We start from the raw sequence: 497166 nt of genomic DNA, 5'->3' as shown, positions 1-497166 counted from the left end.
CCTTTCAACTCCATCATGCAAGAAAAGTGGCTGATATTTTTATTAGTCTTCTAACCCCAAGAGTAAGGTCACAAATAAAAATTATATGAATTTAAGCTCACTTTAATGTCCATGTATACAAAGTACAGGTACAGTCTGCAAAATGAGCATTACTTGTGATAAAGAGTGAAAATAGGAATGCAAAAGAGAAATCTTTCTTCTACCCTGGGGCATACTTTTGTGTTCAGAAACATAAAGAATCATTGATTTATGAAGTACAAAAGAGAAAAGGGTGTATTGTGGCACAAAGTAGTGTGCTTCAATTATCATAACAATATTGCAGAAGACTTTATCCATTAGCAGTCGATATACAGATTTTAATATTTTTTAAAAAGTTAAATGCCTACTAATAGCTCCTTTTCTTCAAACCACCCAAAAAACTATCGAATTTCAGATATGGTTGTAAATTAATACATTGTTTTTGGAGCATTACAAATTATGTTTAAATCATTGATCCTTATAAGCTACATCCATAGACTATGTCATACCAATTTTGAGGTTGCATTACATGAAGCAGAGAGAGCCTAATGGACCAATGAAAGAACACAATATATTTGCCAAAGGACTGAGACTTAAAACGGGGTTTTGGTATGCACTGTCATGCAGTCCTTTTACTCAAAACTATTGTGTCCTGCCAAATTTATAAACTGATTGATCAAATTAACTAATTTAATTGATTTTGGCCTTCATTTAAAAGTTAAAACCAAGTATTAAAATAATAGAAAAAATACGCTATTTTCTGCCTCATTAGAAGAATAAGAAAGTATTCGGGATTTAAAGTAATCATTCCTGGATAAATGAATTAATAGATGCTTTATAACCTTCATAGATGAATAAATAATAATGCCTCAAACCACTACTAATGAAGCCCATTTATCATAAGGTAAATGTCCCTAATGATAAGTATGGTGCAGACTGTAGAATTGTAATGAAGTGGATATGTAATAAATATGCATATGAATATGAAGTCGCTAATATTATCAGGTTGAAATCCATCTTTACTTTTGAATTAAATAAATTATGTCTATAAGATAAAATGGTCAAAAATTTATACTCTAAATGAATCATCTCAAAAATTCACAATGAATTGTATTGTTTGATATATTCATTTTTTAAATGATTCCTTCAACATTGATTAAACATTTTTTCTTCATTTCTTCCCTCTTCATACTCCTATTACTCTCCTCTGTCTCCCAGTTATACCCTTCAACCAAACTCAGACTGAACAAATCGCAGATCTACAATATTTCTATCTTTCCTCTTCCTTCTGCTAGGAATGCCCTTCCTCTTCCACCAGATCCCTAACCCATTCTCCCTGCTTACCAATTTCCTCCAGCTCTTAGTTTAAATATCACTTTCTCTGGAAATCTTTACACTCACTTATCCAGCCTAGTGAAGTGTCCTCCTAAGATGTTCCCATAAGATCCCATGTTTACACATGGGCAAGGTTTATCACACTGATTTGTAACTGTGGTCCACCAGATTGTAAAAATGGCATGCGACCGTATGCACTATTATATCCCCATGGAGGTAGACTATAGAGGTAGCCCATAAAGAGGTAACCAATTTATATTTGTTGAAAGCTCACTGAATAGAACTGTGTTAATATCATAAATGGATGACAATGCATCACCTATGTGCTGGGTACTAGGCTAAATAATGAGATTGCAGAATTGAGTTAGACCCTGTTCTTCACAATTAAAATCAGGTAAAGTGAGAACCAGAATCTAATAAAAATAAACTCAGAACTGAAAGAGAAGAGAAAGCAAGAAAGAGGCACAATTGAAGCAATCCATTTGGTGAACTGAGCAATCAACACCAAATACCGTAATCAGAACCATTTTGCTCTAAGCCACAGACACCATTAATGTTCCTTAGACCAATTTGATCACACATATGGGTCCTTTAAGATCTTCTGTTGCTACGCAGAGACAAGGCAGCAAGCTTCTCTGAATAGAAATTACACTAGAACAGTTCCCATACCCGGCACATTCTTAAATAACACGGTCAAACCTGAGTGTCTCTAAAAGCACAGCAAACAAACCAAAAAGGATATATTGAGTCCAGATTTTAACACATAAATAATTTAAAATTTACAATAACAAATTAAATATTTCTTCACTAGGCAGAGAGTTACTTAAAGGCAGAAAACGTATCTTCTTCTAAAGGGGAAAGAACATAAAAGAAAACGAGATTTAAAAGCAAATAGAACTAGGTTAAAATCTAACTTTGTCTCTTACTAGCTTTTCAACAAGTTACTCTGAACCTCAGTTTCTTCATGGGCACAGTGGAAAAAACAAAGACCTCAGCTCATCACATCAATGATGGTTTGTAACAAGACCACCTTGTTTGATGGAGTTCACTATATTTATAATGTCTGTTTCACAGTATGGTTCTCAGGGATGGGAATAGAGTTACATCTTGACTACATAGATCCAAGATCCAGAAGCCGGTAACTGATTTTAGTAGCTCTACCTACCTTCCAGTTGTCTCACCCCTAAGGCCTGGGGTTACACAGCCCTGTCATTATGAACAGCCCCATACCATCATGTCCTTCCCTGTCTGTATCTATTGTTGTCTCCCTCATTGCATGTTATCATCCTAGACACTGATATAATTTCATTGATTTCGTTTACCTTGGTCCTGTTCTTTCTTTTTTTTTTTTTTCTTTTAACTTTGTTCAGTCTTTTGACCGTGGTCTAATTACCCCTTTTAGCTTGCTTCTGTCCAAGGCCAACTGTGCTTCTAATTTTCAGGAAACCATCTGGTACCTGTTAATCTAGTTCAGGACATTTGAAAGTTTTACCAAAAATAATAATACTAATAATAATAATAATAAACATAAACAAACAAAAAACCCTCAAGTATCTCATGTAATTCTTAGCAAAAAGCCTGACATTCTTTCCAGTATCAGAGTCTTTGCAATTTTTAGAGCAGGGCTATCTAATATAAATATAGGAACCATATATCTCATTTTTAATTTCTCACAGCCACATTAAAAAATAAATGTGAAATTACTTTAATAATGTAGTTTATTTAGTCTAATATGTCCAAAATCTCATTTCAAAATGTATTAATGACATAATTTACATTTTGTTCCACACAAAGTATTGAAAATATGGTATGTATTTAGCTCTTCTGACACATCTAAACAATTATAACATAACTTGGACTAGCTATATCTCATATGCTTAACAGTCACATGTGCCTACTGGCTTCTAAACTGAACAGTATAGCTCTAGAGCATTTGGGACTTTAAAGCATGTCTGTGTTTTGAGGATTAGGTAAGAAAATATAACTTTTAAAAGTTTTTTTTTTTAATTTATTTTTTATTATTATTATACTTTAAGTTCTAGGGTACATGTGCATAATGTGCAAATTACAGGATTGTAATGAGAGGAAGCTGGATTCAACACTTGAGAAGTCATTTAACACATGGAATGGGGACCATAAAACATCACTCTGGCCAAAAAACAAGAGAGAGACAGGAGAAAATATAATGTAATCACTAAAGAACTTAGATGTTCCTTACACAACCGTCACCCCCATAATGTTTACAGTATGTATCACTCTTGTGAAAAGCAGGCCAGGTCAGGGTTTATTTTGTGGGTATATGGACTTTAGCAAGTTTAGAAATAAAGAGCTTGCTATCAGAGCAAACAAAGCAGCGTTAGCCTTTGTAGGAATAAGACTGAAGATAAGATGGGAAAGATCTACATTCAGCAATTGCTGCTGAATCTAGGGAAAGTTGGAAAGCAGAGTATGCATTGCCCCCAAACCTCACATGTTAATTGTAAGAGTGTCAATGGTTCTATAAAATGGAAAACTTTTGCAAATCAGGTATTTAGGAAACTCAGAGTATCTATGCTTAATGAACACATTAAATAACATATTCCAGCAACTTTAATATCTTAATATAATTCAATATGAGTTCTGATTCTATATTTGAAATTGTGTAAAAATACTACTAAAGTTTAGGGTAACACCTAGTTAAACTCTGTAAAATTAGATACCCAATGAAATTCATGAAAGCTTGTCCAGATTATGATCCAGTATAGCTAAGCATTTAATTTAATACCTGGCACATAAATAGTGATCAACAGGTACTTGCCAAAATTATTTGCAAACTATTTTCTTATTAACTAATATGATATATAAGTCAAGTTTTCAGAAGTAGCTATTTAATTTAATATGCTATGGGTGGGGGGAATGTTTATGTTGGGAAGGTGGTTAGCAGTAGATGGTCTAGTCTCTCATTGTGCATAACTCGTTGCCTCCTTAAAATATAGGTTAGCTCCCAAAAGCCTGGGAGGAAAGGGCAACATAATTCTCCATAACCTTAGAACATTCAGGAAAAGAATTTTCATTAGGCTGGACAATGGAAATGATATTCTGACTCTATGTCTCTTCAAATAGCATAAACCAGGAGCCCAAAACTGGTGATGGTATATGTATAATATAAATTTTATAAAATTTGTACTACTATTTAAAAAAAGTTTTCACTGACTGGAAGAAGACTTTAACATACACAGTACGTTTAAAATATTAATAATTTCTGACAGCAAATCAGTTTCCCTTAGAAATGACTTGCAAATTGTAAACTTTCATTTATTATTTTGGTCAGCAACTATTAACTGATGAGTTTGGCTCCATGATACAAATTGTAATCATAGCTAAAATTCAATCATTTCGTACACTTTTTAGCTTTTTGTCCTACTGTGTTAGTAAACTTTCCACTGCTATAACAGAATATATGGGGCTAGGTAATTTATAATCAATAAAAATTTGTTTTCTCTCAGTTCTGGAGGCTAGGAATCCAAGATCAAGGTTCTAGCATTAGGCAAGGATCTTTTTACTGCTTCACTACATGCCAGAATGCCAGAAGGCAGAGGGAAGAGAGAGGGGTGAGGAGGGGGAGGGGGGGAGAGAGAGAGAGAGAGAGAGAGAAAGAGAGAGAGGCATGCTCATGCCAGAAAGTTCTTTATTAGGGCATTAAACCCACCCATGACTGTGGATCCCTCATGGCCTAATCACCTATTAAAGATCCCACCGCTTAATACTGTTACAATGGCAATTAAATTTCAACATGAGTTTTGGACGGCACAAACATTCAAATCATAGCACCCATCTACTAGGTTTGTCAAGAGGATTATTTAGATAATGACTATAGGGCATTTTATGCTCCTTAGCTGAAGTTACTATGGAAATAAAACAGTGTTATGATAATATTACTCTTTTTCTATCATGCTTGTCTCTAATGGGAGCACTGGGTGAATTCAATATAAGAAATTAGTCCTTCAATTTAAGATTTACAGTTAGTAAAATGTTTGGAAAATATATTAAACCTAAAGAGAAGCAATCAAAAATTTAAAATAAGTGTCCTTAAGTAATCTACTATTAAAAGTTATAAATGTAGAATGTGGATGGGAATGCTGATAGTTTGGTAAAACAAAATATAGTTTATATTTATTAACAAGTCAAATAGCTTCTCTTATCATAGGAATTTTATACAAGGATTGCTGAATATATGTCAAATAATTGAAGTCCTTGGTAGGGGTCAATTGTCTGAGGCTGGAACAGTACCTTCGCCTAATTGATATGTCAGGCTGAACCATATAAAATAGCCACTTTCATAAAAAGTCTCAAAAAATGACAATTTTTTATGGTTTATCTCTATTTTTCATATGATTTCATATGACAGATTTTATGTAGTTGCTAATACTTTTCATCAACAAATACAATTAATATAGCACCATATCACTGAATGCTTAAATATTTAGAAATGCATAATTTATAGCATGAGTTTTAAACTTGTGCTTTAGTGTGCTGAATATTTATAATTTTTTTCTTTAAAAAGTTCTGTCTATCACTTTACTCTTGGTTTTCTCAGCAAATAAATATAGCTTGTACAAAGAACTATTTTTTAAAATCTTTTGCTTGTATGTGTCCTGAATTATCACTATCTCTACATAGGTAACAAATTCGTTGAATACAAGTACTATTCTCCAGTTGTTTTATTTTCAGTTCAGTGCTCTGCAAACAGAAAGCCTAAAATGATGATAGGCAGATTGTTTATCTACACTGTAGCTAATTAGCATAAGACGATTCACAGGCATTAGTGGTACAATTTAATTTTGCTATGTACTGCTAAGTAGGAAAATATTGATATTTATATATCTGTAGGTTCTATTTTTAAAAGTACATCAGTTGAGTCAAACTTTAAAAATACAATTAAAGTACAATGCTTTAATCTAGGAGAGCACTCTAATGTAAGGTATAAATTCAGCTAATGAACACCTGATGTAACACACAACGTTATTCAGGCTCAATAAACAGGTTTTTAAAAATCTAGCTTTTGAGTAAATTGTATGTTATAAAGTTTCATGCCAATGAGTGTTTGGGTGTGCTTTATTTTTCCCCATCATAACTTGAGTGAAACAGAGGTCTGAACAAGAGACAGAAACTGAATTTTAATCCCAGCCTTAACAATGATACAGATTTTCTTAGTGACCCAGAGCAAGTATCTTTTATGATCAGTTTACTAGTTTATTAAATGGACACTTCCTAATATCTTCTGGGAAATACTGTTCTGGTTATATATTGTTGCACAACAAAGCACCCCAAAACTTGGTGGCTTCAATAACAATAATTTTACCATTATCTTTGTGGTTCTGGGTTCAGCTGGCTGATTCTTGCTCAAGGCCTCCCAAATCTGAAATAAGACAGAGGCTGGGGATGGAATCATCTGTTGTCTGAGCTGTGAAGACTCAAACAATTGGGGCTAGAACAGTTGAGGCTCTTTGGACACTGGTTCTCTCTCTCTCTCTCTTTCTCTCTCTCTCTCTCTCTCTCTGTGTTTGTGTGTGTGTGTGTATGTGTGTGTGTCTGTGTGTGTGTGTGGTTTGTATGCATGGTCTGTCCACCATGGTTACTCAGGACTCCAAAACTGTACAACTCATGAAGAGAGAGCTAGGCAGAAGGGGTATCATATTTTATATCCTAACCCCCAAAATCCCAAAATGTCATTTCTATCATATTCTGTTAATCAAGGCATCCACAAAACCTTCCCAGTTTTAAGAGGAAGAAACAAAATCCTGCTACTCAAAGGGAGAGGGAGAAATTCTAGTAGAGTATATGGCACCAAAAATATCATTGTGGCCATTGTTGGAAAGTACAATCTGCTGCAAAAGCTGCGAGAATCAAACACCATTATACCCCCTATAATATTTACATGGGGAAAATTCTGTGAGTAGAGCCATAGCATTTTGCTGTGGCACATATTCTGTAGGTTTAGCATACCTAATCGTGATGTATGGGACGCATATACACAAAGAGGTACACACACATGCACAAGCAGCTAATTCAGGAGTATGGCTATCTGAAATCTTAAGCCAATACTCAAAGACTTGAAAGGACAGTCAAGTGTTTCCTTCATTGTAGGGAGACCCCCTGAACTATTGCTACGAAATAAAAGATGAAATGCTCCTGATTACTGTAAATACAAAATTGCATGCAGTAATTTTGTATAAAGACAATGCCAGGTTGGATTGCCAGGATGAGCACGTGATGTGCTTCCCCCTGCAGAGAGCCTATGAACGGACGTGCAGTCAGGGAGGTTTCACATCACCAAGATTCCTATCCCAGAAAAGCAGATGTTCATAGCTCTGGGAATAGAATGCGACCCTTGTGGAGAGCCTATAAATGGACGCATGGGGGGCACCTGTCCATATGGATAAGATAGGGCTATAAACGGCCTCATCTTGCCACAGCTCTTCTAGGCCTCTTTAGGGTTAAGGCATACTCCCTTCTGAGAATTTCTGGTCTAACTGGTTGTGTAGCTTCACATCCTGTTTCTATGGATTGTTTGTAACCAGCTTTTGCTGCAACTGTTACTGCTGATTAATATCTTGCTAATCATAGGTTATGGAAAGACTGTGCTTCTGTTTTAAGGCTCTGTTAGAAATTACTGATGCACACACTATATTGTAAATCCTTATTTCTGTATACTGTACTTCTGCATACAGATGTTATGTTAAAGAATTACTTCATCCCCATGTGACCATCTCACCTCATAATCAAATGACGCTAAATCCCTCACTAACCTACCCCTGCCCTCACTAAACTTAATAATAAATGTTGGTATATCCAGTGCATTGGCGGCACCACGGGACCAGAAGGCAGTGACCTCCCTGGACACAGCTTTCACTATCTTGTGTGTGTCTACTATTTCTCGACCTGCTGATCCACCTGTGAACAAAGAGAGAGCCCCTTTGCATTGCGGGTTGCTGGCCAGATCCTACAATACTTCATTTGAATAAGAATTTCCATTTTTTTCATCATGATCATTTATTCTGCTCTAATAAATGGCTTTAGCTAATTTGCCTTTACTCTAGTTAATACAGAACTACCGTCTACCTCATTTTTTAACACCCCTTACAACATCTGCAAGCCTTAATTCTCCTTCAGTGAATCATTTCTTTTCATCTTTAGATATTGACCTAGTAAACACAAATATGTCTGTGAACACTTAAACATTTACTTGTTACCCAGTTTTTCAGCAATGTTCTCTACTCTGATCATCATATGATGCATATAGTTCCACTGCATAAATTTTTATCTCTGCTTTCCAAAGTTCATTCTTCTCCCTGCAGAAGTATTGGCTTTTTGTCTAGGAGTACTCATTATGCTCATTTAAAAAATATTACCCATGTTACTCTCATTTACTACATATTACTCATTTATTTATTCAAATATTGGAAAATTGACCAATATTATACAAATTGGATAATATTGGATAATTGACCATTCATGAAACCAGAAATTTTGAAATTTTCTGCCTAATCTTGGGGAAATTCATCAAATAAAAGGAAACAATCAGTTACTTCAGTGCAAATATCAAAAAAGATGGCATTTAACTTTTACTCATGTACACAGTTTTGATTAATTTTGAAGCAGCTTTACAATTTCAGTTCATACCAATTCCATTTCAATAAAATTCAAGTATTTATTGAAAATAAATGACAGCCATGTATTGCTTACCAATGGGGATACATTTTGAGATATGTCATTAGGTGATTTTGTCATGTGGGAACATCATAGAGTGTACTTACACAAACCTAGATGGTATAGCCTGCTACACACCTAGGATATATGGTAGGGCATATTGCTCCTCGGCTACAAACCTGTACAGCATATTAGTGTATTGAATACTGCAGGCAATTGTAACACAATGCTATTTGTGTATCTAAATCTACTAAAACTCAGAAAAAGTACAATAAAAATATGGTATCAAAGACTAAAAATGGTACACTGGTATAGGGTACTTACCATGAATGGTGCTTTCAGAAGTGGAAGTCACTCTGGATAAATCAGTGAGTGACTGGTGAGTGAATGTGAAGGCTAGGACATTATTGCATTACTGCATGCTTTTATGTGACTGGCAGCACAGCAACTTTGTTTACACCAGCATCACCACAAACACAGGAGTAATGCATTGCACTACAATATTACAATGGCTACATCATCTTCAGCTCCATTATAATCTTGTGGGACGACAGTCATATATGCAGCCCATCAATGATCAAAATGTCATTATCTGGAACATGACTGTATGTACTCTACTAAGTACACTGTGGGTCATAAAAGTGGATAGGACATATACCCTGTCATTAAAAATGTACAGCATGGGAAGGGAGAATTAGACAAGTCCACAAATAACTAGAGATTGAATTACAGAGAGGAATAAGGTAAATGTTGCAACAGAAGAATACAGAAAGTGATATGAGGGTACGTGGAAAGAGAGAGAGCACTTCTGGTTGAAGGACTAAAGAACACGAAAATAACTGGGTAGTGGGTATAACAGATAGACTCTAAAAGATAGACGTAACATTGATAGACTTGGATGACAGTTTCAAAATGAAAATATAGCATGAGCAAAACAAGGCCTAGTAATAATACTGTCTAACTAATCTATCTATCCACTTATCTATTAACTTATCCATCTATGTATTCATCTATCAAACCATGCCCTTATTTCAAAAAAATGGCTTATAGAACAATGTAAATAGTTTAAAATCAGGACAGAGAAAATATAATATACAAAACTGAGATAGGTAAGAAATGTAGAACACAATTACACATTTCATAGTGTACTAGGTTATTAAATTTGACCCAAATTGGACTCGTGTGACATATGAGCTTCCTAGAGGAAAGAAAATGTGGCCGGTCAAATGATTCAAATTACCAAAAAGAAAAAAGAAATTACCAATCCACTTGGGAAAGAAAATTGATTTGTTAAATGTTTCAATATGTAAGGCAGATTGAATATAAGATAATGATCACTATCTCAAATGATATATTTAAGGTACTTGTACTAGCAGATTAAGGGTACCAGAAAATTTACTTATCCTAAGAGCTGAAGACCAAACATTAATTTACAACTTAATAAAAGCAGTTCCATAAGGGATGTTGGTAACATTATCCTTGATTTGCAAACCAGGAAACAGAGAGTTATGGATATTGAGTCAGTTACCCAAAATCACACAGCTAATAACTATTAAAGTTTGTATTTGTATTTGTATCCAGGTTTGCATTACTTTGATGTGAGGATAGAAGTTTACGTGTAAAGGATAGAGTTGCGTTGGCAGAGAGAATTTGGTTGGGGGAAGAATAATTGAGAATGTACTGTCAGGGTTAAAATAAAGAATTTGGAGGCAGGAAAACTAAGGATGCCTACAGGTTGAGATGAAAACAGACTGTAGAAATAGTGAGAAAGTTAAAGAAAGGCTCTTTAGTGGAGAAAAGCCTAAAGAAAGATGGGATCAAGAGAGCTGATGAGGGGTTTAGCCTTGGCAGAGAGGCAGAACTAGTCTTCTTTGAACATATTGTGAATAAAAGAAATGATATCACCTAAAGAGCTCGAGAAATGGCCCACCTTGCTTTCCAGAAGGTTTCATATCAAAGAACCTAGAGTGTGTTTAGATTTTTAGGCCAAACTCTTTCAGGTAAAATATTTTTTGTTGCACTTAGGACCCTAAAGGAATCAGCATTTGAGAGCAAAGGCATGGAATGAGATCAAGTAACCATTTTTCTAAGTTCATTCCATTTCCTGCCTATATGAAATCAGTCATGTCTAGAAATGTGTATCCTAGTCTAGGGATTAGAATAAGTAGATGTCCCCAATAGCTGCGGACATTCCATCAGCCTAAGGTTTGCATGGCTTTTGGAAATGTCAGCCCGACTTCTGGATGTTTCACATTGGACTGCTTACTTATTCTGTGGGAGCCTCAATATCGCCATATAAAAATGATGTTTTAATATTTATATACTCAAATTTTATTAAAAATTAAAAGCCCCCAGATTGTGCCCAGCACACACTAAGCAATCAATAACTGTGAGTTATTTCCTTCCTTTACCTTAAATCCTCACACAGCACATATCAAGATCTGACAGCTGAAAAAGGATCCTTAATAGAAGATCAGTAAAGGCCTCCTACTCTGGCATGTATTCATTATTTCATTTCCAATCCTTTCAATAAATATTTATGTGATGTTTTCTAAGTGACAGGCACCCAGCTCACCTTCAAAATTGATGCAGAACCTCAGATTTTAGCAGCATTCTCCCAGCAGTTCTTTTACCTTGAAACTTGAGTCTATTCCCTGGTCCTGTTTTTTTGGATGGTTTGTCACTTTTCTTGTACTGGTATTTAAAATCCTGTATCTTAGTACAAATCTTGCTCCCCTTACACTAAGATGTTGGTTTCTGCTTTCTGCCTCACATCCCTTTCCTGGTTCTATATCCTGTCTTTATTATTTATTTATTTATCTCTTTATTTATTTATTTTTGAGACAGAGCCTCACTCTGTCACCAGGCTGGAGTACAGTGGCGCAATCTCAGCTAACTGCAACCTCTGCCTCCTGGGTTCAAGCGATTCTGCTGCCTTAGCTTCCCAAGTAGCTGGGACTACAGGGATGCGCCACAATGTCCAGCTAATTTTTGTATTTTTAGTAGAGATGGTGTTTCACCATGTTGGCCAGGATGGTCTCAATCTCTTGACCTCTTGATCCACCTGCTTCGGCTTCTCAAAGTGCTGGGATTATAGGCATGAACCACTGTGCCCAGCTTATCCTGTCTTTAGATAATAATTTGTTCTGCTGCCTGGTGCAGCCTGGCCAGGATTAATGAGATAACATATCAAATGTGCTTTTTAACACCTTAAAGAAAAGAATATGAAGAAGAGCAAAATGTTAATTGTTTATTTTATCAATAAAATAAAAAAGGAATATTCAAAATATATATTCTGAATTAATATCTCCTATTTGTTCCTTCCATCCTAGAATTTCTCTTATTTAATCTTCTTCCTCAAAGGGCACCATAAGGATTGTATTAGGGTCTAGGTAGGAAATGGATGGCACACACTCCTGCTGTGTAATCACCAAGACTTAGTGTGTCTAGAGCTTAAGAAAAGAAAGACACAAAGGAAGCACTTTTACTAGTAAGAGCAGAAGCCATTGCTATGTCTAAGTCTGAAGGGTAAGGGGAGGAAGCGGTCGCTGGAACCTCAGAGATAAAGCTGTACGAAGAAAGCTGTTTGAAGAGGCTGTGGGCTTTGGTAAAGAGGCATCGACCTAGAGCAATCTAGCAGGAAGGAAGCAAGGGAAAAATAAACACTCCAATCTTATTCTTCTCCTATTTTATTTTTCGTCAGTGATCATCACTTCGTTAAATGCAACCAAAAGCCACATAGAGAGCAGGGAGCTCATTTTTCATTTCATATGGGTCAGCATTCTGAGAACACAAAGAAGACTGTAGAAGGATGAAGAGTGGACTGGGAAGGGCAAACAGGAGATATCCAGAGCAGACAAATAATACAAGGTGACAATGCCATGACAGCAATATAAACAAATGCCAAGGGAACCAGCCAAGAAAGAGAATTCTGGACAGATTTTGATGGCATGCAAGGCCAAGATGAAAGACAAGTGGAGGATTTGGGCCAAAAAATAGTATTCCTAGCTGGAGGTTTATTCAGAAAAAAAAACTTGGTATTTTTAGAGGAATTTGAGTAAATTGATACAACTGGAATACAGAGGGAGCGAAGGGAAATAAGGCCAAAGATAGGCTGTAATCCAAAGTAAGTAGTGGGGATTTATCACAGTATTTTAGAAGAAAGAGTGATATAATCATCCTACTGGTTAAAAAGAAAAAAGATAAAGGGGAGGAATTAGTGACAACTAGATGGACAGTGATGCCATTTATACATCTTCATATACTCAGTGGCAACAATGATTGTATTTTATCCCTGCATAGCATGTGCCAGGCACTCTTGTAAGCACTTTGGATATAATAAGCCATTTAATCCTCACAACAATCCTCTAAGTATTCTTATAACCTCCACTCAGAATTAAACTGATACACAGTAAATTAGATGACTTGACAAAGTTCACACAGCTAGCAAATGGTGCAGTCAGTCAAGGGATTAGACACATGGGGCACAGTCCAGGAACATTTCATCCCTGGAGCTTCCAATTGCCCTCTCCAAGTAGAGTCAGGCACAGTATCAACATTCCCAGCATCAGGGTATGGCAATATACACAGAGTATTGGCAAATAGGGAAGCTCTTCTGGCACTCAGCATCCAGAGTTTTATTGGAACTTAGTCATATACACATGGTTGGCTGCCCAAGTGACTGATCTCAGTCTCCAGCCCCTCTCAAGTTTCAGCTGATCCCATATGATTCGAGCCCCATTATGAATGATATTATTATACTGTCTGTGATATAGTTTGGCTCTGCGTCCCCACTCAAATCTGATCTTGAACTGTAATCCCCACATGTGAAGGGAGGGACATGATGGGAGGTGACTGGATCATGGGAACGGTTCCCGCATGCTGTTCTTGTGATAGGGAGTTCTTACAAGATCTGATGGTTTAAAAGTGGCAGTTTCCTCTGGCTCTCTCTCTCTCCTGCTGCCATGTAAGACATGCCTTGCTTCCCATTTGCCTTCTGCCATGATTTTAAGTTTCCCAAGGCTTCTCCAGCCATGCAGAACTGTGAGTCAATTACACCTCTTTTATTTACAAATTACCTGGTCTCAGGTAGTATCTTTATAGCCATGTGAAAGTGGACTAATACAGTCTTCTATAGCCCAGGACTTCCAGGTAAACAAAAACACTCTTAACAGGCAGGACATTACAAGGGCTGAGATAACCTCCCAAGAGCCGAGTAAGATAACCTCCCAAGAGCTGAACACAAAGGCCAAACTTCTCTTTGGGCAAGATTAAATTCCTTACTACACACAGGTGAAATTAATAATACATTTTATTTAGCTCAATATATCCAAAAAATATTCATTTCAACATATGATCAATATAAAACATTATTAACATAGCTTACTTTTTTTTTCATACTAAGCCTGTGAAATGCTATGGATATTTTACCTTTACAGCACATCTCAACTTGGACTAGCCACATTTAAAGTGCTTTGTAACGACATAAGTCTAGTTGGTAGTCTACCAATGAATGCAGCTCCATCCTTTCCTCATTCTTGCTGAATCTAACAAAGGTTTATATATTTATCCCGTGGGCATAATTATCAATGTTTTCTAATGTATTTATTTATTATTTTAAGTAATAATAATAATTACTAGTAAGTAATTTCTTATCATATTTAAAACTAATGTTTAAAATAAAATATGATTTTCAAAAACCAAAACAAAGTAACATCAACAAATAATTTTTTTACCCTCCCATTTGAAGTCTAAGTTTCTATTCCTTATCTATACAGTCTTTGCTCATTTGGTGTACTTTCATTACTTTTAGATTGAATTTCACCCTATTCTTAAAGTGACAATTTAAATGTTTAATGATCTTCCTCTTGTCACTTATAATTCAATTTTCTATTTTCAGTTAGCCTGATTTTTGTGTAGGATATAATGTCTCCTCTCCTCTGATAGCATCTTAGGCAATGCAGTGCAATTTGGACAAGACTTCAGGGAATCTCCCAGTTATTATTTTTATGTGTGTGCAAACCCTCCCCTTACTAAAAGGGATGTATGACATAATTTATTTTTATCTTAATCTGAAGATATTTCAAGAAGTTTTTGAAAACCTTAAAAGTATCTAGACCCTGCCTAAGTTACCACAAAAACTGACCTGGAAGCTCTATTATCTATTACAGAAAATATTTTTCCAGCATTCTCCAATTACAGTTCAACATTTCAAAATGTACATTTAAACTACATTTAAAAAACACAATATGGAATAATATGTGTTATTTAGAATGGCTTTGTATATGAACATAATAAAAAACATTTTAAAAGGCACTTCTAATAGTAGCTATTGAAATGCCAAGCTGTAAAGGTCAGAGTCTGCCTATGAGTGCATTAACACGCCTTCTTAGCCTCTTCTCTTCATCTGTTGCATGACTTCCTGTGGTGGTGGAGCACATTGTGGGCTGAGATGCACCTTAATCATTTTAGATTCATCCTTTCTTTATTAAAGTTATATAATATTATAGTCTCATATTTTCTCCTTGTCTTCTCCTTTCAATGGTCTTAGAATCATACTGTTTCTACCCTACATAATGGGTACCTCTCATCACAGAAGCCATTTCATGAGAAGTTGATGCTGTACCATTTTTTTGTTGTTACTTTAGTGCCCTTTCTGTCTGTAATCATTTTTCTGCTTTTTATTGAGCATATCTGAGATAGGTTCTTCCTACCTAAACATGGAGGAGAGAGATTTTAATTAATTAATTAATTAATTTTGGTCTAGATATTAGCCCCCTTTGCCTAGAAAATTAGTGCTTTTTTTAAATAAGGAAGGGCTGCATTTCCAAGTGAGTGAGTGTGTGTGTGTGTGTGTGTGTGTGTGTGTGTGTGTGTGAATTGATATCGCAGAAATATATCAAAACCTTTTAAAGTTCTTCCCATGTTCTTAACTGTTGACATATCTGTTAAGCAACAGATATGCTGTTTCTTTAGTTAGGACTTTTAAGTTCTTTGTCTTCATGAGATGAAAATGTTATGTGTTTCTGTCTTCGACCCTTGTTCTTGTAACATTTATGAATTATCAGTGCTGCTTGATATAGCTGGAATTCTTGTTTTTTCCTGCTAAAACACTGAGTTACTTTTTCTCCCTTAAATGTTACCTTAAGGTTTTCCTTTCCCTTTAAGGCCATAAGTAATTCTTCCTTTAAACAATTATGTGATTTACTGAATTAGAATATAACTTCAAAATAAACTGTAAATAAAATTTTACTGTAAATTAGTAATCTATCAACAGATTTGACCACCAAACAAATCAGTATCTTGACCACATATATGTGAAACAGAGATAGGTGAATTTATCACTGATGCGTCTCTAGTTACAAATATCCCTGGACAATTAATGGCACCTATAAGCAACTATATGCCCAAAATAGAAAATCTAGAAGAAATGAACAAATTTCTAGACACATATAACCTACCTAGATTGAACCATAAAGAAATCCAAAACCTGAACAGACCAACAACGAGTAATAAGATCAAAGCCATAATACAAATTCTCCCAGTAAACAAAATCCTGGGACCCAAAGCCTTCACTGCTGAATTCTACCATTTAAAGAAGAACTAATACCATATCCTACTCAAACTATTTTGGAAAATAGAAGAGATGAGAATACATCCAAACTTATTCTATAAAGCCAGTATTACCCTAATATCAAAACTAGACACAGACACATCAAAAAAATAAAACTACAGGCCAGTACTTCTGATGACTGTTGATTCATAAGTCTTCAACAAAGTACTGGCAAACCAAATTCAGTGATACATTAAAAAGGTCATTCATCATGACCAAGTGAGATTTATACCTGAGATGCAAGGATGGTTCAACACATGCAAATCAATCAATGTGATACATCATATCAACAGAATGAAGGATAAAAACCATAAGATCATTTCAATTGATGCTGAAAAAGCATTTGATAAAATTCAACATTTCTTCTTGTTAAAAACCCTCAAAAAACTGTGTATAAAGGAACTTACCTCAACATAATAAAAGTCATAAATTACATACACATAGCTACTATCATACTGAATGGGAAAAAATGAAAGCCTTTACTTTAAGATCTGTAACATAACAAGGATGCTCACTTTCACCACTGTTATTCAACATAGTACTGGAGGCCCTAGCTAGTACAATCAGACAACAGAAAGAAATAAAAGGCATCCAAATTGGAAAGGAAGAAGTCAAATAATCCCTGCTTGCTTGTATATTATCCTTGATGATATGATCATATATTTGAAAAAAGCCTGGGCCAGGCGCAGTGGCACACCTGTAATCCCAGCACTTTGGGAGACTGAGGTGGGTGGATCAGGTGGATCACGAGGTCAGGAGATTGAGACCATCCTGGCTAACACGGTGAAATCCCATCTCTACTAAAAATACAAAAAATTAGCTGAGCTTGGTGGCAGGCGCCTGTAGTCCCAGCTACTCAGGAGGCTGAGGCAGGAGAATGGCACAAACCCAGGAGGCGGAGCTTGCAGTGAGCCGAGATCATGCCACTGCACTCCAGCCTGGGCAACAGAGCGAGACTCTGTCTCAAAAAATAAAATAAAATAAAATAAAATAAAATAAAAAATAAATAAAAATTTTAAAAAAGAAAAAAGCCTGAAGACTCCACCAAAAAACTTTTAGAATTGATAAATTCAGTAAAATGGCAGGATGCAAAATCAACATACAAAATTTAGTAGTGTTTCTATATGCCAACAGGGATCAATTTGAAAAAGAAATAAAAAGGTAATACCATTTATGATAGCCACAAATAAAATTAAATAACTAGAAATTAACTTAACCAAAGAAGTGAAAATTTTTATATAATGAAAACTATACAACATGGATGAAAGAAATTGAAGACACCAAACAAATGGAAATACACTCCATGTTCATGGATTAAAAGAATTAATACTGTTAAAATGTCTATACTACCCAAAGCAATATACAGATTCAATGTAATCTCTATCAAAGTATCGATGATGTTTTTCACAGAAATAGAAAAAACTATGCTAAAATGTATATGGGACCCCAAAAGACCCAGAATAGCCAAATCCATCCTAAGCCAAAGGAACACAAATGGAGGAATCACATTACCTGACTTCAAATTATACTACAAAGCTATAGTAAGCAAAATGGCATGGTACTGTCATAAAAACAGACATATAAAGCAATAGAACAAAATAGAGAACCAAGAAACAAATCTAGGCACCTACAGTGAACTCAAGAACAAAGGTGCCAAAAACATACACTGGGGAAAAGATAGTCTTTTCAATAAATGTTGCAGGAAAATTGGACATCCATATGCAGGATAATGAAACTTAATCTCTATCTCTGGCATTATACAAAAATAAAATCAAAATGGATTAAACACTTAAATCTAAGACCTCAAACTACGAAACCACTCCAAGAAAACCCTGGTGAAACTCTCCAGGATATTGGCCTGGGCAAAGATTTCTTCAGTAATATCCCACAAGCATAGACAACCAAAGCGAAACTGGACAAATGAGATCACGTAAAGTTGAAAAGCTTCTGCAAAGCAAAGGAAACAATAAACAAAGTGAAGAGACAACCCACTTTATCAGAGAGAATATTTGCAAACTACTAATCTGACAAAGTATTAATAACGAGAATATATAAGGAGCTAAAATAAACTCTGTAGGAAAAAAATAATAACCCAATTTAAAAATAAGCAAAAGATTTGAATAGACATTTCTCAGAAGAAGGCGTACAGATGGCAACCACACATATGAAAAGGTGCTCAACATCGCAGATCATCAGAGAAATGCGAAAAAAAAATTACAATGAGATATCATCTCATCCTAGTTCAAATGGCTTATATCTAAAAAACAGGCAATAAAAAATGGTAGAGAAGATGTGGAGAAAAGGGAATCCTCATTCACTGTTGGTGGAAATGTAAATTAGTACAACCACTATAGAGAACAGTTTGGAGGTTCTGTAAAAAACTAAAAATAGAGCTGCCATGTGATCCAGCAATTCCACTGCTGGGTATATATCCCAAAGAAAGAAAATCAGTATATCAAAAAGGTATCTGTACTCCCATGTTTTTTGCAGCACTGTTCACAATAGCCAAGATTTAGAAGCAACCCAAGCATCCATCAACAGATAAAGATAAAGAAAATATGATACTTATACACAATACTATCTGACCATAAAAAACAATGAGATTCAGTCATTTGTAACCACATGGATGTAGCTGGAGGTCATTATGTTAAATGAAACAAGCCAGGCACAGAAAGACAAACATCACATATTCTCATTTATCTGTAGGATCTAAAAATCAAAACAATTTAACCTATGGAGATAGAGTGTAGAAGAATGGTTACCAGAGGCTGGGAAGGGTAGTGGGAAAGCTGGGGGAGGTGAGAATGGTTAGTGGGTACGAAAACCATTAGAAAGAATAAGACTTAGTATTTGATAGCACAACAGGGTGAGTATAGTCAAAAATAATTTAATTGACCATTTAAAAGTAACTAAAAGGGTATAATTGAATTGCTTACAGCACAAAGGCTAAGTGCTTTTTTCCCTTGAGGGGATGGATACCCCATTTTGCATGATATGATTGTTATGCACTACATGCCTGTATACAAACATTACATGTACCTCATATATACACTTCCTATGTACCCACAAAAACTAAAATATAAAAACATTTTTGACCAACAAATATCCATGAACACTTACAGAAATGTGAATTAGAAAGCTGTATCTTTCTGAAAAATACACCTAACATTATGATGTATTTAAATAACCAAAAAGTGAATAAATAAAAAGGGTCATTTAGTAACTAGAAGGTATAGCCAAACTAAAAATTTAATCAAATAAACAAATTTAAAAACCAGAAATTCTGTGTTGATGGTTATGGCAGTAACATTGCTTTTGAGTCTCTCTGAATCCATCCATAAAAATAGATGCAATAAGTAGGATAGTAAAATGAAACAACCACACAACCATTTGCCCAAAAGAGTTTAAAAAGAAAGGAATTTAAGTTGCACAGATAAAATGTAAGAAAGACAGCTAGTTCAACTTGAATTTTTTAGCTTAAGTGTGCCCCAAATATTATGAGATATATTAAATATGTAATTATATACTTATATTGTTCACCTAAAATTAAAATTCAACTAAGAATCCTGAATTTCTATTTGCTAAATCTAGCAACAAATCCTATATCAGTACAACTTGTGTAGTATCAACATTTTTGTTAGGGGCAGTAAAAAGACATTTCACAGATGTAAGGAAGGAAAAACCCAGAGTCCCAACAGTTGCTTTCTGGAAAGAGCAGCAAGCCACAGAACAACTGAAACTGGGCAGATTTTCTACAGTCTCCATGTTGATGTGAGTTCAGAGTCCTATTGTGAGGTCTAAAAAAGCTGGGGTAGGCTGGACCTACTAACCCACTGTAGGCCTATGCAGGATGAAAGGAGAACCCTCTTGGAATAGAATCAAAATTAGCAGAACAGGAGCAATAGTTACAAATAAAAAGAAAGAGCCAGAACGTTAGGAAGAGACAGAAGCAAGGATATCTCTCGGCCTTATTAATGTTTCGCAAAGACACGAGGGATCACTAATGCTTGGAAGGTAGAAAAGTTATCCAATTCATTTCTCCTTTTTAAATGTCTATTATTTGAGGACTGTTAGAATAAACAATAGTATATCCACACAATGGATTATGATGTGGCTGTACAAAAGAACAAAAAAATCCTCCTATTAACTGTGGGAAGATCTCCAGGATATACTGTTGCATGGAAAAAGTATGTATGTATACTAGAAAACCAAATTAAGAAATATATTCTGTCTTCAAATAAAATTTAGAAGTTACACTATAAGTAGATTATATAAATTACAGAATAAAAACCGATGCCGAGGAAACATTTTTTTGCTTGATTTTTGACTCTATCTTATTCTAGTAATAAAATAGAGCCAGTACATTCAAGTAGAACTCTTTAGTTCTATAAGCTTTTGCATATAAAAAAGAAGCTGCATAGTAATGATAAATTAATAATGGCTTTGAATCTAAGAATAATGTTGAATTTGACAAGGTTCACAGAGAAGTGAGATGAAAAGGGAGCATAAGTTCAAATTTCAGCAGTATCTACAATTTTTTCAGAGTTATTCTTAACAGACAAGAATACTATATATAATGCCAAATTATATTTTAAAAGGCAAACAAGTATTAAAAACTGAATGGACTATACAATAATGGACTTTCTCTCAGGATTTTAAATTGATGGTTTCAGTCTATGAGAAGTAAATTTTAAAATAAAAAGCCAGCAACAATAAGGAACAACATGAAAACAATATGCTGGTAAGGTGTGTTTCACAAATGCTGTTATATGTCACATTGATTTTCGTACTGATGTGATAAAAGTCTTTAGAAAACTCCTGTTTGGTTTAGATATACATTTTTATATTCCTCAATCAAGCCTATTGTAGTACTTTCAAGGTTCAAGAATATTTGTTAAATTATTAAATGAATAATGATAATTATTAATGTAAACATTACCATATTAAATCTGACTTTACACAATAAATGGTTTTATTTATACCTTACAACTTTGTTGATAATGGTTATATTTGGTTGGCTGGGGCATTTTGATTGAGGTATTGTTGCTGTTTTTAATTTTTATTTATTTTGTTTATTATTATTATTATTATTTTTGGAGACGGAGCCTGGAGGGCAGCGGCGATCTCCACTCTCCACTCATACCAACTTCTGCCTCCCGGGTTCAAGTGATTCTCCTGCCCCAGCCTCCCGATTAGCTGGGACTACAGGCACATGCCGTCACACCCGGCTAATTTTTTGTATTTTATTGGAGAGGGGGTTTCACCGTGTTGCCCAGGCTAGTCTGGGACTCCTGAGCTCAGGCGATCCCACCGCCATGGCCTCCCAAAGTGCTGGGATTACAGACGTGAGCCACCATGCCCTGCCTTGTTGCTGGATTTTAACCCTCAACGACTGAGTTGATCTTACTTCTCAGTTTATAGCAAGACATCAACAGATTGTGCTTTGCACATTTAAAATGCATTACTATTTACTTGTCTCTCCTCTTTACCTTCCATCCCAGTTCACTTCATCCCTTACATGCCACAATTTGTATTTAATGCATGGCCTTTAGATTAATTTCTATACATTTACTTACCTCTATATATGTATTTTTAACATTATGTAAATGGTATCATGCTGTAAATCATGCACTATTTATTTTTCCCATTTAATATTCTTATTTACATCTATTGTTTGTTCCTATATGTAAATCTAGGGTTTTTCTTCTGATTACTCTTCTGTGATATGCACAGCTACATTGCTATTTACCAGTTCTTGTATGATAAATATGTGTTACCTCCATTTTTTTTTTTTTTTTTTTTTTTTTTTTTTTTACTCTTTAACCATCAAAATAAACATCTTCATAAATATCTCTGTGTACCTGAAGGAGTGTCTCTGGGTATATATGTCCTAGAGTGAATAGGTACTTACGCAATTTTACTAAAATGCTGCCAATTTACTCTCTAAAATAGCTTCACTAACTTACACTGTCAAAAATAGAGTACAAGATCTCCATTTTCTACCTCATTTAGTAGCCACTGATTTATCCAATGTTCTCACTTTTGCTAATTATATGCGTATAAAGTGTCATCTACATGTTTTTGTCTACATTTTTATTTTGAGTTAATGTGAGAATATTGCCAATATTAACTACTTAGAATTTCCTTTTATAACTTGTTTATTTAAAATCTTTACCCTTTGTTTTTTATTGAGATTCTTTCATAATCTAAATTATGACATTTTCCAGTTAAGGATGATGAAAATAGTCCAAAGACTAAGGAATTACTCAAAAAATAATTTAGGTATGTCAACAGCGCACCGGAACCATCCTAGAGAGCTTTCAATAGCCCAGAGTACAAAATAAATATTGACGAGTACATACTGATTTAAATAAATGATTGAAACATAGATGAATGGGGGAAATAGGCAAGTCTGTCCAGAAGAATTCCAAATTATTTATGCAGTTACCGCCCCATTGAGGAGGTGGAGTATAATACCTCTCCACCCTTACGTTTGGACTGCTCATAGTTGACTTTCTTCCAAGTACAGGGTGGAAAAATGTGTTGACTGGGTAGAAAGAGGAGGAAGAGTGACATTGCAGTGGATACATATGATAAATGCCATCTCATTAGGTAATTTAGGTTAGAATCAAGAGTTATAATTTACCAAGTGATATGTACCTTTGATATGATGTGATGAAAATGGCACTTTGTTCCTGTGGTCTTACCCTTTAAAATCCCTAACCCCATCTAATCACAAGAAAAACATCAGCGAAGTCTATACTGAGGGAGATTCCACAAAACAACTGGTGAGTACTCCCCAAAATGGATCAGGTCATCAAAAAGAAGGAAAGTCTGACAAACTCTCACAGTTTCCAAGATCCCACGGAGACGTTGCTATGGTCTGAATGTGTACCTCCAAAATTTACATATTGAAACTTAATCACCAATGTGATAGTACTAAGAGGTGGGGCCTTAACAAGGTGATTAAGTCACGAGAGAGCTGCCCTTATGAATGAGATTAGCACCTTAATAAAAGAGGTGCTAGGGAGCTGTTTATCATTTCCACCATACGAAGTTGAAGCAAGAGGTGCCATCTTGGAAGCAGAGAGCATCCATATCTCATGAGACACTGAATCTGCTGGCACCTTGACCTTGCACTTCCTAGCTTCAGGAACTGTGAGAAAATAAATTTTCGTTTTTATAAATCGCCCAGTCTCAAGTATTTTGTTATAGCAGCCCAAAATGACTAAGATAGAAATGATGACTAAATGTAATGTACTATCCTGTATGGGATCCTGGAACAGAAAAAGGACATTAGACAAAAACTAAGGAAATTTGAGTCAAGTGTGGACTTTAGTTAATAATAAATGTATCAGTATAGATAACATAGTTGTGACAAATGAACATAAAAATGTAAGATGTTAATAATGGGGGGACTGGCTGCAGGAAATTTAGAAACTCTCTGTACTACTTTTGCAACTTTTTAGTCAATATAAAACTAATCTAAAAGTAAATGTTTATTTTTTTAATGCTGCTAATATTTTCTCCTAGTCTGTCAACTATCCATTAATTTTGTCCATTTTGACTTTACTGAACAGAAATTTAGACATGATTGTCTTTGACAAGGGTGACAGTTGTGGAGGTGAAGTGAAGTAGGCAGATTTGGAAAGCATTTTAGGGCGTGTTAGATGTAGAGAGCGAAGAGCAAAAGAAAAGACATTTGGAATGAATTCTAAATTTTTTACTTCAGATATATAGTAATTACTTTCTAGAATCTTCATGATCTTTATTGTGATTGTAAATGGTATCCTATTTTCTATTTCAATTACTAAATGTTTATTACTGTTGCAAATAAGTTCTATTGATTTTGCATATTGATCTTGTTGCAATGTCTTAATCATTCTAATAGTTTGTTGATTATATAGGGCTTTCTTTATAAATGATAATTAATTACAAATACTGAACATTTATCTTCTTTTTATTCACATACATAGAATTTATTTTGTATTTAATTAGACAACTCCCAGGACTATTTTAAACAGTAGAAGAATGTTAGGGTTTTTGTCTAATTTCTAATAGTAAAAGGAAACTTTCAAAATTTCTTCATTAATGATAGCATTTGATGTTGGCTTATGTTTGTTAATTTGTTTTACTTTATTTTGCCAATATGGATGACTGGCAATAGGGGTGATGAAAGACAGCTTTTATATGATAAAGGAAATTTCCTTTATTCCTATTTTTTATGAACATTAAAAAAATCTCAAATAAACACTAAACATTATCATCAAAAGCTTTGTCTGCACATGCTGAAATGATCACAAAAGAGAAGATAGCTGAATAGGAACAGCTCCTGTCTGCAGCTCCCAGCAAGATCAATGCAGAAGGCCGATGATTTCTGCATTTCCAACTGAGGTACCCAGTTCTTCTCACTGGGACTGGTTAGACAGTGGGTGCAGCCCATGGAGGGCAAGCAGAAGCAGGGTGGAATGTCGCCCCATCCGGGAAGCACAACGGGTTGAGGAACTCCCTCAACTAACCAAGGGAAGCCGTGAGGGACTGTGTCCCGAGGAACAGTGCATTCCAGCCCAGATACTATGCTTTTCCCACGGTCTTCACAGCCTGCAGACCAGGAGATTCTCTCGGTGCCTATGCCACCAGAGCCCTGGGTTGCAAGCACAAAACTGGGTGGCCATTTGGGCAGACACTGAGCTAGCTACAGGAGTTTTTTTTCCATACCCCAGTGGCGCCTGGAATGACAGTGAGACAGAACCATACACTCCCCTGGAGAGGGGGCTGAAGCCAGGGAGCCAAGTGGTCTAGCTCAGTGGATCCCACCCCCACAGAGCCCAGCAAGCTAAGATCCACTGGCTGGAAATTTTTGCTTCCAGAACAGCAGTCTGAAGTTGACTTGGGATGCTGCCACTTGGTTGGGGGAGGGGCGTCCACCATTACTGAGGCTTGAGTAGGCAGTTTTCCCCTCACAGCATAAACAAAGCCTCCAGGAAGTTCGAACTGGGTAGAGCCCACCACAGCTTGGCAAAGGCACTGTAGCCAGACTGCCTCTCTAGATTTCCCCTCTCTGGGCAGGGCACCTCTGAAAGAAAGGCAGTAGTTCCAGTCAGGGGCTTAAAGATAAAACTCCTATCTCCCTGGGACAGAGCACCTGGGGGAAGGGGCTGCTGTGGGCGCAGCTTCAGCAGATTTAAATGTTCCTGCCTACTGACTCTGAAGAGAGCAGCAGATCTCCCAGCACAACACTCAAGCTCTGCTATGGGACAGACTGCTTCCTCAAGTTGGTCCCTGACCCCCATGCCTCCTGACTGGGAGACACCTCTCAGCAGGTTTGACAAACATCTCATACAGGAGAGCTCTGGCTGGCTTCTGGCAGGTGCCCCTTTGGGGCAAAGTTTCTAGAGGAAGGAACAGTCAGCAATCTTTGCTGTTCTACAGCCTCCGCTGGTAATACCCAGGCAAACAGGGTCTGGAGTGGACCACCAGCAAACTCCAGCAGACCTGCAGCAGAGGAGCCTGACTGTTAGAAGGAAAACTAACAAACAGAAAGGAATAGTATCAACATCAACAAAAAGGACGTCCAACCAAAACCCCATCCGAAGTTCACTAACATCAAAGACCAAAGATAGATAAATCCACAAAAATGGGGAGAAGCCAGCACAAAAAGGTGAAAATTGCAAAAACCAGAACACCTCTTCTTTTTCAAAGGATCACAACTTCTTGCTCGCAAGGGAACAAAACTGGACGGAGAATGAGTTTGATGAATTGACAGAAGTAGGCTTCAGAAGGTGGATAATAACGAAATCTTCCAAGCTAAAGGAGCATGTTCTACCTCATGCAAGGAAGCAAAGAACTTTGAAAAAAGGTGAGAGGAATTGCTAACTAGAATAACCAGTTTAGAAAAGGACATAAATGAATTGATGGAGCTAAAAAGCACTGCACAAGAACTTTGTGAAGCATGCCAAAGTATCAATAGCCAAACTGATCAAGTGGAAGAAAGCATATCAGAGATTGAAGACCAACTTAATGAAAGAAAGCATGAAGACAAGATTAGAGAAAAAAGAATGAAAAGGAACAAACAAAGCCTCCAAGAAATAAGGGACTAGGTGAAAAGACCAAACCTACTTTTGATTTGAAAATGAAAAGGAGAATGGAACCAAGTTAGAAAATACTCTTCAGGATATTATCCAGCAGAATTTTCCCAATCTAGCAAGACAGGCCAACATTCAAATTCAGGAAATACAGAGAACACCACAAAGATACTCCTTGAGAAGAGCAACCCCAAGACACATAATTGTCAGATTCACCAAGGTTGAAATTGAAGGAAAAATGTTAAAGACAGCCAAAGAGAAAGGTCAGGTTGCCTACAAAGGGAAGCCCATCAGACTAACAGTGGATCTCTAGGTAGAAACCCTATAAGCCAGAAGAGAGTGGGGTCCAATATTCGACATTCTTAAAGAGAAGGATTTTCAACCCAGAATTTCATATCCAGCCAAACCAAGCTTCATAAGTGAAGGATAAATAAAATCCTATACAGAAAAGCAAATGTGGAGAGATTTTGTCACAACCAGGCCTACTTTACGAGAGCTTGTGAAGGAAGCACTAAACATAGAAAGGAACAAACAGTACCAGCAAATGCAAAAGCATACCAAATTGTAAAGACCATTGACACTATGAAGAAACTGCATCAACTAACGGGCAAAATAACCAACTAGCATCACAATGACAGGATCAAATTCACAGATAACAATATTAACCTTAAATGTAAATGGGCTAAATGCCCCGTTGAAAAGACTTTAAATTAAAATTAAAAGACACCAACTGGCAAATTGGAGACTAGCAAATTGTCTTTAAATTAAAAGACACAGACTGGCAAATTGACTAAAGAGTCAAGACCCATTGGTGTGCTGGATTCAGGAGACTCATCTCATGTGCAAAGACACAGATAGGCTCAAATTAAAGGGATAGAGGAACATTTACCAAGCAAATGGAAAGAAAGAACAACAACAAAAACAAACAAACAAACAAACAAAAACAAAGCAGTGGTTGCAATCCTAGTCTCTGATAAAACAGACTTAAAACCAACAAAGATCAAAAGAGACAAAGAAGGCCATTACATAATGGTAAAGGGATCATTTCAACAAGAAGAGCTAACTATCCTAAATATATATGCACCCAATACAGGAGCACCCAGATTCATAAGGCAAATTCTTAGAGACCTACAAAGAGACTTTAACTCCCACACAATAACAGTGGGAGACTTTAACACCCCACTGTCAATATTAGACAGAACAACTAGTCAGAAAATTAACAAAGATATTCAGGACTTGAACTCAGCTCTGGACAAAGTGGACCTAATAGACATCTACAGAACTCCCCATCCCTAATCAACAGAATGTACATTCTTCTCAGCACCACATCACACTTACTCTAAAACCGACCACATAATTGGAAGTAAAACATTCCTCAGCAAAGGCAAAAGAACAGAAATCATAACTAACAGTCTCTCAGACCACAGTGTAATCAAATTAGAACTTAGGATTAAGAAACTCACTCAAAACTACACAACTACATGGAAACTGAACGACCTGCTCCTGAATGACTACTGGGTAAATAAGGAAATTAAGGCAGAAATAAATAAGTTCCTTGAAACCAATGAGAACAAAGACACAATGTACCAGAATCTCTGGGACACAGCTAAAGTAATGTTAAGAGGGAAATTTATAGCACTAAATGCCCACAGGAGAAGGCAGGAAACATCTGAAATCGACATCCTAACATCACAATTAAAAGAACTAGAGAAGCAAGAGCAAATATATTCAACAGCTAGCAGAAGACAAGAAATAACTAAGATCAGAGCAAAACTGAAGGAGATATAGACATGAAATACCCTTCAAAAAAATCAGTGAAACCAGGAGCTATTTTTTTGAAAAGATCAACAAAATAGATAGACCGATAGCCTGACTAATAAAGAAGAAAAGAGAGAAGAATGAAATAGATACAATAAAAAATGATAAGGAAGATAACACCACTGATCCCACAGAAATACAAACTACCATCAGAGAATACTATAAATACCTCTATGCAAATAAACTATAAGATATAGAAGAAATAAATAAATTCCTGGACACATACACCCTCCCACACTAAACCAGGAAGAAGTTGAATCCCTGACTAGACCAATAACAGCCTCCCAAGTCTAAACAAGGAAGAAATCTCAATAGATGCAGAAAAGGCCTTCAATAAAATTCAACACCGCTTCATGCTAAAAACTCTCAATAAAGTAGGTATTGATGGAACATATCTCAAAATAATAAGAGCTATTTATGACAAACCCACAGCCAATATCATACTGAATGGGCAAAAGCTGGAAGCATTCCCTTTGAAAACTGGCACAAGACAGGGATGTGCTCTCTCACCACTCCGATTCAACACAGTATTGGAAGTTCTGGCCAAGGCAGTCAGACAAGAGAAGGAAATAAAGAGTACTCAAATAGGAAGAGGGGAAACCAAATTGTCTCTGTTTGCAGATGAAATGATTGTGTGTTTAGAAAACCCCCTCGTCTCAGCCCAAAATTTCCTTAAGCTGATAAGCAACTTCAGCAAAATCCAGGCTACCAAATCAATGGGCGAAAATCACAAGCAATCCTATACATCAACAATAGAAAAACAGAGAGCCAAATCATGAGGGAGCTCTCATTCACGATTGCTATAAAGATAATAGAATACCTAGGAATACAACTTACAAGGATGTGAAGAACTGCTTCAAGGAGAACTACAAACCACTGCTCAAGGAAATAAGAGAGGACATAAACAAATGGGAAAACATTTCATGTTCATGGACAAGAAGAACCAATATCATGAAAATGGCCATACTTCCCAAAGTAATTTATAGATTCAGTGCTATCCCCATCAGGCTATCATCGACTTTCTTCACAGAATTTGAAAAAACTATTTTAAATTTCATATGGAACAAAAAAGAGCCCACATAACCAAGACAATCCTAATCAAAAAGAACAAAGCTGGAGGCATCACACTACCTGACTTCAAACTATACTACAAGGCTACAGTAACCAAAACAGCATGGTACTGGTACCAAAACAGATATATAAACCAATGGAACAAAACAGAGTTCTCAGAAATAACACCACACATCTGCAACCACCTGATCTTTGACAAACTTGACAAAAACAAGCAATGGGGAAAGGATTCCCTATTCAATAAATGGTGTTGTCAAAACTGGCTAACCATATGCAGAAAACTGAAACTGGACCTTTTCTTTACCTTTATACAAAAATTAAGTCAAGATGGATTAAAGACTTAAATGTAAGACCTAAAACCATGAAAACCCTAGAAGAAAGCCTAGGCAATACCATTCAGCACACAGGCATGGGCAAGGACTTCATGTCTAAAACACCAAAAGCAATGGCAACAAAAGTCAAAATTGACAAATGGGATCTAATTAAACTAAAGAGCTTCTGCACAACAAAAGAAACTATCATCAGAGTGAACAGGCAATCTACAGAATGGGAGAAAATTTTTGTAATCTATTCATCTGACAAAGGGCTAATATCCAGAATCTACAAAGAACTTAAACAAATTTACAAGAAAAAAACAACCCCATCAAAAAGTGAGTGAAGGATACAGACACTTCTCAAAATAAGACATTTATGCAGCCAACAAACATGAAAAAAACTTCATCATCACTGGTCATTAGAGAAATGCAAATCAAAACCACAACGAGATACCATCTCATGCCAGTTAGAATGGCGATAATTAAAATGTCAGGAAACAACAGATGCTGGAGAGGATGTGGAGAAATACAGATGTTTTTACACTATTGGTGGGAGTATAAATTAGTTCAACCATTGTGGAAGACAGTGTGGCAATTCTTCAAGGATCTAGAACCAGAAATACCATTTGACCCAGCAATCCCATTACTGGGCATGAACCCAAAGGATTATAAATCATTCTACTCTAAAGATATGTATGTTTATTGCAGCACTGTTCACAATAGCAAAGACTTGGAACCAACCCAAATGTCCATCAATGATAGTCTGTATAAAGAAAATGTGGCATATATAAACCATGGAATACTATGCAGCCATAAAAAAGGATGAGTTCATGTTCTTTGCAGGGACATGGATGAAGCTGGAAACCCTCATTCTCAGCAAACTAACACAAGAACAGAAAACCAAATACCACATGTTCTCACTCATAAGTAGGATTTGAACAATGAAAACACATGGACACAGGGAGGGGAACATTATACACCAGAGACTGGGGATAGGAGGCTAGGGGAGGAACAAACCTGCACATTCTGCACATTTATCCCAGAACTTAAACTATAATAAATTTTTTTAAAAAAAAAACGAAAACACACACACAGAAGAAATGATCACATGATATTTCCCCTACAGTCCATTAGTGTGATAAATTTTGATACTACATTTTCTGATGTTGATTGTCCTTTCATTGCTTAGATAAATCCTCTTTCATTCATGAACTGTTTTTTAAAAATGTGCTACTAAATTTTGTTGGTGAATTAATATTTAGAAAATTTTAATCTATGCTTGAAAGAAATTGAGCATAGGTTAAAATTTCACTTTCTTATGGTGTTTTCACTAGTTTTGATACTGTGCTGGATTTTTTTTTTTTTTCCCTTTAAAATTTATTCTCTATTCTTCTCCTTCCTGCTCTGTCATGAAAGGTACTGAATGGGTTCCCTCCGCAGGTTCTTTTGCCCCTGGCTTTTGGTAAAGTTTATTCAATGATCTATTTTTTTTTAACTTTTATTTTAGGTTCCAGGGTATGTGAGCAGGTTTGTAATATAGGTAAATAATGTGTTATGGGGATTTGGTGTACAGATTATTTCATCACCCAGGTAATAATCATAGTACCCCACAGGTAGTTTTTTAATCCTAAACCTCCTCTCACCCTCCACTCTCAAGTAGGCCCCAGTGTCTGTTCCTTTCTTTGTGACCATATGTACTTGATGTTTATCTAGAACTTACAAGGGAGAACATGCAGTACTTGACTTTCTGTTCCTCTGTTAGTTTGCTTAGGATAATGACCTCCAGCTCCAACCATGTGGCTGCAAAGAACATCATCTCATTATTTTTCATGGCTGTGTAGTATTCCATGGTTTATATATACCACATTTTCTTTATCCAGTCTACCATTGATGGGTATTTAGGTTGATTCCATATCTTTGCTATTCCAAATAGTGCTGCAATGAATATACACATCCATGTGTCTTTATAGTAGAATGATTTGTATTCCTCTGGGTATATACCTAATAATGAGATTGCTATGTTGACTGGTAATTCTGTTTTAAGTTCTTTCAGGTATTCCCAAACTGCTTTCCACAATGACTGAAATAACATTCTCAGTGTATAAGCATTCCATTTTCTCCACAGCCTTACTAGCAGCTATTATTTTTTGACTTTTTAATAGCCATTCTGATGGTTTGAGATGGCATCTATTTCTGGCATGAGATTTAAAAGCAGGAGTTGAGTGAAGTCTGAATCTTACTCCCCCAGAATTCTTTTTCTGTTAGATTGTAGAATTTGATACATCCCTTTACCAAAAGTTTCAGCTCCACTTTGGATTTTTCAATAATTTCCTCAAATTGCTCCTTTAGGCTAAAGAGTGGTATTAGTTGCTTATGTTGTAAGCCTGGATAAAAACTATTCCCTCTTGATTTTCCACTATTCCCCCTTGATTTTCCCAAAGTCAGCCAATACCACTGTAGAGTGTCCCTTCACTGAAATCTCCATAGTCCCCCAGTATGGGCATGCCAACTGCTTCCTACTGGGAGCCTGACTGATACAGATATCAAAGTTACACTCACTTCAAAAGGTGAGTTGTGCATCTTCTTTTCTTTTCTACTATAAGATATAAGTTGTGTACAATGGATACATATTTTTTGACAGTTTGGTAGAACTCACCTATAAAATTATAGTTTTAGGGCAAGGATTTAGTGGTAGAGCATAATATGTACAAATTTTCTATTTCTATGTTAATTTTAGAATATTATGCAAAATAGATATTGCAAAAATATCTATTTAATTAGTATTTCAAGTTATTGGCATTCAGCAGTTTATAATATTCTTTTGAATATCTTTCACACCTGTAGCTATATTTCCTTTTCTTTAATATTTTATTGATATGTTCTCTCTCTTCTAGTAATGTTGCAAAAAGTTTAGCTTTTCTTTTTTTTTCTTTCTTTTTTCTTTTCTTTCTTTTTTTCTTTTTTTTTTTTTTTTTTTGAGGCGGAGTCTTGCTTTATTGCCCAGGCTGGAGTGCCGTGGCACAATCTCAGCTCACTGCAAGCTCCGCCTCCCGGGTTCATGCCATTCTCCTGCCTCAGCCTCCCGAGTAGCTGAGACTACAGGCAGCTGTCACCATGCCCGGCTAATTTTTGTATTTTTAGTAGAGATGGGGTTTCTCCTTGTTAGCCAGGATGGTCTCAATCTCCTGACCTCGTGAGTTGCCTGCCTTGGCCTTCCAAAGTGCTGGGATTACAGGCGTGAGCCACCACCCTCGGCCAGTTTAGCTTTTCAATGTCATTTCAAACAATGAGCTTTTGCTTTTGAAAATCAACTTTTAAGTTTTTAAATTCTTTGGCTTTCTCTGTCATTGTGTTTATCCATGACCTTTATAACTTCATTTCCCTTATGTACATGGTAAAATAGATAACACCTTTAAATTATGAGTGAAATATGAGGTAAGGAGATAAACTTTTATGCGTTGTTTGGGAAAGATGTCTCAAACTTCCTAAAATGATCAAAGCATCTAACAAAGCATTGCCCCTACGGATGTAACAGATAGATAAATTTTTATCATTGTATTTTTTTAATCCTTGATTTTGGAATGTTTGGATTAACTGATAACACGTGAATGAGAAAAGGCATTTAATTAAGCTACAAAGGTATTACCAAGACAACTTGCAAAGTATAACTATAATCTTCCATTCTGTTTTAGTAGCATCTTAGGTGCTTCTTTAGATATCCTCAGCCTCATCTGTCTTCACTGGCCTCCACCATAACAGCAGACTCTGAGTAGATACTCAGAATTCTGCTAACTGAGGCTGAGCAAGCACGTGTCTGAATTCAATATATCACTTCCAGACTTGAAGGAAACACCCGACTACAAGGCTTTCCGAGTAGCCACCAAAGCAGTCCAGTAATAAAATCTAGTTTATTTGGAGGAATAAGTTCCCTGTGGAATGAAATTTATCTAATGAAACAGGGAAGGGGACAGAGCTAGCATATAAGTTTATCTCCCTCCCTCCAACAGAATGTCTGAGGCATGTTTTTTTTTTTTTAAATACAGTTTGTTTAGTGACAGTCTTGATAAAAGGGGCCTTACTGAGTGACCATCTGTGCTTGCTTGTAGCAATCTGGAAGCACAGCAACTTATCACCTTGCTATTGCTGTCCAACTGACCCTGCCTGTTCCCTATCCTTCACCCTCACTAGCCTGAGACTGCACTTCTCAACGAAGCTTTGGCACTTACGTGTTTTTTTGTTTGTTTGTTTGTTTTTTGTTTTTTAAGATTCTGTTCTCCAGGGAACAGGTTTATATCTATCACTTAGCATCTAATAAGAAACCCTATGAGAAAGAGGACTTACTCTCCACTTTGGAAAAAAGAATTACTCACTTTCCAGTGGAAAAAAAAATGATAGTTTTGGAGATTCATGATTTTGAGATACTTTTCCCTCTCTCAACTTTGGCAATGTGGAAAGGGAAATAGCAAGAAGTTTGGGCCAGTCCTGGCCTGTGGTCTTCCCAGTTATGTCATCTTATAGCCCCATAACCAAGTTTTCTGGACAAGTGTGGAGCTTCTGAACAATTCAATCATGATTATCTTAGATTTCTTTTCTAACTTCTAGGAAAAGCCCCACATTTCCAAAGAAATACAATATTCTAAAGTAAAATGACTTTCCTGAGAGTAACTCTTCTCATCTTTCTTTGAATCCTGAAAAGATTCCTAAAATGTTACCTTTGTTTCAAGTCATGATAGCCTTGGGAGAAAATACAGTCTCAAGATTTAATCAAATATATTTTTCTTTGTAAATCAGAACCACAATAAGCCACAATACTACTTCATACCAATGAGGATGGCTACATTATGAAATTAGGAAATGAGACAAAAACAAAACAAGTGATGGAAATGATGTGAAGAAATTGGAATCCTTGTATATTGTTGGTATAATGTAAAATGGTACAGGTGGAAAAAAGTTTGATGGTTCTTCAATAAGTTAAATTTAGAATTACCATAGAACCCAGCAATTCCACCCCGTGTATGTATGCAAAATAATTGAAAACAGGTGTTCAGGCAAAAACTGGTACACGAATGTTCACAGCAGCACCATTCCCAATAGCTAAAAGGTGGAAGCAACCCAATTGTCCATCGACTGATGAATGAATAAAGAAAATGTGCTATTTCCGTACAATGGAATACTTTTTCACCATAAAAAAGGAATACTTACGCATGCTACCACATGGATGAACCTTGAAACATGTAAAAAGTTTGAAAAAGTAAAGTTTGAAAAAGTTTGAAAAACCTTGAAAAAGTAAAAAGCCAAACATGAGAAGCCACATATGCTCCTATGTACATGAAATGTCCAGAAAAGGCACATCTATATATAGAGAAATGAGATTAATAGTTGCCACAAGCTGGGAGGAGAGAGGAATGAGAAGCAACTGCTTAAAGGGTACAAGGTTATTTGAAGGGGGTCATGAAAATGTTCTGGAATTAGATACTAGTGATAGCTGTACAACATTGTAAATGCATGCTTTGTTATGCATGCTGAATTTTATGTTAGGTGTGTTTTACCAGAATAAAAGAGAAATAAATAAATAAAAATAAATGTATTTATCTGAATCACCCCACCTGATCTTTACAAGCTCGTGATCCTTTTCTAAAACGATTCCTAACTTGTTATTAAGAGTCCCTGGGGTAAGGAATTAGGGGGAAGATAAGTAGGTTCTTAAGTGAATCCTATGAATTAATCCTCTTTAATAATTATTCTGTGCCACTACTTTCTTCTCTTTTAACACCGACTGGCTATAATTGTATCTTCTATAGTGATTAATGACAAAAAAAAAAAAAACAGCTTTATCACAAGTGACCACTGAAGGTGCCAACTCAAATGCTGATATCTGTACTCAGGGTCAGAGGCTCCCATTGTTGTTTTTGTTGTTTAATTCACTTATAATCCACTTCATTTCAGAAATGCCTTGAGTTAATGAATGCCTATGTCAAGAGCAGTTATGTCTGTGCCCATCATTGCTGGGACTACCTATGTAAATGTGGCTGATGCTTTACAGAGTGATTTCACAGGCAGATTTTAGGAAAATAACTATTTCAGTTTTTGCGTGTTTATTCTTTGGAGACTGCTGACCCAGTTCTAAGACTTGAAACATGAAAATGACTGAGTGTTGGGAATAACTGTGTCTCCCATTGGTGCACTGGGAAGACATTCATGCAAGAGTCACCATCATATGGCCCATTGGCCGCTGGCAAGAATGATGCTAGCTGTGTCCTAGGATTTTACTCCGGGTTTGTCCTGCATGAATAACCTCTCCACCCACCTCACCCCCGCAACACCTCACCCTGCTCTCTTTATAATCTCTCACAATACTGGTAAGTAACACACGAAAGTGGTGGTATTTAGACAAAAACTTCTAACATGTATATGTGTGAGAAAACTAATTGAGATTGCTTCTGAGCCAAGACTGTGATTAAACAACCCACTATGATAGTGTCTCTGAAAAAAAAAAAAACGAGAAAACAGAAAAAAAAAAAAAGGATTCTAGGGACTAGTAATCTTTGAGTGTGAATCTGGAATAATATAAATTTCAAGATTTCATATAGGAAGGAAAAATTTGCTTCTCCTAGGGGCACAGTCAATAGAAGTTCTATGAAGATAAAATGGGGAAATCCAGCTACTCAAAAAATGCTGAGTTTAAAATGAAATTGTATACCCTTGCTTAGAGAAATTTTCTGAATTAAGTAATGTTCAACATAATATAGACACAACTATGAAAATTAATAGTACCACCAAACTGGGTTACATTTAAATTTCTAATTCTTTAAGAGGGATCCATTTGAGTGGGGATTTTTTTTTGTTGTTTTTAAAAAGTCTTCTATCTACTGAAAAATTCTATGTGTAATCTATATATTACACATACCAGACAGCTAATAAATATGTTTTCAATGAAAGAATAAAGAGCTAATATTAGACATAATTCTACAAACATTTCTTATAATTTGGAAACACTCATTTGCTAATTTTCTATAATATAGTTTATCTGTTAAATCTTCAAAACATGAGAAATATTTTTTATGCTCCCATATCATTTTTGAAAAATATGAGAACACTTTTCTGTCATAAAGAATAAAATACTGCATGAGGATCAAATGGCATTTATTTGATCAAGGCAGCTAAATTTTTTGAGATGAAAGACTTATTTGGCATTCTAGAAAGTAATTTTATTAGAAGATTAAAGATTCCAGAAAAGGTGGTATTGGAAATTATTGACATTAAAATAAAGGAATGTAAGCTGAATAATGGGAGGATGTGGAAAAAAAGTCTAGGCGGAATTAGAGGATTATTCATACGAAGCAAAAAATATGCTGCAATCATAACTATAGCCTACAACGGAAAATTGAATAACTAGCCTATATGTAACAAAATTTACAAATTGCTGATAAGCTGTAAGGAAAAAATGAGAGTGTGGTGCTTTGTGAATTAGAAAAGTTTGATAGGTATAAAGAAATTGATAAACTAAAAATTGTAATAGTCATAATATTAATTCCCTCAACAATTATATTTTTTAAAGCTACCCTGTGTTGACATTGACCTTTCTGTTAAGTGCTGAAAACGCAAAAACAGAGATGATTTAAAGACCCCTAGGAGCTGATACTCTAGAGATAGAAAGGATATGTATGAGAAAAGAAAAAAAAGTACAATTTGCTAAGTACTTTTATAGAAGCATGAACAAAGTGTTTTAACAATATAAACTGGGGAATTGTTGGAACTCTCTGATAGAGTTGCCAAAAGCATCACTGAGAAATGGTAGCTAAGCAGGATACTCATGAAGAAGCTATTGACTCGGTCTCGGGAAATGTTTCTGGGCCACAGGTCACAGAGGATGACTGTGGATAAGCACATTGCAAACAGAAGAGAAAAAGAGACGGAAATAAATACCAAGTATTTAAAAGCCAGACTCTCACGACTGTAAGTTTCACAGTCATCATAGTTTGCAATCAGCTAACAAGAAATGAAGTGCATAAGAGCAACATAACATTGCTTTTCTGTAATTTTACCCTTCTCATTTCTAATATCATGACATCCAAAGTCATAAAAAGAATTTTGGCGTATCTTGGCATTGGCTATAACACTTTCTTTTCCTCCTCTGCTATGGCTTAATCACAAAGCTGATTTGTTTGTTTTCTCTCTAACACTTCACTAGTCATATCTTTCCAATTTCCACTACAGTGTGAGTGTTGAATGTCTGTGTGTGGGCGGGGTGGCTGATTGTGTCCTGATCACTGTATTAATAAAGAGACGGGTTGGAAGTAGGCAAAATTTGTCTTTTTATATGTCACTTTGAATATCCCTTTCACCCCCTAAGGTATCCTTTCTTGGCCCTGGCATAAAATCTTATTAATAATTTATATTCAAAGCATTCTTTCTACCAAGTAGCATTTATGTGCTAAAGGAGGTTAGAATAACAATTCTCCATAATGATATGGTATCAGCATCCATAGCACATGAGAGAGAAAGTATCTGGGGGAAGGGAAAGTCTTCAACATATTTCATTCTCCATCATGTTGCAGACAGACATCTATTTCTCCCCGATATATTACAAACTTGAATACAGAGTCCTCTAACTTATAATGAGAGCATTAATGTTTATCATCACTTTACTTTCTTAAAAAAGAGAAATAACATATTATTTTAGTCAAAAACTTTATTCTTATGAAGCATTTTCACATACCTTATTTTATTTAAGCCCTGTTTGTTGATGTTGTTTCTGTTATTACTCCCATTTCAGAAATGGGGTAACTGAGGCTCAGTGAGGAATTAAGTCGCTTGCTTCAGGTGATATAAATAATAAGTGCAGATCCTAGGTTTGTATTCACACATGTCTTTCAGTTGACTACCATTCTTTCTCTACCCCTATGCTTCCCTGTTCCGTGCTCCCTTACAAGTTTCTCACCTATGATTTCAGGGCCTATACACAGAGATAATAAGTATGTGCAGGGCCACAGATAGGCATTCTTCATGTCAAGTATCCTAGATACAAGCAGTTTAAGCATCGTAAGAAACAGAGCTGTAGAAGCTATCTTAGATGAATAAGTGATCAGGGCAGGGCCAAAGGTGGTTAGCACTCCAATTAATTAAGGTCAAGCCAAGGTAAAAGCAGGTCTTAGATGAAACAGATCTTTAGTTCTTCCACCTCTAGCCCATCTTGCTACCGCACTCCAGGCCCCAGGTCATCACAGCGATAGCCACCCCTGCTTTGTAGCACCCAACACAGGGGCCTGCATAACCTAAATTCTCATTTCCCCAGATTAGAAGGAGGACTACCAATTAAACTTCATTTCATGTTGTATTAACCACATGGCTTGCATTAGAAGAGAAGTGGAAAGGTTTCTACCCCATGCAATGATTTTCATATTATGGAGTTTTTAAATAGAAAAGATTGCAAAATGAAAGCAATCAAGAGGGCAACAGGACCTTTAGTCACCTCGAAATTATTTCACAAAGATAGCCACATATTCTGAAAATGCACAGGGGTACTCTAAAAGTGCTGAACAGCTGTTACTTAAGAGTCTTATTGTTTTGTTCTTCTGGGATTTGTTTTGTATAATTGTATACCACATAAGGCATCTGTAAACAATGACAATTTCAGATGTAAACATTAATACATGTATTTGGAAGTTTTAACAAAAGGAAGTTTTCGTGACCAGACTATGTGTGAGGAAAATGACTGCACTGCAGATAGAAGTAGGCCAAGGCAAACATCCAGTACAGCATGACACAGCAGGTTTGGAGTGCAGGTGCACAACTCCATGCATTATATAATCACATTTATGTAAATTTACACTTTATGTGAGCTCATACCTGGCTCTGAGCCACTATTATCTGTGAGGTGTATAAATACACTGTTGATGCTATCGAAAGAGGAGGGAATAAAACCATGTCCCAACTGCTTGCAGTGCCTTGAGTGTTCTTCCAGCTGCCTGCCACCTGTTCACCAATTCCTCTTGGACTCCAGCTTGGGTTGGAGCCCAATAATTGGTGTAGTCAGCAGTATCAGAAAGCAGAACACGAACAGCCACTGGGGCCCCAAGAGTGGACTTAGGGACTCCCTCCCCACCATAACAGAGTACACTTCATATAGTGCCTATAGCCCAATCAAGTCGTGAGTATTAGGTAAACAATGTCAACAGTGTCCAGGGGAACCCTTACCTGCCTGGATGCTTCGCCTTTGGGATAAAGGAGTGATTAGTATCTTCTACTCCACCTCTGAAATGGAAAAGTTGGCTTCCATGATAACTCACCCCTCCCTCCTTCAGCAGTTGTAGGTGAGCAGGTGGTAGCACCAGGGCAAGGTGACCACACCCTGCTTGAATGGCTGATGGTGGCCATATGGACAGCATGGAATGATGCCAGTGAAATACCAGAAACTGTGAGTAAATGGCAGTCATATAAAGATTTGGTGCAAGTATTCCAGGAGATGGGTATGTGGCAGGCTATGTTGGATCTGAATACCCAAGGGCCAGATGATGAATGCTTTACTTCTCCCATGCGGGACCTCATGTTGGGTTCTGCACCCCCAAGTGCCTTTGGCTTCCTGGTTGCTGTCCTCACCCATATGTGGAACACTGCATACACGAAGTAACTACTGCCATGGTGGCCCTCAGGGAAGCAGAAGGCCATCACTGGGACTGAGGGGTCCACACCATTAAGAAGGGGAAGGACCTCTTTCTCAGGGGCTCCCACATGTGACAAAAAGGGGCCCCAACAAGTGACATACACACACAGATGTGGATTGGTTTGATTTTGGTTGGGGTTGACCAGGAGAAAATTGATAGGCAACCCAATGAAGTGCTGTTGACTTCATGAAGGCAACTGTCCCTGGAGCAGCAATTCCAGAAAATGCCTGAAAGGGAGAAGGACAATGTTGCTTGACCCAGTCCCACCCGGACACTCCAGCTAAAGGACTACTTGCAGGCAGATGGGGGCATAGACTCTTTTGTGTTTGATTAGGGAACTGGCTGAGGTGCCAGCTTGGGGGAACACCGGACAACTGGATGGCCTTAGTCATAGTAATTGCTGCCCAAGGTGGCACCTGTGCCCTTTTAGGAACACAGTGTTGTACTTTTATCCATGACAATCAACAGAACATAATGGCAGCTTTGCAGGGGCTGTCACAGGATATTAAAGCAGTTGAGAACCTTACTGACAACCACCTACAGGCATGGTGGGCATCCCTGGGTGTTGGCCTATGCTGGATCCTAATAGTTACAGGCAGAATAGCAGGAATCTTACTAGTAAGTTGCTGCTGCCTTTATTTCTGCTGTGGCCTATGGATCCAGGGCTCTGCCCTATGGGCACATCTCCCTGGTGAAAGGACACCCTCAGCCTAGGGAGTGGAGTGTAAGGAAAATGGCTGTGCTACAGATAGAAGTAGGCCAACGCAAATATCCGGTACAGCATGACACAGCATGTTTGAAACACAGGCGCACAACCCTGCGCATTACATAATCGCATTTATGTAACTACTTAATGTGAGCTCATACCTGGCTCTGAGCCACTATCATCTGTGAGATGTATAAATACACTGCTAATGCTGTGGAGAGAGAGGAGGGAATAAAGCCATGTCCCAAATGCCTACAGTCCCTCGAGTGTTCTTTCAGCTGCCCACTGCCCATTCACCAACTCTTCTTGGACCCTAGCATGGGACAGAGCCTAACTCTACGTATCTTAGTAGTAAAGAGCACCAGCTTTGGAGACAAGCCGATTCAAATGTCAAACAGTCATCCAGTAGCTAGCTGACAATCATAACTCTCAATCCCTTATCTGTAAAATGAAGATCAAAATACTTGACTTTGAGGAAAAGGAAATAAAATAGATGTAGATACTAAGTCTTCAATAAAAGATGATTGTTATTGAAGGGCAATACAGTTGATTTTCATTATTCATGGTAGTTTTGTTCTATAAAGTCACTAAGAACAATGAATCAGCAAATAATGACCCATTGTTCCTAGAAGAAATACAGGATTAGGTTCCTGTGAGACTCTGGTCACATTTTTGCGAACTGATCAAATTGTTTTATGTGTGTTTCAGTTTAAAAACATTGTATTTCATACTTATTGTTAATTCATTAACATTGAGCTCATGGCCAACAGCCCTCTAATTCATACCTAAATAAAGCTTATATAGTGCAGTTATTTTCTCTCTAAACCATATCACAACCTTCTTGTACTTAGTAACACTACACAGTGCTTTAGTACTTCTGGTTGGGGGCCATTTTAAGTAGTGAAATCACCAAAAGAAGGGCACAAAAGTTCAAAAACAAACAAAACATGGCACTAAATAGATTGTGAGAAGGACACCTGGATCTAAAACAAGAAAGAGCATTACCTTGTTCAACCAAGGAACATGCAAATTGGGGGACTAGGAGCACGCTAAAATCATGCACATGGGGAACTCAAATTTTTTGCAACTCTGTACATGTCTATGAACAACCACAGAAGTGCAGTAAATATTGATTTGGGGATTGAAAATACATTTTGGCAAGTAGGTGAAATCATGAATATGGAACCCAGGAATTAGGAGTGACTACATAATGTTTTAGGTAAGGGATTGTGGTCTATAATGACACAGATTGGCTTCACCATTCACAATCTGTACAACTTTGGGCAAATAAGTGACTTGTTCTCTTTCACTCTCAGTTTCCTCATCTATGAAATAAAAGTAATAATAACTGTACCCTCTTAGATTTATGATGAGAATTAAATGAGATATAGCCTGTATACAGCTGATACATGTTAAATGATCAAAAAATATGTTGCTAATGCAAGGAAGACTAATAAAGCAAAAAGAATTAACTCTAGCATAAGTGGAATTTTTAAAACACCTCAAAATGCTGGAAGAGGGGGAGAAGATTTAACTAAATAATTTAGTTTCCCCTTATTTCCTGTGTATAAGTGGGACAAATTTTAGTGACATATATAAAGAGTATTATTTGCTAACATAAAAATGATTTTGGTGAAGAATTAAAACTCAATAATGTCATTTTGAGGGTCTCAACTAAAGTATGAATTGCTAAGTTTAATGGAGCCTTGTGCTAGAATTTCAATTAATGCAAATGGAAGAGAACATTGAACACTTAGTACTAATTTTATTTGCCTAGATTAAGCCAGGAAAAATGAGCTCATGTCTCTAAGGATCTGATCTCAATGTTGAAAAGTAAATGCCCAGAAACATAGTCATATGACCTAAAATTTTCTCTCTTTTTTATATGCTTTAAATTGTTTCTATTTTTGATAAACGCTAGTTTTGCTGAAAATCCTAATAAGACATGTTCAAACAACCTTCAAACTGTACAATGTATGTAATATCAAAAGAAAAAAGAGAAAAACTACATTATTAGTAATTAACCCAAGAATTTCTGCTTAAAAACAGTAACTGCTTAACTTATTACTTTTTGATAGAGACAGGGTCTTACTCTTTCACCTAGGCTGGAGTGTGGTGGCATAACTGTAGCTCATGGCAGCCTCCATCTCACAGGCTCGCCTAATCCTCCTGCTGCAGATTCCTTGGTAGCTAGAAATACCGGTGTGCGCCACCACACCTGGCTAATGTTTAATTTTATTTTCTGTAGAGACAGAGTTTCCTCACATCACCTAGGCTGGTCTCGAACTCCTGGTCTCAAGCAATCCTCCCACCTCAACCTTCCAAAGTGCTGGGATTACGGGTATGAGTCTCTACACCCAGCCATTTTATTAAGACAGCACTTGAATTATGCCTTACTTTATTTCACTTAGGTATATTAAATACTCAAAATTTTACCAGAGGTTCATGGGACCCAAGTTAGTCATCTCTTCTCCACGAAGGTGGAGAAAAGTAACTTTAAAATTGTGTATTAAAGAAAAACTTATATACAGCTGATTTTTTCACTGATAAATCTTTTGAAAATAATTTTAAAACAATTTAAATAACTTTTAGGACATTCAAAGTGAATATTGACATTTTGTAGTTTTTTTGTGGCCTCACTCTCCTTATTGTCTTCCATAGATATTAATTGAAGATGCTGCTTAGGAAAACACAAAGCAACTTCCAGCTTTAGTTGGGTTTTTTATACGGATAGAATTCTGTGGGCTGTCAATAAACTGGCATACACATTGCGTGGACTTTTTCAGTGGAAACTCTGCACAACCCATTGATTTCAATAAGGAAGACAAAGAAAAGATGAACTGTGAGGCAAAACAAGACTTCGTGTAAGAAATAGGAAGACATCATTCCATCCAGTGATGTTTGATGAGTACTATTTGGAGAAATGATTTACTTCTTTCATAAGCCTATGGCCTGAAGCAAAGGAATATCATTATTCGGGTCAAGTGTCCTATATTGCCACAACCTCTATTCTTGCATATTTCACAGTTCATTATACTCCATAGACATATCATGGGGATTTATCTCAATCACATTACAGAAACATTTAATGACTGGTAATGATTCACTTTTCAAAGATTCATTGGTCACATTACTTGGCTTTAATAGAAATATACAATTATGGTTGATAATGCCATCTTACAACCCGTGATCCAGATTTTCAATCTGACACCCTTTGGTGTTTATCTTTGCCATCATCCAGAAGCAGCATCTAATGCCAAGCCTGATCATGCAGAGAATATAAATTTAAAGAGCCATTTCATTTATAACAAACAGACCCAGCTGGAGCACAGCTGCTAAATGGAACGACAAAGCAAAATTTCCTGCTACCTGGGAAGGTCTAATTATAAAACCACCTAAACAAGCTTTCAAAATCTGTCTGTGAACTAGCCAACATCAATGTGGGTTTAACTTAAAGAGGGAAATAAAGGTGAAATTATTTGAAGCATGTATTACAGAAGAAATCAGGAATATTGTATTATTTTCTAAAGTCTATATGCTTTAATTGAAGCTGCCTTGGATTTTAATATCATTTCTTGGTTTTTCTAGATGCAGACTTAAAATCTAAAGTGTGGAGTAATCAAAACCAAAAAAAAATTGAATTAAAGCATTTTTTGCTCTTCTATCTTAGTGTTCTTCATTAAAGAACAAACAATAAAAGATCAGCAAATACAGGCTGGGCATGGTGGCTCATGCCTGTAATCCAGCACTTTGGGAAGCCAAGGTAAGCAGATCACTTGAGCCCAGGAGTCTAAGCAACATGGTGAAACCCTGTCTCCACAGAAAACACAAAATAAATTAGCCAGGTGTGGTGGTGTACACTTGTAGTCCCAACTACTTAAGAGGCTAGGTAGGAGGATCACCTGAGCCTGAGGGGTCGAGGCTGCAGTGAACTGTGATTATGCCACTGCATTCCATCCTAGGCAACACAGCGAGATCCTGTCAAAAAAAAAAAAAAAAAAAAAAGGTTAGCAAACACAGCATATGACAAAATCTAGAAATTTGAATATGATAACAAAGCTTCTCACAATAATCAAAGAGAGAAATACATTTATATGTAAAGTCTCTGTGACATTCTCTAACATTTTTTAAAGTTATGATAAAATTTCATTGTCATTGTGGTATGTTGTTCATGGTTGTCCTTTTATGAAAACTCGATCTTGGAAAATAATTCTTGGTTTACTTTATTTTATCCAACATCTTAGCTGCCCAGTAGCTACTCATTTTGTATCAGAGACCTCCCAATAGACCAATCCTGGACCCCACAGACTGCAGAGAGGTCCTAAATGAGGAAAAATTGACAAATATTTCATTCCCCCAACCCCTGTCTGCTTTAAATAGCATTATTACAATTCTAAAACCCATACAGTATTCATAAGAGAGATGTATATTTTAAGCATTTCCCAGATTATAAAGCATTCAATATTTTGATCTCTGAGGGCAATATCAGTGCATCACAGTAAACAGTGTAGATATTTCACAGAAAATACTTAGAATTGACTGTGGATTTACCCAGATTGAGGAGGGGTGTGCCTTCCCCAGTCCACTGACTCAAATGTTAATCTCCTTTGGCAACACACTCACTGACACACCCAGGAAAAATACCTTGCATCCTTCGATCCAATCAAGTTGACACTCAGTATTAACCATCACACTAGACAAAAACTTAAACTCGCTATTTTAAATATATCTTTAAATATCTAAGACCTAAAGGCAAATATGTCTAGAAAACTAAAGAAAATTATGAAACCTAAGTAAACAATATTAATAGAAACTTCAAAAGGGAACCAAATAGAAATTCTATACTTGAAAAGTACAACTTAAATAAAAAATTAATAGAGGATTAACAGCAGATTTTATCACGCAGAAAAAAACAATCAGCAAACTTGAAGATAGGTCACATGATATTATCCACTCTGTGACACAGAAAGATAAAAGAATGAAGAAAAATGGACAGAGCATCAGAGACTTGTAGAACACTATTAAGTGTGCAAAAATACAAATAATAGGAGTCCCAAAATGAAAGAAAAGAAAGAAAAGTTCAGAAATAATATTTAAACAACTAAATAATAAATAAATAGCTACAAACTCTCCAAATCTGACTTTTAATAATTAGTCTACACATCTAAAAATCTCAATGAACTCTAAGTATGGTAAACTCAAAGACAGCCTCACCTAGATACATTATACACAAACCTGAAAGTCAGAGACAATGAGAGAATATTTAAAGTAGTAAGAAAAAGTTACTCATCATATACAAAGTATCCTAAATAATCCCTAGAAAAAAGTTTTTTCTAGGAATTTTCTGGTAAGCTGATTTATTTCCAGACACCATGGAGGATGTAGCATGACATATTTAAAGTGCTGAAAGAGAAGAATAATAACTATTAGCCAAAATGTTTTATTATTATTATTATTATACTTTATTATTACTATTTTTGTTATTATTATTATACTTCAAGTTCTAGGGTAAATGTGCACAATATGCAGGTTTGTTACATATGTATACATGTGCCATGTTGGTGTGCCATAAACTCATCATTTACATTGGGTATATCTCCTAATGCTATCCTTCTCCACTCCTCCCATCCCACGACAGGCCCTGGTGTGTGATGTTCCCCACCCCATGTCCAGGTGTTCTCATTGTTCAGTTCCCACCTATGAGTGAGAGCATGCAGTGTTTGGTTTTCTGTCCTTGCAATAGTTTGCTCAGAATAGTGATTTCCAGCTTCATTCACATCCCTACAAAGGACATGAACCCATCCTTTTTTATGGCTGCATAGTATTCCATGGTGTACATATGCCACATTTTCTTAATCCAGTCTATCATTGATGGACATTTGGGTTGGTTCCAAGTCTTTGCTATTGTGAATAGTGCCACAATAAACATACGTGTGCATGTGTCTTTATAGCAGCATGATTTACAATCCTTTGGATATATATCCAGTAATGGGATGGCTGAGTCAAATGGTATTTCTTGTTCTAGATCCTTGAGGAATCACCACACTGTCTTCCACAATGGTGGAACTAGTTTACAGTCTCACCAACAGTGTAAAAGTGTTCCTATTTCTCCACATCTTCTCCAGCTTCTGTTGTTTCCTGACTTTAATGGTCGCCATTCTAACCGGTTTGAGATGGCATGTGGTTTTAATTTGCATTTCTCTGATGGCCAGTGATGATGAGCATTTTTTCATGTGTCTGTTGGCTACATAAATATCTTCTTTTGAGAAGTGTCTGTTCATATCCTTCACCCACTTTTTGATGGGTTTGTTTGATTTTTTCTTGTAAATTTGTTTAAGTTCTTTGTAGATTCTAGATAGTAGTCCTTTGTCAGATGAGTTGATTGCAAAAATTTTCTTCCATTCTGTAGGTTGCCTGTTCACACTGATGGTAGTTTCTTTTGCTGTGCAGAAGCTCTTTGGTTTAATTAGATCCCATTTGTCTATTTTGACTTTTGTTGCCATTGCTTTTGGTGTTTTAGTCATGAAGTCCTTGCTCATGCCTATGTCCTGAATGGTATTGACTAGGGTTTTTTTCTAGGGATTTTATGGTTTTAGGTCTAATATTTAAGTCTTTAATCTATCTTGAACTAATTTTTGTGTAAGGTGTAAGTAAGAGATCCAGTTTCAGCTTTCAACATATGGTTAGCCAGTTTTTCCAGCACCATTTATTAAATAGGGAATCCTTTCCCCATTTCTTGTTTTTGTCATCTTTGTCAAAGATCAGATGGTTGTAAATGTGTGGTATTATTTCTCAGGGCTCTGTTCTGTTCCATTGGCCTATATCTCTGTTTTGGTAGCAGAACCATGCTGTTTTGGTTACTGTAGCCTTGTAGTATAGTTTGAAGTCAGGTAGCGTTAAGCCTCCAGCTTTGTTCTTTTGGCTTAGGATTGTGTTGGCAATGTGGGCTCTTTTTTGGTTCCATATGAACTTTAAAGTAGTTTTTTCCAATTCTGTGAAGAAAGTCATTGGTAGCTTGATGGGAATGGCATTAAATCTATAAATTACCTTGGGTATTTTGGTCATTTTCACGATAATGATTCTTCCTATTCATGAGCATGGAATGTTCTTCGATTTGTTTGTGTCCTCTTTTATTTTGTTGAGCAGTGGTTTGTTGGCCTCCTTGAAGAGGTCCTTCACATCCCTTGTAAGTTGGATTCCTAGGTATTTTATTCTATTTGAAGCAATTGTGAATGGGGGTTCAATCATGATTTGGCTGTTTGTCTGTTATTGGTGTATAGGAATGCTTGTGATTTTTGCATATTGATTTTGTAGCCTGAGACTTTGCTGAAGTTGTTTATCAGCTTAAGGAGATTTTGGGCTGAGACAATGGGGTTTTCTAAATATACAATCATTTCATCTGCAAACAGGGACAATTTGACTTCCTCTTTTCCTAATTGAATACACTTTATTTCTTTCTCCTGCTTGCTTGCTCTGGCCAGAACTTCCAACACTATGTTGAATAGGAGTGATGAGAGAAGGCATCCGTGTTTTGTACCAGTTTTCAAAGGGAATGCTTCCAGCTTTTGCCCATTCAGTATGATATTGGCTGTGGGTTTGTCATAAATAGTTCTTACTATTTTGAGATATGTTCCATCAATACCTACTTTGTTGAGAGTTTTTAGCATGAAGGACTGTTGCATTTTGTCAAAGGCCTTTTCTGCACCTATTGAGACAATCATGTGGTTTTTGTCTTTGGTTGTGTTTATATGATGGATTATGTTTATTGATTTGCATATGTTGAAGCTTGCATCCCAGGGATGAAGCCCACTTGATTGTGGTGGATAAGCTTTTTGATGTGCTGCTGGATTCAGTTTGCCATTATTTTACTGAGGATTTTTGCATTGATGTTCATCAGGGATATTGGTCTAAAATTCTCTTTTTTTGTTGTTGTTGTGTCTCTGCCAGAGTTTGGTATCAGGATGATGCTGGCCTCATAAAAAGAGTTAGGGAGGATTCCCTCTTTTTCTATTGATTGGAATAGTTTCAGAAGGAATGATACCAGCTCCTCTTTGTACCTCTGGTAGAATTTGGCTGTGAATCCCTCTGGTCCTGGACCTTTTTTGGTTGGTAGGCTATTAATTATTGACTCAATTTCAGAGCCTGTCATTGGTCTATTCAGAGATTCAACTTCTTCCTCGTTTAGTCTTGGGAGTGTGTATGTGCCCGGGAATTTATCCATTTCTTCTACATTTTCTAATTTATTTGAATAGAGGTGTTTATAGCATTCTCTGATAGTAGTTGTATTTCTGTGGAATTGGTGGTGATATCCCCTTTATCATTTTTATTGCATCTATTTGATTCTTCTCTCTTTTCTTCTTTATTAGTCTTGCTAGTGGTCTATCAATTTTGTTGATCTTTTCAAAAAACCAGCTCCTGGATTCATTGATTTTTTGAAGGGTTTATCTCCTACAGTTCTGCTCTGATCTTAGTTATTTCTTGCCTTCTGCTAACTTTTGAATGTATTTGCTCTTGCTTCCCTAGTTCTTTTAATTGTGATGTTAGGGTGTTAATATTAGAGCTTTCCTGCTTTCTCTTGTGGGCATTTAGTGTTATAAATTTCTCTATACACGCTGCTTTAAATGTGTCCCAGAGATTCTGGTACATTGTGTCTTTGTCATCATTGGTTTCAAAGAACATCTTTCTTTCTGCCTTCATTTCGTTATGTACTCAGTAGTCATTCAAGAACAGGTTGGTCAGTTTCCAATCATGTAGTTGAGTGGTTTTGAGTTAGTTTCCTAATCCTGAGTTCTAGTTTGATTGCCCTGTGGTCTGAGAGACTGTTTGTTATAATTGCTGTTCTTTTACATTTGCTGAGGAGTGCTTTACCTCCAACTACGTGGTCAATTTTGGAATGAGTGCAATGTCGTTCTGAGAAGAATGTATACTCTGTTGATTTGAGGTGGACAATTCTGTTGATGTCTATTAGGTCCACTTGGTGCAGAGCTGAGTTCAAGTCCTGGATATCCTTGTTAACTTTCTGTCTGGTTGATCTGTCTAATGTTGACAGTGAGATGTTAAAGTCTCCTATTGTTATTGTGTGGGAGTCTAAGTCTCTTTGTAGGTTTCCAAGGACTTGCTTTATGAATCTGCATGCTCCTGTATTGGGTGCATATATATTTAGGATAGTTAGCTCTTCTTATTAAAATGATCCCTTTACCATTATGTAATGGTCTTCTTTGTCTCTTTTGATCTTTGTTGGTTTAAAGTCTGTTTTATCAGAGATTGGATTGCAACCCCTGCTTTTTTGTGTTTTCCATTTGCTTCATAGATCTTCCTCCATCCGTTTATTTTGAGTCTATGTTTGCCTTTGCATGTGGAATGGGTGTCCTGAATACAGCACAATGATGAGTCTTGACTCTTTATCCAATTTGCCAGTCTGTGTCTTTTAATTGGAGCATTTAACCTATTTACATATAAGGTTAATATTGTTATGTGTGAATTTGATCCTGTCATTATGATGTTAGTTGACAGTTTCTTCCTAGCATCGATGGTCTTTACAATTTGGAGTGTTTTTTCAGTGGCTGGTACCAGTTGTTCCTTTCCATATTTAGTGCTTCCTTCAGGAGCTCTTGTAAGGCAGGCCTGGTGGTGACAAAATCTCTCAGCATTTGCTTGTCTGTAAAGGATTTCATTTCTCCTTCGCTTATGAAGCTTTGTTTGGCTGGATATGAAATTTTGGGTTGAAAATTCTTTGCTCTAAGAATGTTGAATATTGGCCCCCACTCACTTCTGGCTTGTAGAGTTTCTGCTGAGAGATCTGCTGTTAATCTGATGTGCTTCCCTTTGTGGGTAACCCGACCTTTCTCTCTGGCTGCCCTTAACATTTTTTCCTTCATTTCAACTTTGGCGAATCTGACAGTTATGTGTCTTGGAGTTGCTCTTCTCAAGGAGTATCTTTGTAGCGTTCTCTGTATTTCCTGAATTTGAATGTTGACCTGCCTTGCTGGGTTGGGGAAGTTCTCCTGCATAATATCCTGAAGAGTGTTTTCCAACTTGGTTCCATTCAACCCGTCACTTTCAGGTACACCAATCAGACATAGATTTGGTCTTTTCACACAGACCCATATTTCTTGGAGGCTTCGTTTATTTCTTTTTACTCTTTTTTTCTCTAAATTTCTCTTCTCACTTCATTTCATTCATTTGATCTTCAATCATTGATACCCTTTCTTTCACTTGATCAAATTGTCTACTGAAGCTTGTGCATGCGTCACGTATTCTCGTGCCATGATTTTCAGCTCCATCAGTCTATTTAAGGTTTTCTCTATGCTGTTTATTCTAGTTAGCCATTCATCTTATCTTTTTTCAAGGTTTTCAGTTTCTTTGCGATGGGTTCGATCATCCTGCTTTAGCTCAGAGAAGTTTGTTATTTCCAATTGTCTAAAGACTTCTTCTTTCAACTCGTCAGAGTCACTCTCCATCCAGCTTTGTTCCATTGCTGGCGAGGAGCTGCATTCCTTTGGAGGAGAAGAGGCACTCTGATTTTTAGAATTTTCAGCTTTTCTGCTCTGGTTTCTCCCCATCTTTGTAGGTTTATCTACCTTTGGTCTTTGATGATGGTGATGTACATATGGGGTTTTGGTGTGGATGTCCTTTCTGTTTGTTAGTTTTCCTTCTAACAGTCAGCACCCTCAGCTGCAGATCTGTTGGAGTTTGCTGGAGGTCCACTCCAGACCCTGTTTGCCTGGGTATCACCAGTGGAGGCTGCAGAACAGCAAATATTGCAGAGCAGCAGTTTCTTCCTGATCCTTCCTCTGGAAGCTTCGTCTCAGAGGGGAACCCAGCTGTATGAGGTATCAGTCAGCCCCTACTGGGATGTGTCTCCCAGTTAGGCTACTCGGGGTTCAGGGACCCACTTGAGGAGGCAGTCCGTCCGTTCTCAGATCTCAAACTCCATGCTGGGAGAACCACTACTGTCTTCAAAGCTGTCAGACAGGAATGTTTAAGTCTGCAGAAGTTTCTGCTGTGTTTTGTTCAGCTATGCCCTTCCCCCAGAGATGGAGTCTACAGAGCCAGACAGGCCTCCTTGAGCTGCAGTGAGCTCCACCCAGTTCAAGATTCCTGGCCACTTTGTTTACCTACTCAAGCCTCAGCAATGGCAGACACCACTCCCCCAGCCTCGCTGCTGCCTTGCAATTTGATTTCAGACTGCTTTGCTAGCAGTGAGTGAGGCTCCATGGGCTTGGGACCCTCCGAGGCAGGCATGCAATATAATCTCCTGGTATGCCATTTGCTAAGACCATTGGAAAAGCACAGTATTAGGGTGAGAGTGTCCTGATTTTCCAGGTACCATCTGTCACAGCTTCCCTTGGCCAGGAAAGGGAATTACCTGACCCCTTGTGCTTTTTGGGTGAGGTGATGCCCCACCCTGCTTTGGCTCACATCAGTGGACTGCACTCACTGTCCGACAAGCCCCGCCGAGATGAACCTGATACCTCAGTTCTTGGAAATGCAGAAATCACCCGTCTTCTGTGTCGCTCACGCTGAGAGCTGTATACTGGAGCTGTTCCTATTTGGCCATCTTGGAGGGTTTCCACCAAAACATTTTTTTGAAAAATGTAAAGGAAACTATTTTCAGACAAATGAAAATTGAGATAATTTTATGCTATAGGAACTGCCTTACAAGAAATATTGAAAGAAATCCTCTAAGCTGAAATGAAGAATACTAGGAAGTAACTCATATTTACATGAAGAAAGAAAGAATACTGGTAAAGGCAAGTACATAGGTAAATATAAAAGGCAATGTGAACTTTTTTTTATACTTTTTTGTCCTATATTATTTAATGTCTTTTTTTGGTCTTTCATTACTTAAAAGAATATTGTATAAGGCAATCATTATAACTCTAAGTTGATGGGAACACAACATATAAGCATACAATTTGTGAAAATAACAACATTAAAGGAGGCAGGAAAATAAAATTATAGAGAAGGAGAATTTTTATGTTACTTAAGTTACTGTTAATAAGAACTAGATTTTTATAAATAAAGAGATTAATGGTTATTCCCAGGGCAATTACTACAAAGAGAATTCCAAAACTAGAGTAAAGGAAATGGCAAAGCAATTAAAAATGGTGTAGTGGTATAGCGGAAAGTATTTAATGTGAAAAAGGGCAGTAATGGAAGAATTGAGAAACAAAAATCATGCAGGACAAATGGTAAAATTGCAGACACAAGTCCTAACTAATCAGTTATTACATTAAATATAAATCAATTAAACTATCTAATTATTAATAAAATGCAGTGATTGGCTGAATAAAAAACACAACATTCTCCAACTATATGCTACATATAAAAGAAATACTTAAGATTAAAAGACACAGGCCAGGCGCAGTGGCTCACACCTGTAATCCCAGCACTCTGGGAGGCCAAGGCGAGCGGATCACAAGGTCAGGAGATAGAGACCATCCTGACTAACATGGTGAAACCCCATCTCTACTAAAAAATATACAAAAAGTTAGCTGGGCGTGGTGGTGGGTACCTGTAATCCCAGCTACTTATGAGGCTGAGGCAGGAAAATGGCATGAACCCAGGAGGCGGAGCTTGCAGTGAGCCCAGATCACACCTCTGCACTCCAGCCTGGGTGACAGAGACAGACTCTGTCACAAAAAAAAAAAAAAAAAGAAAAGATTAAAAGACACAAAAATATTTAAAATAAAATAATGGAAAAAGATAGTCTATACAAATGATAACCAAAAGAGAGCTGGAGTGCCTAGACTAATAGCAGACAAAATAGACTTTAAGAAAAAAGTTGTTAGTAGAAATAAAAAGGATATTTTATACAGATAAAACAGTCAATACACTAAGAATTTATACCAATTATAAATGTATATGCATCAAACAGCATAGCCTCAAAAGACATGAAGACATGAGAGAGAGAAATTTAAAAATAATAGTTGGAGAATTCAATACTCCACTTTCAGTAATGGCTGGAACAACTACAAAGATCAGCAGAGAAATAGATTTGAACAATACTATAAACCAACTAGACCTAATAGACACATATAGAATATTCCAACCAACAACAGTAGAATTCACATTCTTTTCAGGTGTACAATGAACATGTCCAGAAGAGCATTATTGGAACAGAACAGCATTATTTCATATTGGAAATAATTATTGAAATAGAGCAGCATTATTTCATATTTCAAATATGAAAAAAAAACTAGAACATCTATCAACCAAAGAAGGAATGAACAAAATGTATATACATATAATGGGATATTATTCAGTTATAAAAAATAAAGTACTGATACATACTACAACATGAGTAAACCTTGAAAACATTATGCTTAGTGAAAGAAGCCAGATGTTTTGTACAATTTTATTTATATGAAATATACAGAATAGGGCCGGACACAGTGTCTCATGCATGTAATCCCAGCATTTTGGGAGACTGAGGCGGGTTTGTAACCTGAATTCAGGAGTTCAAGACCAGCCTGACCAACATGGAGAAATTCCATCTCTACTAAAAATACAGAATTAGCCAGGGGTGGTGGTGCACGTCTGTAGTCCCAGCTACTCAGGAGGCTGAGGCAGGAGAATCATTTGAACCCAGGAAGCAGAGGTTGCAGTGAGCTGATATCGTGCCATTGCACTCCAGTCTGGGCTACAAAAGTGAAACTCTGTCTCAATAAATAAATAAATATACAGAATAGACAAATCTACAGACATAGAAATAGTTCTTTTTCAGGTGATGAACATGTTCTCAGATTAGATAGTGGTGCTAGTTGTACAACATATGAATATACTAAAACCTACTGAATTGTATATTCTAAAGGAGTTAATTTTATGGTATGTGAATTATCTATCTTTTTTAAAAGGAAAGAAGCAATATTCTGGAACTAGTTTTTCATCTAAAATTTGATGCAATAGCACTACAAAGTATACTGGCTAGTGCTTAAAGGCTTTTCAGATCACAATTTACATTGGCTAGCCTTAGATGGCGTTACTACTCCATTAAGAGTTCCAGGATGTCCAACACCTAACACAAATCAACATTGTTTAAAATATTTGTTAATGGGAACATAAAGTCATAGCATAACAGACAGTAATCAAGATATTAGAATTACGATCCATACAAAAATGACAACTCTAAATTTTAATGTTTATGTCATATTAAATTTATACCGCATTGAATTTATAAAGCTACATTATTTAGCATAAACTCTTCTCTTTTAGTTGACCTTTCATTACAGAATAAAACAAAAAGGCACTATAATGTATGTAAAGGTCTAAGAAAACCAGAGTATTTAAGTGAAACTCTATAATCTTAAGTAAGTTATTTAACCTCTCTTAGCATCAGATTCTATGTAGATGACTCTATTCTCTAGTTTTATATTATGAACACATAAAGTAACATATATAAAAGTATTTTGTAAAATGGGAGGTCAATTTTTTAAAAAATTATTATTATATCATACATGCAGGTTATTAATAAATTAGCATTCATGTTACCCTCAGTGATGGGTCAAGTATACTACAGGTGTCTCTCCCTTTGAGATTTATAAATTAAATACAAAATGTAATTCCAGGCCTTCAGGTGTTTTTAATCTGACAAAGAAGTGCCATTCTGGTTTTGCTTGTGGGTGAAAATATTCTATCATTTGTTTGCTTTCTAGATTGTTTTAATAATTTTTCTTCATTTTGTTCTATTTTTCTGCTTATTTGCATACCTGAAAATTTTTGATGAGATGCGAGACATTGCAATTTTTACTTATTGGGGTGTAAGATACATTTGTATCACTAGAAATGTTTTTGAGTTTGTTCTGGACCATAGTTAAATAACTTGGAAACAGTTTGATCCCTGTGTATCTTGCTTGTAAACTCTTTGCACTGAACTGGAACAAAGTGTAGCAAAAGCCTGTTTCACATGTTCTCTGATGGCCTGTGAATTATGCCATCTCTCACTCTAGCTGATAGAAACAGGGACTATTAGTGCATGTTCTAGAGATTTTTGCTCTAATCTTTTGGATGGTTCTCTTCCCCAGTCTTGGATCATTTTCTCACATGCTTGTGTTTATCAGGATACATCTAAATGCTGATGGTGGACTGTCTCCGGATCTCTAGAGTTCTTTCTCTGCTAGCTTTTTGCTCTCTTTTCCTTTTCCTACAAACGCCTGCCCACTCTGGCTCACTCAGAATCCCAACTCTGTCTGGTCAACTCAGAGAGATGGCTAGGATCTGCTTAGGTTCTCCCGCCCCACATTGCAGCCTGCAAACTTTCTGCATGTGGCAAGACTGGGCAGTTGCAAAGTTGATCGTGTTTGTTTCCCGTTGCTCTGAGATCTCTCTTTCATTGTCTGATTTCCAGTGTCTTGAGACAGGTTCAGATGGGTGACTAAATGCTTTCCCTATTACTTCCTCTTGGCTAGAAACAACAGTACTTCCATATTAATGTTTTCATTTTATTGGTTTTAAGACCTGTTTGTATCGAATTTGTCATTTTAATTATATGGTTATGTAATGCCTATGAACATAAGGAATGTATCAATGCTTTAATGTTTTTGACAAACCTAATACAATGACTAAAGTTACCCACAGGATAGGAATTGGGGGAGGAAGGTATTGTTGTTCTTTAAAAGGTGTCAATATATTACTCAAATTGTGCAACACTGTTCTAGTTTGAAGCGGAATATGATCTCAGTGTGTTTTAACCTTGAAGGACCTTTTGTTTTTAAAATGACTCCTTTTCTTTTTCGCCTTTGCTATTTACCTTGGAATACCTTCCTACAATATTTTACTTTTGTGGCTCTCATGATACAGACTTGGACTTTTCTCTCTCTGGTATATACCATCTATAAATCCTAGGATTTTTTACTCATAGAGGCTGGGCATTAAGAGTACACACCAGATTTAATAGATAGTGAAAATTCTGGGATGATTGATGATATTCAGAACCAGAAGAAATTGGATGTGTAGAAAAACCATCAATATCAGGAAAGCAGGGAAACCCCAATGAAGACCTCACACTTAGTTTTTTAATTACTGCTCCCCAGCCTTGGTAGTTTTCATGGCACCTGTAGGTGGTGAAAATGAAGAAAGATAGATAAAATATTTAATCATCAAAGCTTATAAAACTTGTGTGAAAGTTTGCTTCACTGATTCAAGCTTAAGACAGAATATTATCTACTTCAATCAGATAGGAATACCCATGAGGGCAGTAACTACATATATCTTGTTTATGGTTGATTCCAACACTAAGAACAATGCCCAGAACAATTGCTCAGTAAAGACTGTACTTATTTGTCTCCTTATTTCTAGTATATTCAGCATATGAGGGTAAGAGGCAGAGGATCAAGATATTGGTATCTGCAAAGCACAGCTGTAATAACTGGTAGATGTAGTAACTGAATTCTAATTCACTGCAGTTGCTTACATTAATTATTGGAAGACATAGACTAGAACTTCCATGAGCAAATAAATCATCTGTCTTTTATTTCTTATTACATTCTTAGAGCCTAGCACATGTATAATGCATACATAATACACACTCAACAGTAATGAAAAAGAAGGTATTATGTAAAATATGAGATGACAATGAACTGTCATTCATTCTGTGGGGTGGCTGAGAAAGTTCTCCTTTAGTGTGAGGTATCAGAGAGATTCAAGTAAGACAGTCTAGAACGGAAATCAGACCTAGGATGTTTGGAGCCAAATAGAGCTGTGGTATAACAGTGGAGGGAACCATTTTATCATTTATGTAGGGAGTGTTTATCTAATCCAACACTTGTTTTTATTTAACGTTATCCAGTGTACTCTTCATCATCCTATACATTCCTTGAAATACATTTAATTTAAATTCTGACCTTTAAAGTGCTGGTTATTCCCTATGGTGATTGAAAAAGTGACCTTGAATAAGCCACTTAAATTTTTGATGCCTTGTGTAGGCCTCTCCTATTTTGCTTACTAGGATGGTACGAGTATTAATATTTGAGATGCTCTAGCTAGCATTTGGTCTGGCCAAAAAGCCAAAATGGCTTTGATAGTTGATTAAATTCCAATGAAAGTCACAGTAAGGAGAAGGAAAAAAGAATGCAAATAATGCAGCAGTAGAATTTCAGGAGAGAAAATGGTAAGTCAAAAATTATGTTAAATTATAAAAGATATTTTAAAAAGCATAGGAGGAGCTCCTCCATCTCTATTACCATTTACTAATTCATTAATTCATTGATTCAACAAATACTTGAATTTCTGCTCTGAGTCAGGTACTTTTCAAGGTAACTTGTCACATCAGTGACCAAATGATTCCAGCTGCTATTATTCCTCCTTATGTTTTATCAGGAATTGAGGCAGGTAGAAGTGAACACAGAAAATGAACAGTAGGCAAAATACATAAATTATGTATTTATGTATTTTATACAGATGTATTTTATAGAATTATACAATTCTATACAGTGATACATGCTTTGAGAAAAATAAAAATAGTAGAGCCCAGTAAAAGAGTTTAAAAGATGGTAAATGAGGGAGCTGCTGAGTGAAGTTTTAATAGGTGAGATTTGATCAAACACTTAAAGAAACTGAGGAAGGGAGCCACGCAGATGTCTGTGGGAAGGCCTGCTAGGCTGAAACAACAGCTCAAACCAAATTCCAAGGCTAGAATGCCCCCATTGCATTTTTACGTCCCAGTGAGACTTACACAGAATGATTAACAGGGAAAACAATTGAAGACAGAGTTAGAGAGAAAACAGGGGGACATATTATGGGCAGCCTCTTAGGTCATTGACTGTGGCCTTTACCCTACATAGAATGAGCAACACTGTATGTAGTTGAGCAGAGCAGTGAGCTGATCTGATATTGGCTTTTGAAAATTTACTTAGACTGTAGTGTTGAGAATAGACCATGTAGCAGGTGGGGCAAAAGTATAAGCAAGTACATCTTTTTAAATAAAAAAAAGCGTGTGAAATACATGATGCCTGGAATATAGGAAGTATTCATAATAAATGTCACTGATCTCTGAAGACGCTAGTGCCACCTGATTGGAACATCAGAAAGAGTGATTTGAAATATTTCTCTGGAACACAGGAAGGGAAAGCATGAATAAATGTATCAGTGAAGGCCGGAGACCTCTCTCTGGACATACACTTTTGGGAGGTAACAGGTGACCAGCAACTTCTGTTTACTTTAATCTGTGACATCTCTGTAGAGAAAACTAAAGCATTAAATAGCATTTATTTCTTGAAAAACAAACAAACAAACAAAAAAACAACAAAAAAAGAAAGCTTTTGCAGTAATTCATGTGAGATGCAATGGTTTGGGCAAGACTGGTAGCAATGCAGATGGTAAAAAAATCATTAGATTGCAGATATATTTTAAAGGTTATTAAAGGTTATTAGTCTTTAAGGCAGAATTGGCAAATATTAATAGATTAGGTAGAGGCTGTAAAGAGTGTCAGAGTTGATTCCAAGGTTATTGATCTGAGCATCTATAGGGATGGAGTTGCCATTAACCAAGAGGAGAAACGCTGCAGATAGAAAAGAGTTAGATTATTGTTACTACCTAAATTATCTGTCCATCTCTAGTTTTGCCTCCCTTCAGTTCTCAACATTTTAAACTGAAAACCTGACTGAGTCCTTAGCTAATTAAAAAAATGCATTAGATCACCATCTCTTTTAGGATAAAGTCCAAACTTCTTGACCTGCTTTCATTTTTTATATTTTGTCTCTCCCTATTCTCTTTCCTCCCATGCTTCCTACTCTCATTACCACACCGACTATGAGTCAAGTAATACCTAACATATTAGATATACTGTCTTTCCATTTCTAAAATATGTAGCCTTATTTTCTCATTCATCTCAGTTGTTGCTCAGTCACCTTAGCTGTTACTTCTTCAAGGAAGCTATTTTATTGAACACTATAATACGTTCCCCAAATATACCCACACATTAAGATGCTTTTGTTATTAGGACATTTTCCATATTATATCATAATTGCACATTTAATTTCACTCACCATTCACTGTAAGCTTTAGTAGGAATCAAATCTGGCTCGTTTTTTAAATGTACAAGTTAGCTGTGTTACAAATCATCACAAACATAGAGTCTTAATACAACAATAATTACTTATTTTGCTCACAAATCTACAATATAGGTAGTCTCAATGTGTAAAGTTTACTTATGCTTCATGTTTTATGAGTTGGGATGGCTTGACTTGAGCTAGACTCAAGGATCCAGCTTAAAATGACTCATGCATGTGGCTGGCAAATGGGGGATAGCTGTCACTTCCACTCCATGTGAGCCTCTCCATGGGGTTACTTGATTCCAATAACAAGCTTTCTGAGGGATTTAGGCAAAAGCCCTGCCACCTTCTATAATCTAACCACACAAGTTATATAGCCTCACTTTCACCACAGTCACACACTTCAGAATCAAAGAGAGAAAACATGGGCCCCACCTCTCTCTGAGAAGAATGTGAAAGTTACATTTTAACAAGAGCATGTAGTGGGAGCTAGTTTTGGAATATACAATCTGACATTCTCACCATTGTGTCTCTGTGACATGCCAAATTGTCTGGCATATCATAGAGGCTCAATAAATATCTCTGGAATAATTAAAATGTCTTTCTCAATAGCTTACATTTATCTCCATAATGAGAAGCCTCCCTTTATTATGTATGAGTAACTGGGTGTCATAGAGTTACCAACAGAACCCAAAATTCTGTGTTTTGGCTTTGTTTTATTTCTGAGGAACATGTGAGGCATACGGAGCAGATTCACATAACTAACCCTATATTCTACCTGGAAAGTACCTGTATTTCTTTCACTGGAGCCATTTAATCCAGAAAATGTTTATTTTCAGAGGACAGGATTTTCTAATATTTCTTAATTATTCCTTATTAGGACATTACTATATTTATTTGAAAAGTATTACATAAAATAGAAATGATTATAGTGCTAAGCAGTATAGTTTTTTTATTTAGAAACAAGTTGACTAAGATTTTTTTTTCTTTGCATTTAGCTTTCCTATAAAAACTTTTGACTAGACATTAATGTTTGGCTATTATAGTAATAAAAATAATATTCACATTGATTTGTAAAGAGCCTTCTGTAAAGTCCAAAGTTTTAACCTACCATACATACCACATATATCTATAGAGAGGGAGAAAGTTATACACACACACACACACACACACACACACACACACACACACATATACACATACAAAGTTAAGAGCCTTCTTTGCCGCTCCTAGGATGGTAACTATTATAATTATACAGCAGTCCTATTACTATATTCTCCAGAAAGTACAGTTTTAAATTTGAGCTCAATTTTTTCCTAAATCTATATCTACACATGTAAATATATTATCAACATACCATAACAGGATGAAAAGCCAATACCAATTTCCTAACAATTTGGAAGATGGATAACGCCATTTGCTGAATGCAGTGGAACTCTATGTGATTTACAAATACACAAACCTCTGAGTCTAAGAGATGTTGTAACTCTCTCAGTGTTTACCTGGTGTAATAATTTGTGCTCTTTTTACCATAAAAGGTTATTTTTTTCCCAAGCCATACATACTGGCTTAAACAACTCCACTCAGTGGTTGCTCATTTTGACAGACTGGAGAATAGCTTACACGTTTTAAATTGGTTTGTGACTTTGGATACAAGACTTCAATATTTACCAGGAAGACTTTTTCAATTTCCCTTGGCAAAGACAATTTTTTCTTTATAAACAGTCTCATAATGACCCAGGGCATATTTTTACCATAACATTATCACTTTTTATAACGAATATGTCTTTTTGTATGCAACCATCCATTAAATAAATATTTTTTAAACAAATATGTTTTCCAATTCAATCCAAGAGCTCAAACAAAAGAAACTTCATCTTCTTCATAGTTCTATTCATAGCACTTAGCACAATGCCAGGCATACAGTGTTTCAATACATTCAAGTAACAGGTTTATCTTCTTACAGTGCCAGAATTCCTACCTTGATCTTGTCTATTTATTAGCTCAGATTCCTCCGGTATTAAAGTTTGTATTTGTCTCTTCATTGCTTTTAAGAGAAAGCAGCCTATGTGCTAACTTTAGGCTCTCCGATTACATTCTTGTCCATGTAGCCAAATTTCCTAGTAGGATTTCTGCCTATGTTCTATCATCCTTTGTACCCCTTTCCTAACCACTTTTCAACTATCAGCCTAAGTAGGTACCTTCCCCTTCTGCCTGTTCTTTGGAACTTCCCTGATGGTTGCTCACCTTGCTAATGCACCTGGTTTCTCTGATCCTACCATCTTTGATAAAACTCACCTTGACTGTCTTCCAGCTGCTTTTTTGATACCTCCTAGACTATAACACATCCTTTATGGCAGAAAAGCAAAACAAAATTCATATGATTTTCGATTTTAGCATGAAGAACAATAATTTCACAAAGGTACCCATGAGTACCTTGAATTGTTCAAGCTTAAAAAAAGTTTTCATAGCAGTCCTTTTAAGAATCTTAAAAAACAACTTTAAAAAGTTGGAAGTACAAAGTGAAAATAATGTACATTTGCTGTTCATATTTTTAAAAAGTCTTTCTGAAGTGATAACTGTTTGCTACTCAGTCTCAGAGAGAGGTTGGAACCAAACCTTGGTTCAGATAAAGCCACTCATTTTTGATAGCTTTACTCCTGGCTCATTGAGATACTGATACACAGACCCAGTATCTCTACAGCAAATGTAAACAACCATTTCTAGCAAGAAACAAAACAAAACAAAACAAACAAACAAAACACTGTTTACAAAAGACACAGACATGCAGAGACCTATTAGTTGAAATAATGCTAAAAGATACCTTTTTGTTTTGCCCTTGAGCCAAATACCCCAAAGCATTTGCAGGTATTTAAGACCGATGCAAAATTACACAGATCAGTTGAGGCTAACAATGGTGAACCAAATGAAGACTGGCCAGCCTTCTGCACTGCAAGCGCCTACTCCAAAGCCTGAATGGGCCTCACCACAGAGGACTGAGGAGACAAAAGGAGCATGCAGAATGCTGAAGAGAGAAAACAGTGTGGCACTCTGGAGTCATTCTAGTTATCAAAATGTGGCTATCAGAAAAAGTCAGATTCCTATAGTCTCCGGTGTTCTCAGAAGTCTCTGTCCCACAGACAATATTCACTGTTTTTCCAATCCAAAATTCCAACTCAGCATGATGTTGATGTCTCCATCTGTCTGAATTCTTTCTCTTCCTTGGCCACTTCTCTCTAGCCTCAGTGGCCTCCTGTTGGTTCCTTGGATAGGCCAACCATGTTCCTTCCTCTCGCTTCTGTGCTAGACGCTTTCAAGATTTTCATTGATATTGGAATTTGTAGGTAGAGATGAGATGATGGTTAATTTTAGTTGTCAGCTTGGATGGACTAAGGAATACCTAAAGAACTGGTAAAGTATTACTTCTGGGTGTGTCTGTGAGTGTTTCCAGAGGACACTGGTGTGTGAGTTAGCAAGCTGAACGGGGAGGAGCTGCCCTCAGTGTGGGCAGGCACCATCCAATCCACTGAGGGTCCAGATAGAACAAAAAAGAGAACAAATAAGAGACAAAACAAAAATTTTCTCTCTCTCTCCTGGCACTGAGGCATTCTTTTGCTCCTGGTCTTGGATATTTGAACTCCAAGCTCTCTGACCTTTGAACTCTAGGACTTCACACCAGCAGTCCCCCAGGTTCTCAGGTGTTTGGCCTCAAACTGAGAAATACACCATTGACTTGTCTTGTTCTGAGGCTTTCAGACTTGGACTGAACCATGCGACCAGCATCCCAGGGTCTCCTCTAGCACGCAGGTGGCCTATGCTGGGGCTTCTCAGTCTCCATAACTGTGTTAAGCCAATTCCTCTAATAAATTCCCTCTCATGTATCTATCGCTCTATCTGTCTATTTACTTATCTCCTGTTGGTTCTGTCTCTCTGGAGAACCCTGACTAAACAGAAAACTACACATATATACGCCTCCATGACAAAGGCACAAAAATCTTTGAGAAGCCATTAGACTCTCCCCAAAATACAAGGTAAGGAACTCAGTCTAATTTTATTTGCAATCCAAAAGATAAGGTGACTTCAGTTGATATCTATATTGTAATTAATGATGCTGGCTATACTATATTATTTATTATTAGCTTTTTGTTCTGTGGTTTGGTCAGGCTGGAAGTAGGAAGCAATCAACTCATTATTCAAAAGCTCGACTATCCACCACTCTGCTTCTTTATGGCTGGACTTGTGGTGGTTATTTGTCTTATCATACTTAAAAAAAAAAGAAAGTATCAAATATGAACGATGACTGCCTGCTAATTTCAGTGAGGCAGGACCCCTTCTTAAAAGACATTAGTCATTCCTGTGAAAAACTGTGCTGATTCTGCCTCTCCAGCTGTGATGTGACCTTCTTATAGATGCAGAACTCTGCGAAGGGCTGAACCCCTGCTAGACGTACATGGGCACTTTCTCTTGCTTTGCTGACATGTGTAGTATTCCAGACCCAAGATCTTCAGACATGAAAAGTCATGATCAAGCGACCCGGTTAGATAAGTTAAGCCTATACTCCAAAAGCTTGATTTCGAATTTCTGATGCTCATTTGTAAGTAATTACCTAACTCTCTAAGGCATTATAAAATCAAACTACTTGAGCTTCATGTATTTCTCTCCAGAAGGAGGAATTGTTTTTCATAGTATTTTCCTAATGAGTTAATGTTCTCTGGTTTCTTAGATATTTTGCACATTAATTAAGATCTGAACATGATGACTAAGATGACTTTGAGATGTTACACTTCTCTCTTGATCTCCTGTCAACCCTCAAAGCTTTCATTGCAGAAAAGGGTCCCAATCCAGACCCCAAGAGTGGGTTATTGGATCTTGCTCAAGAAAGAATTCAGAGCAAGTCCACAGTGCAAAGCAAAAGTAAAGTTATTAAGAAAGTAAAGTGGTGAAAGTACAGCTACTCTATAGAGTAGGACGTTCTAGAAATTAAGAGGAGGAACATATCCACCCTAGGTACAATGCGTATACACACACACACACACACACACACATATACACACATACACATATATCTACGTACATGTATATATACAAACACACACACATATATATACAAACACACACATATATATGATAAAAAGAGATCTTGGGGAGATGTGCTCTGCTACAAGGGTTTGTGATAAAGGATTAATTTTCTCAGTTACTGTATTTTGCAAGAATTGATATTATTATCTTTAAAGCAAAATTAGGAATGCCTTTGTTCTCCAGATATCAGGATACCTGGACACTCCCAAGTCTGGGTCTGTTTAGTAAACATTATTAATTTGTTTCCTTAACTTAAAGCACCTAGAGGTGAGAAATGCCAAACTTTCTGGGTATGCAGTCCAGCAAGTCCCAAGTCCCTCATTTTCAAGCCCTCACTCAAAATGGAGTCACTCTGGTTCAAACACCTCTGACACTTTTATGGGCACAATATTCAAAGAACAGTGTTAAAGAAATTAAAATATATCAATTAAATACTTTACAATTCCAAAATGATTGGAAGTTATTATTCAAAATGATTGGAAAATTAATAACAGTAAAAAGTGGGGACTTGAGCTGTCACAGGAAATAGCATTTATGAAAAAAAGATAGAGTCCAGTCCTTTTGACTTATTCAAAGATAGGTTAATTTTAAGACTTGACTTAATACTACTTTGAGCACAAGTAGAACACACTGATTCTTTAAGTCTTGAGTTTCTCAATATTTATCAAAGCAGAAGCAAGTCAAATCTCCAAGGCTTGATATTAAATCAGCATCAACTATTTGTTTTTCAAACTATAGCTGTCTATGGAACACATTTTTAAGCTCAGAATTTAGTCAGTTAAAGTAAGTGATCATTACTGCTTCTTCACAGCCAGAATTCTTATTTAGAGGTGTTTCATGTGTCCATTTAGTCCAAAATGATATAGAACATTTGTGTAAGTTTAACACTTAAAGATGCAGTGAGAAATGCAATGCTCTCATTGGCTATTTTCCTAAGTTAACTAGTGTTGTGTTGACCAAGAACTCACTTGATTATTTAGTCAGTCGACTTATCTTCATGTTGCAAACATTATTTCTTCATTTATTTCTCAAGTGTCTGGCGAACATCTTGGCAAATTACAGATCAGTACTTTGTTTCTACAAACAAAGACTAGGGTTAGTCACATCTTAATCAGGAAGATCACACCTACGTGAATTGGAAACGCTGGCCTGAGGCATTCTAGATGGGATGCCAGGCAGGAGTGATGAGAGCGCAGGAGGATACACCTACATGATGGTGTCAGGATAAGGAAAAAAGGTGAACAGATATTCAAGATTCCTGCCACTCACGGATATAGTACGATAATCAAACAATTACCCCCTCAGTTGTCCACATTTCTTTCTCTCTCCCATCCTCCACCTTTCTCTTTACCTCCTTGGCCCTATCCTGGGATCTTTCAATACTCTACAATAATGGCCCAAATGAATAAGAAAATAATTTCCAGTTAAAACAATCATCAACTGATTCAAAATATGTTTTTGACATTTCCTCTTTTTAGTAATATAAGTAGAAATTTGTTAAAGGAAAACTGTTTCATTTCTGGATTAATCACTGTGTTACTTTTCTATGCACTGCTGCTGCCTTTTTGACATTGGTTCTGGAAAAAGACTGAACAGGAAAAGGGAAAGGATATGAAAAAGAAACAAATCTGGTCAGAGGCATGGGAGAATAAAAATTAAAACTAGAAACAAACATTGAGACCTTCAGAGTGTTTACATGAAAACTTTAGAACTGTCACATGGAACACAAACACAAAGGATTTGCTAAGTTATTGAGCATATTCAATTTTTTAAAAAACTATTTTTTATATATTCTACTATTTAATGAAGGAGTCTCTAGACAATTGTCCTCTCTTCTCACCCCGTAAGAGTGTCTAACTGCGGGACAAGCTACCTTTGCTATCTGGGCCCCAATAGTGTTGGTCAACAATGTTAAAGAACATAGCTTCATTTTATGAGTCTTTTTAGACAAAGGGAATTGGCAGGGTGAATTCAAAAACAGGGAAAAATAAACAGAACACAAAACAAAACAGATATACCCACTAAAATCCCTTGAGTATTAATCCTGGAGTTATTTATGTCAGGGCAAATTGCTCCTATAAAGCAAAGACAGCCTCTGAAAGAAACATGAATCTATTTGGTGGTTTCTTCTGAAGGCCCTCTCTGAGCTATCTGTATCTGCTCTGGGAGTGAAGACCCGTTTACCAGGAATTGATGTCTCTTTAATTCTAGTTGTTAAGACAGCTTCCTGCTTAGGGACTTGCCTGGGTTCTGATTTATCACTTTGAGGTTTTCATGAATTTATTTATTTTTTATTTTTTGTTTTTCAATTCTGTATGATTTTAGCAGGTAATTCCCATGTCTTTTCTAGAGTATGCCGACTTTTAAGACAGCCCTGGTTTCTTTTTTATGGCTAGGTAGAATATACTTCCCAAATGTGTGCTTAATTTCAAAGTTTACTGAAAAGTTTGAGGGTTTGGCTGCTCCACTAAATAAAACCTTACAATACTCAGAAGGGATTAGAAAGCACAGGGAGCCCTGTTTACACCTCCCTTTCCACTTTGGGGACTACATTGATTCCCTGCTCTGAGAAGAAATACATTTTTTCTCATTATGACCCTTATTTCAAGAGTGTTTCTTTTTATTCCCAGAGGCAAAATTTGTGAAATTCTAAACGAGAAAATGATTATTGTGTATTTATTCCTAAATTCCTCTAAGATTTAACTATCTATCAAACAAGATAAATATTCTCCAAAAATTGCCATAAAAATGAGAAAACTTTTACCATATTGTTTTTCAAAAAAAGATTTCATAAGTTTCCTCTCACTGCCTAAGATGTGGGATTACATAAATGACAATGTAAGAGTATCAGTGGGTTCTTGATGGCACAGACTGTTTAGCATAGATACCTCTGGGAGAAAGAAATGGGCCATGGGAGTTTCTTTCCTTCTTTCTTTTTCTTTTTTCTTTTATTTCTTTTTTTGAGATGGAGTCTTGCTCTGTCCCCCAGGCTGGAGTGCAGTGGCACCATCCTGGCTTACTGCAACCTCCGCCTCCCAGGTTCAGGCGATTCTCCTGCCTTAGCCTCCCGAGTAGCTGGGATTACAGGCACCCGCCACCACGTCTGGCTAATTTTTTTGTATTTTAGTAGAGACAGGGTTTCACCATGTTGGTCAGGCTGGTCTCAAACCCCTGACCTTGTGATCCACCTGCCTCGGTCTCCCAAAGTGCTGGGATTGCGGGCTTGAGCCACAGCGCCCGGACCAGGGAGTTTCTAGTTATTTTAGTTTCCTTCTGGTTCATGCTCCAGAAGGGATATGAGGCAGGATTTTGGCTAAGTCACGGAACCTTTATAGTGTGAGGAAGTCATGCTAGATGCTGCAGATCTCTATGTAGGAGAAAGGTGGCCTGGGTTAATTGGAACAGGCATCATGGTGAAAGGAGCACTGGTTTTGCGCTCACAGTCTCCCACTTTTTGCCAGGTGACCTTGGAGAATTAATATCTTGAACCACATTTTCGTTGTTTTTAAAATCAGCACAATAGGTTACAATAAAAAATATTCTGAGGATTTCAAGCTCTTTACGTAAAACATTGGCAGGTGGTTGGTTTTTAGTAAATTATCACCATTATTATGATATTGTCCTTGAACTTCAGGAAATTACTATTCATTTAAGGAAGAAGAGGACCAGGTTGGTGCAAAAGTAATTGGGATTTTTGCCACTACTTTTAATGACAATTAGGTTGGTGCAATTACTTTTGCACCAACCAAATTGCATTGCAATTACTTTTGCACCAACCTAATAGTTTTTTAAAGTAGTGGTAAAATTCACAATTACTTTTCCACCAATCTAATCCTCTTCGTTTCCTAATACAAGGAAAACACTGGCCTATTTGAGGTATTATATGCTGAACTCCCACGAGTGGTAGAAACAGTACGACAGTTCGAGTGAGAAGAAGCCACTGGGCTGTATTAGTTGAGAAGTCCTCCAGGAAGGGTTGGGGGTTACCTTTCCTTTGACTTTAAAGCATCACCAAGTTGGAAATGAAACAGGAAAGTTATGGGAGGTAAATGTTTGAAAGTTACCGGAGCGGGAAATCTAGTATAGTAATGAGTTCAGGTGAAAAAAATCACCAAGATCAGCAAACGTACTTTTCAAGGTTTCCAACCTTCAATTTGAACTCAAGGAGCATAAGCTTGTAGTATTGCCTATACGGATATTCATATATCAGTATTTACTAAGCTCCCATCACATGCCTAACTTTATGCTAGAGTGGTGAATAATTAAGGAGTGGTCCTCATTCCCTGGAGCTTACAGTCTAGTGGGGAAGTCAACGAAAAACAAGAAAACAAACAAAAAGAGTATAATGAAAAAAATAGAATGCTATCAGAAAAATATATCAAGTATCCATTCTAGATGGATTGTCTGAAACGGGCTTTTTGAGGAGGCCAATTTTTAAATAAGACCTGAAAGATACGAAAGCTCTCACATGCAAAATACAAAGAAGAAAAATATTTGAGGAAAAGGAACCAGGAAAAAAACAAACAAACAAACAAACAAAACTCCGAAAGACAAACAACAACAACAACAAAAAACACGAGGTCTTGTACTTGCTGCTCAAATATTGGAACAGAGATGAACAGCTGGGACATTGTTAGCAATGCAGAATCTTGGGCACCACTTCACATCTACTGACTTTGAACCTCCATTTTAAAAATATTCCCAGGTGATTCATATGCATATTACATTTGGAAACAGATATATAATTATCTTTTTAATTAGGCCACATGGAAATCTTTGGTTGGGTTGACAAAACTATTCCAATGGGGGGAGTGGGCACCAAACTGGAATGAGTTGAATGAATGGGATATTAGGAGTGAACATGGCATGTATTAGTCCATTCTCATGCTGCTAATAAAGATATAGCCAAGACTGGATAATTTATAAAGGAAAAATGTTTAATCGACTCACAGATCAGCATGTCTAGTGAGGCTTTAGGCAACTTCTAATCATGGCAAGGGGAAGCAAACACATCCTCCTTGACAGGATGGCAGGAAGGAGAAGAATGAGAGAAGGTGAGGAAAAGCCCCTTATGAAACCCTCAGGTCTCATGAGAACTCACTGTCACCAGAATAGCACGGAGGTAACTGCCACCATGATTCAATTACCTCCCACCAGGTCCCTCCCACAACATGTGAGGATTATATGAACTACAATTCAAGATGATATTTGGTTGGAGACACAGCCAAACCACATCACAGCATGTGGAAATAATTCTTCACAGAAGTGTAATTTGGAATGGGGTGAGACAAGAGGATGGATCAGTAGCTGAAAGGGAATATAACGTCACAAGAGAAGTTGGTTAAAATGAACGATGTGTACTTGTATGTAAAAAAGTAACATCTAGATGAGAGGGAGTGTGGTTATGTGATTATAGAGAGAATATTCAAGAATCAGAGTTCTTTAGAGTGCAGAACAAGGTAATGATATGACAAAATCAGCCTGTGATGGGGACTGGAACAAGAGGGAGGTAGAAAAAAATGTGTGTCCTGTAGACATATCGATGGGAATATGAGCAGTTTCTGGCACACTAATTGTCTTTTGTCAATGAAGCATGAGGCATGAACATCAGCTGTAAGCAAGCAGGACACAGGGGTGGTGATTTTGAAAACTGAGAAATTATGAAATAATCTCTGCAGAAAATGGAAGAACAAGCCAAATGGAAAACGACGGTGGGATTGCTAGATAGCGTTCAGCTCCTATTTAAATTCAGCAATCAAAACTTGTAGTGAAATCTGGCCAGTTACATGATTTTTTTTCTAGCTGTGCTGGAGTTTATGGGTACAGGTGTAAAGAAAGCAGATGGCTGAGTTCATGTAAGGTTGGGGTTAGTAATTAAAAATCATTTTTTTAACATTGCAATGTGTCTAAGTTCAGCCCTTGGAAACTGTTTCTGTTTATAAAAGTTAGAGGTTAGAGGCAGATATCTAGCTCCAATTATAATAACATGGTGCCAATTATTCACCTTTTCTGTGCTCACCTTTTGCAATAGACTTTCTAGAAGCCTCACAACAACATTAGGACTCAGATATTAAGTCTAAGTAAAATGGACTTAGCTCCATTTTACTGATGAAAGTTGAATATAAAGAGGGTTCAGTAACCCTTAAGTAAATTATAATTCCAAGAGTCAAATTATTATTTTTTTCTTTTTTGATTAAAAGCAAAAAAAATCTACTGATTTTCATTGGACAACTTTTTTCTCCAGTAGCATTATGAAATTGAGTGAAACATACGTTCTCTCATCATCTTTATACAATCAGCAAACAAATATGTAGTCTTGGAAATCTTGTATCTAATATTTCCTTACCACTCTGTGAGAAGTCTGAGAGGAAGGTTCAAATAAAGAGCAGTGTGGGGAGTAGGATGGAAGAGACCCTTATAGATTTTTGAGAAGTCTACAAAAGGATTTATCTGTGGCTTGAAATGTCTTTTCTGCAAAACATGAGATGTGGCACTTACTTTGACTGCTTTAAGTTCCAAAAATGTTAAACAATAACATTCCAACATAAGTATCAGGTATAGAAATCAGATAACAAAGTCAAATGTCTCCAGCAGCCAAGAACAAAACTTAAAGATGTGAAGAGGGCTGGAGAGAGGACGGAGCATGTGGGTTCACTTCATCCAGTTAATGCCATGCAGGAATTCGAGTTCCTCCCATTATCTAAGAAGACATTACCTAAACCTTTGTGAAATTTAGACATATTAAACGTTCTATTGACAAAACCAAGCATATCGGCTAGCTGGGTGAGGCCCATTGCCCTAGAGTTTACCGCTTATTGTAGACATACATTTAAATCTGTGACAAGGATCTCAACTATCATTTTTTTGAAAACCAGACTTCCTTTAAAAACATTTTGTAAATGGCTTAATTGAGAAATATGATCTACTTGATATAATTATAGACATCTTTTAATTTGTTTTTTAATTTAGAGAAGTTACCTAAGAGAAGGAGGTATTTTCAAACCTGAGAGAAGAGAAAGAAGAATAGGCTTTCTTTGTGGAAGTCATAGGCTTCTCTTTAATGACTGGGTTACCATTGTGCAAGCAAAAAAAAAAAAAAAAAAAAAAGCTTCTTTATGAAAGAAAGTAGAAAATATCTTTATTCAGCAGTGATTCTCATTTATGCACCAAAGAGTTCGCAAACTTAATCAATTTATCATAATGAACCTCCCAGTGGCAGTCAACAAGAGCATTTATAAGCACAGCAGGTAAGTTTTCCAACAATAATGATATTATGCTTCTATCTGCATAAAGAATAGTTTTAGCAGTCTTATATTTCAGACAAGTTAAGCCCATAAATATACAAAAGCCACAATGACAAAATCATAGCCTATTAGCTAAGATTTCACTGTGATACTGTCTAATTTCATCTCAGAAACTCTGAAAGTGTGAATAAGGTTCTAATCCAAGTGAATTTCCTGCTATTTTATAAATATGATCCAAACTTTTGTGACTTTGCCTTTGGTCTTAGGTTTCATTCCCCTTAACTAAACTCACCAAAATTCTATCTGCTTGCAAAACCCAGGCTCAAAACTTTCCTCTCTCTGTTGATCCCAGTGAATGAAAGGCTAAGCTGTATAAGTTATCTACTGCATACTCAGGAATGCTAAGGTGTGTTGGTGCAGGTAAGGAATATGGATTATAGACTTTTTTTTTTTTTTTGATAGAATATCAGGAGCCTCGTGGGAGAGAAAAACTGACCAAACTCATTGGATTTGGTGACTAAATAGCAAAGTCAAGACTTTCAAGCAAATTGGAACAATTCTTTAATTTCTCATGTTGTGTCCTCAATAGCAACAAGCAGGGTCACAAAGACTGACAACCTGAAATAAATATCAAGGATGGTAGGCAGAGTCAGTAGAAAGCTACATGCATTCCTGAGTGTATCAGTGTGGTGACTAGGTACATCTGGCAATTAATGTCAAATTCCTGAGAAAGGAGTGTAATAAACAAAAAGAAAACATTAAATAGAAGAGCATTTGCTTGAGTTGATATTAGAACTGTGCACTAAGAAAGAGAATGTGGTTATATGAGAGAATTGTGGCCTTAAAAATTATTAGTTTCTATGACTATGATATTTTCAAATAGCTGTATTGTATTATTTGCTTTTGTTAAATTTGGAGTTAACCAACTCCAAAGAATAACAAGAGTTCCAGAGTAACAAGCGCTAATAACACTTGTTATTCTTTATTTTGTATTTGTTGTATGCCATATCTTCCATTTGTAAGTCCTCTGTGGTAGTCTGGATAATGACCCTCCCAAAGATGCCGCATCCTAATTCCCAGAACCTGTGAATGTTACTTTACATACAAAAGGGACTTGCAGATGAGATTAGTTAAGGATGTAAAAATGGGGAGATTATCCTGGATTACATGGTCGAGCCTGATGTAATCACAAGGGTCCTTATAAGAGGAAGGTAGACCAGGGTCAGGTAAGGAAATGCGATGATGGAGGTGGAGGTTGGAGTGATGTAGGGCCATTAACCAAGGAATATGGGCCCTTCTAGAACTGGGAAAGGCAAGAAAGCAAATTATCTTCCTAGAACCTTCAAAAGAAACTGTCTGTAAATTTGTGTTGTTTTAAGCAACTTGGTTTGTGGTCGTTTGTTACACGAATTATAGGAAATTGATACAACCTCCATGTTTTGTGTCAAAAACTATTATTAAGATTTTTCTCACCTTATTCTCCTACCATTACTTTTTTTTTTAATTATTTTTTTGAGACGGAGTTTTGCTCTGTCGCCCAGGCTGGAGTGCAGTGACGCGATCTGGGCTCACTGCAAGCTCCGCCTCCCTGGTTCACACCATTCTCCTGCCTCAGCCTCCCGAGTAGAGTAGCTGTGATTACAGGTGCCCGCCACCGTGCCCTGCTAACTTATTTATTTATTTATTTATTTATTTTTAGTAGAGACAGAGTTTCACCTTTTTAGCCAGGATGGTCTCAACCTTCTGACCTTGTGACCCGCCCGCCTCGGCCTCCCAAAGTGCTGGGATTACAGGCGTGAGCCACCGCGCCCGGCCTACATTTTTAAAATAAGACATGAAATTTATCCTTACCTATGCACATTATAACATTCCTTGTCATCTTTGTTTGACTTCCCCAGAAGTATAACCTGAGATAAGAATCCAAATATAAGCAGTTTATTTGGAGTGTGATCCTGGAATACACAGGTAATACAGTGAAGAAGTGAGACAGGAAGGGAAGGAAGCTGGTAAAACTTGTTGTATACTGTGAGCCACTGGATCTTTATCCTACTGGTGAACTCTTGATAACCATGCAGAACATATGTCTCATAGTTTTCCCTCAAGGAGTAAGGGAGCTGGCCTATTTATCAGCTTTCACTAGTCATTTGCTTGATGGCTATTCTCTGAGGGTGAGGGGAGGTGATAATTCCCTGGCACTTCTGGACTGCCCTGTTCCTAGGCAGAGCAAACTCCAGTGATAAGAGAAGCCCCTGAGGCAAAGAATCACAGTGCTAGCAGTGGAACTTGGGCCCATGTTGCAGAGTGCCTCTAGAGCAGGTATGTGTGGGATACAGACAGATCTGATGCATTCAGTTTTTTGTCATTATTGAAGGCACAGGCTTGCAGATCCCTATCCATATCTGTCTCACCCTATCAAGATTTGGTAATACTTGTGGCACCACATCTTCTACCTTTTGTATTTGTTGTTTATTTTATGCCATATACCATTTTTTCCATTTTTTAAAATGACCCTTTGGATATAAACCCAGAAGTTGCACTGCTGAATTGTATTGTAATCAAGACAGCATGGTGCTAGCATAAAAGCAAACATATTAACTTTCTTATTTTTAGTTTTTCGAGGAACCACTGCCATTTTCCATAATTGCTGTACTTATTTACATTCCCACCGACAATGTTTGAGTTCCTTTTTCCTTTTTCTCATATCCTCTCCAGTACTTGTGGTCTTTCATCTTTTTGATGAAGGCTATTCTAACAGGTGCGAGGTGATATCTCATTGGAGTTTAATTTGCATTTCCCTAATGATTAGTAATGCTGAGCATTTTTTTCATGTACCTATTGGTTCTTTGTATGTCTTGTTTTGAAAAATATCTGTTCAGGTCCTTACCCATTTTTCAATCAGGTTATTTGTTGTCTTGATCTTAAATCGTTTAAGTTCCCTATATATTTTGGATATTAACTCCTTGTTAGATATATAGTTTGCAGATATGTTCTCCCATTCTGCGAGTTGTCTCTTTACTTTGTTGTTTCCTTTGATGTACAGAAGCTTCTTTGTTTAATGCCGTCCAATTTGTCTATATTTGCTTTTGATGCTTGTGCTTTTGGGGTCATATCCAAAAAGTCATTAGCCAAACCAACGTCCTGAAACTTTCCTCCCATTTTTTTCTTCTAGTTATTCTATAGTTTCAGGTCTTATAGCTAAGTCTTTTATCAGTTTTAGTTGATTTTTGAATATGGTGTAATATAAATATCTAGTTTCATTCTTCTGAATAAATAGCCAGTTTTCCCAACACCATCTATTAAAGAGATTGTGCTTTCCTCATGGTGTGTTCCTGGCACCCTTGTCAAAAATCAGTTGACCAGCACCAGGCATGGTGGCACATGCCTGTAATCCCAGCTACTTGAGGGGCTGACAATTGCTTGAGCCCAGGAGTTTGAGGCCAGCCTGGGCAACATAGTGAGACCCTGCCCGTAATAAGTAAGCAAATAAATAAATACACAATAAAAATCAGCTGACCATAAATGCAGGGGTTTACTTCTGGGTGTTCTATCCTGTGCCCCTAGTCAGTGTGTTTGTTTTTATGCCAGTGCCATGCCGTCTTTATTATAATAATTTCATTGTAATCAGAATATGTGATGCCTACAAATTTGTACTTTTTGCTCAAGACTGTTTTGGCTATTTTTTTGTGGTTACATATACATTTAAGAATATTTTTTCTGTTTCTGTGAAAAATGAAATTGAAATTTTGATAGAGGTTTCATTGAATCTATAGATTGTTTTACATAGTATGGACATTTTTGCAATATTAATTCTTCTAATCCATGAGCATGGAATATCTTTCCTTTTCCTGTGCTTTCTTCAATTTATTCTATCAGTGTTTTGTAGTTTTTGGTATACAGGTATTCTACCTCCTTGGTTAAATTTTCACCTAACTGTTTAATTTTTTTGTTGCTATTGTAAATGTTGTTTTCTTAATATCTTTTTTCAGATAGTCCATTATTAGTATATGGAAATGCTACTGCTTTTTTAGTGTTTATTTCATAGCCTGTAATTTTACTGAATTCATTTATCAGTTCTGACAGTTTTTTCATATATGAGATCATGATGTCAGCAAATAGGGATAATTTCACCTCTTTCTTTCCTATTAGGATACATTTTATTTTTATTTTTCCTTTGCCTAATTGCTCTGAATAGGACTTACAGCACTATGTTAAAAGGAAGTGGTGAGAGTGGACACTCTTCTCTTGTCCCTGATCTTAGAAGAAAAGCTATCCAATTTGTACCATTGAGAATGTTATCTGTAGGTTTATCATATATGGCCTTTATTGTGTTGAGATACATTCATTCTATACTTAATCTGTTGATAATTTTTACCATAAAAAGGTGTTGACGGTTGTCAAATGTTTTTTCTGCATCTATTGAGATGATCATTGTATTTTTATCCTTCATTTGTTAATGTGGGGTATCACATTGATTGATTTGCATGTGTTGAACCATCCTTGCATCCCAGGGATAAATTCCATTTGGTCTTGGCGAATGATGCTTTTATTGTGTTCTTGAATTGAGTTTGCCAATATTTTGTTGAAAATTTTTGCATGTATATTCACCAGAAATACTGTCCTCTAATATATTTTTCTTGTAGTATGGCTTTGGTATTAGGGTAATGCTAGCCTCATAAAATGAGTTTGGAAGTATTTCCTTTACTTTAATACTTGTGGAGGATTGGAGAAGAATTGGTATTCTTCTTTATATGTTTGGTAGAATTCAACAGTGAAGCCATCCGGTCCTGGGTTTTTCTTTGATGAGAGACTTTTTTTTATTACTCACTCAATCTCCTTATTTGTTATTGGCCTGTTCAAATTTTCTGTCTTCATGCTTCAGTCTTGGTAAATTGTGTTTCTAATAATATATCCATTTCTTATGAGTTATTCAATTTATTATCATATAATTGTTCATAGTAGTTTCTTATAATCCTTTGTATTTTGGTAGTTTCCATTATGATGTCTTCTCTTCCATTTCTGATCTAATTTGAGTAGTCTTTATTTTTTGTTGTTGGTTAGCAAAGGGTTTGTCAATTGTATCTTTCTAAAAACCCAACCATTAGCTTTATAAATTTTTTCTATGATTTTTCTAGTATCTATTTCGTGTATTTCTGCTCTGATATTTGTTATTTCTTCCTTTGCTAACTTTAGGCTTAGTTGCTTCTTTTTTCCTTCTGGTTCCTTAAGGCGTACCATTAGATTATTTGTGATCTTTCTTCTTTTTTGATACAGGCATTTATTGCTATAATTCACCTCTTAGGACTGCTTTTGTTGCATCCCATAAATTTTAGTATGCTGTGTTTCTATTTTTGTTTGTTTTATGGTGTTTCTTGATTTTCTTTTTTATTTCCTCTGTGACACATTGTTTGTTTAGGAGGATGTCATTTAATTTCCACATCTTTGTGAGTTTTCCAGAATTTCTCTTGCTACTGATTTCTAGTTTTATGCCATTGTGATCTGAAAAGAGACTTGATATAATTTCATTATCTTAAGTTAGTTAAGATCTCTGTTGTGAGCTAACATATGATCTATCCTGGAGAATGTTTTGTGTATACTTGAGAAGAATATGTTTTCTGCTGCTGTTGGATGAAACGTTCTGTAAGTGTCCGTTAGGGCCATTCGATCTAAAGTATATTGAAACCCAATGTTTCTTTGTTGACTTTTTTTTTTCTAACCTAAATGATCTATTATTGATGGTTGGGGTGTGGAGTTACCTTACTATTATACTATTGGGGTCTATCTCTCTTTTCAGATTATTTCAGAATTGCTTTATGTATTTGGGTTCTCCAATGTTAGATAATTATATATTTACAACTGTTACATCTTCTTCTTTTATCATTATGTAATGACCTTTTTTTCTGTTTCTAGCTTTTGGCTTAAAGTCTATTTTGTCTGATATAAATATAGTTACTTCTGTTGTTTCTCAGTTTCCATTTGTGTGAAATATTTTTTCCATCCTTTCACTTTCACTCTGTGACTTTAGCAGTAAAATACATCTTTTGTAGGCGTCTTATGGTTGGATCTTTTCTTTTAAATCCACTTAGCTAGTCCGTCTTTTGATTGAAGACTTTAATCCATTTATATTCAAGGTAATTTTTGATAGATAAAGACTTGCTACTGCCATTTGGTAATTTGCTTTCTGGTTGTTTTTAGGTTACTTATTTCTTTCTTCCTCTCATTTTCCTGGTTTTTCATAATTCTTGTGTCCTTACAATGATGCCTATCAATGCCACTTAGCAGGTCACGAGCAGCCCTATGGAGAAACTCATGTGATGAGATAATGAAAGGGTATGCTCGGGCATCTTATCTTAGAATACGTGTTTATAAGAAGACATTTCCTGAGTCTGGATCATTTGATTTTCAATTCAGATTATGCTGCATCAAGCCCTTTCCTTTTTCACAAACTTTCTTCCAGAATAAGGTGAAGGGAAAATGAGAGTGGCATACCTTTCTTGCTATACTTCTTTGCTCCTCTATATCTCCTTTGAGCAAATGCTTCATTAATAAAACATTATTTCCTGAGATAACTTTCTGATATAGGGCAATCTAAACCCACACTTAGAAAAAATATATACAGACGTCTCTAAGTCTGCTGGGATATAAATCTGTAGGTACGCTTAATTCAAAAGACTAAATGAAACATCTCCTACCTCAGGCTGAAGCTATTTGATTTAGGTTTTACTTTCTTTCTTTCTTTTTTTTTTTTTTTTTTCCTAAACTGTGTTTAGGGATTCTCCAAAAACATTGGGTAGGCACTTGTCTCACATGCAAACAATCATAAGGAACCATTAAAAAGTTCTACTTAGAGGAAATCTTCACAAAAGGAACATTATGTCTCAGTCTTAGTCATAAGTTTAAACGTTTGACTTTTATTTTTAACGTTTAAAATGGAAGTTCCCATATCCTTGTGGGTTTCTCAGGGAATGATGGGTAGTAGTGGAAAGTACTCAGTAGGTTATCTCTGGTCTGTCACTTCAAGTCTTTGTTCAACTCTCATCTCTCAGTGAGATATCCTATCCTTATTCATAAAAGTACTTCATCCTGCTTCCTCCTTCCCTCTAAGCCCCTGGACCTGGTACTCTCAGTTCTCCTTACTCTGGTTAAAATTGTCTCAAAGATTATCTCTCTGTATTCTTTATACTCTTCTCCTCAAGAGCAGGAGTTTCATTGGCCTTCCATGAGTGTGACTGGACTTAGTGATTCTCTTGAGTGAATAGAATGTGGCAGAAATGATGGAATGTCACTTTGAGACTAGGTTACAAAAGGAGTGTGGCTTTCCCTTCCTCTCATGTCATTTGCTCTGGGTGATGCCCCCTGATATGCCCTGACCATCCCTATGGAAAGGCTCGTGTGATAAGATAATAAAACCTCCAGTCAACAGTCATGTGAATGAGCTTTAGATGACTACAGACCTGACTTGTAATTTGGCTATAACCTCATGAGGGACCCTGAGCCAGAACCACCCAGGAAAGCTACTCCCAGATTTCTGACCTTCTGAAACTGTGTGAGATAATAGATGTATGTTATTTTAAGATGCAAGTTTTGCAATAAATTTATTATACAGCAACAGATAGTGACTATATTTAACATAGGATATTTTATTCCTCTTACCACCTTTAACGTATTAGTTCTATTCTGTCCAATGTGATAGCCCCTATAGCCATACATGGCTATTGAATGATGAAAATATGGCCAATGTGACCCAGGAACTGAATTTTTACTTCTAATTAATTTAAATATTCACATGTGGTCAGTAGCTACTATATTTTACTGTTTTTATTAGATAGTCTACTTATTGTTTATGTTATCTGCTTTCCCAACCTTGAATATAGGAATATAAGTTCCTTGAAAACAGAGATTTTTGTCTGTTTCTTCACTAATGTATTCAAGTGCCTAGAACAGTGTCCATCACCTAAGAGTACCACATAAATATTTGAAAAGTGACTTAATCTAGGATGCTATGCCAAAAATACTATTTACTGGATGGTTTAAACAGCGAACAATTATTTCTCACAATTTTGAAGGCTGTGAAGTTCAAGATCAAGGTGCTGGCAGATTTGGTTTCTGGTGATGAAACTCTTTCTGGTTTGCAGAGGAACACCTTCTTGCTTTGTCCTCACATGGTAGGGAGGTCATGTCTCTTGTGTCTCTTCTTGTAAGGACACCGATTTTGGCTTGAGGGCTCCACTCTCATGACCTAATTACTTCCCAAAGGTGCCACCTCCAAATATCATCATATTGGGGATTAGGGTTTCAACATATTAATTTTATGATGAAACAGACATTGTGGTAGTCCCTACAATAATATATTTTTTTAAACTTTTATATTAGTTTCAGGAGTACATGTATAGGTTTGTTCTACAGATAAATTGTGTGTTGTGGGGGTTTGGTGTACATACTATTTTGTCACCCAAGTAATAAGCATAGTACCCAACAGGTAGTTTTTTTATCCTCACCCTCCTCCCACCTTCCGCCCTCAAGTAGGCCTTGGTGTCTGTTATTCCCTTCTTTGTGTCCATGTGTACTCAATGTTTAGCTCCCACTTCGAGTGAGAACATATAGTGTTTGGTTTTCTATTACTGAGTTAGTTTGCTTAGGAATATTTTAGCCTTCAGCTCCATGTGTGTTGCTGCAAAGAACATGATCACTTCCTTTTTTATTACCTTTGTATATATACTACATTTTCTTTATCTGGTCTACCACTGATGGGCATTTAGGTTGATTCCATGTCTTTGCTATTGTGAATAGTGGTGCAATGAACATCCGTGTGAATGTGTCTTTATGGTAGAAAAATTTATATTTATTTGGGTAAATACTCAATAATGGGACTGTGACCTTACAATGACGCCTGCAAATTTAAGGAGACAGCCAGCTCTTCTGACATTTGCAGTGTTCTTTTGGTGGTGATAGGCCTTTAGTATTTAGTGTAGTTGAATGGTACTTCTGTTTTAAGTTATTTGAGAAATTGACAAACTGCTTTCCACAGTGGCTGAACCAATTTACATTCCCAGAAGTGTATAAGTGTTGCCTTTTTTCTGCAGCCTTAACAGCATCTGTTGTTTTTTTACTTTTTAATAATAGACATTATGACTTGTGTGAGATCGTATCTCATTGTGGTTTTGACTTGAATTTCTCTAATGATTAGTGATGATGAGAATTTGTTCACAGGCTTGTTGGCTGCATATATGCCTTCTTTTGAGATGTGTCTGTTCATATCCTTTGCCCACTTTTATTTTTATTTATTTATTTTTTATTTATTTATTTATTAATATTATTATACTTTAAGTTCTAGGGTACATGTGCATAACGTGCAGGTTTGTTACATATGTATACTTGTGCCATGTTGCTGTGCTGCACCCATCAACTCGTCAGCACCCATTACTGGGTATATACCCAAAGGATTATAAATTATGCTGCTATAAAGACACATGCACACGTATGTTTATTGCGGCACTATTCACAATAGCAAAGACTTGGAATCAACCCAAATGTCCATCAGTGACAGACTGGATTAAGAAAATGTGGCACATATACACCATGGAATACTATGCAGCCATAAAAAAGGATGATTTTGTGTCCTTTGTAGGGACATGGATGCAGCTGGAAACCATCATTCTTGGCAAACTATCACAAGAACAGAAAACCAAACACAGCATGTTCTCACTCATAGGTGGGAACTGAACAATGAGATCACTTGGACTCGGGAAGGGGGACATCACACACCGGGGCCTATCATGGGGAGGGGGGAGGGGGGAGAGATAGCATTGGGAGTTATACCTGATGTAAATGACGAGTTGATGGGTGCTTTGCCCACTTTTAATTTTGCCTTTGCCTCCTATAACTATGTTCTTAATCTTCCTATAATCTAAATATTTCAGTAGGTCAAGTTAAAATTTTCTTCCTCAACTAAGGTAATTATTCTTCAAAGCGTACAGAGAGGGCAGATATATCCCATGGAGGAACATTCTCAGTCCCTCTTCAGCCTCTCCAGATACAGTTGTACATTGCTTAACAACAGAGAAATGCATCATTAGGCAATTTTGTCACTGTGTGAACATATACAAACTTAGATGGTATAGCTTACTACATACCTAGGTTATATGGCATACCCTCTTGTTCCTAGACTACAAACATGTATAATATGTTACTATGTTGGATATTGTAGCCAGTGTAACATAATGGTAAGTATCTGTGTGTCTGAATACAGAAAAGGTACAGTAAAAATATGGTATAAAAGATAAAAATAGTACAACTCTATAGGGCACTTACCATGAATGGAGCCTACTGGAATGGAAGTTGCTCTGAATGTCAGTGAGAGAGCAGTGAGTGAATGTGAACCTAGGATATTACTGTATACTACTGTAGTCTTTATAAACACTGTATACTTAGGTTACACTAAATCTCAAAGAAAAATTTTCTCTTTCTTCAGTAATAAATTAACCTTTGTTTACTGTAACATTTTTACTTTATAAAATTTTAAAAATCTTTTTGATGATTTTGTAATAATATATAAGCTTAAAACCCAAACTCATTGCTTTTTGCACAATGTACAAAAATATTTTCTTTATAAACTTATTCTATAAACATTTTTTCTGTTTTCAACATTTTATTTTTACTTTCTAAATATTTTTTGTTAAAAACGAAGACACAAACACACACACTGGCTAGGCCTGCAAAGGGTCGGGATCATCAGTCTTACCATCTTCCACCTCCATATCTTGTCCCACTGGAAGTTATTCAGGGGCAATAACTCGAGGGAACTGTCATCACCTAGGATAACAATGTCTTCTTCTGGAATTCCTCCTGAAGGACTTGTCTGAGGCCCTGAGGCTGTCTTACAGTTAACTTAAAAAAAAAAAAAAAAGGTAGAAGAAGTACACTCAAAAATAGTGATTACACGTATAGTATAGTGTCAGCTAAAGAGAAATTGGGCTTTTAAAGAATTAAAGTTAGCTTTATTCAGAAGTCTTTCAGAGGATTGCGATCTTGGAGAGTCTTTCAGGGAGTTTCTGTTAGACTTCTCTAAGGTAATGTTGCAGCCCACAGCTTATATACAGGCAAAAGCAGCTCTGCATGTGCTCAGAAGTTACATTAAATGTGCTCAGAAGTTACATTAGGGCAAAATCTCATCAAAATGTGGGTGCTAGGGTACATCTGGTTACAGATTATAGAGGCACGATCATTAATCCTGTCAGACATTATCTTATGTATAGGAAGAGGCAAGGGCTAGGATTATTGAACTTATCTTTTCTAAAAACACAGTGATTCAGGCAAGAGACATGGGAATCTGCTCTATCCTGCTTATCATCTTCAGGGCATTTTTCAGAGGGCTGTGCTCAGTCACCCAGTCAGGGCCTTTGTGAAATTCTCCTGGCAAGCAGAATGAGCAAACATGACTCCTTACGTTTGCTACTTTGTCTCACAATAGTAAATACATAAACCAGTAACATAGTTGTTTATTATCAAGTATTATATATCATACATAACCACGTGTGTTATACTTTTATACAACTGACAGTGTAGTAGGTTTGTTCACAGCAGCATCACCACAAACACATGAGTAATGCATTGCATTATGACATCATATTATGAGGGCTATGATGTCACTAGGCAATAGGAATTTTTCAACTCCATTATAATATTATGGGACTCCTGTCATATATGTGGTCTGTTGACTGAAATGTCATTCATTACATGACACATTGGCACATGACTGATGTGGAGCTACCCTCAACTCTAGCTAACCTTGTTTACAGCTAGGTGTCAAGCTTAGTTCCCTCCACCAAAAAAAAAAAAAAAAAAAAAAAAAAAAGCAACCTCACACTGTGATCTCAAACTTTCATTTCATTTCAAAATATCCCACTCACTATTTTTTTTCCAGGTTCCAATAACATGTATTGATAGCTTTAGGCATATGTATGTGTTTAGTGACTTCAGGGATGGATTTATCCTGGAAACTCAAGCAGATTGCATGTAACTTGCATTCTAGAAAATATGCACAGAGCATTCCGTTGTGGGCCTGACCCAACCAATAAAGCCCCAGGACGGGAAGTCCAAGATTCAGCCAGCAGTCCACCTGAGAGCTCCCTCTATGAGAGAGCACACAGTTAATATAGGTATGCTTTATTTAGACTTTGAGATGAGTTTTAAAAACTTGAAAAACAACTGGCAAGCCTTTTATATAGCAGCATCATCTTACATAGTGGGAATAATAAATCATAAATCATTTCACAAGTAGTTTTTTTTTATTTTGAATAAACTGAGAGTTTTAAAAAATTAGCACATTGACCCTAATTACTGAAAGGACTACTATTGTCTATTTTCTCTATTTTGCTTTTACTGTCCTTTTCCATAAGAGTAGTAATAAAAGTTAAAAACAACCACTGAGCATTTATTAAGTGCAAAAGACTTTTACTAAGCAATTTGCACATACGTATTATATAACCCTTACAAAAATCTTATGAGGTAGATGCTATTCATATTTTGCAGATGAGAAATTTGAAACTTAAATTAAGTAACGTGCCCAAGGTCGCAAGCTATGAAATAGCAGCAAAACATGGATTTGTACCAGGTCTAACACCCAACTCCAACCTTTAACCATTTTACTGCAAGCGTCACAGCTGTCCCTGACTACTATAGCTATTTTCCTGCTCTACTTCTAGGTTTCCCTAGGGTTCTTGTATAGCAAGAGCCAAAACTCATTGAACAGATTTTCTGTAGCAGAAGCCATACTAGGAACCAGGCAGTCAATGGCACTGGCTAAATTCTGGGGTGCAAGAGAATCAGCAGCAGTTCCAAATGAGAAAATTCTGACTTACTGGGCATTCTGTAGCCATGGAAACCTGTTTTCCATATGCCTTTGAGAATTTTGAAGTAGGTACTCCAACTATGTTCTTAATCTTCCTATAAACTAACAATTTCCATAGGTCAACTAAAATTTTTCTTTCTATCCCTATTACTCCCCATTTTTTTTTTCTAAAAACAGAGAAGAGAGCGAATTGAAATACATAGATAAGAATATATGTGTATATATAATGCGAATATGTGTATATATATATATTTAGTTGTCATAGTGTAAGCAAGTGTCATCTTTGTGGTCTCTTTAATGCCACATTTTTGCATTTTATACTTTATGTTGGCGATTTTGCTGTTTAAAATGCACGTCCATGCATAGTGCTGAAACACTGTCTGGTATCCCTAAGCACAAGAAGGCTGTGCCTTATGATGACAAGAAGTATTTGAGATAAGCTTCATTCAGGCATGAGTTATACAACTGTTGACCATGACTTCAATGTTAATAAATAAACAACATATATTAAATAAAACATTTTTTTTAAAAGAAACACATTTGAACAAGGTTATATACTAATTCTTAAAATAAAAAAAAAACCCTCTTTGGAAATTGAAGAGGAAGGAATACTTATTAACTCATTTTCTGAGGCCAACATTAATATCAAAAGCAGACAGATATAGTACAAGGAAAAAAAACTGCAGAAAACTTTTTTATTTTAAATATTTTTAGCAAATTGAATCTAATAATGTATTAGTTAATACATCATGATCAAATTGGGTCTTTCCTAGCAATACAAAGTTGCTATAATACTTGAAAAATAAATCAGTATAAACCATTGCAGAGTGTTTGCCACATGTCAACTTGTCTAGTCTGAAATGTTTCTAAGAATCCTGTCTTGTGTGTTTTTTTGTGAAAGTGGGCCACCAAGGGGACTCGTGAACATTAGGGGAGAGGTAACTGAAGCAGCAGCCTTTGTGCAGCTCACATTGCTATTTATCTGCTGGTTCACCAACCTGGTCTGGGGCAGCAGCTGGGCCTACAACTGCTCCACTTCACTTGGACCCTCCTTCAGCATCTCTTAGTCTTGGGGCAGGTGTGCATTTAGTTCCATGATGAAGGATGCCAGCCTCAGGCAGGAAACCTATGCTTTCAGCTTAGATGCAACCACAAGTGACATGAGTTTTAGTCTCTTTTCACGGCTTCCAACTCAGGCTTGTGGGTTGCACCTAACCCTTCTGAAATCCCCGGTTCCTTCTTTTTTTTTTTTTTTTTTTTTGATACAGAGTCTCACTCTGTCACCCCGGCTGGAGTGCAGTGGTGCGATCTCAGCTGACTTCAACCTCTGCCTCCCAAGTTCGAGCAATTCTTGTGCCTCAGCCTCCCGAGTAGCTGGGACTACAGGCGTGCACCACCACATCCAGCTAATTTTTGTATTTTTAGTGAGATCGGGTTTCGCCATATTGGCCAGGCTTGTCTCAATCTCCTGACCTCGTGATCTGCCCACTTTGGCCTCCTGAAGTGCTAGGATTACAGGCATGAGCCACCGCACTCATCCCACATTTCCTTCTTAACTACTTGCCTTGCAGACTTTAAGCTTCAACCGTAGGCATGAAGACTCACAGAGACTACTTAATTAGATACCCAAGTTTCATAAGGTCAAATTTTTATGATTAATCCCTTATGAGACCACATGGTGATTCTGCTTCACTGATTGAACTCTGACTACATTCACCACATTGAGATTAAGAAACAAACAAACAAACAAAACCCATGATCATCTCTATATATACAGAAAGAAGAATTTGACAAAATTGAACATTGATTTCTGTTAGAAACTCTCAGCAAACTAGGAATAACAACAAAAATAAGTATTCAGCATGATAAAATGTCCTGAACACGAAAAAGCCTACAGGTAATATCATACTTAGTAGTGAAAGACTGAATGCTCTCCCCTGGGATCAGGAACAAAGTACAGATGTCAGCTCTCACCATTTCTATTTGACTTTATACTGGAAATTCTGGCTAGGAAAGTAAAACAAGAAAAAGAAATAAAAAGCAGATTGGAAAAGAATAATTAAAACTCTATTCACAGATGATATCATCAAAGTAGAAAATCTAATAGAATCTATGCAAATGCTACTAGAATAAAGAAACTTTGGCAAAATGACAATATATGAGGTCAGTATACAACAGTGAATTGTGTTCCTGAATAACTGGAAGCTGAAATTAAAAAAAAACAAAAACAAAACAAAACAAAAAAAAACAAAAACAAAAACTAAAATAGATTAAAAAATAAGAAATACTTAGGAATGAAATAGGACAAAGTATGTTAAAGATCACTACATTTAAACTTACAAAATATACTGAAAGAGATAGAAAACCAAAAGAAATAGAGAGATGTACTGTATTCATAAATTGGAAGACTCAGTATTGTTAAAATGTAATTTCTCCTTAAAATGACCTATAGATTTATTGCAATGTTAGTAAAATTCTAGTAAGCTTGTTGTAGAAATTAACTGCTTCTAAAATTCATAGAAAAATGCAGAGGATATAAAGTAGCCCAAACAACTTTGAAAAAAAATCAAAGTTGGAGAACAAATGTTGTCTAACTTAAAGACTTCCTATAAAGCTAAAGTAGGTAAGACAATGTAGTATTGCATGTTGGGATAAAGATAAATAAATACATCAATGCAATAAAACAGAGACTTCAGAAATATACCCACATATCTATGATTAATTTTTAACAACAGTGTAAAGGCAATTCAATAGGAAAGAAAATTCTCATCAATGAACACTGCTGAAACAATTGGATAGCTAAATACAGAATGAACTTTTATCCTACCTCATACCATATAATATGAAACCTGAAATTATAAAACTTATGGAAGCAAATTTAGAAGCAAATCTTTGTATCTTTTCTTAGATATAAAACCAAAAGCATGATCCATAAATGAAAAATTGAAGCATTTGACTTCATGAAAATTAAGAATTTCTGTACTTTGAAAGACACTGTTAGGAGAATGAAAATACAAGATACGGACTAAAAAATTTTGCAAATTTCCTTTCTGATAGAAGTATTTAATTCATAATATATACATTAGATAATATATATTTATATAAATATAATATTTGTGTATATAAAAATACATAATATATATATTTATAATTGGTACACAGTAATCAGATTTGTACTAGATGGCAATTATAAATGGCAATCACATACACAAGAGCTGCCAGCATTATTTGATTATGTGGTCATATATATATAATATAAATATATACAATAATTATATAGATTATGTTACATTATTAGATTATATATAAAATAATATATCTACATCTATATAATACATATATTATATGTTCAAGCACAGTGGCTCACGCCTGTAATGCCAGCACTTTGGGAGGTCTAGGTGGGAGGATCACCTGAGGTCAGGAGTTCAAGACCAACCTGACCAACATGGAGAAACCCTGTCTCTACTAAAAATACAAAAAAATTAACTGGGCATATTAGTGCATGCCTGTAATTCCAGCTACTTGGGAGACTGAGGCAGGAGAATTGCTTGAACCAAGGAAGTGGAAGTTGCAGTGAGCCAAGATCATGCCATTGCACTCCAGCCAGGACAACAAGAGCAAATATGTATATATATATATTTTTTGAGACAGAGTTTCACTCTTTCGCCCAGACTGGAGTGAAGTGGCGCGAATTTGGCTTACTGCAATCTCCAACCCCCGGCCTCAAGCGATTCTCATGCCTCAGCCTCCGGAGTAGCTGGGATTATAGGCACCCACCACCACGCTGGCTAACTTTTTTGTATTTTTAGTAGAGGTGGGGTTTCACCATGTTGGCCAAACTGGTCTCCAACTCCTGACCTCAGGTGATCCACTTGCCTCAGTCTCCCAAAGTGCTACAATTACAGGCAAGAGCCACTGCACCCGGCCCCATAATATATTTTTAAAAGCTTCTAAAACTCCAAATAAAAATACAAAAAAAAATAATAAATATGGTCAAATGATTTTAACAGGCACTTCAACAAAGAAGATATATGGATGACAATTAAATACATGAAAAGACGCTGAACATAATTCATCATTAGTAAGATAAAAATTAAAACCACAATGATTTATTAGTACATACTTATTAGGATGGTTAAAACAAAACAGACTGGTCATATCAAGGTGGTCAGGATGTAGAGGAACTGAAACTCTCATACAAGTTGGTAAGAAAGTGAACTAATACAAACACTTTGGAAAACAGTTTTTTAGTTGTGTAATATGCTAAACATGCGCTTATTATATAATACAGCTATTGTAGTCTCTCAAAAAATGAAAGCACATATCCATGAAAAGTCTTTTATGTAAGCGTTCATAGCAGCTTTATTTGTAATAACCAAAAAACAGGAAAAGGTTCATATGTTAACAAGTGAATGGATAAACAGATTGTGGTAAATCCATTCAATTGGAAAGTGCCTATCAATAAAACAGAATGAACTATTGATACATATAATATGTATAATCCAAAATAATTATGCTAAGTGACAGAAGCCAGAAAAATGTACACACTATATAATTTTATTTATTAAAAGTCCTAGAAAATGCACACTGACTTATAGATAGAATGCAGGGTAGTGCTTAACTGGGAATGGAGCAGTAAGGAGGAGGAGGGATATATAATAAAAATTATGAAGAAACTTTTAGGGGTGATAGATATGTTCATTATTTTAATTTCAACGATGGTTTCATGGGCATGTTCATATGTCAAATCTTATCAAATTGTTTGTGTGTACATTTTATTCTATGTCCATTATACCTCAATATATCAGTTTAAAATATGAGTGTAATTTAATTGCTTTTAGTAATAGCATCTTAAGCTTACTTAGGGTTTGCTATATTGCAGACATTTTTCTCTGTCCTTGATGTATATTAATGTAAGCCTTATAATAACCCCATGAAGTAAGGACAAAACGATTCCCATAATCCCTGTTTTCCGGATGATAAAAATGATCTGGAGAAGTGAATTAAATTTCCTGAAAGTCACACTTCCAGTAATACAGCTGAGGGTTTATGCCAGACTGTCTGGTTCCATAGTCCACATACTTGTCCTCTAGGCTACGCTGCTCCTTGGGGAAGGGTTGAGTTGCTGTGCTAAAATTAGATGTCCATGTCTAAATGTCCTGATGACTATTGCATTTGTTTTCGGAGTTCAGCAAGCCTGCACTACCACGTCTCTTGTATTGGCTTAAATCATCCACCATTTTCTCTGCTGACCTATTTCACTTTTCTAATGCATCATGACATTATTTCTATTTTCTGTATAGTCAATTCAATATTAAGTTCACAATTGTTTATTTCTAATTGGTACACAGTAATTAGATTTGTACTAGATGGCAATTATAAATGGCAACCACATATACAAGAGGTATCAGCATTATTTGATTATAATGTGGTCATTCAGATGATCTGGGGTATTTTTGTGCTAATATTTTATTATTATCATCAAACTGAAAACAATTTTTCAAAAATTGGGTTAGGTAACTTGAGAGCTTCTGAAGGTATGTCTACCATCATCCAAACATCAAAACTCAGTTAGACAGCATTGAACTAGAAGAGGTAAGGGCTGAACACATTTACTTTTAGTCCCTCACCCTATAACTTGGCAGCCAAGTATACCTCTCCACAGTTCTGGTTAAGTAATCACATTTAAGTTTTCTGCCTTGCAACCATGAGCCATTTAATTTCAATTGATGTTAAGTTTCTTTATCTGTTAAATTTAAATCATAGTGTTTTGTTCCATAGATGTTTATATTAAACACACACACACAGAGTTTTATAAATGCAATACATACATATGTATATACACACATACATGCTATACAATTTATATATATATAAATGCTTATATAATTTATACACACACATATATAAATGCTTCTCATATATATTTTAAGGTTGTGATACAATTAAAGAGAATTTCTTTCTTAAATTGACCTCACTTTTTATAACATGAGTTTGTACTCTACGTATTGCCATCTCTACAATTTACTAGCTGTTCCATCTTGGGCAAGTCATTAAAGTTCTCCCTGCTTTGGATTCCTCATGTATAACATAGGTATAATAACAAATGAACTTCAGAAGGTTGTTAGGCAAATTCAATGCGTTAAACCTTTGAAGCTGGTGGAAGAATGTTTGGCCAGTGCTTGAAGATTTCTGCAATACCAGTTAGTTCTTTAGGAGGGTTGATATTTTACAAGGACCACCCCCTGGGGATGGAATGTTTTCTCCTTCTTTTTGGCAAGCCATGTTTTGTCTATCCTCGCTCAAATTTTGCATAAGAATTGCTTTTTCCATAATCAAATATTATAAATGGCTTCATTTCTTTAACAACAGAAATTGGTTACAATTTACAAAATTGAGCAGGGATGTGGAATTTCTTTTTTAATCTATATTTTTTTAACTGATAGAATATTGAAAGATTGCTTTTAGACAAAAGTATGCTTTTATGTAATTTAAACAAACTATACCTAAGTATTATAGTGATGTACAGTAGGAAAAGTTTTAAAATTTTAGGAGTTTAAGTCAATTATTGTGACTTATTACTAGGTAAAACCAAAAGCTTGAAGATATTCTCTAAATTTTTCCTTACATTTTTGTCTCCTTAAGCTAAGCTTATAAATTTGATTTTTTAAATATTTTCTTTTGCTTGTTTCAGAAGTTAATAATGGGGTAGGGGATGCAGTAGAAAAAGGCAAGGCCTTTCCATTCTCCTCAGTAGCAGTGGGAATATATAATAATTTCCATATTTTAGTTTAATTTTTCCCTAGGGTTATCACAGTACACTAAGAATTAGAGAAAATGAACCATCATGGTTCTATAAAATAGTAATATGAAAACCTCATCGACAATAAGAATAATAGCAACAATATATTAGCTTATTTTATAATGAACACAATACACAAACTCCAAAACTCCTGCAATCCTCACAGCAATCTTACAATGTAAATATGTACTAAAATGCATATGTTTTGCAAATGAGGCAACTGAGACTCGATGAGGTTAAACGATTTGCTCAGCATCATGGCACCAGAGCTTAGACAAACATGAATCTTCTAATTGCTTTTCCTGAACGCTTTTCCAGGTCTGTTGTTTTATTTCCAATTCCTTTCTCACAATCTCTGGCATTGTGTTGACCTTTTAGCCCTGAAAATACTTAGGACCACTTCCTTTAGAACATCACTTACATCAAATCTTAGGTGTTTACTTTGGCTATGCAAGTAGCTCAGAGTCCACTTTCCTATAAATATAGGTTAAGGTCACTTTTATGCCCCTTCAATCAATGAGTACAGATCTTTCTACAATGTAATCCTATCAATTCAGTACCTCATGAATCAAAAGAACCTAAAATCACCCCAAAATTTGGAAGATGCACAGTCACTTTCCTGCCATCAAATGCTTAGGGTCTGTAAAGTGTCTTATTTATTTTGGTTTTGTGTCATTTGAATTTACAGATATTAATATGAGGCTTACTGTCTTTGTCCACTGGGCTGGTACAACAAAATACCACCTACTGGATAATTTATAAACAATAGAAATTCATTTCTCACAGTTGGGAAGTCGGGGAAGTCCAAGAGCAAGGCACTGGAATTTGGCATTTAGCGAGGGCCTTCTTGTTGCATCTCTGTAACGAGAGACCAGAAGATGGAAAAACAAAAAGGGTGAAATTCTGTAGGAAGTTTATTTTATAAGGACCTTAATCCCATTCACAAGAGGGGAGTCCTCATGATCTAATCACCTCTTAAAAGCCCCGTCTCTTAATAACATCACATTGGCCATTCAGCATCAATACTTAAATTTTGGAGAGAACATATTCAAACCATAGCGCTTACTATGTGCCGAGTAATGTTATAAAGATTTTATAAATACTAATTTTTCCAGTCCTTATAATCTAAGTACTATTATTTCACTTATTGTGGTGGTAAGGGATGGAGAGGCACTTGCCCAAGTACGCAAGGCTAGTAAGTGGCCAAGCTTTGCACAATAATACTTGTAATCTATAGAATCACAGCAGCCTCGAAGAACAACTGGTGAAATCCTACAATTTAGACTGAAATTTGTGCTCTCACAGATAGAGGACTCCATACTAACATTCTATCAGCTGTAACAATGAAACCAAGAAATTATCTTGACTAATACAGGGATCCACAAGTCTGAATGGTGGATTAGAGGGCAATGTAGAAATAGTTCAATGAAAGAGCAGAAACTGAATCCATAGCATATCCAAGGCACTCTTGGCTGTTTTACACACACACACACACACACACACACACACACACGCATATCAGTTAACTAAATTAAAAATGGAAATTTCTTGCCATCAAATAACTAAATATAGAACTTTTTTTGAGGAGACTAATTTCTTTGCCATTAACCCTTTTGTAATCTTATTGTCCAAAGTGTAAAAAACCCCTTCAGGTATTGTTAGAAAGAACTTGGATCTATTGTGTAGATCTAAATTACATGTGTAGTCATCCTGAAAGGGAAGATAAGTAGATCTCTCTTCTTGCCTAAAACACATATTTAAATAACAACAACAATATGACTAAATTTATGTTTCAGTAATAAGCTGCCTCTATGTTTTCATATAAACAGTTAGTGTGAAACTTAGAGTATTTTTATTTTAAATAAAGAACAATAATATTTAACAATTTGAGCACTTAATCTGTGCCAGGCCCTTTTCTAGGAGCTTTATGTGATTACCTCATGTAATCCCCATAATGACCCTATGAAGTAGATCCTGTTACTACTCTCATTTTACAGTTAAAAGAACTGAGACAGAATTTAAGTAATCAGTCTAAGGTCATACCTTGACTAATGGGAGTAAGTGGAGCAGAGAGTTAAACCTTAAAAGTCTGACTTCAGACATTTTGCTTCTAACCATTGATAGGGATGATTGTCAGAATAAAATAACTACAGTTGAAGGACTTAGCATCCAGAAGCCTTGTTCACATTTCTATTTTAATTTTCAGAAGTCCCTGGAAGGTCAGTGAGTATCATCTGTATTTAGGAAAACAAAGTGAGATGTCTCTCAAATACTAAATAAATAAAGAAATAAATTTATCCCATGTCCTGTAAAAATTCTACCAGTAAACACAACACAATGCTGTCTGAAAATGAATGTCTACTGAAGTCATTTTACGACTATTGCCTTGTGGCTTGTGAGCCCTGTCCAAGCAGAAGATAAGGTCTTCTGCGGTGTTCTAAGAGCCTAACAATAGACCGGGCTTTTGACCAACAATTCCACATTATCAATTTTATTCATTTTTAAAACTCATAATGGAGGCATTGAGATTCTGATGATGCATTTATGTCTAGCTTGCAATTAGCTCTGAAATGTCCTCTTTGCTTACCATCAGTTTGATATCTTAACTCTCTCCACACTAGTATCTTACATAAGAATTAAAAACATATGATATAGCCTCGTTATGTGCCAAGCACAGACCTAAGCACTTCATGTATTTTAACTCATTGAATCCACACAACTGTATTAAATAAGTACTGTTATTATCATCATTTAAGACATGAAGATACCGTGGCACTGAGGTTAAATATCTTTAAGGTCACTTACTAGGTGAAATGGTAGATCCAGAATCCAAGCTTGATAGTCTGGCCAAAAGACCACGTTCATAACCATTATACTGTACTACCATGAGATGACTCAACTATTACAAAGCATCATAATACCGACAGTCAACCCCAAGATACTAACTCATTCACTAAGCATTTACTGAGCACCAGTTTTTCTAGGCACCATTCAAGGTCTGGGAATACAATGATAAATAAGGCAGAGGGACTTTTAAGAAGAAGAGATAAGCAAATAAATGATTAATTACAATACGGTGGACTAACTGCCAGCCTAGAGCATATAGAAAGGACTGCAGGAGCACAAATATGACTATACTTGGTAGAGAAGCCTCCTTGGAGAGATGGAAATGAGGAGGGATATCTGAGGGGAAGAAAATAGACGGAATCCCCAATAGAGTTAACAAAGTGAATTACAAAAAACAGAACTCATTACCTTTACTTACTTCAAGGAAAAATTAATGATGCCACGCTTCAAGAATATGAATCATTTTGAGTCAGGGTCCTTGCAGGACACATAGAAGTGACAAGTAAGACCATTTAATAATGGGACTATTTACAGAGTTTTGAAGAGAGTTAAAAACACCAACTAGGGCAGGAGAAGAATTATTAACTCCAGAAGCCAGAAGCTTTACTGTCTGTATTCTGGGGAGTGTTTACCATCTGCAATTGGGGGTGGGATCCTGGTCATCGGCAAAGAGATGCTGTTGTTCCTGAAACCTGACAGTTGCTGTAATGGTGGGAAAGGCTTTGCTGCAAAAGGAGCTGTGGCTTTAAATAGAGAAACACAGCCACTGTCTGAACACAGACCAACAGCTGGGGAAAATACAAACTCTGACTTCGTTCTCCTTCTATCCACCGAGGTCCTACTAGTGCCTTCGCTGGCCAACCAGAGGGCAAGAGAGTACAGGTGATGCAGTCCACAGAAGTCAGGTTCCTGGTACCTAGAGCAGGGTATGAAGGAAAGAGACTGGATCTGGAAAAACAGAGAGCAACCAACAACCAGTTATTGCTCAAAAACAGTACTTGGTTACTCATCGTCTCTAAAAAAACAGGAAACAGTAACAAATGGGCAAAATGAAGACTTTTCTAGAAGAGCTACCAAATTACCAAAATCTGCAACATGAAATGGAAGTTGTAGAAATCTTGCCTAAAGCTTTTTAAATACAAAATTCATGTCACTTTTAGTCCCGATTCTAGTACTAATTACTGACTTGAAAAATTTTAAGCCAAGGTGACTTATTTCCATCTACAGAACCTACTTCTCATAACCTTCATTTTAGAGAAGAGCTTTTTTTTTTTTTTCTTCATTTGATAAGCAAAGGTTATTTCTACCGCTTAACATCGGTATGTCTATTTCCTTCCTTCCTTTCCTGCTACTGCTGCTTTGATTCAAGCTATTATCAACCAAGGCTCCTACTGGCCCTGACAAAAGTCAACTCCAGGTCTCTGAAATGAGAGGCTGCCGTTTGCCCAGAGCCTTGAATATCCTCCCAGAATACAACGTAAAATAAATTCAGATAATGGCACTAGGAATTTCACAGAGAAAGATCCTTTAATGATGATATTTTCCAATTTGCATGTAATTTGCAATAATTTTAACTGTACAAAATTAGCATTTAATTACCATTCAATCTTTTCTTTTTTGGCTTCTTTTAGGGAGATCCGTTAATTAAGGTGAGAAATTAGATGAATCTGGTTCTGCTGAATAAGGAAAATTGACTTTGATCTTTATGTAAAAATTAGGCATTCAAAGAAATTCATTAATCAGCATTAATTAATTTTCTCTCTGACGGTATTTAGTTTCAGTGTTTCGTAGTGCTGTGCCTTACTAAACTTTCTTTTACACTGTCCTCAGTAAAGTTTTAAATTGTGCAAAATTTCTTATTTATTCATTTTTTTCTTTGGTGAGCATGGAAAAATGGAGCCAATTGTCAAAGTTGACCCTGGGTATCAATAAAAGGGCAAGTGTTTCAAAAGTAGCAAGTATCTCTCTCTTTCTCTTCCCATGATACTGCAGAAAATAGAATTTGGAAGGTATTTGTGGAAGAGGAAAGTAGAGAATGAAGAATGGGAAACAGCAAGTGGTAACTATGAAGCTTAATTCTCAGTATTTAAAAATAACGTTTCTACTTTTAGAGTCACATACTAAATGATTGAACCCTTTTTCTGTTACAGTCATTAATGGTACAGAATATTTACTATCGTATTGGTACTGGACTTAGCACTGTACAAAACAATAATAAATAAGCTCACTATTTATCTTCCCTCAGAACATTAGCATTATGAATATATGTAGATGTGTGTATATATATAGGGCATATATATAATGTGTATATATATTAAATGTATATATATTTATGTCCTCATGTATAAGTGTATATATATTTATATAATTTATATATTTTATACACATATATACTTATACATCCTGTTTTTAAGGTTAATATTAGGACACATATGGAAAACTTATGCCATATGAGACACATCCATTGGCACACCAGACCACCTACAGAACTACAGATGGGAGTCTCATGAACTTTATACTTCATCAAATAGTTCATCAACAAATATTCGAATGTTTACTGTCTGCCCAGGTCTTATCTGTGTTTTCTTAGAAGAACACAAGAATGTAATATGACTCTACCATCAAAAAATGTGTTAATAAAACTTAAACACAGTTTAAAACATTAACGGTGAACATTGCCAACTGTCTATGATTAATTTGTTTTAGAAAATGTGGTCATTGTGAGAATGAAGAAATAAAAATAATTAGGCAAAGTAGAACAACTTTTACAAAAAAAATGACTAAGACATTTATTGAGCACTATGTGCCAGGCATCCTACCTTTATTTGCCATTTGATACTCACAGTAAACCAATGAGATAATATCACTGTATAGTGTAATGATATGGTATACGATATTGATAATATGGTATGATGACCAAGAGTATATTTAACCTTGCCAAACTTGCTAGAATTTAATTTCCCCATCTGTAAGTGGGTAAAACCATCAACATTACTTGCTTCATTTGTGAAGCTCAAATAAGATTATGTATGCCAGGCCTCTAAGCCCAAGCTAAGCCATCATATCCCCAGTGACCTGCACATATACATCCAGATGGCCTGTAGCAACTGAAGATCCACAGAAGTGAAAATAGCCTTAACTGATGACATTCCACCATTGTGATTTGTTTCTGCCCCACCCTAACTTGATCAATGTACTTTGTAATCTCCCCCACCCTTAAGAAGTTTCTTTATTATTCTCCCCATCCTTGAGAATGTACTTTGTGAGATCCACTTCCTGCCCCCAAAACATTGCTCTTAACTCCACCGCTTATCCCAAAACCTATAAGAACTAATGATAGTCCACCACCCTTTGCTGACTCCTTTTTCAGACTCAGCCCGCGTTCACCCAGGTGAAATAAACAGCCTTGTTGCTCACACACAGCCTGTTTGGTGGACTCTCTTCACACAGACACGTGAAACAATGTAAATATAAGTATATATAAAAGATATATAGATAGATAGTTTTATATATATATATAAAACTTTGAACAGTGTTCAACTTCCCCCAGCTAATGAATGGTTTACTTGACAGTCTGAATCCCTGTCTGAATCCTAACCCTATGCTGTAGGTGGGAGAGGGACACAAAAAGAAAGAGGTTAGCTTAAGCAAGGTTTCTCAAAGTGGTCCAATCTACCTATGTTATAATCATTGTGATTACTTTTTTATGAAAAATTTGTATTCCTCTGTTCAGGATGACAAACTCAACCCATGGATTTATCTTCTTTCCGCCTCACACTCTCTAAAATGGGAAGAAAGGAAAAAAGAAGCTTCTCTTCCCATAAATATTAAAGACAGAAATGGGGAAATCTTCCATCCCATAAGAGATGTAAACAGATAGGAAAGGTGAGCAGGTGAACTGCTAATGGATACTTGTAAAGCTTGTTGGAGTAACATAAGAAAAGAGCATCCGGAAGAGAAGGTAGTCTGTCTTTCATTGAAACCCAGAATTCCATTTTCAATGGAGATTTAGAGTGAGATGTAGTTTATTTTAAACAGGATAGAAATGCAAGTCTTTTCATATATCCATAGATTCTTTCATCCCTCCTCCCTATCCCAATGCCACAAACACTAGGCAGGCAGGTGCTTTCACTCAAGGAAATAAAATGAATTTTTTTTTGAGAAAAAATTGAACATATCAGTTTTTATGAGCTTTGGGGGAGATCTCCTGAGTATGGTGGCACAGCTAAGTGAGAGCTGAAATGTTCTTCTTCCTTGCTTGTCATAAAATTGCAGTCCTGACATGAAGGTCAACCATGGAAAGAAGGGGCCCAGTGAATCTACCCAGGCATCTTTTCTATTTTTATTAGTCTAGAGGAGACTCATTTTTCTATTTTATATGTCCAGAGATTGTGCCTTTTTCTATCTCGTCTGCTCAGAGAGGCTAGCTTTTCCAGTTTCAGCGATGATGCAGTACAGGTGAGCAGCTGCATGTTGTGGGTTGGAGACCAAAGACTTCCACTTGCTAGAATCTAAGGGCCCCCTACCACTTTCTTCTCCACTCACACAATAAGCTCAAAGCATTACGCACTTATCCAGACCTCCATAACCAAGTGGAGTGAGCAGAAGACTGGAAGCCATGCTACATATGCATCAAATGAGTCTATAAACAAGGGTCAGCAAACTGTGGCCCTAGGACAAATCCTACCCACCACCATTTATTTGGTCTGCAAGCCAAAACTGTTTTTAATATATTTGCTGTTGTTGTTGTTGTTTTGTTTTTTGTTTTGTTTTGTTTTTTGAGACAGTCTTGCTCTGTTGCCAGGCTGGAGTGCTGTGGCGTGATCTCAGCTTACTGCAACCTCCACTTCCTTGATTCAAGCTATTCTTCTGCCTCAACCTTCCAAGTAGCTGGGGCTACAGGCACGTGCCATCATGCCCAGCTAATTTTTGTATTTTTAGTAAAGATAGGGTTTTACCATGTGGCCAGAATGCTCTCGATCTCTTGACCTTGTGATCCACCTGCCTTGTCTTCCCATAGTGCTGGGATTACAGGTGTAAGCCACCATGCCTGCCCTGTTTTTAATATATTTTAATGGTTGGGAAAAAGTCTAAAGTAGATGAATATTTCATGTATGTGTAAATTATATGAAATTCAAATTTCAGTCTCCAAGAGTTGTACTGAAACATAGCCACACTCATTCACTGACACATTATTTATGGCTGCTTTTGCATTGCAATGGTAGAGTTGAGTAGTTGGCAATAGACAGCATATGACCCAGGAAACTTAAAATATTTATCATTTGGCCTTTTACAAAAAATGTTTTTTATCCCTGCTATAAAGCATTTTTTAATGCACCTTTTCTTAAGAGTTGGAAAGAATGGGTTGGAAAGTTTATAGGTTATTATAGTTTCCAGTCTTAACCTGCCCCATGTCCCACCCTTTATTTGCTTGGTTTCTTTTCAGCTAGTATCTTATCCTTCACACTACCTGTTGCTTCCAACCTTGATTGAACATTGAACACCAAAAGCAAGATTCATGTTCCTTCTCTTGTTGGAGGGTACCAGTGCCAAGTGGAAATTCTGAAAAAGTCAGGTGAATTTGGGCTGCTCATGAGGGAGTAAGTAGGTCAGGGTAAAGCTTTCACCCCTATTTTTAGGACACAGAGTTTCAAGGCCAGAATTCTCTATAAATAGCCCAAGATGACCAATGCTAAAGAACTGGTTGTTGTCCTTTTATAAAAATCATTTTTGTTTCTGCCAGCCTAAACCAATGCACTTATACTTTGTTCATGTATTTTCTCTGGAAACAGGTTTAAACTGAACTTCAACCACTGCCTTATTCTGGGTTCCTACAGAATGACTTCATAGTAGGTCTTCTCTTTAATACATGTTCCTGTTGTCTTTATAGGTCCAAAAAATAAACTGTCAGATCCTGAAGTTGAAACATGAACTGAATCTGAATAGAGACGAGAACCATTAGAGAAACTATTGGGATAACATGGGGCTATCTAAAGGACAGCAAATACGCCTTCATTTTCAGCTCCTGACATTATTGGGCTGCCCTGAAAGAAACACACAGAACATCGACATTCCATGAAGTAGGCAGAATCTATAATACTTTCATTTTATACCCTAGAAATATCTAAAATAATGTGAATTTTCATTTGGGAATTTAAGTGTTCTTTCAGTATGTTTTGATACAAGTACATGAAGGATCCAGAGGCACCTACAACAATGAAGTTGAGATACAGAACGAAAGACAACAGGATTGATTGTGGATTTCTCATTCCAGAATTCCCCATCCAATGAGTCCTAGAGTACTTAGAAATGGAGTAATCTCAGCAAGTTTCAGGGTTAGGACAAGAGGATCCCATTGTGCAAGGTCTGATTCGGGTTCAGGTTATGTTCATGGTATAATTCTATTATCACATGTGTCTAATATCAACCATTGACTCTAATGCTGTTCTTTAAAAGGCTAAGTCTTATTCAGGACAAAGCATATACTGAAAAAGCATGAGGGAAATCTAATTAGAATGATTGGCATTTGTCTCTTGGACATTACTAGGAAGGCTGCCAGTTCATTTGCCTTTAAAAAGACAAAGACAAAATTCCTGAAAGCAAATTGGTCCATGTAATGCATTGGAATTTATTGCCTAAACTCCATAAAAAGATAACATAAATATTATGCAAAGAATCCATGCAAAGATAATGTTGTGTCAAATTGAAGTTATTAAAATTATAATCATTTACAATTAGGAGGACATCTACTATGTTTTAGTCATGTACTGACTCTAGACAAAATTTAAAATCAACATAACATAACGGCAATTATGATAATGGACATTTAATTCACCATTAGATAGATTCACAATTGAAGTAATCCCATGAAAATTAATAAAGCATATTAACCCTTAAGCATATCAAATTCTGTATACTTTCTCCCAGAAATACTGTTTTTTAACTTTTAGCAGTTTAAAGATATTTAGACTTTGTGGAATAAAAGTGTGCATTATTTTAGAGTATACTGTCAGAGTAGACATTACAGAAACAGATTTGACATTCATTAAATATACTAACTAAAATTATACTAAGAAATGTTTTAGTACATGTATTAGTCTGCTTGGGCTGCCATAACAAAATGCCATAAACTGGGTGGCTTAAACAGGAATTTCCTTTCTCACAATTCTAGAGGATAGACATGCAAATACAAGGTGTCAGAAGAGCAGTTTTCTGGTGCGGCTTCTCTCCCTAGCTTGCAGACAACTGCCTTCTCACTGTTTCCTCACAAGTCCTTTCTTCTGTGTGCACCAAGAGAGAGCTCTGGTGTCTCTTCCTCTTCCTATGAAAACACCAGTCCTTTTGGATTAGGGTCCTACCCTTATGATCTTATTTCATCATCTTAATTATCTTCTTAAAGTTTCTCTCCAAATACAGTCAGGGCTTCAGTGTATGAATCTGGAGGTACCATGATTTACTCTATAAGATATGAATAAACAGAAAGCATGGTCTCCTTCACAGCCTTGTTTTAAAATTATTACGGACAAATACAATGTGAGCTTAGATCTTCCTGTTTTTTACCCTATTAATGAACTAGGAAAGATATAAAAGAGGTACTGGATTCTTTTGTACCACAGGTGGTCCTTTGGAATATTCTGGAAATAATAACAATCTAAAGTGATACTCCTTAATTGCAAAATAATTTCACCAATAGCTTCCTAATAGAGAGCAGTCAATGCACCTGTCTTACCCCATTCAGGATGCTGTAACAAAATATCATAGACTGATGTTTTGTAAACAATAGCAATGTTTGGATGAAGGCTGGGGAGTTCAAGATCAAGGTACCAGCAGACTTGGTGCCTGGTGAGGACCTGCTTTCTGACTCATAGATGGCTCTTCAGTGTGTCGTCACATGGTGGAAGACACAAGGCAGCTCTCTAGGGCCTGTTTTGTAAGGGCACTAATTCCATTCATAAGGATTCCACCTTTTGTGAAGTGACCTAATCACCTCCCAAGGGCCCCACCTCCTAGTAACATTACATTGGTGATTAAATTTCAGCATATAAATTATGAGAGTTCACAAACATTCAGAATGTAAGAGTTCCCTTGGAACACACATTGTACATTATATATGTGTGTGTGTGTATATATATATACAGTATTTTCACGGTACTCTTGCTTTAAACATGTAGTATAATGAATAAAATTAAATATCTGCATTCCCTTTCATTGAGATGTCCAACAACCTTCCTTAATCTTTGATATTCTTATTATTTTTAAATTTGAATACTTTCACCCAAAGTTCAATAGCAATTAAGTAACAACACTTGAGTCTAGATCTTTTAGAAAACTTTTTTTCCTACTTCGTTGCTGCACAGGATAAGAATGTTATGCAATTTATGATTCCACATAACTTTTGTCATTGTTGTTTTTATGACTTAAAGTCTGAAAGAAAAAAATAGTTTGAGTAATTCGTTGCAGGTTGATGTTTACTTACTTTCATGTTTTGGATTTGAAAAAGCATCTTTGGTTTATATGAAGAATGACTGAACATCCTAAAGAGCTCAAGTGTGGGGAAAGGGATAAACAGCTGGGCAAGTAGAGAATTGGAGTTGTGTGAATTAGCATTTGCCTTCTGAGGATGCACCTACTAGCAGAAGGCAATGAGATACTGGTTATTAAATAATATAATGATATTAATTGCCACAAATCATCAAGTGACAATTTCTAGATAATAGCCAGTGGTACTTTTCACAACTTTTATCTCATTTCGTCTCTATAACTCTATGCATAGATACCAGAATTTTCCTTCATTACACTGGTAAGGAAACTGAAGCTCAGAGAGGTTAATAAGCTTAACCAGGGTTATATAGTAAGTGTCTAGTTCAGAATTCATACTTAGGATAGCTTTCTATACCCATGTATGCTCCCTTTTTGCTATAATTCCCACTCTTCGGCCTTACAAAAAAGTATGTTTTAGTAACTTCAGCTTACGGAATACTTTGTTTCTAAATAGTGTTAAAATAGTAAGTCAAAGGGTGTTTTTCTTCAAATGGTGTGAATGTAAGAAAATCACATAAATAACGAGGATAATGAATAGCACAAGCTATGAGAACACTTGGTGGAATGTGGTTGCCTGTGGGAGAGTGTGTGACTGATGTGTGAGTGTGAGTGATGTGTGAGTGTGATACTTTATCTTGAGCCAGCTTCTCCTCATGCCGTACTCTGAATCCTGGTTCTTTGCCCTTCTTTATGTTTTCCAGTCACCTTGGAATTTTTATTCTCCCTTTAATCTATCCAATTGCATCAACTTTTAAGAAACAATTATAGTCTAATTTATTCTACGGAACTTTTGCCACGTATTTTAGCCAAATAGCATTTTGTTTATGTTCTCTACCCAGATCTTAGCTCTTGATAATAAACTATATCGTATTTTTATCTATTTACTTATCTAAACTGTAAACATCTTTGGTCTCTCAACAATAAGCTTTCAATGCATAGCAAATGCGTATAAAAAATCAGTTACTTGATGAATAAGTTGTCATATCAAATATGCCTTTTAAATTATGTGTATGTCAATTAGTTTATTTGTTGGAGAAAGGAATCCAGGGTATACATATAATCCTGCCAAACCACTATGTTTTGCACAAAACTAAATTCTGTTCCAACTCTGGATACTATTCCCAAACTCCAGACACCAATTTCAGACTGGAGAAAATGGATGCCTCACTCACTCAAGCAGAGTTTAATTGAATAAGACAGAGAATAACTTCTCTGTCTTGGGTTCCACATAAGGCACTGCTGCTATAGAGATTAATCAGATGCAGTCCCTCCTTTAATGAATTCTGTCCTATAGTAGAGGAGACAGATTTGTAGAGACAGATAAACTATTCAGAGAGTTTAATTTATTGGGACCTGGAAAGCAACAGCTATGTCACTGTTTTCTGTGTCACAGAAAAGCTGTCCAGTTGGACATCTAGAGGTCTAATGGAGAGATATCAGCTAGGTAAACAAGACCAATACACTTCTCATCTGGCTGTCTCAGCAATTTGATATTGACAAGTCAGAAAAGAGAACCCTTAATCTTAGGGACAGAAGTCTGCCAAGGATGTCCTTGATATGAGTGTGTTAATTTACAAGTAAAACAAAGTGATCATATCTGTGACCCACTCTTTCCCTTCAGGTTTGTGGCAAGTATTGAATCAGAGTGATTTGCTCTGTGATTACTATTATCCACCTTTGGAAAACTAACCACTTTATGTATAATGTACACAGTTTCTTGCACATTCTATGCACAATGATAACATAATATTTAAACATCTAATGATATGGTTTGTAACAGCTTAATGTATATAATACCATGGTAGGGTTGTAGCAGTCAAGAAATCTGAGCTGGTGAATTTGTTTTTCATTCATTTAGTTATTTATCAATATCTACTGAGCAGACCTAACATAAGCCATTCTTTTGCTTGGTGCTGGTTATATAGTAATCAACCAATCAAATCGATATTTTCCCCTAATAATGCTTAAATTATAATAAGACATGTATCAAATAACTATTACAATATATGACGACTGTTATCGTTTGGAGTGGGGTGTGTTGTGATGGTTAATTGTATGTGTCAATGCAACTGAACTGTGCAGTAACCAGATGTCTGGTCAAACATTCTGGGTGTTTCTGCAGGAATTTTTGCATGACATTAACACTTAAATGAGTAGACTAAATAAAGCAGTTTGCCCTTCCTAATATAGGTGGACCTCAAACAGTCAGTTGTAGATCTAATAGAACAAAAAGGTTGACCTCCCCCTGAGTAAGAAACAATTTCTCCTGTCTGATATCGTTTATACCAGGACACTGGTTTTTTTTTTCTGCCTTTGAACTTGAACTGCAGCGTAAGCTCTTCCTGGTTCTCGATCTGCTTGCCTTTGGATGAAAACTACACGATTGGCTCTCCTAATCCTGAGGTCTTTGAACTTTGATTAAAATGAAGCCATCAGCTTTCCTGGATCTCCTGCTTGCTGGCTCGCCCTGCTGATCTGGGGACTTGCCCGCTTCCATAATCACATGAGCCAATTCCTTGTAATGAATTTCTTTATACATGTGTTTAGTTTCTACACACACATCCTATTGACTCTGTTACTCTGGAGAACCCTGGCTGGGGAGCACTTACTTCCTATTTCTAATATTTCCTTCCCTGTGGAGGGAGCTTAACCTGGATATTCCATGAACATAACCTGAATTGTCCCTGTCTTCTCACCACTTGTCTCCTAGGGAGGAGGAGTAAATTTTCTTAAAGGTTAGTTTACAATAAGGAAATTGGGTATGCATAACCCCCAATTCCTACTTATTCTCCCCCATTTGCTGTCCTCTGCCATGTGGTGGGACAAGACTGTGCTCAAGCATCCATCACTGTGTGCAGCTATTGATAGCCCCAATTCTGCAGTTCAGCATAGAAAGTCCATTTAGTAGCAAATATAAGCTACATTCTCCAATATTCACTATATTCACTATAAACGGGATGGTACTTTTGCCTCCACCTGCTATAATCTTTTGTCTAATTCTCATTTGATTCAGAACTCAAGCGGGGAAGTAGAGATTTAATTGTTAGGTAACCTGAAACTCAAAAAGCTGTAATGCAGAAAACACACATATGAAGGATTTAATCTAGAGAGACTGGAAAGGCCTACTGAAGGAAATGATGCTTGGATACAAGCTGACCACTAAAAGAGAGAGGAGGTGAGTCCAGGACACAGTGGGCTCTTCCTCTCCTGTTTCTGATGAGCACTGCTCATGGTGCTTTTTACTTCCCATTATCTTTGTTGACAAATGTTCTTTTTAGATTTTATTAATTACATTCGACTCTTTAAGGTCTTTAGACATACTGAAATAGTCCATTTTTATCTTAAATTACAGTCTCACTTTTTGTTAGAGAAAAGCTTTCAGTAATCCATTTAAATTATTGCCCTTTTGCAAGTTAATTTTCCGTGATTATTATTAATAGCTATCAATTATAGATTACTTACTATCTGTCAAAGAGCATGGAAAGAATTTTGTATACATGATCTCATTTGATACTTATAAAACTCTAATTTGAATAGTGTTACTATCCACATAGTCAAATGAAGAAATTAATGCTTAGGAGACCAAGTGAAATATCCCTAGGTCACATAGTAAGCAGCATGACCTGGGTGCAAACCACTTGTCTTATTTTAACTCCAGTGTCCATACTCCTAAAGAATATAGTTTACTTTCTTAAAAGCTAATGTTATTTCTAAGTGTTGGATTACCCATTTTCAACTTTAATTATAACAAAACCATGTGAGCAAGCTTCTATAGGACATCAGCAAGGAAAAGGCACTGAGTGCATCCAATTCCTTACACTGACAAACCGGTTAAATTATAAGATCCTTTGATGCAGAATAAAATTGTGGTCTTTGTGTGGAGAAAATGGTGTGTGTGTGTGTATATATATACACATATATACATATACATATATACACACACACATACACATACATACACACATATACATATATTTTCTTTTTAATTCACTAAAACCCAAACGTAATTACTTTTAATGAGATATTGCATAATTTAGAAAATATATTTGCACACATGTCAGCATACAATCTGATGCCTAAATAAATGTACTCCTTCCTGGGACTTCCTCATGAACAATTTTTGAAATGCAGAAATATATGCTTGGAATTAATTAAGTTTGATTCAACAAAAATTAACAATGTACAAAGTGTTGTGCCAGAAATAATGGAGAATACAAATTCGATCTTCAAGGATATCACAGTGTCTTATATTATGATTTCTTATTCTCATTTCTATTCACAGAAGTTCTTTTATTATTTCCTAAGTGAGCTTCCTGTTTTCCTTCCTCTATTTGCTTTGCTGTCCGGTATAAATGAGAGATGGGATCCTTCATAAGCCATATTTTTACTGCCTTGCACCATGGCAAAGAGAAATGGCAGGTGAATAAGAATTTTCTGTTTTGAACTAAAATTTTAATAGCACCTAGAACACCGTCATCATAAAAAATAATTGATTGTGGTGTTGATGCCAGCATTTATTTCCTTGGCACTTTATTTGACTGGAAGAGCATTACAGTGAATGAGATGCTGTAGCTATTCTAAATATCATTAATGGCTGGCAAATATTCCCCTATATTCTGAAACCTTTCTGACATATGCACAGCTATCTCCAAATTAACAGCATTTATATGACACTTGGTGTACCACTTGTTCCCCAAGGGCAGAAAGAATAGAAAAAAAATCAATCAAGAGGATAAAAAGCAAGCTTTGGAAAAAAATTATTCCAGAAGAAAACAGGATTTGTGAAAATGTATCTCCCCTCTAATACCCACCTCTTTTTACAGAAGCAACTTTAGTGTAAGTTTCTAGAATGCAGACTAGAAATTTGCCTTACGCTTCTTAGTATATCAGATTATACTCAAGGCATACACCCTATAGACACTAAATGAAAATTGCTTGGTACAATGATTGACTCTGTACGCCCTTATTATGGTCTCAGTCTTCCATGTTTCAATATATACTGATAAGATGTTAATTAAAAATAAAAACACAACACTTTTGAGGAAGGTATGCAGAGAATGAGGAGTAAGGAGATTTAAGAAAGGCTTTTTACCGGCACAGTGAATCTAGATTGGAGAGAGAAAAATAAAGAATGGCTTTCTGCATCAGCTTGTCATTCTGTAATTACAACAATCACTTTCAAGAACTGTCTGGATATTAAAGTGGTAAAACTAAAATCAATCTAATTATCCACAGTGAACCTTCCTTCCATCAATTTCCATTACAAGGGAAACAAAATTGGCCATTACTTACCACTTCAATATTAATGCTGCCTCCAGCCCCACTGAGAGGTACTTAGATGCACACCATTTGTTAGAAATCTGAAAGTGATTCTTTTGACTATTAGCACATGCATAGCAGGAGAGATGAGACAGAGAGAAATTACTAGCTCATTCTTTTTCTTTCAACAAAGAGGCACTAGGCTTAGCCTTGTGACTATAAACACACATAAGATGATTAGTCTTATTGAAAGAATTCAGAGTCTGGTTAGGGAGAAATACACATAGATAATAATGAAATACTGTGGTAAATGCAATGATTGAGAGATTTACACAGTAATGAGCGGAAGTAACTAGCCAAGTCAGAATGTTTGTAAAAGATAGGGAGAAGGATATTAGTCAGGGATATAACTGAGCTGTTTCTTGGGAGAAATTGGAATGAAGAAGATAGCATTTCCTCTAAAAGTAAAGGCCTGAGCAAAATCATGGAGGAGAGACATACTAAGGGGTGAATATGGAGCTACAAGCAGTTTACATTCTGTCACCCAGAAAACCAGGCAGAGACTGCCAGGCTGAAAAAAGCAATGAGGCAATGAGGTATACTTTGTGTTCCATTTTAAAGAAAACATTTTTTCCCTAATAAGACATTAAAGAATCCAAATGTTTACAAGCATCAGAGCTACACTGTCAAGATCTGTGTGCTCATTGTTCCATTGCCCTTCCAGATCCATTCTTCACCCATCTCAACTCTGTGCTCTGCCCTGGGAGAGCGAGCAGTACAGATTACATCGAGGGTTCTCATGCCTTCTGATTTCCACTTGGGTTTGGGCAATGGGAATCCCAGTCAGAAGATAAGAAGGAGGTTGGGAGTGAAGTCAGAGCATTTATTTTGCTTCCACCCAGCTCAAGAGGGCATCAAACACACCAGCCCAAGAAGGCATCTTGAGCTGGTGTGTTTCTTGATTATTCAAAGACCTCTGCTTCTTTCAAAGCAGTCAGCTTTACCCATTTAATTTCCCCATATTCCAGTAATCAATTTCTTCACCTCATCCCATAGAGGCAAGAGGTCACAGTACCTTGGTTAGACTATTACACCATCTGTTGTGGTTGCCCTACATGCAAAAAATTGTCTCTCTATGAATAAAGCTTCCATGAATTGTCCTACTTTAAAAATGCTCATTGTTTTCTGTTGCAACCTGAACTGACACATGTTGCATATAGATAAACCAAACTAGAGGCTGTAACAAGAGTGCTTTAAAAAAAAGAGAGAGGAGATGGCCCAGCAAAGACATCCATTTTACTGGATCAATGATACTGGAGACAGAGAAGTGAAAAAATTAATAAATGCCTGAAGGTAAAATCAATTGAATGTATTAATTAGTTGGGAAGAGAGGCAAAGGAGAGGGGAAAGTCAAGAATTATTTCCAGTTTTCCAATTTTCAAATTTTTAATTCCAGTAACTAGATGGATTATAGTGCTAATAGAGACTAAAGATGAAGGAGAAATTTGTGGGGAAAGATAATAAGTTTATTTCCATAAATTTTGACTTTGAGATGTCTAGACCTGCTGGACATGTGAAAATGGAAATCGGGACAGAAAACAATACTTTTGAAAGTTGTCAGCATATCAGCAGGTGGGATTTAAACCAAGAGAGGACCCTGGAAAAGCCAACATTTAAGGAAATAGTTCTCAAATTTGAAGGCTTGTAGGTACTACCCAGAGTGTGTGTAAAAATGCACTGTCCAAGATCCTTAATATATGACTCTGATTCAGTAGGTAGAGTGGTGAGTTTAGAGATTTTGCACTCTGCACATATATCCCAAGTAATTCTGATTACATAGTTTTCAGACCACACTTATAGAAATATTAATTTAAGGGTGGATAAAGGAAGAAATGCTCATAAAAGAGAGAAAACAATGTAATATCAAGAAAACATACAAAACTCCTAAAACTCAACAACAAAAATAAAACAACCTGATTTAAAAGTGGGCAAAGGGCTTGAATAGACATTCTCCAAAGAAGAAGATATATGAATGGCCAGGACAATAAGTACATGAAAAGATAGTTAACATCAACAATCATTAGAAAAATGCAAATCAAAACCATAAGGAAATATTATTGTATCGTTAAGATGATTACTATCAGAAACACTGACAATAAGTACTGGCAAAGATGTGGAAAAATTGGAATCCTTGAGCAATGTTGGTGGAAATGTAAAATGATACAACCACTGTGGAAGCTGTATGGTAGTTCCTCAAAAAATAAAAAAAAATAAAAAAAAATTACCCTATGATCCAGCAATTTCACTCTTGAATATATACCCAGAAGAATTGAAGGGTCTTGAACAGATAGTTATACACTAACATTTATAGCAGCATTATTCACAATAGCTGAACTGTGGGAGCCAAACAAGTGTCCATCTACAGATAAATGTATAAACAAAATGTACTATATATACACAATGGAGTTTCATTCATCCTTAAAAAGAAAGGAATTGCTAACATATGTTACAACATAAGTGAACCTTGAGAATATTATGCTATGTGAAGTCACAAAAAGACAAATACTGTATGATTCCAATTATCCAGAATACCTAGAGTAGTTAAAATCACAGAAACATAACATAGAATGCTGGTTGCCAGGGGTTGGGGACAGAGATAAATGATGAATTATTGTTTAATGGGTAAAGAGTTTCAGTTTTACAAGATGAAAAGTGTTTCAGAGATGGATGAGAGTGATGGTCACTCAATAATATAAATGTACTTAATACCATAGAACTATACACTTAAAAATAGTTAAGACTGTAAATATTATGTGTATTTTACCACAATAAGACAAATCTAAAATTACAAAAATAAACACCACTTTTTTCTCCCCAAAAGAGGAAGAGGTCAGAGTAAGACAATAAAGAAAATGTTCAAGAGAGAGAGAACAATCAACAATGTCAAATGAAGTAGATGACCATGTGTCTTAAGTGTTACTCTACTATAAAACAAGGAATTGTTGTCCCTAAATTTTAATACATTTTCTGTATAGTCCCCCAAAAATCCTGCATCTGCATTTCAACAAGAATGTAATTTAAATATTACCCCGGATGTTCCCAAGAATTAGATTTTTCCACTAAGAAGCTTCTTCTCTGGTTTGTGTTAGTGGAACACCCATTGATTTAAGAAATATGCTGTATTAGTCCATGTTCACACTGCTGATAAAGACACCTGAAACTGAAAAGAAAAAGAGGTTGAATTGTACTTACAGTTCCACATGGCTGGGGAGGCCTCAGAATCATGGTGGGAGGCGAAAGGCATTTCTTACATGGTGGCAGAGAAAATGAGGAAGAAGCAACAGCAGAAACCCCTGATAAACCCATCAGATCTCATGAGATTTACTCACAATCCCAAGAATAGCGTGGGAAAGACTGGCCCACATTATTCAGTTACATCCCCGTGGGTCCCCCACACAACATGTGGGAATTCTGGGAGATACAATTCAAGTTGATATTTGGGTGGGGACATAGCCAAACCATATCATTCCACCCCTAGACACACCAAATTTCATGTTCTTACATTTCAAAACCAATCATACCTTCCCAATAGTCCCCCAAAGTCTTAACTCATTTCAACATTAACCCAAAAATCCACAGTCAAAATCTGATCTGAAACAAGGCAAGTCCCTTCTGCCTATGAGCCTGTAAAATCAAGACCAAGCTAGTTACTTCCTAGATACAATGGGGGTACAGGTATTGGGCAAATACAGCCATTCCAAATGAGAGAAAATGGCCACAATAAAGGGGTTACAGGGCCCATGCAAGTTTGAAATCCATAGTAGAGTCAAATTTTAATGCTCCAAAACGATCTCCTTTGACTCCAGGTCTCACATCCAGGTGACACTAATGCAAGAGGTAGGTTTCCATCATCTTGGGCAGCTCCACCCCTGTGGCTTTGCAGGGTACAGCCTCCCTCCTGGCTGCTTTCATGGGCTGACATTGACTGTCTGTGGTTTTTCCAGGTGCACTGTGCAAGCTGTCAGTGGATCTACTATTCTGGGGTATGGAGGACAGTGGCCCTCTTTTCAAAGCTCCACTAAATAGTGGCCCAGTAGGAACACTGTGTGAGGGCTCCAACCCCATATTTCCCTTCTGCACTGTCATAGTAGAGGTTCTCCATGAGGGCCCCACCCCTGCAGCAAACTTTTGCCTGGACATTCAGCCATTTCTATATATCTTCTGAAATCTAGGCAGAGATTACCAAACCTCAATTCTTGACTTTGGTGTACCTGCAAGCTCAACACCATGTGAAAGCTGCCAAGACCTGGGGCTTCCACCCCCTGAAGCCACAGCCCAAGCTGTACATTGGCCCCTTTCAATCAGTGCTGGAGCAGCCAGGACACAGGGCACCAAGTCAGCTTTCATGCACACAGCACAGGGACCCTGGACCTGGCCCACAAAACAATTTTTTCCTTCTGGGCCTCTGGGCCTGTGATGGGAGGGGCTGCCATGAAGGTCTCTGACATGGTCTGGAGACATTTTCCCCATGGTCTTGGGGATTAACATGAGGCTCCTTGCTACTTATGCAAATTTCTGCAGCCTGCTTGAATTTCTCCCCAGAAAATGGGTTTTTCTTTTCTATTGCATAGTCAGGCTGCAAATTTTCCCAACTATTATGCTCTGTTTCCCTTATAAAACTGAACACCTTCAGCAGCACCCAAGTTACATCTTGAATGCTTTGCTACTTAGAAATTTCTTCTGCCAGATACCCTAAATCATCTTTCTCAAGTTCAAAATTCCACAAATCTCTAGGGCAGGGTCAAAATGCTGCCAATCCTTTTGCTAAAACATAACAAGAGTCACATTTGCTCCAGTTCCTAACAAGTTCCTCATTTCCATCTGAGACCATTTCAGCCTGAACCTTATTGTTCATATCTCTATCAGCGTTTTGTGCAAAGCCATTCAACAAGTCTCTAGGAAGCTCCAAACTTTCCCACATTTTCCTGTCTTCTTCTGAGGTTTCCAAACTGTTCCAACCTTTGCCTGTTACCCAGTTCCAAAGTTACTTCCACATTTTCGGGTATCATTTCAGCAACACCCCACTCTACCGGTACCAATTTACTGTATTAGTCCATTTTTGTGCTGCTGGTAAGGACATATCCAAGACTGGGAAGAATAAGAGGTTTAATTGGACTTACAGTTCCACATGGCTGGGGAGGCCTGAGAATCATGGCGGGAGGTAAAAGGCACTTCTTACATGGCAGCAGCAAGAGAATATGAAGAAGAAGCAAAAGAGGAAAGCCTTGATAAATTCATTAGATCTCAAGAGACTTATTCACAAGAATAGCATGGGAAAGACTGGCCCCCATGATTCATTTACCTCGCTCTGGGTCCCTCCCACAACACGTGAGAATTCTGGAAGATACAATTCAAGTTGAGATTTGGGTGGGGGCACAACCAAACCATATCATATGGATAAAATAAACATTTTATAAATATAAAATAAAACATTGAAACATAAAACAAATGAAATGTTAAAGAATCACTCCCTATTTTCCTGCACCAGGTCACATTTCTTCTGAAAAGTATATGAAAATTACAAACAAATAACTAAACATCAGAACCTTAGGCTTGTTTGCCAGAAACATACCAGGTTGGTGTTAACACAGATGTGGTTTTAACCCATTTTTGGTGGTCCTTCGATAACCTTGGAAAACAAGAACAACATGTTCTTGAGGAACATGATGAACTCATACTTGTTTCACATTAAGCATTCCCTGAATTCAAAGGTTAGGCTGGCCAGTCTCAGAATCAATCTGATGCATGGAAAAGCAACGTATCCTTGGAACATTTAGTTCTTCCAAAGGCACCTAAATTTCTGCATATTCACAGATTCACTTGCTTTTGAGTCTTCAAGGGATAATTATCTATGCCCTTACAGCTTCATGTTTCTGGTCCTCAAACATTTGAAAGTGACTACTCCATTGAAAATACATCTTGCCATTTTCAGAACAAGGTCACACACACCAAGCAAATAACAAATCTCAGTTTTTCAGATGAGAATAATGGTGGAGATTTTCCAAAAGCTTTGTTATATACTAGAAATTTTATTTGGCTTTTAAGCTTTCAGAAAAGTGTACATGTATTTTCCTAATTGTGCTCATCATGGACTTAAGCTAATGCTATGATGATCTCTTTCCCTGAAAACAAATGGCACTCTCCTAACGCTGACATAATTTTTACTTTTTCACTATTGCTGAAGTTGCTTTCTCTCATTGTATATTCTCATTCACTTTACATTGCTTATTTTGACACTTTATCTGTCTATACTGGGCTTACTTACTCATGTCCCTTACAGCACAGACTCATATTATTGTAATGTTATTCTCTAAAACAGCTTGTCCACTTTGGTGTTCTATTCTGCTATCAGGCCAAACTTTTTTCCTGGACTAATCAACTGAATAATACATGTTGATTGGATACACAGCAAATGTAAGCTATATTTGTAATTTCAGATACAGCATGGATGGTGGTTAAGTGGCTGTGCCATCCATAACCTGGGTTTTATAATTATTCTAACTTATAAAGTCTTGGTTTTCTCACTGATAAAACAATTGAGTCACAATTGAGGATTTCCAGGTAGCTGGGCAATTGTATAAATCCAAATTCCTCTAGGCATTCTCCAAAACTATGCCAATAAACAACAAACAAATGAAGGAACCACAGATCTTTCATACTTCCAGCATTACAAATTTTAAATTTAAAGTAATTAAAATCAATAATAATAAAAATTACATTAAATTCAAATTCCCAGCATGCCTATTTATGAAACCTCTGTTACAAGTATTTGCAGAGAGGCAAGGAGGTTCAGAAAAACCATGCTAAATAGAGAACAAAAGTTGGAGATAAAATCATCCCAAAAAGAGAAAGTTTTCTTTATGAGCAAAAATACTGAAAAGAAAAAAAAAAACCTATGAAAACAGAAAAAAGATTTAAAAACATACATAGGATTCGAAGAGGTGGTTTTGGAAAGGTGACAGACAGTTCTGAGGAGATACAAGGCTAAAACGGAAGAGAAAAACACTGAAAACTGTGAGGTGAAGGGTAGAAGAAGCAACAGGAGAAATTTCAGAGAATCCCTTGAGATCAAAATAAACTAAAAATGTCAAAGGAAACAACTGTATCCTCACTGATAGAAACAGAAAGTGTCATCAACTAAAGATACTATGATCTTCTTATCTAAAGGAATGTGTTCTTGAACGATAATCTCATTAACAACCTCAAACCGTAATAGTTACCCAAGAGATATAAAGATGCAAGAATTATTTATCATACAAAGCTACTAATAAGAAGAAAATAGAAAACAAGATAATTAAAACATTCTGCTGATAAGTGCTCTCGCTCCCAAAAGTATCACTCAAATAAAAGAAAACTTTATCACAACACTCTATCCTGAGATAAATAAGCTTAAAAAAATCAGAGATATGAAATTAAAATATCTTGAGTCAGAAATATAAAAATTAAAAACAAAAGTATACACAAACCAGGAAGGAATGTAATGAGAAGTGACTGAACTCAGGAAAGAAATGAAAGAAAAAGAAAAAAAAACATAAAAATGACAACAAAATTATAAGATCCCCAAAGGAGAATACATTTTTTAGAATTTAATGAGGCATTGAATAAAAGCAGGGAAACAGCTAAAAAGAGAAAAATGAAATAGTAAAATAAGTAAAAGAGAAAACACAAGGAGAAAGACAAAAAAGAAAAAGCAGGAGACATTTTAAAAATTCATCAGGTATATAAAGCAAAAGAAAACCACTGAAGAGAGACAATATTTAAAACTACAATCCAATAAACTTTCCAGAAATGAAAGAAAACCTCAATCTACATATTGAGGGCTAACCAAGTTCCCAGGAAAATTTGCCTGAGCAATCAACTTAGTGACATATATTATTAAAAATATTAAACTTAAAAAAATCCTCAAGGCTTCTAGGCAATATTATAACAGGATTTATAAGACAAAAAGAATTATATTGGCATCAGACCTTCAAAACAACATTTAACACAAGCAAAAATGAAGCAGTATTTTCAAAAAACTCAAATATAAAAAGTGTGAACCAATGCTTTTATACCCAAACAAACTGTCCTTCAAGTACCAAGGATATAGAAAATTTTTAAATATTCAAGAACTGAGAGATTTCTCTGCCCATGAGCTCTCCTTGAGAAATTAGGTAGAGAATGACCTTCATTTGATCAAGAGATAATTGGAGAAACTCTGACAAAAAGGCTGTAGGTGAAGAAATTACATATTTCATTACAGATTCAAGATGAAAACAAAGGTGGAGACAAGGTTGAAAGAATAATATATAAAAGTTATGTTTTGGAGAAAATAATTACAGCTGAAGAAATGAGGGAAAGAGAAAGGATTAATTAGTTTATTGATTATTGCATAGGCAATAGGTAGGCATCATTAAATACTGACACTAAATACCAAAAACCAATATATTAAATATTAATGTAAGAAAATACAGTATCAATTAAATTATATGAAGTGTAATTACAAAGGTAACATCTGAAACAAAAATATAAAACTTCCTAAATATAAAAATATTTTTTAAAATGCAAAGAAAACATTATTTAAAGAAACACAGAAAATATAAAATAATACATATAGCAGTTATAATATGGCAGTTAAATTAAAAAATATTAGTCATACCAATAAATGAGAATAGATTTAACTTACAGAGTTAATGAAAAATATCTCAATTTGGTTCACAAAGCAATACTCCCTTATATGTTGTGTATTAGAGACCCACCTAAAATGAAGTGATTCAAATAGGCTGAAAATAAAGTAAAAATCAAAGTTATACCAGTCAAATGGAAACAATAAGAAAACCAGGGTTATAATATTTATATCAGGTAAGTCAAATTAGGAGCCAGAAAGCTCGAAAAGGAACCTGAAAAAGAAAGATACTTTTTAAAGTGAAAGCTACAATTCATAATAAATACACGATAGACTCTAATATTTATGTACAAAATAATACAGCAATCTTTGAAAGCAGAAACTACAAGAGAGTAAAGGAGACAGAAATGCTTATTGTAAGAGATTTTAAATACTAATTTCAGTAAAAGACCAAGCGGATCAAAAATAATTAAAGATATGGGTATTAATAACATAATCAATGAGGTATATTTATTAGTATATATTGAAATTTATACACTGCTTTTGTTTGTTTTTGTTTGAGACAGGGTTTCACTCTGTCACCCAGGTTGCAGAGCAGTGGCACAATCTTGGCTCACTACAGCCCTTACCTCCTGGCCTCAAATGATCCTCCCCTTTCAGCCTCCTGAGTAGCTGGGATTACAGGTGCATACCACCAAAACTGGCTCATTTGTTTTTTCTTGCAAACACAAAGTTGCGCTGTGTTGCCCTCTAGTAAAAAAGAGCATAACTTTGTCTTAAGACCTTAAGAAATAGTCACACAATCAATCTTAGATTGTAAAGAAAGCATTGATAAGTTGCATAAAGTATAAAGTAGAATTGCTACAAACAGCACTTTCTGAATAAAATAAGAAAAAACTAAAAATTAATAACAAAAAGCCCAACGTTTTCCGCTTGGGTTTTTAAAAAAATTACTATTAAAATTTAAATTATATAATTTCCTTAAAGTCATGATATACAAACTTTACAAGTTAAAAGCAAAAATAGGAGAAAAATTCAGAACCAAGTATATTTATGTCAATAAAAATAAAGGAATGAAAATAAATTAAAATGCAGATAATGCATATCCTGTATGTTTATGGAAAGTATTCAACAGCATAATGTATGTAAAATACTGGGTATATGTTTGGCATGCTGTAATACTGAATAAATGTTATTTGTCTAATGATGCTCTGCAATATTCTGAGCATGTCCATCTCAATGATTACTGAAAGACATTCTTATGCTCCCTCTAGTCTCTATCATTCTTCTACATTACTGAAGAGCAAAGCTATCCAATCAAAGTCCTTTCCCTGTATCATCTCTTACCTCCAAGTTATTTTCATCTTATCTTTCTCTCTATATCCAGACTTCTGTGTCCCCTTTCTGTAGATTTCAGAGGAACAGGTGCCCCCCTCATGTCTGAGGCTAAATTCTTCACCTTCCTGCCTCATAACGAACTTTTCTTAGGACTGTGATTCTGTGTTGATTCTTCATCATCTTCTTCTCCAGTGGTTCCTTCATCTCAGTCTACAAATATGCTTTATCAAAAATAAAGCAAAACTCACTTCAGCCTAGCTTGTTTCTCAAACACTTTTTAAATCCCTTCTCATTTAGCAACTTCATAAAATAGTAGTTGATGTTCAATGCTTGTACTCTTGGCAGATTCACTCTTTAAACTCTTACTTCCTCTTTTCTGTCCCCACCAATCTATTAAAACTATTTTCTATTGATACAAAATGTTTTACATATGTATGGTGCACGTGTGAGTGATTTGTTACATGCACAGAATGTATAATAATCAAGCCAGGGTATGTGAGGTCTCTATCACCCCGAGTATTTACTGTTTCTATGTGTTAGTGACATTTCAAGTCCTCTCTTTTAGCTACTTTGAAATATACAGTACAGTCTTGCTAAGTATAGTTATCTTACTCTGTTATTGAATACTGGGGCTTATTTGTTCTACCTGACTCTATGTTTGATAAATAACCTGCAAATCACCAACACAATTTATTCTTAAACTTGATTTTCGAGTGTCAACTGCAGTGGGCTCCACCCAGTTCGAGCTTCTCGGAGGCTTTGTTTACGTACTTAAGTCTCAGCAATGGTGGGCACCCCTCCACCAGCCTTGCTGCTGCCTTGCAGTTAGATCTCAGACTGCTGTGCTAGAAATGAGGGGGGCTCCGTGGGCATGGGACCCTCCTGGCCAGGTCTTTCTTCATCTTTCTTCATCTTTCATGTCATACTACTTTCTTCATCTTTCATGTCATACTACTGAGTTAGTTATTCTCTTCTTTCTCTGCTGTCACTTTCACTGCCTCTTTGCTTCCCCAAGATTTCCTTGTAATTCTCTCCTTGTCTCTTCTTTAATGCTGTTTTCAATTTCTGAGTATGCTTCTGACTCAATTCTTCATTATCTCTCACTTCTGCTCACTTACAAAATACTCCTAATTTTTTAAAACAAGTTTAACATCTGTCCTTTTCTTTCTGTTTCCATTGTCAATATTTTAGTACATGTCTCTACTATGACAACAGTCTCCTAACTTTTGTTCCATCTTACATCAATCACAATTTTTTCCTATTAATACGTTTTAATTATATTATTTTTCTGCTCATGAATCATTAATGGAATCTTACTGCTTCCAAAACATAAATTATAAATTCTATATTTTGGCATTTACAACACCTTATCATCTTGAGCAAATTTAACTTTTGAAATTTTCATTACTCTGTGAACATATGCTATGTTTCAACCCAATTAGACAGCTTGCCATTCTTCATAACAAGCCTGGTGCTTTCCTCTTTAATGTATTTTTCCATTTCTAACTTCTACGTAAGATCTCTCTTACACCACATGATACCTGTAACAACTTCCTTTGCTACTTATTCTTGAAAACCTAGTCAAATGCCACCTTCTCCTCAAAATGACCTGATGACTTTAGACAAAGGAATTTTCCTCTTCTGGATTCTTAAGAGCTATTTCTTATTCCGTATTTACTTTTTTACATACATTTCTTACGTTTCGATGGATCCGAAAGATCACCTGGCACACAGAAATGTATTCCTTTTCATACAATCCTTTATATTAATTATATCCATTAGATCTTAGCACAATGGAGTACATAGCATAGACATTATGAAATACAGATTGAATGACTGACTGATGAGTGGGAGAAGTAAAGATACATGTAGGTGGGTGATAAGGAGTGTGGAACTGAAAGTGGTGGAAACATGAATTCAGTTTGTGTTTATAAGTACAGCTGCAGAAAGGAAAAGAATGGCTCCTACATGTCCTAGATTCTCTGTCTTTCCGCTTTTCAATGCTTGGAGCTCCTGACAATTGGCTTAGCCTTACCCCAATTTCTTGGACCAAGCCCAACTTGAAGCTAAGATAAATTTGTAAGTAAAACAAAACAACTTCAGGCTAAGCTCCATGATTGTTGGCATTTCTTTTATTTTGCCATTTCTATTCCTATTAACTAATCCGTAATCAACTGTGGTAAAAGATAGTTAAATTTATGTAATCTGCCTTCAGGCATAAAAATGACTGGTTACTCCTTAGTTATTCAACAGCCTTGACAAATGTGCAGCACAAAATACATCTTGAATAAATTATTCAAGTTTAATTAATGGAATAACTATTCAATATTGAGTAAAAAATGCCAGCAGCACATCAGCATAATCCATTAGTACATAAAAAATCATATCCATTATGAACAAGTAGGTTTTATCCCTGGGATGCAAGGTTGGTTCAACATATGCAAATCAATAAACATGATTCATCGCATAAACAGAAGTAAAGACAAAATCACATGATCATCTCAATATATGAAGAAAAGGCTTTTGATAAAATTCAATGTCACTTCATGTTATGAACTCTCAACAAATCAGATATTGAAGGAACATTCCTCAAAATCATAAAAGCCATCTATGACAAATCCACAGCCAATATCATACTGAATGGGCACAAGCCAGACACATTCCCTTTGAAGACCAACACAAGATAAGGATGGATGCCCTCTCTCATCACTCCTATTTAACAATGTCCTGGTCAGAGAAAGAAATAAAAGACATCTAAATAGGAAGAGAGGAAGTCAAATTATCCCTGTTTTCAGATGACATGATTCTATATATAGAAAACTACAGCCTTGGCCCAAAAGCCAAAGTGATAAACAGTTTCAGCAAAGTGTCAGGATACAAAATCAGTATGCAAAAATCACTAGCATTCCTATGCACCAAAAACAGTCAAGCTGAGAGCCAAATCAGGAATGCAATCCCAATCACAGTTGCCACAAAAAGAATAAAATACCCAGGAATACAGCTGACAAGGGAGGTGAAGGATCTCTACAACAGAAATTACAAAACACTAATCAAAGAAATCAAAAACGACACAAATGGAAAAAATCATTCCATGCTGATGGATATAAAGAATCAATATCCAGTTCATCTCCCTGTGGAGTGCCGGACAATCGGTGCTGGTCAGCTGGTGCAGCCCGACCAGCAAGAGCTGAAGCAGGGCGAGGCATCGCCTCACCTGGGAAGCACAAGGGGAAAGGGAATCCCTTTAGAAACTGAGACACACAACACCTGGAAAATTGGGTAACTCCCACCCTAATACTGTGCTTTACCAAGGGTCTTAGCAAACGGCACACCAGGAGGTTATATCCCACACCTGGCCAGGAGGGTCCCATGCCCACGGAACCCCGCTCAATACTAGCACAGCAGTCTGAGATCTAACTGCAAGGCAGCAGCAAGGCTGGGGGAGGGGTGCCCACCATTGCTGAGACTTAAGTACGTAAACAAAGCCTCCGAGAAGCTCGAACTGGGTGGAGCCCACTGCAGCTCAAGGAGGCCTGCCTGTCTCTGTAGACTCCACCTCTTGGGACAGGGCATAGCTAAACAAAAAGCAGCAGAAATCTCTGCAGATTTTAATGACTCTGTCTGATAGCTTTGAAGAGAGTAGTGGATCTCCCAGCATGGAAGTTGAGATCTGAGAACGGACAGACTGCTTGCTCAAGTGGGTCCCTGACCTCTGAGTAGCCTAACTGGGGGACATCCCCCACTAGGTGCAGACCGACACCTCACACCTCACACAGCGGGGTACACCCCTGAGACGAAGCTTCCAGAGCAAGAATCAGACAGCAGCACTTGCTGTTCAGCAATACTCTATCTTCTGCAGCCTCCGCTGCTGATACTCAGGCAAACAGGGTCTGAAGTGGACCTCAAGCAATCTCCAGCAGACCTATAGCTGAGGGTCCTGACTGTTAGAAGGAAAACTAACAAACAGAAAGGATACCCACACCGAAACCCCATCAGTACGTCACCAGCATCAAAGACCAAAGGCAGATAAAAGCACAAAGATGGGGAAAAAGCAGGGCAGAAAAGCGGGAAATTCAAAAAATCAGAGAGCATCTCCCCCTCCAAAGGAATGCAGCTCATCACCAGCAAAGGATCAAAGTTGGATGGAGAATGACTTTGATGAGTTGAGAGAAGAAGGCTTCAGTCGATTGAACTTCTCAGAGCTAACGGAGGAACTACATACCCAGTGCAAAGAAACTAAAAATCTTGAAAAAAGAATGGAAGAATGGATAACTAGAATAATCAATGCAGAGAAGGCCATAAAGAGTATCAGTGACTGAGGATCAAATGAATGAAATGAAGTGAGAAGAGAAGTCTACAGAAAAAAAAGGAAAAAGAAATGAACAAAGTCTTCAAGAAATACGGGATTATGTGAAAAGAACAAATCTACGTCTGATTGGTGTGTCTGAAAATGAGGGGGGAAATGGAACCAACTTGGAAAACACTGTTCAGGATGTCATCCAGGAGAACTTCCCCAACTTAGTAGGGCAGGCCAACATTCAAATTCAGGAAATACAAAGAACACCACAAAGATACTCCTTGAGAAGAGCAACTCCAAGACACATACTTGTCAGATTCACCAAAGTTGAAATGAAGGAAAAAATGTTAAGGGCAGCCAGAGAGAAAGGTCGGGTTACCCACAAAGGGAAGCCCATCAGACTAACAGCAGATCTCTCGGCAGAAACTCTCCAAGCCAGAAGAGAGTGGGGGCCGATATTCAACATTCGTAAAGAAAAGAATTTTCAACCCAGAATTTCATATCCAGCCAAACTTAATTTCATCAGCGAAGGAGAAATAAAATCCTTTACAGATAAGCAAATGCTTAGAGATTTTGTCACCACCAGGCCTGCCTTACAAGAGATCCTGAAGGAAGCACTAAACATGGAAAGGAACAACTGGTACCAGCCATTGCAAAAACATGCCAAAATGTAAAGACCATTGATGCTAGGAAGAAACTGCATCAACTAACGAGCAAAATAACCAGCTAATATCATAACGACAGGATCAATTTCACACATAACAATATTAACCTTAAATGTAAATGGACTAAACGGTCCAATGAAAAGACACAGACTGGCAAACTGGATAAAGAGTCAAGACTCATCAATTTGCTGTATTCAGGAGACCCATCTCACATGCAGAGACACACATATGCTCAAAATAAAGGAATGGAGGAAGATTTACCAAGCAAGTGGAAAACAAAACAAAACAAAACAAAAAGCAGGGGTTGCATTCCTAGTCTCTGACAAAACAGACTTTAAACCATCAAAGATCAAAAGTGACAAAGAAGGCCATTACATAATGGTAAAGGGATCAATTCAACAGGAAGAGCTAACTATCCTAAATACATATGCACCCAATACAGGAGCACCCAGATACATAAAGCAAGTCCTTAGAGACTTACAAAGAGACTTAGACTACCATACAATAATAATGGGAGACTTCAACACCCCACTGTCAACAATAGACAGATTGACGAGACAGAAAGTTAACAAGGATATCCAGGAATTGAGCTCAACTCTGCACCAAGTGAACCTAATAGACATCTACAGAACTCTACACCCCAAATCAACAGAATATACATTCTTCTCAGCACCACATCACACTTATTCCAAAATTGACCACATAGTTGGAAGTAAAGCACTCCTCAGTAAATGTAAAAGAACAGAAATTATAACAAACTGTCTCTCAGACCACAGTGCAACCAAACTAGAACTCAGGACTAAGAAAATCAATCAAATCCACTCAACATTAGACAGATCAATGAGACAGAAAGTTAACAAGGATATTCAGGAATTGAACTCATCTTTGCAGCAAGTGGACCTAATAGACATCTACAGAACTCTCGACCCCAAATCAACAGAATATACATTCTTCTCAGCACCACATCGCACTTATTCCAAAATTGACCACATAGTTGGAAGTAAAGCACTCCTCAGCTAATGTAAAAGAACAGAAATTATAACAAACTGTCTCTCAGACCACAGTGCCATCAAACTAGAACTCAGGACTAAGAAACTCAATCAAAACCACTGAACTACATGGAAACTGAACAACCTGCTCCTGAATGACTACTGGGTGCATAACGAAATGAAGGCAGAAATAAAGATGTTCTTTGAAACCAATGAGAATAAAGATACAACATACCAGAATCTCTGGGACACATTTAAAGCAGTGTGTAGAGGGAAATTTATAGCGCTAAACGCCCACAAGAGAAAGCTGGAAAGATCTAAAATTGACACCCTAACATCACAATTAAAAGAACTAGAGAAGCAAGAGCAAACACATTCAAAAGCTAGCAGAAGACAAGAAATAACTAAGATCAGAGCAGAACTGAAGGAGATAGAGACACAAAAAACCCTCCAAAAAATCAATGAATCCAGGAGCTGGTTTTTTTTAAAAGATCAACAAAATTGATAGACTGCTAGCAAGACTAATAAAGAAGAAAAGAGAGAAGAATCAAATAGACGCAATAAAAAATGATAAAGGAGATATCACCATCGACCCCACAGAAATACAAACTACCATCAGAGAATACTATAAGCACCTCTACGCAAATAAACTAGAAAACCTAGAAGAAATGGATAATTTCCTGGACAATTACACTCTCCCAAGACTAAACCAGGAAGAAGTTGAATCCCTGAATAGACCAGTAGCAGGCTCCGAAATTGAGGCAATAATTAATAGCCTACTAACAAAAAAAGTCCAGGACCAGATGGATTCACAGCCAAATTCTACTGGAGGTACAAGGAGGAGCTGGTACCATTTCTTCTGAAACTATTCCAATCAATAGAAAAAGAGGGAATCCTCCCTAACTCATTTTATGAGGCCAATATCATCCTGATACCAAAGCCTGGCAGAGACACCACAAAAAAAGAGAATTTTAGACAAACATCCCCGATGAACATCGATGCAAAAATCCTCAATAAAATACTGGCAAACCGAATCCAGTAGCACATCAAAAAGCTTATTCACCATGATCAAGTGGGCTTCATCCCTGGGATGCAAGGCTGGTTCAACATATGCAAATCAATAAACGTAATCCAGCATATAAACAGAACCAAAGACAAAAACCACATGATTATCTCAATTGATGCAGAAAAGGCCTTTGACAAAATTCAACAGCCCTTCATGCTAAAAACTCTCAATAACTTTGGTATTGATGGAATGCATCTCAAAATCATAAGAGCTATTTATGACAAACCCACAGCCAATATCATACTGAATGGGCAAAAACTGGAAGCATTCCCTTTGAAAACTGGCACAAGACAGGGATGCCCTCTCTCACCACTCCTGTTCAACATAGTGTTGGAAGTTCTGGCTAGGGCAATCAGGCAAGAGAAAGAAATCAAGGGTATTCGGTTAGGAAAAGAGGAAGTCAAATTGTCCCTGTTTGCAGATGATATGAAAACCCCATTATCTCAGCCTAAAATCTCCTTAAGCTGATAAGCAACTTCAGCAAAGTCTCAGGATACAAAATCAATGTGCAAAAATCACAAGCATTCTTACACACCAGTAATAGACAGAGAGCCAAATCATGAATGACCTTCCATTCAAAATTGCTTCAAAGAGAACAAAATACTTAGGAATCCAACTTACAAGGGATGTAAAGGACCTCTTCAAGGAGAACTACAAACCACTGCTCAGTGAAATAAAAGAGGACACAAACAAATGGAAGAACATTCCATGCTCATGGATAGGAAGAATCAATATCGTGAAAATGGCCATACTGCCCAAGGTAATTTATAGATTCAATGCCATCCCCATCAAGCTACCAATGAGTTTCTCCACAGAATTGGAAAAAACTGCTTTAAAGTTCATATGGAACCAAAAAAGAGCCCGCATTGCCAAGACAATCCTAAGTCAAAAGAACAAATTGGAGACATCACACTACCAGACTTCAAACTGTATTACAAGGCTATAGTACCCAAAACAGCATGGCACTGGTACCAAAACAGAGATATAGACCAATGGAACAGAACAGAGCCCTCAGAAATAATACCATACATCTACAGCCATCTGATCTTTGACAAACCTGAGAAAAACAAGAAATGGGGAAAGGATTTCCTATTTAATAAATGGTGCTGGGAAAACTGGCTAGCCATAAGCAGAAAGCTGAAACTGGATCCTTTCCTTACTCCTTGTATGAAGATTAATTCAAGATGGATTAGATACTTAAATGTTAGACCTAAAACCATAAAAACCCTAGAAGAAAACCTAAGCAATACCATTCAGGACATAAGCATGGGCAAGGACTTCATGTCTAAAACACCAAAAGCAAAGGCAACAAAAGCCAAAATTGACAAATGGGATCCAATTAAACTAAAGAGCTTCTGCACAGCAAAAGAAACTACCATCAGAGTGAACAGGCAACCTACAGAATGGGAGAAAATTTTTGCAATCTACTCATCTGACAAAGGGCTAATATCCAGAATCTACAAAGGACTCAAACAAATTTACAAGAAAAAAACAAACAACCCCATCAAAAAGTGGGCAAAGGATATGAACAGACATTTCGCAAAAGAAGACATGCATACAGCCAACAGACACATGAAAAAATGCTCGTCATCACTGGCCATCAGAGAAATGCAAATCAAAACCACAATGAGATACCATCTCATACCAGTTAGAATGGCAATCATTAAAAAGTCAGGAAACAACAGGTGCTGGAGAGGATGTGGAGAAATAGGAACACTTTTACACTGTTGGTGGGATTGTAAACTAGTTCAACCATTGTGGAAAACAGTATGGTGATTCCTTAAGGATCTAGAACTAGAAATACCATATAACCCAGTCATCCCATTACTGGGTATATACCCAAAGGTTTATAAACCATGCTGCTATAAAGACACATGCACATGTATGTTTATTGCAGCACTATTCACAATACCAAAGACTTGGAATCAACCCAAATGTCTATCAGTGACAGACTGGATTAAGAAAATGTGGTACATATACACCATGGAATACTATGTAGCCATAAAAAAGGATGAGTTCGTGTCCTTTGTAGGGTTATGGATGCAGCTGGAAACCATCATTCTTGGCAAGCTATTGCAAGAACAGAAAACCAAACACCGCATGTTCTCACTCATAGGTGGGAATTGAACAATGAGATCACTTGGACTCTGGAAGGGGAACATAACACACTGGGGCCTATTATGGGGAGGGGGGAGTGGGGAGGGATGGCATTGGGAGTTATACCTGATGTAAATGATGAGTTGATGGGTGCTGACAAGTTGATGGGTTCAGCACACCATCATGGCACAAGTATACATATGTAACAAACCTGCACGTTGTGCACATGTACCCTAGAACTTAAAGTATAATTTAAAAAAAAAAAAGAAAACCCCCACAGTTGGGCACTTAAGTTGTTTCTAGTCTTTTTAAATTATAAATTGTGCTCTGAAAAAAAAAATCAATATCCTTATAATGCCATACTGCCCAAAGCTATTTATAGATTCAATGCTCTTCTCCTCAAACTACCAATGACATTCTTCATAGAAATAGACAAAAAACTATTTCAAAAATCATATGGAACCACAAAAGCGCCCGATTAGCCAAGGAAATCTTAAGCAAAAAGAACAAAGCAGAACCAAGATGCACAACTTCAAACTGTACTATAGGCCTACAGTAACCAAAACAGCATGGTAGTGGTACAAAACAGACACACAGACCAATGGAACAGAATAGAGAGCCCAGAAATAAGGCTGTGCATCTACAGCCATCTGATTTTTGACAAATCTGATAAAAACAAGCAGTAAGGAAAGAACTCCCTGTTCAATAAATGGGGCTGTGATAACTGGCTAGCCATATGCAGAAGATTGAAATTAGACCTTTTTCTTACACCATATACAAAAGTTAACTCAAGATGGATTAAAGTCTTAAATGTAAAACCAAAAACTATAAAAATTACAGAAGACAGCCTGGGCAATAGCATTCTGGACATGGGCATGGGCAAAAATTTCATGATAAAGATGCCAAAAGCAATCGCAGCAAAAGCAAAAATTGACAAATGAGATCTAATTAAACTAAACAGCTTCTGCACAGCAAAGGAATTTATTAACAGAGTAAACAGACAACTTACAGAATGGAAGAAAATATTTGCAAACTATGCATCTGACAAAGATCTAATATCCAACATCTGTACGGAACTTAAACAAATGTACAGGAAAAAAAAAAAAAAACCTCATTACAAAGTGGGCAAAGGACATGAGCAGAAACGTTTCAAAAGAAGGCATACATACAGCCAATATGCATATGAAAAAAGGTCAATATCACTGATCATTAGAGAAATGCAAATGCAAATGAAAACCTATTATTTAATGGCTATTACTTAAGTTAAAAAAATAAATAAATAAATAACGGATGCTGGTGAGGTTGCAGAGAAAAGGGAACACTTATACACTATTGTTGGGAGTGTAAATTAGTTCCATCATTGTAAAAAGCAGTGTGGTGATTCCTCAAAGACCTAAAAACAGAACTACCATTTGACTCAGCAATCCCGTTACTGGGTATATACCCAAAGGAATATAAATCATTGTGTCATAAAGGCACATGCATGTGTATGTTCTTTGCAGCATGATTACAATAGCAAAGACATGGAATTAACCTAAAAGACCATCAATGGCAGACTGGATAAAGAAAATGTGGTACATATACACCATGGAATACTATGCATTCATTAAAAAGAATGAGGTCATGTCCTTTGCAGGAACATGAGTGGAGCTGGAGGTCACTATCCTTAACAAAGCAACACAGGAACAGAAAAACAAATGTCGCATGTTCTTACTTTTAAGTGGGAACTAAATGATGAGAATACAGAGACACAAAGAAGGGAACAACAGACACTGTGACTGACATGGTTTGCCTCTGTTTCCCCACCCAAATCATCTCAAGTTGTGATCCCCATATGTTCGGGTAGGGACCTGGTGGAAAGTGATTGAACAATGTGGGGCAGACTTCCTCCTTGCTGTTGTCATGATAGTGAGTGAGTTCTCACAAGATCTGGTTGTTTGAAAGTGTGTGACACCTGTTGTGGGAGTGTACATTAGTTTAACCATTGTGGAAGACAGTGTGGTGATTCCTCAAGGATCTAGAACCAGAAATACCATTTGACCCAGCAATCCCATTACTGGGTATATGCCCAAAGGATTATAAATCATTCTACTATAAAGACAAATGCGCACATATCATATGTTTATTGCAGCACTATTCACAATAGGAAAGACTTGGAACCAACCCAAATGCCCATCAGTGATAGACTGGATAAAGAAAATATGGCACATATATACCATGGAATACTATGCAGCCATAAAAAAATGAGTTCATGTCCTTTGCAGGGACATGGAGGAAGCTGGAAGCCATTATTCTCAGCAAAATACCACAGGAACAAAAAACCAAACACCGCATGTTCTCACTCACAAGTGGGAGCTGAACAATGAGAATATATGGGCACAGGGAGGGGAGCATCACGCACCTGGGCCTGTTGGAGGATGGGGGCCAAGGGGAGGGATAGTATTAGAAGAAATACTTAATGTAAATGATGGGTTGATGGGCGCAGTAAACCACCATGACACGTGTATATCTATGTAACAAACCTGCATGTTTGGCACATGTATCCCAGAACTTAAAGTATAATAATAATAATAATAAAAGAAAGTGTTTGGCACTTCCCTCTTCACTAGTGCTGTCTCCTGTTCCACTATGGTTCACTAGAGCTGTCTCCTGTTCCACTATGTACCTTGCTTCCCCTTCTCCTTCTGTCATGATCGTAAGTTTCCTGAGGCCTCCCAGTTATGCTTCCTGCTAAGCCTACAGAACTGTGAGACAATTAAACTTCTTCTCTTCATAAATTACCGAGTCTCCAGTAGTTCTTTATAGCAGTGTGAAAACAGACTAATACAATTGCCTACTTGAGGGTGGAAGTAGGGAGGAGGGAGAGGAATAGAAAGAATAACTATTGAGTACTACGCTTAGTACTTGGGTGACAGAATAATCTGTGTATCAAACCCTTGTGACATGAGTTTACCTATAGAACAAACCTGCATATGTACCCCTGAACCTAAAATAAAAGTTTAAAAATTAAATAAAAAAGAATAATTGTATAAACTGTGTTAAAATATTAACAAGAAAAATGACCATCAATGGTCATTTTGACAAATGATCAAAGTGACATAAAAACTGAACCAGATGACTTCAGTTCTCTTCCATGATGCTTGATATAATATTTCAATAAAGTGTGCATCTTGAAGGCTATTTCCTTACTCAGTTGTTAAACTTGTCTTTGAAAAAAATAGGGCAAAATATCCAGAGCTGAAGTGGAGACAGAACGAGGAGTAATGAGGTAATATAAGATCTGGCACCTTCAGAGAAAGAGCAGAGCTTACTTTTGATAACCCTGCCTAAAAGACAAAATACCTTAAGAGAAAACAGTTAAGGATGATTGGCAGGCATTCTATTTAAAGAGAGATCATATCTCACGGTCTGCAAACACCATCACATTTAGAATGATGGTGACAGAGCCTTTATCATGATGAAACAGGAGAGATGGAGTAAATAGAATCATAGCTGAGAGATATCATGTGCGCTTTCTTTTGGGATTGTTAAATTATTCCACAATGAGGAAAAAAACTATCCTAAATTCAGCAGAAAGACAGTAGGATGGATGAAAACAGCCTCTGTATTCTCCTGTTCAGCAGCGTTAACTACATCCTTCTAGTTGCACAGAACAATATTGTCTTCTTTGGATACACCTTTTTCATACTCCCATAATAATTATTGTAAGTATTTACATTAACTTAATAACCCATTTATTGACAACTCTTTTGATATCTTGCAGTTTTGCTTACATATCTTTAAGAAGTAGATTTGTTTTATTTCCTTTTTTTCCATCAACTATCAAAAATTTAGTAAGAATCAGGAAATTTTCCTTAAGAATTCTAAATATGTCTTAAATGCACTTTTCAGTCACTGCTCACACTTAATTTTTGAGCCTGGTAACCTTTGATTCCAAAAGAACAATGGCAAAGCAGTTAGAAACAACAGAATCTATGTCAAAGAAACCAAATGCAATCACTAATCATCTCCTTCTACTTTACCTCTGTCCTGTCCCTAGCGCTTCTATTTACAGCTGTGCAGGATGTTCACTGCAAGAAGGTATCTTCAAGAGGTAAGTAGGGGCTGCAACATATGTCAGGCTCCATTTGCCAAGCTATATGCTCTAATATGGTGCTGCATTCATTCAGCATGTACATTTTTGAATTCTCATAAAAATACTCTGCAGGCTCACAGCAGCTTTGCTTGTCTGTTTCTATCAGGGCATAGATAGAAATATTTACCTAATGCTAGGCAGTGATCTATCCCATATGAAAGGAAAAGTCCCTGTGGAAAACTGCTAATGATTACCAAATATCCCTTTCTCCTTCTTCCCAAGAAAATCTGATATTGTCCACGATGGCAACATACCCACCTAAAAACCTTCAGCTCCTTAGAATCCTGTACAGCTAGGATTGTACTTGCTAGATGATTTTGGCCATGAGATATAAGCTGAGACTTTCTGGGAAAGCTTTGCTGTTTCTGATACAGGTGCCAGTCCTTCCCGCTTTCTTGCCTTTGGTTTGTTTGTTTGCAAAGTAGACAGTATCCTGAGAATGCCTCAGCCATTTTGTGATTAAATGACAACATGAAGAAAAACTCCCATTAAAGAAGGCACATCAGAAAGGTAAAAGAATCCAGGACATTAACAGCATCATAAAGAAGACAATTCAAAGACAAACTTCCCACTGTTTGTTACGTGTAAAAAATAAACCAATTTTGTTAAGCCACCGTGTACTGGTTACTGTCCCATGCAGCAGGAAGCACTCTTAACCGATGTGTCCATCTTTTCTACACCTTGCAAAAGATGTGTAAAAAAGCTTTGGCTAGATTTCAAGTCCAAATTATTTATTGTATGTTATATTTATCCAGTTCTAAAGTTTTATGGTTAATTGCCAAGAACCTAACGTATTGGCTGTACCTCATAAATAAGTTAGGTATGTGTTAAATAGTGCAGATATATTGCTAAAAACAAATTATGACTTTTCCCAAAGTCTTGGTAAGAGTCCAAGGAACGAGAAATAGCAGTTAATATTAAGCTGAGCTCTGCTGTTTCCTCTGTTTAATATGCTCAATATATACAATTTTTAGCAGATCCTGGCACATGGTGGGTAAATATTGAATAATGAGTAAAATTGTGGCAATATATCAATGGTTTTGAACAATTTCTGGAACAATAATTTATGCTCTAGATAAAAGTATACTGGATAAATGATAGATTCTGATGTTGCATTTCCTGAAATAGGATGCTGTTGTATTTTAGAGGGCAAAATTTTTGCTCTTTTAAAATTGGAAAATATTGCTGTGAGTTTACTTACAATAAAGTTTACTATAAGTCTACATACTCATTTTCATGAAATAAGAGTTTTTTGTGTACATCATTTATAAAAAGGAGTTCTAGACAGAAGGTGCAAATGAAAGATACTTGGACCCTGAATACTGGCACTTCATGTAAGAAGAAAATTAATCACTTGGCAAACGTGCTTTGTGCCTTATTTCCTTATCAGAGTGTAAACTCTAAGGGTAGCATTGTTCACCCTTCATAACATTATCCACTAGAATATTGCCATTCCCAAGTTTTTAAACTTTTCCTGTCTGTTGTTTTCCAGACATGATGCCACTAAAGATTAAAAAACAAATAAAATAAGGTTTACTGTCTCTCCTGAAAGTGCTCATGGGCTTGTGGTAGAAATAGTTCTATTTTTATCCCAAAGTGACGAAAATCTAGTAATTGAGGTAGATAAAAATTACTTTGCAGTTGAAATATATGAGTAAAGTCTACTGAAAATAAAAGCAGATAAACATACTACTAGAAAGATAGTTTAAGACATGTCTTTAAGTCTTTGATAAAACAAGTAAGCAAAGATAACTCAAGAAACAATAGATATCTGAATAGATGATTGTTCAAATAGTTATATAAAGGAAAAGTTTATATTACATAAAGAATATTCGTTTTAAAACTGTTTATAAAAATTTCAAACATTGACCCTGTATTAGGCTATAAAGAAAATGTCAAGTAATTCCCTAATGTGAAATGCAAAGTACATCTCTGATGACAGTGTAATTAATCTACAAATAAGGAAATATATTAACAACTAAAATGCAACCACTTAGAAATGTCTTTTGTTAAAATAATGATGGCACTAAGAGGAATATAATACCTCAATTTCTAAGTATTTAGACAATAATTATAAGAAGAATATTAAACATCAAAACACATGGATTGTGACTAACATTACACTAATGGGAAAAATACAACATTTTAAACATTCACTAATAAATCAAAGGGAATGAATATTTTTAAAAAGTAAACATTAAATGTATAAGTTAGCATAAAATTGTAGAATTTAAAAATATAATTTTTCTGGTTAAAATAAAATATGGAATATTTTTACCTAGTTTGGATTACTGGGAAAGAAGTAAGACAAAGACTCCTGCCCCTAGACCCATGGATAATTTTTTTATGTTCCTATAATATAAAATACCTTCTTTTAAGCTAATGAGGAAACTGAAACAAATCAAACACCTTCAAAAAACATTAATCAGTCAAAAAATGTATCCATAAGACTAGATTTAACTACATGCTTACTTGATGTAATAAGAGGAAAACCTGTGTGTGTGTGTGTGTGTGTGTGTGATTTCCCGCCATTCGATATAGAGTGAAAACTCATGTTTTCAAAATATTATCACTATTTTTTTTTAATTTTTAAAAATAAATGTATAATAGTTGTACATATTTGGGAGACACATTTTATGTTTTATTTATTTATTTATTTATTTATTTATTTATTTTGGAAGTACATATGATGATTTAATACATTCATATAATTTGTAAAAATCAAATCAGTATAATTAGGATATCCATCACTTTGTCTTTTAATGTTAGAAACTTTCAAATCACTCTTTTCTAGTTATTTTAAAATATATAACAGATTACTGTAAACTACAGTCATCCTACTGATCTATCAAATATTAGGTCTTATTTCTTCTATCAAACTGCATATTTGTACCATTAATCAACCTCTCTTCATCCTCATCCCTACCTTTCTAGGCCGCTGGTGACTGACGATCTACTCACTAGTTTCATGAGATCCACTTTATAAACTCCCACCTGTGAGTGGGAGCATGTGACATTTGCTTTTCTGTGCTTGGCTTATTTCACTTAAGATAGGGATATCCAGTTTCATCCACGCTGCTGCAAATGACAGGATCTCATTCCTTTTTTAGCTGAATAATATTCCACTGTGTATATATACCACATTTTCTTTATCCATTTATCCACTGATAGGTACTTAGTTTGATTCCACATTTTGACTATTGCGAAAGGTGCTGCAATAAACATGGGAGTGCCGACTTGTCTTTGATATACTGACTTCCTTCCTTTTGAATATACACTCAGTAGTGGAATTGCTGGGTCAATATGGTATATCCATTTTTAGTTTTTTTAAAAACCTCCCTATAGTTTTCTATAGCAACTGTAATAATTTATTTTCCCACCAACGTTGTGTGACACCCTTTTCTTCACATCCTCACCACCACCCATTAGTCCCTGCCTTTTTTATAAGTCATTTTAACTGGAGTGAAATGATATCGTATTGTGGTTTTATTTGCATTTCTCTGATGATTAATGATGTTGAACATTTATTCATATACCTGTCTTCTTTTAAGCAATGTCTATTCAGGTATTCTTCCCATTGTAAATTGGATTTTTTTTTTTTTTTTGCTATTGAGTTGTATAGATTTGTTTTATTCTCTGGTTGTTAATCTCTTCCAGATGAATAGTTTGCGAGTATTTTCTCCCACTCTGCAGGTTGTCTCTTCACTCCATTGATTGTTTCCTTTTCTGTGAAGTAGCTTCTTAGCTTGATGCAATCCCATTAATCTAGTTTTGTCTTGTTATCTGTGCTTTTCAGGCCTTACTAAAAAATTATTTGCCCAGATGAACATCTTAGACGGCCTCCCCAATGTTTTCTTCTAGTAGTTTTATAGACTAATTAAACTTTTAAAATTTTAAAGATGACTACTATGCATCATCGTTTTTCTTTTAGAAAAGGATTAATAAGACATTTTTAAAGAAAAGTGCTTCTGTTACTCCCAGAAACCTAGGTGTAATGTGGAATTTAGTTATACCTCATCAAAAACAAGAGAACAAACCTAGGGAAGCATAAGGGAAGAGTTCAAATAACAAAAGTGAACTAATAACTTGAAAGACTAAAAAGAAAAATATTTGATGTAGTGGTTTTGGGAGAAGAAAAAGAACAAAGCTAGAAAGGTAGGATGTAGTGTTGAGAGAGTACTCCAAAAAATATTAATAAATATGAAAAGATCAAGAGAGAAAAAAACATTATCTTATAACTAGATGCCAAGAAAGCATAGATAATAATTCAATACTTTTTTCCAATTTTTTAAAATGTAGAAATAAAATATTGTCTTAAACAGATTTTTAAGATATATTTCAGGTGAACACTTAGTACCATGTTTAAGGGTAACACCTAGAAGCTTGTCTATTAAAGTTAGGAATAAAACATTTTTTTTCCTTACTATTAGTATTATTTAATATTATTCTGAAGAAATTATTCAAAGCAATTGAATTTCAGAATCTGCCTCAGAATATTCCTCCTCACTCCAAATACTTGTCACAATTCTCAGTGTTATCAGTATTCTTCTCATATGCAATGACTTTTCTGTTCACTTTACAGACCTTTGGATCACCAGTACTAAACCACTTCCAAAACCTCAATCTTTTATACTGCACCCTCTGAACAACTCCTGTGAGTCTTCCCACTTCCGGCAGCTCAAGTACATCCCTTGCAGTTATAAAGAGACCAGCCAAGTTTTCTGTAAAACAATAATACACTAGGTTAGTGGACTTAGAATTATTATGTTATTCTAAGTTATAGTTTCTTTGTTTTCATTTTTGTCACTTCTACCCGTCAGTGAACTACTTTTTACCCATTCATCTACTGCAACACAACAGAAATGATGAACCTTGCAAACTTAATAAATGTACATATTAATATGCAAATACTGTGAAAACAATTTGCTAGGAATTGTGCCTCTTAATTTAATGTAAGCTGAGACAAGTGATCAACACAGTCCTTAGTATATGCACAAACCTTGAGAACATTAATTTTTATTAAGAACATAATAAAGTTTCTATGAAAATCACAACTAATTTTAGAATTCAAGTTTGTAATATATATGCAAGCAAATTAATTCTATTTATTTCTCTTCTGCTAATGCTAATCTGCCCATGGAACCATCAGAGGCCCGAAGAACAGCAATTGTGGAACACTGGTATAGTTCCACTGACATGGAAATATATCATACATAATTTCCTTTTCAAAATGTTATAAAATGCTTGCTTATATTATGTATACTGTGTATATTAATATTAGTATAGTATATACATTTATACATCATGTATATGGATATAAAATTATATAAATATATGAAAAATATTGTGAACATATTTATATATACAGAAAGAAAAAGAGAGAGAGAGAGGTACGTCTGGAAGAATTATCACCAAATGATACAAGTAAATATTTCTGAGTGATAACATGTTGATTTTTAATTTTTTCCCCATACTGTAAACTTCAAGAGGCTATATACTCTGCCTTTTTATGTCTGCAATAAATATTTGTTAAAAGGATAGTCCAATAAATATATAATGGAATTGGATTTTTTAACACTTTCATTTATGAGCAAGTTGGTAATCCTAATCACTGTCAGACCTGTTATCCTAGATGCCAGTGATGAGCTGGTAAAAAATTAAGTTGTTTATTTGTACTAGGTGTTTCTTGTCTCCAAAAAATGGCTGCCATTCAATTCCTGTCTTTTGTAAACTCACATTCTGCCTAACTCAAATGGTGGAGTCTAATTTTCTTCTCCTTGGATCAGGCCTGATTCTATTGCCTGGCTAATAAAATTGTGTGACAATGGTGTCTGGGAACTTCTGAGGCTAATCTGGGTGAGGAAAGATTTTCCTTCTACCCTCCTAGGTTTGATAACTGAATCTAAGACATAAAATAACAACAGGCAGATTAACAGGAGAAAAGGTATACTAATTTGTTAATTTTTAATATTATGTGCATAGGGACATCTCACACAAAAAAGTGAATACATCGAAGTGGTGGTAAGACTCAGGAGTTCATATATTGTTTTAATAGAGCAAGGGAGGGGAGGATTTAGGCAACTTAGGGGAAAATAGGCTCTTAGAAGCGTACATGGGAGATACGATAGTTTGTGACAAAATATATGGCTGTGCGCTGACTTCCAGTCTAAAAGTCAATTTTCTCTGGTTTCTGACACTCGTGGGGAAGGGACGTATAACAGTTGAGTTCCTTGTGAAGATCTGTCTTTAGGCAGATAAAGGGAGGTCAGAGAAACCCCTTTAGGCATTTGGTGTTTTTCAAGAGCCTTCAGTTCAAAATAATCAATGCACCGAAGTAGCATATATTGGGATGACGTGTCCCAAATTTCTCCACCAAGTTCATTCCTCGGCCTCATAGACTGCTCCTTTTGAGGACTTTCCCTTTTAGAAAGTGTTATGCTTGGAGAAGCCCACAGCATAATGCTGTGAAAAGTCCAAACTTTAAGAGGAGCCCACATGTGGAAGCTCTGGTCTTGAGCTCCCAATTGACAGACAGCATGACTGCCAGCCTCATGAGTGAGTCATTTTGTAAATCTCGTAGTCAAGTCCTCAGATCCAAGTTCTACCATGTGAGAGACCATAAGTGAGAACTGCTTAGCTGGGCTTAGTCCTCCCACAGAATTGTGCGTGATAATAATATTTTATTTTAGGCCATTATGTTTTGAGGTTTATTTTTATACCCCAACTGGAAGATACTCCATATTCTTATAAATTGAAAAATTACTATATTTAAAGGATTCTGGAATATACTTCCTAATCAAGTATTTTTCTCAAAGCCCTCATATATGTCTGCTGAAATTTATCTTTTTAAATTAAAACTTAATGCCTCTGACACCTATACAAAATAGCACCTTAAATTCACTTTACGGTAGTGTAAATTAGTTTACAGGACTTTCAAGCAATGATATTTTGCAAGTTCTAATTAAAAGGACAGTAGAATAAAGTGGAGTAAGCCAGAGGGTCATTCTGAAAAAGTGCAGGAATAAAAGTGCAGAAGGACACTGTGCCAACCTGGGCTTGGAAGAGAGGGATGAGAAGGAATGTGTGTATGTGTTGGGAAAAAACAGACCCCAAATTAAATTATTACTAGGATGACCCTTTACCTCCATATTCAACTTGAAGATTTATAATGTTTTCTATTATGGCCCTGACATATAAATAGGTGATCTTCTGTCTTCTCCCACCCACCAAGAAGTCCAAAGAGTCCTCATTTATTCATTTATTCATATAAAAATACTTATCAAACACCTTCTCTGTCTAATGTGCTAAGCTTGGGAGTAAGGATACAGCAGCAAACAAGATAGACAACTGAAATTCCTAGGGTGTATAAATGAGATATCCTAACATTGATTTAGAGAACTAAAATCAACAGTAGGATGCTGATGCCATTCATGTATTGATTGAAGAAGAATGAGTGAGCCATTGCAGCATAATCAGGACAAAAATTTCAATAACACTATCAAAGGCCTATTAAGGTATGTCTTTCTCAGTCTTGGTGCTAGAGTTTGCCCACTGAGGCAACATTACTTCTGGGTACTTCACTGGAACAATTACTAGCAGGACATTATCCCTCATTGATTCCTCCCTGGGGACAAAGATCCAGAATTTTTTTTTTTTTCTCTTGAGACAGAGTTTTGCTCTTTCACCCAGGCTGGAGTACAGTGGTGTCATCTTGGCTCACTGCAACCTGCGCCTTCCAGTTTTAAGCAATTCTCCTGCCTCAGCCTCCTGAATAGCTGGGATTACAGGCACCCGACACCACACTTGACTAATTTTTGATTTTTAGTAGAGATGGGGTTTCATCATGTTGGCCAGGCTGGTCTCAAACTCCTGACCTTATAATCCACTCGCCTTGGCCTCCCAAAGTGCTGGGATTACAGGCGTGAGCCACCGAGCCTGGCCAGATCCAGAATTTTTACACCCACCATCCATAACTATGTGACCAACATCTTTGATCTGGCCCAGGAATTCTCTGAATCTCCCATTCGGCATGCTCTTGTACTCTCCTCAATTCCCCGTCATCCCTCCTGGTCTCTTGTGCCTTACCCCATCTTCCTTAAGCTCTTACAAATCAGAGCTGTATTCAGCTCCTTTTCTTTTAAAACAAAAATCATTTAAAAAATGCCATCGGAAACAATCTGCACACCCTACCAACATAAAATTTTCCTTTTTATTCAGTTCTAGTCTGAATTCTTTCTCACAGAGTAGAAAAAAATTGTAATACAAGTTGAGTAATTTATTTATATACTCTGGTTAATTTTTTTCCCCGGGGATCTTTACTTTTTGTAAAACACAAAGTTAAATAAGTCTAGAAGAGTAAAGCAATCACATAAAATCCAGATGGAAGAGTGCTATAATAAAATATTGGAAGCACTCTTATTCTTTTTGAAGTAAATACAATTATTTTCTCCCTTTGCCCACAACCATGGCTAGCTCACAGAAGAGGAAATGGGAGAATTATTATAATTTACATTATACAGTCAATAGAGTTAAAATATTGTCACCGAAAAACCTCCCAATCCATTTAAGTGAGGAAATAAAATACAGGTTTTGGCTATAGCTGTAAAGATAAAAGAACCAATGGAGTTAGTGTTAACTGACTTAAGAAGATAACAAATCTAACCTTAATGATGGGAAACTATAAAAATGTATGAACCAATTTTTGTCTGAATATTTGCAGACAGGAAGAACAAAGAGAAGAAATAGACTCCAGCACTTCTATGTGAATCATTTGTATAAATCTTCATTACTAGACAAATTCACAATGACAGTATAATACAAAAAATTTATTTATGTATGAATTTGTATTGAGTTTATTGTATACTTCCATAGGATTACAAGAATCAGGACCAAATGCTACTCAAAGAAGACCCTTATAATACCAAAATAATTAAAGTATTTCAAAAAAATAGCACCTGAGGCTGTACTGAAAATGATTGGAAATAAAAGCACTGGCCAACATTCTGGTGGATTCCAATTTTTAAGTACCAGAGAGAATTTTTCCTTTCACAGTGTTACTCAGAGAAAATGATTTTATCTGTAAAGAGGCCCACAGAAAGCTGTGAAATTCTAAAACAGCTAAGGTTCTATCCCAGTACACTGGATACAAGAAGAGGAGAGCAAAGGAAAAGGGGCGGGGGGCGGGGGGAAACAGAGCCTGGCAAAAGACAAAATGGGATTGAGAGATTTGTTGCTTTGGGCAAACTCAAAAGTATATAATATTTTTTGACATTTTTGGCTCACTAGCATTATAAAAGTACCCAGGTTGTAGAATTTGATCCAGCTTCCCTTTTTTTCTTTTTTTGTACCATGTCCATTGTAAGATGTGAATTTTACCTGCTTTTGCAAATACTTTATAAGGTATCAAGTGTATGTTTTCATATTTTTGAAGGCAGAGGGTGTTTTTTAAAAGATAAATATTTATGATTTTTGAGCAACTGGCTTATTTGTTAGTATTCTATTATCTTTCTCTTAAAGTGTGTCTATTTCCAACGTCTAATCAATAATTTTACTTTAAAAAAAGGGATAAGATTTTAAAACACATACACTTTGATTTACAAAGATCTCAGGACATTATAATAAAATAATTTAAAGCATAACTTTAAAAAGATATTTAAAGCATAACCTAAAAAAAATACAAAACTGCAAAAAAATACATACATATATGCCCCCAGAAAGTCAACAAAAACTTATTAATCAGAAATTTCAACCTTCAGATGATTATACAACAAAATCATTATCAACCATTAGTATTATACTGAGTGTAGGCTTCCAATGTGTAAAAAATATTATGTCTCAAAAAAGAAGGCAAACTTTGAAAATAAGCAATTAATACAGGCTTAATCAAGATGAATAAATAACTCTCATCTTTAAAAATTAAAAAACAGAGTCACATGAGCCATGCTACTCATCTGCCCTATTCACTGACAGTAGCAGGATCTTGACAAGTCTTTACTAATCCCTCTACCTAAATCTAGAATATTCTTCCATCCCTCACCCCAGCTCCAGTCCCAACCACCTCCATCTCCATCATTTGCATATCAAACACTCACTGTTCTTCAAGGTTAAGTTCTAGCATAGCCTCCTGAGCAAGCCTAGCCTGTCCCTCAGCCCCTGAATGCAGAACTGAAGGTTGAATAAAGTAACCTTCTATTAACTCATTTTCCTGCTAGTTAACTTACTGCATTATGCTGTCTGGGTGCCTTCAGTGAAAGGTGATGTTTTGTTCTTCTTCCTCACTGAGTACTGTGCTGGACATTTACTATGCCCTTAAAAACATTTTTTCACCAAAATGATGGAATTGAAGTTCTTCCTAGTCAGTTTGACAATCTCTGAATCTCTATTAATTTGGACGAAAAGGAGAGAGAGAGAAGATAGTGGACATATGTTATGGATTGAACTGTGTGGTCCTAGAGATGACAATGATGACAATAATAACAAATAATACAAAAGCAGTTAAGACTAGTTATGGTTCTAGTATAAATGATCAACCCCTCCACTTTCTAAGATACAGTAAAACTCTCAGCTAGGAGTCCCTGAGGGGATCTCTGTTCTGGGTCTGGACCAGATCTTCTGCTATTTTTATACCCACTTCCCACCTTTTTTTCTAAACCACCCACTAACCTTGTTCTGTTCTCAAATTGGTTCATGTCAGGTTAATTATTTCTTTTTATAAGAGCTTCTATACAAATCTTAGAACATTTCAGTCTCTTCTATAATTTATTCAAGCTGACTTTAATGTAGAAATGTTTTCAGCTGTATTCCTAAAGCCCCAACACAGATTTGTAGGTTGCTAAATTTCCCATAGATGCAATTATTTTCCAATTCCATCACTTCCAAATATGCCTGATCAGAATATCCAGAGATACTTTATCTTGTTACTACTGAAGACCACTCTGGTAATTAGGAGAAGAAAAATAACCTCTAAGTTAACTAAGACCCTTCTTCCAATACTAACAGGGAAAAAAAACCCTGTTTTTATATAGCATTTTAACATTCAAACGACCCATGCTTATTAATGTTCCATGTACTTTTATGTATTAACTACTTATACATAGAAATTTTCGACACCCACATAGTGCACAAAATTCACTTACAATGAATCTTACAGTTTCCACCTATTTAGATATATATATAACATTTATTTAATATTGGATTATATTTTAACATAAGTTGGGTAATTTGTAGATGTCAACTAAAATAGGAAACAATTCACATCTTGCTTGAGACTTCCCTAAGCTTTTTCAAATCACTAAGGCTTAAAAATCATTTTTTAACATAGACAATAGTAGCAGCACTTAAAATAGCAATTACTGTCCACTCCTACCACAACTGTTTATGTGGATATTCACAAGTTATTGCTTTCAATGCACTTAAGGCAATAGTTAGAAGAAAGCATATTCATATTGTTACGTTCTAAAAGACAAAGAGAAATGGGAAAGTATATGTGCAAGAATATTCCAGAACAAGAAGTAGAAAGATAATTTCTAAGCAACTAAAGGAAGAGAAAGTTTAGAATTTTAGAGATAAGATTTTTAAAAATTTTTTCAGCATTAGAATAGGAAATATAAAATTTTTATCAATAGAGGGAAATCTATTAGCTAGGTTTATGATTTTTTAAAAAATGAACTCAAAATTATTCATCCAATGAAAATAAGTCCAATATATTGAGTTCAAATGCAAAACCACATTTAAGCACAAAGAATGCTGAGTAAATACAGCACCCATAAAAATGGAAAAGGAAGGTTTTCTAAAATTATGTTTATAATGTTTTCTCTTATAAACATAGTAGATGCTTATTATAGAAAATGTGAAGATTGTACAGAAAGTCGCTAAATAAAAAACACTCCTCAAAGTGAGTTACTTTCTTATGTTTTCATTTGTCTTTTTCTTTGCATATTTTTCAATATTTGAGATAATACTAACATTTTTAAAATATGTGTGGCTTTTTACAATTTGATATTATACTTAAGTATTTTCTTTGTTATTGATTTATTTGTAAGGATTTGAGACCCAATTAAAAGTGGCTTAAGCAAGTAAAGGTAAATTTAGGCCTATATGAATATAAAGGTTACTGAAAAGGCCAGGAATAAGCCCTTTTGGGCTCATGTGTGCAAATCCATCTTTTTCCACCTCTTACCAACACTTTCCCTTGTGTTGATTTCATTCTCAGTCAGTTTTTCCCACAACATGGCAAAAAATCCCTAGGCGCTCCAGGGTTACTTTGCATTCAGAAACCCCACGGAAAGTTTCTCCCTCTTCAGCAGTATTCCCAGGAAGGGGTTTCATTGGGATTCTTCACTCTACCGAGAAGGATATAGCATTGATTACTCAGTGAATTACTTGGAAAATTTAGGAGTCATTGGTATAAAGCTGAATCTGATGATCTGATGGTTACGGGGCTGGATGAGATTTTTACCTAGAAAGCAAACATTTGTATAGAGGAAGGGTCCAAAGAATGTGGCTTGTATCACACCTTCAGACTTGTAAGTAAATAAATATTTGATATACAAAAATATCCATGAGTTCTCTTTCATGTAAACTCCATAGTTTCAATTAAGTTTCAGAAAGCACATGGACTAAAACAAACAAAAAAACAAAGAACAAAAAACTATGTATTCTAACATATATGAAGGTTAGGCCCAAGATAACAGTTTCAGAAGAAAGTATTTCAATGGGGTTAAAACACCACTGAAAAATCAATATCATAGAATCTAATTAAAATAGTACAAATATGTTAAACAAAAGCCTATATTGAACATTAAAGAAAGAATAAATTGTTCTGTACCCAATCACTCTAAAATCCTTCCTGGACAAACAATGGAATCTGACAGCCTGGTCAAACAATGGAATCCGACAGCCTGCTCATCGTCAAAGTCAGATTCAATAGTATATAGGAAGCCATGATATCAGAGAAACTGTCATCAAAGATTAACATGTATTTTTACACTTGATGTAAAACTGCCACTTCTGAAGACTTTCAATGTCTTTTGAAAATTTTATTAACAAGATCAAACTGCACAACACCAGAATTTTGAAAGTAATTTGTGCTCTCTGACAATTTGCAAAGAACTTGGCATGACAGAAAATAAAATATGAATGGCTTTACTATTATGTTCAGCTCATGTTCTAATGAATAATTTGTAGTATTTCCTTTGGAATTTTTAAAATAATGTAAAGTAACCTCTATTAGAAGTTTTATACAATGTATCATTAAAAAAAATTTTTTTCCAAGATGGCTGATTTGAGATGTTGGATGCCAGTTCTCAGAAAGAAGATCAAAGTTACAGGTCATGACCCAAGTGGAAAGCTGAGGGAAGATAGCCAATATGTGTTGGGACTGGGGTGCAGAAAAAGAAAGCAGCAAGAGTCTTGTAGAAATTGACCCCTAAGGAGTTTGGAGTCCTGCATCTATGGTAGGTAGGAATGTTTCTTTGCTCTTCTCACTCCTGCAACAAACTGCTGACTGCTAAATTGTCAAGGCACCACTCTGCTCTTGAAATCCTGTGCAATTGCTATAGGTGGAAATTTGAGAACTTCCTGGGACACAACACCAGGTGGCCAGCTCATGCAGGTGTGCCTGCACTCCTTTCAGGCCCAAACTGTGATGGCAGCTACCATACTGGTTGTATGCCTGTTGTGGGCCACTACCCTACCCAAGGATCAAGCTCTTGTATTGTCTCATCACCAGACCCCCCACAAACACACCCCAGGACTCGCTCTGACTTTGGCATCCACAGAAGACTAGTGGGACCCTAGGGAGCTGTGGGATCCCCAGAGATCTAGCCACTGGTGAGGGGTGCCTCCAGTGGATTGGGGTGCAAGGCCTGCCAAAGTGCCCTTTGGGACAAAGAAAATGCAGGTGTGGTGCCCATCTCTCTAGGGGGTGTCACTAGTGGCTGGGAATGAATGTGAAGATGGGGTCATCTCCACTCCCCTGTCCACTGTTGCAGATATAGCAGAGGCTTTCTCCACTGGAGGCTAGAGCAAATGCACTTGGGAATAGCCTTTCCAGCACAATTCACGGCAGCTGAAACCTTACTTAAAGTGTGCATGTGATGCACACATGTGTACAAAGGACAGGGCCCACCAATAACCCCCCCAACCCCACAAGCACACATAGTGGCATTATCCAGGTAACTGAGCTCATAGAAGCCACAGAGCTGTCTGCCCTGGACTGGGGGAAGAGGCTCTGTCCTAAGGCCATTTCAGTGGTAGCCACCAGAGGGGCATTTTTACAGGCCTCAATCATACTGTGGCTGAAAGACAAAGGACAGTATCTGTATCTATAGGAACTGAAGGTCATGAATCCTGTGTCAGGGGCCTGATAGGGAAGCACATCGCATTTTGCCTGCCCAGGAAAAAGAGCTGGTGCAGTCCCCACCCCACTCCCCAAAGACCTCAGTGCATCCCAACATGAACTCCTCCTGCCACCCACACAAGCCACAGGGGCAGATGCTTCCAGTTGATATGAGGCTACCCAAGGACAAGCTAGCTCTTACTCTGAAGTGCCACCTACTGAACTAGAGGGAGAACTGCTCCACCAAATAAAAAACCTGCTGTCAGAAGAGCACAGTGCTAGTATACAAGATAAACAGCCTGAGACCTCTGCACTTTCTACCTCACAGAAGATAGTGTATTGACTCATAGGGTTAATACATTGCTACAATAAGAAGCGTATGAGAAAGTCACCACACAAAAGCTATGCATAACCAAGTAACCCATACAGAGCCTTGGCCATCCAAAAGCACACAGAAACAAAGCCAAACAACTTATCACAACATATACTACATTCATATAGTCAAGGGAGAAAAGACGAGAAAGTGAAAAGGTTCTATCTAAATGATAGCAAATTCAAAAATAAGAAGTGACAGCTTCTTCAAATGAGAAGAAATCAATGCAAGAACTCTGGTAGTAAAAATGGATAGAGTATTTCAACACTCTCAAAGGATTGCACTTAGCCCTCTAGCAGTGAATCTGAAAATTACAGGTAAATAATTCAAAATATGGATTGTAAGGAAGCACAGTTAGATTCAAGAGAAAGCTAAAAATCAACAGAATGAAACCAAAAAACAATTCAGATTACAAAAGATAAGAAAGATACATTGTTTTAAAAAATCAGAATTTCTGAAAACAACAAATTCACTGGAGGAATTTCAAAATAAAGTTGAAAGCTTTAACAATAGATTAAACCAAGCAGAAGACAGAATTTCAGAGCTTGAAGACCAGTCTTCTAAAGTCAAAGAATTTTTTTTTAATTAACAAAGTAAACAAAGTCTTTGAGAAATATGGGATAATGTAAAGCAACTAAACCATGACATGTAGCCATTCCTACAAGAGAAAAATAAAACTAGGAAATTTGGAAAACGTATTTGAGAAGAAACATCCCAAGGACAAAAAACCAAACACTGCATGTTCTCACTCATAGGTGGGAATCGAACAATGCGAACACTTGGACGCAGGGTGGGGAACATCACACACTGGGGCCTATCGTGGGGTGGGGGGAGGGGAGAGGGATAGCATGAGGATATATGTCTAATGTAAATGATGAGTTAATGGGTGCAGCACACCAACATGGCACATGTATACATGTGTAACAAATTTACACATTGTGTACACGTATTTAAGTATAATAATAAAAAAAAGAAGTTGGAAGAGAGTGAAAACAAATGGAACTCTCTCTGTAGAGAAGATAGTAGGAGGTCAGCCATGGATAAATATGACACTTTGAAGGAATGTATGTTTAGATCTAGAACATGTCCACATTTGCATGTAACAGTATTTAACTTCTTCATTAAAACAAAGATAAAATTTTAAAAAAGCATTATGAAGCATTATATGTGTTTTTGTCTGTACGTATATATATATGTATGTATACAACACTGTAAAGTATAATGCTTTAAACAAAATATATGTACATGTCATTGTGTGTGTACTTATATATAAACACAGACATATATATACACATATACATGTACACACACATACACACACTCTGTTTACTTGATATTCTAAACAACTGAACCCATATTCATAAATTAAACTAGGCCGGGCGCGGTGGCTCAAGCCTGTAATCCCAGCACTTTGGGAGGCCGAGACGGGCGGATCACGAGGTCAGGAGATCGAGACCATCCTGGCTAACACAGTGAAACCCCGTCTCTATTAAGAAATACAAAAAACTAGCCGGGCGAGGTGGCGGGCGCCTGTAGTCCCAGCTACTCGGGAGGCTGAGGCCGGAGAATGGCGTGAACCCGGGAGGCGGAGCTTGCAGTGAGCTGAGATCCGGCCACTGCACTCCAGCCTGGGCGACAGAGCGAGACTCCGTCACAAAAAAAAAAAAATTAAACTAGAAAAATACTCAAAAGTATTCATTTTAAGGAAATGTACACCTGACAAAAACAAGAAAATTGAAAATTAGTCATACACGAACTGAGACCTTTTCTTCACACCAAAGCAGATCAGCGTTTCAGTGTCTGTCTAATGAATGCTCCTTTTAAGAATCCCTTTAAGGAAGTTTGTCAAGTATGTTTCTCAAGCTCATCATATTGAAATGCTTGGTGTAGTTTTGTTTCTGTTAAAATCACTTGGCTATTGAGGCTTACTGTTGAGATTTACAGCAAGAAGTTGATCCAGATCATCTGTCTCTGAAAATAAACATGGGTTTGTCAAGTTCCATTGCTAATTCACACAAACACAGTCTTCTAGCAAAGAGAACAAGACACCATTAAAAAGAAAGCTACATTATACAAAATGTGGTAAAACTGAATATTGCCTCTATTCTGAAATTCAAGCAGTATCTGAGCTTAAAATAGTGGCTTTGGGGCATATTGAACAGTTTCATATCAATTAGGACATTTTCCAAAATTTGTATGCTAAAAGCCTCTCAGTCCATCTTAAAACAGGTAGAATAAAAAGCACTGAACAAAGAGTCTGCTTTAAGGTTTTTAGTTGTAAGCTTCACATATATGCTGAGATCAGGGCTCGCTTCCACCTGTGCTTCATCTAGGACTAAAACTTTGATAAATATGTAAACCACTCAAAGTACACTTTTTATCAGCACTATTGGATATCAATGACCTTTTGAAGCTAGGAGAATCCTTTGACAGAGAGGCATTGCTGGCATTGACACGAAATTGAGGGAAAGGAGTCATTCTGTATCATTCCTGATGCAACACCACGTATGGCCAATCTGAATCTGACATTTGTAATAGCCATAAAAGAAGCCTTCACTATTGAAAGGCGGCTCGCAGATTAAGGAAGCAGTCTCTTAAGTAAGTACTCTTTGTAATTCACAGACAGAGAGGTCTTGCCAACAAGGTCAGCAGGACATAGGAAATGTATTTTCTAAAATGTGTATTGATCAATACAGACACTTCAGCTCTCATTCAGGCTTCAGAAGATTCCACCAACATTTAGTTTGCAAACTCATGGGTGCAGGCAGAACTTCTTAAGGAGAAAGCAACACCATGGCAGTGTGTTATTCAGAAAGCATCGACATAGCCTCAAACACTGGAGAATGTGATTGTTTGCAGGACTCTGGGGCTCAAGACTTGATCATTTTCAGAGAAAAAAAAGGATGTCTTGGGATAATAAGAGATTTAAAATAATGTTTATATGTTTATATATTACAATAAAGTGAAGGTTAATAGTCAATTTTTAAACCTATTTTTAAAAAGAATTTTTGTCAAAGTTGTTGAGACAAACTTTTTAAATAACCTCAACAATCAAGTTATTGATATTGTTGTGAGCTGCAATGCAGATTTAGTTCCAATCAAGAAATATTTATTCATTATTGGTAAAGAAAAACCAGAACTAGATAGTGAAGTGGTAAAAACAGATACAGGTTTTACTCAGAAACTGCTGTAATAATGGCAAAGAGACATCAGCTGGGCTCAATTTCGAATACAAGAACAAGTGGAGATTTATAGCCGAGAAACAGGATGAAGGTGAGTGGAGGAAAAATCATTAAGAGGCAGCATCTGGGGTAAGGAAGAATTCTTGCTCAACCAACTTGACTGGACTCTTGCTGAAGGCAAGCCAGGATGATCAGACATCACCTGGGGAATGCTGGAGGTTGAAGAATTTGATCAGATATCAAGGGTGTTTAGATATGGGGAGTGGGGTCTGTCTACACTGACCTAGCAGGATTTTTGCTAAAACTGGGCAAAGGTTGGGGATTAGTTGAAAAGGTGGCTAAGAGAACCTGATTAAAGTTTTGTCAAAGACACAGTTTCAGTCAATACATATCAAAGGCAACACAAAAAAGCAACTGCAGTAAGAAGTAAGAAGAAAGGTAACTGATGATGGCCATCCCAAAGAATCTTACATTCAAGCAAAGGAGATATGATACTTAGCCAAATATAAGCATTATATCCTAGCCAAGACTAAGAAAACCATTCAAATCATGTTGACATTAATGATCCAAATCTCAAACTCCAGGGTTCAATGGCAGATGTCAGCCTGACCTTTCCAGGATTACTCTCCTACCATCTCTGTGTCTCCAGTGAAGCTGGTCCCTTCCCTTGTTCTGCATCAGTTCATGCAGCTACAGACCTTCAGCATCAAGTCTTTTACTAAATGGTCTTCAGCAGTTCTGAGAGCACATGATCTTCCTCATGCCACTAGGACTGTTACTACCTAGCTTGAGAGAGGTGTGAAAATAATATTATACTATTTCTTACTGCTTACTCTAAGCATCTACTCTTATGGCCTCACAGGAGAGCTTAGTTTAGCAAGTCATGAAACTTTAAGGAACACTTATACTAGATGTAGATATTCTCAAGCTCCTAAATTCAGTATTCACAAAGCACTTCCAAGCTTGGCTAAAAGGCTGACTCCATGTGGCAGGAGGCAGTGCCCAAGGCACACTCACAGGTACTAGTACTTTTTGTGAAATGTCAGGTCTGACCTCTCACATTCATCCTTCCCACTGAAAGCCTGCCTTCCAGTTCTCATTTCTTCTTCTACATTAAGCTTCTTCCCAGCAAAATTTACAGAGGGAATGTTTGCTCTATTCAGGGGAAATACCATCATTGTATTATACCATCATTAATTATAAGCCATCCTTTATCAACTGGATAATCACTTTGGAACACAATGGTCCAGTGTCTCCTGTTTCACTATTCACTATATGTAGAATATCAGTAGTTAATCAAGGTTGCGCTACCCAAAATCCAAGTCTTCTTATTTTATCTTATTTTTCCAACTCTTTAATTTTTAAAACTTCAAATCCACAGAAAAGTTGTTGGAAAATAGTACAATGACACCCATATACTCTACATCCAGATTTATCTAACATTTTTGCCACATTTTCTCTATCCATAGACAATTTTTTTTTGTTTTCTTTAACCATTTAAGAGTTAATTACAGGTAGCAAAATACTTCCTCTCTAAACATTTTGGTATATTCCTGCTCAGAACAAGGGCATTCTCCAACATAACCACAATGCAGTTATCACACTTGGGAAATTTTACAGTTTGTATTCCATCTTGCCAATGGTTTCAATACCAATCTCCACAATTATTTTGAAAGACTTTGTCCATGATTCCACATTGCATTTAAGTCATGTCTGTTTAGTCTCCATCCTTTTCTGTGTGTTTGTGTATCTCTCTGGACACTGGCATTTGAGACGTTTCCAAGCAAGTTGCTTTGTCACACAAATTATTTTTACAGTCTTTCCTCCAGGATGAGGACTGGCTCAGGCCTACATGTCCTCCCTGTGTCTCTAAGCATCTCAGCTTCTTATCTTTGTAAGAGCCTGCTTATCACATATGCACACAAGCATCTTTATATGATCATGCTAGACCTTATACACAAAGTACACTCAAAGTACACACACAGGGAAAAATAGAAAATTATCCCATTCCCAAACTAAGCCAAAGAAACAGAAAGCAAAAACAAAAATAAAAACCACCAAGGCACGACATTGACACATCCAAAACAATTACATCACAGAAACAATTTTCCAATTAAAAGAGTTGCATAGACATTACCTGTTTCTTTAGTTTTTCACAAGAATAATAGGTAGATATTGCCTGTACAATTGCATAAATAAAATATTCACACCAATTATCTATCTTTTTAAAATTAAAGATAATTCATCACAAAAGATTGTTGAGAGGCTTTTGAGAGGCAGAAAATGTTAGTGACTTTCATTTTTTTCCCAGCGATTACTCAAAATTTTGTAAATCTTCAGGTCAAATTCCAGCCAGTGTACTCCATTAGAAAAATTTAAATAAGACAGGTATAACAAATAATCTAGAGGAAAGAGAGTAAAAAACTTGGGGATGAAAAATAGCATACGACTCTCTATAAGAACCCAAGTAACAGAAGACTTACTCAAATAAGGGAAGTTATTGGTACATAGAACATGAAGCTCCATGGAAGAGAAATTCCAGGATTATTAATTTAGTAGCTCAAAGTCATTATCAACAACCTAGCTTTTTCCATCTCATCTCATTGTAATCACCTCATCAGTTGGCTTCTTGGTTGTAAGATGGCTATAGCTACTGGCATAAAATATTCCTATGCCAGTGAAGGGAGACAGAAAAAGTGACTATCTTTTTGTTGTGTTTAAAACTAAGAAGGATTTTTCAGAATCTCTCAGGCATCCCTCATATCTCATTGGTCATAAGTGGGTAATAAGCCCAAACCAAAATCAGTCATTGGCAAGGTGATAAGACCTGATAATTAGTTTAGATCCATAAGAATTTACCAAGGCATGTGGGCCAGAGGATGCTCTTAATCCATTTAGGCTGCTACAACAAAATGTCATAAACTGGGTGGTAGCAAATAACAGAAATTTATTTCTCACAGTTCTGGAATTGGAAAGTCCAAGATCAAGGCACCAGCAGATTTGGTGTCTGGAAAGAACCTGCTTCCTGGTTCAAAAATGGTCATCTTTTCTCTGTGTCCTCATATGGCAGAAAAGGAGGCAAACTATCTGGAGTCTCTTTTATGAGGACACTAATCCCGTTTATGAGTGCTCCACCCTCACGACCTAAGCACCTGACAAAAGTCCCACCTCCAAATACTATCACACTCTGCATTAGGATTTAACATCTGCATAACATTTAACAAACATTCAATCTATAGTAGGTGAACATAAAACCAGAATAAAATTTCGACTCTGCATGGAGGAAAAAGGTTGGGAGTAAGTTTTGGGTGAGCAAGTATCAGTTTTACCTATATCTGCTCTACATATTAATATCCTAGACCTCATCTCTTTCTAAAAATGTGATTGAATATAGGAATTTTTCAATCCTTTTTTTTTTTGAGATAGAGTCTCACTCTGATGCCTAGGGTGGAGTGCAGTACCGTGATCTCAGCTCACTGCAACCTCCACCTCCTAGGTTCAAGCAATTCTCCTGCCTCAGCCTCCTGAGTAGTTGGGACTACAGGCATGTGCCACCGCACCCGGCTAATTTTTGTATTTTTAGTAGACAGGAGGTTTCACCGTGTTGGTCAGGCTGGTCTCAAACTCCTGACCTCAAGTGATCCTCTTGCCTAGGCCTCCCAAAGTACTGGGGTTACAGGTATGAGTCATCGCGCCCACCTTTAGCACACTTTCTAATCTACTTTTGGAAGACACAGAAATTCACAAAGGAAGCTAATGTCTTTCCAAACGGATCCAGCATTTACCTATCAACCAGGCAGAGAGAAACTTACATGTTGCTACAAAGTTGAAGAGATGCAACATCAAAAAAGTACCATTTGTCCTGCTTTTTTCATACATCTGGCAAGTTGTGTTAGTTGCACTAGTTTTAATCCCCGGTGGCAAAGAGAGAAAATATACCAGAGTTTGTAGACATGCAAGCACTAGAGTCACACTTTTATTGACAATAGCGTAACTGGGGCTGGGTCATCCAGGCTTGTGAGAACTAATGGTTACAGTGAAAGTGCTATGTAGTGGTATGCTACTACTGAGCATCTGTTCCCAGCTCTGCTTCAGTGGTATCACATTGAAATCAACCAAATCAACCATAATGAGCATATTAACCCCATAGAGATATTCAAATGCTACAGCCCAGAAAATAAAGCAGTCAAAAATGAAGTGGTTTGCTGTTAAATGTTTAACAACCACCACTCTGAAGGCAGAGAGGAACCCTGATGCTAGAGACTGAACGGTATTAGACTGTTCAGGGTGCTGTAACAAACTACCATAGACTACATAGCTTACAAAAACCAGAATTTTATTTGTTAGATTCCAGAGGCTAGGAAGTCCAAAATCAAGTGGGCAGAAGATTTGGGGTCTGGTGATAGCCTGATTCCTTACTCATGGATATCTTCTCTTTGTACCTTCACATGGCAAAAGGCACAAGGGAGCTCTCTTTCTTTCATAAGGGCATGAATCCCATTCATGACAGCTCTGCCCTTGTGACTTAATAACCTCCCGAAGGCCCCACCTTCTAATATCATCACATGAAGAATTAGGATTTCAGCATATGAATTCCGAAGTGATGCAAACTTTCCGTCTATAGATTCGAGGCAATCCTCTGCCCCTAGAGAGCTGGTTGTTAAACATTTACCTAAATACTCAAAAAATTTACATTGCCCATCATTACTACAATTACAAAAGTGAGGGTTTCCTGGGATGTTATAGCACAATGTAAATAAACAATATATGTAACAGACTCATAAACCTGCAGTCCTAGAACCTTCAAACAGGGCTTGGTCAATACTGCTAAGAATATAGAGGCAAATACATTCAAGATAATTTATAGCTAGTTCTTTTAGTTTGCAGTTTCTGCTTTCCTTAGAATTATTCAGACTCTATGCAGATCATTTTTCTAGAAATCCAGGTTTGGTGCTCAATTATGAGACATCAGTTTGAGACAGGGAATTTGGTTTAGTTTAATGGGCTTGCTTAAGGCACTTGTAAGGGATATAACAGACTTAGGTTCTTAAACATGTCTGGCATTAGCTAATATGTTGTTTTTCTCGTTAATCCCTGTTAATACATCTAGTGCTTCTGAGTTTTGGTTTTGACATCTGTAATATGCAAAGGTTGAATTCACTCAGTGGTTACCAGTGCCTCACACTCCTCTGGCCTGTAGAACATTGGTCTCTTCTCTCTATCTCCATTTCATTGTATTCCTTTGAACCAAAACTCAGATCCTCAGAACCAAAATCGATTTATTGCTGTAGCTAATGATGACATCATGACCTTATTTCCCAAAGATGTTTCAGAAATATTCATAACGGATACATAAGATTCTAGGTATACCGCTTTTCTTTCAGCTGTCCAAACACACCAAGATCCTTTCAGCATCCAGGGCTGTGTCTGTTTTTTTCTCTCCCTGGAAATGCCCTTCTGCAAATAGCCATCTCCTCCCATCCTTCAGGTCTGCATTAGTTTTCTGGGACTTCCATAAAAAATACCAGAGACTGTGTGGCTTCAACAACAAAAGTTTATTTCCTCACAGTCAAGTGAAAGATCAAGGTGACAGTAGGTTTGGTTTCTGGTGAGGCCTCTCTGTTCAGCTTCTAGACCACTCGTTCTCGCTGTGTCCTCAGCTGGCCTTTTCACCTTGTGCATCCTCCAGGAGACAGAGGGTTCTGATGTCTCTTCCTCTTTTTATAAAACGAATGGTCCGATTGGATTAGGGTACCACCCACCCTTCTGCCCTCATTTAACCTTGATTACCTCTTTATCTCCAAATACAGTGACACTGGGGGTTAAGGCTTCAACATATGAATTTGGGAGAACACAGTTTAGTCAGTAACAAGGTCCCTACTCTCAGCAAGTGCTGCTCTGCACCTTCCTCTCTAAATTTAATCTCTCCTGTTTTTCTGTCATAGCACCATGTTAATTTCCTTAATCATCTGTATGTGTATATGCACACACATATGTAATATTTTGTACAATTTATTTACTTGGAGCCTTTTTCTGCCATAAGACTCTAAATATCATAAGGGTAAGAACAAAGCCTACCATATTTACTATTACATGGTCAGCAATTGGCATGGAGTGGCACACAGTGGGCAGTCAATACATACTGTGGTTTGCTCACTATTTATTTAATAAATAAGCACTTTAAAAATCAAGATGCAAAAGAAGAATGATTCCTTGCACTCCGTGAACTCATCTGTGTACTGGCAGTAGTACAGGCACTTTTCAAGCATTATCTTATTTGTTCTTTACAGCCATGTAAGTTATTGCTGCTTTATTTTCCACTTGGTAGTGATAATCATTGTCTGCATTCATAATCCACAAAAGTGGAATTAAAGGGTCAAAAGGTATGAGCATTTTGAAGCTCTCAGAGCATATCATTAAATTGATTTCCACAGAAGCTTGCAATAATTACTGCATGTCTACTTCATCATACCCTCATAAGGATTAACATTTTTATCTATGCTAGTTTTAGAGGTGAAAATGGTAGAGCATTACTATTTTAATTCGTTAGATTATTTGATAACCAAAGAGTCTGAAGCCAAAGCCCTTTCCTGCTATTCCTACTTATGTCTTGTCTCCCATGCCTATACCCCCTGCTTCTTCATGGGAAGTTGCCAGGAAGCCTGTAAGAATTCTTGGTTTTCTCAGCACCGTTACAGAAAATCTTAATGATGATGATCTTAATTAAAATTGCTCAACAAATTTATTTTTTTTAGTTGACAACTTCTCTGATAAAATCCTCCAGTAACTTCTAATTACCTTCATTATTAAGCCCAAACTCTTCTTTACCATATCTAAGTCATTACATTTTCTGGCCACCACCTCATTTCCATGGTCATCTCTCCTTCCTCTATTTCATATTTTATAGTCAAACAACACAGAACTGCCCACGGTTTTTGCACACATAGTCATTGTCATTTCTTTTTCTCGGCCGAAGATCTCTCCTGTCCTCTGGCTGTATTACCTTTCCCCTCTTTTCTCCTTCTTCTCCTCAGCTTCATATCCTCTGACAAGCTTCCATCTCTATTCAGCATTATTTAACATATTTTCATGCTATGATTTTTTTCTATGTCACAATATCAACTTCTCTGTAAATACTTACCCATTGACTGGATTGGGTAACCTTCCTCTGCTTCCCAATAGCTCCCTGTGTTAACTGGTGAATTATAATGATATGTCTGTTTATCTGAATAAGACAAGAAATCCTTGAAGGCATAGACCAGATCTTCTTCATCTTGTATTCTTAGGAACTAACACAGTGCCAGTGATTATTACATAGTACCAGATATGTAATAAACATGTTTAAATGAATTAATGACTGAGAGAATGAATTATTAACCTTGAGGAGGAAATGCAACATTTTTCCCTGTAAAGTGGATGAAAAAGAAGAAATATTATTAGGTTGGTGCAAAAGTAATTGCGGTTTTTGCCATTAAAAGTAACAGATTCAGTAAAGAGTCTATCAGAACAAAAGAAACATCTCTAGATATTCGATATGGAAGAGATTTAACTCAGCATATTAGAGCCCAGGGAAACAAAGATCACAGCGTTGAGCATAAGCAGACACTGGCTCCTCAGTGTTCCATTTTTCCCCTAGAAATGCAACTGGGCAAGAACTAGGTGGATGCAGCTCAGACGGTGAGCATGATATCACTGCTGAGGAGCCCCAAACGAACGCTTCTGCCTCTTTATGGATTTGCGAGCCAAATGGAGGAACTCCAAATGGAGGAACTCCAAAAATTATGACAGTGAAAAAGATCTGACCTAACTGACCCCATCTTGCTTCTAACCTCCCAAGCTGTCCTTGTTCATTACTGGGCATAGGCCAAATAACTTTCAGAAGAATTTATAGTTTAACTTTGAAACAAAGATAATAACAGCTCTTTTCTGAAACAAATTCCTTTCTTGTCTGGGGTCCAGGCTGCCTTTGTAATATAAACAAATTAGCCATAAGATTACAAATTATGGCTTAGGAGTCATAAAGCCACAGACCACAAGGTTCTGAACCTCCCCAATTGCTCCTAGGAATAACATCACTATTGTAAAACCTAAGATTGATGCTTGAAATATTTTTCAGACCCTGCATTCTGATATACCAGCTGGTGCCACCCAGATTGGCAATCTGGCTCAACCAGTTCTGTGATCCAACCCAGGAACAGAAGACAGCAAGAACACACTTGGACCTCCTATGACTTCATCTCTGACTCAACCAATCAGCACTCCCTACTCCTTGTCCCCTCCCCACCAAATTATCCTTTAAAAACCCCAGTCTCCAAATTTTCAGGGAGATTTATTTGAATAATAAAACTCTGGTCTCTCATTCAGTGGGCTCTGTGTGAATCGAACCTTTTCTCTATTACAATTCCCCTGTCTTGATAAATTGGCTTTATCTGGGCAGCAGGCAAGGAAAACCTATTGGGGAGTCATAGGGGAAGTAAAAGGAGTTGGCAGGTATGGAGTCAAAATGGAGAGAAGTGCCTTAGGCAAGTCCTCTACTGAGGTCTGGGAGGAAGTTCCTGGAAAGTGATGAAGACCCCTTGGGCCTAATAAAAATGCCTCCATGAAAGAGCATGGCTAGTCCTGGGGTGCCTGATTCCTTGACTGCAGTTCCCTCCAGAAAACTACAATGGACTGGCAGTGCAACAAGTCTGGTGTGGGGAGGGCGACTTCCCCCTGGGAGGCCTCTCCACCCTTGCTGTGGTTTAGCCTGAAAGATCACACATAGAATTTGGGAGTTGAGCTGGACTCCTTACAGGGAAACTGCTAGCATTCAAGAGTTTAATTATATGGGTATTGTAGAAAAATGCCAGGATAATCTCAGCTGCCTGTAGCACCAAATTGGAAGGCTGGCAGGAAAAGATCCAGAAGGTGGAAAAACCTCGCATTTGCCTTCTGCCAAAACCCATATGTGTGGCCCTGCTGCTTATGAGGAATGATGGTTTCTGCTTCTTTTTGGCCTACCCCATATTGCATAAAAGATGTATTGAAATCTTACCTGAAATCCAGCTAGTGGAATTTAAGTAAATATAATCTCCATGGTTCTAGCTCATGTGATATAAAGTAACAGGCAAAAAATGGGAAAAAAAATCTGAGTTGCCCATAAATAAACCAGCACAGTACAGAAGACAATGTATGGGGATAAAGAAGAGGAAATATTTTTGCCAGACAAACTAAATACCATCTAAAATGCAGGAAGCCAACTTGGAAGTTGTGGAATTGGAAATGAGATGGCTAGGAATAGTTCAAATGATTACTTTAAAACTGTGAACAAGTAATTCACAAAAACAGTTGATACTAAGAAACTTATAAAGTGAAAAGCTTAATCTTACTAGTAATCACAGAGATAAAACACACATATATCCGATTTTTACTCACTTAAAGAATTTTAAGTGCTATCAGTGCTACTTTGGTCACTGATCATGTATGGTCTCACATTTGGTGATATAAGCTACTCAGCGTGCCAAGTATAGGAAAAAACAGTTGTTCTTGTTTCCACTGTCATTGGAATCTATTGTTCTCACTATTTTCAAAATTGATTTGTCAAAGTGCATCAAGAACCTTAAACTGTTATTTTCTTTAGCTCCTGAATTCTATCTTTCAAAACGCATTCTAAATAAAAAGTTAGAGTTGCTGGTCAGTAATAATCTAAATAACCGCCAGTAAGGGAAAGTTGAAGATAAATAATAGAGTGTCTAAAAAGAGGAATAATATGGAACCATGAAAAATCAGATGCTGGAAATCAATTCTGTGACATTACCTAAGTGAATTTTATAATATTAAGGGGTATTTTATAAGATAACATGCACATTATTCCTGTTATATGCATAAAAATAAGATTGAGAGGAAAAGCACCAAAAAGCTGATCACCAGTTTTCTGTGTGATGGTATTATGGGTGCCTTTTTTCTCTACACTGTTTTTGTTTGTTTGTCTGCTTTTGTGAGTTCTATAATAAATATGTTTTACTTATTGAGTTGCTTTGAAAATTCATTTGACATTTTGGCTTATAAATATGAAATCAAACTCATCTGTACGGTTGCGTGATTCAACAGTTGTCCAGCAGCTCCCATCAGACCAAGCAGGGAATTAGGAAACCAAGAGTTTGTTTCAATTTAAGCTGTGTGACGTTTAGCAAAACAAGTTGGCAGAAGGGCCAAAGGCTTAGGGAGTTGAGAGTGTGACACCATGTTATCTGCCCTGGATAGAAACAAAAATTGTATCTGTTAGGATGCGAGACGAACACTGAAGTAAAATGAAGGAATTGAGGGACTGAGAATCCTAATGCAATTTTTCTTTCAAGATGAAACAATCCTAGGAAACAGAAAAGTCCAGAGTGTAGCTGAGGTATCGAATGCTGCAGTCATGGAGATGCTTGGAAGATGTGATGCAGGACATACAGTCTACATGGTCCTGCAGGTCCTTTGGGATTACTCCAACATTTGAGGAAAGAGCAGGACACAATAAGGATCCTAAGTCCTCAATGGATGCAGAGGGGTGCCCTGGAGCAGGTGGTGGCCTGGCCTGAGCAGCACACAGGAAGTGACATGAAGAGATGAGAATTGCAGCACTGTCTCTACACTTGAAGTTCTCAGGGTGTCTTACTTTTAAAATAAATGTTTACAACTTTGATTTTTAACATTTTTAATTATCATCACTTCCTCAGAAATGTGTTCTGATGTAACCAATTTTCCTGTGGTACCTTTATGATTCCTTAGCTTCTGAAGGGGAAGAGGTTACAGTATCAGTTAATTTACTTCCCAGCTATCATTGCAGTGATTAATGACTGGCCATATGGAGAATCTGCTTTTAATTTTTTTTCTCATTAAAATCGTACAAGAAATGTTGACAGTACCAATTGCTTCTGAACAGACATTTCAGGTTCAGGAATAGTTGAGAACCATTCTGTGGATGGTTGCTCCAGTGAATAGTTTTCAAATTATATGAAATTGGTTTTTTGTTAAAAGTGCAAAAGTTGTCCTAAAAATGCATTAATTTTATTAAATTGTTTAGAGACTTGGAGTTCTTTTATGACTGAGCCAGCTAGCATCTTGGGAAAGGACAGAAGACAAGACTACCCTCACTGCCTACTGTATATACTGAGCTAGTGAGAAATAATTCTCTATCATTATGATAATCTATCCATCCTCAAGGTGGTAAAATTGAAGCAGGGGCTTCAGTGAAGTCAAATGGGCCTAGAAGTAGTTGTGATGTCAAGGGAGAGGGTTCAAGGGAGAGATAGTAATTCTGGTCAGAGTTCCTATCAGCATTATTTTCTCAAGGTAGACATTATATGCACGAGATGTCTTCTTCACTGATGTTTCCAGCACCTCCGTTTCCAGCTCCTCTATGTGGAGTCTCATTTCAGCAGAGGAGCCTGAACTTCTTAGAAAGTAGTTCAAGACTTCAAGAGCCAGGAAGCAGAAGCAGCCAGTCTGCCTAAAGGTCGGACTCAGAAGTTTCATAATGTCATTTTTAACTATTCTATTAGTCAAATTAGGTACAAGCAGTTGAGAGTCAAGAAGGGGAGACGGCCATGAGTACAGAGAGGAAAGGAATTGACGGCACTGGCCATTTTTCCTGAGACATCCTATGAGAAGTGCAGAGAGTTATAAGGGGTATGGAAAAGAAGCTGCAGCAGATTGAGAAAGAGATTAGAAAATGACTTGAATAAAAAGGTCATATGATAGAAAAATAAGCACTACTTTTGGCATCACCCTTCTTTCACTGAGTGTCCATATATATCCTTTCCTATGCTTGACGGTGAAGATATAAAAATGATTCATTATGGGCAATGCTATAAGCTTGCTTGTGTTCCCTACACCCCAAAATTTATTAAGTTGAAATTCTAACCCTCAGTAACTGAGAACGTGACTTCATTTGGAGATAGGGTCTTTAAAGAGGATAATTGTGGCTCACGCCTGTAATCCCAGCACTTTGGGTGGCTGAAATGGGGGGATCACTTGAGGTCAGGGGTTCGAGACAAGCCTGGCAAATATGGTGAAACCCTGTCTCTACTAAAAATACAAAAATTAACCAGGCACAGTGGCAAGTGCCTGTAATCCCAACTACTTGGGAGGCTGAGGCACGAGAATTGCTTGAACCTAGGAAGTGGAGGTTGCAGTGAGTTGAGATCATGCTGCTGCACTCCAGGCCTGGCTAGCGCAAGACTCTGTCTCAAATAATAATAAAAATAAAATAAAATAAAGAGGTAAATAAAGTAAAATGATGTCATATGGGCAGATATTATGCATTGCAAGAAGGGGGCCATCCGCAAGCCAGATAGAGAGGCCACAGAAGACGGCAAACCTGCTGACACCTTGATTTTAGACTTCCATCGTCTAGACTTGTGAAACAGTAAATTTCCATTGTTGAAGCCACCCAGTCTGTGGTACTTTGTTACGGAGGTCCCAGCAAGCTGACTGAATACAGTATACTCAAGACACTTAAACTGCATGGATGATGTAGACAAATAAGTAGATTTTTCAATATAGTGTGATAATACCTCCAATAGGGGTAGACACAGGATGCCATGAGAATGTAGAAAAAGGACACCATATTCTCTTACTTTAGATTCTTCTTTGAAATAATGTATCATTGCTTTTTCTGATGATGAAATGAGACATTTTGCATAAAGCCCTGAAATAATAGGTGTCTATTATATATTGATTCTTTAGCTCCTTCCTTCAAACCTATTATATACATACATAATATTTTTTTCTCCTTCTACCCATGGAAAGAAAAAAAAGTAGAAAGTCAGAGTGGAAGCATATGAAAAACACACCACTGACCCTGGGGACTGTATGCGCACCCAACCGTGAGGCAGAAGCCTCATTTTGGCAGCTCTGGGTCACTTAGGAGTTTTCCACAACAAAAGGGTTACTAATTCTGAAGCCTTATGAAGCTGTGTGTTGGAACCAGGATGGTTCTGAAGACATTTTAAAATATTCTGGATGAGTTCATTCTTCTCAAGTTAAGAGGAATTTTCTCGAGATTAGTTCAAGTTGTGACTGAAAGCAAAAATTAGTAAACAGACTTTCTCATTATTTAAAAATAATAATTCATGAAAATATAATGTTTAAGCCAATACTAATGGCTATTTAAAGGATTTATTTTATCCAAGTTTATCAATGATGAGAGGTTTTTAAAAAAGAATTTTGATGAAAGAAATTTAACTTGGGAAATCTTGCTGGAAGTTGATTTCTAAGATTAAGTTAGCATTAATGCATATGATTCATCAGGGAGGAGTTATTTACATTTCTGATTTATCATTTTAATTAAGCAATGCTCAGTGATGATCCAGGGCAGATACATAGGGTAAAGGTTATAGGTATGTGAAGTTTTAGGCCAGGCTCTATGATTTGCTGCAGAGGGACAAGCCCAGGGTCATATCCAAATAGATAGGAAATAAATGCTTTTGTAGTCAGTGCTGACAAAAATAATGCTAGGAATAAAAATATCCTTGCTCATTCTATATGTTTTTTTGGATTCCCTCCAATAAACTCCCTTGGCAAATAAAGAATATTAAACACAGAAACGAAATGGCACATTGGGGCCTCTCTAAAAAATCGCATTCTAAGCAAATCCCAGAAATTTGAAAGCATTCTGTAAAAGTTCCTCTAATATGCCTTTGACACAAGAACAACCTTGCTTATACTTGTTGGACTGGCTTCTCTCACCCCTGTCAGTTCAATAAATGACCCCTTTGAGGGAAGTTCAGAATAGTTGTTTATCTATAAGTCCCACACTTTTTATTAAAGAGGGATGAATTCCCAGTGTTCACATTTTAAAATGCAAGACAGATTGCAGCACCTATGGATGATGATTCCACTGGCAACAGGCAGCACCTGAGGATCTGTGTGCCCTGTCACTGGGTCTGTGGGATCCCTCGGACTGCTCTGCCATTGGCTGGTATTCATTGTCATTCCGGCTGCTCTTGCCCTGCATTCTGCCTCAGTGAAATACTCAACACGTTCTTCCTCACATGCTGCTTTCCTTCCAGCAAGGCTCATCTCTGAACCACATTATACACCAGCAAATACCATCTTCAGTCTGTCTCACAAGATTTGCAGCTGGGACAAATAATACACAAGTTCTTAATTCCCAGAGTCTGGAAATTATACTCTAGTTACTAAAAATCTCTCCCCAAATTACAGTCAGTTTGAAGTGACCTGTTTATGTTGTTCTGTGTGATAAAAATACCTCTACAGTGACAGTTTAGGTGCTAAGTATTCTGCTTGTGAGTGCTACATACAATATAATAGTTGCGTGTCTCAGATAATGTAACGAATAACATGTATTTCAACCTTCTCTATTATGATAACCTAATATGCCCTCCAAAGGTTTGGTGATGCCAGGAGAGGAAATGTTCATTAGTCTACCAGTACCTTAGGAGTTCTTGTACGCAAACAACAGAAGTTGGCTCTAGTTAACATAAAAAGAAATAGGACTTATAAGAAGGATATAGGCTAGATCATAGAATCAACCGTAAAGGAAGAGGTCAGAGCTTGCTAAAAGTGCATGATCTTTTGAGAGACTGGGTAGAGAAGATAGCCCAAGTCTTCAAGTTCAACTCGTTCTACAGATATGGACCCAGCTACATATGCATAATTACTACCACTGCCAGAATCTGCCCTTCAGCTTCCGTGAATATTTCTAACTGCTCCTCTGCCCTTCTATCATTTTATCAGGATTCCAGGTGCTGAACAAAAGGATCAAATTGGCTGATCCTATTTCATATGCCACTAGCTGCCAGAGATCAGAGAGAGGGAATAACTCCCTGCTTTAGGATATGGAAAATGCCTTCAATATAAAATATTCAGATGCTTGGCAGCCAAATAATGAAACTTCAACAAAGGACCTTCTCTCAAATTCATAAAATTGTGTTAATATTTCTAGTAATACTTAACAAAAAGTTTAGCTGACCTTGACATGATCTCCCTCACCAGTTGCACCACCATGCCAAAATAATTGTTTTCCATTAAGTCTGTTTGTCAATTAAGGTCATCATATTTCACCTATAATTTTATTCATGATATTATGGAAAAGCAAATAGACTTTCCTAAAATCTTATCCCTGAGGATCTATTACAGCTGTGGCAAGTTTCCACTTACTGAGTAATTACTATATGCAGGGCACTGGGCTAGGTAATTTATATGCAGCATCTTATTTAGTCCTCACAAGGCCCTTTCAAACTCTGCATTACTCACTTCATTTTCCATGTAAAGAAAATGAAATTCAAAAATCTACGTAATGGTCTCAAATACAGCAAACTGTTTACAGGCAGAGCCAGGATGATAACCTAGGATTTACTGATTTCTCCTTCCTTCCTGCTTTACTTCTTTCCTTCTTTTCTTCTATGTCAAAGTCTCTGTTTAAGATATTTTCACCACTCTGTATGGCTAATCAGCAGTGTAAAAGACTGTGAATCCTACCTCACACACAAAAAAATCAATTTTTTTCTGAACATATATATTTGGTCACCATCATCAAGGATTCTCTGTGACATAGATTGGTTGGCTTTTAAATTTTAAAAAATTATTCGATACTTTTACTCAAATATGAAAACCTATTTAGAAAGCTATAGACTCTTGACTGTGTCAGAGAAACAGAATAGAAACTACAATGCTCTGAGAACAAGAGGAGCAGGAGCTTGTCAATGTGGGTTTACAGTTGGCATCCCTCACTTGGAGTCAGAGCAGAGTAGAAAAGCATCTGTCATCAAATGTGACAAAGGCCACTGCCCTAGTTAAACTGTTGTGAACTGGGGCACTTGAGTCTGAGTAATTCAGGACTTTTATTTTCAGCCCATGTCCCCAATCATTCCTGTTGAAATGAAGGCCATCTCTTGCCACTAAATGTGCCTTTTGCCCTTAGTAATAATCTGCAACTTTCATCCAAACAGTAAAGACAGAAAAATGGAAAATGTTACATTCTCAGATAAAGGAAAAAAAGATATATTTCTCATTGTGCACTCCAAATGCGTTTTCTTTCACTTTCTCATTTGTTCTGTAACAGCTTTTACTGACTGCAGATACATTTCACAAAGTATATAATAAATTTAAAAGGAAAATATCTTCATTCCACACAAATCCATACAATGTATACACCTTTTGGAATTGGGGGAGAGAATGATATTTTGTGAAATTTTTTTACACAAATGCTAACTAGATCTAAATGTGCATCATTCATTTCAATTACAGTTCAGAAATGAACCCAGGAGTCATACAGGTACCACTATAATCCACTTAGACATTCTGGATTCTTCTATCTTTTTACAGTATTTTTTTTTTTTTTTTTTGCCTTGTAGGTAAAGCCCATTGGCCCTGTCTAGTATTGGCCAAGATGAAAAAGAAAAGATAAGCCCTAGTAGAATGAACACTAGACACGTTGCTGCTTAGTTACAGACAGTGTTATGTGGTGATTATGGGCTCTGGAATCAAGCTTCCTTTATTCAAATCCTAGTCGTTGGCTGTGTAACCTTTGCCAAGTGATTTAGCCTCTCTGTAACTCAGTAGCCTCACCTATTAAATGGAGGTGATGATAAGTGCACTTCATAAAATTACAGTGAGGACTAAACATGAGCTAATAAATGTAAAGCATCCAGGCCAGCCCACGGTAAATCCTCAGTAAATATCAAAATTGTGAAAACTTACTGTGTGTATTTTCTCCGTCATGATTCTTCCAAAACATTTGTTAGTTACCAAGCATTCAATTACAGAGATGAACAATAATCTACTTAACAATTGTCATAAAGTTTTAGAAGTTTTTTCCAATTTTTCACAGTTATATATTTACCTAATTTTTCAGATTAACCTTAGAATCAATTTGTCAACTTTCTAAAAAAATGCCTCTTGGATTTTAACTGAGATTATATTAAACATAAACATTTATTTGGGGGAGATTCGCTTATGAAGTCCAATCTTCTCATCCAGGGATATAGTTTATCTTTCTGTAAATTTAAGTCTGCTTAAAATAAACTTCTAATGTTTTGTAATTATTTTCATATAAATCATCTGTATTTCTTTGTACATTAATTCTTTGGTGTTTTACAACTCTGTCATTAGGAACTATTAAATATAATTTACTCTTATTTCTTGCTGTTATGGAATATTTAGTAGTTTCTTTATGTCACTTTTAAATATAGAGGTTATAATTTTTCACAGTAAAAAATATCAAACCTTTACTGTGTATGACTGTTTTTATACACAGGAAAACATCAACTTACATGCTGAATTTAGAGCAATTTTTAGTTTTATCTTTTTAAAAGTAAAAGCACTTTCCAAAGAGGAAAAAAAATTAGGTGGCTCATGCCTGTAAGCCCAGCACTTTAGGAGGCCAAGGTGGGTGGATCACGAGGTCAGGAGATCGAGACCATCCTGGCTAATACGGTGAAACCCTGTATCTACTAAAAATACAAAAAAATCAGCTGGGTGTGGTGGTGGGTGCCTGTAGTCCCAGCTACTTGGGAGGCTGAGGTAGGAGAATGGTGTGAACCAGGGAGGCGGAGCTTGCAGTGAGCCGAGATCACACCACTGCACTCCAGCCTGGGTGACAGAGTGAGACTCTGTCTCAAAAAAAAAAAAAAAAAAAAATTAGGTCCATAATATAAGTATACTTCTAGGCAAAGGGGTGATTTTACAGAGAAATCATTATGATAAATGGCATTCTTGCTTCACCATGAAGGATCGCAGCCTGAATAGAAAGATCAAGAACTTAAGAAAATTCTGTGCTAATTAATATGTCTATTAATGGGTTATTAGACCATAACAGTCTAACATTTACTACAATCCTGCCTTCTTTTCCACATACTCCTACCTTAGAATTCTTCTCATACTTCTTTAATTATTTCATATTAATTGATTGCTTATTGTTTATTTTTGTCCACTGCCAATGTATTTCCATTAGGGCTACAACCTTCAGCTGTCTTGTTCACCACAGTGACCAATGTCCAATCACAGTCTCATTCGTTTATGTATTCATTAATTGAATAAACAAATATTAGTCTCCTATTCCTTATCAGGAACTGTTGCATATAGACAAGGTCTTTGACCTCAGAGTGTTTATTTTCTGTGGAGTTGGGGGAGGATAGAAAGCAAATAACCAAATAAATAACATAATTTCAAGTAATTATAACAGCTACTGCATAGGGTGGACTGAGCAAATCTGGGTGGATGTACTGTTGGAAAAAAAAAAAAAAAAGCCAGTGAAGGCCTCTCTGAGTCGGTAACATATGAACGGAGAAGTGTAACATGAAAGATCTGAGGGGAAAACGTTGCAAGAAGACTGAATTTCTATAAAGATCCTGAGGTGGATAAACCTGATGGTTTGAGAAGCAGCAATAAAACCAGTGACCAAGAGAGAGAATGGAAGGAGATGATGTCACAAAGTCAAGACACAGTGAGATTGTGCAGGCAAGGCCTTCTTGTGTCACACTGTTCAAATTTAGTTGTGCATGTAAATCATCTGGAATCTGGTTAAAATGCACACTGATTCAGGAAGTCTGGGCCAGGGCCTGAGATTCTGAATTCCTAATAAGCTTCCAAGGGATGCTAATGCTGTTGTTCTGGGGACCACTCTGAAAAGGAATCTTCTTAGTTATAAAAAGGAGGTTGAGTTTTATTGTAAATATGAATAAAAGCCATGAAAAGGTCTTGGGATGACATAATTGCTTTTCATCTTCAAAGGATCGCACTAGTGTGTAGAAAAGCCTGTGGAGGTGAAAGCGTGGAAGCGGAAAGCCAGTTAGGAAACTGCTTCCGTGAGGCAACAGAGGAGGGTGGTTTGGAGTAGTCTGAGCAATGAAGGAGCCCAGGACACACGGTGACGTTTGGGACATGTTTTGATTACATAGTCAAAATAATTGATAGACTAGATGTCAGATGTGAAAGTGAGAGTAATCAAGACTGTCTAGTATTAAATGGACCAGTGAGTGACTTGTGGTTCTTGTTATAAAGATGAGAAAATATGGAAGAGGGCCAGGTAGGACAGGATAGAAGTCAAGGGTTTGGTTTCAGATATGCTATTATTGAGAATATCGTATTAACGATCAAATAGAAATATTAAGTATAAGTTGTGTACATATGTTAAGAGCTTAGGGAAGAGTATTGAATGTAGATGGAAATTTAGGGGTCATTCGATTTTGAAGTTATCCAATAAAATGAGCTCATCTAGCAAGGGAGAATTAGAGAAGATATTTAAGTCTGAGAAGAAGAGGAAAGGTCAGCCAAGGAGACTGAAAAGAAGCTACTTGTGAGGTAGCAAAATAATTCAAGAACATGTGACACTCTAGAATTTAAGTGAAGAAGTGCTTCAGCATAGTGGCTAATGGAGATTGGGTAATCAAATAAGTACCTGTCAGGGTTCAGATGAAATGAAACTGAGAATTGACCACTGAATGTTGCAAGACATGGGCATTGTTGCTAACTTGACAAAGGTGGTCTTGGTAAATAGGGTGATAAATTATTGCCTAGAATGTAGGAAAGCAAGAATGGGAAATGATAAAGTAGAAGCAGACAATAGAAAACTCCTTCAAGAATTTTTGCAATAAAAAAAGAGAATGAGCCATAACTGGAGAAAGATGTTAAATCAAAGGAGTTTTATTTTAAGATAAGTTATTGAAACATGTTCATGTGCTGACATAAATGATAGGTGATGAGAAAATATGGTTTATGCAGGTGGAGGGGCTGGCTGTGGAGAGAAGAGAGAGATGAGAAGAAAATAAGAGTATACATGGGTAAAGGTGCATGTAAGTTGAGAGAGAAGAAAGTGGGAAGATAAGCACTTTCCTTCTAGATGATTCTGTTTTGCAATAAAATAAGAATAAACAAACAGTAGAACATGAGGAAGGAGTGTTGGGGATTTGAGCGGTGAAAAATTTGTGTGATATATTCATCTCAGATAGCATGGAGACAAATTTAAGAGAATGTAGTGGGATTCAAGGGTAGTACTGAGGGGGGACCATTTAAGGCATGGTAATACAATAAATATGAAGTGGCATTTCTTCTAGTAACATTCACCTACTTAGGGAGAAAATGGCAAGGTTGCTGAGGATACATGCAAGAAAGAAATTATAGTAATGAGCCATGGCATCTAAACCAAGTAAGAAGGAAGTGAGGGCTTGAAAAAGCGGTGAGTCAATGCATTATTTAAATGAGACTGAAGAATATTTATTAAAGTAAGTGAATAGAGAGGCAAGAAGTTCTTTGATTCTTTAGGCAAGTAAAACCCTGTATAACATACCCCTGAACTCTCCAAAGGTGCAGAACAGTGGAACTTTAGCCACAGGCACACAGCTTGAGCTGTCATGAAAGTTTCTGAAAAGGCTTACTAGAGATTTCCTTTTAGTACACATATGATTTTATTTACTTATGTTTCTCAGAAATTCATCTATTGAGAAAGGCAGGGTTGATCAGTACAGCAACTGTATCCCTTTTTATTTTAAGTATTTTGAAATGTTTTAATGCACCAAACTCAAAAGCAAAACATCATTCAAATCAATGGGCTATTAGAGCATCACCCTTAAGTGCTGCTTTGTCTCTCTGCTTATTACTCTTTCAAAAGCAATAAAACAAAAATCATATCATCAAATTTGAATGTTAATTTACTTCCAAAATAATCTGGACAGCAAGCAAATAGAGTCTTGAAATGCTGTCTCAAACATTCTTTAGAAAATTGTTAGGAGGGCAAAAAGTCCATAAAGTAAGGCACAAGGGTAGGCAACAAGAAGCTGCTGTCCTTCCATGTGCAAGGCTGCAATGAAGATCTTGGAAGCTGAGAGACTACACCAGCCAATGATGACCAGGGATGATACGGTTCCAAAGGTGCCCCTGCAGCAAAGACAAAGAGATGACTGCCTGTGCCAGTAGAAAAGAGACCATTGAGTTAAAGCTGCCTCTGAAATATCCTTGGTACAATATTTATAACTACTTTTTCCAGTGGTAAAATGAAGATCATGAAATATATGAACAAAAGCCCTTGGCCAGTTAGGCATTTTTTAGTCAAATTCATTACAGAGGCTAAATATTTTATATTTCTGTTAAACCTGAATTAGAAAAAACAGTAGAAGTCACCTGCAGTCACTCTCCTCTCATCTGTCAATATTCAAATCCTAACTCCTAAAATTCTCTTAAATACAGCATTGAGAGCCTTCACATCCTTATAGCTATAGATTCCCTTTCCCCTACTTGTCTCAAAAATTGGCCAATGGTATGGGAGAAGGATAGACAGAGTTACATTCCAGTGAGGTGCCTAATTCCCGCTACTTTCAGATCTACTTCTCGGGTTTTTCTCGGACATCACAAAAAGTCTGACACAGCTCAAGTAAGGAGCACATGGGACAGGAAAGCACGTATGTGTGTGGCTTCCCACTTCATCCTTGAAGTTCCATTTTGTATATTTTTAGAATGTTGAAATAGATTTGTTCAACTGGTATCTTCAAAAAGTAACTGTGGAGGCAAGTGAGCAAATAAGATAGTCAAGTCTGGTCACTTGGAGTATAATAAGGCAGGAAAGGTGGTCAAGAGTGAATTTCCTTTCTTATGTGCTAAACAGAATGCATTATTTAGAAAAATAAGACATGAGAGCTGGGAGAAATCTCAGGAGATGTCTACTGCCCAGTTTTAAAGCAATAAAGTGATGACAAAAATTGCATGGTGAAGTGGACAATAGGTGAAGATCTCTCCTATCATAGTACTCTTTTCACCACCAAACTAAACTGCCTTACTTGATCTTGGTTTGACTCTGAAGTTGGGAATTGTGTTTATTATTTGTGAAAATGACAGAAATATCTACTTCTAATAATTGAACGAAAGCAAAACAAGTGAAAAGCTCTATAGTATAGCTTCTAATGCCTCAGACTATTAATAAACCAAACATATTTTAAAAACACCAAATAAGTACTACATTTATTGATTTAAGTAATACCTATTAGAGATAATTTCTAGAGTTGTTTAATGTACTGTATTGTTAGTAATGGTCTTGAGTTGCACATACTAATTGCCTAAATTAAGGAAGAAAAAAAAATATTGACTGAGCATGTATGTTATAAAATTCTCCAACATTAATATCCTCATCAGGGTTCCTGGGAATTCTACCCGGCAAGGAGCCCAGCTGAGAAAGAATAGCTGTTTTCAGCCCAGAAGGCAGAGTGCCTGAAAGCTGAAGCAATTTATCAGTGTTCACCAGGCACTTACTCTTCCAAAATCAAACAAGTGAATTTCCTGTAGTTGTTATTTTACACATGACGATAGTTCGCATTGAAAAATGTGACAACTTAAAAAGTGCCAGTTTTTTTTTTTTCTTTTCTTTTCTTTTATTTATTTATTTATTTTTAGATGGAATTTTGCTCTTGTTGCCCAGGCTGGAGTGCAATGGGATGATCTTGGCTCACTGCAACCTCCGCCTCTGGGTTCAAGTGATTCTCCTGCCTCAGCCTCCCAAGTAGATGGGATTACAGGCCTGCACCACCATGCCTGGCTAATTTTGTATTTTTAGTAGACACAGGGTTTCTCCATGTTGGTTAGGCTGGTCTCGAACTCCCATCCTCAGATGATTCACCCACCTCGGCCTCCCAAAGTGCTGGGATTACAGGCACAAGCCACCGTGCCTAGCCAAAAAGTGCCAGTTTTAAAGATAATTTGGATTAATTTATTTTTTAAGTAACTGAAGTAAGAACAGCACCTGGGCCAAAACTGACCTACTTTTCTGAATCTATGTGTAGCTTTTAATAGCCATGCTTTTCCCAGTTCCACTACCAAAACAATCAGAATCGGCTTAACTTTTGCATGACTGTGGCAAACCCTGGCTATGATTGTGCATGTGAGGTCAATGAGAGCACACCGACACTTACTGCAATGAAAAGAACATGGCGCAGCCAGACAGGATGACCATGGGGAGCAGGCAGTAACCCAGCACGCTGGCCACACAGCCGTATGACACCCCTGAAGAGCTCATCAGATTCAGTAAGGCATGAATCACAAGGCAGCCAATGGCACTCATGCCATACACATAACCAAACTGAACTTTTCCTGCCTGAAACGACGTGGGGAAAAAAAAAAAAAAAACCAGTTTGAACACACAATGGACACCAAGAGGAAATCTGAATATCACGAAGCAGAGAGCGTGTTAGAGTCAGTTCAGTGCTGTTTCCTGTCTTTGTAGGACTGTCATCAGGAGACTGGCAGTTCTGGGAAAAACATGGCCAATGGTTTGAATTCAGATTCTGAAAACAAACACTTCTGACTAGAGTTAGGATGGAATAAGCATGCTACAAAGAAGATAGAATATTTCTAGACTTATTTTTTATTATAAATTGTCTATTAAGAGTACAAGGCATAAGTAAGACTATATTTTGTCCACATATTTATTAAATAATTACGTGATTGAATAGAGGAATAAAAAATCCAATTTTAGTCTTGGGGATTTATAAGGCATATTAGTAAAATTAGCAAGCATCTACAGGATTTACCATGTTGGATCCCATTCTAAGTGTGCCACATATATTTATTTAATCCACATAACCACCTTATGAAATAAGTATCATAATTACGCCAACTTTACACATGAGGGCACTGAGGTGCAGAGAGGATAAGTAACTTGCCCAAGGTAATATAACGCTAAGCAGTGGAGGTTGGCTTTGAACCTAGGTATTTCAGCTCTAAAATGTAGGTCCTGAACATCAACGGGAGCTCTTACAATTCCTAAATAAGTCCCAAAATAATGGCACATATTTAACCCTATTTAATTTAGCACTTAGTTGAACACAGAATCCTTTTATGTTTCATGATACCTATTGCCAGGTTGATTAACCACGCCTTATGAAAAGGTGATTTATATAAACTAACTGGTAATGAATCATAAAAGGTGTACTGTCAAAAGAAGTTAGTAGTGTTCAGAGTACACCACCAATATTCTGAGGAAAACGCATAAAAACAGCCATTGCTCACAGAGCTAGTATTTTGTGAGTACAAGCCCCAGTAAATGCATTCAGAGAAAATCACAGCATACTATTACTTCAAAAGAGGATATTTTAATGTTTGCTTTCTGAGAATACCAAAGCTACAGTTAAAAATTCATTAATTTTTTATATTTACATTATGCTGATCATAACTTCTAGATAAAAGTTGAATAGGCCGTCTCTGGTTTTCATGGGAATTAGACAAAAACAGTGAAGGACCTGATAAATTGATTCAGGAGAGAAAGAGCTTTTTAGCTGCCACTTTTCCTTCTCCATGCTATTATCTATGAAGTCTTTTAGAGATATTTATTTTACAATTAATCAGGGTAATGGAGAATGCCATAGCTATTTTAATGTTCAAAATTGTTCACCTATTCTGAATTCTTCTTCCTCTGCAGTTGGAGCGTTGATCACTACGAAGTCCTTTCGTAAATATTCCTGACTTTTGCTGGCAGAATTGTCTCCAGCATTAGCCACTGATAAATTCTTATGATATCTTCTGTATTCTTGTGGCCATTTAATGAAATAATGCTAACGATGGACATGCTAGCAGAAACACATCAGCTATCCACTGCTTTATTGGGTAAGTTTGCTCCCGTTGCAAAATAAAGACAATTTCACATCATTGTCATGCATTAGAGAAACCATCTACTTAATATTTTACTTGGATGGGATAAATATGAGGTAGGGCTAGTCCTAATGGTATAGGACAACTCTCTTACACCCAAAGGACACCTAACTGCACCTTCCTGTCCTGAAAAGGCAGTTCTAGAAATGGAGTGGGGCAAATAGGGAGTAGATGAAGCTAATTTGGTAGTAAAGTTGTGTGTTTTCATATCAGTTATGAACTTCTCTCATCGTGTCTTTCTTTGGTAGTTTGTCTAATTTAAGTTGTAATTCCATTTAGCCTAAATCACTGCCATTTTAAAGAATTGTCTCAAATTCTAACAAGGGCTTATAATCTAAATAGAAAATAAATGTTCTATTTTTTTAACCTCAAAATTTTTAAGGATCCTCCCTATACCATCCTCATTACCACATCGTGATTTAAAATACTTAGTGTTCATCTGATTGCACTTTTAAATTGGCCATGCTTGTTGCTTTTTCAGACCACACTCTTGGCCCTACCAGAAAAGTTAAATGGAGCAAAAGCTTTAAACCATTTGTCTTCTTGGTGTTGGAAATGAAAATAATTTGGGGGAAAAGAATAAGTAAAACTAAATTTGTGCTAAGTGCTTGAAGCTTTCTTTGGTTTGTCTCCTTTTGCCTGAAGAAAGTCCACTGAAAGAATGGTGTCTTATGTCAGCATGAATCTCAAAGAAGGAAGCATATGTGACTATAACTCTTATGACTCCAGAGATGATAAACAGATTTGGATATTGATTCTGGATTTAGTTTGCTTTCTCTAGTAAAATTTCTGTATCAGCCAGTAAAATCACTCTTACATTTTAATTCTACATATCCAGGAAAGAATTAACCTATAATCAAATGAATTCTGAGTTAAATCATACTTTAATTAATATTCAGTTGGAGTTTTGGGGGAGTCCTTTTTGCTCTATATCAGAATCAATTTGAAAGTTATCATATCTAATGGTAAAATTTCAAGTGATAAGGTTTGCATAAAGACATTCAGAAAATACATATTTTCACATATTCTACACAATTTTAGAACTAAATAGAACCTGAAGAGCTACTTAAATAAACTCCTTTTGCCTTGAAGAAAATGAAATGAAAGCCTAGAAATATGAAGCCGAAGGTTAAAGATTACAGCAAGTGGCAAAGCTAGGGTAGATCCAATTTTCTCGCTTCCAGTTAAGAATTTTTGCCTCTATTGCTTTGTATTTAAAATATAAGAAGGGATATGTAAATAACTCTAACTAACATTATGCATCCAAGAGAGATCATAATGGAATTGATGCTGTTCTTTAAGGGATGGTAACAGTGATGTTCCGCTACAGAACAAACAGCTGTTTTATTACAAATGACTTGAAAAAGAAAGATGAGTTAATATATTAAATTGATTGTTTCTGACTATTTGATTAATTGACATGGCCTTACTTAGCAGTTAATCTAAGATTATCAAATTACTGTGACAAAGACAGAAGAAGGGAGGTTAGAGACTAAATTAAAACTCTAGTTGATATAGTGTTTGATTTACAGAGTATTTGCACTTGCTGTAGTACAAAGAAATAAGATGTTATCACTAAATACTATTGTATTGGATTAACATGATGTTATTATTGGCCAAATTACCTGCAGAAACTAGATTGCTATCAGTATTTTGATTGATTATATATAATAATTGAAAAAGCAGAATTTTATTTAGTTGCAAATGCATTTTACAACTACTTTTGAAAATTGTATATCCACTGGAAGAAATTATTATTATGGAACATGAAGAGCAGGAAAATGGGGAAAAGGGCTAAACAGTTATTGTAAGAGCTTTTCCTATAATGTTTAATTTCTCATAATATTTCTTCTGCCTAGTTTATCTCTTGGCCATCTTTATCATTCTCTGTTTTTATTGTATTGCCATCTCCTCCTTGGTATAAAGTGAGAGACATTTTCTCATTTTTTTCTTATTCCTTTTTTTTTTTTTTTAATGAAACATTTTCCTAAACTATGAGCTAGAATGTCTTTTAAACTTTACTTAGGTCACGTTTTTAGTGACCCTTAATACCATTACTTCCAGATATAAAGAATGAAAGCATACATAAGACATATGGTGAAGTCGGGGAACAAATGTCTTCATAAAATGTGGAAAACTAACATTTTAGAGGAAATATGCAGGCTGAGTAAACAAATCATAGGTTGTCATTGCAAATTAACTTTTTCCTGGTAGCCTAACTCAAAACAAGGAGATCAGTCTCGTACCTCATAAGATGTTAGAAATAGTCTGGAGATTTATCACAGCAAAGAAAATGGTGACCAAAGAGAAGTGACTTGTTCAGTGTCACAACAGAACTCTCACAAAAAACAAAAAATAAAATGTAGGCCTTATATCTCCCAAATCTGTTTTCCTCCCATTATTCCAGATTTAGTCTTTTCTTAATAACAAAAAAGACATAAGTGATCTCCTACTTTGATCTCCTTCTTGATTTTTGAAATTCTATTTAAATTTATACTTTTTAGCTGTTGCCGTGCATAATGGTAGCATATTTTTGTCACTATGGTTAAATTATTCTCTCTCACTTAACAAAATTCACTATGTAAAGTGACACAGTTTCTATTATATTTATACATATTGCTTCAAAACCAGCACTGGCAAGGACAAGCATTAAAATCTGGTGCTTACTGTGACACATTACCAGAAGCAAGGTGGCTTCCAGGGCTATACAAAAAAGAATGGGTCCAGTGAGGTCCGTTTCATTTATAATACTGCCATCTGCTGGCTTCATTGGGTTTAACACTGTCCAAGTTTTTTGCCGTATATGATCAAAATGGATTCCAAGTTCTGTAAAAAGGAAAAAAAGATAGATAATATGATAATATAAATATAGAAAAATAAAAATAAGTTACACTCTTTAAAGGTTAACATATATGATTAACTTACTTAGCATTTTAATCTGATTGTTTTATCATACCTTCTGAAGTTCTATGTTCTGTATTACACAGAAACTCAAGTTCTATGTAACATACAAATCTTTAAAAAACAAACTAAAAAGTAATTTGGTTCCCAAAGAATGACTTAAAAGAAATGCGTTAGAGAAATATTTCCATCAAGGAAAACATTCCCTGATTTATGCAGCAAATACAAGCTTTAAATCTAATTAAAAATTGAGAAATTGGCAATATACAGTAAAAAATAAAATTGCAGCTAGCAGATCAAAAATTTCATCCTATTGTCCATCTAGATAGTTCCTTTTCCTGTATTTTCTTTTTTTTTTTTTTAATTTCTTTTTTGAGACAGGGTTTCCCTCTCTCATCCAGGCTGGAGTGCAGTGGCATGATCCCAGCTCCTCCGCTCAGTCTCCTGTGTAACTGAGACTCATGTCTCAGTTGTGGCATGCACCACCACACTTGGTTAATTTTTTTTTTTTTTCATAGTGATGAGGTCTCACTACATTGCCCAGGCTGGTCTCGAACTCCTGGGCTCAAGGGTCCCTCCTGCCTTGGCCTCCCAAACTGCTGGGATTACAGCCCTGTGCCACCGCACCTGGCCCTTTTCCTGTATTTTCAATTGCTGACACTTCTGTAATCCCGTCATATCAGCCATGGCATAATTTTTAAATTAGTAGTACTATACTAAACTAATGAGACTGAGTCCAAGTCCACTATGCCTAATGAGAAGAGCAATTTTATGCTAAATGAATGAAACTACACAGAGGGGAAAAGGGCTCTTTCTGCAAGTAAAAGTGATCATGATGTGCACGCATATTTTTGTAAGGTCAATGTACTGTGAAGCTGAGTCTATGTATTCAAAGATTAAATTCTTGAGACAAGTTAACCTTTCTCTTTTATACATGGTAGTATTCAAATAAAGTATCCAAAATCAGTGAAGTTCAGTGTTCATGAGTCCAAACCTATTTAAAAATTTCTAATTTTTTTCTCCAATTCCCACTTTTTAAAGACTTCTGACTGCTGCCTCACAGATCCTTCTGCTAGAATCTGCTTCTCTCATTACTATAAAGCAAATACCGAGCCATTTGACATCCCTTGAACATAGAAATAAGTATTGATACCACATTGGTTTCTTTTCCTACCACTCCTGTAGAGATCAACTAAGATGTATCTAGGGTAGAGAAAGAAAACATTCAAAGAGAAGAGTATGACTTCACTATTTAGGGACCAGCAATCAAATTGGTTATCCTCCTTCTATAATTTCAGAATGTCAGTAAGGGTGACGTGGAGGCTAGGAAGAATAAAAGCTAAAATTTACTGAGTGTTTGCTATGGACTTCACAAGATTTACATAAATTGGTCTTATAAATGCACAATCAATTGCTATTATTTTATCCCTATTTTATGCATCGGATATATAAGGCTTTGAGAGATTAATTTGTCTGAAGACACAAAGCAGTAATAGAAAACCTAGCTTTCAGTGCTGCGCAATCTGACTCAAGAAAGCACGTGTTTAACCATAGAGTTGTGGTCGGGTCAATGTTCGTCTAATCTTACAATTTTTTTTTTTTTTTAATGAGCCCATTTCTTCCATGTGAAGGACTGTCTTCCTAAATGTATTTGTATGTGGCATGTAACTACCCTTCCAAGCTTTAGTAACTTTCTTTGGTCAGATACAGGGGTATAGCTCAACTTATTTTACAGAGGCACATACCACCTAAATACCTTGCAAAGCTGACTTTCTGTACACAGACTACAACACAGACTTTTAATAAACCCCATGACACAGAAGACCCTTGTTCTAACAACTCAGAAATTTTCAGAGGGTCAGCTAGACACTGGTCTAAACCAAGAAATAAAGTTTTATTCATTTCATGCCCAGAATGACATCTGTTATTTTAAGCTTAAAAAAAATCGAATAGTTAAATTAATAGCAAATAATTTACATTTCCGCTTTCTTGTTTCATCCTTTATTTCCACAGTGCATTTGTATATTTATTAATGAACATGCACTTTGAATAATATGAGCAGTTCACCAAGCTTAAAGGAGGTTAGAATGTCTAATGTAATTTTTGAAAGAGAAGAAGACTTTAAAAATTGAGACTTGCTATATATTTAAAATTAATTAATTTTAAATTAATTTCACCTGAAGCTTATGTTCTCAAACTTTATTTTTTAATTTTGGCATTTATGCTAAAAATACATTTTCAGTATTTACCACAATAAAGTGGTATTTAATTCCAAATACCTTTTCCTCAAAAAACGTAATTATTTTGGAAGAAATTCAGATGAAAAATGCTTTATGCAACATCATTACTGATGTCAACCATTTATTTAATGGCATAACTAACTCCTGCACATATTTTAACATCAAGCCATGAGACAGTAAATTAATATAAGCCCATATAAATATTTTCATAATGAAAAATACTTTATGTGCTTTCTACTGAAATATCTCTATAATATTGTTTTTTATTTATTATAAGGTATGTGAGCAATTATAACTACTTATTAATTATAGATACTCTAATATAACATCTTATTGTACAAAATAAAAGAAGATAAAACTGCTGTAAAATTTGAATGCAAAATTTATTGTTTTGCTGTCATCTAGTGGTAGTAAAGTATATGATACATATGCTATAAAAGTGAATTAAGATCTCTATTTTCTATGAAAATTGTGGCATTGGCCTTTCATATAGAAGCGTCGAGCTATGCTATAAATACAACATACCAAATATCACTAATTCTTCTTATCTGACAGGTTTGAATTTACTATTATTCTCAAAAATGCATTTAACATATTGATTTTACATTAAGAGCAAAATTTATCATTCTTACATATAACCAAACAAATATTTTAGACAACAAAATATTTAAGAAATAAAGAAGGACTCTTTTGAAACAACATGCTTTTTGTGCAAGGAATGTTCATTATTATAGCTTGACAATTTTATAGGCCATTCTGATGGATGGTCAATAAAAACTAGTAAATGTTATTTAATGCGTTATCCTAGAAATTGTATCATTTTTTATATCTGAAAAAGACATATCATGGCCTTTTTCATATCTTTAGACAAAAGAGGCTTGAGGTTTTCACAAGTCACTCAGCTTGAAGAATACATTGGATCCAAAATCCAGATATTTCATAGATTCAAAACACAAAATTATATTAGGTACTCTATCTTCTAATACTGGAGTTCCCAAACTCAGGGCCATGGACCCATACCAACTTGCTCATGGCCTGTTGGGAACCGGGCCACACAACAGGAGGTGGAGGTGAGCAGTGGGCGAGCAAGTATTACCACCTGAGCTCCGCCTCCTGCCAGATCAGCTGCATTAGTTTCTCATGGGAGCATGAACCTATTGTAAACTGTGCATGCAAAGGATCTAGGCTGCACACTTGTTACGAGAATCTAACTAATGCCTGATGATCTGAAGTGGAAGAGTTTCATCCCAAAACCATCTCCCCAACCTGTCTGTGGAAAAATTGTCTTCCACAAAACTGTTCCCTGGTGCCAAAAAGGTTGGGGACTGCTGTTCTAATACACTGTATATTTTGGGGAAATTGACTCTGAGCTGTATAAAATGGAAATAAAAATCTATTACGTATTTTCTATTCAAATTGAAAGACATGCTAGAGGAGGATGTATAGAGAGTGGTAAATTAATGCAACAATAGAGACATTTCAGATAGTAGAAAAGATTATTTTCAATAAACGCTGCAGAGAAAAATAGTTAAGCAGTACAGAAAAAAATTAAATCTTACTTCACATATTAAGGTTAAACAACTATTGAATAATAATTTCAATATAAAACAAAAAATACAAAAGGATAATTTTAAAATGTGAGCATCTATAAGGAGATAGAGGCAGTACCTAGAGCTGGAGAAATAGGTGCAGGAGGCGGGTCAGCAGCTGTCGCCCAGGCTGGAGTGCAGTGGCGGATCTCAGCTCTGCAAGCTCCGCCTCGGGTCACGCCATTCTCGGCCTCAGCCTCCCGAGTAGCTGGGACTACAGGCGCTGCCACCCTCGCCCGGCTATTTTGTATTTCTTAGTAGAGACGGGGTTTCACCGTGTTAGCCAGGATGGTCTCGATCTCCTGACCTCGTGATCCGCCCATCTCGGCCTCCCAAAGTGCTGGGATTACAGGCTTGAGCCACCGCGCCCGGCCGAGAAATAGATTTTTAAACAAACAACAATTGGAAAGAAATGTTACTAGGAAACATATTCTGGGTTTAAAAAATTAATATCACACTTTTAATATGTCCCAATGACCCATAAACAAATCAGATGGCAAACACAAGCTAGGAAAAAAATGTTTAAAATACGTATTCTAGACAATAATTAATATGGTTACTATATAAAATCCCTAAAAAATAAACAAGGAAAGAAAACTCTTTAAATTCTATAGAAATCTGAACCAAAAAAACCGTGAAAAATAAAAAGTCAATACACATATGAGAAATGTCAAAATTTTTTTAGTAACCCAGAGGTACAAAGTATTCCTTTTTCCTTTTTTCCTATGAAATTGACAAAGACGTGTCATATTCTACTCTGGAAGTGGAGTAGAACACCATTTTTGACATCATTTGACAGTGTTAATACCTTTAACCCAGCAATCCCACTGTTATGGGTACATCCTAAGGACAGACTCTACAAAGGTCAAAGATGGCAAAGCATTACTTGCTATAAGGAATAACCTTTAAGGTGTGTTTAAATTATGGTTATGTTATATAATAGAGCTCTATGAAACCATTATAAATTGTTTTCAAATAATATTTAATGACTTTAAAGAATGTTTGCATAGAAGTGCTTGTGACAGGCTGGACACAGTGACTCATGCCCGTAATCCCAGCACTCTGGGAGGCCGAGGCAGGCAGATCACCCGAGGTCAGGAGTTCGAGATTAGCTTTGACAACATGGCAAAACCCTGTTTCTGCTAAAAACAAAAAATTAGCCGTGCACGGTGGTGTGCACCTGCAGTCTCAGCTACTCAGGAGGCTGAAGGAGGAGAATCACTTAAACCCAGGAGGCAGAGGTTGCAGTGAGTCGAGATTGGGCCACTGCACTCCAGCCTGGGCAACAGAGTGAGACTCCATCTCAAAAAAAAAAAAAAAAAAAATGCTCGTGACATAAAGTAAATAAAAAGAATGCAATACTTAAGTACTCAAACGTATATATATTCATTGAAAAAATAGTATTTTACTTTAAAGTATGCATGTATATTCATGCATAATACATATACATAAGCATTCATAGGAAAATAGAATAAAGGTTAGAAGAAAATACATCAAATTGTTAATGATAGTCATGTCTTTGAGACAAGATTTGAAGTAATTTTTATATTTTTATTATGCTTCTCTGTTTTCCCAATTCTGAAGACAATTAGGCAGAGATATTGGCAAAGCCAAGGAAAATGTTTAACTAGAATAACTTGTAACTTTTAAGTGTTTATTACTTGTAGAGGCAAAACAGAATGAACTGGTTAAAGATAACTGATCCAGAAACTTGACTGGCTTCCAAAGAGCCAATAGATCAATTATATAAACCTCTGTTCTGTTCTGAACAGTTTAAATCTTTCACGGTTTTACATTTTTAAAGAAAAGAAAGAAGAATGTGGTTGGTTGTGTTCATGTGAGGCAAACATATTTACATCTTGTGATGTAAAATACTGGAAATTTTAATCTATTCCTTTTCACTTGACTACATGCAAAGGACTTGCAGCAGTTAACCAGTGACTATTTCTGCTTGGTTCTCAAATTTAAATCCACTTAGGGTTTTAGTGTCTTAACACCTATGTTTCTAGCACTGTATTAATCTTGTTTAAGAGCAAAAACAGCACATACAGACTGGCTACATATGCAAAAAAAAACCAATGGATGGAACAACTCCAAAATCCCCTAAGGACCTTCAGCTCTAAGAATCTCTGGATTACCTTCCCACCAGGAGCATTATTTACTGGATTTATATACTTCCTCACCTACTCATGCCAAGTGAGATGAAAGGGCTTGCATGAGTCAGGAAAGAAAAATACTGGCTTGTCTCCATGTCAACAATGACAACAAAAATATTAATTTGAGAAACTATCCACTTTGCTCCCAGGAAAACATAGCAGAAAATAAAATATGCTGTTATGAAGTGCTTCATTAACTGGGTGGGAAGGGTGGTCACTTTGATGTAACTACTCTGCCAAAAGATGTCTGCATTTTTTTCTATTCTTGGCCAAGGAGTTCAAATTTAAGAAAGAGTGAAGGAGCATTTAATAAGTGCAGCAATGTCATAGAATGGCCCATATCTACACCCAATTTCCCGTACGCAAACATGCAACAAACTTCCAACGGTTTAAGGGTTTTGGTTCAGCAAACTCTTGTTATATGTGAAACAATCACACATAAAACACTGTACACTGCAGGCTGACAGCACACATTAAGTGCTAATTATTGCTATTATTCTTCTAGCTGTACACACATTAATAACACTTCCTTAACTTATCTTCTAGCAAAGGAGGCTCTTCATCAAAACTGTCAATGTAAGGAGATTGTGAATAATAATCTGAGTTGGATGCTGGCTGAAAAAATTGTCCTGCATAACCTGGTGACATGAGCGTCTCTGATGGAACAAAAGAGGCAGGCTGAGGCTGCTCACCAGCTTGTTGTCTAGAAAAAGAAAAATACAAACATTTTTAGGTCTAAGAAAAAGGTATCATGACAAATAAAGTAGGAAAGTTACAATTTTACTTATATGAATTCACGTAGTTTTTATGAGTATTTACTCATGAAAGAAACAACTTACTTAAAATTTAACTTTAGTCCAAAAATGTGAAATAACTGGTCATCTAAAGGCTTCTGGAAAAATAATCCATATCAATAAACATTAATTGAGCATGTACAACATGCTGAATGCTTCCACTAATCTTTTCTCAATTAAAACTCTATAAGGTAAAAGCTGTATTTCTAATCTCATTTTACAGAAAAAGACACAGAACTTCACAGAGACTAAATGACTTGTCCAGTAACACAAAATAACATTGCAGGTGCTGGACTCTGGCATGAAGCTTTCTGAACAGTGATCTGCTCATCACACACTGCTGCTTTTTTACTTATTTTCAGGGACAGTCTCCAGCAATGAAGCCCCTCCAAATATGTGGAAGCAGCAAGGAAAAATTATAATTTTAATAGTATAGTCAACTGATAGGAAACATAAATACATATACTAATCACTGTGTATAAGGAAATATACTTCAGTTCTGGCCAGTTCTGTTGGTAATGACAGTCATTACCAACAGAATTGTCTCTTGAGTTCCTAGCTAAATGTATTATCTAGTTGGCTTTAGTGTCTCTTTATTTGTACAAATTTATGGGGTACATATAAAGTTTTGTTACATGCATAGATTGTGTAGTGGTCAAGTTAGAGCTTTTAGGATATCCATAACCCAAATAAGATTCATTATATGCATTAACTAATTTCCCATCACTCCTTTCCTACCCTCTCACCCTTCCAAGTATCAACTGCCAATGATTCTACTCTCTACCTCCATGTGTATGTATTTTTAGCACCTTTATGAGTAAGAACATGTGATATTTGATTTTCTGTGCCTGGCTTGTTTCACTTAAGATAGTGACTTCCATTTCCATGTATATTGTTGTAAATGACATGATTTCATTCTTTTCATGGCTGAATGGTATTTCATTGTATATATACCACATTTTCTTTATTAATTCATCCACTGGTGGATACTAGGTTAATTTCATGTCTTTGCTATTGTGAATAGTGCTTCAATAAACATATGAGTGCAGGTACCTTTTTGATATATTGACTTCTTTTCCTTTGGATATATACCCAGTAGTGGGATTGTTTGATAAAATAGTCATTCTATTTTTAGTTCTTTGAGATATCTTCATACTGTTTTCCATAGAGGCTAATAATTTACATTCCCATCAATGGTGTATAAGAGTTCCCTTTTCTCTACATCCCCATCAACATCTGTTACTTTTTGTCACTTTAATAAGAGCCATTCTGACTGGGGGAAGATGATATCTCACTGTTGTTTTAATTTTCATTTCACTGATGATTAGTGATGTTGAACATTGTTTCATATAATTGTTGGCCATTTGTATGTCTTCCTTTGAAAAATGTCTATTCATATTCTTGCCCACTTTTTTCTTTTTTTAAAATTTTGTATTTCCATAGGTTTGGGGGAAACAGGTGGTATTTGGTTACATGAATAAGTTCTTTAGTGGTGATCTGTGAAATTTTGGTGCACCCATCACCTGAGCAGTATAAATTAAACCCAACTTGTAGTCTTTTATTCCTCACACCCCTCCCACCCTTCCCCTCGAGTCCCCAAAGCCCCCTGTATTATTCTTATGTCTTTGCATTCTCATAGCTTAGCTCTTACTTATAGAGAGAACATATAATGCTTGGTTTTCCATTCCTGAGTTACTTCACTTAGAATAATACTCTCCACTTCCATATAGGTTGCTGCAAATGCCATTAATTCATTCCTTTTTATGGCTGAATAGTATTCCAAAGTGACTAATATACAGAATCTACAAGGAACTCAAACAAATTAGCAAGAAAAAAACAAACAAACTATCCCATCAAAAAGTAGGCTAAGGACATAAACAGACAATTCTCAAAAGAAGATATATAAATGACCAACAAACGTATGAAAAAATACTCAATGTCACTAATAATCAGGGTAATGCAAATCAAAACCATGATGCGATATCACCTTACTCCTTGCCCACTTTTTAATGGGATTGTGTCAGGGTTTTTTGGCTGTTGAGCTTCAGGGTTTTTGTTTGTTTGTTTGTTTTGTTTTGTTTTGTTTTGTTTTTTGCCATTTGTTGGCTATTTTTATTGCTGATTCAATCTTGCCACTCATTATTGGCTGAGGACCAAAGCTAAATGGAGCTGGACTAGGCAAGCTTGCACTCAGGCCCGCTAGTCATGAGTGCATGCACCAGCCATGACAGGTGAGGGCAAAACAGTCCATCAAAAAGTGGGCTAAGGACATAAACACAATTCTCAAAAGAAGATATACAAATGACCAACAAACATAGGAAAAAATGCTCAACATCACTAATAATCAGGGAAATGCAAATCAAAACCACGATGCAATACCACCTTACTCCTTGCCCACTTTTTAATGGGATTGTTTCAGGGTTTTTGGCTGTTGAGTTCAGTTCCTTGTATGTCTGGTTTTTAGTCCCCTGTCAAATGAATATTTTCCAAGTATTTTCTCCCATTCTACTGGCTGTCTGTTCACTCTGTTGATTATTTCCTTTGCTGTGCAGAAATTTTTAATTAAATCCCATTTGTCTATTTTTGTTTTTGTTTCCTACACTTTTGAGTTCTTAGTCATAAAATCTTTGCCTAGACTAATGTCCAAAAGTTTTCCGTATGTTTTATTCAAGCATTTTTATAGTTTTAGGTTTTATGTTTAAGTCTTTAATCCATCTTGAGTTTATTCAAGTCAGGTAATGAGATGCCTCTAGGTTTGTTCATTTTTCTCAGAATTGCTTTGGCTATTTGGGCTTTCTTTCTCGTTCTGTATGAATTTTAGGATAGTTTTTTTTCTAATTCTGTTAAAAAACAATGCTGGTATTTTGATAGTGATTGCATTGAATCTATAGATTGCTTTAGGCAGTATGGTCATTTAAACAATATTAATTCTTTCAATCCATGAGCATGAGATGTTTTTCCATTTGTTTGTGTCATGCACAATATTTTTTCATCAGTGTTTTGTCATTTTCCTTGTAGATATCTTTCACCTCCTTGGCTAATAAATGTATTCCTAAATTTTGTTTGTAATTATTATAAACGAAATTGCCTTCTTGATTTCTTTTTCAGGTAGACAGTTATTGTTGTATAGAAATGCTACTGATTTTGTATGTTGATTTTATACCCTACAGCTTTACTGAATTCATTTATTAACTCTAAAAGGATTTGGTGAATTCTTTAGGTTTTTCTAGAAAGAAGATCATATCATCCAATTTCCAATTTGGATGGCTTTTTTCTCTCTTGCCTGATTTCTCTAGATAGGATTTCCACTACTATGTTGAACAGGAATGGTGAGAGTGAGCATTTTGTCTTGTTTCAGTTCTTAGAGAAAATGCTTTCAACTTTTCACATTCAGTATGATGTTATCTGTGGGTGTGTCCTAAATAGAGTTTATTATTTTGAGGTACATTCCTTATATTCCTAGTTTGTTGGGGGATTTTATTATGAAAGGATGCTGAATTTTCCATTGAAACAATCATATGGTTTTTGTCCTGGGCTCTGTTTATGTGATTTATCACATTTATTGCTTTACATGTATTAAATCATCCTTTCATCCCTTGTATAAAACCTACTAAATCATGACATATTATTTTTTGATGTGCTGTTGCATTTGATTTGCTAGTATTTTGTTGAGGATATTTGCATCTATGTCCATCAGAACTATTGGTCAAGTTTTTGTTGTTGTTGTGTCCTTGTCTGGTTTTGGTATCAGGTGTTACTGGCCTTGTAGAATGACTTAGAGAAAATTCCCTCCACCTGAATTTTTGGGAACAGTTTCAGGAGGATTAGTATTAGTTCTTTTTTTGTACATTTGGTAGAATTCAGCTGTAAATTCATCTGGTCCAGGCCTTTTCTTTGTTGAGAGACTTTTTATGGCTGATTCAATTTTGTCACTTATTATTGGTTGAGGGCCAAAGCCAGATGGAGCTAGATTGGGCAAGCTTACGCTCAGGCTCCCCAGTCATGAGTGCATGCACCAGCCATGACAGGTGGGGGAGAAACAGTCCTCAGGCCTCTGGTAGAATTCTTGGGTAAACTTTAGTCACCACTGCACTGAGGTCCTGCCACGAGAAGGGTGGGACCAGTCCCAGTGGCCATAGCCTTGGTCAGTGAGTAAGAGACTTGCTTCCTTCTTACAGCCCCCAGTCTGGACAGGGTTCTCTCCCCTGTCTCAGGTGTCATAGCCATCCCAACTGTTCGGTTAGACCCCATGCCCCTCAGTTCATGCTCATGGCCCATAGGAGTCCCCACTTAGCTCAACACTAAGGCTTCATGGCAACTCTCATCCTGCTTAAGTAGGAGCAGTACCTGCTTCCCGCACTGGTGGCTGCAGCCCATGTCACACTAGCTTCTTAGTCTTGGTTGTTAGGGCCAGCCCCTAGTTCACACCCCAGTTCTGCAAACAGCAGCCCAAGTTTCCCTAATGCCTAGGACTGATTTCTCAGGACTTCACACAGTCTGTTAAGGGCTAAGATCTAGAATGGTGCCTTGCTATAGCTGCCTGGGTTTCAGAAACAGCAAGGAATACAAGGCATGCTCCCTCTCTAAAGCAGTTCCTTCTCACAGTTTCCTGGTTGCTTTCTAAGTTAGACTTAGGGCTTGAGAGGGTCAAGGTGCTCTCCCATAGCCTGGATTGTGCAATTCCCCAGCAGAAGAGTGGACCGCGTAAAGACTCTCACTCACCCTCTCCTGTACTGGGGAGTCATTCCTGGTTCTTGGCTGGTCTTGGCCATGTATGCTGCCTATTTTTTTTCCCCTTCCTAGCTTTTGGTGTTTTCCGTCACTTTCCTGTTGAATTCCAGTGTTCTGCCTTGGATAATATATTAGAAGTGTGATTGTCCACACACCATTTTGCTTCTTCTAAGTGGATAAAGCATGCTTGAAATGCTCCAAGCCAGCCATCTTGAACAAAAAAAGAGTCCCTCTCTTAAAATGGGCGATTTAATGTTGCCAAACCAAAATACTTCTTTGACATGTTTTTGCTATTTATTTTTATTCATTTTAAATTGTTTTTACCTTAAAGAATGGAAAGAAACAAAGAGCTGTCCAGTAACATGTTTTAAATTTCTTTCACAAAAGCCCTTGGGGTAAACTAAATATACAGTCCAAGGTTCTGAACTTGGTAACTCCCTGTGATTTCTTTATGATAAAATATTTACAAAATGGCCTTTAGTACTTTCCTTCGAATATTAATCTTAATATGAAATCTAAGAATAACATATTTGACCTCCTTTATGTGAGTTAGCCTGACCAAGAGAATAACTTATTTAGGAAAAGAAAGCCACATATATAGAGGGGGGACATACACACTTAATCATTTACTAATTCAAATGTATACTCATTAAGAGCAAGAGCCTGGTGTAATACTATTTGAACCTGCCAGAATGTATGGTGATTACCTGCTATTATTTTTCACTTAGCCATGTGTAATATTCCTAATGTATTTTCCAGTAAAATAGGCACACCATCAAAAATACTGGTAGAAACAAATTAGAATAGGAATCTGAATGGCTTTTTTCTTGATAAAAATCCCCCAATACCTATTTTTTTAATGTAAGCCTTTCCAGAAAAATTAAAGGGACACATAAAGATGACTAAATGGACCAATGTCTAAGTAAAAACTATGTCATTGCCGTACTTGTCTGGCCTCACCATAACTTATATCAGGTGCTACTAATCAGGTTTGAGTAAACATAACTTTCACAGTTATTAGCTGCAAAGCAACCTTTGTGAACGAGTGGACTATTTCAGGTAGTAACTTTGACTCATCCTCTTGAAAGAGAAACAAAATTTTACAGAAAAAGGTTCTCAGGAGCTTAGCTTCTATTGTCCTTATTGTAATGGGGGTATAATATTAAAATTCCTCTACCACTTATTTAAGAAAGTAAAAATTTAAAATTTGTTGCATAAAGGAAAACACAAAATTTATAAAATTACCATGCTCACCTTTGATAACTATCTAAATTTAAATTATGTTTTTCTTTATTTTATATCTTTGTATAGCATCACTGTAATATTAAACGTTGCATCTCAATAAAAATAGCACAACCAATACCAAAAGAATCACATTATTAGTCCAAAGTATGACCCAAAAATCTGTAAATGATATGGTTTGGATCTGTGTCCCCACCCAAATCTCATGTAATCCCCAATGCTGGAGGTGGGGCCTAGTGGGAGGTGATTGAATTATGAGGGCAATTTCTCATGAATGGTTTATCACCATCCCCCTAGGGCTGTTCTCATGATAGAGTTCTCATGAATCTGATTTTTTAAAAGTGAGTAGCACTTTCCACTTCTCTCTCTTGATCCTGCTCCTGCCATGTGAGATACCCACTTCTTTGCCTTCCACCATGAGTAAAAGCTCCCTGTGGTCTCCCCAGGAGCAGCTATTGCCATGCTTCCTGTTCAGCTTGTGGAATCATGAGTCAATTAAATCTCTTTTCTTTATAAATTATCCAGTCTCAGGTATTCCTTTATAGTAGTGCAAGAATGGCCTAATACAAGAAACTGGTGCTGAGGAGTGGGGGCTTTGCTTTAAAGATACCTGAAAATATGGAAGTGGCCTTGGAACTGGGTAACAGGTAGATGTCGGAAGACTGTGGAGGGCTCAAAAGAAGACAGGAGGATGAGGAAAAATTTGGAACTTCCTAAAGATTCATTAAATTGTTATGACCAAAATGCTGACAGTAATATGGACAACAAAGTCTAGACTGAGATCTCAGAGGGAGATGAGAAACTTAGTGGGAACTGGAGTAAAAGTCACTTTTGCTATAGTTTAGCAAAGAGCCTGGGTGCATCGTGCCCCTTCTCTAGGGATGTGTGAAACTTTAAACCTGAGAATGATGGTTTAGGGCATCTAGTGGAAGAAATTTCTAAGCAGTAAAGCATTCAAGATGTGACCTGGCTGCTTCTAACAACCTATGTTTATATGTATGAGCAAAGAAATGATCTCAAACTTGAAATTATATTTAAAAAGGAAGCAGAGTGTAAAAGTTAGGAAGATTTGCAGAATGGCCAAATGGTAGAAAACAAAAGCACATTTTCAAGGGAGGAATTCAAGCAGTCTGCAAAAAATTGCATAAGTGAAAAAAAGGAGCTATGTGCTATTAGCCAAGAAAAGAGGAAAAGGACTCAAAGGCCTTTAAGTGACCTTTGTGTCAGTCCCTCCCATCACAGGCTCAGAGGCCTAGGAGGGAAGAATGGTTTTGTAGGCCAGGCCCAGGACCCCACTTCCCTTCATAGCCTCAGGACATTGCTCCCTGCATTCTGGCCACTCCAGCTCCAGTCTTGGGGCAAAATGAGCCCAGTTACAGTTCACTGCTTCAGAGGATGCAAGCCCTAAGTCTTGGTGGCTTCCACATAGTGTAAAGCCTGCAGGCGCACAGAGTGCAAGAGTTGAGGCTTGGAAGCCTCCACCTAGATTCCAGAGGATTTATGGAAAAGCCCGGATGTCCAGGCAGAAGCCTGCTGCAGAGGTGGAGCCCTCATGGAACACCTCTACTAGGGAAGTGTGGAATGAAAAGGAGGGGTTGAAACCCCCACACAGAGTCTCCACACAGAGTCCCTCACAGTGCAGCTGTGAGAAGACGGCCATCATTATCCAGACCCCAGAATGGCAGATCCCCCAGAAGCCTGCAACCTGCATCTAGAAAAGTCTCAGGCATTCATCACCAGTACTTGAGAGCAGCCACAGGGGCTGCACCCTGCAAAGCCACAGGGTTGGAGCTGCTGAAGACCTTGGGAGCCCACCTCTTGCATCATTGTTACCCGGATGTGGGACATGAAGTCAAATGAAATTATTTTGAAGCTTTAAGACAGGGGTGTCCAATCTTTTGGCTTCTCTGGGCCACACTGGAAAAAGAAGAATTGTGTTGGGCCACACATAAAATATACTAACACGATAGCAGATGAGCTAAAAAAAAAATCTGCAAAAGTATCTCATAACGTTTTAAGAAAGTTTATGAATTTGTGTTGGGCCACATTAAAGCCACCATGGGCTGCACACAGCCTGTGGGCTGTGGGTTGGACAAATTTGCTTTAAGATTAATGACTGCACTGCTAGGTTTTAAACTTGCATGGGGTATTCCCTTTTTTTCTGGCCAATTTATCCCTTTTAGAATGCCTACACCAATGCCTACGCCTCCATTATATCTTGAAAGTTACTAATTTGTTTTTGATTTTATAGGATCATAGGCAGAAGGGACTAGTCTTCAGGTGAGACTTTGGACTTGGACTTTTGAGTTAATGCTGGAGTGAGTTAAGACTTTGGGGAACTGCTGGGAAGGGTTAATTTGAACTTTGACATGTAGGACATGAGATTTGGGAGGGTCCAGTGGTAGAAGGATATGGTCTGGATCTGTGTCCCACCCAAATCTCATGTTGAAATGAAATTCCCAGCTGGAGGTGGGGCCTAGTGGGAGGTGATTGGATCATGGAGGTGGTTTCTTATAGATGGTTTAGCACCATCTCCCAGTGCTGCTCTCGTGATAAAGTTATCATATCTGGTTGTTTAAAGATGTGCAGCACCTCCTCGCTCTCTCGGTCCTGCTTCTGCCATGTGAGACTCCTGCTCCTGCTTTGTCCTCCGCCATGAGTAAAAGCTCCCTGAGGCTTCCCCAGAAGCAGCTGCGACCATGCTTCCTCTACAGCCTGTGGGACTATGAGTCAATTAAACTTCTTTGCTTTAACCCAGTCTCAAGAATTTCTTTATAGCAGTGTGGCAATGGCCTGATATAGTAAATAACCCAATTCTTATGTTTTAGGTTTTTTTTTTTTTTTGCTAAAAATTTCTATGAACAACCTTAATTTTAAGCACATGTTATGAATTTACATTTAGTCCCCTATGTCTTCTGGTATTCTCCTTTTTTTTTAACTAAGTGGCACTAACTCTGAATGGCTACACCAATGAGTTTTCATATATTCTTAGAGACATCTTTCAAACCTACAATATCCTTTCATGAAAAAAGTCTCTGAGATAATGGATCTGGACATTTCACTATTTGCTCCATTAAGCTTATAGTCCTTGATGATTAACCTATTAGAGGTAATGTAATGAGTCAGATTAATATGCTCAATATTTAAGACGTTAAAGTTATATATTTGTACCTCACAATAAGTCTTTTGCAGAATATGCCAAGAAAATGTAACTCTTCTCCTCTATTACACCATTAGTTCTATTGAAAGATAAATACTGAAATTGTGATAATTTCAAATTCAGCACATTATTACAGATAAAATAAATGTTAACTGAATTAGATCAAAAGAAACACTGAACTCTGGCTTGTTGAATTTAAACTTTAGCTTTGTTAGTAAACACCTCCTCTTCCTTTAAAAATCACTTCAAACTACAGAGAAGTGACTGTGGGGCTCCTTTAGAACAATCAGCAAATTTCATGTATAAGTACTCATAAATACATATACATTCATTGAAAAATAGTATTTTATTTTTAAATATATATATATAATATACACACACACACATATATATATAAAATATACACATTCATAGGAAAATAGAATAAAGGTATATATCAATTAAGTCCATGCACATTAGGTCAGCAGTACCCTGCCAGTAGAGACAGTACCAGAGTCAGCCTTAGTCCAAGACAACTAGGCCACTTAAGGGATTCACTAGTTGTTCTGAGACTAAAGAAATATTGCATCTTAAAAATAATCCATTATGAAGCACCTGTATGCTTCAAGAGCTGAGTTGCCAGCTATCTGTATTAGTTTGCTAGGGTTGCTGTAACAAGTAAACACAATCTGGGCAGCTTAAGCAACAGAATTTATTGTTTCACAGTTGTGAAGGATAGACGTTTAAAATCAAGGTGTCAGCAGGGTTGGCTCCTTCTGAGGGCTGTGAGGGAATAAGTTCCAGGCCTCCCTCCTTGACTTAAATGTGATCCTCTTTTCCCTATGGTTCTTCACATCATCTTCTCTCTGTGTACCCCCATGTCTAAATTTCCTCTTTTTATAAATACCCCAGTCATATTGGATTAAGTACCACTCTGAATGCCTTATTTTAACTCTAGAACCTCTGTAAAACCCCTCTTTAAGTAAGGTCACATTGTGAGGTACTGGGAGTTAGGACTTCAACATATAGAGTTGGGAGGACACAATTCAACACATAACACTATCTGAAACACATTCTCTGCCCTCAAGGAGCATTCAGCCTAATGTGTGATATATACATTTATCCTCTATCTTCTATTTATTCAACTTTGAATTTGAAGAGAAAAGACTAAGTTGCTTTGTAACAATGATAATATTAAGTATTCACATTGCACTAATTGTAGTTTCAGGTGTGTCTGGTATAATACCAAGTTGGTACTTTCTAGAAATAATTATCTTAAATACATGTCTCAATCACTTGGGCTGGCCTCTGGAGCCATCACTGCAGGGAGGCTAATGAACCACGGTCAGGTAGCCACAAGGGCAATCCTAGACAAGTCCCCAAATTTGCAACTACCCAGTGGGTTCACCTTGCCTGCTGCCTAGACAGCCGATTTATCAAGATAGGGGAATTGCAATAAAGAAAGAGTAATTCACACGGAGCTGGTTGTGTGGGAGACTGGAGTTTTATTATTACTCAAATCGGTCTCCAAACATGGTTTTTATTTCTATTTTTTTGACACAGGGTCTCGTTCTGTGGCCCAGGCTGGAGTGCAGGAGGGCAATCACAGCTCACTGCAGTATCAAAGTCCTGGACTCAAGTGATCCTCCCACCTCAGCATCCTGAGTAGTAGTGACTACAGCCATGTGCCACCATGTCTGGCTAACATTTTTTATTTTTTTGTAGAGAGAGGCTCTTGCTATATTGCCTAGGCTGGTCTTATACTCCTGGGCTCAAATGATCCCCCTGTCTTGGCCTCTCAAAGTGCTGGGATTACAGGCATGAGCCACTGCACTCAGCTTCTGCTAACATGGTTTTAATATATATCTTGTGTGCTGACTTCCAAGTCTGTAGAGCAACCCTGACCTTTCCCGTATTTATACTCATTTAACTAACTGGATACAAATTCCTGAGTATTGTCAATGTTTTGGCATTTCATACCATGAAAATAAAAATTCACTTTTGTTGACAAAACTTTACATTTTGTAACCATATAAACTGGCATTACGTAGAATTTTTTCATGTTATTACAGAGATATCTTCCTTATAATATTTTTTGAATTGTTCAATTTAATTAGATAGGCAGATTTAAAAGGGAAGCAAATTAGATACTTACATGTGTGAGAAATTAAATAAATATATAACTAAGCTGGATATATTAGATTTAAATCAATTTCTCAAGATAAAGGAAAAAATAATTTAATTCAAGTGAATACTGAGACATGTATTTAAGAGAATTATTTTTAGAAAGTACCAACTTGGTATTATACCAAACACACCTGAAACTAAAATTCATGCAATGTGAGTACTACATATTATCATCATTACAAAAGCAACTTAGTGTTTTTTCTTTAAATTCAAAGTTGAATAAATAGAAGATAAAGAATAAATGTGTATATCACATATTAGGCTGAATGCTCCTTGAGGGCAGAGAATGTGTTTCAAATAGCGTTATGAGTTGAATTGTGTCTTCCCAAATTTATGTGTTGAAGTCCTAACTCCCAGTACCTCACAATGTGACCTTACTTAGAGAAGGGTTTTACAGAGGTACTGAAATTAAAATAAGGCATTCGAAGTGGTCCCTAATCCAGTATGATTGGGGTACTGATAAGAAGAGGAAATTTAGACATGGGTGTGCATAGAGGGAAGATGATGTGAAGAACCATAGGGAAAGGAGGATCATCTGCAAGTCGAGGAGAGAAGCCTGGAACTTATCATTCCCTCATAGCCCTCAGAAGGAAGCAATCCTGCTGACCTCTTAATTTTGGACTTCTATCCTCCAGAACTGTGAAACAATAAATTCTGTCGCTTAAGCTGCCCAGATTGTGGTTACTTTGTCACAGCAACCCTAGCAAACTAATACAGATATCTGGTGATTCAGTTCTTAAAGCATACAGGTGCTTCATAACTGATTATTTTTAATATGAGATATCTCTTTTAATCTCAGAACAACTAGTGAATCCTTTAAAATTTAAATCAATCAGATGACATGATGGAACAAAATAGTCAATGTAAATTGGTTACATTAATTGCTTTGGTTGCAAACTGTATTTATGACTTTAAGAAAATCTTTTATCTTTCTTTTAACATTATAATTTGGTTTATAACATAGCGAACATATTTTAAAATTCTCTCTTTCTGAAAGTTTTGTATACTTTAATATGAATCATACCAGACAATAAAACAATAAAATTAGATTACTTGGCTCTCATATTTAACATTCTCTAAATTCATCCCTTACCATACCTTTAAGAAAAAAATCTTTTTAAAAAAAACTTTCATTTTTCTTGATTAACTTTTTTCTTCCTGAACAAATTTTCCTCTTTTGCTTTATATATTATTTGGGACAAAGACCCCTTGTTGAATAATTATGGTATTTCAGATGCTATGCTACAAAACTTCATATTTGTATCATATGTGATTCTCACAATAACCCAGTGAATTGGGTATTAGTACTTCTGCTTTTTACTGGAGGAAATACAGGATCAGTGAGACTAGGTAACCTGCCCACGGTTATATAGGTAATAAGCAACCAGACCACAGACTATGGTATTGCCTTATGTCTCGTTTCTATGCCCAGTGTTCTTTCACCTGAAACTGTGTTTCTGGATATAATTTGACTAGTTTTATGTCAACAAGCCCATCAGTTAAAATATTTTGTCTGTAAGTAATAGAAACCCCGACTTAAACTCATGTAGACAATAAAGAAATTTATTATCTCACATATTAGTAGCTCCAGGGTTAATCTCTTCAATGGCATGAGGATCTAAAGTTGCCCAATTTCTATTCTGCCTACGTCCTATACATTATTGCCACATAAGGTTTATTATGTGATTGTAGGGTGATCTAGCTTTCAGGAATTCTGTCAACATAATCCTCTACATCAACAAGTCAGTTCTAGTCATTATGCCTAGACAATGCAATATCTAGAGAAAGAAGAGACACCATTTTGTCCCATGGCTCTTTCTTAGAAATAAGTAAAATAAATACTTAGAAATACTTACTTAGAAATAAGTAAAATTTCCCTAGAACTCCTAGAAGGCTCTATTTTACAACTCTTTGGCTACTGTGTTAGCTTTCTACTGCTGTCATAACAAATTACTACACATTTAGTAGCACAAAACCACACTTATTTATTATCTCACAGTTCTGTAGGTCAGAGTCCTGGTGGGCTCAATTGGGTTCTCTACTTAGGGCCTTATAATGCCCAATTCAAAGTGGAGGCTAGGCTGGGCTGGGAGGATTTGAGGAAGAATCTACTTCCTAAGTAGAACTTAGCTCACTAAGTTCATTGACAAAATCCTGTTCTTTGTGGTTGTAGGATTTGGTCCTTGTTTCCTCATGGGCTCTCAGCTGGGGATTCCTCTCAGCCCCTTGCGGCTCTCTGCATCCCTCAGCCGGTGGTTCCCTCGAATCCTTCTCATGCTTCAACTCTCTCTGACTTTCCCTTCTGCCATCACCTGAAGAAACCTCTCTGCTTTGAGTGCTTGTGTAATTAGATGTGGCCCATCTGGATAATCTCCCTATTTTTAGGTAAGCTGTGCCTTATAACAAAACTTAATCATGAGAATGACATCTCATTTTATCTGTAGTTTTTAGGAATTTAAATGGGAAATCTCTGGGGAGTCATTTTAGAGTGATGCCTACCACAGCCACAGTTGGGTCATATGTCCTTTTCTGAATTAATCAATGACAAGGGGAGTGAATTACCATAATTTGCTCAGATAGCCTTCTAGGATGGAATGGAAATGTTGGGGAATAAACCACAATGTCCATTATGTAACCACATTATAATGCTTCTCTTAAGAGTACTGAATGGGTTCATATATTCTCTATACCATATATTGATATTTTATTTTCACAAAGAATACTATCATCTGGATAGTACTCTTTTCCTCATTATTTTTCATGATGCTTAATACATGTTGGCTAGAATACTGGTTAAAAATTATTTTAGGAAAGACAAAAAAGAGGCTGTGTAAGTACAGTTCTAGTATTCAAGAACAAAAAATTCTCCCCATCCTGTCATGGTAAATTATCTTAAAAAGAGAGAGCTGGCTGGGCGCAGTGGTTCACGCCTGTAATCCTAGCACTTTGGGAGGCCAAGGTGGGCAGATCATGAGGTCAGGAGATTGAGACCATCCTGGCTAACATGGTGAAACCCTGTCTCTACTAAACATACAAAATATCAGCTGGGCATGGTGGCGGACACCTGTAGTCCCAGCTACTCGGGAGGCTGAGGCAGGAGAATCACTTGAACCTGGGAGGCAGAGGTTGCAGTGAGCGGAGATCATGGCACACCCCACCAGGGGGGAAAAAGGAAAACCCTTTTCTAAAAAAAAAAAAAAAAAAAAAAAGCGAGAGAGAGAGCTGATTAACTTGTTGAGCTGATAACAGCAGCATTATGGCTATAATTTGGGTTTCTTACAAGTCTTTCTGTAAAACATTTAATAGGATTATGGCAGATATAGAGAGAATATTAGTCCACCTGTTATAGATAAGCTGCCTTAGATACCTGGGAACAACTTCCTGTAAGAAATCGCTGCCCACTTAGTATTACCATTGAGAAACCATTTATAGACACAACCTACAACGGTCTCCCTTACTTCTTTAAGAGTTCCTCTGTAGGAATTGTAACTTCTTTTCACTCCCAGTCCCCTCCACATCCACCACCCTGCTCTGTCTAGTTTGTTGCAATGTAAAAAGAAATCTAGCTGTATACCATGTCCCTCCATTAATACGTAGACTAACTTGCGACAGTGTATCTAGCAAGGTAGATGTCATCTTCTCTATTCCCTCTTTATATGTGACCTTCTAGAAGCTGTTACCTTTGCCCAAGATGATGACTTTCCTCCTAAGATATTCTTTTTCATTGGAAAAGAATATCTAAGTAGGGGCATTTCTCTCTTAGAACCTCTTTCTACTGCTGTTGATTGCACCACCTAGCAGGAGTGTTTGCCATCTAATGGCAAGGCAGGTCTGCTCCAAGATCCTAAGCCACAGTTGGAAGATGGTACAAGTGCAGTGTACATTCTGTTTGTTTGGCTGACGTGCTACGTCTCATATGTCAAAACGTAGTTCAAGAACTGATAAGCTCTCTGAACTATAAGTAATCCTAGGAAATGAAGTGATAGTAAAAACACTGGACAGATCTGGGACTTTTGTGGTAAATATGGTACTTTAAAGGAATAACAGGTCGACTGAATGGTAAATCAAGTAGACTTTAATCATTTCCTACTGTTTCTAGATAAGCTTTTTCATTTTTAGGCTTGAGGAAACTAAGGTCTAAGGCAAGCAGTTAGTAAAAATAAATGAGACTTGTGAGCGTTTAGATAGTCTTTCTGGTACCTTATTTTAAGCATTTGTAGTCAATGGAACCACCAGTTCACTTTATTGTTTGATAGAGTTTTATATTATATTTAATATACTTTATTAAATCGACTTTATTGTTTGATAGTTTTATATTATTAATAAATATTATTTAATATATTATTATATAAAATGTATATTTAATACAAATCAATGTTCAATATCTGTAAGTTTTTGGTGCATTTTATTATAGAGAGACACTTACTTTGGGTAACTTAAATTATTCATGCAGGGTTGGGATTCTGGTTATTCTGTTCATGAATAAGGATATAAAATGTTGTATATTAGAAATATTATATTTTCAAGAACTTTTATATTTGTTATATAGGTTTTTTGTTAAATTATTTAGGTGTAACTATAAAGCTAAATTATTTTATATGTGAATAAAAGGATGAGTGATTTTATTAGCATAAGTTGGTGGAATTGTGCCATCTAGTGCCCTTTACTAAAAATAAAAACCCTTGTTTTTTTTTTAAGATTTATTTTTCAGTTCCTAGAATCTCAAAGTTTGAAGATTAAAATAAGTGTAGCATGTGACAGGATTTCCTTCCTTTTTAAGGCTGAATATTATTCAAGGTAATGATTTTTAAAGTACTTAGCTGAAGTCAGGCTAGCTTTAGCCTCTAAATCAATGAGAACTACAAATCAATTTAATGTGATTTGTATATATAATAGAAAAATATAGTTACCTATGTTTAATAAAACACTGTACCATGCTGAGACAGAATCCCAACAACTGAGAATCTCCTAAAACTATAATAAACTCCTTTGGGACCATTATGCAAGAGGGTAGCTTTTGATAAATGCCATGTAAATATATTCTTAAATTTTGTTGTCAACAATTTATAAGTTGAGCTACTGAGATTTGAACCTCAATACAGTTTCCATTTTTATTTTTTTTATTTTTATTTATTTATTTTTTTTTGAGACGGAGTCTCGCGCTGTGTCACCCAGGCTGGAGTGCAGTGGCGCGATCTCGGCTCACTGCAAGCTCCGCCTCCCAGGTTCACGCCATTCTCCTGCCTCAGCCTCCGAGTAGCTGGGACTACAGGCGCCCGCCACCACGCCCGGCTAGTTTTTTGTATTTTTAGTAGAGACGGGGTTTCACCATGTTAGCCAGGATGGTCTCGATCTCCTGACCTCATGATCCACCCGCCTCGGCCTCCCAAAGTGCTGGGATTACAGGCTTGAGCCACCGCGCCCGGCCCAGTTTCCATTTTTAACATACTGAATAAAAAGAATGAGCAGTGCCAAATTCATCAATTTTCAGTTTCTAAAAGCACACACCATACTTTAAAAAGACTTTTTATTTATTATTCATTTGACGTTCTTAGAAGGAAAAGTAAAATGCCTTACCATTCCATTCATACTTTTAAAAGAAAGTACTGCATTTGTTATTGTTTTCCTTATTCTCATACCATTACAAAAATGTTTTTTACATTCTTAGATGGTTGAAAAAATTTTTTAAAGAATAATATTTTATGACATGTGAAATTCACATGAAATTCAAATTTCAGTGCCCATAAAGTTTTATTGGAACATACACGCACACCACACAGAGAAACACACATGAGCAAATTAACATACACACACTAGAAAACATTTCTGGATTCTTTCTTTAGTTCTCCTGGTCTTTTACTATGCCAATGCCACATTGATTTGATTATAATGGCTTTACAGCCACTATATCTTCTGATTCATGGAAATCAGAGTTATTCTTCACCATTCTTTTTCTCATACTCTATTCCCCCACATTATTATATCAAAAAAAAGGTGAATTCTAATTGAAATCATATATTAATTTTGGGAGAATTGATATTTTAATATTGTTTTCCTATTTAACTTTGATGTCTTTCCATTTGTTCCTATCTTCTTTGTTTATATTCTATGCGTTTCCTTTGAGTAATTCTGTCATTATTTTTGTCTTTATTGAAAATGAGATTTTTTTCCAATTTCCTTTTTAGGTAATTGTTAGGATAGATAAAAACTACTGATTTTTATATGTTTAACTTTAATATGGTCACTATACTTAATTCTCTTGTAATCCTAGGGTAATTTATTGCATTTTCCTGTACTATTTTGGCGTCCAATTACATCATAGGCAAAAAGAGATATTTTTATATCTTTCTTTCCAACTATCAGTTATTTTACTTAATTTTGTTGTATTCAATAGACACACCATTATTTTAGTATATGTACTGTCGAAGCAAGCATGACACACCATTATTAGATAATAGTAATAATAATAGAGGCATTTCTATTTATTTTTTATTTTAATTGAAATAGTTTTAGTATTTCCTGGTTGGGATAACACTTATTGATTTTAATTTTTAAGGTATTTTTTATTATATTAAAATAGTATTCCTCAATTTCCATTAAATGTAGAATTATCATTACAAATAGCTCTTTAATTTCATCAAATGCTTTTTTTTTTTTTTCCCCCACTTTGGGAGGCCTAGGTAGGAGGATCACTCAACTGTCTTTTCTTCATCTATTGATATGAACATATATTATTTTCTTTGATAATTTATTAATGTAGAAGATTATGTAGTGTTTTCTAAAACTGAATTATCCGGGCAATTAGAGAAGTTACTTATTTGGTCTTAACATATTATCCTATAAAAGCATTGCCAGATTCTGTTTGCTATTGTTTCATTTTATTTGTTAGATACATATTTGTGATAGAGATTGATTGTATTATTCCTTTTTGGTAGATTCTTAAACATGTTTTAGTATTAAAGTTATATACATTCATGAATAAAATGGAAGGAATTTTTTCTTTATAATATGGAATATTTTAAATAACATTGGAATTATTTCTTTTTTAAGTTATGCAAGACTTAGTTGTAATTTTCATCTGGTATTCATGCCTGTTTTTTAACTAATATTTTATTTCAGAAAAGTTTTAGATTTTTAGAAAAATTACAAAGTACAGAGAGATACCCAATCTATAACCCACAGAGAGTTTCTGCTATTTGCTCCTATAGCAGGCAGGAGTTTGAGATTACAGTGAACTATAATAGTGCCATGGTATTCCAGCCTGAAAGACAAAGCAATACCCTGTCTTCACAAAAATTTGTGTGTGTGTGTGTATGTGCAGATGGAATTAGCAAGCAGGAAGAAACAATGAAGCAATATTAATACATTGTTATTAACTAAACTCCATACTTTATTTGGATTTTAGTTTTTACCTAATATGCTTTTTCTGTTCTTCATTGCAGCCAACATATTCAATATTGAATTAGTTTAATTTCTTGGGCCTTGTTCTTGTTCAAGCTTCATTTTGAAGTTTATTCTGGTATAAGCCAGCAGGGAGAAATGGAAAGAACTCAAATTTTGAACTCAAATAAATCTTAGCTCAAACATAGGTTCCATCTATGGAATTACTAATATAGTAAAATGGTTATATAGTGTGGTTAATTAGCATCAAAACTTTTGTAGGAATTTAGAAATGCTGAACCACATTATTTCATATTTATATGTAATTATAATTCTGTGTTAACATATTAATTTTTTTAGTAGTATACTAATTCCAGACTATTGAATAAACATTTACAATGAGAAAATGAGAAAGATTTATTTTTCTCATTAAAAAATATTTTCCAATCTTGAAATACTGTGTATCATTCTCATTACTGAACCATAAGGAGGAAATAATAGCTGGGAAATATAGAGAGCATAGCCACAGTCATCAAGGAAATAGAAATTTTCATACTAAAACAGTTTTCTTTTAAGACAGGGTCTTGCTTTGTCTTCCAGGCTGGAGTACGGTGGAACCATCATAGCTCACTGTAATCTCAAACTCCTACTTGGCTAATTTTTAAATTTTTTTTTTCTTTTTGTGCAGGTGGAATCTCCCTATGTTGCTCAGGCTGGCCTTGAACTTCTGGCCTCAAGCAATCCTCCCCCCTGGGCTTCCCAAAGTGCTAGGATTCAGGATTACAGGTGTGAACCACTGCACCTGGCCTCATAGAAACTTTTAAAAGATTTTTTTGTTAAGAATGCAGAATTTTGAGAGACCAATTATTACCAAATTATGAAGAGTATATAGGTTGTACGTCAGTGGTGTAATATTTAGGTAGGATCTGGCCAGAAGACCCAGAAACGCTGGAGTCCTGCCACTGATCAACTACCCATTTCTGTGAAGCCTTGAGGAAAAAGCATTCACTCAGGAGGCAGGCAAGGTAAATGTATTCCTAGGTGGTACTCAGTTAGAAACTCTCCCTTAGAGGCCTGCAAATGAGCTAGGGGAGTGCAACGAAGAACTCCCTTTGTCTAAGTTAGGTTACGTTCAATGGCTGAAAATCAAATCACACAGAAAGCATATAAAGTCGGCTTTACCATTTCCATTTCCAATCTCCAAAAATATGTATATCCCAGCAAACAATAATGCAGACTGCTGCAGACAGAATGGCCAGACGGGGCATGAAATTCTGCATCAGTCCCTACAGCAACCACGGCCTAGACCTGAGTTTGCAGTTTGGGTTGATAGCTTTGTTTGGATCATCAAGGGCAAATGATGTCCTTAAGGACATAGCGGGCAAATTTACAAGCACCACTGGATTGTCATACAGAGCACATGAATTTTTCTCTTTCATCTCTGTGACTCTTTCTAATATGTCATAGTAAATATCTAGCTCTTCTGAATGGGTATAGGTGGCAGTTTGGAAAATAAGGTTAAAATAACGTTGAGAGAATTATGAGGGTTTCTGACAGAATGCAGGCAGAATCGAAGTTGGTGAGATGTTTCCAAAATATTACAATATTCGTTTTCCTGCCATTAAAAAAAATCTTTGCCACCTCTCGTTTTGGATTATACGTCTCTCCCCATTAGAGAGAGAACACCTGAGGGCAGGGACTTTCTTATGCTTTTGCATCCTCATAACTTAGAAGGGATGGAACCTATAGTATACACCAATTCTTGTTTTTTAAGTGCATAAATAATTTAGCTAGCTAATGAACAGGAAAAAAGATATTACAGATACATCCTTGAGAAGCATATAGCCTCGCAAGGAGTGGGTTCCGACATATATGGCACAATGAAGCCACAGTAAATGTTGCATAGAATTGAGTGGCAAATCGCGTATGTACTACAGAATATGAAAACTATAAAAACTTGTAGTAGGAACAAATTAAAGTACTGTAGATCATTCGGAAGCGAGATAGGATCAAGGTAGGATTCGTCTAAGCCTTTGAGGATATTTAGAATCTGGACAGAATTCTTCCCGGGAAAAACAGCCTGCGAGAAGCAGAGGTGGATTCTGACATAGATTCCTTAAGCTCCCAAGGACAAGCTAGGTTTCTTTTGCCCAAGGTTGAGACCCATGGTTTAGTGGGGGTGGACTGAGCTTTTTCAGTGCCTTCGCTTTGCTTTATAAAGAGATGAATCAATATTGTGGTTGCCTGGCATCCGACAAAAGCGGCAGTTTTCGCCATTTGCCCGGCTTCAGTTGGTGAGCTTTATGCCTCCTTTCCTGGGGTCCCCATTTCTTTCTTTCTTTTTTTTTTTCTTTTTTACCCTTATCTTCTTTGTGATTTTTTTTCTGGGCTCCCCATTTCTTGTCACCGCCCTAACCCCTGGGTTTGTCTTAGTTTGGACTATCTACGGGTTAAGATCAGAGGTGCTTTTCCTCTGTGAGTACGAGTGGAGTTGCAGTAGCATCCGGGGAGAACTTGCGGAACCCCAAGCTCTCTGCTTCATGCTACTGCTTTTTTCTTTCCTAGGTTCTGTTGAGTCGGGAAGCAGATCAAGGTCAAGTTAGTCCTCACCCTTCCTAACGCGTTTTTTAAGGTTCTTCTGCACACTTAAAAAATTCAAGACCTAAGTAGTTACCGGGATCCCAAGAGCTACGACGATTAGTCCTGCCTTCTTCAAGGTGCGCCGGGCTCCGGGTGGAGAGAGCTGTGGAAGGCTCACGGTTCACCGCGCATGCTCCGAGGGCTCTGCCCAGGGAGGCGCCTCTACCTAGCTCCCTAGAGACTGGGCCCGCCTCTTCCCCAGGCTTCCGGGCGGAGAGAAGTGGGCGGAGTCAGGGCCGGAAGCACCAGGGCGAGCATCTAATCCCTAATCCCCAATTTTGGTGGAGCGTGCCTGGCAAACTGGTGATTGTGTGAGACGTCTAATCTCTAGTCGCTCACCCCTCTACTTTACCACAGGGCTAGAAATCGATTTGAGGAAATCTGATACCAATGAGCGGGCGGAGAGACAACCCCAATGCTAATTTCTCTATTTACGGAAGTTCTGTCCCGGCCTCCCCAGACTGGTGTCGGCTTCCTTTTTCTCCACACCTGTAGCCGCCTTGTTTTTATCGTTTTCGGCACCTGCCCTTCCCCAGCGCCCCCACCACCCCGAGCACTATGTATGATCGGGCTCCCCGCCTGCTCAAATTGGCTGAAGGTGGCAGCACTGAGGCCCATGTGGGTCCTGGATCCTACCAGGTACCTTTCCTGAGGCAGCAGGCGACAGGTAAGATGTAGGGAGAGGCAGATCTCCTGTGACAGGCATCCCATCTTCAGCCCGCTCCCCTTCTGCGTGTTTGTGAGTTAAACATAGAGCGGAATAGCACCATTTTGTAAATGTAACAAAACATGAAGTAGGCAGGGAAAACACTATACTTTTATTTTACAGTTGAGATTGGTGGTATCACTTGTCCCATTTCAAAAGGCTGGTGAGCATATGTCTAGGACTTTTGATTCGACAATAGTTGTTTACATCCTACTTTTGATTGTGCAGTTTAGGTCTAGGATGATTTCCTGGCTCTGTTGACTACATGAGTCCCCAAATCCTGTGCCCTTACCTCCCACTGTCTCATTGCTTTGTAATCCTGCCTGCCTCACACCTTTCCTCCCATTGACCGGAGACATTTATTTACTAAGATGCAGCTTATATTTCTATTTTGCAGTATTATTTAAAGATAGTTCCTTTTTTTTTTTCCCCCAGACAGATTTTTCTGACCATCTTCATCTTCTAACACACTTCAGGGGAGCCCCTTTTCTCCACATTCTGTAAAGAAAAGCTATATTTTTGAGCAGTGAAGTGGGCAAAAATAAATACATCGATTTTGCTTTCTACTTTTTCTATTCTGATGATTTTCTGGAGCTTAATACCATCCAAATGATAGTTTTTCTTAACTTGCATTTTCCCCATACCTACGCTATGTGTTTTCCAGCAAATGCCAGGATCCATTATTCTGTTACATGACTGATCAGATAAGGATTGGTTTAGGTTTCTTGGGGTGGAGTACAAATTTGACTTCTGTCAGTGTTTCACATGTTGAATTGTACTGCTTCACAGCATCTGATATCGCTATTCTTGCAGCTTATTCTATGTCTTTATTTTAATGGAGTTGGGCATTATAAGCATTAATTCCCCCAACAATAGTCATAGGTGGCTAACAATGACCGCCTATGACACTTTGCAATCCTTCATTTTGACACAACTGACCACTTGCTTCTTGGAAACACTTCTTTCCAAAATGTAACATCATTTTCTCCTGTTTTTTTTTTTTTTTTTTTTTTTTTTCCAACTACTGTCTTGGAAGAGTGTCTGGGATGTGGTTGGGACCTAATAAACATTTGTTAAATGCTGAATCAGGGCAACATTTTCTCCCCCTCTCCAAGCAGTCCTTCATGGCCTTCTTTAAATGTTTTTATGTTTCTTGTTGATGAAAAGAGTCAAACTCTGTAAAATATTTTAAGAGATTTATTCGGAGCCAAATATGAGTGACCATGGCCTGTGACACAGCCCTCAGGAGGTCCTGAGAACATATGCCCAAGGTGGTTGGGGTACAGCTTGGTTTTATGTATTTCAGGGAGGCATGAGGCATGAATCAGATACACGTAATAAATAACATTGGTTTCGTTCAGAAAGGTGGGACAACTCAAAAGTGGGGGCTTCCAGGCTATAGGTAAATGTAAACATTTTCTGGTTGACAATTGGTTGAGTTTATCTGAAGACTGGCATCAAAAGGAATGTTCAGGTTAGATAAAGGATTGTGGAGACCAAGTTTTGTTGTGCAGAGGAATTGCTCAGATAGCAGACTTCAGAGAGAAAGCGCAGGTTTTAAAATGCTTCTTATCAGACCCAAAAGGGTTGCTGGCTCTTAGTTGATTATCTCCTGTGTCTGGAAAGGAAAGAAAATGAAGGGGAAAGGGAATTCTCTAGAGAATGTTGATTTTTCCCATGAGAGACTTTGCAGGGCAATTTCAAGGTATGGCAAGAAATATATTTTTGGGTAAAACATTTTGACTTTCTTCCTTGTCTCATAATGTTATTCCAGAGTCAGATTGGAAAGTAAGTCGTGATATATAGGGTTAAATAAAACCCATCTGATGAGAATTTATAGTTTGTAAGGCATGACTCCCTAGACCCCTTAGATAGGAATTTGGGCAAGATAAAAAAAAAATCAGAACTTAGTTCTCATTTGAAACATCTTTAAATGTTTATATACTGTATTTTCTATCCTTTGCTTGTTGCTTTTGTCATATGTACTTTCTCATTTGTGTTCATAGACTACTATCCATATTCTGATTCTGATGACTTCCAGAAGGAAATCTTAAGAGATATAGGTGATTTATGTCTCTAAGATGATCTTTCTCCTAATATTTCGGCCTTCAACACTGCTAGTCACTTTTGTTTGTTTCTCTTTTCTTTTTAATTCTTTTTTTGTTGTTGTTGCTGTTGATGTCCTTGAGTCATAACCACTTACTTTTTTGAACATCTCTACCTAGATAGTCTGGCATCAAAGTTTTAAGTGTCTGAGCTCATAATTTTTCCAGCAATACCGGTCCCTTTTTGAAAATTCCCTATTAGTTTATGATAAACTTTTAAGTTTTGGAATTATTCTAGACTCTTTTCTCCCTGACTACTCCTGTTGATCAGTAACACCTAATAATTCTATCTTCTCAGTGCCTCTTTGATTAGTTCCTCTTTTCCATTTAGCTGTCCTTGACTTAGTTCAAGCTCTCATTATTTCTATTTTGAATTAAACCTATAAAATATTACTTGTTTTTCCTTATTTCAGTCTTCAATCCATCTTCTATCTTGTGGCAAGAGTGATCTTTCTAAGATATATTACGTTATTTGTGAAAAAAAATCCTTTGTAACATCAAGGTTAAAATCTGAACTCCTTAACATGGTTTATAATGTTCTTCATGTTCTGGACCCTGACCTCATCTCCCACACCTCCACCTCCACCTGACCTACATTTCAGCAATTTCAACTTTACGGTTTTCTTAAGTTCATGCTCACTCACCTCTGTGCCTCTGTATCTGCTGATACTTTTGCCCAGTACACTGTTTTCTTTCTTCACTTGGCTAATTCCTATTTTTTCTTTGAGATTCAGCTAAGGTGAAGTTGTTCACGGGCTCTACTTTTTCTCAGGTTTTTCTTCTCTGACTCCTTAATGGCTTTTATAGCACTTTGATTCTATATTGTAATTAATGTTAACTTATCTGGCAGACCCACTAAAATGTGAGCTGCTTGAGGGCAATAACCATGATCTTTACTCCATTATTCCTAGTTTTTAGCTGAATACCATAACACGTAAGTTAAAAAACAAACAGTAATCTTGAAATAAAATTAAAATATAATGAGCCACATATAGCGTAATTTAAAACTCTTGTAACTTTGCTTAGAGAGAAGTAAAGAACGTGTGGTAAAACCCTTTTACTGTTTTATAGGATTGTGTCTTGTTGATCTGTGAGATAAAGTATGAAATTCCATGCTGGGGAAATTTGAGCAGCTGCATCCTGTATGTTTTTTAGCAATACTAAGAGAGAATATGCTGAAAATCAGTAGAAGGAACAGGTGTCTCTTTGGTGATTTCTCTGCTGGATTCTCTGGAAGATAATTTAAAAGGAGCTACCATCTCTTTCCTAGGTACATACTACCTCATCTACCTTTAGGACCAGTAACACATGGGACTATGCAGAAGTGTACAACTATTTTAGCTAAGGGTCAGGTTCATTTTGTGGAGCATGGTGTGGGAAGAACAGATGTAGGGGCTTTATATAACTTACTTATTACTTTGAATTTCGCAAGAGGAAAATACCTTAGAGCCCTAGATACCGATACTCTTTATTCCCAACCTTTCTCCCCTAACTGCTGCTCTCCCGCTGTCCCCTCACTGTAGCCTGCTTGGCCAGGCGAGTCCTTCAGGATATTGGCTCTACATTTTCCTCAGGAAATTCTTTTTACCTTAATTGAAACTATTTCATTGGCTGTAGGCCATTTGATCAGGGAGACTCTCTTCTACCCAGGAATTGCAACCTGAGGGGACAGGACTAAGCTGTTTTTCTTTCTGCTTTCATGAGGTGGGAGAGATTGGATACTCAAATTCCAGATTAGTGAGAGCTATGCCTGATTTTCTCACGATTACCTGAGAAGCAAACATCTCTTATTAAAGTAAATATTCCCCAGAGACAACCAGCCTAGTATCATGTGATAAAAACATACTCCTTTTACTAATGTGACTACTCCTGGCATTGTTGTGCCAGGGAGTATTTCATTGCTTTTTGGCTTATTTATATAATAAATATCAGCTGTATATATCTATTGGTTCTCTATTAGTTAGCTAAGCTGGGTGCCATCATCTCCTAAAAATATTCTTTCCCAGATTTCTTTTTTGGTTGGGGAGTGGTTAGCTTTATTGGCCACAGAAGGATAAGTTGGCTATGGCCTCATACCTGTGCCTATGTGCTTATGTCAACAATGATAATTTTATCTTTTTAGCCTATCAGAATATAGCTGCATCAGGGAATGCAATCTGTCTCTTTTAAAGTTTAGATAATAATATGTATGTGATTGCTGTATATGTTGTTGTCCTGAAGATGAGTACATGTTTCAAAGATCTAATTACTGCTTATATGTGAAAAATGTCCTTTTCTTTCTTTTGTGGCTGTAGTTGTGGCTATAGAATTTGTCCTTTAATCACATACTGCCCACTTTCTCTTTCAGCATAGACTGACTATTGCTTCATACCAGTTTGATTTATCTTTCTCTGTTGGTGCCTCAAACTCAATATATCCCAAACTGAACTCATTTCTTTCTTCTCAAATCTCTTCTTCTATATACTTAATTTCTTCTTTCTGTCAGTTTGATTTATAATTTGTAGTTGGCACTTCACATGTCAATATAGCCATATGTCCCATATCAAACTCTACCATCTCTAATTCCCCAGAACCCTCTTCTATATTTTATACCTTAATTATTGGCGGTGCTTTTTGTAGCATAATTGTCTATTTGTCAGGCTTACCAACTATTTGAGGGCAGGGTTTTATCTTATTCATTATTGTACCCTCACTGCCTGTCATACATGCATACTCCCATACATAATAGAACATTCACTATTACAGAATGGATGACTAGTTTAGAAGATCATTTGTTAATTGGTCACCCTCACTGTAAACATTAGGCACACAGTTATGAATAAATAAACAAGTAAGTTCCTTCTCATGGAGTGTATCATTATAAACATTTAAATTTTTTTGTAGTTTTACTTGTGCTCAATATTTCTTGTATACTTTTATTGACAAAAGATTCTATATAATTAATTTTGGAAAACTTCAATGAAGATTTTATGAGTGCCAGCTTTCTTGATTCTCTTTATTGCCCAATTATTTCATATATGTATATGTGTGTGTGTGTATATATATATATATATTCTACCATTAATAGTATTAATAATACATTGAGTACATGCCTAGTGTGTGTTTTTTTTTTTAACTTTTATATGAATTTCAGTACTCTCCAACTAATTTTACATTTGTTTAAGGTAGATTCATTTAGGGGCCCTGCTGTGTTCTGATGCCAACTACCTCAGAAGTAGCGTGGGTTTCACTTTCTTAGTTTTCATATTTATCTCAGATTACCTTAATGTTCATATGAACCTAAACTTAAAACCCTTTTATTATGAGATAGAATACTTACATAGAAAACCACATAAAATATAAATGTAGACCTTAAAAAGAAGATATTCAGTTAAAAAATAGATTTGCCATCAGTGGGTACAGGAAACTAAAAACAAAAAGCAAAAAAAATGGAGATAGAACATTCCAAAAAGTTCTTTTTGGTATTTTTTATTTCAACATTTTCCTTCTCCCCTACAGTTAAACACTATCCTGATTATTATGGTAATAACTTCCTTGCTTTTCTTTATAGATTGTTAAATCCTGTTGATGAAATGACCCCTTTATCGTTATGAAATGTATCTTTTATCCCTGTTATTTCTTGTTCTAAAGCCAGCTTTGTCTGATTTTAATATAGGCACTGCAGCTTTTTTAATTCATGCATGCATGTTATAACTTTGTCCATCCTTTTAATTTCTGTTTTTATATCTTAAGAGAGTTTCTTAGAGACAGCATAAAGTTTGGTCTTGTTTATACAATCTGACAATCTCTGCCTTCTAATTGAGGTGTTTAGAACTTTTATAGTTAATTTCACTATCAATATCTTTGGGCTTTAATGTACTCTTTTGCTATTTGCTTTCCATTTATCTCATCTGTTCTTTTTCCTTTTTCCTTACTTTTGTTGCAGGAATAAAGGTTTTTAAAACATAATTCTTTTTTTATGTCCACTATTGGCTTATTTGCTATACCTCTCTTGTTTTATTTTTAAGTGGTTGCCTAGGGTTTACAATATGTATTTCTAATTTATTACAGTGTACCTTCAAATAATATTGCACCACTTCATATATAGTAAATAAACCTTACAGAGTATGCTTCCATTTCCCCCAGCTCACCCTTTGTACTATTGTGGTTATACATTTTACTTCTACATCTGCTATAATGCCTCAATAAATTGAGACTATTTTTGCTTTAAGCAATCTCAGACAGTCCTTTACTTATGATGATTCAACTTAACATTTGTTTAAATTTTGCACAATGGTGTGAAAGTAATATGTATTCAGTAGAAACCAAACTTCCAGTACCCACAAAACCATTCTATTTTTCACTTTCAGTACAGTATTCAATAAATTACATAAGATATTCAACATTTTATTATAAAATAGTCTTTATATTAGGTAATTTTGCCCAACTTTAGGCTAATGTGTTCTGAGCATGTTAAGGTAAACTAATCTATGCTATTATAGGTTAGGTATATTACATGCAGTTTCAATTTATGATATTTTCAAATTACAATTATTTTATTGGGAACTAACTCCATCACAAGTCATTGAGCATCTATATTTTTTAAAGGGATTAAGAATTGAGAAAAAATATATTTTATTAATCCACAAACATTTGTTATTCCATCCAGTGTATTTTTCATTCTGTAAGTTTGATTTGGGTCTTTTTTATACCTTCCCTTTATCTTGTCATCATGTTCATCTTTTCTCTACCTTGTTGAATATATAAAGAATATTTATAATAGATAGTGTTCTGTCTGCTGATTCCACCTTTTCATTTCTCAATCTGTTTCTTTTCATTGACTTTTCTCCTCTTTATGGGTCATATTTTCCTGCATCTTGAAAGTACACTCTCTGGTAATTTGTATGATTCATTTTATATGTAGTTTGAGTGGGTATGTGTGTGTATTTATATGTGTATTTGGAATGAAATCTGGTTCTTGTTCTCTGGCTATTTACTCTGAGTAAGTAGAATGTTTCACTGGTGTCCTGCATTTCTCAGCTCTACCAGACAACTGTTGCCTTTTCAAAATGAACCTTGGCTTACTTTTAAGGATTTCTGGTCTTCTGGTCTTTGTAACTAATTTAAGGTCAGTCTGTCTTCTTTCCTCCCTTTCACTTTCTTTTGCCTTTCCCTCTTCTCTTCCCTTCTTCTCTGATTTGGGATAACCAGCTAAAACCATCAGTCACTAAATTAATACCTAGAATTTTAACATCATCCATGAAGTTTTTCCTGATCATCTCAATGTGGATGAGAACTTCTCTTCTTTTTGAATTTGCATATGTCTTCCATTATGGCATTAGAGATGTTTTTCCTTGTTTAAAATCATTACAATACTTTTCTTAATGCTTCAAGATACTACTTTTTTAGAGGTAAGATCTATATTTTGCTCACCTCTTTTATGTTGCAATATCTAACACAAATAAATAATTTTGACATTGGTTGCATTTTAATACATGTGGGCCTCAAAAGAAACACATTATTTTATTTTAAATAGAGTATCTTTTATTATTAGTCCAGATTAGCAAGATTTTTACTATATTATCACCATACATTCTTACAGTAGCACACATTTTCCTTTAGTATACAAGATTTAGAGTAAAAGTTTTGAATCTTCACTTGCATTCTTTTATTACCTATTTGAATATAGCTGCTGCTCTATTCTCTCCCTTCTCTTCTTTGATATCCACATTGCTTAAATGCTAATAATTTTTCCAATACAGATCTTGAATTTTTTAGAATCAGTTTTTCAGTATTCAAGTTTGTATTATCTTATGATTATTTGTTCCAAAGAAATTTGTGTCTTCTATTTGTGAACCTTTGTTTAGAGTCAGCCAATCAAGAAATATTTACTGATACCAACTGTGTGCCTAGGCAAGGAGACATGATGAATGATCTGCTGTAAACCCACTTTAAATTATTTCTATCTACGCTGTCTTTACAAGTTTATATAAGATGTTTTCTACAAATAATATATGCTATTTCAAAATATAAAACAATGGTCTTCTGAGGATGAAAATGTTTTATCAGCTAAATATAACTGCTATTTTCGTCCCCACCAAAAATGATTAGAAGACAAGAGGGTTTTATTTTCTTTAGTTTTTTTTTGTTGTTCAATAAGTCTCAGGTCTTTAGGTTCTTATATTAATAAAAAATTCTTATCTTATATCAGATTTTAAAAAATGTAATAACTTCTCTGACTAGCCATTAGTTCTGAAAATAAAGTCTTAACAATTGAGGATACTCATGATTATATATATTTTGAGTGTTTTTTTCCTGAAATCCTTGGACTCCTATCTTATCTGCTGGTCATATGATTTTATTTTTATAGGTAGTTATGCACCATTTCTTTCTTTGACTGCCAGAGAAAGTACTTTTACCATTGCCTCTAGCATTGAGAAAGCTGTTCCAGGTCCAGGACACTATAATGTTTCAGAAGCACAGGTAACTTTATAGTTACTATAATTGACTTAATAAAATAATGTTTTCTTCCCTGAATAGATCAAATGTCATTTGTTATATTTTATTTTCTGCTCATATTGTCTTTTACTTTCAAATTATATTTTATAATTTGAATAATAGAAAATAAATGTATTCGATGTTGGTTGCATGTTTGGGTTGGATGTTTTTCATTATTCTACATACTCTATAAGACACAAAACATTGTTACATGCTGTATGGTCCTTGAAAATGAGAGAATAGGACTCTTGAATGAATTATTGCCCATGTAAGTTGTGCAGATGGTCAAAATGTGTAGAAGAGGAATTGCAGTAGAGCGAAAGAATTGGTTTTTGTGCCATGCTTTAAAGCTATAGCCATTGCCATTGTCTCGTCTGTCTCCTGTTTCTGCACAGTCTCAAGAGTCTGTGAACAGATTATCTTCAATGGTTCATTTATGTTTAGAAATAGTAGATATAACTCTGATATCTTCATAGTCATGAGTATCACCTTTTGCCGTTTTCACATAAATTTTGCCCTTATATGTATTGACTGCTAGCTGATCCCAGCAGAACCTTTAACTCATCTGTTGGAGGCGCAGATAAAGTCCTTGTTGAAGTGATCGATATAGATGCAGATTGCAGTTTGATTTGTATGATCATAGAGCCTATGGTAATGGCTTTTAAATTATCAAAATTTGAAAAGTTCTTCTCTTTTCACAGAATTTTACTTTTTGTTCAACTTGTTAGTGTTTTTGTAAAATAAATCATTAAAGTTATTTTTATACATCTACTCTTTAAACATAGGAATTCTGATCTTTTAAAAATAGTAATCAAGTAGTGAATTGCCTATTTAAAAATAAAATTTGACTCAATTTTTAAAAGAAGACCTCCTTTGTATGTTTCTTAAAAGCTGAGTGAAGTTGAATAAGGTGCCCACTAGAGACAGGCTCTGTGAACAGTGACTGTGAACAATTGGACATGTGAAAAGGGCTATTTGTAGATCAATGACTTAAAATCTTAGCTGATCAATCAGACGTCAGCCACTGTTATCATAACTCATCTTTTTGAAATGATTGCACTGTAATTGTTTACAGGAATCTTTATGATGTAATTTTACCCAAATTAATTGGATATTCGTCAATTGGTAATTTTCAGATTCTGGAAAATCCAGATATGTAGCATGGAGAGCCCTGGAAGATTCCACCCAAATGTTTGCTCTCTAATAAACAATGTTTAAAGTTAATCTGAACATAAAACCAAGCTGTTGCTAATAAGTCTTTATAATTTTTTCTGGAAATGACCAAAATATTATTTGTGAAAATAATTATCAATAAACAACCTTGAAGGGTTTGCTTTTCCCCTTCAATATGAATGCCAACATTTTTTTTTTTTTCAGTTCATTTCAGGGGTAAAATTTTTTCTAAGGGCTTTTATTCTTGCTCTACAGCTTTGGGAATTCCCATCTCTGATTTCTTCTTTAAAACAGAGTTTTCTTGCACTCTCTCAAAGTTCTCCAAGTACAGCAAATTTCAGTTTTGAGTTTCAAGTTAAAACTGACAACTATAATTGCTATCTGCTCTTGCTATCCCCTTTTACTAGAACTATGTCTTCAGTCAAAGGGTGAACTTCCTTAGCTTGCGTTTTAAAACTATTTTCTGATAATAATTAATGTTTATCAAGTAGAAATTAATTGTAAAGTGCTTCTTTTATATATCAGAAGGTTTTTTTCTTCTTCTCCATTTTAGTTTAACATAAAAGGAGGCCATAGTCTACAAAACCGGGAGAAACGTTTTAAGAAGTTTATTTCAGATAATCCAGGACCAGCAAGCTATAATCAGTCTTATCCTAAAACACAAGATATCATGAACAGAAAAGTATTAGAGACCAGAGAGCATCTTCAGTCAGTACGTTTCTATTTTAAATTATACTTGTAATGACATTTTTTTAAGTTAAAATAGTCAAGGTTTAATATTTTATGTGATATTAAGTACATTTAAAAAGCCTTCCTATAAAAATTAGATTTGTTAGTATTTATATTTTAGTTATTTTATAAGTAAATAAACTTTAGTTTTTAACTGTATTCATGTCTAACTTCATATTTGCTCCTAATAAATCTATAGTCACTTTCAATATCTGTGGTGAATAAAAAGTAAGGGAGATTTTACAAACTACCTGAGTGGTTTACCTATGTATAGAGGAAACCCTGTGTTAAGTACTGTTAATAATATATTTCCTTCCTGGTGGCAAGGAAGGAAAAAATATAAATAAAATAAGTTAAAAATATGATTCCTGAGATAAAAAAGCTTAAAATTTAGATGGGAGATAGACAAATAGGTAGCTGTTAATTCAAGACAAGATGTGACAGTTGCTAAATGAATGATCATGTAATGAAATGCCATAGGAATTTAAAGGTGGATTACTGTATTATGTGAAGGCATAATTTATGGAAGATTTATAGAGGTTTTGACATGACATTGAAGAACAGAGTTGGAATATGGATTCCAAACTGGAGTGTTACATGAGTGAAGATACAGAAGTGAGATTTTTATGGAAGATAATGAGAAGGTTATTTTAACTGAAATGAAGAATTTCTTTGAAATAAATACTATTATCGAGCAGATTTGGTCACTTTTTGTTTAGAGTGGTTCCCTTCTCTTGTCATAACTTTCATGTAGCTCATATTACATTTTAATCAGTTTTTTGTTTAGGAAGATATATTTTAAGGCTAAGTACTTAGTTGAATAATATCAGTGCAATGACATTGAGGTTAAATTTTGTAAGCATATTTAAATATCAGATATTTCGTGTGTGGGGACAAAGTAAATGTTCATTTACTTTGGGGGTTTATCAAATATTTTTTGAGTGACTATATGGCCATACATATAATGCTAGATGTTGGTAGTACATAGAAAATATTATTGCTTCCTGAGATGTATAATTTTAAGAGGAAAATAATGAATGAAATTCAGTACAATACTGTTAATGAAATGCTATTTTAGAGCCATAATACAGTGTTCAGTAGTAGCTCAAAGTAGAGAGTCTTTGGAGGGAATAGGGGAGACAAATTGGACCTGATCTTGAAGAAGGATTCACCGAGTAGTTAAAAGGAATGGGAAAAAATATTTTTCCCCACTTTATGTGCAGAAAAATCCACATGAATAAAGAAACTGAAGTGTTTGATAGTATGATATATTACCGGAAAGAACAAAATTCTTTGGAATGTTTGGAGTACAGGAGTGAAGGGAGAGTTGTAGGAATAGAGAATGGACGTAGGGGCTATGTTTTGGAAAGTCTTGACATCACACAAATACTTTTTAAATGTACTGAAAGGAGGGAAAGCCATTCAATGGTTTCTTATTTTAATTTGGTAATTAATCTCATAGGTATTACTGAAACTACTTAAAGGTTGTCTTTAATTTGATAAAAGATAAAATTCTGGCTGGGTGTGGTGGCTTACACCTGTAATTCCAGCACTTTGGGAGGCCGGGGAGGTGGGGGCAGATCACTTGAGGCCAGGAGTTTGAGACTGGCCAGACCAACATGGTGAAACCCACTCTCTACTAAAAAAATACAAAAATTAGCCAGGCATAGTGGCACACTCCTGTAATCGCAGCTACTTGGGAGGCTAAGGCATGAGAATCGCTTGAACCCGGGAGGCAGAGGTTGCAGTGAGCCAAGATCATGCCACTGTACTCCAGCCTGGGCAACACAGTGAGACTTTTCCCCCACCCCCCTCCCAAATTATATTAAGAAAGAAAAACGGCTGGACACAGTGGCTCATGCCTGTGATCCCAGCACTTTGGGAGGCCGAGGTGGGCGGATCACCTGAGGTCAGGAGTTCAAGACCAGCTTGGCCAACATGGTGAAACCCCATCTCTACTAAAAATACAAAAAAATTAGCCAGGTGTGGTGGCATGTGCCTGTGATCCCAGCTACTCAGGAGGCTGAGGCAGGAGAATTGCTTGAACTCGGGAGGTGGAGGTTGCATTGAGCAGAGATCATGCCACTGTACTCCAGCCTGGGCAACAAGAGCAAAAACTCTGTCTCAGATAAAAAGAAAAAGAAAATTTGCTACTGAGAGTATGTTTATAACATAATTGTACATAGGCACATGAATATGCAACTATAGCATTAATTTATTCATACAGAAACTTCAGGAATCAATATATTCTTAATAATTTCAGTTTCCCAATAACTAAGTCCTTTATATGCCAGTACTTTTAGTTGATATATCTTATATTAATATTTGTAATGTATGTTATACCTTCATTTTTTAATTTAAATTATAAAATATTTTACATTAAACCAAATTTTGATAAAAGGATAATCACCCTAAAACTCCTGACTCTAACATTAATTTTCTGTTAATTTTTGCATAGCGTCTTTTGGTATTAAATTATATATGTATGTGACTTTATACATTTATATATGATTTCACATAGCTATATTCATAATTCACTTTTATATTTTGCTATTTCCATTTAGCATTACATCATAGACATTTTTCCTGCTATATAACTTGCATACTTAGGATATTTATACAAGACTCAGGAAATGTCGAAGCAAAAGTCAGGAGCTGGGAATGAATGAAGCCAGAAAGTATTACTGAAAAATGCAAAGTTTGTTTTTGCATAGCAGATAGTGTAATAGCATGATTGTTGATGTGAATAGGATTGCCGGTTTTTAGAATTAGTAATGATGGTTTTACTAAGCAAGATAAGTAACTGACCCAAATGAGAAAAAATCTTTGCTTCTTATGATGACTTTAATAGTTACCTATTATATTATATTCTACTCTAAATTTAATAGAAATACATTCTCTTGGTTTATAGTATGAAGCAACAGGCTTGAATTCACTCCTTTAAATTACTTTTACAAAACAAACATTTTTGGCCAGGCACAGTGGCTCATTACTGTAATCCCAGCACTTTGGGAGGCCAAGGCTGGCAGATCATTTGAGGTCAGGAGTTCAAGACCAGCCTGGCCATCATGGCAAAACCCCATCTCTACTAAAAATACAAAAATTAGCCAAGCATAGTGGTGCACGCCTGTAGTCCCAGCTACTGGGGCGGGTGAGGTCGTGGGGAGAATCGCTTGAACCCGGGAGACAGAGGTTGCTGTGAGCCAAGTTGTACCACTGCACTCCAGCCTGCGTGACAGAGTGAGACCCTATCTCAAAAAAATAATAACAAAACAGTCATTTTTGTTTTATATCATGAAACTCATTAAATCAATATTTAATAGTTGCGTTTTAGTAACTTTTAATATTTGGTTCTTCATTCCTCTTCCTCTTGCCTTGGAATAAATAATATAAAATGTTTTCCTTGTAGAAAATTTCAAGAGCACCTACACTTACCAGAAGTGTTGATGTTCCTTCAATTCCTTCTTATGGAAAGTCATATGGTTATCATATTAATGATGATGGCAGTATTATAAAATGTTTTCCACCTGCTAGTGACAGTACCCTTGGTCCAGCGTATTACAAACCTCAATTTGTAAGTATAATGTATTTCATATTGACAATTGGAAAATTGTTTATGATTTACATATGGGTTTCTTTTTTTTCTGGCTTATTTCTCCAAGAAAAAAATGATTACACGTTTTAGTTAATGTAGCACTAATTGTGGTAACAAATAGACCCCCAAATTTTAGTGGTTTAATACAGTAGAATTTTTTTTCCTCATTCATATGGACATGCTTATTAAGTGACTTTCCTTCATGTTGAGATCCAGGGACACAGGATTATTCCAGTTGTGTTTCTGTCATCCTCTAGGGACTTGTTGTCATCTGTATCCCGCTGGCAGAAGAGGATGAGGAATTATGCATTGGAAGTTTTTGTAGGCCAGGCTTGCAGCTATAGCCAGTCACATGGCCATACCTAACTGCCAGGGAGGATGGGAAATACAGTCTGTGTATCTCAGAAGAAGAAATGGGAGTAAATTATTAGGAGTCTCTGCCACAATGAATAATCATAAATAATACATAGATATTCTTTTTCTGAATTTGAAAAGAAAAAATAACATTTTATTTTTAAAAGAATTTGAATCTGAGAATGTAAACATCATTTATTCCAGAAATGATTATTTAAAAAATAAGGAGCTTCTCTTTGACTGAAATATCAGTTATAATGTAGCTAATTCATTTCATCCAGAGTTTAAATTTCAAACCTGACCAGACTTGTCAAGATTTTGTTGAGACAGTTGAAATGTATGTGTTATCCATGAATACAGACAATGAATATAGATGGTATGTCTGGTTTTACTCAATTATAAGACAGAAATACATAGTACTTTGAACCTATGATACTTTTATACTTTAATGAGGTATAGAAGAAGTAATTCTAGTGAGGAAATTTCTAAAAGTAAGTATAGATTTAAAGAAAGGCTGAAGAGACATCTTGGGCAAAGAAAAGGCATTCTCAGTATTTATCTTGATCTTTATTCCCAGTATTCTATAGTTATTTGTTGTTATATGACTCCATCTTTGGGCTTAGATGTAAGCACCTTCAAAAACTATTTGGTTTGTGGCAGTAGGTACACTGGGAAGTTTTGGGGGTTTTAGATCCTTTGAAGCATTAACATCTGTTTTCTTAAAATATTTTAATTGTAACATATATCAAACACATAGATAGTATGAAAATAATAATGGATACCTATGCACCCATCACACAGATAAAACACATGTTAAAATTTCGTCACATTACAATTAGCTTTATTTTAAAAGAAATATGTTATTAAGATGTTTGCCCCATTTTCCTGTCTTCATTCCTCACCCTTTACCACAATAATTAAACCTTTATTACATATTCATATATGAATAATAATATATATTGTTTTATGATTTTAAAAATTTAAATAAATATTATCTGGTGTATATGTTGCTTGGTTTTTTGCTTACTGTTATATTTTCCAGATTTAACCATATGAATATATTAGATCTAATTCATTCATTGTTCCCAGTTAGATAAGTTTCTTTTTAAAAAATAATTTAATATTTTGAAATAGTTTCAGACTTACAGAAAAACTATAATAATCTTATCCTTCACTCAGATCCTGCAGGTGTTAACATTTTATCACATTTGTTGTATCATTTTTTTCTCCCCATGTATTTATATTATTATTTTTATTAAATTATCTGAGAGTACATTTTGGACATGACGCCTCTTTACCCCTAAGTAGTTCAATGTAAGTGTTCTAATAACAAGACATTCTCAGAACACTAGCCAAAGATGGCCGATTAGAAGTAGCTGTGGTCTGTGGCTCTCACTGAGAAGAATGAAAATGGCAAGTGAATTCACCCTCAACTAAGGTATCCAGGTTTCTCATTGGGACTGACTAGGCGGTTGGTACAACCCACAGAAAGTGAGGAAAAGCAGAGTGTGTTGATGATGGCCCACCTGGGAGCAGCATGGGGCAAGGGGAGTTCCCTTCCCTAGCCGAAGGAGGCAGTGAGTGATCGTGTTATCCTGTCCAGGAACTACACTTTTCCCATGGATCTTTGAAACTCATGGACCAGGAGATCCCCTCGTGAGCCCACGCCACCAGGGCCTTGGATCCCCAAGCACAGAGCTGTGCAGGCTGTTGGGGTCACTCAGGTTGGCGGCCACTCAGGCATGTGGCCACTTGGGCAGGCACTGAGAGGCAGGAGTTGTTTTTCATGCTCTGGCCCCGGGAATTCCGGTGAGGCAGGAGATCGTCCACTCCTGTAGGAAGGGGACTGAAGCCAGGGATCCAAGCAGCATCATTCAGTGGGCCCGACTCCCATGGAACCTCACTAGCTAAGACCCATTGGCTTGGAATCCCTGCTGGTCAGCAGCAGCAGGCTGGAGACTGCCTAAGATGACTGAGTTCCCCAGGGGAGGGGTGGCTGCCATCTCTGCAGCTCCAGTTGGCTGTTTTCTTCTGCCAGTGCCAAAGAGACTGAGTGGTTTGTACCAGGAGGAATTCCCCACACCATGGCACAGTGGGTGTGGCAGACTGTGGCCAGACTGCTTTAAGTGGGACCCTGAGCCATCCCTCATCACCAGGCAGGGCCTCACCATGGGAATTTCAGCAACTCCAGCCAGGGGTTTATGGACAGAACTCTGATCTTCCTGGGACAGAGCCCCTGGTGGGAGGCGCAGCCACAGTCTCTGCAGTACACTCTATGTAGTCTTTCCTGCCAGCTGGTCCTGGAGAGTCTGGACAGTCTAGACAAGGGGGATTTGTCCCAGTTCAGCACACCTGCTCTGCCGAGGAGCAGCCAGACTGCTTCTTTAAGCAGGTCCCTGATCTTGCTCCTCCTGTCTAGGTGAGACCTCCCAATAGGGGTTACTAGACACCTTATGTAGGAGTGTTCCAGCTGGCATCAGGTTGGTGCCCCTCTGGGACAGAGCTTCTAGAGGAAGAAGCAGGCTGCCATCTTTGCTGTTTTGCAGTCTCCGCTGGTGATGCCTCCAGGTGGGGAAGAAACCTAGGCAAATAGGGTGTGAACCCCCAGAAAACTGCAGCAGCCCTACAGAGGAGGCCCCTGATGTTAAGAGAAAAACAAACAGCAACAACAACAACATCAACAAAAAAGACCCCACAAAAAACCCCATCCAAAGGTCCAGCAGCCTCAAAGATCAAAAGAAGAAAAGCCTACAAAGATGAGAAAGAGTCAATGCAAAAATGCTGAAAACTCAAAAAGCCACAGTGCCTCTTCTCCTCCAAATGATTGCAACACCTCTTCAGCAAGGGCACAGAACTGGGCTGAGGCTGAGATGGATGAATTGATAGAAGTAGGCTTCAGAAGGTGGGCAATAATGAACTTCACTGAGCTCAAAGAGCATGTTCTAACCGAATGCAAAGAAGCTAAGAACCACGATAAAACATTACAGGAGCTGCTAGCCAGAATAACAAGTTTAAAGAGAAACATAAGTGAGCTGATGGAGCTGAAAAACACAACATGAAAACTTCACAGTGCAATCACAAGTGTCAATAGCCAAATAAACCAAGCGGAGGAAAGAATCTTAGAGTTGACAAGTATTTTGTTGCAATAAGACAGGCAGACATGATTAGAGAAAAAAATAAATGGAAAGGAATGAACAAAACCTCTGAAAAATGTGGGATTATGTAAAAAGACTAAAACTGTGACTGACTGGGATACCTGAAAGAGATGGGGAGAAAGGAACCAAGTTGGAAAACATACCTCAGGATATCATCCTGGAGAACTTCCCCAACCTAGAAAGGCAGGCCGACATTCAAATTCAGGAAATCTAGAGAACCCCAGTAAGATAATCCATGAGATCAACCCAAAGACATATAATCATCAGATTATCCAAGGTTGAAATGAAAGAAAACATGTTAAGGGCAATCAGAGAGAAAGGCCAAGTCACCTACAAAGGGAAGCCCATCAGACAAAAAGCGGACCTCTCAGCAGAAACCCTACAAGCTAGAAGAGATTGGGGGCCAATAGCCAACATTCTGAAAGAAAAGAATTTCCAACCCAGAATTTCATATTTGGCCAAATATGAGCTTCATAAGTGAAGGAGAAATAAAATCCTTTACAGACAATCAAATGCTGAGAGAATTCATCACTACCAGGCCTGCCTTACCAGAGCTCCAGAAGGAAGCATTAAATATGGAAACCAGCCACTATACAAACACACTGAAGTTCACAGGCCAATGACACTATGAAGTAACTACATAAAGGAGTCTACAAAATAACTGGCTAGTATCATGATGACAGGATCAAATTCATACATTACAATATTAACCTTAAATGTAAATGGACTAAGTGCCCCAATAAAAGACACAGAATGGCAGGCCACATAAAGAGTCAAGATCCATCGGTGTGCTGTATTCAAGAGATGCATCTCATGCAAAGACACTCACAGGCTCAAAATAAAGTGATGGAGGAACATTTACCAAGCAAATGGAAAACAGAAAAAAGCAGGGGTTGTAATCCTAGTTTCTGACAAAACAGACTTTAAACCAACAAAGATAAAAAAAGACAAGGGCATTATATAATGGTAAAGGGTTCAAGTCAACAAGAAGAGCTAACTATTCTAAACATATATTCACCCAATATAGGAGAACCCAGATTCATAAAGCAGGTTCTTAGAGACCTACAAAGAGACTTAGATTCCCACACAATAATAGTGGGAGACTTTTGACACCTCACTAGCAATACTAGATCATCAAGACAGAACATTAACAAAGATATTCAGGACCAGAAGTGAGGTCTAAATCAAGTGGACCTGATACATATCTATAGAACTCTCTACCCCAAAACAACAGAATATACATTTTTCTTGGCACTACGTGGCACTTAATCTAAAATTGATTATGTAATTGGAAAAAAAACACTCCTCAGCAAATTAAAAGAACTGAAATCATAATGAACAGTCTCTCAGACAACAGTGTAATCAAAATAGAACTAAAGATTTTAAAAGTCACTCAAAGCCACACAACTATATGGAAATTGAACAATCTGTTTCGGAATGACTCCTGGGTAAATAATGAAATTAAGGCAGAAATCAAGAAGTTCTTTGAAACTAAAGAGAACAAAGAGACAATGTACCAGAATCTCTGAGATGCCTTAAGCAGTGTTAAGAGGGAATTTATAGAAATAAATGCCCACATTAAAAACTAGAAAGATCTCAAGTCTACATTCTAACATTACAACTAAAAGAACTAGAGAATCAAGAGCAAACAAACCCCAAAGCTAGCAGAAGACAAGAAATATTATCAGAATGGTACTGAAAGAGATAGAGACATGAGAAACCCTACAAAAAATCAGTGAACCCAGAAGCTGTTTTTTTTTGAAATTAATAAAATAGATAGACTGATAACTAGATTAATAAAGAAGAAAAGAGAGAAGAATCAAATAGACACAATCAGACAATGAAGCCCTCTCTCACCACACCTATTCAACATAGTATTGGAAGTTTTGGCCAGGGAAATCAGGCAAGAGAAAGACATAAAGCGTATTCAAATAAGAAGAGAGGAAGTCAAATTATCTTTATTTGCAGGTGACATGATTCTACATGTAGAAAGCCCCATTGTCTCAGCCCAAAAGCTTTTTAAGCTGATAAGCAGCTATAGCAAAATCTCAGGATACAAAGTCCATGTGCACAAATCAAAGGCATTTGGTCAGGTGCAGTGGCTCATGCCTGTAATCCCAGCACTTTGGGAGGCTGATGTGGGCGGATCACGAGGTCAAGAGATCGAGACCATCCTGGCCAACATAGTGAAACCTCTTCTCTACTAAAAATACAAAAATTAGCTGGGCATGGTGACACATGCCTGTAGTCCCAGCTACTTAGGAGGCTGAGGCAGGAGAATAGCTTGAACCTGGGAGGTGGAAGTTGCAGTGAGTCGAGATTGTGCCACTGCACTCCAGCCTGGTGACAGAGAGAGACTCTGTCTCAAAAAAAAAAAAAAAAAAAAAAAATCATAGGCGTCCCTATACACCAACAAGAGACAAGCAGAGAGCTATATCATAAATGAACTCCCATTCACAATTGCTACCAAAATAATAAAATACCTAGGAAGACAGCTAACAAGGGAAGTGAAGGACCTCTTCAAGTAGAGCTACAAACCACTGCTCAAAGAAGCCAGAATGGACACAAACAAATGAAAAAACATTGCATGCTCATGGATAGGAAGAATCCATATCATGAAAAAGGCCATATTGCCTAAAGTAATTTATAGATTCAATGCTATTTTCTTTAAACTACCATTGTCATTCTTCACAGAATTAGAAAAAGCTATTTTAAAATTCATATGGATCCAAAAAAGAGTTTGTATAGCCAAGGCAATCCTAAGCAAAAAGAACAAAACTAGAGGCATCACACTAGCTGACTTCAACCTATATTACAAGGCTACATTAACCAAAACAGCTTGGTACTGGTACAAAAACAGAAATGTAGACCAATGGAACAGAATATAGAACTCAGAAATAAGATTGCACATCTGATCTTCAACAAACTTGACAAAAACAAGCAATGGGGAAAGGATTCCCTATTTAATAAATGGTGCTGGGAGAACTGGCTAGCCATATGCAGAGAATTGAAATTGGACCCCTTCTTTATACCTTATACAAATATTAACTCAAGATATGGATTAAAGACTTAAATGTAAAATCCAAAACTATAAAAATCTTAGAAGAAAATCTGAGCAATACCGTTGAGGACATAGGCATGGGCAAAAATTTCATGACAAAAATGCTAAAAGTAACTGACACAGAAGCAAAACTGACAACTGGAATCTAATTAAAGAGCTGCTGCACAGCAAAAGAAACTATCACCAGTGCAAATAGACAACCTACAGAATGGGAGAAAATTTTTGCAATCTATCCATTTGACAAAAGTCTAATATCCCAAGTCTATAAGGAACTTAACCAAATTTACAATAAAAAACAACCCCAGTAAAAAGTGGGCAAAGCATATGAACAGACACTTCTCAAAAGAAGATATTTATGTAGCCAACAAACATATGCAAAAAAGCTCATCACTGATCATTAGAGGAATGCAAACCAAAACCACAATGAGATACTATCTCGCACCAGTCAGAATGGCAATTATTAAAAAGTCAAGAAACAATAGATGCTGGCAAGGTTGCAGAGAAATAGGAATGCCTTTACACTGTTGGTGGAAATGTAAATTAGGTCAACCATTGTGGAAAACAGTGTGGTGATTCCTCAGAGATCTAGAAGCAGAAATACCACTTGACCCAGCAATCTTATTACTGGGTATATGCCGGAAGGAATATAAATCACTCTATTATAAAGATACATGTGGCCAGGTGCAGTGACTCACGCCTGTAATCCCAGCATGTTGGAAGGCCAAGGTGGGCAGATCATGAGGTCAGGAGTTCAAGACCAATATGGTGAAACCTGACCAATATGGTGAAACCCCGTCTCTACTAAAAATACAAAAATTAGCCAGGCGTGGTACCATGCACCTGTAGTCCCAGCTACTCAGGAGGCTGAGGCAGGAGAATCGCTTGAACCCAGGAGGTAGAGGTTGCAGTGAGCCAAGATTATGCCACTACACTCCAGCCTGGGTGACACAGTGAGACTCCATCTCAAAAAACAAAAACAAAAACAAAAAAAAAAACATGCACGAGTATGTTCATTCCAGTACTATTCACAATAGTAAAGCCATGGAATCAACCCAACTGCCATCAATGATAGACTGGATAAAAAAATGTGGCACGTATACACCATGGAATACTATACAGCCATAAAAAGGATTGCTATAAAGAGGAATGATGTCATGTCCTTTGCAGGGACATGGATGGAGCTGGAAGCCATTATCCTCAGCAAATAACACAATAACAGAAGTCCAAACACCACATGTTCTTATAAGTGGGAGCTGAATGATGAGAGCACATGGGCACAAGGTGGGGAACAACACACACTGGGACCTGTTGGGGGTAGTTTTGGGGGATGGAGAGCATCAGAAAAAAATAGCTAATGCATGTGAGGCTTCATATGCAGCAAACCACCATGGCACATGTTTACCTATGTAACAAACCTGCACATCCTGTCGATGTACCCTGGAACTTACAAAAAAAAAAAAAAAAGACATTCTTTTTTGTAACCACAATGCAGTTATCAAAATCATGGCATTTCATTCATTATTATGAAAAAATTGCTAATTATCTCAATTATATCTTTTATAGAAAAAAGATTTTTGGTCCAGAGTTCAATCTGATGTTGCATTTAGTTGCATGTCTCTTTAGAATCCCTTAATTTGGAACAGTTCTTCAGTATTTGTCTTCTTTGATCTTTACTTTCTTTTTGAAGAGTACAGGTTGTTTATTTTGTAGAACATGTTTCAGTTATGGGTTTGTGTATATTATGAATATCTGAAGGTTTGTTTAATATTTTGGCAGGAATACTATAGAAGTGATAGGTTTTTTTCTTTTTCTTTTTTTTTCCTTTTTTTTTTTTTTGAGACAGAGTCTCGCTCTTTTGCCCATGCTGGAGTGCAGTGGCACTATCTCAGCCCACTGCAAGCTCCGCCTCCTGGGTCCATGCCATTCTCCTGCCTCAGCCTCCCAAGTAGCTGGGACTACAGGTGCTTGCCACTGCGCCTGGCTAATTTTTTGTATTTTTAGTAGAATCGGGGTTTCACTGTGTTAGCTAGGATGGTCTCTATCTCCTGACCTCATAATCCACCTACCTTGGCCTCCTAAAGTGTTGGGTTTACAGGAGTGAGCCACCGTGCCTGGTCAGTGATAGGTTCTTAATACATCATGTAAAGAGTAACAAGGTATTTATCTCATAAATGATTATGTTAACTTGAGGTGACTTCTAGTTTTAACTCATGTAAAGTAAGTATTTTTTGAGGATTACTTTAAGACTAAATAGATATTTCATTCATCAAACTCTTAACCTATTTCTCATCAAACTCTCACTTAATAGTTTTAACACCTATTGATGATTCCTGAACCAGTTTTACCGTGATGTTTATCAAATGGTGATTTTCTAACTCTAATTTTTAACCTTTATTTGTTGGCATTTTACTATAAAGAAGAGATTTTTTCCCCCATTTATATATTTATATCAGTATAGATTTATGAATTCCTGTTTTACTCAAAGGGTTATAATTTATTTCTTTATTGTTTATTTTGAGGCATTGGTGATTCCAGATTTGACCCTTGGGAGCCTTTTAGGCTATCCTTGTGTCCTTTTGACATGTTCATATCATTCTTTGAAGATTTCCTTGCTTTCTGGCATAAAAAGATATTCCAGGTTCATTTTATTCATTTGCTTATTTGAGCCTTGCAATCAGCCACTTCTTTAAGGAGCCCTACTTCCATAGCAGCAGAATGTATTTCAAAATAAGTTCTGTATACTAGGTACACGCATTGCTACTGGGTGTTAGGGCTTCTAGGTCATCTCAATGGACAGAGTAATACATCTATACTTCTTATTTCTCTATTAAAAACTTTTAGTTTATACATATACCTCCAATTTCAGTCTAACACCACAGGTTTATTTTAGGCTTTCTCTTTCCATATTTGACTCGCTGCTTCCACAGTGATAAACCAAGCTCCCATTATCCTCAGTTATACTTATTTGCTTAATCCCATAGTACATTGAAAGTGGTTTTAGAATTGGTAAACTAGAATTGGTAAACTGCAAAAAACAGACTTGAGAATGTACAAGCTCTTACCTTCAGGTGACCTTGAAGCTCTACACAAGCAGGAAGTGATGGCTAACACAAATTTGTAAACTGACTGCTTGAGCATTAAAATTATGCCCCAACACATGTATGGAGAGCCTTGGCAAAGGTTGGAGATGTATTGGTTCAAGGCACTTAAGAAAATTTTTGTCCAAACATTACCTGACCACTCAGCTAATTAGGCTAAGATTTCAGTGTGCATACATGACAAAGAATACAGAGTTTAGAGAATTAGTCTAGGAAAATCACTAAACCCTCAGGGTAGGAATTCGGATCTTCATAGTTGTCACATTATGTCATACAAAGTATCTGGTTTCAGCAAAGAATTATGAGACATGCAAATAATAAAAAAATGGCCCATACACAGAAAAAGAAATTGTTCTTAAGGAAGCTAAGGCATTAGACTTCTTAGATAAAAATTTTAAATTAGCTATTTTAAATATGTTCAAAGAAATAAAGCAAACTATGTCTAAAGAACTAAATGAAAGTATAAGAATAGTGTATCATCCAATAGAGAGCATCAATAAAGAGATAGAAATTATAAAAACAAACAGAGTAGAAATTCTGGAATTGAAAATTACAATAATGGAAATGAAAAACTTGCTAGAGGAGCCCAAAAGAAGATTTGAATTGGCTGAAGAAAGAATCAGTGAACTTGAAGACATGTCAATTGATATTATGCAGTCTGATGAACAGAAAGAAAATAGGATGAAGAAAAGGAATCAGAGCCTCAGAGATCTAGGGGACACCATCAAGTATACCAATATACACATAGTGGAACTCCCAGAAGGAGAGGAGAAAGAGAAAGGAGAAAAGAGAATACCTGAAGAAATCATGGCTGAAAACCTCCCAAATTTGATGAAAAAAACATTACAGAAAGAAGCTTAACAAACTGTCAGTAAGATTAATGCAAAGAGATACACACCTAGACACATCACAGTCAAGCTGTTGAAAGCCAAAGAGAAAATCTTGAGGGCAGCAAGAAAAAAGTGACATATCATGTAGAGGGAATCCCCCAAAAGGTTAATAGAAATCATGAGGCCAGAGGGAAGGGGGTGACATATTCAAAGTGTTGAAAAAACAGACTGCCAATCAAGAATTCTAGAATCAGCAAAGCTATTCCTTGAAAATAAAGGAGAAATTAGACATTTTCAGATAAATGGAAGCTGACAGAATTTGTTGCTGGCACACCTCCTAAAAGAAATAACAAATGGAGTCTTCAGGCTAAAATGAAAGGTTATCAGACAATAACTGAAATTCACACAAAGAATTAAAGAACAATGGTAAAGGTAAATATATAAGCCAGTATTATTTAATTTTTGATTTGTAACTTTTTGGAAAAATTCCTATTGATTATGGAACAAAGTTGAAATAATAATTTTGTGTTTAAATACAGTAGTAGGCAGATATTTTAAGACTAATGGATTGTTTCATGCTATAAAACTTATGAAGGACCAGATTAATTCTGGTAACATGGAAATTAAGGATAATGTAAGTTACATGTTTCCTGTTCTAACCATGAGAATTCCCATTTCTTTCTGGCCATGGGAGTTTTTGTCTCAAGAATATTTCATTCTCCCTTTCTATGACATACCTGGTCTTCCAGGCCTTGACTGTCCCATCATCCTATTGATAACAATGTGACAAATTAGTCTTCATTAAGATATTTAAATATCTTAAATATTTGAGTAATATATGCTTATCTGAACAATAGGTTCAATTCTATAAAAATTCCAGTGAAATGGTCTTATGGTTTGATATTAGGATATTCTCCCCAAGGTGAAGGACAAGTTATGCAAAGAAGTGTAATGGAGCCAGACTTTCTGGTTATGTGTCTTGACTGTACCACTTAATAGTTATTTGTCCTTGGCCAAGTTACTTAATCTTTGTGTTCAGTTTCCTTACCTAAAATATCCTGGGAAAAAAAAAACTATGGTCTAATATTTTGGAATTAGTATTTATTCTTCACAATTCGTTGTAGATTCTTGACTTTAGCTTAATAATTCTCTAATCACTCTTAACTTAAATCTCAAAGTGTAATTCTTGCTTTAAGCTAATTTTTTGGTTTCAGAATAATGTATCATCTATTAGAAGGCCACAATAATGCCTTCGAGCTTCCCTGCATATATAAAATCCTTTTCCCACATGAATAAGCATACTTTGACATATAAAACTTGATTACTTCCTGGCTAAATTATTATTTATAGAAATAATAATAAGAAGATGTTTATTTGATGACCTAATTTATTTGATGGCCTAATTTAATAGTTATTGAATCAATGTAACTTGTATTTATTGGAATAAAAATCTAGATGCTATTTAAAAAATGTTATATAAAAACAGTTTTCTATATCAGTTAAAGACATAGTTCATAATATTCAAGAAGATTCAGCAAAGTTTAGTACAAACTGAATTTTGATATTTTTTGAAATTCTCGTCTTGGATTTCTTGGATTTGAGAGAACTAGAGACAGGGTGGCAAAGCTCAGTAGCTGAAAGCTTTATTTTCTTCTGTTTCTCCTGTAGAAAAACACAGGTTCTTCACAAACTACTGCCAAATTGATACTGTAATAATGTTAATTCAAATCTTATCCAAATTTCTGATAATTCTATGTAACTCTTTGCTTGCTTTTTGAAATAATATTTAATACTATATGTGGGTTTAGTTTCCAGAGGTGCATATTGATAGAAAATTAAGAAAATAATCCAATAAATGGGAGTTATTGTGATTCTTTCTTAACTGGTGAATCACATCTGCTGAAGGTGTCTAATAAAGCTTAAATACAGAATTAAGAGGTATAAGACTCTAAGTGACAAATGATAAACTTTAGCTAAATTTAATTTGTAAAGAGAAATCCTACAAAAAAAGTTATTTTATATAACATTTTGAATGATGAAATTTAGCTTCTTTCTTCTTTTAGAAGAGCCCAGGTAACTATTAGAAATCTATTTTTCAGAGGTGGATTTCACAAGCAAAGTTTGTGATTGGAAAGATACTCACATATTTGCTAATGATAACATGATGGGAACTACCTGTGTGCTGCCACACTGGAAAACAGTCCATTAGTGTTTGAATTGATGCACTTTGGGCATTTTAATTCTTCACAAATTCTATTTCCATATTTAATTATGGAAAGACACGGGGGAAAGTTGCATAGCCCCATCTTCATTTATTTAATTGTCAGTGAGAGTGGCAGTTAGTAATTCTTCTTCAAATTATAGTGTAGCATTTACTTAAAAGAATGCAGTTCCATGGTGAGTTTGCTTCAATTAAGTCATATTTTATTTGCTAATGATTTTCAAAATTGACAGTGACCTTGAAGTTGGTATTGCCAACACTTCTTGACACAAAAGAAACTGTAATTTAGAGATAAAAGTGCATCAATTTATCCTTTGTTTTCTATCTGTATTTTAAAAAGGCTTTTACATTTCTGATTGAACATTTATCTGAGTACCGCAGAGGTTAATGAGTTTAGTAGCTGTCAATTAACGTGGTTTACATGAAATGGATTTTATTGTAGACACACGAAAAGGATATTGCTAGTGTCTTAAATTGTGTGTGTGTGTGTGCACACGCGCATGTACACCTATGTAATCTTTCCTCTTACTGGATTACCGTTAGAATTGTGAAACAATTGAATCATAAAATCTCAATAATGTAAATTCACTTAAAGAAAGCTTCTTGGATAGAATCCTGCTCAAGGTCTTGAATCGTTGCATTAAAAGAGTTAATATAAAACCTTAACATGATTTTAGGCTATAAAAATGTGATGTAAAAGATGACATCAAGATGCTCTATTTTAAAATACTGATTTTTTGACAAATGTATAGGCTATAGTAAATCAATATATTAGATATGTTCTTGTATGAAATGTATACAATGTCTAAAATATCCAGCATGACTATATTATATTAGAATGTAGTTTCACATTTTGTACTTCACTGCCTGTTATGGTCATACTATAGTAGAAAAAAATGTGCACGATTATAATCTGCTTTATTTCTGAGTTAAAAATAAACTATAACATAAATGGGAAATTTCATTCTTTCTGCCATCACAACTGCCTATGTACTTTAAAGTCCATGGTTGTATTAGGCAATTGCATTGGAAAGGTGGTCTGGAGCACTTTTTTTAGCAAGGGAAAGTGTTGGTTGGCTAGGTTCTCTTTTTTCCTGAAGTTCTGTTGGGCACAGCAGTCTTTGGAATTGCCACTGACCCTGTAAGAAGAGTCTGTTTTCAGCTATTCTAGTGGATGCTAGGGTTTCTTCCAGTGCTCTTTTACTGGCATGTACTGCTCTGCTGGACATGCCAGGCTCTGCCACTTTTGTATGTCATTCTGCTAGGTTTTATAGCATTTGTCTCTTCCCCCCTACACCCACTAGACCCAATGCCTTTGGATGGTCTGACTCCCTTATTTCCTTTTGTGTTATACTTAGGAATTCCAAAGTAGTGTATATATAACCTATTGTCAGGCCTCTGAGCCCAAGCCAAGCCGTTGCATCCCCTGTGACTTGCGCATATACGCCCAGATGGCCTGAAGTAACTGAAGAATCACAAAAGTGCAAATGCCCTGCCTCGCCTTAACCGATGACATTCCACCATAAAAGAAGTGAAAATGGCCGGTCCTTGCCTTAAGCGATGACATTATCTTGTGAAATTCCTTTTCCTAACTCATCCTGGCTCAAAAAGCTTCCCCACTGAGAACCTTGTGACCCCCACCCCTGCCCTCCAGAGAACAACCCCCTTTGACTGTAATTTTCCTTTACATACCCAAATCCTATAAAACGGCCCCACCCTTATCTCCCTTCACTGACTCTCTTTTCGGACTCAGCCTGCCTGCACCCAGGTGAAATAAACAGCCATGTTGCTCACACAAAGCCTGTTTGGTGGTCTCTTCACACGGACGGGTGTGACACCTATGTGTTACAGAGATTTGTGGGATAGCTTTTTCAGTTTTTATTCATAGCTTTTTTCCTTGAAGGACGTGACAAGGGGCTGGGCTTTGGAATTGTGTGTCAAACTAGAATCCTTACTTGTAACAATAATACTATTGAGAATAATAATATATTACTTTGAGATAGTGCTTTTTAAGACTATCACTCATCACTCACTGTTAAAGCTGAATGTCCATAGAGAAGAAGGGCAAATGCCTTTCTGCTCTTTGTGTTAAATAGAAGGGATTTGCAGATCAATAATTCAAGCACACTGAGACCATGTATAGTGCTGAAAATATTCCTAGAGGAAATAAGGATTCATCCTTTTTATTTATATAACACCTTTTCCCAGGCTTCATTGGATTGGAGGTACTAAAGAGAGTCGCAATAATGTTAATAACTTTAATACCTTTTTTTTTTTTGGTCTGTAACTATCAATGTAGAGGACATATAGCCTTTTGCAAAGTTCCTCTACCTACGTATTTGTAGATGTCCCCGGGGGCTGTCTCAGCTATGCCCTGGAATAAGTCTGTTTCCATTGAGTACAGCTGCTATTCCACCAGGCACTTCGGTCTCTTGCCATATGGTGCTCTCTGCTGGGCGTTTCCGCCAATGTTCTCTTTCACAGCTAAAGCTGCCGGATTAGCTGGGATGGAGTAGGGGGAGGAGGATGATGTCTTTCTTCATTTTATACTCTATTAGAAGAGTTCAAAAGTAGTGCAGGTTTTTTTTAAGCCAATATTTTAATGAAACAGTTGTTTTAGTTATTTTTTTTCATAGTTTCTTCACACTCAAAAGGATATGAGGCCTAAAGTCATTGAAGATTGTCTGTGTTAAAAGGCAAACCCAGTCGACAGAAAATCCCCAGTATTTAGCATTGCCACTCTTTTGACACTAAGATTTTCTTACTAGGTGTGGGCCATCATGATTAGCTGCTTCTTCTCATAGGCTTAATTTTTACATTTGCCTTTTGGTTGTTTTGCTCTGTTCACTAGGTATTCCAAACATGTCTGAATTCTCTCTTGTCAGCTCCAATATTCTCTACCACCAAAGAAAGGAACAATCTTGTTTCTCTCTTGTCAGCTCCAATATTCTCTACCACCAAAGAAAGGAACAATCAAGGTGATTTACTAAAATCAAAGCAGGGTAACTCTTTAGGAAAACTATAATTTTCTCTACAAGTTTGCATCTAGGAAAAAAGAATCAACAAAGGTCTCATTTTACTTCATGCAAACATTAAAGTTCTGTCAGAGGTTGGGTTAGTCTTTGTATTAGGATTCTGCAGAGGAACAGAACCACTGCTTACACAGTCATGTGTCAATTAATGATGAGGATACGTCCTGAGAAATGCATTGTTAGGTGATTTTGTCATTATGTGAACATCATAGAGTATATTTATACAAACCTAGATGGTATAGTCTATGACACACCTAAGCTATATGGTATAGCCTGTTGTTTCTGTGATTCAAGCCTGTATGACGTGTTGTTATACTGTCTGGTATAGATTACAAAGATACAGATACACAATGGTATTTGTGTATCTAAATACATCTAAACATTGAAAAAGAACAGTAAATACATGGTGTTATAATCTTATGGGCTCACCATTGTATATGCGGTCCATTGTCATATATGCAGTCCATCCTTGAAACATCATTATGTGATGCATAACTATATATGCGAGATGGGGTTTATTCTGGGAATTGGCTCATGTGATTATGGAGGCTGAGAAGTCCCATGATATGTTGTCTGCAAGCTGGAGAAGTAAGGGAGCTGGTGGAGTAGCTGATTTCAAATCTGAAGGCCTGAGAACCACGGGAGCTGATGGTATAACTCTCAGTCCAAGGATAAAAACCTGAGAACCTGAGTGGCTGCTGGAGCAAGTCCAAGAATCCGAAGGTTAGAAAACCTGAAGTTCTGATGTCCGAGGGTAGGAGAAGATAGGCGTCTCAGATCCAGAAAAGAGAACAAATTTACCTTTCTTCTGCCTTTTTGTTCTATCCGGGCCCTCAACTGATTGAATGGTGCCCACTACATTGGGTTAGGATGGTTCACTGATTCAAATGCCTATGTATTCTGGAAACAGCCTCACATACATACCCAGAAATAACACTTTATCAGCTATGTGAGTATTCCTTAACTCAGTCAAATTGACATCTAAAATTGACCATCGCAGTCTGCGTTTAATTTTTTCAGACTAGGCAGATGTAGAAGGGCAAGTTAATTCTATTGTGCTTATATTTTATAATGTCTGAGAGCTAGGTGTTAGTGGTAAGTTCAAGGAATTTTAGTGTGTGCCAGCTTCTTTTTGAATTTTGTTGTGGCACCTCAAAGCTTTTTGGAGTGGTGCCTCTCTAGCTAGAAAGTCACTAGGGACAGGGGAAAGTGCTTTCAATTTAGTTTCAACTGCATCTGTCAAGAATAAAGTGGAGGTTAGCATTCTCCTCATCACTTAATGTAATGGCACTGGCGCACATCTCCACAGGTGCTAGTAGTTTTGACAATTGCCCCCTACTCACTACCCAAGAGTTTATCTGCAGTTTCTGTCTTTTTGGGGATGTTAAGAGGGTTCAGCTGAGACTCTTTTCATATGTAATGAGGTCCTTTTCTGGTTCTGGGGATGTTAAGAGGGTTCAGCTGAGACTCTTTTCATATGTAATGAGGTCCTTTTCCGGTTCTAGTCTTTGCTGTGCTATATCTTCCAGAAAGTCCTTAAAGTTTCTGGCATGTGAATCATACTGTTTCTAGCACTTACTCGTGTCTACTTGATATACTTCTTTTGAAATTTTGGAGTCGGGTGGGACAGGTATGGATTTGATTCACCATTTTGAACTGAAATTATGCTTTTTATCACTAATGTTGCTACTTACTGCATTATTCTTGCTTATAATGGTAACTGAGAGAGGTTGATTCCATTGCTGTAGAATGGTAATAGCCATCTAGAACAACTTAGCGGTGATGAATCCGTATGGGTCTGCAGCCACCTCAATTCTTGCCTCCTCATAAGAAAGAATTCGATCGAGGGGCATAAGGCAGAGTGAGAGACCAAGGCAAGTTTTAGAGTGGGAGTAAAAGTTTTTTAAAAAGCTTTAGTCCAGGAATGAGAGGAAGTAAAGAACACTTGGAAGAGGGCCAAGCAGGTGATTTGAGAGATCAAGTGCGTGGATTGACCTTTTAACTTGGGGTTTTGTATGTTGGCATGCTTCCAGGGTCTTGCATTACTTGCCCCCTGATTCTTTCCTTGGGGTGGGCTGTTCACATGCTCAGTGGCCTGCTAGCACTTGACAGGGGCCACGTGTGCAGTGTGTTTACTGGAGTTGAGTTGTACACATGCTCACTTGAGGCATTCTTACCTTTCCAGTTGAATGCCCCTAAGGGTCATATACCAGTTAAACACAGCCGTTTTGCCTTTTAGTGCGCATACGTGAGCCCATTCTCCCAACTCCTGAGATGTTATCTGGAAGCTACTGATCACCAGCTTCAAGATTTTTCTGTCGGGAGACTGCCTTTCCCTGGTGCAAGCTGCAATCATTTATTATTTTAGAGAGACTGTTAACAACTGCCTGACCATCACATGATGGTCGTCTGACGTTCTTGGTTGGGGGGGCCCTCTCCTACCCTGCTCATGTCAGACTGTCTGCCTTCTGTAACAACCTGACACATTGTTAAACTATATGTTATGAGAATTGTAGTAAATACCATTAGTTTAAAAATATGTTTTAAAATATTCTTAAATGATTTCTCAACTTAGAATGTTTTAGGTCAAGAGAAGAGGATTCCTGTAAAAAAAAAAAAAAAGCTACTGTTGTGTTATGCTTTATTGTTTTAGTTTCTGGTGAAACAGTGTGCTTAAACTTTTTGTGGTTCATGCTTAATTTTGACATTTATTGTAGTGGGTATAAAGAAAAGATGATTATTTCTCATGTCACAAATAATTTCTCTGTCATAATAGGTATCATTTTAATAGGTATTTCTATTTCCCAAATAATGTTATCTCCTCTGTCTTTTATAAATGATGAGGAGCTAATGTTCATTTTTCTTAAGGTTTTAGATTACTGGGTATACTGCCAAGAGCAAAACTGTTATTATTGGTTGAGAATATGCTAATGTTAGAGGTACTTCTCTGGGAACCCTAGCTGACTCAGGAGTGGGATGGGAACCAACAGTGACAACTTAGCCTGGGATCTATCCAAGAGCCCTTTAGCATTTACCAGTGGAACCCCCTTACTGAGGCTATCCTTGCTTTAGATTTAGACTTAGGTAAAGCCAAGCATTGTTTCATGACTTACTTAAACTATGTTTCATCCTCACTTTTTATTTTTTAGAATGTTTCCAATGCAACTTTGAAATACAAAGGTATTCATTTTGGCAACTCTTCAGGAAGACAAGAGTTACCTAAAAAGTCAGGTCCTGGTCCAGGAGAGTATGATATAGTCCAGTAAGTAAAAAAGTATAGTATACTTTTAATGTAGCTCTTGACTAGAAAAGTATTCTAATAATTCAGACTAGGCTATGCTGTAAAGGAAGGAAAATTAGTATGAAAAACTCCAAGAAGTATTATATTTTGGCATAACATATATGAAAGTTATTTTTTTTTTAAATTATACTTTAAGTTCTGGGATACATGTGCAGAACATGCAGGTTTGTTACATAGGTATACATGTGCCATAGTGTTTTGCTGCACCCATCAACCCATCATCTACATTAGGTATTTCTCCTAATGCTATCCCTCCCCTAGTTCCCCATCCCCCCAAGTTATTGTTTTTTTATAAGCCAAATCTTGTGCTATCTACATATATGTATTAACTCATTTAATCTTCACAGCAAGCTTTGCATAGTTAATATTGTTATATCTATTTTATCAGTAAACAATCCAAGGGTTAGAGGGGATAAATAACATATTCAAGATCATGCAACTATTAAATGGCAGAGCTAAAGTTAAATTGAAGCCTGTTTGATTACACAGTCCATGTATCCATGTACTAAAATATACTGTCCTTAATTATAAAGTAGATAAAAGATGAGAGAAAATGTAAAAGAAGGTGACCCAGAATTCTCCATTTTATCCCTGGCTCTCATCTTCATTCCTCTGACTACATGATGGATTTAGACGGCATTCTCAGTCAGTGTAGGTCAGAGAATATTTATGAAGAAATACTTTTTTGGCAAAATAACTCTATTTTCTCCTACTCCTACAGTGAGGTTTTAGACATGAGTTTATGGAAGGCAAAATTTAGTATCAAATACCATGTTGTCCTCAGAATCTACTACCCTTTCTTATAATTAATTTTTTAAGAGTCCAGCTTATCTGCCTGAGTCTATCTCTTTCATAGCTTTTTTTTTTTTCTCTCTCCCTAAAAGCCCCGGAGTGATTACATACTCAATTAATTTGCTAGACAGATCAGACATATCTGTATACTAGCAGTGGATATATTTTAGGATCTTGCTTGGACTCCCCTGCTACTGTTCATTCACTGAGTAAACGTTGTTTGAATTATTGCTGTGTACCAGTTCTGAACTTAATAACTGAGAATAACAAGAATAAAACATGACCCTTGTTTTTGGGAATTTATACTCTAATCCATTATCCTGTTCACTTTTCACTCCCTTAATATGGAATATACCTTTGTATTTTTATTCTTTCAGTAGTTATGCTAGAACCTTAACATGCATATTTAGCTTAATTAAGTCTTTACTTATTATTATTATTCCAAACAAGACAAAGTTTTTAGAATACTCTAACACATATCATGGTCTTCTTGACATATGCTTTTGCTCTTCAGTATTTTAATCCTAATCTTTTCTTCTGCCAGATTGGCTGGTTTGTGCTCATGCTCTCTCTCTCAACCTCTCTCTTTCCCCTCTTCTCAGTTTTATTGAGGTTTAAATAACATAAGTCAAAATTCATCTTTTAAAATGTGTATCATTCTGTGATGATTGTTTTCCATCCATTTCACTGTACTTCTGACTGAGTACCCCAGGCATAACTGGGACTCTAAGTAGTGTTAACTGATTCTGCTTGGTGGTTTTTCCTACCAGTCTGTTTTCTTCCCTAACCCTGTCTCATTGTCATTCTACCCCCATTTGTTGTGCTGTTGCTTTATTTGATCTTTGTTATTTCTCCTGTTATTCCTCTTCTTTCATTTGTGTTTTAACTTTTACCTGAAGATATGTGTTAATATAGATTGCATTCCTGACTGCTTCAGTTATTTCACCATTTTTGTAATTTGTTTGCTCTTTGAGTTAGCTGCTTTCACTGTATCTTTTACTTGTAGTTGTCTTAGTTCTTTCTGGCAGTTGACATTTTCTATTTGTTTTTTTCTTTCTTGCACTTTTTGTTTTATTTAGTGAGTCAGAATTATTCTGGGAGGCTTGATTCAGTATAAAAGTGGAGATATTTGGTTACTCTAAATGAAAGATAAGTGTATAGGTCTCTTTTTGGTAAAGATACAGACCTAAATGATATGTGATATTTCTGCTATTCCATATATAAATTTCTTATCCATAAACCTTTTTGATGTTTGAAAGCAAGTTTATTTGTTGAGATTTTAGCAAATAACAATCAGTGAGGAAGTGAGCCTTTAGCAGTGAGCAAGGATGGTAAATGCATATTAAATCATAGCACTGCTGAACGAAGAAAGTAATAGCAATTTACATAACTTTGTATTATATATATTTTAATCCGCATATGTTTAGTATAGTTTGTTGGAAATATTGGGTATCAGATTTTTTTTTGAAATTCTCTTTAAGAAATAGAAAAAATAGTAGTGTGGTCTGTATAGCCTGTTTAAATGTGATTCTTGTAATAATAATAGCTAACAGTTCTTGTGTGCTTATTATGAGCCATGTATGGCATTAACCACCTTATATATATTATCTACTTTAATCAATGCAACCTTGAGAATTGGTTATTACTATTTCCAATTACCAGATTCCAATCACTAGATTCATTAAGTGATGAATCTGAAGCTTAGATAAGTTAGTTTGCATAAGGTTATATAACCAGTAGGTAGCAGTAGGTAGCAATGCTGGAATCTTATCAGGCTGTCTAACTTCAAAGCTGGGGCTCTTACTTACTGCTTATTTAGTTTGTGATTCTTTCTTGAGGTTGTCTGAATTTCAATGAAAAGAAACTTCCTTTTTGTTTACAGTGATCTTTTCTGATTATTGTATGATATTAATAGCATAGGGCTATTTTCCTCTTATTTTGGTAATATTGAAATACCAAGGGATTTTGAATTTTAGACTTTTAATGGTACACAAAATACACAGGAGACTTTTTTTAGTGTTAGTTCTTTTTTCAATTCACGATGTAAATACCAGATCTTATTTTCTTTTTGTGATAATTATTCAGATAGGTTTATAATAATGTTCTGAATTGGAAAAAATCATAACTAACCAACAAAACAAATACATTTTACAAAATTTTGAATATATTGATCTAATACACCTAGATAATCTTATTATTCCATACTTTAATTCCAGCACATGTTGCTGTAGAAAGAACTTCTTTGCTTACATAAATATTTATAGGTTTAAAATTGAGAACTCTTAATTTCTATTTGAATTTTCTAAAGGAAAAAGACATCATATTATGAAAATGTTAACATCCAGAGAGATCAACAACAAAATTATTGCTCATTTGTCCCACGACTATATGAAATAATAGTATTACAGGAGGAAAAAAAGGTAAGTTGAAAAGTGGCTGTTGCGTATGTTTTCCCAATTTTAAGATCATTGAATCCTATTATCACAAGGTTACTGTGCTCTTTGATCTAATGTGCCTGATAGCTAATTGTCATTCAATGAATATTGTAGAAGGAACTACTTATTATCTCTGTCAAGTGGTTGCTGTCTCCGCTTGAAAACCTTCTTGCAAAAACTCATGACTCCTAAGTTGATTTTTTAAATTATTTAAATGCAAGAAAAATGAAACAAAGGGTAGAACACAAAAATCCCTGTGAATTTTCAAAAGCCAAATTTTACAATCCCTACAATATTAACATTTACTACCAGTTTTTTTTTTTTTTTCTGACCCAGTCAGATGTAAGAGGCCTCTAACTGGATCCAAGCCTGTTAATTATAGGATCAAATCCCATCCTGGACCCAGTTCCATTTCTGTTACAACTTCCAAACTCAATTTGGAAGATAAACTTGCTCAAAGAAACTCGGAGAGCTCAAAACACAAATCCTTGGAGCGCTGAACTTGAGAGAGAACTTACCACAATCCTCAGCCGCTCTGAGGAATCAAGGGCACAAGTGAGTCCTTGCAGGGTCCTTGCAGCTACCTTGCTTGTTCACTCAGTGCTCCTGGGGGTCGTTAGAAACTCTACTTTGGACCCCGCTTCTGACACCATCTGTTAAAAGAAACACTTTAGCCCAATTTAAAGGAGTGTGATTGAGCAATGAATGATTTGTGAATTGGGCAGTCCCCAGAATCACAGTAAATTCAGAGAGACTCCAGGGATGCCTTTTGGTCAGAATAAATTCATAGACAAAAAAAGGGAAATGACATACAGAAATTGAAAGTGAGATACAGAAACAACTGGATTGGTTATAGCTTGACATTTGCGTTACTTGAACACAATTTGAACACTCAACAGTGTATGAGTGGTTGAAGTAAGGCTGCTGGGATTGACCAAGATTCAGCCATTGTTACAGGTGCAAACTACTAAGTTAGATTTTCAGTCTTGTCTACCTATTAAGTTAGGTTGCAGTTTGTCCACAAGGACTCAAGTACAGAAGTACAGAGTCCTTCTTGGGCCACATTTAATTTGCCTTAACAGTGGTAATACTAGATATCTTGGGGTGTTAGGGGAATAGGTGGGGAAAGATGTGAATGTTCTAAAGAGCTGAAGATTTGATTGCTTCTTACTGTGTTCCTTTCTAGTGAGATCTCATATACAGTTTAAATTTGACCTTACATAAGGGTAATTTATCTCTAATTACATATATGCTTTGAATTACACAATTAAAAAAATGTGAACCTACCCAGAGGCTTATTTATCTATTATTAAATGTAATGTGACTCTTTCTTTTGAAAATCAACTCTGTGAAAACAAGTCTGATAAAATAAGAATTTTGAAGTATCAAAGAGAATTTATAATTAAAGCAGAAATGTGAAAGTATTGTTATTTTTGCATATTTAGTATAATATCAAATAAATGCTTTGCTTAAAATTGAAGATTTGTTCAATGACTTTTTCTATCACAGTATCTTAAAACTAGAGAAAATTAGAAGAATCACTTTTTATTTCTTTACCTTATACATAGTATAAAGAATAAGGAATTAAATTGAGTGAACTGGTTGAAATATAGGGGCTTTATTGTATGTAGCATTTTCTCAGTGCTTTATTGTCATAGCAAATATTTGTTCCTAAGGTGTAAAAAATTTTAATTTAAATTTTCAGGCAATGAGGGAAGATGGACCCTTATTCGTTCCCTAAATTCCAAGTTTTTTGGCTTATATAATGCTAAATGGTAGTTTCCCATGATTATTTTGACATGGAACCATTAAATTTTCATTGTTTTGTTATATATACAACTAAATGCTGACACTGATTGTGCATATGTGTGTGTGTGTATAGGCAAGCAAGTAGGAAAAGGCAGGGACGACTTAAAAGTGGATGAATTGGATGATTGTGTCACTAGCAGAGGTGGTCATCACAGAAGCTACTCATTATGATGAGCAGATATGAGTTCAGCTTTAGACAATTGAATTTGGAGAAAAATTACCAACACACAGTAGAAATTTGAAAATATAATTTGTAATACAAATTATGGGTAGAGATACTGATTTAGCAGTTATACTCATGAAGGTGATAATTGAAGTGATGAAGTTGCTACAGAAGAGAATACAGAGATGAGAAGAAAATTAAGAACAGATCCTGGAGGAACACAGATTTTTGGGAGTGAGGCATGATAGAAGAGGTAGAGGAGAGATAATTAGTGAAGTAGGAAGTGAGTTAGGGAATGTAGATACCAATGATAGAGATTTTATTTTTATTTATTTTATTTTTTTGAGATGGTGTTTTGCTTTTGTTGCCCAGGCTGGAGTGTAATGGTACGATCACGGGTCACTGCAACCTCTGCCTCCCGGGTTCAAGTGATTCTGCTGCCTCAGCCTCCTGAGTAGCTGGGATTACATGCGTGTACCACGATGCCTGGCTAATTTTGTATTTTAAGTAGAGTCAGGGTTTCTCCATGTTGGTCAGGCTGGTCTCAAACTCCAGACCTCAGATGATCCACCCGCCTCAGCCTCCCAAAGTGCTAGGATTATAAGTGTGAGTCACCACTCCTGGCCCTGAAATACTTTAATAGACAGATGGTCATGATAAATTAGTAAATAAAAAGCAAATGCATAATATGATTTTGATTACTATTAATAGATATATATACATTTAGTCATAGTAAAATATTTATATTGTTTAATTCAAACTGGTGAAGTTATGGGTGACTTTTATTTATCTTTTCTGCTTAGTTGAATTTTCTATTGTTTTATAATGAACATGTTATTTAAAAAGATAATGAAGTTGAAATAACTGTTTAAAATAAGAAATAATGGAGAGGAATGCAGGACAAGAACAAGGCTTTGTATTTAATAAAAGGTATTGAGAGAGTAAGTATTTTAATTATTGTGAGTATTGAGAGAACAGTTTTGGTAGCAGATAAGTTAGGTTCCATGGAATGAGGGAAATGGGGCCAGACAATAGAAACATTGAATATATAATATATATATAATTATTATATATTATATTACATGTTAATATATTACATGATATATTCCATATTAATATACATTGTTATATTGTTATATGTCATATTAATATTTATATATGTTATATATTGTATTACAATATTATATATAATATTCAATGCCTCTACCACCTTCTACCACCAGAACTTTGATGGTAAAGGGAAGAAGAAAAATCAGATGGTCGATTTAAAAGATAACAGAATGAGAGACATTTTAATTTTGCAGGGAGCATATTGTTAGAATAGTTGAAGGATCCAGTGAGAATAGAGGAGCTACAGAAATGCATAAATGAGATAATTAATAGAGTAAGGTTCAGGAGTAGATGATCAAAGGGACGCAAGGTATAAACAGCTAGTTTATATTAAAGACGAACAGAAATACCTCTTTTTTACGAAAAGGAAGAAAGAATGGATGATGAAATAGATCAGGGATTAGAAAGCTTTTTCTATAAAGGGGCAGGTATTAAATATTTAGAATTCATGGGCCATATAATCTCTTTCACAACTACTCAACTGCTGTTGTAGCACAAAAGGAGCCATGGACAATATATGGATAAATAGTAATCCAGTAAAACTTTCATTTACAAAAGCAGACTAGCTGGATGTGGGTTACAGGCCATAGTTTGCAGATCCCTGAAAGACAAATATAGAGGCGTATAGGAGATCAAGTAATTTTATTTCAATGAACTATGTTGTTTTGGTGATGTATTCAATAAAGTCCTCTTCAGAGGTGAGGGAGATAGGTATTCAGTAATTGAGAAGAATGGAATGCATATCATAATGAATCATAAAGAATGTGACAAATAGTTAAGATAAATAAAATAGTTGCAGGTGGAAGAAAAAGATCCCATTTTATAGTGGTTAGCACAAGCTCATTATTGACAATAAGAGTGCAAGTGTAGAAACCTGTATTGTATGGCTAAGCATCGCCAGAGGTTGGAGCTATAAGTATGGTTAAGTGGCAAGGGTTTGAGAGAATCAGGGTTTCCGAGGCCAGTATGGCTAATCTTGGAATCCAGGCTAAGTGGGGGGATAAAGAAATCATAAGGGGATTCATGGCTTGTAAGAACAGGGAAGAACTGAGAATTGAGAGATAAAAATGAGAGTCAACAGAAGGTAGGTAGAAGAGAAGGGAGCACAAGAGGTGAAAGGATAGGAGATTATGGTCACTAAGGGCAAATGTTAGAGTTCAATGTCATAGAGAAGAGATTGTTCCTAGTGGCCACAAAATCTTGAGTGTTTTCTGTCTATAGGTAGCTGAATTGGAGATTAAATTTGTAATCAGGTGGTAAGGGAACTGTAAAACATTTTTTTTAGTTCTGTTTAGAAAGCTCTTGCAGGAATTGCTACTCTGCTGCTCTTGCATTGTACTGGGCTGTGTTTAAGGTGGGGTGATTCTCATGACTTGCCACTTTTCTGGCTGCTACCTAGAAAATGAGGCTCAAGCTCTTTTGTTTTTTTCTCGGAATCACAAGCCTATTTTGGATAGATCACTCCTTCACACCTCTCAACTTAGCACTTAGCCTTGAGATGGGCAAGTATAAAACTTAGGGCCCATTCTCAAATTACTATGTTTGAATCTTTTGCTTTTCTTCCAACTCCCTTACTCATGGAATCTTTCTCTAGGCAAGGAGAGAAAATGCATGGGAAAAATATCTCTCTCATGGTGCTTTCTTCTTTTGCTTTGATGCTTGATCCCTAACTTTTTATGATTTCTGGAAGTTGTCTGTTATTCGGTATCTCTTTCATAGTCTTAGCTGCCAAATGCAGCTGAATAGAAATGAGGATATGGGAAGGGATTTCAGTGGTAAAGTGCTGCAGAATTTTCAATAGCTGCTATGAACAAAGAAAAAATCTGGTAGGCCAACTGGAGAAATGTCTTAATGTGGGGTCTCAGGGGTGGGAAAAGGAGCAAGAAGAAAGAACCAGGTTTAAAGGTCCAAGGGAAACAACACTTTGGAGTACCTCTCCTGCACATTAAGAGCAGCTGAAGGAGGCGGGGTGCAGTGGCTCACGACTGTAATCCCAGCACTTTGGGAGGCCAAGGTGGGCAGATTGCTTGAGGTCACGAGTTCGAGACCAGCCTGGCCAATATGGTGAAACCTCATTGCTACTAAAAATACAAAAATTAGCTCAGCATGGCGGCATGTGCCTGTAATCCCAGATACTCAGGAGGCTGAGGTACGAGAATCACTTGAACCTGGGAGGTGGAGGTTGCAGTGAGCCAAGATTTTCTCCATTGCACTCCAGCCTGGACAACAGAGCGAGGCTCTGTCTCAAAAAAAAAAAAAAAAAAAAGGAAAAAAAGATATAACTTGGAAAGGCTGGTAAATTTGGTGTGTGATAGGCTTAATAGCTTCACTCCATTTCTTGGCTCTTTAAATTCAGCAGATGCACCCTTACAATAGATGGTACATAAAAATGAGTTATAGGTAGTAAGTCCTTGAAATTGTCTTGGAATGCTCTTTGCTTATATTGAACCCATTCCTCTTTCTCTTGTTTCTCAAGATTTCAGATTTCCAGGTTGTATTGACCCTTATAATGCTTAATGGTGTTTTTGTCTGAACTTATGATTAATTTGAATAATAATATTTCTTGTATATAGAATTTTTTTGATATATTTATCTTATATCCTCAATTAAACCATAGTTCTTAGAGGACAAGTATCTGACATTCTCTTTTTAAAACATATAGTGAAGTGAGGTACTTATGTTTAGTAATGCTTTCTGAATGAATTAATTACAGATCTGAGAAATAGGCAGTTTTGTATAAAATTTGGAATGTAGAGAAATAATTCTTGTTTTTTCCTTTCTTTGTACTTATCCCATTGCCTAAGCAGTATAAATTTTAAAGTAGTAAAATAATTTAAAAAGTGCTATGGTATCTTCATTTTTTGTATATGTTTTTAATTTGAAATTTTTGTGGGTACATTGGTAGATATATTTATAGGTACATGAGCTATTTTGGTATAGGCATGCAGTGTGTAGTAATCACATCATGGAAAATTGGGTATCCATCTCCTTAAGTGTTTATTCTTTGTGTTATAGACAATTCAATTATGCTCTTTGTAATTTTAAAATGTACAGGCCAGTTGTTATTGACTATAGTCCCCTTGTTGTGCTATTACATACTAGGTATGTAAAAATATTTAAAAATTTTTTTAGAATTTATTTTTATTTTAAAATTTTGCAGGTACATAGTAGGTATATATATATTTTTATGGGGTACCTGAGATGTTTTGATAAAGGCATGCAATGTGAAATAAGCACATCTCAGAGAATGGGTTATCCATCCCTTAAGCACTTATCCTTTGAGTTACACAATCAAATTATATTCTTTTTATTTTTATTTTTTTTGAGATGGAGTCTCGCTTTGTCATCTAGGCTTGATGGCGTGCAGTGGTGCAATCTTGGTTCACTGCAAGCTCTGCCTGCCGGTTCACACCATTCTCCTGCCTCAGCCTCCCGAGTAGCTGGGACTACAGGCACCTGCCACCACGCCTGTCTAATTTTTTTGTATTTTTAGTAGAGACGGGGTTTCACCGTGTTAACCAGGATAGTCTCAATCTCCTGACCTCGTGATCCGCCTGTCTCGGCCTCCCAAAGTGCTGGGATTACAGTCATGAGCCACTGCACCTGGCCCTCAAATTATATTCTTTATTTTGAAATGTACAATTAAGCTATTATTGACTCTAATCACCCTATTGTGCTATCAAATAGTGGGTCTTATTCATTCTTTTGGTTTATTTTTTGTACCCAGTAACCATCCCCACCTCCCCATGAGCCTCATCCCCTGGCCATCCCAGCATCTGGTATTCATCCTTCTATGATCTATCTATAAGAGGTCAGTTGCTTTGATTTTTAGATCTTACAAATAAGTGAGAACATGTGATGTTTGTCTTTCTGTGCCTGGCTTATTTCAGTTAACGTAATGACCTCCACTTCCATCCGTGTTGTTGTACGTGACAGAATCTCATTCTTTTGCATGGCTAAATAGTTCTCTATTGTGAATATTTTCTTTATCCATTCATCTATTGATGAATATTTAAACTGCTCCCAAATCTTGGCTACTGTCAAGAGTGCTGCCATAAACATGGGAGTGCGTGTATTTCTTTGGTATATTGATTTCATTTATTTTGGCTATATATGTAGCAGTGGGATTGCTGGTTTATATGGTAGCTCTATTTTCAGTTTTTTTTTTTTTTTTTTTTTTTGAGGAACCTGTAAACTCTTCTTCATAGTGGTTACACTAATTTGCATTCCCACCATACGTGTACAAGGGTTTCCTTTTCTCTACATCGCCACCAGCATTTGTTATTGCCTGACTTTTAGATAAAAGGCATTTTGACTAGGATGAGATCATATCTCACTGTAGTTTTGATTTGGATTTCTCTGATGATCAATGATGTTGATTACCTTTTCATATGTTGCTGCCATTTGTATTTCTTCTTTTGGGAACTATCTATTGAAATCTTTCGCCCATTTTTGAATTGGATTATTAGATTTTTTCCCCGCAGGGTTGTTTGAGCTCCTTATATGTTCTCATTATGGATCCCTTGTCAGATGGGTAGTTTGCAAGCATTTTCTCCCATTCTGTGGGCTGTCTCTTCACTTTGATAATTGTTTCCTTTGCTGTGCAGAAATCTTTTTAACTTGATGTGATACCATTTGTACATTTTTGCTTTGGTTACCTGTGCTTGTGGGGTATTATTCAGGAAATCTTTGCCCAGTCCAATGTCCTGGAGAGTTTCTCCAGTGTTTTCTTTTAGTAATTTCATACTTTGGAGTCATAGATTTAAGTCTTAATCCGTTTCGATTTGATTTTTGTGTAAGGCAAGAGAGAGAGGTCTAGTTTCATCCTTCTGGATGTGCATATCCAGTTTTCCCAGCACTACTTGTTGAAGAGACTGCTTTTTCCCCAATGTATGTTCTTAGCACCTTAGTCAAAAATGAGTTCACTGTAGGTGTGTGGGTTTTTTTCTGGGTTCTCTATTCTGTTTCCTTAGTCTATATGTCTGTTTTTATGCCAGCACCGTGGTGTTTTGGTTACTGTAACTCTGTAATATTGAAGTTAGGTAATGTGATTCTTCCAGTTTTGTTTTTTTTGCTTAGGATAACTTTAGTTATTAGGGTCTTTTGTGATTCCATATACATTTTAGTTTTTTTCGTTTGTTTGTTTGTTTTTTCTGTGAAGAATGTTATTGGTATCTTGATAGGGATTGCATTGGATCTGTAGATTGCTTTGGGTATCATGGGTATTTTAACAGTAGTCTTCCAATCCATGAACAAGGAATATCTTTCCATCTTTTGGTGTCCACGTCAATTTCTTTCATCAGTGTTTTGTAGCTTTCATTGCAGAGGTCTTTCACTTCTTTGGTTAAGTTAATTCTTAGGTATTCAGTTTTATTTGTGCCTATTGTAAGTGGGATTACTTTTTTTGATTTCTTTTTCAGATTGTTCACTGTTGGCACATAGAAATGCTACTGATTTTTATATGTTGATTTTGTATCCTGCAACTTTACTGAATTTATCAGTTCAAGTCATTTTTTTGTGGAGTCTTTAGGTTTTCCAAAATATAAGATCATATCATCTGCAAACAAGGATAGTTTGACTTCTTCCTTTCCAATTTGGTTGCCTTTTATTTCTTTCTCTTGTCTGATTTCTGTAGCTAAGACTTCTAGTACTATGTTGAGTAACAGTGGTGAAAGTGGACTTCCTTGTCATGTTCCATGTCTTAGAGGAAAGACTTCCAGTTTTTCCTATTCAGTATGATATTGACTGAGGGTCTGTCATATACGGCTTTTACTATGTTGAGTTTTGTTTTTATCAGGAAAGTATGTTGAACTTTATCAAATGGTTTTTCAGCATCAATTGAAACGACCATATAGTTTTTGTCTTTCATTCTGTTGCTATGAGGTATCACATGGATTGATTTGCATATGTTGAACCGTTCTTGCATCCTTAGGATAAATCCCACTTGATTATGATGAATGATCTTTTAAATATATTGTTGAATATGGTTTGATAGTATTTGTTGAGGATTTTTGCATCTATGTTCATCAGGGATATTGACCATCAGGGATAGTTTTGTGTTTTTGATATGTCCTTGTCTGATTTTGGTATCAGGGTAATACTGGCTTCATAGAATGAGTTTGGAAGTAATCTCTTCTTTTCTATTTTTTGGAATAGTTTGAGTAGGATTGATATTAGTTCTTCTTTTAATGTTTGGTAGAATTCAGCAGTGAAGCCATCAGGTCCCACGCTTTTCTTTACTGAGATACTTTTTATTATGGCTTTGATCTTGTTACTTGTTATTGTTCCGTTCAGGTTTTGGATTTCTTCATGGGTCAACCTTGGTAGGTTGTATATGTCTAGGAATTTATTCATTTCTTCCAGATTTTTCTGCAAATTCATTCCTTTGAATGATCTTTGAATTTTCTTTTTTACCTCTGATTTTATTTATTTGGATCTTCTCTTTTTCATAGTCTGGCTAAAGGTTTGTCAATTTGTTTATCTTTTCAAAAAACCATTTTTCGTTTCATTAATCTTTTGTATTGTTTTCTTCATTTCAAATTTATTTACTTCTGCTCTGATCTTTATTATTTCTTTTCTTTTACTAATTTTGGGTTTGGTTTGCTCTTGCCATTTTAATTCTTGAAGATGCATCATTAGGTTCTTTATCTGAAATTTTTCTACTTTTTGGTATAGGTGCTTATTGCTATAAACTTTCCTCTTCTTAATGCTTTTGCTGTATCTCATAGGTTTTGGTATGTTGTATTTCCGTTATCATTTGTTTCAAGATTTTTTTTTTTTCTTTTTTTTGAGATAAGGTTTCACTCCTGTTACCCAGGCTGGAATGTAGTGGCATAATCATGGCTCACTGCAACCTTGACTTCCTGGGCTCAGGTGATCCTCCCACCTCAGCTTCCTGAGTAGCTGGGACTACAGGTAAGTGCTGCCATGCCTGGGTAATTGTTTTTCTATTTTTGTAGAGATGAAGTCTCCCCATGTTGCCCAGGCTGGTCTTAAACTTCTGGGCTAAAGCAGTCCTCCCACCTTGGCCTCCCAAAGTGCTGGGATTACAGATGTGAGCCACCCTGCCCAGCCCATTTCAAGATATATGTAAATATATATATATATTTTTTGAGACAGAGTTTCGCTCTGTCGCCCAGGCTGGAGTGCAGTGGCCGGATCTCAGCTCACTGCAAGCTCCGCCTCCCGGGTTTTACGCCATTCTCCTGCCTCAGCCTCCCGAGTAGCTGGGACTACAGGCACCCGCCACCTTGCCCGGCTAGTTTTTTGTATTTTTTAGTAGAGACGGGGTTTCACCGTGTTAACTAGGATGGTCTCGATCTCCTGACCTCGTGATCCGCCCGTCTCGGCCTCCCAAAGTGCTGGGATTGAAGGCTTGAGCTTCCGCGCCCGGCTCAAGATATTTTTAAACTTTCTTCTTAATTTCTTCATTGACCCACTGATCATTAAGGAGCATATTGCTTAATTTCCATGTGTTTGCATAGTTTCCAAAATTCCTCTTGTTACTTATTTCTAGTTTTATTCCATTGTGGTCAGAGAAGATACTTGATATGATTTCATTTTTTGAATTTTTAAAGACTTTTTGTGGACTAACATATAATCTATTCTTGAGAATGATCTATGTGCTGAGGAGAAGAATGTGTATTCTGCATTGAGTGAAATGTTCTGTAAATATCTCTAGGTCCACATGTTCTATAGTGCAGATTAAGTTTGATGTTTCTTTATGGCTTTTCTCTTTGGGAGATCTGTCCAGTGCTGAAAGTGGAGTGTTGACGTCTCCAGCTGTTATTGTATTGGGGTATGTCTTTTCTTTAGCTCTTATAATATTTGCTTTATATATCTGTGTTCTCCCATGTTGGGTACATACCTATTTATAATCATCTTATCTTTTTGCTAAATTGACCCCTTTATCATTATATAATAACCTTCTTTGTCTCTTCTTACAGTTTTTGTTTTGGAATCCATGTTGACTGATATAAGTATAGCTACCTTGCTCTTTTTTGGTTTCCATTGGCATGGTGTGTCTTTTTCCATTCTTTTGCTTTCAGTCTCTGTGCATCTTTATAGGTGAAATGTGTTTCTTGTAGGCAGGATAGCATCGTTTTTTTTTTTTTAACATCTGTTTTTTCTTTAAAAACATCTGTTCAGCCACTCTATGTCTTTTAATTGGAGAGTTTAGTCCATTTACATTCAATATTATTATTGATAAGTAAGGACTGACATCTGCCATTTTGTTATTTGTTTTCTTTTTTTTTTTGTGGTCTTCTCTTCCTTTTTTGCATGCCTTCCTGTCTTCCTTTTAGTGGAGGTGATTTTCTCTGCTGGAATGCTTTAGTATCTTGCTTATATGTTGTATGTTTTTTGATTTGAGGCTACCATGAGGCTTCCAAATACTATCTTATAACCCATTAGTTTAAACTGATGTAATACTAATTACATAAGCAAGGAGCATGCAGAAAGAAACTAACAAAAACACTACACTTTAACTTCATCTGTTTTTTAACTTTTTGTTGTTTTTCCTTATGTCCTATTGTACTACCTATGTCTTGTAGTTGTTATTTTTGATTGGTTCATCATTTGATCTTTATACTTAGTCAAGTATAAGCTTATTTTAACAAGCATAAACAACTATATACTTAGTTAAGTATAACACTGTAATTTAGTGTTTGGGAATTTACCTGATGTTCTATTCTACTGTGGCTAAGCTAGCACTTAATCTATAACATGAAGTCCTTCTTGATCTTCACTCCCCTTTCCACAGGCAGAGGAGCCTCTCCCTGTGCCCACTACCACCACTGGTCCATAGGGGGTTGGGGGGAAGGAGTTCTGCTAGTCCACTGCCAATGTTCACTTAAAGCCCAAGGGCTCTTCTGTCAGTTTGTGATGAATGCTGCCTGGCCTGGGACTTACCCTTCAGGTCAGTGGGCTCCCTTCTGGCCCAAGGCACGTCCAGAAATGCTGTCCAAGAGCCTAGGCCTGGACTCGGGGACCCCAAAATCCTGCTTGTTGCTCTACTCCACTGTGGTCGAATTGGTACCTAGGGTGCGAGACAAAGTCCCCTTTGCTTTTCCCTCTGCTTTGTAAAAACAGAATGAGTCTTTCACTGTAGCCACCACAGCTGGGAATGTGCTAGGTTATTGCTGAAGCCCAGCATATATTTCAGAACCCAAGGCACATGGCAAACTCCCTAGTTGTCACTGCTGATTATTCAGGGCTCAAGAGCTCTTTAGTCAGCAGGTGATGAATCATGCCTTCGTTTCAAGACAGTGGGTTCCCTTTTGGCCCAGAATGTGTCTAGATATATCATTCAGAAGCTGGGGCTTGGAATGGAGGCTTCACAACTCTGCTCAATACTCTATCCAGAGAAAATCCTCTTTACTCTTCACTCTCCTTAAGCAGAAGGAAGGAGTCACTTTCATTGCTATAAGCTGTACTGCCTGGGATTGTAGGAGGCATGGCACAAGCTCTCCTTTAGCTGCACCAGCTGGTGTCTCCCTAGGTTCTGTGCTATCCTAGTTTCCTGGCTCTAAACCCAGTCTACTACTGTGAGTTGGCTAGAAATTGCAGTTGTTCTGTCCTAGACTGTCTTTCAAGTTTACCTTTTTAAATTTATAAATTTTCTTTATAAATGTACTTCCTGAGAAACTCTAGTTCCAGCCATTGGGATGGGTGATTCCCCTCTGGCTAGGGCTAGTCCAAATGCTCCTTCACTGCATGGTTGCTGGCTGAGCTCAACATGGCTTTATTCTCCACTCTGACAGGGCAGCACCAAGTTCAATGTAAAGTCCCCCAGTTGCTGTGCTTTGCCTTTCCAAAATGCACTGATCCTCTCTCTGTGCTGCATGGCCACAGTCGGGGGATGGGGAAGGAGTGATATCGATGATTCAAGACTATATCCCCTGCCTTCGTCAATGCCTCTTTTAGCATTATGAAGTCATAACCAGGTACTGTGTTTGCCACCTGGGTTTTGGTGTTTGTGATGGTGCTTTTCTTCATGTAGATAGTTGTTAAAATTTTGTGTTCCAGCAGGAGGGATGAATGGTGTAGGCTTCTATTCCATCATCTTTCTCCCCCTCCTATAGTATCTTTGGATTTAAGCATTTTCTGATATTGCAACAAAATATGTAATAATATGAATATAATATTTTAATGAATGTGAGTTTTTAAAATCATAACTGTCCTTGAATTTTCTTAATTTGTACATGTAGTATTGTTTTAATATATCTTTTGAATATTAATGACATTATAATTTACTGAGAATTCCTATTAAAAAACACGGATGTTAACTTTTATGCGACCTGAATAGTTCACTCAGGAATGTCTTGCCTTTGGTAATGAAAATTTTTTTAGTATCTTTCTTAATATTAATAAAGTCTTTAAAATACATCTTTACTATGCAAAAACATTTAGTACTTGTTTCTATTGAAGTTCTTTAATTTGGTAATACAGAATATATGTACTTGCTGTATTAGCTTCGTATTAGTTCAAATCACTGAGTACAGTTTCACTAGGTGGCGCCAATACTTTGGATCTTTATACACATAACACCTTATTTATTCACTGATTTCTCAAATTCGTTAAAACAAATGCCTAAAAATTGTGTGGCAAGATATGAAAATTTGCCTTGAAGTTCATTTGAGCAAATCCTAAATTGGAAATTTTAGTTCTTTTGGCAGTTCTGCCAAATGAAAATACCTTGGAAATATTTAAAACTATTATTTAAATTCTGGTTGCAAACTAAGTTATTTCTATTCATCTATATAAATTTGTCAAAATTATTAGACTTTTAAAAGTTATATTAAAATATGTTATTTATAAACTAGGTTATTCTCTTGGTTAGTATAAGTTTACATAAAATAATTTACTAATATTATAGATCTTAAATAGAAAGTTTTAGTTTCAAATAAGTAAAATTATGCTAAACAGGTTAATAATAAGGACATGAAAGGCAGAAATAATTTAAAACTTTTTGTGTTTTTTTCTTTAATGGGTGGATTATTCCATTATTTTTGATGCAAACATTTTTACTTTCTTCCTTATCATTGCTAGGCTTTAATATTTATTAAATTATCTGGTTACTTGGTTTTATAACAGGCACTTGGCAATTTATTACTGTTAGTAATATGTGGTAGTGGCCTTGGTTTTGAGGGTGAACAGAGACTTAAGAAGACTTGCACCTAATTAAACATGCTTTCCCCCCCAAACCTAAATTAGTTGTTCATGTTATAGTTACTGTATCTCAAATACTGATTGCTCACTTTTCCCATTTTCTAAGGAAAGTTTTTCAATTTTTAAATTATGGGTTTTAAAGAGGTGAAAAAAGTATCAATAAAGATGGAAGGAAAGGGTTGAATTATTAAAAGATAAATGGACAAAATTGTATGTGAGAGAATGAGTGAAGAAGAGATTGAAAGTATTTAGTTATTGCTTAAACAATGATTCAGTATCTTTTGAGAGAGCACCTTATGTCTTCAAGTCTTATTGTAAAATAGTTTGTACTACACTGAATGAGTTTTATGTACCGAAGTCATACTCATTCATGGTAAAACTTTAAGATCTGTATAAAATAAATAAAGCCTTTTGTGTTTATTTATGGTTTAGTGGTAAAGAATTCAGATTTTGGAATCACACTGCATTCAACTTCTAGGTGTGTGATATTTTGCTATTCTAAGCCTCAATATTCTTCCTTTTAAGTCTCTAAAATATGAATAATAATACTCTACAAAAAGGTTACTGTGAGAACCCAACGACGTCTGAATATATATGTATATACACACAATGCTTAACACAGTGTCTGACATTTGTTAATACTCAGTAAATGATATATATTATTACTCATTTAATGAACAATTAATTGAATACCTTTTGTATGCTGTGGATAGAAAGATGATGAATAGGGCAAAGCTTCTTGAATCAAGGAGTTCACATTCCTTAATGGAAGATACAAATACCTAAACAATTATACAATAAGATACAAATAAAGTGAATGAGACTTAAAAGGAGAAAGGCATTGATTTTGCTTGGGGATTGATAGAAATCAGGAAAGGATTCTGAAGTGTGTTTGAGTTATATTTTGAAGGACAAGTAGCTGTTTGTCAGATGGAGTACAACATTCCAGGCAATGAGGATTTGTAAATCCATGAAGGTGTGAGAAAGCAACTTGTATTTGTATCTATAGGAGATTATGGGCCAGTAAACATTTTAAGCAGTTGATTCGTGAACAGATTTGTAATCTCAGGAAGTTAAAACAGGTAATTGTGAGGCAAATGGATGGGATCGAGATTAGAGAGAGAGAGGGAAATGATGAGGTAATGCATAGTTGTTCACATAGTGAATGTCTGTATTAAAATAGTTAAATGAGACTGAAAATGAGGGGAAAGTGACAAATACTTAGGTGTTAACATTGATTTTATCTAGTGATTAATTTGATCTGGGAGGATGAATGAGAAAGGAGTATTGATGATGACTGTTAGATTTTTTGCTTAGAATACCAGGTGAATAATAATATGGAGATTTGGATGGAGAGAGAATATAAGAAGCATGTGACATTTTGTGTGCGTGCATGTGTATGTGTGTGTGTGTAGCACTGGAGAATCAGATTATTAGATTATTTTTAGCATCTATTATATAGGCATAAGTGTCTTGAAGGCAGTCAGAAAATTGAGAAGGATCTCAACTGGAGATTTAGGAACCAACCTTTGTATTACATTACACAATCTACAGGGATTAGGGACTTAATCTGGGATATGTAATGGTAAGTGGAGGAAGGGGGACCTAAGAAAGAAATAAAGAAGAAGGATTAAAAGTGACAAGATTAATAGATGACACAAACAAATGGAAACACATCCCATGCTCATGGTTGGGAAAAATCAATATTGTGAAAATAACCATGCTGCCCAAAGTAATCCAGAGATTCAGTGCAATTCCCATCAAAATACCATCATCATTCTTCACAGAGCTAGGGTAAACAATCCTGAAATTCACATGGAACAAAAAAAGAGCCTGCATAGCCAAAGCAATACTAAGCAAAAAGAACAAATCTGGAAGCATTGCATTACCAGACTTCAAATTATACTACAAGGCTATAGGAACCAAAGGAGGTTGAATTTCAAGAGAGTTGTTACTACCTGTTTTATATATTAATATCTTGGGTTAGTTAATACAAGCATGGTGGTGGGCACCTGTGGTCCCAACTGCTTGGGAGGCTGAGGCAGGAGAATGGCATGAACCTGGGAGGCAGAGCTTGCAGTGAGCCAAGATCGCACCACTGCACTCCAGCCTGGGTGACGGAGCGAGACTCCGTCTCAAAAAACAAAACAAAACAAAACAACAACAACAACAAAAATAAAACCAAAAACATGGGATCCAGAAGCATCCAATGAACTTTGCAGAATTTCAAGATCATTGGTTACTTTAGCAAAGCCCTGAACTAGGTTGAAGAATGGATGGAGGGTAGAGAAGAGAATCCTATGAATACAGACAGCTCACTCTTTCAGAGAGCTTGCCTGAGATGGAAGGCAGAGAATAAGCTCTTAAATGGGTAGAAGTTTTTTTTTTTTCCCCCTAAAGGAGAGATTTTATAGTCCTTACCAGTATAATTTTCTACATGTATTATTTACCTTTTACTAGTTTAGGAATACTGCCAAAATAAAATCTAGGTTTATGATTTTAAATAACTTGATAATAATTAAATTATTATTTTTTCAATTCAAGAAGCATTTATTGAAGTGAGTATTTTGTTCAACATTACACTAGTTGCATTAGGGTTTTAGAAGTTAAAAATAAACTTTGTTTTTATTTGTCATCTAATTGGAGACATACATCACATACAGGAAACAATTAGAAAAAATACATAGTGTCTCCTTTAAACATTTGGTGAATGAATGAATGACTTAAATCTCTAAGGGTTAAAAAGAACATATATATGAAATATAGGGCTATACTGAGTGAGATAGGCTTTAGTCAGAGAATACTTCTTATCATGAAATACTAAGCTATTGTAATCTGACCCTTAATTATCTCCCCAACTTCTTGTTTCACAGTTTTTCTGTATGCATCCTACATTTTAGTCATATTGAACTATCTTCAGTTTCCTGAACTTAGCATTGTTTCCCTCATCCTGTCCCTCTCCCTCTGCATAAGCCAGTCTTTGACCTCAAATGCCCCCTTTCTTGTCAGGTGGCTGATTCCTGCTCATTCTTTGAGATTCAACTGCTAGTATTCTACATATATTCCAGTCATGGCATTTATGGTGTTATATTATCATGGTCTATTTCCATGTCTGTTTCTGCCACCACATCATTCCATTCTTGGGGTCAGGGATTAGGGCTTATTAATTTTAAATCACAAACACAAGATGGATTAAAAGAATTATTTAATTAAGGAATAAAATTATATTGATCTGAATTTTAAAGAAAATATTGGATTGATGGAGATACTGGATGAGGGCATTTTGAGTAGAAGTAGAAAACATAACGTGTAGCTGGCAGACTAATATGGTTGGCTAGTGAGACTGTCTTGGTGAGTACTGAGAACCCTGATTAAAGAAATAATGGAGGGCTTTTAATAGAAGCTGGAGAGGTACAGATTCTATGTAAATTATATTAGTCATTCTTAAGCAGGAAAACGTGAAGTTTTTAGGTTATTTATTCTGATAGTTGTTCATTTTACAGAACTCTCTTGTTGTTCAAATTTAATGCATTCTTGAAAGCATGTTGGATAGCATATTTTTGGGTAGCAGGAACCTGTATTCTATTATCTTAAATGAGACGATAATAATATATCCAGCCCATGCAAGATTCTAGGTTGATTTCTTAAATAAAATGCTCTTTTACGTCTGTTTAACAATCACCCAATGATTTCTGATAGCTATTTAAGACATGTTATTTAATTTTTCAAAAATGTTTATTGAGCTCATTAGTATGTTTGTATGCTGTTGACAATGATACTGTTCTATATCAGATATTATTTTGTAATTTGCAAAAAAATTCTATAATGTAAGTAAACAACAAAATAGTATGTTATAGATAGTGAAAGTATCTAGATTGTTTGGGTTGGTTGTATCCTTAGTCATTTGGCAGAACAATGAGGTGCTAAGCCTGGGGAGCAGGGAAGGAATGGGAGGAGGAAGAAATATGATAAGATGATTGCAATAATGCACTATACTTTAAACAAAACCAGTGGCAATATCATCAAGACAACGGTTGAGATAAGACTGCAAACTACTTTATATTTCCTGCTTAGATTTGTGCAGGGCACATTTTTTTTTTTTTTTTGCTGGCATGCATCTGTAGATTCATTATAGCAGGTTTCTATTTGTATATTAAATTTTGGATAAGATGTTTGGCAAATCGTTATTTAAATATTTGGATTCGGGTAGCGAGTATTTAGGTAGTGATTGAGACCTATAATTATTTTCTTTTAAAAATGAAATTTTTTTTTTGGTGGAGTTATAGGTGTTTAAAATTTTCTACATGTTATTATATGTACATATATATATATATAAAGCAGAAAGTGCTTTCTTGCTATTGTGTATTTTAAAAAAATATTTTTCTTCCTCTTTTTTATTTAAAGTCATCAGCACTGAAAAACTATGGCACGGACTTTATGGAAGTTGGATTTTGGTTTGAGTTTTGCTCTAATTTTACCTAGCTGTGGGCCCTTGGGCAAATTACTTAACTATTATAAGGCTCTTCTGTGAAACGAAGATTATCTTATAGCTTGTGAGAATTAATTTCAACCAACGCAAATGTGCATACTTTAGTATATATTATAGTGATAATGCTTACTACTTTATTCAATAATTTATATTTTCTATAATTCTGCAAATATACCAAGTTTAAATTAATGGTACATATAATGCCTTTCTTTTAGATTGTACTCCACTGATACGCATTCATTTAACTTAACTGAGTCCAGGTGATACATTTAAATTCTTTCCGTTTCAAATTTTTTTATGTGTTCATCTGAGCCATTGCCTACCTTAACACAAAACTGTTTCATCTTTATACTGGAACAAAATATTTATAAAAGGAACATGAGGACTGTGATAACTACTGATTAGGCTTGATCAATATGTATGGATGTGATAGTTTTAATACTCTTGTAAAACCCATATTATAGACTCATTTCCTTGGATTCCTTTTTTGATTTAATGAAATAACATATGATTGCTTAGATAAAAGCTACCAGAACTAATAAGTGAGTATAAGAAGGTCACACAATATGAGGTTAACATAGAAAAAGAAATTTATTTCAATATTCTAGTAATGGAAAAATAAAATTAAAACACCATTTAAAGTAGCACCTCAAAACATAAAATACTTAGGAATACATTTATCAAAATATGAGCAATACCTGTACGGGAAAAGTATAAAACATTGCTGAGAGGATTCTGAAAAGATCTAAAAAAGTTGAGATATATGCCATATGTTTATGGAATGACAGATGCAATACTATTAAGATGTCAGTTCTTTCCAAATTAATCTACGGATTCAATGTAATAGTATCAACCCAATCAAATTCCTAGCAGAGGTTTTTTGCAGAAATAAACTGATTATAATATTAATATGGAAAGGTGGCAGATTTATACTACTTGATTTCAAGATTTATAATCAATCAGATAATCAAGACAGTGTATTATTAGTATTAGGATAAACATATAGACAGTAAAGGTTAGAGAGTATAGAAATAGATGCACACATACTGGTTAATTGATTTTTGACAAAGGTACCAAAATAATTCAAAGAGGATGGAAAGACTTTGCAACAAATAGTGCCAGAACAACTGGATATCCCAACCAAACCAAACCAAACCTTAAAACATACTTCATCCCACACAAAAAAATTAATTAAAAATGGGTCATAGATCTATGAAACTTTTGAAAGGAAAAATATTGGAGATAATCTGTACAATTTTGGGGTAAGAAAATGTTATTTAAATAGGGTACAAAAAGCATGAACCATAAAAGGAAAAAAATTGATAAAATGGACTTCATCAAAATTGAATACTCAAAATGCTCAGTGAGTCATTGTTAAGATAATGAAAAGTCTAACCAAGACTGGGAGACAATATTGCAACATATCTATCTGACAAAATAATTGTATCTAGAATAATAAAGGATTCTTATAACTCAATATGATGACTAAGAACTCATTAAAAATGAGCAAATATTTGAACTGGCACTTTATAAAAGAAGACATAAGAATGACAAGCACAATAAAAGTTGCTGTAAACCGTTTGTCATTAGGAACATGCAAACAAAAATGACAATGACATACCAAGGCACCCACATTTAAACAGCTGAAGTAAAAGAGACTGGAAATAACAAATACTCATAGCAATATGTAGCAACTAGAACTCTTCATACATTTCTTAAGGGAATGTAAAATAATAAACTTGCTTTGGAAAAATTTGGACAGTTAAAGTTAAAATATACATACTGTGTTGTATCACAATTTCACTCCTAAATATTTATGTAACAGAAATGAAAATATATGTTCACCAAATACTTATACAAATATTTTCATAGCAGCTTTATTTGTTATGATGACTATTTCCCCAAACTGAAAACAACCCAAATGTTAATCAGTAAGGGAATGGATAAACAAATTGTGGGATATTCGTACAATGTAATACTATTTAGCACTACAAAGAACTACCTGTGGAATGACTCATTCATAAAACCACATGGCAAATCTCAAAAATATACTCGAGCAAAATAAATCAGACATTAAAAATACTGTATGATTTCATTCATATAAAACTCTAAAAAAGACAAATTCATAATAGCAGAAAACAGGGCAGGCATGATAATTCATGCCTGTAATTCGGCACTTTGGGAGACTGAAGCAGGAGGATTGCTTGAGCCCAGGAGTTCAAGACCCGGCCTCTGCAAACAAAAAAGCAAACAACAACAAAAGAGCTGGGTGGGGTGGCTCATACCTGTAGTCTCAGCTGCTTGGGAGGCTGAGATAGGAGGATTGCTCGAGCCACCCAAGAGTTCAAGGCTGCAGTGAGCTGTGCTCCTGCCGCTGTATGTCAGTCTGGGCAACAGAGTAAGACAGTTTTAAAAACAAAAAAGAAAAAAGATTACCTGTGGAAGAATTGTCTGAGAATTGGCACAAGGAAACTTTTGAGGTGATATTCACATTCTATATCTTCATTACGGTGATGGTAATAGAAATTATGAATCTGTCAAAACTCATATTGTTTGCAAATTACATTTGTGCTGTATGTAAATTGTATGATATGTATAGAATATAAGTGGCGAGAAGGCATAGATTTTTATTTTTCATATTTTGTTCACTGTGGTATCCCCTCTTCTTAGAATAGTCCAATATTAATATAATTGTATATTTGAAGAATGAATTGATAAATCTGATAGAAATTTGGGTTGGATAACCTATAAACACTTTCTTTTTGGCACTATTTTTATACAGTCTTTTTCTGCTTGTCAATCTTGGGTATTTTCCCCATTATAATAGTGTTTTCATATTTTCCAAGAATTTTTATGTATGAAAGGGTTAAGCTCCACCAAAGATTTGGTTGGCCTATTTACACTAAAGGGAAATTTATATCAATGTGATATTCCAATTATTTGGAAAAAATTAATTCTGATATACCTAATTTCTTATTTAGTAGCGAATTCCAAAGTTATCTTTTCATCAGAATTTAAATTCACAGAAGATCTCTATTTGTTTTTCAGAATTTTAGTGTTTAAGAACCATTATTACATGTGTTAGTTTTCTGAGATGGGACTGATTAAGGTCTTGAGAGAAGGCCGGTGGAAGTGGGGTGAAGGAGAAGAAGAAGTGAAGGAGAAGGTACAGGAGGATATTGGGAGGTACACAGAGGCCAAAATAGGGCTTTATAGGTCTTGATAAGAAGTTTTGATCTTATTCTTAGGACAATAAAGGGTTTTACATAGAAGAGAAACATGATATTTATACTATAAGGACACTAGAAAGAAGAGATCTAAAGTAGAAGATTATGGCAATAGTGGCAATACAGATGGAGTACATTTATTTAGAATACCATTTGGATTGTAGTAGAAGGGCTTTGTGTGCCAATGTAAGGTCTTTGTGCTTTACTGCACTGGCAAAAGGGAGTCAATGAAGAGTTTATCAAGAGAGTGGCATGATTAGATTTGTTATTTAGGAAATGTTTGATGTATTAAGAGTGAACCGGCTGGGCGCGGTGGCTCAAGCCTGTAATCTCAGCACTTTGGGAAGCCAAGGCAGGCGGATCGCGAGGTCAGGAGATCGAGACTATTCCGGCTAACAGGATGAAACCTCGTCTCTAGTAAAAATACAAAAAAAAAAAAAAAAAAAAAAAAAATTAGCCGGGTGTGGTGGCACGTGCCTGTAGTCGCAGCTACTCGGGAGGCTGAGGCAGGAGAATGGCGTGAACCCAGGAGGTGGAGCTTGCAGTGAGCCAAGATGGTGCCACTGCACTCCAGCCTGGGTGACAGAGTGAGACTCCATCTCAAAAAAAAAAAAAGGTGGACCTGCATATGGGAAAGATGGGAAGAAAAGCGACCAGGTACACATTTCTTTAATAGTCCAGGTAAGAAATGCTCTAGCTCTGGGTCTCCTGTCTGTGGCAGTAGTTTTCTCATACTTCCTTTAAAATAAACAAGGTCTTGAGGTGCTCCATCTGTGTACGGGTTATAAAGTGGGGTAGGACTAAACCGAGATGTATCCTGGCTTGAGTGCTGTCATGAGGTGAGTGTCTCTTAATATAGGAAGTAGTTTCAAAATAAAGGCCTAGAGTAGAACATAGTTGCATGGGGTTTGCACTGGGTTCAAGTGACTTCATTGGCGGGTTGGAAATATATTGGTAAGGATGTCTGACTGTCTTCATAACTTTCTCATAAACTTGCTTATTCCTATGAGACAATGCTTCTCAGTTCTTAATATTTAATTCTTGTATTTCTTGGTAAGGGCTTTTAGTATTTACTGCACTTAAACTTTTATCATAGCCTCTGTTGAACTAAACTATTTGTCATGGCCCTGCTTATCAGTCTTGGGCTGAACTAATTAATACCTTCTTTTTGCTTCCTTTGCTAAGTTTATAAAACTCAAGCTTTAATCCCTACTCAGTCTCCTTTATCTCAGTGTTATGCATTAGAGGAGTTTGCAGGATTCTAGCCATCCTCAAGACTGAAATGTTTTCAAAGATTGAAAATACTGACTTTTAAGACAGAGAATCTGGTCCTGCTGGCAAAGATATGGGGAGCCTTGACCCATGAACACAAGTCATGCCTCTAAGCAAAATTAAGTGTTTAGCCACATCTTTAACTTTCAATAAAATCTGATGCCATGTCAGAATAATAGTTCTTGTAAAGCTGAATCAAAGCGATCCAGGAAATTCTCATGGTTATTTGCATTGCTTATTCTGGGATTCTTCAAATAATGGTCTTCCACCAGTTTTTTTTTTTTTAATTTGTTTTGAAGAAAGATTGATAATTTTTTCACAAGAGAACCCCATTAGCTTTTATCTCTTATTTTCTCTTGCCTCATGCATCTAGAAATGGAAAATGGACAATGACTACCTTGTATTAGGAAAAAATACACCACATCTTCTGACTTAGAAGTAGTTGTCAGCCTGGGATTACTATCAGGAGGAGGGCTCAGCACACACTGATATTCCAAACTGACCTCACAGATAAATCAGTATAGTAGTTCCTTTAAAAAATTGAAGTATTTGCTTTTAATCTAGAACACTTAATTCTGTGTCAACACCCTTGGTTAGCCTCCAGACGACTTGAACCTCACAGAATACCTTTCCTTTCAGTTGATTCTCTTATCTGGAAGTTTTGCAATCATTAATTTTTTTCTGCTGTCAGAGCTGAAAGGTCATGGTAGAGGGCAGCAGCTTTGAGAGGCAGGACAAAGACATAAAAGTGCCCAATGCAGCATCTGAAATTTAGATAAGAATAGAGGGGAAAGTTCAAAGGTAGAAGCTGATTATTGAGTCTGAGGAATAAGGTTAGATTATTAGTAGGAAAGTGAGGAAATAGTTTAGTATTTAGGAAAATCAATAATTGGTTGGTAAACATAATAAGAAGTGGCTTAGGCAAGGAGTCAGAATGGCGATCATGAATCGTGTAAACATGTTGAGTCCCCTTTTAATGCACTGCTGGCTGCATGTTTTGAAGATGGGCTTATATCACCCCACTGAACTTGGCACTTCACCTTGATTTTTTTTTTTTTTTGAAAAGTACAAACATATCAACTTATTTTTTCAATGTTTCCAACTCCATTTATCATTTGGGATGGGCCTCCCTTGTTGATAGCCTGCTACACATACATGTAGTATATATGTGTATACGTATGTATATTTGGTGCATGTGTTCACATGAATTGTGACTGTTAATTATTGGCAGGTAATGAAGTTTAGTCATGGGTACCTACTTCAGTAAACTGATTTGCTATAAGAATAAGTAGTCCATTTGTGACTGAAGCAACAATAGGTTATCTTAAGTCTTTACATAGAAAGTGAAACTAGCCATATGTGGTGAGGCATGCCTGTAGTCCTAGCTACTTAGGTGACTGAGGCAGGTGTATTGCTTGAGCCTCAGGAGTTTGAGTACAGCCTGGCCAATGTAGCGAGACCGTATCTCTAAAAAAAAAAAAGGTAAATAAAGTAAAATTTTTAACAATATAGTTTATAAACTATAAAAACTTTAAACTTAGTTGAAAATTATTTTACATTAAACAGTTTTTACATAGTTTTCTTTATATGTGAAATGTGCTTTTTCTGTTATGTTTTTACTTTCAGATTTTATATATTTACTTTTTATACATACTAATTTTTCTAAGGACCTATTTTAACATTAGATTTTCTTTTAGAGCTTTGGTACAATGTAATACATATTTTATTCACAAAAACAACTGCATAAGTTATGATTCTTGAGTATTACCCACAGCATCTTTCAGAAAGTAAAATGACCATTTCTATAAATTTTTAATAGATATATAAATTTTTCATAGATTCGTATCTGTAAGTGAATAATCTTTTTGGAATCTTGAGTACAATAATTTTATATTGACATTTAAAAATATTTTAAAAGCAACATTTTAGAGATGATATTGATTATAAAATTACATGTAAATATACCTAAAGAGTTTTATGACATAGGAAAATGTTACCTTTTTTGTTTCTCATATGGAATATTGCTATATCACATTATGAAGTTGATATCTTGTGGGTCAGTCAGTGGAGAAATTTTGGAGGAATTAATTTCTCAAAAATGCTAGCAAGGTTATTTTTAAAGACAGAATCTAATAAACAATAGTAATAATGTTTAAGAATTAATAAAGACAAGTAAGTAAAGAGTGAGTATGTAAGAGAAAGTGAAAAGAATGTCTTGGTAAGACTAATGACTACCTGAAATACTCATCTTTGCTTTTCAAATTCAACCTTTTAGGTTATCAGTCAGTCAAAAGTGGCAGGTAGTGACCATTAGGAGGATTCATTAACACCCTGCAGCCAGCTTATACTGGGTGACCCACATCTGTCTTCATTAGAAGTTTTCTTATTGCCAGTAGTGAACAGATGGATCATTACTGCCAACAATGCCCTTTGGGTCTACCTGGAGGACGTGCAAAGTCATCCTATACAGGATACATATCCACATTTGCCTACTATGGTATGAGAACAATATTTTTAGTAATGGTGATATGTTGTTTATTTTAATCAGCAGGCTGCCCATGTATATAGTAATATTTGTAAACAGTTTATGCAAAAGTATTATTTTGGCAGAGAGAGAAATTATTTAAATGTATACATATAATTATTGTGAGCATCCAAAAAAGCTGGGATATAATTGAATTGTAAATTAGGCATAGGCCAATCATAAATTTTCATTCAGATTAGTAGTATATTGAAAGGCTTTAGTAGAAGCATAATGTGTAATAATACGGTTATTACTGGTGCTTCTACATCATAAATACTGTATATTTCAAGATTTCCTTCCATTATCTAATAGACTTACAATACCTTTTAACATATATTAAATTCCAAATATAAGATACTTAGAAGCTTAAAGACCTATGTATATATAATCAGTCTAATTGGTTAATATGAAAGGGAAATCATTCTGTTAGTTTTAAAATACGCAATTTTAGCATTGAATTATATCTTTCAATGCTAAAAAGATATAGATTGTCAAAGAAATAGATTGTCTATTTCTTTCTGTGGTAGCAAGCACTTTTGTAAGAGCAGATTAATTACATTTGTTGTAACATCCTGGGTGTAAATGATGGGAAGATATCAACTGTGCACATTTATCTTTGCACTCTTTGCACACCTGCTTTTCCTTTTTTTTTTTTTTTTTTAAATCGATTGCAAGGCTTTGTTCATTAACGTTCAGGGTCACCACAAGTGCCAGCCACTTGTATATACTTAAAACACTGAAATCATGACAACTATTCTATGAGATAGTTACTCTTTATATAATACTGTAGAATATTGTTTTAAATATAGTATTTTTTATTTAGAAATCTGAAGACTGGGGTCCTGGGGAATTGGAATACTTAGCTATTCAAGGAATTTATTTTTTCCTTAAATGTCATCTGCTAACTAGTGGTGGAATTTATGTTTTTTCATGTAAGTTTCCAAGAGAAATATAGTATGAGAATTCCCAAATTATAATAATAACAAAGGACCAGATTTCCTTTAACAGTATCCATAGGTGAAGATACTTGCCTAAGGAGTTTAATGAGTGTTTAGTAGAAACACAGTTCTCTACTTTTTGTTCAAAAATGTAAGTTTTCTTCATGAGCACTCTCTTTCTTTCTTTCTTTTTTCTCTCTTTCATTTTGTAGTAATCAACTTGCTTTACAGTTGGAGAGAAACAAACATTTTTTAAGGATCATATTTGAAATGACATTCAAATTCTGTGTCTGAGATAAAATTTGTTTTATTTTGGGGAAACTGTCCTTGTATTGACATTCAATTTATCCAGGAACAAAGAGAATGAAAGAATTAAGAATATGTTGGAGGGCACTTGCGCAGTATATTTTTTCTACCGTAGTGATTCTCTCTGAAATAGCTAAATGTAATAGGACATCACATCAATAATACGAAAATCTTTGGTGCTGTGAGGGTAGGAATTTTAGCATTGGTGAACTTTGCTTTTTAACTTTTATTATATTTGACTGGTATAATTGGACACTTAGGATTTATCAACACAACATGTAATAATTTTTTACTATTTTTATCTTGTGTGATATATTAAAAAATAGTTCTACATATGTAGTAATATTTCTTTGTGTATCATTTTTCTGTCTAAATTTATCTTTTAGGTTGTGGGGCACTAATTCTCAAACTTTTTGGCTTCAGGATCTTTTTTCTTTTTTTGAGACGTAGTCTTGCTCTGTCGCCCAGGCTGGAGTGCTGGAGTGCAGTGGCACGATCTCTGCCTCCGGGTTCACGCCATTCTCCTGCGTCAGCCTCCCGAGTAGCTGGGACTACAGGCGTCTGCCACTACGCCCGGCTAATTTTTTTGTATTTTTTTTAGTAGAGATGGGGTTTCACTGTGTTAGCCTGGATGGTTTTGATCTCCTGACCTCGTGATTCGCCCGCCTCGGCCTCCCAGAGTGCTGGGATTACAGGCGTTGAGCCACGGCGCCCGGCCCAGGATCTTTTTATACTCTAAAAATATTGAGGGCCGGGCTTGGTGGCTCACGCCTGTAATCCCAGCACTTTGGGAGGCTGAGGCAGGCGGATCACCAGGTCAGGAGATCCAGACCATCCTGGCTAACACGGTGAAAATCCGTCTCTACTAAAAATACAAAAAATTAGCTGGGCGTGGTGGCACGCGCCTGTAGTCCCAGTTACTTGGGAGGCTGAGGCAGGAGAATTGTTTGAACCTGGGAGGCAGAGGTTGCAGTGAGCTGAGATCGCACCACTGTCGTCCAGCCTGGGCAACAGAGGGGAACTCTGTCACAACAACAACAACAACAACAACACTATTGAGAACTCAAAAGAAGTTTATGTAGATTACATCTAGTGTTTCTTATTGTATTAGAAATGGAAAATGAGAGACATTTAACATACAAGAATACACAAGTGTTTATGAGAGAACAAAAGTCAACTAGGCAAACAAAATCTTAGTATTAATATGATAATAATTTTGATCTTGAGGATTATCTGAAAGGACATCAGGAATCTTGAGGGGTCACTGGAGATACCTGAGAACCATGATTGTAGGGTGTTTAAAGTTAAAAATAGCATCATTTTGTTTGTTGATTAAATGTCTAGACCAGAAAGTAGTTAATGCATATTAGTAATAGTAGCAACAATTCTGTTACTGTATTTGTTATAAGGTTGTAGTTTTAATGTATATGTAGGTTTTAATCGAACTGTTTTTTAGTTAAAAATGTGAGATTGTATCCTTTCTTTAAACATATAGTGAAGTTGTAATTTGGAACAAGAATAGCTTTTCTAACTATACCTGTTAAAATTATAGTGACCTTTAGAGATATTGCTGGCATTTGCGACTCTTACATCAAATGTCTTCCAACATTATACTGTCAGCAGGGAACATGAGGATTGACTAGTTTGAAATGGCAGTCTTAGGGAAGGACATAAACTTCGAAATATCTGTAACTGCTTTTAATGTCAAAAATCACACATGAGCAATCTCAACATTTATTTTAATGCTTCTGAAATCTCTACAAATTTTAAAAATTGTCACTTTAAGGATTATCTTCTTACTTAATTTCCATCAAATGTTTATATGGAAACAAACATGTTGATATTTTCAATTGTGATTACAAATATGAGTCAGAAAATAGCAAGCTATTTATGAGATTAAGGTTATATCAATTTTAATAACAATTTGAAAGACGTTTCTCTTACAAATTAATCTGGATTTTTAGTTCTTTCAGTTTTTCATGTTGGATTATTTGGATGCTTCCCTGTTCATTTGCTTCTTTAATGCTTTTAAAAATTGTATGGTCTTTTCTTTTTGAAGATTTTAAAAGTGCCCTCCAGGGTTTCAGACTTCATAGTTAAACTCTCCAAAAATATAACTTTATGTGATATTATGCAGGATAGAGTACTTACTTTTCATAATCTCCAGAGTATATTCCCATTATTGAAGCTGTATTTTATTATTATGTAACTATTTTTTTCCTTCTCATTTAATACTATTCAGTTACATACTTAAGTATCTTAAAAAGAGTGGTGAAGGTTTTTGTTTCTGGTGATGCTGGAGTGGCTTGTATCAGACCAAATATCCCATTGAGAACAACTGTAGACGCTGGATAAATTATATGACTGCAAAATAGCTGAATGCAGCAGAAGCAAATAAAGGAGATAAGACTTAAGGAATAAAGATTCCAGAGAGGAGGGGACATGCATTGATGTTAACCTGACATTCTCTGGAACTTTTTCTATCAAGGCATCTTTTAATTTGTAAGTGGCATAGGACAAATGGCTAAGATACTAAGCAGAAAAGGCTAGTAAAATCTTTCAGCAGTTTCACAGGGTTAGGAAAACAAAAATTGAAATTTAGTCAATGATTCAGGAACCAAGAGTGTTAAGTAAAGGGAAGTACAGAAGAGCAATCCTCACATGCTGTGCTGCTTTTCCCCTTGGGACATTTGTTTATTTCTAAGCTATGCAGGCAGGAAGTTACAAATTCAAACAGAAAGAAAGTGGAAGCTAAAAATGTAGACTTAGATTTGGTGGTCTCATGGTGCTCCTGGGAAGACAGAAAACAGGAGGAGGCACTGCCCAGAAAGAAGGACCCTGGTAAACACTTCAGATTTTCAGGAATAAGAACAAATGGGAAATACATCAGCAATCACAAAGATTTAAACTCAGTGTCAAAATTTCTCAATCCCTGATGGACCTAACATGTTCTGCCCCTATTTAACCTCAAGACAGACATTAAATCCTCTCTGGAGGAAGATAACATAATTCAGAGTTTATATTTTTTCTATATATAATATATAGCACTTAATTATAATCCAGGAAGACACCAGAACCCCTAGTTGATCAAGATATTTAACTTCTCAAACTTTAATATAATTATGATTAATCTGCTGAAGAATTAGGAATGAGATGAAGAATTTAACAGATAACTGAGTTTATAAAAACATCAAACAGATTTTAGTAATTATAATACATAAAATGAAGAACGCCATTGGTGGTTTTAACAGAAGATTAGAACTGGAGACCTCTTTGTCTTTTTACTAATCCTGGTGCAAAAGAGAGAATTAGTAAGCTTGGAGACAAGTTCAGTAGAAAATATTTGGACTGAAAAACTGAGTAAAAGAATAGAAGGTATAGAAATGACTGCAAGAGACATTGGACCATATGTGTAGTTAGAGTCTCAGAAGGAGAGAAGGGAGAGAATGGGACAGAAGCATGATATGAAAAGATACGGGATGGTCATACCCAAAAAGGGATGAAAGACATCAACCTTTAGATTCACGAGGTTCTACAAACTTTAAGCAGGATAAATACATAATAAACCACGTGAAGGCATAACATATTAAAATTGCTAAAAACCAAATACAAAAAGGAATTCTTAAAAATGATCGGAGAAGAGACAGCTGTCTTCAAAGGAGCAAATATAACCTCTAGATGACTATTCAACAGAAATGATGGGAAACCAGAAGACAATAGAGATAACATCATTCAGAAATGAAGGTGAAGTAAGGATGTTTGTTTATCATGAATTACATTTTAATAATCTAAAGAATTGTAACAGGCAAAGTAATTTCAGTAGGAAAGTTATTTTTGTGTCAGTTGTTTTCAGTGAGAACTGAAAGAAAAGAACATATCAAATATATACACACAGATCCTCAGCACCTCTAAATAAAAACCAAAATTATCTAGGGGAGCAGAGATCTGAGGGGAGAGGATTTCGATAGTTTGAAAGAGATTTGCCAATGATTCTGATATTATTCTGCTTTACTCCTATTTTAGAAGTTGATTTTTTCTATTTTAAGCAGTGATATATATTGTCTCCTTCCAAATTTTACTTAAAATGTACTTGCAATGTGCCTGTAACAAGGCAATAGTACTTTAAAATATGCAGTGCCAAATTTGTGTTGTATTTTATCCTTAATTTTATTATTATTATTATGATGTATATTTTTTGAGATGGAGTTTTGCTCTTGTTGCCCAGGCCTGAGTGCAATGGCGCGATCTTGGCTCACTGCAACCTCCACCTCCCAGGTTCCAGCAATTATCCTGTTTCAGCCTCCTGAGTAGCTGGGACTACAGGTGCCCACCACCATGTCCAAGTAATTTTTTGTATTTTTAGTAGAGACGAGGTTTCATCCTGTTGGCCAGGCTGGTCTTGAACTCCTGACCTCAGGTGATCCACCTGCCTTGGCTTCCCAAAGTGCTGGGATTATAGGCATGAGCCACCATACCTGGACAATTTTATTATTTTTTTCTGTCATCAAAATTATTTATTGAATTATCAATGTTATGAACACTGCTGTGATATTTTGAGTATTAGACATGCATTGATAATACACAATATGAAAATTCTAGCATAGTGCCTGTCATGTATATATACTATATTCTAACTCAGCTGAGTTAGAATCTGTATATTAGACTCTATGACTGGATTACAAAGGAGTAGGAGAAATAATTTTTAAATATGCGTTTTATATTAATGTACAAGACAGGACAAGTGGAAAAAATTCTAATACCTCTTTTAGCTAGCAGTATTAACTATGTGAAACATAGCAAGACATCTGGAAATAAATATAAAAAAAAACTCCTTAAGCAGCATGAATGAATACATAAATAATAATACCTGTAATAACCACCACATTTTTCAGGCATTTTAACTGCCTGCATCTCATATAGCATTCATTCTTCACAGCAGTCTTTTGAGGTATTGTTGTATACATTTTACAAACGAGATTACTTGAGAAAAAGAGATTAAATAGCTTGCTTAACCTCACACGACTAGTAAGTGTGGAACTAAATTCAAGCAATGAAGCAGGTTCAAAGTAGTAGTGTGGTTAGAACTGCTAGGTTGGCTTGCTACTCTTCCATAGATTTGGCTGATAAGGAGATAATAAGCCCAAATGGATTTAGACAGTTTAATACAGCAATAGTAACATCTTGGCTCTGGTGTCCTAATCTCCTAGCCTAATGGGGCAATGTGAATAAGGTCAAATGTTGTCTGCACACACAATTGGGGATGCATTACAGGAGAGAATTACTGAAATTAGTGGACTCTAGTTTTGTTTTATTTTATTTTATTTCATTTTATTTATTTTCCCTTCAACTTTTATTTTAAGTTCTGTGGTACATGTGCTGGATGTGCACGTTTGTTACATAGGTAAACAAGTGGTTTGCTGCACAGACCAACCCATCGCCTTAGTATTAAGCCCAACATTCATTAGCTGTTATTCCTGATGCTCTCCCTCTCTCCACCCCACAGGCCCCAGTGTGTGTTGTTCCCCGCCATGTGTCCATTTGTTCTCATCGTTCAGCTCCCACTTGAAAGTGAGAACATATGGTGTTTGGTATTCTGCTCTTGTGTTAGTTTGCTGAGAATAATGGCTTCCAGCTCCATTCATGTCCCGCAAAGGACGTAATCTCTTTGCATTTTATGGCTGCGTAGTATTCTGTGGTACATATGTACCATGTTTTCTTTATCCAGTCTATCATTGATGGGCATTTGGATTGATTCTATGTCTTTGCTATTGTGAATAGTGCTTCAGTGAACATACACGTGCATGCATCTTTGTAACAGAATGATTAACATTCCTTAGGGTATATACCCAGTAATGGGATTGCTGGGTCAAATGGTATTTCTGCCTCTAGATCTTTGAGGAATTGCCAGTCTGTCTTCCACAATGGTTGAACTAGTTTACACTCCCACCAGCAGTGTATAAGTATTCTTTTCTCTCCACAACCTTGCCAGTATCTGTTGTTTTTTGACTTTTCAATAATTGCCATTCTGACTGGCATGAGATAGTATCTCATTGTGGTTTTGATTTGCATTTCTCTAGTGATTAGTGATGTTGAGCTTTTTTTCATATGTTTGTTGACTACGTGAATGTCTTCCTTTGAGAAGTGTCTGTTCAGGTCCTTTGCCCATTTTTTAATGGTGTTGTTTTTTTCTTGTAAATTTAAGTTTCTTGTGGGCCCTTAATATCAGACCTTTGTCAGATGGATAGATTGCAAATTTTTTCTCCCATTCTATAGGTTGTCTATTCACTCTGATGATAGTTTCCTTTGCTGTGCAGAAGCTCTGTAGTTTAATTAGATCCCATTTGTCAATTTTTGCTTTTGTCTCAATTGCTTTTGGCATTTTCATCATGAAATCTTTGCCTGTGTCTATATCCTGAATGGTATTGCCTAGATTTTCTTCTAGGATTTTTATAGTTTTGGGTTTTCATGTTAATCTTTAATCCATCTTGAGTTAATTTTTGTATAAGGTGTAAGGTAGGGGCCCAGTTTTCTGCATATGGCTAGCCAGTTCTCCCAACACCATTTATTAAACAGGGAATCATTTCTCCATGCCTGTTTTTGTCAGTTTTGTTGAAGATCAGATAGTTGTAGGTGTGTAGTCTTATTTCTGACTTCTCTGTTATGTTGCATTTTTCTGTGAGTCTGTTTTTGTATCAGTACCATGCTGTTTTGGTTATTGTAGTCTTGCAGTATAGTTTGAAGTCAGGTAGCATGATGTCTCCAGCTTTGTTCTTTTTACTTAGGATTTCTTTGGCTATTTGGGCTTTTTTTTTTTTTGGTTCCATATGAATTTTGAAATAGTTTCTTCTAATTCTGGGAAGAATTGGAAGAACTTCTAGAATTCATTGTTTGAGTCTGGACCCAGAGAGTCCCTAAACATGTAAATGGTAGTTTAATTGGAATAGAATTGAATCTGTAAATTACTTTGGGCAGTATAGATGTTTTCGTGATATTGATTCTTTCTATCCATGAGCATGGGATTTTTTCCATTTGTTTGTGTCATCTCTGATTTCCTTGAGCGGTGGTTTGTAATTCTCCTTGAAGAGGTTCTTTACTTCTCTTCTTAGCTGTATTCCTAGGTATTTTATTCTTTTTGTAGCAATTGTGATTGAGAGTTCAATCATGATTTGGCTCTCTGCTTGCCTGTTGTTAGTGTCTAGGAATGCTAGTGAATTTTGCACATTGATTTTGTATCCTGAGACTTTGCTGAAGTTGCTTATCAGCTTAAGAAGGTTTTGGGCTGAGATGATGTGTTTTTCTATATATAGGATTATGTCATCTGCAAAGATAATTTGACATCCTCTCTCCCTATTTGAATACCCTTTATTTCTTTCTTTAGCCAGATTACCCTGTCCAGAACTTCTAATACTATGTTGAATAGGAGTGGTGAGAGAGGGCATCATTGTCTTATGCTGGTTTTCAAGGGGAATGCCTCCAGCTTTTGCTCATTCAGTATGATATTTGCTGTGGGTTTGTCATATATTTCTCTTATTATTTTGAGCTATGTTACTTCAATATGTAGTTTATTGAGAGGTTTTAACATGAAGGATGTTGAATTTTATTGAAGGCCCTTTCTGCGTCTATTGAGATAATCATGTGGTTTTTGCCTTTAATTCTGTTTGTGTGATAAATCACATTTATTGATTTGTGTATGTTGCACTAACCTTGCAACCTGGGGATGAATCCAACTTGATTGTGGTAGATCAAGCTTTTTGATGTGCTGCTGGATTTGGTTTGCTAGTATTTTTTTGAGGAATTTTTGCATTGATGTTCATCAAGAATATTATGTTGTATCTCTGCGAGGTTTTGGTGTCAGGATGATGCTGGCCTCATAAAATGAGTTAGGTAAGAGTCCCTCCTTTTCAATTTTTGGAATAGTTTCAGTAGAAATGGTACTAACTCTTTTTTGTACCTCTGACTCTCATTTTATATGAGAGCTGCTGGCAAACCTGCCCATCCTTACTTCCAGAGAATGACATACTATCTTTATTAACCTGAAATGTAGCACTTCTACCTTTGGAAGTGGAGGTAGGTATTTCTACTTTCATTACCCTTAAATGCTTTTGGGGGAGGTGGTGGCTCTATATTTACTATCTGAGAACATAAATAAATATGTGCCATAAGTTACTGTCATCATCTTTCTAGGGCCATCTGCTTATACAAATCTTGAAAAGAAAATCCTGGAGCATATTGACTGTTAATGTCTAGATGTATATGGAAATGTGAGAGATTCATGGAGAATTGTCTCTCAACAGTTAGAACTCAAACTCTGTTCTATAAGCAGCAAATGTTTTAGCCTCTATTTTTCATGCTTTTTTAGCTTAAGAGGGGCCGTTAGGACTTACTGCTCTTTAGGCATCTGTCAACAAATTTTGTGCTATGATATCCCAGCACACAGACAATTAAAATTGCTGATTAAGGGCACACTAATTGCAACAAATCGTGATGACAGATGGGGAAAAGGCAAAACTTTATAAATAATATATACAAAAATTAAAATATAATTTCCTAGAGTTATTTATTGTCGTGTAAGAGTTTGCATATCAGTCATTTCTAAGATAATTACTACTCAATGTCTAAAAAAACTTAAATAAAAAACAATTATTCAAAGGATTCTTTTCAATTACGTGTAGAATATACGTATGTGGAACACCAAATTCTCCTATGATGAATAATAAGTTAGATAGTACAGTGCAAGTGTTTTAAAACTTCTGACCAATATATTTATATAGATGATCCATTATACTAAATTGAACAAACATACTCATATCTTTATTTATACATTTTAATATATTTTTAAAAATGTAAAAATGTTTGGTTACTTATATTCTGAAATTAAGTGGCATAAAGTGATTGTCACCCTACAGTCTTGTGTTGCATAATGATATTTTGGTCAGCAATGGACTACACATATGATGGTGGTCCCATAAGATTATAATACTGTATTTTTACTCTACTTTTTCTATGTTTAGATATGTTCAGATACAGAAAACTATTGTGTTACAATTGCCCACAGTATTAAGTACAGTAACCTGCTGTTTGGGATTATAGCCTAGGAGAAATAGGCTATACTGTATAGCCTCAGTGTGTAGTAGGTCATACCATCTTGGTTTGTGTAAGTGCACTCTATGGTGTTTGCACAGTGATGAAATTACCTAACGACACATTTCTCAGTAAGTATTCCTAGCGTTAAGTGATTCATGATTGTACTTACACTCCTACACACAACTTCTGGAACTCATTGTTTGAGTCTGGACCCAGAGAGCGCCTAAACACGTCTAAGGGAAGAAATGAATAATTTTCTTCTCCTGATTTTGGTTCATTTTAATATTATCATGAAACTCAGGAGCCATTAAGATTAGTGGTCATTTTTAAATACTTGTGCTTCATTCAGTAATTTATTCAACAGATATTTAATAAGCTTCTAACAAATCCTAGGTACTCTGCTAACCTCTGGAGATACAATGGTGAACAAATGTACATGGAGTCTCTGTCCTTAGAGGTTTATCGTCAGTCTAGCGAAAAAGCATAACAGAAACAAATGCTAAGAAGGGATACTCTAGGGTTTTTAGAGTTTAAATGAAGGAATTTGACATAGTCAAAGAAAAGGAAAAGAAGGCTCTTCTTTAGAAGTGATATTTGAACTGAGATCTCAAGGAGAACTTGAAATAGAGGAAGAGGTAAGGAAAGTATATTCCAGATAGAGGGAACATCAAAGGCCCTGTAGTGGCAAGGGGGATAGGATAGCCGAGGGTGCACAGCCTGGATGTTACTTGATGTTCATATAAATAAGGAGGTATACAAAACATTATGAATTACTTTGAAAAATCAACAATGTTTTGTGAAATAAAGATTAGGTTTGGACGCCTGGGTCATCTACTAGGATACACAATCAGGAAAACTTATCAGAGAAGTAAAAAACAAAACAAAGCCCTGCTTTTGTTTTCTTCTAACTCAGTGATAAGTGACAGATGGGATTTGGGATAATGATAGAAAAAATATCTTACTATATAGACTTAAGAACGAGAGGGTTCTTTTTTATAATAACCAATAAAGCATGATATGAGCAAGACTTCAACCACCAAAACTAAGTTTAAAGATACATGTTTATCAGGAAACTGCTTTTGTTTCAGTGCTTATTGTTGAAACCTTTAAAAAATATATTAGCCCTATCCTTCATCTCTTTTAACTTTATGCCTAATAATTTAGTAGAAACAATACATTATCTGGGTGAAGCTTCTTTCAAGATATAAAGTAAGACATTAAACATATTTTTCATATTGATATTGTATTCCTTTCCTGCTCCAAAAACTTTTTGAGGCAAATAAATCTTGATATTGTTGTTTGAAAGACTGTTAAGACATTAACTTACTTTAGTATCAGAAGCACAGGCTCTCTGGCTTCTGACTGTATAATAATCAACAATACTATTTAAAAGGTTAAATCATTTAAATACCTATTTTAAATAGCTAAATAACCCTGGTTGACTCATTGGATTGGCATTTTCTTTAAAATTGAATATATAGGAGCTATATCCATATTTCTGCCGTAAGTTTACTTCAAGCTCAAATGATTTTTTTTAGTGTTTACATTGAGGAGTTTCAGAGCTTTATCAATCACTCTTCTAAGGTACAGTTCCACCTTTGCTTTCTGTAAAAAGCCTACCTCTCTCAAATAACCACATATACTTTAATTTTCCATTGTGTAAGTGTTTTCATATAAAGAGAATGATTGACTCTTAGAGAACTACACTAATTGTTTAGATTCCCAAAAAAGAGAGGGGTGAGAAGATTAGGCCATGTTTGAATGTTGAAAACATTTTCTCAATGTGTTGTTTTAATTGATGAGGCCATGTTTGAATGTTGAGTCTTTTGACATCCATAAATGCCAACCTCTTAAAAAGAGAATTGGATTTCTCTATGTTTCTGAATACATATTATACATTTAATAAAAAGAACCATAACTGATATTGATTGTCAGAAATAATAAGCTTGTAAATAAATAAAGGGGTCACTCGAACAGTTACAGGTAGAGAAAATGAATTAGGCAATTTGAATACATGCAATACACTTAATAGTGAAAGTGATTTATGGATATTACATCTTTTTGACTCACGAATAGTAACAGTAGTTGCTCTAGTAGAAAGAAGTATATATTTACTGTCATTTTTGCTGTCTTTTTTCAGTGTTCCTTCAGATGAAGATATATTTTCTTGTTAGATATGGTAAGGGAATGTGACATAAGCTCTTTTTTTTTTTTAAAAAAAAAAAAAAAGATGCTCTGTTGCCCAGGCTGGAGTGCAGTGGCATGATCTTAGCTCACTGCAATGTCTGCCTTCCAGGTTCAAGTGATTCTCCTGCCTCAGCCTCCTGAGTAGCTCAGATTATAGGCATGCACCACCATACCCGGCTAATCTTTGTATTTGTACTAGAGATGGGGTTTCACCATGTTGGCCAGGCTGGTTACAAACTCCTGACCTCAGGTGATCCACCTGCCTTGGCCTCCCAAAGTGCTGGGATTATAGCACTTTGTGAGCCACAATGTCCGGCCAAGCTCTTTTCCAAATAGAATAAATATTAAATTGTGACTTTTCTCTTTATATTTTGACAAATAACTTCTACATTAATACATACTATATCCCATACTGAATTTTCCTTTTGTGAGAGTCAGGTTGGATGGCATTTGCCAAATATCTAATTTTGTAAAATTTTTAGGCACTAAAGTACTTTATGTACTTAGATAGGTTATATATTTAAATATATTATAAACAATATATTTTTCATATATGAAACAAACTTCTCTCAGCCTTGATAGGTATATATACCTATTTGATATACTTACTTGATAGGTATATCAAATCTGTATTTTTTCACTTGTAAAGAGCTAAGGCATCATATTGTTGCATTATGTTGAAGTAATAATGTAATCCAGTAGAAAACATTAAATGAAGTTGTATCAACTTCTACTCCTTTATGACAAAACACGCTAAAATATAATACTTTACTAAACTGCAGATAGATATCCAGATGGAAACTTGGATACATACATTAGCAAATTTTCTCATACTGAGAAAGTTGCTGGTATCAAAAACATGTAGTTTAAGCACTGTAACTGTATAAATCAATGTCATAATAATAGTCTTCTGAGTACATCCTTGTTTAAACTGTGTTGTCTTATTGTGACTAAATAGCAGGAATAAGCTAGAGATTGGGGCAGTTATTTAGGCAAAGTGGCTCTGTGTTGTTGAAATGAAAGATTGGTGGTGAGGGAGATTCTGATTTATATGTTCCAATGAATGGAATTATTAAAGTATGTATTTATTTACTTTATTAAAATATGTATTTTCCTACTTAATTTTGAAGCAATTTTAGAAAGCTTTTCCTAGAATATACTTCTCTTGGTAGGTGTATCAAGATATACTTGGTTGGTGTATCAGGTAACAGTAAAATGAGCTTAGTCCATCTTAAATAGAAAGGAAATTTATTGGTAAATTTTTGGATAAATTTAGCTCAGGCCGTGTTTCAGGCCCTGAAGAAGTCATCAGGATCTGGGTTTCTCTCTGTCACTTCTGGGAACCTCTTCTGTACTTGTTTTATTCATAGATTGGATTTTTCCTTATAGTAGCAAGGTGGTTGTTGCAGTGATAGACTCACAGTCTCTATTGTTCAAGTATAGTTGAAAAGAGTGAGTCTGGCTCCTGGCTAATTCAAACAAAAGTCCATTTTGAATAAGTTAATATCCTATTTGTTTGTGATATTCATTCATCATGAATATCAGATATATTAGAGTATTAAGGTCTAATATACATTAGGATTAGTTTCTGGGCTATTTGAATTGTTCATGCAGCGAATATGGGGCAGGGCTATTGTGGAAGAAATCTGTTTTCTATTGTCATTATAACTTCTAAGTGGCCATAAGTGGTATAGAAAAAAGATTTTATTTTATATAATTATCCAGTTACTGGACCCCTCACAAACTATTTTTCTTAATTTTAAGAAATATTTAAATTATTATCGTAGCTTTTCTAGATAATCCTGTCATTAAAATGATAATTTGCCTTTCACCCTTATCAGTATTATGTTTGGTTTCCTATTTTGTTGCCTTGAATAGAAATTATAGCATAGATAATAGTAAATAATAATGGTGTTATCTGGTATTTATTCTCTTTTTTATGGGAATGCCTTTAGTTTTTCGCATTAAGCATAAGGTTTGCTTCTAGTTTAAGATGAATATCCTTCCTTTAAAAAATACCGTTTCAAATTAGCTGATCATAGTGGCATGCACTTGTAGTTCCAGCTACCTGGGAGGCTGACGTGGAAGGAAGGCTTGAGCCCAGAAGTTTCAGGCTGCAGTGAACTATGTTTGCACCACTGCACTCCAGTCTGGGTGCCAGAGTGACACCCTGTATCTAAAATAAATAAATAAACTTTTAGTACTGATTTTATAAAATTTTTCAATTTGGAATGTATGTTTTGTGCTTTTTTGTTATCTAATAAGGTCATCATGTGTTGAATCATGAATCTCACTAAACCTGCTGATACGACAGATACATTGAGGAATTTTCTAACATTAAGCCACTCTTGAATTCCTGAATGATGGTAGACAACATACTGCTGAATTTGTTTTGCAAATATGCAACTTTCTTGAAGAAGGTCTCCCAGGATATTGTTTTCCCAATAGAGAATGTCTCATGTTTATGAATACTTGAAAGCCGTGTAATGTGTATCCTCTAAACCCAATAGGAAGTTTTAAACAAGATGATGTGCAGGAAAAGGAATCTATGTTAACATTTTACATCTTAAATATAGTTTGTTATATATCGGGTCTTAGTTACTACACAAAAAATGTAGGTTTCAGGTTGACGTATAATGGATTATAATTGTTTTTAGCACAGAACATCTAATTTTTAGGAAAGAATTAATAATGTTATGCAGCTGATGCCTGTGTTTTATTTGGATTTTTGCACCTGTGATATTAGTCTGTAGTAGCAATAACAACAATATCAGACTATGGTATCAAAGTTGTTTATTTCATAAAATAAATTAGATAACTTCATGAACATTTCAGAGAGCTTCATGGCAAAATTTTCTTACCGAAGTCATTTTTGAATTATTTTTTGACTTTTGTAATTTAACCTTTATATCTGCTTTTTATTTAAGCAGATTTTCCTACTTAATTTTGAAGCAATTTTAGAAAGTTGTTCCTAGAATATCCAACTTAACATATTCAGTTTTATTACCATTGCTTTATATAGACTAAATGTTTAAAAATTTCCATATCTTTTATCACCTTTCTCATTCTTAGTTGTGTTTATTCGTGGTATCTGTTTTCTTCTACTTGTCTTTTTCTTTTTCTTTTTTTTTTTTTTTTTTTTTTGAGACAGGGTCTCACTCTGTTGCCCATGTGCACACCACTACACCCAGCTAATTAAAAATATATATATTTTTTGTAGAAATGTAGTCTCACTGTGTTGCCCAGGCTGGTCTCAGACTCCTGGACTCGAGTGATCTTCCCACCTTGGCCTCCCAAGGTGCTGGGCTTACAGGTGTGAACCACAGTTCCTGGGCTTCTTGTCATTTCTTAATTGTTATTTTTGTTATTATTTTATTTCAATATAGACTTGTCTATATTTTTTTCCCTCAAAGAACAAAGTGGTGAATTTACTTACTAATTGCTTAATTTTAGAGATTTATTCTTATCATTTTCTTTTTCCTGCTTTAAACATCATAACTTGAATGCTTCTTAATTATTTCCATAAAAGTACAATTCTATGATTTAATGTCTTGGAATAGTTTTGGCTACATTGTATAAAATTTGATAGGTTGTGATTTTATTTTCAGTGTTATTTAAATGTTCTACTTTAGATTGACTTTTTTTTTTTTCCTGAGACAGTGTCTTGCTCTGTTACCAGGCTGGAGTGCAGTGGTGTGATCTCAGCTCACTACAGCCTCTGCTTCCTAGGTTCCAGCAATTCTCCTGCCTCAGCCTCCTGAGGAGCTGGGACTACAGGCACTTGCCACCATGCCCAGCTAATTTTTGTATTTTTAGTAGAGACGGGGTTTCACCATGTTGTCCAGGATGGTCTCGATCTCTTGACCTTGTGATCTGCCCACCTTGGCCTCCCAGAGTGCTGGGATTATAGGCATGAGCCACTGTGCCCGGCCTAGATTGATTTTTTTTTTTTTTTAAACAATAGGAATATAAAAGACTTTGATTTTCAAAGAGGTTGTATTTTTTGTTATTAAAAAGAAACTTTGTTATTTCTGATTTTACTGTGTTATAATCAGAAGATGAGGACTAGTGTGCTGGCTGATGCCTGTATTCCTAGCACTTTGGGAGGCTGAATTGGGAGGATCACTTGAGCTCAGGAGTTTGAGACCACCCTGGGCAACATGGTGAGACCTAGTCTTTTTTATTGTCTTTTTTTTGTCTTTTTTTTTTTTTTTTTTTCCTTTTTGTGGAGAACGGGGTCTCGCTATATTACCCAGGCAGGTCTCCAACTCCTGGGCTCAAGCTATCCTCCCACCTCTGCCTCCCTGAGAACTGGGATTACAGGCGTGAGCCACCGCACCCGGCCGAGACCTAGTCTTTATAAAAAATTTTTATAAAATTAAAAAAAGAAGATGATAACTATATAATTACTACTTTAAGGAGTTTAATGAATTCTTCTTTGTGGCTTGAAATATATTTCATTTAATTAATATCCAATGGATGCTTGAAGTGGCACATTATTAGATTAATACAAAAGTAATTGCGGTTTTTGCCATTACTTTTAATTATGTAGTTACCATTGTCTTCTTTTAATTCAAAGTAATGGCAAAAACTGCAATTGCTTTTGCACCAACCTAATAATCTTATTTTTTATATTATAAAATTTCTAAATTGTGTCTGTGAAAGGTTGAAAAAGTTGTGGGTATCTTCCAAATAATCTTAGATATGTGAATTTTCTTTTGTATTTCCAATAGTTTTTGTGTTATCTATTTTGAAGTTACGTTTTCCCCTGTGAAGGATTCTCGACTATTATATTTTTATTCCAAATACAAGTTTTTTTTGTTTTTTTTAAATACAACTTTTATTTTAGGGTCTGGAGTATATGTGAAAGTTTGTTACATAGGTAAACATGTCATGGGGGTTTGTTGTGTAGATTATTTCATCACCTAGGAATTAAGCCAAGTACCCAATAGTTGTCTTTTCTGCTCCTTTCCCTCCTCCCCCCCTCTACCTACAACTAGACCCCAGTGTCTATTGTTTCCTTCTTTGTGTTCATAAATTCTTATCATATAGCTCCCACTTATAAGTGAGAACACATGGTATTTGGTTTTCTATTCCTGCATTAGTTTGCTGAGGATAATAGTCTCCAACTCCATCCATGTTCCCACAAAAGATACGATCTTGTTCTTTTTTATGGCTGCATAGTATTCCATGGTGTATATGTACCACATTTTCTTTATCCAGTCTATCATTGATGGGCATTTAGATTAATTCCATGTCTTTGCTATTGTGAATGGTGCTGCAGCGAACATTCACACACATGTGTCTTTATGGCTGAATCATTTATATTCCTCTGGGTATATATTAGCAATGGGATTGCTGGGTCAAATGACTGTTCTGCTTTTAGCTCTTTGAGCAGTAACCATATGCTGCTTTCCACAATAGTTGAACTAATACTCCTGCCAACAATGTATAAGTGTTCCCTTTTTTCCACAACCTTGGCAACATCTGTTATTTTTTGACTTTTTAATAGTAGCCATTCTGACAGGTATGAGATTGGTATCTCATTGTGGTTTTGATTTGCATTTCTCTAATGATCAGTGGTATTGAGCTTTTTTCATTTGCTTGTTGGTTGCATGTATGTCTTCTTTATTATTATTATTATACTTTAAGTTCTAGGGTACATGTGCACCCATTAACTCATCATTTACGTGAGGTATATCTCCTAATGCTATCCCTCCCCACTCCCCCCACCCCACGACAGGCTCTGTGTGCGATGTTCCCCTTCCTGTGTCCAAGTGTTCTCATTGTTCAGTTCCCACCTATGAGTGAGAACATGCAGTGTTTGTTTTTTTGTCCTTGCGATAGTTTGCTGAGAATGATGGTTTCCAGCTTCATCCATGTCCCTACAAAGGACATGAACTCATCCTTTTTTATGGCTGCATAGTATTACATGGTGTATATGTGCCACATTTTCTTAATCCAGTCTATCACTGATTGACATTTGGGTTGGTTCCAAGTCTTTGGTATTGTGAATAGTGCCGCAATAAACATACATGTGCATATGTCTTTACAGCAGCATAATTTATAATCCTTTGGGTATATCCCCAGTAATGGGATGGGTGGGTCAAATGGTATTTCTACTTCTAGATCCTTGAGGAATTGCCACACTGTCTTCCACAATGGTTGAACTACTTTACAGTCCCACTAACATTGTAAGAGAGACGTGGACTCTCACACAATAATAATGGGAGACTTTAACACTCCACTGTCAACATTAGACTGATCGAGATAGAAAGTTAAAAAGGATATCGAGGAATTGAATTCAGCTCTGCACCAAGCAGACCTAATAGACATCTACAGAACTCTCCACCCCAAATCAGCAGAATATACATTCTTCTCAGCACTGCATTGCACTTATTCCAAAATTGATCACATAGTTGGAAGTAAAGCACTCCTCAGCAAATGTAAAAGAACAGAAATTATAACAAACTGTCTCTCAGACCACAGCGCAATCAGACTAGAACTCAGGATTAAGAAGCTCACTCAAAATCGCTCAACTACATGGAAACTGAACAACCTGCTGCTGAATAACTACTGGGTACATAAAAGGCAGAAATAAAATGTTCTTTGAAACCAATGAGAACAAAGACACAACATACCAGAATCTCTGGGACACATTTAAAGCAGTGTGTAGAGGTAAATTTATAGCACTAAATGCCCACAAGAGAAAGCAGGAAAGATCTAAAATTGGCACCCTAACATCACAAGGAAAAGAACTAGAGAAGCAAGAGCAAACACATTCAAAAGCTAGCAGAAGGCAAGAAATAACTAAGATCAGAGCAGAACTGAAGGAGATAGAGACACACACACAAAAAACCCTTCAAAAAATCAGTGAATCCAGGAGCTGGTTTTTTGAAAAGATCAACAAAATTGATAGACTGCTAGCAGGACTAATAAAGGAGAAAAGAGAGAAGAATCAAATAGACAAAATAAAAAATGGTTGCATGTATGTCTTCTTCTGAGATGTGTCTGTTCATGTACTTTGTTCACTCTTTAATGTTTTTTTTTCTTGTAAATTTGTTTAAGTTCTGATATGGTTTGGCTCTGAGTACCCACCCAAATATTATGTTAATCTGTAATTCCCAATGTTAGGGGAGAGACCTGGTGGGAGGTAATTGGATCATGGGGGCAGATTTCCCCCTTGCCGTTTTCATGTTAGTTCTCATGAGATCTGATGTTTTAAAAGTGTGTGGCACGTTACCCTTCACTCTCTTCCTCCTGCTCTGCAATATGAAGAAGGTGCATGCTTCCTTTTTGTCTTTCACCATGATTGCAAGTTTTCTGAGGTCTTCTGGCCATGCTTCCTGTACAGCCTGTGAAACTGTGAGTCAATTAAACCTCTTTTCTTCATAAATTACCCAGTCTCAGGTAGTTCTTTATAGCAGTGTGAGAACAGACTAATACACCATCTTTATAGATGTTGGATATTAGACCTTTGTCAGATGTATAGTCTGTAAATATTTTCTCTCATTCTGTAGGTAGTCTGTTTACTCTTTTGATAGTTTCTTTTCTTGTGCAGAAGTTCTTAAGTTTAATTACATCCCACCTGTCAATTTTTGCTTTTATTGCAATTGCTTTTGGCATCTTTGTCATGAAATCTTTGCCCATTCCTATGTACTGGATGGTATTGTCTAGGTTGTCTTCCAGGGTTTTTATAGTTTTGGATTTTACATTCAAGTCTTTAGTCCATCTTAAGTTGGTTTTTGTATATGACAAAAGGAAGGGGTCCAATTGTAGTCTTCTGCATAAGGCTTGCCAGTTATCCCAGCACAATTGATTGAAAATGGGAGTCTTTCCCCCGTTCCTTGTTTTTGTCAGCTTTGCAGAAGATCTGGTGGTTGTAGGTGTGCAGTCTTATTTCTGGCCTCTCTATTCTGTTCCATTGGTATATTCTGTGCCTGTGTTTGTACCAGTACCATGCTGTTTTGGTTACTGTAGCCCCGTAGTATAGTTTGAATTTGGGTAGTGTAATGCCTCCATCTTTGTTCTTTTTGCTTAAGATTGCCTTGGCTATTCGGGTTCTTGTTTGACTCTATACCGTTTAAAAATAGTTTTCTCTAGTTCTGTGAATAATGTCTTTGGTAGTTTGATAGGAATAGCATTGAATCTGTAAATTGCTTTGGGCAGTATGGCCATTTTAACAATATTGATTCTCCATATTCATGAGCATAGGATGTTTTTCCATTTGTTTGTTTGTGTTTTCTCTGATTTCCTTGAGCAGCATTTGTAACTCTAATTGTAGAGATCTTTCACCTTCCTGGTTAGCTGTATTGCTAGGTATTTTATTCTTTTTGTGGCAGTTTTGAATCGGATTGGCTTTCTGATTTGGCTGTTGGTTTGGCTGTTGTTGTGTATAGGAATGCTAGTGATTTTTGCCATTGATTTTGTATCCTTAAACTTTGCTGAAGTTGTTTATCAGCTGAAGGCAGTTTTGGGCTGAGACTGTGGGGTTTTATAGATACAGAATTATGTCATCTGCAAACAAAGGTAGTTTGGCTTCCTGTCTTCCTATTTGAAGAGAGGATGCCCTCTATTTCTTTCTTTTGCCTGATTGCTCTGGCTAGGACTTCCAGTAATAGGTTGAGTAGGAGTGGTGAGAGAGGTCATTTTTGTCTTGTGCTGGTTTTCAAGGGGAATGCTTCCAGCATTTGCTCATTCAGTATAATATTGGCTGTGGGTTTGTCATAGATGGCTCTTACTATTTTAGGGATGTTTTTTCAATATCTAGTTTATTGAGAGTTTTTAACACAAAGCGGTGTTAAATTTTATCAAAAGTCTTTTCTGTATCTATTGAGATAATCACATGATTTTTGTCTTTCATCCTGTTTATGTGATGAACCACATTTATTGATTTGTGTATGTTGAATCAACCTTGCATCCTGGAGATGAAACCTGCTTGATCATGGTAGATTGGCCTTTTGATGTGCTTCTGGATCCCGTTTGCCAGTATTTTGTTGAGATTTTTTTTTTTTTTGCATTGATATTCATCAAGGATATTGGCCTGAAATTTTCTTTCATTGTTATGTCTCTTCCAGGTTTTGGTATGAGGATAATATTGGCCTCATAGAATGATTTGGGGGAGGAGTCTCTTCTCAATATTTTGGAATAGTTTCTATAGGAATGGTACCAATTCTTCTTTGTAAATTTGATAGAATTTGGCTGTGAATCCATCAGGTACTAGGCTTTTTTTTTAATTGGTAGGCTATTTATTACTGATTCAATTTTGGAGCTCATTTTCAATCTGTTCAGGAAATCAATTTCTTCTTGTAGGAATTTTCTTCTTAGAGAAGAAAACTCCAATTTCTTCTTGGAGAATTTCACCCTCCCTCCAGTCTTGGGAGGATGTGTATGTCCAGAAATTTATCCATCTCTTCTAGGTTTTCTAGTTTGTGTGCATAAAGGTGTTCATAGTAGTTTCTGCTGTTTATTTTTAATTCTGTGGTATCAGTGGTAACATTGTCCTCATCATTTTTAATTATTTTTATGTGGATCCTCTCTATTTTTTCTATATTAGTCTAGCTAGCGGCCTATCTTATTAAGTTTTTCAGAAAAACAAGCCCTGGATTTATTGATCTTTTGAATGGGTTTTCGTGTCTTGATTTCCTGCAGTTCACCTCTGAATTATTTTTTGTCTTCTGCTAGCTTTGTGGTTGATCTTGCTTTTCTAATTCTTTCAGATGTGATTCTTTAGGTAGTTAATTTGAGATCTTAATAAACTTTCTGATGTGGGCATTTAGTGCTATTGGTATGATTTTGGTTTTTCTGAACTTGCTGAGGACTATAAGTTTTATGTCCAATGATATGGCCAATTTTAGAGTATGTGCCATGGAGTGATTAGAAGAATGTATATTCTGTTGTTTTTGGGTGGAGAGTTCTGTAGACATCTACTAGATCCATTTGGTCCAATGTTGAGTTCAGGTCCTGAATATCTTTGTTAATTTTCTGTCTCAATGATCTGTCTAATACTGTCACTGGAGTGTAGGAAGTCTCCCACTATTTTTATTTGAGAATGTCTCTGTCTCTTTGTAAGTGTCTAAGAACTTACTTTATGAATGTGGGTGCTCTTGCATTGGGTATCTGTATATATAGGATAGTTAGATTTTGCTAAATTGAATCCTTTACCATCATGTAACGTCCTTCTTTGTCTTTTTTGGTATTTGTTGGTTTGAAGTCTGTTTCGTCTGAAATTAGGATTGCATCCCCTGCTTTTTTCTGTTTTCCATTTGTTTGGAAGATTTTCCCACATCCCTGTATTTTGAGCCTATGTGTGTCACTGCATGTGAGATGAGTCTCTTGAAGACAGCATACCAATGTATCTTGCTTTTTTATTTAGCTTGCCACTCTGTGCCTTTAAATTGGGCAATTTAGCCTGTTTATATTCAAGGTTAGTTTATGTGTGTAGATTTGATCCTGCCATCATGATGTTAACTGATTATTTTGAAGACTTGTATATGTGGTTACTTCAGAGTGTCACTAGTCTGTGTACTTCAGCATGTTTTTGTAGTGGCTGGTAATGGTCTTTCCTTTCCATATTTAATACCAGAAGAATTCCTTGGGGTACTGTTGTAAGGCAGGTCTGGTTCCCTCAGCATTTGCTTGTCTGAAAAGAATATTATTTCTTCTGCACTTTGAAACTTCATTTGGCTAGATATGAAAATCTGGGTTGGAACTACTTTTCTTTAACTATGTTGAATACTGACCGCTGATCTCTTACGGATTTTAGAGTTTCAGCTGAGAGGTCTGCTGTTAGTCTGATGGACTTCCCTTTGTAGGTGACCTGACTTTTCTCTCTAGCTCCCTTTAACATTCTTTCTTTTATTTCCACCTTGAAAAATCTGATGTTTATGTGTCTTGAGGATGATCTTCTTATGAAGTATCTTACTGGGGTTCTCTGCATTTCCTAGATTTGAATATTGGCCTCTCTAGCTAGGTTGGGGATGTTTTCATGGATGATGTCCTATGTTTTCCAAGTTGGTTCCATTCTTCTTTTCTCTTTTGGGGACACCAATCTGTCATATAATTCATGTCTTTACAATATCCCATATTTCCCAGAGGTTTTGTTCATTCCTTTTCACTTTTTTCTCTATTCTTGTCTGCCTGACTTATTTTAGAAAGCAAGTCTTCAAGCTCTGAGATTCTTTCCTTCACTTGGTCTATTTTCCTATTAATACCTGTGATTGCATTATGACTTTTTTGTAGTGTGTTTTTCAGCTCTATCAGGTTGCCTATGTTCTTCTCTATACTGGCTATTTTGTCTGTCAGCTCCTGCATTGTTTTATTATGATTTTTAGCTTCCTTGCATTTGGTTTCAACGTATTCCTGCTGCTCAATAAACTTCATTCCTATCCATATTCTGAATTGTATTTCTGTCATTTCAGCCATCTTAGCCTCAGCTTGGTTCCGAATCTTTGCTGGAGAGGTGATGTGGTTATCTGGAGAAAAGAAGGCACTCTGGCTTTTAGAATTTTCAGCATTGTTGAGCTGATTCTTTCTTATCTTTGTGTGCTTACCTACCTTCAATCTTTGAGGTTGCCTACTGTGTTAGTCCATTCTGCACACTGCTATAAAGAACTACCTGAGACTGGTTAATTTATGAAGAAATAGGTTAACTGACTCAAAGCTCCAGAGGCTGTACAGGAAGCATGGTTGGGGAGGCCTCAGGAAACTTGCAATCATGGTAGAAGTGTGAAGGGGAAACAAGCACCTTCTTCACATGGTAGAGTGGGAGAGAGATAGAGTGAAGAGGTAAGTGCTACACACTTTTAAACAACCAAATCTTATGAGAACCTACACACTATCATGAGAACAGCAAGGGGAAAGTCTGCCCCCATGATCCAACCACCAGGCCCCTCCTCCAACACTGAATATCATAATTCAACATGAGATTTGGGTGGGTACACGGAGCCAAACTATATCAGTTGCTGACCTTCGGATTTTTTTTTTTTGTTCCTGTTTGATGATATAAGGAGGGTTTGATGGTATAAGGTAGATATGGCTTCATTTATGGGAGATTTTAGGGGGCCAGCGCACAGCTCCCAACGTCTGGACAGTGTGCTCTCACTCTGGGGAACTTGTATTGGTCCCTGACTTTGTTCTTTGGCTTCTTGAGGCTTGGAGTTCACTGCACTGGGGGCACCAAGGTGCAGCAGAGTGCTAGCTGATGCAGGGGTTCCTGCTTCCTTGTGGGCATTCACCACAGTGGTTGAGGCCTGGCAGCTGATGGGGAAGCAGGAGGCCTCTGCTGGAGACTGTGTGCTATTGCACTGGAGGTGGTGTTGGCTTGAGGATGGGTGCTGGCTGGAGAGCTCTGGGTGCCTTCGCTGTCCCCCGCAAGCAGGAGCAATCACTCAGGGTGTGGGAGTTCTCTGTGCAGTGTTAGCACTAGGGTGTGGTGCTGGTGGTGGTGGGGCTTGTTGGCTCTGCCTGCCAAGGCTTCCTCTGCAATAGCTGTTTATTTGGGGGAGAGTGAAGCAGACTGCACTCCCTGGTGTTGCAAGTAAAACAAAACCTGCCTTTGCAGACACATGCCAGCGAAGTGATGTGGGGAGTTGCCATGGGCTCTGGGGGAAAGCTGTCATATGGGGAGGGAGTGTGTTGGCTGGTGCATGGCTGTAAGGGCCGCCTCTCTGGAGCTGCCCACTGGTCATGCATGGTCCACCAGGGCAGAAGCTATGGTGTGGGCCCCCAGAGCATTCAAAACTGCCCTGTAAACAGGCATGACCAGGCTGGGGCTCTGAAAAAAGGCCAGCAGATCAAGGGTTGCTCAGGTCAGACCAGGCCCGTCTGATTTCCAAGACTGTCCTGAACAGATCAGGTCTGACAGTTTTCCTAGAGCTAAAGTCTCTTATGGGAGTGAGTCAAGCCTAGAGGGATGGCTGTCCTGGCTGTGTTCTACTACAGATGCTCTGGCACCAAACCCTCTGGGCTCTACTTCAGCTGGCTTGCTGCCCCACCATTTCTCTAAGCAGCTCTCTTGCCACCTCAAGTGTCCATAGTGGTTGAGGGGTCCCCTCCTGTGATGGTTTCCAAGGCCCATGGTGAGAGTGGGTTGCTCCTTGCCAGTTCAGCTCACCCATTCCCTCAGTGCTGTTGCGGTTCAAAAATGAGTCCGGTGCTCAGTAGCCCATGTGGGGTTCTTAGCTTTCTCCCCCTTCATCCCAGCTTCTGTGTCTTTCCTCTATATGCTTTCAGCACCTTCCCTCTGAAGATCTGTTAAAAGCACTCCAGTCATCTCAGTCCCTCCATGGGAGCTGTTCCACTTGTCTGTATCTAGTCGGCCACCTTGTCCTCCCCATGCAAACACTTAATTTAAATCCCTTCCACTGATGTCTTGAAATTCTTAGTGAGTTTTGAACAAGGAATTCCACATTTTCTTGTTGCACTATGCCCCAAAATTATATTGGCAGTTCTCTTTTGGCTTCTCTGCTATAATCTAGGATTCTCCCATTGGCTGTTTCAGGTCTCCATGATCTAGTCCTCTCCCAGACTTTTTGTGGTTCAGCCTAGTCTCAGCTTTCCCTACCTCAGCGTAGCTTTTAGGAATATTCCAGTAGGAATGTCCTAGCTATAGACTCTATTTCTGGAGAGTGAAGGGCTAACAACTATACATTTTTCTGGAGAGTAAAGGGGTAAGTGCTATACACTTAATGTAAGACATTAGCTTTGTCCTAGCTGTAGACTTCAGAAATTTTTGACTATAAGACATTTTGTTTATAATTATAATAAAAAATTTATTAAACATTTAGCATGTTTCAATCACTGTAATTGTTAATTCCTAATTTTATGGCTGAACTTATAACTTACTGAAATATTGTGAAAGAAACTCCACCAAAGGAAAATTGCAATCAAATCACTGAATAGAATACACACAAGCCTCATTATTTTAATTATTTTCAGAGCTAGTGATTTGTTAATATTTTCAATAGCAAACTTTCTGGATGGATGCAAGATGGATCTAAGAATTTCATTTTACAGTAAATGTAGAATTTATTAAGATTAAAATTTTTAATAACAATTTTTGAGTTAAAACATTAGCAGATAAAATAAAGATGATTTACTAAAGAATTTTGAGCTCTAAGTATCTAGAGTGGTCACATTTATAGTTTGTAACAAAACAAGCTTGTTATATTAGTTATTTTTGCTCACAATTATAATCCAAATTAGATAAATGCAAAGGTTATTTTTCCTCACATTCATAATCATTTAGGGGTGTTCCTTTTGAAGAAGAACTGTCCTCATTTGTATTTTGATTCTTTGGAGTAAATTGTAAGAAACGTAAAATACAAAATTAAACATTATGTGGAGTAACACCTGTGCTTTTTGCACCCTGTTGCATGAGGTTATGCATTGTGATTTGATTATTGCTAAATATCAGCTGTTTTGCATGAAAGTTATAAAAACATAGTATCATAAAGGGAAGGTGAAAAATATAAATTGGGCATAACCTAAGCTGTTTTTATCTTTAAAAATTTATGTTCTGGAACTATGATATTTTCCCCTGTATCATAAAAATTTATTTTATTTGTAAGGAATATGTCTTAAAGAGACCAGAGAAATATTTAGCTACAAGTTAGAGGCTTCAGGATAAACCAGATAAGTAGATAATAAATTTGGTTTGAATTATGATCAAAGCTCAAAATGGAACTGCTACAAAATTCAGGACTAATTTAAAAGTCTTTAGTAGTTTATTTATTAAAAGCATATCATCCAACAAATGAATTTGCAGATTAAAGCATCTGAAAAAAATAATATATAACTATCTTTGTTTATTTTGTGACATGAGATATATACACAGGATTTATATATCTTTAGCTTTCAGTGAATGAACAATGTATTTACCATAAAATGTTGCCAAAAGAAACCAGTTAATGTTTCCATGATTATGTCTCAAGACAGTTAATGCAATTCTTGTGAAGGACAGAGATAAAATCATTGGTCGTCTAAACTGATGTACAGAAGAAAATGGGTGGAGGAAGTACATTTTAACACAGGCACTAAATAAAAGCCTAAAGTCAGAGAAACTGTGTTTACTTTTACTCCAATTTAGATTTTTTAAATTATTTGTTCTTATAAGTATTTAGAGATTGATTCTTAAAGGTTTTATATAGCTATAGTTAATGCCTCTAATAGAGTTTGTCTCTGCTGGAAGTGTCTATAGAATCCAGAATATTAAAGGATATGGGATGACTATGCCTATGCTCTAAGCAAGGGATTCTCAAAGTATGATTAGCCACAGATGTATTTACATGAAGGGTTGAGAGTGGATCTCTCATTGCATGTTTACATTAAGTTCTCATAAAAATCAATTATATTTTTGGTTGACTATTTTGATGTTATTTTGGGGGCTACTAGAGACTAAGTCCTATTAATTATAATATACCTAGATTTCTATACCACTTTAATTATTTTTTCAAATTCTTTTTGATTATTTTGTTGTAAGAAATTGGAAAAGTATGGTATCAATGGGCCTCAGGCCTTCTGTCTGGCCTAACAAACTGTCAGGAAAACTAACCAACTAGCCAGCCATTGAGAACTACTGTGTCTAATGTTTCATCAGTCCTTTTATATTCCCCAAAACTTGAGAGGTAAGGCATACCTTGAGGTGCTTTCTTTATAAGACTGTATTTTCCCTTCCTCAGTGAGGTTAGGGAGGGAAAGGACAGGATTCAATGACCGAATTTACTGTCTCTTTGAAAGCCAGTCAAATTTAGCATTGGATGGTTGTTACTAACTATCTTTTAATAGGTGATGCTTGTTTATGAGTATGTAGACATAATATACAGGTTCTTCTCCAGAATGGGTCATTAGTTTAATGCCTAATAAGTAAGTGATAGCCATTGTGTTAAAGCATTTTAAATATGTGATTTTATTTAATGCTTTAGAGTCACCAAACATTTGCTTCTATTAATTATCCTAATTACTGCCTAAGGTGTATATTTTTAGCCTTTCTTCTTTTCACATTTGTATTGATGTATATTTATTAAAATGGAGTACTAAATTTGAGGAACATATTATTGAACTTTAAAAAGTCATCAACAAAACATAGAAACATATTTAATTTAAAACTCTATCATACATATGTATATCCTTAGACAGAGATCTGAAAGGATGTTTACCAAAATATTAACAGTGGCTGGTTACCCCTTGGGGTGGAGCAGGAGGGAGGTGTGAGAATTCAATGAACAAATAATATTTTTAAAATGAAAAAACCAATGAGCTATTTTTATTGTAATACAAAAGACTAAAGTCAGTGAATACTAGCTTGACTTGATAAGTTCAAATATATTCCTCATCTCAAGAGATAAACAAGAGCAATAAGAAAGTTCTCTCCAATAAATGCCTTAAGCAATATATTACATGGATTGCCAAAAAAAGAAGGGCTTCTGGGGATAAAGGGTTTCAATCTCTATCGTATCCTTTTTCCCCACTTGATAAATTTTTGACAGATAATAGATTTTATAGCTGAATGTGAATTTGTTTCCTTTTTTTTTTTTTGAGATGGAGTTTTGCTCTTGTTGCCCAGGCTGGAGTGCAATGGTGCAATCTCGGTGCACTGCAACCTCCACCTCCTGGGTTTAAGCCATTCTCCTGCCTCAGCCTCCTGAGTAGCTGGGATTACAGGCATGCACCACCACACCTGGCTAATTTTGTATTTTTAGTAGAGACAGGGTTTCACCATGTTGGTCAGGCTGGTCTCGAAATTCTGACCTCAGGGGATCCACCTGTCTCAGCTTCCCAAAGTGAGGTGTGAACCACTGCGCCCAGCCTGTTTCCTATTTATATATATTGGCCAGAGTTTCTGTTCCTCTATGATGCTCTCAAGCAATGTGTCCTCTCTTCTTCTCCTTGACAATCTGCCGAACCTCCAAAATCTTTGTTTCCCATTGCTGTAACTGATTATTACAAACTGGGTAACTTATAAAGAAAATAAGTTTATTTGGCTCATGATTCTGGTGACTGGGAAGTCAAAGAGCATAGGACGAGCATCTGGTGAGATGTTTGTGTTATATCATAATATGGTGGAAAGTATCACATGATGAGACCAGGGAGCATGTCAGCTCAGTTCTGTCTTCCTTCCTGTAAAGCCACTAGTCCTATCATGGGGTTCCCACCTTGATGACTTTAATCCTAATTACCTCCCTAAAGCCCCGTTTCCCAATGCCATCAACATATGAATGTGGGGATTAAATTTTCAGCAGAAAAAATTGGAAGGACATATTCAAACCATAACAACCTTCATTTAGTGGTTGTTTTTCTTCTGTGCTAGAAAAAAATTTTGCAAATATTGATAAGGTAGCATCAATATAGATGATCAGGTAGGTACTTCAGTTTTGTTAGGATCATCTTTAACTTTGATAGAATTAATTTTAACTTTGGCAGGTTAGGGAACTAACTTCCTTTGGCGTATCTAGCCAGCTACCTAAGGTGGGATCTCTCATTAGTTAGGCAAAGATGTGAACAGGATTCAGCAATTATTTGTATTTCTGTTGAGGGAGAGTGAAACCAGAGAATTCCTATTCTGCCATCTTGCTGAGATCACTTTTTCTCCTTTTTGTTAAAAACATTGGTATGATTTTTCTCTTTTATTAGCCTCACTTTTTTGATGATTGTCTTTTATCAGATCTAGCTCAAGGCGGAAACCTTAGAGATGAGCTTTTGCAGGAGCTCAGGCTCTCCTTTGGATTCAATGTTCCTCAACTGCTCTGAGTATGGTCAGTGGCTGTAATGAGCTCTCTGCCAGATGCCTTCTCACTGAAAAGCAGCCTGGCCAGTATAAGCAAGGATTCCAGGAAGAGAGAGGGGCAGAACCCCTTTTTCAAGAAAAATAAAAAATTTAATGTGAATAATGCAAAACAAACACAAAAGTGGAGAGACTATTATAATGAATCCTCATGTGCCCATCACTCAGCTTTAATAATTTTCAATTCATGGTCAATAATGGTTTATTTCTACTTTCCTACTTCAATTATTTTGGTGTAAATACCAGATATATATTTTAATCTGTAAACATTTTAATATGTATACCTCAAACATAATCACAATGCCAATATCATACTTACAAAATGAAAAAAATTTAATATCCTCAACTAGCTTCTTTGTGTTCAAATTTTCCTAATTGCCTCATATTTTTAATAAATTTTGTCTTAATCAGAATCTAAATAAGATCCATACATTGTAATTGGTTGATATAGTTCTTAATTTGTAAAAATATATATTGCTTCCTCTTTATCTCTTCATTATATTTATCAAAATAAGTTTATTATTCTCTTGAATTTCCTAGTCTGGCTTTTCTGAGTATTTCCCAGTGGTGTCTTTTAGTATGTTTCTTTGTCTTTTGTATTTTCTATAAATTCGTAGACTAGAGGCATAATCAGATTGATGCTCAATCCTTTCCGCAAGACTGCTTCATAGATGGTATTGTGTACTAAAAAAATCAGGAGGCATGTAAATGTTTGTTTTCTCCCTCTTTGTAATATTGGTGGCCATTGATGACTGAAATCTAGACCTAATTGTTTATTAGGAGTTGCAGAATGGTCATAGCCTATAAATTTTAGTCTTAGTTGAAATAAAACTGTTTACTGTTGGAACTGTGGTACAGTTCATATAGAAAAGGCAAGATCAATGCTTGATTTTTAAAATTTATTGCTTTTCAAAAGATAAATTGTTGCTTAGCATCCTCCAATGGTGATCATTTATTTTTTAAAAACTATAATCATGGATTCATAGAATTAAATATATGTGTTTCAATCAGTATTCTTACTGCTGCTCAATTTGTTCTATTTTTGACAGTTGGGAGCCATTTGATTTAGCTCCTGGGTTCTTTTTACATAAACCGGGCAATCTTTGATTCCTTCCTTGCTTTCTGGTAGAATAAAATGTTTAGTGTTATCCTTAGTGTTTACTTTTATGCTGAAGCTGAGGAAGCTCAAGCTCATACAGGTTAAGTAATTCAACCAAAGTTTTACAGGTGGTAAACAATGGGCTTGATATTCTGACCCAGCTATATTTTATTCGAAAACTTCAAGTCAAGTGTTCATTAGAGACCCTTCTGCCCTACAAATTTAATTCTTATTTAGCATTATTTAACTAATTATAGTTTTGACAAATTCTGCTTTAAAGGAAAAAGGAATTTTTTTTTTTTGTTTTTCATTTTAAGCAAAAACTCTTTACTTTTAAGAAAAAGGTACAATTTTTTCATTTACTATTCTTGGCATAAACTTTTGATTTTTTCCAGTGAAACCAAAATCTCCTGAACCCCCTTCAGTGTCATCCAAGGCTTGAATATCTCTTTATGTATAAAAAATTCATTAATAAATGAGCTGTGCAATTGAATCATTGTTTTGACTTCAAACTTTTCATTGCCAAAATTAAACAGTATATCACCAAAATTTCCTCTATAGTCTTTATATGACACCAGCTCCTACATCTATAAAGTGTTTTGCAGCCAAGCCAGACCGTAGAGTAACTCTCCTATAACATCCAGATGCAAGACATATCTGAATGTCTGTTTTCACAAGAACTTTGTCCATAGGTAGGATTGTATAATAATAGGCACTGTACAGATCATAGCCTGTGGTACCTGTGGATCCCTGAGTTGAGTCTGCAGTGTGCTTGGGGAGCCAGGCAAAGGGGGGCCTGCATGCCACTCTCCTCCACAGGCTGGCCGGCTTCTTGAGGGAAATGTCAGGTGTGTCTTCAGAGCAGGGCATGGTAAAGGCAGAAAGCAAGTGAAGGAGACAGCCCAGGGAACAAGAGAGCACAGGATGGGCACCGCTGCAGGGAACCCACCAAGATCTCTCAGAAATTTTTATGTCTACTTTCTTTTGTTTTCTACATCAAAAAGCCTACATATAATGTTAACTGCTCTTTTTAATTTAAGATAAACTTTGTTCTTCGATTAGAGTTAGTTGCTTTGCTACTTTCTCTAATTATATGAACTATAATCCGAGATAATGTCTTATTATTCTTGAAAATCTGGAGTTCCTCTGTAAATTCTTGTGCCTATTTTATCTTATTTTATCTTGTAGATTAAAAGAGAAAGCCAAGAGAATCTGGGGCGGATGGTAACATATTGCTTCATCCTTTCCAACCTGGAGAGTTATGCCTTCTGCCCCCTTGGTCTGTACATTCCCCAGGATATTTATGTGCATTAGAATTACACTTAAAAAAACCATACTTTTGTCCCTAGCATCTGAGTCAGTAGGGTTGGTAGTCACTTGTATAGTTTTAGAGTTCTTCTGGTGACCTTAATACTATGTTTAGTTGAGAAATACTGTTTCCTGGCTGTGTAATCTCTGTGAGAGTTTTCTTTTTATCAAGAAAAATGTTGTCATCTACATTTATGTATCACATATCCATTTGTTTTTGAGCTCATGTTTAATCTATACTTTATTAACATTTTAAAATCTCAGAATAAGTTCTTGAAAAGTTTGCAATGCAGAGAAATAAGAATAATAATATAAAAAGTGTTATATTTAAATACAGAGGTTTCTTTTGGTTATTTCTAAAAATACAAGACCTACCTTTTCCTTGCAGCTGGCTCTAGCAATAAAACAAGGTCTTCAGCTTCTCTTTCAAAGGAGTTTGTTCACATATTGAGTGGCCAACTTTTATAGCTCCTACATGAAGGATTGGCTTCTAAACCATCTAGCTGTGGGAACTGATAGGCCTTTACAATTGTGAGTCTTCTAGGACCACAGAGAATAAAGATGTGGATTTAAACAGGTGCATGAGCACTTCCAGCAGCTATCCCATGAATTTAATGCAGAGTGAATAGGCAGAAACTCCTAGATCCCAGTTTCTCCCTGGAAGGGATTTGCCTGCACACTTTCCAAGCTGCTGCCTGTGGGTCAGGCTTCTAACTTGCCTGCATCTGGGAGCTGATGAGACAGGTAGTTAGTAGACCTCTAGGGAAGTTTAAATGAGTGTGTGGGTACTCCTCATGCCTTTTATCCCTGTCCTGCTTCAGTGATAAAATCAGGTCTCCAGCTTCTCCTTGTCAGTTTATCCACACATAAGTATGCAGCTTTTAAAGCTCTTACTTGAGGGACTGGCTACTTGAATCACCTAGCTCTGGGGCTGAATGGTTCTTGGCATTTGGGAGTTCCCTGAGACCACATAGAACGAAGAGGTGGGTTTAAATGGATGTGTGAACATTTCTAAGTGGCTACTCCTTCTGGCTCAGTGCAGAGCAAGAAGGCTACAACACCTTGCTCCCAATTTCTCCCTGAAGGGGTTTGACTACATACCTAATGTCCTAACATTCCCAGCTGCCGTCTGTGGCTGAGGTCAGGCCTTTAATTAGCTTGCATCTGGCAGCTGATGAAGCAGGCTATTCGTATGTCTCTGGGATACTAAATGGGTGTGTGAGAAATTCCTGTAGCTCCTCCTCATGGTTCACTCAAGAGATAGAACCAAGACTCCAGCTACTCCACCTGTCTCTGAGAGCAGATGGAAGCCAGGGGTGACAAAAAGGAAAGCAATGGGTTGAAAGAGTGTGTGGTCTGAATGAGAGTGGAGATATTTGCCACTGATCCTGTCTCCATCTTAGTGCAGAGTGAGTGAGATAAAATTAGCTACCAGTTTCTCCCGAGGAGAAGAGGAACTGGAACACATGTCTAACTCCTCCACTTTTTCAGCGGCATCTTGAAGAACTTAATTCCATACTGACTTTCTAGGGACACTGAATGGGCTTGGCATACCCTAATCTCCTGGGGGACAGTAAGAGCAAAGATGAGATTTTGGACAAGCTCGGTGGTTTCAGAGGCACCCAGAATCTCTGGCCAGGCTGACTGGTTAGGTTCATCTCCTACACATGGCCAGTCAGATGAGACTGGGAGAGTTACAGTCTCATCTAACATGCCAACAGCAATAAAGAGAGTCAAGGAAGATGAAGAAATAGGGAAATATATTCCAAATGAAATAACAAAGCTCCAGAAACTGGCCCTCATGACATTTAGATAAGTAATTTATCTAACAAAGAATACAAAATAATGGCCATAATGATGCTTACTGAGGTCAGGAGAGCTTTGTATGAACAATGTGAGAATTTCAACAGAGATAGAAAAGTCAGAAGTCTAGAGCTGAAGAATCCAGCAACTGATTTGAAAAAATTCAGTGGAGATGTTCAAAAGCAGACTAGAGAGCAGAAGAAACAATCAGTAAATCTGAAGACAGGTCATCGGAAATTTTTAAATCAAAGGAGCCAAAAAAAAAAGAATGAAAAAACTATGAAAATCACTTAAGGGACTTATGGATACCACTCAGCAGAACAATGTGTACATTATTTGAATTAAGGAAGGAAAAAAGAGACAGAGAAAGGGATGGAAAGCTTATTCAAAGAAATAATGGCTGAAAAATTTCCAAACCTAGGGAAGAAAATAGTAATCCAGCTCCAGGAAACCCAAAGGATACCAAATAAAATGAATGCAAAGAAGCACAACATATACAAATGGTCAAATGTTAAAGACAGAAAATTTTGAAAGCAACTAGAGAAGAGCAACTTGTGTACATGGGAGCTCCATAAGGCAATCAGCAGATTTATTAAATAAATAAATAAATAAATAAATAAATTTTTTTAGCAAAAATCTTGCAGGTCTGAAGGGAGTAGGGTAATATACTCAAAGTGCTAAAAGAAACAAATGGTCACCTCCAAATACTGTATGAGCAAACCTATCCTACCAAAATGAAGGGGAGATAAGGACTTTTTCAGGCAAATAAAAGCCAAGGGAGTTTATCACCACCAGACTTGTTTTCCAAGAAATGCTAAAGGGAATCGTTTTTTCAAGTGTGGTATTAAGTTTATTCTATTTTCTGTATAACTTTAAGTACATAATGTTTATTTCCACAGGCCTCAGGAAATGGGTAGAAATCACAGGACAATCTCTCTTCCCACTGAAAAAAGTTGGATATTTTGGTGTTTGTCCTAGAGGGAAAAAACTGAAAATTACATTAGCAGTGCTGTGCAAGATTCTGACATAAATCAAGACCTAAAACCAGCCTGCAGTGGATGTTTTAGTCCTCTGTTCAGGTGCTTGGACAGAAGCCATAAGCTGATGAGCATGACAGGGAAAAGGAGGCAGTAAAGACAGGTGACAGGCACCTAGCAGGGAAGGAGGATTCAGGAATGCCAGACTCCTTGGAATGGTGTGTTGTTTTTCCTTTTTTTCCTTTTTTTTTTTTTTTTTTTTTAAAGTCATCTCTGTAGGAAGGTGCTGGGCAGGTATCCCAGAGAATGAAAGGGTCCAAGACTCCTTTAACTGCCCTGGATGAAGGGCACTGCTACAGCAGCTAGTACCGGAGGCTCTCCTATCTCATGGTTGAGGCAGACCCAGGATAGAATAGAGAACAAAAGGAATGCTTATGGGAAACCATTTTGCATGGAATGCTAGATGGCCAAGCCTCAGCCTTCAGTCCAGTGCCACCCTTGCCTCACTTGTCAACAGTGAGAAATTAGTTTGATTAGAAGAACCTCATCTGGAAACTTACCAGCTTCTGCTACCTTCATGCCGATTGTTAGAAAAAGATTAACCAGTGTGAACATTCTGATCTGTGAATTCCTGGGACTGTTTTCTTCCCAATGGACTGTTTGTTAGTAGAATAACCTCCAAAAACTCAAAGCTAAAATGCATCATCAGTCCTGGTCAGCAGTTCCTTAAGAATGGACTGGCGGCGTGGTTGAGCTGATATGGAAAAGCTGCGCCGTCCTGCAGAAGATGAACTGACCTGCTATCCCACCCCAAATCTCTCAGCCTGAAGTATATTTCAGTGAAGGCAGGTAGCTGTGCTTCTCAGAGCAGAAAGGTAAGTGCAGAAAGGTAGAGGAAATCTGGAAAAGAACCGTCTTGATACAGATTTATCCCATGGTGTGAAGGGAGGGCAAAGAACCCAGTGGCACTTCGCTTATCCAGCAATTTCTCACTGTGGTGACCAAATTGCTAAAGAGAATTTCCAAAGTTGAGATGAAAGGATGCTAAACAGAAACACAAGAGCATAGGAAAGTTTGAAACTTGTTGGTAAAAGTAAATATATAGGTCAAAAGGGAGTAATATATTCCTATAATAGTGATGAGTAAATCACTTTTAATTCTACTATAAAAATTAAAAAGTATTGAAGACAATGGTAACTAAATTATGCTAATGCATACGTAACAGAAATATGTGTAAAATTTGACATCAATAGCATATAATGTGAGGGGAAGAGAGGTAAATTGTAGCTGGAGGCCATTATCCTTAGCAAACTAATGCAGGAACAGAAAACCAAATTCCATATGTTCTCACATATAAGTGGGAACTAAATGATGAGAACTCATGAACACAAAGAAGGGAACAACAAACACTGGGGCCTACTTGAGGGTGGAGGTAGGGAGGAGGAAGAGAAGCAGAAAAAATAACCACTGGGTACTAGACTTAGTACTGGGTGACAAAAAATAATCTGTACAGCATACTCCCATGAATGAGTTTACCTGTATCACACACCTGCACATGTACTCCCAAACCTAAAAGTAAAAAATAAAAATAAAAGTAAATTTATAAAAGAATTTAGAAAAATAATCTTAATTGTTTTAAGTAATTTTTATTAAAGAAAAAAGATGAAAGTATTAAAGACAATGATAACTAAAATATGTTAACGCATATATAATATAAATACATGTAAATTTTACATCAATAGCATATAATATGGGGCAGGAGAGGTAAATTGGAGAGTATTTGAATGCAAGGGAATTTAAGTTGTTATCAGTCTAAAATAGACTATTATAAGGTATTTTATGTAAGCCCCTTGGTAACTAGAAGGAAAATACCTATGAAAGTTACGCAACAGATAAAGAGAAAGTAATCAAAACTGTCAATACAAAAAAACACAAAAGACAGCAAGAGAAAAAGAGGGATAAAAGAAGTACAAGACAAATAATTAATGAATAGCTAACAAAATAGCAATAGGAAATCCTTCTTTATTAATAATTATTAAAGATGTATATAAAATAACCTCTACAATTAAAAAGATAATGGAGTGCTGATTAGATTAAAAACAACATCCAACTGCATGCTGTTATAAGAAACTAACTTTAGATTCAACAAACGCTAAAAGTGAAAAGATGGAAAAGGATATTCCATGCAAATTGTAAATGAAATAAAAGAGGAATGATTGTAGTTATATTAGAAAAGTAGGCTTTAGTAAAACAACTATCTTTAGAGACAAAAAGGTTACTTCACAATGATGAAAGGGTCAATTCAGTAGGAAGATATAACCATTGTAATATACGCACCCAACATTTGAGTCCTTAAATATATATATAGCAAATATTGACAGATCTGAAATGATAAATTGATAGCAATACAATAATAGTAGGACTCAATACCCTTCTTACAATTCGATAATAGTGTGGGACTTCAACACTCCACTGACAACACCAGACAGATCATTGACACAGAAAATCAACAAAGAAACACTGGACTTAAATTGGACTTTAGACCTAATAGAATATTCTACTCAATAACTGCAGAATATATATATTTTTTCTCATCAGCATATGGAACATTCTCCAAGATAGATTTTATGTCAGGTCAGAGAATAAGTTTCAATAAACTTTTGAAAATCAAAATTATAACATATATCTTCTTAACACATATTGGATTAAAAGAGAAGTCAATAACAATAGGCGCTCTTGAAACTTTACAAATACATGGAGATTAAACAACAGGCTCCTGAAGAATCAATTGCAAAATTAAGATAAAAATTAAATATTTTTTGAAATGAATAAAAATGGGGATATAACATACAAGAACCTCTGGGACACAGCAAAAACAGTGTTAAGAGGGAAGTTTATAGTGTTAAATGCAAACATAAAAAGAAACACCACAAATTAGCAACCTATTGTTACACCTTATAAGTTTGGAGAAACAAGAGCAAACCAAACCCAAAGCTAGCAAAAGGAAAGAAAGAACGAAGATCAGTGTAGAACTATATAAAATTGAAGTAAAAAAAGTACAAAGAATCAATGAAATGAAAAGTTGTTTGTTTGAAAGGACAAAAAAAATTGATAAACCACTCACTAGACTTACCAAGAAAAATAGAGAAAATCCAAGTAAACAATCAGAAATGAAAAAAGACACACTTATGATTGATGTCATAAAGATACAAAAGATTATCAGAGACTACTATGAATGACCACATGCCCACACACTTAGAAAACCTAGAGGAAATGGATAATTCCTGGAAACATATTATGTCGAGATTGAACCACAAAGAAACAGAAATCCTAAACAGACCAATAACAAGTAGTGAGATTGAATCAGTAATAAAAATTCTCCTAAGAAAAAAAAGCCTGGGACCAGATGAATTCATAGCCAAATTCTACCAAACATGCAAAGAAGAACTGGTACCAATTTTCCTGAAATCATTCCCAAATGTTAAAGAGGAGGAAATCCTCCCTAACTCATTTTACAGTCAGTGTCACCCTGATAACAAAGCCAGACGAGGATATAACACAAAAAGAAAACTACAGAACAATATCTCTGATGAACAGAGATGTAAAAATCTCCCACAAAATACTAGCAAACCGAATCCATGAGCACCTAAAAAATGTAATACACCACAATCAAGTGGGTTTTATTCCAGAAATGCAAGGAGGATTCAACATATACAAATCAATAAATGTGATTCATTGCATAAACAAAATTTAAAAAATACTATATGATTATCTCAATAGATGCAGAAGCAATTGATAAAATTCAGCATCCCTTCATGATAAGAACACTCAAAAACTACGCATAGAAGGAACACATACCTCAAAATAATAAAAGTCATATGCAACAGACCCACAGCCGACATCATACAGAATGGAGAAAAGTTAAAATATCGCCACCCCCCCACCACCGCCAAGAAGTGGAACAAGACAGGATGTTCAATTTTGCCACTTCTATTCAACATAGGATGGAAAGTTCTAGTCAGAGCAATCAAGCAAGAGACAGAAAGAATACATCAGAATTGGAAAAGAGGATTTCAAATTATCTCTGGTTGCTGATATGAAACTGTACATAGAAAACCCTAGAGCCTTCTCCAAAAGACACTTAACATTTGATAAATGAATTCAGTGAAGTTTCAAGACATGAAATCAGTGTACAAAAATCAGTAGCATTTCTATATACCAATAATAAGCTGAGAACCAAATCAAGAAATCAATCCCATTTAGAATAGCTACAAAAATAATAAAGCATCTATGAATATATTTAACCAAGGAAGTGAAAAATAAGGAAAATGGTGAAACACTGATGAAAGAAATTGTAGATGACACAAACAAATGAGTAAGCATCCCATGCTCATGAAATCAGAAGAATCAATATTGAATTTGATTGAAATATTGATTCTTTTGATTCAATATTGATTCTTAAAGCAGTCTACAGATTTAATGCAATTCCTGTCAAAATACCAATGTCTTTTTTCACAGAAGTAGAAAAAATAATTCTAAAACTCACCTGTAACCAAAAAAGAGCTCGAATATCCAAAGCAATCCTAAGCAAAAGGAACAAAGGAGGAGACATCACATTACCTGACTTCAAATTATAGTCTTAATACAAGGCTAAGTAACCAAAATAGCATGGTACTGGTATAAAAATAGACACATAGATCAGTGGAACAGAATAGAGAACCCAGAAATAAACCCACGTACCTACAGCCAACTTATCTTTAATAAAGTAAACAAAAACATATATAGGGAAAAGGATACCTTAGTCAATAAATGGTTTTGGGAAAATTGGCTAGCCATACTAGAAGAGTGAAATTGGACCCATATCTCTCGCTGTACAAAAAAATCAACCCAAGATGAATTAAAGACTTAAATGTAAGACCTGAAGCTATAAAAATCCTAGAAGAAAACCTAGGAAAAACTTTTTTGGACATTGGCCCAGGCAAAGAATTTATGACTAAGACCTTAAAACACAAGCAGCAAAAAAAAAAAAAAAAAAGCAAATGGGACTTAATTAAATTAAAAAGCTTCTGCTTAGCAAAAGAAATAATCAACAGAGTGAACAGACAACTTGCAGAATGAGGGAAAATATTTTCGCATTATGCATCTGACAAGGGACTAATATCCATAATCTACAAGTAACTCAAACAAGAACGACAAACTCTAAAAGCCCCAATGAAGAGGGGGCAAAGGACAAAAACATACATTTTTCAAAAGAAGATATAGAAGTGGCCAAGAAAGATATGAAAAAATGCTCAATATCCCTAATCATCAGAGAAATGCAAATCAAAACCACAATGAGATATTATCTTACACCAGTCAGAATGGCTGTTATTAAGCAGTCAAAAAATAACAGATGTTGGCAAGGATGCAGAGACAAGGGAACAGTTATACACTATTGGTAGAAATGTAAATTAGTACAGCCTTTCTGGAAAACAATATGGAATCTTCTTAAAGAAATAAAATTAGAATTACCATTCCATCCAGCAATCCCACTACTGGATATCTACCCAAAGGAAAATAAATCATTATATAAAAAGATTCCTGCACTTATATATTTATCACAGCACTCTTCATAATAGTGAAGTCATGGAATCAACCTAAGTGTCCATTAATGGATGATTGGATGAAGAAAATGTGATCCATCTATCTATCTATCTATCTATCTATCTATCTATCTATCTATCTATCTATCTATCTATCTAAAAGGGGTACAATGGCAGTTTGTTGCATGGAATATACTGCCTGTTGAGTATTAAAGATTGGGCTTTTAATTGTAACTGTCACTTACAAATAGTAATACGTATACTTATTCCCTCTCACCCTCAACCCACCTGCTCACTTTGTGTATACTGCAAAAGTATGATATATATATGTATTTCTTGTATGCATATATATACACAAGAAATATGTATATGTACACAGACATTGGACACTCCACAAAGTGGGAGGTTGGGAGAGGGCTGAGGAATGAAATATTACTAATGGGTACATGTACATTTGGGTGATGGTTACACTAAAAACCCAGTCTTCACCACTGTGCAATATATCCATGTAACAAAACTGCCCTTATACCCCTTAAAATTATACAAATAAAAGAATTTAGGATATATCTTCCAGTACACCTTGTACATTTTTACTGGATAGATATTTATTCACAAATGATCTATTTAGAAAGTTAAATAAATGGTCATATTTTAAATATTTTTAAAACCTTTTTTATCCCACGGGGGATTTATTCACATTCATACAAGTGGGATTGTTTTCATTGGTTTTCCTTCAGTGTAGAATTCTGTTGTATGACTAGTACAGTTCATTTATATATATACATACTAATATACATTTCGTTTGATTCTAATTTTTTGCTATTACAAATATTGTTGCACTAACCATCTTTGCCTGTGTCTCTGATGTACAAGGGTATATAACCAGTCAGTGGTTGCTGGTTTATAAAGTATGTGCATTTTCAACTTTATTAGATATTGCCAATTTTTTTCCTAATGTGGTTATACTTATATATTATTTTGACATTGGGCAGACTTCTTGTCTCAGCAATCCTCATCAACACTTAGTATTTTCTGACTTCAGGGTGATGAGTATATGTATCTCTTAGGTTCTATTTCTCTTTTTACTCTGTAAGTTGACATTGTTTCCTATGTTTATTTGCTGTTTCTGTTTCCTCTTCTGTGAATTCTCTGCCCATTGATTTTTAGGCAGTTTTTATGTATTCTGGATACCAGTCCTAATGTCAGATGTGTTTAATATTTTCGAATCTTTGGCTATTCATTTTACTTTGTTCATGGACCCTCTCTACAGAATTTTTTAATATGGTCAAATTTATTAATATTTTCATTCACAGGTTTTGTTTTTTGGTATCTTTTTTGAGAAATATTTTTCCTACCTTGTTGAAATAAGGCTATTTTATATTTTCTTTTGATCTTCTTGCTGAGATTTTACATGTATGTGGAACACGTTTTTGTGTGTATGGGGTGTGGGATTCTCTTATTTGTGTTTAAAGGCAGTTACCAAAATATGCCTAAGTTACATACTCTTTTCTCCACTGGTTTATAATGGTGCCTCTATCATATACATTGTAATAGTAAATGAAATAAAATTAAAAAAAATACTTGTGTCTACTTCTGAGATTTCTGTTTGGTTCTACTGATCCGTTTCTAATCTCAAACCAATACCATACTATTTTTTAACTTGACAGTTTAACAAATCTTGTATCAGTTGGACTAAGATCCCCTATACTGCCCTCACCTTTAATTCTTCCATATGAGATATTTCTTGGCTTTTCACAGACATTTGGTCTTCCATTATTAATTTTAGAATCTGTTTGTGTCAGTCTAAAAACCAAAAACAAGCCAGGTGCAGTAACATGTGCCTGTAGTCCTAGGTATTGGCAGGCTGAGGTGGGAGGATAGCTTTAGCCCAGGAGTTCAAGGCCAGCCTGGGCAACATAGTAAGACCCTGTCTTAAAAGAAAAATTAAAAAAATAAAAAGTAAAAGCAAAAAAAAAAGTGTCATTGGGATCATATTTATTATATAATCGTCACATCTAAAGCATGCTATATCTCTCTGTTTGGATCTATTTTTATCTTCTTTCATGATATTTACTAATTTTCCACAAAGGTCTTGTACATCTTTGTTAAATTTATTTCTAGACACCATGTAGGGTTTTATTTGCTGTTGTACATTATATCTTTTTCAATCTGTATTTTCTTATGAAATTATTGTTGGTATGTAGGAACAATGTTGATTTATATATTTTATTCTTTGATCCAGCAGCTGTTTAACTTGCTTATGGTTTTTCTATAGGAAAAGTTCCTTAAAATAATAACTTTGAATATTCTTTTCTACTTCTTTTGTGTTTTCCTTGAATTGTCTTCCTCTGTGCTTTCTCTCACTCCCTTACTCCTTTCCTCTTTCCCTTTCTTTTTTTCCTTTCATAACATCCACTAAGACATACTATGTTGTGTATCAGTGATAGACATCTTTATATTTCTGATAAATAGAAATGCTTATTAAATTTTACTATAGGCATGATGCTGTAGGTTTTTGGGACATATCTTTTATTATCTTCTAGCCTTATTTTGTTGGCTTAAAAATACTCATTAATGTGTGTTGAAATTTATTAATTTTTTTAAATACGTTAAGATGATTATAAGATTTTTCTCCCTTAATTTGTTTGGGTCATAAATTTTGTGAATACATTTTTCTTGATATTAAAGCATCTTGCATTTGTTATATATTACTAATTTTTAAATTTACTGGTACATTTGCATCTGTGTTCATAAGCGGAATTGTTACAGACTTTTCTTGTGTTCTCCATTTTTGGTTTTAGTATGAAGATTTTGTAAGTGTTCCCTCTCTTTTTTTCACTCATTGGAAAAGTTAGCATAAATAGGGAAATTTTCTTCCTTGGAGAATTATTAGAAATTATTTATAAAACTACCTGGGCCTGGGTGTTTCTTCTTAGGAGAGATATTTGTCTATTACTTCAGATTATTTAATCGACATTGATTTATTCAGCTTTTCTATTTTTTTTTTTTTTTAGTTAATTTTGCTAATTCTAGTTTGCAAAAAGTGGTCGATTTTCACTAACTTCAAAAATTTCTTGGCTTAAAGCATGCAATTTTTATGACTAAGAAAACTATAATTTTAGTTGTGTCAATTTTTAATTCTTAAAATAATTTTTTATATCTTTAATCTTTGTGTCTTTTCTTTTTTAACTTTTATTTTAAGTTCAGTAATACAAGCACAGGCTTGTTACATAGATAAACTTGTGTCAAGGGGGTTTGTTGTGCAGATTATTTTATCACCTAGGTATTAAGACTGGTATCCATTAGTTATTTTTTTCTGATCCTCTCCCTCTTCCCACCCTCCATCCTCCGAAAGGCCTCAGTATGTGTTGTTCCCCTCTGTGTCCATGTGTTCTCATCATTTAGCTCTCACTTATAAGACAAAACAGGTGGTATTTGGTTTTCTGTTCTTGTGTTAGTTTGCTGAGGATAATGACCTCCTGCTCCATCCTTGTCCCTGCAAAGGACATGATCTTGTTCTTTTTTATGGCTGCATAGTATTTCATGGTATATATATATACCACATTTTCTTTATGTAGTCTATCTTTGTTGGTCATTTTGGTTGATTCCATGTTCTTGCTATTGTGAACAGTGTTGCAGTGAACATATGCATGCATGCATCTTTATAATAGAATAATTTATATTCCTTTGGGTATATACCCAGTAATGGGATTGCTGGGTTCAATGGTAGTCTGTCTTGAAGTCTTTGAGGAATCAGCACACTTTCTTCCACAATGGCTGAACTAATTTACAGTAGCATCAACAGTGTATAAGCATTTCTTTATCTTGAAAACCTCACTAGCATCAGTTATTTTTTTGACTTTTCTTTCTCTTTTTTTGAGTATTGTGTTTTTTAAAATTTATTTATTTTTATTATACTTTAAGTTCTGGGATACATGTGCAGAACATGCAGGTTTGTTACAGAGATATACATATGCCATGGTGGTTTGCTGCACCCATCAACCTGTCATCTACATTAGGTATTTTTCCTAATGCTATCCCTCCCCTAGTCCCCACCTCAACAGGCCCTGATGTGTGATATTCCCCTCCCTGTGTTCATGTATTCTCATTGTTCAACTCCTACTTCTGAGTGAGAATATGCAGTGTTTAGTTTTCTGTTCTTGTGGTTAGTTTGCTGAGAATGATGGTTTCCAGCTTCATCCATGTCCCTGCAAATGATGTGAACTCATCCTTTTTTATGGCTGCATAGTATTCCATGGTATATATGTGATTAAATACAAATGGATAGTCACCAAAACACATTGTAATCCAATTCTTTCTTTTTTAAATTATACTTTGAGTTCTGGGATACATGTGCAGAACGTGCAGGTTTGTTACATAGGTATACACGAGCCATCATGGTTTGCTGCACTCATCAACCCATCATCTACATTAGATATTTCTCCTAATGCTATCCCTCCTCTAGCCTTCCACTCCCACACAGGCCCCAGTGTGTGACGTTCCCCTCCCTGTGTCCATGTGTTCTCATTGTTCCTCTCCCACTTCTGAGTGAAAACATGCAGTGTTTGGTTTTCTGTCCTTGTGTTAGTTTGCTGAGAATAATGGTTTCCAGCTATCCCTCCCCTAGTCCCCACCTCAACAGGCCCTGATGTGTGATGTTCCCCTCCCTGTGTCCATGTGTTCTCATTGTTCAACTCCTACTTATGAGTGAGAACATGCAGTGTTTGGTTTTCTGTTCTTGTGGTTAGTTTGCTGAGAATGATGGTTTCCAGCTTCATCCATGTCCCTGCAAAGGACATGAACTCATCCTTTTTTATGGCTACATAGTATTCCATGGTATATATGTGCCACATTTTCTTTATCCAGTCTATCATTGACGGGCATTTGGGTTGGTTCCAAGTCTTTGCCATTGTGGACAATGCTGTAGAAGCTCTTTAGTTTAATTAGATCCCATTTGTCCCTGAAAAGGACATGTTCTCATTCGTTTTTATGGCTGCATAGTATTCCATGGTGTATATGTGCCCCAGTTTCTTTATCCAGTCTATCATTGATGGGCATTTGGGTTGGTTCCAAGTCTTTGCTACTGTGAACAATGCTGCAATAAACATATGTGCGCGTGTGTCTTTATAATAGAATGATTTATAATCCTTTGGGTATATGCCTAGTAATGGGATTGCTGAGTCAAATGGTATTTCTAGTTCTAGATCCTTGAGGAATCACCATACTGTCTTCTACAATGGTTGAACTAATTTACATTCCCACCAACAGTGGAAAAGCTTTCTAATTTCTCCACATCCTCTCCAACATCTGTGTTTCCTTACTTTTAATGATCGCCATTCCAACTGGCGTGAGATAGTATCTCATTGTAGGTTTGATTTGCATTTCTCTAATGACCAGTGATGATGAGCATTTTTTCACGTTTGTTGGCTGCATAAATGTCTTCTTTTGAGAAGTGTCTGTTCACATCCTTTGCCCACTTTTTGATGGGGTTGTTTGTTTTTTTCTTGTAAATTTGTTTAAGTTCTTTGTAGATTCTGGATATTAGCCCTTTGTCAGATGGATAGATTGCAAAATTATTCTCCCATTCTGCAGGTTGCCTGTTCACTCTGATGATAGTTTCTTTTGCTGTGCAGAAGCTCTTTAGTTTAATTAGTTCCCATTTGTCTATTTTGGCTTTTGTTGCCATTGCTTTTGGTGTTTTAATCATGAGGTCTTTGCCCATGTCCTGAATGGTATTGCCTAGGTTTTCTTCTAGGGTTTTTATGGTTTTAGGTCTTACATTTAAGTCTTTAATCCATCTTAAGTTAGTTTTTGTATAAGATGTGAGGAGGGGATCCAGTTTCAGCTTTCTGTATATGGCTAGCCAGTTTTCCCAACATCATTTATTAAATAAGGAATCCTGTCCCCATTGCTTGTTTTTGTCAGGTTTGTCAAAGGTCAGATGGTTGTAGATGTGTGGTGTTATTTCTGAGGCATCTGTTCTGTTCCATTGGTCTATATATCTGTTTTGGTATATATGCTGCTATATACCAGTAATATGCTGTTTTGGTTACTGTAGCCTTGTAGTATAGTTTAAAGTCAGATAGTGTGATGCCTCTAGCTTTGTTCTTTTTGCTTAGGATTGTCTTGTCTTTGTGGGTTCTTTTTTGATTCCATATGAACTTCAAAGTAGTTTTTTCCAATTCTGTAAAGAATGTCAGTGGCAGCTTGATGGGGATAGCATTGAATCTATAAATTACTTTGGGCTGTATGGCTGTTTTCACAGTATTGATTCTTCCTATCCATGAGCATGGAATGTTCTTCCATTTGTTTGTGTCCTCTCTTACTTCCTTGAGTGATGCTTTGTAGTTCTCCTTGAAGAGGTCCTTCACATCTCTTGTAGGTTGTATTCCTAGGTATTTTATTCTCTTAGTAGCAATTGTGAATGGGAGTTCACTCCTGATTTGGCTCTCTATTGGTGTATAGGAATGCTTGTGGTTTTTGCATATTGATTTTTGTATCCTGAAACTTTGCTGAAGTTGCCTATCAGCTTAAGGAGATTTTGGGCTGAGACGATGGGGTTTTCTAAATATACAATCATGTCATCTGCAAACAGGGACAATTTGACTTCCTCTTTTCTCAATTGAATAACGTTTATTTCTTTCTCTCGCCAGATTGCCCTGGCCAGAACTTCCAATACTATGTTGAATCAGAGTGGTGTGAGAGGGCATTTTTGTCTTGTGCTGGTTTTCAAAGGGAATGCTTCCAGCTTTTGCCCATTCAGTATGATATTGGCTGTGGGTTTGTCGTAAATAGCTCTTATTATTTTGTGATGCGTTTCATCGATACTTAGTTTATTGAGAGTTTTTAGCATTAAGGGGCGTTGAATTTTGTTGAAGGCTTTTTCTTCATCTATTGAGATAATCATGTGATTTGTCGTTGGTTCTGTTTACGTGATAGATTATACTTACTGATTTGCCTCGGTTGAATCAGCTTTGCATCCCAGGGATGAAGCTGACTTGATCATGGTGGATAAGCTTTTTGATATGCTGCTGGATTTGGCTTGCCGGTATTTTTTGAGGATTTTTTTGCATCGATGTTAATCAGGGATATTGGCCTAAAATTTTCTTTTTTTGTTGTGTCTCTGCCAGGTTTTGGTATTAGGATTATGCTGGCCTCATAAAATGAGTTAGGAAGGATTCCCTCTTTTTCTATCATTTGGAGTAGTTTCAGAAGGAATGGTACCAGCTCATCTTTGTACCTCTGGTAGAATTTGGCTGTGAATTCATCTGGTCCTGGACTTTTTTTGGTTGGTAGGCTATTAATTACTGCCTCAATTTTAGAACTTGTTATTGGTCTATTTAGGGATTCAGCTTCTTCCTGGTTTAGTCTTGGAGGATGTATGTGTCCAGAAATTTATGTATTTTTTCTAGATTTTCTAGTTTATTTGCATAGAGTTGTTTATAGTATTCTCTGATGGTAGTTTGTATTTCTGTGGGATTGGTGGTGATATCCCCCTTATTATTTTTTATTGTGTCTATTTGATTCTTCTCTCTTTTCTTTTTTATTAGTCTGGCTAGCGGTCTATCTATTTTGTTGATCTTTTCAAAATACCAGTTCCTGTATTCATTGATTTTTTTGAAGGGTTTTTGTGTATGTGTGTGTGTGTGCATGTGTATTTCTATCTTCTTCAGTTCTGCTCTGATCTTAGTTATTTCTTGTCTTCTGCTAGCTTTTGAATTTGTTTGCTCTTTTTTCTCTAGTTCTTTTCATTGTGATGTTAGGGTGTTGATTTTAGTTTTTTCCTGCTTTCTCCTGTGGGCAGTAAGTGCTATAAATTTCCCTCTACACATTTAAAGCAGAGTCCCAGAAATGTGTCCCAGAGATCTGGGACATGGTATCTTTGTTATCATTGGTTTCGAAGAACTTCTTTTTTTCTGCCTTCATGTTGTTATTTACCCAGTAGTCATTCAGGAGCAGGTTGTTCAGTTTCCATGTTGTTGTGTGGGTTTGAGTGAGTTTCTTAATCCTGGGGTCTAATTTGATTGCACTGTGGTCTGAGAGATAGTTTTTTATGATTTCCATTCTTTTGCATTTGCTGAGGAGTGTTTTACTTTTAATTATGTGGTCAATTTTAGAATAAATGCGATGTGGTGCTGAGAAGAATGTATATTCTGTTGATTTGGGGTGGAGAGTTCTGTAGGTGTCTGTTAGGTCACTTGGTCTGGAGCTGAGTTTAAGTCCTGGATATCCTTGTTAATTTTCTGTCTCATTGATCTGTCTAGTATCGACAGTGGGGTGTTAAAGTCTCCCACTATTATTGTGTGGGAGTCTCAGTCTCTTCCATTCTGACTTGTGTTGGTATTGTGTGGTTTTTTAATTTTTTAATTTTTTTCGTAAGTTATTGGGGTTCAGGTGGTGTTTGGTTACATGAGTAAATTTGTATATACTAGATTTTCTTTATCCACTTGTTGATTAATAGGCATTTGGGTTGGTTCCATGGTATTTCAGGTGTGAGTTGTGCTGCTATAAACATGCGTGTGCAAATAACTTTTTTGTATAATGACTTCTTTTCCTCTGGGTAGATACCAGTAATGGGATTGCTGGATCAAATGGTAGATCTACTTTTAGTTCTTTAAGGAATCTCCACACTGTGTTTCATAGTGGTTGTACCAGTTTACATTCCCACCAGCAGTGTAGAAGTATTCCCTGTTCACCACATCCATGCTAACATCTACTATTTTTTGATTTTTTGATTTTTTGATTATGGCCATCCTTGCAGGAGTAAGGTGGTATCACATTGTGGTTTTGATTTGCGTTTCTCTGATCATTAGTGATGTTGAGCATTTTTTCATCTGTTTGTTGGCCATTTGTATATCTTCTTTTGAGAATTGTCTATTCATGTCCTTAGTCTACTTTTCAATGGGATTGTTTGCTTTTTGCTTAATGATTTGTGTTCGTTGTAGATTCTGGATATTAGTCATTTGTCAATTGTGTAGAGTGTGAAGATTTTCTCCCACTCTGTGGGTTGTCTGTTTACTCTGCTGACTATTCCTTTTGCCATGCAAAAGCTCTTTAGTTTAATTAAGTCCCAGTTATTTACTTTTTTTTTTTTTTTTGAGATGCAGTTTCACTTTTGTTGCCCAGGCTGGAGTGCAGTGGTGCGATCTCGGCTCACTGAAACCTCTGCCTTTCAGTTTCAAGTGATTCTCCTACCTCAGCCTCCCAAGTAGCTGGGACTACAGGCACACGCTACCATGCCCAGCTAATCTTTTGTATTTTTAGTAGAGGCGGAGTTTCACCATGTTCCTCAGGATGGTCTCAATCTCTTGACCTCGTGATCTGCCTGCCTCAGCCTCCCAAAGTGCTGGGATTACAGGTGTGAGCCACTGCGCCTGGCCTATTTACTTTTTTAAAAATTGCATTTGCTTTTGGGTTCTTGGTTATAAAATCCTTGCCTAAGCCAATATCCAAAAGAGTTCTTCCAATGTTATATTCTAGAATTTTTAGTTTCAGGTCTTAAATTTAAGTTCTTAATCAATCTTGAGTTGATTTTTGTATAAAGTTAGAGATAGGATCCAGTTTCATTCTCTACATATGGCTAGACAATTATCCCAGCACCATTTGTTGAAAAAGGTGCCCTTTTACCACTTTATGCTTTTGTTTGCTTTGTTGAATATCAGTTGGCTTTAAGTATTGGGGTTTATTTCTGGGTTCTCTATTCTGTTCCATGGGTCTATGTGCCTATTTTTTATACCAGTACCATGCTGTTTTGGTGACTCTGGCCTTAAAGTACAGTTTGAAATAAGGTACTGTGATGCCTCTTTTTTCTTTTTGCTTAGTCTTGCTTTGGCTACGCAGGCTCTTTTTTGGTTCCATATGAATTTTTAAATTTAAGTCTTTAATTCATCTTGAGTTAATTTTTGTACATAGTGTAAAGAATGGGCCCAGTTTAAGTCTTCTGCATATGACTAGCCAGTTATCCCAGCACCATTTATTGAATAGAAAATCCTTTCCCCATTGCTTGTTTTTGTCAAGATGGTTGAAGATCAGATAGTTGTAGGTGTGTGGTCTTATTTCTGGGTATTCTATTCTGATTTGTTGGTCTATGTGACTGTTTTTTTGTTCCAGTATCTTGCTTTTTTGGTTACTATAGGCCTGGAGTATAATTTGAAGTTGGGTAACATGATGTCTCTAGCTTTTTTCTTTTTGCTTAAGATTGCCTTGGCTTTTCAGGCTCTTTTCTGGTTCCATAGGAATTTTAGTTTTCCTTAGTTCTCTGAAGAATATCAATGGTACTTTAATAGAAATAGCATTGAGTCTCTAGATTTCTTTGAGTAGTATGGCCATTTTAACAATATCATGGAAATTTCTTCCTTGATAATGTATAAAGACAGATGCAATACTGAATTTCTGGGGAATTGCATAGATTATTGCCACCACCAGAGACTTGGAAGACTCAGGAGTAGAGATAGTTATCACATCTTTACGTAACTTGCTGATGTGACCTGTGCGGAAGTCAGATTAATTTTGGGGGGTGACTGTGGATCATTATAGACTTAATCAGATGGTGTTGATAGAGTTTGCAGCTGCTGTCTCAGTTATAGTATTTTTACTGGAGCAAAACATCGTGGTCTGGTATATTGATGGCATTATGCTGATTAGAGTTGAATAGCTGGAAGTAGGAAGAATCTTGCAAACCAGATAATGGAAGATAAACCCCGTGAAATTTCAGGGGCCTCCTACTGCAGTGAAGTTCCTGGGTTCCAGTGGTCTGGATAATGTCAAAATATCCCCTCCAAGGTGAAAGACAAGTTGCTATTCCTTCCACCATCTACTATGAAAAAGAGTTATAACTCTTGGTAGGTCTTTCTGGGTTTTGGAGATAATATATATTGCATTTGAGTGTGTCACTTTGGCTTTTCTACTGAGATACTGATAAATGTGCCAATTTTGAGTGGACATAGAGCAAGACAAAGCTCTACAGTGGGTCCAGGCTGCATTGCAAGCTACTTTTTCATTCCAACCTTATGATTTAGCAGATTAAATAATACTTGAATTGTTTTGTTGCAAACTGGGGTGCTTTAGAAAGCCTCTGGAAAGTACCAATATGAGAATAAGAGCACGCAACCCTAGGATTTTGTAATACTTCTATGTCTTCTTCTACAGATAACTAATATAAAATATAAAAGGATGATATAACTATGCTATTTCTAATTAATATACTTTGAATATGTAGATACCCATGGGCTAAAAGTAAAAGCATGGAAAGTGATATATCACGTAAGCATCAATAAAAATGCTGTAGTGGCTATATTAGTATCAGATAAAGTACATATAAGAATAAAGAATATTACTAGAGATAAAGAGGGATATTTCATAATGAAAAAGAAAGAGATCATCAAGAAGACACAGTAATCCTAAAGATATATGCATGTATAGAGATTCAGAATGCTTGAGGGAACAACTGACAAAACAGAATGGAGAACTAAATAATTTACAATTCTAGCTAGCTATTTCACTACTCTGGTCTCAATAATTGATACAGCAAGACCTCAGTGAGGTTATAGAAGATTGAACAGGACTATTAGCCTAGTGTGACATAGTAAGCACTTATAGAACATGCCACCTAATATGTTTATGCATAATACACATATTTCTACATGCACATAGAATGTTTACCAAGATAGAACATATTTTTGTTAATAAAACAAGTTTTAATATATTTAAAGTATTGAAATAACAGAAAATATACTCTCTGATCACAACAGTGTTTACAAAAAATAAATCACAGAAAAAATATCTGGAAAATTCTTATAATTTGGAAATTGAGCAACATACTTCCAAATAAACCATACGTGAAAGAGGAAATTATGAGGAAAATCAGAAAATATTTCAAGCTATGTGAAAATGAAAACACAGCATATCAACATTTATAGGATAAAATATTGTATTTAGTGAGTAATATATAGAATTAATGCTTATATTAGAAAAGAAGAAACATGTAAAATCAGTGTACTCAGCGTTCACATTTAGGAAATAGAAAATAAAAAGGACAAACTAAACTCCAAAGAGGAAGAGAGATAACTGGAGTGTAGCAGGTGAAATAAAATTCTGTAGCTTTGTTCTCCACAAGGAAACAAGAAATTATTAAATGAGGTTCAAAACGTCTGCTATAAGAAAATAAGACTAATTTATTCATATCTCTGAAAAGTAAATTATCCTAAGCAGACTGTTGGTAGAAATATGGATGTTAAACATACTTACTGCTAGTGAAGGATCAGAAGAAAATGAGGAACACATTGTTGGAAACTATGGGAGAGAGGATTCTTGTTATAGAGTGGTAGAAAGTGTAGCTAAAATGTGTCCTACATGATTATGTAGAAACTAGATTTTGTAAGGAATGTCCTTGGATTTGTATAAGTGTTGAAGGTGTGCTGAGGTTTCTTCTTTCTGCTTATAGTAAAATGTGAGATGAAAAGCACAAATTGAAGGAAGAACTGTTAAGCCAAAAGAAACCAGGACTTGATGATGTGGGAAATTTCCAACCTATCCAATTAGAAAAAGGCACTCAAATTAGATTCACTTCCAGGAAAGTCAGTTCTGGGGAGACTGCTGAGGTTGTGGTTGAATTATCTTTCGCTAGTGCCTTGGAAGGATCTAGAGACTGTGTTCAGTCACACAGAAGCTCTTTGAAGAAATCAGGTGTATGACTCATGGATCCCTTCAGTCATCTCTGAAGAGGCCAAAAATAGACCTGGCATTATCTAGAAAAGACCTGTGGAGGAGCTGTTGTGTGGAGTGAATTCCCATGACAGATGTAGGAGACTCAAAATACTCATGAGATTTTATATCAATAGCAGCACTGCCAGCTTGGACTGAAAGGGACAGAAAGAAGGGTAAATGAAAGAAGGCTATTGACACTCTAGAATTCTAAAGGCAGGAAGCAGGCTGATAAAACTACTTAGCTGAAAGCAATGCTACTCTTCATGAAAAAGGAAGATTTACTCCAAAGGCAGAGTCATCCTATTCTCTGAAGGTGAAGCTGGGAGCCACACAGGTTATTCCTAGGCCTTGAAACTCAATGGAGTTTTCCTACCAGGGTTTTGAGATTGCTTGAGATGGCTGATTTCTTTTTTCCTCCCATTTTTTTTTTGGAATGGAAATGTTTGGTGTTCTACACTTATTCCATCTTCTATTTTGAGAGCTGTTAACTTGTTTTCTAGTTTTGCAGGTCTACAGATGGAGATGAATTTTGCCCTAGATGGATCATATCCAAAATTTCATCCATATCTGATTTTTGTGGTTCAGTTGATGTGAATTTGGGTCCTTTGAGCTGATGAGATTTAGATTAGATTTCAGACTTTGAGCTGCAGTTGTAATAAGTTAAGATTCTTGGGAATATTAGGATGGGATGAATGCATTGAATGTGGGATGAATGAATCTTTGTGGGCTAGACTGCTTACTGTGGTAGAATTATATCCCTCTAACAATGTTCATGTCCTAATCCCTGGAACTTGTGCATATGTTATTTGACATGGTAAAAGAGACTTCCCAATGGGATTAAGTTAATAAGTGTATGTTATTTTAAGCTACTAAATTTTTGGTATTCATTAGAAGAGCAACAGAAACAAATACACCTTGTCTTTGGGAACATTGGCCATTTTCAAAGGAAGAGGCTTCTGCATCTTACCAGTCTGAGCAGCTGCCTGGTAAGTTTGACAGACTCATGTGGTCCAGAGGGCACAACCTGGTGAATGTTCCTTGTTTATCTGTTAAGATTCAGTCAAGAGATAGAAAGCACGCCAATAATGTAGATGTTGATAATTTAATATTAAAAAATTAGTTAAAAATGGTCAACTACTTATAATGGAAAACTAGACTCTACACTAAAACAGCTTATGTAGGAAGCATCTACAAATGTACTGCCTTTAGTGGGATTGGGGAAAGAGAAAGAGAAACAGAGAAAGAGAAGGGCAAGAAGTACACTAAGAACTCAGAAGAATCACCTCCTACTCCCAAGACTGAGACCTCACTGGAGAGGGCATAGCTATGGTTCGCTGGGTGGCAAAGAAGTTCACTGGAGTCAGTGGACCGGAGTTTATCTGTATGTCGTTATCTACTGGAGTAATGGCAGATTGGGGCTTGTCTACAGGAAGCTGTCCTTGAGGGTTCCTGAGAAACTCAATGGGGCTGCAGCATGTCACTAGCAGGCACACCACAGATGGAAGAAAATACGCTAGAATTAGGAAGTGAAACCCCTTCCTCTACCATGACATACAATGTCCATCTGGTACCCTCTCTTGCCAACTAAGATTAGACAAACTGGCAAAGAAATTTGTACGGGGTCCAGATCCAGTAAAACCTAGGTCAAGGAGGATGAATGCAGAGGCAGAGGAATAAATCAGTAACTAACACCATACACTCCGTTTTTTTTTTTTTTTTTTTTTCTGTCCATATGTTTATTGTCTTTATCTGAAAATCTTCATAGAAAATTGTTTGGTTTAGCTCTCAGCAGCCCATTCCTGAGCTCTGAGGAAGCTTGCCTTCTTTTGAGCTACCCAATCTTTCTTCTGAGCAAGGGACATTTTGGGATGGTTCCACCTCTTCTTTTTAACTTCTTTCTTGGGTTTCTTTTCATAGACTGGATTCTCTCGTATAGCAGCATGAGCTTTCCTATACATCTCCATCATGTCTGGAGTTACTCTGTTCTTTATGTATTGAGAGAACAGTTTCTTGTAATCATCTTCCTCTTCTTCCATTAAGTAGTGCATGTAATCTGCAACATTCTGGCCCACAGTGTGCTTCCAGTGTACTTCTACATTAAATTCCTTGCTTTCAGAATCATAACCAGGGAATCATTTGGTATTGTGAGGGATAGACAAGCCTCCATCCACAGCTCCCTTCAGGGCGCCAACGATTTTATTGCCAGTAGTAATTCTGGCAAGGCCTGCACCCAAATAGCAGGTAAAGGCACCTGACTGACCATCAATGCTTTCCACATTGTATTCATCACCAGTCACCTCCACTTGGCCTTCATAGATCTTGTCCATGCCAAACCTACTGAGAAGACTGCAGGCCAGCAGCAGGCCAGTATAATATGCTGCAGCATAATTTGTCAGGCCAACCTTCACACTATATTTTGGCAGTTCGTGTGCATATGCCGCGTAGACTATTATATCCCCCTCTGTATGGGCATAAGCAATCTGACAAGTGATTCTCTGTTTGTTACACTAACTATCATTCTGTATTTGGGTGTGTTGTATTTATTTTTATCCTTTATCCCTAAGTGTTTCCAAGCATAGTAATCAGTTTTACCCTCTCCTCGTCTTCTAAATTTCACTTGGTATCTCTTAAAGTAGGCCTTATTCTTAACAACATTAACAAAACTCATCCTGTGGAACAGAGACCTGCATCTGCAGCTCGACAGAGACCTGCAGGCCCAGTAGCACTAGGGGGTGGAAAGGGCCACAGCCAATACACTCCTTTTATCAGTCAGCTTCTGTTTCCTTTTACACAACAACAAAACAACTCTGTTTCCACCTAACAAAGCAAAGCTATTCTTTATACAATTAAAAAGTTTTGACACTTTCCTCATGAGGAGATATACATCTCCAGTAGTTGTTGTATAAATGACTTGCCAGCTGTATTAATTAATCCTTAAATTCACTTGAACTGCAAGTGAATACTCTTAAAAAGAGTAAACTAAAGTAATCCCTGATAATAAAGGAGAGCCTCTTTGCTATCCTCCCCATTTTTGTTCTTATACCTTTTGGAATACAGATGGGGGTAATTAAATTTGCAGTAGTCATTTTATGACCTTGATATAGGAAAAAGAAAAGATGTTCAAGAGAATCCTAAAAACCTGAGTTTAGACATTGTTGATTCTTGAATTAATTACATAGGCTATTCTGGACTTCTTGCTTTATAATACAAATAAAACTTTATTTTTAAAAACAATATTGGGTTTGTTGATATTTGCGGCCAAATGCATTTCTTCTAGATATTCTTATAAAACAAATTGAAAAGCCAGTGAAAGTAATTATATTGAGAGAAAGCACAGTGAAAGTAAAATTTTGTCATGAAATGATACTATCAAATGTTATATAATATCAGTGGCATATATTTACAATAACATTTACAAATATGTCAAATATCTGAACAAACGTGTAGATACTTTCATTTGTTCTTATATTAAACTACTAATTTCAGAGTATAAATTAACCCTTGCTTATGTGTGCTACATATATATGTGGAGACGACTTTGGCAACATTTGGTTATATTTATCATTGAAAACACAAGCAATGGGAGAAGTGGTGTTTCATTGATTTAATTTTATAGGACATATGGATTTGAAAACTTTCATTGAGATCAGCAATGACATGTTAATGTTATGGAAGGGTGTTATGTAAATAATAGATATTCCAGCTGAGTAGCTATCCATACTCTGCTTTGTTCATGGAAAACGTTTGATAATCAGCAGTGAAACTACTAGACAAGAGGAATGATGATAGCATGATGGGAGAATAGGAGTTTCCAATGCACACCCCTCTGTATTAGTCGGTTTTCACCGTGCTATAAAGATACTACATGAGACTGGGCAATTTATAAAGGAAAGAGGTTTAATCGACTCACAGTTCCCAGGAAACTTACAATCATGGTAGAAGGTGGAAGAGAAGCAAGTACTTTCTTCACAAGGTAGCAGGAGACAGAGAGAGACAGAGAGAGAGAGAGACAAAGACAGAGAGAGAGAGACAGAGAGAGAGAGAGAATGCGAATGCAGGCTAAACTGCCACTTCTAAAACCATCAGATCTCATGAGAACTCCCTCACTATCATGAGAATAGCATGGGGGAAACCACCCCCATGATCCAATCTCCTCCCACCAGGTCCCTCCCTCAACATGTGAGAATTAGAATTTGAGATGAGATTTGGGTAGGGACAGAGCCAAACCATATCACCTTCACAGAAACATCAGTGTAAACAATCATCTATGCATAAAAATATGTTCACAAGAGCTAAGGATTCCAGATGAGAGATTACAGTAGGTGGGGCACATAAATAAGAAAAGATGCATTAAAGAGGGTAGGAAGGACAGTTTCACATTACTGCCATCACCCCTCACCCCAACCTGAGCAGCACAGTGCAGGCAGATGTGTTGGGAAAGGAAGATGAAGTAAGGACCTCACTTTGCCTCAGACTTCTGTCACCAGGTCCAACCCAGTGAACCCCAGTGCCAGGATGTCCCCCACAAACCTACACTTCAATCTTGTCATGGCACCAGGTCACCCTGGCAGATCCAGGCTTCAGGCCAACCCCAGTGGGTATAGGCTCCAGTACTTGTCTGTAGCACTGTCTGTAGCAGTGATGGCTACAGACTCTAGTATGGCCACTGAAGACCCAGGAAAAAAGCTGGTACTTGCAGATCCAGGCTCCAGGCCTGCCCCAACACCAAGCCATCGTCAGTAGACTGAGGTACCAGTCTGGCCCTTGCAGATTCAGGCTCCAGGCCCACCAAAGTGCTAGGCCAGCCCCTGCAGACTCAGGAACCAGGTCAGCATCTGTGGACACAGGCAACAGGCCCACTTACTCAGGAACCAGGCCAAACTGACCAAGGATTCAGCAGTAAGCCTACCTGACCTGTGGACTTCACCAATGGGCCTACCAACTGAATATCTTGATGGGCTGACTAATGATGGATGTTCCCTGCTGAAGCTTGTATGTAAAGACTAAAATAGGAGCCTGTTCCTTCAAATGCACAGACACCAGTGAAAGACAGCAATTATGAAAAATCAGGAAAAAGTCATACCACTAAAAGAACAAAATAAAACATCAGGAACTAACCCTAATGAAATGGAGATATATGAATAGCCTGACAAAGAATCATTGTCTTAAAGAAGCTTAGTGACCTACAAAAGAACACAGATGGGCAACTAAACAAAATCAGGAAAAAAATACATGAAGAAAATGAGAAGTTCAACAAAAAGATACAATGTATAAAAGAAAACCAAACAGAAATTGTGGAGCCAATGGACACAATGACTGAACTAAAAAATTCCACAGAGAACTCTAATGGCAGACTTGATCTAACAGGAGAAAAAAATCAGTGAATGCAAAGAGAGGTTATTTGAAATCACCCAGTTAGAGAAACCAAAAGAAAAAATGAAAAAGAGTAAAGAAAGCCTGTGGGATACAATCAAACAGAACAATATATGAGTAATGAAGTTCCAGAGGAGCATAGAAAAAGAATGGGACAGAAAACTGTTTAAGAACATAACTACACAGAAGAATTCTTGAATTTGGAAAGGAACACAAACATTGAGATCCATGAAGCTCAAATAACCTCAAATAGATTAAACACAAATGGATAGTCACCAAAATACATTGTAATCAAATTCTTTTTTAAATTATACTTTAAGTTCTGAGATATATGTGCAGAACGTGCAGGTTTGTTACATAGGTATACACGAGCCATGGTGGTTTGCCGCACCCATCAACCCATCATCTACATTAGGTATTTCTCCTAATGCTATTTCTCCTCTAGCCTTCCACCCCTGCACAGGCCCAGTGTGTGACATTCCCCTCCCTGTATCCATGTGTTCTTATTGTTCTTCTCCCACTTCTGAGTGAAAACATGTGGTATTTGGTTTTCTGTTCTTGTGTTAGTTTGCTGAGCATAATGGTTTCCAGCTTCATCCATGTCCCTGCAAAGGACACAAACTCATCCTTTTTTTTTATGGCTGAAGAGTATTCCATGGTATATATGTGCCACACTTTCTTTTTCCTTTTTCTTTGTAAAGCAATGTTTACTTTTCCAAAATTTAAATATTCAAATTTCTTTTTTTTTTTTTAATTATATTTTAAGTTCTAGGGTACATGTGTACAACATTCAGGTTTGTTACATATGTATACATGTGCCATGTTGGTGTGCTGCACCGATTAACTTGTCATTTACATTAGGTATATCTCCTAATGCTATGCCTCCCCCCTCCCCGCTCCCCACAATAGGCCCTGGTGTGTGATGTTCCCCTTCCTGTGTCCAAGTGATCTCATTGTTCAGTTCCCACCCATGAGTGAGAACATGCGGTATTTGGTTTTCTGTTCTTGCGATAGTTTGCTGAGAATGATGGTTTCCAGCTGTATCCATGTCCCTACAAAGGACATGAACACATCCTTTTTTATGGCTGCATAGTATTCTGTGGTATATATGTGCCACATTTTCTTAATCCAGTCTGTCACTGATGGACATTTGGGTTGATTCTAAGTCTTTGCTATTGTGAATAGTGCTGCAATAAACATACATGTACATGTGTCTTTATAGCAGCATGACTTATAATCCTTTGGGTATATACCCAGTAATGGGCTGGCTGGGTCAAATGGCATTTCTAGTTCTAGATCCTTGAGGAATCGCCACACTGTTTTCCACAATGGTTGAACTAGTTTACAGTCCCACCAATAGTATAAAAGTGTTCCTATGTCTCCATATCCTCTCCAGCACCTGTTGTTTCCTGACTTTTTAATGATTGCCATTCTAACTGGTGTGAGATGGTATCTCATTGTGGTTTTGATTTGCATTTCTCTGTAGGCAAGTGATGATGAGCATTTTTGCATGTGTCTGTTGGCTGTATGAATGTCTTCTTTTGAGAAGTGTCTGTTCATATACTTTGCCCACTTTTTGATGGGGTTGTTTGTTTATTTCTTGTAAATTTGATTGAGTTCTTTGTAGGTTCTGGATATCAGCCCTTGTCAGATGAGTAAGTTGCAAAAATTTTCTCCCATTCTGTAGGTTGCCTGTTCACTCTGATGGTAGTTTCTTTTGCTGTGCAGAAGCTCTTTAGTTTAATTAGATCCCATTTGTCAATTTTATCTTTTGTTGCTGTTGCTTTTGGTGTTTTAGACATGAAGTCCTTGCCCATGCCTATGTCCTGAATGGTATTCCCTAGGTTTTCTTCTAGGGTTTTTATGGTTTTAGGTCTAACATTTAAGTCTCTAATCCATCTTGAATTAATTTTCCTATAAGGAATAAGGAAAGGATCCAGTTTCAGCTTTCTGCTTATGGCTAGCCAATTTTCCCAGCACCATTTATTAAATAGGGAATCCTTTCCCTATTTCTTGTTTTTGTCAGGTTTGTCAAAGATCAGATGGCTGTAGATATGTGGTATTATTTCTGAGGGCTCTGTTCTGTTCCATTGGTCTATATCTCTGTTTTAGTACCAGTACCATGCTGTTTTGGTTACTGTAGCCTTGTAGTATAGTTTGAAGTCAGGTAGCGTGATGCCTCCATCTTTGTTCTTTTGGCTTAGGATTGTCTTTGCAATGCAGGCTCTTGTTTGGTTCCATATGAACTTTAAAGCAGTTTTTTCCAATTCTGTGAAGAAAGTCATTGGTAGCTTAATGGGGATGGCATTGAATCTATAAATTATCTTGGGCAGTATGGCCATTTTCACAATATTGGTTCTTCCTATCCATGAGCATGGTATGTTCTTCCATTTGTTTGTGTCCTCTTTTATTTCACTGAGCAGTGGTTTGTAGTTCTCCTTGAAGAGGTCCTTTACATCCCTTGTAAGTTGGATTCCTAGGTATTTTATTCTCTTTGAAGCTATTGTGAATGGGAGTTCACTCATGATTTGGCTCTCTGTTTGTCTGTTACTGGTGGATGAGAATGCTTGTGATTTTTGCACATTGATTTTGTATCCTGAGACTTTGCTGAAGTTGCTTATCAGCTTCAGGAGATTTTGGGCTGAGACAATGGGGTTTTCTAAATATACAATCATGTCATCTGCAAACAGGGACAATTTGACTTCTTCTTTTCCTAACTGAATACCCTTGATTTCTTTCTCTTGCCTGATTACTCTAGCCAGAACTTCCAACACTATGTTGAATAGGAGTGGTGAGAGAGGGCATCCCTGTCTTGTGCCAGTTTTCAAAGGGAATGCTTCCAGTTTTTGCCCATTCAGTATGATATTGGCTGTGAGTTTGTCATAAATAGCTCTTATTATTTTTAGATATGTTCTATCAATACTGAATTTATTGAGAGTTTTTATCATGAAGGGCTGTTGAATTTTGTCAAACGCCTTTTCTGCATCTATTGAGATAATCATGTGGTTTCTGTCTTTGGTTCTGTTTATATGCTGGATTACGTTTATTGATTTGCATATGTCGAACCAGCCTTGCATCCCAGGGATGAAGCTGACTTGATCATGGTGGATAAGCTTTTTGATGTGCTGCTGGATTTGGTTTGCCAGTATTTTATTGAGGATTTTTGCATCGATGTTCATCAGGGATATTGGTCTAAAATTCTCTTTTTTTGTTGTGTCTCTGCCAGGCTTTGGTATCAGGATGATGTTCGCCTCATAAAATGAGTTAGGGGGGATTCCCTCTTTTCCTATTGATTGGAATAGTTTCAAAAGTAATGGTACCAACTCCTTGTACCTCTGGTAGAATTCAGCTGTGAATCCATCTGTTTCTGGACTTTTTTTGGTTGGAAGGCTATTAATTACTGCCTCAATTTCAGAGCCTGCTATTGGTCTATTCAGGGATTCAACTTCTTCCTGGTTTAGTCTTGGAAGAGTGTAAGCATCCAGGAAATTATCAATTTCTTCTAGGTTTTCTAGTTTATTTGCATAGAGGTGTTTATAGTATTCTCTGATGGTAGTTAGTGTTTCTGTGAGGTCGGTGGTGATACCCCCTTTATCATTTTTTATTGTGTCTATTTGATTCTTCTCTCTTTTCTTCTTTATTAGTCTTGCTAGCCGTCTATCAATTTTGTTGATCTTTTCAAAAAACCAGCTCCTGGATTCATTGATTGTTTGGAGGGTTTTTTGTGTCTCTATCTCCTTCAGTTCTGCTCTGATCTTAGTTATTTCTTGCCTTCTGCTAACTTTTGAATGTGTTTGCTCTTGCTTCTCTAGTTCTTTTAATTGTGATGTTAGGGTGTGAATTTTAGATCTTTCCTGCTTTCTCTTGTGGGCATTTAGTGCTATAAATTTCCCTCTACACACTGCTTTAAATGTGTCCCAGAGATTCTGGTATGTTGTATCTTTGTTCTCATTGGTTTCAAAGAACATCTTTATTTCTGCCTTCATTTCGTTATGTACCCAGTAGTCATTCAGGAGCAGGTTGTTCAGTTTCCATGTAGTTGAGTGGTTTTGATTGAGTTTCTTAGTCCTGAGTTCTAGTTTGATTGCGCTATTGTGTGAGAGACAGTTTGTTATAATTTCTGTTCTTGTACATTTGCTGAGGAGTGCTTTACTTCCAACTATGTGGTCAATTTTGGAATAAGTGTGATGTGGTGCTGAGAAAAATGTATATTCTGTTTATTTGGTGTGGAGAGTTCTGTAGATATCCATTAGGTCTGCTTGGTGCAGAGTTGAGTTCAATTCCTGGATATCCTTGTTAACTTTCTGTCTCGTTGACCTGTCTAATGTTGACAGTGGAGTGTTAAAGTCTCCCATTATTATTGTGTGAGAGTCTAAGTCTCTTTGTAAATCTCTAAGGACTTGCTTTATGAATTGGGGTGCTCCTGTATTGGGTGCATATATATTTAGGATAGTTAGCTCTTCCTGATGAATTGATCCCTTTATTATTATGTAATGGCCTTCTTTGTCTCTTTTGATCTTTGATGGTTTAAAGTCTGTTTTATCAGAGACTAGGATTGCAACCCCTGCTTTTTTTTTGTTTTCCATTTGCTTGGTAGATCTTCCTCCATCCATTTATTTTAAGCCTATGTATGTCTCTGCATGTGAGATGGGTGTCCTGAATACAACAGACTGATGAGTCTTTACTCTTTATCCAATTTACCAGTCTGTGTCTCTTAATTTGACCATTTAGTCCATTTACATTTAAGGTTTATATTGTTATGTGTGAACTTGATCCTCTCATTATGATATTAGCTGGTTATTTTGCTCGTTAGTTGATGCAGTGTCTTCCTAGCATTGATGGTCTTTATATTTTGGCATGGTTTTGCAATGACTGGTACCAGTTGTTTCTTTCCATGTTTAGTGCTTCCTTCAGGATCTCTTGTAAGGCAGGCCTGGTGGTGACAAAATCTCTAAGCATTTGCTTGTCTGTAAAGGATTTTATTTCTCCTTCACTTATGAAACTTAGTTTGACTGGATATGAAATTCTGGGTTGCAAATTCTTTTCTTTAAGAATGTGGAATATTTGCCCCCACTCTCTTCTGTAGAGTTTCTGCCGAGAGATCTGCTGTTAGTCTGATGGGCTTCCCTTTGTGGGTAACCCGACCTTCCTCTCAAGCTGCCCTTAACATTATTTCCTTCATTTCAACTTTGGTGAATCTGACAATTATGTGTCTTGGAGTTGCTCTTCTTGAGGAGTATCTTTGTGGCGTTCTCTGTATTTCCTGAATTTGAATGTTAGCCTGACTTACTATGTTGGGGAAGTTCTCCTGGATGATATCCTGGAGAGTGTTTTCCAACTTGGTTCCATTTTCTCCGTCACTTTCAGGCACACCAATCAGACATAGATTTGGTCTTTTCACGTAATCCCATATTTCTTGGAGGCTTTGTTCATTTCTTTTTGCTCTTTTTTCTCTACACTTCTCTTCTCACTTCATGTCATTCATTTGATCTACAATCACTGATACTGTTTCTTCCAGTTGATGTAATCAGTGACTGAAGCTTGTGCATTTGTCACGTAGTTCTCGTGTCATGGTTTTCATCCCTGTCAGTTCTTTTATGGCCTTCTCTGCATTGATTATTCTAGTTATACATTCATCCATTCTTTTTCCAGGGTTTTTAGTTTCTTTGCACTGGGTATGTAGTTCCTCCTTTAGCTCTGAGAAGTTTGATTGACTGAAGCCTTCTCCTCTCAACTTGTCAAAATCATTCTCCGTCCAGCTTTGTTTCATTGCTGGCAATGAGCTGCATTCCTTTGAAGGGGGAGATGCGCTCGGATTTTTTGCATTTCCAGCTTTTCTGCTCTGCTTTTCCCTATCTTTGTGGTTTTATCTGCCTTTGGTGTTTGATGATGGTGACATACTGATGGGGTTTTGGTGTGGGTGTCCTTTCTGTTTGTTAGTTTTCCTTCTAACAGTCAATATCCTCAGCTGCAGGTCTGTTGGAGTTTGCTTGAGGTCCACTGCAGACCCTGTTTGCCTGCTCATCAGCAACGGAGGCTGCAGATGATAGAATATTGCTGAACAGACAGCAACACTGATTCTTGCTGTCTGATTCTTGCTCTGGAAGCTTCGTCTCAGGGCTGTACCTTGCCTGTGAAGTGTGAGGTGTCGGTCTGCACCTAGTGGGGGATGTCTCCTTGTTAGGCTACTCAGGGGTCAGGGACTCACTTGAGCAGGTAGTCTGTCCGTTCTCAGATCTCAATCTCCGTGCTGGGAGAACCACTGCTCTCTTCAAAGCTGTCAGACAGGGACTTTTATATCTGCAGAGGTTTCTGCTGCTTTTTGTTTAGCTATGCCCTGTCCCCAGAGGTGGAGTCTACAGAGGCAGGCAGGCCTCCTTGAACTGTGGTGGGCTCCACCCAATTCGAGCTTCCCAGTGGCTTTGGTTATGTACTTAAGCCTCAGCAATGGCGGGCGCCCCTCCCCCAGCCTTGCTGCTGCCTTGCAGTTAAGTCTCAGACTGCTGTGCTAGCAATGAGGGAGGCTCCTTGGACGTGGGACCCTCCAGGCCAGGTGTGGGATATAATCTCCTGGTGTGCCGTTTGCTAAGACCCCTGGTAAAGCGCAGTATTAGGGTGGGAGTTACCCGGTTTTGCAGGTGTTGTGTGTCTCAGTTTCCTTTGGCTAGGAAAAGGAATTCCCTTCCCCCTTGTGCTTCCCAGGTGAGGCAATGCCTCACCCTCCTTCAGCTCTTGCTGGTCGGGCTGCACCAGCTGACCAGCACCCACTGTCCGACAGGCCCAGTGAGATGAACCCGGTACCTCAGTTGAAAATGCAGAAATTACCCATCTTCTGTGTCGCTCACACTGGGAGCTGGAGATTGGAACTGTTCCTATTCGGCCATCTTGGGCGCCCTCCCAAGAGAAACAGTCACTTCTTATTTTTGAATTCACTTTCATTGTGACAGGACTTTGTTTCCTTTAGGATGTGATTATAATGTATGCTGAGTAGGGGTGTTTGCTTTGCTTCTGGGTATGTTTGGTGGTGAAGAATCTACAAATTTTTTGATTATTGGTAGATTTAGTGTGATGGCTTTTTCAAATGTTCATTGTAGTGGTGGTGTACCAGGCAGGTGCGCAGACTCACAGCTTCCTGAGAAACTGGAGTGGCAGAGGTCACTGGGTTGTGTAGATTGACCTCCAGGACAGTAGGTCGCACTTGCAGGTTAAGATCTGGCTGCAGTGGTACAATAGGTTTTATGTTTGATCTTTGTTTATCAGAAAAAGTGCTCTGGTGTCCCAGGCATAGGCTTGCTGTGGAACACTCAGTGTTTGGGTTTTACATTCAGCCTTGGAGCAAGGGGTGAAGCTGGACAGAAATGGACTAGGCAAATCCATACTCAATTTCCCCAATGGCAGCTGAGGGAATTGGCTCTGACAGGGATCTGGGGGGCAGTTGCCAGATGCCTGGAGATAAGCCTAGGTGAGGACTGGAGAAACTGCTGCTGCACCAATTTCTTTGCACAGGAATGGCAGGATGGTCCAAATGCATAATCTGTGTGAACAGGGGTGGGACCCACCTCTTTCTCACACTTCAGAACTAGCAGGGCTCATTCCCCTGTCCTGACCAAGGGAGTGAGTTGGGAAGCTCAGTAGAGTCATACACAGTCTGGCTTTAGATCACAAAGCTACCTTTGACCTCAAATCTTGCTACCTAGGTGAAACCAGAGCTTGTCAGCAAATCTCTTCCTGTTCTGGTCCTGTGAAGTGCTGGAGTTCAATTATAGTGTCACAGCTGTAATATATTCCATACTCATCTCTCAGTTCTGAGTGTGGAGTCCTCTCCCCTGCTCCAGACTCAGCACTCCAATCTCCAGCATGAGACTCTAATGCTGATGGTAGTTGCTGCTGCTAGGTTGCTGAGTTCTACCAAGCTTGATATGAGGCTGGATTGAGAATGATTTCTTCCTGTCAGTTTCCAGATCTAGGAGAATGCATAGGGAACCTCCTAGTGCCTTTACTTCTGACAGTCTCTCACAGCCTTTACTTCTCACAGCCTCTCCCCATGTTAGCTTTAGGGATTGGGAGAGACAAGGTGCTTTCCTGTGGCCTGGGTTGCACTGTTCCCCAGTGGAAGGGTAAATCACAGAGGGACACTCTTTTCCTCTCTTCTCTTTGGAACTTTACTCACAGTTCTCAGCCATATGCTGTCATGCAGGCTGTCTGACAAACTTCTCTTCTCTGGGATGTGAAGTGTCCTTTACTTTTTGGTTGAATTCCTATGATTCTTTATGAATAAAGTTTCACAGTGTGAATCACTACACTACCAGGTGAGCAAAGCATGCTGGAGAACCTTCTAATCTGCCATATTGGAAGAAAAACAATATGGAGTAAGGAAATTGAATAATTAATTAAAAACCTCTAAACAAAGAAAAGCACAGGACTTGATGGTTTAATTGGTGAATGCTAGTAAACATTTAAAGAGTTAACACCAACCCTTCTTAAACTCTTTCAAAAAATGAATGGAAAAGGAGGGAACCATTTTCAACTCATTTTGTGAGCCCAGAATTATCCTGATAGCAAAGCCAGACAAGGACACTACAGAAAAAGAATATTACAGGTTAACATTTCTGATGAAGAGAGATATAAAATTTCTCAACCATATACTATCAAGTCAAATTAAATAACACACCAAATGGATTATACACAATGATCAAGTGGGATTTATTTTGAATGCAAGGATGGTTCTACATATTCAAATTAATAAATGAGATATATCACATTACAAGAATAAAGGAAAAAAGCCACAGTATCTCAATAGATGCATAAAAAGCATTTGACAAAATTCAGCATTCTTTTATGATGAAATAGTCTCAGCAAATTAAGTGTAGAAGGAATGTACTTCAACATAAGAAAGGCTATATATGACAAACTCACAGCTAACATTATAGTCAATAGTGAAAAGCTGAAAACATTTTTTTCAAGATCCAGAACTAGACAAGGATATTCTTTATCATGACTTCTATTTAATGTAGTATTGGAAGTCCTGTTCAGAGCTGTTTGTTCTTTAGAGCATGTGGTAATTAATACTGAGTGTCAACTTGATTGGATTGAAGGATGCAAAGTATTGTTCCTGGGTGTGTCTGTGAGGGTGTTGCCAAAGGAGATTAACATTTGAGTCAGAGGACTGGGAGAGGCAGACCCACTCCCAATCTGGGTGGGCATCATCTAATCATCTGCCAGTGTGGCTAGAATAAAGAAGGCAGAAGAAGTTGGAAGGATTTGACTTGCTGAGTCTTCCAGCCTCCTTCTTTCTCTTGTGCTGGATGCTTCCTGCCCTTGAATGTCAGACTGAAAGTTCTTTAGGTTTTGGACTCTTGGACTTATACCAGTGGTTTGCCAGGGGCTCTTGGACTTTTGGCCACAGACTGAAGGCTGCACTGTCGGCTTCCCTACTTTTGAGCTTTTGGGACTCAGACTGGCTTCCTTGTTCCTCAGCTTGCAGGTGGCCTATTGTGGGACTTCACCTTGTGATTGTGTGAATCAATACTCCTTAATAAACTCACTTTCAAATATATACATCTATCCTATTAATCCCGTCCCTCTAGAGAACCCTGACTAATACAGAAGACTTTTTAAATCTTTATGTATTTAATTTGTTGAAATTGTTTAGTTTTTAGGCAGTAAATAAATAAATGTCATCCAAATGAGAAGGAAGATGTAATATTTGTATTTGCAGACCAAATGATCTTATAAATAGAAAAGCCTAAAGGACTCCACCAAAAAATTGTTAAAAATAATAAGTAAATTCAGGAGAGCTGCAAGATACAAAATCAACACACATATCTCAGTTGTGTTTTTATACACTAATAATGAACTCTTCCCCCAAATCATTTTAGTTACAATAGGATAAGAAATACACAAGAAAAAATTTAGGAGTAAACTTAACCAAGGAAGTGAAAGATTTATGCACTGGAAACCATAAAACATTGATGAAAGAAACTGAAGAAGAAACAAATAAATGGAAAGATATCCTATGTTCATTGACTGAAAGAATTAATATTGTTAAAATGTCCATAGTGCCAAAATTGATCTACATACTCAATTTTATTGCTATCAATATTACAATAGTATTTTTCAGAGAATTAGAAAAAAAATCCTAAAGTTCTTATGGAGTCAAAAAAGATCCTGAATACTAAAAACTTGAACACAATGAACAAATCTGGAGACATCATGCTACCTGATTTCAAAATGTACTACAAAGCTACAGTAATTAAAACGGTATGACTTTAAACATACTGTTGGTGTAGAAACAGTCATAAATACCAATGGAACAAAAATAGAGAGCCCAGAAGCAAATTTACACATTTATCATCAATTGATTTTCAGCCCAGTTGCCAAGAGCACATAATGGGGTAAATAATAGTCTATTCAATAAATAGTGTTAGGAAATGTGGATATCCACATGCAAATGACTGAAATTGGATCTTTATCTCACACCATATAAAAAAACAACTCAAAATAGATTAAGACTTAAATCTAAGACCCAAAACAAAAAACTACTGGAAGAAAACATAAGATAAAAGCTTCTTGACCTTGGTATGGGCAATAATTTTTTTTTTTTGGCTATTGTCCCCTAAACACAAGCAAACAAAACCAACAATAAACAAATGGGATTGCAGTAAACAAAAAAACTTTTTTTTTGTTTTGTTTTACAGCAAAGAAAATAGTCAACAGAGCAAAAAGACAACCTACAGAATAGGAAAAAATATTTTTAAACCATACATCCGATAAGGGCTTAATAGCCAAAATATAGAAAGAACTCAAATTGATGGCAACAAAACAAATAACCTGATTTTAAAAATGGGCAAATAACCTGAATAGATTTTTTCTCAAAAGAGGAAATACAAATGGCCAACAGTTATATGAAAAAATGCTTAACATCACTAATCATCAGTGACGTGGAAATCAAAAACAAAATGAGATAGCAGTTCCCACCTCTTAGAATAGCTATTATCAAAAAGTCAAATGACAGCAGGTGTTGGGAAAGATGTCAACAAAATAGAATGCTTGTATGCTATTGGTAGGAATGTAAATTGGTACAACCATTATGAGAAACAGTATGGATGTTTTTTAAAATATAAAAATTGAACTACCGTATGATCTGGAAATCCCACTTCTGAGTATATAGCCAAAGGAGATGAAATCAATATGTTGAAGAAATATCTGTACTCCCGTGTTCATTGCAATATGATTCACAATAGTCAAGATATGGAATCAACCTAATGTTCATCAATGAATGACTGGATAAAGAAAGTGTAACACACATATACACACAGAGGAATATTATTCAGACTTAAAAAAGAAGAAAATCCTATCATTCATGATAACACGATGAACATGGAGGACATTATGCTAAGTGAAATAAGACAGACACAGAAAGATGCATGATCTCACTTACATGAAATATTAAAAAGTTCAAGAAGCAGAGAGTAGAATAGTGGTTTCTATGGGCTGGGAGGTGGGGAATATGGGTCAAAGGGTACAACATTACAGTTATGCAGGATTAATAAGTTCTAAAGATCTAATGTTAAAGCATAGTAACTCTATTAATACAGTTTACACTTGAAAGTTGCTAAAAGAGTAGCTCTTAGTTCTCACCACACACACACATACACACACACACACGTAGTTATGTGAAGTGATGTATATGTTAATTAGCTTGATTATTATAATAATTTCACAATGTGTTCATACATCAGAACATCACATTGTATATCTTAAATGTATAGAATTTTAAATTTGTCTATTATACTTCAATAAAGATAGAAAAAATAATAAAAACTCCAAACCTATATGCCTTCTGATTTTAAAAATTGAATTTGAAACAAAAAGTGAAAAGTATGAATACATTCAAATTGCATTCAGTATGTTGGGATTTTAAAGTATATGGGTAAAGTATAGAGGATAATGAAGAAATGAATAATTGATACAACCATTTGACCACATTGAAGTAAGAATCTTGTCCAGAAAACACACGATCATATGAGATTTTGAAATGAAATATAAATCTAATGCCAGTGAAGAAGATTATGATTTCATGTAATCTTTTTAAGTGGCATATATTATTATCATGAGTGGCCTGAACTCACTACCTCCAAGCCAAAATATTGTGCTTTTTAATGTTGAGAATATTTTCTCAGGATTTTTTTAAAAAATTAAACTGTAATACAAATAGCTTGAGTCTGAAATTTGGACTTTTTCCCCGCTCAATGTCTTTTTTTTGTCTTTGGAGAAAAAAAAAAAAACTGGTGATGTATTATTTAGCTAATTTGCAAACCAATTCCAAATGTTCCAACAGAGCATGAAGAACTAATTTTCAGGACTGAAAACCACTTAAGAGTGGATTAGTAATGTACTCATTATTGTCTTCCGAGTTGAAACACCCAACCTTCCAGCTTCTGCCTGTAAAAGTTGCAACTTTTCATCTGTTAGAGTGCTGACAGTAGTCTTCGAGCCAGCACTCCATAATTTCTGGGCCATTTATGTTTAATATGAATATCCAGACTTTTCAGACAGCCGTTAAACTGTTGTCACTATAATGATCAACGATTGTGAATTCAAAATTTTCTAATTAAGTAGAAGCTAGCAAGAGAAATGAACTGCAAATATAACCTAAATTATAAATTAAGCTGTCCACCATTGAGTTGCATATAGCTGCCTCGGTGAAAGACTGCAAACAATATTATCCTTCTGATTGAAATAAAACTTATTTTTATGCTAATTTAAAAATGCATGGCTGATTTTTATTACCCAAATTAAGAAACATTTAAAAAAACTTACCTAAATTGATGATCTTCATGTGCACTAATTACCCATTAATGAGTGTGTAGTTTAAAAAACTTTAGAACACACTGTTATTAAAGACATTTTGAGTGTTAATTGCCTTGTTGTTTGTCTTAATGTTCTTAGGTAATTACAAGTAATCTCAATTTAGAGAATGAGAATTTCTCTATCATCTTCTTGACCCTATATCCATATGAAATTCATATTGACATTCCACCACACAGAGTCAGAGAAAGTTCTTATTCTGGTACTTTTATTACTTGCTGATCTCCTCTACCACCTTATTCATCTGCTTGAGGGGTCTATACGTCTGGCCAGCTGAGCTACTTTCCTACTTCTTTTTCTGATTGTCATTGCCCATCCTCCATATACTTCTTAGAGCGGAAGATATGGGAAATTCTAATTTATTATGTTCACTAACTTGTGACTGTAATAGGAAGTTACATATTATGTTTTATAACAATGAGAATTGGAAAGACAAAATCAGCCTTTTTATACTATCAGGTATTATTTGATGTCACTCAGTAGTCTTATTACCACATAATAATTTACTTAAATGAATATGAGTAATTGGGCCCTTTTCCTATACAGCACTTCAGAGATACCTTCAGACCAATGCAATCCTAGTTTCAGAGCTATCAGTGTGTGTAAAGATCATGAAACCCTGCTACTATTTATGAACATTATAATTTCATCATGATAATACTATAACTAGGCTTAGAAAACACCAACTCACTGACAAAACCTCTTTTAGACTTTGATTTCACTAGATCTGGAGTTATGTGCAGGAATTTATATGTGGAGTAATGTATATTTTTTGTCAGCCCTTACATCATCCAGGTAGAAGACTATTTTAAAATATATTTATACTCTAAGATATTAAAGAGCTAAGTGGGGAATCTAGTGGCTTACAGGCTGAATTTAATCCACAGGTGTATTTTTATAGTTATTTCATAGTTATTAAAAATTGAGTTAGTTGCCAACGTTCGTAACTCGTGAAATTTCATATACAAATCCAGACTTTCAGTTTGACTTAAAAGTGAACAAAACAATCTAATAATAGCCAGTTGGGGCTGATTAAATGCTGCTCCTGAGGATAAGGATGAGTGATTTCCTCTACACCATTTTCCATTTAGCACTTATTTGCCTGCCTTGCCCTAGCAGGCATTTCAATTCTCTATCTTTGCAAGTGTAATAATAATTAATCTTATATGGGTACTTTAGCTTCATTTGAGATTTATAACCCTTAACATTATTTCATTTGGATGTGTTTAATTGTCTGTGTATTATTCATTAAGTGATAATGTTTCTTTTCCTTTTAAAAAGAGGAATTTGGACTTATAAAGAGCAGGAAGACTATACTGACATTAAGTAACTCTGTGGAAGTTCACGTTGCATTGCATAGTAATAAATGTTAATGAACTCTGAACATTTACATAGCACCAATTTACCAAAATAGACATTATAAATCTTGACTGCTACTAGATAATGCACCACATAGGATATAGTAATTACAGGAAAACTATATAAACTATTTGTATAGATTTCCTCTTGGTGAAAAAATTTTGAGTACAAAAGCCTTATATAATTCTTGATCATTGTGGTGAGATTTTTAGGATGGCCACTTTTACTCATAGTTACTTTACTTCAGAACTTGGGAGTGTAGCTTCAGACTTAAATGATATTGAATTTTTGATTCAGCTGAATTACTAATACCAGTGTTGACACGAATTGTTACTCAGCAGATGTAATATGGACTCTAGGTGGCTTTTCATTAGTTTTACTCAATTTCGTGTTTGGTTAAAACTGCATAAGTTAACCATTAACTCCAATGCAATACTAATATATAGTCAAACCTAGCAGCTTATGTTTAAATTCTGCCTCTCTTGATTTACTTGCCTAAATTTATATGGAAAAGCTACTTTTGGTTTCCATTTCTGTTACTGAACATATGGTCGGCTAACTAGTATATGATTTATACTGCAAAACATGTCTTGTCACTAATTAAATTTTTCTCATTTGAATGGCATATAACGTAAGTGCTGCATCTGAGACCCAGTGACACTTGCAATGGTATTATTGGTTAATACAAAGTTAATTTTCAAATTATTTCTTTTTACTTAGAGTGTCCCTTACCATGTTTATTTGATTTTGTTGTTTAAATTTAATTAGTTTAAAAGAAACCACATAGAGCATGTTTGTTTACTGAGAACAGAAACAAAGAATGCATCATACTTTCCAAATCAACCAAAATTTATGTTGCAATTATGCAAATAATCGTAATAGATATACGTTCTTTTCTACAGTTTCAAGTCAAATTTATATATTTCTGTATTCAATCCATCATGAGGATTAGATCACTTAAAGAGTTAACTGTATCTAGGACATACTTTTAAAATATAATCCATTTAAAATAAAAGAACTATTTTCTTTTGTTAAGAAGATAGTGTCAAGTATAATCATATAGCAAAAATTAGGTTGATAGAAGTAGCCTGAAAATATTATAAGTTGCAAACTTTCATTTTAAGTTGCTTATAAGTTTGTTTTTCCTTATTATAAGATGACATAACAGAAAGAGGATGGTGAATATTATCTTGTTTTTAGGAATTAAAATTGATATGTTTTCATTAGCTCTGGAAAATTGAATAGTTATCAGTCCGATGAAAATATTCACTCTAGATGTTAGCTGAAAAATATAGTAAATGATCTCAAAATTATATTAGAGTCTAAAGATTATAATGATCCACAGGTTCATATGGGCCATTAAAAAGACACCGGGGCCTATCATGGGGACGGGGGAGGGGGGAGGGATTGCATTGGGAGTTATACCTGATGTAAATGACGAGTTGATGGGTGCTGACGAGTTGATGGGTGCAGCACACCAACATGGCACAAGTATACATATGTAACAAACCTGCACGTTATGCACATGTACCCTAGAACTTAAAGTATAATAATAATAAAAAATAAATGAACAAAAAAAGAGAGATTAGTGATATTAACAATATAGTATTAAAATGAATATAATACTGAGAACCACATAAATATTACATAATATTATTAGCCATTTTCACTTTTTTCTCCACACAAATTCTCTGGACACCACATTTAATTTCATGGCCTCAGATGCCATGTATATACAACAATCACTTCCAAATATATAGATCATTTCCAATGTGTATTTATAACCCTGACCTCTCCACTGAGCTCCAGACCTCCATGAGTTATTGTCTATATGTCACCTGCCCCTTGGTTTACAGGAACTACAAAACTAACATTTCAAAATTAAACTAGTTTTTCTCCCTTTTTGTTTTTTGAGACAGAGTCTCACTCCGTCACTTAGACTGGTGAGTGGTGGCACGATCTCAGCTCACTGCCACCTGTGCCTCCTGGGTTCAAGCGATTCTCATGCCTTAGCCTCCCGAGTAACTGGAATTACAGGCACATGCCACCACAGCTAATTTTTGTATTTTCAGTAGAGATGGCCAGGCTGGTTTCAAATTCCTGACCTCAAAAGATCTGCCCACCTCGGCCTCCCAAACTGCTGGGATTACAGGCATGAGCCACTGTGCCTGGCCTTGCCCTGGTTTCTATTTTCTCTATCTGATAATTGCTAACATTCATTAGCCAGGACTGTGTCATAGTCACCTCTATGTGAAAGATGGCTAGGACGGGAAGTTGGTAACTAGGATTGTGCTAGAAACCAATAATATCTCTCCCGACCACTTGCAAGCTATGTTGTTTTTGAAATAATTTCTTTGTGGCACAGTTTTAAAAAATCTGTGAATTGAAATAGTGCCTGGCAAATAGTATGTTCTTGGTAAATATTGTTTCAGTTATTTGTTTCTGCATATCCAGTCACCCCAAAATGTAGTGCCTTAAAACAAATTGTTATTTTCCATGATTGCCCCAATAGTGTCAGACAGGGTTCGATTACTAAAGCAAAATGACAGTGCTTAGCTCTGTAGTTTATTACAGAAAAAATACAAATAGAAACAGCATTAAAGTTAAGAATATTCTTTATAGTCAAAGGCTGTAGGGTTTCAGAGAGGCCAGAGTGAACTTTTTCTCCCCTCTCTAAGGCCATAACAGGACATGATTTCTGTCTTGGATCAGGAACCACTGACATGTACATGGAACACCACAGAATCAGGGAGCACAAAATGGAGTCTTGCCAGGATTTTTTACACTCTGCTGGACATGTTGGCATATTATTCATAACTAGCACCAACAGTAGAGTCCTCCATGGGTCTCACTGAGACCAGGTACAAATGATCACTTTCACTATTATTGATGAGTCGTGCTCACAAGCTGATGCAAACCACTCCAAAACTTATAGGACCCATAATTACAAAACCATAATGTTAATTAGTAGTTTCATATTTTGATCAGGGATCAGTGCCTTTTAGGTACTTTAGCAAAGTGGCTCATGCTGATTCCAAACTTACTGGAATTAACCTTCTCAGAATGCTTCTGTGGGTTCATTGGGCTTAGGTAGTTTTTCTGATGCATGTAGTATTTCTGGTTCATGTCATTATCAGCTGGGGTGACTCATTTGGCTGCATTCGTTTGGTGCTGGGGCTGGAATATCCAAGATATTTATACATATGACATGTCAGAAGGGTTGGCTGTAATAACTGGGAGCTGGCTGGGCCTCATTTTTTGTCTAGGTAGTTAGACTACTTGTAAGGAGGCTCCAGGCTCTGAGAGTGCAAATGTGGAACATATGCATGTGAAGGCCTAGGCTCAGAAGTGGTACTTTTCACTGTGTTCTTTTTATCAAGCCAAGTTATAATTTTCAGTGTGTTCTTTTTATCAAGCCAAGTTATAATGCCAGTCAGATTCAAGGTGAGGGAAATGGATTCCATCTTCTAATGAAAGCATGGAATTACAGGGATGAGAGGCATTTTTGGTGACCACCTTTGTAGACAATCTATCATGACTCATTATTGTTCTAATTATTTTATTATCATCACCCAACTATTTTCTAGTCAAAGAAGATGTTGTCTCTTGACTGCATTTTTGAAATAGCCTTTTTATTGGTATCTCTACTTCTATTCATACTCCATTCTTTAATATCTTCATAGGCAGTCAGATTTATCTTTTTTTTAAATTTTCGTTTTAGGTTCGGGGTACATGGGCAGGTTTGTTATATAGGTAAATTGCATTTCACAGGTATTTGATGCAAGTAGATCCCAGTGTCTTTTGTTCCCTTTTTTGAGTACATGTATATTCAATGTTTACCTCTCACTTATAAGTGAGAACATGTAGTATTTGGTTTTCTGTTCCTGTGTTAGTTCACTTAGGATAATGACCTCTAGCTCCATCTATGTTGCTACAGAGGACATGATCTCATTCTTGTATTGTATGGCTGCATAGTATTCCAGGGTGTATATGTACCACATTTTCTTTGTCCAGTGATATAGTTTCGGTATGCATTCTCACCCAAATTTCCAATGTTGGAAAGTGGGACTTGGTGGGAGGTGATTGGATCATAAGGAAGGATTTCTCGTGAATAGTTTAGCACCGTCCCCTTGGTACTGTCCTCGTGATAGTGAGTGAGTTCTCATGAGATCTGGCCATTTAAAAGTGTGTAACACCTTCCCTGTTGCTCTCTTGCTCCTACTTTTGCCATATAAAGTACCTCCTCCCGCTTTGCCTTCTGCCATAATTGTAGGCTTCCAGAGTCCTCCTTAAAAGTAGATGCCAGTGCTATGCTTCCTGAATAGCCTGCAGAACTGTGAGTCAATTAAATCTCTTTTCTTATAAATTACCCAGTCTCAAGTATTTCATTGTAGCAATGTGAGAATGGACTAATACATCCAGTCTACTATTGATGGGCATTTAGATTGATTTCATGACTTTGCTATTCTGTATAGTGCTGCAGTGAACATATGCATGCATGTGTCTTCATGGCAGAATGATTTATATTCCTTTGAATAGACACCCAATAATGGGATTGCTGGGTCGAATGATAATTCTGTTTTAAGTTCTTTGAGAAATTGCCAAACTGCTTTCCAGCAATGGCTGAACTAATTTACATTCCCACTAGCAGTGTATAAGCATTCCGTTTTCTCTGCCACCTTGCCTGCATCTGTTATTTTTTGACTTTTTAATAATAGCCATCCTGACTGGTGTGAAATGGTACCTGACTGTCGTTTTGATTTGCAGTTCTCTAATGATTAGTGATGTTGAGCATTTTTTTTATATGCTTGTTGGCTGTGTTGTATGTCTTCTTTTGAAAAATGTCTGTTCATACATTTTGCCTACTTTTTAATGGGGTTGTTTTTTCTTTTGCTTGTTAGTTTATTTAGGTAGTTTCCTTATAGATTCTGGATATTAGACCTTGATCATATACATAGTTTCCAAATTTTTCTCTCATTCTATAGGTTGTCTGTTTACTCTGTTAATAGTTTCTTTTGCTGCACAGAGCTCTTTAGTTTAATTAGGTCCCATTTGTTAATCTTTGTTTTTGTTGCAATTGCTTTTGGTATCTTTGTCATGAAATCTTTGCCAAGTCCTATGTCCAAAAGAGTATTTCCTGAGTTATCTTTCAGGATTTTTATAGTTTTAGATTTCACAGTTAAGTCTTTAATCCATCTTGGGTTCATTTGGTATAAGAAAGGGATTCAGTTTAAGGAAGGGATCCAGTTTCAATCCTCTGCATGTGGCTAGTTATCCTAGAACTATCTATTAAATAGGGAGTTCTTTCACCATTGCTTGTTTTTGTTGACTTTGTTGAAGATCAGATGGTTCAGATGGTAGTAGGTGTGTAGCATTCTTTCTGGGCTCTCTATTTCGCTCTATTGGTCTATGTGTCTGCTTCTGTACCAGTATCATGCTGTTTTGGTTACTGTAGCCTTGTAGTATAGCTTGAAGTCAGGTAGTGTGATGTCTCCAGCTTTGTTCTTTTGCTTAGAATTACTCTACATTTCAGGCTCTTTTTTTGGTTCAATATGAATTTTAAAATAGCTTTTTTTCTAATTCTGTGAAGAATGTCATTGGTAATTTAATAGGAATAGTACTGAATCTATAAGTTGCTTTGGGCAGTATGGCCATTTTCACAATATTGATTCTTACTATCTCAGAGCATGGAATATTTTTTCATTTGTTTGTGTAATTTCTGATTTGTTTCAGCAGGGTTTTGTAGTTCTCATTGTAGAGAAAGAAATCTGCCTGCATGATCCAGTTACCTCCCACCATGCCTTCCTTCAACACATGGGGTTTACAGTTCAACATGAGATTTGGGTTGGGACACAGCCAAACCATATCAGGTGGGTTCAGTGGACTGGCCTCATTTCTGTTTTCTAGGAGTCACTGGGGACCAGAAATGAGTCCTGGTGTGTGGTAACCCCATGCAGGGTTCCCAGCTTCCTCCCACTTTAGCTCAACATCTGTATTCTCTGTCTGTCCATTTTTAGTGCCTTCCCTTTGAACATCTACTCAGGGTGTGCTAGGCTTCCCGATGTCTTGGTTTCTCAGTGGCAGATGTTCCTCCTGGCTGTGTCTAGTCAGCCATCTTAGTTTCCTATCAGTTTATCTTCTTAAAATGTAATCTGACTTAAAAACAACAACCCAGAAGGAAAATGGTGGATAGGAGGCAGGACTAACTTGCAGCTTCCACTTGGAGAGACAGAGCAGTGTGGGGAGACCCACATTGTGTACTTTTCCTCCAGGAACTACCACAGAAACATACCAGGAAAGTCATGAGAATTCACAGACACATTGAAGGAGGTGATTGCCACTGCAGGCTTTGTGGGACAGCCAAGGAACTGTGGGTCAGCTTGCTTTCTCAGCTGGAAGGCTTGTAGCCTCGGGCAAGTTCTCAGCCCTGTTCACTGGCTTCCTGGAAATAAATTCAGTTCTATTGCGGGGGTTGGGGGGTGTAGGGGTAATGGTGGGAGTGAGACTGGCTTTTCAGGGTGCAGGCAGCATGGGAGTGCTGTGGGTGCCGGCTTTCTGCCACTTTCCTGGTGACCTGTGTGATGCAGCAAAGACAACCATAATCTTTCTGGGAACATAACTCCATTGGCCTGGGAACCACATCCCTATATCTCACAGCAGCCACAGCAAGTCCCACCCAAGGAGAGGCCGAGCTCAGACATGCCTAGCTCTGCCCCAACCTGATGATCTTTCTCTACCTGCCCTGGTAGCCAAAGACAAAGGACATAATCTCTTGGGAGCTCTATGGCTGCACCCACTGCCTGATCCTCCCTATACAACTGCAGCTGATGTGCTCTTGAAAGCGCCAGCTCCTAGCTTGGGGCCAACCAACACAAAACCAGTACACTTAACAAAAATACAATCTAGGACCCTCACAGAGTCCACTTCACTCCCCTGCTACCTCCACCAGAGTAGGTGCTGGTATTCATGGCTGAGAGACCTGAAGATGGGTCACATCTCTTTGCAGACACTCCTCTGTACCAGCCTGGAGCTCAGTAACTCTGCTGGGTGGCTCGACCTGGAAGAGAAACAATAATCACTGCAGCTCAGGTCTCAGGAAGTCACATCCCTAGAGGATAGGGGAGGCAATAGACTTAAACTATACCCTACAATGAATGGACTTAACAGATATTTACAGAGAATTCTACCCAACAACTGCAGAATATACATTCTATTCATCAGCGCATGAAACATTCTCCAAGGTAGGCCATATGATAGATCACAAAACAAGTCTCAACAAATTAAAAAAAAATGAAAATATTGCAAGTATTCTATCAGACCACAGTAGAATAAAACTGGAAATCAATTCCAAAGGGATCCCTCAAAACCATGGAAATACATGGAAATTAAATAACCTGCTCCTGAATGATCATTGGGTTAACAATGAAATAAAGTTGGAAATTAAAAAATTATTTGAACTGAACGGTAAGAATGATACAACCTCTCAATACCTCTGTAATATAGAAGTAGAAGAAAAGAAGTAACAAAAATCAGGGCAGAACTAAATGAATTGAAACAACAACAAAAACAACAAAATAATACAAAAGATAAATGAAACAAAAAACTGGTTATTTGAAAAGATAAATAAAATTAATAGATCATTAGTGAGATTAATGAAGAAATGAAGAGAGAAGATCCAAATAAGCTCAATTAGAAATGAAACAGGAATGATTACAACTGATACCACAGAAATACAAAAGATCATTCGAAGCTATTTTGAATACCTTTATGCATATAAACTAGAAGATCTAGAGGAGATGGATAAGTTCCTGGAAATAGACAACCCTTTTAGATTAAACCAGGAAGAAAGAGAAACTCTGAACAGACCAATAATAAGCAGCAAGATTGAAATGATAATTAAAAAGCTACCAACAATAAAAAGTCCAAGACCAGATGGATTCACAGATGAGTTCTATCAGACATTCAAAGAAGAACTGGTACCAATCCTATTGATACTATCCCACAAGATAGAGAGAGAGGGGATCATCTGTCAATCATTCTATGAAGCCAGTATCACCCTAATGCTAAAACTAGGAAAGGACATAACAAAAAAAAAAAAAAAAAAAAAAAGAAAAGAAAAAACTAAAGACCAATATCCCTGATGAACACAGCTGCAAAAATCCTCAACAAAATACTAGCTAACAGAATCTAACAGCATATACAAAAGATAATCCACTATGATCAAGTGGGTTTCATACCAGGGATGCAGGGATGGTTTGACATCTGCAAGTCAATAAGTGTGATATATTACGTAAATAGAATTAAAAATCCCTTGATCATCAGAACAGATGCAGTATAAGCATTTAGCAAAATCCAGCATTCCTTTAGTATTAAACCCTCAGCAAAATTGGCATAGAAGGGACACAACTTAAGGTAATAACAGTCATCTATGATAAACCCACAGGCAACATTATACTAAACAGGAAAAAGTTGAAAGCATTCTCCCTGAGAACTGGAACAAGACCAGTATTCCCACTTTCATCACTTCTACTCAACAAAATACTGGAAGTCCTAGCCAGAGCAATCAGACAAGAGAAAGAAATAAAGGGTATCCAAATTGGTAAAGAGGAAGTCAAATTATTGCTATTTGCCGATGACATTTTCATATACCTAGAAAACCTGAAAGATTCATTCAAAAATCTCCTAGAATTGGTAAATGAATTCAGCAAAGTTTCAGGATACAAAATTAATGTACACAAATTAGTAACTCTGCTTATACCAACAGTGATTAAGCTGAGAATCAAATCAAGACTCAACCCTTTTACAATAGCTTAAAAAAAATTTAAGTTATATACTTAAGCAAGGAGATGAAAGACCTCTCCAAGGAAAACTGCACTGCTGAAAGAAATCATAGATGGCACAAATAAATGGAACACATCCCATGCTCATGGATGGGTAGAATCAATATTATAAAAATGACCATATTGCCAAAGCAATGTACAGATTCAATGAAATTCTCATTAAAATACCACCATCATTCTTCACAGAACTAGGAAAAACAATCCAAAAATTCATATGGAACCAAAAAAGAGCCCACATAGCCAAAGCAAGACTAAGCAAAAAGAACAAATCTGGGGAAATCTGAAGGCATTACATTACTCGGCTTCAAACTATACAACAAGGCTATCCACCAAAACAGCATGGTACTGATACAGAAACAGGCACACAGACCAATGGAACAGAATTGAGAACCTAGAAATAAACCCAGAAAACTTGACAGTTGACTGATCTTTGACAAAGCAAACAAAAACGTAAAGTGGGGAAAGGACACCCTATTCAACAAATGGTGCTGGGATAATTAGCAGGCCACATGTGAATGAATGAAACTGGATCCTCATTTCTCACTGTATACAAAAACCAAGTCAAGATGTATCAAAGACTTAAATCTAATGCTTGAAACCATAAAAATTCTAGAAGATAACATTGGAAAAACCCTTCTAGACATTAGCCTAGGCAAAGACTTCATGACCAAGAACCCAATAGCAAACACAACATAAACAAAGATAAATGGATGAGACTTAATTAAACTAAAAAGCTTCTGCACGGCAAAAGTAATAATCAGCAGGGTAAACGGACAACCCATAGAGTGGGAGAAAATCTTCACAATCTATACATCTGAGAAAGGACTAATATTCAGAATTTATAAGGAACTCTAATCAGCAAGAAGAAAAACAAACAATTTCATCAAAAAGTGGGCAAAGGACATGAATAGACAATTCTCAAAAGAAGATATACAGATGGCCAACAAACATATGAAAGAAATGCTGAACATCAATAATTGTCAGAGAAATGCAAATCAAAATCACAATGTGTTACCACCTTGCTCCTGCAAGAATGGCCATAATAAAAAAATAAAAAATAAAAATCAGATGTTGGCATGGATATGGTGGAAAGGGAACAGTTTCCCACTGTTTGGTGGGAATGTAAACTAATACAACCACTATGGAAAACAGTGTGGAGATTTCTTAAAAAACTAAAAGTAGATCTACCATTTGATCCAGCAATCCCACTGGTGGGTATCTACCCAGAGGAAAATAAGTCACTGTACAAAAAAGATACTTGCACACACATGTTTATAGCAGTACAATTTGCAATTGCAAAAATATGGACGGAGCCCAAATGCCCCTCAATCAATGAGTGGATAAAGAAAATGTGATATTATATATATATATATACACACACACACACACACCATGGAATACTACTCAGCCATAAAAAGGAATGAAAATAATGGCATTCATAGCAATCTGGATGGAATTGGAGACCATTATTCTAAGTGAAGTAACCCAGAAATGGAAACCCAATCTCACTCATAAGTGGGAGCTAAGCTATGAGGACTCAAAGGCATAAGAATGATACAATGGACTTTGGGGACTTGAGGGAAAGGGTGGAATGGAGGTGAGGGATAAAAGAATACACATTGGGTACAATGCACACACTGCTTGGGTGATGGGTGCTCCAAAATCTCAGAAATCACCACCAAAGAATTTATTCATGTAACCAAATAACATCTGCTTCCCCAAAACGTAAGAAAAAAAATGATAGTGATAATCATTACTGATGATGGTGTAGGAATAAAGTTTAAGCTGTATGTTTTTCCCAGTTTTCCAATCCCTGCACATAATGTGATCAAATGGAAGATCATACTTCAGCTTTTAAAGAAAGAAAACCATTTTTTGTTAGGTTACAGATGAAAAGATGCCATAAATAACCTGTTTCAATAATTTTTAAGCTTTGTTTCCACAGCAGAATACTTTTAAGATCTGGGTCTTCTTCCTTAGAATAGATGTGATTAGTAAAAGATGCTATGGTAGTGATTCATTTTGTTCCAGTCTGTGGTTCTTTACTGTGCTTGAGAATCATCTGTGGGGCTTATTAAAAAGTAGATTCCCATACTCAACAAGATTCTGATTTACTGGGTCTAAGATGGGAACTGGGGGGCTATGTATTTAATAGGTTGATATTAATGCAGGTTGTCTGTTGGTCACAATTTGGAAAACAGGATTTTCAACCTTTGCCTAGGGTTGGTCTCTTCAAAGTGTTTTTACTTTCTTTATAATGTCATAAGTGGAAACCTGTCCTTTAGTGGTCAGTTCTCACAGACTTATTTTGGAGCTTATTTCTAAGTGGCTTATTAAATCCGAAACCTAGCTTTTTAGAAGCAAGGACCTCATTTGATTGTTCTATGTTATTTTAGTGAAGGAAAGTTCCATAACATTAGGATCTTTACAAAAAAACAGAAGAAAAAAAAAGGAAGTATTTCTTGAAGGATTCAAGATTTCATTTGTCCTTTTATGCAAGAAAGTCTTCTTAAGTTGAAGTATATTCATTTATAATTCACATGTAATCTTTTCCCTATGATCCCTAGTAGTGACCACTTATTCAGTTGTTGAAAATAGTAGAAAAGTAATTCTGGTTTGTTAGTAGCTGATCATTTTGATCACGTTGGCCTGTATAGCACTCTCCCTTTATCTGCACCTTTACCTCCTGTGGTTTTAGTTACTTGTGGCCAACCATAGTCTGAAAATATTAAATGGAAAATTCCAGAAGTAAACAATTTGGTTTAAAATTGCACACCATTCTGTGTAGTGTGATGAAATATCTCAACTTCTTGCTTTGTCCCACCTGGTAGGTGAAGCCCGTTAGTCACTTAGTAGCTATTTTGGTTATCAGATTGACTGTTGGGGTATTCCAGTGCTTGTGTTGAAAGAACTCTTATTTTAACTAATAATGGCTCCAAAGTGCAAGAATAGTGATGCTATCAAGTGGGATATGACAAAGAGAAGTTGTAAAGTGCTTTCTTTGGAAAGATGAAAGTTATTGACAATAAGGAAAGAAACAAATTACATGTTGAGGTTGCTAAGATCTGCAGTAAGTATGAATCTTCTATCTGTGAAATTGTGAACAATATTTATTATAATTGTTCTATTTTATTATTAATTATTGTTATTAATCTTTCTGTGCCTAAAATATAAGTTAAACTTTATCATAGATATGTATGTATAGGAAAAAAAACTTAGTTTATATAGGGTTTCATACAATCCTCAGTTTCAGGCATTCGCTGGGAGACTTGAAACCTATCCCTTCTGGATAAGGAAGGACTACTGTATAGGGAGAAGAAGGATATTGCATATCTGTATAGCTTCAGAAAACAGGCTAACGCTAGGTATTTGAATTTATACACCCCATATTTCTATATTTATTGCATATTTTGCCGGTTTATGTAGCCACAGAATTTTGTAGAAGTTTCTTTTCTTCTGAACTTAACTTACTACAAGTTGGTAGATAAAAAAAATCTTATGTATCATTGCTGGAGTGCATCTTTTCTACCAGCCAGCAAATAATGGCATGAATCTGCTCATTTGAGCCAAGGTGTCATGAACTTTTGGATAACTTTTTAGAATCTAACCTATTTAAAATAAAAGATACTTCTGTATTAGTTTTTCATAAATTTTTAGTTTCTCCTTTTTTTTTCTCCCAAATTATCAGGTTAAAAAAATACATAGGATTTACATATTTTATCATAATTAGAAGTGGCTGGCCAGGCACAGTGGCTCACGCCTGTAATCCCAGAACTTTGGGAGGCCAAGGCGGGCAGATTGCTTGAGCTCAGTTCAAGACCAGCCTGGGGAACCTAAGACCAACATGGCAAAAACCCATCTCTACAAAAATTAGTCGGGCCTGGTGGCGCATGCCTGTGGTTCCAGCTACTCAGGAGGCTGGGGTGGAGGACTTCTTGAGCACGTGAGGCAGAGGTTGCAGTGAGGTGAGACTGGGCCACTGCACTCCAGCCTGGGTAACAGAGTGAGACCCCATTTCAAAAAATGAAAAACGGAAACAACAAAAAATAAGAATTAGAAATGGCTAATGCACTTATTTGGAGCCAGATTATTTTCAATAGGAACTCATCATCAAATTCATAATGTAGTCAGTGGAAATCTAGGATTCAATTCATGTACACATCGATTCTTCTTGCAAATATTTTATTTTATTTTTTATTTTATTATTTTTTATTTTTTTTTTTGAGACGGAGTCTTGCTCTGTGCCCCAGGCTGGAGTGCAGTGGCATGATCTCAGTCTTCTTGCAAATATTAACTGAACCCTACTGTGTTTCAGGTACTCTTCTATACTCTAGAGATATAGCAGTGAGCAAAACAGAAAAAGAAAATGACCCGGACTTTCTGGAGCTTAGAGTATAGCAGAAAATCTTATTTTGGATAGTAATAAATGATATGCTTAAAAACAGCAGAGAAGGGAACATAAATTGTTTGGAGGTGGTAATGAAATTTTAGATTGGGTGGCCTGGAAATGACTCATTGAGAATGTGACATTGTGTAGTGACCTGATTATAATGAAGGAGTAATCTGAAGAGAACATTTGAAGCAGACAGACTGCCAAATGCCAAGGTCCTGAAGCGGATATATGCCTGATCTGTTTAAGGAAGAGATGTAGCAAAGTGAATGAGGGGAGAGAGAGGTAGGAGATGAGGCTAGAGAGGTAATGTGTGTGTGTGTGTGTGTGTGTGTGTATGTGTGTGTAATTCAGACCGTATTAAGGATTTGGCTTGTGTTCTGAGATTGGCAACCACTGGGTGGGTTTGAGAAGCAGAGTGATACAATCTGACTCGGATTGTGCAACAGCTCCTTCACTAGCTGCTATGTCAGTAGATTGAAGATGGACAAGGATTGGAGCAGGGAACAGTTAGGGGACTTTTACCGTAATTCAGGTAAGAGATGGTGGTGGCTTTGATCAGAGTGGTAGTTGTGGAGGTGGAGAAGTGGTTGGATTTGGAAATATTATAAAGATAGAAATGACAGGATATAATGATAGAACTTCATTATACATCTAATTTATAAGCCAATTATTCAATTAGTAAATCAAGGAGTAATTCTTTCAGACAAAGAAAAATAATTTAGGTATGTATGAAGCAGAAGATTTGAATCTAACTTTGTTTTTTTAATATAAAAGGTACTTTATCAATGTACTTAAAATATTTGATGATGAATAAATAGTACTTCTTAATATTTATTTATATGACTAAGAAAATAAAAAACTCAACCTCAGAACTTACTGAATTAATTCTTATCTGTTATAAAGTATCTAGTTAAAAGCTTAATTTCTTACTGTTATCATATGTAGTGAAACTATTTCCTAAAGCCTATTTGTTGGAAAAAACACATTGATTTACATACATTTAAAAAAGACAGTACAAAATTTTTTAGAGATGAGCTAGCTGTATACTTTTAAATGGAAGAACTAGAGAAGTCATTTTTCTTTCATTTTAGTATTTAATCATGTGAAGAACTGGATTTTTTTTTCTGAGCTTTATCAGTAGAGGGCAGCAAAGTTTCAGGTAGTGTGTTTTTGGGTTCAAGGGCTGCTTCGCTAAGGAAATTTTTTTTTTTTTTTTTTTTGCTGCTCTTAAGTTTGTTCCAGCTTGCCTTTTAATGTAGTGCTTTGGTAATATTATATAGGAATTCACTTAAAAACTCTGTGACTGTGGTTCAGATATTTAGCCAACTCTTCCCTTAGGTGCTATAGATCCTTTCTTAATGAGAACTTGTATTTCTTTTTGTGATTTAGGGAGTACCAGGGCCTGGAAAATATGATATTAAAAGTCAATTTCAGAAGACAGAAAGTATGACACCAAATGCAAATGATGCATCCCCTGCTTTTCTTTCTCAATCCCAGGTAATGGTCTACAGTCATTTTCATATATTGAGTCTCATAGGCATAATGTGAGGCCAGCAATACATTCAGTGATGTTTAAAGGTTATAAGAAGAAAAGTGATATTTAAGCAAATTGGAAATAGACATGGTCTGAGAAAAATATATTACCAAAACATATTGGTAAAATGAACTGAAATAAAATTAGAAATACACAGATGAATATTTGAATAGAACCATCTATTAAACATTTTCTATTAAGCAAATTTGCATATGTGAATGTTCAATTCAGTTTATAAGAAATGTCTTCTTTAGTCTTTTTAAAAATATGCTTTGTTAATGAATGTGTGGAGTGTTAACATGTAAGCTATATAGGCTTGCATCTCTTTCTGAAAAGGTTCTGAGGGCATTCTGTGGAGCCTGGCAATAGGTCATTTCTACAATTGCCACTGGGACCTTCACTAGTGATACAACAGTCATAGAATATATTTTGCAGTAACCATTTCACATACTCCTAGGAATATACTAAGAGCACTTGAAGGTATCTGACATATTTGCAAGGCAAGACAATTATAATACTAGCAAACCTTTATTATGTGGCAGCCTCCAGACCAAAGTAATTGTGAAATTTATCCACCTATGGTATGTACAGCTGTGATTATCTTATTTAACTTGGGAAGATTATTATCCTTCAGGTGACTATAGATGACTACTTTGATTTTATTGTACTTAAGAGACACCTCCTTGGAGACAAGTAGATAGATTGCAGGTATATTTGGAGCTAAAATTAACATGACTTTTTAATGGGCTAGATGTTGTTATGAGGGACTGGGAGGAATCAAGAATGAATACTAGATTTCTGCATCAAGCAACTTAATGATACTTAAGGTACTACAAGAGATGGATGTGGGGAAGACAGGATATTCTCTGTGTGTGTGTGTGTGTGTGTGTGTGTGCTCGCGTGCGCTTGCACATGTGCCTGTGCATGTATGTGTGCCCTTGATTTTTTAAAAGTACTTTATACTGTTTCTGTTAATCTGATATATAGCCCTAACCTTATATCACTTGACACAATCATATTTTAAAATATATTTTTAGAAATAGAAAAGAATATTATATCAATTTGGTTTAAGGGGATAATGGGACAAAGAATAATGGTTCTGCAGTAAAAGATATGGAAGAATTAAAACTAAACAGGATAACCTACTAGGGGTAGTGTTAATGTTTATTTGAATGTGAATATATATATATATATGTATATGATTATGATAGAAAAAGAAATAACACAATTAACAAAGTAGACTTAGAGCACAGAATTTCTGGTTTGTAGAAATAAAGACAGATACATTTCTGAGATGCTTATTTTAGTTATTGATTTAGGAGTTGTCAGGCATTTTATCTAAATGCACCGAATTGCCTTATGTCTTCAATTATTAATTTTAAATACATAGTATTTCCTTTATGGCAATGGCTCTTAACTCGGGATGCACATTAAAAACATCTGAGGATTTAAATACATTCTGATACCCAAGTGCCAACATGCCCTTTGTTCTTCCTTCCAGAGATTGATTCATGTGGTTCAGAATAGGGCCTAAACAGCAATATATATGTTTTAATTCCTCAAGTAATTCTAATATGCAGTCACGGTTGAAAATTATCATTTTAAAATTTCACTTAGCATCTAAAATAATAAGATAGTATTTAGGAAAATAAATTTGAGACTCCTTTTTTGTACTTCCAGTAATAAATTGTTATTTTAGTAGTGTTAATATTTACCTACTTTACACAACTCAAAAGAACATATATGTTGTACTATATTTTTGTCTAAGAAATATAGGAAAATAGGAAAACATACACATAACTACTTGGCTATATAAACACGATGAAGATAAACCAGAAAACAATGATGTTAGTTATCTACAAGGGATGGTGAGGAGGTAAAGTGCAAGCACTGGTATGCTGCTGTTTATTTGTACTGGCTTGCAAGAGCCAACTGTTAAGTTTCCAGGAGTTTTGCAAGCTGGTTGACATTACGTTGGTAGTGTGAAATTAGCCACTGCTGTGGGTGTATTTACACCATGGAAATCAGCAAATGTTGCAAATTGAGACTTTTCTGTCCCAAGTGGTGCAGCATCCCCAACAGGGGGCGTAACATTTCTTTGACTACACTTTAAAAAAATACGTATTTTATCTTTTGGAAAGATTTCAATGTTTTATATATTCAAAAATAAAAATAAATCAGTAAGAATGGGAAAAGTTAATAACTAAACTGAAAGCAAATGGAAACAAATGAGGCGGGTGGGTTACTTGAGGTCAGCAGTTTGAGACAAGCCTGGCCAACGTGGCAAAATCCAGTCTCTACTAAAAATACAAAAATTAGCCAAGCATTGTGGCATGCACTTGTAATTCCAGTTACTCAGGAGGATGAGGCATGAGAATCTTCTGAACCCAGGAAGCAGAGGTTCCAGTGAGTCTAGAGATCCCGCCTGTGTGAAGGAATGAGACTCTGTCTCAGAAAAAAGAAAAAAAAGAATTGGAAACAAATTCTTAATTATTTTTAGTAGGTTGATTTATTGAGATGGTATGGATAAAGCAATCATAAAACTATCTTAGATATATCACAAGTTTGGGCAAAAAAGTTGATATTCTGAGGTATGGTTTTCATTGTTAAGGAAGGTGCATACAATAATGGATGGAGGAGGTGAAAGAGGACCTTGTGGGATGGATTTGAAGGTTTTTATGTGAACTCATGATTTTTAATATATATTTATATGTATGAATATATGCATATATATGTCACATGTAAATGTATGTATGTTCATGTGTCTATGTATGAGTGTATATATGTATGTGTGTGTTTCTCTCTCTCATTCTCTGTGAATGTGTGTATGTTCTAGCTCTGTCTGCTAAATGAACCAAGAAGCAAAGATACCCCAGTAGCAAAGGACACATCTTGTGCCCAGATCTTGGTCTCTAATTCTGTTCCTACTGAAAGAAAAAGGATTCCTCAGAAAAATAACTGATTCCGGGGTAGGTGGAAGAGGAAAGTGTAACACTTTATGTCAGAAAGTAAGTTCTAAACAAAATAATGATGAGAGCATATCACAGTGACATAGGAAACAACATGAAGTGCCCCCCATTGGTTCAATAATAAATTATGAATCATTAATGTTGGCATTCATGAGTCAATATGGATAATAAATAGACAACTAAGTACAGTTGTCCTCTGAACAATGCACAGATTAGGGATGCCAACCCTCCATGCATTTGAAAATCTGCATATGATTTTTGACTCCTCCCAAACTTAGCTACAAAGAGGCCATTGTTGACCAGAAGCCTTACCAATAACATAGTCAAGTCACATATATTTTGTATGTTATATGTGTTATGTACTGTATACTTACAATAAAGTAAGCTAGAAAAAAGAAAATGTTATTAAAAATCACAAGGAAGAGAAAATGTATTTACTATTTATAAAATGGAAGTAAATTACTATAAAGCTCTTGTCATTACATTCAATAGACTAGGAGGAAGGAGAAGAGGAATGGTTGGTCTTGCTATCTTAGGGGTGGCAGAAAGTGAAGAAAATTTGTATATAAGTGGAACCACATTGTTCAAACCCATGTTGTTCAAGGGTCGACTATAGATAGGTAAGTAGATAGCTAGATAATGAAGTAAATAATTGAAGGAGAAGGGAGAGCACTTGCTTTCAGTAGAATGTTAAGTACTTACTATAAATATAGAGACAGTGTTAAATTTGATCAAAATTAAAATTACCAGTGAAGGCCAGCAGACATCATATCTCCAGATATGATATCCTGGGAAAGCCATGCATCACCTACCAAGTAGTCTGTCCAGAAATGTATAACCTGGATATAATTATGAGGCAATATCAGGTAAACCTCAAGTAAGTAAGATTCTATTATACAAAAGGGTGATTCTCCCAAAATGTTAAAATCACAAAACACAAAGGAAGGCTGTAGAAATGTTCCTACATTAAAGGAGATAAAAGAGACATGATGACTAAAGCAATATGACTCTAATCTAGATTATGTACTGAAGGGGAAGAATGCAATAGAGGCCTTATTAGATCAGCTGACAAATTTGGAATATGAATCCTAGATTACATGAAAGCATTAGATCATTGATACATTTACTGAAGTTGATAACTGTACTGTGGATATGTAAGAAAATATCCACATTTTTTTTCTAAATATATACTGAAGTATTTATGGGTGAAGAACCATGACATATGTAACTTTCAAAATATGTGTGTGTGTGTGTGTATGTGTGTGTGTGTGTGTGTGTATAGAGTAAGAGAGACAGAGACTGGAAGAGAAGGACAAACAGACAAAACAGAGATAGAGCTGGCAAAGAAAAAAAGGCAAATGAGGTAACATGATAATGGATGAATCTGGGTAAAGGTTATACACATATTTTCTGTATTACTTTTATTCATTCATCTTTTCTGTAAATTTGAAATTATTTTCAAATAAAAAGTTAAAAAGATTATACAATGCTAGCTCACACCTGTAATTCCAGCACTTTGGGAGGCTGAGATAGGCGGATCACGAGGTCAGGAGATTGAGACCATCCTGGCTAACACAGTGAAACCCCCGCTCTACCAAAGACACAAAAAATAGCCGGGCATGGTGGCGGGCACCTGTAGTCCCAGCTACATGGGAGGCTGAGGCAGGAGAATGGCGTGAACCTGGGAGGTGGAGCTTGCAGTGACCCGAGATCGCGCCACTGCACTCCAGACTGAGTGACAGAATGAGACTCCATCTCAAAAAAAAAAAAAAAAAAAAAGATTATACAACGCTGTATCTCATGAGTTCATAGTTATATATATATAACATTTTTTATATATATGTTAATAAGTTTATAAGTTCAACTGAATTGATAAACCACTGAATCTAAGATTTTTTTTTTGAGATATCTAATGATATTGTTGAGTTAATTGAATATACATGTTGAGGAACTTTTTCAATAAATATAATTTGATCACATAAAATAAAGGGTTAGATCATATAGTTTTTTATTTATATTAACTGGCAGAATATTTTGAGTATGATAATTATCCCTACACTATCATCTAGAATCTCATGTTGAGATTATTTCCTTCTAAAAGTCTGTCTGCCTTAGTAAGGCACGTAATACATTACTATATTAGTATTTAGGTGATTTTACTAAAAGCTATATATTTTATGTTTTGATGGGTACAAGATCTTAATTCATCTACATTTTCTTCACTCCATTAAGAAATAAATTAAGTACAGATGTTATATTACTCAAAAGGCAGCTTTTAACTCATGAAGTATCAAAATGTACTATAGTTTCTTAATGGCACATTTTCCTGTTCTTCACTAGAGATTTTTACCTGTGAAATCAATCACCCCGGCTCCAGGCACATATAATGAGTCTCGAACTGCTCTCAAGTCCTTGAAGAAAACATCAGGACTGAAAAATATTCCATTTGGTCAAAGTGCTGTTCGATTCACACAGGACATCAGGACAGAGGAAATGCCAGGTTAGCAATTTATCTCTGTATGTCTACTCTTTGGCTTTATAAAGTAACTTAATGTTCTTAACAAGATGGATACACCAGAGAGTATGTTTTCTTTTTTGTCCTATGGTTGGTGTCATTTTAAGTCAACATTTTTTAAAGCATTCACTATACATTAAACACAGATAAATAAAAATAATACACAGTTTTAGTAAGATTTCAATTTAACATTCTGCACTTCTTAATTATAATTTTCTATTGTTTTTCTTTATTTGGTAAATTTTCTGACTTTTTCTTGGCAGATGAACAACATAATATATCAACTATGTGGTCACTATTAGTAATATAATTTATGATGTTCAGTTTTGTTAAACTTTTTATTTCAGAGGTTTACAATCACATGTTCTGGTATTCTCAGTGGATATTCTAGTGTTCAGAGCTAAGAATATAGAATCAAAATAAATTATAAAATTGCTGACATACAGTTCTGGGTATCTATTGCTGTACAACAATCTTAGTGGCTTAAAACAACAGGTTTTTCTCTTATATCTCATTATTTTGTGGGATGGCTAGAAGGCAAGGCTCAGATGGGTCCATTATTCAAAGTATGTACTTAGCTCCAGCATGGCTGCCTCAGGGCAGCCTGACATTTAATGTGGCGGCCTAGGGTTCCATGAGACCTGACCAGATGCTGCGAGATTTTTTATGACCCAGCCGCAGAACTCTCAGGATATCATGTCTTCTGCATTCTGTTAGTTAATTAAGTCACTCAGAGTAGCACATATTGATTGGAAGGACATGAAACTTTATCTTTCAGTGAGAAGAGTAGCAAAGAATTGATGGCCAGTTTTAATCTATATGACCAATTCCTTGGCCACAAAAATATTTACATTGTTCCTACATGCACCTACTCCTTCTCAAGGACCCAAAAGTTTCATGTAATTATGTCATAATTTCACAGTCCAGGATAATTTTTTAAAAAATGTTTTGAGACATGATCTCTCTCTCTCTCTCTGTCATCCAGGCTGGAGTGCAGTGGTGAGAACATAATTCACTGCAGCCTCCAGCTCCTGGCTCAAAGGATCCTCCTGCTTCAGCCCTCTGAGTAGATGGAACTACAGGCTCCTGCTACAATGCTTGGCTATTTAAAAAAAAAAATTGGCCGGACACGGTGGCTCACACCTTTAATCCCATAATTTGGGGAGGCTTAGGCAGGTGGATCACGAGGTCAGGAGATCGCGACCATTCTGGCCAACATGGTGAAACCCTATCTATACTAAAATACAAATATTAGCTGGGCGTGGTGGCGCACATCTGTAGTCCCAGCTATTGGGGAGGCTGAGGCAGGGGAATCGCTTGAACCCGGGAGGCGGAGCTTGCAGTGAGCCGAGATCGTGCCACTGCCCTACAGCCTGGCGACAGAGCAAGACTCCGTCTCAAAAAAAAAAAAAAAAAAAGTGTGGAAATGAGGCCTCCTTTTGTTGCCCAGGCTGTTCTTTAACTCCTAACCTCAAATGATCTTTCCACCTCAGCTCTCAAAGTATTGGCATTACAAGCATAAGCCACAACTCCCAGCCCCGGATCTTGTCATCTAAGTTAGGTGTAGGTACAGATGAGGATCCTTGTGTGTGGTTCTTAAGGTACAGCTCCTTCTCTATAAGCAGAACTGTGAACCAAAGAGAGGGTTGTTTCATTCACCATAAGGTGGTGGGAGAGATATAGGATGATCCGATCAGACACTCCTATTCAGGAAAAGGGAAAACTGGAGGCCCACAACAGTCACAGTACCATAGCAATTCTGAAATTCAGCTGGGTACATATTAGCATTTCCTTGATGAGGATCCAGTAAGACTCTCTGGGGGGAATGATTTTCTGTGGTTCTTTATTCTGCCTTTTATGCTCTTGGTTCTTCTCTGAGTCATCATTTTTCTCTATGAAATAGACTGTGTTTGCAGCTGTAGCTTTCTCAGCCTGCTTCTATCAGCTTCTTTTCATTTTTACTCTTATTGTCTCTTTTATTCTTATAAAACCTTTGAATTTCTGATTGTATTAATTTATAATCAAATCCACTAGGTAAAAGCCACACTTACATTTTCTTAGAAAACTTTTTAAAATCACCTGTGAGACTGTTACATGTTTTGTATCACCTTTGTCTATTTTGTCTCTTTTGTATCACCTTTGAGACTATTGTTTTTAACACCCTTAGGCTGTTAGGGCATCATTGTCTAAGTGAAAAGCGTCTAGGATACAAGACCTTAAGATTCTTAAGGCCCCTTTTCGAGAGGTTCTATGAGGGATTACCATAACTATTTCTAAAAATTAAACAAAAGATCTTACAGCCAAATCCTGCTTTATGTCTTTGCCTTTAAGCCACTTCTTTCTTTGAGAGATTTTTGTTGTCTGGATAGACTGGGGATGAAAAAGAGTTTATTTTCAAATCTAGGAAATTCTAGTTCCTTTCTATTTCTTACACATTCTCCTTGAAAAGTTAACAGTTTATTACTTTTTATTTATTTATTTTTAACTTTTATTTTAGGTTCAGGGGCACATGTGTGGGATTGTCATATAGGTAAATTTGTGTCATGGGGGTTTCTTGTACAGACTATTTCATCACCAGATATTAATCCTAGTACCCATTAGTTATTTTTCCTGATTCTCTCCCTCCTCCCACCTTCCACCATTGCTAGGCCCCATTGTCTGTGATTCCTCTCTATGTGTCCATGTGTTCTCATTATTTTGCTCCCACTTATAAGTGCAAACATGCGGTATTTGGTTTTATGTTTCTGTGTTAGTTTGCTAAGGATAATGGCCTGTAGCTCCATCCATGTTTCTGCAAAGGACATGATCTCATTCTTTTTTATTGCGGCATAGTATTTCATGGTGTATATGTACCACATTTTCTTTATCCAGTCTACCATTGACATGCATTTAGGTTGATTCCATGTCTTTGCTGTTGTGAATAGTGTCTCAATGAACATACACGTGCATGTGTCTTTGTAACAGAACAGTTTGTATTCCTTTGGGTATATACCTAGTAATGGAATTGCTGGATCAAATGGTAGTTCTAGAAAACTGAACACTGTAAACTCTTTCCCTTCTATCTATACCTTCTCACACATGGATAAAAGGAACTATTGGCACTTTGACATTCAGCCTTTTCCTTAGTTAGAATCCAGCAGTTCATTAGGTATTTTCTTCATTACCTCAAGCATTAGTGTTACTAAAATTTCTGCCATTGCATAATACCAGTTAGCATTTCCCCATCCTCTAATAACATTTTCCTCACTGTCTTTCAAGTCATCACCAACAGTCTCCTCAAGGCCTTTATTCTAACTCATCAGGTTGCTCTACTTTCTGATCGATTGCCTGATTCCAAAGTCACTGCCACAAATTTTAGAGTTCGGTTATAATAATACACTTGGTATAATTGTTTGCTACTCATTCCACGGAGAGATTGAGTCTCTCTTATCCCCTTCAGTTTTGACTAGCCCTGGTGCTTTCTTGACCAATGCATGGAGTGGAAGTGATACTCTAGCACTTCTCAGATAAAACCATTTGCTTTACAGATTGACCTGGGCCTCTTGAAACAGTTGGTCTTGGAACCCTGAGCCTCTATGTTGAAGTACAACTACTTTAAGAGTGCCATTTGAGGTTAGCTCAGTAGTGTTTATCATTGTAAAGTTGAAATAATCAAAAGGGTCAGAATCCAGTTTAAGAGAGTTTATTCAAGTGCAAAGGTTAGAAGAGCTATTCAAGTAACACAGACTCCAAAGGAATGGGGTCAGTGCTCCAAAGGTGAAAAGGTCTTGCTCTTATATTCTTATAGTCAGATAATAAAGAAATTTAATAGGATTATAACATTTTTTAAAAAGCTGGTTTATGAGTTATAGCAATTTGATTAGTTATAGCAGTTTAGCTATAGCAGTTTTCCTTTTCCAATTTAAAAGAGTGGATTTAATATTCCATCCTAGACAATGCGATAGTCATGAGATCTTTGTGTCAGAGAAGTAAAAGGAAAGTTAAGCTATAATGAAGATCAATAGTGGAGAGGCAAGGGGTCTTCTCTGGCACTTTTTAGTATTTTACAGTATTTTAGAAAAAAATGTGGATAAAGAAAAGGTGAATCTATAATCAGAGGAACAAAAGTTACAGCTGTCTGTCATGTGATTCAGGTTGCATAAACACAATCCTTTAAGGCTCAAAATAGTTTAAAGTTCCAACAGCTTTGATTTTGAGTTACTTATTTATATATCATGAATCTGAAATCCAAATTATTTCTAAATATTAACTTATTGCGTCGCCCAGTTACTCTAAGATTGGGTCTTACTGTCAGTTTGATGGTCTAGTATATTACAAATAAAATATTATACATTCTTCAAAGTTAGTTTATTTATAAAGGGCAAGTTAAATTAAGAATGAACTCTAAAATGTAATCTAGAATCTTATATGTTTTAAGGATTAGTAAGAATGGTCGTCATGGAAATATGATTTCTTTTCATGTAATTATTAGAGTACAGTAATGAATTGGACTTGTAAAGCAGTCATAGAGCAGATTTGACCACCTAATGTGGAGCTCCAGAATGTTTTCTGTTATAAGGCACCCCTAAACCTTTTAACTCCCCCATAGCAGATCTCATCTGGGGTTCCTGGGCATTTCTACACTTAATAACTCTAAGATAAATATAAGAAAGTTCTAATGTGAATGAACCATATGATCAGAATGGCTTTCCAAGTCAGAAGCTTAATGAGGTAGTACCTGAGATGTGTATGTCTGAGGTCCCTAGCCCTGAGGATGCTATATTAAGTACTTAAGCTCTCCTGCAAAGTGCTATGTTATGCTCTTGAGCCAGAAGGGAGATAGATTTGACATAGTTACTTGTTATTTGTATATCTTAAGTGGTGGCTCAAATAGTTTTCATTATACTTTCTGTTTATCATTTTCCTAAACATTACCACTGGAAGAATGTTGAAAGGCGGCAGGAATAACATGTATTAGTGCTTAGGTTTTTTGAGAGTTGGCACAACAGAATTTTCATAGATATTTTTAGGGAATAGAATAGAACTGGAATATTTGAAAAATTGGAAAGAGTTTGTTTACAGTTAGAGAGAAATCTTATATGTCTCAGAAGTATGAAGGATATTTCTATGCAGAAAGATTTAATCACTTTTAGATCTGTAATGAACCGAAGTGACATCTAAGCCAGTACTAACCAATGACACTCTTTTGTCAACTGTTTCCTGCCTGTGATGAGAAGAGGTCCTACCAGAACATAAATCAACACAGCACTCTCTTCATTCGGAAAGACTAGTTACAAAATGCTTAGTGAAATAGTCAATTTACATTTAGTTGTAAACCCCTTATCTTGTAGATTGTTCTTAGACAGATACTGATCTAATCAATTCCTATTATTTTTAGATGAGGAACTTGAAGCCCAGAAAAACAAATGAGATCTAAGTGAAGTTTCATATCTATTTAGTGGCAGGACTAATTTATCAGAATGCAGATAACATGAGTACAACCAAGTTAAGTGTTCTTTAAGCATATTATATTGCATCTGATAGATATTGCTGCTCACTAGAATTGATTTTTTAAACAACATACTCAAGTATTTGTTTTAAGTATTTGACTGTCTTGATACAAACTTTTCAACAGCATAGAAAGTTGTATTATTTTGAATGAAAAATATATGAACCTAAATTCACTCAGACTACCACTGTGGAAAATATTCCAGGTTATGAATATGCATAGAAAAGTAAAAGGCAAAAATTAAAATAACTTTTGTGATAGGGAGGTCAAGTGATATGATATATTAATTTTTTTGTGAAATTTATTTTAATGCTGCTATATTATTCTTTGAAAACTTAGTGTTGAGATTTATTTATTTATATCTGCTCTATTGAGGTATACCAAATACATAATAAAAATTATTCATTTAAATGTACAATTTGATGAGTTTTGGTAGATGTATGTAGTCAGGCAATCACAATTACAGTAATGTTTTGGAGCACTTTAATCATTCCTAAAACGTTTCTTCATGTTCCTTTGCAGTTAATCTCTATTCCCACTGTGGCCCTAGGAACTGTTTCTACTGCTATGATTTTATCTTTTCTAAATTTACATAAAAATGGAATTATATATTATTCAAGCTTTTGAGTCTGCCTTTTTTAACTTATGATATTTTAGAGATTCATTTATATTGTTGTGTTTATCTTTCTTTTTTATCGCTGAGTAGTATTCCATGGTTTGGGTGTAGCACATTTTGTTTACTTATTCATCAGCTGATGGACACTTGGATTCCTTTCATTTCTTTTGGGAAAATACCTAGAAATAGAATTTCTGGTCATATGGCAAGTATATTAGCCTGTGGTCATGCTGCTGATAAAGACATACCCAAGACCGGGCAATTTACAAAAGAAAGAGTTTTAATGGACTTATAGTTCCATGTAGCTGGGGATGTCTCACAATCATGGCGGAAGGTGAAAGGCATGTCTCACATGGCAGCAGACAAGAGAAAGGAGCTTGTGCAGGGAAATGCCTGTTTTTAAAACCATCAGATCTTGTGAGGCTTATTCACTATCATGAGAACAACACAGGAAAGACCCACCCCTATGATTCAATTACCTCCCACCCGGTTCCTCTCAAGACACATAAGAATTGTGGGAGCTACAATTCAAGATGAAATTTGGGTGGGGACAGAGCCAAACCATATCATTCCACCCTAGGCCCCTCCCAAATCTCATGTCCTCATATTTCTAAACAAACCATGCCTTCCCAACAGTCCACAAAAGTCTTAACTCATTCAGCATTAATTCAGAAGTCCACAGTCCAAAGTATCATCTGAGACAAGGCAAGTCCCTTCCAACTATGAGCTAGTAAAATCAAAAGCAAGTTAGTTACTTCCTAGATACAATGGGGGTACAGGCCTTGGGTAAACACACCCATTCCAAGTGGGAGAAATTGACAGAAACAAAGGAGCTACAGGCCCCATGCAAGTCTGAAATCCAGCGGGGCAGTCAAATCCTAAAGCTCCAAAATAATCTCCTTTGACTCCATGTCTCACATCCAGGTCATGCTGATGCAAGAGGTAGGTTCCTACAGTCTTGGGCATCTCCAGCCCTGAGGCTTTGTAGGATACAGCCTCCCTCCTGGCTGTTTTCATGGGCTGGTGTTTTGTCTGTAGCTTTTCCAGGCACATGGTGCAAGCTGTCGGTAAATCTACAATTCTGGGGTCTGGAATACAGTGGCCCTCTTCTCACAGCTCCATTAGGTGGTGCCTCAAGAGGGACTCTGTATGGTGACTCTGACCCCACATTTTCCTTCTGCACTGCCCTAGCAGAGGTTCTCCATAAGGGCCCCCACCCCTGCAGCAAACTTCTGCTTGGACATACAGGAATTTCCATACATAGCTGCCAAGGCTTGGGGCTTGCACCCTCTGAAGCCACAACCTGAGTTCTATGTTGGCTCATTTTAGCAATGGCTGGAGTGGCTGGGATGCAGGGCACCAAGTCCTTAGGATGCCTATAGCACCAGGACCCTGGACCCAGTCTACAAAATCACTTTTTTTCTCCTAGGCCTCTGGGCCTGTGATGGGAGGGGCTGCCATGAAGACCTCTGACATGCCCTGGAGACATTTTCCCCATTGTCTTGGGGATTAACTTTCAGCTTCTCATTACATATGCAAATTTCTGCAGCCAGCTTGAATTTCTCCTAAGAAAATGGGTTTTTCTTTTTCTATCACATTTTTCTATCAGGCTGCAAATTTTGTGAACTTTTGTGCTCTGCTTTCCTTATAAAACTGAATGCCTTTAACAGCACCCAAGTCACATCTTGAATGCTTTGCTCCTTAGAAATTTCTTCTGCCAGATAGCCTAAATCATGTCTCTCAAGTTCAAAGTTCCACAAATCTCTAAGACAGGGGCAAAATGCCACCAGTCTGTTTGTCAAAACATAACAAAAGTCACCTTTGCTCCAGTTCCCAACAAGTGCCTCATCTCCATCTGTCCATCTGCGGCCACCTCAGCCTGGACTTCATTGTGCATATTGCTATCAGCATTTTAGTCAAAGCCATTCAAGAAGTCTCTAAGAAGTTCCAAACTTTCCCACATTTTTCTGTCTTCTTCTGAGCCCTCTAAACCATTCCAACCCCTGCCTGTTACCCAGTTCCAAAGTTGCTTCAACATTTTCGGGTATCTACAGCAGTGTCCAACTCTACTGGTACCAATTTATTGTATTAGTCTGTTTTCATTCTGCTAATAAAGACATACCCCAAACTGGGCAATTTACAAAAGAAAGAGGTTTAATGGACTATGGTTCCACATGGTTGGGAAGGCCTCACAATCATGGCAGAAGGTGAAAGGCATGTCTCACATGACAGCAGACAAGAGAAGAGAGGTCGTACAGGGAAACTCCTATTTTTAAAACCATCAGATCTCATGATATTTATTCACTATCACAAGAACAGCATGGAAAAGATCCACCCCCTTGATTCAATTACCTCCCACTAGGTTCCTCCCATGACACATGGGAATTGTGGGAACTACAAACAATTCAAGCTGGGTTTGGGTGGGGACACAGCCAAACCATATCTGCAAGTATATGTTAACTGTATAAAAATTTGACTAAATTTTAAAATGTGACTATGCCATTTTGCATTTATGCCAGAAATACGTGAGGGTTTTTTCTAAATAAAAAACCCTTAATTAAAAATTACTCAGTTCAAAAGATGCATATAAAAGCATGCTTATTCTTATATATGATACTTTTAATAATTTTAGGTCCTGGATTTTATAATATCTTGAACAATACTATAATTGCCAGTGTTAGAAATATCTGCTCAAAGAAACAGAAGAAAAGTGCATTTGGTTCTTCTGCTCCTCGGACTTTCTTCTTGGTTCAGAAAGAAGCTTCTGCTACCCCTGGGCCTGCTGATTATCAGGTAATACATTCATACCAAAATAATATTCTTTATGTTGACTATCAAGCTCTTAGGGTTCTCTTGAAATTGCATGTTATAATTAATAGAAAAGGATGTAAAATAGTTATTATAACCATATTCCATATGTTAAGGAATGTAGAAGAAATATTGAACATATTAAGTAATAGAGAAATGGCAGAAATAAAAAACACAAATTGAATTTCTAGAGATGAAAAATATAGTGTTTGAAAACATATGCTCTTGGGATGTGCTAATGGGAAGGTGATCAGAATGGTGAAGGCACGTAAGTTTAAACCATGTAACCCAAAGAACATTTGAAAAAAATGAAGATGCTTAATACAGGGAAGTGAAGACTTAGGGAGAATAAACTAGACAATTGATTTTAAAATGGAAAGCTTTCTAATTTGGAGAAAGTTCTGTGTGACACATGGAATTCTTTTTTTATTATGATTTTATTTTATTTTATTTATCTTTCATTATACTTTAAGTTCTAGAGTGCATGCACATAATGTGCAGGTTTGTTACATAGGTATACATGTGCCATGTTAGTTTGCTACACCCATCAACTCGTCATTTACATTAGGTATTTCTCCTAATGCTATCACTCCCCCCACCAACCACCCCATGACAGTCCTCAGTGTGTGATGTTCCCCACCCTGTGTCCAAGTGTTCTCATTGTTCAATTTCTACCTATGAGTGAGAACACGTGGTGTTTGGTTTTCTGTTCTTGTGTTAGTTTGCTGGGAATGATCGTTTCCAGCTTCATGTCCCTGCAAAGGACATGAACTCATCCTTTTTTATGATTGCATAGTATTCCATGGTGTATATGTGCCACATTTTCTTAATCCAGTCTATCATTGATGAACATTTGAATTGGTTCCAAGTCTTTGCTACTGTGAATAGTGCTACAATAAACATATGTGTGCATGTGTGTCTGTATAGTACTATGACTTATAATCCCTTGGGTATGTACCCAGTAATGGGATGGCTAGGTCAAATGGTATTTCTAGTTCTAGTTCCTTGAGGAATCACCACACTGTCTTCCACAATGATTAACTAATTTACACTCCCACCAACAGTGTAAAAGCTTTCCTATTTCTCCACATCCTCTCCAGCATCTGTTGTTTTCTGACTTTTTAATGATCACCATTCTAACTGGCATGAGATAGTTTCTCATTGTGGTTGTGATTTGTATTTCTCTAATGATCAGTGATGATGACCATTTTTTTGTGCCTGTTGGCTGCATAAATGTCTTCTTTTGAGGATATCCTTTGTCTACTTTTTGATGGTGTTGTTTTTTTCTTGTAAATTTGTTTAAGTTCTTTGTAGATTCTGGATATTAGCCCTTTGTCAGATGGGTAGATTGCAAAAATTTTCTCCCATTGTGTAGGTTGCCTGTTCACTCTAATAATAGTTTCTTTTCCTGTGCAGAAGCTGTTTAGTTTAATTAGATCCCATTTGTCTATTTGGGCTTTTGTTGCCATTGCTGTTGGTGTTTTAGTCATGAAGTCCTTGCCCATGCCTGTGTCCTGAATCATATTGCCTATAGGTTTTCTTCTAGGGATTTAGTGGTTTTAGTTCTAACTTTTAAGTCATTAATCCATCTTGAATTAATTTTCGTATAAGCTGTAAGGAAGGGATGAAATGTCATCGTTCTACATATGGCTAGCCAGTTGTACCAGCACCATTTATTAAATAGGGAATTCTTTCCCCATTGCTTGTTTTTGTCAGGTTTGTCAAAGATCAGATTACTGTAGATGTATGGTGTTATTTCTGAGGCCTCTGTTCTATTCCATTGGTCTATATCTCTGTTTTGGTACCAGTACTATATTTGCTGTTTTGGTTACCGTAGCCTTCTAGTATAGTTTGAAGTCAGGTAGCATGATGTCTCCAGCTTTGTTCTTTTTGCTTAGTCTTGGCAATGCAGGCATTTTTTTGGTTCCATATGAATGTTAAAGTAGTTTTTTCCGATTCTGTGAAGAAAGTCATTGGTAGCTTGATGGGGATGGCATTGAATCTATATATTACCTTGGGCAATATGGCCATTTTCATAATATCGATCCTTCCTATCCATGAGCATAGAATGTTCTTCCATTTGTTTGTGTACTCTTTTATTTTGTTAAGCAATGGTTTGTAGTTCTCCTTGAAGAGGTCCTTCACATCCCTTGTAGGTTGGATTCCTAGGTATTTTATTCTCTTTGTAGCAATTGTGAATGGAGTTCACTCATGATTTGGCTGTCTGTTTGTCTGTTATTGGTGTATAAGATGCTTGTGATTTTTGCACGTTGATTTTGTATCCTGAGACTTTGCTGAAGTTTCTTATCAGCTTAAGGAGATTTTGGGCTGAGATAATGGGGTTTTCCAAATATACAATCATGTTATCTGCAAACAGAGACAATTTGACTTCCTCTTTTCCTAATTGAATGCCCTTTATTTCTTTCTCCTGCCTGGTTGCCCTGGCCAGAATTTCCAACACTACGTTGAACAGGAGTGGTGAGAGTGGGCATCCCTGTCTAGTGCAAGTTTTCAAAGGGAATACTTCCTGTTTTTGCCCATTCAGTATGATACTGACTGTGGATTTGTCATAAATAGCTTTTATTATTTTGAGGTACATTCCATCAATACCTAGTTTATTGAGAGTTTTTAGCATGAAGGGCTGCTGAATTTTGTTGAAGGCCTTTTCTGCATCTATTAAGATAATCATGTGGTTCTTGTCTTTGGTTCTGTTTATATGATGGATTATGTTTATTGATTTGCATATGTTGAACCAGCCTTCCATCTCAGGGATGAAGTCAACTTGATCTTGGTGGATAAGCTTTTTGATTTGCTGCTGGATTCAGTTTACCAGTATTTTATTGAGGATATTTGCGTCAATGTTCATCAGGGATATTGGTCTAAAATTCTCTTTTTTTGTTGTGTCTCTGCCGGGCTTTGGTATCAGGATGATGCTGGTCTCATAAAATGAGTTAGGGAGGAAATCCTCCTTTTCTATTGATTGGAATAGTTTCCGAAGGAATGGTACCAACTCCTCTTTGTACCTCTGGTAGAATTCAACTGTGGATCTGTCTGGTCCTGGACTTTCTTTGATTGGTAGGCTATTAATTATTGCCTCAATTTCAGAGCCTGTTATTGGTCTATTCAGGGATTCAACTTCTTCCTGGTTTAGTCTTGGGAGGGTGTATGTGTCCAGGAATTTGTCCATTTCTTCTAGGTTTTCTAGTTTATTTGCATAGAGGTGAATATAGTATTCTCGGATGGTAGTTTGTATTTTCTGTGGGATCAGTGGTGATATCCCCTTTATTATTTTTTATTGCATCTATTTGAGTCTTCTCTCTTTTCTTCTTTATTAGTCTTGCTAGTGGTCTATCAATTTTGTTGATCGTTTCAAAAAACCAGCTCCTGGATTCATTGATTTTTTGAAGTTTTTTTTATGTCTCTGTCTCCTTCAGTTCTGCTCTGATATTAGTTATTTATTGCCTTCTGTTAGCTTTTGAATGTATTTACTCTTGCTTCTCTAGTTCTTTTAATTGTGATGTTAGGGTGTCAATTTTAGATTTTTCCTGCTTTCTCTTGTGGGTATTTAGTGCTATACATTTCCCTCTACACACTGCTTTAAATGTGTCCCAGAGATTCTGGTATGTTGTATCTTTGTTCTCATTGTTTTCAAGGAACATCTTTATTTCTGCCTTCATTTTGTTGTTTACTCAGTAGTCATTCCGGAGCAGGTTGTTCAGTTTCTGTGTAGTTGCACGGTTTTGAGTGAGTTTCTTAATCCTGAGTTCTAATTTGATTGCACTGTGGTCTGAGAGACAGTTTGTTAGAGTTTCTGTTATTTTTGCATTTGCTGAGGAGTGTTTTACTTCCATCTATGTGGTCAATTTTGGAATAAGTGCTATGTGGTGCTGAGAAGAATGTATATTGTGTTGATTTGGGGTGGAGAGTTCTGTAGATGTCTATTAGGTCTGCTTGCTGCAGAGCTGAGTTCAAGTCCTAGATATCCTTGTTAACTTTCTGTCTCGTTGATCTGTCTAATGTTGACAATGGGGTGTTAAAGTTTCCCATTATTATTGTGTGGGAGTCTAATGTAGGTATCTAAGGACTTGCTTTATGAATCGGGATGCTCCTGTATTGGGTGCATATATATTTAGGATAGTTAGCTCTTCTTGTTGAATTGATCCCTTTACCATTATGTAATGGCCTTCTTTGTCTCTTTTGATCTTTGTTGGTTTAAAGTCTGTTTTATCAGAGACTAGGATCACAACCCCTGCTTCTTTTTTGCTTTCCATTTGCTTGGTAGCTCTTCCTCCATCCCTTTATTTTGAGCCTATGTGTGTCTCTGCATGTGAGACAGGTCTCCTGAATACAGCACACTGGTACATCTTACTCTTTATCCAATTTGCCGATCTGTGTCTTTTAATTGGGGCATTTAGCCCATTTACATTTAAGATCAATGTTGTTATGTGTGAATTTGATCCTGTCATTATGATGTTAGCTGGTTATTTGGCCCATTAGTTGATGCAGTTTCTTCATAGCATTGATGGTCTTTACAATTTGGCATGTTATTGCAGTGGCTGGTACCAGTTGTTCATTTCCATGTTTAGTGCTTTGTCTAGGAGCTCTTGTAAGGCAGGCTTGGTGGTAACAAAATCTCTCAGCATTTGCTTGTCTGTAAAGGATTTTATTTCTCCTTCACTTATGAAGCTTAGTTTGGCTGGATATGAAATTCTGGGTTGAAAATTCTTTTTAAGAATGTTGAATATTGACCCCCACTCTCTTCTGACCTGTAGGATTTCTGCCAGTGGAGAGATCCGCTGTTAGTCTAATGGGCTTCCCTTTGTGGGAATTTGAATGTTTGCTTCCCTTGCTAGGTTCGGGAAGTTCTCCTGGATAATATCCTGAAGAGTGTTTTCCAACTTGTTCCATTCTCCTCATCACATTCTGGTACACCAATCAAATGTAGAATTGTTCTTTTCACATAGTCTCATATTTCTTAGAGGTTTTGTTTGTTTCTTTTTTCTCTAAAATTGTCTTTTCACTTTATTTCATTAATTTGATCTTCAATCACTGATTCCCTTTCTTCCACTTGATTGAGTCAGCTATTGAAGCTTGTGCATGCATCATGAAATTCTCATGCCATGGTTTTCAGCTCTGTCAGGTCATTTAAGGTCTTTTCTATCCTGGTTATTCTAGTTAGCCATTCGTCTAACCTTTTTTCAAGGTTTTTAGCTAGCTTCCTTGCAATGGGTTCTAATGTGCTCCTTTAACTTGGAGAAGTTTCTTATTACCAAGCTTCTGAAGCCTACTTTTGTTAACTCGTGAAAGTCAGTCACTCAGCTTTGTTTTGTTGCTGGCAGGGAGCTGCAATGCTTTGGAGAAGAGGCACTCTGCTTTTTAGAATTTTCAGCTTTTTGCTCTGGTTTCTCCCCATCTTTGTGGTTTTATCTACCTTTGGTCTTGGATGGTGACCTACAGATGGGGTTTTGGTGTGGATGCCCTTTTTGTTGATGTTGATGCTATTCCTTTTTGTTAGTTTTCCTTTTAATAGTCAGGTCCCTCAGCTGCAGGTCTGTTGGCGTTCGCTGGAGGTCCACTCCAGACACTGTTTTCCTGGGTATCACCAGCGAAGGCTGCAGAAAAGCAAATATTGTAGAACAGCAAATATTGCTGCCTGATCTTTTTTATGGAAGCTTCATCCCAGAGGGGCACCTGCCTGTATGATGTGTCTGTCAGCCCCTACTGGGAAGTGTCTCCCAGTTAGGCTACGCAGCGGTCAGAGTCCCACTTGTGGAGGCAGTCTGTCCATTCTCAGAGCTAAAATGCTGTGCTGGGAGAACCACTGCCCTCTTCAGAGTTGTTAGACAGGGACGTTTAAGTCTGTAGAACCTGTCTGCCGCCTTTTGTTCCACTATTCTCTGCCCACCGAGGTGGAGTCTATAGAGGCAGTAGGCCTGGCTGAGCTCCGGTGGGCTCTGCCCAGTTTGAGCTTCCCGGCTGCTTTGTTTACCTACTCAAGCCTCAGTAATGGTGGACATCCCTCCCCCTGCCTGGCTGCAGCCTGGCAGGTTGATCTCAGATTTCTGCGCTAGCAGTGAGCAAAGCTCTGTGGGCATGGGACCCACTGAGCCAGGCATGGGAGAAAATCTTCTGGCCTGCCTGTTGCTAAGACTATGGGAAAAGTGCAGTATTTGGGCTGGAGTGAACCAATTTTCCAGGTACAATCTGTCATGGCTTCCCTTGGCTAGGAAAGGGAAATCCCTCAACCTATTGCACTTGCTGGTTGAGGTGATGCCCCTCCCTGCTTCAGCTTGCCCTCCATGGGCTGCACCCACTGTCCAACAAGTCCCTATGAGATGAACCAGGTACCTCAGTTGGAAATGCAGAAATCACCCACCTTTTGCGTCAGTCACGCTGGGAGCTGCAGACCAGAGATGTTCCTATTCAACCATCTTGGAATGGCACTACATATGGAATTCTGTCAAGACCAATAGGTGAAAACTGTAGACATTCATATTTCAATTCAGTGAAAGTTATAACTGAATTTTATGTAGTGCAGTTTTAAGATGTATAGTGTGATTTTAAGGGAACAATGAAAAACAAAAATCAGAAAAAATATGTGTAACCATTTAAAGGTAAGAATTGTTATATAACTACTTTGAAATCTGTTGCCCTTAATTGCTGATACATGAATTGTTATTTGTTTTATTATACATACAATTTATATTTGTGGGATTAATTCTTATAATTTAGATATTAATTTTTTCAGGTTTTTAATGTTTATTAAAACTTATTTTTCTGAGGGTTTTCTATGTAACTGTGCTCAAATAAATTTATTTTCTGTGTAAACATCTATTTTTATTCTTTTTTTTAATCATTAAGAGACAATTCTCCGTGTGTTTTGTGTTTCTACACACCTTTGCTTGCACCTCCTTTTTAAGGATGATTGTACAGCAAACAGCCTTCGGAGATACAATGTCTCCCTCCTCAGCAAAGGGTGTGCTTACTGCTCATTATAAAAGATTGAGGTTCCCAGAGCTCATAGTTTTTCTCCCATTTTGTGTGCTGGTATTTATTTTGCCCCATCTGCCTTGTCCCCAGTAGGACTTTAGGGCAAGGAGGACTGATGCAAGTGTGCTGTTCTCATGCTGTTTTTTATGCCATGAGGAATAAAGTCCTTTGTCTCTGACTCAGGAGTTTTGCATTTTTCTGTAAAACTGTGGCAGGTCACCTCAGTAACATGAAGTAGGGCAAAATTTCAGACCCATCACAGTACTTCCTATTCACATATAATTAACTTATAGACATTTTTCTTTTATTGTATTTTGCTCCCACAGCTCCTAGTAGTGCATCTGATGGCCTCCTCAAAACAGCTCTCTAGTTTCTGTCAATTTAATTTATTTTTCATTAAACTTACCAGTTCATTTAATAATGAACAAGTTTAACATACCTACATGTATTCTAAATTAATTTTTTAAGTTGTGAGATTTCTAGACTTTCAGTTTGAGTTTCTGTCATCAACCTTTGATATTTGTCTTTAATTTCTGTTCTCTTTAGTCTATTGTTCTGTTTCTGTTGTTCATTTAGTCTGATATAGGTATACATAAATATATGTGTGTATATATTTCGTGTGTGTGTATGTATGTATGTATGTATTTGAAATAGGGTCTCACTATGTTGCCGAGGCTGGAGTGCAATGGTGCAGTTATGGCTTACTGCACCCTTGTCCTCCTGGGTTCAAGTGATCCCCCTGCTTCAGCCTTCTGTGTAGCTGGGACCACAGGCATGGGCCATTACACTTGGCTATTTTTAAAACATTTTTCATAGAGATGAGGTCTCACTTTATTGCCCAGGATGATCTTGAACTCCTGGATACAATTGATCCCGCGGCCTCTGCTTCCAAAAGCATTGGGGTTACAGGGGTGAGCCACCACACCCGTTATATATTTTTAATTGTAGTAAAAAACACGTAATGTTAAATTTATAATCTTAACTATTTTAAGTGCTAAGTATATTTTAAATCTATTATGAATGTTAATAGTTTTTAGAACATTTCTGCTATATTTTGTTTAAAATGTACTAACAGTTCATTATTCTTAGTAACCTGACATTTAGATAAAAATAATTATAGTTTTTTTTTTTCTTTTTTGAGATGGAGTGTTGCTCTGTTGCCCAGGCTGGAGCGCAATGGTGCGATCTCGGCTTACTGCAACCTCTGCCTCCTGGGTTCAAGCGATTCTCCTTCCTCAGCCTCCTGAGTAGTTGGGATTAGAGGCACGCACCACCATGCCTGGCTAATTTTTGTATTTTTAGTAGAGATGGGGTTTCACCATGTTGGTCAGGCTGATCTCAAACTCCTGACCTTGTGATCCACCTGCCTCAGCTTGCCAAAATGCTGGGATTACAGGCGTGAGCCGCTACACCCAGCCAGAATTATAGTATTTATTCTTCACTATAGATATTGAGAAGCCTAGCATGGTGATTATTAGCATGATCTCTAGACTCAGAGTGTTTGAATATACGTTTTTGCTCTGCCACTGATCTTCGGCAAGTTATTTAAACTCTTTGTGCTTAGCAAAATGAATACCATAATAGTACATACCTAAAAGTGTTGTTGCAAATACTAAGTGAACCAAAAAACACTTTGAATATCTTCTGGCACACAGTAAGGACTCAGTAAACTTGCTATTCTTGTTGACAATTTAAAACTACCTATAGGTATAACTAAGACTCAGTTTATAGAGTCTTTGACAAAGTCTAAAATCAAGAGTGAAATATAGACCCTAAACATGTCTGGTTTTTAAAAATTAAGTCTAGTAAACCTTGTATTTAATTGTAGTATCAATTGATTTATGTTTAATTTTGATTGTGTTTGTGTGTATACATATTACACTATTTTATGTATTGTATTGGCCCATTTGTTTTGCCACGTAGTTTTTTTTTTTTTATTATTATTAATTTCTATAGGTTATTGGGGATCAGGAAGTGTTTGGTCACGTGAGTAAATTATTTAGCAGTGATTTGTGAGATTTGGTGCACCCATCGTCCCAGCAGTATACACTGCACCCAATTTGTAGTCTTTTATCCCTCATCTCCTTCCACCCATTCCCCCGAGTCTTCAACATTCTTTGTGTCATTCTTATGCCTTTGTTTTATCGTAGCTTAGGTCCCACATATGAGTGAGAACATAAGATGTTTTGTTTTCCATTCCTGAGTTACTTCGCTAAGAATAATAGTCTGTAGTCTCATCGAGGTGTCTGTGAATGCCATTCATTCATTCCTTTTTATTGCTGAGTATTCCACTGTAGATATATACCACAGTTTCTTTATCCACTCATGGATTGATGGGCATTTGGGTTGGTTCCACATTTTTACAATTGTGAATTTTGCTGCTATAAACATGCATGTGCAAGTATCTTTTTCATATAATGACTTCTTTTCCTGTGGGTAGATAACCAGTAGTGGGATCGCTGAATCAAATGGTAGTTCTACTTTAAGTTTTAAATGAAATCTCAATACTGTTTTCCATAGTGGTTGTACTAGTTTACATTGCAACCATCAGTATAAAAGTGTTCCCTGTTCACTACATCCACACCAAAGTCTATTTTTTTTGATTTTTTGATTATGGCCATTCTTGCAGGAGTAAGGTGGTATCACATTGTGGTTTTGATTTGCATTTACCTGATCACTTTGTAGTGCTGATCATTTTTTTTGTGTGTTTGTTGGCTATTTGTATATCTTCATTTGAGAATTGTCTATTCATGTCCTTAGCCCACTTTTGGATGGGATTGTTTTCTTGCTAATTTGTTTGAGTTTCTTGTAGATTCTGGATATTAGTCCTTTGTCAGATATATAGATTATGAAGATTTTCTCCCACTCTGTGGGTTGTCTGTTTACTCTGCTGACTGTTCCTTTTTCCATACAAAAGCTCTTTAGTTTAATTAAATCCCAGCTATTTATCTTTGCTTTTATTGCATTTGCATTTGTTTTTGGGTTCTTGGTCATGAAATCGTTGACTAAGCCAGTCTAGAAGGGTTTTTCCGATGTTATCTTCTAGAATTTTCATAGTTTCAGATCTTAGATTTAAGTTCTTAACCCACCTTGAGTTGATTTCTGTAGAAGGTGAGAGATGAGGATTCAGTTTCATTCTCCTACATGTGGCTTGCCAATTGTCCCAGCACTGTTTGTTGAATGGGTTTTTTTTTTTTTTTCCATTGTATGTTTTTGTTTGCCTTGTCGAGGATCAACTGACTGTAAGTATTTAGGTTTATTTACAAGTTCTCTATTCTGTTCTATGTGCCTATGTTTATACCAGTACCATGCTGTTTTGGTAACTATGGCCTTATAGTGTATTTTGAATTCAGGTAATGTGATGCCTCCAGATTTGTTCTTTTTGCTTAGTCTTGCCTTGGCTATGTGGGCTTTTCTTTGATTCTATATCAATTTTAGGATTCATTTTTTCTAGTTCTGTGAGAGTGATGATAGTATTTTGATGGGAATTGCATTGAATTTGTAGATTGTGCTTGGCAGTATGGTCATTTTCACAATATTGAGTCAACCCATCCATGAGTATGGGATGTGTTTCTATTTGTTTTTGTTGTCTATGATTTCTTTCAGCAGTGTTTTGTAGTTTTCCTTGTAGAGGTCTTTCACCTCCTTGGTTTGGTATAATCCTAAGTATTTTATTTTTCTTGCAGCTATTGTAAAAAGTTTGAGTTCTTGATTTGATTCTCAGCTTGTCACTGTTGGTATATAGAAGAGCTACTGATTTGTGTACATTAATTTTGTATCTGGAAGCTTTCTGAATTCTTTTATCAGTTCTAGGAGCTTTTTGGAGGAGTGTTTAGGGTTTTCTAGGTATACAATCATATCATCAGCAAACAGTGACAGTTTTACTTTCTCTTTACCAATTTGTATACCCTTTATTTCTTTCTCTTGTCTGATTGCTCTGGCTAGTACTTCCAGTACTATGTTCAATAGAAGTGGTGGTAATAGGCATCTTTGTCTTGTTCCAGTTCTCATAGGGGGAATGCTTTCAAGTTTTCCCCATTCAGTTGTGGTTTGTCATAGATGGCTTTTATTCATTGAGGTATGTCCCTTGTATGCTGATTTTGCTGAGAATGTTAATCATAAAGTGATGCTAGATTTTGTCAAATGCTTTTTCTGCATATATTTAGATGATCATGTGATTTTTCTTTTTAATTCTGTTTATGTGATGTATCACATTTATTGACTTGTGTATGTTAAACCATCCCTGCATCCCTGGTGTGAAACCCACTTAATCATGGTAGATTATCTTTCTGATGTGTTGTTGGATTCAGTGAGCTGGTATTTTGTTAAGGATTTTTACATCTGTGTTCATCAAGGATATCTTTCTGTAGTTTTCTTTTTTTGTTATGTCCTCTCCATGTTTTGGTATTAGGGTGACATTGGCTTTATAGACTGATTTAGAGACGTTTCCCTCTTTCTCTATCGTTCGGAATAGTGTCAAAAGGTTTGGTACCAATTCTTCTTTGAATGTCTGGTAGAATTCAGTTGTGAATCCTTCCAGTCCTGGACTTTTTTTTTGTTGGTAAGTTGTTATTACCATTTCAATATCACTGCTTGTTATTGGTTTGTTCAGGGTATCTGCTTCTTCCTGATTTAAGCCAGGTTGGTTGTGTCTTTCCAGGAATTTATCCATCTCCTCTAGGTTTTCTAGTTTTTATGTGTAAGGATATTCATAGTAGCCTTGAATGATCTTTTGTATTTCTGTGGTGTCAGTTGTAATATCTCCTGTTTTGTCTGTAATTGAGCTTATTTGGATTTTCTCTCTTCTTTTCTTGGTTGATCTTCCTAATGGTCTATCAGTTTTATATTTCTTTTTGCTTTTTGTTTCATTTATCTTTCGTATTGTTTCAATTTCATTTAGTGTACTCTGATCTTGGTTATTTCCTTTCTTTTACTGGGGTTAGGTTTGGTTTGTTCTTATTTCTCTAGTTCTTTGAGGTGTGACCTTAGATTGTCTATTTGTGCTCTTTGAGACTTTTTGGTGTAGGCGTGAACTTTCCTCTTAGTACCACCTTTGCTGTATCCCAAAGGTTTTGATAGGTTGTGTCACTATTGTTGTTCAGTTTGAATAATCTTTTAATTTCTATCTTGATTTCATTGTTGACCCAATAATCATTCAGGAGCAGATTATTTAATTTCCATCTATTTGCATGATTTTGAAGATTCCTTTTAGAATTGATTTCCTGTTTTATTCCACTGTGGTCTGAAAGAGTGCTTGTAATAATTTTGGTTTTCTTAAATTTATTGATACTTGTTTCATGGCCTATCATATGGTCTCTCTTGGAGAATGTTCTATGTGCTGATGAATAGAATGTATAGTCAGCAATTGTTGGGTAAAATGTTCTGTAAATATCTGTTAAGTACATTTGTTCTAGGGCATAGCTTAAATCCATTGCTTCTTTGTTGACTTTCTGTCTTAATGACCTGTCTAGTGTTGTCTGTGAAGTATTGAAGCCCCCCATTATTATTGTGTTGCTGTCTATCTCATTTCTTACGTCTAGTAGTAATTGTTTTATAAATTTGGGAGCGCCAGTATTAGTTGCATGTGTGTTTAGGATTGTGATATTGGACAAGGCCTTCTTTGTCTTTTTAAACTGCTGTTGCTTTAAGGTTTGTTTTGTCTGATATAAGAAGAGCTACTTCTCCTGGCTTTGGGTGTTCATTTGTATCGGGTGTCTTTTTCCATCCCTTTACCTTAAGTTTATATGAGTTCTTATGTGTCAGGTGAGTCTCTTGAAGGCAGCAGATGGTTGGTAAAGTCTTATTCCTTCTGCAATTCTATATTTTTAAGTGGAGCATTTTGGCAATGTACGTTCAACATTAGTATTGAGATGTGAGGTACTATTCCATTTATCATGCTATTTGTTGCCTGTATACCTTGGTTTTATTCTTTTTTTTTTTTTTTTTTTTTTTTTTTTTTTTTTTGAGACACAGCCTCACTCTCTCACTCAGGCTGGAGTGCAGTGGCACAATCTTGGCTCACTGCAATGTCCACCTCCCAGGTTCAAGCAATTCTTGTGCCTAACCCTTTCAAGTAGCTGGAATTACAGGCACTCACCATCACGCCCAGCTAATTTTTGTGTTTTCAGTAGAGACAGGGTTTTGCCATGTTGGCCAGGCTGGGCCCAAACTCCTGACCTCAAGTGATCTCTCCCCCTCTGCCTCCCACATTGCTGGGATTACCGGTGTGAGCTACTGCACTGGGCCATTGTTTTTTGTTTTTAATTGTATTTTTGTTTTGTAGGTCCTGTGAGACTTATGGTTTGAAGAGGTTCTGTTTTGATGTGCTTCTGGGATTTGTTTTAAAATGTAGGGTTCCTTTTAGCAGTTCTTGTAGTACTGGCCTGGTAGTAGCAAATTCTCTCAGCATTTGTTTGTCTGAAAAAGGTTGTATGTTTCCTTCATTTCTGAAGCTCAGTTTCACTGGATATAAAAGTCTTGGCTGATAATTGTTTCATTTAAGGAGGCTGAAGATGGGGCCCCAATCTCTTCTAGCTTGTAGGGTTTCTGCTGAGACATCTGCTGTTAATCTGATAGGTTTTCCTTTACAGGTTACCTGGTGCTTCTGCCTCACAGCTCTTAAGATTGTTTTTTCCGTTTTAACTTTAGATAACCTGATAACAATGTCCCTAGGCAATGATCTTTTGCGATGAATTTCCCAGGTGTTTTCTGAGCTTCTTGTATTTGGATGTCTAGGTCTCTAGCAAGGCTGGGAACATTTTCCTCAATTATTTCCCCAACTATGTTTTCCGAACTTCTAGGTTTCTTATCTTTCTCAGGAATGTCAGTTATTCTTAGCTTTGGTCGTTTAACATAATCCCAGACTTCTTGGAGGCTTTGTTCATATTTTCTTATTTTTTTTCCTTGTCTTTCTTTGATTGGGTTAATTACAAAACTTTGTCTTCAAGCTCTGAAGTTCCTTCTTCTGCTTGTTGCATTCTATTGCTAGACTTTCCAGAGCATTTTGCATTTCTATTAGTGTGTTCATTGTTTCCTGAAGTTTTGATTTTTTTAATGTATACTTTTTATTTCATTGAATATTTCTCCCCTCATTTAACATATATATATAAAATTTCCTTAAATTGGGCTTTGACTTTCTCTCATGCCATTTTCATTAGCTTAATAACTTTACTCTGAATTCTTTTCAGGCAAATCAGGGATTTCTTCTTGGTTTGGATCTATTGCTGGTGAGCTAATGTGATTTTTTGAGGATGTTAATGAACCTTGTTTGGTCTTATTACAGAGTTGAGATTTTGGTTCATTCTCATTTGGGTAGGCTCTGTCAGAGGAAAGGTGTAGGATTCAAGGCTGTTTTCAAGGGAAACAAGACTCATTTGTCCCACGGGGTGTTCCCTTGACATATTATTCTCCCTCTTTTCCTAGGGATGTGGTTTCCTGCGAGCTGTAGTGATTGTTATGTCTCTTCTGGATCTGGCCACCCAGGAGGTCTGTTAGGCTCTGGGCTGGTACTGGGGGTTGTCTACACAGAGTTCTGTGATGTGAACCATCTGTGGACCTCTCAGCCATGGATACCAGCACAATATTTGGGGTGTCTCCTGTCTCCTGCAGGAGCAATCTGCTTCTTTCAGTGGGTCTGTGTGTTTTCTCAGCTTTCCTGATTTATTTCTGCAGTAGGTCTGTAGCAAAAGTTGATGATCTGAGACTCCACACACTACTCTGTCCTTCCAAGTGGGATGCCATCTAGTTCTGCCTCCCATCTGCCATGATTCCCATTATCCACTTTTTCTTGTTTCTTTATTTTGTGGATTATTCAAATATTATAATCAAAATATTAATCAAATATTTTATTCAATTTCATCAATATCTATTATATTTTTTAGTATTTTTTATTATTCTTTTAGTTTTTGCCATCAAAATTATAATAACCATTCACCTACTGCAATCCAATAAAAAGGATGACCTTTACCACTTTCTCAGTAAGACTGACTTAGAACATTTTAACTCCATTTTGTTATCTTCTATATTGTTTAATTATTGTCACACATTTTAAAGCCACATATTTTAAGTTTTTTGAATATTATTATTTTGTTTTGTGGATTACATTTATTTATTTATTTTTCTATTGTGCTTCTTTCCTTTTTGCATTTGCATTTTTATGAAAAAGAGAATCATTTTTCCTCTGTCTGAAAGACTTCCTTTAGCATTTCTTCTGGTCCAGGTCTGCTGCTGAATTATTACAGTTTTTGTTTGTCTGAAATGTATTTTGTTATTTTTGAATGATATAGTTTTGAATATAGATTTTTAGGTTGGTTGTTATTTTCAGTACTTTAATAATATTTTGTTGTTTTAGACTTTCCATCTTTTCCATTGAGAAGTAAGCTGTCCAGTTTATTGTTTCTCCTTCCAGAGAAATTATCTTTGATTTTTAACCTTTGATGTGTCTGAAGTATAGTTTTCTTTTTAATACATTTGCCTGAGGTTTGCAGAACCTTTGAATCTGTGGGTTTATGTCTTTTTTCAGTTTTAAATAATTAACCTTAAATTGAATGCCCCAATTAAAAAACAGAGACTGGCAAATTGGATAAAGAGTCAAGACCCATCAGTGTGCTGTATTCAGGAGACCCATCTCATGTGCAGAGACACACATAGATTCAAAAATAAAGGGATGGAGGAAGATCTACCAAGCAAATGAAAAACAAAAAGGTAGGTTGCAATCCTAGTCTCTGATAAAACAGACTTTAAACCAACAAAGATCAAAAGAGACAAAGAAGGCCATTACAATGGCAAAGGGATCAATTCAACAAGAAGAGCTAACTATCCTAAATATATATACCCAATACAGGGAGAGCAACTCCAGATTCATAAAGACTTAGAGATCACAGACTTCTAGACTCCTACACAATAATAATGGGAGACTTTTAACACCCCATTGTCAACATTATTAGACAGATCCACCAGTATGAAAGTTAACAAGGATATCCAGTAATTGAACTCTATCTTGCAGCAAGCTGGACCCTTTAATAGACATCTACAGAACTCTCCACCCCAAATCAACACAATATACATTCTTCTCAGCACACATCACACTGACTCCAAAATTGACCACATAGGGTTGGAAGTAAAGCACCTCCTCAGCAAATGTGTACAAGAACAGAAATTGTAACAAACTGCTCCCCAGACCACAGTAATCAAATCCAGAACTCAGGACTAAGAAACTCAATCAAACCGCCAACTACATGGAAGGAGCAATCCGGGTTCGAATGATCATCATGTCATAAGGAAATGAAGGCAGAAATAAAAGATGTTCTTTGAAACCAATGAGAACAAAGACACAACATACCAGAATGTCTGGGACACATTTAAAGCAGTGTGTAGAGGGGAAATGTATAGCACTAAATGCCCACAAGAGAAAGCAGGAAAGATCTAAAATGGACACCCTAACATCACAATGAAAAGAACTAGAGAAGCAAGAGAAACACATTCAAAAAGCTAGCAGAAGGCAAGAAATAACTAAGATCAGAGCAGAACTGAAGGAGATAGAGACATTAAAAACCCTTCAAAAAATCAATGAATCCAGGAGCTGGTTTTGTAAAGATCAACAAAATTGATAGATCATTAGCGAGACTAACAAAGAAGAAAAGAGAGAAGACTAAATAGACACAATAAAAATGATGAAGGGGATATCACCACCAATCCCACAGATAAACTACCATCAGAGAATACTATAAACACCTCTATGCAAATAAACTAGAAAATCTAGAAGAAATGGATAAATTCCTGGACACACATACACTCTCCCAAGACTAAATCAGGAAGAAGTTGAATCCCTGAATAGACCAATAACAGGCTCTGAAATTGAGGCAATACCACCAGCCTACCAACCAAAAAAAGTCCAGGACCAGATGGATTCATTAGTCAAATTCCTACTCAGAGGTACAAGGAGAAGCTGGTACTATTCCTTCTAAATTATTCCAATCAATAGAAAAAAAGAGGGAATCCTCCCAACTCATTTTTATGAGGCCAACATCATCCTGATACCAAAGCCTGGTAGAGACACAACAACAAAAAAGAGAATTTTAGACCAATATCCCTGATGTGCATTGATGCAAAAATCCTCAGTAAAATACTGGCCAACCAAATCCAGCAGCACATCAAAAACCTTATCCACCATGATCAAATGGGCTTCATCCCTAGAATGCAATGCTGGTTCAACATATGCAAATCAACAAACGTAATCCATCATATAAACAGAACCACTGACAAAAACCACATGATTATCTCAATAGATGCAGAAAAGGCCTTCAACAAAAATTCAGCAGGCCTTCTCATGCTAAAAACTCTCAATAAATTTGGTGCTGATGGAACATACCAAAATAATAAGAGCCATTTATGACAAACCCACAGCCAATATCATACTGAATGGGCAAAACTGGAAGCATTCCCTTGAAAAATCATAATAAGACCGGAAATGCCCTCTCTCACTCAATTCTATTCAACATAATGTTGTGCTCTGGCCAGGGCAACCAGGCAGGAGAAAGAAATAAAGGGTATTCAGTTAGGAAAAGAGGAAGTCAAATTGTCCCTGTTTGCAGATGACATGATTGTATATTTAGAAAACCCCATCATCTCAGCCCAAAATCTCCTTAAGCTGATAAGCAACTTCAGCAAAGTCTCAGGATACAAAATCAATGTGCAAAAATCAGACAAACAGAGAGCCAAATCATGAGTCAACTGCAATTTACCATTGCTACAAAGAGAATGAAATACCTAGGAATCCAACTCACGGAGGATATGAAAGACCTCTTCAAGGAGAACTGCAAACCACTGCTCAGTGAAATAAAAGAGGACACAAGCAAATGGAAGAACATTCCATGCTCATGGATAGGACGAATCAATATTGTGAAAATGGCCACACTGCCCGAGGTAATTTATAGATTCAATGCCATCCCCATCAAGCTACCAATGACTTTCTTCACAGAATTGGAAAAAACCGCCTGGATTTATTTTTAATTATTCATGTAGAAATGTGGTCTTTTGTAAACTACTCATTTCCTCTAGAGCCAAAACCATCCAATGAGTAATTAATTTCTTTGTAATTTCATTCAAATTTGGTAGCTTTTACCCCCTAAGCACTAAAAACTGCACAACGTTTTGGAACTTTTTAATGTAATAATTCCTAGTACCATATATGTGACAGTAATAAAATTATTGTAGTTTTTTTTTTTTCCAAGATAACAGATTGGAGGCAAGTGTTACAATGCCTATTCTATTTGAAAAGACAAAATAGTGTATAGCGATTCTCACTGTAAACTTTTTTTTTCTGAGAAGCAATGCAGGAACTTAACAGGAAAACTGAAATAAATCACAGATCCTTTGAAAGATGTGGCAGCTGCAGCCCGCACTGTGAGCCATGTGAAAAAGTAAGTCTTCAGAGTGTGAAAAGCGGAGAGAATGCCTCCAGGATATACACCCACACTGGGCAACCTGGCAATCTGCCCATGGGGGAAGGCCTTAACTCTACCCAGTGCTAGAACTGATTTAAGGAGCAATGGGGAATATGAAAGTAGGAGCAGTGTGGGAAGAGCCTTGCAGGCATTTTCGATCTCCAGTGTGAACCAAGGGAAGCCATTCCTGACTCTGTGTCATGGGGGAATCTTGCAAAAATCTGCTAGCGAACTCAGGCATTGAGAGGGTGGGAAGTGTGCTGCGGCTACAAGTGCAGAGGCTGCACATCCTAGCTTTCCAGGCAGATTGGGAGAAGCATGGCCTGAAAGCTGTGGTTGCAGTCTCTGTGGGGAAGGCTTATGACCTGGGGCATTTTGAGTTCTGAGCATTAAGTGCCTAGAAGATAGATAGCTGCTGCTAGCCGGTGAGATTTGCTTTGCCAAGTGCATGGGTGCTGGATGGGGTTTACTGCCACCTGCTACTTCCGACTCCCTGTATTAACTCATTTGTACATCAGAGGCAGATATGCTTCTCCATAGAACATTACTCTAGTGGCCAACAAATTTTTCTGATCCTCACTGGGGCCACTGCTGCCCTGCATGGGTAGAGGCAGAGCGTGGAGCTGCCTTGCCTTGCGGAGCCCCCACATGGCTTTGCCCTTCCACTTGCCCTGATAACTTAACACAAAAGACAGAAATGTTTGGGAGCTCTATAGCTCCACCTGTCACCTGAGAAACCACAATATCTCCCCTCGGTAACATAAGGCAAGTACAAATCTCACCACTACTACCACAACTGGCACTCTTTTGCAAGCACCACCTCCTGGCTGGAGGCCGACTGACACAATGCATTGCAGTAACTCCAAGTAGAACAACACTGTGTTCAGGAAGGAGAAAACTCGTGCATGACCTCTGCTATCACTATTGTCTGTATCATCCTGGCTACCATCCTGGCTAACCAGAGATCCTGAGTCTCTCCATGTGACCAGTTCATTATTACTACCACCAGCATTTGAGAAAGCCAATATACTAAGGCTGTTTATACCAAGGAACCTCACAGAGTCTGTGACCCTCCCCTGCCATCCCCATCAGAGATAGTGCTTGTACCTGATGCTGGGAGACTTGAGGAATTGTCACATCAGTGGATCTCTTGCAGACTTTCCCCAGCACCAACCTGGAGTGTGGCAACTCCACTGGGTTACTAGACCCAGAGAAACAGCAGCATTCATAGTAGCCTGGCTCTCAGGGACTCCTAGTCCTAGGGGAAAGGAAAGTACACCACATTAAGCGGACACTCCATGGGACAAAAGAATCCAGATGGCAGGTCTTGAGTCCCAGATCTTTCTGCTCTTGAGAAGTTTCTTTCTTCCTGCAGAGGCACAGTTGCAGTACTGGGTTCAGAAGGGAAAGTCTGCAGCTGTACTCCAACAGTCAGGCAGCTCTAGTGCTCATCAAGGGTCTTGGAGAAGGGGAATTCTTTTTCCTCCCATCCACCACTGCAGACACAACCAGGTCTTCTCTTATAGGCGCTCAGCATGGGTGCTCCTAAAGATAACCTTTTTCAAAGATTTCAGGGTGACTGCATCCCTACAGGAGGAGCACCTTCCAGGTTCAGGTGTAGATGAGAGGTAGAGTCACAACTCCTCTATACTTGGAACATCAACATTCCTGAAGATGAAAATAGGTGCCTGTCTGATTGAATAGCAGGAATACTGGAACACTGGGTCATTAGTGTGTCTCGAATGTGGATTGGTTTCCTGCTGCCCTGACATAGGTGCTAAAGTAGCTCCCACTCTTCACCCCTGATACCTCAGTGTACTTCTCTGAGAGCTTCTCCCAACCTCCAGCCAGCTCTGTCAAGGCTGTGACCTCTCTGCCTGCCATTACATATTGCATTTACCCATCTGCTTTAATCACAACCAGTTTCTAACCTGAGACACCTATCCTACTGGCATGAAGCCTGAGTTGTTCAACCCAGTAAATAAAATGCTGGGGAATAAATAAATGAATTAAAAGCACACATCTTAGGGGAACAAAGTAGGCTTCAAGAGACCTCTGCTATTCCAACTCCATGGGAGACAGTGAACTTACTGACACACTGAGCACATTGCTACTACAACAAGCGTCTGAGAAGGCTATCATGCAAAGACTCTCTATAACTAAAGCTCTCATACAGGGTCTTCACTCCTGAATGCACCAATAACTGATTTAGGCTACATTAAACTATAAGCTTTAAAGCCACAGTCTTAAGGGGGAAAAAGAAATAAAGAAAAAACCACAGTCTTATAACATAAATTCAAGAATAATTAGAAGAAATAGTATACCCAAATGAGAAGGAACCGGAAAAATAATTATGATAATATGACAAAACAAGGTTCTGCAATACACCCAAAAGTTCACACTAGTGAAATCACCCAGTGGGTTCTCCTTGCCTGCTGCCTGCAGAGAGCCAGTTTATCAAGACAGGGGAACTGCAATAGAGAAAATGTTATTAATGCAGAGCTGGCTGTATGAGAGACCAGAATTTTATTATTACTCAAATGAGTCTCCCCCTAAACTTGGAAATTGAGGGTTTTAAGGACAATTTGGTGGTTAGGGGACAGTGAGTCAGGAGTGCTGATTGGTTGGGTCGGAGATGAAATCATAGGGAGTCAAAGCTGTCTTCTTGTGCTGAGTCAGTCCCTGGGTGGGGGCCACAAGACCAGATGAACCAGTTTGTTGATCTGGATGGTGCCAGCTGATTCATCAAGTGCAGGGTCTGCAAAATATCTCAAACACTGATCTTAGGTTTTATAATAGTGATGTTATCCACAGGAGCAATTTAGGGAGGGTCAGAATTGTGCAGACGTAGCATGAGAGGAGTCCAGCTGCATGACTCCTAAACCATGATTTCTAATCTTGTGGCTAATTTGTTAGTCCTACAAAGGCAATCTGTTCTCCAAACAGGAAGGGGATTTGTTTTGGAAAAGGGCTGTTATTGTCTTTGTTTCAAAGTTAAACTATAAACTAAGTTTTCCCGAAGTTAGTTCAGCTTATGCCCAGGAATGAACATGGACAGTGTGGAGGTTAGAAGAAAGGTGAAGTTGGTTAGGTCAGATCTCTTTCACTGTAATAATTTTCTCAGTTATAATTTTGCAATGGAAGTTTCACTAGCTCTCTAGCAATATATCCAAACCAAGATGAAATCTTTGAAATACCAGAAAACAAATTCAAAAGATTAATTATTAAGGTACTCAAGGAGATACCAGAAAAAGGTGAAAACCAACATAAAGAAATTCTGAAAAGATCAGCGTATTAATGAAGAACCTATTTTAAAGAGAAAAAATATCAGAACTTCTGGAAATGAAAGACACATTTAGGGAATTACAAAATGGTAGAGGTTTCAACAATAGGCTAGAACAAGTAGAAAAAAGAGTTTCAGTGCTTGAAGACAAGGCTTTTAAATTAACCCAGTCAGAGAAAAATAAAGAATAAAGAACAGAAATGAACAAAGTCTCCAGGAAATAAGGGATTATGTAAAACGGCCAAACCTAATAATAATTGGTGTTTTGGGGGATAATAAAAAGTAAAATGTTTGGAAAATTTATTTGACATACTAGAGAAAGGTGAAAATTAACATAAAGAAATTAAAAAAAATTCAGGATATGAATGGAAACATTTCTAAAGAGATAGACATTTTAAAAAGAAACAAATCAGAACTTCTGGAAATGAAAGACACATTTAGGGAACTACAAAATGCAGTGGAGGTTTTAACAATAGACTAAAATAAGTAGAATAATTTTTTTAGGAAATTGAGGAAAACTTCCCTGGCCTTGCTAGTGATTTAGATATCCAAATACAAGAAACCCAAATAACTGGGAGATTCATTGCAAAAACAAAAACAAAAGCAGAAAACACAAAAACAAAAAACAAAACATGAAGGCATATAGGCATCTAGCTATCTAAAGTCAATGTGAATGAAATAATTTTAAGAGCTGTGAGGCAAAAGCATCAGGTAACCTGTAAGGGAAAACCTTTCAGACTAACAGCAGACTTCTCAGCAGAACCCTTACAGACCAGAAGGGACTGGGGTCCTATCTGTAGCCTCCTTAAACAGGATAACCATTGGCCAAAAATTTTGTATCCAGCAAAACTAAGTCATTTTCAGACAAATAAGTGCTGACAGAGCATGTTACTACCAGACTAGCCCTACATGAAATGCTGAAAGGAGTTCTAAATCTTGAAACAAAAGACCATTATGCACCAGAATAGAACGTCTTGCAAACATAAAACTCACACGGCCTATAAAACAATAACACAACGAAGAAAAAAAAGTAGGTAACAATTCATGTGATGACTGGAACAGTATCTTGATATTAATGTTGAATGTAAATGGCATAATGGTCCACTTAAAATATACAGATTGGCAGAGTAGATAAAAAGTCACAAACTAGATATCTTCAGTCTTCAAGAGACTCACCTAACATTGAAGGATTTGTATAAACTCAAGGTAAAAGAATGGCAAAAATTAATCCATGCAAATGGAAACCAAAAGTGACCAGGAGTAGCTATTCTTATATTAGATAAAACAACAAACTTTAAAGCAACAGCAGTAAAAAAATGACAAAGAAGATTGTTATATGATGATAAAAGGATAGATTCAACAAGAAGATATTATAATTTTAAATTTATATGCACTTATCACTAGAGCTCTCAGATTTGTAAAACAATTACTACCGGACTTAAGAGAGGAGATAGAAAGCAACACAAGAATAGTGGGGGACTTCAACACCCCATTGACAGCACTAGACAGACGATTGAAACAGAAAATCTGCAAAGAAACAATGGTCTTAAACACTGTAGAATAAATGGACTTAACAGATATTTACAGAACATTCTACCTAAGAATTTCAGAATATGCATTCTTCTCATCAGCACATGGAACATTTTCCATGATAGACCATATGACAGGCCACAAAAAAGTCTCAATAAATTTGAAAAAAATAAAAATTATAGCAAGTATCTTCTCAGATCACATCAGAATAAAACTAGAAATCAACTCCAAAAGAAACCCTCGAAACTATACATGTACGTAGAAATTAAGCAGTCTGTTCCTGAATGATTTTTGTGTTAAAAATGAAATCAAGTTGGAAATTTAACAGTTCTTTGAAATGAATAATAGTGACATGAGTCATCAAAACTTCTGGGGTACAGCAAATGCAGTGCTAAGAGGAATATTTGTAGCACTAAATGCCTACATCAGAGCCTGGAAGACCACCAACTGACAACCTAATGTAACACCTCAAAGAACTAGAGAAACAAGAACAAACTAAGCCCAAAACTAGAAGAAACGAAATAACAAAGATTAGAGTAGAACTACATGAATTTGAAAGAAAAAATCAATACAAAAGATCAATGAAACAAAAAGTTGGTTCTTTGCAAAGGCAAAAAAAAAAAAAAATGATAGAACTTTAGCTAGAATAACCAAGAAGAGAAGAGAGGAGATTCAAATAAGGTCAATTAGAAATAAAACTGGAGACATTACAACCTACACCACAGAAAAACGAAAGATCATTTGAGAGTGCCATGAACACAAACTGGAAACACAAACTATGCACACAAACTAGGAAATCTAGAGGAAATGGATAAATTCCTGGAAACATACAACTTTTTTGGATTAAATCAGGAATAAATAGCAACCCAGACCAGACCAATAACAAGCAGCAATATTAAATCGGTAATTAAAAATTGACAATAAAGAAAAAAAGCCCAGGTGCAGATGGGTTCACAACTGAATTCTACCAGGCATTCAAAGAATTGGTGCCAATTCTACTGATGAAACTATTACAAAAGTTTGAGAAAGAGGGAATCCTGCCTAACTCATTCTATTAAGCCAGTTTTACCCTGATATCAGAACCAGGAAAGAACATAACAAGAATAGAAAACTACAAACCAACATCCCTGATGAATATAGATGCAAAAATTCTCAACAAAATACTAGATAACTGAATCTATCAGCATATCAGAAAGATAATATATCATGATCAAGTGGACTTCATTCAAGGTGTGCAGGGATGGTTTAACATAAGCACGTCAGTAAATATAATTCATCACATAAAAAGAATTCAAAACAAAAACCATATGATTATCTCAATAGTTGCAAAAAAGCATTTGATAAAATCTAGTATCTTTTTTATGATTAAAAACCCTCAACAAACTAGGTATAAAAGGGACTTAGTTCAAATTAATAAACACCATCTATGACAAACCCACAGCCAACATTATATTGAATGAGGAAAAGTTGAAATCATTCCCACTGAGAACTGGAACAAGACAAGGATCCCCACTTTCACCACTTTCCATTCAGCGTAATACCAGAAGTCCTAGCCAGAGCAATCAGGCAAGAGAAGAAATACAGTGCCTTCAGATTGCAAAAAAGGAAGTCAAACTATTGCTGTTCACCAATGATATGATTATATATCATATAAAACCCTAGAGACTTCTCAAAAGTGTTGGCTGTATAAGCCTAGAGATAAGATTAGATTTGATAATCAAATTCAGTAATGTCTCAGGTTACAAAATCAATGTATACAAATCAGTAACACTGATATATGCCAACAATGACCAAACTGAGAATGAAATAAACTCAATCACCTTTACAATAGCTGCAAAAAAGATAAAATATCCTGGAATATACTTAACCAAGGAGGTGAAAGATCTCTGTAAGGAGAACTACAAAACAGTGCTGAAAGAAATCATAGATGACACAAACAAACAGAAACACATCCCATGCTCATGGATTGGGAGAATCAATATTGTGAAAATGACCATACTGCCCAAAGCAATCTACAGATTCAATGCAATTCCTATCAAAACACCAACATCATTTTTCACAGAATTAAAGGAAACAATCCTGCAATTCATACGGAATCAAAAAAGAGCCTGCTTAGCCAAAGCAATGCAATGCTAAAAGAACAAATCTGGAGGCAGCACATTACTGTACTTAAAATTATACTACAAGGCTGTAGTTATCAAAATACGTAGTACCTGTCTTAAAGTAGACATATAGATCAATGGATCAGAATAGAGAATGCAGAAATAAAGCCAAATATTTACAACTAACTGATCTTTGACAAAGCACAGAACAACATAAATTGGGAAATTGACACCCTATTCAATAAACGGTGCTGGGAAAACTGGATAGCTAAATTCAGAAGAATGAAACTGGATCCCTACATCTCATTTTATATAAAAAGCAACTCAAGATGGATTGAAGACAAATCTAATACCTAAAACCATAAAAGTTCTCGAAGATAACCTCAGAAAAAGTCTTCTGGACTTTGGCTTAGGCAAAGAATTAATGACTAAGTCCCCAAAGCAAATGGAACTAAAACAAAAATAAATAAATGAGACCTAATTAAACTACAGAGCTTCTGTATGGCAAAAGAAATAATCACCAGAATAAACAGACAACCCACAGAATGAGAGAAAATATTGCAAACTATGCATTGGGCAAAGGACTAATATGCAGAATCTACAAGGATCTCAAACAAACCAGCAAGAAAAAAACAAATAATTTCATGAAAAAGTGGGCAACTCACGTGAATAGACGTTTATAAAAAGAAGATATACAAATGGTCAACAAACATATGAAAAAATATTCAACATCACGAGTCATCAGGGAAATGCAAATTAAAACCACAATGAGATACCACCTTACTCCTGCAAGAATGACCATTATTACTATTATTATTTTTTTGAGACAGGATCTCACTCCCTCACCCAGGCTGGAGTGCAGTAGTGTGATTATGGTTCACTAAAGCCTTGATCTCCCAGGCTCAAGTGATCCTCCTACTTCAGCCTCTCCAACAGCAGGGACAACAGGCATGTGCCACCACACTCAGCTAGTTTTTGTATTTTTTGTAGAGAGAGGATTTCACGATGTTGCTCAGGCTGATCGTGAACTCATGGGCTCAAGTGATCTGCCTAACTTGGCCTCCCAAAATGGTGGGATTATGGCCAATGTTAAAAAGTAAAAACAAACAAACAAACAAAAAACAAAGAAACAATAGATGTTGGGGTCATGAAAAGGGAATGCTTATATGTTCATGGTAGGAGTGTAAATTAGTACAATCTCTGTGGAAAACAGTATGGAGATTTCTTAGATGACTAAAAATAGATCTGTGATTTGATCCAGCAGTCCCACTACTGGGTATTTAACCAATGGAAAAGAAATCAATACATTAAAAAGACACCTGCATGTGTATGTTTATTGTAGCCAAATTTGCAAATTATTTGCAAAGATATGGAATCAATCTTAGTACCCACTGACCAATGAGTGGATAAAGAAAATGTGGTATATATACACCATGGAATACTACTCAGCCATAAAAAACAATAACATAATATCTTTGCAGCAACTTGTATGGAGCTGGAGGCCATTATTCTAAGTGAAGTAAGTCAGGAATGAAAAACCAAATACTGTATGTTTTCACTGATAAGTGAGACCTAAGCCATGGGTACACAAAGGCACACAGAGTGATATAGTGGACTTTGAAGACTCAGAAAGGGGAGGGTGGGAGGAGAATAGGGATAAAAAACTACTTATTGGGTACAATGTACACTACTTGGGTGATGGGTGCACTGAAATCTTAGAATTCACCACTATACTATTCATTCATGTAAGGAAAAACCACTTGTACCCCAAAAGCTATTGAAATAAAAATTATTACAAAAATAAGTTATTTTTCAGCTTCAAACAATTTAAAAACTACGCAAAAATAATAATGCTGGCTTAGATGTTCTATATTCAAAGGCTTTCACATTTTTAAAAGACGTGACTGTGATTGTTCTATTTTTGAAAGTGATAGAAGCTACCTATATTATCTGGAGTGGATGTTTTAGTAAATTAATGTTACCAAAAAATGGACAAAGAAAGAAAGATGTCTATTCTCTACTATGTGTCAAATTCTGAAATATTAACTGTGAATATCAAATTCTGAAACAAAAACAATAAAATGTGTAAAATATGGGAAAATAGATTCTTATCCCTTTTGCATATACAAAGGATGTTGCTGCTGTTTATTCTATTTAATTAAATGAATACAAATAAATTGTATGACAAATTAGAAAGAGTATCACAAAGATTAATTGCTCATTAAAATATTGCATTACTAGATTCCTCTAACCTATTAATTTAAATCTTCAATGCATATAAAGAATTATGATATATAAAAGTGAGTGGATCATTTCACTTAGAAAATATATTAACCCAGAATTGCCACATAATTAAATGGTTAATTGTGAATATATTTTTATGAATAATAAATTGTAAAACAATACTATATAATTGGCTAAAAATCTTAATATATTATTGAGATCGAACTTGCTGGTTATGAAATAGAACATAGCTAATATGTTTAAGTGATATGTGCAGATCCATTATGCTTACCTAGAGGTTCATATAATCAATTCTTTTTCTATTTTAATATCTCATTGACTTACAGCTTTTTATTTCTGTATCACATTTGAAAATTTTATTTTTTTATGAATATGTGTCTTTAATGCCAGATAATATTGACGACCTTCATCACAAACTTATTATTTATAGTGCTTCTTGTATTGATAAAAATAAATGATGTACTCTTTTTAACCCCTTCTTTCAACAGGCATGTTGGCATTCACAGGGTGGTGGAATTTCTGATGAATTACCTAACCTGACTAACAAATATGCGGCTTTCTTGTCAAGAGCCGAAAGAACTATGAAAGTATCAGATATGGTAAGAAGACTCCTACAGTCAAATATTTTCATTATCTAGAAATCATGGAGGAGGCTGCATAACATAAACTTTATATTAGGACCTGAGTGAGGTAACTGGTAGCCTGCTGTAGCCTCCTTGGCTAGACTGATACTTTTATATTTTTAAAGTTCAACAAAATTCTTCAAGCTATGCCAAAGTCTAGAATTGCTATATGAGAGATTATTACATGGAATATCCCTTGTAGGGTCAGAGAACATTCATTCTTAGGACATATAGAAAAGCTGAACTTGTTGTGTTGTGTATGGAGTAAAATATTTACTATGTTTAACTCATTTTACTCATAGTGCAAATGTTTTCTCTTTTCAATGTGAATTCATCTTGAAATCTAAGACTCCTCAGTGATTTATTTTTATACCTGTTGACCTGCATGTTAAATGGTATGGCTATAAATTTTTCTGAATTTCCTTTTTTTTAATAAATACCTAATAGTGAGTAAATTGAAAACAGTAAAGCAGATTAAATTAAAAAAATGGGTAATTGATTAATTCAGATTGAATTTACAAATATATCAAAGTAAAATTTGGAGTTAAAAAGCTGGACCCAATGGTAATGTTGCTGGAGTCTAAATGTTTGTATCCCCTTAAAATTCATATATTGAAATCCTAACTCCCAAGATGATAGTATTAGGAGGTGGCACTTTCTGGGAGGTGATCATGTCATGAGGGTGGAGACCTCATAAATGGGATTAGTACTCTTATAAAATAGGTCCAAGGGGGCTCGTTTTCCCCGTTTACCATGAGGACTCAGAGAAGGCACTGTCTTTGAGGAAGCAGGGCCTCTCCAGATACTGAGTCTGCTGGTGCCTTGATGTTGGACTTTCCAGCCTGCAGATCTGTGAGAAATAAATTTCATTTATAAGCTACCCAGTTTATGGTATTTTGTTATAGCACTCCAAACAGACAAAGGCAAATGTTACAGTGTAGCCTTTTGTGAACAAGGTGTTATTAAAATACATTTTTGTAGAAATTGGACTATCTTGAGAAGATATTGTTAATAGCACATTTCAAAACAGGATTATTAAACAAGGTTTAAAATGTAGCTAATCAATAAAAACAGAGCATAGCTTGCTGAAATAAAATTCTGCTACGTGAGATAATGCCAACAGTTGATTTGTAATACTTTTGATTGTGAAATAACTGGTACAAGATCAGGATGAACTAATTTAAGAGAATGACAAATGCAATGCTAGTTAATATAACTGTGAATGTCTTGGAAATCATAGGAATTAGATTAATTTGGTGAAAGCTATTCAGGAACGGACTTACTATTTTTTTCTGAGGCATTATTGGAATCTGAGATATAGTCAAAATTAGCATCAGGTTCTATTCTATGAGTTTTTTGTAATTATAAATTCAAAAGACAGTTTAAAATCATCTAGCAATATTCTTTACATGTAGTAGATTCTGAGTAATTTTTAACTAATTGTGCTGTTTTAATGGATTATTTCTTCATCTTGAAGAATTTTAGAGTTCAACTGTATTTTTCAAGTGAATCATTGTTGTACACACCTCAGGATCCATTGGGAGTTATGCCATGACTAATTTATTACTAATATAATGCTTTTAGGCTTAGAAATCATTGAATGGATTCAAAGTTATTTCTATCATAATATCACAGGTAGTAGGAAAAAACAAAGGAAATTTCTGAAAGCATCCATAGGAAGGCAGCATATATATGTATATATGTTAAACTTTATGTTTGTAGTGAAAAAAGATGGTGCACATCTGCTCTAAAGGAAGACAAGTTGCTTCACCAATATTTTTGACTTAATTTACATATTTTTCTTTTAACTTTGTCCCTCTTTAGATCTGAAAACTTCTTTTTAGTGTTTTCTTTTCTGGCATGAAACATTTGCAATTAAAATTATTCAGTGGGACTCTGGTTACCCAAGAAGCAGAATAGTTTAGTCACATAGAAAGCTTGGTTTTTAAATCTCTTTTGCAAATGACAATACATTTCAAACAGGTGGGTATATAATGTGCATGTAATGAAAAATCCAAATCATTGATCTCAAAATAAAATTGAAATAATATCTCAAATTTATGAAGTAATTGAATTAATTTTATTATTTGTTTTAAATAAAAATAAAATTTACCTCCCAGGTATTTTACTTATGGATATGCCACAGTCTTAAAGGATGATTTGATAGCTTAATTTTCCAAATTGTATCTTTACATAAAAAATATAGCTCCCTTCCAGACTTCTGATTTCATACAAAAGACTTATTTCTTATACAACATCCCAGGGAAATATTTTTTATTCTTTTAAAAAAAGCTATGATATAAGCATTAGTTGATTATAAATAGAAAGAAAATATGACAAACGGAGGATGAACACAAACATCTGTTTACTGAGCATTCTAGAAGCAGAATGTAGAGACAATAATTATTTGATATAGAAAACACAATGTTGTTTCAAGCTGAATAAAAGCATAAGTTATTGATTTGAGGAGCTCAACAGAATGCCAAGGAGGATAAATATAAAAATACCTCTGTCCTTCTCACTTTTTTTTTTTTTTTTTGCATTTTCAGAAGATCCTAACTAAATAAAATATCCTTGAGGCTTCCACAGGGTAAAGTCATTGGGTAACCCACAAAGGGATGAGAAATATAACTTACGTCAGGTACTTGCTTAGCAGCATTAGCCACATTTCAAGGCTAGGAGATGATGAAGTAGTATTTTCTTAAATTTCTCAGGGGAAATGATTTTGGATATAGAGTTCTCCCTCTGCCTAAAGTTTCAATTAAATGAAACAAGAAAATAATTTTCCAGCATGCAATAGTTCAGAAAGTTTAGTAACTCTGTGTCTTCATATGTGGAGTTGCTTCAGCAAAATAAAAAAAGGAAATAAAAGAAAGGTGACATAAAGACAAAGAAGAATATGAATTCTTATGTGAATATGAATTTCCTAGACAAAGTAAAGTGAAAACTCATTAATGAAGAAGTCATTTTAGCTCATGTATGACATATTCTTCAAGAGGCAGGAGTTTGATGACATAAAATTTATTACTTGTGTATGGCCACATTACTTGGTTCTGTAGAGAATAATAATGATAATATAAATCCTGCTTTAAAATTGGTTCATTTAAAAATCACGATAAAGTGATATACGAGCTGAAGGATGAAATAGCTGGTATAAAAAAGTACCTAACAGGTCTAATAGAGCTGAATAATACAATACAAGAATTTCACAATGCAATTGCAAGTATTAATAGCAGAATAAACCAAGCTGTGGAAAGAATCTTAGAATATGAAGACTGGTTTTCTGAAATAAGACAGTCAGACAAAATCAGAGAAAAAGAATAAAAAGGAATGAACAAAATGTCCAAGATGTATGGGATTATGTAAAGAGGCCACATTTATGAATCACTGGCATCCCTGAAAGGGAAGGGAAAAAAGCAAGAAACTTGGAAAATATATTTAAGGATATCATCCATGACTACTTTCCCAGTTTTGCTAGAGAGGCCAATGGTCAAATTCAGGAAATACAGATAACTTCTGCAAGATTCCACACAAGAAGATCATCCCCAAGATAGAGAATTCTTGGATTTTCCAAGGTTGAAATGAAAGAAAGAATGTTAAAGGCAGCTAGAGAGAAAGAGCAGGTTACCTACAAAGGGATCTCCATGAGGCTAACAGCTGACCTCTCAGCTGAAACCCTATAAACCAAGAGACTGGGGGCCTATATTCAACTTTCTTAAAGAAAAAAATCTTCAACCAAGAATTTTTTATCCAGCTAAGTTAAGATTCCTAAGTGAAGGAGAAATAAGGTCCTTTTCAGATAGGCAGATGTTGAGGGAGTTCATTATTGCCAGACCTGCCTTACAAGATATCTTGAAAGAAGCACTATGTATAGAAAGGAAACACCACTACCAACTAGTACAAAACACATTTAAACACACAGGACCAATGTGACTGTAAAATAACCACATAAACAAGCCAACATAATAACCAGGTAACAGCACAATGCCAGGATCAAATCTGTACAAATCAATACTAACTTTGAATGTAAATGGGCTAAATGTCCCAGTTAAAAGGCACAGAAAGGCAAGCTGGATAAAAAAGCAAAACCCAATTGTATACTGTTTTCAAGTGACCCATCTCACATGTGATGACTCTCATAGGCTCAGAATAAAGGGATGGAGGAAAATCTACCACACAAACGTTAAACAGAAAAGAAGCAGGGGTTGCAATCTTAATTTCAGACAAAACAGATTTCAAACCAACAAAGATCAGAAATGATAAAGAAGAGCATTACATAATGGTAAAGGTTTCAATTCAACAAGAAGACCTAACTATTCTAAATATATATGCACCCAACAAAGAGAACCCAGATTTACTTATTTATTTTTTCTTTTTTAAAATTATACGTTAAGTTCTAGGGTACATGTGCACAAAATGCAGGTTTGTTACATATGTATACTTGTGTCATGTTGTTGTGCTGCACCCGTTAACTTGTCATTTACATTAGGTGTATCTTCTAATGCTATCCCTCCCTCCTCCCCCAACCCCATGACAGGCCCCAGTGTGTACTGTTCCATGCCCTGTGTCCAAGTGTTCTCATTGTTAAATTCCCACCTATGAGTGAGAACATGTGGTGTTTGGTTTTCTGTCCTTTCGCTAGTTTGCTAAGAATGATGGTTTCCAGCTGCATCCATGTCCCTACAAAGGACATGAACTCATCCTTTTTTTATGGCTGCATAGTATTCCATGGTGTATATGTGCCACATTTTGTTAATCCAGTCTATCATTGATGGACATTTGGGTTGGTTCCAAGTCTTTGCTATTGTGAATAGTGCCGCAATAAACATATATGTGCATGTGTCTTTATAGCAGCATGATTTATAATCCTTTGAGTATATACCCAGTAATGGGATGACTGGGTTATATGGTATTTCTAGTTTTAGATCCTTGAGGAGTCGCCACACTGTCTTCCACAGTGGTTGAACTAGTTTACAGGCCCATCAACAGTGTAAAAGTGTTCCTATTTCTCCACATTCTCTCCAGCAACTGTGGTTTCCTGATTTTTAATGATCGCCATTCTAACTGGTGTGAGATGGTATATCATTGTGGTTTTGATTTGCACTTCTCTGATGGTCAGTGGTGATGAACGATTTTTCATGTGTCTGTTGGCTGCATAAATGACTTCTTTTGAGAAGTGTCTATTCATATCCTTCACCCACTTTTTGATGGGGTTGTTTGATTTCTTCTCATATATTTGTTTAAGTTCTTTGTAGATTCTGGATATTAGCCCTTTGTCAGATGGGTAGATTGCAAAAAAAATTTTTCCTATTCTGTAGGTTGCCTGTTCACTCTGATGGTAGTTTTATTGCTGTGCAGAAGCTCTTTAGTTTAATTAGATCCCATTTGTCAATTTTGGCTTTTGTTGCCATTGCTTTTGGTGTTTTAGTCATGAAGTCCTTGCCCATGCCTATGTCCTGAATGGTATTGCCTAGGTTTTCTTCTAGGGTTTTTATGGTTTTAGGTCTGACATTTAAGTCTTTAATCCATCTTGAATTAATGTTTGTATAAGGTGTAAGGAAGAGATCCAGTTTCAGCTTTCTACATATGGCTAGCCAGTTTTCACAGCATCATTTGTTAAATAGGGAATCCTTTCCCCACTGCTTGTTTTTGTCAGGTTTGTCAAAGATCAGATGGTTGTAGATGTGTGGTATTATTTCTGAGGGCTCTGTTGTGTTCCATTGGTCTATATCTCTGTTTTGGTACCAGTACCATGCTGTTCTGGTTACTGTAGCCTTGTAGTATAGTTTGAAGTCAGGTAGCATGATGTCTCCAGCTTTGTTCTTTTGGCTTAGGATTATTTTGGCAATGCAGGCTCTTTTTTGGTTCCATATGAACTTTAAAGTAGTTTTTTCCAATTCTTTGAAGAAAGTCATTGGTAGCTTGATGGGGATGGCATTGAATCTATAAATTACCTTGGGCAGTATAGCCATTTTCACAATATTGATTCTTCATATCTGTGAGCGTGGAATGTTCTTCCATTTTTTGTGTCCTCTTTTATTTCATTGAACAGTGGTTTGTAGTTCTCCTTGAAGAGGTCCTTCACATCCCTTGTAAGTTGGATTCGTAGGTATTTTATTTTCATTGAAGCAATTGTGAATGAGAGTTCATGCATGATTTGGCTCTCTGTTTGTCTGTTATTGGTGTATAGGAATGCTTGTGATTTTTGCACATTGATTTTGTATCTTGAGACTTTGCTAAAGTTGCTTATCAACTTAAAGAGATTTTGGGATGAGATGATGGGGTTTTCTAAATATACAGTCATGTCATCTGCAAACAAGGACAATTTGACTACCTCTTGTCCTACTTCAGTACCCTTTGTTTCTTTCTCCTGCCTGGTTGCTCTGGTCAGAACTTCCAAGACTATGTTGAATAGGAGTAGTGAGAGAGGGCATCCCTGTCTTATGCCAGTTTTCAAAGGGAATGCTTCCTGTTTTTGCCCATTCAGTATGATACTGACTGTGGGTTTGTCATAAATAGCTCTTATTATTTTGAGATATGTCCCATCAATACCTAATTTATTGACAGTTTTTAGCATGAAGGGGTGTTGAATTTTGTCAAAGGCCTTGTCTGCATCTATTGAGATAATCATGTGGTTCTTGTCTTTGGTTCTGTTTATATGCTGGATTACGTTTATTGATCTGTGTATGTTGAACCAGCCTTGCATCTCAGGGATGAAGCCAACTTGATCTTGATGGATAAGCTTTTTGATGTGCTGCTGGATTCTATTTGCCAGTATTTTACTGAGGTTTTTGAATCGATGTTCATCAGGGAAATTGGTCTAAAATTCTCTTTTTTTGTTGTGTCTCTGCCATGTTTTGGTATCAGGATGATGTTGGCCTCATAAAATGAGTTTGGGAGGATTCCCTCTTTTTCTGTTGATTGGAATCGTTTTAGAAGGAATGGTACCAGCTCCTCCTTGTACCTCTGGTAGAATTTGACTGTGAATCCATCTGGTCCTGGACTTTTTTTGGTTGGTAGGCTATTAATTATTGCCTCAATTTCAGAGCCTGTTACTGGTCTATTCAGGGATTCAACTTCTTCCTGATTTAGTCTTGGGAGGGTGTATGCATCCAGGAATTTATCCATTTCTTCTAGATTTTCTAGTTTATTTGCATAGAGGTGTTTATAGTATTCTCTGATAGTAGTTTGTATCTCTGTGGGATTGGTGGTGATATCCCCTTCATCATTTTTTATTGTGTCTATTTGAATCTTCTCTCTTTTCTTCTTTGTTAGTCTCGCTAGCGGTCCATCAATTTTGTTGATCTTTACAAAAAACCAGCTCCTGGATTCATTGATTTTTTGAAGGATTTTTTATGTCTCTATCTCCTTCAGTTCTGCTCTGATATTAGTTATTTCTTGCCTTCTGCTAGCTTTTGAATGTGTTTTCTCTTGCTTCTCTAGTTCTTTTCATTGTGATGTTAGGTTGTCAATTTTAGATCTTTCCTGCTTTCTCTTGTGGGCATTTAGTGCTATAAATTTCCCTCTACACACTGCTTTAAATGTGTCCCAGAGATTCTGGTATGTTGTGTCTTTGTTCTCATTGGTTTCAAAGAACATCTTTATTTCTGCCTTCATTTCCTTATGTACGCAGTAGTCATTCTGGAGCAGGTTGCTCAGTTTCCATGTAGTTGAGTAGTTTTGAGTGAGCTTCTTAATCCTGGGTTCTAGTTTGATTGCACTGTGGTCTGAGAGACAGTTTGTTATAATTTCTGTTCCTTTACATTTGCTGAGGAGTGCTTTACTTCCAACTATGTGGTCAATTTTGGAATAAGTGTGATGTGGTGCTGAGAACAATGTATATTGTGTTGATTTGGGGTGGAGAGTTCTGTAAATGTCTATTAGGTCCGCTTGCTGCAAAGATGAGTTCAATTACTGGATATCCTTGTTAACTTTCTGTCTCGTGGATCTGTCTAATGTTGACAGTGGGGTGTTAAAGTCTCCCATTATTATTGTGTGGGAGTCTAAGTCTCTTTGTAAGTCTCTAAGGACTTGTTTTATCAATCTGGATGCTCCTGTATTGGGTGTATATATATTTAGGATAGTTAGCTCTTCTTGTTGAATTGATCCCTTTACCATTACGTAATGACCTTCTTTGTTTCTGTTGATCTTTGTTGGTTTAAAGTCTGTTTTATCAGAAACTAGGATTGCAACTCCTGCTTTTTTTTGTTTTTCATTTGCTTGGTAGATCTTCCTCCATCCCTTTATTTTGAGCCTATGTGTGTCTCTGCACATGAGATGGGTCTCCTGAATACAGCACCCTGATGGGTCTTGACTCTTTATCCAATTTGCCATTCTGTGTCTTTTAATTGGAGCATGTAGCCCATTTACATTTAAGGTTAATATTGTTATGTGTGAATTTGATCCTGTCATTATGATATTAGCTAACTATTTTGCTCATTAGTTGATGCAGTTTCTTCATAGCGTTGATGGTCTTTACAATTTGGCATGTTGCAGTGACTGGTACTGGGTGTTCCTTTCCATGTTTAGTGCTTCCTCTGGGAGGTCTTGTAAGGTAGGTCTGGTGGTGACAAAATCTGTCAGCATTTGCTTGTCTGTAAAGGATTTTATTTCTCCTTTACTTGTGAAGCTTAGTTTGGCTGGATATGAAATTCTGGGTTGAAAATTGTTTTTAGTAATGTTGAATATTGACCTCCACTCTCTTTTGACTTGTAAGGTTTCTGCTGAAAGATTCACTATTAGTCTGATGGGCTTACTTTTGTCGGTAAACTGACATTTGTCTCTGGCTGGCCTTAACATTTTTTCCTTCATTTCAACTTTGGTGAATCTGACAATCAGGTTTCTTGGAGTTACTTTTCTTGAGGAGTATATTTGTTGCATTCTCTGTATTTCCTTAATTTTAATGTTGACCTGCCTTGCTTGGTTGGGGAAGTTCTCCTGAATAATATCCTGAAGAGTGTTTTCCAACTTGGTAAGAGAACCCAGATTTGTAAAGCACATTCTTAGAGACCTACAAAGAGACATAGACCCCCTTACAATAAGACTTCAGCACTCCACTGACAGTATTGGGCAGATTATTGAGTCAGAAAATTAACAAAGATATTCAAGAGTTATACGCAACATTGGACCAAATGGAGCTGATAGGCCTCTTCAGAACTCTCCACCCCTAAACAACAGAATATATATTCTTCTCATTGCCACATGCACACACTCTGAAATTGACCACATCATTGGACATAAAACAATCTTCAACAAATGTAAGAGAACTGAAATTATACTAAACACATCCTTGGACCACAGTGTGTTAAAAATAGATGCCAAGACTATAAAAAAAACACTCAAAATCATGCAATTATATGGAAATTAAACAACGTGCTTCTGAATGACTTTTGGGTAAATAATGAAATTAAGGCAGAAATCAAGAAGTTCTTTGAAAATAATGAGAAGATAACACATACCAGTATTCTGAAATACAGCTAAGGCAGTGTTAAGAGGAAAATTCATAGTACTGAATTTCCACATCAAAAAGTTGAAAAGGAGGGGCAGACCCAAGGTGGCCTACTAGAAGCAGTGGTGGTCAGAGGCTCCCACTGAAAAGAAGCAAAACAGCATGCATATCTTGTACTGGCAACTAAGGTATCCATCTTCTCTCATCAGGACTGACCAAGTGGTTCACATGACTAGTGGAGAGCAATGAAAAGCAGGGTGTTTTGTCAGCCCACCTGAGAGCCACACGGGGCAAGGGGCACCTCCAGCACCAGCCAAGGGAAGCAGTGAGTGAGCGTACCGTCTAGCCTAGGAAGCTCTGCTTTTCCCACAGATCTGTGCAAACCATGGATCAGAAGATCCCACTTGTGAGGCCAGGCCACCAGGGCCTTAGGTCCCAACCACAGAGCTGTGCAGATTCTCAGCAGTCAATTGACTGGAATTTGGCTAAGACTACAGAGTTCCTGGCGGGGAAGGTGGCTATCATCACTGTGGCTGCCTGCTGTCTAAGCCATCTGAGCTCCCTGGGGGAAAGACAGTAACCATCACTGCAGCTGCTGGCTGCCTAAGACAACTGAGTTCCCTGAGGGAGGGGTAGCTGTTATCACTGCAGCTACCGGCTGCCTAAGACAACTCAGCTTCCCAGGGGAGGGATGGCAGCCATCACTGTGGCTGCTAGTTACTTAAGACACTGGACTCTCAGGGGCAATGAGCAGTGGCCATCACTATAGCTCCAGGCAGCTGTTTTTTTCCTGCTGGTGCCAGGGAGACTGGACTACTTGGTTCCAGGGGATATTCCCCACAGCACAGCACACCAGCTGTGGCAGATCATGGCCAGACTGCCTTTGTAGGCCAGATCCTGACCCATCACTGCTCACTGGGTAGTGCCTCCCTGCAGGAGCTCCAGCAACTCCAGCCAGGGGCTTAGGGACAGAACTCTGATTTTCCTGGGTCTGAGCCCCTAGGGGAAGGGGTGGCCATGGTCTCTGTGGACCTGCAGACTATGTCTTCCTTCCTGCTAGCTCTGAGGAATCTGGCAGCCCAGATGAGTGGGTTTGCCCGGAGTGCAGCACACCCCCTCAACCAAGCAGCAGCCAAGTGTCTTTGTTAAATGGGTCTTGGTTCCTGCGCCCACTGCAGTTGGATGAGAGCCCCCAACAGGGGTCAGCAGACACCCTATACAGGAGTGTTTCTACCGACATTAGGTTGGTGCCCCTTGAGGTCAGAGATCCCAGAGGAAAGAGCAGGCACCCATCTTTGCTGTTCTCCAGCCCCCTCGGGTGGCATCTTCATGTGCAGGAGGGATCCAGATCAATAGAGCCTTAAGTGAACCCTCAGCAAACCACAGCAGCCCTACAGAAGAGGGATATGACTATTCAAAGGAAAACAAACAAGCAGAAAGCAACAAGAACAGCATCAACAAAAAAGTTCCTACGAAAACCTCATCCAAAGGTCAGCAGCCTGAAAGATTGACACTAGACAAACTCACGAAGATGAGAAAGAGTCAACAAAAAACCGCTGAACATTCAAAAGGACAGGGTGCCTCTTCTCCTCGAAATGATCACAATACCTCTTCAGCAAGGGCACAGAACTGGACAGAGGATGAGACAGATGAATTACAGAAGTAGCCTTTAGAAGGTGGATAATAACAAACCTTGCTGTGGTAAAGGAGCATGTTCTAACCCAATGCAAAGAAGCTAAGAACCATGATAAAAGGTAACAGGAGCTGCTAGCTAGAATAACCAGTTTAGAGAGGAATATAAATAGCCTGATGGAGCTGAAAAACACACCACAAGAACTTTATAATGCAAACACAAATGTCAATAGCTGAATCGATCAAGTGGAAGAAAGAATATCAGAGCTTGAAGACTGTCTTGCTGAAATAAGGCAAGCAGACAAGTTTAGAGAAAAAAGAATTAAAAGGAACAAACACAACCCCCAAGAACCTTAGGACTATGAAAAAAGACTGAACCTATGACTGATTAGAGTACCTGAAAGAGACAGGGAGAATGAACCAAGTTGAAAAACACACTTCAGGATATCATCCAGGAGAAATTCCCCAACTTAGCAAGACAGGCCAACATTCAAATTCAGGAATCCAGAGAACCCCAATAAGATACTCCATGAGAAGATCAACCCCAAGACACATAATCATCAGATTCTCTAAGTTTGAAATGAAAAACAAAACGTTAAGGGCAGCCAGAGATAAAGGCCAAGTCACCTACAAAGGGAAGCCTATTAGACTAACAGTGGAAGCTCTCAGCAGAAACACTGCAAGCCAGAAGAGAGTGGGGGCCAATATTCAACATTCTTAAAGAAAAGAATTTTCAACCCAGAATTTCATATCCGTCCAAACTAAGCTTCATAAGTGAATGAGAAATAAAATCATTTTCAGACAAGTAAATGCTGAGGGAATTCATCCCACCAGGCCTGCTTTGCAAGAGCTCCTGAAGGAAGCACTAAAGAAGGAAAGGTAAAACTGGTACCAGCCACTGTAAAAAACATGTTGAAGTACAAAGACCAATGAAACTGTGAAGAAACTGCATTAATTGGTGGGCAAAATAACCAACTAGCATCATGATGACAGGATTGAATTTAATAACAGAACAATATTAACCTTAAATGTAAATGGGCTAAATGCCCCAATTAAAAAGCACAGACTGGTGAATTGGATAATGTCATGAACCATCAGTGTGCTGTATTCAAGAGACACATCTCATGCAAAAAGACATACTTGGGCTAAAAATAAAGGAATGGAGGAAAATTTACCAAGCAAATGGAAAACAGAAAAAATCGGGGGTTGCAATCTTAGTCTCTGACAAAACAGACTTTAAAACCAACAAAGATTTAAAAAAAAAAAAAAAAAAAGACAAAGGGGGCATTACATAACCGTAAAGGAATGACTTTAATAATAAGAATTAACTATCCTAAATATATATGCACCCAATACAGGAGCACCCAGATTCATAAAACAAGTTCTTAGAGACCTACGAAGAGACTTAGAGTCCCATACAATAATAATGGGAGACTTTAACACATCACTGTAAACATTAGACAGATTATCAAGAGAGAAAATTAACAAGATAGTCAGGACTTGTACTCAGCTCTGGATCAAGTGTAACTGATAGATATCTACAGAACTCTGCACCCCAAAACAACAGAATATACATTCTTCTCAGTGCCGCACAGAACTTATTCTAAAATCGATCACATAATTGGAAGTAAAACACTCCTCAGCAAATGCAAAAGAATGGAAATCATAAAAAACAGTCTCTCAGACCACAGAACAATCATATTAGAACTCAGGAGTAAGAAACTCACTCAAAACCACACAACTACATGGAAATTGAACATCCTGCTCCTCAACGATTCCTGGGTAAATAATAAAACTAAGGCAGAAATCAAGAAGTTCTTTGAAACCAATGAGAACAAAGAGACAATGTACCAGAATCTCTGAAAAGCAGCTAAAGCAGTGTTATGAGGGAAACTTCCAGCACTAAGTGCCCACATCAGAAAGCTAGAAAGATCTCAAATAGACACCCTATATTTAGACCCTATATTTAGAAAATCTGTTAGTATTGGCCCAAAAGCTCCTTCAGCTGATAAAAAACTTCAGATAAATTTAAGGATACAAAATCAATCTACAAATGTCATTAATATTCCCACACACCAACAGTAGTCAAGCTGAAAGCCAAATCATGAATGAACTCATTCACAAAGGCCACAAAAAGAATAAAATTCCTAGAAATACAGCTAACCAGGGAGGTTAAAGGTCTCTAAAATGAGAATTACAAAACACTGCTCACAGAAATGAGAGAAGAGAGAAGATACAAACAAATGGAAATATATACCATGCTCAGGGCTAGGAAGAATCAATATTGTTAAAATGGCCATACTGCTCAAAGCAATTTGTGGATTCAATGCTATTTCTATGAAACTACCAATGACATTCTTCCCTGAACTAGAAAAAAATCTTTAAAAATTCATATGGAACCAAAAAAGAGCCTCAATAGCCAAGGCAATCCTAAGCAAAAAGAACAAAGGTGGAGGCATCATGTTACCTGATTTCAAACTATACTACCAGGTTGCAGTAACCAAAACAGCATGGTACTGGTACAAAAACAGGCACATAGACCAATGGAACAAAAAAGAGAGACCAGACATGAGGCCATACATCTACAACCATCTGATCTTCAACAAATCTGATAAAAACAAGCAATGGGGAAAAGATTCCTAATTCAATAAATGGCACGGGGATAACTGGTTAACCATATGCAGAAAAATGAAGCTGGACCCCCTTTTTATACCACATACAAAAAAACAACTCAAGATGATTAAAGACTTACATGTGCAACCCAAACTTCTAAAAATCCTTGAGAACAACCTAGCCAGTGCTATCTTGGCATAATAATGGGTAAAGACTTCATGACAAAGACACCAAAATTAATTGAAACAAAAGTAAAAATTGGGCTGGGTGTGGTAGCTCATGCCTGTAATCCCAGCACTTTAGGAGGCTGAGGTGGGTAGATTACGAGGTCAAGAGATTAAGACCATCCTGGCCAACATGGTGAAACCCCATCTCTACTAAAAATACAAAAATTAGCTGGGCGTGGTGGTGCGTGCCTGTAGTCCCAGGTACTTGGGAGGCTGAGGCAGGAGAATCGCTTGAACCTGGGAGGCAGAGGTTGCAGTGACCTGAGATTATGCCACTGCACTCCAACCTGGTGACAGGGCAAGACTCCGTCTCAGGAAAAAAAAAAAAAAAAAAGTAAAAATTGAAAAATGGGATTTGATTAAACTTAAGAGCTCCACAGTAAAGGAAACTATCAACAGAGTGAGCAGACGGCCTACAGAATGGGAGGGAATTTTTGCAATCTACCCATATGACAAAGGTCTAATGTTCAGCATCTATAAGGAACTTAAACAAAATTTACAAGAGTAAAACAAAACCCCATTAAAAAGTGGGCAAAGGACATGGACAGACACTTATCAAAGGAAGACATACATGTGGCCAACAATCATCTGAGAAAAAACTCAACATCACTGATAATTAGAGAAATTCAAATCAAAACTATACTGAGATACCATCTCACACCAGTGAGAAAGGCTATTATTAAGAAGTCAAAAAATAACAGAGTCTAGCGAGGTTGCAGAGAAAAAAGAATGCTTATACAGTGTTGGTGGGCATGTAAACTAGTTCAACCATTGTGGAAGACAGTGTGGCCATTCCTCAAAGATCTGAAAACAGAAATTCCATTCAACCCAGCAATCTTATTACTAAGTATATTCCCAAAGGAATATAAATTATTCTGCCATAAAGACACATGCATGCAAATGTTTATTGCAGCACTATGGACAATAGCAAAGACATGGAATCAACCCAAATGCTCATCAATGACAGATTAGATAAAGAAAATGTAGTACATCTACCCCATGGAATACTATGCAACCATAAAAAGAATGAGATCATGTCTTTGTGGGAACATGGATGGAGCTGGATGCTATTATCCTTAGTAAACTAATGCAGGAATAGAAAACCAACTACTGCATGTTCTCACTTGCAAGTGGGAGCTAAATGATAATTACTTATAAACACTAAGGAGGAAACAGTAGACGCTGGGTCCACTTGAGGCTGGAGGGTGGGAGAAGGGATAGGAGTAGAAAAGATAACCAATGGGTACTGGGCTTAATACCTGGGTGGTGAAAAAATCTGTACAGCAAATCTCCGTGGTACAAGTTTACCTACGTAACAAACCTTCACAAAGACCCCCAAACCTAAAGTAACAGTTAAAAAAATAAAATTGGTTTATTTTAAATCAACTACACAAATAAAAGAGGACTTAATTATAAGACAGAATATAAATTTTAGAAACCTTAATAATAAAATAATAAAGAGATTGGGAGATAGTGTATGTGCCACATTTATCATTTCATAATGCAGAGTTAACAGATGTTAAAAATTCACAAATCAATATTAGGCCTTATATTAAACTTGTAATGGTACATGTAACAAAACTAAACGAAACCAAACAAAGACAAAAACAGAAACAACCCCACAACAAAAATCCTTTAAAGACCTAATTACTTAAAGGAATTATTTCTTAGAATGGACCCAGGGAGTATACTCCTTGAGCTAGCATTTCATTATGACCATGATTTTTCCCCACATAACTTTCCAGCCTTATGGTCCACAATTCTACTGGTCCCTAAGTATGTAGCGAACTTTCCTGCTTCCCTCATTTTGTTCTGCTTGTGCAATTTTTTTTCCACCCTCTATCTCTATCAAACATAAGCCTTCCTGACCTCTAAGACCTACCTTTGTCATGTGCCTTTACCCTCAGGCGAGGGGCAATCTCTTCTTTTCCTCTTCTACCTTCCTGTAGCTTCCCCAGGATTTGTCACATTCTGCCTTGAATCATAGGGAACATGTGTAGTGGAATAAACACACGCTTCTGAATCCAAGATGTGAGTTTAAATCCCAGTTTTGGAGGTGGTTACTTAAGGTCTCAGTGCCTTCATTTTTCTCCCTATATAAAATGGATATTACAATATCTACCTCACAGAGTCATTGCGAGCTATACATGCAGTGATTGGGTAAAGCACTCGGCACATGGCAAGCAATTAGCAAATGCTGGTTACTTCTACTCCCTTCTCTTCTCTTTTCCCAGTGTATTGTAAATTCGTTGGGAGCAGGCACCGTGTCTGATTTACCCTTGTACTTCCCACAGTACTTCCCATAGTGAGTTACCCTTAGTAACTGCTCAGTAAGTTGAATTGAATTTAAATTACCTGTAAGTCTTAAGGTGTGGGATTAAATTAAGAATATGTTGTTCTGGAAACACTCAAATGTCTATCGCTGGATGAATGGATAAACAAATTGTGGTATACACATAATGGAATATTATTCAGCCTTAAAAAGGAATGAAATTCTGACATGCTACAATATGATGAACCTTGAAGACATTATATGTGAAATAAGCCAGACAGAAAAGGACAAATACTATATGATTCCACTTACATGAAGTACCTAGAGTAGTGAAATTCATGGAAACAAAGTATACGTTGACATCCCAAATCTGAAATGGGAAACGCTCCAAAATCTGAAACTTTTTGAATGCCAATGTGATGCTCAAGGAAAATGCTCATTGGATCATTTCAGATTTTGCATTTTTGGATTTGGAATTCTCAACTGGCATAATGCGAGTATTCCAAACTCCAAAAAAAATATGAAGTCCAAAACACTTCTGGTCTCAATAATTTTGGATAAAGGATACTCAATGTGCAACTTGGAGAATGGTGGTTCCAAGTGGGGAGGAGAGAATGGAGAGTTATTGTTTAATGGTACAATGTTTCTGTTTGGGAAGATGGAAAGTTTTGGAGGTGTGTGGTGGTTATGATTGTACAACAATGGTAAGGTACTTAGTACTGCTTAACTGTACACTTAAAAATGATAAAAATGATAAATTTTATGTATGTCTTACAACAATAAAAAACGTTTAAAAAAATCTTTTCTTGGCCTGGTATTTTATTTTCCTGGTGAGCTATTTATTCCTGTTTCCTTGAGTTTAGTTCAGTGTGCTGATTCTTTTTTACTGTGATGGTGGGTCACTATTACAGTGTTTCTAATTGGGCTTCAGAGAATCCTCAGATTAGTTATGTTTACCTTAAAAGGAATTTCTAGGAATATATGATGAACAATCAATTTAACTTGAGATAATAATTTACTTTCAGACAAAGATTACTCTGAAAACAACTCTACAGAGGGAGATTTTCTTGCTTGTTGGTGTCAAGCATTATGTGTATCCGGTTCAGATAAATCATTTCAAAGGATTGATTGTATTGCGTGTGTAGGTCTATATTTCATAGCTGTTACATATCTTAGAAATTTTACTTTTAGTACTTTATTCTGAATGTACAGCTTTGATTTGAGCTTGAATATTCTCAGGATTTGCAATTATAATTTTATGTTATTTCTGATTGAAATAAACACTCAAAATCAGGAATTATCTAAAAATTATATTATTGTAAATGTTAAAATTTTTCTTCAACTTGCTCATTTAAATTTGTTTATTACATTTAATATATTCACACTTAAATTTCAAATTTAGCATCAGATTATGTAGAACATTTTGGGGTTTATGTATGCACTAGAAAATTTTAAAATTTGAAACCTGTTGATTCTGATATTTGTTATATTTAGCAACATGATGAATCCCCTATAAGGAATGAGGATTTTTACTCTTTATTCCATAATAAGGAGGTATGTGTTCCACTACTAATGACCCTTGGGAATATTGCCAAACTTGGAATTACCTATCACTGTGTACTGTAATCTTAATTGATAATTTAAAGCTATACTATCATTATTATATGTGCAAGGAGTAACAGCTGTTCTATAGGTCAGGAACCCAATAAGTTATTTATGTCTGTAGCCTATCCTCTTCCTTGACTTCAGACATATGCAAACTTGTCTCTCTGATGTCTCAGTTTGGATTTCTATTGGTATTTCTAATTTTAATGCATCCAAAACCAATCAGTTCTTGTAACTTCTTTATTTACTCTAATCCCAGACAAACAGCATGTAAGTATTGAAAAGTATAGCTCAAGTGATGGATTAGGCAGATAAAGGTTTTGAGGGAAGTAAACTTTGAGCTTGTTCTTAAAGTTAATAAAGTGATTGATAGAGATGAAGAAAAATAGAATCATTAGTTAACTTCCCAGGACAGCTTATTTATTCTCCTTCATTGCCTGTTTCTGTCTCTGTCACAACTCTCTGAATTTTCCTTGAAGCTTATATTATACAAACTATTTTCAGGATAAAGCTGAATTTTAGCACAATTATAAAAATACCTATTATGTTTTTAGCATTCTTGGAAGATAGACATCAGTGTAAATTTGTTCTGCTAAAAGAACTTTTTAAAATAAGTTCCTTCTAAGCTTTATCATAAAGGTATCCCTTTCTTCTTTAGAATTGTATTATTGGGTCATTAGTACAACTAGATTTTCCATTTGATGGTAGGTCAAAATTATTTGTCACTTCTTTAGGCCAGTGTTTGTCAACTTTTAAAAAGCTTCTTAGAATCATCTAGAGCGCTTTACAAAATGCCAATGCATGGCATCTCCTAGATGATATCCTGCAGTGTGTTTTCCAACTTGATTCCGTTCTTTCTATCTCTTTCAGGCACCCCGATCATTCATAGGTTTGGTCTTTTTACATTATCCGAAATTTCTTGGAGGTTTTGTTCATTCCTTTTCATTCTTTTTTGTTCATTCCTTTTCATTATTTTCTCTCTATTCTTGTTTTCCTGTCTCATTTCAGAAAGGTAGTCTTCAGGCTCCTCCACTTGATATATTCTGGTATTGATACTTGTGAGTACATTATGAAGTTTTTGTGTTGCATTTCAGGTCGATCAGGTTGGTTATATTTCTCTCTAAACTGGCTATTGTGGCTATCAGCTCCTGTATTGTTTTACCTTGATTCTTAGCTTCTTTGCGTTGGGTTGAAACATGCTCCTTTAGCTCAGCCAAGTTAATTATTACCCACCTTCTAAAGCCTACTTCTTTCAATTCAGCGGTCTCAGCCTCAGCCCAGTTTTGTGCTCTTGCTGGAGAGGCAGTGTGATCATTTGAAGAATAAGCACTATAGCTTTTTGAGTTTTCAGTGTTTTTGTGTTGATTTTTTTCTCATCTTTGTGGGCTTATCTATTTTCGATTTTTGAGGCTGCTGATCTTTGAATGGTTTTTTTGTGGGGTGTTTTTTTTTTTTTTCTTTCTGTTTGTTTTTCTTCCAACAGGCCCCTCTTCTGTAGGGCTGCTGTGGGTTTTGGGGGGTCCACTCCAGACCCTAAACGCCCGGGTCTCTCCCACACCTGAAGGTATCACCAGTAGAGGTTACAACACAGTAAAGATGGCAGCCTGCTCCTTCCTCAGGGAGCTTTGTCCCAGAAGGGTACCAACCTGATGCCAGCTCAAACATTCCTGTAGGAGGTGTCTGGAGACTCTTGTTGGAGGTCACCCAGTCAGGAAGAACGGGATTAGGGACCTGCTTAAAGAAGCAGTCTGGCTGCCTCTTGGCGGGGCGACTGTGCTGTACTGGAGAACCCTTTTCCTGCAGACCACCCAGACTCTCCAGAGCCGACAGGCAGGAAAAGCTATGTCTGCTGAACTGTGAAGACCTTTGCTGCTTCTCCCCACCAGGGCCTCCCTCCCAGGGAGATCAGAGTTCTGTTGGGTAAAACCCTTGCTAGAGTTGCTGAAATTCCCCCAGGAAGGCCTTGCCTGGTGAGGAGGGATGGATTAGGGTCCCACTTAAAAAAGCAGTCTGGTCACGATTTGCCAGAGCAGCTGTGCTGTGCTGTGGGGAATTCCTCCCAATCTGGACCACCCAGATTTCCAGGAGCTGCAGGCCAGAATGGCTGACTCCAGCTGCACAGATGGCAGCTGCCCCTGCCCCCTGAGAACTTGGTAGTCTCAGGCAGTCTCCAACCTCTTGCCACTTGGCGTCTGGAGTTCCAAGCCAATGGGTCTTAACTTGTGAGGAGCTCTGGGAGTGGGGCCTGCTGAACGACCCTGCTTGGTTCCCTGGCTTCAGCCTCCTTTCTACGGGAATGGACGGATCTCCTGCCTCACTGGAATTCCCAGGACCGGAGTCTGCAAAAACTCCTGTGTCTCCGTGTGTGCCAGATCAGCCGCTGACAGTCTGCACAGCTCTGTGCTTTTCACTCAAGGCCTTGGTGGCCTGGGCTTGAGGGGATCTTATTCGTGGGTTGCAAAGATCTGTGGGAAAAGCCTGGTTTCCCAGGCAGGGTCGCACAATCAATCACCACCTTTCTTGGCTGGAGCTGGGAGCTCCCCTTGCTCCATGCGGCTTGTGCTTCCAGGTGAGCTATTGCCCCACTCTGCTTTTCCTGGCTCTCCATGGGTCACACCTATTGCGTAGTCAGTACCAAGCGAGAACCTGGATACTTCAGTCGAAGGTGTAGAATTCACTTTCTATTTTTGTTCTTCTCTGTGAGAGCCGCAGTTCGCAGCTGCTTCTAATTCTTCATCTTGGCCTGCCCCCTAATTTTTATTTTTTCCGAGAATTTGTAATTGCTTGTTGAAACTTTTGTATGATACCTGCTTTAAATGTCTTACCAGATAATTCTAGCATTTGCTCCATCTTGGTGTTGTCATCTATTGACTGTCTTTTCTCATTTTAGTTGAAATTTTTTCTTTTTCTTGTTATGATGAGTAATTTTGAAATGAGTTCTGTACATTTTCAGTATTGTGTTATGAAATTATAGTTTCTATTTACATCTTCTGTTTTAGTAGAAAGTCAGATTATTTGGGTTTAAAGCATATATCCTGGACCACTTTTGTGGGCTGTGGTTCAGATGTCAATTTGGTGCTTAAAAGTGCCACAGTACTTTTCTCTTCTGTTTATGTGGTACCCAGAGGCATTTTCGAAACCTGGACAGTATTCCACATGATAATTTAATTTTCAGAGCTTTTGCTTTATTGATTTTAGTTTCACCTATGAGTCTTTTGGGAGTATATGCAAGATTTCATACACAGATTTGAACATTTCCTTTCTTCTCCCCCACCATTCCATAATCTACCCCTTCTCAACTATTATCTAGCTGGGAAGAGGTGAGGTGCTGCCTTTTGCTATTATTTACTTAGTACAGGATGAGTTATATGACATGGCTGTGCCCAAGAGTTTCTGCAGCACCCGGTGGTGAGTGGGAGGAATGTCACCTTGTTAATACAGTACATACAGTGTCAGCAGGACTCTGCACCACAATCTCTACAAAACTTGGTGGGGAAGGGGCTGGGTGAAGTTCCTTTTGTGGTATTTCTGTGGAGGAGAAAGAGTATAGTCACAAGTTTTTCTGCAGGAACTTACTTCAGAATATTTACATACAAAGTCATATAATCTATGGAAAGTGACTTTACAAATCCTATGATTATTATTATTATTATGTTTTAGTGTAGTGGCATTGGCATCAGTAGGATGTTGGATAAAACTGGTGCAAGTGAGTATCCTTAGCTTGTTTCTGGGGGAAAGTTTTAACAATTCACTATATTGTGTAATATGCTTAGTAATTTAAAAATATTATTTATGATTTAAATAAGTCGGCTTCTATTTCTAGTTTATCAAGGGTTATATTAGTAATATATTCTAAATCTTATTAAGCATTTTTCACATCTATTGGGTTAATTATGATTTTCTAATTCTCTTATCTAATAAATAATATTAATTACTTTTTAAATGCAAATTTATTTTTGCATGTATTGAATAAAACTTAGCTTTTTAAATGTATTATCCTTTTAATATGTCACAGCACTATTTACTGATATTTTATTTAGGAGTTTTGTTTCTATGTTTATGGGATACATTAGTCTGTAATTTCCTTTTTAGTATTTCATTGTTAGGGTTTGATGTCATGGTTATGGTCACGACATAAAGTTTGTAAGTGTTGCCTGTTTTTCCATTTTCTGAAAGAATTTGTGTGAGATTGTTGTTGAATTTACTGGTGTAACCATCTGAGGCTAGATTCTTTATGTAAGATAGTTTTTAATAACGATTAAATTTGGTAGATTTGGTAGATTTAGAAATTATTTTTCAATTTTTTCTTCTGCCAATTTGTTTTCATTTTATTTAAATTTTCAAATGTATTTGCATAAAGTTGTTCATAATATGCTTTTATTATTTTTAATGTTTCTGGGATGTATAATTAACAATTGCTTCTTAAAATTCCTGATAATGGTAGCTTATGCCTTTTCACTGTTCTTTTTTTGTTAATCAGTCTTACTACATCAGTTTTATTGGTCTTTTAAAAATAACCATATTGTGGCTTTATTTTTGATTCTGTATTTATTGTACTCACTGTCTATTATTTTTTCCTTTATCTACTTTATTTAATTTGCTGTTGTTTTTTAGATTCTTAATTATATGCTTAGATACTTGATTTTTGGCCATTTTTTAATGTTAATTTTTTCCAGCTACATTGAAGTATAATTGACAAAAAAATTGTATATATTCAAAGTGTACAATGTGATGTTTTGAGATACACATATATATACACATACATTGTAGAATAATGCCACAATTAATCAAATTAGCATATCCATTATCTCATATACTTTCCTTTTTGTGTGTATGTAATTAGAATAATTGAGATCTATTCTCTTGGCAAATTTCAATTATACAATACACTGTTGTTATTACAGTCACTTTGCTGTGCATTAGGTGTCCAGAATATATTCATTTTATAACTTTGAGTTTGTACCCTTTGACCAACATCTCATTTTTCTGATATCCTGACTCATGATAACCACCCTTCTACTCTGTTTCTATGAATTTGACTTTTTTAGACTATATATAAGTGAGATCATGCAAACTTTTTCTTTTTAAAGGCTGAATAATATTCATTCATATATATATCACATTTTCTTTACCTGTTCATCCATTGGTGGCCACTTAGGTTGATTTCATATCTTGGGTGTTGTGAATAATGCTGCAATGAAAATGGAAGTACTGATAATCTCTTCAACATACTGATTTTATTTCCTTTGGATGTATAGCCAAAAGTGAAATTGCAGGATCATACAGTAGTTCTATTTTTAATATTTTGAGGAGCCTCTACACTGTTTTCCTTAATGGCTGTACCAATTTACATACCCACCAAAACATGTAAGAGCTTTCTTTTCTATACATCCTCGGCCACACAGGTTACCTTTGAGTTTTTTGATGATAATCCTTCTTAAAGATGATTATCTCTTTGTGGAGATATCTCCTTAAAAGTGATATCTCCTTATGGTTTTGATTTTCATTTCCCTGATGATTAGTGATGTTGAGCGTTAGTTCATATACCTATTGGCCATACAAATGTCTTCTTTAGATAAATGTCTTATTCAAGTACTTTGCCATCTGTTAGTTATGTGTTTCTTTTTATTGAGTTTATGAGTTCTTTGTATGTTTTGAAGATTAACCCTTGTCAGGTATGTAGTTTGCAAATATTTTCTTTTATTCTGTAGGTTGCCTTTTTGTTTTGTTGATTGTGTCTTTTGCAGCACAGAAGCTTTTAAGTTTTATATAGTCCCACTTGTTTAATTTTGCTTTTGTTGCCTGTGCTTATGGTGTCAGATCCATGAAATTATTTCCAAGACCAGTGTCAAAGAGCTTTCCCCCTTTGTTTTCTTCTAGAAATCCTATGGTTTCAAGTCTTACGTTTAAGTCTTTACTTGATTTTGAGTTGATCTTTTTGTATGGTGTTAAGGATCTAATTTTATTCTTTTGCTTATGGATACTCAGGTTTCCCAAGACCATTTATTGAAGAGAGTATCATTTTTATATCATTCATTTTTGTTGATTTTGCCAAACATTTGTTGATAGTATATGTGTGGGTTTATTTCTAGGCTTTCTATTTTGTTCCATTTGTCTATGTATCTGCTATATCAGTACCATACTCTTTGATTATTGTAGCTTTATAATATATTTGAAAGAAGAAACTGTATGCCTGCAACTTTGTCCTTCTGACTTAGGCATGCTTTAGCTATTTGGAGTCTTTTGTGGCTCCATATGAATTTTAGGATTTTTTTTTTTTTATTTCTGTGAAAAATGTCATTGAAATTTTGATAAGGATTGCATTGAATCTGTATATTACTTTCAGTAATGTTTTGACGGTATTAATTCTTTAGATTCATGACTATAGGATATCTTTTCATTTATTTGTATCTACTGTTTCTTTTATCAGTATTTTATAGTTTTCACTATACAGATCTTTCACCTTCTTGGTTAAATTTATTCCTAAATAAAATTTTGATACTATAAGAAATGAGATTGTTTTCTTAATGTCTTTAACAAATAGTTTGTTGTTAGTGCATGCACATGATTTTTGTATGTTTATTTTGTATTCTGCAACATTACTGAATTATTAGTTCTAACTTTTTTTGGGGGGGCAGCAGTCTTTAGAGCTTTCTATATATAAGAACATGTCATCCTTAAACAGAAACAATTTTGCTTCTTCTTTTCTGAGTTGGATGCCTTTTGTTATTTGTTTTCTTGCCCAGTTGCTCTGGCTAGAACTTCTAGTACTAGATTGAAGTGGCAAAGTGGGCATCTTTGTCTTGTTCCTGATCTTAAAGGAAAAGCTTTGAGCTTTTCCCCATTGAGAATAATGTTAGTCTTGGGCTTTTCATACATGGCTTTTTTCTTTTTTTTTTTGGAGGTACATTCTGTAGTTATGGGATACAATGATGTAAATATATCATTCATCCTAAATTTGTTCATTCTGCTATTCAAGCTTTCCATATACTTACATGGGTTTTGTTTGTTTATTCAATATGTTACAAGGACAACTGCATTAAAATCTGGAACTTGCAATGTGGATTTGTTTGTTTCTTTGAATATTGCCTGATCTGCAAAATCAAAACAAAATAAGAAAGTTTGAAGAAGGTTATTTTCACCTCTTATTTTTAAAAAACCTTTTATTTTCAGTTTGACGATACATATGAAGGTTTGTTACATAGGTAAACTTGTGTCACAGAGGTTTGTTGTAAAGATTATTTCATTACCCAGGCATTAAGCCCAATACCCAACAGTTATCTTTTCTACTCCTCTCCTTCCTTCCACCATCCACCCACAAGTAGACTGCAGTGTCTGCTTCATCTTCTTTGTGTTCATAAGTTCTCATCATTTAGCTTCCACCTAAAAGTGAGAACATGTGGTATTTGATTTTCTGTTTCTGCATTAGTTTGCCAAGAATAATGATTTCCAGATCTATACGTGTTTCTGCAAAAGACATGATCTCTTTCTTTCTTATGGCAGCATGGTATTTCATGGTGTATATACACCACATTTTCTTTATCCAATCTATCATTAATGGTCACTGAGGTTGATTCTATGTCTTTGGTATTGTGAATAGGGCTGCAGTGATTCATTCATGCGTATCTGTCTTTGTGGTAGAATGATTCTGTTCCTTTGGGAATATACTCAGTAATGGGATTGCTGGGTTGAATGGTAATTCTGCTTTTAGCTCACTGAGGAATTGCCATACTGCTTTCCACAATGGTTGAACTAATTTATACTCACACTGACGGTATATTAGCATTTCTTTTTCTGCAACCTTGTCAGCATCTGTTATGTTTTGACTTTTTAACAGTAGCCATTCTGACTGGTGTGAAACACTATCTCATTGTGGTTTTGATTTGCATTTCTATAATTATTAGTGATATTCAGCAATTTTTTTCTCAAATGCTTGTTGGCTGAATGTATGTCTTCTTTTGAAGAAAGTATCTGTTCATATCCTTTGATGGCTTTTTAATGGGGTTGTTTGTTTTTTTTTTTTTTGTAAATTTGTTTAAGTTCCTTATAGATACTGGATATTAGACCTTTGTCAGATGCATAGTTTGCAAAAATTTCCTTCCATTCTGTAGGTTGTCTGTTCACTCTGTTGATAGTTGACTTTGCTTTTGTTGCAATTGCTTTCTGGATCTTTGTCATGAAATCTTTGCCCATTCTTATGTGAAGAATGATATTGCCTAGGTGGTCTTCAAGGGCTTTTATAATTTGGATTTTACATAGAAGTCTTTATTCCATCTTGAGTTGATTTTTGTATGTGGCATAAGGAATGGGTCCAGCTTCAATCTTCTGCATATAGCTAGCCAGTTTTCCCAGCACCATATATTGAATAGGGATTCAATTCAGTGGGGAAGGGATTCATTCCCTATTGCATGTTTTTGTCAGGTTGGTTAAAGATCAGATGGTTGTAGATGTGCAGCCTTATTTCTGGGTGCTCTATTCTGTTCTGTTGGTTTATGTGCCTGTTTTTGTACTAGTATCACACTGTTTTGGTTACTGTAGCCCTGTAGTATAGTTTGAATTTGGGTAGTGTAATACCTCCAGCTTTGTTATTTTTGCTTAGAATTGTCTTGGCTATTTGAATTCTTTTTTGGTTTCATGTGAATTTTAAAATATTTTTTTTCTAGTTTAGTGAAGAAAGTCATTGGTAGTTTGATAGGAAAAGCATTAAATCTGTAGATTGCTTTGGGCAGTATGGCCATTTTAACGATATTGATTCTTCCTATCCATGAGCATAGGATGCATTTTCATTTGTTTGTGTCTTCTCTGATTTCTGTGAGCAGTGTTTTGTAATTCTCATTGTAGAGATATTTCACCTCCCTGGTTAGCTGTATTGCTTGGTATTTTATTCTTTTTGTGGCAATTATGAATAAGATTATCTTTTTGATTTGGCTCTCGATTTGCCTGTTGTTGGTGTATAGTGATTTTTGTATATTGATTTCATATCCTGAAAGTTTGGTGTAGTTGTTTATTAGCTGAAGGAGCTTTTGGGCTGACACTATGGGGTTTTCTAGATCCAGAATCATGTAATTTGCAAACAGAGATAGTTTGACTTCCTCTCTGTTCCTTTTGGATACCCTTTATTTTTTCTCTTGCCTGATTGTTCTGACTAGGACTTTCAATACTATGTTGAATAGGAGTTCACCTCTTAAAGTTATTCTTTTCAAAATCATTCTTCCACTTCCTTTCATTTTCATAATACAAATAATAATGGAATTTTTGTATGTGTAAAATGTAATTCAATTATAAAAGATACAAATTTTGCTTATTGTTGTTATCTTCCCCATATCTTTTCAGAACTTTAAAATTTTAATTTATTAGCATTTCGATTCTAAGTATATGATTCTATCATTCCACTTAAGTTGTTTGTAATCTAATAATTAAAGATTTTAAATTGTACGGTAGGCAGTGTCATGTAAAACTAAATGCCTCCTCATGGAGATTATGTTAAACAAGGGCTAAATGATGGTTTCTAAGGGTACTGTGAAGCATTTTCTTGTGTAGAAGCATTCTAGATATTGATATTTTCATTTGTTTTAAGCATAGAAATAACATACCTTTGACATTTATACAGAGAACATTCACACAGATTTTAATTAATTATTCCATTACTGGAAAAGAAAAATCTAGAAGTTCAAGTATTAAAATGAAGTGAAGGATTTTTAAGAGTTTCTTATTTTCCTCATTTCCAAGAATTCTATAATTGGACAACTTATTGGTAATTAAGATTCTTTTAAATTTATAAAAGTAACACATGATCATTGAAGAAATTTTTGAAGATAGAAAAATGTGAAGGATACAAAAGCAGACACATATTCCAATGGAACAAATAGAGAGCCCAGAAAGAAGTCTGGATAGCTACAACTGTCTAATTTTTGACAAAATCAAGCAATGGAGACAGGACTTAGATTCAATAAATGCTGCTGAGATAACTGGCTAGCCATATGTAGAAGATTGAAGCTGGACTTCTTCCTTACACCATATATAAAATATAACTCAGGATATATAAAAGACTTAAATGTAAAACCCAAGACTGTAAAAACCCTTGAAGACAACCTAGAGAATACTATTTTGGACATAGGAGTGGGCAAAGATTTCATGACAAAGATACTGAAAGCAATTACAACAAAAGCAAAAATTGATAAGAGGGATCTAATTATACTTAAGAGCTTCTGCATGGCAAAGGAAACTATCAACAGAGTGAACAGACAACCTACAGAATGGGAGGAAATTTTTGTAAACTATGCATCTGACAAAGGTCTAATATCCAGCATCTATAAGGAACTTAAACAAATTTACAAGAGAAAAACAAAACCCCATTTAAAAGTAGACAAAGAAAGCGAACAGACGCTTTTTCAAAAGAAGACATACATACAGCTGACAATCACATGAAACAGAGCTCAACATCAGTGATCATTAGAGAAATGTAAATTGAAACCATGGTGAGATAACATATCACACCAGTCAGAATGGCTGTTATTAAAAAGTCAAAAAATAACAGATGCTGACAAGGTTGCAGAGAAAAAAGAACGCTAATGCACTGTTAGTGAGAGTGTAAATTAGTTCAACTATTGTGGAAGACAAGGTGGTGATTTTTCAAAGACCTAAAAACAGAAATACCATTCAACTCAGCAATCCTATTACTCACTGTATATCCAGAGGAATATAAATCATTCTATTATAAAGAGACATGTATGCATATGTTCACTGCAGCACTATTCACAATAGCAAAAACATGGAATCATCCTAAATATTCATCAGTGATAGACTGGATAAAAAATGGGGTACGTACATACCATGGAATACTATGCAATTATAAAAAAGAATGAGATCATGTCCTTTGTAGGAACATGGATGGAGCTGGAGGCCATTATTCTTAGCCAACTATTGCAGGAACAGAAAACCAAATACTGCATATTTTCACTCATAAGTGGTAGCTAAATGATGAGAACACATAGACACATAAAGGTGAACAATACACACTGGGACTTATTGAAAGATGAAGAGTGGGAGGAGGGAGAGGATCAGGAATAGTAACTAATGGATGCTAGGCTTAATACCTGGGTGATGAAGTAATTTGTGCAACAAACCCCCATGACACAGCCTTATCTATATAACAATCCTGCACATGTACCCAGAACTTAAAATAAAAATTAAATAAAGAAAAGCAGAAGGAAAATGATAAGTTTACATAGTCCTATCATCTAACAGTAGCAACTGTTAATGTTTTAGTGAATTTTTCTCTTTTTTTTCACTTTTTTTTTATTTTTTATTGCACTTTAAATTCTAGAGTACATGTGCACAACGTGCAGGTTTGTTACATATGTATACATGTGCCATGTTGGTGTGCTGCACCCATTAACTCGTCATTTACATTAGGTATATCTCCTAATGCTATCCCTCCCCCCTCCCCCCACCCCAAAACAGTCCCCGGTGTGTGATGTTAACCTTCCTGTGTCCAAGTGATCTCATTGTTCAGTTCCCACCTACGAGTGACAACATGCGGTGTTTGGTTTTGTGTTCTTGTGATAGTTTGCTGAGAATGGTGGTTTCCAGCTGCACCCATGTCCCTACAAAGGACATGAACATATCCTTTTTTATGGCTGCATAGTATTCTGTGGTATATATGTGCCACGTTTTCTTGATCCAGTCCATCATTGGTGGACATTTGGGTTGGTTCCAAGTCTTTGCTATTGTGAATAGTGCCACAATAAACATATGTGTGTATGTGTCTTTATAACATCATGATTTATAATCCTTTGGGTATATACCCAGTAATGGGATGGCTGGGTCAAATGGTATTTCTAGTTCTAGATCCTTGAGGAATCACCACACTATCTTGCACAATGGTTGAACTGGTTTACAGTCCCACCAACAGTATAAAAGTGTTCCTATTTCTCCACATCCTCTCCAGCACCTGTTGTTTCCTGACTTATTAATGACTGACATTCTAACTGGTGTGAGATGGTATCTCATTGTGGTTTTAGATTTGCATTTCTCTGATGGCCAGTGATGACGAGCATTTTTTCATGTATCTGTTGGCTGCATAAATGTCTTCTTTTGAGAAGTGTCTGTTCATATCCTTTGCCCACTTTTTGATGGGGTTGTTTTTCTCTTGTAAATTTGTTTGACATCTTTGTAGGTTCTGGATATTAGCCCTTTGTCAGATGAGTAGATTGCAAAAATTTTCTCCCATTTTGTAGGTTGCCTGTTCACTCTGATGGTAGTTTCTTTTCTGTGCAGAAGCTCTTTAGTTTAATTAGATCCCATTTGTCAATTTTGGCTTTTATTGCCATTGCTTTTGGTGTTTTAGACATGAAGTCCTTGCCCATGCCTATGTCCTGAATGGTATTGCCTAGGTTTTCTTCTAGGGTTTTTATGGTTTAAGGTCTAATATTTATGTCTTTAATCCATCTTGAATTAATGTTTGTATAAGGTGTAAGGAAGAGATCCAGTTTCAGCTTTCTACTTATGGCTAGCCAGTTTTCCCAGCACCATTTATTAAATAGGGAATCCTTTCCCCATTTCTTGTTTTTGTCAGGTTTGTCAAAGATCAGATGCTTGTAGATGTGTGGTATTATTTTTTAGGGCTCTGTTCTGTTCCATTGGTCTGTATCTCTGTTTTGGTGCCAGTACCATGCTGTTCTGGTTACTGTAGCCTTGTAGTATAGTTTGAAGTCAGGTAGCATGATACCTCCAGCTTTGTTCTTTTGGCTTAGGACTGTCTTGGAAATGCAGGCTCTTTTTTGGTTCCATATGAACTTTAAAGTAGTTTTTTCCAATTCTCTGAAGAAACTCATTGGTAGCTTAATGGGGATGGCATTGAATCTATAAATTACCTTGGGCAGTATGGCCATTAACACAATATCGATTCTTCCTATCCAGGAGCATGGAATGTTCTTCCATTTGTTTGTGTCCTCTTTTATTTCGTTGAACAGTGGTTTGTAGTTCTCCTTGAAGAGGTCCTTCACATCCCTTGTAAGTTGGATTCCTAGGTATTTTATTTTCATTGAAGCAATTGTGAATGGAAGTTCACTCATGATTTGGCTCTCTGCTTGTCTGTTATTGGTGTATAAGAATGCTAGTGACTTTTGCACATTGATTTTGTATCTTGAGACTTTACCAAAGTTGCTTATCAGCTTAAGGAGATTTTGGGCTGAGACGATGGGGGTTTCTAAATATACGATCATGTCATCTGCAAACAGGGACAATTTGACTTCCTCTTTTCCTAATTGGATACCCTTTATTTCTTTCTCCTGCCTGATTGCCCTGGCCAGAACTTCCAACACTATGTTGAATAAGAGTGATGAGAGAGGGCATCCCTGTCTTGTGCTAGTTTTCAGGGGAATGCTTCCAGTTTTTGCCCATTCAGTATGATATTGGCTGTGGGTTTGTCATAAATAGCTCTTATTATTTTGAGATATGTTCCATCCATACTAAATTTATTTAGAGTTTTTATCATGAAGGGCTGTTGAATTTTGTCAAAAGCCTTTCCTGCATCTATTGAGATAGTAATGTAGTTCTTGTCTTTGGTTCTGTTTATATGCTGGATTACATTTATTGATTTGCATATGTTGAACCAGCCTTGCATCCCAGGGATGAAATCTACTTGATCATGGTGGATAAGCTTTTTATGTGCTGCTGGATTTGGTTTGCCAGTATTTTATTGAGGATTTTTGCATCAATGTTCATCAGGGATATTGGTCTAAAATTCTCTTTTCTGTGTGTGTGTCTTTACCAGGCTTTGGTATCAGGATGATGTTGGCCTCATAAAATGAGTTCGGGAGGATTCCCTCTTTTTCTATTGATTGGAATAATTTAAGAAGGAATGGTACCAGCTCCTCCTTGTACCTCTGGTAGAATTCGACTGTGAATCCATCTGGTTCTGGACTTTTTTTGATTGGTAGGCTATTAATTATTGCCTCAATTTCAGAGCTTGTTATTGGTCTATTCAGGGATTCAACTTCTTCCTGATTTAGTCTTGGGAGAGTGTATGTGTGTCCAGGAATTTATCCATTTCTTCTAGTTTTCTAGCTTATTTGCGTATTGTTTATAGTATTCTCTTATGGTAGTTTGTATTTCTGTGGGTGATATCCCCTTTATCATTTTTTATTGCATCTGTTTGATTCTTCTCTCTTTTCTTCTTTATTAGTCTTGCTAGCATTCCATCAATTTTGTGGATCTTTTCAAAAAACCAGCTCCTGGATTCATTGATTTTTAGAAGGGATTTTTTTTGTGTCTCTAACTCCCTCAGTTCTGCTCTGATCTTAGTTATTTCTTGCCTTCTGCTAACTTTTGAATGTGTTTGCTCTTGCTTCTCTAGTTCTTTCAATTCTGATGTTAGGGTGTCAATTTTAGATCTTTCCTGCTTTTTCCTGTGGACATTTAGTGTTATAAATTTCCCTCTATACACTGCTTTAAATGTGTCCCAGAGATTCTGGTATGTTGTATCTTTGTTCTCATTGGTTTCAAAGAACATCTTTATTTCTTCCTTCATTTCGTTATGTATCCAGTAGTCATTCAGGAGCAGGTTGTTCAGTTTTCATGTAGTTGAGTGATTTTCATTGAGTTTCTTAATCCTGAGTTCTAGTTTGATTGCACTGTGATTTGAGAGACAGTTTGTTATAATTTCTGTTCCTTTACATTTGCTGAGGAGTGCTTTACTTCCAACTATGTGGTCAATTTTGGAATAAGTGTCATGTAGTACTGAGAAGAATGTATATTGTGTTGCTTTGGGGTGGAGAGTTCTGTAGATGTCTATTAGGTCTGCTTGATGCAGAATTGAGTTCAATTCCTGTATATCCTTGTTAACTTTCTGTCTCTATGATCTGTCTAATGTTGACAGTGGGGTATTAAAGTCTCCCATTATTATTGTGTGGGAGTCTAAGTCTATTTTTAAGTCTTTAAGGACTTGCTTTATGAATCTAGGTACTCTTGTATTGGTTGTCTATATATTTAGGATAGTTAGCTCTCCTGTTGAATTGATCCCTTTACCACTATGTAATGGCCTTCTTTGTCTCTTTTGATCTTTGTTGGTTTAAAGTCTGTTTTATCAGAGTCTAGGATTGCAACCCCTGCCTTTTTTTGTTTTCCATTTGCTTGAGAGATCTTCCTCCATCCCTTTATTTTGAGTCTATGTGTGTCTCTGCACGTGAGATGTGTCTCCTGGATACTGCAAATTCATGGGTCTTGACTCCTTATCCAATTTGCCATTCTGTGTCTTTTAATTGGAGCATTTAGCCCATTTACATTTAAGGTTAATATTGTTATGTGTGAAGTTGATCCTGTCATTATGATGTTAGCTGGTTATTTTGCTCATTAGTTGCTGCACTTTCTTCCTAGCATCGATGGTCTTTACATTCTGGCATGTTTTTGCAGTGGCTGGTACCAGTTGTTCCTTTCCATGTTTAGTGCTTCCTTCAGGAGCTCTTGTAGGACAGGCCTGGTGGTGACAAAATCTCTAAGCATTTGCTTGTCTGTAAAGGATTTTATTTCTCATTCACTTATGAAACTTAGTTTGGCTGGATATGGAATTCTGGGTTGAAAATTCGTTTCTTTAAGAATGTTGAATATTGGCCCCCACTCTCTTCTGGATTGTAGAGTTTCTGTGGAGAGATCCGCTGTTAGTCTGATGTCTTCCCTTTGCAGGTAACCCGACCTTCCTCTCTGGCTGCCCTTAATATTTTTTCCTTCATTTCAACTTTGGTGAATCTGACAATTATGTATCTTGTAGTTGTTCTTCTTGAGGAGTATCTTTGTGGCGTTCTCTGTATTTCCTGAATTTGAATGTTGGCCTGCATTGCTAGGTTGGGGAAACTCTCCTGGATAATATCCTGCAGAGTGTTTTCCAACTTGGTTCCATTCTCCCTGTCACTTTCAGGTACACCAATCAGACATGGATTTGGTCTTTTCATGTAGTCCCGTATTTCCTGGAGTCTTTGTTCATTTCTTTTTACTTTTTTCTGTAAACTTCTCTTCTTGCTTCATTTCATTCATTTGATCTTCAATCACTGATACCCTTTCTTCTAGCTGATTGAGTTGGTTACTGAAGCTTGTGCATTTGTCATGTACTTCTCATGTCATGGTTTTCATCTCTATCAGTTAGTTTATGAACTTCTTTGCATTGGTTATTCTAGTTAGCCATTCATCAAATCTTTTTTCAAGGTTTTTTGTTTCTTTGCGCTGGGTTCGTAATTCCTCCTTTAGCTAAGAGAAGTTTGATTGTCTAAAGTCTTCTTCTCTCAACTCATCAAAGTCATTCTCTGTCCAGCTTTGTTCCATTGCTGGTGATGAACTGCGTTCCTTTGGAGGGGGAGAGGCACTCTGATTTTTAGAATTTCCAGCTTTTCTGTACTGCTTTTTCCCCATCCTTGTGGTTTTATCTACCTTTGGTCTTTGATGATGGTGATGTACAGATGCGGTTTTGGTGTGGATATTCTTTCTGTTTGTTATTTTTCCTTCTAACAGTCAGGACCCTCAGCTGCAGGTCTGTTGGAGTTTGCTCGAGGTCCACTCCATACCCTGTTTGCCTGGGTATCAGCAGCGGAGGCTGCAGAAGATAGAATATTGCTGAACTGCAAATGTTGCTGTCTGATTGTTCCTCTGGAAACTTCATCTCAGAGGTGTACCTGCCCATGCGAGGTGTCAGTCTGCCCCTAGTGGGGGATATCTCCCAGTTAGGCTACTCGGGGGTCAGGGACCCACTTGAGCAGACAATCTGTCTGTTCTCAGATCTCAAACTCCGTGCTGGGAAAACCACTACTCTCTTCAAAGCTGTCAGACAGGGACATTTACATCTGCAGAGGTTTCTGCTGCTTTTTGTTTGACTATGCCTTGTCCCCAGAGGTGGAGTCTACAGAGGCAGGCAGGCCTCCTTGTGCTTCAGTGTGCTTCATCCAGGTTGAGCTTCTTGGCTACTTTGTTTACCTACTTAAGCCTCAGCAATGGCAGGCACGCATCCCCCAGCCTCACTGCCACCTTGCAGTTAGATCTCAGACTGCTGTGCTAGCAATGAGGGAGGCTCTGTGGGCGTGGGACCCTCTGAGCTAGGCGCGGTATATAATCTCCTGGTGTGCTGTTTGCTGAGACCCTTGGTAAAGCGCAGTATTAGGGTGGGAGTGACCTGAATTTCCAGGTGTTGTGTGTAATGGTTTCCCTTGGCTAGGAAAGGGAATTCCCTTCCCCCTTGCACTTCCCAGGTGAGGCGATGCCTCACCCTGCTTCGGCTCTCACTCATTGGGCTGTACCCACTGTCCTGCATCCACTGTCTGACACACTCCAGAGAGATGAACCTGGTACCTCAGTTTGAAATGCAGAAATCACTCGTCTTCTGTGTCACTCAGCTGGGAGCTGGAGGCTGGAGCTGTTCCTATTCAGCCATCTTGGCACGGATCCCTGAATTTTTCTTTCATTGTAATAATGTGAAAATATCTTTTTTTGTAGTTTTTCTTCAGTTAAGACTATACTATAAACATTTTATGCTATAAACCATTTTCATTAACATTATTTAACTTTTACAAAATACAGAAATTATTTGATGTGAGATTTGCATTCATAAAGATTTCCCATAATTCAATGCTCAATTAAATTAATCATTACATTATGTAGGAATAAATATATAGTGATGGGTGTATTTAAATTCAACAACCATCCATTATAACTTAAGAATAGATTAGTAACATAGATTTTTGAGCCATATCTCCCACAGGTTTAATTTTTTAAGTTTTCTATCATCCTTACCTACTTATGTAATGCATTTTGCAGCAACTGCCCTTGTTTACTTTTGACAGTTTACTTGGGATTTTTCTCTTGTTTTCCATTTGTGTTCTAAATTATATAGGCATCCTTAAGGGGTAGTTGACATGTTTGCTTCTGTTTGTATGTAGTAGGTTTCATTCCTTCTAGACACAAAATTTTATATTAATTCTATGTTTCTTCATTTGGGTTAGTTATGATGATTACCATAATTCTGTCTCTCTTGCCACAGTGATTGGTTCAGGTGGAATAGGAGCTATGTTGGCCCAGAGAATAACCCGAGATTGTGTTCTATGTTTGGAGAAAAAGCTTGATTTTTTTCTGAATTGTGTAACATATGGATATAAGGCTGCATCCATTATACTATTATGAGGAAAGCCTGCCTACAGGAGATGACACTTGGAAGGAAATTGGGCTTAGAGACTCAGAGAAAAAAGGAATTTAAAAACTTTTAAAGTCACATCTGAAGCCTCTTTCCTTTCTTCTAAAGCAGGGATGTTTAGTCTTGTGTTTACATTTGATGTTATCTAAGAACATGTGAAATTATATTTTAAAGTACCCAAGACCACTTAAATAATTTATGGGGAGGATATATTGGGATATTGGCAAGGATATTATTTATAAACCTCTCCAGGTGATTCCAGCAGGCAGGACTGAGAACCATTGCTCTAGGGTTTTCCATAATATGAGCTCATAACTTACTGTATTATTTAAGTCCATTTGTTTCTTTGTCTGTTTTATGCAACCAAAAGAAATCTCACTGATAGACAAGGAAAGGGGATTTTATTAGAAGAACTTAGGAAAGAAAGCATCACTACAGAATTCTTATACCAGCATGTAAAATCTAGGTCTAGGATTTATTAAAAATTCTAGTAGCTATTAAGTTCAATTAAGTTCAATTATTAAGTCTAATTTCAAAATTGGGCAAAAAAGGGAATCATGCAAACCATTGCTATGAGATAAGTACATGTCAAGCCATATTGCAGAAGGAATAATTATGACTTTATAAAAGGACTCATTTCATATTGGCTAATGAATGGAGTTTATACAGAATCGACCTACATGCTCCACGCTCTTTTTGGTAGCACAAGCGGTACTTTGTCATAAATTTGACTTTATCTCTTGAAAGTTTATGTAACATCAGTGTTGATTTATAATCTTTTACTCTTTACATTATAGATTGCCTTTTTGTTTCCTTTGTCATGTTTTAGGTGTAGATTAGGCAGTTTAAAGGTAATATCTTAGCAACAAGCCCTGTTTTTACATTTTACTGGTGCAATGGTAGATTCTTTTATTATTATTACTACTGTGTCATCACTATCATACTTTATTGCAACTGCCTGACCCTGTATCTAGACTGAATTTTCTTTCTGGGTTATACCTTGAGCTCACAATTATTGTGATTCTTGAAAGAAACACTGTATTCTTATGTTCTGTTTGAGCTGTGTGATTTTATTTAACATTTGGTCATATTTATTTTAAAACTTTAGAGAATGGTTGAAAATCATAAAATTGAGACTGCAAGTGATAGATCAAATATTCTTGCTACTTTTTGAATATTTTTTCTTGGCACTGTCACTTCAATAATTTTTAAAACAAATTTATAAATCCATTTCTTACTCTTTCTCTGAGCTGCTTTTGCTCACTAGCCTCAGGCTGAGAGTTATTGTTGAGACCCCAGTCTCTGAATCAGGCTACCAGTATTTGGAAATTTGTGCAAGTTTCCTAAATTGACATAAATTTAGATCAAGCAAGATTTCAGTTTAGACATGTAAACTAGTAGGGACAGTGACAACTGAAGATCATATTGAGCATTTGAATATGCTTAACATTAAAATAAGCTGACAGCTGAAAAGCATGGTTAAGACTGAGTAGAGCAGTTAATTGGGAATCCTGAGATAAATGAACTGAGGAGGGAAAAGTTGAACCCATCAGAAATGATCATAAGAAGTGGGAGTTGCTGAAAGGCAAAGTTACAGCCAAAGTAGACAGAAGGAATTTCTTACCTTAGAAAGGACATTTTCTTCTATTTTTGAAACTAGGAGGCAGAAGCAGTTGCTTTTGTTTGAATAACCTATATTCAGAGTAGTTACAATGGGAAATTATACTACGTTGCATTTTTTCATAGATGAATGTTGTGAGGAAAATTGTAATATTTTAATATAAGAATTTAACACCTTAAATTTCATTTGATATAAGGTGATGTATAAATAAATATTAAACAAAGTTATTTGTGAGTCATATATGTTACAAAAAAGGCATGTGAAAAGTGAATTTCAAAAATGAATTCACATTTAGAAATGGATTCATTCCTACCACAAATCTAGAATATGGTTCATTTTTCATAGTTACATAGGCCAAACTTACAAATCTAGATTTCTGCAAAGTACCTTATACTTTGTTTCTAAACACATAGACCTTTATACTCTGTATAATTGAATAGCTACTTTGTTGTTATTGGCACAGGAAGAAAACATATTTTAATTTTCCTCTGTTGCATTCTGTTTCATACCCCATCGACTTTTATCCTTTCTGTTCCTGATACCAGACTCCGTTATCTTTGCTTTCCAAGTTTATAAATAATAGATTTTAGGGTACTCAGACAAATGTAACACAGGTGTGCTAGAGATTGCCACCTGTTTCCCTCAACATCCATTCTTTCCCTTCTTCTTATTGGCAGAACCTCTGAATCTTCTGATGTAATAATGTACCATTTGTAACTACATACAGTTGCAGACTAAGTTTTGGCCAATGAAAGGTAATTTTAATTTACTTAGTAACTCTGAACCTGGTTTTCTCTTTAGGAAAATAGTCTCCTTCCTTACATCTTGCTGACAGCAGTGAGTTTTTTTACTCTGAGAAATTTCTTGAAAATTGAGGAGGTGAGTTTTCTTTTCCATTATTTAGACAATGAGGACAAAGGCCTCACCTAGACCCTTGCAAAGCACTGAGTTGGAAGAGCTTAGATCCCTTATAACTTCTAGGAGTCTTATGTCAGCCCTGAATTGCCTACCTCTGGAATTATTTTAAATGAAAGAGGAATAAACTTCTATTTTATTTAAGCCACTGCATTTTGTATTTCTATATTTAATGAAATCTATATTTTGATTACCAAATGTTTCAATGTGAGTCATATTTTAGTCAAAGTGCTTCAGTTCAAAAATATCATTTTGATCCTTTTTTTGGGTCTTTTTTTGTGGTTCCAAATGAATAGTCCATTATAATTCTTTATATAATCTCACTCATCCTCCTACTCCCAGAATAATTCTCTCTTTCACCAACACCCTCCGTATAGCACTTAGGATACAGGCTATGCAGTACCCCTGCTACATGGAACCTAATGAGGAATGTAGTTAGTTTCCTTCCTTAACTGGAAGAAGCTAAGCAGGTGGTATCTGAATGTTATGGTAAAAGGAAAAGGGTAAGGCTGAGGACTTTCAGACATGAATAATTTGATCTTTCCATCAGTTATCTTTTTAATTTAATTCTCTTTTGAATACTCATCTCTTTCTGTTGTTGGTGGATTGGTTCTGATTCTCGATTTTGGCATACAATAGAATTTGAGAGCTAGTGCAAAGTAGAAGTAGGCAAAGAAGTTTATTGAAGAGTGAAAGTACACTCTGAGAGGCAGAGTGGGCTGCTCAAAGCAGGTGACAGCCCCTACTGCCTTAGGGGGATTCCCTTTATGGGAGCTGTACATACATATTCATAAAATACTGGTGAGACCAAATACGCAAAGGCAGCCCTGTGGTTGGTGTGTGTGCTCAACATCTACATACCCTAACACACATCACAGGTATCATTAGCATATGCAATTTTCACCTTGGGTTTTTTTTTTTTTTTTTTAACTATTAAATGAGGAAAAGGTCATTATAAGGTAAACCTTAAGCTTAGCTGCGCATGTGGGACCTAGGAGAAGTCCCTATCTCTCCCAAAACAGGAATTTGTAGCTGATGGCTTATTCAGTCTTTTGTGCTGATTGGAGATTAGGGAAGCGATAACATAAATAAGACATTTTGTTCTCTTTCTTGGGCTGTATAGGGTGTTAGGAACTTGTAACCATCTGGCAATAGACTGTTATTCTGTAGGACTGCTTATCTTGCAAAAGAATTAGTGCTGATGCATGAGAGTGCAAGTGATGTGAAAGGAGCTCACAGGGCTTCACACAAGGGGACAAATCAGTATGGACTCCTGACCTTACTTATTTGGCCTCATTTTTTCATCTTCTCAAAAATGGACTTACTGTTCTAAGGGTACCTTGCCCAGTTTTTACACTGAGTAAATGACCAAGTTGGAGCTTGAACTTGGATTTATTTGATTCTAAAACCCATGATTATACCTGTATATTTTATTGCACAAAGATTATAATAGGGTGTGATAAGTACGATGGTAGAGAAAATTTTAGAGAAAAGTAGATACCTGAGTGGGAGTTATGTAGATGACTTCTGGCAGTGAGGCGCACTGGAGTGGGATACCATGGGAATACGAAGGTAGTTCAGGATGAGGAAACCTCTACTACATACCAGATAGCCAGCAGTGGGGGATTGGCTGGTTTACTGAAAAACACAGCCGTAATGGTTTCTGACTTCATGGAGTTTAAACATTTTTCTGGTTTTGTAATTACATTTATTGTTCTTTCCATTCAAATGAAATATTGTTGTATTATAGTTAAATTTTTTCTTCCTTTAGAGATTTAGGTAATTCCAATCCAGAAAATTCTTCAAAACGCAAGACTAGAAATGGAGTGCATGCAAAGTTTTACATTATTTTTCTATATTTTCTTTAAGATTTTTTTCTACTTACAGTAAGAAAATGAATAAGAGCAAGATATATTTTTGGCTTTCAGATAGGACTGAAAGAAATACCTAAGCAAATATAAAAAGACCCCAACAAGCAATAAATTTATAATTTTCATAAAATAACAACATACTATTTACTTATCAATTGTTCTTGCTATTTAGATATGTCATTTTCACTTTAGTTACCTGCTTTGATAAATAAAGCTTTACTTCTTAAGCATGCACTCAGGAGAATATATGAAAAATTAGAGATATTCCTGTTCTCAAAATGTCTGTAATGCAAAGTTCTCTCATAACCTTTATAGCAGTGAGAATTTGGCATGTGTTTTTAGCTTCCAGCTGATTGAGTTTCTCACATTTTTCTTTTATAAAAGTCAATTTATTTATTTACTTATTTTTAAGAACTTATGTTCTTATACAGATAAACTTTTAATGATCACAAAGTGAGATTAAGTAATAAACTATTTTTTGACATTTAAGTAGGTTTTGCTTATTAAAAGTTACTCTAGCAAAGTAATGCATTTACATAATTTAGTATGTCTAATAGTTGTACAAGTCTTTTTATAAAATCAGCCAACCCCTGTTCTGTTCTCTCTCAGCTTTCAATTTTTAGAGACAATAATTTCTAGCAGTTTTTGGTTTCTGTTTTCCTACCAATATATTTCTAAATTATATGCCTATAATATTAATTCCTAATTTTTTTCAAGAGTCAGTATTGTGTACTGGACTTATTTCTATGAAAAATGTGACTTGATTGTTTTGTTTTTATATATTAATCTGTTTATATAGTTTGTACATGTGCTGGTGTATGTTTCGTATCTTGTCATAAGTTTTTTCACTCTCAAAAATTGATATGTAGTAGTTGTACATATTTTGGGGGCATACATGCTATTTATTTTGATACCTGTATATAATGTATAATGATAAAGTTAGGGTAATTGGGATATCTATCACTTCAGGCATTTACCTTTCTTTGTGGAACATTACAAGTCTTCTTTTAGCTGTTTTGAAATATATAATAAATTATTAACTACAATTCCTTACTGTATTATTGAATATTAGACTTTATTCTTTCTATCTAGCTACATTTTTGTACCCTTTTACCAACTTCTCTTCAGTTTTCTTAACTTTGTATTAAATGTGGGTTGTCTTTTAAGCTGATTTTATCATTCCTATTTGGATTTTAAAATAATAATTAAATAATTTTTTAAAATTTATGTAACATTTAGAAGTTCTGGCCTCCAAAAGAATCATAAGGACTTGTTCTTTTGCTAGCATGCTTTTAATTCTTTTACAAAATAATTTTAAACAATTAATTTTTAAAAATTTGGTATTGGCAAGTCTTGTGAGTGGTAATGCTCTATTTTGTTTTCTAGTTTTTAGACATGATAACATTTTTAAAGGCCCTTTTAAGATACCTTCACCCATCAATCTCTCTCCTAGTGGTCTTTTCATGGTAATCATGGTAGACCTGATTTTTGCCACATTTCTCCATTTTGTGGGAAACATTCAGGATTATCATGGTAACTCACGGGATCTCTGTGATTAGTTCTTGGTTTGAGAAGCTTAGAAAAAAAGTTAGCTAGAAACAGATTGCTCTTTTGAGAATTATGCCACCAATCTGGAAAAATGGATTGCTTTTAATAGCTCCTTATTTCTTTAATTTTCCTTTTATCTTCTAATGTATTTCAAATTAATTAGATTTCTGAAAATTTTATCTTCCAACTCTTTTTGAGGGAGGGCAAGCCTTGCTTGAACTACTTTTAATAATAAAACACCAAATCTCCTATAATGTAGCTAACTAATGGTTAATACCTCACATCATTATCATTTTTGTACTGAGAAATGTTATATGTCACTCTCTTAGGATTTTTCAAGACTTACACATTAACTATAGTCACCATGTTATATGATAGATCCTTTGAACTTTTCCTACTGTCTAAATGAAATTTTGCAGCATTTGACCAGCACCTCCCCAAAACTCTCTTTCCTCCAAACTTTTCCCCTCACTACCAGCCATTGGTAATCACAGTTCTACTCTCTCTTTCTATAAGATCAAGTTTTTCAATTCCACATATTAGTGAGATCATGCAGTATTTGTATTTCTGTGCCTGGCTTATTTTGTAACATAATGTCTTTGAGATTCATCCATGTTTCTGCAAATAGAAGGATTTACTGTTTATTTCTCGATGGTATTCCATTATGTATGTATACCATACTTTATCTGTTCATCTGCTGATAGATACTTAGGTTGATTCCATATGTTGACTATTGTGAATAGTGTGGCAATAAATATGGGAATATAGTTATTTCATCAACATACTGATTTACTTTCCTTTGGGTATATACACAGTAGTAGGACTGATGAGTCGTATGGTAGGTTTAATTTTTTGCGGAACCTCTATACTGTTTTCCATAATTGCTATACTAATTTACATCGCCACCAACAGTGTGCTAGGTTTCCCTTTTCTATATATGCTTGCAAACACTTAGTATCTTTTGTCTTTTTGATAATAGGTGTGTATTAGTTTGTTCTGGCATTGCTATAAATAAATACCTTACACTGGGTAATTTATAATGAAAACAGTATTAATGGGATCACAGTTCTGCAGGCTGTACAGGAAGCATGATGCTAACTTCTGGGGAGGCCTCAGGAAACTTACAGTGGCTGAAGGTGAAGGGGAAACAGGCTCATCTTACATGGCTGAAGAAGGAGGAAGGGGTGGAGGGAGGTGCCATATACTTTTAAATAACTGTAACTTGTGAGAACTTTATCATCAGAATAATACCAAAATGGGAAACGCGCCCCAATGATCTAGTCACCTCCTACCAGGCCCCACCTTCAACATTGGGGATTGCAATTTGACATGATATTTGGGCAGGGGCAAAAATCCAAAGCATTTTATTCCACCTCTGGCCCCTCCCTATCTCATGTTCTTCTCACATTGCAAAATACAATAATCTCTTCTTAACAGTTTCCCAAAGTCTTAACTCATTTCAGCATTGACTCAAAAGTACACAGTCCAAAGTCTTATATGAGACAAGGCGAGTGTCTTCTACCTATGAGCCTGTAAAATCAAAAACTAGTTACTTCCAAGATACAATTTTATTCTAAATCTCCTTTTGTTTTAAAAGGGAGAAATCAGCCAAAAGAAAGGTGCTACAGGCCCTGTACAAATCTGAAACCCAACAGGACAGTCACTGAATCTTAAAGCTCCAATATAATCTGACTTGACTCCATGTCTCACCTCCAGAGCACACTGGTGCAAGGGGTCTGCTCCCAAGGTCTTGGGCAGCTCCACCCCTTTGGCCTGAAGGGCTTAGCCCCCATGGCTGCTCTCAAGGGCTAGCATTGAGTGCCTGTAGCTTTTCCAGACTGAGGTTGCAAGCTGTCAGTGGATTTACCATTATGGGGTCTGGAGGATGGTGGCCCTCTTATCACAGCTCCCCTAAGCAGTTCCGCAGTGGAGCCTGTGTTTGGGGTCTCCAACCTCACTTTTTCCCTCTGCACTGCCCTAGTAGGGGTTCCCTTTGAGGCTCTGCTCCTGCAGCAGGCTTCTAACTGGACACCAGGGCTTTTCCATATATTCTCTGAAATCTAGGTAGAGGCGCCCAAGACTCAACTCTTGCACTCCATGTACCCACAGGCTTAACACCATGTGGAAGCTGCTAAGGCTTATGACTTAAATCCTCTGAAGCAGTGGCCTGAGCTGTACCTGAACCCTTTTGAGCCATAACTGAGACTGGAGTGGCTGTGATGCAGGGAGCAGTTTCCCAAAGCTGCACAGGGCAGTGGGCCCTTGGGCCTGGCTCACCAAACCATTCTGTTCTCCTAGGCTTCTTGTCCTGTGATGGGATGGTCTGCCCCAAATGTCTCTGAAATTCCTTAGAGGTCTTATTTTCATTGTCTTCACTATTAGTACTTGGATCCTTTTTGCTTATGCAAATTCTGCAGCCTGCTTAATTTTTTCCCCAGAAAATAGACTTTTCTTATCACATGGTCAGACTACACATTTTTCAAACTTTTAAGCTCCGATTTTCCTTTAAATGTAAGTTCCAACTTTAGGTCATGTATTTGCTCATATATGTGAGTATAGGTTTTTAGAAACAGACAGGCCACATCTTGAATACTTTGTTGCTTAGAAATTTCTTCTGTTAGATACCGTCAATCATCACTGCTGTGTTCAAACTTCCATAGATCCCTAGGGAAGAGGCACAATGAAACCGTTCTTTTCTAAGGCATAACAAAAGGGACTGTTACTTCAGTTCCCAATAAGTTCCTCATCTGCATCTGAGATCTTGTCAACCTGGCCTTCACTGTTCATTTCACTACCAGCATTTTGGTCATAACCATTGAACCAGTCTCTAGTAATTTCTAAAATTTCCCTCATCTTCCTGTCTCCTTCTGAGCCCTTCATACTCTTCCATGCTTTCCACACTTTCCATTTGTTCATATGTGGATATATCTCCATTCATTTTAGCTTTTTGAAGCCTGTTCTTCAGGAGATTTCTTTGAAAGTGCTCACAGGGATTTTATTCCTTTAGTTTTTGCATGTTGACAACACATTTTATTGCCTTTTTACTTTAAAATAATATTGATTGCATTTAAAATCTTTGGTTCCTGTTTTCTTTTCTTGACTATCTTAAATATGTTAGTCCTTTCTACTGGCGTAAAGCATTACTGTTGAAAAGTCAAATAAATGTCTTTTTTTTTTTTCTTTTAATTGATTTAATCTTTTTTGCCTCAATGCCTAAATTATTTTTTTCTATAGTTCAGTAATTCTACTAGAATATACTTTGATTTTGCCACTCTAGTAAGATTTTCTCAGATGAGTACTATGCTATTTACATATGTAGTTATAAAGTTTTTTCCTCAAGAAGATTTTCTTGAATTGTAAGTATTAGTAGGTATTCTATTCCACTGCTTTATTTATTTTATATATGCACATTGATGTTTGCCTATTGCATATTTTGTCATTTCACCTTGAACACTTTGTTCATTTCTTTTTAATTGTGAAAAATTGACTTCGTTTTAATCTTAGAACATTTTATGACATGTTTATTTATCTTAGTGTTTCTTTAAGTTTATTCTCTTCTTAAATAGTCTTATCTTCACATTTTTCTTGAGTTTTCTCAAGTTATTTGTGAGTTTTGCTAATTTTGATTTACAGTTGTCCTATAATATGCATGGGAGATTGGTTCCGGGGCCTCCTGCGAATACCAGCGTCCATGGATATGCAGTTCCCGCAACTGATCTTCCAGAAACTATGTTTACAAATGCTGGCCCTTTGTATTTGTGGAATTCACATTGATGAATGTATTATCAATTTGTGTTTGGTTGAAAAAAATCTGTGTATATGTGCACCGGTGCAGTTCAAACCCATGTTATTCAGTGGCCAATGATAATATCGTTCTTTTATATATTATGCGGTTTTCATCTTTAGCTTGCTTTGAAATACTAGGTATCCTGGATTTAATGTCGTCAACTGAATATCACAATATTTTCTACTAGGCTGGAAAATACATTTTTCACAATTATATTTTCACTTTGTCTTTAGGTAAGAGTTTGACTATAGTATCACATGATATTTAGAAAGTGGAAGTAAAATAGAATTTGTTATTCTGGGGATGTCATGATGACCAGTTGCAGTGGCATTAGAGATCTTTTCACATATTATTTTATAGTTGCGGCAGCTGGACCCAGCTGTCTCTCACTGTTAAATTCTGTCTGTGTTCTCACTGTTGTGAGTTCTGATACCTTCACTAACTCCAGGGTTTCAGGCTGAAGTTGTTAGTTACTATTTCTCCAGTTCACTGACTGAAGTCTTCTAGATGTATACTGTCTAGACTTTCCCATATTGATGTAAGCTCTAATTTCTGTGTTAAGACTTACATTTCTGTAGAACCTTTAGTAGCTCTTTTTTTTTTTTTTTTAAATCAAACCCAGACATATACTAGGATACAGTTTTAAATTGTTTTTATAATTATGTCTTTCCTAGAGGCTATCTTTGTCTGTAGAGATGCTTTTCTGCATCTTGTTTTCTTTTGTTTCATAATATCTTTGTGTAGGTTTCTATAAGAGTCTGTTTTTTTTTTTTTTTTTTTGGTCATTATGATACCAAATTTGAACTTTGAGAAGGAAGAGGTGGGTCAGAAGAGCTTTTTAATTTATAACACTAAGGTTCCTCCTCTGGTTGTTTTTCAGAAGGGTTTAAAACTATTCCCTTGTCTTTTCTGTAATGTCTTAGCTCTATAACCCTTCTTTTTCTAGACTCCTCTTTTTTTGGCCTTTACTTTTTCTTTGCTTCTTTTTGTCTTTACTCAATATAGGCTGTGTCCCGAAATGAAGCTTTGTTTGTGTATTAGTTTGCTAGTGCTGCTTGGACAAATACCACAGAGCAGATGGCATAAACAAAATACATTTATTTTCTCACAATTCTAGAGGCTAGAAGTGCAAGAGCAAAGTGTAGTCATGAATGATTTCTTCTAAGACCTCTCTTTTTGGCTTCCAGTGGTCATCTTTGTCTGATGTCTTCACATGGTTCTTCTATAAATTTTTATCTGTGTCCTTTTTCTCTTTTTATAAAAATAACCTCATTCTGAACTTGTCCTATTGGATTAGGGCCTCTCTTTACAACACCTTTTTAACTTAATTACCGTTTTAAATGCCTGATCTGCAAATATAGTCACATTTTGAGGTATTGGGGGTTAGGGTTAAGTTCATCATAAAAATATTGGGAAGACACATTTCAGCTCATAATAGTTTGGTTTGTTTTGAAGAGTTTATTGGACCCAGACTGATTCAGTCTCTTATAACTTATTGTGTACTCCTTGCAATTACCCATGAATGTGCAAAGTAATTCTCCTTCCCTTTTCCCCCCTCTCCTCTCTTCCCATAATAGTTTGGTTTGTTTTGAATGAGTTTATTGGGCCTGGACTGATTCAGTCTCTAGAACTTATTGTGGACTCCTTGCAGTTGCCCATGAATGTGCAGAGCACTTCTCCCCGCCCCCACAAAATCTTCTTCCCCATCTTTGCCTCTCAGCCACCACATCCTCCGTTTCTATCTGCCTTCCTTTTGTCCTTCCTTTTCCTATTTATCCTGCATGGTGTTCTCTGAGGTTCTTTGATCATTACTTTTTGAAAATTCTTGGTTATTCTCTCTTAACTATTTCTTCTGAAATATGAGGAGAGCCTTCTTTCTCTCCCTTCCTGTTTCTAAGAGGATTTCAATGACATGAGTATTAGAACATTGACTATTGTCCAGCTCTTGGATTCTGTCTAAAACTTTTTTTCTTCTTCTTGTAATTCACTTGGAATAATTTTTATTGATCCATCTTTAATGCAGTGATTCTTTCCTTGGCTCTGTCGAGTCTAATGATGAATTAATAGGGTACATTCAGGTTTTTTTCATTTCTAACACTTGTTTTGTTTATAATTTCATGTTGCTGCTAAAATTCTTCATCTGTCCATTCGTGTTATTCACCTTTTCCACTAAAGCCTTTATCATTGGTCATAGTTATTTTAAATTCCCTGTCTGAAGGTTTCAACATCTTGTCATAACTGTATCTGAATGCTTTCTCTCTCTCTCTCTATTTTTTTTTCTTAAAAATTTTAGACAGAGTCTTGCTCTGTCACTTAGGCTGCAGTGTATTGGTACAATCACTGCTCATTGCAGCCTACACCTCTCAGGCTCAAGCAATCCTCCCGCTTCAGCTTCTTGAGTAGCTGGGACTACAGGAGCACACCACCATGGCCAGTTAATTAAAAAAAAATATATATATATATGTGTGTGTGTGTGTATATATATAGTGTGTGTATGTGTATATATATGCGTGTGTGTGTGTATATATATATATGTATTTTTTATTTTTTTTCCTTGTAGAGACAAAGTCTACCTTTGTTGCCTGTGCTGGTCTCAAACTCCTGGGCTCACGCGATCCTCCTACCTTAACCTCCCAAAGTGTGGGGATTACAGGTGTAAGCCACCATGACTGGCCTGCTTTCTCTCTTGATAATTTTGTGCGTACTTGTGTGTGTGTGTGTGTGTGTGTGTGTGTATGTATGTGGTATGTATATGTGGCTTCTTTACAAAATTTATTTATGTTTTATAAATTTTGGTTGAAAACTAGACATGGTGTGTAGCAGAGTAAAGAATAAAGTACACAATAATTATGGTTCGATTTGCATACCTTTGCCTTATCGTTTCTTCTGATAGGGCTTAACGTGGAGGGTTGTGTCAGTCTTGTTTAGGATTTGAGTTGGTTTGGAGGCTTGGCTTGTTGTTGCTGGAATTTATCTCAGTGCATTGCTAATTTCGTGTTTCTTCATCATTACCTTATGTTTTGGGTGGCTGTTCGTTGCCAGAAGATTTTTCTTCAATATTTCTTTTCCACCCTCAGTTTTAGTCTATGCCTCATATTACTTCTTACTTAGGTCTTGCTAGTGGTGTGAGGGGCAAGGGTAGGTAGTCTACATTGTCCTAGCTTAGCCATAGTTTTAGTCAAATCCATGACCCTGGGTATCTGGCTGGATCTATCACTGTTGTTTTGAACTTCTGCAAAAATGCTATCATTTCCCAGTCCTCCCTCAGAGGAAAGTTTTCTTTTCTCCAAATTTACCTTCTCCCACCCATAAGGGATCTGTGCCTGTGCCCTGGAGGCAACATGGTTTACTGCCCTTCTTCCTGTAAGTTGAGTCTTTTGTGTCATGTGGGAGAATGACCTGGGTGGAGTTTTTGCTTGTTTCACAGTGGCAGCTACTTCCCTCCCCAAGATCTACACCATGAGAAATGCTTTCTCTCGTTTTCTACCCTGTCCCTTAATATTCCTTGTGAGCATACAGTCCATAGTGTAGTGCTAATTCTCCTTGTATCTTCAGGTCCTCGGCATTCCATATTCTTACACTAGCTAGCCCGCACTTAGTCTTAAGGAACCCACTGAGAATTTCTCATACCAGCTTATGTGGTGTTTCTCATCATCCTTCTGTACTGCACTCCAGATGAACAGGTGCTTGTGACATGGTATTTTTTGTGTGTGTGGCGGGAGGGGGCACCTGCCTTTCATTAAATTTCAGACTAATTTATTGCTCTGTGAAATGAACTCTTCTATAGGTTTGAGAAAAATTAAAGTCAAGTAGATTCTGTTGTTAGGATGGTAGTGACACTCATTCCAGCTTTTGATACCCTAAATAGATGCTGAAAATCAGTTTTGACATTAAAAACATTAAGTCTGACTAACCAAGGGTGAATAGATTTGGAGATTATGATGGAGTACTATTAGGATATTATTTCAGTAATCTTTATGTTGGACAATGATGGCTGAAACCAGAGAAATGAGAAAAGTATGAAAGTCTGAGGAGTTTTTATGATGTAGCATTTTAAAGTGCACTTAAGTAGGAAATATTTTAGTCTAAATCTTCTCTGATAAAGCCAGTCTTTTAAACCATACAGTTTGTTTCTGAATGTTATTTTCCCATGGTAAATGAGGCAGAATAGTGTTTATGTCATTTCCCAAAGAATCATCTAAGTCATTTTATTTATGACTCTAGGAATGTTTTAAACCCTGAGATATTTCTTTACTTGCCCATTTATGAGTTTGGTTACTTCCTTAAAGAGTATTAGCCAAAAGTATAGAAAATGCTTTTGCAAGGTCATATTAATGAGTATTTAAGGGAAGAGTAATTACTAAAATAACAGCATTTTAGAGATGGAATAGACCTTAGGGAACTTTTAAAGTAACATTTTTACCTTCTATAGATGAAAAAATTAAGGGGCAAAAAGGTGAAGTGACTTATGGAAAATATTGGAAAGGAATTTCTTGTAAAAAATGAGAGGGTTGCAAATGTCCATCAGTGACAGACTGGATTAAGAAAATGTGGCACATATACACCATGGAATACTATGCAGCCATAAAAAAGGATGAGTTTGTGTCCTTTGTAGGGACATGGATGCAGCTGGAAACCATCATTCTTAGCAAACTATCCCAAGAACAGAAAACCAAACACCGCATGTTCTCACTCATAGGTGGGAACTGAACAATGAGATCACTTGGACTTGGGAAGGGGAACATCACACACCAGGGCCTATCATGGGGAGGGGGGAGGGGGGAGGGATTGCATTGGGAGTTATACCTGATGTAAATGACGAGTTGATGGGTGCTGACGAGTTGATGGGTGCAGCACAGCAACATGGCACAAGTATACATATGTAACAACCTGCACGTTATGAACATGTACCCTAGAACTTAAAGTATAATAATAATAATAAATAAATTTTTTAAAAAATGAGAGGGTTGGCTTAGATGACCTCTGTTAGAGAAGAAGCTTTTTGTTTTGTCTTTTAATTTGTAAGACTTAATGGCCTCTTCTCAGGCTTTATTTCATTCACTTGGTGCTTTTTACTAGTTTTTTTTTTACCAGATCCAGGGGACTAGATCCCACTTTTTTTTTTTTTTTCTTTACATGTATACCCATTTCCTTTATTTCCTGGGCCTTCTTTGTGACTGAGATCACCTGTTATCTTCTCAGTTTTGCTCTTCTTTTTTTTTCTTCAAAATTGGTAAATAAATCCTTTCCTCATTAAGAATAATCTTTATAGGAGAACAGTTTTAGAATAGCAGCAATAACAAAGAATATTTTAAGCTCTCAAATATTAAAATTACATTAACAATAATGCCAGCATCCTTCTGAACTGTTACTGGAAGTCTTGGTGGATGTATACCTCAGTTACTCCTAAGTATGTGATATATTCAATCCTGTTCTTCAATTTCAGTATATTCCCTTTCTCCTTGAAGGCTCCCCTTACCAGCATGCAAAAATGCAAAAATTCTCAGGAAAAAAAAAATGTTCTTTAGCTGAAGTGGGTAATATTTCCTAGAAATGACTTCTAGTGATGTCAAGTCTTTATCTATCTCATATATGATCAATTCTTAAGACATATTTTCTTAACCACCAAGATCATTTTTAATGTAGGATTATCTAATTTGGGGACTTCCCTAGTGTTCTGGTTATATTGTAATGGGCCCTGAACTAGAAATACTAGAAATCAGGAATTCTGATACCCTTCTCAAGGGTTTATTTTCTATACTCTGCTGCTTCTAAATGAAATAGATCTTGCCATTTTTCATGATGTGTGAAGACAATCTTCTTTCATTCTGTACTACTTCCTATTTGGGCATGCTTCCTCTCTCTTTGCCAGTTGCTATTTTGCTTGGTCTGCTTTTTTTCATTATTTAAAAAGTCTATGCATGCAAAATGAGAAGCTCCAAATGAACCTGATGCCATTGAAACAAAATGTAAAGGATCTTTTTTAGATTTCACATATAAGTGAGATCATACATTATTTGTCTTTCTGTTTCTGGCTTATCTCAGCATAATGTCTTCCAGTTCCATCCGTGTTATAATGAATGATAGAATTTCCTTCTTTTAGAAGGCTGTATGGTATGGTATTCTCCATATGTACCCCATTTTCCTTATCCATTTGTTCATTGATGGACACATAGGTTGGGTCCATAATTTAGCTGTTGTGAATAATGCTGCAAAAAACATGGACATGCAGATATTTCTTCAACATAACCATTTCAGTTCCTTTAGATATATACTCAGAAGTGGAATTGACGGATAATATGGTAACTCTATTTTTGGTTTTTTGGACAACCTCAATGTTATTTTTTCATAATGGCTGTACTGATTTATATTCCTACCAACAGTATACAGGGGTTCCCTTTTCCTCACCTTGATATCATTTGTCTTTCATTTGATGACCATTCTAACAGGTGTGAGATGATACCCTATTGTGTTTTAATATGCATTTTCCTGATGATTAGAGATGTTGAGAATTTTTATATATATCTATTGGCACTCTGATATGTTTGGCTGTTTCCCCACCCAAATATTATCTTGAATCATAGCTCCTATAATTCCCATGTGTTGCAGGGGGGACCCAGTAAGAGACAATTGAATCATGGGGGCAGTTTCCCCCATACTGTTCTCATGATATGAGAATAAGTCTCATGAGATCTGATGGTTTTATAAGGGGAAACCACTTTTGCTTCATTCTCATTCTCTCTTGTCTGCTGCAGTGTAAGACATGCCTTTTGCCTTCCAGCATGATTGTGAGGCCTCCCCTGGCCATGTGGAACTGTGAGTCCATTAAAGCTCTTTTTCTTTATAAATTACTCAGTCTCAGGTATGTCTTTATCAGCAGCAAAAATGGTCTAATACAGTAAATTGGTACCAGTTGAGTGGGACGCTGCTATAAAGATACCTGAAAATGTGGAAGCAACTTTGGAACTGGGTAAGAGGCAGAGGTTGGAACAGTTTGAAAGCCTCAGAAGTAGGCAGGAAAGTTTGGGAAAGTTTGGAACTTCCTAGAGACTTGTAGAATGGCTTTGGCCAAAATTCTGATAATGATATGGACAATAAAATGCAGGCTGAAGTGGTCTCAGATGGAGATGAGGAACTTGTTGGGAACTGGAATAAAGGTGACTCTTGCTATGTTTTAGCAAGGAGACTGGCAGCATTTTGCCCATGCCTAGAGATTTATGGAACCTTGAACTTCAGAGAGATGATTTAGGGTATTTGGCAGAAGAAATTTCTAAGCAGCAAAGCATTCAAGAGGTGATTTTGGTGCTTTTAAAAGGATTCAGTTTCAAAAGGGAAACAGAGCATAGAAGCTTGGAAAATTTGCAGCCTTAGGATGCAATAGAAAAGAAAAACCCATTTTCTGAGGAGAAATTCGAGTTGGCTGTAGAAATTTGCATAAGTAATGAGGACCCAAATGTTAATCCCCAAGACAATGCAGGGTAATGGGGAAAATGTCTTCAGGGCATGTCAGAGGTCTTCAGAGTAACCCCTCCCATCACAGACCCAGAGGCCAGGAGGAAATAATAGTTTCATGGACCTGACCCAGGGACCCCCTGCTCTGTGCACCTAGGGACTTGGTGCCCTGTGTCGCAGTTTCTCTAGCCATGGCTAAAAGGGAGCAAAGTACAGCTTGGGCTGTGGCTTCACAGGGTGCAAGCCCCAAGCCTTGGCAGCTTCCATGTGATGTTGAGCCTATGGGTGCATAGAAGTCAAGAATTGAGGTTTAAGAACCTCTGCCTAGATTTAAGAGGATGTATAGAAATTCCTGAATGTCCAGGCAAGAGTTTGCTGTAGGAGTGGGGCCCTCATGGAGAACCTCTGCTAGGGCAGTGCATAAGGGAAATGTGGGGTGTGAGCCCCTGCACAACAGTATCCCTATTGGAATACTGTCTTGTGGAGCTGTGAAAAGAGATCCACTGTACTCCAGACCTCAGAATGGTAGATCCTCCTACAGCTTGCACTGTGCACCTGGAAAAGCTGAAGACAATGCCAGCAGTGAAAGCACCTGGGAGGGAGGCTATACCCTGCAAAGCCATGGAGTTGGAGCTGCCCAAGACCCTGTGGACCCACCTCTTGCATCAGTGTGACCTGGATGTGAAACATGGAGTCAAAGGAGATCATTTTGGAGCTTTAATATTTAACTGCCCTGCTGGATTTCAGACTTCCATGGGGCCTGCGCCCCTTTGTTTTGACCAATTTTTCCCATTTGGAATGGCTGTATTTACCCAATGCCTGTACCTATATTTTATCTAGGAAGTAACTAACTTGCTGTTGATTTTACAGGCTCATAAGTAGAAGGGATTGCCTTGTCTCAGATGAGACTTTGGACTGTGGACTTTTGAGTTAATGCTAAAATGAGTTAAGACTTTTGGGGATCGTTGGGAAGGCATGATTGGTTTTGAAATGTGAAGACATGAGATTGGGAGGGACCAGGGGTGGAATGATATAGGTTGGCTGTGTCCCCACCCAAATCCCATCTTGAATTGTAGCTCCCATAATTCCCACATGTTGTGGGAGGGATCCAATGGAAGACAGTTGAATCATGAGGATAGTTTCCCCACACTGTTCTCATGGTAGTGAATAAGTCTTATGAGATCTGATGGTTAAATGGGAAGACCCTTTCACTTCATTCTCATTTTCTCTTGTCTGCCACCATGTAAGGCATGCCTTTGCCTTTCACCATGATGGTGAGGCATCCCCAGTCATGTGGAACTGTGAGTCCATTAAACTTCTTTTTCTTTATAAATTACCCAGTCTCAGGTATGTCTTTATCAGCAGTGTGAAAACGAACTAATACATTATGTGTCTTCTTTTGAGAAATGTCTGTTCATGTCCTTTGCCCATTTTTTACCAGGTGATTTGTTTTCTTGCTTTTGAGTTATTTGAGTTCCTTGTAATTAATTTCATAGAAATGAGTAGATAGGTGGTTACCAGAAGCTAGGAGAAAAGGGAGAGGCATGAGAAAAGGGAAGATGTTGATTAAAGGGTACAAAGTTTCAGTTAGACTGGAGGAACTGCATGGTGACCATAGTTGTAAATGTGTATTTCAAAATTGCTAAAATAATAGATTTTAAATATTATTACTACAAAAACATGATAAATTGTTAAGGTGATGGATTTGTTAATTAGTTTTATCAATGTTTCTACAATGTATACATAGATCAAAACATCACATTATACCCCATAAATATACACAATTATTATTTGTCAACTAAAATAAATAAAAATAAATTGAAAATGCATAATATCTTTTATGGAAGATCTTACTTATATTTTAAAATTCTGCTATGACCTCATCCAATTTTTTTCTATTCTCTCTTGCTTTTTTCCAGGCTAAGAAAACATAGGAGTCTCTTTGCAGAAAATAAATATATTCAAAATTCTCATCTATATAAAATGCAACCTTTAATGAAATATTGTTTATATAGTAATACTAAGAAAAAATGAGATTTATGCATTCTAGTATTTCATCTTCTTTTAAATAATTTTTAAAAACTTTTTAAAAAATGTTTTAAAACTTACAGAGAGTAGAATATCCTTAGCTTTTTATGTATGTGATGATTAGTATGGAAAAGATGTTCAAAGAAAATAAAGCAGCTCCCTAAACACTGGAAAACAAAGGAAGCAGCATGTAATTTAATGATAAATATCTCTGAGGACTTTATAATTACCTTCTAATATGGCATTTATATTTAGAAAATTAATTTACTCCTTTTTATGGTCCCACATCCAATTCTAGAAATATGCTTTTAAGACATCATTGCTTAATTATAAAAGAAGCATTAACAAAGTAGACTTTAAAATCTGAATTTGCACATTTGAGCATTTCCACTAGGGTTTAAGACCTTTTCTAGACCTTTGATTTGCTATATAAAAAACTGTATATTAAACATTTGCCAACAATTTTCTAATGTGCATTGTAAATACATGATTACATCTGTTTCTTCATTTGAGTCTCATAGTGTATACTTAAGGGGATTTTCTTCTACTGATATTCAATTGATTTAATTAGGCAAGTTCCACTAATATCCTAATTGGAAGACAGACTTTTTAGCATTCACTTGAGATTAGATTGCATTCATGGAATCATAATTATTTTGATGGCTTGCCACAGTGCACACAGTAGAAGAACTGTGTACTGGCTGAATTTTTAATGAAGTCAACTTTTTACTTTCATTTTCCTGAAATTTTTCTCTTTATTTTGCATATAAGGTTGTTTCTCAAAGTGCCCATTGTAGGTTTTATATTTTTTTCAGTTGTAATTCTCTTTCTAATATGTCCCATCACAAACACTTTAATAACATTTTGTTGTATATTTATGACTGTGAAATGAAAAAAAGACAAATCAGTCTTGATCTGAAGACAATGCTGGAAAATAACAATATGAAAAATTATATATTAGAGCCCAATTGCGGCATACTACATTTTGTTTTATAAGTTATTAATATTTTACATACTAATTATAATTTTTGTCCAATTGTGTCTTATACTAGCTCATCTAAATTTATAATTCTAAAAAACCCTGCTATGACCTTGCTATGCTGTAATCACTGTGTTAGCATTGGGGATACAAGGATAACTATAATTATTTTTCTGGAAGAATTTGATCCAAAAGTGGAATTAATGCCTTAAAAAATTCTGTGAAAAATAACTTGTTTTTTAAGTTATTATCTGAAATAATTTTGCTTTTCATTTATATGTATATTCTACCTATAATTTAATGTCATGATGAATTCCCAGTGTGTCTTTTTTCCTTACAAGTCATTAGGCTCTGATCTTTTTTTTTCTTAGCCCAGCATTTCAGAGGTCTTCAGCCTTTAAAAAAATATATAAAATTATGTATGTAGTTACAATATACGTTAAGTATATAAAGAGTCAGTTATGTACAGCCTCTTTGGAAAAGCAGGCAGTTTTATTCAAAAGTCCAATAGTTAAAATTTCATCTATCAAAGACCCATATATTCTACTCCTAAATGTTTATTCAAGGGAAATGAAAGCAAATATCCACAAAACATCTAGGTGAACGTTTATGGCAGTCTTATTAACCAAAGCCATTATCATTAACCAAAAACTGGAAACAATCTAAATGTTCATTAACTAGTGAATGATCAACAGACTAGCATGTCCATATGATGGAATACTAATCAGCAATTAAAATGAATGGAATACAATGTCTTATGTTAGGCTGCTATAACAAATTACCTTCAATGGGATGGCTTAAATGACAGGCATTTGTTTCTCACATTGCTGGAGGCTGGGATGTTCAAGGTCAAGGAGTTTTCTTGCTGTATCCTCACATGGTAGAGACAGTCATAACTTTTCTCATATCTCTTTTTTTTAAATGATCACTAGTCACAACATAAGGACTCCACCCTCATGGCATAATCACCTTCTAAAGGCCCCATTTCCAAATACTGTGACATTTGGGATTAGGGCTTTAATGTACGAATTTGGGGGGGCACGTTCAGTCCATTCGATATAGGTATACAGAAGAACATGAGTGAATTTCAGCATCATTATGCCGAGTGAAGGAAATCAGAAACAAAATACTATGAAATATTTGATTCTATTTTTATAAAACTCTAGAAAATGCAAACTTACATACAGCCCTAGAAAGCAGATCACTGTTTCCATGTGGATGGCTATGGAAGGTGGGATGGATTACAAAGGAACATAAGGAATTTTTTATTAAAAGGGGTGAAGAATTTTTATTATTTTGTTTGCTGTGATTGTTTCATGCACATGACATATGTCAAAACTTAGTTGTATACTGTAAATATGTGAAGTTTACTGTATGTCAATTACACATGAGCAAAGTTGCAAAAAAATTACTTGGGAGGTAAGAGAAATTGATGTATGTTATAAAAACACGGAGAAAACCACAGCAATGACCAGCAAAAATAAGTTATTAAAAATGATAATGAACATGAATAGTCAACCCCAGGAAATAATGGATTCCCTAAAGTGTTTCCAGTGGAGTTTTAAATAACTAATTTTCATTTCAGATGATCAGAGCTTTAAAATTATCCCTTTATTTTGATTGATAGAATTTACTTTTGATATCTGCCTTTACTATTTTGTTTCTGATGGAGAGTTCTTCACTGCAAAAGAAGCTATTTTAATGTTTTAAGCTTTTCTTTCATTATCTCCATTATACTTATCCATTGTTTTATTTTAATTACATAATTAGAGAAAAATAATATAAAGAAAATACTTTGACATTTTTTTCTTTCTTTCTTTTTTTTTTTTTTTTTTTTTTTTTTTTTTGAGACGGAGTCTCGCACTGTGTCACCCAGGCTGGAGTGCAGTGGCGCGATCTCGGCTCACTGCAAGCTCCGCCTCCCAGGTTCACGCCATTCTTCTGCCTCAGCCTCCGAGTAGCTGGGACTACAGGCGCCCACCACCACGCCCGGCTAGTTTTTTGTATTTTTAGTAGAGACGGGGTTTCACCATGTTAGCCAGGATGGTCTCGATCTCCTGACCTCGTGATCCACCCGCCTCGGCCTCCCAAAGTGCTGGGATTACAGGCTTGAGCCACCGCGCCCGGCTGACATTTTTTTCAAAAATACAATTCTCTTGGTCAGCTTCAGTAATAGAAACTTTCAAAAAAAAAAAAAGGCACTGTGAACCTATTGGAGGCCAAGGCTGTTTATTAACTGAAAAGCTCCATGTATGTAATATAATTAATGTGTTAAGTTACTAACTGAAATTTTAATTTTGCAAAAGATGAAAATATCTTCAATTCAAACATAGCAAGGGTGCTGGAGTGGAATGATTTTGTTTTTGTTTCTGTTTGTGTCTCTGGGAAAATCAATTGGATGTAAGGATATGAGGATCTTAGTACTGGGATACTTTTGAGTAGTTTGAACTGAACGAAAAGGCATGACACATTGACATATTGTTTCTTCTATATGATATGACATTTTTTAGGATTGTACAACATTACTTAAAAGAGAAGACACATATGAGAGAAAGCTTTCATGTTCAATAGTGCTTTTTGTTATTGTAGTGTAATTTTTCTGCAGTTAAAATATTAGTAGTAATATAAAAATTTTGAACACTGTGTTTTCAGACTAAAATAAAGAAGAACTATAAACAAATGTTGAACTGTTTTTAGGAGGTCTGGTTTTCACAGTGGTTTAGGTTAGCAATTTTAAGCTACTTTCTCTGTGATCCAGGAATAAATGAAAGAGTAAATATTTAGAAAATAATGGAAACTGTTTCTTATTAGAGAAAGGAGTTATAAATATGGAAAGGAGAAAGAAAGGAAAGAAAAGAGGAAGGAAAAAAGGAAGGAAGAGAGGAAGGGAGGGAAAGAGAAAGAAAGAAAACTATAATTAAATAGGAATTGGAGATATAATTTGGGTGTATGTGTAGGTACGTGGGGATATAGATATAGGTAATAAATAGGTGTGTACATATGTATATGTGTATTATTTTTAACTAGCTCCATGTGCTGAAAGGGTCCCAGTAGCAATGAACATCCCTAGTTCTTAGACTTTGAGTTCAGAAATCTATTCATAACTTAAAAGTTTCCAGAGATCCTTAGAGAAATTACTGCTTTCAGTGCAGGGACAGGAATATCTTGCTGTGTTAAAAATTAGCGCACATTAGAAAATAATTGGAATATGACAAAAGGACACAAGAATTAGCTTGAAGGTGCCCCCACTGACTATATCTGGTGTAATTTAAGCATCAAAATTAAGTAATAATTGTAATGAATTATAACATAGAAAAAAACAGGAATCTGTGAGTCAACATGTATAGATTCATAAAAATTATTGTTTTATTAAATTTATTAATTAACCTAAGATCTGTTATGTTTATGACGCCCATTCATTTTATATAGATTAAAGATGTGTTTCCATATTTTGAAATATAATTTTGCATACTTCAGAAATATTTTAATTTTTGTGTGTGTTTTCCAGATTTTTTTGAATACTTATTCTTATGTGTTTTTTCATCTTCTTTGTTGTTATTATAAATAGGGTTTTTCTACTTCGTGTGTCTTCTAATTAATAATTGTTTGTGTATGTGAAGGATATTTGTTTCTGTGTGTTAATTTTGTATCTTTCTACCTTACTAAATTATTTTATTATCATTGAGTCTTTAGGATTTTCCAAATGTGCTATTATATAATTTGCAAATAGATACAGTGTTACTTCTTTAAAAATGTTTAAGCCTCTAGTGATGTCTCTTGTTTTCCTGCATAGGCTAATACTTTCAGTACAGTACTTTCAGTACAACTAAATATTATTGGAGGTAACACTTACCTTTTCACTTCCTGATTTTAGTGAAATACACCCAGTATTTACTGATTGAGTGAAACTGATAACTTTATAACTAAGCATATATATTTTTATCTAGAAAATATTTTTTATTCTTATTTTATTGGACGCTTTTGTTAAAATTGTGAGTAGGTATTTATTAAGCTTTGTTAAACGTCTTTCTAACATTTACGAGATGATCATATGACTGTTCTTTTTAGAGATATTAATATGGTGTGTTATGATCAATTTTATAATCTTAAATAAGCATTACATTCCTAGAATAAGCCCCATTTGTTCATGGTTTATTATTTTCTTAATGTTTTATTGAATTCTGTTCACAATTATTTTATTTAGGATTTTTGCATCATTTTCATAAGTGTATTTGGCCTATAATTTTCTTTTTCATATCACATTTATAAGATTTAAGAATCAACATTATATTTCTTTTATGAAAAGAATTTGGAAGTTTGTTCTTCATTTTCTATGCCTTAGAATAATTTATGTAGCTTTAGACTAGGTTTAACAGTAATAACAACTTTATAGTTAGAATTCCCCAGTGAAATCTGGGTCTGATGCTTTCTTGATAACTGTTTTTTCTTTTTATACAAAATTTGACATTTTTTAGCTTTGTATTTCTAACAAAACAGATTTTAGTAAACTGTACTTTCTAAAGAAATTATGCATTTTATCTAAGTTTTCAAATTTATTTAAATCGAGGTCTGAAAAGTAGGCTAGTGTGACTTTTTTCATTTCTTCTGATTCAATAATTATTTCCCTGTTGTCAACTGTCAATCCTTATTTTAAAAAAAATATGATTCCCCCTTTTTTTAAAAAAAAAAGATTAGCTACTGGTGTGTTTATTTTGTTAATTCTTTCAAAGAACCAGGATTTTCATCTTTTAAAATTAGATTTATTATTTAAAAAATTCTCTACTTTCAAAATTCTTGCCCTTTTTATTTCCTTTCTTTGCTTTCTTTTGCTTTATTTGGTTGTTATTTTCCTACATCTTTTATATGATAATTTATTTTTATTATTTCCTTTAATTGAGTTTTTAAGACTTTAATCACCACTTTTTATATTCCATACATTATGATAAAGTAGTGTTACTATTGTTTTTAGAAATTCTATAATTTGAGTTTGTATTTTCATTTTTACTGGCACTATTTAGTATTAAGTTCTTTAAATTTTGGATGGAAAGGTCTTTATGGCTATTTTTTCTATTTTAAAATTTCTTGTTTTATTTCATTATGATCAGGAAGTGTCATTAATATTTCTATTTTATGTACCTTACTGTAGGCACATTCTTTGTAATGTAAAATGTATGATTTTTGGCGGATGAATTTTTTATGTGTGTTTGAGAAGTTGTGTTTTATATTATCAGGGCTGTAAAGTTCAACATATATCCCTAAGATTTATATTATTGGTGTATTGTTTATTTCTACATCTCTCTCTATTTTGGGACCATTCGAACTGTCTTGAACTGAATATTTGAGTTTAATGACTCCTATTAGTGTGCTTCTACCTATTATTCTCAAGTCTCCTGCAATTTTTGTTTTATAATTGTCAGAGGTACGTTATTTGATACACGAAGTCATACTTTTATGTCTTCATAGTAGATTGCCTTTTAGCTCAGAAAATGTTCTTTATTATAATTAATACTTTTTGGATTGAATTCTAATTTTTATAATATTATGATCACAGACTTTTTATTATAATGTTGATTACATTTGCGTGGTATACCTTCGTCTTTGCTTACCCTTTTATTTTTCCTAGACTTTTGAAATCCCTTTGTTTCATATATGTAGTTTTGTTCATAGAATTGTATGTATGTTATTATTTTGTTACTTATATGAAAATTATTTTAACAAGTGAGTTAAGTTTATTCACACTTATTTCTGTAAGTAATATATGTAGTTTCTATTCTGTCATCATATTTTGTTATATTACATTTTCATGAAAATGTGTAGGAAGGAGTTTTCTTTTTCCTGTCCATACCTTTTGGCTTAGATATCCCTCTAGCTATGAATGTATTATCAAGAACATACATACTGTGTTTTCTGGGAGAAATAATATTAATCCCTTAGGATATGACATGATTTTTAGAGAGGACAGGGCAGAAGTTGTCATATTTGAATAAGACACATCAGATTATTATGATGATATTAAATATAAATTAGCATATAAGGAGAAATAATTGTGTGCTGGTTGAAAGAAATACCTGAGCAGAATTTTAAATGAAGGAGATGTAATTTACAGAGCATCAAATCACAAATGGAAGACTTGGGTTCTTGTCCTGATTCTGTCAACCAGTGATGTAAGCAAGTCATATTATTGGTGGGAAGATGACCTACAACTTCTAGACAAATATTTGTGGCTCAAACCATTACTAGATGTGAAAAGAAATTAAAAATTACATTATCTGAAATACTCTCAGGAAATTCCTGAATACTACTTGATTAGCTTCTTATTGGAGGGCAGGACAATACTTCTAAAGGTTATGTTTGAGTAATAGTAGATAATGACAGAACTGCTTTCTAAAGTGGCAGGGTCTGGTTCACTACAGGAGCTTGGCTGCTGAGCAGACATATAAGTTTAAGGTTACAGATGCATCATTCTAGATGAAAAAGAAAGGCTGAACCCTGCTAATCAAGGGTTGTCTTTTCCAGTTATCTCCTATACTGCATTCAACTCATAATCTAAATAAATATTTTTTAAAAATCTAAATGCATCAATATACCTAAATGCTGAAAATGTCAAAAGCTTATCTGTTTAAAAATGCACCAAAACATTTACCTTCTTGTGTTGCTAAACAATTAATCTACCTGGGCTCTGTACAACTCTCAGTCTAGTTCTGACCTAGAGCAAGTAACAGAGCCTTTAACTTTTAATTTTTTCATTAATAAACAAAGATGACATTTTAGAGGGCATTTTAGAGCTAATTTTAATTTTAAAATTCTAAACTAATTGAATATAGATTATTCTATTCTAATTTACTACTTATTAAATTTTTGAAAATAATATTAAGGTGTTTTGTATATAAACTGAGTATTGGGGACTTAGTAACACTTTTGACAGTTAAACTCATCAACAAACAATTTAGCAAAATAACTTATGAGCTCTTCAAATTTTCTTTGTTTCTGGTCCTACGATTTGTTGACCATAGGCATATTTTTCAGAAAAGTCACATGTTCGAGATACAAAAATAATTAATATTGAAAACTGTATCAAAAGACTTCTGGTTCTGCATAAAGTGAGATAAGATAACTTGAAATTTCTCTTACTACAAAAGCTTTGAAATGCTTGATAAATTATAACAAAAATTGTAAGGATGACCTTTTAAAAGAAAGTGGAGATATTTATCAGGCAACAAAAAAAGGCAATTGAAAATTGGTTTGGTAAACACATGGTTTGATACTGTGTTTATCTTTGTTTTTGGAGGGAGTAGGAGAGTTACAGATCTCAGATATACATTCTAACAGCTGTGCAGGAAAAAAAGATGTAGACTTGGAGCTGTCTGAGATGGGGAGTTGTAAATGAGACAACACGAACCCAGAAACTGTAAAGGAGTACACTCTATGTGAAAAAGCAGACCAGCAAAATTTACTAGCCAAAACAAAAATTTAACAGGAGAGCATTTTGTTGGAATCTGAGCTCCAAGAATTAAAAAATAACTTCCCTGAGAATTTTAACCGTGGGCCTATGCCTCACACAGGCTTATGATCTTAACTTATGCTACCTCTAATGTCTGGGAATCCATATGCTAAGAAATTAATATAAAAATTGTCCCTGAAAGGAAGTTCCTGTGAGAAAAATATGAAAGTATCCTGAAAAGACATGACCTCAGGCCTGGATGCCTAACATATCCACAGATGAACCTCTGCCAAAGATGAACTCACCATCAAAATTACAGTATCAATGAGGAAATCATCCACCATAAATCTGATTCAGATGCTACAGTAAGTAGCAGAGGTAGATAAAAGAATCAGATAAAAACTATAAAAATATTTTTAAATGGCTAAAGGCATAAATGAAAAAATTGAAATATAAGGCAAGCAAGACACTATGAAAAATGAACAGGGAAATTGAAGATAAATCAAGTAGACCTTAAAAATTAAAATATATGGAAATTATAGTAATAATGTTTTTTAAAAAGATCAATGAATATGTGTGACAGATACTTCAAGTTGCTTTTACAATACCCATTTTCTCTTTCTTTTAAAAAATAAAACCCCTGATTTTGTTTGGGTTGACAATATAATTATTAAACAAACAGAGACTGCATTGCTGGGCATCCTTACAGCAGTGTATCCATGTGATAATATTTTGGTCAAATTGCTATTGATGATTCCTTCCTCTTTGTTACTTTATTCTTATTTCCTGAAAGGCAACAGAAGGAATAAAAAGAAGTATCCATTTTGCTATCATAAGGCAATCATGAGTATCAACCACATGTTAAGGTTGACAGAGTATAAAACAGAAGAGCTTGGGAACTGGTATTACTATGGGACTGCTGCATCAGTCCTGGACTGCCAACTTTCCGTTGTCATGTTGTGTGATAAAAATAAATTCCTATTTGGTCAATACTGTAATAAGGCTTCTGTTATGTGTAGCTTTATAACATCTAAAATGGGTAAAACAAAAGACAAGGAGAAAGTTAATATACTGAAAGACAGATTTGAAGTAAGTTCCCAAAATATACTAGAGATAATCAGTTGGAAAATGTATTGGAGACATTAGGAGAAAAGAATGAGAATTTACAGAATGTATCTGATAAGAATCTCACAAGGAGTTAATTGAAAATTTGCGAGAGATTATATCTGAAGAGGTCATAGCTGACATTTTTCTAATGTAAATGAAAATGTGACTTCTCAGATTCAGTGGTGCTGAATCTAGTTCCAACAAAGATAAGTAAAAAGTACACATCTAGATGCAGCATAATGAGACAGCAAAATGCCAAAGGGAAAGGAGATTATCTAAAAATAAAGCAGCCAAAGATAAAAGATTATCAATAGTTGAGGAGAAAATAATACACTCTAGAAGGCTTAAACAGAAAGTTTATTGCAGTATATCACGGGCTTGTGTCGGTACTAAATGGATCAATAAACAGATTCTAGGCTGCACTTTCAGGAATGCACCCAAAGCTACTCCTCAGACCTGGGCCAGCATGGGACCTGCTTGCTGCTCCTGCACAATTAATTATTTACTTGTCTGAATGAGAGGTTGCCAGTGTAACTGCTGGACCCCAGAACTAGCTACTGCTGCTTGATCAGAAAGCCAAATGCCCAAGTTATTTTTACCTTGCTGCAACTGTCAGTTTGAGGCACGCTGCCTTTAATTTATTCTCCCTAGCAACGAAATTCTGATGCCCTGCCTCCTCTTTCACATAACTCAGTTCCAAATTCAAGCTTACACAAATGCATTTGACTAGCAAAAAATCTTACTTAGATCACTAGCTGTGAAAGTTTCCAGGAAATACAGTTTTCAGCTTTATAGTCTCCAAAATACAGCAGGACGGAGTAGAAGGAAGTTGAAAAAAAGTTTATGATCCCATCTATATTCTATATCACACATATCAAAAAAGGATAATTAGCTCAATATCATGATTTTCAGTACCAAAAATCAGCCAGAAGACAATTCAGAGTGCCAAGGAAACAGATTTTTTTTTTTTTTTTTTTAAAGAATTTACCCTAACAGACCCGTTCTGAAAGAACTACTAAATAATATACTTCATTAAGAAGGATATCAAACCTAGAGAGGAAGAGAAATATGTAAGAATAAATGATTTTCTTTTTCTTTTTTTTTTTTTTTTTTTTTTTTGAGACGGAGTCTCGCTCTGTCACCCAGGCTGGGGTACAGTGGCGCCATCTCGGCTCACTGCAAGCTCCGCCTCCCAGGTTCACGCCATTCTCCTGCCTCAGCCTCCTGAGTAGCTGGGACTACAGGCACCCGCTGCCGCGCCCGGCTAATTTTTTTTTTTTTGTATTTTTAGTAGAGAAAACGTTTTTCGTTTTTGTGGGTACATAGTATATGTATGTATTTATGGGGTACATGAGATACTTTGATACAGGCATACAGTGCATAATAATCAAATTCTGGTAAGTGAGGTATTTTTCACGTCAAACATTTATCCTTTTTTGTTATGGACAATTCAATTATACTCTTTTAGTTATATTAAAATGTACAATAAATTATTGTTGACTGTAGTTACCCTGTTGTACTATCAAATACTGTTATAGATATTATTCATTCTCTCTAACCATATTTTTACCCACTAATAATTCCCCATTCCCTCTACTCAGAACTACCCTTCCTGGCCTCTGGTAAAACCATTATTTTACTCGATATCTCCATGAGTTCAATTGTTTTAATTTTTAGCTCCCACATATAAGGGAGAACATGCAATATTTGTCTTTCTGTGCCTGGCTTCTATCATTTAACATAATGACCTCCAGTTCCATCCACGTTGTTTCACATAACAGAATCTCACTTTTTTATGGTTACATAGTATTCCATTGTGTACGTGTACCACATTTTCTTTATCCATTTGTCTCCTGATGGACACTTAGGTTGCTTCCAAATTTTGGCCATTGTGAATAGTGCTGCCATAAACATAGGAGTGCAGATATCTCTTTGATATACTGATTTCTTTTCTGTGGTGTACTTGGGTGTAAACATAGCAGTGGGATTGCTGGATCATATGGTAGCTCTAGTTTTAGTTTTTTTAGGAACCTCCAAACTGTTCTCCATAGTGATTGTACTAATTTACATTCCCACCAGCAGTGGCCAAAGGCTCCCTTTTCTCTACATCATTGCCAGCATTTGTTATTGGCTATCTTTAGGATAACAGTCATTTTAACTTGGTTGAGATGATATCTCATTATAGTTTTTATTTGCATTTCTTTGATGAGCAGCGATGTTGAGCATTGTTTTCATATGCCTATTTGTCATTTGTATGTCTTCTTTTGAGAAACGTCCTATTCAAATCTTTTGCCCATTTTCAAATCAGATTATTATATTTTTCCTATAGAGTTGTTTGAGGTCCTATATCTGGTTATTAATCCCCTAACAGATGGATAGTTTGTAAATATTTTCTGTCTTTCTGTGGGTTGTCTCTTCACTTGGTTGATTGTATCTTTTGCTGTGCAGAAGCTTTTTTAACTTGATGTGATCCTATTTGTCCATTTTTGCTTTAGTTGTCTGTGTTGTAGGGTATTACTCAAGAAATCTCTGCCTATTCCAATTCCTGGAGAGTTTTCCCAATGAAACATCATATTGAATGTGGAAAAGCTGAAACCATTTTAAACCCTGAGAACTGGAACAAGACAAGGATGTACAGTTTTACCACTTCTATTCAACATAGTACTTGAAACTTTAGCCAGAGAAATCAGACAAGAGAAAGAAATAAAATGCATCTAAATTGATAAAGAGGAGATCAAACTATCTTTATGCTGATGATATGGTCATATATCTGGAAAACCCCGAAGACTCATCCAAAAAGCATCTAGATATGATAAATGAATTCAGTAAAATTTCAGTATACAAAATCAGTGTACACAAATCAGTAGCATGGCTCTACACCAACAATGACCAAGCTGAGAAGCAAATCAAGAACTCAATCTGTTTTACAACAGTTAAAATAAAATAAAATAAAATAAACTTAGGAATATACCCGACCAAGGAGGTGAAAGACCTCTACAAGGAAAACTATAAAACACTGCTGAGCAACATCATAGACGACACAAAGAAGTGGAAACATATTCCATGCTCATGGATGAGCAGAATCAGTATTCTGAAAATGACCATACTGCCCAAAGCAATCTACAGATTTAATGCAATTCCCATAAAAGGACCATCATGATTCTTCACAGAACTAGAAAATACAATCCTAAAATTCATATGGAACAAAAAAAGAGCCTGCATAGCCAAAACAAAGCTAAGAAAAAGGAACTCATTTGGAGGAATCACATTACCCAACTTTAACCTATACTACAAGGCTATAGTTAACAAGGCAGCGTGCTACTGGTATACGAATTGGCACATAGACCAATGGAATAGAATATAGAACTCAGAAATAAAGTCAGATTCTTACAGGCAACTGATCTTTGACAATGCAAACAAGAACATAGAATGGAGAAAGGAACCCTGCTCAACAAATGGTGCCAGAATAATTGGCAGGCCACATGTAGAAGAATGAAACTGGATCTTCATCTCTTATCTTATACAAAAATAAAGTCAAGATGGATCAAATACTTAAATCTAAGACCTGAAACCATAAAAGTTCTAGAAGGTAACCTCAGAAAAACACTTCTCACCATTGGCTTAGGCCAAGAGTTGATGACCAAGGATTCAAAAGCAAATGCAGGCTGGGCATATAATCACGCATATAATCCCAGCACTTTGGGAGGCCGAGTTGGGCAGATCACGGGGTCAGGATTTTGAGACCTGCCTGGCCAACATGGTGAAACCCCAAAGTGAGACTCCGTCTCAAAAAAAAAAAAAAAAAAAAGAAAAAAAAAAAAAAAAAAAAAAATAAAAACAACAAAACAAAATAAATAGATGGACCCAATTAAACTAAAAACTTATACACAGCAAAAGAAATAATCAGCAGAGTAAATGTACGCCCCACAGAGTGGGAGAAAAGAGAAAATACTCGAAAACTGTGTATTCAACAAAGGACCAATATCGAGAATCTACAGGTAACTCAAACAAATCAGTAAGAAAAGAACTACATTTAATCCCATCAAAAAGTGACCAAAGGACATGAATAGACAATTCTCAGAAAAGATCTACAAATAGCTAACAAACCTATGAAAAAAACAATGTGTGAAACAAACAATGTATGAAAAAAGAGGTCAGTATTGCTAATTGTCAGGGAAATGTAGATTAAATGAGATCCCACCTTACTCCTGCAAGAACGGTCATAATTTAAAAATTTTAAAAAGTAGATGTTAGCATGGATGTAGTGAAAAGGAAACACTTTTACACTGCTGTTGGGAATGTAAACTAGTACAAATACTATGGAAAGTAGTATGGATATTCCTTAAAGAACTAAAAGTAGAGCTACCATTTGATCCAATAATCCCACTACTGGGTATCTACCCAGAGGAAAGAAGTCATTATATGAAAAAGACACTTGCACACACATGTTATAGCAGCACAATTCACAATTCCAAAAATATGGAATCAGCTTAAATGTCCATCGACCAATGAGTGGATAATCAAAATGTGGTTTATGTACACCATGGAATACTACTCAGCCATGAAAAGGAATGAAATAATGGCATTCACAGTAACCTGGATGGAGTTGGCGACCATTATTTTAGGTGAAGTAACTGAGGAATGGACAACCAAATGTCTATGTTCTCACTTATAAGTGGAAGCTAAGCTATGAGGACACAAAGGGATAAGAATCATATAATGGACTCTGGGGACTCAGAGAGATGGTAGGATGGGAGAGAGGGATAAAAGACTACACATTGGGTACAATGTACACTGCTCAGATGATGGGTACACCAAAATCTCAGAAATCACTACTAAATAACTTCTTTGTGTGACTGAAAACCACCTGTTTCTCCAAAACTATTGAAATAAAATAAATTAAAAAATGAATAATATGTCTTGCTACTCTTTCCTGGCCTGTAAGGTTTGTATGAAAAATTCTGCTGTCAGACATGTTGGAGCTCCATTCTATGTTATTTGTTTCTTTTCTCTTGCTGCTTTTAGGGTTCTTTCTTGATCCTTGACCTTTGGGAATTTGTTTATTAAATGACTTGAGGTAATCTTGTTTGTGGTAAATCTGCTTAGCTTTCTGTATCCTTCTTATAATTGAATGTTGTTATCTCCTCTAGGTTTGGAAAGTTCTCTGATATTATCACTTTTATTAAACTGTCTACCCTTGTCTCTCACTCTACCTCCTCTATATGGCCAATAACTCAGATTTGCCAGTTTGAGACTATTTTGTAGATCTTGGAGGTATGCTTTATTGTTTTTTATTAATTTTTTTGTATCGTCCAACTGCATATTTTCACATAGCTTTTCTTCAAGCTCACTAATTCTTCCTTCTGCTTGATAAATTCTGATATTAGGAGAGTGTGATGCATTCCTCAGCATTTCAATTGCATGTTTAAACTCTAGAAAGTCTACTTGATTTTTAAAATTATTTTAATTTATTTGTTAAATTTATCTGATAGAAATCTGATTTCCTTTCCTGTGTTATCTTGAATTTGTTTGAGTTTCCTCAACTCAGCTATTTTGAATTTTCTATCTGAAAGGTCACATATCTCTGTTTTTCCAGGATTGCTCTCTTGTGCCTTGTTTTGTTTATTTGGTGATTTTCTTTTATCAGAGTATAACTGAAGGAGATAGAGACATGAGTAAACCTTGAAAAAAATGAATGAATCCAGGAGCTATTTTTTGAAAAAATTAATAAAATAGATAGCCTGCTAGTTAGACTAATAAAGAAGAAAATAGAGAAGAATCACATACACACAATCAGAAATGATAAGGGGATATCACCACTGACCCCACAGAAATATAAACAATCATTAGAGAATACTATAATCACATTTATGACCATAAACTAGAAAATCTAGAAGACATGGTTAGATTCTTGAAACATACACCCTCCCAAAACTGAAACAGGAAGAAATGGAATCCCTGAATAGACCAATGGTGAGTTCCGAAATTGAGGTAGTGATGAATAGCCTACCAACCAAAAAAAAGCCAACACCAGATGGATTCATAGCTAAATTCTTCCAGAGCTACAAAGAAGAGCTTGTATAATTTCTATGGAAACCATGACAAAAAGTTGAAAAGAAGGGACTCCTCTCTAACTCATTCTTTGACGCCAGAACCATTCTGATACGAAAAGATAGCAGGGATACAAGAGAAAAAGAAAACTTCAAGTCAATATCTTTGGTGAACATCAATGCAAAAATCCTTAATAAAATACTGGCAAACTGAATCCAGCAGCACATCAAAAAACTCATTCACCACAATCAAGTTGGCTTCATTTCTGGGATGCCAGGCTTTTTCAACATATACAAATCAATAAATGTGATTCATCCCATAAACAGAATAAAGACAAAAACCACATGATTATCTTAATAGATGCAGAAAAGGCCTTTGATAAAACACAACATCTCTTCATGTTAAAAACACTCCATGAAGTAGGTATTGAAATAACATACTTCAAAATAATGAGAGCCATATGTTACAAACCCACAGCCAATATTGTACCAAATGAACAAAATCTGGAAACATTCCCCTTGAAAATCAAGACAAGGATGCCCTCTCTTGCCACTTCTCTTCAACATAGTATTGGAAATTCTGGCCAGGGAAATCAAGCAAGAAAAAGAAATAAAGCATATTCAGATAGGAAGAGAGGAAGTACAATTATCTTTGTTTGCAGATGACATGATCCTATATCTGGAAAATATCATTGTCTCACTCCAAAAGCTTCTTAAGCTCATAAACAACTTCAGCAAACTCTCAGGATACAAAATCCATGTGCAAAAATTGCCAGCATTCCTATATGCCAACAACAGGTAAGCTGAGAGCCAAATCATGTGTAAGCTCCTATTCACAATTGTTAAAAAGGAATAAAATACCCAGGAATACAGCTAACATGGGAAGTGAAGGATCTCTTTAAGGAGAACTACAAATCACTGCTCAAATAAATCAGAGAGTACACAAACAAATGGAAAAAACATTCCATGCTCATGGATAAGAATCAGTATCATGAAAATAGCCATTCTGCCCAAAGTAATTTATAGATTCAATGCTATTTCCATTAAACCACCATTGACATTCTCCACAGAGTTAGAAAAAACTATTTCAGAATTCATATGCAACTCAAAAAGTGGTCAAATAGCCAAGAAAATCCTAAGCAAAAAGAACATAGCTGGAGGCATCAGGCTACCTGACTTCAAACTATAGTCCAGGGCTACCATAAACAAAACATGGTACTGGTGCAAAAACAGACACATAGAGGAATAGAACAGAATAGATAACTCAGAATTAAGACCACACACCTACAGCCATCTGATATTTGACAAACCTGACAAAAACAAGCAATGAAGAAAAAATTTCCTATTTAACAAATGGTGCTGCAAGAACTGGCTAGCCATATGCAGCAAATTGAAACTGGACCTTTTTCTTATACTATATTCAAAAATTAATGCAAGATGAATTAAAGACTTAAATGTAAAACCCAAAACTATAAAAACCCTAGAAGAAAATCTAGGCAATACCATTTAGGACATAGGCATGGACAAAGATTTCATGATGAAAACGCTGAAAGCAATTGCAACAAAAGCCAAAATTGACAAATGGGATCTAATTGAACTAAAGAGCTTCTGCACAGCAAAAGAAACTATCATCAGAGTGAACAGGCAACCTACAGAATGGGAGAAAATTTTTGCAATTAATCTATCTGACAAAGGTCTAATAATCAGAGTCTAGAGGAACTTAAGTTTACAAGGAAAAAATAAACCTTATTAAAAAGTAGGCGAAGGACATGAACAGACATTTCTCAAAAGAAGACATAAATGCAGAAGACAAACACAGGAAAAAAAGCTCAACCTCACTGATCATCAGGGAACTGGAAATCAAAACCACAATGAGATACCATCTATTGGTGGCAGTATAAATTAGTTCAACTACTGTGAAATACTGTGGCGATTCCTCAAAGACTTAGAGGTAGAAATAGCATTTGACTCAGCAATCTTATTACTGGGAATATACCTAAATGAATATAAATCATTCTATTATTAAGCAGGGAAATACATTCATGCGTATATTTGTTGCAGCACTATTTATAATAGCAAAGATGTGGAATCAGCTCAAATGCCCCTCAATGATAGACTGGATAAAGAAAATGTGGTACATATACACCATGGAGTACAATGCAGCCATAAAAAGGAATGAGATTACATCCTTTGCAGGATCATTAATGGAGTTGGAAGCCATTATATTCAGCTATGTAACCCTGGAACAGAAAACTAAATACCACATGTTCTCACTTATAAGTGGGAGCTGAATGATGAGAACTCATGGACACATGGTGGAGAACAACACACACTGGGGCCTTATTGGAGGCAGGAGGTTGGGGGAGGGAGAGCATCAGGAAGAGTATCTAATGGATACTGGGCTTGATACCTAGGTGATGGGATGATCTGTTCAGCAAACCAAAATTGCACTTGTTTACCTACATAACAAACCAGCACATCCTGCACATGTACCACTTAACTTAAAAGTTGATGAAAAGAAAAAAAAAAATCTAATAAAACCGGTACCTGCCTTTTGTTTGGATTGTGTAATACATTCACGTGTAATGTCATTATTGATATGGTAGAATTGATACCTTGATACCTGCCATTTTGTACTTTGTTGTGTTTCTCATGTCTGTTTTTTTCCCTGACCCCCATGTTTTTAAAAATACTTTTAATTGAATGAATATTTACTAGTGTAAATAAAGAACGAAATAAATGAGGTATAATAATTATACATATTATATAAATTATATATAATATATGATACATTATATTACATTATTATTTAATAATAACTAAAGTTTAAGTAGTGCTTATTTATGTGCCTTGTGTGCTACGTATATTAACTCATTTAATCTTTACAACCCAAGAGATAGAAGCTATTATTATTATTAGACCCATTTTACAGATGAGAAAATTGAGACATATAATTTGACCATGGTTATATGGTTATATGGCCAGCAAAAATGTTGACTCAGGGATTGATCCCAGAAACGCAGCTTCAGGGGCCATAACCTTTACTACTGGTAGACATTAACTCCAGTGCATAGGAAAGACTATAAATGTTTGTTAGGCTGATAGACAGATACTAAAATAGAGTAGCATTTAAGAATAGTGGCTCACACCTATAATCCCAGCACTTTGGCAAACCAAGGCAGGAGGATCACTAGAACCAAGGAGTTCAAGACCAGCCTGGGAAAGATGACAAAATGTTATATTTAAAAAACAAATAAACAACAACAAAAAAACACACAAAATTCCCCACAAAAAGCCCCAAATTAGTTAGGCATGGTGGCATGTGCTTGTAGTTCCAGCTACTCAGGAGGCTGAGGGGGGAGGAGCTCTCAAGCCCAGGAGCTTGAAGATGCAGTGAACTATGATCATGTCACTACACTCCAGCCTGGGTGAGAGAATGAGACCCAGTTTCTAAATAAAAAAATAAAAACAGTATCACTTCCATAGCATTTTGTTTATACAGCAGGGGAAACAGCCTACCAAATTCTTCAAGAAAAGGGAAGGAAGAAGTAAGGATATTCACACATTTTTTTTTAAATGATCTGTTTTTGATTCATACGAAGTTAAAAGTATTTTGGTTGTTTTAAATAACTATAGCTTTTAAATGTGATGGTGGAAAATAGTAATAGCGCCCTTGGAGTCTTTTTATTGAATGCTTTCTTCTTCTTTTTTTGTTTATTTAATCAAGAAACATTTAATGTCACTAAAAAATGTGTTATTAAATTTGACATGAAATGTAAGCTAACTTGCACAATTTTTATTTCAATATTCTTTTAAAATTTTTTATTTTACTTTAAGTTCTGGGGTACATGTGCAGAACATGCAGGTTTGTTTCAAAAGTATACATGAACTTTCACAATTTTTTGATGTCACATAAGCACTATAAATCTGGCAGCAGATGGGAGTATTGAAAATATATTTCATTCATTAGAAAATATATTTATTTATAGGAACATTAGGGTAGAATAATTAGATTTCCTGCAATTCAAATGTGCAATTTGCCTTTTTCTATTGAGATCTACAATCTATGTGTCATAACATGGAAAACATAGTTACCTTGGGAGTGTGGTGAATATTATCAGGAATCTATATGTCTCTGTCTAGACAATGTTCTGTTCTTGTTGTTCTATACCTTGTCGTACTCATCTTGATTTTTCTCCTTTCTCTTTACCTTATGCATAGTGTATTTCTCCCTGTTACCACCATTACTATTCTCTGTCTAAATATAACTACATAATTGTTTTTGAAGTGGATAATGGGATGTTGAGATATTTGTAGCTTAGAAAAGAAAGGCTGGATCATCCTGCCCACCATTACCCTTACTATGGTGGAGGCAGGTTCCAAATATGAGTAGTTCTACAATTCATCTCACTGACAATCTCACAGGATAAAGAATACAGAGAAATGCCTTGTACACAGTGACCTTCCACATACTTCATGGTGGGGGGTGTAAATGAGCAAGTGAGGTTCTTGAGGGCCTTTTAAAAGTTAATAATAAGGCTGTAAATATAACCCAGCAATTCTGACTTCAAGTTCTGTGGTATTTTAGTAGCACTACCTTAAAATGATTCCTATTTATGTACAAGGGATGTTTCTTGCCATACTGAACCAAAGTAGATGATGTTAAGATTCATTTGATTTTAAAAAGTATGAACATAAATTGATTGGAATCTTACTTGTAGACATTTCTCTAGGGTTAATGAATAATTTTCCTAACTCTGCTGTTTAAATTCACACATCTCTCACAACTTATGTTCAAAATTTACTTCAAGTTTATCAAGGTGATTTTTAATGCCATATCCAAATCTGTTCAACTGGTACTAGGAGCAATTATATCCTTTTTAAAGGATTTCTCTGTCTTTACATTCAACATTACAAAAGAATTAACTTTTAGACTAAAAGTAGAACTCTGAAGAATGGATATTATGTCAATTAGATATATTATAATTGGCGATAATCTGCTTATTCTCTGCCTCAGTAGCATTAGCATTTGCAGGAAGAGAAAGGTTATATAGGCCATTTCTGTTCTTGTATTTTACTTTAATATGCTGAGACACACATTTTTTTTTCTATAAACCTAATGTCAAAGGTGGTCGTGAAAACTTAAGCATTAAAAGTCAAAGTCTACTTTTTGATAGCAAAGAGAAGAAAATGCATCTCACATTAAATATTAATCAAATTTAATTACCTGGAGACACTCTGTAATGATTTTGTGAAAGTTAGTCCTTGATCAAAGTTTTAATGGACATATTCCTACTTCTATATCATTTCTGAGATTATAAATTGTATCTACCTTTATTAGAAACAGGAACATCCTTAGCGAAAGCAGTGTTTGAAAAATATTTATACAACACAGAAAGGTGAACAAAAGAAAAAGCTAGCTTTGTATTTTTAGGCTTTGCTAAATAAAGAATATAGAACTGATTACATTTGAGGTAAATTAAAGCATTGTATGGGTTGAAAATATTTTAAAGGCATAGTGTCAGCCCTACTGTTATGGAAGAACTCAACAACAAGGCTAAAACAGCCTCAAGGTAGACAGATACTGTTAGACTCATTCACGCACTCATAACTCACATATTCATTCATTGATTAAAAAATATGTGTCAATCACTTACTGTTTGCAAAGACATTTGCCATTCTGGGAGATACAATGATATGCAAAATAGAGGCTTTCTGAACACTCAAGGAGCTCTCTCATTCCTATGGTGATGGGTGATAGTAAACAAGTAATTAGAGACTTGTTTAATTGCAAATGTAATAACTGTTGCAAAGTTAAAAGTTCTGTATTGTGAGAACATATCAGAGCTGAAAGAGCTAATGAATTCAGGGAAGATTTGAGACCCAAAGGATCAACAAGAATTAGAGGCTAAAGTGAATGAATAAACCATGGTCAGAAAGCTTTTGACAAAGATATTTCAATATTACACATAGTTTCTGAAGTGAGTTAACTTTTTACAGTTCTAATGACCTCAAAAACAGAGAGCTATTATGACTGAGATTATTAGTTTCTTACTCAGTATTCATTTATTCTTTCTTTCTTGCTAACAGAACCCAATTTTATTTAGAATAACAATGTGCCCAGGTAAAGCAACTACTTTTTCAGGGTTCCCTTGCAGCTTGAGGGTGGTTATTTGGCACACTTTTAACCAATGCAAAAAAAGCAGAAGTTACTAGCTTAGGCTTTCAGAAAAGACTTCAGAAAAGACTTTTATAGTTGTTAAACAATTTTTGCTTTTTACCCTTTCTCTACTTTATTTTTGAAATAAAAACATTATGACAGGAACTACAGTCAATATCTTGAGAGAATATAAGGATGAGGGTCACAACCTAAATACGATGCAGCAAAAAACATGAAAGGACCTAAATACTGGATAATATTATGGAGCTTGTATATCCCTAGATTCCTACTGTCATTTTTCACTAATTTGAGAGAATAATAGAAAAATTATTCCATAAATTTGAAGGGTACATTGAATCTTATCTGAGGAAATTTTGTCTTCCTTCTCATCAGAAAGTTTTATCTACTTCTTGCCCTTATATAAACAAAGTAGTAAATGTTCAAATATATATAGTATATTTGTTCAGTGTGTTATTTATGTTTATATATTTATGCAAATAATGAATAATAAAAGAATTCAGAAGAGTAAGATATCACTTCTAGCGAAGGTTCTCGAGAATGCTTAATGAAAGAGATTCTACTTGAACTGGCTTTTACAGTTGTAAATTTGCCTTCAAATTGAAAAGAGGCTTTGGATGCCAAGGAGAGTTTCCTGAATTTTTTTCCCATAGGCACTGGGGAGCCAGTGGGGGTTTTTAGCAGGTTTATGTCATTTTTAGTGCAATAATTTATTGGCTACTAGCATGCAAATAGTTGTGGACTGAAAGGCCTAAAGCTAAAATAGGCAGGTAGTCCAACTGCCAAGTAATAAGTATTTTGGAGCCCATGCCAGGATCTTTGTGGTAGTGAAGGACAGAAAAGTCTAAGGTGAGAGAGGTTACAATAGATATAACCTTGGTCATTTTTAGATATGCGAGAGAAAGGTGAACAAAAGTAAAAGCCAGCTTTGTATTTTTAGGCTTGGCTGAACATAGAAATTTTTTGTAAGTCAGTGAGGAAAGAAACATCATTTGGTAGTTGGAGGTAAGGGAAGCTAATAAGTTTTATTTTAAGGCTATCTGAGGATAATGAAGTGCAAATGTCCAGAACACAACTGAAACTTTGTGGTTCAAATATGACTAGCATAATGTTATGTTGCAGGAACTAGGTTAAGTCCGTTGTGTTATTGCCTATGTAATTTTGACTATCAGTACTTTTTGTTATTTTTTACTGAGCTTTGAAGTATCATTTTTCCAGGCAATTCTAATTCCTTTCATAAAACAACATTGGCCTAAATGGTCTTTTCCAGTATGCCAGGAGAGGATGGAAATAAAGTCAATATTTTCAATTTTTACGTATTGCTTACAATTAATACTATATTTTTGTATATATTTTAAAATATTTTTTTCCTATCAAAATAACACATTCCTTTCTAAGTCATGTATTTTACGAGGCATATGTTTACAATGATGAATATTAGAGATGCTTAAAATGGCAAGGATGACATTAGTAATTATAATTTGCAACATGTAAAACAAAGATAATTTGATTATCATCTGAAATGCCTTTCTTCTTTATAGAACCAAATTTAAGCAATTTGGATAAGCAGATTGGCAAATTGCTTAAAGAAAGTTTTCTGAATATTTAGGCAAACGTAACTATATTTATAGCCCATAAAGTTTTTCACCATATATATTTGATTAAAGATTTTGCTTGAAAGTTTTGATTGAAAGTTTGAAGTCTTCTTAAGTCACTTCAATGATAGTGACAAGCTTCATTGTAAAAGAAGTTATATGTGACTTAAAATTATGTATTTAGGAATTTGAAATAAAATTTTAGACTAGAATATACTTAACTATGAAATAACAGCTAGAACAAGTTATAAGATATACATGCACAGAAATGGAAGAACATTTATTTCGTAACTTGAAAGAGGAAGTAGTTCTGGTTTAATTGCTCAGAATTTTAACTCTAGTGTATTGTATGAATTTCTTTCATATACCTCTTGCTGTTAGACCTACTGCATGTTGTTGCAGGCTTTTCTTTCCAGTAAGTTTCCAGTAAGTTTGCTTGTCTCCTAAGCAAAGACTGATATTTCACTCTGCCTTTGTGGTCCTGTGCCCTCTATGTTGCCTTTTTTTTTTTTTTTTTTGAGACAAAGTTTCACACTGCTGCCAAGCTGGAGTGCAGTGGCACGATCTCGGCTCACTGCAACCTCCACCTCCTGGGTTCAAGTGATTCTCCTGCCTCAGCCGCCTGAGTAGCTGGGACTACAGGCACGTGCCACCATGCCTGGCTAATTTTTGTATTTTTGATAGAGATGGGGTTTCACCATGTTGGTTAGGATGGTCTCGAACTCCTGACCTCGTGATCCACCCACCTCGGCCTCCCACAGTGCTGGGATTACAGGTGTGAGCCACGGCGCCCGGTCGCCTTCCTGGTTTTTTGATTGAGAGTCTGAAGTTCCCTTTCCCTTCTTTCCTGCATATTCAACCCTTCAGTGTTCTCAACTTTAGCTTTGTATCCCATTTAGATTCAAAATATGGCAACTATCTTGATGAAGAAACTTGTATTTGTTGTCAGTCATAGCTCTAGTGTGACGTTGTCTCCTAGGCATCACTAGATTACAGGAGATTTTACTCTGTCTTTCCAGTCCAGACCTCTATCCTTTTGCCTGCTTCAATATTCAGTAAATATTTCATAGTAAAGAATCAGTGATGATGAGTTCAGGCTCCTCTGAGTTTAGGCTGAGGTTCAGGTTCAGAAGTTCAGGCTCCCTTCTCTCAGCCTTTATTCTCTCATAGTCATGCTATACCATGTGACTTTCAAACGCCCCACAAATTCCTTTTTCTCTTTGAATAATCTGTGACAATACCAGTCTTTAGCCCTTGCCCAGACTTAGTAAATGCCCACAGGAATGGAACACAGCTTGTAATCTCAATTTACATAGGAAAGTCTCTTCTACTTTTTGGAATTGAGCACAAAAATCCTCCTATTATTACCAATCTCTGATATCTTTCAAACAATAATTTAAAAATTTTACTATTTCTGAAATTTAATGCCAAGGTTTATCAAACCTTAACCGTTTATCAGTAATGGTTTATCAAAACTTACTCATTGGTGGAAATCCAGGAGTAGCTATTTTGATTCCAGATAAAATATGTTAAAACAAAAAGCAATTTAGAAGTAAATGGTCATGATCGGTCAATGTTTTTAAAATGTTTAATTAACCAGAATAATATGATAATTTAAATTTGTATGCACAGTTCCACATATATGCAAAGCAAATACTGACATAAATAACTTTAAGGAGAAAGAAACAAATTCAAGCGTAAAGATAAACATATATATTTAGATACATCTATTCTAAAGAGATCGAATAGAATAAACCACTTTATAATGTTACTTAGTAAGAAAAAAATGAGAAATGGCTTAAATGACAAATTTCAGAAATGAAAAGGACATTTCTACAGATCCTGAAAGCAAAAAGCAAACAGTTTTCATTATTAACAAATTTGAAATTTGAAAACTTAGGTGAAATGGACAACAAATCTCATTAAAGAAAAAAATAATCCAGAGTTGCTATCTCATCTTACAGTGTCCACGTTTCAACCAAAACTTATTAGTTATGTAAATATCAGCTATTAAAATTTTTTTCAAAAAATTAATAGAACTTATGATTAAATAATTAAAGAAAAACACGCTAGCAATGAGCCAATAGAGAATTTCAATAGGTAATAGAAGCAAGCAAAGAAACAAAAGAACAAAAATAATTCTAAAGTTGTAAAGTACAAAAACATAAATAAAAAATTTACTAACTGGGCTCAGGAGATTTGAGAGGACAGAAGACATAATTAATGAACTGAAAGATAGATCAATAGAAATCATTGAATATGAGAAACAGAGAACAAGATTGAACAGTATGAGTAGTTTGAGACCTGTGGGTCAAGGTCAAGTATTTCAGCATATGGATAATAAAAATCCCAGAAGGAGAAGTGAGAAAGAAAGAAGCAGAAAAGTATTTGAAGACATAATTGCTGAAATCTCTCCAAATGTAATAAAAAAACACTAATCTATGAATCCAGGAAGTTCAGTGAACTCCAAGTACAATATATTTAAGGAGAACTCACACTTACACACATTATAGTCAAACTAGTGAAAGAGAACAAAGGTAACATCTTGAAAGCAACAAGAAAAAGGAAACTTATGTAGTGGAAACAATATCACTAATTGTAGACTTCTCATCAGAATCAGTGGAAGTCAGAAATTAGTGAAGTGACATGCAAAAGGCTGAGAGTAAAAAATTTCAAGCAAAAATTCTATATTTAGTAAAACTACTATTCAAAATGAATATGAAACAAAAATATTTCCAGATCTTTTACCATAGCATGGTAAAGGAAAATTTTATTCTGAGACTAAAACTTGAGGTCAATCTTTATTTGCAATGTGCTACAACATGGCAGACAATTTAGGAATTGAATGCTCCATTCCTTTCTGTGGCTGAGGGGTTTACTTGTTGATGTTTTGTAACCAAGGTTTTTGAAGATCAGAGCCTACATGCAGTTTCACATGTCTGAGATCAGAGAGTATATGTAATTTCATATGTCAAAATAGCAGGGAACATTCAATGAAATTGGAAAAATTCTGAATGTGTATGAAATTGGGAGGTTTCATACCTCCTGAAACCTCTTGATTCTGGAAAAACTGAATTTTTCCAATTTCATTCAGTTGGAAATGCTGAATCTTTTTCATACTAATTCTGAATTTGTATAAAATCAGACAAAGAAACGTTAATCTCTTGGTCTATGGGGTTACAGGTCAGTCAGGCTTGAGTTTTAAGTGAGTTGTTGCATGGTATTGAGCATGTAGAATTTTACAGGGACTTTGACTTGACAGAAATGAATAAATTCAGAAGGTGTGTGATTTGGTTTTGCCAAAATACAAACAGGCTGACCCACCTTCCTTTGAAGTAGTTGAAACCAGTGAATTTTTTTTACACTTCCTGGAACATTGTCTTTATGTGATTCTCAACAACTTAACTACTTTTGATTTGTTTGTAGCTTAAAATACTAGAGACTTCCCTTTTAATATCCCATTAGCATCTCTCTTCAGGCAAGGGAGATATTACTGAGGGGTTCACGTAGTCCTATACCTAATAAAGTTAATAATGCCAATGGCAATGATGATAGCAATGAAAGCCAACACTGGTACTCCTTATGTATCAGAAAACATTTTAAGAATTTTATGCACATTAATTATACGAATTTTATGCTTCCTTATGTTATTTTAGGGTAGGGCTTTTGTTTTCCGGATGAGGAAGTCAGGACACTAAGCCTAGGACAAGGATTCATGTTCTAGCTAAAAAATGAGGCCAGGAAGATGAGAGCCAGACATTTTTAGCTTTTGTGTTGGGACCCAGATTCTCTGCTGTATAATGTGGAGTTTCCCAAATGCAAGAACAGGATTTAAATATTGGCATGAGAAAAAAGTCATGCAATAAGCCAAAAAGAAAAAAAAAAAAAAAAACATGAGAAATGTCTATTATATCCATTTTTCATGTCCCTTCTTTATTTTCTGTGATGTATAAAGAATCACCAACAAATTTGATGATCTCATCTACAAATACTATTTCCCTGACATGATATTCAACTGATTTAAGGTACTATACAGTACATAGATATTGTTTAAATTATTGTTACTAGACAGAATTTCAGATTTGTCCTATTAATCATCAGCTTAGGATATTTACTTGAAATGTTAATCTCTTGGTCAAATAAAATGAGAATTTAAGATGAGTAGAAAGAGGAAGGAACATCAGTAAAGTAGACAAGCAGGGAATAAATTTCAGAGAAGAATAAATATGCATAGGTAGAGGTTGTTATGAACAAGGGTAATATATATTGGATTAGTAGGAGAGGCAGTGAATCTACTGAATTTAAGGAAATAGTTTGACAAACTTTTCCAGGTGTGAACAAACTATTGTTGAAGAATACTGATCGCTGATGCAGTTTCTTGTCTTTGCTTCAAGTTATTAAAAAAATAGTTTCTGTATGGCAGTAGCCAAACTTATGAATTATATCCAGTCTAGGCACTGGAAGAAGAAATAGATGGTGACACCAGGTAGGGTGGTTTATGGGAAGTGGGAACAATAATGGTTTCTGATAAGAAAACTAAAGTCATAGTAGGCACAATCAAGGTCTTCGCAAAGCTTTCCTGTTTACACTGGGCATATTGTATGCACAGGATCTCTTTGTGTTTTTATAATCTCTTCCAGTTTCTTTTCACATACTATAGAGGCAGCCCCAAAAGATACACAAATCATCTATGGAAATATTGCCTCTATTGCTTATTTTCCACCTACCCTTACTCTATATACTCCTGATGCAGGCAAAAAGAAAATGGTTTCCAGCATTTCTTAGATGACTTACCTATCATGACATTTCATATTTAACATGGGACTCAAACCAGAAGTGGGGGTTTCATGTAAGAATCCCCTATCCTAGTCATGATCTTACCATATTTTGTGATTCTTTGGAAGTGGGAGGTAATGTTAGCATATGCTCGAGGGTGATAATATGGATGTAAGGAACAAGAGAAAATATGTTTTCTAAAATATGGCTCCTAGAGGGACTTCAAAAGTATGCTTTCTCAGTATCCAATTTTGTTTGACTTATTTGAAACTTTAAAATACTTCCCTGTTAGTTCAAACCCTGACTGTTCAGCCTTTTTTTTTTTTTTTTGCATTGAAATTAAGTTTTCTAGAATAGTAAGATTCACTTAACCCTTTTATAGAAACAGGTACCAAACTAAGTACTTTACTCATTTTAACTCATTTAATCCTCAGAATAATATTATGAAATAAGTACGATCATTTTTCTCACTTTACATATGCAAAAACTCAGGATCACAGAGGGTAAGTGGCTTGCTTGAGGTGACAAAGCTAGTCAGCAGCAGATATTTGGAACCTAGGAAATCTAATGCCAGAGTCCACGTGCTTCGCCGTAACACGTTCCTGCCTACTGGGAAATCATTAACACTTAAAAAGTTTTAGTCTTTATACATAATCTAGGTGAACAGATTTCAAAGGAATATGTTATAATTTGAGGAAAATTAGTTTTTAAAAGTTTTCACTGAGATAATTAGCTAATTGTTTAAGGCATTACTTGTCCAACAAATACATGGCACTTATATTTCATTTAGTTTAGTATTATTATTGTATTTATTAATATCCATGTGGGTTCATGTTGATTAAAAATGTTACTATGACTGCAGTTCATATAAAGAACCATAAATAATGAAAGAGGAAGCCTTCTAACTTAATTGTAATTATTAAAAATGAAATAAGCAGTCTCATTTTGTAGAATAAGTAAAGTATGTTCACTTAGAACAGTAAAGCAGGAATAGTTCTGCTGCCTAGGAAAACAGATAATCATTGTTCTCATTCTTGTCAGCAATTTGATTTTCATGATTAAATTGAATATATTTGATTTATATCATGAAAGCTGTTTTTTAAAGAAAATGATCCTAAAGTTCATACTTGTGTTTATTTTACTTTAATTTTGGCAAGTAAATTTACATTTTTATTAGGCATAGATTTAAGAATTCTTTTTTAAGTTTCTAGTTTTAATGTTTAATTAATAAAAGTTTTAGGATTTTTCTACTCATTACTTACTGTAACCATCCATCTGATATCTTCTTGGATATTTTCTATATAAGATATATTTATGCTCATCTATTAAAATTTTTTTCAGGTTATTCCAGCGCCAGGCAGCTATGATGTACACAAATCATATGAGATGTCCCAAGTTAAGCATAAATATATGCCACCTCGTAGTTTAGTGGCTAAAAGAAAACATGCCTCTTTTCTTAGTGCAACTCCTCGGTGCCTAGAAAAAATAACTGATGGGCCAGGTAAGTCTAGATAGTCCTTATAAAGCTACGAGGAAAAAAAATTCTAAGGTTTCCGTATTAAAATAGCTAGAATTATTGATAGGTTCGTGGAGACTGAAAAGTTAAGCAAAATAATTTATAACAAACCATTTTTCTCATCAGTGCTTTAACAAAATAACATTGAATTAATCAACATTATTTGAGGACCTGCTGTGTTGTACATCGTTTTACTTAAAGTCGCAGTTTCCAAGAACCCATCCATGATGTTATGTGAGGACTTACTGTAATTGTAAACACACATTTGCATTTACTATGCCTCTCTTAAGTGTGTAGGACAAGAACCAAAAAGAGAAAATACTTATTCAGTAGAAGATTTAAGTTATTTTTTCAAATGTAAGAAGATTTTGGGGGAGGGTGGGTTATGTCTCTTAATTTTACCAAAGACAATTTTACCACTTTTACTAAAACTAATAAAGTCACCCAGCATTCTATTAGGGAAAAAAAAAACCAGAACTCATAACATGCTAAAGTTGTAAGAGGAGAAAGGCACTTTACCCTCATTTGGAAAATAAGTCATATAGAAGATATACATTAAGCCAGTTGTACAGAATTATTTTTATTCTTTTTCCAAATATAAAGAAAGCAACTATATAAAAAGATAAACATTTATTTGAGCATTTACAATTCCAAAAATAATTTTAATTTTTAAAATTTGGATAGTCTTAGCTATCAGGAACCATTCTTGTTCTAAAAATGAATGCAGTAACTTTTGCTGGAAATGAAAATAAGTCAGTTATTATGCTATTTTACACAGGAAGACTAGATAGAGAACAAGAACAAACATTTTCAACAGTAATTTACAAGTGTATTCCCACTATGTAACCAAACTGTTGTAATGAATTTTTATGAGACTATGGAGAAAAAAAATGAAACAGAATGAAGAAACTCTTTTTTCCAAAGTTTTTAATGAAAAACTAAAACAGTAGAATATAACTTATCCAGCAAATAATACTTGGACAGCCTGAGAAACTGAGCTTTGTTTCTCACTGCCTTTTAAGAATCAGGCATATTGCCAGCCTATAGATCCATTTTAAGTTGAAATTTTACTTTTTATTTTCTTTTTCTTCTCGAGTTATTACACCATGGTTGATTTTGTGAGGTTTTAGCTTTGCTGTGAAGTAGGATTCAAACTCCTGTAGTGTGTCCCTGATTACACTCAAATGTGGTTACCCAGGGAAATAAGTTCTTTGAAATTTCAGCACCATTGCCATCATCAAGCACAATCAATTAAATAAGAAATAATATTAATCTCAGGGTCTCATGAAGTAGATTATGTTGAGTATCATGTTTCCTGATATTTTTTGTCTGTCTTCCTTTACTCTCCTTTGCATAAAAATTCTTACACATGGAATGCAAAGTAAGAGTTTCAGTTAAGTGCCAGGATTGAAAGACTTTTCATTGCTTCAGTATTTAGCATAGAGCAAGCAAATTAGCTAATTCTTTCATTAGTTTCTATTTTTCACAATTGAGATATTTGCCACCTACTTGCCTCATGAGAATACAAAAGATTAATGAGAACTATATTTCAAAGTCATTTTCAGAACCTTTGAAGCTCCTTTGAAGTATAAGATCTTATCATAATATGAAACATGTTTCTTCTTAACGTTAAGCCAACACTAGCTTCTAACAGAATTTGAGAGGTAAGGGAAATATCTTCATTTGGAAGACAGTTATTATTTGGAAGTCAAAGACATAGTGACTGTCAAAGTCACTGTACAACTGCAGAGTAGACAGCTTGTGAAATGAAAAGAGCTTATCACGTTGGTTAATACCAGTAATTCATGAAGTTTGCTATCCTGCATCTTAAAGTGGCCCATACTTCAAAGGGATAATAGCAGAAACCCCACATGCCTCTATAATCAACACATTAGAAAAAGCCATATGGACCTCTGAGGCTATTATCTGATATCATGATATATGAAATTTTATATCCTCTGACTTGTAGATATTATAGTAATTATAGAATTATTCTTTTAAATTTAATCTGCTACCTTAAGGTATACCATCCAAAATACTGCTCTAACATAGATTTAGTAGGTGCCCAGGGCCAGTTCAATTAATATCATGCTGTATTCTGGTAATTGAAGATTAACTTTCCTTTGTCTAGACTCTGTTACATTGATCTAATCAAGGACAAGATTCAAGTGCGATATTATCAAGTCTCTAAATAGGTTCCTAATTTTTAAATAGAGTTTTACTTTTTTTTTTGATCAATATAACAAAGAATTGTCTATTCTTTTTAATATTAATATATACATACTAATTGTTTTTGCTTTAAAATGAAAATAATCCATTTTTGTTTGTAATTTTGACTCTAACTTTTGCTAGAGACAGCTAATACATGACATCATTTGATTTTTAAAAAATCATTATATAATCAAAAGATCTAGTGATAATAATTCTATTTGTTATATGCTGTGGGTCAATGTTTATCTTATGAATGATGGCCTTTCATATCATAATGTTCTTAGTAACAAAATAAGAAAAGAAGTTTCTTTACCCTATTATTTCTCTATTAAACATTGGTAATTTTGTTTTGCTTTAATAGCAATGGAAAGACCTTTTTTAGTTGGATGCAAAATTTCTTATACATCAGATAAAATTATTTAGTATTGTTATATGTATGCATATGTGTACACATAAATGAAACTATAAGATTGTCTGACTTAATTTGGAGAGCATGATATGCATATTTGTTACTTGGATCATTACATTACTAGAAAGAATGCTGTGCCTCATAGAACTTAAAAATGTACATTGTTATCTTTCTATCTATATAGAGAATTATTGGGAAATTAAAATTGATTACTGGATATCTTACATTTTTAGGTAAAAGTGTTAAGAACCGAGGTTGATGCATATGTGAATAATTATAATCTCATGGGATTTATGGAACTTATAAGACATTTAATAACTCACGTTCTAGCCATGTATTTATTTCAAATTATTTTAGATCTTTATTTAGAAATATGAAAATGGTTTTATTTATAAGTGAAGTTTTTTGGAATATACTTAAGAGGGACAAAAGTCATTTTCATTAGTCTAAATTAAAGAAGGAAATAGTACATCCACAATCAGTGTATTGTATATCCTTTAGTGTTGTGTGACTAATAAAACACAGTAGAATTGTTTAATGAAGAAATAATTAAATTAGGCATATCACATTATAAAGCAGTCTTTTCTTATTACACCAAGTTTTAATTAATGGATATGTAAATCATTTTGTGATTGATCCAACTCAGGTAAAGTGAAATTGTTAAGTGGAAAAGTATTTAAGCATCACTTTATCTCTCATATTGACATGTTTTTAGTCATGGGTTGGGGGCAGGGGTATGCTTGACAAATTTAAAAAGAAAATGGATATAAACATCATTGAGAGCGTGGAAAATTGAGGACCCTCATACACTGTGTTGAAAGTGTAAATTTATATCAGTGTTTCTTAAGGGCAGGTTGGCAAACTGTTTCAAATATTAATGCCATTTGACCCTAGAATTCTGCTTCTAAGATCATCCTAAGGCAATTATTAATACCAAAACTTAAACATCAAGGACTTAATGAAAAGAGTAATAAAAAGTTCAAAATGTCCTAAATGGAAAGAAAAGTGGAGTTTAGTTAATTTTGATACATAACTGACTAGAGTCCTATGAAAATATTACAAATGTTATATGATTTTTTAAACATGGGAAGATCTTGGTAACAAGATAGGATTAATCTATTCAATCAATTAACAAATATGTACTGAGACTATCTTATATATTAAGCACTCTTCCAGGGACTTGTGAAACAGTAAATATTCTTGTTTCATAGAGCTTATTTTTAATTTTAATTAATAATATATTTTATCAACTAAATATTAATTTATTGTTATTTATTATCAGTTAATAATTAAATATTGTTAATATTATAAATTAATAATGAATAATATATGCTGTGATACAGTAAATATTCTTGTTTCATAGAGCTTAATTTCAGATATAAAAGACATTTAATAAATGAAGAGGTAGATTGATAAACAGAAAGAGGAAGAAGGAAAATCAAGCATTTTTAAATTCCATGGGGGCACAAACAAGAGGTAAAAGGATTGAGAGTTTAGAGTGGATGGTGAATCAGTTCCAAATAATGTTAATGGGGAAGGCTTCACTGAGAAATTAATAAAGACATACCTTGGCAATATGGCTTAGTTTGGTTACATACCGCTGCAATAAAACTAAGATTGCAATAAAGCGAGTCACATGAGTTTTTTGATTTCCCAGTACATATAAAATATGTTTATACTATACTATAATCTACTAAGTGTGCGATAGCATTATGTCTAAATAAAACAAAGTAAATGACTTAATTAAAAACGCTGAATTGCTTAAAAAAAAATGCTAACAATTATTTGAGCTTTTGGCGAGTCTTCTTTTTCTCCTGGAGGGTCTTGCTTTGATGTTGGTGGCTGCTGAATAGTCAGAATTTTGTTTACTAAAGATTGGGGTGGCTCTGGAAATTTCTTAAAATAAGACAATGATGAAATTGGCCACACTGATTGACCCTTCCTTTCATGAGATTTCTCTGTGGCATATGATGTGACCTGACCTGATAGCACTTGACTCACAATAGAACTTCTTTAAAAGTGCAGTTAATCCTCCCTAACCCTACCACTGTTTTATCAACTAAGTTTATCCAATATTCGAAATCCCTTGTTGTTATTTCAACAGTGTTCACAACATCTTCACCAGGAGTAAATCCCATCTCAATAAACCACTTTCTTTGCTCATGCACAAGAATCAACTCCTCATCCTTTCAAGTTTAATCATGAAATTTTAGCAATTCAATCATCTCTGGGCTCCACTTCTAATTCTAGTTATCTTGCTATTTCTACCATATGTGCAGTTACTTCCTCTACTGAAATCTTGAACCCCTCAATTCATGAGGAATGGAATCAACCTTTTTCAAACTTCTGTTTATGTTGATCTTTTGACCTCTTCCCATGAATCATGAATGTTCTTAATGATACCTATAATGATATAGCCTTTCCAGAAGGTTTTCAATTTACTTTGCCCAGATCCCAGAGGAGTCATTCTGTATGGTGGCCATAGCCCTACAAAATGTATTTTTAAAATAAGACTTGAAAGTTGAAATTAGTCTTTGATCCATGGGTTCAGAATGGATGTTGTATTAGCAGGCATGAAAATAACACTAATTTCCTTGTGCATCTCCATCAGAGCTCTTGGGTGACAAGGTGAATTATCAACAAGTAGTAACACTTTTATTTTGTAAGTGAAAGAAAGTTTATTAAGAAAATAAAGGAATAAGGAATGGCTACTCCATAGACAGAGCAGCCCCAGTGGCTGTTGGTTGCCCATTTTTACAGTTATTTCTTGATTATGTACTAAACAAGGGGTGGATTATTCATGAGTTTTCTGACATTTCTTAGAACTGAGTATTCCTTCCATTTTTAGACCATATAGGATAACTTTATGCATTGCCATGGCATTTGTAAGCTGTTGTGGCACAGGTGGGAGTGTATCAGTGAGGATGACCAGAGGTCATTCTCGTCACCATCTTGGTTTTTGGTGGGATTTAGCTGGCTTCTTTACTGCATTCTGTTTTATCAGCAAGGTCTTTGTGAACTGTATGTTGTGCCAACCTCCTATCTAATCCTGTGAATTAGAATGAGCAACTTACTGGGAATGCAACCCGGAATGTCTCAGCCTGATTTTACCCAACCACTACTTAAGATGGAGGCATTCTGATTCAAACGCCTCTGACATTTTCCCCCTCCCTTTTGTAAGAGAACCATTAATCCTAAGGGTTTGAGAGGGATGAAGATCCATCTTCTGTAACTTCAGGCTGAACAGGGGCAATAATATTGCTGCCTAACTATTGGGTCTCTTGCATTCAGGGTAGAGAGGAGCTCAGTCAGAAAGTGTAAGTATATATGGTCAGGGCAATACATAACTCTTCAGTACCAACAAAAGGTGAGATCCATCCCTCTTGTTTCTTCTGAGCAGTGGCCAGAGATGGCTGGTTTTACACAGGAGTAAGCAGAGTTAGTCTAAATTGTAGAAAAAACTCAAAAACAACTGATGAAACTAGAATCTAATAACATCTGTACCATTTTTCTTGAAACATATTTTTTTCTCTCTCTAGTCTGCCATTTTTAATAAAGACAAATCATAGTATGACCAATTTGCTTTATTATATTTGGCCTGATTATCTATATAAAGTACAGCAAGAATAATAACTTTTTTATTATACTTTAAGTTCTGGGGTACATGTGCAGAATGTGGGTTTGTTACATAGGTATACATGTGCCATGTTGGTTTGCAGCATCCATCACGCCTTCATCTACATTAGGTATTTCTCCTAGTGCTATCCCTCCCCTAGCGCCCCACTCCCTGACAGGCCCTGGTGTGTGATGTTCTCCTGCCTGTCTATGTGTTCTCATTGTTCACCTCCCACTTATAAGTGAGAACATGCGGCATTTGGTTTTCAGTTCGTGTGTTAGTTTTGCGAATGATGGTTTCCAGCTTCATCCATGTCCCTGCAAAGGACATTAACTCATTCTTTTTTATGGCTGCATGGTATTCCATGGTGTATATGTGCCACATTTTCTTTATCCAGTCTATCATTGATGGGCATTTGGGTTGGTTCTAAGTCTTTGCTATTGTGAAGAGTGCCACAATACACACAACAGTTGAACTAATTTACACTCCCAACAGTGTAAAAATGTTCCTATTTCTCCACAATTTCCCCATCATCTGTTGTTTCCTGACTTTTTAAAAAATTATTATTATACTTTAAGTTCTAGGGTACATGTGCATAACGTGCAGGTTTGTTATATATGTATACTTGTGCCGTGTTGGCGTGCTGCACCCATCAACTCATCAGCACCTATCACCTCGTCATTTACATCAGGTATAACTCCCAATGCAATCCCTCCCCCCTCCCCACTCCTCATGATAGGCCCCAGTGTATGATGTTCCCCTTCCCGAGTCCAAGTGATCTCATTGTTCAGTTCCCACCTATGAGTGAGAACATGCGGTGTTTAGTTTTCTGTTCTTGCGATAGTTTGCTGAGAATGATGATTTCCAGCTGCACCCATGTCCCTACAAAGGACACAAACTCATCCTTTTTTATGGCTGCATAGTATTCCATGGTGTATATGTGCCACATTTTCTTAATCCAGTCTGTCACTGATGGACATTTGGGTTGATTCCAAGTCTTTGCTATTGTGAATAGTGCCGCAATAAACATATGTGTGCATGTGTCTTTATAGCAGCATGATTTATAATCCTTTGGGTATATACCCAATAATGGGATGGTTGAGTCATAAGGTACTTCTAGTTCTAGATCCTTGAGGAATTGCCATACTGTTTTCCATAATGGTTGAACTAGTTTACAATCCCACCAACAGTGTAAAAGTGTTCCTATTTCTCCACATCCTCTCCAGCACCTGTTGTTTCCTGACTTTTTAATGATTGCCATTCTAACTGGTGTGAGATGGTATCTCATTGTGGTTTTGATTTGCATTTCTCTGATGGCCAGTTATGATGAGCATTTTTTCATATGTCTGTTGGCTGTATGAATGTCTTCATTTGAGAACTGTCTGTTCATATTCTTTGCCCACTTTTTGATGGGGTTGTTTGTTTTTTTTCTTGTAAATTTGTTTGAGTTCTTTGTAGGTTCTGGATATTAGCCCTTTGTCAGAGGAGTAGATTGCAAAAATGTTCTCCCATTCTGTAGGTTGCCTGTTCACTCTGATGGTAGTTTCTTTTGCTGTGCAGAAGCTCTTGAGTTTAATGAGATCCCATTTGTCAATTTTGGCTTTTGTTGCCATTGCTTTTGGTGTTTTAGACATGAAGTCCTTGCCCATGCCTATGTCCTGAATGGTATTACCTAGGTTTTCTTCTAGGGTTTTTATGGTATTAGGTCTAACATTTAAGTCTCTAATCCATCTTGAATTAATTTTCGTATAAGGAGTAAGGAAAGGATCCAGTTTCAGCTTTCTACTTATGGCTAGCCAATTTTCCCAGCACATGTTTCCTGACTTTTTAATCATCACCATTCTAACTGGCATGAGATGGTATCTCATTGTGGTTTTGATTTGCATTTCTCTAATGACCAGTGATGATGAGCTTTTTTTTTTCACATGTTTGTTGGCTGCAAAAATGTCTTCTTTTGAAAAGTATCTATTCATATCCTTTACCCACTTTTTGATGGGGTTATTTGTTTTTTTTTTTTTTTGTAAATTTGTTTAAGTTCTTTGTAGATTCTGAATATTAGTCCTTTCTCAGATGGATAGGTTAATATTGTTAGGTGTGAATTTGATCCTGTCATTATGATGCTAGGTGGTTATTTTGCCCATTAGTTGATGCAGTTTCTTCATAGTGTTGATAGACTTTACAATTTGTTATGTTTTGGCAGTGGCTGGTACCGTTTGTTCCTTTCCATGTTTTGTGCTTCCTTCAGGAGCACTTATAAGGTGGGCTTGGTGTTAACAAAATCTCTCAGCATTTGATTGTCTTTAATGGATTTTATTTCTCTTTCGCTTATGAAACTTAGTTTGACTGGATATGAAATTCTGGGTTGAAAATACTTTTCTTTAAGAGTATTGAATATTGACCCTCACTCTCTTCTGGGTTGTAGGATTTATGCAGAGAGATCTGCTATTAGTCTGATGGGCTTCCCTTTGTGGATAACCCGATTTTTCCCTCTGGCTGCCCTTAACATTTTTCCTTCATTTCAACCTTGGTGAATCTGACGATTATGTGTCTTGGGGTTGCTCTTCTTAAGGAGTATCTTTGTGATGTTCTCTGTATTTCCTGAATTTGAATGTTCACCTGTCTTGCTAGGTTGGGGAAGTTGTCCTGGATAATATCCTGAAGAGTGTTTTCCAACTTGGTTCTATTCTCCTCATCACTTTCAGGTACACCCAACAAAAGTAGATTTGTTCTTTTCACATTGTTCCATATTGCTTGGAGGCTTTGTTCATTCATTTTCATCCTTTTCTCTCTAATCTTCTCTTCTTACTTAATTTCATTAAGTTGATATTCAATCTCTGATATCCTTTCTTCCACTTGATCGATTTGGCTATTGATACTTGTATATGCTTCATAAAATTCTTGTGCTGTGTTTTCCAGCTCCATTAGGTCATTTATATTCTTCTCTAAACTGGTTATTCTAGTTAGCAATTCATCTCACCTTCTTTCAAGGTTTTTAGCTTCCTTGCATTGGGTTAGAACATGTTCCTTTAGCTCAGAGGAGTTTGTTATTACTCACCTTCTGAAGCCTGCTTCCGTCAATTCATCAAACTCATTCTCCATCCAGTTTTGTTACCTTTCTGGTAAGGAGTTGCGATCCTTTGGAGTAGAAGGGGTGTTCTGATTTTTGGAATTTTCAGCCTTTTTACACTGGTTTCTCCACATCTTCGTGAATTTATCTACCTTTGCTCTTTGATGTTGGTGACCTTCGGATGGTGTCTCTGAGTAGACATCCTTTTTACTAATGTTGATGCTGTCCCTTTCTGTTTGTTAGCTTTCTTTCTAACAGGTCACTCTGCTGCTGGTCTGCTGGAGTTTTATGGAGGTCCACTCCAGACCCTGTTTGCCTGGTATCACCAGCGGAGGTGGCAGAACAGCAAAGATTGCTTCCTGTTCCTTCCTCTGGAAGCTTCATCCCAGAGGGGCACCCACCAGATGCCAGCCAGAGCTCTCCTGTTTGAGGTGTCTGTCGGCCTCTACTTGGAGGCATCTCCCAGTCAGGATACACGGGGGTCAGGGACCCAGTTGAGAAGGCAGTCTGACCCTTAGCAGACACTTGAACGCTGTGCTTGGAGATCTGCTGCTCTCAGAGCCATCAGGCAGGGATGTTTAAGTCTGGTGAAGCTGTGCCCACAGCCACCCCTTCCCCCAGGTGCTCTGTCCCAGGGAGTTGAGGGTTTTATCTAGAATACCCTGACTGGCTGCCTTTTTTTTCTGTCCAGAGAGGAGGAATCTAGAGAGGCAGTCTGTCCACAGTGGCCTTGCTGAGCTGTGGTGGGCTCCGCCCAGTTCGAACTTGCTGGTGGTTTTGTTTACACTGTGAGGATAAACCTGCCTACTCAAGCCTCAGCAGTGGCAGATGCCCCTCCCCACACCAAGCTTGAGCATCCCAGGTCAACCTCAGACTGCTGTGCGGGCAGCAAGAATTTCAAGCTAGTGGATCTTGGCTTGCTGGACTCCATAGGGGTGAGACCCACTGAGCCAGAACACTTGGCTCCCTGGCCTCAGCCCCCTTTCCAGGGGAGTGAATGGTTTTGTCTTCCTGGCATTCCAGGTGCCACTGGGATATGGAAAAAGAAAAATCTCCTGCAGCTAGCTTGGTGTCTGCTCAATCACCTGCCTAGTTTTGTGCTTGAGACCCTGAGTCCTGGTGGCATAGGCACTGGAGGGAATCTCCTGGTCTGTGGATTGCAAAGGTCTTAGGAAAAGTGCAGTATCTGGGCCAGAGTGCACCGTTCCTCATAGCACAGTCCCTCATGGCTTCCCTTGAGTTCGGGAGAGAATTCCTTAACCCCTTGTACTTCCCGGGTGAGGTGACACCCCCAGCCTGCTTTGGCTCACACTCCATGGGCTGCACCCACTGTCCAACCAGTCCCAGTGAGATGAACTGGGTACCTCTGTTGGAAATGCAGAAATCATCCACCTTCTGCATCGGTCTCCCTGGGAGCTACAGACCGGAGCTGTTCCTATTTGGCCATCTTGCCATCAAATCCAAGAATAATTATTTTATAGAAGCTTTTTAAATTGGCTTTGATGGAACTTTGTTCCATAAAAGGAATCTCAGATAATTTTTTGTTTTTTAAAGCCAAGTCTGGTCATGGGTTTCTACCCTCAAATACCTATAAGTTGGGAAAGTTCCTCTCCTCTTGAGGTCCCAGGATGACTTGGGGCTCCTGGGCCTGTAAGAAAGTGACAGTCTTTACTTACCACAGGTTAGCAATCCTGGATAGGGATTGTATGGACAAGGTATGAGGCCATTTTTCTTAAGGGTCTTTTATTGGCTTTATAAGTCAAGTTTGCTTCGTTAAAGGAAAGTGTGCCATTCCAGTCAAAGCCTTGGTAAAATAACCAGTTTCTCCAATTGTGTCCTCTTACAAAAGAGAAAATATTCTTATTGCACTTATGCAAGTAACTATGTTGCCATAAGTTAAGAATACTCATAGCTTGTTTTCAGTTTTGGAGAAATCAGGGGGAGAGAAACAAATATGACCCAAATTGTGTTCACAGGAGTATACTTTACTTGATTGTTAAAAAACTATAGCTCAAAAGTTTCCTTAACTCTGAAAAACAAAACAAACGATCAGCAACATTTTAAGCAAAAAGTCAAAAAGATTACTTTAGATTTCTATTTTAATTTAGTACATGCAGTTAACCCCTGTTTGATATTCATGAACATTTCAGCTCTCCATGAGAGTCCTCTAAGTTTTTTCCTCTATTTTACTGTTACAATCTCCAATGTTATCAGAAACCTGCATTTAGGAGCACCTGTTAAATTCCTATAGCTGATTATAAAACCTCCTTTTGAAGGAGATGAAAACAAGACAACAATTGTCTGTGAATGACAAAATGTCTTAGGGCAACCATAGTCAAAAACATGATTGACAAAGAAATTTGGTTACTTCTGTGGCATACAATGATTTTATGTAAGAATTACAATTTTTACTGATAATATACACTATGTCTTATCAGAATTATAGGAGTTTCTCATTATTTTGGAATACATACCAATAACATATTTATACAAATATAGTCCAAAGAAAGCCAAACACCATTTAATATTTGACAATAGTTCCTGTATCATTTTTATACCAAATAATACAAATTTCGCTTTTGTGTTAGTGCATTATTGATGTCAAATTCAATTCTTAATAAAACCTTGTTGACAAATATATTCAATCTTAATCAGTTTGACCATAAGGTAAGGTTCTTATAAACCTTTTATAACCTTTACAATTTTTTTAAAGAGCAGATCAGTGCTGTGATTGTTGTGGTTTTAATTCTATGTTCAATTTATGGAAAAACTGAATAATACCCCTTTAACTTTAGCCAATATGTTTACACACAGAATCTCTTTTACAATTAATTTTTTATAAACCTTCCACAACTTGTTGAAACCTTTATATATTTTTTCTATCTCACATAAAACAATCCTTTAACCCTCTAAACTTAGGCAAGAAATTCACATTCTCATGTCTTCTTATAATCTTTTACCAAGAGTACGTTCTACTTTCCTGATGGGCCTTGCATGTTGAACTGTTTCCTTAGTAGTCTCAAATACATATTATACTGTTAACTCTTAGCAACTTTCTCTTTTGGTGAAAAATCTGGTTAGTAAGTGATTGTAATTATGTACCAGGTGTGGAGCCTAGGACATCAGACAGAAATGTAGGTAAAAGCTGACTCTTCCACACATAGCTAGGGGGCATGGCTCTCCACATGACCCCAGGCCTTATCTATTATAGAATCTAATGCTCCAAACTAAGTAAATTGAATAATTTAGAAAAGTCACAGAATCAGTTTATGACCCTAAAGCATTTAGCAAACTAATATATCACCTGCCTAATTTAGACAAAATGTCTAAATTTTGAAGACTTTTATTTTACCAATAATCTTTAAAACTTTATTTACCAAAGATAAGTTACATGAAGTAAAAGGCATTATACTTTTTATTTTTCTGATAAAATACTGGATTTAAGCTCTTATTAATTTTAAACCAATGGATCAAAGCTCTTTTATATTTCACACACACAACATATATAAATACACAGACAGACAAAAGATTCAGTAGTTGTAAGATTTTTATTTACCAGTCTCTTAATTGGATTACTGGCTTTAGAGTGGAGCTCTTGGAGGAACAGGGTCAGGAGAGCATACAGTTTCTAGGGCCTAATAAGCAGGCACAGCTGGGAGGTAAAACAGGTTTCTAGAATTTATGGGTCCCATTTTTAAACCAGATCTTGGGTCTCCCAAAACAGAGAATCAGCCCATCTCCCACAGGAGTCTTATCTCTCAGTGGG

General features: G+C 36.2%; 2 protein-coding genes and 1 pseudogene across 2 annotated transcripts; 1 reads left to right on the top strand and 2 right to left on the bottom strand.

Annotated features, from left to right (window-relative positions):
• Positions 1-169684: 169684 nt before the first annotated feature.
• On the bottom strand, positions 169685-205840 carry YIPF7 (Yip1 domain family member 7). The gene is made up of 4 exons (XM_009206762.4): positions 205720-205840; positions 177367-177512; positions 172952-173133; positions 169685-170930 (listed from the first exon to the last, which is right to left on the bottom strand). Exons 2-4 carry the CDS (start codon positions 177454-177456, stop codon positions 170768-170770), a joined length of 435 nt encoding a protein of 144 aa, XP_009205026.1. The 5' UTR covers positions 177457-177512; positions 205720-205840; the 3' UTR covers positions 169685-170767.
• Positions 205841-205906: 66 nt separating this feature from the next.
• STPG2 (sperm tail PG-rich repeat containing 2) lies at positions 205907-486348 on the top strand. Its single transcript, XM_031664617.1, has 11 exons — positions 205907-206352; positions 214846-214958; positions 216700-216858; positions 220285-220449; positions 239371-239483; positions 242623-242734; positions 356508-356615; positions 361962-362121; positions 370873-371033; positions 399130-399240; positions 483923-486348. Exons 1-11 carry the CDS (start codon positions 206244-206246, stop codon positions 484094-484096), a joined length of 1485 nt encoding a protein of 494 aa, XP_031520477.1. The 5' UTR covers positions 205907-206243; the 3' UTR covers positions 484097-486348.
• Positions 324062-324963, bottom strand: LOC101009634 (annotated as a pseudogene).
• Positions 486349-497166: the final 10818 nt, after the last annotated feature.

The sequence above is a fragment of the Papio anubis genome, chromosome 3, assembly GCF_008728515.1.
Source record: "Papio anubis isolate 15944 chromosome 3, Panubis1.0, whole genome shotgun sequence".
Lineage (NCBI taxonomy): Eukaryota > Metazoa > Chordata > Mammalia > Primates > Cercopithecidae > Papio > Papio anubis.
The sequence above is the reverse complement of the archived record's forward strand: the minus strand, read 5'-3'. Positions and strand labels throughout refer to the sequence as shown.

Excerpts from the sequence above, each read along its gene's own strand:
- YIPF7 (XM_009206762.4), bottom strand. The coding sequence starts at position 177,456 with ATGAAGCCAGCAGATGGCAGTATTATAAATGAAACGGACCTCACTGGA. Across the intron at positions 173,134-177,366 it reads TGGAAGCCACCTTGCTTCTG|GCAGGAAAAGTTCAGTTTGG; the intron begins GTAATGTGTCAC and ends ACGTCGTTTCAG. Across the intron at positions 170,931-172,951 it reads GCCATGTTCTTTTCATTGCA|GGGCACCTTTGGAACCGTAT; the intron begins GTAAGTGTCGGT and ends TCTTTGCTGCAG.
- STPG2 (XM_031664617.1), top strand. The coding sequence starts at position 206,244 with ATGTATGATCGGGCTCCCCGCCTGCTCAAATTGGCTGAAGGTGGCAGC. Across the intron at positions 239,484-242,622 it reads GGAGAGTATGATATAGTCCA|GAAAAAGACATCATATTATG; the intron begins GTAAGTAAAAAA and ends AATTTTCTAAAG. Across the intron at positions 242,735-356,507 it reads TATTACAGGAGGAAAAAAAG|GGAGTACCAGGGCCTGGAAA; the intron begins GTAAGTTGAAAA and ends TTTGTGATTTAG.